The sequence below is a fragment of the Canis lupus genome, chromosome 10, assembly GCF_011100685.1.
Source record: "Canis lupus familiaris isolate Mischka breed German Shepherd chromosome 10, alternate assembly UU_Cfam_GSD_1.0, whole genome shotgun sequence".
NCBI classification, from domain to species: domain Eukaryota; kingdom Metazoa; phylum Chordata; class Mammalia; order Carnivora; family Canidae; genus Canis; species Canis lupus.
The window spans coordinates 1,592,219-2,144,074 of record NC_049231.1 but is presented as its reverse complement, the minus strand read 5'-3'; the positions used below and the strand labels follow the sequence as shown (position 1 = coordinate 2,144,074).

The following is a 551,856-nucleotide window of genomic DNA, read 5'->3' as shown; positions in this document are numbered from 1 at the left end:
GGCCTTCCAGGATCCTAGGCTGGTGACCACCCAGCACAGCAGCCTGACATTGGAAGAGGTGAACTCAGGGATACAAGGCAAATCAAAAGGAAGGGGGAGGGCACCTGGGTGGCTCAGCAGGTTGAGCATCTGACTTTTGATTTCAGCTCAGTTCCTGATCTCAGGGTTCTGAGATCAAGGCCCGAGTTGGGTTCTGCTGGGTGGAACCTACTTAAGATTCTCTCTCCCTCTTCCTCGTCTTTCCACCCCCCCAAAAAGAAAGAAAGAAAGAAAAGAAATGGGAAATAGCAAAAAAGACTCAAGTGGAACACCTGGCCATTCCCGCTTTCAGCTCAGAGACCCTGGACCCGGCCATTCTCCACTTTACATCTTGGTGGTCACACTCTTCCTCAGAAGCTCGAGTGTTGGAGAGTCTGTGGAGGAAGCAGGGACCCTGGAGAGCACGAGATTATTTCATTTCCAGCCAATGAAAGGTAGTCAAGGGGTCAGCAATCTCCGCAGCAAATCCCAACACTAAGTAATCCACTGGATGCTTTTTGTCATGGGCTGCCTCTCTGGCCTTGTGGGAAATGTGAAGGATGTAGTGGATGGGATGACAAAGTTTCAAGCCCTCCAGGTTGTGCAGAATAGGACTCTAGGAGACTCCCTGTGGGGCTGAGGGGAGCTGCTGCCATTTTACATCCAAGTTCATAGGTGTCCTCGCCTGGATTCCCCTCCACCCCCCCCAACCTTGCCACGTCCCACACCTCCTGCTCCCCTCCTTTTGTTTGACTTAGCACAGCTGGGGCAGACCGACTTCCTCCACGGGAGGTTCCACCAAACTCCCACCAAACGCGCCAAAGGAAAGCAAAAAGTAATTTACTATTGAAAGTACAGGATGATTAAATCTAGCAAGGTTTCCAGAACTCAGTTTTCTGATGATCTTAAGAGTCTATCCCCATCAAGGCAAACTTTCCCACCCCAGCCTCTCCCAGCTCTCCCATTCTGAAAGATTCCACTGTAGCTTCAGATCAGCTTTTGAGATTCCATCTAAGACTCTGGCCTCCAAGTACCATCTAGTCTCTTCAGAACTCAGGAGCTGGTTCATTAGAACGTCTCGAACGCTCTCCGAGGCCAGGTGCTGTGCCAAGAGCATGATACATACACACAGCAGGTTTTATTCCATACTCCCAACCACCGTGGGAGGCCAGTGTGATTATCCACAACTTACGGTGAGGAAACAGCACTTGAAGAGTTAACTGTTCACGGCCCCACTGAGTAAATAGAGGAGGGAGGATTTGAACCCAGCATTCCCCACTGCAGCTGGGCTCCAGGCGGTGCCACAGGTCTTGCACCGATGAAGCATTCCTCCCCGCAAGACACTCAAATGGACCTGGGGAAGCAGGATATCACAAGTCTACCCGTTTACATTTCTACATAAAACAATCTAAGCATAACATGAAAAATAAGCACCTGTCTACATTCAGAAAGAAGAGGGTCCGTCTCGGACGACTTCCTTCCAGAACACTTGAATCTCACTTGGCACTTTGGGAGACCCAGTTCAGTGGCCTCTAACCTACCTTGTGAGCAGTGGCTGCAGGAGAAGACTGTACAGCTCAGAGATGGGAAGCAAGAGGAGAAAGGGGGAGGTGAGGGGCCCCGTGTCTGCGCTCCACAAGGAGGAGGACACGGAGAGACCTACCCAGAGCCACCTACTACCCAGCACGGTGGGAGGCTGGCCTCCGAGGGCAGCAGCGCCCTCTCTGAGCGTGGCGAGGAGGAGAGTCTTTTCTGGCAGAAATGAAGCGGTGTGGCCAGGTGGGCACGGGGTGTGGGTGGCAAACGGCAGCTGCAGCACGCTGCAGGAGTTCAGCAGGAGGATCCCTGCGGTGGGGTAACTGCATGGGGTGCATTCGGCTTCCGGGATGTGAAGGGGGAGAAGGGAAGGAATGGAAATAGATGAGGAAAAGAGGGACGGCAGTACTACAAGTGTTTCCGCCCTTGGCAGGCCAGTGGGCTTTGTTTCTCTGTCCTGGTCTCTTCCCATGAGCCCTAGTACCACTGGTGGCACCTGGGTGGGGGTTTGTGGAGCACAGGATGGGATAGGAGAGTGTGCACTCCACCCTGAGAACACTAAGCCTCATGCCTGCTACAGCCCCCAGCCCACCTACCCCAAGAAGAAAACACAGATTGATGGATCGATAGTCCAGTTCTTTACTGAGAAACCTGATTGTTCAAGAACATGGTGGGTGGTTCCGTACCCCACCCTTTTCAGTGGGATCGTGTCAGAGGTGGTGGGCAACTTTCTCCCATTTCCTCAGAAACAGAGGCAAAGGCACCTCAACTTGGAAGCACGTATTGTAGGGAACAATGTGGGCATGGGAAGGAGCAGGGAATCCCCAGCTGATCCAAGGGAAGGGGGTGACCCCGAGGAGCAGCTCAGGCAGGGCGTGGGGGGCCTGCTGAGCCGCCCCACTCTTCTTGCTCCCCCTACCCTCCTTTGCTCAAAAGATCTCACCAACTCTCTAGGGAGGGAGGGGAGAGGAACCAACAAGTTAGGGGACTGGTATGGGGAGCCAGGGACAAAAGGAAGGGGTTGTGGGGAGAAGCCTGGGAGAGCAAATCCCACAGGCCTGCGAGGTCTTGGGTGGCTCTGGGCAGCAGGGGTGACGGCAGCAGCAGCACGCTCACCCCACGGGGCCCCTCTACTCCCCCCACCCCTTCCCAGAGAAGGAGGCGGCAGGAGGCGGGAGGAAGCCAGGTCCACCGCTCAGCCCTACTCTGCTGTTTTGCCCTAGGGGCCCCGGGGTGCAGGGCGGGAGGAGGCAGGGCCAGGCTAGGCAGGCTCTGGACTCCTTGGCCGGCTAACAGCAGAAGTGGTCTCAGAAGTCAAACTCGTCCAGGTCCCCTGTGCCCTCTGCGCCCCGAGAGCCCCACACGCGGCGGTAATTGCTCTCCAGGTCCTTCTGGCGCTGCCGCTCCTTCTGCGCCTCCTCTGCTCCCTGCACCTGCGGGGAGGGCGGGCGGGGGTGCGGTGAGCGGGGTTGCTGGTGGAGAGCCAAGGGCAGCGCTGGGCCCTGGAGGATCCGGGGCCCGCACGTGTGGAGGGCAGGGACCCGGCCCAGCGCTTCTTCGCAGGGGAACACCCGCCCAGCCGCCAGAAATTCCAGCAGCCCAGGAGGTGGTGAGGCTGGGACTGGCCAGCAGGGCCTGAGCCATGCTCTCATCTCCATGGCGGGCTAAACCGGGGTCAAGGCTTGGAGATCCAGGGCTGGGCGTAGGCTGCCCCTCACCAAGATATTGAAGAAAATCTCCTTGAGGTTTCTCGTGTCCTCATCAGTCAGCCAGTGTGAGTCCTCCTCTGCCCCTTCAGCCCCTGGTCGCACGATTTTGATTTCAATTTTCCCTGGAAAGGAGCCACGTGGGCAGTGAGAGGAAGAGAAAAGGTGGGAGCGTCCGTGCAGGGCCCTCTGCCTCCCAGGTCCCCAGCGAGGTTTCCAGTCCACTTGGACCCAGCCCCTCCACCTTGGGCAGCAGGCCCTGCCAACAACTCTTAAGCCAGCCCGCCCCAGGGCCCACCTTCCGCCGTGAGCCCCTCCCTCTCCAGCAGCTCTTTCACCAGCCCCTCGATTTGTTTCAGCTGTGGGTTTTCCCGTTTCATCTCGAGGACAGTCAGATCCTGATTGGGGCCTCCGTGACGGAGCTTGGTGACCCGGACCCGGACTCTGTGTTCAGGATCCTCCTCTTAGAGGGGGAGACATACAGGGAGACACAAAGCAGAGCCGTGATTCCAGGTTAGGGGCTGCGGTGGTAACTTCTCCTTAAGCCATCAACTGGTCCTGGCAGTTTTCCATCACACGCATGGATGAACCGGGGCTCAGAGTAAGTGCCCCCTTCCTCCGTCCCCCTTCAGCCTATAAAGCTCCCTCCACTAACCGTAGCCTCCCTTTCCCCTCCTGGACCAATCATCCTGCCTGTCCCCTACAGGAAAAACCACTGTGTTTTCTGAAGCAAAAATCAGGTCACCTGGGCCAACGGAGGAGTTTTGTTTTAGGAAAGCAGGTTGGAAAACTGTGGTTTTGTTCCACATGCTGGTACTCGAAAGACATTCTAATGTTTATAGAGATGGTGGGATGGAAGATGTGAAAACAGAACATTCCATTTGGAATGTCTAATCTCATATGACCCCGTGGCATGGAGCTCAGGGGTGCAGGAGGAAGCAATAACTTCACGTCTGTCCTGCCAGGCAACTGGCTTCTGACCAGCCAGGCTTGCCCGTTCACACCCTACCAGTGGGGGCCTTTCCCAGCGCACGGGGCTCACTGTTGATACGCTGCGTCCTTCACAGGTGTGTGGTCTTCTGCACACAGGGCTGGCTCCCAGTCGTTCCATTAGTTTCTACCGACCACCCACCATGCGCCGTGGAAGTGCTAGGCGCTGGGTACACGGGAGCCAGCCAGAAAACCGGACAGACATGCTCTAAAAGCCGCTTCCTGAAGGGATGACTGAGTAGGAGGTAACCAGGCAAAGGGATGGAGGCAGTGGGAAGAAGGCAGGAGAGCTGCGTTCCAGGAGGATGGAGGGGAGTGAACACCCTCGGAAGAGCAAAACGGGATGCCCACCAGGGTACACCAGCTGAGGGACCCTGTCCAACAGCTCTTACCTGCTGGTGGGGGGCTGGGGGGAGGCTTTTTGGGGGCAACCCTCCTTTTCCTGTGCTTCTTCACCAGCTCTGGACTCTGTTTCTCCTCCAGCCTTTTGATGAGCTTGTTGAGAGTGGAGGTCAGGGCCAGCATTGCCCGATCACGCTCAGATTCCTTCTTCAACCCGTCTGGGTCCAGCTCCTTCTCTGTCTGGAATGCCCAAGGCAGGAGAGTGGAGTCAGGGGGCGGGGGAGTGCAGCTCAGTGGTCCGTGCTCTAACAGGAGAGCAACGGCTAAGTCTTGGCCCTCCCTCTGGTCTCCCCTTCCCTACCGTCCCCTCCTTCCATTAAGGAAACAAGTGGCAGCTGAGCACACTGTTCCCTGCCCTGTGCCAGCCGCAGGCCGCCCTTCATTCCTTTGCCCCCCCAGCCTGCCCTAGTCCATAGGAGCAGCCGGCTGCCAAAGCGAGCAGGGTAAGGGCTGTGCTCACTTCCTGGATGATGGTCTCCAGCTCCCGCTCCATGCCGGCCTTCACCTCCGAGCGGAGCCGGTCTCGGTCTGACGGAAGCAGTATCCCTTCCAGTTCCTTCTCAAACTCTCCCAGTAACTGCTGCTCATCCTCATCTTCATCTTCATCCTCCTCCTCCTCTTCCTCCTCTTCCACCTCGTTCTGATGATCCATGTCACTCTTGTCCTTTTCCTCTGCTTCCCTTTGAGGGACTTCTGCTGCCTCACCTACAGGCTGCTCTTGGCCTCCGTTGGGCTTGCCCTAGGTGGACGGGGATCGGGAGAAAGAGACGGACAGTTGGGGTTTCAGTAGAGACGTGTGGGCCACAGATAGACAGTGGCTGGAGTGTGGCAGTGGGGGGACTCTGGAGGAGGAAAGAAAGGGAGTCAGCTCTCCTGGGCTCACTCCAGGGGCCGTTCTCTAAGCGCTCCTAGCAGGGAGGCGGGTTCTCCCCCTCTGTTGAGCAGGGGCCTGTACCTTTTTGGTTCCACCTTTCAGCTCCTCTATCAATCGAATCAAGTCTGCAGGACTCCGGATGACTTTGACCTGTACGTTGTTCTGAAAATCTGAGATGAAAGAGCAGGGATGAAGCAGTTCTGTCCTAAATTCTATTTTGATTTCCTAAGGAGAGGAGATGAGGAGACCAGGGAAGGACATGGTCCCTGCGTCCGGGAGCCACCTGTCTGGTCACTGAGATAGGGGCCGACGCAGGCCCCTGGAGGGTGCTGTCCTAAGGTGGACCCACAGATGAGACAGGGGATGCTAACACGCTGCTCGCACCCGCGCTGCTGGGCCCTGCTGGCAATTACTCCAGTTCTGAGGACTACGGAAGAGATTCTGGGGCCACAGCCTTCTCTTCCCTGGATACTGTTCTCTCCTTTCTGCCAAATAGAAACCATTTCTTGTCTACTCTGGTCTACTCTGTTCGGGGCATTCTGCTGTGAACTACAGACTCGTTCTCACTGAACCTCACAACTACCCTGTAAGGTAGGGGGATTACCCACTGCTGGGGGTGAGGAAATTGAGGTTAAGTGCAATCACCCAGGATTACAAAGTCAGCAAGTAGCAGAACCACCGAGTTCCGTTATCTCCCTAGAATAGCATTGCTGTCTGTAAATAGTATTGCCTCCAATTCAATAAAGATGAATTCACTGCTGGCCTGGCCGCCCAACCTCCCCCACCAGTGTTTAGTTCCACCCCACCCCACCCCCACCAGCCCCAAAATACATTCAAGCGGTAAAGGAGAGGTGGAGGGTTCTGCTCACCATGGGGAGGGGCCGGAGCTGGATCTGCGGCCTCAAGGTTTGGTTCCTGCTCCTGATGAGAAAAGGGCGGAGTCAAGTCCACAGGCTCGTTCACACCTACCACATTCTTAAGGCAGTGGTTCTGGGTAGATCCTTGCCTCCCTAGATAGGTGTAGGTCAACTCATGATGACCTCAGCTCGCCCAGGGTCAGCCTCATCAGAGAAATAGCTGGGAAGCCAGCTCTCACCTCAGCCGGCATCTCCGTTGCCCCAGGGGTCTGCTCCTGTGGCTCAGGAAGCATCTTCCAGAAATCGGACTCCTTACTGTCATCCTTGGTTGGATGTGCACCTGGGATACAGAGAACAGGGAGGACTCTGAAAGGTGGGAGAAACAGAAGGGAGCAAGTAGAATGGGGTACATTCCCCTTCACTATTACTAAGGAATTAAGGCCCGTAGGACTTCCTCCCCACCCCCAACGGTCAGTGCAGGTCAGTAGGACTGGGGAAGGGAAGAAGTGGAGAAGTTTCACGGAACAGATGCAGGAAGATCCTACCTCCTCTCTTTGAGGGCACCGCTCTGGGTTGGGCCTCACCCCATGTTTGCGGCTCCAGGTCTTGCAGCTCCTCTAGGGCTTTATCTCCATACTGCTTTGAGTCTACTGAAAAACAGTGTGTGGGCAGGACAAGGCCACATGCCTACCTTATCTTCCGCTTGTCTCTCCTGGTGTCTTTTCTTCCTCTCCTTTCTCTTTTTTAAGATTTTATATCTTTATTCATGAGAAACAGAGAGAGAGAGAGAGGCAGAGACATAGGCAGAGGGAGAAGCAGCCTCCCTGCGGAGAGCCTGATGCAGGACTCAATCCCAGGACCCCAGGGATCATGACCCGAGCCAAAGGCAAACACTCAACCACTGAGCCATCCAGGGGCCCCCTCTCCTTGTTCTTCTAATTACTCACCAGCTTGCCTCTGAATGTAGGCCATGTACTCCTCAGGCTGCAGGGCAGGGTGACAGAGGATGGCCTGAGGAGCAGCGCTGGGTGGGGGCCTTAGGAGAGGGTGGGGGCAGAGCCGAGGAGTCCGGACGGTCAACACATAAGAGCAGGATAAAGGCTCATCCACACGATCAATGTAGTCCCCGGAAATACCAGCACCCTCGTCACAGAGGAACTGCCAGGACAGACGGGTGAACAAATTATTACCACTAGGGATTAGCTTTCGTTCTTCGAGCAGCTGCCTTTTGTTCAGCACTTACTGTGTATCTGGTTCTGTGCAGACACTGTGTATAGGACACTTTATGTACTTTAGCTCAGTTAATGATCACAAAAACCTAGTGAGGGAGGGATTAATATCTCAATTTTGTGGCTCAAAAAACTTAGGTTTGATGCAGATAAGGGACTTGGTCAGGTTGACCACTGGTAAGTGGTAAAAACAGGGAACTGAATTCAGGCAGCTTCCCTGTAGAGCCAATTTTTGTTTCACATTCTTGCTTTATATAAATACAGTGTATACATACTTGTATGTATTTGAGATACACACAGAAACAGTTGACCCTTGAACATTGCAGGGGGTTAGGGACGCTGACCTCCCCCTCCTCCCCACCTGCCCAAGTCAAAAATCTGCACATAACTTCTGACTCCCCAACTTAACTACTAATAGCAAAAGCCACAAGAGATCACTTTTTACTGTGAAAAGCAATTTATGGAGACAAACTGCTCATGCAGAGATGATTGTCGTGGAGTTTTAAGCAGATCCCTGCAACACTTGAGCTCATCCCAATAGCAACAGGAGGTGGCTACAAAAGCACTACAGTAGTACAGTATGTTCTACAGTTTTATGCTGTTGTTATATAATTCTGCACCCTTTTGTTTACATTTCTCTCTACTGTGAATGGCACCATATATGGTCTATAAGTCTGTGCATACATTTTGATAAATTTTAACTTTTTATAATAGACTTGTGTATATTTATGGTAGCAAATGATAAAACAGCCTACTACCTACCTATATTTCATGCATTCATGATAGATCTAACTTAATTTTCTCAGCATTTCTAGGCTATGTGGTTCATCTGTGAGTTTTTTTCAAACTATCATAAATCTCCTAAAAATTTTCCAATATATTTACTGAAAAAAATCAACTTATAAGTGGGCCCACACAGATCAAACCTGTTGATCAAGGGTCAATTGTACTTCTATGTATTTGAAACATATATTCTTTTTGTGTGTGTACACATGTATGTGTATGCATAGGATTAAAATTTTTCCCTGCAAAAAGACAATATTAAAAAAGAAAAAAAGACCTCAAACACTAGAAAAAGAAAAGCAAACTAAACCCAAAGCAAGCAGAGTGAAGGAAGTAACACAGATTAGAACAAAAATAAGTGAACTAGAGAACAAAAAAGCAATAGAGAAAAATCAATGAAACTAAAAGTTGTTTTGAAAAGATCAGTAAGTGAAAAAAAAAAAAAAAGAAAAGATCAGTAAGTGACAAAACTTCAGCTAAACTTACCAAGAAAATAAAAAGAAAAGACTCAAATTAGTATCAGAAATGAAAGAGGGAACATTACTATCAACCTTGCAGAAATAAAGGATTGTAAAGAAAGACTATCAATACCTACACGCCAACAAATCAGATTAACTTAGATGAAATGGACAAATTTCTAGAAAGACACAGCTACCAAAACTGACTCAAAAAGAAGTAAACAATATGAATAGACCCATAACCAGTATGGAGATTGAATTAGTAATCCAGAAACTAACCACATAGGAAAGCCTGGCCAGATGGGTCTACTGGTGAATTCTACCAAATATTTAAAAAACAATAAAGGGCAGCCCTGGTGGCTCAGAGGTTTAGCGCCACCTTTGGCCCAGGGTGTGATCCTGGAGACCAGGGATCAAGTCCCGCATCGGGCTCCCTGCATGGGGCCTGCTTCTCCCTTTGCCTGTGTCTCTGCCTCTCTCTCTCTGTGTGTCTCTCATGAATAAATAAATAAAATCTTAAAACAAACAAACAAACAAACAAAAACAATAAAGATCAATCTCTCTCAAACTCTTCCAGAAAAAAAGAAGAGACAATATTCCCCAACTCATACTACAAAGCCAGTATTATCACCCTGATACCAAATCTAGACAAATATATAATAAGAAAAGGAAACTATAAGCCAGTATCTCTTATGAATAAAGACCCCAAATCCTCAACAAAATGCTAAACAAATTTAGCAACATATAAAAAGTATTACACACCAGACCAAGTGGATTTATCCCAGGAGTGCAAACTTGGGCTAACATAAAAAAATCAATTAATGTAAATGATTAACAGAATAAAGGATAAAAACCACATGATCATCTCAATGGATGCAGAAAAAGCAATTGACAAAATGTGACATATCTTCATGATGAAAGCATGCGACAAATTTGAATGAAAAGAGAATTTCATCAATATGATAAGAAGTGTTTATTAAAAATCCACAGCTAACATTATACTTAATGGTGGAAAAACTGAATAGTTTCCTCCTAAGATCTTGAATAAGACAAGGATGGGGCACCTGGGTGGCTCAGTTGAGTGTGATTTCAGTTTAGGGCATGATCTTGAAGTCATGAGATTAAGCCCCACATCAGCTCCACACTGGGCATGGAGCCTGCTTGAGATTCTTTCTCCCTCTCCCTCTGCCCCTTCCTCCCAGCCCCAACTCTAGTTCTTTCTCATGCTTGCACTCTTTCTCTTTCTCAAAAAAGAGAAAAAGGAATAAGAGAGGTATGTCTGCTTCTGCCACTTCCATTCAACATTGGGTTGGAGGTTTTGACCAGGACAAAAAGGGGGGGGGGGGGGGGGGAAGAAAAAGCATCTATATTGGAAAGAAAAAAAGTAAAACTATTCCATTCACAGATGATTTTATATACAGAAAATCCTAGGAGCACCTGGGTGGCTCAATTGGTTAAATGTTTGACTTTTGGTCTTAGCTCAGGTCTTGGCCTTGGGGTTGGGAGTTGAAGCTGCTCATTGGGCTGCATGTTGGGTATAGCACCTACTAAAAAAAAGAAAGGGAAAGAAAGGAAGGAAGAAAGAAAGAAAGAAAATCCTAAAGAATCTATTAAGCTATAGAACTAATATCCAAGTTCAATAAGGCTGCAGGATATAGGCATCAATTGTATTTCTATACATTCAAAGAACAATTCAAAAATAAAATAATAAAATAGTAAAAAGAAAATAATTCCATTTATAATAGCATCAAAAAATAAAATAATTAGGAGTGCCTGCATGGCTCACTTGGTTGAGAGACTGCCTTCAGCTCAGGTTGTGGTCCTGGGATCCTGGGATAGAGCCCTCAGCAGGGAGCCTGCTTCTCCCTTTGCCTCTGCACCTCCCCCTTGCCCATGCTCTCTCTCTAATAAATAAATAAAATCTTAAAAAAAAGAGAAAATAATTAGGAATAAATGTAGCAAAATGCTTGAAAACTACAAAACATTTCTTAAAGAAGTCAAAGACTTAAATACATGTAAAGATATCCAACCTCAGAGATTAAAAGACTTAATATAGCAATCCTCACCAAATTCCAGCTGGCTTTGTTTTGGAAATTAACTGATCCTAAAATTCATGAAAATTCAAGGGACTCTAAATAGTCAAAATAATCTGGAAAAAAAAAAAAGTTGGAAAACCCACACTGATTTTAAAACTTGCTACAAAAGTACAATAATCATGACAGTGTAGTACTGACTTAGAGACAGATACATAGACCAATGAGATAGAATTTACAGTCTAGAAATTAACCTTTACTTTTATTCTCATTTGATTTTTTGAAAGGTTATCAAGATAATTCAATGGGAATCATCTTTTCAACAAATAATGGTGAGTCAACTGGATATCTATGTGCAAAAAAATGAAATTGGACCCCTACCTCATACTATATACAAAAATTAACTCAAAATGGATCAAAGACCTAAATGTAAAACTATAATATTTTTAAGAGAAAATATAGGTATAAGTGTTCATGGATTTAGATGACCTAATGGTTTATTTGATATGACATAAAAGGCACAAGCAACAAAAAATAGGTAAATTGGAATTCATCAAAATTAAAAGTTTTTGTGCTGCAAAGGACACCATCAAGAATGTGAAATGACAATCCAAAGAACAGGAGAAAATATTTGCAAATCATGTATCTCATAAAACTTCTATCCAGAATATATAAAGAAATCTTACAACTCAATAATAAAAAGACAAATAATGCTGGGCAGCCCAGGTGTCTCAGCAGTTTAGCGCCGCCTTCAGCCCAGGGCCTGATCCTGGAGACCAGGATGGAGTCCCACGTCAGGCTCCCTGCATGGAGCCTGCTTCTCTCTCTGCCTGTGTCTCTGCCTCTCTCTCTGTGTGTCTCTCATGAATAAATAATAAATAAAATCTTAAAAAAAAAAAGACAGATAATGGAATTTTTTAAAAAGGCAAAAGATCTGAAGACACCTCTCCAAAGAAGATACACAAATTGCTAATAAAGCACATGAAAAGATGTGCCATTTCTTTAGCCATCAGGGAAATACAAATCAAAACCACAATGAAATGCCACTGCACACTCACTAAGACGGCTAAAGTTGAAAAGATAAAAGCAAATGTTGATGAGGATATGGAGAAACTCTCACACACTACTAGTTGGATTTTAAGATGGTGCTACTGCTTTGGGAAAAGTCTGGCAGTTTCTCCAAAAGTTTACCATATGGTTCCAGCAATTCTACTCCTTGTTATATACCAAGAGAAATGAAAACCTATGTTCACACAAAATCTTATTCATAAATGTTAAAAGCAGTATTGTTCATAAAACTAAAAAGGGCAAATAACCCAAATGTCCAAGTGATGAATGAATATGAACAGAATGGGGAATAGTACTCGGCAATAAAATATAAGAAATGTGCATACTACACATGGATGATCCTTTTTAAAAAAAAAAATTATCTATTTATTCATGAGAAACAGAGAGAGAGAGAGAGAGAGAGGCAGAGACACAGGCCGAGGGAGAAGCAGGCTCCATGCAGGGAGCCCGACATGGGACTTGATCCCGGGTCCCCATGATCACACCCTGGGGCGAAGACGGCGCTAAACGGCTGAGTCACCCGGGATGCCCCCCACATGGATGATCCTTGAGAAAGTAAGTGAAAGAAGCCAGACACAAAGGTCACACACTGTAGGTTTCCAGTCACAGGAAATTTCTAGAAGAGGCAAATCTGTAGAGACAGAGATGAGCAGCTGTCTAGAGCGAAGGGTGGAGTCAAGGGGACAGTGTGATGGAGGGTAACTGCCAAAGAATAGGGACTTTCTTTTAGGCTGATGAAGATGTTCTAAAAATAACTGTGGTCCTGGGGGCACAACTCTGTGAATATACCACACCACTGAACTGTACACTGAATTGTATGGTATGTAAGTTAAATCTCTCTAAAACTGTTATTGAGGGACACCTGGGTGGCTCAGCAGTTGAGCGTCTGCCTTCCGCCCAGGGTGAGCCCCTGGAGTCCCAGGATCAAGTCCCACACCGGGCTCCCTGCATGGAGCCTGCTTCTCCCTCTGCTTCTCTCCCTCTCTGTCTCTCATGAATAAATAAATAAAATCTTTTAAAAAATAAAAGAGATTTATTTATTTGAGAGAGAGAGAGAGAGAAGGAAAATGCACATGTGAGAGGGGGGAAGGGCAGGGGGAGAGAGAGAGAGAGAGAGAGAGAATCTCAAGCACACTCTGCAGTCAGTGGAGATCATGACCCAACCCCTGAAACTAAGAGTCAGACACTTAACCAACTGAGCCACCAGGGTCCCCTAGAAGAGCTTTCACCTTATATTTATAGGGATAAATACAGAAATATTTACGGATGAAATGATGTCTGTAATTTATTTCCAAGTAGTCTGGGAGTGGAGGTAGTAGTAAGGGGAGGTGAGTAAGAAGATAGATAAAATGAGACCGGCTAACTGGAGGGTATTATGCTGAATGAAGTAAGTCAATTGGAGAAGGACAATCATTATATGGTCTCATTCACTTGGGGAAAATAAAAAATAGTGAAAGGGATTATAGGGGAAAGGAGAAAAAATGAGTGGGAAATATCAGACAGGGATACAGAACATGAGAGACTCCTAACTCTGGGAAACAAACAAAGGGTAGTGGAAGAGGAGGTGGGTGGGTGGGGGTGGGGTGGGGTGGGGTGACTGGGTGATGGGCAGACGGGGGCACTTGACTGGGTGAGCACTGGGTGTTATACTATATGTTGGCAAATCGAACTCCAATAAAAAATATACATATAAATAAAAACATGATTTCAGTTAAAAAAAAAAAAGAGAGACTGGCCGTATTTGTTGAAACTAGACAATCACAGGGGGTCATTAACACAATCATCTCTGATTTTTTGTTTCTAACTTTCCATAATAAAGGTTTTACAACACAATCTTAAATATATATAATCTGTACCCAGCACTTTTTACTTTTACTTACTTAAAAGTAAGTAATTTAAACATGAATATAGGGTAGCCCCGGTGGCGCAGCAGTTTAGCGCCGCCTGCAGCCCAGGGCGTGATCCTGGAGACCCTGGATGGAGTCCCACATCAGGCTCTCTGCATGGAGCCTGCTACTCCTTCTGCCTGTGTCTCTGCCTCTCTCTCTCTGTCTCTATGAGTAAATAAATAGTCTTAAAAAAAAAACATGAATATATGTATAATAATCTTTTGTAATAACAACAAAAAGGAGGGAAAACTATTTACTCAGTACAGCAATGATGACAAAATGATGGAAATGGAATAGTATGCAGACGTAAAAACAAAATATAAAGCTCTAGATATAAGGCCACTGAAAGAATGTCTAAGAATTATTGTCAAAAAAAAGGGGAGGTACGCCTGGGTGGCTCAGCAGTTGAGCATTTGCCTTCCGCTCAGGGTGTGATTCTGGGATCCGGGATCAAGTCCCACATTGGGCTCCCTGTGAGGAGCCTGCTTCTCCCTCTGCCTATGTCTCTGCCTCTCTCTCTCTCCCTGTGTCTCTCACAGATAAATAAATAAATCTTAAAAAAAAAAAGAAATTATTGCCAAGATATATAAAAACAAGGTGCAAAATATGTTTAATATACCATATGTTGTGTATAGAAAAAGAAAAATAAGATTCGCTAGTCATAACTGCATGTGAACCACCAAGAAAGGCTGGAAGTATCCATGAAATACCAAGAGCAAGGTCACCTGTGGGAGGTGGGAGGACACAATGGGCACAGGCACGATGGGAACGGAGCAGATGGGAGGTAAGTTCGGGAGGGGGAGTTCTCCTTGCACAAAAATTTCTGTATTTCCTAGGTTTGGAATCATGGGAAAGTATTATCTGCTCGAAATTTAGATAAAGACACTTAAAAAGCCATGAAAACTTGAGAAATACCTAAAGTAGTGCTTGGAGAGAAACGTTTATAAAAAAGGAAAAGCTGAAAATGAAGGAGTTAAACATTCATTTCAAGAAATGAAAAATAGGGGCAGCCCTGGTGGCCCAGTGGTTTGGGGCTACCTTCGGCCCAGGGCGTGATCCTGGAGACCTGGGATCGAGTCCCATGTCGAGCTCCCTGCATGGAGCCTGCTTCTCCCTCTGCCTATGTCTCTGCCTCTCTCTCTCTCTCTGTGCCTCTCATGAATAAATAAATAAAATCTTAAAAAAAAAGAAATGAAAAATAGAATGGTAAAATAAACTCAAGAAAGCAGAAGGAAGTTAAATAGTGGACATTAATAAAATAAAAACCAAATGCTATGCAGAAACTCAACAGAGCCAAAGTAGCTGGTTCTTTAAAAGGAGTAATGCACCTGACCAACCTCTGGTAAGACTGACCAATAACAAAGGAGGCAAACAAACTCTGAAGAATGAAAAGAGGAACCTAATCACAGATGCTAGAGGGATTAAAAAGATAACAGAAGGGAATCAAGAACAACTTTATGACAATAAATCTGAAAAATGAGATGAAATAGACAAATTCCTGAAAAATACACCTTACTATAACTGACACAAAGAAATAGAAAACTTTGAATATACCTAAAATTACTAAAGAAAATCAAATTGAAAATCTTCCTGCACTGAAAATGTAGACCAACATGATTTTCCAGGTGAATTCCAGCAAACACTCCAGGAATAAAAAATTGAAATATTAGGGCACCTAGGTGGCTCAGTTGGTTAAGTGTCTGACCCTTGATCTCAGCTCAGGTCTTGATCTCAAGCTAGTGAGTTCAAGCCTCATACTGGATATGGAGCCTACTTAACAACAACAATAACAACAAAAAAATTGCAATCTTAGACATTCTTCAGAGTATAGAAACAGAACATTTTTGAACTCATTTTTTTGAGAAGAGCATAACTTTCTTACCAAAACATGATAAGGACAGCACTAAAAGGAAAAACTACAAGTCAACCTCTCTCAAAAGATATATACAGAGTTCTTTAAAAAGTAGCAAACTGGGGGATCCCAGAGTGGCTCAGCGTTTTAGCGCCTGCCTTCAGCCTAGGGCGTGATCCTGGAGACCCAGGATGGAGTCCCACATTGGGCTCCCTGGCATGGAGCCTGCTTCTCCCTCTGCCTGTGTCTCTGCCTCTCTCTCTCTCTCTCTGTGTCTCTCATGAATACATAAATAAAATTTTAAAAAAGTAGCAAACTGGATCCAGCAAGATCAAAAAAGGATAATCAAAGATAATACATATGATCAAACTAGGTTCATCTCAGGAACGCAAAATTGATTTAACATTAGAGGATCAATAAATTGTTTAATTTCTAATGAAAGTTTGGCCTAAAATTAGGATATCAATTAAGTACATTAGTTTATTTATTTTTTAAAGATTTTATTTATTTATTCATGATAGACACAGAGAGAGAGAGAGAGAGAGAGAAAGGCAGAGGGAGAAGCAGGCTCCATGCAGGGAGCCTGACGTGGGATTCAATCCCGGGACTCCAGGATCACGCCCTGGGCTGAAGGCAGGTGCTAAACCGCTGAGCCACCCAGGGATCCCCTAAGTATATTAGTTTAAATCAGTTTCATGTTAATAAATACTTGAAAAAACGATCAGTTTTTAGGAATCAGTGAAATGAGAAATTCATCATGAAATGCCATTATATACCCAACAAATTAATAAAAATTTCAAAGTCCCTGTAATATATATTAGTAATATATATATATGGAATGTTGGGAAGTGGTATTGCAATAAGGATACGAATGGGAACAAAACCTTAGGAAAATATCCTGCAATGCCAAATAAACTAGAACTGGGGCTTACCTTCACATCCTATGACCCAGCAATTGTATACCCGGGCAAAATTCTCCTTTAACATTCTTGCACATTATATTAGGAGATACTTAAAAGAATTTTGTACCTAGTAGCAGCAGAAAACTGGAACCAACCCAAATGTCTGTGAAAGGTAACTGATGAACAGAGGATGAACTATATACAAAAGACTATGCTACAGGCCTGTAGGCGAGTGCACTGCAGCTACCACCCCGCACGGGGCTGGATGTCAAACACAGTACTGAGCAAAAGAAAAAAAAAAAATCCCAGACTTCCTTGTATGCACTCTGCAAGTTGTCACAAAATACATTTGTATAAAGTTCAGAAGAAGGATAAATTAAATGAGATGCATACACAGATGGCAAAACTCTATAGAGAAAAGCAAAGAAATTCTCATAAAGTTAGGATAGCTGTTACCTCTGTGATAAAGACAGAGAGAGGGATGTGGTGTGTGGGGGCACTGAGGAACTTTTACAGTACTGCCTGTATTCTTCCATAACCTAAGGCCATTAGATGGGTACTCCCTTTATGCATCCTTACACAATACATGCACGTTTTATGCCATCTTATGTATTGTGGTATATTCCACAATATTTTAAAAATGTAATTAGGAAAAAAATGACCACAATATTAAGGAACAAGAGAAATATAAGAGGAATAATTTACCATGAATATATTACAATTCTAAATTTAATATGTATCTAACAGCCTCAAAATATATGAAGGAAAAATTAACAAAATTGCCAAATCCACCATCATCAGTGAAAATTTTAATAAACTTCTTTCAATAATTGGCCACCTGAACAAAAAGTAGTAGAAAACTTGACCAATACCATTAGTCTTGAACTGAATAGAGAAAAACACATGCTTTCAGGCACACCCAGACCATTTTTTAAAGTTCACCAGACAAAGTCGATAATCACCAACAAAACACTGACACAATAGCATAAAATTAGAAATCAATAACAATTATATAAAAACCACAAAAATAAAACACATCTGTTTAGAAATATAATAAGCTTAAATCTAAAGTAAGTTCTCAAGTAAAGTACAAAAAACAATGAAAATGGAGAGATGCCTGGGTGGCTTTGAGTTTGCCTTCAGCTCAGGTCATGATCTCAGGGTCCTTGGATCCAGCTCTGAGCTCTGAGCCCTTCAGGCTTCCTGTTCAGCAGGCAGTCTGCTTCTTCTTCTGCCCCTCCCCCCCACTCATGCTCTCTTTCAAATAAATAAATAATCTTATGAAAATGCAAACACTGCATATCAAAACTTGAGGGATGCAACCCACATGGAGTGAAATGGAGCTTTACATTTACAATGCATAATTAGGAAAGGAGAAAGTGAGTGAAACATCCCACAATTCCTATTATGGACAACGGACAATCTATTATTCAAAGTTTAAAAGAAAAAGAGCAACAATCCATTAGGAAAATGAGCAAAGAATTTGGATGGTTGAACGAAGAGTAAAGGCTGAAAAGAGAAATGGCTCTTAAACAGGCCTAAGATTATTTACCTTTACTTAATTACAACCACACTAAGAAATCATTGTTTACCTGATGCCTATCTGATGATTGGCCAAAATCCACAAGTTTAAAAATACACTAGGTGGCATAGCTGTAGGGGAACTGGCATTCTCATACATTGCTGGAGGGAGAGTAATTTACCTAAGCAGGGTAACTTGGCAGTATGTATAAAAATCACCCAAGTCTACTTCCAGGAATTTAACCTACATATACTTTATAGGTACAAGGTTATTCACTATAGCACTTATGTGTTAATAAGAGTTAAATAACCTAAATGTCCATCCACAGGGAACTATTTAGCCAAATGATAGCAAACTGTATGAGAATAACAACAACTATTAAAAAGAATAAGAACGGGGCAGCTGGGTGGCTCAGTCGTTAAGCATCCAACTCTTGATTTCAGCTCAGGTCATGATCCGTGGGTCCTGGGATAGAGCTCTGTGTCTGGCTCCACACCCTGTGGGGAATCTACTTGAGGATTCTCTCTCTCCCTCTGCCCCTCCCTCTTCTTGTGCTTTCTCTTTCTCAAATAAATAAATACATACATCTTTAAATAATACAAATAAATTTAAAAAAAAAAACAATGGTGCAATGGGCAAAATGAGTGAAGGAGGCCAAAAGGTACAAACATCTAGTTATAAATAAGTCAGGGGGATGTACAACATGGTGATTTTAGTTAATGATACCATATAGCCTATTTGGAAGTTGCCAAGAGAGTAGGTCCTACAGGTTCTCATGACAAGAAAAAAAACTGTAACTAGACTTATTGTGATCATTTTGCAATATATATATATAACACTGAAACATTGTGTATTGTATACCTGAAACTAATATAATGTTATATGTCAATTATACAATAGACAAAAAGAAAAAAAGGAAGGAAAATGAAGCTATTTATATATGTATTTGGAAAGAGCTCAAGGAGAAATGTTTTATGAACATTGAAAAAAAAATCTCTGAGTCAGGGCACCTGGCTGGCTCAGTCAGTAGAGCATGAGATCTTGATCCTGGGGTCATGAATTCAAACCCCATATTGGGGGGGTAGTTTTCTTAAGAAAAAAAAAAAAAAGACCCTTAGGGCACCTCAGCAGCTCAGTTGGTTGAGCACCCAACTCCTGATTTTGGCTCAGGTCATGATCTCAGGTCAGGTCACGATCACAGGGTCAGGTCACGAGATCGAGCCTCATGTCAGCTCCGTGCTGGTCTTGGAGTTAAGATTATCCCTCTACCTCTCTCTGCTCCCCTCCACGCACATGCTCTCTCTCTATAAAACGAATATAAGCAAAAAAAAAAAAAAAAAAATATATATATATATATATATATAGGCATTTCTATATTTGAGCTATGAGAATGTACTATCTAATCAAAAAAATTAAATATTGAATTTTTTAAGTGTGATAAAAATTCAAGGGTTTGAAAGAGAAGATAATAAACATAGAGGAGGAGAAGAAAGAAAATAATAAAGATAGCAGAGAATATAAGCAAAGTCAAAAAGCAGCTCATGGACTAACAGACAAATCTTCTGCAAGATAGAACAACAAAAAGAAAAGGCAAAGTTTATGTTAGGAATTAAGAGACGCCTGGGTGGCTCAGCAGTTGAGCGTCTGCCTTCACACCCAGGTCGTGATCCTGGAGACCCAGGATCGAGTCCCACGTCGGGCTCCCTGCACGGAACCTGCTTCTTCCTCTGTCTGTGTCCCTGCCTCTCTCTCTCTGTGTCTCTCATGAATACATAAATAAAATTTCAAAAATAAAAAGGAATTAAAAAGGGCACAAATCTATAAAAGATGATTATTAAAAATAAACATAAAACAATTTTATACTAAAACACTTGAAAATTTAGACAACTAAATAATGGCCTATGAAACTGTAACTTGTTAATGCTTCATGCATTAATATGAAAGACTCTTATTATCATCTAATAAATTAAATCAGTAGTAAAAACCATCCCCACAATACACAATATATAGTATTGTGGTGTATTGGGATGAGGTGGTTTTACAGAGTTCTCCCAAACCTTTAATGAATAATCTCTATCTTAGCAAACTCTTCCAGAGAACAAGGAAAGAGAGAAACTTCTCAAGACATTTATGAAGCTAATACAATTTGATACCAAGACAAGACTAAACAATACAAGAAAATTGTTGACCAATTCACTTATGAAAACAGCTGTAGGGCAGCCCAGGTGGCTCAGCGGTTTAGCGCTGCCTTCAGCCCAGGGCGTGATCCTGGAGATCCCGGGATTGAATCCCATGTCAGGCTCCCTGCATGGAGCCTGCTTCTCCCTCTGCCTGTGTCTGTGCCTCTCTCTCTGTGTGTCTCTCATGAATAAATAAAAATCTTTAAAAAAAGAAAAGAGCTGTAAAAATCAATTAAAATATTAGGAAACAATATGCCAATGCATTTTTTTTTTAAGATTGTATTTATTCATTAGAGACACAGAGAGATTGGCAGAGACACAGGCAGAGGGAGAAGCAGTTCATGCAGGGAGCCCGATGTGGGACTTGATCCCAGGGCCCCGGGGTCACGCCCTGAGCCAAAGGCAGATGCTCAACCACTGAGCCACCCAGGTGTTCCAAATATGTTAATGTATTAAGAATATTTCAAGAGGGGGATCCCTGGGTGGCGCAGCGGTTTGGCGCCTGCCTTTGGCCCAGGGTGTGATCCTGGAGACCCGGGATCGAATCCCACGTTGGGCTCCCAGTGCATGGAGCCTGCTTCTCCCTCTGCCTGTGTCTCTGCCTCTCTCTCTCTCTCTCTCTGTGACTATCATAAATAATAAATAAAATTAAAAAAAAAAAAAAAAGAATATTTCAAGAGGCACCTGGCTGGCCTAGTTGATAGAGCACATAACTCTTGATCTCAGAGTTGTCAGTTCAAGCCCCACGTTGGGTAGAGAGATTACATACTTAAAGAAAATAAAATCTTTAAAAAAATACCTTATGACCATGAATTATTCCAGAAATGCAAGGGTAAAAAAGACCTTAGACAATGAATTAGTTTGAATTCACCATATTAAAAAATAAAGATGAAAAGTTATATGATCATCTTGATAGATATAGACAAAACATGTGTTAAAATTCCACACCTACCCATGATGAAAGTATTCCACAAACTAGGAAACTAGGAATAAAATGGAACTTCACTCACATGATAAGGGGTGTCTACAAAAAGCCTATAGGAAAATATCATGTTTTTTTTTTTTTTTTTTAATTTTTTATTTATTTATGATAGTCACAGAGAGAGAGAGAGGCAGAGACACAGGCAGAGGGAGAAGCAGGCTCCATGCACCGGGAGCCCGACGTGGGATTCGATCCCGAGTCTCCAGGATCGCGCCCTGGACCAAAGGCAGGCGCCAAACCACTGCGCCACCCAGGGATCCCCGGAAAATATCATGTTAATAGTGTAACTTCAGGAGCACTTTTTTTTTTTTTTAAGATTTTTTTTTTTAATTTATTCATAGAGACAGAGAGAGAGAGGGGCAGAGACACAGGCAGAGGGAGAAGCTCCATATAGGAAGCCTGACGTGGGACTCAATCCCGAGTCTCCAGGATCACACCCCAGGCTGCAGGTGGTGCTAAACCGCTGCACCACCGGGTCTACCCTTCAGGCGCATTTCCTTTAAAGTTAGAACAAGCCGGGATCCCTGGGTGGCTCAGCGGTTTAGCGCCTGCCTTTGACCCAGGGTGTGATCCTGGAGTCCCAGGATCAAGTCCTGCAGTGGGCTCCCTGCATGGAGCCTGCTTCTCCCTCTGCCTGTGTCTCTGCCTCTCTCTCTCTGTGTCTCTCATGAATAAATAAATAAAATCTTTAAAGAAAAATAAATAAAGTCAGAACTAGCCAGAGAGGCCCACCATAACCACTTCTACTGCACTACAGGTATAAGAAAAATAAAATATATAAAGGATTAGAAAGGAAGAAGCCAAAGTTTCCCTATTTGCAGACAACATAATTATCCACATAGAAAGTCTATGAGAACCTGCAAACTATTGGAAATGGAAGTTCAGTAAAGTTGTGAATATAAGATTAATATATAAAATTAATAATGTGACTATTACCCCAGCAACAATCAATCAGAAACTAATTTTTAAAAGATGCCATTTACGGGGCACCTGGGTAGCTTAGTCAGTTGAGCATCCAACTCTTGATTTCAGCTCAGGTCATGATCTCAGGGTCCTGGGATCAAGCCCTGCATCAGGCTTCACTCTCTCTCCTTCTCTCGCTTCCCCTGATCCCCTCAAATAAATAAATAAATCTTTAAAAAAATAAAAAAATGAAAGATGCTATTTACAATGGCATCGAAAACTATAAGGTACCTGTACGGTTGAAACATTTGCCTATACACATAAGACAAATAAAAGCTACAAGGTATCTAGAACTAACCTCACATGAGATATACAAAAGCTTTTGTAGAGAAAATTAAAATCTTTTTTTTTTTGAGAAAATTAAAATCTTACTAATATACAAGGCAATAAGTAAATAGAAGTATACATTATGTTCATTGTGAATGAAGAATCAGTATCATAAAATATCAATTCTCTCCAAATTAATATAAAATTCAATGTAATTGCTCAACATCACTCGGCATCAGGGAAATACAAATCAAAACCCCAATGAGATACCACCTCACACCAGCTCAGAATGGCTAAAATTAACAAGTCAGGAAACAATGGATGTTGGCGAGTACGCAGAACCATCTTACAATGTTGGTGGGAATGCAAGCTGGTTCAGCTACTCTGGAAAACAGTATGGAGGTTCCTTGAAAAGTTGAAAATAGAGCTACACTATGACTCAGCAATTGCACTATCAGGTGTTTACCCCAAAGAAACAAAATGTAGAGATCTGAAGGGGCACCTGCACCCCAATGTTTATAGCAGCAATATCCACAATAGGCAAACTATGGAAAGAGCCCAGATGTCCGTTGACAGATGAATGGATAAAGAAGATGTGGTGTGTGTGTGTGTGTGTGTGTATAGAGAGAGAATAGAATATGACTCAAGCCATTACAAAAAAAAAAATGAAATCTTGCCATTTACAATGATGTGGATGGAACCAAAAGATATTATGCTAAGTGAAATAAATCAATAGGAGAAAGACAATTACCATATGATCTCATTCATATGGGAATTTAAGAAACAAAACAGAGGATCATAGAGAAAAGGAGGGAAAAATAAAAGAAGATGAAATCAGAAACGGAGACAAACTATGAGAGACTCTTAGTCATAGGAAACAAACTGAGGGTTGCTGGAGGAGAGGGGGGAGGGGGATGGGGTAACAGGGTGATGGGCTTTAAGGATGGCAAGTGATGTGCTGAGTACTGGGCATTATATGAGACTGATGAATCACTGACCTCTCCCTGTGAAACCAATAATACATCATATGTTAACTAATTGAATTTAAATTAATTAATTTTTAAAAAAGAAAAGAGAGCTAGATAGTTGTCTGATTAAAAAAAAATTTCAAGCGGATTCAAAACAGATACTTGTACATCAATGTTCCGTGCAGCTTTATTCACAATAGCCAAAAGGTGGAAACACCAGAGTATTCATCCATCAACAGATGAATAAATAAGATATGGAATATACGTACAATGGAATATTACTAAGTGTTCCACAAGAGGAATATGCCATAAAAAGAAATAAAGTTCTGATACATACTACAACATGGATGGATCTTGAAAACATTATGCTAAGTGAAATAAGCCAGACACACACTAAAGGACAAATATTGTGTGATGTACTTATGTGCAGTACCCAGAACAAGCAAATTTATACAGATAGAAAGCAGGACAGAGCCTGGAGGAAGGGGGAGAAATGGGTAATTATTACCTCCTGGGTATAGAGTTTGTCTGGGATGATGAAATTGTTCTGGAAATAGATAGTGGTAATAGTTATACAACACTGTTAATGCAATTAATGCCACTGAATTGTACACTTAAAAATTGTTAAAATGGTAACTTTTTATTTTTTTAATTTTTTTGAAGATAGGGTTTTTTTTTTTTAATTTTTATTTATTTATGATAGTTGCACAGAGAGAGAGAGAGAGAGAGAGAGGCAGAGACACAGGCAGAGGGAGAAGCAGGCTCCATGCACCGGGAGCCCGACGTGGGATTCGATCCTGGGTCTCCAGGATCGCGCCCTGGGCCAAAGGCAGGCGCCAAACAGCTGCGCCACCCAGGGATCCCTATTTTTTTTTAATTTTTATTTTATATTATTTATTTATCTATTCAGAAGAGACAGAGAAAGAGGCAGAGATACAGGAAGATGGAGAAGCAAGCTCTACGCAGCGAGGCCAATGTGGGACTCGATCCCTGGACTGGGGGATCATGCCCTGAGCCAAAGGCAGACGTTCAACCGCTGAGCCACCCAGGGTTCCCAAAATGGTAACTTCTTTTAAAAGATTTTTATTTATTTGAGAGAAAGAGTGCACGAAAGAGCACGAGCAGGGGGTAGAGGGAGAAGCAGGCTCCCCACTGAGCCAGGAGCGTGACATGGGGCTCCATCCAGGACCCTGGGATCATGACCTGGGCTGAAGGCAGATGCTTAACCAGCTGAGCCACCCAGGTGCCCCTAAAATAGTAATTTTTGTGTCTATTTTACCATAACCAAAAATTAATATATTAATAAAAATAAACAAAGAATACATACACATTAAAGACTGAAAAATGCATCACATTCACCAATAAGATATGCCTTCCCTGTAACTCTGTTGTTGTCCCTCTTGGCTTTTCCCTCAGGCAAACTCCTGCATACTCACAACAAGCCCTCCACTGCATCACTGTGCAGAGTTCAAACCCAACTGCTCCTCAGTAGAGGATAGTAAGTAAACAATGACACACAACGCAGCCATTAGAATCACTGAACTAGATCTCTGCTTTATGCTTCAGGATGGCAAACCCTGATTAGTGGAAAAGCAAGTTGATACTGTTAATGTATAATTTTAAAATACAAAACAATATATAGTGCCTATGATATGTGTACAACCGCTAAAAATACAAAGCAAGGGACACCTGGGTGGCTCAGCGGTTGAGCATCTGCCTTCTGCTCCGGACGTGATCCCAGAGTTTCGGGATCGAGTCCCACATCAGGCTCCCTGCATGGAGCCTGCTTCTCCTCCCTCTGACTATGTCTCTGCCTCTCTCTGTGTCTCTCGTGAATAAATAAATAAAATCTTAAAAAAAAAAAAAAGTACAAAGCAAGGGCAGACATGGTTGTGGTTGTTTCTGGAGAGGAGGGGGAGGGAAGAAATGAGAGGGTGGGTTTTAACTCTATCATTAGCATCCTATTCCTTTCTGATGCAAATATTGCAAAATGTTAACATCCGTGTCCCCTGGCAGTAGATTTTCAGGCCATTATTTTCTGTAAGTTTGAAAAGTTTCATAATTAGAGATTAGAAAGGGGAAATCTTAGATCTCTGTGAAATCTTACTTAATCTAAGAATTGAGATTAGGGATCCAGATTCGTTCAATTCAAGAAGGCTAGTTTCCCAAACCCCACGGGAGCTGCACTTTTACCAAACACGACACACACCGCTCCCACCCAGGAGGCATTGAGAAGATGGAACTTCACTGTTTGCCCTGGAGGGGGAAGTTTGCTCAATCACGAAGGCAATGAACATGGGTGGTCTACCAGGATATGAGAACTGAGAAATGAAAAACAGCCTGACAGGAATGCCCTCAACTGTCTGCCACTGAAACCTCCAGACCCCCCAGCAAATACCACACCCTTTCACTCCCGTGACAACCCTAGATGCTCTCAGGGTAACGGCGCTCCTGCAATGCCCTACCCCGGCCTGCCCACGTTCCCTTCCCCTTCTTTCTCCTCTAATTCTCCTTCTCCTTTCTGCCAGGTCCACCCAGCAGCATTTACACATGTTCCCATCTTAAAACACTAAACAACAACAACGAAGCCCCAGTCTCCCCAACCTCATAACCCCTCTAGTGCTTGCCTTTTCCCTCCCCTTCATATCCAGACTTCTTCAAAGGCTTCCACTTCTTTACTACCCCTACTAACACCGCTGGAACAAAGATCGCCAGTGACCTCTGCTCACAGGTCTGAGTCCCAGAGACTGGGCGTAGAGGACTTAGAACTTTCCATCTGGTTCCCACGCCTACTGTGTGAATTCTTATTTCCTTGTGCATTTATTTGCTTTGCTTTTGCTTTTATTAAAATAATAATTCCTATGATCATCTACGAGCAGTTTTTAATTTTCCTCTTCCCGAAAGGTTCAGATCCACCTGTGGCCATGGACAGTCCCTCTTTGAGATATGTCACTGTCGTCTCCGTTCTGGCCCCTTCTTCTCGGCAAAGCCCTCTTCTGCCCATGCTTTTAATGATGGCTTCCTCAATGTTCTGTTCCACTTTTTTCACTAGGTACTGTTTCCTTGGGAGGATTTTATCCAGCCCATGATTCCAATTATAGCCAATATGCTGATGACTCCCAGCCCTCCAGGTTTAATTCCGATCCCTTTCCTGAGCTCCAAACCCACAGATCCAACAGCCTCCTCAGACATCTCTACGTGGATGCCTGCAGCCACCCAAATCATCATACTCAAAACCAGAATCATCATTTTCCTCCACCAGACATATTCCTCTCTCTACTCCATACCTTGGCCTACTCAAGCTACAGATACTATAGATGGAACCACCATCTATGCAGTTGCTCAAGCCAGAAACCCATGAATCTTATTCTATTGACTCTGGCCCCTAAAGTTCCCCCAAAATTCACATTTCTTCATCCCTAGGCCACATTCTTCTCTCACCTGGACTGTGCAAACATCTAACTGGCCTCCCAATCATTTGCTACACTCCAGCCAGAGTGAGCCTTCAGAACCAAAATTGGATATGTCATCATTCCACTTAAAATATTTCATTTGGTTTCCTCCCTTATTTCTCAGATCATCCAAACTCCTCAACATGGCTCGAGAGTTTCATGACATGTAAACTATCCCCTAACATTTGCCCAGCCTCACGCCCCACACTCCCTTCCCACAATTCTCTCCAGTCACCGTGAAGAGCTATCAATTGCCCCTTGTCTCCAGGCCTTTGGCACTTACCATACCTTTCACCTGGTATGTCTCTTCCCTCTCTCACTCCTCTACACCTGCTGGACCAACTCCTCAGCCTTCAACTGTTAGTTCAAAGGTCACGTTCTCCAGGCAGCCCCCCCTTTACTTAGACTCGGCCGGTTCCTTTATTGTGTGGCCCCCTATGACACGTACTTCACAGGTTAGATTTTATCCCACTTGTTGTGGTTGTTTATTTAATATCCATCTCCTGAGAGCAGGACTAGGTGTTTCAGTCACCATTTTATCCCCAGTTTCTATACAGTCCTTGGCCTAGGACATATATTCAACAGATAGGAGGAAAATGCAGTCTTTGCCCTCAGTTCTGGCCTACTGAAGCTATGGATAGTAATCAAGAAATAGGGGTGCCTGGGTGGCTCAGCTGTTTAAGCATCTGACTCCTGACCTCAACTTAAGTCTTGATCTCAGGGCTCGAGTTCAAGCCCTGCACTGGGCTTCATGTTGGGTATGGAGTCCACTTTTAAAAAATAATAATTAGAATATAATAAAGACGGATGCCTGGGAGGCTCAGTGGTTGAGCGTCTGCCTTCGGCTCAGGTCATGATCCTGGGGTCCTGGGATCGAGTCCCACATCAGGCTCCCTGCAGGGAGCCTGCTTCTCCCTCTGCTTATGTCTCTGCCTCTCTCTGTGTGTCTCATGAATAAATAAATAAATCTCAAGAAAAAAAGAATATAATAAAGCAAGTGCTATAATAGATTATATATGTTAAAAGATAATAAATGCCTGTGGGTTGCTATGGTCTGAATGTTTGTGTCCCCCTAAACATCTATGCCCAATGTGATAGTATTAGGAAGTGGGGCCTTTGGGAGGTGCTGAGGTGATAAGGGTGGAACCTTCACGAATGGGATTAATGCTCTTATAAAAGAGGCTCCACAGGCTCCCTAGCCCCTTCTACCATGAGAGAATAAATAACAAGTCTATGACCTGGAAGAGGGCCCTCACCCGAACATGCTAGCACCCTGATCTCCGACTTACAGAGCTGGAAGGAAAAAAATTTCTGTTTATAGGATTCTCAGTCTGTGGTATTTTGTTCTAGCAGCCCAAACAGACTAGGCCATGGATATATGTGGACATGGATATGTGTATATGAAATGCTGAAGAAACCTAACTAACCTTCTGGGTAAGCCAAAAGTTCACATGAAATAAATAACATCTGAATTGGGGGATCCCTGGGTGGCTCAGTGGTTTAGCGCCTGCCTTCGGCTTAGGGCGTGACCCCTGAGTCCCGGGATCAAGACCTGCATCGGGCTCCCTGCATGGAGCCTGCTTCTCCCTCTGCCTGTGTCTCTGCCTCTCTCTGTATGTCTCTCATTAATAAATAAATAAAATCTTAAAAAAAAAAAGAAACAAAAACCCATCTGAATTGGTTTATCATTCATTCAACAAATAATTTCTGGGCACCTTCTTGGTGCCAGGCACTATTCCAAGCACCAAAGATACAGCACAAAGTAAGACAGACAAAAAATAAAAGGAAAAAAAAAAAAAAAGTCCCTGCCTTCCTGGAACTTATTTTAGTCGGGGTAGACCAAGAAAAATATTAAACTCAACAAATAAGATAATTTCAGGAAATGATACATGCTTTGAAGAATATAAAACACTGCAGGTGTTTACCAGGATGGGGGCAGAAGGGTGTGTGTGTTGTGTATGCCTGCATTAGGGCTCCCTGTGAAGATGTCACAGGGATATATAACTTGAATGAGGGGTTGGAGCCAAGCACTCAAAAACCTGGGGGAAGACAGCTTTACACAGAAGGAACAAGGAGACTCACTGATTCAAAGAGCAGAAAGAAGGCCAGTGGGGAAGAAACACAATGAGTATTTATATCTCCAGAATTACAGAGCCAACTACCAACTGGACATCACCACTGGGTGTCTATAGTCGTTCTGACCTTCCCATGTCTAACATCAACCTTGTTTCCCCCTATTCCTTTCCATTTTAGCAAATGGCAGTTGCTCAAGCTAAAAAACCCTGGAGTCATACCCGACTCCACTCCATATCCAATCCATCAACAAATCTAATTGGAACCACCTTCAAAATACATCCAGAATCTGAGGGCTTCCCACCACTCCCCTGCCACCCTCACCTTGCTGAAGTATTTGGATCTTAGCCTTTGTGCCAAAGCAGAATCACTGAAGGTTTTCCAGGAGTGGACAGAGAAGTAATACTTGCTATACTGATATGATGGGAGTCAGCTCACACTAGTTCACAACAGCCAACTGGTAAATTTTCAGGAATGTTGCAAGATGGTTGACAACACATTGATAGCATGAATCTGGCCATGGTAGGAATATTTATACCACAGATATCAACAAATGTTACAAATCAAGGCTCCCCCTCCACTGCTCTATACTGGTGATTAGTGTTCAACATCTACCAGCACACAATTGCATGTGCAAGTCTGTATTACAGAAAGAGAATTCTTGTGTGATCAGGTGTGTAATTCTGGTCTCTATAGGTGTTTATGTTTGTGAATACACATTAAAAGCACCTGAAGAACCTTTCCCACCATAAATCTGCCTGCCTGAATTCAGTTAAGGGCCACTAGATCAGGAACACCTGTTAAGAGGCAGATGGCTGGGATCCCTGGGTGGCGCAGCGGTTTGGCACCCGCCTTTGGCCCAGGGCGCGATCCTGGAGACTCGGGATCGAATCCCACGTCGGGTTCCCGGTGCATGGAGCCTGCTTCTCCCTCTGCCTATGTCTCTGCCTCTCTCTCTCTCTCTCTGTGTGACTATCATAATTAAATAAAAAATAAAAAAAAAAAGAGGCTGATGGCAGTAATGCAGGTGAGAGATGAAGGCACCAACCATAGGAAAGAAGAGAGTGGTCAGAGAAATCTAGAGGTAAAATGAATTGGCTTTGTCATTAACTGATTTACTAAATTCCTTTCTTTCACACCATTCCTCAGTTTATAGTCACAGACTCATTTCTGATTTTTTTAAAAATTTTTTTAAATTTTTATTTATTTATGATAGTCACACAGAGAGAGAGAGAGAGGCAGAGACACAGGCAGAGGGAGAAGCAGGCTCCATGCACTGGAAGCCCGACGTGGGATTTGATCCCAGGTCTCCAGGATCGTGCCCTGGGCCAAAGGCAGGCGCCAAACCACTGCACCACCCAGGGTTCCCTCATTTCTGATTTTTTTTGTTAACATGTCTTCCTATCTAGGGAAGGGTCTGCATGTTTGTCCATCACTGTATCCCCAGAGCAGAGGCCCATGCCGACACCAGTACAACCTCACTGACGTTAAACGAAGAAAGGAAGAATCAGGAATGATGCTCAGCTTTCTAGCTTGGGTGATAAAGAGATGAAACATGGAAGAAAGAATAGGCATGGCTAGGAGTTCTGAGGAGAGGATTTGGGAAATGCAGATGTGAAGTGCCTCGGACTATCCGGGCAGTGGCGTCCAACTACCAATTGGAAAAAGGAGTCTTAAAATTAGAGTTTGGAGTCTGCAAGAGACCTCCTAGAGTGTAACCTGCAACCCCGCCCTCTTCCCTTAGAATCTAAATTATCACTGAGGGAGTGTCCATTTCCCTCTCTTGAGACTCACCCGAACCTCGGCCTCCCGTGGCCTCCCATTGAGGTCGCACTTGGATCCATTGCCATAGGTCTGGCTGTGGTAGCGTTTCAGGCGATGTTGCTTGGAGGCCTGGGGAGGACATTAAGGAGGAGGGCAGGGGTGGAAGGAAAGAAAGCAAAGAGGAAGAATGGTACTTTGTCCTAATGGCCACCAAGCCCCAAGCAACATGTCAGCTAATTCTGACCCACCCCTTCTTGTCAGGGCGCTTAGTCTACAGCCAGGACCCTGTTCTCTCCCAATCCCAAACTCTTGCCACCTTGGCTGTCTCATCGTCCCAGTCGAAGGCCGATTGGTAGTAGCCGAGATAGAGGACTTCACCTTTGATCTCTGAATCTGTAAGAGAAACCACAGTGAAGCACCGTTACTCCCTTCTAAGAGGACAAAGAGGGAAGGGGACTGGGGAGGCAGGTCACCTTCCATGACGTGTTGCTGAGGGCTTAGGGAAAATGTAGGCGTGAGTCACCTTCCATGTGGTACTGCTGGATGTGGCGTCCATAACAGAATTCATACGTCCACCAGTCCTTGGTCTGACAATAAAAAAAATGAACAATCAAGGGGATAGAGTGCAGGACGTCTCTGCCTGGAACCTGAATCTCTCCTGGCTCCAAGACACATAGCCTCTCAACTACTTCTCATCCCCTCTGCCTCCACACTCAATTCTCCAGAATCTCAGTGAGGAGGAAGGGCTGCTTTCCTTCTGTGACTGGAAGAAATACCTCCAGGGTATGTTTTCTACCTGTGGTCTTTTCACTCCTTCCTTTGAAAAGACTTTTTAAAAATCCTTCTTTGCCTTCCACAAAGGTAAGACATCATGGCATCCGCGAAGCACTCGGACCAGGAAAATATAGAGTATTCAAACATTAATTGAACTTCTACAACATTCAGTGGGCTGTTCTAGCCAGTGGGGATACAGCTGTGAACAAGATAAATGCTCTGACCTCCTCATGTACCCACATTCCAGGCCAAAAATAAATAAGCTGGCGATTCAGTCGGTAAGATGACTTCGGATCATGAAAACTGCCATGATGAAAGTAAAATAGGACACTGGGCCGAGAGTGACAGAGGCAGGGGTGACTTTACGGGGAGGGCTTCTCTCCTGCCCACAGTGACCCCCTTCAGGCACCTCAATCTTGGCTTAGCCATGACTCGGAGCTCTTCTATCCTAGCCCTCCTCTTCATTCAGCAAAGTGTCATCAGTGGTTGCCGGTCCTTTGCTTCTTTCCTGCCTGTACAATGTCTACTCCTCCAATCGCCTTAACTCCCACAGGTCCTCTCGACCCTCTTCGCTCAGGGGCACTCTGGTTCCCACACGGATAGCTAGCTCCCGGGCCGCATTCCGTTCTCCCCAACCCCTCTCACCTTCAGCAGGCAAGGAGCATCCTTCATTGGGCTCAACAACTCGGGGATGCCAGGCCCTCGGTAGGCAGGTGCCTCCTCCTCCCTTTCGCGCTGGAAGTGAATAGCTCCGGCCGGCAGGCGACACTCGTAGCGCTGCTTGTACTTGGAGGAGACGATCACCACGTCGGAAGCCTGGCTCTGGGAAAGAAGGAGGTCGGGGGGCAGGGAGGCAGAGAGAGGCGGGGTCAGCGACAACCAGGGGACCCCCGTCCGGACCCGGGAAGAGCCCAGCCACGTCAGAACGCGCCCCAGGTCCTGCGGCGGTGCGGGGCCGAGCGCTCCCGCTTCTCCGCGGCGCAGTCTGGGTGCAGATCAGGAGCCGAGGCGGACAGCGGGAGCCCCCACCGCTCCCAGGCCCGGCCCCGGGGCGAGCGGTCTCAGGCAACGACCCTCCGCCGTCATCGTGACCCCCACTACCCCGCCCGGCTGCTCTTGGCGCCCGCGGCGGACTGCACGGCGGCCCTTCTCGCTCTCCCTCTCCCCTTTCCCTTGCTCCACGCCTCCTCACCTGGCCTCCCATGACAGGCAGCGGCAGGATCTCGATCCCATAGCGCATCTCGCTCAGCTCCTCTAGGTTCAGGCTGCCGACGCCGCCCGTCAGACTTGCGGGTAACAGGAGCCCCAGAAGCAGCAGCCGCAACAGACCGGACAGCAGCGACTCCGCCGCCATCTTTCGTTCACCTTCCTACCCGGCGCCGCTCCTTCCGCCCTAAACCTGGCAGCGGCCTCACCCCGCCCATGGCCGCCGGGAGTTTTCATTGGCTGCGCGGCCTGTCCCTCCCGCCAGGCCCGTTCCCATTTGCTAGCGTGGCCTCGGAGCCCACGGGGAGGTGGACCCCGACGGTGAGCAAGGCCACTCGCTGCTCGTGATTGGCCAGGAGCCCAACCAATTATCGACGGCGGCAGACCGCCTCCCACCCTCCCCCGTTGCCAGGGAGGCGCGGTCTAACGCGCTGGCCCCCTGGAGTCCTCTTTCTGTTTTCGCCTAGCTGTCACGCGCAGGTCTTTATCTCTCCCGCTCCTCTCTTTTTTTTAGTCGTTTCTTGCATGGTAGCCTGCCCGCGCCAGGTGGAGGATTGAGGCCGATGGGTGAGTGCATGCAATTCCCATGAAAGTTACTGAATACTTGTTGCAAAAACAATTATTATGTAAAAGCATTCTCCTTTCATGTATACATACAACTTTAGGGCAATCTAGAAATCTGTGTCAAAACCTTTCTACACGATGATCCCATAGTTGTCCTCCAATGAAATGATCCTAAAGAAATAACGGAGGCTTCCAGCTAAAGCCTAGGGGTGGGGCTGGGGGGGGCAAATGCCCGCACTATCCTCCAGGCCCCGAAAGGGAAAGGAGACAACAGCAGCAATATTTTAGAAGCGAGAAAACAAATGAAGGAATGGTAACTCCTAAACAAAGATCAACAAGAGCATGGTTATACTTTTGGAAAAACTCCTCTGGGGAATATGACCAGTCCAAAAGAGAAGTCCCAGAGATTCATTAGGGTTATGTTAATGAAAGAGTCGAAGGAATTCTACAATTAAGCTCCTGGCCTACATGTCCCAGCTCTCACATGGTTTTTCCAATCAGCTTTTTAATGTCCTCTAAAGTATAAGTAGGCAGCCAAGGATCAAAGACATTTAAGGAAATCCCTTAGTGTACAAGAAAGAAACCAAAACAGACCAGAAGGGGGCGGGGGGGAGAAGCAATTTGGAAGAAGCAGAAATTACAAGGGAGAATAAAATAAAAAACAAACCCCCAAAATCTATCATTACTATCCTCAGAGAGATAATATATTATCATAATACAACAACAGGAAGCTATTTAGAAAGTAACTACTATTTTTAAAAAGATTTATTTATTCATGAGAGAGAGAGGCAGAGACACAGGCAGAGGGAGAAGCAGGCTCCCTGTGGGGAGCCCAATGTGGACTCGATCCCAGGACCCCAGGATCACTCCCTGAGCCAAAGGGAGATGCTCAACCACTGAGCGACCCAGGCATCCCTAGAAAGGAAGTGCTATTGAGAAAACAACAACAACAACAACAAAAACTCTTGAAAATCAAAACCACGATTGCAGAAACAAAAATTCAACAGAAAGACTAGAACTTCCAGCCTCCTTCTAGCTGCCATCCTGCATCCCCGAGTGTGTGCACCTAATCTCATCTGGGCCCCCCGACACCACCTGAGCACCAACCCTGTTCCCTCTCACGGTCCCATTTCCCCTCCAGCAAGATGAAAGACACTATCATGAACCCGGAGAAACTCGCCAGACTGCAAGCACTCGTGCACGTTGGTGGCAAAGGAACTGCTCACAGGAAGAAGGTGGTTCAGGGCACCTGGGTGGCTCAATGGTTAAGTGTCTGCCTTCGGCCCAGGGCGTGATCCTGGAGACCCGGATCAAGTCCCATGTCGGGCTCCCTGCGTGGAGCCTGCTTCTCCCTCTGCCTGTGTCTCTGCCTCTCTCTGTGTCTCTCATGAATAAATAAATAAAATCTTTAAAAAATAATTTAAAAAAATTTAAAAACGAAAGAAGGTTCATAGAACAGCTATAGCAGATGATAAAAAACTTCAGTTCTCTTTAAAGAAGTTAGGAATAAACAGTATCTCTGGTATTGAAGAAGTGAATATGTTCACCAGCCAAGAAACAGTGATCCACTTTAACAACTCAGGCATCTCTGGCAGGGAACACGTTCACCACCCCAGGCCATGTGGAGACAAAGCAGCTGGCAGAAATGCTACCCAGGATCTTAAACCAGCTTGGTGCAACAGTCTGACTAGTTTAAGAAGACTGGGTGAAGCTCTGGCCACACAATCTGTGGATGCAAAAGCACCTCTTGCTACTGGAGAGGATGATGATGATGAAGTTCCAGATCTTGTGGAGAATTTTGATGATGTTTCCAAGAATGAAGCAAACTGAATTGAGTCAACTTCTGAAGAAGATAAAACTTGAAGAAGTTACTGGGAGCTGCTATTTTATATTATGGCTGCTTTTAAAAATGTTCATGGATCTGATCAAATCTACATCTCTAATATTTTCAATCCCAAGCCCCTTGAACCCTGCAGCTCTTTTCAGTTTTTGCTTATACACAATTCATTCTTTGCGGCTAATTAAGCAGAAGAAGCCTGGGAATAAAGTTTGAAACAAGGTTAATAAAGTTCTTTGCCTAGGGAAATAAAAAAAAAAAGAAAGACTGGAGAATAAAATTGAAAATCAAATTTGCTCTACTTAAGGAGAAAATCAATAAAAATTAGAGGACCAGTCCAGAAGATTGAATATCTGAATAATGAGAGTTATAGAAAGAGAACAAAGAATCAGAAGGGAAGAAACAATTAAAGCAATTACTCAAAAGTATTCCCCTGAAATGAACAATTGGGACTAAATTATAAAGGCACGCTATCCAGCAAAACAGATCAGACCCGCACCAAGACACGTCATTATAGAATTTCAGGACACTGGACACAAAGAAATAATTCTAAAAGCTTCCAGAGAGAAAGAACAAGTTGCGTATCAGGATCAAAAATCAGAACAGGGGCACCTGGGTGGCTCAGTCGGTTAAGCATCTGACTTCAGCTCAGGTCATGATCTCAGGGTCCTGGGATCTAGCCTCACATTGGGCTCTGCCCTTGGCAGGGAGTTTACTTGTCCCTCTGCCGCCCCCCCAACTTGTGCGCTCTCTCTCTCAAACAAATAAAATATTTTTTAAAAAAATCAGCACAGCCTTAGGCTTACCACACTGGAAGGTAGAAGACAATGAAAAAATGCACTGAAGACTTCATATATTGTAATTGTCTAACACAGATTATAAAATAATTATGCAGGCAGCCTGGGTGGCTCAGCAGTTGAGCATCTGCCTTCAGCCCGGGTTGTGATCCTGGAGACCCAGGATCGAGTCTCACATTGGGCTCCCTGCAGGGAGCCTGCTTCTCCCTCTGCCTGTGTCTCTGCCTCTGTGTGTGTGTGTCTCTCCTGAATAAATAAATAAAATCTTTAAAAAATAAAAATTAGTTTCTAGAAATGAAAAAAATAACATTTTATTTTTAAAAGATTATTTATTTATTCATGAGACACACAGAGAGAGAGAGAGGCACAGACACAGGCAGAGGAAGAAGCAGGCTCCATGAAGGGAAACCGACATGGGCCTTGATCCCAGGTCTCAGGATCACACCCCGGCCTGAGGGCAGTGCTAAACCACTGAGCCACTCGGCTTCCCAAAAATAACATTTTAAACTAAAAACCAAATAGATAAAGTAACTAAATAGTTTAAAAAGCAATTTATTCTTCGTAGAAGAATTCCAGCTAATAAATGCAGAGGGAATAAATTACTGTTATTATTTTACAATTCCAATGAAATAATTAACCCAGACAATAGTCATCAATGACTGTCAGAAACATTATCTAAGAGGCTTATAGGTGAATTAAGTTGGTTCCATGTGTGTACGCTGATAAAACTTAACATCATGAAAAGAGAAACAACCAAACATTATCTGCTTCTTAATGAGATACAATAGGAAGTACAAAGCATTATCTATGAAGGACTCTTGCCAAAAAACAAAACTCTAAATATAACTATCAGCTTACAGGACATATGAGAAATAGGAAAATATATTGAACAACACTAGCAGGAATGTAATCAAATAAAATAGAATCAATGCCCCAGTTTCTTCAACAAATACATGTAGAGAAAAATGGGGAGGGGAGAGAAGCATTGTGGATTATAAGAGGTTTAGAGATAAACCAACCAGGGGGTCCCTGGGTGGCTCAGCGGTTTAGCGCCTGCCTTTGATGCAGGGCGTGATCCTGGAGTCCTGGGATCAAGTCCCAGTCAGGCTCCCTGCGTGGAGCCTGCTTCTCCCTCTACCTGTGTCTCTGCCTCTCTCTCTCTCTCTCTCTCTCTCTCTCTTTCTCTCTCTCTCTGTGTCTCTCATGAATAAATAAACAAAATCTTAAAAAAAAATACCAACCAGAAGGTCTGAGTGGCTTAGTTGGTTAAGCATCCAACTCTTGGTTTTAGCTCAGGTCATGATCTCAGGTGGTGAGATTGAGCCCCATGTTGGGCTCCACACTCAATGGGGAGTCTGCTTAAGATTCTCTCCCTCTGCCCTTCTTCCTAATCATGTTCTCTCTCACTGTCTTCCTCTCTCTCTGTCTAGTAAATAAATAAATCTTAAAAATATATATGTATCAGGGAACCCTCTTACACTGTTGGTGAGAATGTGAACTGGTGCAGCCACTCTGGAAAACTGTCTGGAGGTTCCTCAAAGAGTTAAAAATAGACCTGCCCGACGACCCAGCAATTGCACTGCTGGGGATTTACCCCAAAGATACAGATGCAATGAAACGCCGGGACACCTGCACCCCGATGTTTATAGCAGCAATGTCCACAATAGCCACACTGTGGAAGGAGCCTCGGTGTCCATCAAAAGATGATGGATAAAGAAGATGTAGTTTATGTATACAATGGAATATTCCTCAGCCATTAGAAACGACAAATACCCACCATTTGCTTCAATGTGGATGGAACTGGAGGGTATTATGCTGAGTGAAGTAAGTCAGTCGGAGAAGGACAAACATTATATGTTCTCATTCATTTGGGGAATATAAACAATAGTGAAAGGGAATAGAAGGGAAGGGAGAAGAAATGTGTGGGAAATATCAGAAAGGGAGACAGAACGTAAAGACTCCTAACTCTGGGAAATGAACTAGGGGTGGTGGAAGGGGAGGAGGGCGGGGGGTGGGGGTGAATGGGTGATGGGCACTGAGGGGGGCACTTGACGGGATGAGCACTGGGTGTTATTCTGTATGTTGGCAAACTGAACACCAATAAAAAAATAAATTTATTATTTTAAAAAATATATATATGTATCAATCAAATGCAATGTAGATCTTGTTTGCCTCCTGAATCAAATTATCTATAGAAAGACTTTTGTGAATCAATTAGGGAAATTTAGATACTTGTTGGATATTATATAGTATCAAGGCATTATTGTTAATTTTGCTGGATGCCATAATGGTGTTATGGTTATGTAAAAAAAATTGTCCTTATCTCTTAGAGATATATACTCATGTACTTACCAATGAAATGGTATAATGTTGGGATCCCTGGGTGGCTCAGCGGTTTAGCACCTACCTTTGGCCCAGGGTGTGATCCAGGAGTCCCAGCTCCTGCAGGGAGCCTGCTTCTCCCTCTGCCTGTGTCTCTGCCTCTCTCTCTCTCTCTGTGTCTCTCATGAATAGATAAATAAAATCTTTAAAAAAAAAAGAAATGATACAATGTCTAGCCTTTGCATTAAAATAATTCTGTGGGAGTCTGAGAGAAATGGTAAGGAGAGAAATGAAACAAAATGACCATATTTTATAATAGTTGAAGCAGGATGGTAAGTACATAGAGACTCATTATACTTTACTTTTGATTGTGTTTAAATTTTTTCATTTACTTTTTTTAAATTTTTATTTATTTATGATAGTCACAGAGAGAGAAAGAGAGGCAGAGACACAGGCAGAGAGAGAAGCAGGCTCCATGCACCGGGAGCCCGACGTAGGAATCGATCCTGGGTCTCCAGGATCGCGCCCTAGGCCAAAGGTAGGCTCCAAACCGCTGCGCCACCCAGGGATCCCTCATTTACATTTTTTTAAAGAACTTGAAAAGCAGATTGGATTTACTTGAAAATAGAATTAATGAATTAGGAAATAGATTGGAAGAAATTATTCAGAATGAAATACAAAGCAACAAAGAGAGGAATATGAAAGAAAATAAGGCGATCCCTGGGTGGCTCAGTGGTTTGGCGCATGCCTTTGTCCCAGGGCGTGATCCTGGAGTCCCAGCTCCTGCATGGAGCCTGCTTCTCCCCCTGCCTGTGTCTCTGCCTCTCTCTGTGTGTGTGTCTCTCATGAATAAATAAATATTTTTTAAAAAGAATGAGAAAAATAAGACATAGAGTAAAGTGAGAAATATAATTGGAATTCAAGAAGGAATAAAAGAGCAAAAATAATGATTGAGCATGTTCCAGAACTTAATGAAAGATACAAATCTACAGATTCAAGAGGTCTACTGAATTTCAAGCAGAATAGGTGAAAAGGAGTCTACACACAGACATATCACAGTGAAACTGGGTAACATAAAGAAAAACAGCAAATCTTAAAAGCATCCAGAGTGTGGGCTACTTGGTGTATGTATTTATTGAAACTCATTGACCTACAACATATAAGGCCTATGCATTTAAGTTTTACCACAATAAAAATAAAATTAGATGAAAAGCAGCCAGAGAACAGATTAGCTTCAGAGGAACAACAGTAAGATTAAGAACTGACTTCTCGGGGATCCCTGGGTGGCGCAGCAGTTTGGTGCCTGCCTTTGGCCCAGGGCGCGATTCTGGAGAACCGGGATCGAATCCCACATCGGGCTCCCTGCATGGAGCCTGCTTCTCCCTCTGCCTATGTCTCTGCCAATCTCTCTCTCTCTCTCTCTCTCTGTGACTATCATAAAAAAAAAAAAAAAGAACTGACTTCTCAATGGTAATGAAAGCCAGAAGACAATAGATGGTATTTGCAGTGTGATGAAAGAACATAACTTCCACTGGAAATGTTATGGCCAGTGAAAATTTATTTCAATAATGAGGGCAAAATACAAATATTTTCAAATCAAACAGAAGTAAAAACCCATGAGGGTATACAATTAGCAAGGTCTCATTAAGGAAAGTCCTAAAAGATGTACTTCAGGCAAAAAAGACAAGGATTCTTGATGGAAGGTCTGAGATGTAAGAGGGAATGAAGTGGAGAATAGGTAAAAATCCTGCATGATCATAGGCAGTATAAAACAATACTTATGTCTTCTGGGAGTTTAATAACTATCAAGATAGAAAAAACACACCAAAATAATACCATACATTGGGAGGTTAATGATTAAAATTAAATTGTTCTAGTTTTCTTGTATTGTCTACAAGGAGGATGTGCTGGTTATCAAACTATGTCTTTCAAGCTTCACATCCACCCTTCTATATATCACAGTGATGCTGGAGCTACTATTCTGAAAAGCGTTTTGTTTTTTTAAATAGACTTAATTTTTTAAAAAGATTTTATTTATGTATTTGAGAGGGGGTGGGAGAGAGAGCACAGAAGGAGAGGGAGAAGCAGACTCTCTGCTGAGCAGAGAGCCCAATGCAGGGCTCAATCCCAGGACCCCAAGACCATGACTTGAGCCAGAGGCAGACACCCAACCAACCGAGCCACCCAGGCACCCCATAAATAGACTTTATTTTTTTTAATTTTTATTTATTTATGATAGTCACACAGAGAGAGAAAGAGAGGCAGAGACACAGGCAGAGGGAGAAGCAGGCTCCATGCACCGGGAGCCGCACGTGGGATTTGATCCCGGTCCTCCAGGATCGCGCCCTGGGCCAAAGACAGGCGCTAAACCGCTGCGCCACCCAGGGATCCCTAGACTTTATTTTTTATGGCTGTTTTAGGTTTACCAAAAAATTGAGCATGAAGTACGGAGAGTTCCCATATAAGCCCTGTTCTCACACATGCACAGCCTCCCCTCCTGTCAACATCCCACACCAGAGTGATACGCTTGTTAAAATCAATGAACCTACTTGACACATCATTATCACTCAAAGTTCACAGTTTACACTATGATGTTCACTCTTGGTGTTATAAATTCCATCAGCTTTGACAAATGAATATTGGCATTAATTTACATTAACAGTCTCATGCACAATAGATTCACTTCCCTAAAAATCTTCTGTGATCATTCATCCCTCCTTCCTCCTACCTAACTCCTGCTAAACCTTGATCTCTTCATTGTTTCCACAGTTTTGGCTTTTCCACAGTGTCATATAGTTGGACTCAAACAGTATGTAGCCTTTTCAGATTACTATTATGCACTTAAGCTTTCTCCATATCTTCTCATGACTTGATAGCCCATTTCCTTTTACCCCTCAATCCATGTCTGGATGCACCACATTTTATTTACCCACTCACCTACTGAAGGACACCTTGGTTACTTCCAGGTTCTGGCAATTATGAATAAAGCTGCCATAAACATCCATGTACAGGTTTTTGTGTGCACATAAGTTTTCCATTCATTTGGGTAAATACCAAAGATCGCAATTGCTAGATTGTATGCTAAAAATACGTTTAACTTTTTTTTTTAAGATTTTATTTATTTATTCATGAGAGACTGAGAGAGAGAGGCAGAGACACAGGCAGAAGAAGAAGCAGGCCCCATGCAGGGAGCCCGATGCCGGACTCGATCCCAGGACCCCAGGATCACACCCTGGACCAAAGGCAGGCACTCAACCGCTGAGCCACCCAAGCATCCCAAAATATGTTTAACTTTGTAAGACTCTGCCAAACTGCCTTCCAAAGTGGCTATACCATTTTGCATTCTAATCAGCGATGAATGAAAAATTCTCTTTGCTCCACATTGGCATTTGGTATTGATAGTGCTCTGGATTTTGGCCATTCTAATAGGTTGTAGTGGTATCTGATCGCGGTTTTAATTTGCAATTTCCTAGAAGCGTATGATGCGGAGTATTTTTTCATATGCTTATTTCCGATTAATATATCTTCTTTGGTGAAGTGTCTGTTCATGTCCTTTCCCCAATTTTTAACTAGGTGTTTGTTTCTTATTGTTGTATTCTTTATTTTGAAAAACTTCCTTTTATCAGACATGTCTTTTGCATATTTTTCTCCCAGTCTAAATGACTTGTCTTCTTATTCTCTTTTCTCGACGTTGTCTTTCAAAAAGCAGAAATGTTTAATTTTAATGAATTCCAGCTTATAATTATTTCTTTCATGGATGGTGTCTTTAGTGTTGTATCTCAAAAGTTATTGCCATACCCAAGGTCACCTTGATTTTCTATATTATTTTTTTAGGAATCTATAGTTTTGCATTTTACACCTAGGTTTATGGTCCCTTTGGAGTTAATGTTTGTGAAGGGTGTAAAATCTGTGTCTAGATCCTTTTTTCCTTTTCTTTTGCATGTGAATGTCCAGTTGTTTCAGCACCATTTGTTGAACATTTTCTCCATTGTATTGCCTTTGCAATCAGTTTCACTTATATGTGTAGGGCTATTTCTGGCCTTTCTATTCTGTTCCATTGATTTATTGGTCTCTTCTTTCACCAATACCACTACACTTTGATTATTGTCATTATAGGAATACTTAACTCAAGTAATGTTAATCTTCTGACTTTGTTCTTATACTCTAATATTGTGCTGGCTATAGTCTTTTGCTTCTCCATATAAACTTTATTTTTTTAAAGATTTATTTATTTATTAATGAGAGACAGAGAGAGAGAGAGAGAGAGACAGACAGAGGGAGAAGCAGGGTCCCTACAGGGAGCCCGATGTGGGACTCAATGCAGGACCCCAGGATCGGGACGCCTGGGTGGCTCATCGGTGGAGCATCTGCCTTGGGCTCAGGCCATCACCCCAGGATCTAGGATCTGGGATCGAGTCCCGCATTGGGCTCCTTGCAAGGAGTCTGTTTCTCCCTCTGCCTGTGTCTCTGCCTTCCTCTTTCTGTATCACTTGTGAATAAACAAATATAATCTTTAAAAAAAAAAGGACCCCAGGATCACACCCTGAGCTGAAGACAGATGCTTACCGCTGAGCCACCCAGGCGTCCCTCCATATAGACTTTAGTATCAGTTTGTTAATATCCACAAAGTAACTTGCTGGTATTTGGAGTGGGAATGTATTGAACAATGTATTGATTAAGTTGGGAAGACCTGACATCTTGGCAATATTAAATCTTCTTAGCCATGAATATGTACTATCTCTCCATTTATTTAATTTTCATTCATTTCTTTCATCAGAATTTTATATTTTCCTCATAAAGATATTATATACATTTTGTTAGATTTATACCTAAGTATTTCACTGGGGGGATGGTGATATAATGGCACTGTGTTTTTAATTTCCCATTTCACTTGTTCATTGCTGGTATGTAGGCAAGCAATTGACTTTCTTCTTTGTTTATTGTGTTAAAATACATATAACATGAAATTTACTACCTTGACCATTTTCAAATGTACAGTTTAATGGGATTAAATACATTCGCATTGTTGTGCACCCATCACCTACCACCCATCTCATAAACCCTTTTCATCTTGTAAAACTGAAACTCCCTGCTATCTTAGAGTGTTCTTATAAACCTTTCATATGCCAAACTGTTGTAAAGCGAAGAAGCAATTATCATTAATTTATATGGAAACCTTTTTGAGTGTTCCTAGACCCAAAAAACAACCTACTAAATCATACCAAATAACATGTGAAACCTAAAATAACACTAAAATATAACAAAAGCAAGAATGATATGATAAATACACAACCTATATAAAATAGAAATAACGCATGTACAGTGTAGTTTCACTTAGGAGAATTGGAAAGAGAGCACTCAGAAACGAAACTGAGAGGGGTTAATCATAGTTAAGTCATTCCTTGGAGGGCAGGGTGGTGGAAAGTATAGGATCACAGAGTATAAGATAGAGAGGAAGAGGTTCATCTATGAATATCTCACCATCGTCCAAATCCATCAGGGCAGACAGATTACTAATGTCTACACTTTCTATGTCTTTCTGCCTCAGTGTCAAAGATCGAGTCTGTCATCTGCTGTGATTGAGATGGCTGATGTGGAAGGCTTGAAATATGACTGTATGCTCGACTGCTTAGCCTCACATATTTTTGTATCATACAATTCTTTGTAGGCATTCAAAACATCCTACAAACCTGTCCTAAACTTACATGCCCTTTCAAAATGAAAAGCATGTGTTTCTGCATTTATTGCAGCACAATCGTAGTGAAAATCTCACACATGTGCCTTACTTTCTGTTCCTGAAGGACTTCACTTTCAGGCCTTTTGCTATTGCATTCACTTTGGATTGATATCCTTTCCTCTTGCAATTGCCTCAGCTTTTCGTCTGTCAGCTCTTGGTCATGGGATGCCCAAAGCGCTTCAATATCACCTTCGTTAACTTTCACAAACTCAGCCCCCTTAGGCAAAGTCACTACTGCCGTATTTACGATCACTTTGAAGACTTTAACATCATTCACTACGTTGGTACAGTTTCTTCCATGTGCCATGCCTAATTGAGACTGTTGGCCTATCCAGAGCATCTCCAAGGTTGGTAATTGCCAATTTTACACTGTAGTCTCCAGATCTCTCTGGAGATGGTTCAGAGTTGCCCGCTCTGCCAGTGGCACTCACAATAAATTGCATCACGTTTTGTATATGGTAAGCCTTAATTGTGGCTGTCAGGCCTGGTCACACAGTTGCAGCAATGATGTCCTATTCAGTGGTAAGAACATAACACAAATGTTACTGCCATACTCAGGAATACCAGGTGGTTAAGCAGCACAACTATCAACAATCAGAAGACACTTATTATGGAGGTTGTTTTCTCTATAGTATATTTCAACAAAAGGACTAGTATCCACTCATATACTCCAAAAAATCACCTGAGTGTTACAACCACTTTGATGTGGACAAAACACAACAGAAAGTGTATTCTTATCAATCCCTTTAAATGCCCTATGATTTTGTGAATGGCACACTAGTAGAGGCCCAAGGACAGCATATCAGTGGTGTTAATAGTAGGCATTAGGGTAAACCTGTCCTTTGATGCCTTGTGTCCCTTAGCCTGCTTTTCTTCTATTAAAATGCATGTCTTGCATAGCAGTTTTTTCCTATGCATTACATTTGTCACAGTTAAACACTTGCTTACACAAATAGCCACCTTCTCTAATTAGTATCTTGAGTTCTCCCAGGAACTTTTCAATGGCTTCGGTATCAGCTAAAGCACTATCTTCAGTACCCTTTAAATTGTGAAGCTGCCCTTGCCTCAAAAACCAACCAAACCAAACCAAAAAAAAAAATAAATAAATAAAAAAAAAAAACAACAACCAACCAACCAAACCACCTATAACTACCTTTAAATTCCACTCTCTCTCTCTCTTTTTTTAAGATGTTATTTATATGAGAGAGAGTGAGAGCATGAACAGGGAGAAGAGGCAGAGGGAGAGGGAGAGGGAGAAGAGGCTCCTGAGCAGGGAGCCTGACGTGGGGCTCAATCCCAGGACCCTGAGATCATGACCTGAGCCAAAGTCAGACACTTTACCAACTGAGCCCCCCAGGCGCCCCTAAATTCAAAACACATTCATTGCCATTATTCAGTGCTTTCAGTTTCAACTTATTAAAAAGACTGATTTATTTCTCCATAAGTTTAAGACAACTGAACACCACATTTTGTATACCTGTAAATTCACTCAAGCAGTAGATTCCACTTTGACTAGTGGATGCCTACTAAGAGAGATCTTTGCTACTAACAGAATCACCAGTAAGTTTAGCACCTTTCAAGATTCTTTCTGTATGTATGCAGTATGAACAGTGGATATATGTGAGTTAAACACACACAGTGTCTTTATATTGTTCAACACAATCAAAACTCTTTTTTTAAAAAAAGATTTTATTTTTAAGTAATTTCTACACCCAGTGTGGGGCTTAGACTCACAACCCCAAGATCAAGAGTTGCACAGCCAGCCAGGGGCCTGCCCTACCCTTTTAAAAGGGTTATTTATTTATTTATTTATTTATTTATTTATTTATCTGTTTGTTTTGTTTTTAAAGATTTTATTTATTTATTTTTAATTTTCTATTTATTTATGATAGTCACAGAGAGAGAGAGAGAGAGAGGCAGAGACACAGGCAGAGGGAGAAGCAGGCTCCATGCACCGGGAGCCTGATGTGGGACTCGATCCCGGGTCTCCGGGATCACGCCCTGGGCCAAAGGCAGGCACCAAACCGCTGCGCCACCCAGGGATCCCTAAAGATTTTATTTATTTATTCATGAGAGACACACCAGAAAGGCAGAGCTATAGGCAGAGGGAGAAGCAGGCTTCCTGCGGGAAGCCTGATGCATAACTCCATCCCAGGACCCCAGGGATCATGACTTGAGCCAAAGGCACCCGCGCTACCACTGAGCCACTCAGGTGCTCCTGTTTATTTATTTTTAAAAGTAGGCTCATTCCCAACATGGGGCTTGAACTCATGACCCTGAGATCAAAAGTTGCATGTTCTACTAACTGAGCCAACAAGGCAGAACTGAGCAGCCAGGTACCCCTCAAAACTCTTAATTACATCCAGTTCTATGCTAAGTGTAACACCCTTAGGAGCTTTCTTAAGCTTTTTTGATACCTTAGGACACATCTTGCTAACGGATGCACAAAATAAATCGAGATAAAGCACAGATGCTCACAGAGTCCAAAATATGGTGGCTTGATACTGAGATGCTCAGTGTAGTTCCCAGGGAAGGAGCTTGGGGGGGCCCCTTTTGCTGGCTTGTATGCTGCCTCTAAAACACCTGCTGCAAAATGAACACTGAACGCTATTTTCATGTTTTGCCTTTTAACTTTCAAAAAGTGGGTGATACCCATACCTCTTAAACAATAACTCCCTATTATCTTCTCCCCTGGCCCCTGGCAACCATTATTATACTTTCTGTCTTTATGATTTGACTATTTTAAGTACCTCATATATAAGTGGACCCATGGTGTTTGTGTTTTTGTGACTAGCTTATTTCATTTAGCATAATGTCCTCAAGGTTTATCCATGTTGAAGCATATTGGAGGATTTATAAGGCTAAATAATATTCCATCGTATGTATATGCCATATTTTGCTTATCCATTTATCCTTCCATGAATACTTGGATTGCTTCCACATTTTAGCCATTGTGAATAATGCTGCTATAAACATGAGTTTATAGCAGCATCTTTGAGATGTATCTCTTTGAGACCCTGCTTTCAATTCTGTGGGATGTGTACCCAGAATTAGAATTGCTAGGTCTTATGGTAATTCTATTTTTAATTTTTTCTGGAACTGTTTTCCAGGGCAGCTATAGCATTTTACATTCCCACCAACAGGGCACAGGAGTTCCAATTTCTCCACATCCTCACCAACACTTGTTGTTTTCTGTTGTTGTTGTTGTTGTTGTTGTTGTTTTTTAATGACTTTTCTTTCTTCTTCTTCTTCTTTTTTTTTTTTTTTTTAGTAGGCTCTAGGCTCAATGTGGGGCTTGAGTTCATGACCCTGAGATCAAGAGTCACATTGTCTACTGACTGAACCAGCCAGACGCTCCTGGTTTGTTTGTTTTTCAAGATTTTATTTATTCATAAATAAAGATTAAGAGAGGCAGAGACACAGGCAGAGGGAGAAGCAGACTTCATGCAGGGAGCCCGATGTGGGATTCGATCTTGCGACCCCAGGATCATGCCCTGAGCCGAAGGCAGATGCTTAACCGCTGAGCCACCCAGGCATCCTGTGGGTATTAATCCTCTATCAGATATATGATTTGCAAATATTTTCTCCCATTGTAAGGTTGCCTTTTTATTCTGTGAATAGTGTTTGGATGTATAATTTTTTTTAAGTTTTCATGAAATTCAGCTTCTCTATTTTCTTTCTTGTTCCCTGAACTTTTAGTGTCATATTCAAGAAATAATTGCTAAATCTAATGTTATGATGCTTTCATCATATGTTTCCTTCTAAGAGTTTTGTTGTTTTAGATCTTACATTTAGGTCCTTGATCCATTTTCAGTTAATTTTTGTATTTTGTGTTAAGTAAGAGTCTAACTTCCTCCTTTTGCCTGTGGCTATCCAGTTTTCCCAGCACTATTTGTTTTAAAAGACTATCATCGCCCTATTAAATAGTGTTGGCATTCTTGTCAAAAATCATTTGACCAGGGCAGCCCTGGTGGCGCAGTGATTTAGAGCGGCCTGCAGCCTGGGGTGTGATCCTGGAGACCCGGGATTGAGTCCCCTGTCGGGCTCCCTGCATGGAGCCTGCTTCTCCCTCTGCCTGTGTCTCTGCCTCTGTGTGTGTGTGTCTCTCATGAATAAATAAATAAAATCTTAAAAAAAAATCATTTGACCATATATGCAAGGTCTGGGCTTTCTGTTCTACTCAATTGGTCTATATGCTAATACTACACTATTTTGATTACTATTGCTTTGTAGTAAATTTTCAAATGGGAATTGTGACACATCTAGTTTCATTCTTCCTCTTTTTTTTTTTTTTAAGATTTTTATCTTATTTGATAAAGAGAGAGAGCCAGAGTGAGGGGAAGAGGAAGAAGCAGGCTCCCCACTGAGCAGGGAGCCCAATACAGAACTCCATCCCAGGACTCTGGAATCATGGCCTGAGCCGAAGGCAGCATGCATCTCTGTCTTGTTCCTGATCTTGGGGAAAAGTTTTCCATCTTTCACCATTTGGTATGAAGTTTGCTGTTGGTTTTTCATATATGGCTTTTATTATGTGGAGGTACTTGCCTTCTATCCCTATTTTGTTGAATGTTTTTATCATGAAAGGGAGTTAAATTTTGTAAAATTCTTTTTCTGTGTCAATTGAGATGATCATGTGTTTTTTTCCCTTTATTTTGCTGATGTGTTGTATTACACTCATTAATTTTCATATGTTGAATCATCCCTACGTTCCTGGAATAAGTCCCACTTGGTCCTGGTGTATAATAATCCTTTTAATATGCTGCTGAATGCTGCTTGCTAGTATTTTGTTGAGGATTTTTGTATCATGTTCATAAGGAATATTTGCAATTTTCTTTTCTTGTAGTGTCTTTTTTTTAAAAGATTTTATTTATTTATTCATGACAGACACACAGAGAGAGAGAGAGAGGCAGAGACACAGGCAGAGGGAGAAGCAGGCTCCATGCAGGGAGCCCGATGCAGGACTTGATCCAGGGTCTCCAGGATCACACCCCAGGCCGAAGGCAGTGCTAAACCGCTGGGCCACCAGGGCTGCCCTTCTTGTAGTGTCTTTATCTGACTTTGGTATCAGGGTTAAGAGGCAGGAAGTGGAACACTACTGTTAAAAAGAAGAATTAAACATACGGCACTGACATAGCAATCAGGTGGCAAGCAATGAGAAAATTATACCAGAGGCTCAAAGGATGGCAACCTATTTGTGTTAGTAGAAAAGACTGTAAATATTGTTTTGGTAAGAAAACAGCAACAATTATGGGTATTTCAAATAGAAGGAATTTAATACAAATAATCATTTACGAAAGTGTCACAAAGATGGAGTAGCAAAAAGAGGAAGATAAGATGACTCAATGATTAGCAGATGCAGGACGTCACTAACTCTAGGGCCAGTAAAATAGAAAGGAAAATAGTATCGCTAGGAGTCCATCATTGCTTGGCTGCTATGGCTGCTTCTGTTGAAACTGGGCTGCCTGAACAGGACTCAGGATCCCATGGCCATCTCTGTCACCACTGCATCTCCCTCTACCACTGTCAGAACCCAACAAGAAACCAGATGTTTAGGAAGTCTGAGAAGTGTAGTTAAAGTATTTCTACTAGTCATTAGAGAGGATGTTCTAAAAAGCTAAATGTGTAGTTCAGAGGCCAAAAATTATCCAGAACATCATGTTATGCAATGACAAAATACTTGATAAAATGTGCCGGCAATAATTTGGACACAGGTCTAAATGTTCTTAAGCTCTAAGGGAAGAGGTTGGAGAGAATCAAATGGCCTGCATGCACTGGCAAATTTTGGCTGTATTACAAGAAAGAGAGGAGCTCAGGGCAGAGTTGGCCTTTTATTTTTGCAAGCAAATGTAAAAGGAAATCATGTGTCCAGAAACATCAGGCCTTGAAGTCCTGGAAGACAATTGCTTCATGACTCAAAATAGTGAGAAATAGAATTGAGAAGGCACTGACGAGAAAGCCTCACTAAATATCCAGCCTCATGGCCAAAAGCAGATAAAGTAGAGAGCAGCATAGGGATGGGGAAGCAAAGAAATAAAGGACACTTAAGAACTATTGCTGGGGGGAGGCCTGGGTGGCTCAGGGGTTGAGCGTCAGCCTCCGGCTTGGGGCGTGATCCCCGAGTCCCGGAATCAAGTCCCACATCGGGCTCCCTGCATGGAGCCTGCTTCTCCCTCTCCCTATGCCTCTGGCTCTTTCTCTCTGTGTCTTTCATAAATAAATAAAATCTTAAAAAAAAAAAAAGAACTATTACTAGGAAAAAACTCTGAATACGGTTAGTAGGAGTAAAATGGATCTCACTCAAAGTATATAGGCCAGAAACTAGGCTTTGTTTGTTTTGTTTTGTGTGAATGCATATGTGTGTGTGAGCATGTTTTTACAATCTTTTATAGGTATAATTAACTTACAACAGACTAAACATATTTAATGTTTACTATTTAAGTTTTAACATATGTATAAAACTATCACCATAATGAAGGGAATGAACAGATCCATCACTCCCAAAAATCTCCTTTAAATTTTTGAAGCATTGCATTTCAAAGAAGCCACAAACTGTCTCTGACAGCTTAAATGTAAAATCACCATAAGGCTTCCAAATTTCTACATATTGGAAGTGGGCTCTAAAATTTGTATGGCACCAAGGAGGGAATATTTTCCAAAGCCCACTTGAGATGTGATCATGGAGGATAAGGAAAAGTAAGCCATCACTCACACCAAAGGTGGACCACAGGTCTTGGAGAAAACAGACAACAATGTTCCTTCAAATAATGGAACCAGAGTAACTCTCCACTGAACAGCAGGAAACTTCACGATGCCTGCCCTTCTGGATGTTAGTATCACTGAGAGTTAGTATCACTGCACTTGGTCCTCTCTTCCACACCTGCTCTACCATGTATTAGGTGTGGTGGTGAGGAGACAAAGAGGAGCCACATCTGCAACTAAGGAAGAAGATTTCATTTTTAAAATTTTTTACTTATTTATTTTGAGAGAGAGCACGTGTGTACAAGCAGCAGCAGGAGAGGGCCAGAGGGAGAGGGAGAAAGAGAATCCTAAGCCCACTCCAAGCCCAGCGCAGAGCCCAACCTGGGCTCAATCTCACAAACCTAAGATCATGACCTGAGCCAAAATCAAGAGCCAGATGCCCAACTGACTGAGCCACCCAGGTGCCCCTAAGGAAGAGGAGAGTTCAAATAACGCTGAGATTTTGGGTTGAACTTGATGCGAGGTTTAGGTGAGAATTTGAGTTCTCTCATTTGGCAGTGCATGGATTACATGTGTGAGTAAAAATAGAATGACAGTTTGGGGATCCCTGGGTGGCGCAGTGGTTTGGCGCCTGCCTTTGGCCCAGGGCGCGATCCTGGAGACCCAGGATCGAATCCCACGTCGGGCTCCCGGTGCATGGAGCCTGCTTCTCCCTCTGCCTGTGTCTCTGACTCTCTCTCTCTCTCTCTCTCTGTGTGTGTGTGACTATCATAAATAAATTTAAAAAAAATTAAGAATGACAGTTTGGTGATCAACAAGGTAGATTCCAGGGACGCCTGGGTGGCTCAGTGGTTGAGCGTCTGCCTGCCTTCGGCTCAGGTTGTGATCCCAGGGTCCTGGGATTGGATCCCACATCGAGCTCTACTACTGGAGTCTGTCTCTTTCTCTGTGTCTCCCATGAATAAATAAATAAAACCCTAAAAAAAATGGCAGACTCCAGTAGAGGCCATGTCATGTGTTCACCAAACTCATTTCATTTTCCTTCTGAACATACAGCTAAACTACCCCCCGAGTCTCTGCTGTGTTTAGCTGCAACTGTGTGACTGAGTTTTGTCCAACTGTGGGTGAAGTGATGTGCACCACTTTCAGGCCTGGCTCTATAAATGTTCTGTGTAATTATCCATGTTCTCTCTTGTCATTCCTTTGTAAACTCCATGGTTCAAAGTAGAAATCATAATATAGTTAGAAAACGTAACTGATTGATAATGGAAATACTGGTATATCAAAATATGTGGAAGCAATGAAAATAAAAGAAAAAAATCCAAATTTGATCAAGAGATAACTACTGATTTAAAGAAAACACAAAGAGGCAGGGTGCCTGGGGGACTGAGTCAGCTGGGTGACCGACTCTTGATTTCAGCTCAAGTCATGATGTCAGGGATTGTGAGATTGAGGCCCCTGCCGAGTGCCGGGTTCAGTGCAGAGTCTGCTTGTCCCTCTCTTTCTGCTCCTCTCTCTCTCTCAAATAAATAAATAAATAAATAAATAAATAAATAAATAAATAAATAAGAAAACACAGAGGGCTTGAGAAACACATTAAAGACATCCTGAGGATGCAATCAGCAAAATCAGACTATGGAAAACAAGGGGGCAGTCATCTAGTTTCTTCAACAAATAAACTGTAAAGAAATAAAAAAAGTTGGTGGAACTGTCTGTAGATTAAAGGAGGTGTTTAAAGAGCTATAACAATCTAACAGAGTATATGGACCAAATGGACTTTTTTGGATTGCGATTCAAAAAAGCCAACCATAATTTTCTCATAAAATAATTATGAGATAGGGGCACCTGGGTAGCTCAGTTGGTTGAGGACCTGACTCTTGGAGATAGAGTCCCTCCTCCCCATTGGGAGGAAGCAGATTCCCCACTGAGCAGTGAGCCCAACGTGGGGATCAGTTGCAGGACCCTGAAATCATGACCTGAGCCGAAGGTAGATGCTTAACCTACTGGACTACCCCGTTGCCCCAATAAATAAATCTTTTTAAAAAATTATGAGTTAATCAGGAAAATGGGAAAATACTGAATATTTGATAATATTAAAAATTATCTTTTTAGTGTATCATGGTATGTGGTAATGTTCTTAAAGAGGCTTTATCTTTTAGATAAGTGTGGAGATACATTTCATATGTGGATGAAAAGATACGATGTCTGAGATTTGCCTCACCATAATCAATGAGTGGTAAGTGTAGTGCAGGGAGATAAGCAAGGGATGAATGAAATGGGTCTAGACATAATTGTTGAAGCTAAGTGATACAGAGGGAGTCATTATAATAGTTCTAACTTTATATATGTTTTGAATTTGTTTTGAATAAAATATTTTGTTTTATTTATTTTTTTAAGATTTTATTTATTTATTTGACACAGAGAGAGCACAAGCAGAGGGAGTGGCAGGCAGATGGAAAGGGAGAAACAGTTTCCCCTGCAGAGCTGGGATCCCAGCAGTTGGGGAGCCTGACGTGGGGCTGGATGGGCTCGATCCCAGGACCTTGGGATCATGACCTGAGCTGAAGGCAGATGGTTAACCAACTGAGCCACCCAGGTGCCCCTGTTTTATTTACTTTTAAGTTTACTTATGTATTTAGGTAATCTCTATACCTAGTAAGGAGCTCGAACTCATGACCCCAAGATCAAGAGCCACACACTCTGAGCCAGCCAGGCGCCCCAATAAAATATATTTTTTAAAGATTTTATTTATTCATGAGAGACACAGAGAGAAAGAGAGGCCAAGACACAGGCAGAGGGAGAAGCAGGCTCCATGGAGGGAGCCCGATGTGGGACTGGATCCTGCGTCTCCAGGGTCACGCCCTGGCCGGAAGGCGGCGCTAAACCACTGAGCCACCTGGGCTGCCCAATAAAATATATTTTTTAAAGATGTTATTTATTTATTTATGAGAGACAGAGACAGAGACAGAGAGACAGGCAGAGGGAGAAGCAGGCTCCATGCAGGGAGCCTGATGTGGGACCTGACCCTGGGACTCCAGGATCGCCCTGGGCCAAAGGCAGACGCCAAACTGCTGAGCCACCCAGGGATTCCCTCCTTCCCTCCTTCCCTCCTTCCTTCCCTAAAATATTTTTTGAAACAGCCTTTAAATAAGTACAATTTTTGCCCAGTAATTATACTCATATGGATATATTTACACATGCACACATGTACAATATAATAATCTTTTGTAATAACAAAAGATTAGGGAGAAATAATTTTAATCAAAACAGTGATGGTGGAAAAAATGATGGAATGTTCCTAAGTAAAATAATATGCAACCACAAAAACAAAGGAGAAAGTTCTACATATGCTGCTATTGAAAAGTCTCTAAGGGGAATATAATTCCTATTTACTAAGGGAAATAAAAACAAACTGATTAACAGTGATTTAATATCCTATATTTGCCTGTGAATGAAGGAAACGGTAAATAAGATTCTCTAGTCTTGTGAACCACAAAGAAAGGCTGGCAGGACACACAAAAAACAAAGAGCAAAGTTACCTGTAGGGATGGGAACTGAGCAAGTTGGAGAGAAGTTCAGGAGGGAGAATTTTCATTGTGCACCTTTTTATACTTGTCTTTTGAATCATTATTCAAAATAATGGAAGTATTATCCATTTTGGAAGTATATAAAGCATTCAAGGAGGCTCCTGGGTGGCTCAATTGGCTAAGCATCTGCCTTAGGCTCAGGTCATGATCCCAGGGTCCTGGGATGGAGCCCTGTGCCAGGCTCCCTGCTTCCCCTCCCCTCTGCTTATGAATGCACTCTTTCTCTCTCTCTCTCTCTTTCTCTCTCTCTCTCTCTTTCTTAAATAAATAAGTAAAATCTTAAAAAAATAAAAGTCATTTAAAAAAAGAATTCAAATACCCATAAAAACTTTGTGATACCTAAAGTGTTACTTGATGAGAAATTTATAAAGGATGATTATAAAATCGGAAAAGCCAAAAATGAATGAGCTAAGCCTTATTTCAAGAAGTTGAATTCAGGGATAGCTGAGTGACTCAGCAGTTAAGCATCTGCCTTTAGCTCAGGGCGTGATCCTGGAGTCCCAGGATCAAGTCCCACATCAGGCTCCCTGCATGGATCCTGCCCTCTCTCTGCCTCTTTCTCATGAATAAATAAATAAAATCTTTAACAACAACAACAAAAAGTTGAATCCAGTTATAAAATAAATCAAATAAATAAATAAATAAATAAATAAATAAATAAATAGGCAAACCAGCCTTGGGGGTATAATGTAGAGCAGAGTAAATATAGCTAATAATACTATATTATATATTTAAAAGGTGCTAAGAGAGTAGACCTTAAAATCCCATCACAAGAAAAAATTTGTAACTATGTGTAGTGATAAATATTGTAACTAGACTTGCTGTGGTGATCATTTCACAATGTATGAAAATATTGAATCATTATATTTTATGCCTGAAACTAATATATGTCAATTATATCTCAATTTAAAACGCATAAATAACATCAAATCAAGCTGCCAAAAAAAAAAAAAAAAAGAAGGAAGTAAGATAAAGATTAGGGTGGAAATAATTCTAAAATTTGTATGTATGGAACCACAAAAGACCCTGAGTAGCCAAAGGAATCTTGACAAAAAAGAACAAAGCCGGATATGTCATGCTTCCTGCTCTCAAACTATATTGCAAAGCTGGTTTTTATGCCAATCAAAACAGTATTGGCATAAAAACAGACACAGAGATCAATGAAACAGAATATAGACCCCAGAAATAAAGTCACACATATATGGTCAATTAATTTATGACAAAGGAGCCAAGAATACACAATGGGGGTAGGACAGTCTCTTCAATAAATGGTGCTGGGATGGACAGCGACAAGCCAAAGAATGAAACTAGGGACACCTAGGTGGCTTGGGCAGTTGAGCATCTGACTCTTGGTTTCTGCTCAAGTCTTGGTCTCAGGGTTGTGGGATTGAGCCCCAAGTTGGGCTCCCCGCTCAGCATGGAGTCTGCCTGTCCCTCTCCTTTTGCTCCCTGCCACTCAAATAAATAAATAAATAAATAAATAAAATCTTTAAAAAAAAAAAAAAAGAATGAAACTAGATCATTATCTTACACCATACACCAAAATTAACTCAAAATGGACTAAAGACTTGAATGTAAAACCTGAAATTATGAAACTTCTAGAAGAAAATATAGGCAATAAAAACTTGACATCAGTTATGATGTTGAAGTTTTGGATCTGACTCCAAAAGCAAAGGCAATAAAAGTAAAAATAAAGAAGCAGGACAATACCAAACTAAAAGGCTTCTGCACGGCAAAGGAAACCATCAACAAAATGAAAAGGCATCCTACTGAATGGTGAAAAAAATTGCAAATCATGGATCTAATAACGGGTGCTGAGCTAACAAATAAAAGTTATTTTACCAGCCAAAAAATAGGCTTATTCCAGCAATAGCAGAAAATTACAATTCAGAACAAGAAAGCTGTGGCAAAAACCATCTGCTAGTCCAACAAAGGAGAGAAATGTTATTTTATTGAGGAGGGAGTTGGGAGAGGTTGTTTTGAACAAAACTACATTGGAGAAAGGCAGGAGTTCAGGGTGATACTGGTTTCTCATTGGCTGAGTTGCTGGGGTCAGTTTCTTGTAGGAGAGGCAACTCACATCCTTTCCTGTTGGGTCCTGTAACAGATGATTTTTTCCTTGTTGGCATCTGTTGGGGGTCCTTAATGGAGGTTCTTAAGGTTGAGAGGTATGGCCTGAGAGCTCCCCCTTCTGGTCTCCCAACTCCATTTTAATAAAGTTTCCCTTGATTACTTTTCACATTTTCCCCTTTTGATCATGATCTTTCTCTAAAAGCATCACCGATAAAGAGTCAGGTTTTCTTTCTTTATTTAAAAAAAAAAGATTTTATTTATTTATTCATGAGAGACACAGAGAGAGAGGCAGAGACACAGGCAGAGAGAGAAGCAGGCTCCCTGCAGTGAGCCAGGTGTGGGATTCAGTCCCAGAACCCCAGGATCCCGACCTGAGCTGAAGGCAGACACTCAACCACTGAGCCACCCAGGTGTCCCCAGGTTTTCTTAATTTAGTGGCCTTTTGTCCTTCAGTGCCAGGAAGGGCCTTTCCTGCATGTCATGTCCCATGGTGGAGGGAAATTGTACAGATTGGAAACCTGCTGAGGTCACATTCAAGTAACAAGTAGGGGTAGGAGGGAGAATTCTCAGGCACTTCCCATCTATAGTCCTTTTAGATCACAAAAATTGGAAATCATCTCCTTATTGGGTACCCCATTTTTACAATGGTTTGACGCAACAAGTACAGACTCAAAATTAACACAATTCCATATTGTATGATGGTTCTAAACCAGGACCCTAGGACTGAAAGTAGCCAAATGAAAACATTTATTGGCACTTACTCTGACTTAGGGGATGAAAGGTCTCCCTACACAGGCAAACTTGGAGTCATGCATGCTTCCTGAAAGTCCCTGCTGAAAGTGGCCGTGAACACAGAATTGTGAATGTTGCGAGAGTGACTGAAAGAAATAACCAAGTGCATTTAGGGAGATACAGCATAGATATAAATATGAAGTAATAACTGATTAACTTTTTCCAAAACCACAAACTTTAAAGGTATTTTTAAAAAGATTTTATTTATTTATTCACAAGAGACACAGAGAAAGGCAGAGACACAGGCAGAGGAAGAAGCAGGCCCCATGCAGGGAGCCCGATGTGGGACTCAATCCCGGTTCCCAGGATCACATCCTGGGCTAAAGGCGGCACTAAACCGCTGAGCACCCAGGCTGCCCATTTCAAAGGTGTTTTAAACAGTATTGTTATCTCAAAACAACCAATTGGAGCCAAATGTGTTATCAAATAATACAGTCTATAAAGTTAAGTTCAGAAACCATGAATTTGGTTAAGAATCCAGAATCAACTAAATAGTTCAAGGTGAGGAGAAGAGACTTCTATAAATCCTGAACCTTCTAACTGGCCTGGTGCAGACATCTTAGAAAAGCTGTCTCAAGTCAGTTGTGGTCTGCTTCAATTCCAGAAAATCTTTATTTTCAGGTTGCCAGTGGATGTGCAGGTCTGGTCATGGTTTGATGGTGCTTTCTTTAGATATGTTATGCAAATCAGTCTATTCCCTGGAGCTTGATGGCACAAAGTTTGGTTAGCAGTACTTGAAAGGAGCCTTTCCAGTGAGGTTGAAAAGAGTCTTTTTGAAGGTATCTTTTCCTTTTTTTTTTAAAGATTGTATTTATTTATTCATGAGAGACACAGAGAGAGAGAGAGAGAAAGCAGAGATAGGCAGAGGGGAAAACAGGCTCCACGCAGGGAGCCCAACGCGGGACTCGATCCTGGGACTCCAGGATCACGCCCTGGGCTGAAGGCAGGCACCAAACCGCTGAGCCACCCAGGAATCCTGAAGGTATCTTTTCCAATGACAAAATCTCCAGGTTGCAAGGTGTGATGCTTAAGGTCTTTTGTCTCCTGGGAGTGTGCTGTGAAAAGAGTGCTCTATCAAAACATGGTTATTTTTTTTCAAAGCATAGTTATTTTTAAGAGAAGCAATTAGGCCTTTACAATATTAAAGTATATCTCTCTTTTTAAATTATTTTAAAAATGTATTTATTTGAGAAAGAGCATGAGCAGAAGAGAGAAGGAGAACTAGGCTCCTACTGAGCAGGAAGCCCAAGATGGGGCTTGATCCCCGGACTCTGGGATCATGACCTGAGCTAAAGGCATACACTTAACTGACTGAGCCACCCAGGTGCCCCTGAAGTATATCTCTTTTTATCAACTATGGGTCAAAGGAGGCAGAGGCCAAGTACATTGGAAATGCTGTGACCGTATCAGAGGCTGAGAGTCTAAAAATTCCAAAGAAGTTAGATCTGAGTTTTAGAAGAACCAACAGCAGTGCTTCCAGCCAAGGTATTTGGAGGGTCTCTGCAAATTTTGCCAGTTGGGTCTTAATAGCGTCATTAGTGTGTTCGACTAACCATGAGGATTGAAGATGGTGTATGCACAATGAAAGTGTCATAAACCCAGCCAAGCAGCGCAGACTCAGCAAAGCACCTGACCAGTAAAATGGATTCCCCAATCACTATGAAATTCTGGGGGGCTCCCCAAGTAGATAACACCTTATTGAACAGAATTTTAGTTACAAAAGAAGCTGTGGCCTGTGTAAAAGGGAAAACTTCAGTCCCATGAGAAAACATTCAAACTATGACTAAGCTATATTTATAACCATGAGAAGGGGAGGAACTGTATGAAATCCATTTGCAAAACCTCAAATGGTCCATAGGGTGGCTCAAAGTATCTGGAAGAAGGGTAAAAAAACAGTCTCCCTAGATGGTATTATGGACAGGTGGGACAAGCAAGGCAGACACATTTTATAGGTTTATTAATATTTTTTAAAGATTTATTTATTTAGGGAGCAGGAGCGCGGCGGGAACGCGGAGGGGGCGGCCGCCAAAAAAAAGAAAAAGATTTATTTATTTATTTATGATAGACAGAGAGAGAGAGAGAGAGAGAGAGAGACAGGAGGAGGGAGAAGCAGGCTCCATGCCGGAAGCCAGACGGGGGACTCGATTCCAGGACTCCAGGATCGCGCCCTGGGCCAAAGTCAGGCGCTAAACCGCTGAGCCACCCAGGGATCCCCCTTATTACTATTTTTGCACCGATATTAGCTCACTAATGCTGTCATTTTGTCAGTAAGCCAATGGTTTAATGTATGTACAGTGGTAACTAGTGGGAATTTTAGAATTCTGGTGGGGTCAGGTTGTTATTTGATCCAAATCCAAGTTCTCTCTTTCTATTGAGCCAATAGTTCTTAGATTCCCAATATTATTTTTCCTTTTCTGGGGCCAATCGTTGGGCATCTCTGGTCAGTTTTTCCAAGTTATCATTTAGAGAACATCCCTTTGGACCATGACAGAGGTTTGGCTATTGGCTTCCTTGAGAAGAGCATTTTTGGTAGAAATATCAGCAAGGTGGTTTCCCTTGGCCTCCAGGGATTTGAGTCTGGAATGCCCTGGAAGTTTAGTAATAGAGCAACTGCAAAGGCACCTAATAAATTTTGGACATAGAAAAAAAATTGGACATAGGGTCCATTTTTAATTTTACCCCCCATTGGAGGTAAGGAAACCTTATGCTTCTGTAACATTCCAAAATCATGAGCTACCCCAAAGGCGTACAGACAATGGTGATTGTACCCCTGGCTAAGGTATAAGCCCAAGTTAGGGCGCATACCTCAGCTTATTGAGCCAAAGTAGCCAGAGGGAAAGGTGCTGCCTGAATAACTTCAAAAGGAGCTACAGTAGCATGTGCGGCTTGATACTTACCATTTTCATCCTTTAAATAAGAGCCAGCAGTAAACCATGAAAAATCTGCTGTGGTGAGAGGAGTTTCCTGTAAATTGTCACAGGGAGTCCAAAGGTGATCTGTCAGCATTATCATTGGTGAAGGAGGGGAGAACAGCAGGGTTAAGCTTCTTGCAGCAAGAAAGCGCTCTGTGAGGGACCGTTGGCAGGAGGATGTCCCAGAAGGTGGGATGCTGGGTAGGGGGAAAATTCGGGAGGACCTCCACTGCATGGGGCACAAGGACGGTTAAAAGGGGTCCTGCGATGACTTCCTCAGGGGCCTTAACTGAAAGGACAGTGGCAGGAATGTCTGAAGCAAGGGGGATGTCGCTGAGCCGCAGGGCCCTGTGGCTGACTCTGGTGCCCTATGGAGCAATGATGGTCCCGTGTTTGGAGGTGAGTGCTCCAAGGGCATGCCCTTCCCTCTCACATACAAAGAAGAAAAAAGGGAACTGCTGACTAGGATGTCTGAGGGCGGGGGACTTGGTTAGACTTTTATTAAAGTCCCAAAAGCTATGTCATTCTGGTCTCCCCAAATAATAAAGTCAAGTTTGTCTCTTTTTTCTTTTTTTTTTTTTAGTAAAGTTTATGGAGCTTGAACTATAGGAGAAAAGTTTAGAATTCATTTTCAACAATAACCAGTCTAAGGAAATTTCATAACTGGTGCTTAGTTTGAGGTGTGGGGAAGTTCAGGATGTCATGAAGCCTACCTAGATCCAAATGTACTCCTTGTTTCAAGATTAGATGCCTTAAGTGTGGAACCTGAGTTTCAAGAAACTGTAATTTTTCTTTCCAGGCTTTATGTCCCTTTACGGCTAAAAGTTTTAACAGGTGGATGCTCTCTCCGTGAAGCGGTTGGAGAAGGGCAGCAGAGAAGCAAATAAATTTTATATCATTCAAATAAGCTTTTAAGGTTTGTAAAAGGCAAGCGCTGTCTGTGTGACCCCAGAGCATCACCACCCCGCTGTACTGCTGTTCTTCCCAAGTGGAAGCAAAGACTTACTGGCTATCCTTATCACTAGAATACTAAAACCTGAGCTACATAGATCAATTACAATAAAAAAAATTTGCTTCCAGGAGCACCCGGGTGGCCCAGTCTGTTAGCATCTGCCTTTGGCTCAGGTCATGATCCCAGGGTCCTGAGTGATAATCCTACGTGGGCTCCCAGCTCAGCGGGGAGTCTGCTGCTCACTCTCCCTCTCCTCTCTACCCCTTTATCCCCATTCATTCTCTCTCGCTTGCTCGCTTTCTCCTCCTCTCACTCAAATAAATAAAAACCCTTAAAAAATTTTTGCATCCAGTGAGAATGGATGTCAGCAGTGTGTGGGGGTTAGGAACAACAGGGTACTGTGGGATAGCAATGTTATTTATTGCTCCAAGTTCCTGGACCAACCTCCATCATCAGCCCCTTGGGCTTTCTCTCTGGTAAAATGGAGGTATTACAGGGATGAGGGCAGCAGATAGAAAGGCCCTGAGCCTTAGAATCTTCTATTACAGGCTGATGACTGGAAGAGTTTCTTTATTTATAGACTATTGATTTATTCTGGAGAGAGATTTTGAGGGATCTGTTTGAATCTTGAATGAGATGTGTACTGTGGATCTTGCCAATATCGGTTGAAGATTTGCCCATAAAGACCACAGTAGCTGATCCAATAGGGACAGAGGGTCAGTGTCCCCAGACTCAGCTATACTATAGAGAGAGACACAGCAAATAAAAGATGTGTCACTTAATTCACCTAGTTGGCAATTTTGATTACTACCGTCAAATTCTAGAATTATTTCTCCTTTTGGGAGAAAGATATTTCCAGCATGGTATTTTTCTAAGAAATCTTGGCCCAGGGATGCCTGGGGGGCTCAGCAGTTGAGTGTCTGCCTTTAGTTTGGGGCATGATCCTGGAGTCTCAGGATCGAGTCCCACATCTGGCTCCCTGCATGGAGCCTGCTTCTCCCTCTGCCTATGTCTCTGCCTGTGTGTGTGTGTGTGTCTCTCATGAATAAATAAATAAAATCTTAAAAGAAAAACCTTGGCCCAATAAATAAATAGGGGTGGAGGAATTAAAGAAAAAAAGGTGGGTATCTCCCAAAAGGAGAAGCCTAAAGAAAAGGGAATAGGTTCAGACACAGGAACCTGTGTAGGCTTATTAGAGGCCCCCACTGTTTGAACCACTTTAGTCAAGGCAGGGAAGGCTTGACAATGGCTTGGGTTGAACACCCTAGAGTATAGCTCCCTTGTCAGTAAGGACAGAGAAAGATTCATTCCCACCCAGGAGAATGGTTTATCCAAGTCCATTATGAGGGAGGATTGGGAAAAGCCCCAGTAGTTCCTCAGAGCACCATCATTAAGAACTGGAAGGACAGGGACTCCTGGGTGGCTCAGTGGTTGAGTGTCTGCCTTCAGCTCAGGGCATGACCCCAGGGTCCAGGAATTGAGTCCAACAGCCGGCTCCCTGTCAGGAGCCTGCTTCTCTCTTGTCTCTCATGAATAAATAAAAAAAAAAAAAAAAAAAAAAAAGAAATCTTAAAAAAAAAAAAAAAAGAAGAAGAATTGGGAGGACATTGGAAAAGCTGGCTAAAAGGCTAAAGGTGTCTGGAGTGGTTAAGGTTGTAACAATCTTTATGTCTTCCTCAATTTCTTTCATGAGTTTTCTAAGTACAGATCCTTCGCCTCTTTGGTTAGATTTATTCCTAGGTATCTTATGGTTTTTGGTGCAGTTGTAAATGGGATCAACTCCTTAATTCTCTTTCCTTTGTCTCATTATTAGTATATTGAAATCCAACTGCCACTTTGCTGAATTCCTGTGTGAGTTCTAGCACTTTTGGGGTGGAGTCTTTTGGGTTTTCCCAATAGACTATCATGTCATCCGCAAAGAGTAAGAGTTTGAGATCTTCTTTGACAGTTGGGATACATTTTATATCTTTCTGTTGTCTGATTGCTGAGGCTAGGACTTCTAGTACTATATTGAACAGAGGTGGTGAGAGTGGACATCCCTACCGTGTTCCTGACCTTAGGGGAAAAGCTCTCAGTTTTCCCCCATTGAGGATGATATTCACTGTGGGCTTTTCATATACGGCTTTATGATATTGAGGTATGTTCCCTCTATCTCTACATTGTAAAGAGTTTTAATCAAGAAAAGATGCTATACTTTATCAAATACTTTTTCTGCATCTATTGAGAGGATCATGTGGTGCTTGCCTTTAAAAAAAAAAAACTAATGTAGCATATCATATTGATTGATTTGCAGCTGTTGAACCACCCTTGCAGCCCAGGAATAAATCCCACTTGATCCTGGTGAATAATTTTTTTAATGTACTGTTGGGTCCTATTGGTTAGTGTCTCAGTGAGAATTTTTGCACCCATCTTCATCAGGGATATTGATCTGTAATTCTCCTTGGAAGAATAAATATTGTTAAAATATCTATGCTACCTAGAGTAATCCATACATTCAGTGCAATCCCTATCAAAATATCATCAACTTTTTTCACAGAGTTGGAACAAATAATCCTAAAATCTGTATGGAATCAGAAAAGACTCCAAGTAGCCAAAGGAATGTCAAAAAAGAAAACCAAAGCTGGTGGCACCACAATTTTGGACTTCAAGCTATATTTCAAAGCTGTAATTAAGACAGCATGGTCCTGGCACAAAAACAGACACATAGATCAATGGGACAGAATAGAGAACCCAGAAATGGACCCTCAACTCTATAGTCAACCAATCTTTGACAAAGCAAGAAAGAATATCCATTGGAAAAATAAAAAAAGACAAGTCTCTTTAACAAATGGTGTTGGGAAAATCAGACAGCCACATGCAGAAGGATGAAACAAGCCCATTTTTTCACACCATGCACAAAAATAGACTCAAAATGGATGAGAGATCTAAATGTGAGACAAGAATCCATCAAAATCCTAGAGGAGAACATAGGCAGCAACCTCTGTGACCTTGGCCAAGCAACTTCTCGCTAGACATGTCTCTAAAGGCAAGGGAGGGATCCCTGGGTGGCGCAGCGGTTTGGCGCCTGCCTTTGGCCCAGGGCGCGATCCTGGAGACCCGGGATCGAATCCCACATCAGGCTCCCGGTGCATGGAGCCTGCTTCTCCTTCTGCCTATGTCTCTGCCTCTCTCTCTCTCTCTGTGACTATCATAAATAAATAAATAAATAAATAAATAAATAAATAAATAAATAAAATTAAAACAAAGGCAAGGGAAACAGGCAAAAATGAATTATTGGGACTTCATCGAGATTAAAAGCTTTTGGGGGCATCTGGGTGGCTCAGTGGTTGAGCATCTGCCTTTGGTTCAGGTTATGATCTCGGGGTTCAGCTCCTCAAAGGGGGAGCCTTCTTCTCCCTCTGCCTGTGTCTCTCCCTCTCTCTGTGTGTCTCTCATGAGTAAATAGATAAATTTTTTTTAAAAAAATATTAAAAGCTTTTGCTCTGCAAAGGAAACAGTTGACAAAACCAAAAGACAACCGACAGAATGGGAGAAGATAATTGCAAATGTCTTATCACTTAAAGGGCCAGTATCCAAAATCTGTAAAGAACTTATCAAACTCAACACCCAATGAACAAATAATCCAATCAAGAGATGGGCAGGAGACATGAACAGACATTTCTCCGAAGAAGACACACACGGCCAGCAGACACATGAAAAAATGCTCGACATCACCCAGCATCAGAAAAATATGAATCAAAATCCCAATGAGATACCACCTCACACCAGTCAGGATGGCTAAAATTACCAAGTCAGGAAACGATGGATGTTGGCAAGGATGCGGAGAAAGGGGAACCCTCTTACACTGTTGGTGGAATGCAAGCTGGTGCAGCCACTCTGGAAAACAGTATGGAGGTTCCTCAAAAAGTTGAAAATAGGGACTGCTGGGTGGCTCAGTGGTTAAGCGTCTGCCTTCAGCTCAGGACGTGATCCCGGGGTCCTGGGATGGAGTACCACATCAGGCTCCCCGCGGGGAGTCTGCTTCTTCATCTGCCTCTCTCTGTGTGTCTCTCGTGAATAAATAAATAAAATCTTTTAAGAAGAAATTGAAAATAGAGCTACCCTAAGACCCAGCAATTGCACTCTTAAATGTTTACTCCAAAGATACAAAATGTAGTGCTCTGAAGGAGTACCTGCACCCCAATGTTTATAGCAGCAATGTTCATAATAGGCAAACTATGGAAAGAGTCCAGATGTTCATCGACAGATGAATGTGATATAGAAAGATAGATATAGATATATTGTGGAATACTACTCAGCCATCAAAAAATGAAGTCTTGCCATTTGCAATGATGTGGATGGAACTAGAGGGTACTGTGCTAAGTGGAATGAGTCAATCAGAGAAAGACAATTATCATGTGATCTCACTCATGTGGAAATTAAGAAACAAAACAGAGGATCATAGGGGAAGGGAAGGAAAAATAAAACAAGATGAAATCAGAAAGAGAGACAAATCATGAGAGACTCTTAACCAGAGGAAACAAACTGAGGATCACTGGAGGGGAGGGGGTGGGAGGACGGGGTAACTGGGTGATGGGCATTATGGAGGGCACATGATGTAATGAGTACTGGATGTTATATGAGACTGATGAACTCTACCTCTGAGACTGATAATACACGATATGTTAATTAATTGAATTTATTTTTTTAATTTTTTTAATTAATTGAATTTAAATTTTAGTTTATTTTTTTAATTTAAATTTTAAAAAATTTGTAACAATCTTTTTGCCAGTGTCCTGGCTCTTTGCAATAATTACAGAAACTCTGAGGTTTTTGTTTTGTTTAGGGCCCTCCATTTGCCAGAGTTGAATATTAAAAATCTTTTTTTTAAGATTTTATTTATTTATTCATGAGAGACAGAGAAAGAGAGAGAGAGAGAGAGAGAGAGAGAGAGGCAGAGACACAGGCAGAGGGAGAAGCAGGCTCCATGCAGGGAGCCCGATGTGGGACTCGATCATGGGATTCCAGGACCACGCCCTGGGTCAAAGACAGGTGCTAAACCACTGAGCCACCCAGGGATCCCCAAATATTAAAAATCTTAATCAATCTGTCCTTTAGGTGTCTCATCCAGGATGTGAGTGAGCTAATGTGCCAAATTAAATCTGGAGTGGACATAGTCTCCCATTCCATCCTGATTCTTTTATTTTTTTTATTTTATTTTTTTTCATCCTGATTCTTTTAATGAAGAAAAAGCTCCCAGTTCAGCCCACTAATAAACATAGAGTCAAAGGCTGCCAGAGTGGATTCAATATCTAAAGGAAATCCAGGGACGCCTGGGTGGCTCAGTGGTTGAGTGTCTGCCTTTGGATCAGAGAGTGATGCTGGGGTCCTGGGATCGAGTCCTGCATCAAGCTTCTGCATGGAGCCTGCTTCTCCCTCTGCCTATGTCTCTGCCTCTCTCTCTCTCTCTCTCTCTCTCTCTCTGTGTGTGTGTCTTTAATGAATAAATAAATAAAATATTTAAAAGTATGTCTAAGGAAAATCCAGATTTTTTTCTGAAAACAATCTGAAATTGATTATAATAGTCATAAAGAGACCCATCAGATTTTTGTGAGAAATCCTAAACTTTGTTCCAATCAACAGCCTTTGGAAAAACAACTGCAATTGCTTGGTGAAGGTTTTCAGCGACGGTTCTAGCATTTTGCCCAAAGTTAGGGGCTTGTTTTTCTAAATCCTGTTCATGATGTTCCCATTGGGCAAGTTTCATCCAGTGTTTGGCCTGGCCCTCACCAACAAGCATGTGGACTACCTGATATAAATTTGAGAACCCAGGTTGGTAAGTTTGAATAACTGCCAAATTCTTCAGCAAACCTAAGGGGATCCTCAGTCACTTTAACAAACTCCTTAATAGGGATCCCTGGGTGGTGCAGCGGTTTGGCGCCTGCCTTTGGCCCAGGGCGCGATCCTGGAGACCCGGGATCAAATCCCACGTTGGGCTCCCGGTGCATGGAGCCTGCTTCTCCCTCTTCCTGTGTCTCTGCCTCTCTCTCTCTGTGACTATCATAAATAAATTTAAAAAATCAAAAAAAAAAAAAAGAAACTCCTTAATAAAGAAGCTGTGGTCTATGTATACAATGGAAAATTCCTCAGCCATTAGACCATTAGACACGACAAATATCCACCATTTGCTTCCATGTAGATGGAACTGGAGGGTATTATGCTGAGTGAAAGAAGTCAATCGGAAAAGGACAAACATTATATGGTCTCATTCATTTGGGGAATATAAAATTAGTGAAAGAGAATAAAGGGAAAGGAGAGAAAATGAGTGAAGATATCAGTGAGGGTGACAAAACATGAAAGACTCCTAACTCTAGGAAATGAACAAGGGGTAGTGGAAAGGGAGGCAGGCAGGGGGTTGGGGTGACTGGGTGATGGGCACTGAGAGGGCACTTGGGGGGATGAGCACTGGGTGTTATGCTAAAAGTTGGCAAATTGAACTCCAATAATTTTTTTAATAGTAAGAAATAAATCACTATTATCTTAAAAAAAAAAAAGAAACTCCTTAATTCGGAAACATAAGAAATTGGGGTTTATTTGGAGCCTCAGAAGACTTAACTTTAAAGGGACAGGTTCTAATGAGTTCAGAGGAATAGGAAGGGGAAGAGGTTAGGAAGGTGGGGAAGTTCGATGAAGGAATTAGAATGGGGAAACTGAGCATCTAGAGAAGGAGGAGGTGGTGCAGAAGGGAAGGTGGGTGACAGCCCCCTGAGGGGCCCTGGGCACGTGGTGGCTGCTCAGTGTTTGAAGATAAAGAAAATGAGAGGGGAGAAAAAGACCTCAGAAGCCTTTTTTGTCCTTCTACAAGGTTTGTTTCCCTCTGTTAATCTAGAAATTGTATTTTGCAGAGAGGCAATTTTAGATTCCTAGTAACTCTTGGAAGCTTCAAAGTACCAACCAAAACAGTCATCCTGTTCAGTTTTAACCATTTAGAGCTACTGCTGCCCAATTCTGCTTGGAGAAAAGTAAATGTAGGGAGATAGAAAGTTCCCTATAACGGCCATTGGTGTTCCTTAATTACTTTTAGTTAAATCGGTCCATTTAGTTAGCAATGTACACAAGGAAAAACCAGGGATTTTTTTTGTTGGAATTTTGCTAGGTAGGGGGGAGGTTTGTATTTTTTTTAAGTAATCTCTGTGCCAACATGGAGCTCCAACTCATAACCCTGAGATCAAGAGTCATATGCTCTTCTGACTAAGCCAGCCAGGCACCCCAAAGCAACAGTTTTTAATTGTCAAACTGGCCAGAGGCCCAGAAGGGAGGGTGCCCTCAAAGCATTTCGATGACCAGAATCTCTCATTTCTTTTTCTTTTTTTTTTTAACATTTTATTTATTTAGTTGACAGAGAGAGAGAGCACAAGCAGGAGCAGTGGCAGAGGCAGAGGCCGAGGGAAAGGGAGAGGGAGAAGCAGGCTCCCCACTGAGCAGGGACCCTGATGCAGAGCTGGATCCTGGGCCCCTGAGATCATGACCTGAGCTGAAGGCAGACCTTAACTGACTGAGCCACCCAGGCACCCCTGGGATCATTTCTTAGAGGTTTTTCTGTAGAGCAAAAAGAAAAAAAAAATCCTAAATAGCAGGAACTGTCTGGTTCCAAAAGAGTATAGGACCAATGGCCGAAAGAGTACTCTTAGGAAAGACAAAGCCTTAGGATGGATCCTGAATAAAGCCTGGAGAGATCAAAGGACAAAAAGAGCAGAGCTTGAGATGCAGGAGAGACTCACTCTCAAACTCCAGAGTGGGCAAGAAAGTTCTGTGGGTACTGGCACCTGTATGCTCACCAGCCTCTGATTGTTGGGGGTCTTTTCTGGATCCCACTTCTGATCATCAAGTAATATTGACCTTAAAAATAAAACTGTTACTTTAAATTACTGTTCAAAAAAATTAAACTGTTATTTTACCAGTAAATATGGGTTTATTCAGGAATAGCAGAGAGTTGCAATTTGGGACAAGCAGGCTATGGCAAAAACCATAAGCTGGTTCTGCAAACAAAGGAGAGGAAAGTTATTTCATGGAAAAGAAGGAGGAAATTTATAAGCAGACAGATTTTATAGGGTCACTTCCCATCATAGGACTGAGAGAATTCAAGAGAAAATCCTCCCTTCCCTTCAGATAAAATGAGATAATATATTCCAAATATATATTAAAAAGAGAATCCATGATAAGAACCAAAACCAAAACCAAAAAAAAAAAAAAAAAAAAAAGCATCTCCTTGAACTGGAAATGGAGATATGCGGGCTAGGGGCTGACATCACAGGGGAAAGAAATAGCAGCCCAGGAGCCAGCTCTTTGGAAAGTCAACGGATGTTCTGCGGTGTGACAGGTGGTTGTATGAGGTTGTGACCGGGCTGGGCTCTATGCACGTAGAGCTGCTTGCCTGGAGAGACTGCAGAGAGACTTAGGCTACCCAGCCCTCTAGGCTACCACGCTGGATTAGACTAGGCCTGCAGTTGGCTGCATCACACCTGGATCCAGATCCCTTGTGTGTTCAATATAAACCTGCATTCTGGACTGGGGGGACAGTCATAAAACCACTCGGTTTGGGGACACGCAGCGGAGAGAGAGGGAAGCTTCCAGCTCCAACACGGACTGGCGTACTTCGTACCCATTACAGCCCTTTCCCATGTGTCGGGGTGTGCGGCAGAAGCTGGACTGCTAAAAACTACATTTCTCTGAATTCCTTGCAGTTAATACTCCTTTATCAATCGAACGCGTGTCGAGGAAACATGAATTGAGACAAGCCCTAAATTGGGAGAGGAGGGATGACCCCGAATGGCAAGTGTCCACTTTGTGGGATGTAAATTGTAGTACAGGCCAAGGGTTCTGCAGTTTGTAGCTTCCTGTTTTCGGAAGTTTGTTGCGATTGTGACCGCATTTTTGCTGATACCAAAAGAATTGTATGATTCTGGAGACTGGGAGGTGATTCTAAAAGTTCTGCCTAAAGCAGCGTTTTCAATTGAGTTTTGTTTTTTTTTGTTTTGTTTTGTTTTGTTTTTAAGATTTTATTTATTTTTGACAGAGAGAGAGCCCACAAGCCAGGGGAGCAGCAGGCAGAGGGAGAAGCAGGCCGGAGCAGGGAATCCGATGCGGGGCTGGATCCCAAGACCCTGGAATCATGACCTGAGCAGAAGGCAGCCACTTAATGGGTTGAGCCACCCAGGCATTAACACCATAACAGGTAGTCAACAAGCTCAGGGAACAAGAGAATTCACTCTAGAGTAAATGGAAATAATAGAGCAACTCCCCCCCCCAAAAATTGAAATAAATATATTTAACATCCTCAAAGATAAGGAAACTAAAGAGGCATGAAAAAGAAATGCAATAAGCACTCGTTGACTGGAATTATTTTAAGGTATTTTAATATTTTAATATTTAGGGGTAGAAAGTCACAATGTCTGCAATGAACTCAGCAATAAGAATGGGTGTGTATGTGTGTGCACGTGTGCAAGTGCAGGAGAAAAGAGAGAGAGAGAAAGTCACTATTCAGCCGAGGCTGAATATCACCATCAAAGAAAGAAATGCTGAGATACAAGGACTAGCACAAGTTCTGTTAGAAATTCTAAATTAGGGGATCCCTGGGTGGCTCAGTGGTTTAGCGCCTGCCTTTGGCCCAGGGGGCGATCCTGGAGTCCCGGGATCGAGTCCCACATCGGGCTCCCGGCACGGAGCCTGCTTCTCCCTCCTCCTGTGTCTCTGCCTCTCTCTCTCTCTATCATAAATAAATCTTTTTAAAAAAAGAAATTAATTATTATAATTTCACTGTTAAAATTTTTTACTACTCAATTTTTAAACATGTGACAGTAATGCGCTGGAACAATTTCTCAGACCATAATTGAATTACTAAATAGATGCTCACTTTCCACTTAAATAGTGCAGAAGCAAGACTTTCTTTTTAAATTTTTGCTTTGGGGGAACCCTGGGTGGCGCAGCGGTTTGGCGCCTGCCTTTGGCCCAGGGCGCGATCCTGGAGTCCCAGGATCGAGTCCCACGTCAGGCTCCCGGCATGGAGCCTGCTTCTCCCTCCTCCTGTGTCTCTGCCTCTCCCTCTCTCTCTCTGTGACTATCATAAATAAATTTTAAAAAATAAAATAAGTTTTTGCTTTGAAAAAAAAATAAATAAATTTTTGCTTTGAAATAATATCAAACTTCAAAACTTGGAAAATATATACAGTGTCTCCACGTAGCTTCACCATTTTTTTGACATTTTGTCATATTTATTTTTATCACTCTCTTCCCCTTTCTCTCTTTATATGTATATACATACGCATATACACAAATTATTGTTTAATGTATTACATATGGTATACAGCTCATATAAAGTGTCATGAATAGTTATTAAATGAATACAATATAAATTATATATTATGTATACCACATGTACCTATATATATATATACATATATATATATACACAACACATACACATTACACATTGTATCATTTATTTTTTTCCAAGCAAATTGAAAGTAGATTGCACACATCATGCCACTTTATCCCTTAACACTTCAGGGTGTGTGTTCTAAGAACAAGGGTATTTTCTTAGGTAACCAGTTATCAGTTTCAGGAGATTTAATGTTTACCATTATTCTTTTTAAAAATATTTTTATTTATTTATTGAGAGAGAAAGGGAGTGAGAGAGAGCATGAGCGGGAGGGAGGGGCAGCGGGAGGGGGAGAAGCAGACTCCCCACTGAGCAGGGAGCCCAAGGAGGGGCTAGATCCCAGGACCACAGGATCATAACCTGAACCCAAGGCAGATGCTTAACTGAATGAGCCACCCAGGTGCCCCTCCATTTATCTTTTAATGAAAACCAAACTTTAAGCTATGACCTACAGTCCAATTTGATCAGGTGTCCCCCAAAATATCTGTTATAATATTTTTCCCCTCAAGGACAGGATGCAGTCTGGGACCACATGTTGCATTTGGCTGCTTCTTTAGTCTTTTACCCGAAACAGTTCCTCAGCTCTCCTTTATTTCTCATGACATTGACATAAAAAAAAAAAAAAAAAAAGACTGGCTAGGAGCTCATGGCTGGCTCAGTGGGTTGAGCATCCTGGCTCCCTCCTCAGTGGGGAGCCTGCTTCCTCCTCTCCCTCTGCCCTCACCCTCTCCCTTGTGCTCTCTCTCTCTCTGTTCTGTCTCTCAAATAAATGAATACCCACAAATCTTTAAAAAAAGAAAAGAAAAGAAAGACTGACTAGTGTCCTTCATATATCTAAAATATTCCTCACTTGGGGTTTGTGTGTTTGCTCACATTTAGGATCCAGTTATACATCCCAGCCAGAAAACTACAGAGGTGATGCCCTGTCTTTCTCCAGGTAACACATCTGCAGGCACACAGTATGCGTCTGCCCCTCATCGATAATAGCAAACTTCCCCTGCCGCTTAGAGTTAGCACTCATTGATGATTCTAGCCCAACCCAATTTTTACTATGATAGCTGCAAAATTATTTTCCATTCCATCCCTTTGTTTGTATGCATTGGTTGGCATTTTCATTTATTTATTTATTTATTTATTTATTTATTTATTTATTTATTATCAGTGTGGATCATGGATTTCTGTTTTGTGAATGGTTTATAATTCATTCCTATCCTAAATTATTTTGGTGCTCAAACTTTCCCATATTCATGTAGTAGAAGCCCTTTCAAGCTGACTCCTATTTACGTCCTTTTAACATGCTCCCCCCTCCTTTTTTTATAGTACTTCATTGCTTTCTGACATTGCAGGTTCATCTTTAATTTTTCCTGTACCAACCCTGGGATAAAACTGGGAATGCATCCAAGGAGGCATGTTCCTTTTAGTGGAAAGGAGTATTAGATTTGGGTCTTTTGTTGATTACTACTAGCGTGTGTTTACTTCTAGGCAATGTTTATGTACATAGCTCTGCCATTTCTGAGCATCACTCCTTGTAATGTTGGCACAGTTATTAAGACACCTTTCCTTTCTAAAAGTACCAATTAAGCAACAGCTCCTGGACTTGCAAAATTTGGTTATTAGTGATAGTGGTAGATTTTCTAAAGTCACCAATTATTTACAGCCACATTCATCAATAAGTGGGGTTTAGGCACTCATTGAATCTGAGATAGCCAGGTGATTTGTTTGACAAATGAATAATAAAATATATATATTTATATTTATATCAAGAGAGAGAGAGAGAATGCTGTGTGAACTACAAGCAAGGCGGACTTTATAGCTTCCACTCTTACCCATTTGCTGCCCTGAGATTGCCTTGCCCCATGTTAGCTTATCTGGAGGGTGAAAGGCCACATGAAAAGAGAAGTTTGACCAAGAGCCAATAGCAACCTCCCATCACGGGAGTGATGGCAACTTGTATTATCTAGCCCCAGCTGAGCTGCCAGATGGCTGCAGCTACATGAGTAACCCAAGGCGACTATCAGAAAAACCACCCAATTGCAATTTTGTGTCCTGCTTAAAGGAAATCCTTTCTTGGAAAAACAGAGCTTTTCCCCTAAGGTCAGGAACATGGCAGGGATGTCCACAATCACCACTGCTGTTCAACATTAGTACTAGAAGTCCTACCTAAACAATCAGACAACAAAAAGAAATAAAAGGCATCTGGATTGCCAAGAAGAACTCAAACTCTCACTCTTCACAGATGACATGATATGCTATCTGGAAAACTCAAAAGACAAATATTGGGACAAATAATCCCATAATTACTAGAACTCATACAGGAATTCAGCAAAGTGGCGGGATATAAGATCAATGCACAGAAACCAGTTGGCTTTCTATACACTAATGATGAGACAGAAGGAAGAGTAATTAAGGAGTTGATCCCATTTACAACTGAACCAAAAACTATAAGATACCTCAGAAAAATGTAACCAAAGAGGCAAAGTACCTGTATTCAGAAAACTATAGAAAACTCATGAAAGAAATTGAGGAACACACAAAGAAATGGAAAAACGTTCCATGCTCATGGATTGGAAGAACAAATATTGTTAAAATATCTATGCTACCTAGAGCAATCCATACATTCAGTGCAATCCTTATCAAAATACCACCAACCTTTTTCACAGAATTGGGACAAATAATCCTAAAATTTTTATGGAACCATAAAAGACCTCAATTAGCCAAAGAAATGTTGAAAAAGAAAACCAAAGCTGATAGCATCACAATTCTGGACATCAAGCTGTATTACAAAGCTGTGATCATCAAGATAGCATGGTACTGGCACAAAAACAGACACATAGATCAATGGAACAGAACAGAAAACCCAGAAATGGGCCCTCAACTCTAGTCAACCAATCTTTGACAAAGCAGGAAAGAATATCCAATGGAAAAAGAAAAAGTCTCTTCAACACATGGTGCTGGGAAAATTGGACAGCCACATGCAGAAGAATGAAACAAGCCCATTTTTTCACACCATGCACAAAAATAGACTCAAAATAGATGAGAGACCTAAGAGCGAGAGAGGAATCAAAATCCTAGAGGAGAACATGGGCAGCAACCTCTGTTGTGACCTCAGCCAAGCAACTTCTTGCTAGACATGTCTCCAAAGGCAAGGGAAACAGGCAAAAATGAATTATTGGTACTTTATCAAGATTAAAAGCTTTTGCGCTGCAAAGGAAACAGTGGACAAAACCAAAAGACAACTGACAGAATGGGAGAAGATAACTGCAAATGTCTTATCACTTAAAGGGCCAGTATCCAAAATCTATAAAGAACTTGTCAGGGGGGATCCCTGGGTGGCTCAGCAGTTTAGCGCCTGCCTTTGGCCCAGGGCGCGATCCTGGAGTCCCGGGATCGAGTCCCACATCAGGCTCCCGGCATGGAGCCTGCTTCTCCCTCCTCCTGTGTCTCTGCCTCTCTCTCTGTCTATGATAAATAAATAAATAAATCTTAAAAAAAAAAAAAAAGAACTTATCAGGGACTCCTGGGTGGCTCAGTGCTTAAAGTGTCTCCCCTCGGTTCAGGGCATGATTCTGGAGTCCTGGAATGGAGTCTCATATCAGGCTCCCTGCATGGAGCCTGCTTCTCCCCCTGCCTGTGCCTCTGCCTCTGCCTCTGTGTTTGTATTTGTGTGTGTGTGTGTGTGTGTGTGTGTGATTAATAAATAAATAAAATCTTTTTAAAAAAGAACTTATCAAACTCAACACCCAAAGAACAAATAATCCAATCAAGAGATGGGCAGGAGACATGAACAGACATTTCTCCGAAGAAGACATCCACATGGCCAGCAGACACATGAAAAAATGCTCAACATCACTCGGCATCAGGGAAATACAAACAAAACCCCAATGAGATACCACCTCACACCAGTCAGGATGGCTAAAATTACCAAGTCAGGAAACGATGGATGTTGGCAAGGATGAGGAGAAAGGGGAACCCTCTTGCACTGTTGGTGGGAATGCAAGCTGGTGCAGCCACTCTGGAAAACAGTAAGGAGTTTCCTCAAAAAGTTGAAAATAGAGCTTATAACCTTATAACCCAGCGATTGCACTATTAGATATTTACTCCAAAGATACAAAATGTAGTGATCTGAAAGGACACCTGCACCCCAATGTTCATAATAGGCAAACTGGAAAGAGGCCAGATGTTCATTGACAGATGAATGGATAAAGATGTGGTATGTATGTATATACAATGGAATACAACTCAAGCATCAAAAAAAAAAAAAAGAAGTCTTGCCATTTGCAATGATGTGGATGGAACTAGAGGGTACTATGCTAAGTGAAATGAGTCAATCAGAGAAAGACAATTACCATATGATCTCACTTATCTGTGGAGTTTAAGAAACAAAACAGGATTATAGAGAAAGGGAGGGAAAAATAAAACAGGATGAAATCAGAGAGGGAGACAAACCATAAGAGACTCTTAACCAGAGGAAACAAACTGAGGCTCACTGGAGGGGAGGGAGTGGAGGGATGGGGTAACTGGGTGATGGGCATTAAGGAGGGCACCTGGTATAATGAGCACTGGGTATCATATAAGACTGATGAATCGGGATCCCTGGGTGGCGCAGCGGTTTAGCACCTGTCTTTGGCCCAGGGCGCGATCCTGGAGACCCGGGATCGAATCCCACGTCGGGCTCCCGGTGCATGGAGCCTGCTTCTCCCTCTGCCTGTGTCTCTGCCTCTCTCTCTCTCTGTGACTATCATAAAAAAAAAAAAAAAAGACTGATGAATCACTGACCTCCACCGATGAAACTAGTAATACAGTATATGGTAATTAATTGAATTTTAAATTTTAAAAAAGGAAATCCTTTATTTTTGAGGGGGGAGGGGCAGAGGGAAAGGAAGAGAGAGAATTTCAAGGAGACTCCTTGCCCAGCATGGAGCCCGATGTGGGGGCTCTATCTCACAACCCTGAGATCATGATGTGAGCCAAAATCAAGAGTCAGATACTTAACCAACTGAGCCACCCAGGCGCCCCAAAGAAAATCCTTTCTGAATATTTCCAAAAGCAGACTACAATTGTTGTTCTCACATATTTTTGAACTTTTATTCATGTATGATATACCTACAGTAAAGTATACAGATTGTAAGTGTGCAGCTCAGCATATTTTCACAAAATAAACACATTTGTATCATCAGCACTCAGATGTAGAAACATAATTTTAATAACAGGACCCAGGTTGCCTTTACCCCCTTGTAGATAATATTCCCCTCCTTTGGAGAGAATTATAATCCTTACTACAAATATCATCTTTCTTTTTTTTTTTTAGATTTTATTTATTTATTCATGAGACATACACACACACACACACACACATACAGAGGCAGAGACACAGGCAGAGGGAGAAGCAGGCTCCATGCAGGGAGCCCGACGTGGGATTCGATTCCGGGTCTCCAGGATCAGGCCCTGGGCTGAAGGCTGCAGTAAACCGCTGCGCCACCAGGGCTGCCCTTACTACAAATATCATACATTAGTTTTGCATGTATTTAGTAAGTAGTTATCATACCATTTAATAAATAGTATCACACAGAACTGTAATACGTAATTTGTGTTTTCTTTCAGCATCATGAGTTATTGTGTATCGTTGGAGACCATCCACTCTCAGTGCTATAGAATAGTCTGTATTAGTTATTGGCTGCTGTGTAATACATTACCACAAATTTGGGGCCGTGAAACAGCAAACTGTATTCTATCAGAATGATAAGAGAATTCGCATATCACAATAAAATTCTGCGAACAGTTCTCTTAAAATCTTTATGGGTATTTTATGAATCTTACTGAGATTAACTCACTAATTACAAGAAAACCATAGCTACTTTGGGCTTCTGCATGGACTGTGGACAGACAACGCCTTCTTAAAAGTCTTATTATCAGATGGAACCATCCACTGAGGCACTGCCTCAGATCTTTCTTAACAAAGGATTTGTGGGTTTTTTAAAGATTTTATTTATTTATTCATGAGAGACACACTGAGAGAGGCAGAGACACAGGCAGAGGGAGAAGCAGGCTCCCTGCTGGGGGGTACCCCTGATGCAGGACTGATCCCAGGACCTCTGGATCACGACCTGAGCCTGAAGGCACTCAACCACTGAGCCACCCAGGCATCCCTTCACAAAGAATTTGCATTCACATCCTTGGCATTATTTTCAGATCTGTTTTCTCGAGAGTTCCCTAGATATGATCTTTGCCTGGAAGCCATCTTTGGATTTTAGTATCACTGGTCCTTGGGGAGGCTAAGCAGTGTCCAACCTAGCAATCCCCAGCTCCTTTCTGTTCAACATGCCTTCCTTTAGCTTATCTCTTGCTTTTCATTTTGACTGTCAGCAGCAAAAAGAGACCAGATGGCACCTTCAATATGCTGCTTAGACATCTTCTCAGTGAGATCTTCAGTTCATTTGGTGAGGTTTCTACCTCCCACCCCACCACAGGTACCAGAATTGCCAAACATAGCAAGATCTCCGTTCCTTGGGTTCTCTTACTTTGCCCACTTCCCTGCAACTGCAACATCCTCAAAGGCCATCTGACTTCTCACAAGCTCTTCAATATTTCTTGATCTTCACTGACACTCCTCAAATTCCCTCCTGCTTCTGCCAAGCCCCAGGTCCAAAGCCATTTCCACAATTTCAGGTTTCTGTTATGGCAGCACCTCATATCCAGACTTCGGCCCAGCCCAAAAGCTAAAACCCATGCATAGGAGCCAATTATATACACTGTCCTGAATCTGCTTGCTTTTGCTTAGCAACTTTGGAGATCATTCAGTATCAGTAGATATAGTGTAGCCCAGTGTCCCATTGTCTGAGTGAGCTAGATCTTTAAATTTTAAAATGATTAATATTTACAATGTAAAAGACTAACACTTTAAATGTTAATAGATTTGCCAATTGCTCTCCTAAGTTGTATTAATTTACACTCACAACAATGTATGGCACAGGCTGTTTCTCCACATACCTGTGACCATGCAGTGTGTTAGCAAACTCTTTGGCCTTCACTAACTTGGTAGCCAACATTTCAGGGGGTGGTGTGATAGGTGAAACAGGTGAAAAGGATTAAGAGGTATAAACTTCTGGTTATAAATAATTCACTGGGATGAAAAGCACAACATAGAGAATATAGTCAATGTTGCAAAAATTGTGTTAAAAATTTCAGTCTTTCTATTTTGCATTTCATTTATTATGAATAAGGTCAAGTATAATTTTATACATTTAAAAGCCATTTTTATTTTTTCTGTCACCTGCCTAATCGTGATTTTTGTCCATTTTCAGGTAGTTGATCATCCTATTGATGTTTCAGAGCTCTTGAGGAAAATAGAGCTTTATCTGTCTTACATGTTGGAAAAGTTCCTTTCACAGTTTGTCATTTATATCTTAAGTTTGCTTATAGAAATTCCTTCACCCATGGTTTTTGCATAGGCAAGTTTATTACTATTCCCTTTATATCTTGCTTAGAGAGTTTTTCTTCCTCTGCAAGATTGTAAAAAGAAACAAAACAGAACAGAACACAAAAACTCCATGATTTCCTTTACTGGTTTCGTTTTTAACATTAAAATTTGATAGATCTGGAATTTATTTTGGCATAACGAGAGTGAGAAACCCCCCTTCCCTCCGTCTGATCAGTCAGTTCATTGAACAACCCATCCTCGCCCCCCCCCCCCCCGCGTTCTCATTGTCTTCTACCCTCTTTAAGGTGTCTTTCTTTTTCTACTAGATCTTGACACATCTTTTATTAGAACCATGAAACTAGAGGACTTTGGGTAGTACCGTGAGTCCTGCTGTAGCGCAGGGAGTCTAAATGGGTCCGAGGCTTGCGTGCGGAAGCCGGGAGCCGACCTAGCCACTTCTCTCTCCGGCAGGTCTGCTGTAAGGGGCAGTTGGGGGAAGCAGGCCTTTGGATCACTGCTGGAGGTTTGCTATTTGATTGGGGTGGGGGGAGGACGGGAGGGAGAGTGTGAACCTGTCCTTATTAGCCACGCAAAGTCTTTATTTTCCAGGACCTAGTCTGGTTTCTTTTATGGCACCCTACCCACCCAAATCTTCCTTAACATGGAGTGGCAGGGCGCCCCGCCCCGTCGCCTCCAAAGCCCTCTTGGCGGGTCCCGGTCTATCGTCTGGAGGACACGGAGGCTCCGGGCGCCCAGAAGCGAGCGGCGCCCCGCAGTGTCCTCGGCGCCCACCAGAAGGCGCCCGGGCGCCCGCGGTCCCCGCGCCCCCGGAGCCGCCGCCGCACCGCGCCCGGGAGCCGAGCCGCCGGGAGCCGCCTGAGCCTCCCCTCCTGGCAAGCGGCGCGCGGGCTCGGGCAGCCCCGCGGAGCTCCGGGCTGGGGTGCACGGTTTCTCAGCTCCGTCCACCCCCCCGCCCCCACCCCCCCTCGCCGCTGCAGGAAACGCCCAGAACCGCCACGCGCCGCAGCCCACAAAGCCCGGAGCGTCGGAGCGCGGGAGGGGCTGGGCGAGCCCGGGACGGGAGAGGATCCCCCGGACACAGGCTCGCGCCCGGCTCCCCGCCCAGGCCGCCTCCGGCCCCATGAGGACCCCCCGGCCGGGGCCGAGAGCCTCCAGCAGCCCGGACGGAAGCCCTGCGGCGGCCTTGCAGCCCTAGACAGGTCAGTGCCCGCGCGGGATGGGGTCGCGCTGCGGCGGGAGGCTGCGCGCTCGCCGCCCCGCGCCCAGGTCACACCGCCCGCCGCACCCACAGCGCCCGCGATTCTGCATTTTGCATGACAGGCAAGGTGTGGAGCTCACCGGGGGCCGGGTGATGCTCGGGCGGGGGCGGCGGGGCCGGCCGGGCGAGGACCCGCGGAGGCAGGGCGTTCTGGGGTTCGCTCCCCCCCCTCCCCGGCAGGCACCGCGTCCGGCGGCCCCTGCATCAACGCGCCGGGCCTGGGCGTGGAGGACACCGAGACGGAGATGCGGGAGGAGAATAAAGGAGGCTGCAGCCGCGAGGCCCGGGAGGGAAGCGAGGAGGGCGGGGGAACCATTCGCTGGGCGCAGCCCGGCGCGCCGCTGCGGAGGGCGCGGGGAGCCGGGAGCCGGCCGCAGGCTCGGGGAGCACCGGCCGCGGGGTCCCAGCCCACGCCTCTCCGCCGCGCCCTTCTCACCCTCCCTCCCGCCCGCCAGGATGCGGCTGGGCCGCCGGGCCCTCTACGCGCTGGTGCTGCTGCTCGCCTGCGCCTCGCTCGGGCTCCTGTACGTGAGCACCCGGGACGCGCCGGGCCTCCGGGCACCCCTGGCGCTGTGGGCGCCCCTGCAGGGCCCCCCCAGGCCGGAACTGCCGGACCTCGCGCCTGAGCCCCGCTATGCACACATCCCCGTCAGGATCAAGGAGCAAGTGGTGGGGTGAGTGCCAGGAGTGCTGGCGGCAGAGCGGCCCCCGCGGGGGGTGGCGTGCGCAGCCTTTGTCTCCCCGCACTGCTGAGCTCTGGTGTCTGGCTTCTCCTGACGAGCGGGGGTGGGGTGGGCGGTGGGGGGTTTCTAAGTCTTGAGCTGGGGAAAAAACAATCCCTCCTCCCAGAACCTTGTCGTGGTGATGGGAGGGGAGGATGTGCAGGCGGAGGAGGGCCCTCAAAGACTTTCTGATGCCCTGACGGTTCCACGTGAAAGGGGCCCCATGTGGGGTCCTGAACGGTGAGTAGGCAACTCTGAAATTCTAGCAGTTGGCCCTGTTCTACACTCTGTAAAATCCAGATTTGGGGGATGAGTCATGCCATGGGTGGTCTCTCCTGGAAACTATTTGGAGAGCAGTGTTTAAGGGGACAGACATGGGATGGGCAGGGTTGAAAGCCAGCGTGCAGGGCACTGTGTAAATGCTTTGTGGGGCGACTGCAGCTGTATGGCTGGGCTCTGATGACCCTTCGTCCCTCCTCCAGGCTGCTCTCTGGGAACAACTGCAGTTGTGAGTCCAGCGGAGGGAGCCTTCACCTCCCCTTCCAGAGGCAGGTCCGAGCCATTGACCTCACCAAGGCCTTTGACCCCCAGGAGCTGCTGGCTGCCTCTGCCTCCAGGGAGCAGGAGTTCCAGGCCTTCCTTTCAAGGTACCAGCCTGAAAGGAGGGCGTGTCCCTGCAGCTGTGGAGCCTGGGAGGCCGGGAGGGAGGGCTGATGGGAAGGAGAGCTCCTCCGCATAGGATTCCTTCTCTGTCCTCCGCTGCCAGGAGCCAGTCCGCCGCTGACCAGCTGCTCATAGCCTCCGCCAACTCCCCTCTTCAGTACCCCCTGCAGGGTGTGGAGGTCCAGCCCCTCCGGAGCATCTTGGTGCCAGGTGGGGAGAATGAGCCTAGGGGATGACCCAAGCCACTTGGGGGTGACAGAGCTCAAGATTGGGTGAGGAAGAATGAAGGAAGGTTGGGATGGGAAGCGGGGGAACTCCTGATGAGAGGGACTTGAGGGTGCCTGGGGGGCTTAGTTGGTTAAGCGTGTCTGCCTGGGCTCAGGTCATGATCCCGGGGTCCCAGGCCATAAAGAGCTATTGCTTTAATGGGAAGGAGTAAAAAGTCAGTTACTTTAGGCTGCTGCCCAGCATGTGCCCTGCTGTGGCCTCAACAAAGAGGGATGGTGAGAAGGTGTGTGCTGTGTGTGATGAGGGAGAGAAGAGAAAGTGAAGGCTGGCTGTGATTCTTACTCCCTCTCCTTCCTCCCAGGGCTGAGCCTGCAGGCAGCTTCTGGTCAGGAGCTTTACCAGGTAAGAGGACACGATGCTGGGAAGGCCAGGTGGGCATTGAGGATGCTGGAGGGAGCCCAGGCTGCCCAAAGAAGGGATGGAGGAACCAGGGAGGCAAGAGGGTCCGAGGCCTAACCCTGTGCTCTCCAACCCCCACCCCCAGGTGAACCTGACTGCCTCCTTGGGCACCTGGAATGTGGCAGGGGAAGTGACTGGAGTGACTCTCAATGGAGAAGGCCAGCCAGATCTCACCCTCACCAGCCCAGGGCTGGACCATCTCAACCGGCAGCTACAACTGGTCATTTATAGCAGCCAAAGCTACCAGGCAAACACAGCAGACACAGGTGTGAGGCCTGGGTGGAGGCATGAGCAGGCTGGGTGAACAGAGAGCCCAGAAGTGCTGGAGCGGGCAAGTGACAGAGGATGTGGGAGACACTCGGGCAATGGCCAGAACTGCCCAGTCACACAATGGGCATTTCAACTAGGCCAGCAGGGCCAGGGAGGGAGAGAAGGGGCCTTTGTTCATCTGGGGCCAGAGCAGGCCAAAGGGAAACCCGAGCCTTGGGTGTGTACCCCCCTTCAGGCCAACCATGGGGGCCCAGGAAGTGACCTGCCCCAACTCAAGTTCTGTTCCCAACCCACCACTTACTAGAGGGCAAAGGGCTTTATAGCCCAGAGCTCCCATTTCTCCTCTAGCAAAAGAGGCACAGCTCTCCAAAGCTTGCTACACCAAACCTGCTCCCACTTTGGGGCCTTTGCACTTGCTGTTCCCTCTGCCTAGAATGCTCTTCCCCCAGATTTTTGCATGGCTGGCTCCTTCTTGTCATTTGGATCTCAGCTCAGATGTCTCCTCTTCATGATCACATTACTTGTTTTATTTTCCATTCAATGCTTACCAATGTCTGAATTTTATTTACTTAGCTTGAAACCAGACTGACTAGGTTCCTATCTCAATTTTGTTGCTTAATAGTTGTGTAAATGTAGACAAGTTACCTAAATTATCTATGCCTTTTTCTGTAGTGGGAATCTACTTAATAGATAGCTCATGGGGATTAAGTGAGTTCACATATTTAAGGTAACTTAAAAAGTGCCTGCCACATAGTAAATGCTCAATAAGGTTAGCTTTTAATTAAATCTCTTTTTTAAATTTTTATTTATTTATTCAAGAGAGACAGAGAGAGGGGGGGTGGGGCAGAGACACAGGCAGAGAGAGAAAGAGGCTCCACACAGGGAGCCCGATGTGGGACTCGATCCCGGGACTCCAGGATCACGGCCTGGGCCGAATGCAGGTGCTAAACTGCTGAGCCACCCAGGGATCCCCTAAATCTGTTTTTTAAAATTAAATACTTTATTTTATTTCTCCCGCCCATTAGAATGTTGGTGCCAGGGGCCTAAAAACTTTGCATTCCTGTCCACCAGGGCCCAGAAAGATGGTACACAGACTAGGCACGTAAATATTGATTTACTTACAAGGGAATGTTATCCCAGCCTTAAGGAGCACGGCTTTGTATCCTTTCTTCCCAGTCCGGTTCTCCACGGAGGGACATGAGGCTGTCTTTACCATCCGCATAAGACACCCTCCCAACCCTCGGCTTTACCCACCAGGATCTCTACCCCAGGGAGGTGAGGTTCATGCATGTGGGGACCTAACTCCAGCGCTGGTGGGGAGAAGTTGGGAGAGGGCGACCCTGGGGGAAGACTCTTCTTGCTCCCCGCTTCCCACTCGGGGTCTCTGCACCTAACCCCGCCCCTCACTCCCAGCCCAGTACAACATCAGCGCCTTGGTCACCATTGCCACTAAGACCTTCCTACGTTACAATCGGCTCCGGGCGCTCATCGCCAGCATCCGCCGCTTCTACCCAACGGTCACCGTGGTCATCGCCGACGACAGCGACAAGCCGGAGAGCATCAGAGGCCCCCACATCGAGCATTATCTCATGCCTTTTGGCAAGGTGCGCAGCCAGGGAGGGTGAACCGCTGAGCACCAGAGGGCGCCTTCAGTGTCTGAAAGTCCCTAGAGTAGTGATTCCAGAACTACTGGATGCCTGTTAGGCATGGCAATTCCGGGACCGTGAGCTCCAGCGGAGCAGGAATCGCGCCTGCCTTGCTCGCACTGCGTTCTTAGAACGTGCTTAGCACCTAGTGAGCGCTCGCTGAATAGGTGAGGGATGAATGCATGAATGAATGAGGGGCACTAACACCTTGCCCCAGGACGGTGACTCGGGGCCCTGGCAATAGGAAAACAGCTCTGGACTAAAGTGCAGGGAGGCGTCAGGAGAGAGGGAAAGGTGGCAGCGGGGCGGGGCCCTCCTCTGCGGCGTCACCAACCATCCATGCGCTCGCCCAGGGCTGGTTTGCAGGCCGGAACCTGGCCGTATCACAGGTGACCACCAAGTACGTCCTGTGGGTGGACGACGACTTCGTCTTCACCGCGCGGACGCGGCTCGAGAGGCTTGTGGACGTGCTGGAGCGGACGCCGCTGGACCTGGTAGGGGCGGGCCCGCCGGACGTGGGTGGGAGACGGGGCCCGGGCGGCCCTGGGACGGGCCCACGGGGGACCACGCTGCGAGCCCGCCCGCGGAGCCTGGGGCGATCTGGGGCCCGCAGGGGTGGAGCGAGAGAGGACGGGCCGGGAACCCGGGGGGTGTGCAGGTCCAGCCCCCACCCCACCCCCGTGTCCCTGCGCCCCCGGGCCACCCTCCCACTGCCCGCAGGTGGGCGGCGCGGTGCGCGAGATCTCGGGCTTCGCCACCACCTACCGGCAGCTGCTGAGCGTGGAGCCCGGCGCGCCAGGCCACGGGAACTGCCTCCGGCAAAGGCGTGGCTTCCACCACGAGCTCGTGGGCTTTCCAGGCTGCGTGGTCACCGACGGCGTGGTCAACTTCTTCCTGGCGCGCACCGACAAGGTGCGCGAGGTGGGCTTCGACCCGCGCCTCAGCCGCGTGGCGCATCTGGGTGAGTGGCGCCCCCTCCCGGCCGGGCCGCAGGGACACCGCGCCCCCGGGGCGCTGGAGGCACCACGTATCCCGCACCCACCAAGAGTTACCGAGAGCCCACCCTGCCGGGCCGCACACCACTCAAGCCTCCACGCCCAGCACAGCCACTGCCACCCGCCACCTTTACTCCACGGCCAGCTGCGTCCCCTGTTCAGGCCACCCTTCTAGAGCAGCCCGCTCAGTGCACCTAGTGCACATTTAGGTGTGTGTTGGGGAGGCCTGGGTGGGGCTCGTTATCAAAGCACAAGGTTAAGAATGTGGAGTCCATTTTATGGAAGAGTGAAACTAAGACCCCAAAGAATTAATTACTAGCCCAAGGGCCCTGGAAATGGGGCCCCTTCATGTGCACCCTCCATACCCCAAATCTCAGTTCTCCCTGAAGGGTTGGCTTTCTGTACCCTTCAGACCCTTCACTGAGTACTCTCCCTCCCTCCACCCCCAGAATTCTTCCTGGATGGGCTTGGTTCCCTTCGGGTGGGCTCCTGCTCAGACGTCGTTGTGGATCATGCATCTAAGCTGAAGCTGCCTTGGACATCAAGGGATGTGGGGGCAGAGACTTATGCCCGGTACCGTTACCCAGGATCACTGGATGAGAGTCAGGTGGCCAAACACCGCCTACTCTTCTTCAAACACCGGCTGCAGTGCATGACTTCAGAATGACGGCCACTCAGGGCCTTCAGACTGTCAGGCTGGGCCTGCCGCCTCGTCCCTGCCAGGAATTTCTAGCAAACCCCACCACCCAGTGACCACTCCACTGACTGTCCCCGATCCCCTTCAGAATGTGATCCCAAATAGGGACTTGTCCTGGTGACACTCCTCCTTTCTGCGAGTGCCCAGGGACGTGATGGAGCCATAACTCGTCCCACAGCCAGTGCCAAGTCCTCCCCCTACCCCTTTCTCATGGGGCAGTAAGTGTGGGGGGGGTCGCTTTCTAAGTGCCAAAGAGCCCATGGGGACCCTAAGAAAACTAAAGTGGAACTATTCTTCTCTCATCTTCTTGGGACTGAGGGATTGGGGAAGCCCCCAACATGTATTCCCAGGGCTGTGCTCCTCTTCCTCATCTCTGGATCCAGGACTCCGCACCGGCTCTAGCCCCACCCCCCATGGAGACAACGGTTGACTCTGGAGCTGGAGTGAGGCCTGGTGAACACACATTTCATGAAAGCCATTCGTAGTCGTGTCTGCAATGCTGTGGGCATGGAGAAAGGGGCACCAAGGGTCAGCGTGCGGACACCCACACTCACATCATGGACCCCAGAGGCTCTCAGCTTTGTTTTATTAGTTATATGAAGTAAGGCCACTCCCCACACACATACTGCTGGGGCCCTCCGCACTCCAGATGACAGGGTCAGACCCACACTGTGCAAGTCTTTGGACCAGTAGCTCCTGGAAAAGAGAGGGGGCATGACAGGAATAGCTCAGGTGCTCTCCTCCCTCACTCAGCCTCTGGCAGTCCTCTGAGGGGCACACCACCCAACTGAAACCTTAGCTCCTCACTTCATGCAGAGCAGGGCCCAGGCCCCCTGGCTTAGCCTGAGATGGATGAATCATTTCCTCCCCGCCCCCCTCCAGCTCCCTTCTCAGTCCCCTTCCCCAAGCCCTCTGCCTAGATCTTCAGCCACTGACTCACATGTGACCTGCCATAGCCCAGCGCCTCCTGGATTTCACTTGCTACTGCGTCCTCACCAGTCTCTCCAGGGCATGAGCAGCTGCATCCTGGACACTGACAAACAGCTGTTCTGGGGTCACTCTGTCTAGGAGTCCTGCCTGGGTCAGTGTCCCCAGCACTGAGGCTGTGAAGAAAGGCGGGTCAGGTTCTTAGGCCCCAAAACGACACTGTGTCCTTCTCCCCCACCCCCCACACCACCAAGTGTCCAGTCACTCCCCAGTCTCCAGGGCCCTCCGCCCTCCACACCTCCCTCACCATGACACTGAGCCAGGAGAAGGTGGATCCCGGCATCTCGGCATCGGCTGGCCAGCTGCGGAGATGGGGCAGGGGGTTAAATCCTACCACAGAGGATATGCATGGGACCATATGGGACCTTGTCCTCAACCTACCCTGTCCCTCACCTGTACCACTTCTCTGGCTCCAGCAGCATCCGCAAAGGTGATACCACTGCAGTCTAGGACCACCACTCTGACGGGCTCAGCAGCTAGGATGGGAGAAGGCAGGAGTAGCCAGCCGCCTCCAGGGCTCATACCCAAGTCTCCCTCCTTGTCCTCCCATCTCACCTGCATCAGGGGGGCCATCTGCCTTCGGAGCCTCCTGTGAGCAGAGAAGGGCAGTTACCTCCTCCAAGACGCAAGCGTGAACGAGCACCCCTCACAATGACCCCCTTCAGAAGACCCACGTGCCCCCCACCGCCAGGGAAGCCACACTCTCTTTGACCAGGTCTCTCACCTTGCCTGCTTCTCCAAGTCCCAGCTGCCACTCCAGGCTGCGGCGAAACTGCCCACGGGTCCCAAAGTAGAGTGGCGCTGGATAGCTCAGGACGCAGAGCCCCCGGGCCTTGCGGAGCTAAGATGTCAGAGGGTCAGAAAAACATGTGGGTCTAATCTTGCCCTCCCTCTCTGTCTGGAGCCCACCCACCTTGTGGCTCTCCCTGAGTGGCCTGTAGAGTTCCGTCCCCTCGGCAAGTCCAAGTGCCAGGCACTGCACCCTGGGCAGGAAGCTGGGGTCAGATTCCCAGCCTGGCCTGGCTGGAGAGTCACCCCAAGCACCTGTTCTCTCCCCCAGCCCTCTCCCCGACTCCTCTCATCTGTCCTCCCACCTCTGGGTGCGGCAGACCACGGTCATCATGGAGAAGACCACACCTACGGCCAGGCCCAGGTCCACGCTCAGGATCACTACGGCCACCCATGTGACCATCCACACGGCCTGCAGGACATGGATGGGAGTGAACGCCAGGCCATCGCGTCTAGGGCAGGAGGTCCCGGGGCAGGGACTGCCAAGGCCAGTGATAGGGGTGGCCCAGGAGAAGGTAGGAAGAATAGGAAGGAATAGGATCAACCCAATGGGGATATAGGTCAAATATAATGACCCCACCCGTGCAGCCGCTGGGGAGTCGCAGATATTCAGGCCTGAAGGGTTCAAATCCCATCCTCCACCTTGTGTCTGAGTCTTGGGATTAGGAAATATGCGTGTTGGGGGTGGGGAGGGCACCAGAATTTAGGAGTGGGACAGCTAGCTCCAACCTGGGGGGTAGAGGCTGGGGATGCTGGGGAATGGGAGGGGGCAGTCCAGGGTTACGTGACGCTGCCACTTCTCACAAAGTCCATGCGGCTGATGCGCCACAGTTGTGGAAGTTCCTGCATCTGGAAAAACATCTGGCGCATGCTGGAGATGTTGATGCAGGCCAGGACAGCCTTGGGGCAGAGGAGGCAAGCTGAGGCCCGACGCCCCAGAATGTAACCACTCCTCCTGGTCCCCCCCATCCCTCCTGTGCTCCTTACCTTGGGCAGATAATAGAAGAAGGGCCCCAGCCACAGCAGCACTGACAGGACAACTATGCAGGAGAAGAGACCTGCCAGCTAGAAGGAGGGAGGGATGGAAGCAGAGAAGGAAGGGGACCTCATCCACCCCCCTGGGAAAGCTGGTCCCCCTGCCCCTCTGCCTCATCTTCCCTGGAAGTCTCGCTCCTCCCAAAGCCCCTTCCATGAAGATACTCCTCAGTCTGCAGCTCCCTTCTTGGTATACCGCCTCTCACACCCACCTCCCCTCTCCCAGTCAAACGCCTCTCTTCACCAGTCTCTACCTGGATAGAGTTCAACTTCCCTATTTTGTAACCCGTGTCCATCCTAAAAGCCACTGTTGGATTACTCTAAAAGTAGGCTAACCACATTTTTTAGGGAACTGGCAAAGTAGGAAACCAGAAATTAAGGGGTAGATTTTCATATGTTCTTTTTTTTTTTTTAAGATTTATTTGAGAGAGCAGAGCATGCGAGAGAGGACAGTGGGGGTGAGAGGGAGAGGGACAAGCAGACTCCCCGCTGAGCAGGGTGTGGGTGTGGGGCTCGAGCTCAGGACCCTGAGATCATGACCTGAGCCCAAGGCAGACGCTTAACCGACTGAGCCACACATACCCTCTGTGATTTTTTTCTCTGTGATTTTTTTTAAGATTATTTGTTTATTTATTCATAGAGACACACACACAGTGAGAGAGAGGCAGAGACACAGGCAGAGGGAGAAGCAGGCTCCATGCAGAGAGCCTGATGTGGGACTTGATCCAGGGTCTCCAGGATCATGCCCTAGGCTGCAGGCAGTGCTAAACCGCTGTGCCACCAGGGCTGCCCTGTGATTTTTTTTTAAAAGAAAATGTCCTCATGGGGGAGGGAAATCTCTCAACTTTACAGTTTAGTTTTGTTTTTATTTTGAACTACATACGGGGCGCTGTAAATTTTTTCGGTGCTTATAGTCTACAGAGGTCTTAATGGAGCTTTATCATCTTCTATCCTACCTAGAAAATCCCACCCCTTCACTCACTTTCAGATTCCTATCCTCCTCTATACGGCTGCCCTGTGGGTATCTCCCAACCCTCCACCTGTTGCGCCACCACCCCAACCTGGATACGCACCGCTTTCTTCTCACCCAAGGACGTGCTCTCACCTGTGTATTCCCACCAGCATCCACTAGGAGGCTGGTGGTGGCCAATGTGGCAGAGTTGGGAAAGCAGGAGAAGAGGGAGGAGATGAGGTTGGAGACACCATGGGCCAAGAGCTCCTGGAGGGAAGTGGTGAGATGAACAGGAGAGAGACAAAGGCATTTGGGGGGGGGGGGGGCATCAGATGAGGGAGTTGTCTCCTGAATGAAATGGGGGTCCTCAGGGTCCCACCTGGTTGGAGTCAATAGTATAGCTATACTTGTCTGCATAGATGGAGGCCAGGGAGGCAGACACAGCAAAAGCAACCAGTGCGATGGGCAGCGAGTCAGCCAGAATCCTGGGCAGCTCAGCCAGGTTAGGGAGGTGGGGTTGGGGAAATCTGGAGAGAGAGGGATGTGGGGTGAGGATGGGTTGGGTCTCAGGAGGATATGGGGGAGACAGAGAAAATGGGGTGGGGCAGGTCAAGAGGACACATTGGGTGTGAGCAGTGTGAGCAGAGCAGGCTGGCGTCTTGATTCTCTTACCCCCCAGGCAGCAGCCCCACTATCTGGACGTTGTATCTTGTGTCCAGGGAAGAGGTGAAGCAGAGCACAGAGGCCAGAAGCACCTGGGAAAGAGAACAAATTAGAGCAAGGCCGAGATGGGCTTCCCTGCAGAGGCTAGAAAGAGCTTCACCTGAGAGAGGATCCCGAGGCAGTTAGTGTTTGCAGAGGCCCAGCACCTGGGGCCACTGGGAGGTGCCGGGAGGTGCCTGATGCCGACTTAGAGTGGAGGACGGTGGGGATGGGAGAGAGGAGCGAGGTGCACCCGAGGTTATGGAAAGAGATGGGCGGGAGGAAGGAGAGGGCCTCCCACCAGGCACTGGAGGCCGCGAGGAGGCCGAGACTTTCTCGGCAGGAGAGCCGGGCTATATCCAGGCACATACGACGTAGGGTGGGGCCGCAGGATGCGTATTCAGTTGGAGAGAGAGAGAAAAGCGGGGGGGAGGGGCGTGGGAGGGAGGGGAACGTGACCCGAAGGCCCGATGGGTGCGGGGAGGGCGCGCAGTGGCGGTGCTGTGGCTGGGGGCGCCGCGAGCAGGACGAGCCCTAGGGAGAGGGCGAGGTGGGACCGCGCGGCGGGGTTCCGAGGCTCCCGGCGTCCGGGGAAAGGCCCGGGAAAGGCCGCGGGAGCGCAGGACCCTCCACGAGGGGGCGGCAGCGGCCAGCGCCCACCTGCGGGCGAGGTCTGCGCGGGGCGGGGCGGCGCGGGGCCATCCTCACCATGACGATCTCCCCCGGGATCGGGGTGGGCAGCCTGTCTCGGAATCTCACGTTCAGTTCTTTGACGGGCACGAGCAGCGCCAGGCTGAGCGCCGAGATGGTCAGCTCGGCCGGACTGCTCCGGGGCAGCGCGGTCAGCACGGCGGCCAGCGTCTGCGGGCGGGCGGTGCGCGGGCCGTGAGCGGGCGGTGCGCGGGGCCGGGCCGCCTGCAGCCAGCGCGCACCCCCGGCCCGGGCTAGGCGCCCCGGCTCCCAGCAGGCCCCCGCCTCCGCGACCCCCCGCCCCCGCATCCCTCCACTCGCCGGCCTCCCTTCCCCTCCCGGTCCCCCTCCCGCACCGCTGGAAACCGCTCCTCGCTGCTCTCCGCCCCCACCTTGAAGAGCGCGAAGCAGCCGATCTGGCGCGGGAGGGGCAGCCCCAAAAGGCTGGGCAGCTGGGACACGAGCACGTGCAGCGCGGCCCCGCTGGTCAGCGCCTTGACCACGGGCTCGGACAGAAAGGTGGACAGGACGCCGAGCTGCAGCGCGAACATGCCCAGCTGCGGGGGGAGGGGCGCGTCAGCGCTGCCGAGGAGCGGGCCCTCCCCGCACCCCCCCCGCCCGCCGCCCCCGCGCGGCGCTGGGCCCTCGCTCCCTCCCTGCCCAGCTCCCCGGCCGAGCTCCCCCCCAGGACCCCCCTCACCATCAGAGCCCCGCTCGCGAAGGCCAAGGCCGCGGCCGCGCCAACCCGCTGCGCGTCCAGCTCTTCTCTCCCGATTGCGCTCAGGTTGCCCCCGAGGGGTTCGGGCACCAGCCGCTCCACGGCCGAGCCCGTCATCAGGCTGAGAACCGCGAAAGTCCCTAGGGCCGGGGACAGAGATCAACGGCGCCGCCGCCTGGGGCCGCGCCTTCCTAGACGGGGCTGCTCTGCGGAGGAGCGGGGTCGCTGCTGCCGCAGTCGGGACCTGCCGCGAGGTCGGAGGCGGGGGGCACAGCCGCATCCTGCCCCTCCTGCCGAGCCCGGCTGTGCGCCCCGTTGGGTGACCGCGCGTCTCTTTCCCCCTCTCCCAAGTCCCAGAGACGTTCACTGCAGCTAATTGCACGGGGGAAGTAAAGTCCAAGAACACCGCTTCTGTTTGCACCCACTCAGCCCCCAGCAAGGGGTTCCCCAGGTTCCTTTCCTGACAGGGTGGCGGCAGGCGGAGGGGGGGGAAGGGAGGGGAAGGACGGGATCGCGCTAAGGAGCTCACAGGAACCGCAGCCTCAGCCCGCTGTCCACTGTCACCCCGCAGAGGAGAGGAGTCACCGGGTCACTCACCGGTGGACAGGTGTCTCCCGGTCCCCAACAAGGTGTAAATGAGGACGGGGAAGAAAGAAGTGTAGAGTCCGAACACTGGAGGCACCGAGGTCAGGAGGGCAAAAGCCATGCCTGGGGGAGAAGGAGGAGGAAAGATCTTGGGGTGTGTGCCGGGCGGGCCGGGGGAGGTGAGCAGCCTCCGGGAGACAGCCCTCGGCGCACACTCTTAGGGGCTGGCAGGGAGGTGCTAAATCATCCCGCAGGAGGGAACCGACGGGTTAACAGGCTCGGTGGGAGGTCGTGGGGCGGCCAAGGTCACAGATCCTTGTCGGCCGCTGGGGGGTCGGGGTGCGGGTGTTGTGCCTCTCTCCAGGTCCCTGACCCGAGACGTGTCCAAGACTTCTGGGAGGATTGCGCAAACGAGGGGAGCTTGGGGGTGGGGACCTGCCGCAGCCCCGTAGTCCTTACCCAGAACTTGGTCTCACATCCGGTCTCCGCACCCTCGGCCCCGCGGGTCCCCAGCCCCTGCGCCTCCCCGACGCCCTCCGGGGCCGGACCCCTGGCCGGCGAGCGTTGCGGCCGCTCACCCTGCGGCACGTGCACGATGCCCACGGTCACTCCGGCCACTGCATCCCCGAGCAGCCAGGCCCGCCAGCGGTAGCGGGGCAGCCAGCGCAGCGGGGGCAGCCGGGCCCGCAGCAGGCGCCCCGCCCCCGGCCCCGAGCGCGCGCCGGCCCGCCGCGCCCACCGCGCCCACCGCGCCCACCGCCCGCACGGCCGCGACCCGCGGGGCTCGGCGGGCAGCTCGGGCTCCGGCTCGGCGTCCCCGAAGAGCTGCTGGAACCGAGCCTCCGTGAGAGGCTCCCTGAACTTGGCGCCCAGAGGGGACTTGAGGTCCGAGGTCTCTCCCAGGCCCGGGCAGGTCCCCGCGCCCGGGAGCCCACTCATTGTGCCCTCGGCTGCCTCCACCGCCGCCGGGTCTTAAATAGCCCTCCGCCCGCTGCCCCGAGGCCCGCCTCCGAGAGGCAGGGTCCAATCCCGCCCCGAGGGCGCCCTCTCTTGGGGACCTTCTAGGGCCCGGAGAGAGCAGAGGCTTGGGGAGAGGGCATCCCTGTTAGGCGTGTCCTGAGACATCCTTGGCAGGGTCGCTGGCTCTGGAGCTTGCTGGGGTGGGGCGACGGCGGGGGTGTGGAAAGGTGTAGGGACAAGACACGAAGGCCCGAAGACCAGCGCATTCTCAACACCCAACACCCCCTTTTTACCATTCCTAAGCCTTTTGAGACTCTGGCCACCTTGTTCTGGGCTCCTCTCTGCATTGGCCCTTTGGGAGGAGGCAGCTGCCTCTTTGAGTGTCACCCCTCATTCCCAGGGCCTCTACATTCTCCCCAAGAAAGTTCAGTGTGTCCCCCCAACACACACATGCCTCTCCCCCCAGACCCAATGCTCATGGGATATACAGCTTTCCTCAAGAAAGTGTCCCCCCAGACCCAATGCTCATGGGGGTATACAGCTTTCCTCAAGAAAGTGTCCCCCCAGATGCAATGCTCATGGGGGTATACAGCTTTCCCCAAGAAAGTGTCCCCCCAGACCCAATGCTCATGGGAGTATACAGCTTTCCCCCAGACCCAATGCTCATGGGGGTGTACAGCTTTCCCCAAGAAAGTGTCCCCCCAGACCCAATGCTCATGGGGGCGTACAGCTTTCCCCAAGAAAGTGTCCCCCCAGACCCAATGCTCATGGGGTATACAGCTTTCCCCAAGAAAGTGTAAGGGGGCTCTGTTGGCAGAGCAGTTTCACAGACTGCTAAGATCGGAGGCAGCTACCTTTTCGGATTGGGATGACAAAGAAGCACCACCCACACCTCTACTGGGAGCTGGGCCTAAATTCCCAGTTCAGGACCTCAGGGGAGATACTGAACAGATAGGAAATTTGGATTTTACTTCTTAGGAGCCAAAAAAACATGAAGTGCCATGTATTACAGTCCAGTGCTAATTACAAAGTTGGCACTCAAAACCACATTGTGGTTAAATTAAGTTCAAAAGGGTCATGCACCCACCTCATGTACCTCTGTGGTCCCTCAAAAGAGACAAAGGTTCTGAGCTCCAGAATCCTATTTTCCCCATCCCCTCCTCCATTTACAAGAATACTTGGCACCCCTCCCCATCACCCTCTGGTCCCCAGTCCCTGACCCCAAAGCCCTGGGGGTGGGGTACAGTGAGGGTGGGTCTCCCTTCTTCAATTCCTCCTATTGTTCCCCAGAAGTCTTATCTGGGCTGGACGTCCTGTCCCCCCCCTTAGCAGTCCCTCCCCCCATTGTCGGCCAGAGGGACCTCAGGCCCACAGGGAGGCTCCAGCTCCTCCTCACCCTCCCACCCCAGCAGCCTATTGTCTGCTGAGGAAGCCCAAGTACACGTGACCAAGCCCAGGGGACAAATGGACACAGTGGACACAGCGATGCCCCAGGACCCAGGACAGGGCATCTGGATATGGATCTCCGCATGTTTGGCTTTCTCTGTCCCAGGGGCTATCCCAGAAGTTGGAAGGGGTGAAGACTCCTTTGGGCTGTCCACTCTTGGGTCTGTGCCTCGAAGAAGAACCTCTTCCTGCTCACTATGGATATGCCTTATGACCTCGCAGACCGCAAAAAGGAGACCCAGGGGCCACAAAGGTCCACAGCCCCCAGCATCCTCTCTGCCTTCCCATTCTCCCTCAGCTGAACATGGAGGCCTCAGAAGGAAAGGTACTTGGGCATCTAGTGCTTTAGAATCTGGGTGTTGGGGGGAACGGTGGGAAGTCACACTACATTGGGCTTTTCGGTGGGCTCTAGAACGGAGGCCAGATGGGAGAGAAAGCAAGCAGGGAAAGGGGAGGATCTATCAAGTTCCAGGTCTGGACCATGAGATGCTGCAACTGCAGGTGAGAGGCAAAGAGTGACATCTTTTGTCTTCCCGCTGTGTCCTCCTCTCACCAGACCACCTTCCACCAGACCACCTTCGGGCCAGCTGATTTCTCCCCATTGCTTCACCGCCCCTCCCCTGCCCCTCCCTTGGCAGAGACAACAGCCTTAGAGATATCACAAAACCTTTAATCTCAGAAAACTGAAAAAAAAAAATCAAAATCAAACCAAATAATTTTTATCTGGCCCCTGCCCCAGCCCTCCCACCCACCCACCCACCCACATATCCTCCTTTGGGGGGGACCTGTGATGCATGCATAGGGGTGGGAGCTGAAGGGACCTGTGTTCCTTAAGCAGAAAGAAATCTTTTTGAGTCTAGGTATCCTCCTCCACGTCAACATCACTCCCAGCCTTGCCCCCCATCCAGACACATCAAGAAGGAATCTTGAGGTGGTGTCAGAAGGATTGCCCTGAAGTTCCTTGGGAAATGGGGTGGCCCCGTCCGCACCACCCCAGGCCTGCGCCACTTATAGCTCATCTTCATCCAGCTTGGCAAGTCTGGCTTGGCAGGGAGGGGTGTTTGGAACTGGCGGAGCTGGAGAAGGGTCGGGAGCAGCTTGGGGGGTGTCACTGGGTGCCTGAAGAAAGACTCAAGTCAGAGGATTAAAAAGAATTCCAGGAATCCACCCTCACTCCTTTCTTTTGGGTGTATGTCCCTAACCAAGCCACCTCCTCTTGATAGATGCCTTAGATTATCTAAGACAGTCAGCTTCTCCAGGGGTTAAACTGGAGAAGGGAGGGTCCAAGCAGGGAAGTGGGAAGGGACAGACAAAAGGCAGGTGGTGGAAGAGAGAAATGATGTGGATGTGGTGGAGGGGGATCTAGGGACCCCATAATAAGAGAGGCCCTCCCCATCCTGCCCCTATAACAAGGGAACTCCACTCCTCATACCTGTGTGTCCAGGGGCAGAGGGGCTCTGGCCACCTCCCCTTTGGGTAGCAGCAGCAGGGAAGGGAGAGAGCCATTGATGGGTGCATGTGTGCTGACCTGGGCCCGGTCTCCAGGGCGCATTCTCCCAGGACTCCCCACCCCAAGCCCTCCTGGCCGCCCCAGGCTGTTGGTCTGGCTCTCTCGTCTCTGATACTCAATGGGTGACTGCAACGCTGGGCAAAGAGAACAGAAGGAAGGGTTACAACACAGACATGTCCTTTCCCCCAAGTGCTCCGCCCACACCATCCTCCCACTTGGCCCCCCTCCCATGAACTGTCAGCCAAAGTAAATTGCCAGGGAGATGGGGAGAAGCTGGGGCCAGAGGGCAAGGATAGGAGATTGGGCAGTGAGGGATTCGGGAGGTCAAAGGGCCAAAGGAGCCCCATGAGGGAGGGAGGGTGAGAGCTTCACCATTGAGAAAGTCCCGCTGACTTTCCAGGATCTGAGCCACTTGCTTGATCCAGGCCTGACTCACTGCAGGGTCTGCGGTCTGCAGGACATAGCGCTGGATCCCGCCCTCTGGCCCTCTGGAGGTCAGTGCAAAGCGGCAGGGGTCACCCTGGAGGTTCCCCTCCAGTCCCAGACAGCTCACCTGGGTTGGCAAATAGGAGATGGCGCCCAAATTGTTTAGGCCCTCTGTGGTTCCTGCCCCCTCCAACAAGTCCAAGAGCCAGACATTCCCTCAGAGGCCTCACCCCATCCCAGTCAGGCCCCTCCCTAGTGGCCTCCTCCCCACCTTGATGCTGTTCTTGTACACATATCCGGCCTGTGTTCCACCCCGTACTCCTCCTCCCAGGGCCTCACTGAAGATGACAATTTGCTCGAAGAGGAAGACACGTCTCTCTCGACCTCGGGAGGACAGCAGCCCCCCCGCCTCGGGCTCGGTGACCCAGAATGTGTCCTGGCCCAAGAGCTTCCCCTGAGCAGTCAGTTTGCCCTAGAACCAAAGGGCAGCGATTTTGAGAAAAGAGCAAGAAGAGAAAAGCGCCACACTCTGCTCCTCCCCCCTTCCCCCCGAGGCTCCCAACCAACCATGGGGTCAGGTCCAGGGGAGGACAGTTCCCCATGAGGACTTCTCCTCGAGGGCTCAGACTGGGACAAAAGAGCCTCAGGCCTCCCATTTCCTGTTCTATCCCCTGTACCTCCCATTTCCTGTTCTATCCCCATACCTCAAACCCCCGAAGTCTCCCCAGGGTCATCATGTCATTGCAGCGCTTGGGTACAAAGCACATGACCTCCACAGCTTGCTGGGTCACAGGTGAAGAAACGAGCATTGTCATTGTGGAGAAAAAGGCCTCTTCAGACCATGTTTCAACTCTCGACCAGCCTCCCCCTAAAAACCAGGCGGTGCATCCGCACCCGAGGAGCTGTGGGAACCCAGGAGACTGGAAAACTAAGAGGTACGTGGTGTGTGTCCTGGCAGATATGGGGGTCCTCACCTTCAGCTCTTCCGTGTCCATGCCAGCTCGACTATAATATTTGAGAAAATCCTAAGATGTAGAAAAGAAATGCTCAGGGAGGTGTTGAGGACACCCTCAGAGACTCTGACATCCTCCCCTGAGGACACAGGTGAGGATGCCCAGGAAGTCTGGGGGGGGGGGGGGAGGAGTCTTAGGAACCCTGGGGCGATGAATGAGGAAAGGGGTGTGCCAGCCAGCAGAACCCCCAGGGAACAGGTGGCTCCGACCTTGAGCAACAGCTGGTACTTCATGATCCTCTGCACTGGTTTGATGAGGAGGTCGTTGAGCTGCAGGCGGTGCCCGAGCTGCTGCCGGAGCTCCTGGGGACAGGGACCAATGGTTATGCAGCCAGAAGAGCCCGAGGATTCCAGCCTGGTCCCCCCAGGTACCTCGGCCACTGACCTCAAAGTAGCTATCCCCAAATTCTGAGACCACGTGCTCTGACTTGGGCTTATTCTGACAGTACACCACGTACATGTGCAGCCGGCGCTCCTAACGGGTCAAGTTGAAGGGGAGCAGGATGGGTGAGGAACCAGAGCTCCTCTCCAGGGCCCTGACCCACTCCCAAGCCCCGCCCCCCGCGGCCCCACCCCCTTAGGCCTCACGTGTTTGATGAACAGCTGAGCCAGCCAATCAGGATCCTCCAGGCAGCGCTGTAGCTCCTGCAGGAAATAGCTGGAGGGGTTGGCAAGAAAAGGCTGGTCAAATACCCCCACCCCACTCAACTAAGCTGTCTACCTTAGTTGTGCCATTAAGCCACTCCAAATGTTCCTCAGGCGACAACAGGCCCATGGGTAGGTCACAGAGACAACCAGCCACATGCCCTTCCCCCTCACTCTCGGGGATCCACCACTCACTCTCGATGCCACTCATAGATCTGCTGGATGTTCCCAAACACAATCCTGTCACGGCCTCGAAGACACTCCGGGACCCCCTGAGCAGCCATGGTGGCCATGTAACCCTGCAGGAAGGTTGGGAGGCGGGGGGAGGGCAAGAGTGTGGGAGGCCAGCCTTGGTGGGAAAACCGCCTCCCTCCAGAAGTCCAGGAGGCCGGGGTGCGGGGAGGGTGGCACAGAGGAGCACTAGGGCAGATCCTACAGTTAGCCTTGAGCAGAGAGAAAGGGCTGGGCTAGGGCTGGGAAGAGAACGGGGAGCTACCTCCACAATCTGCCCCAAGTCGTCCACATACATTTTCTCTGTCTCTACCAGTTCACTCAAGACATACCTGGGAAGAGAGCAGGAGTGCACATCCTTGGTTTAGCCACTTCCTCCCTCCTGGACTAGAAGCCCCTTCATTACCACAGCCAACCTCAGAGGAAATTCCAAGTATCAAATCTAAAATGCGAGGGATAGTTCTCTGGAAGTTGCACAATGGGTGGGGGGCAGAGGAGAGGGAGTGTGTGGGGACACTTACATACTCCTTTCCATAGCCTTCTTCTTCTGTTCTTCTTCACTCTCAGGGGCTTGGGACAGAGTTCCCTCCTCAGGTGGCTGGAAGGAAAGAACATCCTAGAGTAAAAAAAAAAAAAAAAAGGATGCTTTTTGGGGAGCCATGCAGACCCACTTCTTCATACCTGCGTCTTATCTCCAGGGCCCTCCAACAAAGTGGTCAGCAGGGTCAATTCGGGCAGCTCCTCTCCTGTGGCTAGAGCTGGTTCCAGCACCCAGTTCTGGGAGCCAGAAGTCAAGTGTCAGAAGTCACGGACAGTAGCTACACCTCCCCAGTGACCAGTGGCCCCCAGCCTGCCCTCTCTCCCAAGGTCCTTCATGGATGTCCTTCATGCTTCTGTGGTACTCTCTGCTCACCTCATATGGTCCAGCCTGGCCACCGTCTGCCTCAGTTTCCACACTGAGACAATGTTTGGAATGATCCAACCATCTTCTCAGGCCACTGACTGGCCCTGGGGGGCCCGGGGAACAGGGGCCAGAGCTGAGGCCAGAGCTGGGGCCAGAGGGGGCAGCCAGACCCGAAGTAGCTGAAGCTGAGATACTCCCCTCACTGCCAGCAATGGAATAGGATTCTAATGGGGAGTGAGGGTGGGGGGAGGGGAGAAAAGGGGCCATAGATATTACTCCAGCTCGAGATTCAGGGTCCCCAGGGAGCTCCCAGAGACTCCTCTTCATGATGCTGAGCCCTCTCTCCCAGGGCCCACTCTCTTGTCATTCTCATTTGAGTTCGCCAGGATAGAAAATTTCACCCGGGCACCCTTGGGAGGAAGGACAGTAAACACCTGGGCTCTCAAGGCCCGGAACCTCCAGTTATATGTGGAGGCTCCCCCATATCCTGAGCATGCCATAGATATGGAGGGGCAGCCATCTGGGCAGCCACTGGAAGCTGGGGGTAGCCATCTGCTCTCCTACCAGCCGCCCCCTTCCAATGGGCACAGACCATTCCCTGAGAAGGTGGGGGGGGTAGAGCTAAAAGCCCATCTGCCACCCCCAGACCCCTCCTGCACCAATTGCAGTAGTCACTATAAAAAGACTTCTGCAGCCCATCTCCCCAACACATGCACAAACCCAATGGGGTGGGGGGCGGGGGGGGGGGGGAAGTGAGGAGAGCTCATCAGGGTTATCTTTGCCCTGGGCTCAGGAACAGAGGATCTGAGATTTGTCATAAAGCCCCTGGGAGACCCTCATCCTCCATCCCTCTGTCTGTCTTCAGATCTGAAGTAGATTCTCAGCAAAAGGATTTAAGGAAGATCCGGTCCTAGGCCCAGGGGATTGTGGATGGATTGTTCTCATACCCTGTTGACTACAAGACAGAGAGAAGAGTTTCCTGCCCCTTCCCCAAATTTTTTAACTTGAACAGATAAAAAATTTGCAGGCAGAAGGGATCTTGGAGGTCTACTAAGTCACTTTCCTGGAAAACGCAGGTACAAGTCTCCAGCCTCTCAATCCCTGGCGCCAGGTCGACCTGCGGCCCTGAACCCTCGGCCCGCCCCCGCTCAACGCTGGGCCCTCCGACCTCTCACTCACCACGACCCCCCCGGGCGAAGCAGCAGCCGCATTTTGCCAGCACTTTTCGGATCACGTGGGGACAGGCACAGCGACCCCCCTTGTGCCCCCCCCGCATGGCGCCCGGGCCCCCCCGCACCCCCCGCCCGGGCCGGCCATGCAGGGGGAATCACGGGGGGCGGGGGGACGGCGCAGGGCGCACACCCCCCTCCCTCCTAGCCCGCTCCAGGCTGGGGGAGGGGGCAGGGAGGGAACCGGGAGGGGGTGTCCAGGGGTAGGCGGAAGCCGGGGCTGGGGGGCGCCGGGGCCCCGGGGAGCGGGCGGCGCGGGGCCGGGCGGCGAGCGCGGCGGGGAGGGTTTCCGGAACCCAGGCGGTGCGGGGCCCGGGGTCCAGCGGTCCGGCGGGGCGGGGCGGGGCGGGGCGGGGCCGGGCTGCGGCGGCCGCTCCAGCCCCGGCTCCGGCCCCTCGGGCTTGGCGGGGCTCTAGGCCCGGGCTGGGAGGGGCGGGGGCCGGCTCCCCGGGTCCCGGGCGCTGCGCGGGTCCCGGCCGAGCGGCGAGCCGAATAACAGGCCGGGCCGCGGTGCCGCCGCGGGGAGGGGCCTCTGCGGCCCGGCTCCGCCCTCTGCCTCCGGTTCCCCCTCCAGCCTGCGCCGGGCTCCGGCCCCAATCCCCCTCCCGCAGGCACCGCCGCGTTCCCACTCCACGTCCCCACCGCCTCCGCCTCCCCTCTCCAGCCTCGGCTCCCCGCCCCGTCCCCCTCCCTCCCCTCTCGGGCTCCCGACTGCGGAGAGCCGGGTGGGGGCGAGCCGGGCGGCGGGGTCTGCCCAGGTCGCCCCTCCGCCTCGGCGGTGGAGAGGGCTGCGGATGGATGGGCCCGGGCCCGCGGGGAGACGTGCTGGGGGCTGGGACTGTCCCCAGCCCGGCAGGGGTGGACAAGCCCCCCCCCCCCCGCCATTCGGGGAGCGGGAATGGGGAGCTCTGCGGGGAACACGGCCCAGGTGCCGCCCTCCCGCCAGACCCTGCTCCCCTCCAGGCCCCGGGACTCTGGCTGAGGCTAATCACCAATTAAGGCGAAGTCCCGGCGGCCGGGCTGGCGGGGGGCCAGGGGTGGGGCGCGGGGACACAGCCGCGGGATCGGGTGATGTGGGGGCCACACAGGACTAGGGGGCGAGAAGCGTGGAGCGCTCGGCACTTAGATGGGTCCCGCGCAGTTTGGATGCAAACCTTCACGCGAGCAAGGGCGGCATTACTTGAATTGGGCGCAGGGCGGTAGCTGGGCCCCACCCCGCCCCCAGCTTCTTACCGGGCAGCGGCGCCCAGGCGGGGACCCCACGCTGGCGCTCCCCCTTCTGATCACCCTCGGGACAGTCCGACTCTGTCTCGGTCCCTCCCGGCCCTAGGGGGCCTCTGCTCGGGGGCTGTGGGCAAGACTGGTGGTAGGGAACCTCCCTCCGCACCCGGCCTCGACCTCCCGCGTCGCCCTCCTCCTGTCAAATCCACATTGTTGTAAAAGGGTCGCCTAGGCCGGGCTGCAGGGAGCCGTTCGCCCAGACCCAGGCCCCGAACTCCCGGGGTGCGGCGACCGGGTAAACTGAGCTGTGGGGTGCAGACCTCCTGAGGCCCCCTAAAGGTTCCCGACTCCACCGTGGTCCCCTTTCTTACCCCCTCCGGCCCTGGGAGGGCGCATGCGCGCAGCATGCCCCCCATGACCCCCAGGATCCGGTCCGTGCGGCCAGGGGCGGGGCGGTCCGGGGGCTTCATGCTGGACCCCTACCCTGCTCCAAGTTTCAGGGCCGAGGGGGCACGGAAGCTGGGGGGCTCTCGGCCTGCGTGCGTCCGGGGAGTTGCAGCTGTGGAATCCGCCCCCTGCCCGGCTCCGCCCCCACTCCCACCCCAGCCAAACTTCTCAAAGGGGTAGGGTTGTTCCTTTCTCTACCACAACCCAAGTTCCACGACGAGCCAACCCCCCCGTAGTCCCGATTCCGACGTGGATGCGTCGGGAGCCCACTGAGCACTTGCCGTGTCCCAGGCTCTCTGGAGGCCGGGACTGGGGAGACGCGCGGGGATTTACCCGATCACCACCCCTTCCCCTTCTCAGCGGGTTCCGCTCCCCACCCCACCCCCACCCGGGGCCACAGAACAGAACGGGTGTGGCAGAGAGAGTTGCATATTTTACTTTATTTTTATTAAATTAAAAGCTACAGTCTGGCGGCGATTCCAGAACAGGGTAAGGAGGCTCCTTATAGGGGGCAGAGAAGAGCAGGAGACGGACTGACGGACTGACGGAGACAGAGACACAGGAGAGAAAGGACCCGTTAAGGTGGAAGGGGGACTGGTTCTGAGAAACACACAGGGCCGGCTCCGGGGGATGGGGGGGCTCACCTCAGCCCCACTGCCCCTCCCCCATGCCGAAGCTCAGCAGTAGAGCAGGGGGCTCGAGAGACCTTCCCTCCCCACCCAGGTCCTTTCTCAGCTTAGTCACTGGAGCACAGCACATACCAGAAAAAGCCAAGGGCAAAGGAGGGGGTAGGGAGACTGGGAGTATGTACATGGGGAGGTGGGGAGCAGAGCCTGGGAGATCCCCCTCCCAGAAGGGAGCGGCTCTCACTGCACAGAAGCACTTGGCCTGGGGGAGGGGACAGGGGAAGGGATTGCCCCCTCCCTCTCTGAACTCCTTCCCCAGTCAGACTGGTCCCCTGTTTGTGTGGTGTGGGGGGGGCAGAGGGAGAGAGAACAGAGGCTTCCGCTGGGTCCTATGGAGAAAGGCAAGGGCTTGGCAGAGGGGAAGTCCTTCAGTCGTCTGTGATACCCTTGGCTCTCAGCTCCTCTTGCACCCGGGTCAGGTAGGTGGGGTCCGGGTACCCAAACCTGGGAGCAAAGAGAGACGAAGGTCAGGATTAGCCATTCCAGCTGACTCATCTTAGCCTCATGCTCTCCCTCATTCTGGGGGCCCAGTTCCAGCCGCTCCCCACTTCCCCTGAGCATAGCCAATCCTGAGATAACTTAGCCCACTTCTGCTTATTTCTGTAGGTTAAGCTGGGCATATTGGGCCAGGTGGAATGTAGAGACGCTGGGATGGAAGAGATGGCTGGGATAGTTTGGGGGTGGTCCTCTCTAGTTAGGAGGCTCTAGGAGAGAGGGGGTTGCTGTCATTCCCTGGAGTGAAAATAGAGAGAAGGGGAGGAGCCAAGGGAGGGAAAGGAAATGAAGGAGGGTCGCACAGCTGGGGTCCTCCTGTGCAGCTGGTCTTGTGGTGAATGTCGTTCCAGGTGATGACATTCGGTCTCCCTGTGGTCATGGACGTGCCGATAGTGAAGGTGAGACGCTGGTCAAATGCCTTGCGGAACAGGGTCAGCACCTTGTTGCCCTCGGGGCAGTCCGGGAGGTAGGCCACCCGTGTGGTGCCAGGGTACCGAACTCCTGGGTTTGGGTGTTCAGCCTGGGACGAAGGGGAAGCAGAGAGGACAGTGAGCAGCTGGGCACGTGAAGGCCCGTGATGCCAACCGAGGGTCATCCTGGTCCACTGGCCGCCTAATGCTGATGGGGCAGCAACGGGCCGACAGCCTTTCAAGGAGGGAGAGACTTCCTTGAAAGGTTTGGACAGCAGGAGCCCATTTTTGGACAAAATCCTTACTACTAAGGAAGTTCCTTCTGCTGCCTCAATCTCTCAAGTCTCAGTTCAGCAACAAATGGATTCTCAAAAGTGATGGCAAGCCGCTCGCTCGTCCTCACCCACCAGATAAGTCAGCAGAAATGTGAAGACTGAGAATAATCTCTCTCTGTCTTCCCCTCTCCACCTGAAAACACTCCCAGCGCTTCTAAGCCTGCCTAGCCCGGGCCACTTTCCCATTACTCTCCTTCAGAGCTTCCTCAGCCCTCTGCAAACCAGGCCTGGAAATTACCCTTGCATGGTCAAGCAGGAGACACCTAGAGGCTCTCGACCACTCCTGGTTTAACCTCCCACTGTCAACAAGATTTTCCTCTCAGCAGTCTGGAACAAAGCAGCACTCACTGCTCTGTGAAGAGGGTCAGATCCCTTCCCGCTAGGCCTGCCTGCACCTGAGCCACCTTCTCCACAGAATTCACCTCTGCCAAGAATAGCTGTCGTCATCCATCCAAGTTCACCGAGGCAAGAGCCTTTCTCTCCTACCTGAGTTTCATATGTGCCGTGGAGTCGTGGGCTAGAAAAGCTGGGCCTGAAGGTGGGGGGACCAGCTAGCTCCAGGGCACCGGGTGCGAAGGCATGCTGGGAGGCGGCAAGACTACATCACATCTAACAAACACACTCCCCTTCACCCAGGTTTCCTAGGTCAGAGAACACGCTTGGGGAAAACCGAAGGGCACGGCAGGTCTTCTTACCCCCTGGACACCGGGCGGGAAGACGTACTGGATGACAATGGTGCCATACTTCTCATAGCTGGGCAGTAGGAGCGTGGCGTCCTTAGAGACCAGCATGCGCCCATTCTGGGGCTGGTTGCCCACCAGCTGCCCATAGAAGCGGCCACACATGGGACAAGCCTTTTTCACCTGCAGGGCCCGGGTGATGCAGCCCTCACAGAACGAGTGCCGGCACTTCTCCAAGGTCTTGGCGTTCTGGATCTCCCCCAGACAGATGGGGCAGGTGCTCTCCTGCTCCTCAGCCTCCTCCCGAAGGCGGGGAGGAAGTGGAGGGGGGAGGGGAGGAGGAGGAGGGGGAAGCCCCCGAGCCCCTGGGGGCAGGAGCGGGGCTGCTCGCAGAGGGGGAGGGGGTGGCCCTGGGCGGTGCAGCTCAGGGTGCTCCCCGCCACCCCCCAAAGCCAGGCAGCCCATAAGCTCGCCCTGCCTCTGAGCTTTTTTCAGCTCTTTCTCGGCCTCTTTTAGCAGCCCCTTGAGCGCCTTCCGGGCCAGGTAGAGCCCGTTGGGGGGTGCCGGGGGAGGACCCTGCGGGGATAGCTGCAGGACGTAGATGTCAGAAGTTTCGCCATCGATGAGGATGGACACGCGGTGCTCCTCCCGAAGCCGGGCCAGCCGGGCTGGGGTCTCCTTGCTCAGGAAGTCCCACACAGGCTTGGAGACAGTCACTTTATTCTTGCAGGTGCCTCCACAGGCTGCCATTCTGGACAGGACGAACGACACTGCCCCCAGGGTGAAAGGGACTCAGGGTGGGGGGTCCCCATTTGACAAAATCCGTGCCTACTACCTCAGGTTGCTTTCAGGCCCTTTATCACCTCTACTGTCCCACAGTCCAACCCCTGACTCCTAGCCACCCCAGCTGATTTTCTGTCTCAGAGCTCTTATCTTTCAAATCCTAGCACCCACTAAAGAGCAAGAAAGTTTCTATGACTTTATTATTATCATCGTCTGGGCCAAGCAGCAGTCTTGGTTCTGTTTCCACTCCTCCCAAGATCACAGAAACAATCTGGCCCTCCTCCCTCTGGGGGGGGGGGGACCAGCTTCTTTAAAGGGGAGGGAGACTTTTTTGCTCACTTTGATCCTGAACAGCTTAGAATTGGCATGCAGGCTCGCTCCACTGTCCCTGCTTCCTACTTGTCAGCTGTGGGACCTGGTGGGTGGAAGGGAAAAGAAGGGAAGGTGAGATACCCCCCTACCCACTTTCCTCATGCTCCAACCCAGCAGCCCAGGTAACAGAAGACTGGGAACCCGGGTGTAAGTTACTGGGAATGGGATTACTTGGCACATGGAATGGAGGAAACCAATTTAAAGGCGAAAGCTGAGTTCCCCTTGGGAGGCAGATACCTGGAAAGCCCATGGACGGGAGCAGTAGAAATCCCTCTATTGCCACACTCAGCTGACTAGGACTGGGGGGAGCGGGGAGAGTAGAAAGGAAAGGGTTATGATGACAAAGGTGACCGGCCCCCCTCACCCCCACTCCGCCAGCAGCCCAGAAACAAAACAAAAACTCCTCTTCCATTTCCTCTCCTTCTCTCCTGCAGAGCTGCATCCCCAGCCTCTCCCAAGTTGCTAAAGATGGAACTTCAGCAAGCTAACTTTCCTCTTCTCCTCCCCAGCTCTGAGGCTCTCAAGAAGGCCTAGGGCGCAGATGAGAGAAGTCAGGAAGGGAAAAGCCCCCCCCCCCCCCACGGAGGTCTTTCTTGCCACCTGCCTCGGATCACACGGGTGAGAAGCTTTCCTACGCTCCCCAAGTCCTCACCCTGCCCCACGTCCCCCCACAATTCAGCCCCCGTCGCTAGGGAGCCTTCCTTGCGGGCCAGCCCAGGGTCCCTTCTGCGGAAGTCTGTTTGGAGGCGGGCAAAGTGGCAACAGCCCCTAAGTAACGAGGTTCTTGCTGTCGCCTTTGTAACCCCGCGCCTGGAGCAGTAAGGCCGGCAGCGACCGGGTCTGCAGGCGGGAGGGTGCGGCTCCGCGGGGCTCGGCTGGAGGAGCCGGGGCTCCCCCGAGTCTTACCGGGTGCGGCTACAGAGCTGTCCCTACAACGCCTCCAAAGGTGGCTCAAATAGAAGAGGGGCCGCCAGTGTGGCCTCAACTCCTGGACTGACCCCAAGGGGAGCGGCTGTGCGGCTCCATCCCAGTCCCCTCCGGGCCAGAGGCACCTCGAGGCCCAGAGGGTGAGGCTGCGGCCCCGGAACCTCCGCTCGTCCTGCGCATCCAAGGCCGCGGGGCCCGGGACCTCGGGGTCCTGGCTCGGTCCCGCCGGCTCGGGAGCGGGGGCGGGCGGGGCGGGCGGGGCGGGCGCTGGGCCGCGACCCCGCGGGGCGGGGGGCGGGGGGCGCGGGCGCGGGCGCGGGCGGGGGCGCGGGCTGCTCGGCGGCGGCCCGGACCCGCGAGGCGCGGAAGCAGGCCCGCGTCGGCCTGTCGCCCGGTCGGGGCCCGCGGGCGGGGAGCCTGCCGCGGGGGCGCCGCCCGCCAGCCCGGGTGCGGGCCGCGGCGCGGGGGGCGCGGGGCCGGCGGGGGGCGGGCGGGGGGCGCGGGCGCGGGCGCGGGGGTGTGGGGCGCCGGGCTCACCTACCTCCCGTCAGCGCCGCCATTGCCGGTCACATGACTGAGGCTGTTGCCGGGATGACGGTCGGGGCCTTAGCAACAAGGGGGGGCGGCCCGGGGGGCGGGGGGCTCCGCCGAGGGTGCGGGCCGGCGCGAGGGCGGCCCCGGGGCGGCGGGGGGCGGGCGCTGCGCCCCGGGACGGGGACGGGACGGGGCGGGGGCGGAGCGCGGGCCGCGGCGGGGAGGGGCGCGGGGGCGGGGGCGGGGGCGCGGGGGCGGGCGCGGCCTGGGTCCGCTCCCCTCCCGGGCCCCCCTCGGCCCTCGCGGCGGGGCGCCTTCCGCGGGGGGGGCGGGGGCGCGGAGCCCGGTGCGGCCTGGGTCGCTGCCCGCCCTCGGCCCTTGCAGCGGGCTGCGGGTGCCTTCCGCGGGGGGGGGGGGGGGGGGGGGCGGTTCTCTGTGATCCGCCTGCTGCTGCTAGAAGCGCCGAGGAACAATCTAGGACCGGCAGAGCCACAGTAAGGAAAGCCCTGGTCCTGGAGGAGGAGAACCACCCCCACGCCCACACTATTTCCATCCCTTCCCGGGGCGCTCGCCTTCTCCTAGGTTGTGACCTTCTGTGACCCCCGCAACCTGCCCGCAGGCGGGGCTGGGTGAGCGCCTCCGACTTTCCTTTCCACCCACAGGGATCCTGAGGCTAGTGCAGAATGGGAAGGGAATACAGGCCTCAAAAAAATGCCTTGGGGGGGATGGGGATGGGGGTGAGGGTGGGGGTGGGGGTGCGAAGTCTCTGGTACAAGTAGAGTTAAAAACGCTCCAAGAACAAACAGCTCTGCTCTGCTCTGCTCTGCTTCCCACATCAGAGCGCTCTCCGCCCCCGGGCCAGCTCACTTCCCTGGGGCCACATCAAGCCAGGTTTTTCCACCAGCCAAAGGCCTCCTCAGCCAAACAGCACTGGATCTCCCAGGCTGGCAGCAGCCTCTATTTATCCACCCCTCTCTTCACTCCCTCCCTGGGCTGGAGGGCTGGTCGCTTTCTCCACTTTCCCAGGACCCTGCTGTACTCTTCCTACTCTCCAAACAACAGGACATCTTTCCCAGGAAGCCTAGGGGGAACACCCCGTTCTTCTTTTAGCTCCTGTGAGCAAGTACAAGTGAGGGAGCGTGCTCTGAGGCTCACTCACCTTTACAGGAGTGACTGTGTCATCAGGCCCAGAACTCCGGGGGGGAAGAGGGAGCACCCCATCAGCCCTTCTCCCTGGCCCCCCCATACGTGGACTCTGACAGAGCTGGAGAGTAAGTTTTCCATTGCCATGCACACCCCTCACCACCTTTTAACTAGAAACCCACATCCTTAATTAGGGGCCCCACATTTTAAAGATGGGTAATTCTTCATCTGGTCTCTGCACCCCTAAGCACAGGGTTCCTCAGAAAAGAGGGGGGGAGGAGGCATGTCTGTGAAGGAATATGGATTCAATAATTTATTTCCTATACAGTGACAGCGATGGGAGTAAATACACAAGATCTTTATTAATTAATAAAACAAAAAAGATGAAAAACAGAAGCAACAAAACGAAGACCATTCTGCTCATGATACATCAGCCACATGGTCAGAAAACCAATTTCTAAAGAGCAACAGCTGCTGGTGTCATGGAGTTTTATTGCATTCAAAAGGGGAAGGTAGATGGTTGGAATGAAAAAGATCAGCAGGCCCCTGATGGGAAGATATTATAGGGGCTCTAATTCTTAACTGTGGACTCGTCTTGTTACTTCCTTTGGAGAAGATGAAGGGGAGAGAGAAATTCTCCTTTATGACTGTATGACTTCCTGTGAGACAGATCAGTCCAGCTAGATACAGAGCAAAGAATCTTTGCATCCCCACAGGCCAGTTGCAGGTGCCCATCTTTATGTTTTAAAAAAGTGCAGAAGCCATAAAGGGGATGGAGGGTAGCAAGAATGGCTGCCTTAGCCCCAAAGGTATCAGGGGGTGGGGAGGACACTATCTGGGCCCTCAGGGTCCTCTACACTCTGAGACTACCACTTGTCATTTCAACTCTTGGGAGGGGGCCAGTGATTGAGTTATGGCTCTGACTCCTCTCTGGGGGTGGAGAGTGAAGATGACAAAGAAGTCCATCTGTCCCCTGGGAGACATAGTAGCAGTATAAGACAGAAAAGAACAGAATAACACATCCAACTGGAAAAAGGGCTTGAGAAGGGGTTGGGAAGGAAGTATGCTAGGTGCACATCTCCAAGGAGTAGAGGAGGTTCCCGCACTTGAGACGTTCCATCCTCTTGAAATGACCAGGATGGACCCAGGTAGAGATATTTCCTCCTGCTGGGGATAAAACCTCAGAGATGGCTACACGTGAAGAAAGGAAATTTAGCATTGGGAGTGAACCTTACACCCTGGCCCATCATCCCAGCCTCCAAAACTGCCCCCACCCTCGTCCCCCGCTGAAGGGTTCCAGCCTTGGGAGGTGTGGAAGGTCCTGGTGAAGAGCAGCAGCAGTCAAACATCTTCACCCAGGCTTGAACGGTTTGGCCATCTCTGGGTTCTTGTGCCCAGAAGTACAGGGGCAGGGGTTGGAAGTAGGGTGAGGGAAGAGTTTGGAGAGTAGTAGTCAATTCTTGACAGACACCTTTTCCAATTCCCTGAATAATTTCAAGAGTCCTCCTGGGTCCCACCTCTGTAAGGCACCAGCTGGCTCGCCGCTCCCCACCCCATTAGTGTGTAAAATGGGCCATAACCCATCATATGTGTGCATGCCAGCACCCACACCTGTAGTATCTTAAAAGTCCTCCATCCCAGGGTCTACCGGGAAGGAGGCATGCCACAGTGAGTTCTATAAAGTTATCAGCAAAATTCAGACATTCTTAGTTCATCCCACACAGCAAAATGCATCCAGAGTAGTTGCTTGAGCCAGGTCCATCCGTCCAGTCAGTTCCTGAAGATGGCAAGTAATCCCCTTCCCCCATCTCCTCCTATGTTCTAGAAACAACAGGACATTTACAAAGATCAAGGCACTTGGGAGTGAGTCAACAGTAACACTCTAATGAAGCAAGCAGAATTGCTGGAAGGGAGGGAGAAATGGAAGAAAAGTGGGCGGGTGGGGAGGGGGGGACAGGACAGTGTATTTCTGAGGGTCAGGAAAAGCCTAGTCAACAAGATGGAGTTGTGTGGGTAGAAGGAGCCTGTAGCTGGAATTTAACAAAAGAGGAAGAGAAGTAGTAGTGGTCAACATATCCACAGCTCCCCAAGCCTCTCGGAACCCTGCCACCTTGAACATAAAGCAGCACGGAGTCTGGTAGTCTCTTAGGCAAAAATGTTGGTAATAAAATCCAGGAACCGCTTAGCATACTGCTCAGGATGGACAGTGGAGATCTCTGCCCCAGCCTGCGAGAGGAGGTAGGAACACAGCGTCAGGCACCCCACCACCCCATCCCACTCCGCAGCCTCCAGTCCTCCCCACACCACTTCCGCACCCAGCCCTTCCCAGCCCTTCGTCCTTTTGCCACCCCATTGCTCCCGTACAAAAGGCTCCCTCTGTTCCCAGTCAAAAGATAGGAAAGGATTTGGGGAGCCCTCACCCCGTGCTTGACAGTTTTGGCTGCGTGAGCTGCTTTCTTCTTGGCATCATACTGTGTCAGGATGTCAATGAGGCCCATGAAATACACCTCCTTCTGGGGGGCCCCTGGGGAAAGAAAGCGAGGAAGAGCAAGTATAGTCCCAATTCCCTCTTCCCAAGAACCAGTCAGATCTGTTTTGAAAAGCTAACTGGCCTCTCTCCCACCACCCTGGCTGGTCTCAGTCCCCTCACTCCCCCAAGGCCAACCCTCCCCACCACCAACACCCTTAATATTTCCAGGATTTCTCTCACCCTCAGCACTCCGGATGGCATAGACGTCAATGAGGGACTCAAATTCTCCAGGGCCCAGGGGCCGGTGAGAATGGATGTAGCCGCCAATACCCTCAGGGGAGGTGCCATAGGAGCCCACCAGAGCAGGTGGCCCTGTCAGGTCACAGTCTCCATCCCCCTCTGACTCCTCCTCCCGCACAGGTCCCTCCTCCTCTGGGTCAGAGCCCCGAACGATGTCGTGGATGCCCAGCAGAAGGCTGTAGTCCATGATCTTCAGCTGCACTAGGAACTGAGACCCCACTGACAAATCAGATACCTCAGATCTCCTTCCCTGCTCCCAGCACCACACCACCCTTATACCTCCCCTCTGAGCTTCAGGGGCCCTCCTGGGGAAAGGAAGGATGAAAATCAAGGGTTGGGAGTATACCACTGCCCTTTAGTACATCAATGTCCTGGTACCTGAGGTCATCCTTTTAGTCAATTCTAGCCATCCCCTCCATGGGTCACCTCTAAGGGTTTTTTATGTCCCATACCCAACTCCCCTACATGCAGAAAACCCAAAGAATAAAGGGAACGGGAGAGACAGCTGCCCCGGGGGGGAGCAACAGGAAACAGCCATTTCCCAAAGCACCCCGATCATCACCTCCACATCTCTCTTTAGCTTCTCTAGAAATACTTTCTTCTCCTCTTCACCAATATAAACCTTCTGGTTCTTGTTGAGAAAATCCATATCCTTAAGGGTGGGCAATTCTTTAACCTGAAAATAGGTAAGGGGAATCTTGGGAATACAGCCCTTCCCTCAAGGTCTCAGAGAACCATGCTCTCTTCCTAGGGCTCTCTGTAACTCAGTGGCCTTGAGGGGAGAGAGATCTCACAGCTCCTCTAACTGCACACTGCCATGCTGCCCAGAGGCCGTTCTCCGCTCTTGTGGCTTCTCCAAACTCAGTCACTGCAGCGGTACCCCAAATCACATCCCACTACCGTCTGCTTATGGTTTCCAGTCAAGACCTCACATACCGCCTTTCATTCTTCTTAAGCAGAAAATAGCCACCTGAATACAAGAACCCAGAGCGGGGGGTAGAGAGTAAGCATTTCGCTCTCAAAGTTTGTCTTTATCCATAGCCACACCTTCCACATGGCCTAACCCATGCCAGTGAGAAAGCAGCTGCTCCTGCTGCCCATTCCAAACACTTAATCCCAGCATCAGCACAAGTTTACACCTCTCTTCTTTTTGGTGGTTTAAGATAAGACGAAATAGCTGGTGATCCCTACCTCTATCCTAAGGAGATCCCTTTATCTGCCCTCCCTCATCCCTCACCCTGTCACCTAAAATTAGTATCACCTTTTCCTTATCGCTGGCTTCTCGGGACACTAGGGAGCCCTGTGGAGAGACCCAAAGACCAAGTCAGCAGAAGTGGCTAAAAGAAGTTAGGATCCAGCTCCTAAGAGGAATATTCACACCCACAGTCTTCTTTCCTTTGAAATGAACCATCTCAGTGCCCTCCCAGGCCCTTCCCCACTCTCAGGCTATCAGGAGCCTCTCCCTCAGCTAGCCTCTCCTTACCTTGAGGTCATACTTCCTGTGCACAGGAAGACGGTGGCTAAACATGTTGCGCATCACAAGCACGTAGCTGTCTTCATTGTCCACGCTAACTCGATACATCCCCAGGAACTGGGGCAGCAGTGTGTTGCCATGGCACTTCACAATGTACTGGGGTAGAAGGGAGGAAGGAATGGGGAGAAGCTGAGGAGTAAATGCACAACCAGCCCAGGGATGGGAATTCAAACACCACCATTCCAGAGTAGGGCAGACAACTTCAAGTAGAGAGATTACAAGGTCAAAAGTGTGAGTGGGGAGCGCCTGGGTGGCTCAGTCAGTTGAGCATCTGATTCTTGGTTTCCACTTAGGTCATGATCTCAAGGTTGTGGGATTGAGCCCTGCAGAGCATGGAGCCCAGCTGGGATTCTTTCTCTCTTCCTCTTCCTCTGCCTTGCCCCACCCCCACCCCCAGGCGTACCCCTGCATGAATGCTCTCTCTCAAATAAATAAATAAAATCTTAAAAAAAAAAAGTGGTGGAGACTTGTTAAAGGCATCTGTGGTATCCATGAAGTTTCTGAATCCCCATCTCCTGATTTATTCCATTTGTATAATGTCTCTTTATATTAAAGCTTTTATTTATTTTTTTTAATTTTTATTTATTTATGATAGTCACACACACAGAGAGAGAGAGGCAGAAACACAGGCAGAGGGAGAAGCAGGCTCCATGCTCCGGGAGCCCAACGTGGGATTCGATCCCGGGTCTCCAGGATCACGCCCTGGGCCAAAGGCAGGCGCCAAACCGCTGCACTACCCAGGGATCCCCTAAAGATTTATGAGAGAGAGAGAGAGAGAGTGAGAGAGCATGCACGCGTGCACAGGTAGGGGGCAGAGGGAGAGGGGCAAGTAGACTCCCTGCTGAGCATGGAGCCCAGCTCAATCTCAAGACAGAGACCATGACCTGAGCCAAAATCAAGAGTCGGATGCTCAATCAACTGAGTCACCCAAGAGCCACTAGACTCCCTATTTTTTTTTTTTTTTAAGATTTTATTTATTTATGAAAGACACACAGAGAGGCAGAGACACAGGCAAGGAGAAGCAGGCTCCATGCAGGAAGCCCGATGCGGGACTCAATCCCAGGACTCTAGGATCAGGCCCTGAGTCAAATACAGACATTCAACCACTGAGCCACCCAGGTGTCCCTCTCTCTATTTTTTTAAAAAAGATTTTATTCATTTATTCATGAGGGAGAGAGAGGGGCAGAGACATAGGTAGAGGGGGAAGCAGGCTTGTCGTGGGGAGCCCACTGCAGGACTCGATCCCAGGACCCCAGGATTACAACCCGAGCCAAAGGCAGGTGCTCAACCGTTGAGCCACCCAGGCATCCCTAAACTCTTCAAGTACAAGTGGTCACAGAACCAGGATTAGAGATTACATCTGTTTACCACGAAATGATTTTACCTAGACTAACATTTCCTGGTGGGCTAAGTTCCCATAGTAAAAATGTTTGCATGATGGCTTATAATTTGGGATTCTTAAAAAATGACTCATCTTTTATGCTATTGTCTCTGTCAGCATTGCTGCCTTCTTCCCCTAGAGCCAGCCTTCTCAGAAAAGTAGTCCACAATGAATCCACTTCCTTTCACACCTTAAGCCAGTGAAATCAAACTCATACTCTCATCTTTCCTCTGAAATCTACTACTCCCTTCCTCAAATCCCTGTTGCCAAATCATTTGGTATTCATTTTAGTTATTGTTGTATTTCAACTTGGGGGCACTTGATACTCCCAACCAGACTCTCCCTAGAACTCTCTTCACCCTGGGCTCCCCCTATGCCACTCTTCCAATTCTCTTCCCCTCTCTCCTCAAATCCCATACAGAACAAAGGAGGGTACCTGGCAACTCAAACTCTCCTTTATGGGCTCTTCTAATTGCTTCATTTCTTCTCCATAACACTTCCTGTCAATAGTCTGTATCTATAGTTTTAAATACCATCTATTACCTGTAACTCTCAAATCTACACTTCTACTTTCCTGAACTCCATTCCCCAACCACTTATGGAACATCTACATCTGAATGAACTGTAGAAACCCTACATTCCACATGTCTAAATCAGAACTGTCTTCTCCCCAAAACCGCTTTCTTTTTGTGCTTCCCAACTGTTAGTGAATAGACACCCGGTTATCCCCAGCCAGGAATCTGGAGGCACCTTTGCCTTAATTCCCCCAAGTCTCCCACGAGTCCCTCTGCCTCTCCACTGCCATCGTTCCTCCACCCTCTGTCATTCCTCACCCAGACTATTAGCATTACCTCCTACCTGGTAATGCTAATCTTCACTCCTAGCATTCCCCTATCCAACCCATTCTCGAAAATGCAGTCATGGGACTATTTCTAAATAATATACCGCTCTCTCAGCTCTGTGCCTTTGCAAGTTGTCCTTTGCCTAGAATGCTTTCTTCCACCTTGTCTAAGGAGTCCATACTAGTCTTTCAAGAACCGACTCCTATAATCCTTGCTCTAACAAACTCTCCTTGAACCTCCCAGTGCACTTCTTTCCCCAGGTAAGCTAGGATGCTCTTCCTAAGCACCCCCACAGCACTCTGTATATCCCTCTACTACTGCACACATCCCACTGTGTTTATGTTGGTTTCCTAGCCTCTGCCGTGAGGCTGAGAGATCCTCCAGGGCCTCTTCCTCAGTCACCTCTTTCTCCACTGCCTAATGTAGGGCCTAGTGATAACGGAGATTCAATGTTTGTTGACTAAACCAATTATTTTTCTAGTCTTTCATTTATTCCTTGCTAACTGACTTTAGGGGGATTTTTTTTTTTCCCATTAGAAAGATATTCAGGCAGTGTTTTTATCACTGAAATATTCCGGAAACTGCACGTTTCAGGTTAATCTCATCAGACAGAAAAGCCTCCCTAATCCCACTCAGGACTGGATATGATCATGCTTCTCCCCTTCAGTTTATTCCCAATTGTGTACTTATCCTGCTTTTCTCCTCGAAACCACATTTATTCCTGACAGTATATTGGTGTTAACAGTTCACCTAATTCTGGCTTAGTCTACAGTTGATAACCGCTATATGTGTGCCCCTGATGTATCAATCCACAGCAGTTTGGGATCGTAAATACCAAATGAGAAAGGAACATGTCTAACTTCTCCTTTTTGGTCAAACACAAAGAGGTATGCAGAGGCTTTTTCCGAAATTCCTAGTTTTCAAAAACATGATGTCAAGTGCTCCTTGGGCAGCAAAATGGGTTGTAGGGAAAAGAGAAAAGTTTCCTAATGTTCTCCAGCAGCAAAGCTATGACTAGAGAGGAGAGGGAAAGAACGAAGCTGGAAAGCCGCCTAACCTGGTGGTAGTTCGAGAGGTTGCTATGCATGTCAGCAATGTCCTCACTGGATACTTCTTTGATGACCAGAGTTCGATCGTAGGAGATAAGGAAGCGACCATCACTGCCTTCACTTTCACTCGGGGGACTTCGGGTGAGGGATACCTGGGAACATAAATAGGTCAGAGGCTCTTTTCCTCTTTGAATGGAGATACAATCATAGGATAATGGTCAAGTGAATGTATCCGAAAGCAGATAAAACTCTTGTATGAAAGGTGGAGCAGGGGTTCTTCACCTGGACTGAATGAATGTGAAAGCAAAAATTTTAATGTAGCTACATTTTTCCCCAAGGACTGGGTTAACGCCTTTCATCAGATTTTTGAAGAGGCCTTGTGACCACAAATAGGTAAAGAATCAGACTTACCAAAGCTCTCATTTCTCTAAACATGACTGGCCCCAGGATTCCCTGCTTGTCATGGAGAAAGGACACCCCTCACCCGAAAAGGACTCTCACCAGGTAATCTTGGTCATCAATGCCAAAGCGATCACGGAGGTTCCTGAAGACCTGGGGGCAGTACTCCTTGAACTTGAAATGACTAGGCAGGTTTTCTCTGAAATAGGGGTTTTCAGGGTAAGAAAACAAAGGAACAGTATTACATTTATATGTGGCTTGACAATCTACAGAGCACCTTCAACACATTTACCCTATATGATTCTCATGAAACTATTGTGAAGGCCTTTAAAGGTATATTATTCCCATTTTACAGGAGAGATTGGGGCTCAGGGTGGTTGAGTGACCTGCTTCAAACAGAGAACTGATAAGTAGCTTAAGTAGAACCAGGATCTAATGCCCATCTAAACAGCATCATTTCCCAAATCTCATGCAAGTTCGAGATATCCTAAAATCCGCAATAGGTGCGACTGTTCCGAATGGCATCTTCTGATACCAGAAGCACCTAGGAGACTAAGATACTTCTTTCAGGGAGTCTCTATCAGAAGCTAATGGTAAGGGCATCTAAATGTATTTACTCTGTGGCTAGATGAGAAACAAAGTAGTACAAATATACCAGAGTATAGAGAACACTGGAAGTTACTTTAATGGTTTTGTTGCACGATACTGAATTTCTGCTCTGGGAAGGGGGTTAGAATGCAGAACTTGCAAACTGCCTTCCAAATCTAAAACCTTCGATTCACTGAATCTTAACTCTTAAAATTATGTATTACTCTCTTCTAGGAAGGTTGACAAAAGAAGAGCAGGGATCTCCACATACCTGTGGAAAAGGTGATTGTTGACCTTGATCTTGGAGCTCGCCTTAAAGTCATCTGGCAGCAGCATCACTGGGGGAGGCACCTGGCTGAGCTCATTGATCTGATAAACCAAAACAAGAACAGGGAGCCAGTGAGGAGGGGTGTGGAGAGCTACTTCTACACTGCTTCTGGGCGAAAGTCAGAAAAGGGCAACTCAACCCTTGTTCATTTAGGAACCCGAGTTATGCATCTACTTGCCAGAGGTGAGACAATGCATCTGACCCCTTCTGCTGCCCAGCAGGGACTGCAGTCAGCAGCCCCCACACACAGCCCCTCACACTCCACCCCCATGGAGCTTCATGCTCGCAGCAGTCATTTTATATTAGGCAAACCCTGTAAGCAGCTCAGCACTATTTTTAAAGCTGTGAGAAGTTCTAAAGGGAAAAAAATACCCTCAGCAGACTCAAAACACTCAAGACAAACAGTTCCATGCTCCATTAAAAACAAAACAAAAGGCGCTTTTTTTTTTTTAAATGTACACAAGAGAGTTAATGGGACTCTGAGGAGCCTGCAGCAACCAGAATGAGATGTCCACATCCTGCAGGAGGCATCTCCTTACAAACAGACCACCCTGACCCAGGTCTCTCCAGTAGGTCCTCACCTGCCTGAGTGTCAAGTAAAAGAAGAGCAGCTGACTTCAGAGGGGGTGCATGCAGGCAGGCAGAGGATATGAGCTCATTAGCTGTCTGTTCCTAAAAGTCAAGTCAGGCCATGGCCCAAAGGATGCAAGCAACACACGCTCTCCTTGGCCCCCAGAATCAGCCATCTGCTAATTCTGGGTGGGAAGGGAGTTCCTGCACGAAGAAATCCCAAGAAGATGTGTTTCCTCCCCAGCGTTGCCGCAATACTGTTCACCCACCTTTAACAGTGCGCTTATCACATGACTCTAATGGCTAGTTTATGTAAGTTCACCATTTACATTGTGAGCTCTTCAAGGGCAAGGATCAGCTGTAGTTGTCTGCATGTCTCAGGTGCTGAGCTAGCATAAAGTTTGGCACAGGGGGTCCTGAAGTGTGTATTAGATGAATAAGCGGAGGCCTTGCCTCTCTTGATCATTCAACAGAGGTGATGAAATGCAGCCTAACCCAAATCCACAGATTGCAGTGAAACTGTGCTCCTCTCACTCTCAGTAGAAAAGGAGGACAGGGGATCCCTGCGTGGTGCAGCGGTTTGGTGCCTGCCTTTGGCCCAGGGCGCGATCCTGGAGACCCGGGATCGAATCCCACATCGGGCTCCCGGTGCATGGAGCCTGCTTCTCCCTTTTTTTTTTTTTTTGCTTCTCCCTCTGCCTGTGTCTCTGCCTCTCTCTCTCTCTCTCTCTCTCTGTGACTATCATAAAAAAAAAAAAAAAGAAAGAAAGAAAAGGAGGACAGAACGTCTTCCTCCAGGAACCAAAAAAAAAAAAAGAAAGAGAAAGAAAGAAGAAAGAAAGAAAGAAAGAAAGAAAGAAAGAAGAAAAAAGAAAAAGAAAAAGAAAAGCCACTTGAGATTCCCAGCCTAAAATTCAGCTATAGTTCTTCATGCCCCCTCCTCGCCACCTGCTGTTAAGCAGGCTGAATCATCATTAAGACATATGTTCAAGGAATTCTCCACTCTAGACACTTGAAGTAAATGTGGGTTGGCTACAGGGTGGGGTGTTGAAGCTAAAGTATATATACCTAGGGAAGCTGAGGCAGCCAGCTCTCATGTGTAACTCCTCAATCCTTACCAAAGAAAAATCCTCCTTGGTAAGCTTCCCAAAGGGATGGATGGGTCACCTGTAAAGTCCATATGAGAGGCGGCCCTACCTCTAAGACATTACCACCCAGGAGCTGGGGGCGGTCCATAGAACCACAAATACAAAAGAGCCCCCCCCACCCCCCGACATTCTAAACCACAAATCAAGAAGGGGACAAAAATGGTCTTCTTCCTTACTCCCTTCCACCTGTCCAACTCCGCCTTGACTACAACACTTCAAGGAGACTGATTTATAAAATACTGCCTGTTACATTCAAGGTCACCGCATCCCTCCCACTCTAAATCTGAGGGTGGAGGAACAATGGCTGTGCTTCCTTCACCTGAGTGAAGGAAAAGCGACGCACTGGGCTGCTTGGCCTCCTCCCAGGCCACACCGGCCACCTGTTCCTCAGGTTCACCAGCAGCGTCCCCAGCAGCAGCACTCCTCAGCCATCCTGTTGGTCACAGACGACCCCCCGCTGACCCCGAACAGCGTCTCCGCGGCCAGCCACGGGGATGCAGTGAAAACCAAAGGCATATCCCATACACAGTGTCAACGAGGCCCGGGTGGGTGGCTTCTCCCGGACGCTGTACCTTCGGAAGGCAAAGGCAGGGGCGCGCAGGAAGCCTGGAGCGTCCCCCAGGGCCGAGGCTCCAGCACCAGGGCGGCAGCTGGAGAGGAAGGCGACCCGCGCCGCTCCGAGCTGCCTCCCGAGCCGCAGCACCGCCGCCCTGGGCGCCCGCCCGGCCTCCCGCCGAGCCCGCCGCGACGCCGGAGCAGCAGGAGGGCAGGTGGGGCGGGCGGAGCTCGAGCGGCGGACGCGGCGCGGCCGGGGCGCGGAGGGGGCCAGGGCCCGACTCACGGAAGGAACGACGGCGCCGCCTCCAGCGAGGCGCCGCGGCGGGGACACCTGAGGTTGGGGCGCGGGGGCGGGCGCGGGGCGGGCGCGGGGGCCGGGGCCGGGGCGCGGGGGCGCGGGGGCGCGGGGGCGGCGGCGAGGGCTCCAGGCGGGAGCTGGGGGCGCGGCGGGCTCACCGAGTGGGCGACGCCCCACAGGAACACGCCCAGCAGCGGGTCCGCCGCCCGGAACACCTTCACCTTCTGCTGCACGAAGTGTTTCTTCTTGGTCTTGGAGGCGAAGCCGAAGCCCGGGGCCGCTGCCGCTGCCGCTGCCGCCGCCGCCGCCGGTACGGTGGCCGGCGGGACAGAGGAGGACGCCATAGCCTCCCTCGCCCGCGCAACCGACCGAGGGGACGCCGAGCCGCCGGCGCAGCGGGCTCCCGACCCCGGAAGCGGCGCTCACCTGGGCCGCCGTCACGTGACCGGAGGCCCGCCCGCGGGCGCGCAGGGGGCGGGGCTGGGCTGGCTCCGCCCCCGCCGCCCCGCCCCGCCCCGCCCCGCCCCCCGCGCGGTGGGGGCTCACCTGGCGCTCCCTGCGGGCGGCGGGCGGCGGGCGGCGGGCGGGCCCGGCCCCGGCCCCGGCCCCGGCCCCGGCTTGCCTCGGTCCCCGGCCTGGGCCGCCCGGCTTCCCTCCAGGTCGGCGGCTCCTTGGCGGCAACGCCGCTGCCTCCCGGTTTTACCGAGTTTTAGGAGTAACCTCCCGCCCGAGGCTCTAACCCAGAAGTGTCACTTTACGAAGTGGCCCACCCCCAAGTGGTTTCCAGGCATTGTGTGTGTCTCTCACGGGCACCGCCAGGCATCATTCCGCAGGGGGACTGGACTATTCCGAAAGTAGACACGAAGCGGTGAACTAGAACAGTGGCTGCTGGGATGGAAAGAAGAGTGGCAGCTAAAGGGAGAGTTTGATGTCAGTTTGGAAAATTCTTAGTGGATGTGGGACTTGAGGGAAGGGGAGACCTTGAGACTGAATCCCAGGCTCCTGGCCAAGAGACCGGTGCTGGTGGCATGAAAAGGGGCAGGTTGGTGAAAAGTTCGGTTTGGAATGTGTTTGAGGGACCTGAGGGCCACTGGACATACGAGCCCAGAACTCAGCAGAATAATCTGGGCTGCCCACACAGACTAATTGTGGCATCTGTGGCCATGGATGACACCCTTCCAGAGAAAGCAAGAACCCTGGTCTAGACCAGCAATTAAGAGGGTAGTGGGAGAAGACTGAGAAGCAAAAGGAACCAGGAGAGCAGGGTCACAGAAACCAGGGAGTAGAGTTTCCAGAAGGAAGGAGTGGCGAGCAGAGTCACATGTCATGGAGGTGAAGCAAGACAAGGATGGAGAAGTGCCCATTGTATTTGGCAACGAGTGACCTTCAAAAAGCAGTTTCATCAGAACAAGAGCCAGTTCTAGGTGGGCTGAGGAATGAATGGGAGATGAAGAAGTGGGGAGGGGAGGCTTGGAATTTTGGTCAGGAAATCTGGCTGTAAAAACAAGATGAGGAGTCACTTATAGAGAAACAGTTGAAACACACACTTTCAGGGCACACTTGGCTGGCTCAATCAGTAGAGCATGTGATTCTTGACCTCAGGATTGTGAGTTTGGGCCCCACGTTGGGGGGAGAGATGACTTAAAAACATATAAAAGAAACGCACTCTTCAGGGAGGCTTTACAAGAAGGGGGGAAATCACAAAGATGCAAACTGCCCACCTGCATCACTTTTAGATACCGTATATAATGGGTCTATGTAAGTATCTCAAGAATGAAGAATCTAGAAGGAACTTGCTTTAGTCCAGAAAAGACAGATTTATCACTTGTTAGGAGAAAGAAAGTAAAGGATTGGTGCAAATATAGGTAAGGGAGTAGGTATGGAGGGCAGATGAAGGAATTTCATGCTCAGTTGCCTTAGTTGTTTGCCTAAGAGAGGAGGGGAGAAGGGATCTTTAGAAGTTTCGACCACCTGCTCTGGGAAGCAAGGGAGGAAACTGAGTAGAGGTACAGAGAAGCAGTGAGTAGCAAACAGGGCCAATTAGCTTCCTAGGCTTTCAGTGGCCCTGGAGTTTTAGTTGTACACTTTTCTCCATTGTCTCAGAAGCTCCAAGGTATGAAGAGAGAGGGCACAGAGCCCTGTGCTCTAAAATGGGGCTTAGGGGATGCTCAGCTGGCTCAGTGGGTAAAGCAATGTGCCTCTTGACCTTCAAGTCATGAGTTCAAGCCCCACATTGGGCATACAGCTTGCTCACTTAATAAATAAAATAAAATAAAATAAAAATAAATAAAATGTTAGAAGGGTGATTGTGGTAGATGATCTTGGGATAAGAGAACTGAGTGGTTGGCAAAGGAGGGATTGAGTCCCACTGGAGAGGGACAGAATTGACACTGGGACTGAGGTGATGGTCTGGGGGAAAAATGAAGAGGATAGGATACCATTTTTTAACAAAGATTTTATTTATTTGTTCATGAGAGAGAGAGGTAGAGACATAGGCAGAGGGAGAAGCAGGCTCCATGCAGGGAGCCCAACGTGGGACTTGATCCCAGGTCTCCAGGACCAGGCCCTGGGCCAAAGGTGGCACTAAACCGCTGAGCCACTCAGGCTGCCCCTGAAAAATTACATCTTTTCTAATGAGGTAAATTTTTTTGATTCATTTATTTTGAGAGAAAGTTAGAGAATGGGTGAGCAGGGGGAGGGGAAGAGGGAGAGAATCTCTTACGCAGACTCCCCACTGAGTGCAGCCCCAATGATCCAGAGATCATGACCTGAGCCAAAACCAAGGGTCTGTTGCTTAATCAACTAAGCCACTCAGGCGCCCCTATTTTAATGAGATAAATCTATGTATAATGACATGAAAAGATCTCCAGAATATACTGTCAGGTGGGGAAGAAAACAAATGTGTGTTGTAAATATATAGAAAAACATCTAGAAGGATATATACCACACTGTCAAATGCCATTACATACAAATCAGGGAGTGAGGCTGAGGAGAGATTAAGATTGACAACACCACAGAATCATCATTGAATTTATTTTATTTTCAAGGTATCTATGTACATCAAGTAAATACACACTGGGGTTTGTGCGGTTTGGTTTGTCTTCCACGCTGGCATGCAACATTTTGGCAGATGTGAGTGGGCAGGCCAGGTGTCCCTTGTGGTGACCCTGGCTCTCTGGAAAGGGCTGCTGTAGTGGCAGGAAGGGTTGGGGGGGGGATGTAGAGTGAAGCTTCTGGTGAAGGCCTTGTGTGTGTGTTTCTTATTTATGTAAGTGAATTATATTTCCCTTACATCTCTCTCCTCATCTGCCTGACACCTTCACGTTTTCTTATGTGTTCTAAAAGAATCATTTGGTGGCAAGATTACATAAAATCCACTGGCTTCTCAGGTGCCCTGTTGGCAAATATTAGCTCAAGTCTACAGGTGCACAGACATCTTCCTTCTTCTCTCATTGGGCCTTTCCCTCTTTGCTCTGAGTTATGTGCTTGGGGCAGAGGAGCCAGGCTGAACCCCTTTCCCTCAGAGCAGTGGTTTGCAAACTACTCTGCCTTCAGGTTCTGAACTCTTAAGACCACTCAAGAGCTCCTTCACTAATGAAGCATTTTCCACCAAATAAAGAAAATGTAAACTGCTCAGGTCTGCATCACTTTGGGTTATTTTTTATATCAGGGTTCTATATAAGATTTGTCTTAAAAAATGTTTGAATATCACTGCCTTGGATTTACTCTTAGATTTTTCCCTGCATTTTTCTATAATTGCTACGAGGGGCCCAACAGGTAAAGGAAGAAGAACTTTTTCCTTGAAGGAGTTCCAGGCCAATATAGCCTGTGTTTACAAGCTGGCATTCACACCAAGTTTTCTTTCCTCCCTTAGAAGCTAGGTGATGGTTGCCTTGCTGCTGGGGGATCCTGTTCTTCCATCCTACGTAAGTAAGACTGGGTATCTGGACACCAGACTTCCTTGATTTGACTGGCTTGTGACCTCCGCATTCCATCCCTGCAGTTACCTAGAAAACCACCTTAGCACCATGTGGAAGGAAAGGACATCTGAAACTAAAATAACAGTTCTATCAATTATATGGGGCAGTGTTGGGAGGAGGGTACTCCCCTCTAACTACCCTCCCCCAGTCTAGAAAATCTGCTCTGCCTCTTTCTTTAAAGTGCACTTAATGCCAGATGGGGACATTATCAAAGAAATTCTGTCCAAAAAATTTTTTTAATGCATTATGGGGAAAAGTCAGGCTCTAGCCTGAAAGGAAGGCATCTTGAGATAGATATTTTGCCAATGAACTGGAAGGTCCCAAACCAAAAGATGGAGATGGGAAGAACATGCAGCCCAATATGGGACAGAGAAAGGAATCCAGCTCATCACTGTGGCAAAAAATACTTGGAATTTCCCAGCCTGTTCACCCTCAAACCCAAAGAAGCAATCACCTGACAGATGAGCATCCATTTGGCAGACTGTTGGACAGGGTCCGCCTCCTCAAATATTCATATTCAAAATATTTTAAAGCAACTCTAGGTTCTATTCATGAGTTCTGGGGCAGAGAATATCAAAAGGAGTTTTGAGGAGAAAGGGAAATGGTCCCTTGAACAATCCATGTCCTGGGTCATTGGGGCAGGGGATAGAGGGACAGGAAGAGAAAGGCAAAAGGTATACTTTGGAGGGTGGAGTTGCACACCCAAACCCCCTCGGTTCAGTCGAGGGGTTATATGAAGAAACTTCTACCTGTAATTTAGCAGTTCTTCCATTTTACCCTCCCCTGTGTATATGTGAAAGAGGAGGAAGAATCTATTTCTGTATCTTCTTATGATGCTAAGACATTCTTCTGTTTAAGGCTTTGTGTGTGTATGTGTGTGTGTGCATGTGTGTGTATGTGTGTGTGCGTGAAGGATCACAGCCCTCTAGCTCCCATTTTTTCCTTTTATCATCTCCATGACTAATACCACTCAGTGTGAGAGACGCATGTTTGAAAGAAGAAACATTCACCCTCCTCCCTATTGCCCCAAATGAGGAGAGTATACTATGCTTAGAAATTGCTAAATACATCATTAGATACTTAGAGAGTGAGACAGAGAGGAGAGAGAGAGACATAGCAGCAGCTTTTGATATATAGATACAGAGTACAAAGAGATACAGAGTAAGAGAAGACATCAAACAGTACAGTTGAACAACAAGGGTTGGGAGGGAGTTGTTAGTATCAGAGACCACAGGTTTGCAGCATGCTGAGAGGAGAGGCCTCAGTCCCTCTTAGAAACTGGGGAAGAAAGAGAAAGAGGTTGTGAGGAACCACCTTGCAGTCCAGCCACTCAACAGGAACAGGATGGCATTTTGCACAAACTTTGACTTGTCTTGTTCCTTTAATATGGACACGACTCTCCCAGCCCCTGCTCCTCTACCTAGCCCTTCCTCTTTCTTCCCCATCCCTACTTCTTGCTCCTCATGCCTTTCTGTCCATGTGTGCCTGACCTATTGTCCTGGAAAGCCCCTGGAGAGGGCTTGGCTTGGATGCAGCCCAGGAAGAGACTGGCCATATTCTCTCATTTATAGTTCTCCAAAGATCCAGAGTGGACCATAAAACAGGCTCCTAGTGTCCAGTCCTAAAGCACGTGAGAAGCCTGGTGACACCCAAGAACCAGGAAGATGCCTGAGCTGCTGGAAGAGGGGACCTGGGCACAGAGGTGGAATAATGGGGGCAGAGAGGGGGAACACAGCTATTTTCTACCACCACTGAGCAAGGGGGCAGGGGAGTGCTGACACTGCTCTGTAGAGACAAAAAGTCAGACCTCCTGGGGCATTTCCTAAAGCTTATTGGTGACTTCGTACATAGATAGGAGGTATGTGGGATGCTGGTACAGGAATAAAGCAAACACCTCCTTTACTGGAGATATCTTGGTTCAGAAAATACCTGCCCATCCAAAATTATTTTAGAGTGGAGGCAGAGAGGGGGTGGAGATGATCTCCTACTAATTAATATCTACCACCTTCCCTGACCTGGGTGTGGCACTAGGTGGGCATCACCCTCGCTCACTGTTTTTGACATGTGACAGTGTCCCCTAGTGGCAGAAAGGCAGTACTGTGGTTACTGCTTTGGCCAAAAGGAAAGCATGAGATTGAGGGGTGGAGCCTGTGGGTCAGTAGCGCCCTAGCCCCTGGGAAGGGAAAGCAGGAGCTGAGGGACAACTATTAAAAGTTCTGAGATGACGAAAAAGAGCAGGAGAGACAAAGAGGCTGAGGTCAAGACAGGAGGCAACCAAGGCTGGTCAGTGGAAGCAGCCCGAAGCTACCTGAAAGTGCAGGTATGTGGCAGTCCTGAGGGAGATTAGCTGGCTGCCGTCTCTTGGTGCAGAGGGAAAAGCTTGGTCTGGTCCTCAGCTTCGTAGCCGCAGGGCAGGTCACTCCTAAAAGAAGAGACCCAGCAGTGTCAGCTCCGTATACAGGAAAACATTACAGTCACTCTGCTCTCATAGCATCCCTGGGGGACAAGAGGCAGGGACTATTCGGGAATACAAGGAAAACCACGACTAGAGAGGTGGAGCTGACCCGCCCAAGGTCACAGACTTGCCCAAAGTCACAGACTTGCCCAAAGTCACAGACTTCCTGAAGGAAGGAGAGAAACCAGGTCATCAGATGGGCACGGCACTTCCCAGCCCCCGGAATGGAGTGGCAAGAAGCCACAGAGGGGATCGGAGGAGGGGACGTGCTCTCTGCACCGAGAGGCAGGGGATGTGTAGGACAGGGGGACGGTGAGAATGCTTCTCATGTCCTCCTCCTTTCCTGAAGGCTCCAGAGAACCCCTAAGTGGGGCACGAGGGGAATCTAACCATTTCTTCTGGTCCCACCCAGAGAACACAAGAGCCATGGGGACTGGTGTACCTGTTGTCATTAATATCTGTAGCATTTCCTGAAGGCATCATCAGTGAGAACACAGGATTAGGAGAAGAAAAAAGAGACTGGGTGTTAGAGGCCGTCTCCCCACACCCTCTCTCATCCTACCCCTTAGAGATAAAGGTACGACTTTGGAGTACAGCTGCCACCTGGGTCTGTGGCACTCTATTCTCCACCACCCCGGGTGCACGACCATTTTGTTTGAGAAAGGTCTCCCTGATTCCTGCTGAAGGAAAGGAGAAGGGGCGGCAGGGGAGGTGAGGACAGGCACGGCAACAGGGGGAACTCACTTCTAAGAGTCCAAGACCCCAAAGGGATGGGCAGTGTTCAAGCTGTAGGTACAGGGTCACTTACTTCTCTTACACTTTTCAACTCTCCCTGGGGATCCCAAAGGCTGGTCACCCATCTTTTTCACTCACCATTGTCCATGTTGGCCTTCTGGTAGGACGCCAGGGGACCGCCAGAAGACGTGGCCCCACTGCTGGTACAGGAGTTTGCAAAGCTGGATGGAGCAAGGAGAGAGATGCAGAAACCTCTGGCACCCTCCCTCCACTGTGCCCCATAATCCCCTCAGGGATGGAGCCATACACACCTCCCAGGCCCAGAGAACAGAGGACAACCAAGATGGCCACAGGCTGGGAAGGCAATGCCCACTGTCTAAACAGAGGTGTGAAGAGGCTATGAAGCCACTAAGGGAAAGAATTAAGTGTCAGCCAATAACTGACCCAACCTAGGCCTTCTGGAGTGTAGAGAGCCTTGGGTCAGGACTCCCGCCCACGCCTTGGGCCACTCACTACATGTCTGAGGTGGAGCTTGGTGCACCCTGCAGGTACAAATTCTGGTAGTTCTGGAAGAGGCTGTTGGTATAACTGATGCACTCAGGGCTCCGGGTGCCGTAGGGGTTAGTGGGTGAAGATGCTGGGTAGTGGCCAGGCCGCACAGGTTTGGCTGTGGTAAAGAAAGGAAAATGACGGTGAGGAGGCTGTTTCCCTGCAGTTGCCCTGGTTCCTGAAGTCATTTAGCTGGAGCTGAACTGAGTTCAGCTAACATCACTCACTTTTATACATGTGGGGGACGGTAGTGGGGTGATCCTGGGGCAGAGGCAGGGTGAAAAGCGATCATCTAGGTGCTGGACACTTAGGAATTTGCCGATCTCCCCCAGGGGTAATCCCACCTCATCTGCTGCCACCTACTCCCACTCACCAATCTGAGCAGAATGGCCCCGCTTGCCGGAGCTCTTGTACCGAACGGCCTCCTTGATGCGGTCCACCTCCTGCTGGTACCGGCGCTTGTCCTTCATGGCACCTTCCTTGGCCTCCTTTAGTGCACCCTCCAGGGCCTTAACTCTCTCAGCCGTAGCCCTAAGTCGTTTTTCCAATTTAGGAAGCTCACAACGCAGATCTGCATTGTCACGTACCAGCTGTGGGGTAAGCCCAAGGGAAGAGGCCAAAGCAAAGCCAGCAACCCAAGAGAGAGCCAGCAGTGGAGCGTGGGGGTGCGGGGCAGGGAGAGAGAATAAAGAAAAATCAAGTCAGACAAGACAGAGACCGCATTCTTTCTTCGAAAGGCCTCATTCCCTTCACCTAATTGGTCCTCTGGTTCTCTCCTTCTCCCTGAGCAAACAGGGGTCAGGCATTAAAAAGTCACATCATTTTCTGAGGAGTAAAACGTGCCAACTCCACTGTAGCTCAGAACTCTTGTGGCAGTGTCCTGTTCCCGTCTTTTCCTGGCCTAGCTACCCATGCCCAATATCTCATAGCTTGTGCCAGACCAGTAGCCCCAGGGCAACCATGAGGCACCCCTCACCCAGAGATGGCTTTGGAGGCATGCATGGGGCAGGGCGGCAAGAGCATAGGAGCAGTCTGGAAGGTGGATACGGTATTGAGTGCAGGTTAGCTGCAGTGCAGAGCAGGAGCAGAAGCTGGAATGTGGGAGCACCCGCCTCATCCCCTCGTCCGCCCCCCACACACACACATACAGCACCCCATAGGAAGGAAAGAAAATGTTTGAGGTCTTACAAACATTTGTGCTCATTACCTTCACATTCAGGGATTTCCTGGGGTGTCCCTCTCCCATTTGATTTAAGCTAGAGAGCAACCATCTTGCAGCCAGAAAAAGACTCCCTGATCTTTTTATAGGGTTTCACACAATGACTGGGGGCTCTCCAGCCTGCAGGAGCCGGCCTTGGAAGATACCAGGTAAGCTGGTGTAGCAGGGAGCCCAGGGAGAAAGGGCAGAGCTGAAAACACATCTGTGCCTCTTTCACTTTGGGCAATTTAAGGATCATAAACAATGCTTTGCTGTCACAGTGGTTCAGCTTAATTAGGAACAGGGCTGAAGGCCTGGCTATTTAAGTTTCTGTTAATTGAGAAGTTTCTACACTTCTCTCATTTTCCTTTCTAGTCTTGTGTCTGCTGAGGTAGGACATTATGAGGAGTCCTCCATCGTCTAGGGGAGTTGCTTTTGGTCGTTGGGACTTAGAGCAGAGAGAGGCAGCCACTTCAATGAGGAAAACGGAAACAGCCCAGCCCTTGGTTTCCTGACACATGCTACACTGTGGATAAGCCTGGAGGACATTATGCTGAGTGCAGTTAGCCAGTTACAAAAAGACAGATCCTGGATGATTCCACTTATGTGAGGTACTCAGAGGAGTAAAAATCACAGAGACAGAAAGAAGAATGGTGTTTGCCAGGGGCTGGGAGGGAGGCACAATGGGGAGTTACTGTTTAAGGGATTCCCTTAAACAGTTTTACAAGACGACAGTGATGGGGCAGGATGGTAGGGGTGTTGCACCACAGCATGAATGCATTTAATGTCACTGAACTTAAAGATAAGTAAATTTTATGTGGTGGTAAATTTTATGTGGGTTTTGTTTGGTTTTGTTTTATCATAACACAAATATTGGGGGGAAATAAGCAATATGACGTGCATTTGAACAGAGAAGGAAAGTGGACACACAGAAAGGGAAACAGAGTGGTAGAACTGATTACAAATGTTTCTTCCCTTGACTTTCAACTTTTCTGGAATGTTGTTATGTTGTTACACTGCTTTATAATAAACAAAGGGCGAAAGAGGATAGTATAGCCTTCTGCAGGCCCAAATAAAATAAATGAACTCTGCAGATCCTGACCATTCTGGGATTTTTTTTTTTTTTTTCATTATAGATGTAAGAAAGAAAAGAAAGAAGATGTACCAAGTATTTGCTAAATATGCTGGGCATTGCACTGAGGAATCTAATCTCCAGTTTAGTGAGAATATGAGTTTAAATCAAGTGTTCAGTTGGGTTTGAAAGAAAGCGAATGAAGTATAGATTAGGGTTTATTTTATGAGTCAGTTAGAAGAGCCAGTTGACATGTGGTGGCACCTGTCTTCAAGGCACAGCCATTTGGCGCTAGCGAGGGGGCTCCTGCTCTGTACGCACCAAACATTTCCTGTCCTGACTCCTTTGGACTGCCCCGTCTACCTCCCCACCCCATACCTTTGAAACCCAGTCATCCACCTAAGGAGCCGCAGCAGCAAGGAGGGGGACAGAGAGGCAGCAACTTAATACACAGGAGTTTCAACCAGCCCCTACTAGGGCCTGGTTGGGCCATCTGGAGGACATCCTTTCATTACCCTGCATGCCTGCCCCAGGCCTAGGCAGATGGAGTTCTCTCCATGAGGGAAAGCCCAACTTCCCTGGCTTCTCCTTGTCCCACTGCTTCCTATCTCTGCCCAGTATCCCTCGTTTGTAGTTACAGGCCCCTGCCTCTGAGACCTCTACCAGTTCCAATCTCTCCCTCCAAATCCATAGGCCTGGGGGATCTCACTTTGAGCAGAGGCAGGTCGGGAGCTTTGAGAAGGGAGAACAGGCACGGAACAAAGAACAAGGTAAAGTGGAACCAAACATGAATAAAGAAGGGATTAGTAAGGAAAGTAAAAGGGAAAAGTGAGGAAAACTTGCAAGTAGATTTTCCTAAATCCAAGGGAGCTCAGAGGATTTGGGTCTCCAAGGCACCTGGCCTCAAGAGTTCTCTTCACCCCTTCCCCTACTCTTACCTGTTTGTGAACCTTTGTAAGCTGTTCCAGGTTGTTCTCAAGAAAGGAAATCTTCTGCTTTTGGGAGTGAATCCCCCCACTGTCCTCGGGCTCCATTTCTGCACTCTGATTAAAGACGGAGAAAAGATGTGATTGTCCCACGGCCAAAGAGGCCTCACCCAGACCAGGCCAAGCCAGCTACACTGGAGGCCACAGGGCTTGGAGAAACCTGAGGCCAGCAGACAGTATGAGGGCTGGGAAGATGTCAAGGATGGCACTCACTTTCTTGACTCGAGTCGTGACGTCTTGAACGAACAGCTTGCGAAGGTTGTGGAGGGTCTGGAGTTCCCGGGCCTAGAAAGAATGATGACAAATTGGGACTGGCCAAATACCAGCTCAACCTTTTGCCTCCAAAACTATTGGAATTGTCAGTCTATCTGGTCAGGTGAGTCACTCATCCTTTAGGAAAAGATGTGTCCTGATTATGCCGCGGACTGACTCTGTATAAGGAATGGGGTTATGAAGGAATCAGGGAAAGAAATGAAGCCCCCACCTCACTCTGTTAACTTGGCCCAGAGGGAAACTACTCACAACTGTCTCCTCCAGACCCTTGAGGTCCTGCTTGGACTGTTCATGTCGCTCGTACAGAAATCTGGAGGGGAAGAAGGAAATGCAAGAGTCCCTCAGGATTACCTTTCTTCCCTCTCTCCTCCCTCTCCATTCCTTTGGTCTATACTTTATTGTTATTTATTTTGTAAGTTACCCACATTCTCTGTGCAGAAATTAGAAAAGAAAAAAAAAGTAAGACGAGTTTCATAAAAAGCACATAATTCTGTTACTTACAGATCAAACTGCCATTGACATTCTGGTGTCCGTCTTTTTGGACTCTTACTTCTATGCAGGTACATCCCACAAAAATTTCATGGGATCATACCATTCAACCTGTTTTGTAGCCTGCTTTTCACACTTAACAGAATATCACAAAGATCTTTCTAGGCTGGGGCAGCTAATATTCAATAGAGGTCATTTCTGAAAGTCTCCTTTCTGTTTTTTGTTTTTTGGTGTGTCCTTTCCCACCCTGTCATATGACTCTTCCGAGGCATCTACTTCCTGGGAACACCAGACCCCCACCTCCATCGCACCCTCCCTCTGCTGGTATGAGTGAGTAGCAGTCTGGACCATCACTCACGTCAGTTCCTGGAGTTTGCTGCTCTTCTCATGTTCTTCATTCTTCAGCTTCTCGTAGTCAGCCTGAAGCTTCTCTAGCTCTAACTGGAGCTTCTGATTCAGGCTGCAGAGGGCAAGGAGGTGTTGGAGAGAACAAGAAGCTATTAATGAGGGGTTAAGGAAAGACTGGCTCTGCAAATTGTTTCCTTCTGGTACAAGTGGGTCCAGTCAGGACTGGTGCATCTACGTTTGGATTATCAGAGGCAGGTGCACGCCACCGTTTGCACAACACAGTGAGGAACCATGGGCTATCTAATCATAAGAGCTCAAGGAGAAGAACTAGTCCTCACTCCTGTGCCTCCTGGAGTTGGGCTACAAAGCTGCGGCAGCTTTGGGGGAGTGGCACGTGGAAGTGAACCAACCAGACCCTGGGCCAAGAGGGAGCACATGTGTGGCTACAAGGCAAGAAGAACAACAGAGGCCACCGAGCCTCCCGGGGTGGGGGAGGAGGGGGGGACTCTTACTCTTTGAGCTCATCAATGGTCTTCTGCTTCTCGTTGATCTCATCCCGGAGCCGGGCCAGCTGCCGGTGATGGGCCTCCCGGTGACTCTCCATCTGCACCTCCAGGGCCTTCTGCAAACAACCCCATCCCATGCTCAAAGCCAGACTCCTGGGCAGCAGCTCAGAAGGGGCTAGGGCAGCCCGGTTGGGTCCCAGTTGTCTCCTACACCTTCCCCACCCACCTTCACTTCATCTGCATCCTGTGTGTCCGGCTCCTTGTCCTTCAGGGCCACTTCATGCACAGTTTCTGAGGGAAAGATGGGGAGGGCAGCTTACATCACATCTACCTCCTCTGGAAAGAACTTCCCTCTGAGGCCAGAGCTCCAGGCAGGGCAGGGGACATCTACCCGGTATGGGCCTCAGGGATATTCTACTGGGTTAGGACAGTCTGATTTGACACAGCAGAAAAGGGACGAATTGAGGGTTTGTGGCTTATGTACAATAAGCTACATGCAAAAGCTTCTGGATTTCAGTCTAATGCATTGGATGAGTGTGCATGTTGGGTGGTTTATTTGGATGTTTGTTTCTTTTCCTCCCTGCCCCCTCTGGGGTCTCAGATCCCAGGATGAGTAGCTTAGAACTTTAAGAAGGTCTCACCCTGGGCCTGGAGCTTGGCCAGCTCATCGCTCAGGGAGTCATAGGATTCTTCCAGGTGTCGCTTCTTTAGCTCCACACTCTGCATATATTCTGTAAGCGAGCGGATCTTGGCCTCGTGCTAATGGGGGAAGGGTTGGAGAGAGGAAAAAGAGGAATGGAGTCAAGGACAAAGCTCCAGGCAGTGCAGACCTCAGCAGCTCTCCTCCCAGTCCCTCCCCTTCAGTTGCGCCTGCCTGAAGATATGGGGCCAGGGGTCATTACCTCGGAGACCTAACCTTTAGATCCCATCAGCACAAAGAGTGGTATCCTCTCTGAACCTTCACTGCCCTGGCCTGGACCTTCCCTGCTGCCCCAGACTCTTCTGTCTTTGACTGTGGTCGACCCTAGGCCCTAGGTGGATGCTAGAAGTCTTATCCCATAGCCACAAAATCATCGTCTTTCCCATGGCATGCAAAGGCTCTCAGTGCTCAGCGCTCACCTGAGAGATGAGGAGCTGGCAGGATGAGAGCTCCCGCCCAGTCACCTCCATCTTGCGATGACACTCGACCTGCAGGTTCTCTAGCTGCCGGCAGCGCTTGACCACAGACTTGACTTCCGACTTGATTTTGCTGATGTAGAGTCGGGCCACCGTGAACTCCTCCTCAATGGCTCCACTGATCTCCACCGGCTGCAGGGTGAGGGAGGGCAGGAAGAGGTGCCTCTCTGCTGCAGGGAAGCTTTTACCCATTCCTCTGCATCCTGCCTATCCCTGTACACCCACACACGTGGAGATTTGCGTGGCACACATAGTTTCTAACAACTTTTGGCTGCCATCACTCGGCATTTCTTTTTTTTTTTTTTTTTTTTTTTTAATTTTTATTTATTTATTTATGATAGTCACAGAGAGAGAGAGAGAGGCAGAGACACAGGCAGAGGGAGAAGCAGGCTCCACGCACCGAGAGCCCGATGTGGGATTTGATCCCGGGTCTCCAGGATCGCGCCCTGGGCCAAATGCAGGCGCCAAACCGCTGCGCCACCCAGGGATCCCCACTCGGCATTTCATACTAACTCTACCTACACCTAAAGATACAATTCCGACAGTCGCCCTCTCCCATCTTATAAAGCAACATGATTTGTAGTCAAACTGATCTGCGTGGTCACCCAGATGGGTCACTGTCACTGCCACAGATTTGCATGTGTCATTCCCAACTCTGTGCCTCATTGTTAAAGCCTGCTGCAAGCACATCTCTGTGGCCTCTTTATTCAGCACCCTTTGGAAGGTGAATTTACAGTTGAGTCTATGCAAAATTCTGCTTGTTTTCCTGGTCCAGTCTAAAGGATTGCTTCCTGGCTCTTTGGTCTGCCTTCCTCAGTATCCCTGAGGGCATGGGTGATGCTCCCCTGTACCCCCACCATCTCCCACCAGTGCCCAGAGCAAGAATGACCTGAACAAGGCTGCCACTGCCTCCAGCTCCACTCACCAGCTTAATCTCCCCGTTGCCCACGATGACACTGAACTCACTCAGGTCCTTCATCAGCCCATTCAGCACCTCAGCAATCCGTTTGCGCTGGTGTCCGCTGACCTCTTGTAGCCGCTGCAACTCAGACTCCAGAGCCAGCATGGTGGCCTGGGGACAGCCCCTCACGTCATCCCGTTGCCATCTTCCCACTGCCCTCCCTAACCCAGGCAGAGCCTCCGCCTCACCCGTGACCCCAAGGGCTGCTACAAAGAGAACAGAGGCCCTGCAAAAAGGTTTGGAAGAGATAGGGGTCAGAAGGGCAAAGTGTGGTGACAGGGCTGGGGAGGGTCCCACAGCCCATGGCACAGAGGGGCAAAGGTACAAATGTGCTGCGGCCCCAGGATGTGGAGGTCCCCTGGGATATGGAACATGTTCTGGAGGCAACGGTGCTCTGGGACCCCGGTCAGCCACTCACCACCTTCTGAGACAGCTCATCCACCAGAAGCTGGTTCTGCTGGCTCTTCTCCTCCACTTCCTGGGATTTCTGGTCGTAGTTCACGGCCAGCTCCTCCAGGGCCTGCAGCACCTCCTTCACCTCATCCTTCGCAGCGTCGTTCTCAGACTGCAAGTGGCTCAGCTCCCGCTGGACCTTCTCATTGTCTCCTCGGGTGGACACCAGCAGCTTTGAGGAAGAGGCAAGGCATGTGAGGGGGTCTGCTGCCAGCGGGCCCCTCTATGGTTCCCTGGCCCCAGACAGGTCTCTCTGGTACCTTCAGAGCTCTAGGAGAGGGGCATGGGCCAAAACAAGGGTCAAGAGGAAGTGGGTTCTAGGCGTCACAGAAGCAGGACAACAGAAGGAAGCAGCACCCAGACTCTGAGATCCTTTACAGAAAGCCCCAGTTAAGTCCTCCCCAGACTTCCATAGTTCTGGAGGGTGATCAAGCCCTATGCAAAAGAGTAAGCTCTTCTTCCATCTGGTTGTAAAAGGTCTTTTACGCCTTTTAAGGGGACACACTGCTCTCCTCTCATGTCTCATCTTCCTTCCCATTACCTCTTCCTGGTCCAGCATCTGCTGCTTAAGCTTCTCTATGAGCTGGCTCTGCTGGTTGATCTCATCGTCCTGTTGGGAGACAAAAGGAATGGAGGGAAGCTGTTCCTTCCAGAGTCTAGACTTACAGGGTTGGAGGCAGAGGTAGGATCCTGACAAAAATCCAGACAGTTCTGGCTTTGAGTTAAAAACCCCACATCCTAAAAAGAAATTTTTCCTTCAGGCTCTTGCCTCACTCCTGCCCTCAGTTTCAAATTCCTTTCTTCCCGGAAGGTGGTATAACCTTGACCATACACAGCAAAAGCCGTTTGGTTAAAGTGCATATCCCCTAACCTAGAAGTCCCACTTTAGTGCTACATTCTAATCAAATCATTCAAAAGCAAAGTTTTATGCATCAGAAGCAAAGATAGTGCTTTCAGACTTACTTACAAGAGCAAGAACAAACTACTAAAAACAAGGAAAACTAGAAGCCCTGGAATAAACAAATGGTTAAATATATTTTGATAAATGTGCTGTTAGGCAGCATTTAAAAAATACTTTTATGAAGAATTGTTAACAAAGTAGAAAATCGCTCCTTATAGAATGTGGAGTGAAGAAATTAGATGCAAAGTTACAGATACAGTGTATCTCGATTGCATGCTCTACATATGGAGAAAAGTAGATCGTCATAGTATTATTTCTAAATGGCAGAATGATAGAGGACTTAAATTTTCTTCTGTATATTTTTATTTAGCTTCTAAGTTTCTTAGTAATATAATTTTTTATTAAATTTAATTCTGGGGGGGGGGTTTATTTCCAGTATAGTTAACATGCAGGGTTACGTTATTAGTTTCTGGTATATAATATAGTGATTCGTAATCCTGAATGTTACTCCGTGCTCTCTTCTCCATTTTCAATGAGCATAATTTATCTCTTTCAAAATAAAAAAAAAGGCAATACAAACTAATTCCTTAATCCCTCACTTCTCATCCCACAGGCCTCCCCTCTGTGCCCTGGGCGTCCTCACCTTGTCATCGAGTTGCTTATAGAGGCGGCGGATCTCTTCCTCATATTTCTGCCGCTCCTCAGGCGCAATGCGCACCACGATGGACGAGTTGTCATTCACAGGGGTCTCCTCACAGAGCTCAGATCCCAGGGCTGCATCATCCCCAGCCAGGCGCTCTGTCTCAGGCACATTCTCTCCTGGCCGAGGGGCAGAACAAGGTGAGGAACAGGAAGAGAGAAAGATGCATCTAGGAGTCCTTCCTCTATCTCTGTGGCCAAACGTACCTTCAACCTTTTCTAGGGGGTGGGATAAGGGCGGTCAGCCCCCTCTCCCCTTCCCTCATCACTGCTCTACTGCACCCCTCCAGAAACACATCCCTCCTGGGAGGCTGGCCCACCCTGAAGGCCCACCCCAGACAGGGCGCCTCTGGTCCCTCGGCCTCTTCCTCCCACTGCCTCTCACGACCAGTAGAACCCTCTCTAACCATTGCGCCACCGGCTGAGCTCAGCCTCTAGCTTGGCGATTGTCTCCTTCTGAGCCTTTGTCTTCTCCTTCTCCTTTTCATATTTCTTCTTCCACTGCTCGGCAGTCAACTCCAGATTCACAGAGGCAGTGTTCTTAATGGTCTTTGCCCTGGGTGAGGAGAACAAGGAGATGAGAGCTCCGTTAAGCCTTGTATGACACTGAGGGGAGCTGGCACAGTGAAAAGGGACCCTGCCACTAACCGCTGCCCGAACATCAGGGTGGACTTGGTCTCTGCATCGTTGTAGCTGGATGGTGAGCAGCAGATGAACATAGTTGTCCGGCAGTTTCCTCCCAGAGAGTCCTGGAGAATCCGTGTCATTTTGCTGTCACGATATGGAACGTAGCTTTTCTGGAGGAGGAGGGAGACCATGAATCAGAAAAATATTCAACAAGGGAACAGTGTACTTGCTGACTAGGGGTCACACACCCCATGCATTGGGCATGATGAGAGGGCAGCAATAGAAGATGAGATGGGACACTCACCGTGCCCTCAGCCAGTGCAGAGATCACATTCCCAAGGGCTGACAGTGACTTGTTGATATTCTTTGCCTCGTCCAGCACAGCTCCCTCTGCTCCGGTCTTGCTGACCTACCAGAGCATTAAGGGATGAGTGTGTCATGAGCAGCTGCAGGGGGAGAGAGGGATCTCATGGCCTCTTCCCCATCTAAGGGGATTCAGTCCAAGGAGGGGAAGGGACAGGGAAAGAGAACAGAGAAGGCCCTTCCTGTTACCCTAAACCCTCTTGCCAAAACCCACCCCCTCCTGCCTACATAGTATATGATCCCATTTATATGAAATGTCCAGAAAAGGCAAATTCACAGAGACAAAACATAAGATTAGTGGTTGCCAGGAGCTAGTGGAGGGAGGTATAGGGCGTGAGTGTCTAACAGGTGATGAAAATATTCTAGAATCAGTGGTTATGGGTGCACCACCTTCCAAAAATATCCTAAAACCCACTGAACTATATTTCAAAATGGTGAACTCTAATGGTATGTGAATTATACTCCCCCCAAAAAAGTTATTTTGATTTTTTTTTAATTTTTATTTATTTATGATTGTCACAGAGAGAGAGAGAGAGAGAGAGAGAGAGGCAGAGACACAGGCAGAGGGAGAAGCAGGCTCCATGCACCGGGAGCCCGATGTGGGATTCGATCCCGGGTCTCCAGGATCGCGCCCCGGGCCAAAGGCAGGCGCTAAACCGCTGCGCCACCCAGGGATCCCCGTTATTTTGATTTTTAAAAGCTCCCCCTGCCCAGACCTCTTTCCCTACCCGCCCCACTCCCAGGTCCCCAACCTTCTCGCTCCCTGCCAGGTCCACTAGGTACAGCTTCCCACTGAGCTTCTGCTCGGTCTCCATGTTCTCCTGCTTGATGTTGATAAGGAAGATGCTGTGGCTCCGAGAGCTGTGTTCATTCATGTCTGCAGGACCAAGGGAGAAGCGGTCCCTGTACTAACACCTATGGAGCCGAAGCCCTCACCCCCCAGCTTCCACTGACACTGGCCAACCCAGAGAGAGGGGGCACCTGCCAGGACTAGCCCCGCCACTGTGTCTCCCAGGCAGCTGGGTGGCACACACAGTAATAGCCTCTTCTTCTGGAGGACACAGTCTTCCCTTGCTCACTTCTATTCCCTCAGCTCCCAGAGGACACAGACAAGCACCAGACTCCCAGGTGCAAGAGCCCCTTATATCCCCACTCACTGGTGACGGCCACATGACGATTTGATTTCCCCTCGTCAATCACATCTAAAATCTCCTCTGGGCTGGACACAAAGCGTTCAGTACAACCCTGCAGGGTTCAAAGGGAGAGTGACCCATAAACGGCAATCTGCAAATTATATTACCTGAAAACTGATCAGATGACCTTTTAAGAATGTCTTTTCCAAGCCCTCAGACTCTCCCCAGCCCCTCGGCACATCTCACTCCTCCAAAACATCTGCCCTCCAGCTTCTGGGCCTCTGGCCTACCCTCCTGTACTCTTAGTACAGTGACCCACACCCAGGTACCCCTGTCCCCACACTCACCTTGACAAATGGCACCCGATTCTTGTCCTCATGCACAGACAGATTTGTCTTGGTCACTGAATCAAAACAATGCAGAGTAAGCAAGGCTAGCACTTCCACCCCCAACCCCGTACCCTATAGTCTGCTGAGACAGTGGTTTCTTCTACATGCAAAAAAGAAGCCCTCTCCTGGGTGGTGCAGTTGGTTAAGCATCCAACTCTTGATTTCGGTTCAGGTTATGATCTCAGGGTTATGAGATCGAGCCCCATTTCAGGCTCTGCACTCAGTGCGGAGTCTGTTTGTCTGTCTCCCTTTGCTGCCCCCCCTACCCCCAACTTGTGTCCTCTCTCCCTCTCCCTCTTTCAAACAAACAAACAAATAAATTAAATTTTTAAAAAGGAGAAAGACTTTCCCATCAAGCTTAAATCCCCACACCCTGAAAGCTTAAATTTCTCCTCCTCCAGGATTCTAGCCTTAAGGTTCCAGCTGGTCTCAGGGTGTTTCTATATAGGCCTAGGTATTTCAGCTCATCTTCTGACCCTTTTTGCTTTTAGAAATTTTGGTGAATGGAGGCAAGGGACAGGGGTATGAGTGTGTGATTCCTCTGCATCTCTTGCCAAGAACAATGTGATCTTTCTTTTCCTTGCTCTCCTCCCACCCCTGCCCATCCAATGGGGCTAAACACCACTCACCATCCAGAAGGTCGCGAATTTTGTCCAGGTAAATCTCAAAGTAAGAAACCTGGTCAGGGAGAAAGTGAAGAGGGCCTATCATAAGTCTGATATAGGGATCTCAAGTGAATGTGACCCACTCAACCAGTAGGAGGAAGAGAAATAGAGCAGAAGAACTGTGGTAAGCAGGGCAGGAAAATAAGTTGGGGTGCCCAGGTTCTCAATGAGTTCATACTAGCTCTTCTCCTCCTAGTCCCTCTCTGACGACACCCAGCTGTTAAACCGTGATCACCTTGATATGGAACTCCAGGTTCTCATCCATGGAGTAGATGTGATTGAAGATGTCTCGGGCAATTCGAGGAATGATTCCCATCAGCTGGGGGTCATGCAGCTTTCCCTGGAGAGGAAGAGTATCTGAGACTGAGACTGGAACTCAAAACAATGAGGCCACCCAAGAGGTCAACAGGTGAACATGAAGGTGATAGTTGATGAGAGGATCATCTGAAGGTACAAGGCAGTCACTGCCATGTCTACCGAGAACAAGGAGAGAACTGAGGGTCCCTTTGGACCTTTATTGCAGCTGCTTTTCTGGATCAAAAGAAGCAAACTGGAGTAGTGGAAAGGATGGGAAACTGCAGCAGGCTAGAGGGATTTCACCAAGCTTCCATTATAATCCTGCCCCTCAGTTCATCCTCCAGACCAAGCAAGCTTGATTCCTAGATCTTGCCTGAGATTCCTTGGCCTCTCATTAACACTCACAGTTCCTCACCCCTCATGAAAGTCAGAGCCCTCACCTCCATGGTATGTGTTTTCCCTGAGGATGTCTGTCCATAAGCAAAAATGGTGCCATTGTAGCCAGCAAGGACATCTGGAAGACATAGCCAAGAAAGAGCATTGGTGGAAAGAAGTGGAGTAGGGAATGGGGAACCAGAAAATATACATTCTAAAAATACATCTTACAAAGATAATACATGCTACCTTTGACAATCTGCATGGCACACGCATGATAAACTTGCTCCTGAGTCGTGTTTGGGGGGAACACACGGTCAAAGACATATGGCTTCCCCTAGAATGGAAATAAAACATGGCAGACATCAGGAGTCAGGAAATGAGGAAGAAGAAATGCTGCAGCCCCCTTCCATTAGCCTGAGAAGGTACCTGTTTTTCAGCCATCTATATCCACGGACAGTTTGGGGCGGGGGGGGGGGGGGGGGGGGGGGGCGGGATGAAGGAAACCAGACAAAGAGGAGCAAAAGTTGGTGCTGACACCAGGAGCTGTTCCTGTGCGCTAGAGAGCACCATTGAGAAGTGTCACAGCCTCAGACTGTGTGAGGGGATCTCAGTCTTGGTGTGATGACTTAGTACTGCACCACTCCAGGCCTTTCCCTGGGAAACCAATGGGAAAAGACAGTAGGGCCGCAGGCCGTGAAGAGTGAAAGACAATTCATTAACATTAAAAATCTACCTCTAGGTTTAAAAATATCTTCCTCAATAGATGCATATGTCCTGATGCGGACGAATCTTCAAGATGCATTAAATGAAAGATGCAAAGTTAGGGGCACATGTCGGTTATGTTCCCTATTGTGTAAATGAAATACAGGTACACCAAGATGCTGAGCTGTTGTTCAAACATTAACACAAGCTCTCTCTCCGTGAAAGAAATATATGAAATCAGAATCATGGGCCTCCTTTTAGCAAAGAGATACTGAAACAAATTACTGACCTACAAGTACTTTGTTTCATTTAGGTTATGTTACAAATCATGTGCTAACAAGCATGCTAAAGATACAAAATATTTAAAACCTGGGGAACCAAACAAAGAATATATTCACTATGTAATCATACTAAAGTGCAGATCTCTGGTAAGATTTTTTTTCTGGTAAGATTAAATAAGACTATGCTTGTTCTCCATCACAAATGACAAATTTCTCAGTCATGTTTTCCTGCCATTCAGTATAAAGAGATTATGACTTAGTTGTCAAGTTGTTTTACTATAGACCCCATCTTTATCCAACTGAAATGTAAAGCTCCTAGGTCTATGGTCACCAGAGTTGGGGAGACATGTTTCAACTAATTAAGGAAGTCATAAAATTTTAATTGGTCAGAGCTGGAGATAACGGCTCTAGGAATATTCATAATATTCCATCTATACATAGAACTTTTTTCTAGAAGGAATTATACAAAAAATGTTAACAATGATTACTTTGAAGAGAGACAAGTCTTTTATTTTACATTTTTTAAAATTTTTATTTATTTATGATAGTCACACAGAGAGAGAGAGAGAGAGAGAGAGAGAGAGGCAGAGACACAGGCAGAGGGAGAAGCAGGCTCCATGCACCGGGAGCCTGATGTGGGACTCGATCTCGGGTCTCCAGGATCGCGCCCTGGGCCAAAGGCAGGCGCTAAACCGCTGCGCCACCCAGGGATCCCTTATTTTACATTTTGTATCTTGGCTTGCATATATATGTGTGTGTGTATACACACACACACACATTTTAAAAGATTTTATTTATTTATTCATGAGAGACACAGAGAGAGACAAGCAGAGACACAGGCAGAGGGAGAAGCAGGCTCCATGCAGAAGCCAAATATGGGATTTGATCCCGGGATGCCAGGATCACACCCTGATTCAAAGGCAGATGCTCAACACCGAGCCACCCAGGTGTCCCACTTACATATATTTTTAAATTTTTAAGTTTTATTTTACTTAATAATCTCTACATCCAAGGGGGGGCTCAAACTCACAGCCTCGAAATGAAGAATTGCATGCTCTTCTGACCAAGCCAGCCAGTGCCCTTGGATTGTTTCTATTTTTAAACCATGTACAAGTATTTTTTCTTAATTTCTTAATGTGTGTTTCATTTTGTTTCCTTTGTTTTACTTCGTTGCATAAAGGAAAACTAGTAGATATATTTTTTTAATATTTAAGAGATTTGAAAAGTCTGGCTTATGGGGAAAAAAAAATCTACCTGAAATATTTGTCTGATCTCTCTTTGGTAAAAGCCTTTGAAACCCCAAAACCGGAATCCACAAAGAGAAATAAGTTGTGAAGATGCTCTCCAATGGAGGGAGTACTGTAAACTGATAGAGTCTTTCTGGAGGACAATTCTATTAAATATTTAAATGTCCATTCTGTTTGTACTCTGTATCAGTGAGTCCAGTGCTAGGAATTCATTTTACAGCCCTTACTCAAGCACTTAAAGATCTATGTAGAAGGATGTTCAATCTGTATTAAAGTAAAACTAGAAATAATTCAAACACTCATTAACAAGATGTTGGTTATGATAGTTCCATATTCTACTCCCATTAAAAAGAGTTAGGGTGGTTTACATGTTCTGACATGTTCAAGCTCAATTTAGTGAAAAAGTAAAAACAGTGTGTGTAAAGTGATTATATCTTTTTAAAAGCATATGGACAGAATAGCCTTAGAAAAAGGAAATGGAAGGCTGTATAGAGACCTGCTAATGGTGGTTATCACTTGAGAGCAGAATAACAGTAGCTTACGCCTGCAATACTTTTCTGTGATATTTAAATGTCTTACAGTGACAACATATCATTTTTAAATTTAAAAATGTAAAATGTTATAGATGATGTCATAAGATAATATGTAATGACAAGACAAGGTATACACAAAATACTGTCAGGCAAAAAAGTAGTTTTTAAAATACTATGCAGGGACGCTTGGATAGCTCAGTGGTTAAGCATCTGCCTTCTGGCTCAGGGCGTGATGCTGGAGTCCTGGGGATCGAGTCCCACATCAGGCTCCCTGCAGGGAGCCTGCTTCTCCCTCTGCCTATGTCTCTGCTTCTCTCTGTGTCTCTCATGAATAAATAAATAGAATCTTCAAAAAATACTATGCAAAGGGATCTCTGGGTGGCGCAGCGGTTTGGCGCCTGCCTTTGGCCCAGGGCACGATCCTGGAGACCCAGGATCGAGTCCCACGTCGGGCTCCCGGTGCATGGAGCCTGCTTCTCCCTCTGCCTATGTCTCTGCCTCTCTCTCTCTCTCTGTGACTATCATAAATAAATAAAATTTTTTTAAAAAATTAAAAAATACTATGCAAAAAATAAATACATAAGATAGTATGCAGTGTAAAAAACAAATGCAAAAAGGATGATTCCATTTCTGTTTTAAAAAAAAATGTATAGGTACACCTTGCTTAGAAAAACATGTTAAGGGGTGCCTGGGTGACTCAATCTGAGTTTAGCTCAGGTCATGATCTCAGGGTCCTGGGATGCAGCCCCACAGTCCAGCCCCATCCCCATGTCGGGCTCTGCTCTCAACAGGGAATCTGCTTGTTCCTCTCCCTTGGCTCCTCCCTCTGCTCATGCTCTATCTCTCAAATGAATAAATATCTTTAAAAAAAATGTTAATAGTGGTATCTTGGACAGTAGAATTTTAGGAGTTTCTCTATTTAGATTGAAAACTTTTCTAAATTAAGGTCACCTGGCTGGTTCAGTTAGATGAGCATGCAACTCTTGATCTCTTGGGGTCATGAGTTCAAGCCCCACGCTGGATGTAGAGATTACTTAAATAAATAAACTTTTAAGAAACTGTTCTAAAATGAAAATGCATAATTTTTTAAATAAAAAAAAATTTAAGATTTTCAAAGATATTAATATTCTTACTATAAAGAGCCCTCATAAATTAATAGCAAAAAAGATAAACCTCAACAGAAAAATAATAAACAAGGGCTAGGTACTAGCAACAGAAAAATAAATACAAATGTTCAATATTTTCAAATTTAAACAGTAATATTGGGATCCCTGGGTGGCGCAGCGGTTTGGCGCCTGTCTTTGGCCCAGGGCGCAATCCTGAAGACCCGGGATCGAATCCCACGTCAGGCTCCCGGTGCATGGAGCCTGCTTCTCCCTCTGCCTGTGTCTCTGCCCCTCTCTCTCTCTCTTTGTGACTATCATAATAAATAAAAATTAAAAAAAATAAAAAATAAAAATAAAACAGTAATATTGTTACTCACCTATCAAACTGAAAAACACAAGCTTAATTGTAATACCCAGTGTAGATAAGGCCTTAAGGAGGTATAATTTCCTTGAAATAAGCACCTTTGTCCTTTTCTGGTAGGAACAGTATGTCCATACAACTTTTATGGAGGCAATTCAGAAACACATAATCAAAAGCCGTGATTGCACATATCCATTGACTCAGATGTTCTAAGAATTTATGCCATGAAAATATTTGTAGCAAATATTTAGTTACAAGAATGTTTATTATCAGACTGCTTATAACAACAAGAAATTGAAAACAACTGAAAGGAGTAATATTTAGGAAACTGGTTAACATAAGGAATCGATTAAATAATGGCATGTGTATATTTTTATTCTTTGTTGCTATTTAAAATGATGTCATAATAGAGGCACCTGGGTGGCTCAGTTGGTTAAATGTCTGACTCTTGATTTTGGTACAGGTTTCTCAATCTCAGGGTTGTGAGTTCAATCCCTGCATTAGGCTCCAAGTAGGCATGGAGCCTACTTTAAAAAAAATTAAATGAGATAGAATAAAATGATGCCATAAAAGAACATAAATAGATTTCAAAAATGTGTTAGTAAAAGAACTCATACACAAGAGAGCACATACTGTTTTATTCCTTTTGTATAACACTGAAGAAACAACAATACTTAGCTAGTGATAGAAGTCAAAATAGTGGATGCCTGGAGTGATATGACAGGTGTGGGCAAAAGGGAGCTTTCAGGGGCAACAGAAATACTCTAGATTTCAATCTGGGTGGTGCTTATGTGGGTGTCAAAATACGTTATAATATTCATCAAACTATTTGCATAAGATTTGTGCACTCATTGTATGTTTGTAATAGCAATTTATTAGGATAACCCTAAAAGTCCATCAATAGGGATCTGGTTAAATTATGACATATCCCTACAACAAACTATACAGTTGTTAAAAAGAATGAGGTAAATCTTTATGTGCTGATAAGGAAAAATCTCCTAGACTCATCATTAAGTTGAAAAAAAAAAAAAAAAAAGCAAGGTACATAATAGAACAATATGTATACTATGCTACCATTCTTGTTAAAAAAAAAAAGTACATGTAGGGAAACCTGGCTGACTCAGTAGGAAGAGCATACAACTCTTGATCTTGAGGTTGTGAATTCATACATATTGTTCTGTACTTTGCTTTTTTTAAACTATACATTATAAGCCCCACATTGCATAGATTAATTAAAACAAAACATGTTAAAAAAATAAATATTTTAAAAAGTACATGCACGTATATATGTAACTGCTTAAAAATGTATAATATGCTTTTATAAGAACCCACAAGAAACTGGTAATAAGGTTGTTAAAGGGGAACTGGGTGGCTAGAAAAGAAAGGTAGGAAGGAGACTTACTTTTCATTGTATACTTTTTTATATCATTGAATTATGTCACATGTGTATGTTAAAGCTTATGCAAAAATTAAACATTTAAAAAATATAAAATTATGTAAAATATTTAACAAATGCGAAAAACTCATGTGTTAGTGAAAAAATTAAGTTATAAAACAATATATAGTTTATGATACAGTTTTATTAAAATTAATATATGTATATATGCAGCAAAAACTCACTGGAAAGAAATAAATTGTTAACAGTGTTTTTCTTGGGGTGGTGGGATTTCAAGTGATTTTTAGTTTCTTGTATGTGTTTCTCTTTGTTTTTAATTTTGTCAACAATTAAAGTATATTAGTGTTGTAATCAGACTATGTTTAATATTATTAAAGAAAAATCTACCTTAATTTTTTTAAAGATTTATTTATTAAAAAAAAAGATTTATTTATTTATGATAGACATAGAGAGAGAGAGAGAGAGAGGCAGAGACACAGGAGGAGGGAGAAGCAGGCCCATGCTGGGAGCCCGACGTGGGACTCGATTCCGGGACTCCAGGATTGCGCCCTGGGCCAAAGGCAGACGCTAAACCGCTGAGCCACCCAGGGATCCCCTACCTTAATTTTTTTTAAAGGCTTGAGTGAATTTATGGGTTATTCATAGGGTTTTTGGGAATTTTTCATTCTTTTTATATGAACGGTTCATCATTACACTTCATTACAAAGAATAAATCCTTATTACAGTGTTAGAAGAAAACAGCTTTAAAGTGGCATTAATGCCTGTCCTCCTCAGTGGCAATATCTTTCTTTTTAAACTTAATCTAATGAATCTATTTTTTGTTGAAACTTGATTCTTGAATTGTAATCTAATTCAGTGCTGCTCCCATCCAGTGGCCAAGAAACAGAAACAAACAAAACACGTCTATCTCAAGCCAGTGACTCTCGCCTCTTCTCCACCAATGATATCTATCTATGCTTCTTGAAGCCAGGAATGCAGCCAAAGGGGATTAAATATAACTCTCAAGCCAACTTTGCCCCTCCCTTCTTCCCTTCTGGGAACATGGGCACCAACTCATTCTCTGCCTTTCCCCCTGTTTCTCTCCTCCTCTCTCACAAACATTCCCAGAGAAAGCCGTGGATGCATTAAAATGGAGGGCGCTCTCCAAATGCTGAAGGCAATTACTGCCTGAGGAATCCCTTTTCTGCAGCCTAGGCTGGGAAGAAGAGATCAGAGAGGGTCAAATGGTGGTGTTCTCGGTACTGTAAGGGTAAAAGACATCCAAGAACTAAAAATGGGTTCACTTAGTAAACTCATCAGCAGGGAAAGCCAGACACAGATTGTTATTTCAGGGGTCTGGAAAGGCCTATTAGCACTTCTCTACTCTTTGCTAGGCCCTTAAATTCCAAAGTTCATTACTTTATCTTAAGATTTTTATTTCTGTCACATTGTAAATTTCTTTTTAAAAATATTTTATTTAGGGCAGCCCAGGTGGCTCAGCGGTTTAGTACCGCCTTCAGCCCAGGGCGTGATCCTGGAGACCTGGGATCGAGTCCCACTTCGGGCTCCCTACGTGGAGCCTGCTTCTCCCTCTGCCTGTGTCTCTGTGTCTCTCTCTCTGTCTCTCACGAATAAATAAATAAAATATTTTTAAAATATATATTTTATTTAAATTCAATTCACCAACTTGAAAGAGTATAACACCCAGTGCTCATCTCATCATGTGCCCTCCTCAGTGCTCCTCACCATTTACTATATTGTAAATTTCTTTTTAATTTGCTATTGATTATACCCAAGATGAATTTGTCAGATCTTTTGAGAAGAATAACTAGACCAGTGGTTTTCTAACTTTTCTGCCTCTAGACTACTCACATGGGAAGCATCACCACTATTTATGTTTCTCGTGACACACAATTACTTTGAGTCGGACTGTAGTGTGTTGTGGCATATTTCTTACCAAAGTCTGGGGGGTTGTGTGTATAACTTGCAAAAACCACTTATTTTTTTAAAGCCATTTCTGAGGCCCCCTCTCAGGCCTCTGCCCTGACCACTCCACAGCTTGGATCACCATATAGACCAAGAGTTTTTTAAAGGCAGGGATTCCCTGTAAATTCCGATATCAAGCACAGTCTTTGGCCCATAGAATGTTCTTCATAAATATCTGCCAAAAACACAGATATTGATGGAGGAAGAGAGCAAGAAAATACTAGAGACTTAGATGTTTGGATGAAATAACCAGTAAGAAGGGGAAATGTTGGGGCACCTGGGTGGCTCAGTTAAGCATCTACCTTTGGCTCAGGTCATGATTCCAGGGTCCTGGGATGGAGCCCCACATCCAGCTCCACAGCAGGGAGCCTGCTTCTCCTTCTCCCTCTACTGCTCCCCCTGCTTGTGCACTCTCTCTCTCTCTCAAATAAAATCTTTTTAAAAGTGGGGGGGATGTTAAGTACTTCCCAGTGTGTCAAAGGCTAGCTCATGAGGAAACAGCATATATAAAAAAATAATAACACCGAATTCTTATCAGAAGTTTATTACATGCCTGTCATTGCACTAAGCACTTTATATGTATTATCTTGTTTTTTTTTTTTGTTTTTTTTTTTTTAAAGATTTTATTTATTTATTCATAGAGACAGAGAGAGAGAGGCAGAGACACAGGCAGAGGGAGAAGCAGGCTCCATGCAGAGAGCCTGACGTGGGACTCGATCCAGGGTCTCCAGGATCATGCCCTGGGCTGTAGGCAGTGCTAAACCGCTGCGCCACCGGGGCTGCCCTGTATTATCTTGTTTAATGCTCACAGCAATCCTATAAGGCAGGTACAATTATTATTCCATTTTATAGGTGTGGAAACTGAGGTTCAAAGAGGTAAGGTAGCTTACCCACAGACACACAGCTGAGAAATGGTAGCACACGGGTCTTAAACCCAAGCAATCTGAATCTACCCACAGCGCTATAGTGATCCAAGAGCTCAAGTGCCTGAACAATGCATCAGATCCTTATCATGGCTTTTCCTTCCCCTTCCCCACACAACCCCCCTCCCCCGCATTTGGACATTTCTTCAAATGTTTCTGGACAGAACTGAAGCCCTTCATCACTCCCTTTTTCCGACTTCAACCCCATCTTAAGAAGTATGTGATTCTCTCACCCATCCTCCCCCAGGAAGTCCCCTCACCATGTCAACGTTGGAGACTGAAAGACTAGAAGACTGGTTTCATTAGAGACCCTCCACCTTTGAGGAGACCCCTGAGATCCACTCCCCCACCCACAGCAATCTAAGCACTCCTCACAATCTTCTCCAGAGAGCCCCCCTTCAGAGTCCTGCAGCCCAGGGCTCTGCTCTCCCTAAACCACCACCCCCTCCAAGCCTCCTGTTCATTTGTATCTCCCAGCACCTTTCAGCAGTTTTCCATTATATGAGCTGACTGTAGCTAATGGGAGGGCCTAAGATGAGGGGTCCCAGGATGTCCAACCTTTTTAACCCTCAGTAAAGCACTTGGTAGAGGCTGAACTTCTGAACACCAGGCCTGATTTCCATGGTGACACCCCTGGGGATGGTTGCCATGGTAATGCTGGAGAGACACTGGCCACGATGAACATTACCTCCCCTCTCCATTTCCCTTTATGAGACTCCCTCAAAGGGAGACCTGCTCCCCCTCTTCAGGTATCAAAGGAATCCTGGGCCACCCCAAACAATACTGACTCTAATTCAATGATCCTGCCAGGTCCCAATCTAGCTTTTCCAAATGAGGTATTTGATAGTCCTGAATTTTTGTCTGCTTAAGAACCCACTAACCCATTAGGAGACCTGAGGGAGAAAGAATATGGTGAACACTTGAATGAATGAGGGAGAGAGAATGTACGTGTCTTCCGTTACTGTCATCCCTCCCATGCCTGGTAGGGAGGCAGCAGCCCAGACAGCAGACACCAGGACACTCTGCCCACCAAGACCAAGGCAAAAAGACACTTAAACGGGTCCAGTAAAAAAGTCACACTGGATTCTGAGTGACATAAAGAGCAAAACAAGGTACACAGCACACAGACAGTGACCCAGACACCCTTTTAGTATGACTCAGGCCATTAACTTTGGCTAAGCCCCATCCCCCAGATTCCTGGGAGAAGTCAGGAGAGTGGGGGTGGAATAAGGCTGAAAGAGCTGTCTTTCCAGCTTATTCTCCTACCCTTTATGAAGCAGAAAAAGCCCACGAACATTTGAGACTCTGAAGCCCTGAGCTAGCCGCAGTGCTGCAGAGGCAGAGAGGAGAGCCACTGGAGAAAAGAGCAGGGGCTGGGTTTGGAGAGACTATTGTCTCCCTTTTCACTCTTCCCTCACCTTCCTGGAACAGCTTCCTCCATTAATTCCTCAGACGCTGAGCCCCAAAGGGAGCTAGAGGAGGAAAGAGGAGAGGGGGGTACGAGATTTCCTTTCCTCATTGGGACCCTCAAGGGTTGCCTTAAAATTCCTTCTCCTATAGCCTTCCTCCTCCCAAATGAACAATGAATAGGCTCTGAACGCGCGAGCTCCAAGGACACTGTGTGAGACAAAATGGCCCCCCATAAGCATCTACCTCAGCTGGAGAGATTGACAGGAAGGGCTGGGGCAAATGAAGATACACAGTGAGACAAAGGTGCGGCCCTGCAAATATCAGGCAAAACAGGCAAGGAAGGAGCAGCTGTGGAACTAACATAGAATATGAATTGGCAGGGGGCCCTGGGCCTTTCTTCAATCTCTCCCCCTCTCCACCTTCTACGGTTGTCTTTCCCGTTTGGCGAATTGGACAGATCAATACCACCACTCCTTCTCCCAACATCACCCCCATGCCACGGGCCCACCACACCAGGATGGCCCGAGAACCTAAAGGAGTTGGGTCAGACTTACCTGAAAGAACTAAACCAAGGAAGCTAGACTGCAACGTAGAAGCCTTTTGTGGATGTGCTCTCCTGTGACCACCGTGTTTCTCAGCCTCCCTGTCTCAGGGGAACCTCAAGCTCCAACTCTCACAGCTAATGTCTGCTATCCAGACTACTTGGAAAGAAGCCCCCAGAACTGATTGTTTTAGCCTGGCCAGACTGACCAGACTGGAAGGCCTAAGGTCCTTGAGGCAAAGACAGTGGCCCTCTTTATGTGGTGAACACACACATATGTAAGCACACATGCAAGGCAGAAGCACCCATTTGAGTTCAGTGGGTGACAGCTCAGCATGGTGACAGACTGGAGCCCCTGGGGATGGGACACGTAAGCAGGCTCTTCCTAAGGCATGTTTACTCAAAGTCCCATTCTCACTGATTCAGAGGGCCCACGCTCCCTCCCCATCTTTCCTTCATTCCCTTCGTAAGCATGCCTTGTGCCAAGCACCGTGGACCAAAGATATATAAACAGTGCTCCTGACCTTGAGGACAGCCGTCCTATGTGCCTCTCCTTTCTCAAATTGGCTACAGTCTCCTGGCACAGCACCCTGCAAGCCCTACAGGACTCGACCTCAGATCCTTTCACCCCATAGCGTAACAATCCCTACCAACCTGGGAAAGGAGGGGTAAGGAACTTTCTAGGAATTCCTTTTGGGCCATCGCAGATAAAGGTCGAGAAGAGAAATCTGCGGAGGCAGTGCGATATAGAGGAAAAGCCAGGAGCTTTGGAGTTATAGGTTTAGGTTCAGATCCATGAATTAATAGGGTGACCTTGAGAAAGTCATTCAACTTCTTTGGGCCTCAATTTCCTCATCTGTAAAATGGAAATATTAATACCTCCTTCAGAGCGCTGTTTTGGGGGACAAATAATACATGCGGAGTAAGAAAACCACAGTAACTATTAGTTCTCCTGCTTAATAAGATCTCCTCCAAGGGCAGAGCTGGCATGATGAGGTAGACAGCCTGCTACTTTTTACTGGATCATCAAGAGAAAGGATGAATAAGCAAGTACTATTAAGACCTCGGGATTCGGTTATTTTTATTTGTTAGGGGGAACTGGGGTGTCTGAAATCCTCCTCCTACTGTACCTGGAGGAGGAAAAGGCAGACATTTCCTTAGGACCCCAAAGCCCCCTTCCCTGACTGGGTGTGGCATCGAGGTATTCCTTTCTCGGCAAACCCATCAGCCCTGCGCCCTCCGCCCTCCGCCCCAGTCTAGGCTGCACCTCCTTCAGGGGCTCACGCAGGCCTGGTCCTGGAGCCCGATCTCGTTTGGACCCCCTCCCGCCCAGACCCCGACTGCCCACCTCCCCTGCAGCCCGTCCCCTGGCCTCCCCCTCCCTTCCCGGGAGGTGGGGGTAGAGATCTGAGCCAATAACAAAGGGCAGATGCGCTTCCCTCGGGGAGACGGAGAACAGGAGAAAAACACGGGCCTGGCCCCGCGGCAAGGGGGTGCGCGGCCCGGGGCGTCGGGCCCCCGCGGCGAGGAAGGGGCCCCCGCCCGCTCTGCGGAGACGCGGCCGCGCCGGGCCGGCCACACCCAGCGCCCGCGGCAGGGGCGAGGGGGGCCGGGCGCGGCGGGGCCGTCGCCCTCCCGGGCCGACACTCACCCCGATAACGACGCTGTCGTCCCCCTGGAAGATGGGGATGAACTTGTCTCCCCGCAGGATCTCGGCCTGGTTCAGGGGCCGGAACCGGCAGAGCACCTTGATGCTGCACTCGTTGTTGGTCTCCGCCATGGTGGGGCCGGCGGCGGGCTGGGCGCTTCGGGCGGCAGGGGCGGCGCCGGGGGGCTCAGCGGAGGCCGAGGCGGAGGGCGGGTGCTCGCCGTCCGGGGCCGGGAGGCAGGCGGGGCGCCCGGGCGAGGGCTGGAGAGCGGGGCCGGCGCGCGGGCTGGTCCTGCGGCGCGGGGCGCGGGCGACCTGGGCGTCTGCTGCCGGGCGCTCTGCCTCCCGCCTCCCGCCTCTCCGCCCCCCGCCCCCCGCCCGCCTCTCCGCCCCTCGCGCTGCGGCGCCGCGCTGCGGGCCTGGGCGGGGCTTCCTGCGCGGGGCCCCGGCTCGCCGCGCGCCCCGGGCCCCGCCCTCAGCCCCCCGCGCGCCCCGGGCGCCGCCTTCAGCCCCGCGGCCGGCCCGGCCCTCCCTCGGGGCGCCCCTGGGAGCGGAGGGGGCAGCGGTGGGCCCGGCGCCGGCGTCGGGAAGGGAGTCCACGGCGCTCCCACCCCTTTTATTCCGGGACGCGCCCCGCCCCGTCACCAGCCTCTCCGGATCGGGAGCACGCTTGGCCTTCCCGGTCCCCAGCCCCCTCACGCCGATTCCCAGCCCACTCAGCTGCCTGCACCCCCGTGGGGGCGGGCGGCCAGCTCCTAGTTTTCAGACAGGAGTGTCGGGGCAGAGGCTCTCCCCCTCCCCTGCTCCGTCCGCAGGTGCGCTCTGTTCCCAGAACACGCAGCAGGTCCCCCCTGTGAAGGAAGACACCCCCCCCCCCCCCGACTGTGGGCTACCAGAGTTCAGAAACACCTGAAATTCTCGTTCCTGCCTCAGAGGTTGGGGCTGGGCTGCAGGTGGGCAGGAGAAGCTTTTGCAGGAGAAAGGAGGTAGCGAACAGTGAAGGAGGGGGAATGGTGCGGATGCGGAAGGCTGCGGGCTCCCTGAGACAGAACCGACAGGGCAGACATCTGCATTCAGGTTTCAGACAGGTTTCCACGCCTATGTGAGTGTGTTTCCTGTGCAGGTTACCACTGGACAGGGTCCCAACACCCCGGCCCCTTTCTCAGGGCTTGCTTTGTTTCTCCCCCTTACCTAGTTAAAAAAAAAAAAAAAAAAAAGCCAAGCCTTAGAGAGTCTTTGTCCTTCTTCCCCTCCCCTCGGGTCAGACTCCTGCTGCAGCCCCTGGGCAGAACCACCTAGAAGCTGGCCAAATTGATTTTTGCTCCACGTCACAGGCCTCTGCTGGCCAACAGAGAGTTGGACTGCAAGAGTTGAGGCTCCAGGCCAAGGGAAGGAGTGTGGTGATGGGAGAAGGGAGGAGGGGATGGAGGTTCTCCCTAGCAACTGTCTAAGGTCACTTGGACACTGTGAGGCAAGAGTGAGAGGATGGTGACCTGGTCAGACAAGAGCTAACCGCTCAGAACTCAGCTGAGGGCTTCCCCACATCAGGCCTATACCTCTCACCCACCTTGAGTCTTATGGAAATTGAAGGAAATGGGTCCAGCGCAAGAAACTGGATGACAAGCCAGGAGGACTACGTAGAAACAGAGGTAGAGGTCTGGGGAGCAGCCAGGAGAGTATGCATAGAATGACAATGAGTTCCAAACTCAGGAACACAAGCATCTCTCCAGTCACTTGGTCTGGCACTATTTCTAAGTGTTGCAGCATCCTGCAAGCTCAGGAAACATTCTGGAAAACATCCCAAACTCAGGCCCCCAGGGACTCTAGGGTGGTAGCCTTAATGGACTTTCAAAAAACAAAACAAAACAAAACAAAAAATGCTTATCTAGAAAAAAAGGGGGGAAAAAAAACTTGTCTAGGGAGGGTCGGGGACAAAAACTTTACTGGGTACGCCCCCCCCCAAGAAAACCCACCCACACACAATGCAGTAGGTTTTTCACAAACTAGACTTACAAAGTGTCAAAGGACTTTCTTGAGAGTATGTTCTTCCTACTTTTCTAGTAAGAAATGATGGTTAAACAATAGCCTTTCTTTTTCTAATGCAGTTAGTTGGCAAAATTAAAAGGTAGCAATGCTATGTCCATCCTCAAAAAGGTTTGCTGTTGTTTTAATTTTATCGAACTGTGAAATTCAGAAGTTTGAAAACTATTAGTGAAGTGCATAAGAGCACAGGGGGTGTTCAGACAGACATACAGCCACCACTTGACTATTTTCTGAGCTTGAAATAAGACTGCCAGGTTTGAAAAACTAAAACAGAATGCCCCGTTAAATTTGAATTTCAGATGAAAAAAAACTAATAGTGTATGTGTGTTAGTTTGTCCCAAATATGGTATGAGGCATACTTACACTAAAGAAAACTAGTAGTTGTTTATTTGAAATTCAAATTTAATTAGGTGCCCTGTATTTTATCTGATAGCTCCAACTCGAGAAGATTACTTATCCTTTAAATTCCTAACATGACTAAGCTTTTACTAAATTTTACTTGCTATTACTGTTTTTGAAGCCCTGTCTGTGCCACGGCATAACAGGATGCGTTATTTTTATCGAGTCATTTAATCTTTGGAAACCCAAATGTATTCAACTGAAAAACAGGAATTATAAAATGTGTTTCAGAGACTTGATGTAAAAAGAAAAGAAAAGAAGTTGTGTGAAATAACTCCCCAAGGTGCGTTATTGCCGTTCTCCGTCCAAGCGGGGAATGGGCCAAGACTACAAATCCCACAATCCTAGGCGGCGTCCCCCGCCATTACCTCACTCCCTGGCCGCGTTCTCGCCAATCCCGGCCTCTCTAGGGGTGTGGTAGCGGGCTGTTCTCGCGACTTTTGCCTTCCCCGTCTCTCTCCTGTGCGACTCCTGTCGCGAGACTTCCTGCTCCTCCGCCTCCTCCGCCGCTCCCTTTGCCGCCGCCTTAGCCCGGGACTCGGACCCAGCCTCTCCCCTACCCGAACACCGGCCCCGGCTCCACCGAGGCCCCGGTCCCCCAACCCCGCCTCGCCGCCGCCATGGCGGACCCCAAATACGCCGACCTTCCCGGCATTGTGAGTACAGGGCCAGCCCCGGCTCCCCAGGGCCGCACCCCGACCTCCGAGGACCCCCGTCAGGCGCTGCCCCGTGACCCCCCGGCCTGCAGCCCGGCCTGGCCCCGGGCCGCCGCCGGCTCCCCGACGGCCCCCAGCACCGTCCGGACTCTTCCCTCCCGACCTGGCCGGTCGCGGAGTGGCTTACCAGGCCCCTTTCCCGGCCCTCGCCGATTTCTCCGCCCAGAAACCGTCTCGGGGCGCTTACCACTTGCGCCCGAGTGTTACTGCCGTGCGTGTCAGCACCGCCCGTGTCTCCCCAGATCTCCCCCACCCCCACCCGAACACACGTACCAGGCCACTTGGTGTGGCCTCCACGCTGCCGAAGAGGAGGTGACCGCGGCAGCAGCCTTCTTGTGCCCGATAGAGAACTCTGCCCCCATCACCCCCCGCCCCGCCCGCACCTGCCGGCCTGTTACCCTCCTTTTGGGCTGCCCTGCCTGCATTCTCAAGGGTGGGGGTTGGGCCACAGGACCTTGAGGGCTAAGGTCCTGAGTCACTCTCCACCTGTGTGCCAGGGTAGTGGGATACGGGCCTAAGGCAAAGACAGCCCTCTTCTACCTCGGACGTAATAGTTGCCAAGGGTCCGCCCCCAGTCAGATTCAGGGTAACATCTTTGTCATCACTGACACTCACCACTTATCATGAGGTCCCAGTTGTGCCTCCTGTCATCCCCAGCCTTTAAGACATGGGAACTGGCATAGGGTTCACTGGGCAGGGGGAAGACAAGGGACCGAATCCTGGCCGCACAGCCTGCCTTCTCTGTTAGCCTGCTCAGATGGAGTGGGTCAGGGGTATTGGTGGATGCGGGGTAGTGAGGTAGGGTGGTCACTGCTTCTGTCTGCAGGCCAGGAACGAGCCAGATGTTTATGAAACCAGCGACCTACCTGAAGATGATCAAGCAGAGTTTGATGCGGTAAGGCTATGTGCTGCTTCAGGACTCTTACGGACCCTGACCTCTGTCCCCCAGGCAGACCCTTTTCCCTTTCCTGGCGAGCCACAGCAATAAGCGGGTATGCCAACCCAGCCTGGGATGTATGTAGATTGCAGGCTTACAGCCACCAGTGAACAATGCCAGGAAGGAGGGAATTACAATTAACAAGACCTGATTCTTGGGTCTTTTTAAATAAAGTCGAAATATCTCAAAACAGTTTAGTTGGGGCTAGTGATTTAGGCAGGCCCCCGGGTCCTAGGCTACGGTAATGAATCGTGAAGCCTGAACACTTGGAAACTACTTGAGGTTAGGAACTAGACCTTTGATTTCATAAACTGTTTCACTCGAGACATGTTCATTAGTATCCTACCAGGAGCTAGATTTTGAAGTAAAGAGGAATGCTTTTTTACATGAATAGCCAATATCTGTCAAGCCAAGAGTGAGAAAGTGATGTGGAGATTTTAGAAAGATGAGGGATCTAGTCAGAGTAAAACAAATGTGAGGGAAAACATAAATATTTCCTAGGAGCAAAGGAGATTCCTTAGCACTTTCAGATACAAGAAGAACTCTAAGGAAGAAATTCACTGGGAACTCATTTTAAACCATGAGGGGAGCCGCTTTAGCACTGTTTATTGAATATGTTCGTTCTGTGTTGGTTTTTGTGCAATGCAGAGGAGGAAATGTCCCTGCCTTCCAGGATGCCCCAGGCTCATGGGGGAGTTAGGATACATGCAGGATATGTGGAATAAACAAAATGGAGTGAATGGAAATCAGTATAGTAAACATTTGTTTATAAGTGCCAAGGGGAACAAAGTTCCATTAGCATTTTTTTTTACAAGATGTGTTTTAGGCTTCTATTCCAAAGAGAGCTGGGCTAAGGTCACATTGATGAAGCAGGCTCCGTCTGTGTGTCTGTAAGTCCTGTGGCTATGTCTGTGGGGCTGGTTAGTCCTGAAGAATGCTGGCTGCTGGCTCATAATGTATGGCTTGGCGTACTCACTTATTCCTTATTTGATTTTCCCCATGTGGAAGTGCTTCCTACTTTGTGGGAACACCTTCCCTGTCTCCTCAGTGATGTGTTCCTTGTGGCTTCTGTACTTGCTGGCATGTCAATCTGTCCCCCAAGCTTGAGTATCTGGAGATAATGCAGATGTTGTCATTGCTCAAGGACCTGGGTGTACACCTATCACTCCAAGATGTATGTTACTAGGAAGCTGCCTTAACTTCACAGAACAAGAGTATATAAGCTCAGTCCTCTGACCCATTTCAGAGACTGTTCAACTCTGGCCTAGGCTTCTGCCTATAAAGTATCAAGCCTTCATGGTGAGATAATAAATGTAAGTTTTTCCATTTGTCACTGGCTGTGATACAAACGGGCAGCATGACAACAATCCCCATTCCAAAACAAAAAATACATTGTAGTTTTCCTTTTGAAAATATAGGGATATTTTTTAATAAGAAGATGACAGGCATGGAAGCACCTGAATGTGCAACCCTGATTGGCTGTTTCTCCCCACTGAGCCTGAGCAGCCTATTTCAGTAGTATCTAGTGGGGTAACTGATAGGCAGGGGTACCGGAAGTGTTCATTTCATATGCAGCATATTACCCAGGATGACGGCATAGGAGTGCATAGGAGCTGGGCGGTAAATACAAGAAGGGTCGAGTTGCCTCCATCACCTAAGGCTCAGCTAAATGACTCTTTTTCTCTAGGCAGGAGTGAGTAAGGTGAGGGGACCTTCAGCGTCTTCAGGAAGGGGTGGGGTGCTGAGATGTTTACTGATGTCAGCTAATGTCTCTGGCCTCTGGATGTCCCTGTGGGCCTTAAAAGGGCAGCCTTCGGGAAGTCAGCTGAGTAATGGTTCTGTTACTGCTCTTAATATTGATGTAAATGTTCAGCTTGAAGGGAAGTGGGTTGTACTTAGTCCAGAAACCTCATGCCTGTAAGGCCTGGATTCTCACTAGCAGCCAGTCTCTCGCCTGACTTCCCCAGACCTAGCACAGATGACAATGTACATCATCAGTATTGTGGCTGAACCGTGAGGTTTTCAGTCACCTTCTGACTGGCAACAGAATGTTCTGCCTTAGTTTCCAGCTTATTTTTAACTTTATTAGTTTTTAAAATAGATAATATATGCACATAGAGCAAAAGTCTCTTCCTACCCCTGCCTGCCACCACTCAGCTCCCTTCCTTGGAGAGAACCAATAGGACTAGCTTCTTCTGGTCTCCAGAGTTTTATTTAAAAGAATAATCAAAGAGTGTTGACCCTCACTGTCTTTTAACCTTCCTCTGATTGCTCCACTGTGGAAAAAATTGAGCTGCTGAAGGAAATAATGTCCTCTAATATCCCTTAAAGATTATAATTGGTAGTTTAAACATAAAAGTATTGCAATTCCCATAGTGGAGAGGATGGGGGAGGAAAATAATATAAAAGGTTTTAGTTTTGTTAAAGATGATCCTGATTTTCCTACTATTCCTTGAAAATAATTTTAGCAGGAAGTAAAGTGTTCTAAAATGAACGGGCCAGACAACTGCATAGGCTGACCCTTTCTTCTTCAATGTAGGAGAATCTCCCCTCTGCATTTCAGACACTCCTAGGTTGATTTGGGTGATGGGCTTGTTTGGGGACTTCTCTCAAAATGTCTCCAGGAAAGCTAATACCCAACGGGGATTTCCTCCCTCCTGGGCCCACAGTCTACTTTGGGTCTATGAGGCATTCTGCTCCTGGCTTTGAACTGCTGGAGCAAGGAGAGTAAATTTAGAAAAACAACAACAACAATAACAAAACTCACTAGAAACAAAATATAGTTAGTTTCTCCCTTTATGCCTTATCCATCTCAAATGCCATGTGAAAGGGGGAAAATGACCTAGCCACAGTGACCTATTTTGATGGGGCCCTGGCAGAGGCTGTTCTCCAAAGGGTAGGTACTGCTGGACACTCCACCAGCCTGAGAACATATCGTTTCTCCTCTTTATAGTTTGAGGTATCATAGAGTTTGCTTGATTGTGTTCATTGACTGTTGGCGCTCTTGAACTTACCTGAGTTTTTCCTAATGCTTCCCCCATCCTCCCTCCTCACCACCTTGCCTGGACACTAGTTTGCACAAGTAAGACCATTCGATGCTTCTTCTCTGCATGTTTTTTTTTTCATCTGCCATCTCGCATGCAATGCTCTGCCACTGTACTATTGTTGTAGCTAATCATTTTTAAATTCTATCGAGTCCCTAGCTGGGTCCCTAAGGGGCCTGCTGGCCTTGTGTTTAAAAATCATTGATCAAGGTTTAGAAGTACAGCTATGATCCACGAATCATTGTCTTTCCCTTATGAGGTCTGCAGAATAAAACTGTCCAATGGAGGATGGAACAGAAACACGGAGGCTAGGAATGCTAGGCCTAAATGAGGCATTTAGGGGCTGGGGTTCGAAGGGGTTGGCTTTCTCCTCCTCAGACTGAAATAGAGTTAAGAAATAACTCTTAGCCATTCTAGACAAGGATGGAGAATAAGGGGGACAGTCACAGTCCTAACTTCTTAGCTGTATGTAGATTATCCCTGGGGAAAACTCATTTTAACGTTCCCTGTGCTAAGCTTTTAGATGAAGGTAAATGGGATGGGGAAGGAGAGTCATATGTAATTTTAAGGTAATAACTTGTGTTATTTGTGCTTTCATGAGTCTCTCTGTTTCTGTACTCCTCCTTTAGAAATGAATGGATGGTCAGCATTATGTTGGTCCATCCTGGACAGTTTTATTCTACAGCACTCTCCCAACTTCCTTGTCATCATGGTTCTGAAGTCCCTTTGGCTGCAGTGTTGGCATAGAGCCTGAAAGGCTCAGAGAGCAGCGGTGGCCTCTTTCCCTGTCTGATCTAGAACCTCAGGTCTTGCCCTCTGAGGCACAGCCGTTTAGCCAAACAGCCCAGGGGCATCAGGGGGTCCATTAGTGAGAGGTACTGGGAGTTGTGTACCAGGTAAGCTTGGTACCTGAGATCAGGGCATTTAGAATTTTCTAATCAAGGTGATTGGATATACGGATTCCGTGGTGACTGTTAATACTCTAGGTTATAGGAATTATGCCTAAAAGCTCATCATCCCACAGTGCACCCATAGGACAGACCTGGAGGTGGTATATACACCTATTTACAAATTAATATACCATTTTTCCTTTTCTTTGATTTTCTGTCCTCCCCCATCCTGCTTGTTCCTTATGATTTGAACTGGAGCTTACAGCTCATTGTTCTTTCTCCTTGAGTTTCTCCCAAGCTGGTTTTAGCTTGGGTGGGGGGCAAGTATAAGAAAGGTAGTGTGTGAGTGCCTCCCCTTGTGTGTTTGCATGTGTGCACCTGTGAGCGCTTATACTCACTCTGCAGAGACATCCCAGTGTAGACCATAGGGCCTGGATCTGCCTTGACCCTGCATTGAAACAGGAGTCTTGGCTTAGCTGGACCCTGGCATCAGACGGGGGACGGAGAGGTTGAGGTTCAGGTGTATCTAGCTGAAATCTCTGGGGCAGGAAGCACTTGTCTTTGTCCCACCGTGCATTTTCATATATACATAACCATTTTCAACCCTCCACGATTTTTATGTGCCCCTCAGTAGAGCTCCTGGAGAGGCGGGCATACAGCTAGATTCCCCCTTCTGGCAGTTTTTTACTGATCTTGCCTAGAAGCGAGAGCCTTACTCTGTGGCTGTACTAAAAGAAGGCCTCTTTGAAATACTCTCACCTTTTCCCCTTGTCCACCCTCTAACCTCTGTGAATCTTGTGAACAGAGGGTGGAAGAAACATTTTCTGCACCTGGGCTGGTAGCTCTGAATCTTGGTACCCTATGTGCTAGCACATTGTGGCAGAGTTGCTCTGGTTTCCTCGGTGCCGCAGAGGGAGTTACCAAGTAGTCGAGATGGGTACAAACACACTGGACTATCCAAGGGCCTGAGACTTGCCCTGCCTCTCCTCTGGCTGTAGAGAGTGAGAATGGGTACCTGGAATTTCCTGAAACTCACCGTCTCCTGACGTATTCTGTTCTGCTTAACCTGAAGTCCTGTCGGACCACCCATGCAGTCACCTCATCGTGACCCATTCAACCATCCAAATGTCTGATTCTTCGAGACTAGAGGAGAGACAGCGAGATGTGAACCATGAAGCCCCCTGGAGAATTACGGGCCCTCAGTCAGCTCCATGTCCTTAGAGTCCCCACAGCCTCTGCTTCACTTTCTGCCTTGCCTCTTCCCAACTTTCCTGTTCCATGCCACTAGCTGCAGCATCTCGCCAGTTCTCAGATGGTCTTACGTTGCTTCTCACGGCAGAGCTTCATGACATTCTCACCACCAGAGAGGAAAGGGTCCCAAGCTCTTCTTTCTCTCGGGGTGTGTAGTGACTCTAGCTGAAATTTCTTGGCCCCCAAATTTTGCTAGGCTCCCATGGCCCCTATGGTGCAGTGTGTTTGAAGCTATCATATAGTGCATGTGACAATTTGCTAATAACAATTTTGTCTTTTTTTTCCCCTCCCTCGCCCCCATTTCCCCTCTCCCTTTCCTTTTAACTCTTTTGATTTTCTCACCTCTGGGGAAAACCACAAGGAGCTGGTAAGAAGCCTGACCTTTCATCTGCTTTTTAATGGGGTGTGCTGTGATGGGCAGTTGTTTCTCTGTCCTTTTGTCTCCACTAAATCTTTAATCCCTCTATCCAGCCCCACCCCCAGCTGACAGCCTTCTCCCATCCTACGAATCACTGTAATGACACTGCCCCCAGGCCATGCTCCCAGATCTCTGAGGCACTGGCAGAGTGGGTGCCATTGGAGGACTGAGTCCCTGGGGCCACATCCATGGAGAGGCTCTAAGGGGGGGATGCTGGCGTCGGGCAGCTCTCCTGACCCAGGATGTTGTCCTCGGTGGGAATAATGCGATGAAAGCACTGTTCATCCCCGTCACTGTCCAGGACCACTGCAGCCCACGTTCTGTGCATTGTCCCTTTTCTACTCAACCGACCCCTTCCCTATTTAGAAAAGTATGTAGGAAAGTAGGTTCTCATCAGCATAGTGCCCGGCTCATAATGAGGGCTTAACAGATGGCAGCCATGATTAATTTCCTTCCTTGGTCTGTAGACTACACTTCCCATTTGTTTTTTTAAGGGGATTTTTTAAAAATGGATTTCTGCTTCATTGGCCTTGACTGGGGCAATCACGGGGAGAGGAGTGGCATACTCTTGATTGTGAACTTAAGAGAAGGTGGTGGTCATCTCTCTTGATCGGGAGTCCTTCTCAGACAAACACTTTGTAGAGGCCAGAGACCACCTAGTTATCTGGCCTATGGGTGCTCTAGCCATCCATTTCGGGGAAGGTTAAAGAGATGATAATTTGGAGCTCAGTTGTCTCTTTGCCCTTGCATATGGGATATTGAGCCCTTTTGTCTTCCCTTAATCTTTAGCTCTTGCCTCTCTGCTCAGCACTTCCCTGAAGGAGAGGTAAAGACCAAAATTGATGTTTTCTCCTTATTTCCTCCCTTCCCTTATTTTTTTTAAGATTTTATTTATTTATTCATGAGAGACACGGAGAGAGGCAAAGACATAGGCAGAGGGAGAAGCAGGCTCCCTGCAGGGAACCCGATGCGGGACTCGATCCCAGGACCCTGGGATCACGACCTGAGCTGAAGGTAGACACTCAACCGCTGAGCCACCCAGCTGCCGCTCACACTGATTCTTTGTCTAATAGCAGACCAGAAATGAAGGATGGAGCTTCTGTCTGCTGCTCTTCATGGTGTCTCCACTGTCGTCCTTCACCTCCACCCCGGATACCCACACACAAGCCGAGACCGTCGGGTCCTGGCTGCACATTAGAATCAGCTGGGTAGCTTTTCAGCTGGCCTACCTACTATCTTGGCCCTACCACAGAACAATAATGAAATCAGAATCTACAGATGAGAGCCCAGTCCTTTTTCCCCCCCTTCCATCCCCTTTTCCCCCTCTTTTTTTTTACTTTAAATTTTATTTTTACACATTTCATAAGTGACATTGTGCAAGCAGGGTTGAGAACTGTTGTTCTAGTTGAAGGAAAGAAGACTCACTTTGCCTGCCTCCTGTAGAAGGTGGAGCGGTCATCCCCAAAAGAAAAGGACTCCTGGGTCTCCTTCCGCCTCCTTCAGTAATGTAGTGAGAGCTGTTGGACTGCTGATGAGGAAAGGAGACATGTAGTCCAAAGTGCCCAGTCTTGGTGTAGTTACTGGAATCTGAATAGCCAGTCAGTATCTAGTAAGGAGGGAACCTCTTTGCTTCCATTTCTCGAGTAAACTATCTTTATCACTTTCTTTCCCATGCTCCCTGCTAATGGAATAGCATCAATGCTTGAGACACCGCAGAGGGCTCGGGGAGAAGAGGCAGGTGCTACAGCATCTCTTCGAGAAGCTGCCAGGCTACTTCCATGTCAGGACTTGGGCGTGGCCCTCACCCATGGGTCTCCTTGGGAAGCATGTAGTGCTTATGCCTATTGCTTCTGAGATGTCCCTTAAAAAAATAATATAGTAATCTCTTGCCTCTTTTCTCTATACCCTGAACTCCCCAGCCTCATGGCATCCTGGACATAGGACTGCTGGTCAGGCCCTGTCTCAGACTTCCTTTTGTATCTCAGAGCCGGTGTCTTCCCTACAGCAGCATACTCACCCTCAGAGTTAGCAGTTGGACTGTCAGCCACCCTTCCTCTTTCCCCTCAGCAAGGATGGGAGGCCAGCTTCAAGTGTCCTTCCTCAGCAGCAAGGAACTTTACTTTTGGGAGGGGGAGGTTAAAAGAGGTCAGGTTGGTTTCTTGCCCTGAGTGCATGGTGTGTGCCAGATAACTGGGAGGGCCTCACTGGGTGGAGTGTGGGGAGGGGGAGGCTTATGTACAGAGTGGGCGGGGAGGTTATACTACCACTGTTCCTTGAATCAGGGTGTTAATATTTATACAACTGAGACTCCAAATTTACCAGGAAGCTTCCGTTTCCTAGGTTGAGCCTGGGTCAGCAGCTTGGAATGGAGCTGCCCTTCTCTTCCCTTGGGAACGTAGGACCCAGTGTCCTCTAGTGGTTTGGGGATTTTGTGGGGTCAGGGAAGTATAGGGTGAGAATGAATCTGCCCCTGGGCTGAACTACTTATTCCTGCAGGAGGAGCTGACGAGCACAAGTGTGGAGCACATCATTGTCAATCCCAATGCTGCCTATGACAAGTTCAAAGACAAGAGAGTGGGGACAAAGGGACTTGGTGAGACTGGGCTGGAAACTGGCTGGGGGGAGGCCTATCCCCAGGGCATAGTGACTTTTTCTTTGGGGAAAGGGTCCTTCATGGAGATCTTTCGTGGTAGCCCTAATAGTCACCTGAGACCATGACTGCCCTGGGCCTAGATCAGGCCCTCAATTCCATCTTCTTTTCTTCGCAGATTTCTCAGATCGTATTGGAAAAACCAAGAGAACAGGATATGAATCTGGAGAATATGAGATGGTTTGTTGTGTGTGTGTGTGTGTGTGTGTTGGGAATGGTGCAGTGATCCTAGTTAGGAGGGGCATCAGGGGAACAGTCAGGCTTATGAGTTTCTCTCTTGATGGGGGTCCTAAGAAGCCCCGCAGGATACAATTGAGGATGCTTAGTCCCCCTCCTGTTTGCCCTGGAGAGTCTCCCGGCCTCCACCTACCTCCGGTTTTTCTATACCAGGGTGTTACGGGTTCTGAGTTGCATAGGATACCCTTACAGCTTAGGCTCAGGGTTTGGATAAATTCTTGAGGAGGCTCCCTGTACGAAGAGGTGGAACTTCACTGTGTGTGCTTGCTCTCTAGCTTGGAGAGGGTCTAGGAGTGAAGGAGACACCCCAGCAAAAGTACCAGCGACTACTGCATGAGGTCCAAGAGCTGACAACTGAAGTTGAGAAAATCAAGGTAACTATAAAATCCCTTCTCCCCATTCTGCTCTGACTTACATAGTGGAGGAGGACCTCACAGCAGGAGGACAAAGATTCCCAAAGCTTCTGGGTAAGGGAGCAGAGGTTCCTAGGTTTGGGATACATAAATCTACACTCGGTGCCATAGGTGGGTAAGAACCATCCAGTAACTTCCAGCCAGAGCCCTTCTTAAAGGTCTTGATCCTTTTTTTTTTTTTTTTTTTTTTGGTCTTGATTCATCCTTGCCACCCTTCATTGTCTACCTCTTTTCACACCAGACATCGGTGAAGGAGTCAGCCACTGAAGAGAAGCTGACCCCAGTGGTTTTGGCTAAGCAGCTGGCAGCCTTGAAGCAGCAGCTGGTTGCTTCCCACCTGGAGAAGCTGCTGGGACCAGATGCAGCTATCAACCTTACTGACCCTGATGGAGCTCTGGCTAAGTGGGTGCCCTACTTTGTTGGGAAATCATTGGTGACTGGGGCATAGGGAGACTCAGCCAGGTACTGGTTAAGGGGAGAGGTAGCCTAGCTGTTCCTCAATCTGAATGTGTGGCAGAAAGGAGAGTGGCTGGGCTGGCCCACATCCTTCAAGTGGGCCTTATTACTTGGTCTCCTGGCCCAGGCGCCTGCTGCTGCAGCTGGAAGCAACAAAAAACAGCAAAGGAACTGGTTCAGGGGGAAAGACCACCGGTGGGACTCCCGTAGATAGTAACCTTGTCACTTACGAACTACATTCTCGGCCTGAACAGGACAAGTTCTCTCAAGCTGCCAAAGTAAGTACGTGTCTAGGTTGGTTGGGGGGCTAGGGTGACGTGGCCCTGAAGACTTTCCTACCTCCCTCCAAGGGATCTGATCTGGGGAGAGGGTGCTGGAAATGCTTCTCATTCCTCTTGATGTCCATCTTCCAGGCTTCCCTCAGCCATCTACTTCCAGTTAAGACTTTAAGATTGTGACTAGGGATGAGTTCCAGAGAAAGCAGCCCCTTGGTAGAGTCGGAGAGGAGGGAAGGGAAGGGCAAGCAGACCAGCAGAGAAGAGCAGACTCTCAGTACCCACTGCAGCGACAGGGAAGCAGATGGCGAATCTCACTTCCTTCCTCGCCCTAGGTTGCAGAACTTGAGAAGCGCCTGACAGAGCTGGAAGCCACTGTACGCTGTGATCAGGACGCTCAGGTCAGGCACTCTCCTCTACTTAGTCTGACCCTGCTCCCTTATCCCTAACATCCGTAGATTCCACAGAACCCTGGGAAGAGTGGGAAGGGCTTCAGGTATCAGCAGCCCGTGGGTCGCCAGCTAGAACCAGAAAGGATGGGAGGAAAGCGTAATTGCGTGGAGGTAGAAGAACCACTGATTTCTTTCCTCCTCTCCCCCACCAGAATCCCCTTTCAGCAGGTCTACAGGGAGCCTGTCTTATGGTGAGTATAAGAGGAACCCGAGCGTTGGGTTGCAGGAGGGATACAGGGCTTGGGTTTGCGTGGAGAACTGGTTTTGGGTCCGTAGCTGCATGTTAGTTACCTCCTGGACTACTAGCGGGGCCTCTTCCTAGTGAAAAGCGAGCCTTTCCCCTTGGTGAAGCTTGTCCCCACCCCTTCCCCCAGGAGACTGTAGAACTGTTGCAAGCAAAGGTGAACGCCCTGGACCTCGCAGTTCTGGACCAAGTGGAGGCTCGGCTACAGGTATCGAATGGAGGGCAGACTGGATTACAGGTAGCTTTAAAGCCCTGGGTGCCCCGTCAGCCTTAAAATCTGTGTTTTCAGAGTGTCCTGGGCAAGGTGAACGAGATTGCCAAGCATAAAGCTTCTGTAGAGGATGCAGATACACAAAGCAAGGTCAGGAGGAGCCCTTTCCCCAATTTTCACACCCTCTCCCCCATCTTCACGCCCTCTCCCACTCCCTGAGTCATTCTGGACATCCTGCTGGAGCGGGAGAGCTTTGGCCCCAGTGCCGTCTTCATGAGCTCTCAGCAGCTGACACAGGACAGTGCTTCACATGTGCCCCCCCCCCCCGCCCCCGCGGTCAGTGTGCACATTGCTCGGCCGTCCCATCGGGCCCCGTCTGTGTCCCCCCAGGTGCACCAGCTCTATGAAACCATACAGCGCTGGAGCCCCATCGCCTCCACCCTGCCTGAGCTGGTGCAGAGACTTGTCACCATCAAGCAGCTGCATGAGCAAGGTGGGAGGCCAGCTGTCAGGGGAACCAAGAGGAACTGGAAAGTGGGCAGCTTTTGCTTCCTTCTGTCTTGGCTTGTATTCTAACCTCACCCATGCGGTTCTTGCCTCCTTTTGTAGCCATGCAGTTCGGTCAGCTCCTGACACACTTGGATACCACACAGCAGATGATTGCTAGCTCCCTCAAGGACAACACCGCCCTCCTGACCCAGGTGCGTGGCCCTCTATTGGTCTGCTGCCTCCCTTCTCAGTTCCCAGGTTTGTTTCGGTGGCAGGGGCCTGTTCCGAGTCTCCACTGTTCCAGCGGTCGTGCGATTTCTGACAACTTACTTCATCAGTGAACCTCTATCTTAGTACTGGGGAGCTACACCTGCCCCCGGGCTCGTATGGATTAGGTGAAATTCTGTGGGTGAATTTTTAGTTGAGTGAACTTGTTTTTCCTGACCGCCTCCCCGTCCCTGTGGAGTTTCAGCTTAGCTTTCCCCTCCTGGGTCCTTATCCAGACGTGCTTATGTCCAGAGCACAGCACGCTGGGAGGAATACAGACTGAATAGCGGGCCCCGGCCTTGTCGTGCCACTGCTCCTGACACATGCTTAACAGTGCCAGCCCCTGGCCCTCAGTTTCTCTTGGAGGCACGGTTTTCAGTGCTGGGGGCAGAGTTACAGTTCAAAGCCCGATACCACAGGACCATCAAGAATGAAAAAATATAGAGAGTATGTTGTACCGCCACAGCAGTCTTCTAAACTTCTGAGCCAGTAAAGCTCATATTTCAAGAAAATCTTACCTGCTTCTCGTTACGTGTCCCGGATCAGAGAATGGTTCTGGGTGAGCACGGCCTGCTGGCCAGACCCTAAGTTCCACCCGCCGCACCCGAGGGTAGCCTGAGAGCTGCTGCCATCGCCCACCCGCTCTGGGGCCCGCAAACAATGCCTCCGTTCCTTGTCTTCTCTAGGAGCATTTCTTCAGGTCCTCGCCCAAGTCAGTACCTGGGCCTGACCAGGAGTAACCCATCTCTGTCACCTTCTAGGTGCAGACAACCATGCGTGAGAACCTGTCCACAATTGAGGGGAATTTTGCCAACATTGATGAGCGGATGAAGCAGCTGGGAAAGTGAGCACCTTTAGGAGATGGAGAACAGGGGTAATCCCTGCCCCTTTGAACTCTGTTAACAGCTTACATAGGGCTCCCCCTTCATTATAACTCTCGCACCCCCATCCCATTTGACACTGGGGTCAAGGGGTTCTTCTTGCATGTGGGGTTTACACCCCTCCTCCGACGAATACAGAGTGGTAGCTGGGGGACTTTAGATGGTGGTCTCCCCTCAGGCCCTGGGGACGTGGGCCCAGCCACAGGGCAGCTCCTGTCCAGTACTGCTTTGCCTGGGGTGGGGAAGGACTGGGTCCTGTCCTCCAGCACAGCTCCTGTGGCTGGATGTACTACTGTACAACTGTTTCTGACCATTAAATGCTGTTGTACTCTGTGTGGCCCCTGCTGTGTTTCCTGGGGAAGAGGCAGCACCGAGATGGACCTTCACAGCCCAACGGGCAGCCCGAGCCACTCTCTGCCCCAACAAGATTTAAACCATAACCTGTTCTTACCAAGGAATTAAGGAAAAAATGAGTACAGAGCCAGAGCCAGAGTTTCAAAATATTCTCATCTGTTAAATTAAGAGTGTCTCCCATAGAAAAGCAGTGGAGGCCCCACAGGGCAAGTACAAAACAGAATTAAAACTCCCAACGGTCTTGTCTTTACAAAAGAAAAGGCAGGAGGCAGCCCCTGGACAGCGGGTCGTGCTGGCCGCTCCGGTTGGACCACGTTGCATAATCCTCAGTCGCATCATCACAACGTCTCTGAGCGTTTCGATGGGGGAGAAGGGGCAGTGTAGTGTGTGTGGGAGGAGAGGCCCAGCAGGCTCTCTGTGCCCCCTTACCCCCTGTTAGATCCCAGAGGAAAGTAGAGGGAAGCTGGCTACACCTTGAAATGAGGCTATGTGTTTCAAACCTGGGGACGGGGGTAAGAGGGGATCTGTGCTTTGAGCAACCTGAGCCAGAGGCAGAGGGGTGTTGGAGGGGTGAGGGGGGAATGCATGATGCTTATTGCTTTGTACCTTTCACTGGGAAGGAGGGCAGCAGCCAACAGTAGCTCACAGGTTTGTAAACTGAGCCTGCTGGCTTCAAGAAGGGAGGCAATGAAGTCGAATTAAATATAAAAGAGTCATTTGTGCAAAAATAACTTAAACAAATAAAAGACCTGGGGAAGGGGGTGTTCCCCTTAGCCTGGTGGGGAGAGGGCCATATACCACCCCCCCCCAGGCCTTTTCAGTGACATGGCTTTGGGGGGGAGGGGGTGAGCTTCCCTACCCCCTGCAATGGCTCAGGATGGGATTGTAGGGGAAGGGCTTGCATTTGTGCTCTGAGTGGGGAGTAGTGCCCCCACCCACTGTCCACAGGTGCAGGTGGCTGGCAGGGGCTCCCAAGGCTCAGCACTCAGCTCTCCCCAATCAGGATCAGATCCAGCTCCAGGTATGGCTGCTAAGGGGCCAGTTTCCTTCTCTTGTTTTTGGCAGGACGGCCAGGGCGGGCCCGGGGAGGCAGAGGGACAGCCGCCTGTGTGAGAGGGGGAAGTTGAAAGAAGTGATCAAACAGCTAGGTACCGGGAAGTCTTTTATTTTCTCCCCACTCCCTCCCTCTAGTCCTCCTCTTCTGCCTCATCCCCTACACACCCCTCAACCCTGATACACACTTACACGGGTTGTAGGGCTGGGGTCCAAGGTCACGTCCTGGCGGGAGCTGTTGCTGTTCCGGGTAGGGCTGCAATAAGGGCCAGTAAGGGCGCAGGTGATCAGCACTACCTCCCCAAGCCCGGGGGAGGCTCAGAGCTGGGGCGGGAAACTTTCTACTTCGGGATAAAAAAGGCAGATTATCTGTATTCGTATTAAATAGATTTGTGCCTTTTTGAAAGTCAGCCACTCTGTAGAGGTTTCTATAAAGCATCAAGAAGTGGGGAAAGGCCAACACTCACTTGTATTTTCTCCTCCGGCCACGACGAGACTTTCTGACTACCCCTGGGGGCACCTGGGAAAACACGGACTGTATGTGTAGGAAAAATGAGGAAGAGGAAGAACGTTGCAGCCTGCCTCAGAGCCCTTCAGCCCAGACCCTCATCACCCTGCGCTCACCTTAAGGTCCTCAGAATGGGGTCCGGGAGGGGATGGATCCTTGGGCTCAACACCCCCTTCGGCCAGCTCCCCGTTATGCTGCCAGTGGTGGGTCCTTCTTGGGGACCGTTCCATTTGTCCATTGAAGCCACCACGTGCCCCCCACTTGAGGGCCAGTCGGCCAGGCTCCCGCCGACTGCCAGGCTTTCGGCCCCGGCCTGGCCTGGCCTCACCGTTAATGCCCCTAAGTCCCCCTCCTCCCCTCCGTCCCCGTTTCCCTGACCCCCTCCCAGTGAGCAGCTCAGGGACTGGGGGGTCAGGAGAACCACGGGGTGGGGCTAAGGCACTGAGGGGAGGCCGGGCAGGCTCCGGCTCCAGGGCTGAGGTGGGGCTCTGGGGGGGCAGACAGGGGGCTTCCGGCTGCTCCGGGGGAATCTGCAGACAAACAGTAGCACCTTAGTCCCAGCCAGTGCCTCTGTGTCGGGAACAAAAAACCTCTACTTCCATTTGAGGAAAAAACCTGCCCCTGAAGCCCCCGCCTCCCCGCCGGGAAGCGCCCTCACCTGGAGACTCTGTAGCAGGCAGGCTAGGGGACTAGAAGCCTCCGGGAGGGGTGGCGGAGCTCCCCCCCCAGGGAGGAGCTGCAGCCCCAACTGGCCAGAGAGAAGAGGGCCAGGAGGCTGCAACAGGCTGGGGAGGGCTCCAGGGCTGCCAGTCAGCGAAGACAGATCACCTGTTGAGGAGTTGGAGGATCAGGAGGCCCCTCGGCAAACCAGGAGCCCTTGCACTGACCCTGTTTACCTCCTGGGCGTAACCCTGGGGTCAGACTCTTCCCAGGTCATCCGGCCTCTACTCCCAAGTGTCACTGCTTCCTCTTTGTCTCTTTTGCACCAGTTTTTTTCCCCTCAGACTCACCCAGCAGGCTGGCACTCAGCAGAGGGCTAAGGAGTTGGGGGGGTCTCCCTGAGTTGGAGGGGGCCTTGCCCAGAGAGGAGGCCCCCGGGTCAGTAGTTGCCGTGGTGACACTGGAGGTAGGTGGTCCAGGTTGGGGGGCACTCAGGACACAGGGCTAAGGAGAAAGAACGGCTGTGACGCTCTTCGTGAAGCAGTTCGTGAACGCACAGTACCTGCACACGTACCACCTCACCGGAGCCTCACGTGAAGTAGGCCACGCTTATTAAATACAGACCCAGTTCCTGCAGCCATCCTACCCCCAGCCAAGAACTAAGCCCTCCCCGCAGGCCCCAGGGAAGAGCTCAGGCATGAAACTGAAAGCCTTTGATTCCCTGCTCCCATCCCTGATTCTACCTCCTCCTGTCCCACCCACTCAGCCCCTATCCTCACCTGGGGGGGCGTCCCCGAGGGGGGATCCAGGCTGGCAGCCAGCAGCGCAGAATTTAAAGCTATGAGGGTAGGGGGTGCTGAAAGTGGGGGGAACAGTAGGGGGGGCAGGTCTCCCAAACCTGAAAACGTCTCCCCACTTGGACCCCCAGCTCCCTCTGCAGATCCCTCCCCATCCCCAGCTGTGGGGCCCAGGGCCAACAGGGGCAGGAAAGAGGCCAGGAGGTTGCTAGGAGGTGCAGAAGGGGGTGGAAGGAGGTCTGAGGGGGCTGGTGGAAGCAGGGAAGCCACCAAAAGCGAAGGCCCTTCAGGCTCGCCTGGGGCTAGGGGAGGGCCGGGTCCCCCAGGGGGGGGGAGCAGGGGCTCAGGGGGAGGCTGTCCCCCTCCCCCAGCCAGCACGCCAAATAAACTGTGGCTGAGCAACGGAGATGGTGGAGGCTGCCCCAGACCCAGAGGCAGAGGCAAGGCCCCTAGCATCCCCGGGAAGCTGGCTCCACTCAGCGCCAGGCCCTGCTCAGGACTAGGGAAAGGGAAAGCCTCCCCACCAGCCAGGGGAGGCAGAGGGCAGGCTGAGCCCGCCCCCATCCCGAGCCCTTCCGACGGGCTCTGAAGCACAGGGCTGGGGACTAGGGGGGCTTTGGAGGCAGCTGGTGGGGCAGGGGCACCTGCAAAGGAAAAGAGAAATTCAGCTCAAGGGAGGACCTTTATCCCCGGCATCCAAAGAACCCAACCTTCGCGCCTCCAACCCAGAAAACCACCAAAGAGCTCACTAAACTCCCCTAAGTGCCTCAGAGGAAGAGCCCTACCACACTCCCGTACCTGGCACACTGCTGAGGCTGCCACTGGTGGTCCCAGGCAGGGAGGGCGGGATAGGGTGCCTGGGCTGGGGAGGGCTCCCTGAGGAGAGGGTTGGGGGAGGAGGAAGGTGTGCATCTGACCCCAAAAGGTTAAAGCTTCCATCAGAGTGGGAAGGGCCAGGGGTGGGGAGTCCCAGCAGGGACAGCACAGAAGGGAGAATCGGTTGGGATGGCTCAGGGAGAGGAAAGGGTTGGGGGACAGGGGCAGGGGCCCGAGGACGGCTCCGTCTAGGGGCTTGAGGGCCTCCCCCTTCTAGCAATCGCAGTACAGTTGGGGGTCTGCGGGGACGACGCTGAGAGGGACGGGGTGATGCGGAGTGGGAAGCTGAGGGTGTCTGGGCACGGGGCCTTCGGCCCTGTAAAGTGCTGGGAGAGGGGAGCGGGGAATGCTGTGCCTTGGCCGCTGCAGAGAGTAGGCTGCTAGCAAGGAAGGGGGGTGCCCCGGGCCCCTCCACCGTGGGGGCCCCTCCTAGGGGTCCCAAGACCAGGGGCAGGTGCATAGTGGCTGAAGACACTGGTGGCTGAGTGGCAGGACCAGGGGGGCCAGGAGGACCAGAGAGATTATTGCTCGGGGGCAGAGGAGGGGGCGTTAAGGCATCACTACAGTGGAAGAGAGAGGGGTCTGAAGGTGGTGAGGAGGAGGTGTGGGGGGCTGGGGAAGAGCCCAGGTCAGGGGGCACCAGGCTGGAGCGGAGGGCGGCTCCCCAGTTGTAGGAGGGAGCATTGAGGCTGATAGCCGGCGGAGGAGGTGGGGCTGGAGAGGGGGCGTTGCCCCTTGGGAGGAAACAGGGGCTGCTGCTGCCTCCGGAGGGGACAGGGTCAGGAAGCCTAGGTGGTGGGAAGAGCCCCCCAGGGCCTGCTAGAGGGGGGAAGGCCTGTGGAACTGAGGGTGGTTCTGGGGGAAGGGAGCCAGGGCCCCCATTAAGTGGAGTTGTAGGGGGGACTCGACAAGGAGGGCGGGCAGAGGGGGGCCCTGGGGACACAGTGTGGAACATTTGGGGGCTCGCTCCCTCTCCTGCAATAAATGAGAAAAGAAGGGTCAGCCGGTGGCTCCCCTTCCAACCCCTTTCTTTTGTCTTCCCCATCCCATCTCCCATAACCTCGCAACCTCCCTGCGCCTTCGTCTCATCGGGTGGCTCCCCCCTCCACCCCTCCTTGCTCCCTCTCCTGGAGCTCCTCCCACCGTCCCTCCTCCAGGCCCTTAAGTTTTCCTCAGTTGTCAGGAGCGTGTGGAGAAGACTCACCAGGAGAAGAGTGTGAGCAGGTGGTCTCCATGCTGCGGTACAGAGTTGCCATGGCAACGGCTTTCCGCCGGTGGTTGCACAGCTTGGTCATGTCCTCCTCTGATGCGGGCCCCACCCCAGCCCCACCCGGGGTCACCGGGGCCAAAGGGTCAAAGTTGAAAACCTGTAAGGCGGGAGTCACGGACAGGGACCCTGAGAGAGCGGAATCTGTGAGAAGAGCTACCACGGTCAGTGACTCTGGTCGCAGGTCTCCTGGCTTATCCCTGTATTCTCCGGCTCCCCTCACCACTCTGACCTTGGGGACATTGAGTGGACACTCCAGACCGCACTTGCAGGTCCCATCGCTGAGGAGGTAGCTCCGGGTTTGCTCCAGGGAAGACAGCTCTGTGCCACTTGGGCTGGGAGAGCACAGGGTCAGAGAGCATGGAGTTAGTTGACATGCCCAAAGGACAGTTCCTTAGTCAGAGACCTTCCTAGGGAGCACGGAGGATGAAGGGTGTGGGACGAGGAGGGAGGACAGATGTAAGGGCCCGCGACACAGAGAGAAGAAAGGCTGAGGAAGGAAGGACAGGGAGGAGTATCGGGCTACCAGAGACCGGGCGTCGGGAGGACAGGCGGCGAGAGCGCTGGGGATCCGCACCTGATATAGAGCACAGCACCCTCTCGAACGCAGCGCTGCCAGCCGACGGGGACAGATGTGGCCACAGGGCCCCCAGCTCTGTCTGCTCCACTGCTCTCATTGCCCCCATTCATTGTGTGTAATCAGCTCCCACGTGCCTGGTAACACACATGTCCGGGCGGGCATCAGGGTGCGCGGGGTACCTGCGGGACTTCTCCAGCAGGGCCAGGATGCCGGGGAGACCCGAAAGAACCCAGGGGCCTGGGAAACCCTCAGGGAGCTGGGAAAGAAAACTGAGAGCTGTCTGCCGTCCCGCGGTGGCTACCTGAACATCTCTGCAAACATTGTGGGGTCCAGTCTAGAGCCGGGGCCTCCGGCTTAGCCCACACCTGCAACACAGGAGAAAGGGGGGGCTGTCGGGAATCTGCCCAACTCCGAGAGCACCAAAGCCCAGGACACTGTCCAGGGAAAGATCTCAGGGATCTGCTGGTGAGTCCACAACCGTCCTTTCCAGGTACCGCCCAAGGAACCGGAGGATCCAAGCCTCAACAACTCCCCGGGGCCAAGGAATCAGAGCCCAACCCCTGGACATAAAGGGCAAAGCCCCTTTGTCCCATCAGAGACAGAATCCATCCTGGAACATGGGCAAATTCCCATAATGCCAGGCCACTAGGAGCTTCCCAGAGCGTCTGGCCCCCTGCTGTTCCCTACCCCCCAGGAAGATCATATAAAAGTACGGGTTGCCCCACAGGTCACCAGGCGGTCGCCCAACGGCCCTCAGGGTGGTACGAACAGAAGCCCCCATGCCCGCCCCATGAGACGATCACTGATCTGCTTCACTTGATCTTCCTAGGAAGGGTTGCAACCTAGCTCTGTCTTCTCCCAGAATCCCGAGAAGCTCCTGATTTCCCCCCAAGCCCGAGGCAAGGGGCTTCAGCACCTCCTACCCCACCGGCTTCAAATTGGCTCCAAGTGGGGACGCAGCCCCCCCCCCCGCCTGCAAGCAGCCCCCCAGCCTCACCATCGCTCCCACCCCACACCGGCGGCTCCTAAACTTTCCCTCTCGTAACAAGGCGCCCTGTCACCCAGCCTGCTTCCCTCTGCCTGGGGAGGAGGGGAAGGCGCACGAAGTAGGAAGGAACTTGGGGAGAGGGCGGGCGGAGGGTGGGCGAAGCACTGAGGGAGGGAGGTGAAGAAGGCAAAAGTCAAGCAGTGCGAGGGAGAGACGGCGGGGGCAGGTGAGGGCGGGGGGGCGGGGATGGGGCCGGGAAAGGGGCCGAGGACGCGGGGGGCAGAGGGTAGGGACAGCAGGGGAGGGGAGGGGGAGGGGCGGGGGGGCCGGGCCCTGCACTCACCGCGGCCCATGGCTCGGCCGGCCCCGCCCTGCGCAGTCGCGGCCCAGAGGGTGAGTGGGAGGGAGTGGGAGGAGGGTCGGCGGAGCCCGAGCCTCCGGTACGGCCCCGGCCGGTCCTAGCAGGAAGCGCCGCCGCCGCCGCCGCGGATCACCGAGCGGCCTCCCGCGCATGCGCCATGGGGGCCAGGGGCAGCCCTGGGGATTCCGTTCCCAGAAGGCACCGCGCAGGCTGCCGCCGCCGCCGCCGCCGTCGCTGCCGCCGCCGCCGCCGCAGCCGCCGCCGCCGCCGCCGCCGCCGCTGCCCGGACGGGAGAGGGGCGGGGCCGGGCCCCCGCCCAGCGGACAACGACGAGCCAACAGGAGGGGCCGCAGTGCGCATGCGGGAGCGCGCCTACCCCTCCCCCACAACCCCCCATTAATCCCCAAGAGAACAAACACCCCACGCGGCCCCCCCGCCCTCCGCGGAAGGATCTGAGCCTCTTCCCAGGCCACCGGCGGCCAATCCCAGCCCTCCCCGGGGAGGGGCCCCTTCCAAAGCCACAGTCTGTCGGGGGAGCCAGGAATGCCGGGTCCGGGAGGGGCCGGCCCCAAAAGATGAAAGTCGCGACTTGCCCTGCCCCGCCCCAAAGGCTTCCCGGGTAGTGTGCTGGGACTTGACCCGCCTCCCCAGGTCAACATGTCACAACAGGACCTCCGCCTGTCAAGTCACATGACCTCTGCCTGTCACTGACAACCTGGTCATGTCTTTGGGCCAGGAGAGACCATCTGGTCCAACCCACCCCCACCCCCATCTACTGAAGGGGAAATGGAGGTCTGGAGCAACGGAGCAGGCCCGGCCGAGGACCTGTCACCGTCACACCACCACCTAAACCTCCTTGCAGCCACAACCGGCCTTGTGACAGATTCTACTTAACTCTGGCTGCCCCCGTGAGGGTATGACAGTGAATACAACCGGCCGCCACATGGCATCTTTTTTCTCTCTAATGGCACAAGAAAAACGTTTGCATTTTAAGCGATGCTTTTCACTTTTGTTTAAGCTGCCTCCAAGTTCATAGTGCTCTCGTTTTACCTTCACAACTCGTCATCCTTTATTTACAAACAAGAACGGTTGTGGCACAGATATTAGGGGGCAAGTAAAGGGGCAGGTGAGGCCAGACTCTGGGCTCCTGACAACCCGGTGCAAGGCGGCTGCGCGCTCAAGTGCACCCAACGTCCCAGGCAACGAGGCTCTAAGGTCGCCCGAGCACCGAGGCGGCAGGCGGCGGGTGCACGGCTCCTCACGCAGGAGTCACAGGACCTGCGCGGCTGGTACAGCGAAAAGGGCGGGTCTTGATCCTTGGTGGAGGCACCAGAGTACGGGGGGGGGGGGGGGGGAGGCTGAGAATCGCGTCCACCGGGCCAAGTCCTGAATCCTGGCATGCTGAGCGCTCATCAGAAACTTCACAAAGATAAAAGTTAGGGGTGCTTTTCGGCGAGGAGCTGAAAATGACCATCAAAAGTACTCAAGTTCCTCGGCCCCTTCTGGGGGAATTAGGGAGCTAAACGGGATCTTTCTATGCGCCTACTCGAGGAGACGTTAGGCGGTCCTGTGGCTGCATGCAAACTTTCAAAAGAGATTGGCTTAGAAGACCTCGCGCCCACTAACTAGGAGGGGACCGAGCAAAATGGGAGCCCCCCATGCAGACGGCGAGGCGGGGGCTAACGCCAGGTGGGCGGAATAAGGGCGCCGAGGAGGACGAGCCGCAGCGCGGCTTCGCAGGCAGCCTGAGGGCGGCCACGGTTGGGAGCCGTTGGGGCCGTTGGGAGCCCGGCGCTGGCGCCCCGCCCTCTCCTCTCCCCCACCCCCCCGCACCGCCCACCACCCTCGTCGGCCCCTGCGCGTGCGCGCCGAGACACCGGTTGCCAAACATTGCATCATCCCCGCCCCCCTCTCCTCCCCTCCTCCCCTCCCCCCCAGCTCTCCCCTCCGCGCGCGCGCATGACTCACTCGCCTCCTCCGCGGAGCCTCGTGACCCAAAGCCACTTCCGGGTCCGACACCACCTCTACCCCCGGGCCGGCGGGAGCGAAGGGGGCGGCGCCGCGGGGGCTGCTGAGTGGCGGGCGCGGGGGGCGGGGCGGGGCCAGCGCCGGCGTGCCGCGCCCTGATTGGCAGGCTTGCGGGCCCGCCCCCGAGGGGAGGGCAGGGCCTCCTTAAAACATCCGCGCTCGGGCCTCCGAGGTCAGAGGCTTGAGTGTAAGGCACAGAGCGGATCATGTTGAAGATGAGCGGGTGGCAGCCACAGAGCCACAGTCAGAGCCGGAACCTGAGGAGAGAGGCGAGTACCGATCCCACCTGCTCTTTACCCTCTAGTCCTCGGGGATGCTGGTTGTCCCTTCGAAGTTGGGGCATCAGCTGCTCAGGATGCGGCCCCACCCGTTCCCCGACGAAGTTAGTGACAGTTCGAGGGAGGGACGGGGAGCATCCTTTATCCGGGAGTGGTGCTTACAGACCTCTCTTCCCTCGGACGGGAGCGGCGCCCCACCCTGCCCGGAGCGCGGGCCCGGCTCTGGGCCGTCGGGCTAAGGGGTCCGGATGCCCTCGGGAGACTCCCTGTCTTCCGCTGCTGCCCTAGGCCGCCTCCTTGGTCCTGTCCGGTGGGAGGCGGGGCGGCAGGACACTCCCCCACGCCGAGACGCCTGGATGGCTCTGGCTCACGCCCTTGCCGCCACTTTCCCACCAGCGGCCCTGCCCCTACCCCACCCCCAATCCTGTCTCAGCCCAGCGTCTCAGGGCCAGAGTGGCCACGTCGGTGGATGGAGCTCCTGGGTCCTGCACAGGACAGCCATTCCACACCCTAACGGAGAAGAGAACCTTAAGGAGACAGACTCCAGACTTTGGGAGGAGGAGGGATGCCAATGGCTAGGGAGCAGAGATGGGTTTTCCCATTCCCCCAGAGGTCCCGGGGGCCTCCTGCACAAGAGAGCATTCTGGATCCCTTAAGTGTGGGAAGCCATTTGGGGTCTCCCCAGTGTAGGGTCCTTCCGCAGGGATTTGTCCCTGCTGCTTTCCCCGCGTCCTGCCTCCCAGCTAATTTCTGTGTAACCGTTGCATCAGGCCAGCCCCCTGTTTGGCTCTGCAGCCCTCTGGCCTGGGGCCCCACTGCTGATGAAAGCGGCATCCCACACGCTGGAAGGCAAGGAGGGTCCCCCAGGGAGGACAGCCCTGAAGAGAAACACTCTGGGAGATATTGCATCTCCAGTCCCCAGGGCTGGGCAGCTGCTGCTCTGCCTCTGGGCTTCCTCCTCCCTTCCCTATGAGACACTGGGGAGAATTCTTTCATTCTTCACAAATTACTTATTACACACCTGCTATGTGCCACACATTTTAGGCCCAGGATGCATCTACGAACAAGGAAAAGACCTGTTCTCACAGAGCTTACATTTCGTGGGAAAAGGTGCACAGCGAACAAATATAGAAGTGCCAAGGAGAAAACCAAAGCATGGAAGGGTAGTGAATGCCCAGGATGTTTACCTTGAGTCATTAGAGATTCTCTCACAGAGGTGACATTTAAATGAAACTTCTGAAAAGAGGCAAAGTAGTAAGCTGTGCAGATTTGTGAAAGGAAGAGCTTTCCAGGAGAAAGAACAGTGAGAACAGAGGTCCTAAGGTGGGAGTGTGCAGAGTTTAGGGAGCAGGCCAGCTGGACGGACTAGAGGGAGAGTGGTCAATGAGAAATCCAGGGCAGGGAAGGAGATTGTGTGGGGCCTTCTAAGCCATATTAAGGACCTTTAGCCTTTAATATTCATGAACTTTAGTCCTTGAAGAGTTTTGAACAGACTGACAGGACCTGACTAGAGTTTTAAAAGGCTCACTCCAGGGATCCCTGGGTGGCGCAGTGGTTTGGCGCCTGCCTTTGGCCCAGGGCGCGATCCTGGAGACCTGGGATCGAATCCCACATAGGGCTCCCGGTTCATGGAGCCTGCTTCTCCCTCTGCCTGTGTCTCTGCCTCTCTCTCTCTCTCTCTGTGACTATCATAAAAAAAAATAATAATAATTAAAATAAAATAAAATAAAATAAAATAAAATAAAATAAAATAAAAGGCTCACTCCAGCTGCGTGTTGTGAACAGACTTGGGGCAGGGTGGCAAGAGCAGAAGCCGGGAACCTGAGTAATCCAGCAGAGGAGAGTAACTTGACCTAGATTGCAAACAATGGAATTCTTGAGAAGTATTCAGGTTCTGGTTTTTGAAGAATGAGTTTAAAAATTGGGCTGGTGGTTTGAATTGGGTGTAAGAGAGGAATGAAGGGCAGTACTAATGCTTTTGGCTTAAGCACGTAGAGTTGCCATTTACTGAGATGGGGAAGATGGAGGGAAGAGGTGAGCAGAATTTGTCTTTGGATATATGAAGTCTGAGATGCCTCTTAGATATCCAAAAGCAATAAGCAGCTAACACAGTTGTAGGTCCCAGGAGAGGTCGAGGCTGGAAATGTGTATTTCCAGGATGTCAGTGTGGGAATGGAATTAGGAAAATAACTTGATTTGTTCCCTTCCCTGTCGTCCAGTCTTTTCCCTGGCAGTTTGAGGCCTACCTTAAATTTAGAGAAAGTCAAGTTGGCCATGATTTTTCTATTATGTAATCAGGACTGCAAATGTCAGCAACTAAAAATAAAGGTCAGGCTCTCCTCTGTCCTTGGAAACGGCTGCAGGGACCACTGACTGTCCATACCCTGTAAGACAGAAGTGAGGAAAGACCGATAGGAGGCTGGAGATAAAAGGAACTGTCCCTCTCCCTTCCCAAAATGGCTAACCTCTGTCTTTGATCCCCACAGTGTTCCAGAAGGAAGTGTATCTTCATACATCACCACACCTGAGAGCAGGTAAACTTTTTTTTTTTTTTTTTTGAGAGCAGGAAAACTTAACCATCCCTTTCCTAGAACCAATTTCTAAGAGATGCCGCTTCGGGTCCCTGTCTTGGGGCCCTAATAAGTTATGAAAACACCTAGAGAAGATAAGATAGAGTTTGAATCTGAGCAGACTTTTGCTGACAGCCACATCCCTCCTCCTGGCCTGCCCCTAACTAGGTGACCAAATCACTATTCTTAGAGCATGTCCTAATTGAAAGCTGGCTGAGTGAGCAGTCAGCCCCAACAAAGAATTGGTTTGTCTTACAAACCTCAGTCCCCATCAAGGTTAGACTCACCCAAAGGACTCCCCACACAGGAGAAAGGAACACAAGATGGTCTGATAATTGCCCCCTGGAAACTACCAACAGAGTCCCCCAAGGAAGGCTGAGGACTTTTACCAGGATCCCATAAGAATGTGTATTCTACACCCATGCTGCTTCAAATGCCGGGCAAAAGCAGCAGAGAGGGAATACTAGTATACAACCAACTGATAGGGGCAGCCCCGGTGGCGCAGTGGTTTAGCGCTGCCTGCAGCCCGGGGTGTGATCCTGGAGACCTGGATCGAGTCCCACGTCCGGCTCCCTGCATAGAGCCTGCTTCTCCCTCTGCCTGTGTCTCTGCCTCTTTCTCTCTCTGTGCCTCTATGAATAAATAAAATCTAAAGAAAGAAAAGAAAGAAAGGAAGGAAAGAAAGAAAGAACTGCTAGGGACGCCGGGGTGGCTCAGCGGTTGGGCATCTGCCTTCAGCTCAGGTCGTGATCCCAGGATTTGGGATCGAGTCCCGCATCAGGCTCCCTGCGAGGAGCCTGCTTCTCCCTCTGCTTGTGTCTCTGCCTCTCTGTGTCTCATGAATAAATAAATAAATCTTTAAAAAAAAAATTAAATAAAAAGAACCAATGATAAATTTTAAAGGGCCAAACAGTAAATGTTTTGGATGCTAAGGTCTCTGCTCTTACAGCATGAAAGCAGCCATAAACAGTATGTAAATAAATATAGTTATGTTCCAATAAAACTTGACCTGCAAACAGGTACCAGGCCGGTCTGCCAACCTGTATAGACTAACTGCTTTGCGGAGTTGTTCCACTCCCACCCGGCCACCCCCACCCCCCACGCCATCCTGAGTATGTCCTTTTCCAGAGCCTGATCCAACTGCAGAGATGGCAGCTGAGTCACTGCCTTTTTCCTTCGGGGCACTGTCCAGCTGGGAGCTGGAAGCCTGGTATGAGGACCTGCAGGAGGTACTGTCCTCAGATGAAAATGGGGGTACCTGTGTTTCACCCCCTGGAAACAAGGAGGTGAGAATGCTGTGCCTAAAGCTGGCAGGGTGGGAGGGTATTGCTGTTCCCTTCTCAACTAATGTCTACCCTGCCTTTCTTCCTTCCCTTGAAGGAAGAATCAAAAACCTTCACCACTCTCGACCCTGCCTCTCTGGCTTGGCTGACTGAGGAGCCAGGACCAGCAGAGGTCACGAACACCTTCCAGAGCCCTCACTCTCCAGATTCCAGTCACAGCTCCCTGGCTCAAGAGGAGGAAGAGGAAGACCAAAAAAGACCTAGGAAACGGAAACAGAGTGGCCAGTCCCCAGCTGGGGCTGGAAAGCAACGCATGAAGGAGAAAGAACAAGAGAACGAGAGGAAAGTGGCACAGCTAGCCGAAGAGAATGAACGGCTCAAGCAGGAAATCGAGCGCCTGACCAGGGAAGTAGAGGCGACTCGCCGGGCTCTGATTGACCGAATGGTTAATCTGCACCAAGCATGAACAGCTGGGACCATCACTTCCCCCCTTGGGCCACTACCTACCTTTCACAGACGTGGCTGCTGATCATCTTCTCCAGTGCCAACGATGTGACCCTCAACCCCATCTATTCAGTAGGGGGAAAGCTTGGGGTAGGCAAGAGCATGTATATAGAGATTGTACATTTATTTATTATTATCCATATCCATTAAAGTAACTTTCTATGAGCCAGGTTCTCACTTTCACTTTTTCTTCTTGCCTTTAGGGGTTTCCAGGGGTTTCCCTTCAGCTAAAGCCAGCTGTTTCTTCAGATCCAAGAGCTTAGCCACCTCCGCGGCAACCTGGTTCTTGTCCGCCTTTTGTGCTTTCAGTTCTCGGACAATGTTGCCCTAAGAGCGGGTGGGGAGTAGCAGTAGTCAGACCAGGAAGGACCTACTTAGGAGTCCGCTCTTCTGGGTTCCCACAGGGCTCCCACTGCATACCTGTTTTGTCACTTCATCCATCAGCACTTGTATCTGCTGTGGGGCAGCTGCGGCCATAGCCTCTGCTGGCGTGGGGGGTGTCTTTGCCTGGAGAATAAAAAACACAGTCACCACCTGCTTGGTAAGTAACATCTCAGGGGACTATGATGACCTCTCACTTCCAAGGGCTCTTGCTGCTAAGACAGGAAAGAAAAACCCTAAGGAAGGAAGCAGTGGAACCTGAGTGAGAACTACCTGAAGACACCAAGGACACGACACTGTGGCCATTGCTGGGTGACAGCACAGTTGAGCTTTCTCACCTGGCCCCCACCAAAACGCTGCCTTAAACTTTCGATCTGGTCATTTTCCAATTTTTGGAATAAGGGGCTGACCTGTGAAGGAGAAATTCCATAATCACCCACTGATTAGGTAAAAACCCTCCCAGACTGTTCAGAGAGCCTCTCTACCCCAGTCACTGACGTTCAGGAACTCCACGTTTTAGAAGAAACAAATGAGCAAATACCTGCTGGCTTCTGTAAAGCATCCAGATAAAGCACTGGCAGCTCCCTCTGAAAGCCCAGAGTATTCATAAGGCCCGAGACCATTTAAACTATTTAAGGAGGCTCAGTTGACGTGAGAGTTAGAGATGAATTTACTTTATCATCTCTCGTGTCAAGGAGGACACACTATCCCGTACTCTCCCTGTCTGCCTGTTGGCATTATGGAGACCAGGGGACCGTGGGGTTTCTCAAACATCTACCGTAGGCCAATTAGTTTTATGTGCCACGTCCTGGGTTCTGGCATGAAGAGCGATGGTGGCAGACGGGCTAGATGACCTACTGGGCTTGTGAGCTAGTACCAAGGACTTGCTATCAGAAACAACCTAAGTGCAGAGTTGGGGGGGGAGTGGGGAAGGGGTTCAGAGAACAGCTGTAAGAGTCCTATATCCAGGTTCTCTGACCCCACCTCAAAGGCTGCATGGCAAAGGCAAGAATTTTCAGAGGCCAGACCGTCCAGCGCCCAGACCTACTGTGCCAATCTGGTGTCCTGCTGGCAAGGTACACAGGAAGTTTGTGAGTAGGATGCTGCAAGCTGGAGGTGGGACCTGCAGCTGGGCCTGGATGGTGGCGCTAACCGTGGGCATGTACGGCTGGAGCATGACGGACAGCAAGGCAGCTATATTCACTGCCAGGCCTGTCACCGTCCCTGCCCGCTGCCTGGGGAAGAAGAGAGAGAAGTCAGAATTTCCAGGATGACAGGGCCCACCGCCACTTTATTCCTGCCACCAAACTTACCTGTCAGCCTCGCTGCCTTTAATCCGCTTCCAAGGCTCATTCACCTGAATGTACTGGTTGCCATGGCGAGAGATGGTGAGGATACTGCGTAAGGCCTCCCGGATCCTGGGAAGGGAGGAGGTAGGCCAACGTGTGAAGTCCCAGAGGGACCAGTATCAGGCTCTCAACATGCCAGCACAGACCACAGAGATGAGACCAAGGTGCGGGTTACTTACCGAACCTTCTCCAGCAGCTGGTGATAGTGCTGGAGTTCCAAGGTGACATGCGCCAGCAGGCGCCGATCATCAGAAGTAAGCACCATCTCAGGCACGTAACCCCCAAAAAACTTGGACACAAACATCCCAGCTCTTGATAGGAGTAAGGAAGGAGAGGGAAAAGAGGAATTACTGCCCAGTCTCTTTATAGAAATTTGACCTGATTTTCATAATTCTCCATTCTCTTAGAACTGACATCTGACTCCCTCAAGCTAAAAGGCAAAGCTTAACTAATTCATTCCTTGTTCTCTCTCTCCCCTAAGAATGAGAAACCTGATAAAGTTAAGCAACTTCATTTTATTTTTAAGAAATCAATACAAGGTATGATCAAGTTAAAATGTTATTTGCTATCCAACACTCCAAGAGACAATCTGTGTAACGCAGTTAACAACCAAATCTGAAAGGGTGTGTGGCCATGGAGTATCCTTTAGACTGCAGAATAACTGAGACGGAGACCAATAAAGAGTGTAAGCCTAAAGTAACAAAAACCTCCAAAAGTATAGTAAACATCTCCTACCCCTATGCTAAAACAATCCCTTTCTTCTGCCAAACTATTCCAATGGTCTGCAAGTAAACTTTTTTGCTAGGAAAGACACATTTCCAATTCTATAAAGAACATTAATAAGAAAACAATTTGCAAAAATTCACTTTGTGACCAACTCTGCTAAATCACACCTCTACAACTGACTTCACCCCAGCAAACATATCCTACTATGTTCTAGAATCAGGTACCAATTGATAGAAATCCACTTTCCGTATGGATTTCCATGTTGTCCTCCCCATCCCTCACAGCTCCTGCTCATTCAAGCCTTCTGGGCAACCCCATCTCTTCCATCTCTCCCACCTAGTGCAGCAGAGCTAGCCACCACCCCACATGCCCCACCCCCAGCCCATCTGCTAACTCTGACCACCACCCCTCCCCAGGTCCCACCTGTTGATAAAGTTGCCCAGGTTGTTAAGCAGTTCAGAATTATTCTTGAGCAACATGTCTGTCCAGGAGAAGGCACTGTCCTGGCCCTCAGGCCGAATGTATAGCAGATAGAAGCGCCAGATGTCAGCAGGGATCCCCGTGTCCTGAGCCATGTCACCAAACACTCCCACACCCCGGCTCTTTGAGAATTTCCCATCCTCATAATTCAGATACTCTGGACAGAGAAGTAGAATAACCATGTGGTCAAAGCACACCCTTCCCTCTGTGACCCACTAACTCTTCCTTCCTCTCCCTCAACCTCAACTATGGGTGTCCAGAAACACTTCTCCTTGAGTAGTGGGCCTGCAAAGAACTTGGGGATCTCTTCTATTCTTGTAGTCTTTTTTTGCTTTGCTTGTATGCATTACAAACTTTTAACTTCAGACTTTTGTTTTCCTCAGTTCTTGTTCCCTTCTTCTAGGTTAAGTTTTCGTGTTCTAATTATTTCCTATTTCCTATTTCTCCTTCCAAATACTGCCTCAGCCCTCATTCCCTAGGAACTTCCCCATCTTCAGTCTTCCAGGGTACCTGTAGCAATGAGATGGCTGACCAAGGTATAGTTGTCCTCAGCTCCTAAAGCTGAACAAGGGAAAACTAAGCCGTGGAAGGGAACATTGTCTTTGGCCATGAACTGATACAGGTTCACCTACAGAATACAGTTGGGAGACAAAACTCCTGAGATGATCTTCAAAGGACCAAGAAAAATCAGACACCCAACCCTAACCACCCCAATACCCTCCCCATGGACAGGGTAACCAAGAACTGCTTACTTGTTCTGGGTTTTTCCACCATCTCTCCCACTGGTCTGTGTAGTTGGCTGTGATGGACAGGTAGCCAATAGTAGCATCAAACCAGACATAGAATACCTGGAGGGCCAAGAGGAGGGAGAGAGAATAGGATGAAGGAACACTGGGAAAACCTCACCAAGCCAGTCTTCGACTGAAGCAAGACATAATTAACAGTCTATTTTGCTAGCCCAGGATCTCAACCCAAAGGCAAAATAGTATGACATAGGAATAAAGCATAGAGTTTTTACCTTGTCCTCAAAGCCTTCTAAGGGTACAGGGGTTCCCCATTTGAGATCTCGAGTTATGCAGCGTGGCTTGAGGCCATCTCGAAGCCAAGAACGAATGATGAACCGGGCATTGGGTGTCCAGTCACTGCCAGGCAATGTCTTCCCCAACCATTCCTCTAGTCGTTTTTCCAGCTGAGATGGCAGAGAAAGTCATAGGGCCAATTTAGGACAGTCTCATACATGGTTCACATAAGGATAAATATGTACAACAACCTCTCTGGAGTAGTTTGGTAATAATACAATTAAAAGATTTGTGACTTTGACAGCAATTCCACTGCTAGGAATTTTTGCAACAGAAATACACGTACAGGGCAGCCCGGGTGGCTCAGCAGTTTAAGGCCACCTTCGGCCCAGCACGTGATCCTGGAGACCCAGGATCGAGCCCCTGCAGGGAGCCTGCTTCTCCCTCTGCCTGTGTCTCTGCCTCTCTCTCTCTCTCTGTGTCTCTCATGAATAAATAAAATCTTAAAAAAAAAAAAAGAAATACACAAAAGTGAATGAATATGTGTATGAGGAAGTACAGTATTCATCATAGCAAAAAATTGCAACCAACTTCCATGGTTCAATAGAGTTTAAAGAAATATATCGATACAACGAAATACTTATAAGACCATTAAAGAGTTAGATTTGTATGTACTGACATGTACAGATCTCCAAGATACACTGATTAAGCAAATCACAAGACAATAATATATAATGCAATCCTATCATTATAAAATTAAATAGCGGGCAGCCCCAGTGGCCCAGAGGTTTAGCGCCGCCTTTAGCCCAGGGCGTGATCCTGGAGACCAGGGATCAAGTCCCACGTCGGGCTCCCTGCGTGGAGCCTGCTTTTCCCTCTGCCTGTGTCTCTGCCTCTCTCTCTCTCTCTCTCATGAATAAATAAATAAAATAAAATCTTAAAAAAAAAAAAAACCTGACCAAATGGGACACGTGGGTGGCTCAGCGGTTGGGCGCCTGCCTTCAGCTCAGGTCGTGACCTCAGGGTCCCAGGATCAAATCCTGCATCAGGCTCCCTGCAGGGAGCCTGCTTCTCCCTCTGTGTCTCTGCCTCTCTCTCTCCCTCTCTGTGTCTCATGAATAAATAAAATCTTTTAAAACACAACAACAACAAAAAACTGACCGAATGAGGGTACCTATGAACTGATACAGTAGGATTTCCAGAACATATTGTCAGGTGAAAAAAACAAACGCAACACAGTATACACCCAGAATGCTGTATTTTGAATAAGAAGAGGAAATAAAACACACACACACACACACATACACACACACAGTTGCTTTATGGATATGTTTACAAAAATAAACACACTAAGAATAAAACCAAAGACAAAACTGATCATCTACAGGAGACAGGAGAACAAGGCGGCATGAACAAGAAAGGGAATGACACTTCTCTGAAGATACCTTTTTGTATGGTTTTAATTTTTTTTTTTTTGGAAGATTTTAGGTATTTATTCATGAGAGACACGGGGGGGAGCGGGGCAGAGACACAGGCAGAAGGAGAAGCAGCCTCCATGCAGGGAGCCCACCATGGGACTTGATCCCAGGACTGCGGGATCATGCCCTGAGCCAAAGGCAGATGCTCAACCACTGAGCCACCCAGGCATCCCCAGTTTTGACTTTTATTTATTTTTTATAATAAATTTATTTTTTGGGATCCCTGGGTGGCGCAGCGGTTTAGCGCCTGCCTTTGGCCCAGGGTGTGATCCTGGAGACCCGGGATCGAATCCCACGTCGGGCTCCCGGTGCATGGAGCCTGCTTCTCCCTCTGCCTATGTCTCTGCCTCTCTCTCTCTCTCTCTGTGCAACTATAATAAATAAATACAAATTAAAAAAATAGATAAATAAAAATAAATTTATTTTTTATTGGTGTTCAATTTACCAACATACAGAATAACACCCAGTGCTCAGTTTTGACTTTTAAAAGCAGACCGATGTTCTCCTGATTATTTAAAAAATGAAATTCATAAGGACAAGGAGAGGAAAAAACAACTAAAAGCAAATGAACCAAACTTACTAACTTATTTTAGTAACATAACCATACTGAAGGGGGAAAAAACTGAAACAATTTTGAACACATGATCTGATTATATACCTTCAGTAGTAGGGAAGGGGCAAGACTGCCAACAAACCCTAAACTTTTTTTAAGCAGGTTTTTTTGTAGTGTTATAGGTGAAGTAATTCTGAAATTATTTTTCAGTGTACTGTAGGACTGAGCAAATGAGTACAGGTTGGGAGCCAGGGTACTCCCTGTGGAAAAAGGGAGACACAACAATGAAATAAGGAAAGGTGAGGAAGAACCAGGTAGGGATAGTCTGGAATTGCAGGATCAGTGTGAACTGCAAATCAATGCCTAACTCTTTTTGCGAGAAGAGCCTAGAAGCAAAGATACCCCAGTAGCAATGAGCAGACCTCAGACTTGACCTAGTACCATTCTCTACTAAAATGAACCAGGGATTTTTGGAGAAATGGTTGACTTTGAGGCTGGAATAGATGAACCTAGATACCTTGGTATGCCAGAAAATAAGGAAGCACTTAGAAAAAGGTGGGAGATGTCAAAAACACAGAGAAATGATCTTAGAGGGGCTCCTGCTGGCCAAATAAGGGACAGTTTGAACATGAAAATAATTTGTGACAGGAATGAATTATAAACCACTGAAAACAACAGGAATCCATGAGCCCACACTGACAACGGATAACTAATAAATGAGCAAAGGAGAAGGGTACATGCATAGGGGTGGTAGGGCTAGAAAAGCTTCATGGAAAGTGGTTCAGGATAAGGATTAAGCAAACAGATGCCAAACCTAGGGCACCTTTTAATGATGAACAAGGTTATTTCTATGTTTTAAAAATATACTGCCCCCCCACAAAAAAATAAGTAAAAAATAAAACTATACTTTCATAAACTGCTTATAAGTTGCAGGGGGAAAAATGTTAATTATACAGTGGAGAAACTGAGTTACACCTTGCCTAGACAAAATTAACATCACCAATGAGGGGGAAATGGCCATTGTGTACCCCTTGGAAAGGACGCAATATCACTCTTGTAGTATTCCAACTAAGGATGCATAACTTGAATTTAATCAGGCAACAGCCAACAAATCCAATATGAGGAATCTTCTACTGGGGGCAAAAGGGGGGCGGGTTAGGGACTGCAGTCTTAAAAACCATTAGTGTCATAAAAAACAAAGGCTGGGATCCCTGGGTGGCTCAGCAGTTTAACACCTGCCTTTGGCCCAGGGCATGATCCTGAAGTCCCAGGATCGAGTCCCACGTTGGGTTCCCTGCATGGAGCCTGCTTCTACCTCTGCCTGTGTCTCTGTCTCTCTCTTTGTGTCTCTCATGAATAAATAAAATCTTAAAAAAGAAAGAAAGAGAAAAAAAGAAAAGAAAAGAAAAGAAAAGAAAAGAAAAGAAAAGAAAAGAAAAGAAAAGAAAAGAAAGGCTGAGGGCAGCCCCAGTGGCCCAGCGGTTTAGCGCTGCCTTCAGCCCAAGGTGTGATCCTGGGGACCCGGGATCAGGTCCCGCGTTGGGTTCCCTGCATGGAGCCTGCTTCTCCCTCTGCCTGTGTCTTGGCCTCTCTCTCTCTCTGTCTCTCGCATGAATAAATAAATAAAAAATCTTAAAAAAAAAAAAATAGGAAAGGCTGAGGAACTGTTTCAGATTAAAAGGAAACTAGAGAAGTGCCTGGGTGGCTCAGTCGGTTAAGCACCTGCCTTCAGCTCAAGTCATGATCTCAGGGCCCTGAGATGGAGACCTATGTTGGGGCTCCCTGCTCAACAAGAGTCTGCTTCTCCCTCTGCCCTTCCTCCCTCTTTCGTGCTCACTCTCTCACATGCTGTCTCTCTCAACTAAATAAATAAAGTCTTTAAAACAAAGAAAGAAAAAAAGAAAGAAAGAAAAACAAAGGATACTAAAGACAGAAAAACTAAATGCAATACATGACCCTGAACTAGATTCTGTACTAAAGGAAAAATAACCCTATAAAGTATATTATTGGGATAACTGACAAAATTGAAATATGGATGGTAGATCACATAACTACATCAAAATTAAATTTCTTGAAGTTGTTTACTATGGTTATACAAGAATGTCTCCCCCCCGCCCCAGGAAACATGATTAAGTATTTAAGAGTAAAGAGAATAGGGAAGCCTGGGTGGCTCAGCAGTTGAGCATCTGCCTTCAGCCCAGGGTGTGATCCTGGGGTCCTGTATCAAGTCCCACATCGGGCTCCCTGCAGGGAGCTGCTTCTGCTTCTGCCTGTGGCTCTGCCTCTCTCTGTCTCTCATGAATAAATAAATAAAATCTTAAAAAAGGAAAAAAAAATAGTAAAGAGCATATAGGTTTGCCTGGGTGGTGCAGTTGGTTAAGCATCTGGCTGAGGTGGTGATCTCAGGATCATGGGATCAAGCCCTGCATCAGGCTCCATGCTCAGCACAAAGTCTGCTTAAGACTCTCTCTTCTCTCTCTGCCCCTCCCCACTGCGGGTGCACACTCACACTCTCTAAATAAGTGTTTAAAAAAAGAAGAGAAAGCAAAGAGGCTATTTACATATGTGCATATGTGGAAAAACAAAAAATTACGTTAAAATAAATAGAGCAAAAAAAAAAAAAAAAAAAAAAGAGCAAAATCTCTTGAACCTAGGGGCACCTGGGCGGCTCAGTCAGTTAAGCATCTGCCTTTGGCTTGAGTCTTAAGGCCAGGGTCCTGGGATCAAGCCCTGCACTGGGCTCCCTGCTCACTGGGGAGTCTGCTTCTCTCTCTCCCTCTGCCCCTCCCCACTGCTCATGTGCTCTCTCTCTCTCTCTCTCTCTCTCTCAAGTAAGTAGAATCTTTAAAACAAACAAACAAAAACTAGTGAACCTAGATAATGCATACTTGAGGTTCTCTGATCCGGCAACTGTTTATTCTTGCAGTGCCCCCCAACCCTTTTTTGTAAGATTTTATTTATTTATTCACGAGAGAGACACAGAGAGAGAGGCAGAGGGAGAAGCAGGCTCCATGCAGGGAGCCCGATGTGGGACCCGATCCCAGGATCCAGGGATCACGCCCTAGGCCGAAGGCAGACACTCAACTCCTGAGCCACCCAGGAGTTCCTCTTGCAGCTCTTTTTATGAGCTTAAAATTATTTCCAAAAGTTAAAGAGGCAAATCTACTAATACAAAAAATCAGTCAAAACATGTTATGAAGTAAAAGAAAGTAGACTGTAGAACATTATGAATACTATGATCTAATTTGTTTTTTGTTTTTTTGTTTTTTTTATTTATGATAGTCACACAGAGAGAGAGAGAGAGGCAGAGACACAGGCAGAGAGAGAAGCAGGCTCCATGCACCGGGAGCCTGATGTGGGATTCGATCCCGGGTCTTCAGGATCACGCCCTGGGCCAAAGGCAGGTGCCAAACCGCTGCGCCACCCAGGGATCCCTCTAATTTGTATTAGAAAAAAAGACATAAAAATACTTTCATATGCATATGTTATTTCTGAACAGACACAAAGGAAAATGAGCCAATAGTCAATACCTCTGGGGAACAGGCCAGGCCTTTCACTGTGTCCCCTTTAATATGTTGTATCTCTTTTACAATAAAGCCTGTATATTTTTAAAGGGAAATTAAAAACATTTGAATGTGGCTTGATATAGGTTTGTGGCTGAGGCAGAGGAGGCCCAAGAGGCCATGCAGACCAGCTTGATGGAAAGGCCCACTTACCTTAGGCAGGTCCAGGAACAGGTGCTGAGAGGATTTCACCACAGGGCACGACCGGCACACTTTACACTGAGGCTTCTGCGAAGGGAAATTCAAGAGGAGGGGTGACCCAGGGTGAAATAGTCAGGATCAGGACTGCAGGCCTGGGGGAGCTGTGCAGGCTACAGGAGATACACGGAGCGATGAGCTCACAGGTCTCCCATCTCACTGGACTTCATGCTTACGTTCTTGGACTCAAGTCCACAGAGCATGACATTTGTTACTTAGAGTTTCATGACTCTGTCCTATCACCGCAAAGAGTAGGAAAAAGCAATCTCTGAGCATAGGCTAAGGATGCACAGCTGCATGAGGGGACGAAGGAGTGGAGACACACAGTTCCTCTTCCTGAGGAAGTTATAGTCCAGTTAGGGGGAGTGAGTCCCATGAGAAACATGTACAGAAAAAAAAAAAAAGAAACATGTACAGACTTTTTTAAAAAAGATTTTATTTATTTATTCATGAGAGACAGAGAGAGAGGCAGAGACACAGGCAGAGGGAGAAGCAGGCTCCATGTAGGGAGCCCGATGTGGGACTCGATCCCGGGACCCCATGATCATGCTCTAGGCCAAAGGCAGGCGCTCAACCACTGAGCCACCCAGGCGTCCCTATGCAGACCTTTCCAAAACAAAACATCAAACAATACTTATTTTCGGTGCACCCAGGTGGCTCAGTCACCTGGGCATCTGCCTTCCGCTCAGATCATGGTCTCAGAGTCCCAGGAACAAGTCCCACATTGGGCTCCCTGCTCAGTGGGAAGTCTGTTCTCCATTCTGCCCCTCACCCCACTCCTGCTCTAATAAATAAATGAAATCTTTTTAAAAATATATTTTTAAAAAATACTTATTTTCACAGCACAAACTGACTATGCAAACACTGGCAGGTGATAGCAAGAGGACTAAACAGTCAGAGGGAGGGCTAATCAATGAAAGTTTCCCAGTGAGTTTTGATGTGGGCTTTTGAATCTTCTTTTTTGAGTAGGCTCCACGGCCCACATGGCGCTTTAACTCACGACGCTGAGATCAAGAGGCACAAGTTCTACCAACTGAGCCAGCCAGGCATCTGAGCTTCTGAAGGTGAGCAGGGATTAGAACTCTCTCAGGACCTCTGTCCCGAACTCCACATGCCTGTCTCCAACTGCCTACCAACATCTCTGCTTGGGTGTCTAAGAGGCACCACAAATTGAAAAACCCAACAGTATCACTGCACTGCACCAGGTCCTTCATCCAAGCCTGCCCGTGTCCGTAGATGGAACTACCGTCTACCCCAGCTGCTCAAGCCAAAAACTTCAAGTCATCATTTTCTTGACTTTCCCTCACCCAGAACTGACCTATCCAGTTCTGCAGCGTCTGCCTCCAAAATCTAGCTCAAATCCTTTCTTCCTCCACACTTCTGCTGTCCTAACCTAGTCCAACCTACCATCACATTTCTGAGCTACCACTCTGGCCTCCAAACGGGTCTCCCCACTTTCTCTCTTGCTTCCCTCCCATTCATTTTCCATGGAGCAGCCTCCCTTTCAGCTGCCACAATGACTTACGAGGCCCTGGTCATCTGCTCACCACAGACCTCTCTGATCTCATCTCAATCCACACCCCTCTCACTGCCGCCCTTCTCCACCTTGCCTTTACAGCTATTGCTGCCTTGCGCCTTTGCACTTCTTGCTAATTCTGCCTGGAACACTCTCAGCCTCTCATCGCCTGGTGTGAACCTTCTTGTTCTTCAGTTAAACTCTCAGTTCACAAGTTACCACCTCTGAGCAACCTTCCCAAGTCACCTGGCTAAAATCTTGCCCCAGAAGCCACTGTCACATCCTCCCAGTGGTTTATCCTATATGTAACTCGTGTCTTTAAGAGTCTCCTCCCTGCACTAGATAAATATCTGTCTTATTTGGGACGCCTGGATGGCTCAGCAGTTGAGTGCCTGCCTTCGGCTCAGGCTCAGGGCGTGATCCTGGAGTCCTGGGATTGAGTTCCACATCGAGCTCGCCGCAGGGAGCCTGCTTCTCCCTCTGCCTGTATCTCTGCCTCTCTGTGTGTGTGTGTCTCTCATGAATAAATACATAAAATCTTAAAAAAAAAAAATCTGTCTTATTCGCTGCTACATCCCCAGTGGTCTTCAGTGACTACCCTATCAGAAGGACTCAAAGAAATAAGCGCTGTATAAATGAATGAATAAATGAGTCAATGAGTAAACACAGAAGAGACATGTTTACAGAAGAGAAAAAGAATAAATGCAGGTGAGGTGATCTGAAGCAGGAGCAAAGGCAGGGAGGCATAGTCTCATCTTGTCTATTTCCCAGCACAATGCTAGACACATAGTAAATGCTCAGTAAGCGTCGGATGAACTGAATGATGAGCTGGGGTAGAAAGAGGCCCTGGTGAAAGGTCCTGAATGCTAAAATAACAATCCTGAATGGGATAAGCCTGGGGGTCCCTGAACAACAGAGACTGTTTCCTTCCTCCTTCCCTTCTGCTTCCGTGAGACCCTCCTCTCACCTTGAGCTCAATGGCATTGATGAGCTTGCCACACTTGTCACACTGGTCACCTCGGGCTTCCTCATAGCCACAGAAGGGGCACACACCCTCCACAAAGCGGTCAGCCAGGAAACGGGCGCACCGTTCACACCGCAGCTGCTCCACGGTATCTTGCAGCACAAAACCGCGGGTCAGCAACCGCTGGAAGATGTCCTGCGTGATTCTGGCAAGGCGAGTCAAGGACAGGGGTGCCAGGTCAGGGGAGGTCAGAGGAAGCCAGAGGAATTCAGAGAAATGATGCTCCCCTCCCTCCTGTCATTCCACCCAGGCCCCAAATCAGTCCCAGGGCCGAGGAAATCAGACAGAAGGCCCCTGAAGGCCAAGGCCATGCAATCACCTGCGGGGAGTCTTCCTGGATGACCCAGACCCCTCATACATACTCCCCGACTCCCCCCCACGAATTTGTCAAATACAAACTTAACAGTTTTGTACTCTTTGCTAACAAAAATCTCTTAAAGGACAGAACCATACTCCTTTTTAATACGTCCTAAAATCAAAATGAACCAGTCCAACTGCTAACCTGCTTAACACTATTAAGCTGGCAGCCTGTCCACTACCTAGTTTTTGTCAGGATGAGTATCACGCGGAGGAAGAATGAGTGTATTTGCTATAAACCTGCATAGGGGGGCAGCCAGGTTGGCTCAGCGGTTTAGCGCCACCTTCGGCCCAGGGTATGATCCGGGAGGCCGAGGATAGAGTCCCACATTGGGCTTCCTGCATGGGGTGGAGCCTGCTTCTCCCTCTGCCTGTGTCTCTGCCTCTCTCTCTCTCTCTGTGTCTCTCAGGAATGAATAAATAAAATCTTAATAAATAAATAAATAAACCTGCATAGGAGCGAGAATGTTCTAAAATTCCAGAGCAGCCAGGGAAACGCAGGATGGTGGCAGAGGGAAGCCAGATACTTCCCAGGAGCCTAAGTCCTATTTCTTTCCTGCCTCGCTGCTCCTTCAGCCCCTAGGCAGCCTTCTGCATCCACGGACTCCCCATGCTTGGGATACATTTCAGGGCAATATTCAGATCCTAGGTTTAGGGGGGATGCCTTAACAACACTTTTGGTTCCTTCCATCTCTAGGATATTCTCATTGCCCCCAGCCCCAGTGTTTACCCTGTTTTTGCCTAATTCGAGGAAACCTACTTGGTCTGCTGTGGAGTAGTGGTACGACCAAAAATATCAAACGAGATATTAAACCAGCGGTAGATGTCCGCATGGATGGCATGGTACTTGTCACAGATCTCCTGGGGTGTCAGACCCTCCTCCATAGCCTTGGTCTCTGTCGCTGTACCATATTCATCTGTCCCACACAGATAGAAGGTGTTCCACTGGCGGAGGCGGGAGTACCTGGAAGGGGATATGGTGATCACAGGGGCCCCATCTCAGGCCCCTCCCATGTCCCTAGGATCCCCCCAGCCTCCACCCTTGAGGTGTTCTATTCCCTTGGGCCCACTGTTCCCTCACAAGGTCCCTTCCCTAGCAGCTGGCTCCACCTGGCAAAGACATCAGCACTGAGCACGCAACCAATGATATTTCCAAGGTGGGGGACATTGTTGACATAAGGCAGGGCGCTAGTGATGAGCACATTCCTTTCCCCAGCCACAGGCAGCCTGGTAGGGAAAGAGGAAGAGAAGAGTCCATGGAGGAGAAGCAAGGGTCAAGAGGGACCAACAATGCACAGGACACCCAGACACAGATCTGTTCTACTGCCACAGACCAAGGCACATCTTAAGTCTCTCCTCACGTGAAGCCATAGGATCATGAATCCCTCCTAAGGGCCATAAGACCCCCAAAGCTGAAACTGCAGGGCCCTGCCACAGTGAGCAAGTCCAGGTACTGCTCTTACGGAGCTGCATTCCACACTGACCTCTGTCTCACTTTACTATCATGGCCACTTCTTTCTTTTCAGTTCATTCTCAGGCTTAACTTCCTGGGTATTGACACAACTCTTCCTGGTTCTGTCCAAACACCACTGCCCCCAGACGCCAGTGCCACCCAGGCACCCTTTCCCAGCACTGCCCTCTTCCCTTCTTCCCAAGTGTTATGGAAGCATTACCTCGAGTCACTACTTGAAGTACTCACAGCCTGGCACCCTAGCTTCACGTCTTCCCCAGTTCTTCTGGACCCCTGACTCCCCTTTCCTAACCCGTCGGTCATTTCTTTGTGGCTCTACTCAAACCAGCAGGCATCAGCGACTGCCTTCCATTCAATCTGCTGTCTGAAGTCACTCAATCCACTCCTGTCTTTTTGTGTCTCACACCTGATGACTCAGCTGTACACATCCTGTATCTAGCCCCTCCTTGGCACTGACCTCTCACCAGGGCTCCTTTGATCTTTCCAACCATTCTCAACCTATAATCACTGGCTCCCACCATTTACTGTGTCCTTCAACCCTGGGCATCCTGAGAGTTCAGAGTCCCATGGTTTCTACTGTTAACAAAGATTCAAATGATTCTTCTTGTTAACCACACCCCTTTTCCCTGCTAATATGTATTCTGCTTAGAGGTTCCAACTACTTCCTAAACCATCTTACAGCTCATTTCCTTAAAGGAGACCTCACTGATTTCTCCTGCATTCATTGACTTTGCTCCCTGTACCTGAATACCATAATTTTCTCTGACATCTAGGTTAGAAATCAGCTCCATCAGGGAAGCCTTCCTTCACCAACAACCAGCCTTTCACCTAGTCATCCTTGCATCCCGAGTCCCCAAGCACTTTGTAGCACACTACGTGGTACTCCTCATGGGTCACTCTGTGACTTCTCTCTCCATTATGAGTGTGCTTCCTACTCTGGCAGACATAAAGGTGAGTATGCCCGGGATTCCCTCAGGGGGTTGCATTCTGTTATATAACTGGTGACTGGGATCAACGAGGTGAGAGGCACAAAGTGCCAAAGGAAAAGATGGACATTAAGGAGATCAGCAAGGGGCACCAGTCAGACAGATATTGGCTCTATCAATAATCTACACTTAGAAGCCAAGCCTAGGGGGCCTGGGCAGTTCATTAGGTTAAGCATCTGACTCTTGATATCAGCTCAGGTCTCAATCTCAGGGTCATGAGTTCAAGCCCTGTGTTGGGCTCCACACCAATATGGGGCCTACCTAAAAAACAAAACAAAACAAAACAAAACAAAACAAAACAAAAAAACACACAAAAACAAGCCCCACTCATCAGTGCCTACTCACACAGGATTCTGCTGTGGCCGAAGTGGGGGCAGGCTTCCCAGGCCCTTCTCCCAAGCAGTTACAGCCATGGCAATCTCCTCCTCAGATAGAGTCGCCAACTCCTCCTCCTATGAAGAGCGTATACAGTCCCTTACCAGGTGAGGGGGCCCATAGGCTAAAGAAACTCCCCTTGCTCTCCAACAACTGAAAGACTTAATGGCCATGCTCAAAGTCCCTCTCCAAGCCACCCCCCACCCCCAGTACTGAGGCTCTGTAGGGACCCCACTGCTCTGTTCCAAACCTCAGGCTCATTGCTGACAGCCCTCCCCTCAAAGGATCCAGGCTGGGGCTGCTTTTGGAGGTAGGGCCGGAGGGCCAGGACACCCTGCTGCTTCAGCACAGTCTCTGCAGCTCTCTGACATGGCTCCTGAGAACTCAGGGTCTGGAACCAGCTGTGCAGGGCACCTAACTCCTCTGTGGGCATGGGGGAAAAGAGAGAATCAGCAAGACCTGGAATGGGCAGGCAAGAATGGACCTCCTCTCTTTCTTCATGAAGTTTCTCCAATTATCTTCCCCAGTTCTCTCAACCACCTTTATGCTATAACTGCCCCATCAAGCTATGTCTCAGAGAGGACCCTCAATTTTGTAGAGCCCATTCTGTAATCCACCAAGCTCCTAGGCTGGGGTTGAGGATGAAGTGATATGCGCAGTTCTTACCAGGGAGGTAGGCGGGGTCTTGAAGTAACGGGTAGAGTGCTCCCCACAAAACAATGTCGGCCAGGGATTCTGTGTCCTTTGTTGAAGAAAGAAAAGAGAAAGGTCCACAGGTCAAATACTCAGTTTCTTCCCAGTACACACAATAATCTCTAATGTTTCCTGAACACTTACTATACGCCGAGCACTTTGTTAAGCAATGTACTTAATCCTCACAATTATCCACTGAGTTGGCTACTAATATTATCCCATTTCAAAGAGAACAAAAATCAAGGATTAGAGTTTGGTGATTTTTCAAGATTACACTGCTAGCAAGTGGCAGGATTGGGTTTTGCACTCTGAATATAGCCTTCCATCTTAATTCTTCTATCATACAATTTTCCCCAATCCCCATCTCAAAGCCCAACTCACCCCAGCCAGGAAAGGACAGCTCCGACGACTCAAACTGTAGTCAATGTGAGTGAGGGCTCTCCGGACTGGGCCAAGAACATCTTCCCCCTTCCTGCCTTGGACCACTAAATAGTACAGGGCAGCAGACAAAGCTGGCTAAAATGTGGGGGACACAGGTCAGGATGGCCATGCAGAGCAAGGGCCTGCCTGCCATCCCCCATGTCTCATTCCCACCTGCAGCTCCGTAGCTTCCCATTCCAGCCACTGGTTGGTGAGATCATCTTGTTCCCAGCCAGATAACAGAAAGAAGTACCTGCCCAGGGAGAGAGCAACAGAAGGTGGAATTAGCAGGGCCCACCCACCTATCTAGCCTATTTCTCACACGATAGTGAAATAGTGGTTGCAAATGAAGCCACAGTAAATCAGCGGACGGTAAGCCCTGATTTTATTTGGCCACCTCCCGGCCTTAAGATCCAGTACTGACCGACAGATTGCACTAGTGGAGAAGAGGTAGTTGCCACTATCCAGCTGCAAGACGGGGATCTTGGGCCGGGTTAGGAAGGGGACCACACACTCTGTTGCAGAAGAAGAAAAGGAGTCAGAAAACAAGGAAATGAAAAAAAAAAAACGTTGTTAACTTAGAAGGACGACTTTGCATTGTTCAGGGAAAAAAAGAAGAGAGACGCTGGAAAGATTTCTGGATAGGACGCTGAAAGGGGGCGGGCCCAGCATGAGCTGGACAGACTAGCAGGTGTTCAGCTGAGACTGCCAGTTGGAAGCAACAGATGGGCATTGCAGAGGGGTGGCAGTGGTGGTACCGGGATAGCGCTGTCGCCAAACACTGAGTGAGACACCCGAGAGCAACAGAGTAAACCGGAAGAAAACGGCCCAGAGAACTACTTTTTAAGTCACCCAAACAGACGGTTGGGAAGAAGAGGTAAAGTAAAAGGAATGCATGCGTGTCTGTTTCAGGAGAGGAGACCAGGGTTTCCTAAGAGCAAATGGGAGCCCGAGGGCTGTGATGAATAACCAGAGAGAACGGGGGTTGGAGGTGCCTGACGCGTGCGGGAGAAAGTGGGGAAGGAGGCAGAGGTTCCCCGGGGGGAGGCGGGGCACGAGGAGATGCGGGCGGTACCGGAGAGAAGGCTAGGGCTATACGGAGCGTAATCAAGGGAACGACGACTGAAAGGGCTGCAGGGACAGAGGGATGGGCTGACCAGGAATAACGGGGGAGGCGGCGGACGGTCTGGGGAGGACCGCGGCGGCAGGGACGTCGGCCCCCTCCTCCACCGCCCACCAGCGCCAGCCCGACTACCTTCGGGGCCGACGGTGCTGACAAGCAGCTCCGCTCTGCCCTGGGCCCTGCCCGCCGCGGCCAGCACCGGGAGGCTCCCCGGGGCGCCCTCGCTCACGAACAGTCTCATTTCGCCGTGTGCGCCACGTTGATGCAACCGGAACCGGCCTCCGGCTGGTGGGTTGAGCGTCCCCGGCGACGCTCGCCGGGAAATGGAGTTCCGACCTCGGCCAAGCCCGGGGCACCGTTCTTGGAAATTAGACTACATCTCCCATCATGCAACACAAGGAAACAGGCCCAGAGTATCACAGAGATGGAGAGGCCGCAGAGGCTGCTGTGCTAGAGTGGCGCTTCTTGGGTGGGCGGGCCAGAGGAACCGTTTCCGCCTAGAGCCCCGCGCGGTGGGTCTCTACCGCGGCTGAGAGGCGATGAGGGAAGCCTGGGCGGCTGCTAGTGTTGCTGGAGTGGCGTGGACCTGACGGGGGCTGCCGGCGAGGCTGACTCTCGATTCAGGGTCATAAGAATAAGAATACAGAAAAAAAAGAAAAAGAAAAAGAATAAGAATACAGTTGAGGGGGACTCCCGGGTGGCTCCGCGGTTGAGCACCTGCCTTTGGTCCGGGGCGTGGTCCTGGAGACCCGGGATGGAGCCCCGCATCGGGCTCCTTCTCTGCTTATGACTCTGCCTCTCTTTCTGTGTCGCCCCTGAATTAAAAAAAAATACAGTTGGGGGCCCCTGGGTGGTTCAGTGGGTTGGGTGTCGGTCCTTGACTCGGGTGACCCCAGGATCCTGAAACGCAGCCCCACATCTGGCTCCCTGCTCAGTGGGAAGCCTTCTCCTCGCTCTGCTGTTTCCCCCTGCTTGTACTCTCTTGCTCTTTCTGTCAGGTAAATAAATAAAATCTTTAAAAAGGGGAGGGGGATTATACAGTCGAGACTCACCATGAACTTAACTTTAGTGACACAGTGGAAATTAAAGTAGGTATCCTGTTAACAAGAAAGCATGGGACTATTAAATACTGATTTGATACCATTCTGCAGCTAGACAGTTTCATTGAAGGTGAGGGGCAGCTCACGTAGCAAGAAGGTCAGACCAAGGGAAGGAAGTAAGAAGGCTAAGAGTTTGGCAGTAAGTATATATTTTATGAGGAGGCACATATCAGTAATTGAGAAAGGGCTCCTTCTTACTCATTTTTGCATCCCTTTAAGAATGATTAATATCTGGGGCACCTGGCTGGCTCAATCAGACGAGCACATGGCTTGATCTTGAGATCATGAGTTCCAGCCCCGTGTTGGGTGTAGAGATTACTTAAATAAATACACTTAAAATAAATAAACTTAGAGATGCCTGGGTGGCTCAGTGGTTGATCGTCGGCCTTTGGCTCCGGACATAATCCCAGAATCCTGGGCCCGGGTTCAGGTCAGGCTTCCTGAAGGGAGCCTGCTTCTCCCTCTGCCTGTGTCTCTGCCTCTCTCTCTCTCTCTCTCTCTCTCATGAATAGATAAATGAAATCTTTAAAAAAATAAATAAACTTAAAGAAAAAAAGAATAATACCTAATAGTGCTCATGAATTAGGCACTGTTCTAAGTACTTTAATGTATATATTAATTCTCAAAAAACCCCGTGGAGGTTCTGGACCTGTTGAAGTGAGGCCTTGCAGCTTCTGCCCAGGCTTCTTGGAACACTCCAGTAGGTCTGAGCAGCCAAGTAAGAAGCCTCACTACCTTGAGACTGCCATGCTGGAGAGGTCTCATGTTGACACTCTGGCTGACAGCTCCAGCTGATCCTGGCATTCCAACCATTCCGATCAAGGAGTCAGATATGTGAGTGAGGGTCTCCAGACCAACCCATCTGCCTACTGAATATCACTAAGCGACCCTAGCCAATGCCACATGGGATAGAAGAATCACCCAGCTGAGCCCTATCCAAACTTCTGTTCCATGAAATTGTGAGATATAAGAAAAAGGTTATTTAAGAAAATACAAACAATGAGCTTGTTTCTCTCATTCTTGTTTTATAGATGAGGAAACTGAGGCACAGGGAGTTTACTTTGTGCCAGGCACTGTATGAAGCATTGAAGATACAATTATCAACAAAACAGATACAGGTTTATGCCTTGGCAGCGCTCATAGACTTCCTCATAAGTAAAATTATATATATATATATATATATATATTTTAAGTTTCATGAAAGTCATAATGGGTAATGTAAAACTTGCCATGGGAGCTCCTATTTAGGGCCCCTACCCAATTCTAAGTAGTTAAGAGAGGCCTTCTTGTGCAAATAACCTTTCAGCTGAGATCAGAATGATAAGAGTTAGCCAGTGAAGATTGGTGGGATTGGAGAGGAAGTGTTTCAGGCAGAAGGAAAAAAAACATGGAAAGGACAGGAGACCTCAGTGCACTTTAGGAATGTGAGGAATTAGTGTGTGGCAAGAGTATGGAGTTTGTGGTAGGAAGCATGAAAAAGGCTAGGCTCGAGGGAGAAAGTCTCTGTAAACCATACTGTAAAATTTGGACTTGACTCTGAGGACAATGAGAAGCCTTTAAAAGGTTAAGTCAGGGACATACATGGCAAGGCATTTTTGTGCTTTCGGAAGGTCACTCTGGCTGCTATGCCGACAATGGACTAGAGGTGAGCAGAACCATATGCAGAGAGACTAGTTCGGAGGCTATATCATCCAGACTAAAGATGATAGTTGTAGAGATTAAAGGAAGTAGGTAGATTGAAAAGATATAGTAATCAGTTAAATAGGAGTGGTAAGAAAACAGGAGAAATTAAGGTTGGCTGCCAGGCTTCTGGCATGGACAATTGGGTATACCCTGCATGTGCACCATTTGCCCTATCATAGTGATTATCATGATGCATTTTCTTATGACATGGCAGGGGCCATATTTATCCTCTTAATTGACAATGCCTAGCACGTTGGTTCCTACCTACCACATATGCTAGCAAGTGTTCAACAAATATTTATTGAACTTAAATTTTTTAATTTTTGTTTTTTTTTTTTATTTATGATAGTCACAGAGAGAGAGAGAGAGAGAGAGAGAGAGAGAGGCAGAGACACAGGCAGAGGGAGAAGCAGGCTCCATGCAGGGAGCCTGATGTGGGACTTGATCCCAGGTCTCCAGGATCAGGCCCTGGGCTGAAGGCAGGCACTAAACCACTGAGCCACCCAGGCTGCCCCTGAACTTAAATTTAACCAAAAAGTGGTACTGGAGGAGAAACAGTTTTGTGGGGGAAGCGGACAAGTTCCGTTTAGAACATACTGTGTTTGTACTACTTTGGGTATTGTGATATATCTACGTGGAGTTTTTTTTTTTCCACGTGGAGTTTTTCAGTGGAGAGTGGATTAAACTAGAGCTCCAGAGAAAGATCTGGACCAGAGATAGGGTACTCAGCAGCATATGGAGGTCATTTAAGCTGGGAAGAAAATAAGACCACACAGAGTGTATGGAGTGCAAAGGGCACAAGATCTATGACAGACCTCTGGGGCCTAAGAAACAAGTGAAGTTCTTCCTTAGGCATTGGAGAAGGGACTGCTAAGAAGGTAAGGACACCAGCAGTGTTTGTAGAAGGTGAGAATAGACCATTGTGTTGGCTGCCGCTGAGATGTCAACCAACCTAAGGACTGCGAAGTATCCCTGTAAAGTGAAAGTGATCCTAGTGAGGAGGGACCTTGCAGAGGTGAGAGGAAATGGAGACCCCCCATATGTAGGCAACTCTTTCAAGAAGTTTGACTGTAGGGAGATCCCTGGGTGGCTCGGCAGTTTAGCGCCTGCCTTTGGCCCAGGGCGGAATCCTGGAGTCCCCGGATCAGGATCAAGTCCCACGTCAGGCTCCTGGCGTGGAGCCTGCTTCTCCCTCCTCCTGTGTCTCTGCCTCTCTCTCTCTCTCTCTCTCTCTCTCTCTCTCTATCATAAATAAATAAATAAAACTTTTTTAAAAAAAAAAAGAAGTTTGACTGTAAAGAGAAGAGAGGGATAGGGTGGTAACCAAGGAGGATAGTAAAGGGAAGTTTGGCTAAAGATGGCTGAGACTTGAATATGTTCAAACGCCAAGGGGAAGGAGGCAATAAAAAGGGAGAGGATAAAGTACAAGAGAGTCCACCGATAAGACAGAGAGGAAGAGCTCTGAGCACTTACAAACCCCAGATGAATGAATGATGAGCGAATGGGATAAAGTCGCTGACTCTTGTGGAGGCAGGAAGGAATAGCTGAGGGGTGGGGTTCTCCATATGTTGAAAGTGGAGCCCACTGAGGACAGAAGGTCACTGAGGCCGAATCCCAGTACGAATCCCAGTACTGGGAACCAGCCCTCAGATCACAGGTCAGGGGAGGAGAGCTGGCTCTTTGATGTCACCAAGGGGGGTGGGGCAGTCCCTACCCTACCTCTCCAAAGCCAGACAGAGCCTCACCTTGTGCAGTGGGGAAACTGACAAAAGGGGAAAACAAGAGTCGTTAGGTAAGGTGGAAGCATTAATGTGTGTTTTAAAGCTCCGACAATCAACAGGGGAAGTCAGTTCCCACCTTCCAGCAAGGAAAAGCCAACATCAGTCCCCGATCCCCCCATATGCTGTGAGAGCACCCTGTAATGTGTGTCCAGAGTCCTTGATTCAGTCATAATTTTTTTTAGTTTTATTTTTTTTAATTTTTAAATTTATTAATGAGAGATACACACACAGAGAGAGAAAGAGAGGCAGAGACACAGGCAGAGGGAGAAGCAAGCTCCATGCAGGGAGCCTGACGTGGGACTCGATCCTGGGTCTCCAGGATCAGGCCATGGGCTGAAGGCAGGTGCTAAACCGCTGAGCCACGGGGACTGCCCTGATTCAGTCATAATTAATAAATGCATTGTGTCATTAGTTAAGAGCTGTCCCTAAGCTCCAAGAGGGCAAGACCTGTGTCTATCTCCGCCCCCCCCCCCCCCATATCTCAGTGGGTAACACTGTTCATTTCACCCAGGGGGCGCTCAGCCAATCCTTGTTCAGAGCATGAAAGAAGGGGCCCACACGCTGAAGTAGGGCTCTGCCCAGGACGCTTAAGTACAAAGGATTGTTTCAAGGCCTCTCTGCTCCCCAAACACATCTTGCTTGGATTGAGAGGATGGTGGTATTTCCACCTCTTCCTCTGACATGGAGCCCCTTTGTGTTTCTCCCAGCCACTTTCTCTTTCTCTCTACTTTAGTCTTATTATTTCTCTGGCTCTGGTTTCTCTGTCGCTCTTTCTTTCCGAGTCTGCACAGGAAGCACGCAACTTTAGGTCTGAGGCTATTGGTAACGGAAACACTGGTGCCTGTGTAAATTTAATAAAGGTCACAAACTTTGTTTCCATTTTTGTCTTTAATTCCTGCCTCTTTGCCTCTGTGTTCCGTCTTGGACCTGATTCTTTCTCCTCATCTTCCTGCGTCCAGCTCAAAAGTCCTACCGCCACCCGGGACCACCTGCTCCTGCCCATGGATCTCCTGATGGGCCCCAGAAGGTACTTGGAGGAAAATCACCAGCTAGCCTGTCTCCTCTGATTTCCTGCCCTGCTGGCCCCAGAGCTCTGCTGACCACATCCTCTCCCACCTTACTTATATACTTCCTCCCCAGTCACATCACCCAGGAGTTCTCAGTCCCCTAAACCTGCCACTGACCCCTACCCAGGCTCTCTGCTTTACCCTCTGCTCTCATTCCGAGGTTTCTGTCCCTACATTCCCCCCCCCCCCCCAACGCTGCTCTTTGAACCATGTCTCTCTGCTTGGAAGCAGCCAGTCGTGTCCTTTTCTGGATCTCCAGCACCCCTTCTTCCCACAGGTGACAGTATTGCCTGCAATGCTGTCAGGCCGGTGGTGGTCAAGTACCCGGGGGAACCTTGGACTGGGGCCCCAAAACCCTTCTCAGGGATCCCAGCTGTGTGCCCTCTATGCCTTCACTTACACTGGGGCAGATGGCCGACAAGTGTCCCTGGCTGAAGGGGATAGGTTTCTACTGCTTCGAAAGACCAACTCAGACTGGTGGTTGGCAAGGCGCCTGGGAGCACCCGCCACTTCTCGACCCATCTTTGTCCCAGCTGCCTACGTGACAGAGGAATCTAGCCCTTCCCAGAGCCCAACCACCACCAATCCCAGCCAATCCCTCTGGACTCCTGGTGAGTACTCTCTTCCCCTTCCTACCTCCATGGCTTCCAGGAATTTCTGGAAGGATCTCCCTTCCTCCAAGCATCTGGTGACCCTCTTCTCTTATTTCCCTCTGATCAGCTTACACTTCACCCCCATCACCATGTCCCCATTGCCTCTCTTCCTAAACTTTCTAGGTCTCCTGTACTTCCCCATAGCCACCCCTGCTCTTGTCTTCCTTGTGACTTCCCAGGATGAGGGATCCAGCCAAGATCACCCCTCTGATCACCTACCCTCACCCTTTCCATTTCTCTGTTTCCAGGGCCAAAGTTGCATCTTGACTCCAGGGAGGAGCTGCACCTGCCTCAGGAAGCCCCAGGCAGAACGCAAACAAGCTCTAAGCAGCCTCCTCCTCTTCCCCCCAAAATGTGTAGAAGTGTCAGTGTTACCAATTTGAGGCCTAGCCTCCTGAAGCCCTTCCAGGAAGGAGCAAGTGGCAGATCCCTCTCACAGGAAGACTTACTGACAGAGGCCGGTGCCAACAAGGTGAGTCACAGGCCCCTCTGAACACAATGAGCGGTTATTGACTGCCGGGCCTGTTCTAGACGCCACCACAGACAAGGCAGACAGACTCTCTGCCCTCACGGGATTCCCACGGGGGTGACAAACAGAGATCCGTACTGGATGGTGCTGCTAAGTACTACCAAGAAGCATAAATGGGCTAAGAGAGTGATGGAGGTGATCTGGGAAGGCGTCTCCCAGGAAATGGCATTTAGCTGAATCTGAATAAGGAGAAGGAGGAAATAGCGGGGAAACAAACTCTGGAATGAGAAGGAATTCTAGCCAAGGGATAGCACGTGGCAAAGGTCCCGAGGATACGGGAACCTGGCAGGTGACGGGGGCCTGAAAGAAGGCCAACCAGCTATGTTTTTCTCTCTACCTCCTGACTCCTGGCCCAGGGCAGGGTTTTTCCTGTGTCCCCTCTTGCCAGCTCAGGTCACCAGCAAGTCCCATTTAGAGATGTAACTTCCTCGCTCTTCTGGAAGACTTAGCTCCTCCCCTCTCTTACTTACTGGTGGATTAAAGCGGCCCCTCCTCTCTCATGCTCCCCTAGTAAGGGTCCCTGAGCCCTCTCCCTCTCTTCCCTTTCACAGAGGAGAGGGTGAGGGTGGGGCGCTCCCCTCAACCATCCTCCCCAACACACAGAAAGCCTGTTCCCCTTTCCTGAGGCCCTGGGGTAGGGGCGGGGTGGGGGAGAAGGGAAGTTGGCAACAGGAAGTGAGGAGGAGAAAAGCAGAGCCGAGGGAGGGAGTTTAAAAAAAAAAAAAAAAAACTAGCTGGGGATTAGGGTTTCTTCCCCAGTACCTGGGTCACCCCAGCCAGGAGCTGGGGGTGAGGAAAGAGTAGGGGAGAGAGGAGGAGGTGGTTAGGTGGAGAGAAGACTGGGGAGGCACACAGGCAGAATAACTATCTTCTTCTCCCCCCTTTCCTGGCAGGCAAGACCCCAGCCCCTCATGTCAGAGCACCCTGTCTACTGCAACCTAGTGGACCTTCGCCGCTGCCCCCGGTCTCCCCCCACAAGCCCTGCGTGCGCCCCGCTGCAGAGGCTGGACTCCTGGGAGCAGCACTTGGACCTCAACTCCGGACGCTGCTTCTACATACATTCGCTGACTGGCTGCAAGTCCTGGAAGCCCCCACGCCGCACTCGCCTGCGGGAGATGGTGAGACTCCCCCCTGCCCGCTCCTTTGTCCCCTCAATCCCCTCCTTTCCCCTCCTGATCCCCAAAGGAGCATGTTTTCTCCCTGGGACTGCTATCGGAAAATTGTTGAGAAGGGTGTTGACAGCGAGTTGAGGTGGCATCTGGCTGTCGCTTTGCACCTCACCCCACCCCCCAGAACCCCGGCTCCATGGAGGGGATGCAGACCCTGAGTCGGGACAATGGCCTCCTGCCACCTCAGGCAAAGGGCTCCGAAGCTGACCCAGCGCCCCCAGAACTGTGCGGCCCCCAGGTGAGATTCCCCCCTCCTCCTGGTCGCCGGGAGGAAAAGGCTTCTTTTTACTACTCTTTTATGCAAGACATCCTTCTTCATTACCCATCACACCCCCTGCCTCTCACCCACATCCGCACCCTTCTTCCCCCTATAGCAGCGACTCTGAAGTTGACGTTTCCTCCACCTGTCCCCCCAATTCCCTCCCCCAGGGCTCACCCTGCCTCCGCCAGCGCACCTCCCAGCTCCAGCCGGCAGACCTGCCCTCAGCCTTGCAGCCCTCCCGACCTCTGCCGCAGGTCCTGGACGACCCCCACGTAGGTCACCCACTTCCTTGGGCCCACCAAGGTCCTCGCTGCCCCGCCCCACCCCCAATTCCTGCTCCAGTAGAAACGTCTTCCTCTTTCTGAGGTTCTCTGGGTATCCTCTCTTGCACAGCCGCCTCCAGCCACCAACCGTAGAGGACCTCGCTCCTGGGCCACCCCCTTGGGAAAGCCCTGGCGGCTGGGGGGGGGGGGGAGGGCTGGGGGGCTCATTAGTACCCCTCGCTCCACTCCGCAGGAGGTGGAAAAGTCTGGCCTGCTCAACGTGACCAAGATCGCCCAGGGGGGGCGAAAGCTCAGGTGAGCGGGGCGAACGCAGCGGGGCCTGGGCGGCGGGGTCGTGGGGCCGAGTGTGCGGACCGCGCCGCCGCCCGCGGCTCTGAGTGGCCTTCGCACCGCTCCCCCTGCCCCCTGCCCCCTCCGCCCCTGCAGGAAGAACTGGAGCCCGTCTTGGGTGGTGTTGGCAGGTAACAGCTTGATGTTCTACCGGGAGCCGCCGGCCGCCGCGCCCTCCTCCCTCTGGGTGAGTGGGGGTGTCGCAGCAGGGGTTCGGGAAGCCGGTGGGGCGGGGGCGGGGGCGGGGGTGGGGGAGGGAGGTAGAGGAGCCAGCCCGGCCGTGTCCTCGCAGTCCCCCGGGTGGGAGCGAGGCTACGGTGGAGCCGTGCCCGGGCCTCAGTTTCTCCTGATTGCCAGGGACCAGCGGGTAGCCGACCCGAAAGCAGCGTGGACCTGCGTGGGGCAGCCCTGGCCCACGGTCGCCACCTGTCCAGCCGCCGCAACGTCCTGCACGTGAGTGCCCTCCCGCGTGTACCCCAAAGTCCACCCGACCCGAGGTGCGCGCGGGTGGCCGTTGGCCCCCCGGCTTTTCGGCTCCTCTCCGCTGACTCCAGCCCTTTGTGCGCTGGTGCCTCAGATCCGCACGGTCCCTGGGCACGAGTTCCTGCTGCAGTCAGACCACGAGGCCGAGCTGCGAGCCTGGCACCGCGCGCTGCGGGCGGTCATCGAGCGCCTGGTGAGGGGGGAGAGGTGGCAGGTGGCGGGCGCCGGCGGGAGGCTGGGGGGCGCCGTGGGATTCCGCGGTGGTAGGGACCGGCGCTCCGGGGCAGGGCCGGGGCCGGGCCGGGTCCCCTGGCGTCGCCCGGAGCGGCAGGTTTGTCTCCTCTCCAATCTCCGACTCGGGCCGCCCCCTCCGGGCCTAGGACCGGGAGAACCCGCTGGAGCTGCGCCTGTCGGGGTCGGGGCCCGCGGAGCTGGAGGAGCTGAGCGGCGGGGAGGACGACGAAGAGGAGTCGGAGCCGGTGTCCAAGCCGCTACTGCGGCTCAGCGGCCGCCGGAGCTCGGGTGAGGGCAGGGCCGGGGCGACCCGGGGGACCCGGGGCGACCCGGGCTCCGGGGCGGCTCTCACGCCCGTCCACCTGCCTCCCGCAGGGCGCTGTCCCGAAGGCACCGAGCAGAACCGCGTGCGGAACAAGCTGAAGCGGCTCATCGCCAAGAGACCGCCCTTGCAGAGCCTGCAGGAGCGCGGCCTACTCCGCGGTGAGTGGACCCCGCGCCCTCCTGCCTGCCCCTGCAATGTTTCAGCAAAGCGTCTTTTCGGTCCTGATCTGGGCATCAGCTCCCTTCGTGGGTGAGCAAGCCTCAGTGAGACTCAGGGGAGAGCGCCCTAAAGCTGGATCACTGGTCTTCTGCTCCTCTACTGCTTATTTTTTTTTGGCGGGGGTGGGGGGTGGGGGGTGGGGTGGGGTGAGGGTGTAGCTCCTTGCCCAAGCCTAGGAAAGGCAGCAGGGAGGGCCAGCCCAACTTTGGGGTGAAAACCTGTGCTGAGAAGAGCTTCCATGGGTGATGCTGCCACAGGCTGCCCACCTCACTCTGTGCGTCTCCAGATCAGGTGTTCGGCTGCCAGTTGGAATCACTGTGCCAGCGGGAAGGGGACACGGTGCCCAGCTTTGTGCGGCTCTGCATTGCTGCTGTGGATAAGAGAGGTCACTTTTCCAGAGACCCCACAACCTCCCCTTCCAACAGGCCAAAGCCTGGAGTCCCCCGTCCCCGTCCCTAGTCTTCCTGCAGCCTTCTTCCTCTCCACCCTTGCAACTCTCGCCCGTTCCCCCCTTACAGAACTTAGAGCAAGAGTCCTTATCTGCTCCCTGCCTCATGTCCTAGGTCTAGACGTGGATGGCATTTACCGGGTGAGCGGGAACCTGGCTGTGGTCCAGAAACTTCGCTTCCTGGTGGACAGAGGTGAGGAGGCTAGTGGGCACGTGAGCACTAAGAATTCATGTCTCAGAACCACAGGCAGTTTCTCAGGGTCCCGGGAGAACAGGGAGGTCTGGCTAAAACTGCGTCTTACCTCTTGACCTCTTCTCATCCGTGTTGCAGAGCGGGCGATCACCTCCGATGGGCGGTACGTGTTCCCAGAACAGCCAGGACAAGGTACTTACATGGAAGGCCCCTCAGACCCTAAAACATCCGACATCCTCCCTGCTCCTTCTGGATCCCTCTACGTCCTGCTCCTGGGTGGCTTGTCCCCATCCCCCACCTCTGCTGCCTTGCTTCTGTGTGGATCTCCTAGGTATTCCAGTGGTCCACCTTAACTGGATCTCCTCCCAAACTCATGACCTCCCAGTCTCTGGGTCTCTCTGGTCCTCCATAAGCCCCGAGCCCCTCTGTACCTCCTTCTCCTCCCAGAAGGCCGACTAGATTTGGACAGTGCTGAGTGGGATGATATTCACGTGGTCACAGGAGCCCTGAAGCTTTTTCTCAGGGAGCTACCCCAGCCTCTGGTGCCTCCACCGCTCCTGCCGGATTTTCGTGCTGCCCTTGGTAAGGGACGAGAGCTTTGGGCAATACTCTTAGGTATAGGGGTGAGGCATATAGGGTCAAGACTAGAGTTTCCCTTACACCTTGTGATCCCATCCTGAGCACAGAGGTGGAAAACAGGTTTCAACTCCTGTACCAACTCCAGTTATTTGTGTGTGTGTGAGAATGGAATATTTAGAGGGCTGAGTTAAAAAGAAGTTTAGGGACACCTGGGTGGCTCAGCGGTCTGCCTTTGACTCAGGGCGTCATCCCTGAGTCCCAGACGAGTCCCACATCAGGATCCCTGCAGGGAGCCTGCTTCTCCCTCTGCTTGTGTCTCTGCCTCTCTCTCTCTCTCTCTCCCTCTCTCTCTCTGTCTCTTATGAATAAATAGGTAAACTCTTAAAATAAAAATAAAAAGTCTAAAGCTGCATTTAGGGGCACCTGGCTGGCTCAGTCAGTAGAGTGTAGAGTAGAGTGTGCAACTCTTGATCTCAGGGTCAGGACTTTGAGGCTCATGCTGGGTGTAGAGATTACTTAATATTTAAAAAAATGATAATAAAGCTGCAGTTGGGCTCAGTGGAAAAGAAAGCTGTGGTAGATTAATGGTGCCTTCCGTGGGGGTGGGAAAGAGTAGCGAGTCTACCCTAGCCTCACCCCTGTGCCCTTCCCTCACTCTTTCCCTCTAGCACTCTCCGAATCAGAACAGCGCATCTCTCAAATCCGAGAATTAATAGGCTCAATGCCCAGGCCCAACCATGACACTCTGCGGTACCTCCTGGAACATTTATGCAGGTCAGGAAGACTGAACATCTTTGTGCACGTGGAGGGAGGGTAGAGCGGGGCATGCAGCAGGGACTGTGTTCAGATGCAGTGAAGATAGGGGACACTTATGTTTCTCACCTGCTCCGCAGGCAGATGGAGGAAACAGGCAACCTCTGTGCAGGGCATCAGGTGGGGAAGCGGGGATCAAGAGAGGCCCAGGGATGCTGTGAGGGAAATGAGGGCGATCTCACCTCTCCCTTCTCCCTGCCTCTTTGTCTCCTGTTGGGACAGTGGTCGTGGCTTATTTGGCTGAGCTGGGCCTGGGCAGTGACTTCTGAGAGAGGATAGCCGTTTGAATTAGAGTTGCCCAGTCTATGAGACTCTAGGAATGGTCTCTGAAGCTGGGAAGAGGCTGGCAAATCTTGGGTTGTATCTTCCAAGTTGTATCCTGATGGGACCCTTCTCCCCAAGGGTCTCATCTCCATTCCCCTTGTGGGGCTCTCGGCTTCATTTCCTTCAGCCACCACACGGAGGGGTCCCAAAGCGAACTCTTTCCTGCTCTGACCTTTGAAGGGTTAGATTTATTTGAAGTGGTGAAGCTGCTGCCTTACAGCCCCTTCTCCTGATCTTTGCTCACAGGGTGATAGCACACTCAGATAAGAACCGCATGACCCCCCACAACCTGGGAATCGTATTTGGGCCTACCCTGTTTCGGCCAGAGCAAGAGACATCTGACCCAGCTGCCCATGCTCTCTACCCTGGGCAGCTAGTCCAACTCATGCTCACTGACTTCAGCAGCCTTTTCCCCTGATTGGGGCAAGGAGGAAGACAAAATGTGTTTCCACTGATCTCTGTTGGGTACCCTTTAGTGGGGGGTGAGGATAGTAGATGTTCTGTTTTGAGGACATCCCATTAAATCCTGTGTCTCCCAGAGGACTGTCTTTGTGAGTCTGACTTGAGGGGTTGGGATAGGGTGGGGGAGCCTCCCTAAAAGGGAAGTGAGTAGATTAACCCCTACTTCTCTTCTGTTGCTTGTCATCATTCCTCCCCCAAGATAGTAACAGGTAAAGGAGGGCACTTTCTGATGCAGTTCCTTTATTATCCAGAAACAGTGTCATTGTCAAATTCCTCCCCCAAACATATACAGACCAGAGTATACAGCCCCAACCCATACCTCCCATCCCTGGGGCATCCCAGGGAGCTATGGCTCCTCCTCCTTTCCTTCTCTGTGGGGATGGAAACCCCTTAGGCAATGGATCTGTGATTGCTGGGATTCCTCTCTTTAGGCGCTGGAGTTGAGGAATTGTGTCTCCCCAGGCAGGGATCCCAGTAAGATACTCATGTTGCCCACAGCCATGTTGGGGGGCCCAGAGGGAGGTGGGGTGTGTTCAGAGCTGTCCCCCTGATCATGGGAAGGAGGAGGACTCAGCCCCTGGGCCTCATCCAGAATAGCCACAAAGTCCAGCTGAGTGTTGTCAAGGTCAAGAGAGTCCAGAGGGTTGCACACCTGCCCTTCGGGAGGAGCGTACAAGGCAGGACCCCCTCCCAGCCTGCCCACCTCAGGATGACCACAACTGGGGTTGGTGCCTCCTGCCTTGAGGGTCCCATAGCAAGTGGGCAGTGGGGGCAGAAGTCGGGGTGGTGCTGCTGCTCTATGGGAAGTCTTGTTGGCCCCCACTGTAAAATTTTCATGGCACGGTGGAGGGGCAGGATAGGAGCCTGACTTGTGATTGGGCAGGTTAGGTGCAAAGCCAGGCCCATATGTGGCCACTGGGCCCTTGGCAGGGCTTGAGCTAACCTGGGAACCCCCTAAAAACTTGGGACTCTGGTAGAGAGTTTCCTGCACTGGGGGATCTCCCCTGCCCCCACCATCCCAGAGCAGTTCCTGTTGAGACTGAACATAATTACACACCAGCTGAGCCTTGAGTTGTCCGGTGGAGTGACTGGTGGAATCAAAATCCAGGGCAGGCCTGGGTTCTGAGGGAAGATAATCAGGGGGTGGCTGGGTATAGGCACCTGACTGGGGATACTGGGGAGGAGGAGGCTGGGGGTAGTGGGAGAACAGAGGCTGTGGGTGAGGAGGCCCATCACTGGGGTGAGCATTGAGGCAGGGTGCCAGTCCTGTGGAATCAGAACCCACTGGACACCCTTGTTCCGGCTTGACCTGCACTTGTCCATAATGTTCAAGACGAGGACACTGGCTGTAGACTCCAGCTGGAGCCTTGGGGCCTGGGTATAGCCCGGAGTGGGAAGGGAACTCACCCCATGGTTCAGAGGGTGGTTCAGGATAGGAGACCTGCTGGGGACAGGGGTTTGGCCCATAGTTGGTGGGTGGGCCAGGCCCAAGAGGTAGGGAGCCTGGACCCCTAGCTCCATAAGGTTCAGCTGCTGCCCCCTCAGGTCCCCCATATCCCAAAGTATCAGCAGGTGGGAAGTCCATATAGGGATTCAGACCACTGCCTATCATGGAGGTCCCACCTTCTGGCTCCTCCCGTAGCCCTCTGGTATCCATGGCGACATTCTCAGTGATGCTGGGGGGCTGTGGTGAGTACACACCGGTTGCGAGTTGGGGATCGAAGTTCCGTCCTCCTCCTGCCACGGTGGGAGGTGTGTGGACACAACCCAAGCTCTTGAACCGCTGGACTCTGGCTGGGGCAGGGCGGTCAACAGCCCGGGCCGGGTCACTGGCCCTCCGGGTGACCCCTGCATTGGGGTTGTATCCTGGATACTCAGCCCGGCTTCTCCAGGGAGGTGCTGGGAGACTCCCCATCCGATCCAGGCTGGGTGCTGCCGTGGGTGGGGTCCCACCTCCCCTGGCGGAAGCATATCTTGCCCGGAGCAGGTAGTGCTGGGCAGGCGCGAGGCCGGGCAGAGAGGATGCCCCGTTCTCTGGTGGGGATCCAGGGGGGTAAGGGGAAGCCAGGGAGGAGCGGCGGCTGACGGTATAGGCTGAGCTGACGCTACTGGAGCTGCTGCTGCGGCGGTCAAGAGAAACGGGGGGGCCCAGTCGGCGGGACACAGGGGTGCCTACAAGGGAGGAGAAAAGGCAGGGTGGTCAGGGAGCCCTCTGAACCTCACCCTGCCTCCCCCACGGGATGGCCTCGGCCTCGGATCCCAGGGACAGGCTCCTTAACTCTGACCACCCAGTTCCGTCTCCTTCCATGCCCTTTCTATGTTGCAGAACCACCGCGAACGGTTGCTTAGGTTGTACACTACACAGCCCTAGGGAACGGCGTTCCCATTATACTTTGTATATCGTGATCACCTGATAGATGGAAGGAAAGTGTCTTTCTGAGGAAGGGGGACCTTTTTCTAATTGTACAAAGGTGCTACAAGGCAGCCCTGAGGAGTGAAGTCCTCCTTCCAACCTCAGAGAAGGTCCAGATCTCAGCCCAGCAACTACCCCTACACCGAGGTCTTACCAGTGTGAGTCAGGCTGGGGAGTTTGGGGCCCCGGGGCCCTATCGGCCGAAGTTGATGCAGCTGGTCCAGTCTGAGGTTCTCAAGGCGGCGAAGAGTGGACAGACTGGTGCCAGCCACGCAAGGCCCCTCATCCAGGCTGGACAGGTCCTCGGTGCTGCCCCCTGCATTTCCAGTCATTTCCACACCACTATCTGTATTGGCTGCACTGCCTGCTGGGGAGTGGTCACTGCTGCAGGACGACTGGGCCCCAGGGCTGGGCTGTGGCTTCTGTGGGGGAAATGAGGGCTGAGGGCGGCCCCTACAATCCCCCCACCCGGCCACAGTTCCCTGAACGTGGTGAGTGGCCAAAGCCTGTGCCCCAGTGACTGCTGGGACTGAGGGCAAGCTGGCAGGCACAGGGAGGGCCGAGCAGATGAGGGCTTCGGGCAAACTGGAGAGGAGTCCATAAGAGCCTAGGCTGGAGCACAGACTGCCTCGGCTCAAGGCTCAAATCCGCACTTCGTTCTGTGACCTTGGATAATTTGTCTCTATGCCTGAGTTTCGTCATCTGAAAATGTGGAGAGTAAGTTTCCTTTTCGTGAAGTTGCTGTGAGGACTTTGTGAAATTACAGTCATATTACGTGTGGATTGTACGTGTAAATGATACATAAATTAGAATAATTTACTAAATCCCATGTAAGAGTTTGTTGAGCCAATTAAATAATTAATTATACTAAAATCTTTTGATTTGGGGTAACCCAAGGACCACCACTGGGATAAGAGACTGGAGCACCGTCCACAAGAGAGTGCTTTATGAGGGGGACACAGAAGAGTTGGGAGGGGACTGGAAGGACGTGGGCACAGAGGCCAGCTCACCATGGCCCCCTCCGGCACCGTCAGTCTGCTCTCTTCCCTGGTGGGGCCTCCATCCCGCTCCCTCTTGGGCTCCACAGTGGAAAGGGATGGTGCCCTGGGCAGGGGGCCATCTCCTCGGTGCCGCTTGGTCACATGGGCATCGGGACCATGTACTGTCTTGACATGTTTCCGGAGGGAGCTGGGATCCGTGTAGCGTTTGGTGCAGCCAGGGAGCTTACACACATATGGCTTCTGTTGAGTGGACAGGGAAGAGAGCAGGCAAAGGAATCAGAGCAGGAGTGTGCCAGAGGAATGGGAAGAAGGGATGCCGTCAGCTGGGGGAGAGGGGGTCAGGGAGGAATGCACAGCACCCAAGGAATTAAGGAGAGAGTGGGATCCTCAGAGCAAAAAATGAGAGGATCAAGGGAAAGATTAGGAAAACCGACAGGCCAGGTCTGGGGGGCCTCATGAAGTCAGGAGCTGAAGAGACCAGGGTCTTCTCCAGGTGGAATGGGTCTATTTAGGTTGGCCCTTTGGCTGGTTAGAGGTAGGGGTGGAGTGGGGTGGTAAGTAGAAATTTTTGGTTTCAGAAAAGACCATATCTGGGTGAATTAGGCTGTGGGGGGAACTCACCTCTGGAGTGGGTGCTGAGCTAAGGGATTTCTTATGAGGGAACCTCCCCAGGAGCTGGCTTCTCAAGTGGGGAGGGTCTCTTAGGTGGGGCATTCACCTCATTGGAGTGGGTCCGATTCTGGTGCTTGGCTCGGTCACTGGCATTGCTGAAGGCTTTACTGCAGCCCTCGTGCTCACACATGTATGGCTTCTCACCCGTGTGTGACCGTAGGTGTGTCTTCAGATTTTCGAGGCGTGAGTATGACTTCCGGCACCCCTCAAACTAGAGAATGTCGGGGTCAAAAGAGAGCTCTCAGACAGAAGGATGTGGAGATTAGAAGAACCATAAATTTCAGAAGGGACATCCATCAGGGGCTATGACTCAAGGAGAGAGAGCGATTCCCCAGAATCCAGGGAGGAGGGCAGGGGGAGCTAGGGAAACAAGAAGCCCCGTGGCATCCATCCTGGCATCCATCCGGGGCTGCGGGGACGTGGGGATGGCAGTGAGCAGCTGGGGTCAAGGCAGAGCACATCTCCCTGCTGGAGAACCTTACGCTTTCTTTGGATGGGGTCATTCTGGGACACTGAGCCTCTCTCCATTAGGCAGAGGAGCAGACACAGTGCCTAGGGCCCAGAGCACTTCAGGGGGCCCACAAAAGTGTTTTAATTTCTTTTAAAAGCAAGGGAAGAAGAGCGTTTAGGTCTAAGAGAGTGTTCTCATACCCAGTATCCACATGTTCATCTTTCTACAAACACAGTCAAAAAATACAAATCTGAATATTGGTTCCCTGAGGCAAGAGTTCCTAAGATCCAGGAGTCCTAGGAGCTCTGCCTGGGTGGGGAGCACCAGTGTAGGGAGGGAGCCCGAGCTTGGGAAGGGGGTGCCTCACCGTACACTTGTGCGGCTTCTCGCCCGTATGCCTGCGCATGTGCACCACCAGCATGTACTGAGCCTTGAAAGGCCTCAGCTCCCTGGAGCAGCCCCCCCAGTGACACACGAACTCCTTCCGCTCCCCATGGATGTGCTCACTGTTGATGTGCTGAGGAGGAGATACAGAGGCTCTCTGAGGCTCCCTTCTGCCCCCAAGGCCCAAAAGACACCTTGACCCCTTGACCTCCCCAGCCCGCCTTATGCCTGCAAGGCTCCCCCTCATGGGGGAAGAAGCGGCAGAAAGAACATTCCGGTCCTTCCAGGTTTCTAAAACAAAGCTGCAGCTCCTGAGTTTCTGCCTACCTGACTGACCACTCAACCTCTGGCCTCAGTACCCTTGGAACTCCGGCCCTCAGCCTAACCCCACAGTGTCCCACCAGAATGTCCTACAAGATCCAGCCAGCATTCCTGTTACCCCCTGGGGCTCACGTGCACCAGCTGCTCCTGGGAGTCAAATTCCTGGCTACAGCCGGCCCAGCGGCAGACCGTCTCATAGGCAGATTCGGGCTCAGGCTTCCCCTCTCTCTCCAGGTCCTCCCGCCCATCCAGCATCCCCAGCAGGGGATCCTAGGGCAGAAGAGGCAATCCTAGGTCACTTGGGTGACAGCTTCGGTTTAGCTCAGGTTTCAGAGTTAAAGTCACCCTCCCCTCACTTACCTGTGTGCCTGTGGAGTTGGGGCTGGACATATCACCCTCCAAGGGCTCCTCTGGGCACTTGCTAACCAGCAGGTCCAGCTCAGACTTTAGCTTCCCCAGGGGAAGAGGTGAGGGTGATGAAGGTAGAAGTGAGCAGAAGGAAGAGGGAGCCCAGCCAGGTCTTCCTGCCCTGAGTGCCCCCACCCAAGCAGCTGGAACCCTTGGGTTTGGAAGAGACTTCCTCCTCAGACAGCACCGGGATGGGCAAAAGGTGGGATCTCATCTGGAGAGTCTGATTCAGCCCCAAGGAGTGAACCCCAGCAACCATACCCCTTTATTTTTGTGCTACTGAAAACTTTTATCTGCCCTGTCCTTCCTTCACCCCTTCCCATAAGGCCCGCCGCCCACCCACCCTGAGCTGAGGGAAATTGGGGAGCAGTATGAGGACTCTCACCTGGCAAGTCGGGAGGGGTCCCCGGGACTGAGGATGCGGCATCATCCCACCCTGAGAAGGGTCATGGGGACCACAGGGCTGGACCCCGAAGGAAGGCGAGGTCCCTTTTTGGTGATTCATCTGGGGTGGGAATCCCAGAGATGGGCTGAGGAGGAGGAGGAGGAGGAGGAGGAGAGGCAGTTACTTAGGACCATCATCTCAGAAAGTTTCAGGAGTTCTTGGGCTATTTTGGAGTGTGTCTGAAAGACGTATGGGAAGTGGCTGAGGCAGTCTCGGGGAAGCACTGAGGAGGGCTTCAACACCTTTGAAACGATAAGGATTCAAATAGGGCCAGGTGCTTTGGAGGGCTTGAGGCTTTTAACGGGGTTTGGTAGGGTCTTTAGGGGCCTCTTAGCCCAAGGCTCTCTGCACCTCATGGTGCCGATGGAGAGGTGACCGTAGGAGCCCCCGGGAGATGCACAGCGTGAGTTGATGAAGGCCACAAGGGAGCTGGGTGAGGTGCGGATAACTGTCTGCAGGTCCAGGCTGGCGTCTGACAGAGGTGAGATGGAGAGTGCCCGCTTCTTGGTCAACTTGACTGCACTTCGGGGAGGAGGAAAGAGTGGGGCTGGAGCAGGAAACAGGGGAGACAGCTGTGGTAAATGGGGCATGTCTTCACGCACTCAACCCATGGGTCTTGACTCTCAACAAAAAACATGACACGTGACTCTGTTTTGCCCTACTGACCCCATCTGTGACCTCCGCATCATGCCCAGACCCCTTGCTCCAATCTCCAAGCATTTCCTCCTCCAAGTTAGATCCCCCACCCCTTGTCCCACCCACTTTCTCTTTAAAAGCAAGTGCCAAGGGATGCCTGGGTGGCTCAGCGGTTGAGCCCCTGCCTTAGGCCTGGTCCTGGGGACTGGATCCCGGTCCCTGCAAGGAGCCTGCTTCTCCCTCTGCCTGTGTCTCTGCCTCTCTCTTTCTCTCTCTCTGTCTCTCATGAATAAGTAAATAAAATCTTTAAAAATAATAAAAAATTAAAAAATAAAAGCAAGCACCAGAGGGGCAGAAAGGGAGGAGATGTTGAAGCCTCACCCTCAGTGCAGCTGGTGGTCTCTCTGGCTGGCCCATAACTGTGGGGGCCGGACATGAGGTTGGCCTGGTGGCAGAAGGGCAGACCAGGCAGTCCTAGAAAAGAGAGACAGCCAGCATGGGGAATGGGAATGGGGGACACACAAGGCCTCACCTTCACACCCCAGAAGAGACTCCATCCTCTATCCCAAGCCTGTATGACATGGAGGCTTGAGTCTTCTTGTGGATTAGAAGCCTGTGTGGGGTGGGAGATGGAAGAGGGATGCCTGGGGCTGGTTGAGAGAGCCGCTGCCAGTCCTCAGGACCTGGAGGTTGGTATTTGCACTGACCTTCTGTCCCCATGCTGGGGGCCTGACTGGGGAGGGGCCGGAGACAGCAGGGCTCTCCATAGCTACTGACTGGCGGTGGGGTCATCGAGTTGAACATGGTGTCTCAGAGGAGAGTGTGGGGACACTGTAGGAAGGGAAGGGAGATCTGCAAGTTACAGAGGCAGGAGGGAGATAAGGAAGGTCAGATAACTAAGATCTAGAACCCTGGGCAGGGTCCCTCTAAGACACCTGCCATGGAGAATCAATGTGAAATGAGCATCCCTCAGCCAGGGGCAGGGGGAGGAAAAGAGCCCCAAAGAAGCAGAGGCAGTCCTGGGGATCCTTGTGGGAACGGAGTGCCATCTTTGCCTGAGTGGTCTAAGTGCACGTGTGCGCGCGCGCGCGTGCGCGCGTGCGCGCGCGCGCGCGTGTGTGTGTGTGTGTGTGTGTGTGTGCGCGCGCGCGCGCGCGCGCAAGGGGGAGGGTTATGAACCTAATGAGCCTGTATGAGCCTCAGGTGATTTTATGCCTGGGCCCTCCCTCCACATCTTCTGGCTCTGACCCGGGGCCGGCCTTGAGGGGTGGGATGGGGAACCCCTGGGGAACCCCTTTGCCGTCCTCCGTTCCTGCCCCGGAGCGCCCGTCTCCAATCTCGGCGGCACCCAGCAGAGGGAGCTCTCGCCTCGGGCCGCGCCGGGAGGCCGGTGGGCCGGGAGGGAGCACGGAGGAGCGGCCCTTCTCTCTTTAAGGCAGAAAACTGTAGAGAAGGGGCTAAGGTTTCTGAGGGGAGCCTCCGGGGTCTGTTGGGTACAAAGAATGGAAACTGGTGTTGTCCTGGGGCAGAATGAATTCGGGCGCCCCCCTAACTTGCTCTGTTTGGGGGGGAGCAGGAAAGGGCCAGAAAGAGAAAGGCCCTGGGAGAAGGGAAGGCACAGGCACCATCCAGGGGAGAAGAGCTGCGGGAGGAGAGGGTTGGGCCGGCGCTTCCCTCCTCAAACTCCGGCTTCGGCTCCAGCCCGGGTTTTCCCGCCTCCCGGGGCCGAGGGTGGGGTGGGGCGGGGTAGGGTGGAGAGCGCTCGGGAGCGGGCCCGGCCGGCGCGGTGGGTGATCCCGGGATGCTGGGATTTAGGGTAAGGGAGGGGTGAGATGGGGAGCGGAACCCGGACCCCACGACGCAGCCCGAGCCCCGCAGCCGGGACCGTACCCTTCCTAACTCCTCCTTTCCCAGCGCAGGGCCGGGCCCCGCATCCAAGACCTCCCAACTCGACCTTGGCACTTTGTGTGTGTGGGAGGGGGGGGGGGGGCACAGCTGGCTGGCAGCTGGATAGGGGGACACTTCTCCCGCCTCCTTCCTCTATGACTCACCGGGGGAAGGAGGCGGGGCCCGCAGACGACCCCCCAATACTAAGGAGACTCCCCCAAACGTGCCTACTCGGGCATCTTCCCGCGCCACTGCCCGCCGCCGAGGGGCCGCGACTAAACGGGGCGACATCCCCGCTCGCCCACGCGTGCCACAGCCCACCCACGTCTCCCCTTCGCCCTGGCGACAGGAAAATTTCGCCAACGTTTCCAGCTTCAGTTACGTCTTTTGCTGGGGTGTGGATGAGAGCGCAGGCCGGGGCAGGGGGCTGAGGGTCGCCCTGATGGAGCCCTGAATCACCCTCGGCGTCTCCCTACTTTCCGGAGGCCCCCTCGCACCCCCGCTCCCCAACTCCCAGGAGTAGGCCCCGCCCCCTCCTCCGGGTCCCGCCTTCCCCGCCCCCGTGCCTCCTCGGCCCACCCAAGTCGCCGCCGCAGGCTCTGGCTGCAGACGGCTCCGCTTCCCCCGCCCGCCCGGGAGCCCAGTGGAGCGAGCCGCGGCGGAGGGGGCGGGGGGGCGGGGGGCGGGACGCATTCTTCCCTCCTCCCCTCTGTGCGGCCAGAAAGCTGGCAGCGGCGCCCGGGGGGGCGGCGGGCACTGTTGGAGGGGGGGGGGGGTCCCCGTGGCTGGGTGGAAAGGAAAGAAGAATCCAGAAACTATAGGGAAAGAAGGTGCCTGGGTAAATAAAACAAGGTGTGTATGGGAGGAGGGAGGGGTCAGGACACCTTGGGTTTTGATTTTCGCAGCCGGCTTCCCAAGGGTTAACCCCTCCAGACCCCCGGGAACCCCTTAGTGACGTCAAGGGCGGGGTCTGTACTGCCTGGCTAGGGATGCCGGGGAGATAACTGGGGGGGTGTCTCTGGACCCCGCCCCCATAGGGAAAACCACCCTAATTCCGGCCCTTACAACTCCCCGGGGAAATCGCCCCGCCTTCCCCTCCCACTGGACAGTGAAGATCTATCCTATGAAGACCCCCAGTTCTCCAGCCCCCAAAACCTTAAGTCCCTAGTCACTATGGGATCCCCTTTCCTAATCCTGTCCCCAAAGCCAGCGGCCCAGGGCGGATTGTTTCGGGGTCACCGGGCCTGAAAGAGGCTTCAGAGCGGGGAGCAAGGGCAGGCAGGGTGGTCTGAGGCAGAGGAGGGGCCTCGGCCCCCAGCTCCCGTTGGGGAGGGGGGTCCAACCGGGATACTTAGGCAGGCAGTGGCCAGTGGTCCCGCCCAGTCCCAGTAGGGGTCTCCCTGCGGCTGGCCCAGCTGTCCCGGTGGTCCTGAGGTCAGAGGGTCAAGCCAGGGTCTCCTCAGCTCCGCCTCGGCACCCTGACCACGGCTCTGGGGACTCAGGAGTCCTAATTCCTTGAGGAGCCTTCTAGGGCCTAAACAAGACGCCGGCCCCTCCAGCCCCCTTCCTAATCCAGAAGACGCTCCGTTCCCGAGAACACATGCACCAGCAAACGCATCTGTCATAAGACAGGTCAGGGGTTCAAGCCGAGCCATCCCCCACTGGTTTGTCCCCTTGCACACACCCGTCTCCACCCCACCCAGGGCTCTCTCCGTGGCTGTTCCCTCCTTTCAGAAACCCTGACGTCTCCTGCGGCCCCGACACACCTGGACTTCCGTCCCTACCACGCAGACCTCCAGCTAGCCGTCCCTCCTGCCTCTTCATGCCAACCTCCTGGAAGTAACCTGTCCCTAATACATAGGAGAGGCGGAGACAGACAAAGAGATCCCCGGGTGCCTGGGACAGAGACACAGAGGCTGTCAGAGGAAGGAGAAGGAGAAGGAGAAGGAGGAGAAGGAGGAGGAGAAGAAAAAAGATACAGAGAAAGGGAGATACAAATGAAAAAAGTCCTTCAAACTTTCTAGATCTCGGCCCGGGCTCTCCCACCCCCTTTGTGCCTGGGTGCCCCGGGTCTCCCTCTGGGCTGGCCAGAGCCCGTCGCGAGCAGGGCATCCCCTCGCCCCCTCCCCTACGGTTCCCAGGTGGTCCCCCGCCCGCCCCCCTTCTCACCTCCTTCTGGGCGCCGGGCTCGGGATGCGCGGTCCAGGGCTGGAGTGTGGGCTGGGGGGTGTGCGGTGGGGAGGGGGGGCGCACAGGGCCACGGCAGCGCAGCCTCATGCCACCCCCACCCCCTCCTAACCTGGCCGCCAGCCCTCCCGCCGGCCCAGCCCGCCGGGCCGCGAGCCGGGACCACCCGCGAGAAGCGCAAACTTTTTTTTCCCTTTTGCAGAAACTTTTTCTCGCTCAGGCAGCTGGCGCGCCGCCGCTCTTCCCGCTCGCCTCTCACCTCCCTTCCACTTCCCTCCCTCTTGCCGCTCTGGAGAATGAGGCGGGGTAGCAAAAGCTAGAGAGGGGGTGCCGGGCTTATTGCACCCCCAGGACCCCCAGGATCCTCCCCCTCCCTGGAGGGACCCTATACTGCCTCCCCCCCCCCCCCCCCCCCCCGCTGAACACGCTGCTGCTGGTGGGCAATAAATCCCGGCATGGATCCTGGGATCGGCTGCCCACGGAGCGGCACCCCCACCCCAACCACAGTCAGAAAAAAACTAACAAATACATTGGGAGGTGGGGGGCGATGAAAAAGTTCATCCAAGAAAGATAATATTGGAGGGTAGCGCCGCCGACTTTGGTTGGTGCTGCGAGTATTGCGTCATCCTGCAGGTTATCTGTTGACCTCCCTCTTTCAGGGGAACATGAAGGGGTTAGGACAGATTTGGGGTTTGGTGCAAACAGGACTGGAACAGAGTTGGCTTAGAAGTGAAGGGTCTATAGGGCATCGAAGAGAGGGCAGCGGCTGAGGCTCCGGGTGCAGAGTGTGCGGTTCACACTAAGGAACCCTGGGGAGGCACTCAAGCGCTGTAACGCGGAGACACCCCCCACCCCCCACCCCCCCGCCCGGTGTCCTGCGTCTCTAAGTTCTGGAGACTGCGGGCACCTCCGCACCTCGAGGCCGCCGGCTCTCTGCTCTTCCAGGCTGTCTGCTCCCTCTGCTGGCCTCTCTGGCACATGGCACACTCCCGCAGGCTGCAGGCGGAGAAGACTGGGGGAGCTGCAGGAGTAGGAGGCTTCCTAGGTCCCCCCACCAAACCCCAGTTAGGAGCCCAGGGAGGGGTGTACCAGCCCAAAGAAACAGAAGGGCACCCTAGAAGAGGCTGCCAGTGCGGAACGGCAGCGTCTGAGAGGGGAGTGCCCTGTCCCTTCGGATCTGTGTTGCCATAGTGACTGGATGCAGGGGAAGGGGCAGCTATTTTAGTCTCTGTGACCTTTCTTTATGAGAAAGGGGAAAAAACGTGGTGAGGAAAAGGAGTCCTTTCCTTTCCTGTCACCCCTCAGATAGACCTCCCACATCTTAGCTCTGCTTCCAAGAAGCACCTTCTTGGGCCTGGAGAGTTAGTAGGTCAGCTATTAAGACTGAGGGTCAAGGGGAAAAGGTGAAAGTGGGAAGAGGTCTGAGGCCCTGCAAATATAGGTTGTAATTGTGGGGGAACAGATACAGAGTCCTGTTTCACTGTCCCTCCCCCATATGACTTTGGCCTAGACACCAGTTATACCCAGAGGTCAGGCAAGACCAGCGGTCAACGGGAGAAGGAGCCCTACACATTCTCCTGCCTCAGCCGTCTGCCCTTTCTTTCAGAGAAGCTCTTTTTTTTAAATTTTTAAAAAAGATCTTATTTATTTTTTTAAAAAAGATTTTATTTATTTATTCACGAGAGACACACACACACACACATAGGTGGAGGGAGAAGCAGGCTCCATGTGGGGAGCCCAATGCAGGACTCGATCCGGGACCCCTTGGATCACGACCTGACCTGAAGGCAGATGCTCAAGCGCTGAGCCATCCAGGCGCCCACAGAGAAGCTCTTTTAGAACACGCTACTTTTTCCTCCTCACCTAGGTCTCCAGATTAGTGATTCTCCAAAATTTTGACTTTAAGACCCCTTTACACTCCTTTTTTTTTTTTTTTTTTTAAGTAGCCTCCCTGCCCAACATGGGGCTTGGACTCGCAACCCTAAGGTTAAGAGTCATCTGCTCTACCCACTGAGCCACCCAGGCACCCTGCCTTTACACTCTTAAAATTTATTGATTTTTTGTTTATGTGTTTCATATCAATTTACTATATTAGAAATTAAAACCGAAAAAAGTTTGTGACACAAGAATACACAAGCACACATCCCATTAACAATGATGTCAGAAAGATGATGTAATCACATGCCACGTAGCCTCTGGAAAACTCCACTGTGTACTTTTGAGATAATGAAAATAAAAAAGGCATCTTAATATTATTATGAAAATAGTTTTGACTTGCGAACACTCCTGAAAAGGGTCTCAGGGACCTCCCAGGGGTCCCCAGACCTTACCTTGAAAACCACCCCCCTGGGTCATCACCGCAGCCCCTCTTTATGACTCAAATTTGTTGATTGATTTTTCCCCTCATTTTTATTGGGTAAGTATAAACATTTGTCTCCTCGGTGGGTCCTGTCCCCCACTGGGGAAAACCAGGAAACTTCTTAGGCCCAGCACTCCTCTCTCCTGGCTCCCATTTCTGGGGCCCTCCCAGACACCTCCTCTTAGCCCCCTGCCCATCTCCTTCTTGGCCCTCCCTTAAAGCTCTTCCGCTGCTTCTGCCCTTGGCCAGCCTGGTTCCCCTGTCCGAGGCCTGCTTCCCTTACTCGAGGACTTTCTCTTCTTGGGAGAGACTAGGTAAATTTTCTCTGCCTTCTGCCCTCCCTCCATCCCTCCCTCACCTCTGCTACCTTCCCTTAGGGCTTAGGGAAGGAAATCATGCTTCCTGGGCAGACTCTTTCAGAGAACACACTTTTCCCATCTCCCCACACACCAGCCAGCCTGGAACAGGCAAGATTCTGGATGAACAAGTGCCCATTTGGGTCACCCAGGTCACACTGCCACCCTGCCGTTGGGTAGGGGTGTGGGTCAGGAATGCAATGTGGCCCGCCACAGATGCCCTTTGCCTGGGAACCCCCAACTGATCTTTTCACTCCAAATGCCCAGGTCCTCGTGCTAGCTGCAGCCACAGGCCTCCACCACCATGTCTGGCACATCTGTCTTGACCACATTGCCATCACGGTCCAGGTAGAGGAGAGAGAGAGGCCTCCGGGCCGTAGGAACACAGCAGGACGTGCCCAAGGGCCAAGGGTTGTTGGCCTTGAGGAGGCTGAAGACGGCCGAATGGAAGGAGGCGGCGATGCCGGGGCTGCCAGCCAGGTGCGGGGGGCACTGTCCACTGCAGTAGTTTAGCTGGTACCCCTCGGGCTGCAGGATCCAGTCCCGCCATCCCAGCTCCTGGAAGTCGACATAGTGGTCTCGCCTGCAGCACAAGGGGGTCTCGGGCTCGCAGGTGGGGGTCCTCCTCCTGGCCCGGCCCGCTCCGGGCTCCCTGGGCCAGATCTGGAGCTGCAGGAAGGGCCGCCGGTCCCCGGCCGTGTCCAGGAGCCGCCGCCCCAGCTGCTGGGCAGAGGTGCGGTTGCCTGGCAGGAGCCTGCACTTCAGCTGGAGTTGCAGGACGGCGGACTCCTCAGCCCTCAGGCCACCAGAGGGCAGAGCGAGGGCGTGCCAGCCCGCAGCCGGCAGGTGCTGCTCGGCCAGGAGGGTGCGCGCCCCCCGCTGCCCACCGCCCGGGCGCCGCCCGAAGACCCTCAGGTACAGCGAGCCGGGCGGCGCGGGCCGCGCGTGCAGCCAGAGGCGAGCCCGGGACAGCTGGTGGGGCTGAGCCGTGGACAGGTCGAAGGTGAGCACAGAGCTGCAGGCCGAGGTGGAGTCTGCCCGGGAGACGGCAAGGGGCAAGCACGTGAGCGGCGTGGCGCTGCTCCAGGCCCTGCAGGCCCAGCCCGCCACTCGCTCGTCTGCAAGAATCGGGGACCGCCTGGTGTCCCCCGCCCTGCTCAGCCGGTCCCTGCCCCAACTTCTCCTCCTCCCACACCCTGCTCGCCTGCCTTTCCTGTCGGGGAGGCCTCCCTCACCCGCCTCTCCCTTACCCACCTGCCACCGTTGCAAAGCTGATGACCTCGTCTCCATCTGCTATAGGCATGCTTCGGGGCTGTAGTCTGCGGAGGGCTCTGGCCAGCGCTGCCTGGGGGGGAGGGTGAGTTATCCTGGGACGACTGGTCAGGTGCAGCCCCTCCAGGATCTGCTGCTTGGCTAGCTCCAGGACCAGAGCTCGTTCTGCTTGGGGTGCCAGCGTGGGGCCTCCGCAGCTGGGACATCCAGACCCTGCCCCCTGTGCCCACACCAGTGCCCAGAGCAGCACCAGCTGGGGCTGGACATCAGGGAGCCCCATGCTCCTGGAGAGTGGCCCTGGGTTGGGTCAGGAGCCTCGGATGGCAGTTGCTCCTTCTGTTGATATGATTGCGTGGAAGCCAATGAGGGCACAGCAGCAGCAGACAGCAGTGCCACACCTACCCTTGGCCAAGGGTAGAGCCACCTGTCTTCTAGTGCCTGGGACTCAGGAAGGCTGCATGTGGATGGTCTTATGGGTGGCTGCATATAGCGCATCTGCCAGTTTGGCCCTCACAGCTCACGGCTGGCTCCTGAGTGGGGCCTCTTTAGAGCCGTAAGCTGGGGCACCCTCACTTAGTGGTCAGCTAGCAGACCTACCCTCTGAGCCCCTGGATTGGCCACCTGTGCTGCCCATCAGGTCCCTGCAGGGGGTGGAGGCCCCCCCCACCTCGGGTTTCACCATCTGGCCCTGGTCACTGAGTTTGAGGTAGGGGTATGGGGGTGGGGGGACAGTGTGGACACACATGATGCAAGAAAGAGAATGATTTCACATGCTCAGTCCCCAAGGTCTGGGGCTCGGGGGAGGGACGCATAGGAGCAAGGTGGGGAGGGCGATCTCCCCCCATACCTCTAGTCCTTCTAGCTTACGCAGCCACTTCTGCTGCAGCAGCTTCTGAGGCAGCTGTGAGTTCCACTGGTTATCTCCCCAGGGTCTCTGGGCCAGAAGCAGAACTCTGGTCTCTCTATTCCTAGCAATAGGGCTAGGACAGGGGGGAGAGGAATGGAGTCCTCCTGCCCAGGCCAAGGTGGCAGTGCCAGGGGGCACGGAAGTCACCTCCTGACCCTGCCTGTGCTGGCTGCCCAGAGTCCAGTTGGACTGGAGCACAACGTGGAGGAGGGCTGGAGCATGGTGGGGGGGTGGGGTGCATGTTACATGCATGTCTGGGGAAACCCAAAGAGGTAGGGGTGGTGGTGATGCAATCTGACAGCAGGGCAGAGTCCATCAAGGCTGGCAGTAGGGCATGGGATTTGGGCTGGGTCTCTTTAAGGTAAGAGGACTGTGAGAGTTACCTAAATCGGGGCATCCTAGAAGTGGTTCGAGGCCTCTGTGAGAGGGGGCAGGAAATGGGAGGTTTAAGAACTTTGAAGAGCAAGCGCGAGTGCGGGCGACCTTAGTTCCGATCTGGCCCTCTTCACACTCCTCACTGGCTAACGGGAGGGCCATGGTCCCTCCTCCTTGCACTTCCGACGGTAGACTTCATGCTAGCCTCTCTCCGGATGCCCCGGGTTTCTTCAAGAAGCTAGAAGGAAGGGCGTGTGATTTGGAACTGTGCCCCACCTGCATTTTATTCCCCCCCACCACCCCGCTTAGCCCAGTGGGGGCTGTCGAGAGCCCAGCAGATGGGGCACCTGGGAGCGGGACGGGAAGGGCGCGCCCCGGGGCGGGGCCTCAGTACCGCTGGTGTCCGCCACGTGGCGGTGTCGGGCCGCTGGGCGCCGCCGCCGAGCTGCCGGGAGCCGAGACGCAGCCCGCCAGCCCCTCGGTCCCCAGGCCCAGCCTCTCCCAGCGGAGCAGACGCCAGTCCCCGTGCGCCCCCTCCGCCAGCACCGGGGCGCAGAGCCGTCGTCAGGCCCCACGCCGCTGCTACCTTTGGTTTCAGACCTCGTCACTTTGACACGTGGCAGTGGAGCTTGGTGATGGGTGTCAGGCCCTTCCCAGAAACGGTGTGGTGGCGGTGGGGGCGGGGGGGGGGGGACAAGGAGGTTTTAGACCCTCCTGTTCTCCCTACATTTCTCCCCCGGTGGGGGGGAAACATTCAAGCCCCTCTGCCCAGTTCTCTCCCCCAGCTCTCCGCCACCTCTCTGTTGGTGGAGGCTGGTGAATGACCGCCCTCTACCCCTGGAGTCTGGGACATCGAACTGCAAAGAAGTTTCTGCCCATGGTGGAGTCTCAGAGGGCTTACCTGTTGGCGCCAGACACAAGAGTCCAGGGAAGCAGCACAAAGTGGCTGCAAGAGTCGCTGACCCCACTTCTCCCCTACCCTCTATCAGGTGCCCCCAGTTTTCAGCTCTTCCTACCCTCTTGCTGCTGTGCCTGGCCTGGCCCTACCTCCCCACTGACACTTACGTCAGAACCCAGCTATAAATATGCTCTTAGCATCTTAGTCACTTTCCCCAAGAAGTGCTCCCAGGTTATAAATACCCCAGCCATCTGCCTCACAGGCCCGCCCTACCACCAACCTGGTTGGGTGCTGGGGGGGAGGGACAGGCTTGGGGGCGGGTAAGAAAGGAGAAGAAGCCCTAGTGATTATCTTGCCCAAATGAGAAAAGCCTGACAGTCTAGGGTTAGGGGCCAAGAGGCTCTGGGAGCAAAGGTTTGGAAGAAGACAGATCCACTCTTTCCCCTTTTAACAGAAGGTGGAGCCAAAAAGAGAGGGAGTAATACCGATTCAGTATTTATTTTAAAATTTGTAATTTTGTTCATCATGGATTTTTCGGCATTCATCTTGCTGTCTTAAAAATATTGCATTGATTATTGATCTCAATCGATGAATTTCTTGGCAGTCCCTTACAATTTTGCCCCCAAAGTGACTGCTGTACTTTACCTCGCCTTACTCTTGGCCCTGGGAACTAAGGCTGTAGCCGAAGGGAGAGAGCTTAGATCTAGGGGAGGGGTGGCTTGTGGGGCGGCCGTGGAAGGGGGAGGAAGAAGCACAGAAGACTTCCTTAGATGTTCCCCTTAGATGAGGATCTCCTCAAGGCAAAAATGGCATGGCTTCTGTGGGTTGCTTAGGAAGCCCCACAGCTCAGATCTGCAGGTCTCCTGAGGAGATCCCTTTCAAACTTTCTCCTCTAGGGTTCCTCTTCAGGGACCTCAGGCTCTGGAGGGGGGGGTCATAAGCTGAGCAAACACAGACATCACGTTACCCAAAGGACACCTGGGTTTTGCGCAAACTCGGCCTTGGGCTGCAGACAATATCGATCCCATGGTTCAAGGCTGTCCAACCAAAGGGAGAGGATGATGGGGAAAGAAGTGCAAAGGTCTAGAGAGGACCCAGTCTCAGAGCAAATACCTCCCCTCCTCATTCCATGCCTTCCTTTTCTTCTCCTGGTCCCATGCAAGTGGCCCTAGGCCAGTTCCAGCTTCCAGGAAGGTCTCCTGGATGAAGTCCTGGGGGTCAGTGAGAGGAGGGAGCCAGCTCTGAGCCATGCCTCTGGCCCCCCCTCCCCCACATGTGTGCTCACGGATCGTCAGCTTACTTGCTGATGGAGCAGTGATCTGTCTCATCTCTTGGAGTGAGCATGGAGGGAAGAGAAGAGCAAATACAACCTAAGCCTCTATCAGCTCTGAGACCAGCAAAGATGGCTCTGGGAGGGCGGAGGAGACCTAAGGAAGAAGAGGAGGCATGCTAGGAAAGGAAGGGGCATGAAGTGTGGCATGGACACAATAGCTCGGCCCTGAGGAGCCTGTGGGAGAGAGAGCAGAAATGGGCAAGGCAGGTAGACTCTGGGTCACCCTTGGTGTAGGCCAGGGTCCTGGCAAGAGACAAAAGACACATTCAGTTGTCTGTGTTTGCATCACTAACAAGCCTTAATGAAGAACTTATTTATACAGGTGTAGGCAGGGTTAAGGGAACCAAGGAGGGGCGTTGAAGCCCCAAAGACTAGCAAGAGTGGAAAGCCCTTACAGGTCCCTAGTGCGGAAGATATTGGAATGTAGGTAGAAATGGGGTCAGGGCGGCCAGATAGGAGCTGGAGGGACAGACCACAGCTTCTGTCACACAGATACATGGCACGGAGGCAGAGGGAACAGGAATAAGAAATATCTTGACCTCCGTCTCCTCTTATCCTTTGACCCCCTGCCTGTGTCTACCTGTAAGGGGACAAATTCAGCAGGAAGCCAGAGGCCAAAGGAGTTCAGGTGAGTCAGTCCTTAAGGGTATTGAGTAGGGCAGAGAAGGACAAAGAATGGATGAGGGTATGCCAAGAGAGCCTTTGCAGCCCACCAGGGCAAATAAGAAAGGGGCTTGAGATACAGAGAAGTGTAGCTGTGGACAGCGGTGATCTAATCTTCAGTGAATCCGGGGAAAGAGCTCTCTGGTAATCCAGAAAATCAGGGCAAGGGGCTGGTCAGCTCATCCTAGAGTTATGGCTATCAAGTCAGAAGAGCAAAGAAGGGTAGTGGATTATGGGATGGACTAAGAGTGGGCTATGGGTGTCTGTGCCTGGGAACTAGACAGCACTGCTCACCTTCGCAGGTGGATTAGAGTCCCCAGGGTGGCAGTGGAGCCCGAGAGGCTTGCCAGATAGACTACACCCTAGGAGACTGGTGGTCATGAAGATGGGACGGTGACTGTCCTTAGACGAAGATCTCCTCAAGTCATAGCTGGGATCATTTCCATAGGTTGCTCAGGAAGAGGGAGCTCTCCTTCGGGACAGAGGCAGTAATGGGGTGTCATTCCCACCTCTCAAGAAAGAGTGCCTCTATGAGGGCATGTTCACTTGCCCCACTTGGGCTGCCTGTCGGCACAGGGACTAACTACACCCACAGGCCTCTACCACCATGTCAGGTATGTCAGTCTTGACAACGTTGCTGTCCCTGTCGTAGTACAGCAGAGATAGGGGGCGCCGGGCTGTGGGCACACAGCATGAGCCCCCTCCGGCGGTACCAGCAGCTGTGTTGGCCTTGAGAAGGTTGAGCACCGCAGTGTGAAAGGAGGCAGCAATGCCAGGCATGCCTGCCACATGCAGTGGGCACTGCCCTGTGCAGAAGTTCATTGCATAGCCCTCAGGCTGGATGATCCAGTCGTGCCAGCCAATGTCACGAAAGTCCACGAAGAACTCTTGGCGACAACACATCCGGGATCCACCCTGGCAGTTGATGCCTCGCCGGTGAACCCGGTGCTTACCACCAGCTTTCACCTTGGCTGACACAAAAGGCCTATGGGCAGCCCCACCCAGTATGACTGAGCTCCAGGCTCCTTGGCCTTCAGGTACCAGCTCCAGGGTCAGGTGCCCTTGGTTGCAGGCAGCCTGAGCTTCACGCCCCAGGAAGAGCTGGTGCCAGCCACTGGCATCCACGTCCAGCAGGTGCTGAGTGGCCGAGGTGAGGTTGGTGTCACGTGAGCTTAGCACGAGGATCTTCAGCTTTAAAGTCTGGGTGGTATTGGGAGGGATCTGTACAAAGAACATGAGGCTGGCCTGCTGGATCTCCATGCCACTAGCAGTTCTATCAGAGAAGTGGAAATCAAGATGAGTCTGGTTGATGTCGGAGAGCCCTGTGGACACAAGAAGCCCCAGTCACTGTGGCCTTCCGAGTGTCAATTTTACCAGCTACCTCTTAATTCTCAAGTATACTTGAACTCTCTGCAGCATACGGCATAGTTTACCACCCTTTCTTTCTTGAAAATCTTTTCTTTCTTGGCTTCTATGACACAACTTTATGATTCTTTGATTTTGTTTGCTGGCTTTTCTTTCTCTGACCATTGTTCAATGCAAGAGTCCTCCAAAATTTGTCTTTGACCTTCATTTCCTTTTACTCTCTACTCAAGGGAGTTCTTATCCACACTCATGCTCAGCCAACACAGTTTTTATGTGGTGATTCCCAAATTTGGATGTCTAGTTCAGACTAATTCTGCACCTCTGGACTGGACGTATAGATTTGGGAATCAACAAACTTTAGGTCTAAATTTCTAACTGCTTGGGGCACTTGGGTGGCTCAGTGGCTGAGCGTCTGCCTTTGGCTCAGGGTGTGATCCTGGAGTCCTGGGATCGAGTCCCACATCAGGCTCCCTGCATGGAGCCTGCTTCTCCCTCTGCCTGTGTCTCTGCCTCTCTCTCTGTGTGTCTCATGAATAAATATTTTTTTAAAAAGGTTTAAAAAATAAAATAAATTTCTAACTGCTTAATTTTGCCACATGACTGTCCTGCCAGTACATTAAAATCAAATTTTGGGGACCCCTGGATGGCTCAGTGGTTGAGCATCTGTCTTTGGTTCAGGGCGTGATCCTGGTCCGGGATCAAGTCCCGTATTGGGCTTCTTGCGTGGAGCCTGCTTCGCCCTCTGTCTATGTCTCTGCCTCTCTCTGTGTCTCTCATGAATATATAAATAAAATCTTTAAAAAAATCATTTTTTTCCCAAACGGAAGTCACTCTTTTCCTTCTTATATACCCCTCTTTCTGTTCTTCGAGTTGGAGGCACCACTACCCTCTTTATCATCTCCAGAAACCCCCCTCTGTGAGCACCCCCTCTATCCCCATATCCAGTCCCTCAGCACAGTGATTCTATGTATTTCTCCTTATCACCATTGTTCTTGTCCAGTCTTCTCTCTTCATCCCTCACCTGCCCTACTGAAAAACCAATTAAAACTGGTTTTCTATTCCCTCCACTCCACTGAAACTGCTCTTGTCAGGATCACCGACACTTTCTATATTGCCCAATCCAATGGTTTCACCTCTTTATATTCATCTTACTTGACCTTTAAGCAGTGTTTGACACACTTAATCATTCCCTCCTTCTTGAAATATTTCCTTCTCTTGGCTTTTGTGACTCTGGCCACTCTATCTTGGTCTGTTGCTGACAGCTCTTCTTCCTCTGCCTGACCTCTAGTTGTTGATGGTCCTGAACTCCCTTCTTTTCTCTATCTATATTCTTTTTGAGAAGCATCTCATCAATTCCCATAGCTTTCTATTCCATCTGTATGCTGATGACTCCCAAATATATATCCTTGGCCCTGACCTTTCCCTGATTTTCAGGCTTGTATATCCTGCTGCTGATCTGATATTCTATTTGGATATCCAGTGATATTTTAAACTTTTCACCTTCAAAGATAAACTCAAGATTTATCCCCCCAGCCCAAACCTATTCCTTTTCCTACCTAATTCCCTATACATGCATTGCTTAAGGCAAAATCTTATTGCTCTCATTCCCTACTTTAAAATTATCTGCAAGATCTGGGGTGCCTGGGTGGCTCAGTCAGTTAAGCATCAACTCTTGATTTCAGCTCAGGTTATGACTTCAGGGTTGTGAGATCAAGCCCTGCACCCGGCTCTGCACTCGGCATGGGGTCTGCTTGAGATTCTTCCTTTCTTTCTGCCTCTGCCCCTCCATCCCACTTGTGCATGCTCTTTCTGTCTCTCAAAGAAAATGAATAAAATCTTTAAAAAAATAATAAATAGGGACTCCTGGGTGGCTCAGCGGTTGGGCGTCAGCCTTCGGCTCAGGTCATGATCCCGGTGTCCTGGGATCGAGTCCTACGTCGTGCCCCCTGCATGGAGCCTGCTTCTCGCTCTGCCTGTGTCTCTGCCTCTCTCTCTCTCTGTGTCTCTCATGAACAAATAAAATCTTTGCCAAAAAAATTTTAAAAACAAAATAAAAAATAAGCTATCTGCAAGATCTGCCCACTCTACCTCTAATTCATGAAATAATTTCACTAATCCCTACCTCCTCTACTACATATTAACCCAGTCACCTTTTTCTTGAATTATAGCAATGGCTTCCAAAGTGGTCCACTGCTGTCCCCCAAACCATTCTCTATATATCAGCCAGAATGCATTTTATTATATAAATTTGATCAGCTTAATCTCTTTAGCCTAAGACCCCTTGGAGGCTTCCCATTGCTATTTGAATAAAATCTAACCTCCCCCCATTTTTTAAAAAAAGATTTTATTTATTTATTCATGAAAATACATAGAGAGGAGAGAGAGAGACAGAGACACAGGCAGAGGGAGATGCAGGCTCCATGCAGGGAGCCCAACGAAGGACTCGATCCCGGGTCTTCAGGATCACGCCCTGGGCCGAAGGTGGCACTAAACCGCTGAGCCACCCAGGGATCCCAAATCTAAACCCCTTAACACAGAAAACTCATATGATCAGGCATTCTGCTATTTAATGGCTATGTTCTACCTATACTGGCTCTTTTCCACTCCTTGAACTCAATAAACATGGACTCACCTCATGGCCTTTGCACTTGCTCTTCCCCCTGTGTGAAACGTCTTAATTTAAAAAAAAAAAAAAAAAGATCTTGGAGGGGATCCCTGGGTGGTGCAGTGGTTTAGCGCCTGCCTTTGGCCCAGGGCGCGATCCTGGAGACCCGGGATCGAATCCCACGTTGGGCTCCCAGTGCTGGAGCCTGCTTCTCCTTCTGCCTGTGTCTCTGCATCTCTCTCTCTCTTTGTGTGACTATCATAAATAAAAAAAATAAAAATAAAAATAAAAAAAAAGATCTTGGGATCCCCAGGGGGCTCAGCGGTTTAGTGCGGCCTTCAGCCCAGGGTGTGATCCTGGAGACTCAGGATCGAGTCCCACGTTGGGTTCCCTGCGTGGAGCCTGTTTCTCCGGCTGCCTGTGTCTCTGCCTCTCTCTCTGTGTGTTTCTCATGAATAAATAAATAAAGTCTTAAAAAAAAAGATCTTACTTATTTGCTTGAGAGAGAGAGGGAGCACAAGCAGGAGGAGCAGCAGAGGGAGAGGGAGAAGCAGGCTCCCCACTGAGCCGAGAGCCCAACGTGGGACCCAATTCTAGGACCCCAGGATTAGGACCCCGGGATCATGACCCAAGATGAAGGCAGATGGTTAACCCTGAGCCACCCAGGCAACACCCCCCCACCCCCAATCTGAAATGTCTTTCCAAGATTTTTGATTGACTGGCTTCTTTTTGGCATTCAGTTCAAATGTCCCTTGCTCGTAGAGGCTTCTCTGACTAACCTATCTAAAGCAGCCTTCAACTCTATCTCTGTCTCTCTAATACACCATCCTGCTTAACTGTCATTGTAGCTACTATTACTCTCTGTAGACTTCTTGTTTTGTTTGTTTGTTTGTTTTTGTTTTTGTTTTTAACCTGGGCATGGCTGTGTGACTTGATTTGGCCGATGAGACAGGCAAGCACAGTGCAAGCAGAAACCTGATAAAGGTTTAAAGATATTTGGGCTAGACTCTTGAATGATGAGAAGCCATGTGGAGAGACACTTTGAGGATCAGAGACCATCTCAGATGTTCTAGCACCATCTAAACTCCTGACTGAATGTAGTTGTTTCAGTGACTTCAGCTACTCCTCAGATGGAGATGAAGAACTGTCCAGATAAGCCCAAAGCACAAAAACCATCAGAAATACCTAATTTCTTGTTTTAAGCCTCTGTCTTTGCACTGGTTACTTATATTAACTGGTAACTGAAACAGAAATTAGTAATAGAGGTAGTGTATTCCATAACAAAGACCTAAAATATGTAGCTTTGACTTTGGGACTGGGTGGCAGGCAGAGGTTGAAAGGATGGTGAGGAGACTGTTAGTGAAGGTAGGGAGAACAGTGAGGAAATTGCTATCAGAAGCTGGAGAAAGGGGAACCTGTGTTATGTATTGGCTATCATCTGCAGCAACTTGGAAGCTAGAAATGGTATCTAACAAAGTTGTGAATTTAGCTAAAGATATTTCCAGGCAGAATGTTGAAAGTGCCAATTGGCTTATTTTAGCTGCCTATGATAAGGCATTTCAGGCGTGAGATGAACTAAAAAAGAAACTGTTCAATTTTCAAGCAGAATTTAGAGAAAATATTTCCAACAGGACTTGCTAGATTGAACAATAATATATTTTTTTCATTCCTCACCTATGTGTCTGGTGCAAGATTCTTAAGGTGAGAAATAGTCTCAGGGCAAAATCACATCCAGGGCATTGTCAGTAAAATATGGTCTCAGAGCGAAGATCAAAACATTTAATAAAGGGTTAATTGTAAGACCCTTTGTTAAGATTTAACACCTCTGTTGGGACACCTGGGAGGCTCAGTGGTTGAGTATCAGCCTTTGGCTCAGGTTGTGATCCTGGGGTCCTGGGATGGAGTTCCTCATCCTGCAGGGAGCCTGCTTCTCCCTCTGCCTGTGTCTCTGCCTGTCTCTGTGTCTCTCATGAATAAATAAATAAATAAACAAATAAATAAATAAATAATAAAATCTTTACAAAAAGATCTAACGCCTCTGTTAAATCTTAAAAATTTAAGATGATGTTCTGTAGATCCTCTTAACTAGACAATAGGGCTTCTAAGAATCTTAAAGTGTATCGACTCACAACACCCTGACTTGTAACCAACCTAAAGAGGGGTCTGTCTTGAATAAGTTGACTGCCTTTTTGTCTAATTGAGCAGACTATAATTTATTATTTAGAAGGCCCACAGGGCTTCACAGAAGATTTTAGTAGGGAAAGCAGCACCAGTTTGGACTAAAAGCTACAGAGATGATTCAAAATGAAAAGAGGTCTCTGGGCCCCTAACTTCTTTGGTCAGGAAGCAGGCTGAGAAAACTGCTCAGCCACAGACACAGGTCACTTCCTATTTAAAACGAAAGACATCTCAGAGGGTGGAGCCAAGCGCTGAGACAGTAGATCTAGAAGAAGAGCACTGAGAGAAAAATCCTACCAGGGACCAGGACTAAACCCTGAAGGAATTCTGGATTTGGGGTAGACTGAGATATATGCCTGGCTGGATATCAGAACTTTCATGGATCAATGACTGTTCTGTGTCCCCCATCCCCCCGTCTTCCTCATCGAACAGGAGTATCTATTATGGTTATCCTGTCCCTGTGTCAGCAATGTATGTTAGGTGTGTGGGAGGCAGATACCTTGCATTTTTAGGTCACAGGCAGTAGTATGTATGTTGGTAAATGTTTAACAACTGGATTCCAGAGGGAAATAAATCCTGATTTGTAGTGTTTGCCAGTTTCTGTGGTATAAATTCTCCCACCACAGCCGATTTCAAACTATTAATGTGACATCACTGGATGCAGACTTGGGAGGTGTTGGCATGAGCAGTTCCAGGACATCGCTGAGGGCCCCTACCCCAGTTTCCGCAGAGCCTCACACTCCCTCTTCCTACGTACACAGGTCTTGCTTTCACACTATTGTGTGGATGATAGCTTAAATTGGAATAAAAGCTCCAAGCTAACATATCAAAATGCAAAAGGTAGAATCTGGGTATCAGTCATTCTCACTTCCAAATGTCATCCCAGATCAGGCCCCCTCCGGCTGAATGTTGTACTCATTCACTGATTAGCAAATATGTGGAAAGTATATAGACTTTGAAGTCAGAGAGAACGGTGTTTGAATTCTGCCCCTTGCAAGCTGGATGACCTTGACCATGTAAATGATCTTCTTTGAGTATCAGTTTCTGCTTTCATAAGATGGGAATAATAAACTCTGCTTTACAGCCGGGGTAGTTGTGAGGATTCATTGAGATGAGACAGGCACACTAAATACCTGGTAGCCATCTTTATTGTCACAATGTGGCCAGGAACTGGTGTCAGGGATACAAAGGTGGAAAAAAACTAAAAACAAAAAACAAAAAAACACCAAAAAACCAAAACCCCAACCAGGATCTTGGTGTTCAAGGGAGCCATGGTTCATGGTCATCTGTCCACCTTGTGCTCATCCATTCTAAGCTACTTTTCTTTCTTTCCTTCTTTTTTTTTTTTTTTTTTTGTCTTTTAAGATTTTATTTATTTATTTGAGAGAGAGAAAGCACGAGAGAACATAGCAGAGGGAGGGAGAGGGGAGAAACAGGCTCCCCACTGAGCAAGGAACCTGATGTGGGGCTCCATCCCAGGGCCTGGGATCACAACCTGAGCTGAAGGTGGCCACTTAACCAACTGAACCATCCAGGTGGTCTCCAAGCTACTTTTCAACTCCAAATTCAGTTTGCTCGTTCAGACTCTAACGCACATTTCTCTTTCTTTTAGAATGTTGTTTACGGGGAGGGGGGGGTGTCCCTGGGTGGCTCAGTGGTTTAGCGCCTGCCTTTGTGCCCGGATGTGATCCTCAAGTCGCAGGATCCTTGAGGATCCTCGAGTCCCCGGATCGAGTCCCACGTTGGGCTCCCTGAAGCTGCCTGATTCTGCCTCTGGCTGTGTCTCTGCCTCTGTGTGTGTGTGTCTCATGAATAAATAAATAAAATCTTAAAAAAAAATGTTGTTTACCATTTTCTACCATTAAAGTCAAACATGTTCTACAATACTAGTCCATTTGCAATCTTCTGAAAGACTTCCCTGACTCACTAGGACCCAACGAATAACTCCTGACCCAGCAAGATCTGTGCCCTCCTCTAGCATTATTTCATTCTTCCTTACCTTCTAATTCATTTATTCCCAACAGCAGCAACTACACCCCTCATGGGAAGGAGGGAATCTTCGATTTCTTGCTCTCCCCCATCTTAACCTTCTAAGAACATTACCTGTTTTACTTCATTTAATTCTCTCAACTATCCTCTCATTAACCCCATTTTACAAATGAGAAAACTGTTAACAACCCAGGTCACACATTAATAAGCAGCTGAGCAAGGATTTGAACCCAGGCTTATCTGGTTCCAAAGTTTGTGTTTTTCATCATAGGCAGGGGTGCCTTGAATTGGAGCCAAAATCAAGAGTGGGCCGCTTTACTGACTTAGCCACCCAGGCACCCCACAGTTTTCAGTAGTTTTAAAATGAGGATAACAATAGTACTTGCCTCACTGGGTTGTTGTGAGGATGATCTCAAGGAGTTTGCGTATGTAAAAAGCTTAGGATAACGGAGATGTTATGTAGGTGTCAGTTATTTCTACTTTACGCTAGCTTCTGGTGATAACATGGGGAATAAATGACAGTTCCTGACCTCAAGGGGTCTACATTTAATAGGAAATGGACTTCCCAGGAAACCTGGAGGGAGGCAATTTCTCATGGAGTTTAGTTTCAGGGCGAGGGCAGGGGAGCCACTGGAGAGGGAGCTCCTCACCCTCAGGTCAGGGTGGGTTTTTTCAAGACAGGAGTGCTGGGTCTTTTTTTTTTTTTTTTTTTTTTATAAGATTTTATTTATTTATTCATGAGAGACAGAGAGAGAGAGAGGCCAAGACATAGGCAGAGGGAGAAGCAGGCTCCTTGCAGGGAACCTGATGTGGGACCGGATCCCAGGACTCCAGGATCATGCCCTGGGGCTGAAGGCAGATGCTCAACTGCTGAGCCACCCAGGCGTTCCAGGAGTGCTGGGTCTTGAAGAGAAAGGAGAGTGGGTGCTGACCAGGAGAAAGGGGTCAGGAATGGGAAGGACCTTCTAGACCCATGGAGGAGCTCGCAAGAAGCTCAGAGGCCAAAGAGATCACTTGGTGTTCTGTTCCTAGGGTCCTGTCTCCAAATTCTTGACCTTCTCTCCAGCTACCCACTGTAAATTCTCCAACTCCTCTTTTCTCTCTGGACTTAACTCTCCCTTCTTCTCTATCTTCTATCCTTTATTCCCCACTTTGACCCCGTTCTGATGTGAGGGCCGAAGGTATTAAGATGAGGGAGCAGGGGTAGGCTGGAGGTATTGTAGTCCTGGTGTTTTACTTTTTCCCTTTTCACTAAGATGAGGCATCTGGGGGATGGGGAGACAGGGGCCAGAGAAAGGACAGACTGCCTAGCTCCCAGCTGAAGTTGGGTGCAGGCCCAAGAAGTGGATGAGCTCACACCACAGCCTGTGGAAGTTTGTGGGAGCCAGAGGAGATGCAGGCAGGCAGTCTCAAAAGAAGTGAAATCTACCCACTTCCCAGCTGCCCATTGGTCAAGTCTAACTAAGAGAAAGCAGGGGGTGGGGTGGGAGCATAGGGTTAGGAGATTATAGACCATGGGAAGCAAGAGTTGGGAGAGTTTGGGGGAGGGAGGCAGGGGTTAGGCTGGGGAGGAGACTTTTCCTTCCTTGGGGGAAGATCTACAGAACAGGAACCCACCTGTGTCAGCAAAGCTGATGATCTCATATTCCTGTTCTCCGTCAGCCTCCGGAAGCATCCCCTGCGGGGGCCCATGGAGGCGCTGCAGGGCGGCCCTCAGAGCAGCTCCGGACACAGGCCTGCTCAGTGTTGGGCGCTGGCTGAGGTGCAGCTTCTCCAAGATGCTTCTCTTGGCCAGGTCAAGCAGCAGCTCTCGCTGGCGCTCCACGTCCACGGCGGGTCCTCCACATGCCAGACACTGACTGTCAGCCCTGGGAATGGCCACCGTAGCTGGCGCCAGGAACAGGAAGGCCAGGAGTAATGGGGAGATCATTGCTGAGGGAGGCCGTCTTTTAGGGACAGGGTGGAGATAGGGCCCTAAAACCGGGGCTCAGGATCTCAACAGCTGTGGTCTCCGCTCCAGCCTGGCCGCCGGGGGCCCTGGAAGGAGAATGCGTCCAGCTGGCATGACTCCTTGTTGCAGGGGTCAGAGCAGCCAAACATCTGACTTGAGAGGTGAAGCCAGTTGCAGGTAGAACTTGGCAGAAGCCTCCAGCACATAGTCAGTGAACGGACAGAGTGGGGGATGTGAGGGGAGGTTGTTTTGTTTGGGGAAAGAAATGTCCCGGGGCCAATGTCGGGAGACTGTGGGTTACCCACGTAAGCTGCCAGGCCCGGGGACAAAGGTTAGAGATGAAATTCCCCTTCAGCTCAAAGGCCTTGCTGGGAAGCCTGGAGGAAGAGGGAGAGGCGAGAGGTTTTAAGACAGAGTGTTAAAGAGTGCCTCTCAAGCCAGAGGGTCCCCGGCAGGGCACTCTATGTCATTGCCATATGGATAATTGGGAGTTTCACTTTCCTTTGCCTGGTACTTCTCAAAGCCCCTCTGCCCCCTTTCTCTCTCCCTGAGGCTCATAATGCAGACTCCTTTGTTCACCATCCCCTCCTCTACCCCTGTCCACTGGACTCGAAACTAGCCATGAAGATTAAGAGAAAGGAGGGAACATGTTCCAGCCAGGTCTTCTGTAGCTTTAGGGGGGGATGTCTGAAGGCGGGAAAGCTAGATTTGCTTACCCTTTGAGGATTCTTCTATTTAGGAAAAGAAATTTTGACATTTCTCGGAATCCCTGGTCCTCCAAAGGTCCTGACCAGTGTTTCTGCCACCGCAGGGTTTTACTGGGCAGGAATGGTGGGTGGAATTAGGAGGATAGGTGTTTAAACCAGATGATGCTGGTCAAAATTCTGTCTCTTCCTTTTATTAGCTGTGTGACTCTGGGCAAGTTACTTGACCTCTCTTGCTTTCATTTCTTCATTGGAGAAATGGGAAAAATGATCACCCTTGATTCCAAAATCCAAAAAAACCTCATAATCCACTATTTTTTTTTTGTAACTCATATGGTGACGCGAACAGAGGGAGGGTTATCTATGATCATTTTAAAAATTGTACTGAAGGCTGTCCCTGGGTGGCTCAGTGGTTTAGAGCCTGCCTTTGGCCCAGGCTGTGATCCTGGAGACCTGGGATCGAGTCCCACATCGGGCTCCCTGCATGGAGCCTGCTTCTTCCTCTGCCTGTGTCTCTGCACACCTCTCTCTCTCTGTGTCTCTTGTGAATAAATAGATAAAATCTTAAAAAAAATTGTACTGAAACTATTTGTACATTTTTACTCCAGAAATATCAGTTATTTGATTATGGGATACCCCTGGGGGTATTCTATAATACACAGTATATGTATCATTTTACCTTCCTAAAACCTGAAATTTTCTGATTTCTGAAACATGTCTGACTCTATGGACTCTGAATAGGGAATTGTAGATCTGTAATATCTCAGAATTTTGAGATTTAAATAATTTTGTAAAGCAAAAATACAGTGGCTGACACACAGCAAGTGCTTAACAAAAGTTTTATTATTTCTGCTATGCAGGTTTTTTTGTGGGCCCGAGTACCTGCACCTCTAGATGTGCTGAAGAAATTCTGCCAATATCTGCTGTTCTGAGCTCTTCTTTCTTAGATGCCATGCCCCCAATCTTGGTCTGCAGTGCACTTGGCCAGTCTGTTGCTTTCCTTGTATTCCCAGCATCACACACAGGGCCTGATCTATCAGTGTTTATATTTTTATTTTTTTAAAGATTTTATTTACTTATTCATGAGAGACACAGAGAGAGAGAGAGACACACACACACACACACACACACACACACAGGCAGGGGGAGAAGCAGGCTCCATGCAGGGACCCTTGCGTGGGACTCGATCCCAGGTCATGCCCTGGGCTGAAGGCGGCGCTAAACCTCTGAGCCACCCAGGTGTCCCCATGATCTATCAGTGTCTAAAGGTGTGGGAATACCCTCCTCCGTGTCATGGAGAGTTAGTTGACATCCATCACTGTGTATGTTTAAGGCACGCAGCACTAACCTCTCCGGGGCTCACTCAATCTCCCTTACCTCTGGGAACGAATTGCTCCTCCTGGTTCCCGCAGCACATTGAACATGTCTCTATTTATAGCACTTACATTGTACTGTAATTATTTTTTGCCTACTGCAGTTCTTGTGACATAGTAAATATGTAATAGTCAAATTCTATCAATGTAAGACTACAGTGCTTCTTTGAGGGAGTTGGTCAGTCAATGACCCACATACATCTAATCGATAACTAAATTGATTCTGCCTCCAACGGGCCCAATGGGGGAGGCTGCAGACTCAAATGACTGGCAAGGGAAAGAACCACATCTTGGAATGGGGTGTAAGTGAGTTTAATAGGATAGACTTAAACCTGCTTTATTTATGTATGCATTTATGTATTTATTTTAAAAGATTTTATTTATTCTTGAGACACGGGGGGGGGGGGGGAGGCAGGGACACAGGCAGAGGGAGAAGCAGGCTCCCCGCAGGGTAGCCCCAGCGGGGCTCCATCCGGGACCCGGGGTCATGGGGTCACGACCTGGGCCAAAGGCGGCCGCTCACCCACCGAGCCCCGGGGCGCCCCTACACCTGCTTTAGAGAGAACTCAATTTTTTACATCTGGAAAACACGGGTGTCCGCCTCGCCCCGACCCTTGCCCGTTTATCCCACAAGCGTTTATCGCGGGGTTGCTGCCCTGCGCGGGAGGCTGTTCTGAACGCGCTCGCGCTCGCTGAATCCCGGCCTCGTCCCGGAGTCAGGAGCACGTTCGGAGCTGCGGCGACGCCGACGGTCCTGAGGGACTCACCGCGGGCTGAGGGCGCCGCGGCCCGCCTGACACACAGCGCGGGCGAGCGACGGAGCAAGCGCGCGGGGCGCAGAGAGGCGGCGGCGACGGGGCGGCGGCGGCGGCCTGGCGGGGCGCGGGGGCCTGGCGGGGCGGCGGCGGCGTCCGCCGCGGGGGAGAGGCCCCCAGGCGACGGGGCGCGCGGGGCGCAGGGCGCGCTGACGACGACGCCGGACGTGCTGACGTAGCGCGCAGGCCGCAGCGGGGGGCGGACTCCGGGCCTTTCTTCCCCTTCTGGTCCCCCCTCCCCCTTTTCTCCCTTTCCGGGTCTGGTTCCCCCTCTTCTCCCCTCTCCCCCTTCCTTCCCAAGCCCCTTCCCCCCCCCGCCCCGGTCCCCCCTGCTCCCCCGCCCTGGGCCCCGGGGAAACCCCCGCCGAGAAGAGCCCGCCCCCAGGAGCGCGCCGCCGCCGGCCGTCGGGGCCGAGCCGCAGCCGAGCGGCCGTGGGCCCGGGCGGCGGGCGGAGACGCGGGCGCCCTCCCCGCGGCGGCCCGCGCGAGGTGAGGCCACCTCCGGGCCGGGAGGGCGGGCGGCGCGGGCGGCCCGTGGGGGGGGGGGCGTGGCGGCGGCGGCCTGGGTGCCGCCGGGGGCGGGGGGTCGGGGCCGGAACCCCGTGCGGGGCTGCCCGAGGCGCCGCCAGTGTGCGCGGGGAGCGCAGGCGAGGAGCGGGGCCGGGGGCGCGGGCGCGGGCGCGGGCGGGCGCCACCTGTGGCCTGTGCCCGGCCGGGAACTGTTGCGCCCTGCGGCGTGGGGCAGGCCCGCTCCATGTGTTTCTTGGGTCTCCGTGTTCCTTTGAGCCTTGGAAAGGTGTGTGTGTGTGTGTGTGTGTGTGTGTGTGTGTGTCGGGGGAGGGGGGGCTGGAGCCTCCCGATGCTCAGCCGGTGCCTGAGTTACTGGAGGACGCGGATCCGAGCCGGAGCGTCCAGGACGAGGTTTCCGGAGCCTAAAAGTCGGGCCTGCATCAGGCTCCTCACTCACTCTTTAGCCTCTTAAAACTCTTGGTAACTCCGCAGAATAACTATCCACTCAATGGATTGTTCTGGGATAACGAGGAGACGTGTTTTCCAGGTTTATTGAGAAATCATGGACATGTATTACCGTGTGTATTTAAGGCACGCAGCTTGATGGCTGGATTTACACATATTGTGAAATGATTATCAAAATAGGCTCAGCTAGCCTCCGTCCTCTTGTATGGTTACAATCAAAAGAAAGAAAGAAAAAGAAAATAATTTTTCCCCTTGTGATGAGAATTCTTAGGATTTACTAACAACTTTCCTAAAAATCTCATAGCAGTGGCCACCATAGTCACGTTATAGGTCACGTTCCCTACTCCTTATTTTATAACAGAAAATTCGTGCCTCTTGACCCCCTTGCAATGCCCCCTTACCTTACGCTCTGCCTCTCTAACCACAAGTCGGATCTCCTTCTGCAGCTTGGTTGGTTTTTTTAGATTCCACACAGAAGTGAGATCTACACTGTCTTTCTCTGATTCACATGCCTTTGAGGTCTATCCATGTTGTCTCAAATGGTACAATTTCCTCCTTTTTTATGGCGGACTAATATTTCATTACACACACACACACATATACACCCCACACAACTTCATCCATCCATCCATCCATCCATCCATGGACATTTAGGTTGTTTCCCTGTTTTTGCCAGTGTTAATAATGCTGCCATGAACACGGGGGTGCAGATACCTCTCAGAGTCAGTGTTTTTGTTGGTGTGGGAAAGTTTAAATTCAGATTCCAGTTGGATGAATATTCTTGTGTACATTTTTTTTCAGATAGATTTAACGGAAAGAGAGGAGCCTGAGTTCTGTCTGATTTTGGTGGGCAACATGGAGACTCGGGAAGAAGGAGGTGACAGGTTTTTACTTCAGGAATATCACACATTCCTAGCATTTTATTGTATTTTTAGATAGTCAAATTGGCACTTGAATTAGTTTTAGTGGCTCCTCTTTCTCATGCATTTTTTCCCCCTTTCTCCGTGTTTCCTTTTTTTCCCTTTGTGAAGCCTTTAGACAAAAATGATTTATTTTATTTTTAAAAATTTTATTCGGGAGAGAGAGAGTGAGAGAATGAGCAGGGAGAGCAGGAGAGGGAGAAGTAGGCTCCGCTTTGAGCAGGGAGCCCAATGCAGGGCTTGATCCTAGGACACTGGGATCATGACCTGAGCTGAAGGCAGAGGCTTGACAGACTGAGCCATCCAGGCGCCCCAAGACAAAAATGATTTAAATAGGGGTGCAGAGTGGTAGGTTAGATTAATTCAGTTAACTTTTTAGTTATATGTTTCTTCCCCCATTGCTGTTCTCCATAAGGTTGAGGGGACAGTCTGGAATATCTGATGAACTGTCAGCGAAAGTTAAATTTAATTTGAGAGTTGCAGTTCTAGCTGTCTTTGTGTCCACAGTAAGATCTATTGTAGACCTCCTCTATCTATTTATCTATCTATAAAATATTTTATTTATTTATTCATGAGAGACAGGCAGAGGGAGAAGCAGGCTCCACGCAGGGAGCCCAATGTGGGAATTGATCTGGGGACTCCAAGGGTCACACCCTGGGCCCAGGGCAGGTGCCAAATCACTGAGCCACCCAGGCGTCCCAAGACCTCCACAATTTAAAACAATTTTTAAAATTTGCGTATGTAGGGATCCCTGGGTGGCACAGCAGTTTAGCACCTGCCTTTGGCCTGGGCCGCGATTCTGGAGACCCGGGATCGAGTCCCACGTTGGGCTCCCTGCATGGAGCCTGCTTCTCCCTCTGCCTGTGTCTCTGCCTCTCTCTCTCTCTCTGTGGCTATCGTGAATAAATAAATAAAAATCTTTAAAAAAAAATAAAAATTTGCGTATGTAAAAATAAGGTGCCTGATATTTTTTAAAGGAAAAGAGTCTAAAGGATAATAGTTTACTTGCTTTTTCAGAATAAAAACCAAAGATTTTACAATTGCCTTTAGAGCCCTAGATCTGTAACACTCTTTCCTTCCCAACATACTCCTCTGGTCTCCTGGCCCTTCCTTGAGTAACCTGGGCTCACTTCTGCCTCAGGGGCTATGTGCTTACTCCCCAGATCTTCCTGGATCACTTTTTCACTATAAAGCTGCATAGCTTTGTCCCCTCATCTCTTTCAGTTCTTTATTTAAATGGCACTCAAACAGTGACATTTCCTTGGCCATCTCAATTGCAAAACCTCCCCCCCCCCATTTTACATAATTCCCTATCCTACTTCTCTGCTTTATTTTTCTCTCTCTACCCCTTAGCAAGGGATAGCACACTTGGGTGTGGTGTCCCCCACTAGAAAGTGAGTTTAATGGGAGTGAATAGTCTTGTTTTGTTAATTGATGTTCTCAGCCCTTAGCATAGAACTTGACGATGTGCACTGGGTGCTCAATAGTTTTCTCTTTTCCTTGTCATGATTTTTTTGATCATGGTTGGTTGTTCTTGGAGGAGTGGAATGTGCGTTGGGTGCTCAATGGTTTTCTCCTTTCCTTGTGATTTTTTGATCATGGTTGGTGTTCTTGGAGAGGTGGAATGAATTTTCACTAGGATTTTGTGAGGTACTCATTGGAAAAATTTGAGATTATTTTTGTCATTTCTTGCCACATTTCTTTTTAGATTGTATTTATTCATTCATGAGAGAGAGAGAGAGAGGCAGAGACACAGGCAGAGGGAGAAGCGGGCTCCATGCAGGGAACCTGACCAGGACTCGATCCGGGGTCTCCAGGATCACGCCCTGGGCTGAAAGCGGGGCTAAACCGCTGAGCCACCTGGGCTGCCCACCACATTTCTCTTTTTGACAGAAGTCTTGTGCTTTTAGGTCTTTGAATGAAAGCACTTCGAAGGCAGAGAGGATGGAGTATAGGGGATCTTTGGTGTTGGTGGTCCTAGAGGAAGATTGTTTTAAGATCTTATGTGACTAGAATTTTTACCTCTCGCTTTAGTCTCTTCCCTTGATGTTTGTTCACTCTTTTTTTTTTAATAAATTAATTTTTTATTGGTGTTCAATTTACCAACATACAGAATAACACCCAGTGCTCATCCCGTCAAGTGGTGTTTGTTCACTCTGATGAGACAACTCTCACCATCCTTACCTCTTTGGCCCCAGAGCACTGAATCAGGCCGGTTCCCCTTTGAATTTTTCAGTAGACCAAAGATGGTGGTTGATATTTACAGTTGGGCTGTATGGGTTATATTTTCCCCCCCATTCATGTGGAGCAAGTTGAGCTAAAAAACTTAATAGCTTTTTTCTTTTCTTTTTTTAAAGATTTTATTTATTTATTCACAAGAGACACACACACACACACAGAGGCAGAGACACAGGCAGAGGGAGAAGCAGGCTCCATGCAGGGAGCCTGATGTGGGGTCTGGGGACTCTAGGATTATGCCCTGGGCTGAAGGCGGTGCTAAACTGCTGAGCCACCTGGGCTGCCCAAGAATAGTTTTTTCTTTTTTTTTCTTTTTTTTTTTTTTAAATTTTTTTTTATTTTATTTATTTATGATAGTCACACAGAGAGAGAGAGAGGCAGAGACACAGGCAGAGGGAGAAGCAGGCTCCATGCACCGGGAGCCTGATGTGGGATTCGATCCCGGGTCTCCAGGATCGTACCCTGGGCCAAAGGCAGGCGCCAAACCACTGCGCCACCCAGGGATCCCCAAGAATAGTTTTTTCTAACAGTGATGGAGTGGTTCGTTCTGGGGAACATCTGATCTTTTTTTTCACAAATCCATTTGGTGGGGGGCATTTTTAGCAACTAAATTCTATATGAAGTCTGAGGAGAAAAGGAGCAGGCCTGAATTCTGTGGCTTATCCCTTATTTATTTTTTCCTTTCTCATATCTTGATTGGCACATTTGTTACCTTCGTTGACCTTCTGGCTAGAATGGCCTAGATGAGATTTCTCTTTGTGGTAGTCCTGGCCACTGTTCTCCAGCTTAGGAAGGCAAAGGGGGGTGAGAAGGGGGTTTTAACACTTTGTGAGAATGCTGGTAGCAAAGCCTAAAGTTTTTGCTTAAACCTTTGCCAGGACAGTGGAAGCTGCCAGGCCTATTTTGAGAATGGTTTGTAGGAGGGTGGAAAAGTTGAGGGTCTTATATCTGTTGGACTGGATGTGGTTCTGATATTAGTGTAAAGAAGTAGCAGCAGCAGAAATGTATTATAGTTCTTATGTGAATAATTTCTGACATAATATGGGCAGATTAATAAATACTTCTATTATGCTTCTGTTGTCCCCTTTTTTAAATCCTTTCACAACGTTTCTAGGAAGTCTTTCTCTTGCTACAGAGATTCTTAAACATCTCTATGTCACAGTCTCACCTCTGGGAGATAACACTGAGTTCTGACAATATTTTAGTTTAGGTAATGGTTTTGAATGATGCAGTGCTTATTTCTGTGCCAGATCTCTTTGGGAACTCAAGGAAAGCTTTCAGGAAAAAGCGTATTTTGAGGAAGGGATAAAAAGCGTTGCATTTTGGTTGCATGGTCCCAGGAGGTGCAGAGGAGAGAATTTTGTGAAACTGTGTGTATGGTTTTTTGTTTTGTTTTGTTTTTTTAAGGTTTTTCTTTGCCTCCTTGTAAGACTGGATAAGGGACTCTGAGTGTCCTTGTGTGGAATGTGCTGCCAGTTTACAAGTAGGAAAAATAACCGGACTCATGGCTTGAATGTGTATGCACGAATACAGTTGGTGGGTCTAATTTTAGAGACCTTCTTCATACACAGTGGCCTCAGTATTTTCCTCCAGCTGTATCCTTCTTACTCTCTGTGTAGAAAACATTTCTACTTCATACCTTTAACAGTTCACTTAATTCCTTTCAGTGGTTGGTTAACTTTTGCCTTACCATGGTTGCTAGTTTAGCAGTGTAGCACACGTTCCATCTTTCCAATGAAGTTACTCTCTCCATTCCTTCCTAACTTTGGGTTTATTTCTGAAAATAGAGATGGAAAGATTTTTTAACATTGATCTGTTTTAACTCCTTTTTGAATTCCCTTAGATTTCCTTAGCACGTATCTGTTTTCTCACACTTAAGAGAAAATTGATGTTGAAAGCTCTTAATTAAGATAGTCCCTGGTGGTTTCATCATTTCCACTTGGGAGGTATGATAGGCAAGATCTGGGATGCTTCCTAAATTCAAGTGTTCTTTCTGCTTTTCTGCAGGGTCTCTTGTGAGTTGTTCAGTTGTTTGAGCCCATACTGGGAAAGCTCTTACAGCTTTCTCATTTTGACACTAAGTTTCCTAGAGTGTTTTCCTGTGCTTTAAAAAAAAAAAAAAAAAAAAAAAAGAACTTGGATGGTTCAGTGGTTGAGAGGCTGCCTTTGGTTCAGGTCATGATCCTGGACTGGGGTCCTGGGATCAAGTCCCACATCGGGTTTCCTGCAGGGAGCCCACTTCTCTCTCTGCCTATGTGTCTTTCTGTGTCTCTTTCATGAATAAATAAAATCTTTAAAAAAAATAAGAAAAAGAACTTATCAAATTGGGAACTCCAGCTAGAGATGAGGGAAAAGGTGCAAAAGCCACAGTTAGTCATGTCTCCCAATAGTCAAAACACTTCTGGTGTTTTTAAAGAGCTCATTTTATTCTATTCCTCAGTTTCTTAACCACAAAAGCATCAAAAGTCTTTCATTCCTTTTAATTGCTTGCTTATTTGTCACACTCTGACTTTTCTAAATTGTCAAAGACTTCGATTTTTCCTGGGAAACTATTTGCAGTAATTTTTGGGGTATTTTCTTGGGGAGAAAAATGAAACTTGTTAAGTGTTCCTGTAAGGTCTCTTCCTGAGACCAGTGTTGTGATTCTTCCATTTTCCTATAGGTGTTAATAGTATGTTTTACAGCCCCCCCCCATTGAATATCTCAAAATCTTTGCAAGTAAGTGAAAGCTATATAATTTGGTACCCATACAATTACCCAGAGGTTCAGAAAGAAATCAGCTTAAGTCCTTATCCTGCAGAGCTAGAAGTGTAAAAGTAAGTGAAGCATTAGCAGGTTTTAAAAGAACTCAGTTTATTTCTAGTTGGTATTTGTTAATTGTGAGTCTGTAGTAGGAGAAAAAAATGCTGGTCAAGTTTTGGTCAACTTCTGTCTAGATCTTTTGGAGATAATTTACTCAGTCTTTTTTTTTTTAAAGATTTTATTTATTTATTCATGAGAGACACAGGCAGAAGCAGGCTCCATGTAGGGAGCCTGACACAGGACTTGATCCCAGGTCTCCGAGATTAGGCCCTGGGCTGAAGGCGGCACTAAGCCACTGAGCCACCTGGGCTGCCCTAGCTCTCAGTCTTTTTAAAATTATTATTATTATTTTTAAAGATTTTATTTATTCATGAGAGACACAGAGAGAGAGAGAGAGGCAGAGACACAGACAGAGGGAGAAGCAGGCTCCATGCAGGGAGCCCAATGCGGCACTTGATCCCGGGTCTCCAGGATCATGCCCTGGGCCGAAGGCAGGTGCCAAACCATTGAGCCACCCAGGGATCCCCTTAAAATTACTTTTTACCTTTTTTTTTTTTTTTAATTTATTTATGATAGTCACACAGAGAGAGAGAGAGAGAGAGAGAGAGAGGGGCAGAGACATAGGCAGAGGGAGAAGCAGGCTCCATGCATTGGGAGCCAGACGTGGGATTCGATCCTGGGTCTCCAGGATCGCGCCTGGGCCAAAGGCAGGCACCAAACCGCTGCGCCACCCAGGGATCCCTAAAATTACTTTTTTTTTTTTTTTTTTTTTTTTTTTTTTTTTTTTAAAGATTTTATTTATTTATTCATGATAGTCACAGAGAGAGAGAGAGGCAGAGACACAGGCAGAGGGAGAAGCAGGCTCCATGCACCGGGAGCCCGACGTGGGATTCGATCCCGGGTCTCCAGGATCGCGCCCCGGGCCAAAGGCAGGCGCCAAACCGCTGCGCCACCCAGGGATCCCCCTAAAATTACTTTTTAAAAGATTTTATTTATTTATTTGAGAGAGAGAGTATGCTCGTGAGAGGATGCACAAGAGCTGGGGTGGGCGGCACCTGGGTGGCGCAGTAGTTGAGCGTCTGCCTTTGGCTCATGTGATCCCAGGATCCTGGGATCAAGTCCTGCATTGGGCTTCCCAGAGGGAGCTTGCCTCTCTCTCTGCCTATGTCTGCCTCTCTCTGTGTCTCTCATGAATAAAAAATCTTAAAAAAAAACTGGGGTGAGGAGGGGCAGAGGGAAAGGGAGAAGCCGGTTCTCCACTGTGCCGGGAGAGCCATCAGAATCAATGGGAAGAACATGATAGACCTTGGTAAGTCTCACGGACCTCTATTCATCCTTCTTTTCAGTTTTTCTGCAGCATTTGTCACTGTCGACCTCTCGGGATGTTTCATTGACACTAATTTCTTTTCCACTTGGATTCCTGGCTCTCTCCCTCTCATCTCCTAGTGTGTGTTTTCCTTAAGTTTTCTGTTGAATTCTGCTTCTCTACTTCTGGTTCTTAGACCTTAATGGCGTAAGCGTCTCTTGGAGAATTTAAGAATGTGACTTACAAAAGCTGTCTTGAGGGCTGCCCGGTGGCTCAGCCGTTTAGCGCTGCCTTCAGCCCAGGGTGTGATCCTGGGATCGAGTCCCACATCAGGCTCCCTGCAGGGAGCCTGCTTCTCCCTCTGCCTGTGTCTCTGCCTCTCTCTCTCTCTCTCTGTGTCTCTTATGAATAAATAAATAAAATCTTAAAAAAGAAAAAAAAAAGCTGTCTTGATCTGGGCCCTGCCAGCCTCTCTGACCTAACTTGTATTACATTTTCCTGTTCTTAGCATGCTGTAGCCATCGTGGCTTTTTCTGCCCCAGGCCTTCGTGCTTAAGCTTCCTTCTGCCTGAAATGTCATTCTCCCAGATTTTCCCTTGTTACATCTTATTTTTCAGGTCAGCTCAAAGGCTTCCTTTGTGTGCCTTCCCTGACCACCTATCCAAAATAATTAACCTCCTCTTTGTGCTTTATCTCAGTCTTCTGTTTCATTATCTCCACAGCACTTAACCACTATCTTATCTTGTTTTCTTGTATGTGGTCTGGTTCACACCTAGAACTTAAACCCTATGAGAACAAGGACCTTATTTATTTTACAACTACTATGTTCCTAAGGGCTACCGTAGTCACTCAGTACACATTTGTTGAATGAATGAATGAATGAATGAATGAAATGTGGATTCTTGGATCTTATCTCCAGAGATTTTGGTTTAGTAGGTTTGGGATGGAGCCTAGGAGTTTGTACTTTAACAAACCTTCCAAGTATTTCTGATGTTTCTGGTCAGTTGTCTTGGATGACATTGGTCAGGCTCATATACCCCAGTGACTTCACTTAGCATCTATTACTATAAACTTGACAACTTGCGAGTCTGTGTCTCCAGTTCAGATCTCTCGCCTGAGCTCTAGGCTCATTTCTTCAGTGGTTTCTTCAACATCTCCATTTCATTGCCATCTAGCTTCCCAGATTCAGCATGATTAAAGCAAACAATCTTCCCATGGAAATTTTTTTCCTCTAAGTTCTTTTTTCCTGTTAATGATACCACCTAGGTGCACAAGCCAAGAAACCTCAATGTTATATTTGACTCCTTACTCTTTAACGCTCAATAATTGTAAGTTATGTAGACTCTTAAGCCCTCAGTCTGTCTTGAATCTTTCTATTTCTTTCCATCAGCATTGCTACTTTCTTAGTTCCGGAGGCCATCCTCTCTCATCTGGATAACTGTGATGGGCTTTAACTGGCTTTCCTGTTCTAGTCTTGCTCCTTCTACTAATCTTTTATTTAATTCTGTACCCTTCAGCCATAAGAAGACTAAAATCTATTATTTTCTGCTGCTTATAACCTTTTAATATCTTTTTTTTTGCTCCCAGTACAAAGGTTGTGTTTTGTTTTGTTTTAACGTGGGTGTTTTAACCTCGTCTGCCTTATATTTTGCTGTCTTTGCTTTCAGGCTTACGCATCAGCTACAGATCAATTACTTGTTCTTTCACCCTTCCTGTTCTCTCACCTTGCTGCCTTGGATAAACCATTGTTTTCCCTGAATGCTTCTCTTCCCCCAAACAACAAAAACAGAAACCTTCACTGGTTTGGGTATCATGTCCTGGAACCCTTTCAAGGCATCCTAAACCTCATTTTGTCTGCCTCTTTTGAACCAGTTTCCACAAAGCTAGGTTCCCCTTTGTCTTTACCATATTTCTCTATATTCCATTCTGAGTTTCTGCTCACACTGAAGTTATATTTGCTAGGATCGTGATCTCTTCTGTGCCAAAAGAGCTCTCTAGAACATGTGATTTTTGTTTTATTCCTCTACTAACTGTAAGGAAGAGAAGGAAAGAAAGAAACTAGATGATTTGAGGTTCTATGTTCTAGATTGAGATTTTGCCAGTTGTTTTGCCTCTCCTAGCTAATGCCATCCTGAAGAGAGATCATTGAATCTTGATTTGGTCCAGAGCTATACTAAGGCCAGTAACTAAAACCCTGAACTAAGCTTTTGCCGTGCTTGCTTGTACCATCAAAGTTTTTACCTTTCCCATTATTATAGTATCTTCAACTTTATGCCCCTTTCCAGTCTTCTTATTTTCCCTTCAGAGTTACTTGGTTTAAAATTTATTCTTTGTGTTTTACTCTCCATCCTGTCAGTATTTTTGATTATGAAGTCAAAGTAGGGTTTTATACTTGCTGTATTTTCCCTTTATGGTAATGCAGAAATACTTTTTCTTTCTTTTTGAATGAATGTGATGGCTGAAAAATTACCTATTTGACTAGCAAGATAGGACTATCAAAAGAATACAAATCTGTTTGGTTTCTGTCTAGGCTTTATGAGAAGTAAAATCAGAGCCACTGCTTAAAACTCTGAATTTTTAACTCTGAAGTTCTCTGATGCTTTTCTGAGTTTAATCTCATTAATTCCACTGAACCAGTATCTTCATATATAGAATGGAGTTGATGGTCTGCTTTCTCTTAGGGTAGAGGAAGACTTACTTTTGGAGGTATCTCTTAGGGATAGGTACAGTAATACTTTTTGATACATTTATGGATTTAAAATGTGGATACTTGAGACTGAAGTTGCATTTAATAGATTCTTTTTTTTTTTTTTTAAAGATTTTATTTTTTATTTATTTATAATAGTCACACAGAGAGAGAGAGAGGCAGAGACACAGGCACAGGGAGAAGCAGGCTCCATGCACCTGGAACCCGACGTGGGATTCGATCCCAGGTCTCCAGGATCGCGCCCTGGGCCAAAGGCATGCGCCAAACTGCTGCGCCACCCGGGGATCCCGCATTTAATAGATTCTTAAGCTAGCTTAATATTTTACTTCACCTGTACTTAGGTAATAATACAGAAGAGGGACACAGAGATATCTCCAGATATTAATGATGAGCACACTTTCCATGTAGCTGAGTTGTATTTATACCAGCTTGGTGGCCACAGTCAGAGAATGTTAGCCTACCTCATAGGACCGTCTGTATTAAATGTGATCAAATTACTAGTCTCTAAATAATGTTCTCCAGTGCTGTTAAATAACACAACAGCACTGAAATTAATGTTGGCTGTGAGAAAATGGTGCTTTATTTCTGTGTGCTCTATTTTCTTCCTTTTTTTCTCTTTGGAATTAACATTGCTTTTACAACTGCTTTTCTGTCTCTTGGTTGGGAAATGGTAGTTGTCTTTTCAATTTAGTGGACTGGCTGGACTCAGACATAGAATGTATTCAGATCCATAATGTGTTCTAGGCCACAAGATTCTGTTTTCTCTGTTTCATCCTGTCCTTTATTGTTGACCTGTGTTTTGCTCAATGTCCACAATAAGGGCATTCTGCCAAATGAGGCCCCTGAAAAAGATGATAGATTTTTAACGAAGAATAATTACAAGGAGGTAGGGCGGGGATGGGGAGAGGAGGGAAAAAAAAAATAGAATTCTAGGAACTCACTTGCTACTGTTTCGTTTTACCAGCCCAGCTTTTTTCACTTAACACAGATTTTTTTTTTTAATTTTTATTTATTTATGATAGTCACACACAGATAGAGAGAGAGAGGCAGAGACACAGGCAGAGGGAGAAGCAGGCTCCATGCACCGGGAGCCCGACATGGGATTCGATCCCAGGTCTCCAGGATCGCGCCCTGGGCCAAAGGCAGGCGCCAAACCGCTGCGCCACCCGGGGATCCCGACTTAACACAGATTTAATCCTGTTATTTAGCTGACTCGTGTACAACAAGCCTATTATATAGTATTAACTCAGAAATCAGAGAAACTGTGTTTATTATTAGTCTGTGTTTAAAATAAGTGTCACCTATATGTTTTCTTCTTACAGTGATTCTCTATTAGAAGATCTTTTAGCTTCTGGTCTTTCAGTGTTTTTATAATAGAAAGGGGGATCTTCAAGTGAGGTTTATAGAACTGCTTCCAAAGTAATACCTAACATCAAGAAAATTTATGAAGAGACTAACTCATTCAGATGTTATTAAGTGCCTATTTGTTAGGTATTGTGTTATATACCAAAAAAAAAAAAAAAAAAAAAAAAAAACCTAAAAAAAAAAAGTGACATTGTTCCTATCCTGTTTTATTATAGATTACAGAAAAATTTAGTTAACCCTTGAACAACATAGGGGTTAGGGGCCCAACCCCCTACACAGTAAAAAAAGCCAGGTTATTTATTTATTTTTAAATTATTATTTTTAATAATTTTTTATTTTATTTTTTAAAAATGTTTATTTATTTTTTTAAGATTTATTTATTTATCCATTCAGAGAGAGAGAGACAGAGACAGAGACACAGGCAGAGGGAGAAGCAGGCTCCATGCAGGGAGCCCGACATGGGACTCGATCCCAGGTTGCCAGGATCACACCCCGGACTGCAGGTGGCACTAAACCGCTGCGCCACCGGGGCTGCCCAATATTTTTTTAAAAGACTTTATTCATGAGAGATAGAGAGAGACAGAGGCAGAGGGAGATGCAGGCTCCCTGCAAAGAGCTCGATGTGAGACTCAACCCCGGGACTCTGGGATCCTGACCTGAGCCAAAGGCAGACTCCCAACTGCTGAGCCACCCAGTGTCCCTATTTTTAAATTATTTTAAGAAAGATTTTAGAGAAAAAAAAAATGAGTGGGGGGGGCGGCAGAGGGAGAAGCAGGCACCCCACTGAGCAGGGAGCCCGATGTGGTCTTGGTCCCAGGGCTTTGGGATCATGAACTGAGCTGAAGGCAGATGCTTAACTAACTGAGCTACCCAGGCACCCCTTGAAGGACTTTTTTTTTTTAAATTTTTTAATTTATTTATGATAATCACAGAGAGAGAGAGAGGCAGAGACACAGGCAGAGGGAGAAGCAGGCTCCATGCACTGGGAGCCCGATGTGGGACTCGATCCCAGGTCTCCAGGATCGCACCCTGGGCCAAAGGCAGGCGCTAAACCACTGCGCCACCCAGGGATCCCTTGAAGGACTTTTTTTTTTTTTTTAATTAATTAATTTATTTATGATAGAGAGAGAGAGGCAGAGACACAGGCAGAGGGAGAAGCAGGCTCCATGCACTGGGAGCCCGATGTGGGATTCGATCCCGGGTCTCCAGGATTGTGCCTTGGGCCAAAGGCAGGCGCCAAACCGCTGCGCCACCCAGGGATCCTGAAGGACTTATTTTTTTAAAGATTTTTTTTTTTTTAATTTTTATTTATTTATGATAGTCACAGAGAGAGAGAGAGAGAGAGGCAGAGACACAGGCAGAGGGAGAAGCAGGCTCCATGCACTGGGAGCCCGATGTGGGATTTGATCCCGGGTCTCCAGGATCGCGCCCTAGGCCTAAGGCAGGCGCCAAACCGCTGCGCCACCTAGGGATCCCCTATTTTTTTAAAAGGTCACTTGTGACAATTTGGGAACTAGATTGGAAAGTAGACTGGATGAGGAAGTCCAGTTTAAGGCCAGTCAAAATAATCCAGATAAGACATAGACTCTGAAGTGGTACTGCAAGTGCACAGGGATGAACAGATTCAAGAGATGTTTAGGGAGCAGAATCAGTTAGACTTGGAGGTGTGTGTGCATGCATGTATGTGCATGCACGTGCACATGCACGAAAGAGAATGAATAGTGATGAGAGGGATGAACTCTTGGATGGCTCCTAGTTTTCTGTGTTCCATACCAGGGTGGATGGTGACATTTATGAGTTAGGGAATACAGAAATTGTGTGTTTGGAAATAAAGGTGAGGTGTTTGGTTTTGGACTGATTAAATTTGAGGTTGGAGTTGGAGAGAGAATTTGGAGTTGGGAGAGACATTTGCGAGTCAACAGTATATATGCTGTAGTTGAAGTGATGAGTTCGGTCATTTAAAGATCATTTTGAAACTGAAAAGTTGAAGGCTGAGGAGAGAGCCTTGGAGAACACTGACAGTTAAAGGTGTGACGAGGGATCCCTGGGTGGCGCAGCGGTTTGGCGCCTGCCTTTGGCCCAGGGCGCGATCCTGGAGACCCGGGATCGAATCCTGCGTCGGGCTCCCGGTGCATGGAGCCTGCCTCTCCCTCTGCCTGTGTCTCTGCCTCTCTCTCTCTCACTGCATGCCTATCATAAATAAATAAAAAAAAAATTAAAAAAAAAATAAAGGTGTGACGAGTGGCAGTGGAGTCTTGGAAGAAAATTGAGGAGGTCAGGAAGGTAAATGGAAAACCAATAAAATATGTGTGATAGGACCTAGAAAACAGAGTTTGGAGGTGGAGGGAGGCAATCATGTCAAGTAGGATAGAAAAATGGTAAGGACAGAAAAGAACCTAGTGGATTTGGCACTCAGGTCATTGGTGGCATCAGTGAAAGTCAGGTCACTGGAGTAATGAGAGCAGAGGCCAAATTGTATTGGATTGGGGAAGGAGATGGGAAAATAAAGGCAAATAAGCCCTGTTTTTCAAGATGATTATAAAGAGTTGGAGACAGGATAGTAGTGAGGGATTGTGGGGTTCAAGGAAGAGTTTTGTTTGTTTGTTTTTTTAAAAAAGTTATTTATTCAGGGACTTCTGAGTGGCTCAGCAGTAGAGCCAAAGGCAGATGCTCAGTGGCTGAGCCACCCAGGCATCCCTCAAGGATGAGTTTTTTAAAATAAGAGACTTGAGCATATTTATATGTTTGGGGAATGAGCAAGATGATAGAGAGTGGTGATAATGGAGCCTGTAGAGAAGATGAAATGTGGAACAAAGGTAGAATTGTTACCTCCTTTGTTAAGATAGAAAAAGGTCAAGAAAAGGATGGGGACAAATTTTTGGTATCTGAATGAAGGAATTTGAAGGCCGTAGGGCCTTAGTATTCCTTGTGATACAGGAGATTTATCCTTTTGTGTTAGGGACCTGAGGTGTTAAAGAGGGTTGTTAAAATAGAGATCTTAGGTAAAAAATAGGAGCCTTGAGGAGAGAGCCAAATTTGAAGAGCTGTTGAGAGAATGGGAAGGATAGCTGACTAGGGGTCTTGTATGATTAGGCAGGCAAAGGGGAGGTGATGTGAGGATGGGAAGGCATTTCAAGTAGTTAGAATAGCCTGAGGATAGAGCTTGGAATATTAAAGAATATGGTATGTATGGAGATACAGCACTATTTTAAATAGCTGGAGGAGGGTGTATAGAGAGCCTGATTTTGGTAGACTTTAAGAGCTATATTAAGAAATTTGGAATATTTTGAGGCAAAGAGAAACCTCTAAAGATTTTTTTTAAGGATTTATTTATTCACTTGAGAGAGATATAGATAGGGAGAACATGTGGGCTGGGGGAGGGGCAGAGGGAGAGAATCTTCAAACAGACTCCCCACTGAGCACAGAGCCTGACATGGGGCCATCCCATAACCCATTAGATCATGACTTGAGCTGAAGCCAAGAGTCAGATGCTCAACTGACTAAGCCACCCAGGTGTCCTAGAAGATTTTAATCATAGAAATGTAATGTTTGTTTTACAAAAGTGACTCTGGTAGCAATTTAGGGAAATGTTTACAGGGGATGTAGAGTAGAGGGGGGAGACCCAGGTTAGGAAGCTGGTGTAGGGATCCCTGGGTGGCGCAGCGGTTTGGCGCCTGCCTTTGGCCCAGGGCGCGATCCTGGAGACCCGGGATCGAATCCCACATCGGACTCCCGGTGCATGGAGCCTGCTTCTCGCTCTGCTTCTCTCTCTGTCTCTCTCTCTCTCTCTGTGACTATCATGAATAAATAAATAAAATCTTAAAAAAAAAAAAAAAAAAAAAGGAAGCTGGTGTAGTAGTCTGTGCAGAAGATGTTGAAATCCAGATAGACCAGGGTATGCTGGGTAAGAAAACTGCTCCCTCCCCCCCCAATAGCTTGAAACAACAGTGTATTTCTCATTTGCATTACATGTCCATCAAGGGTAGGTCAGAGGCTTTTAGTTATTCAGGGATAGAGGCTGATAGAGAAGTTACCATTAGGAACATAGTCTTTTGCTCTGTGGGAGGCAAAAAAGAGCCCTAGAGGTCTTGTCTCATTAACTAAATATAAATTCTTTGCCCAGAAAGGAAACAGAGAAGAGGGGGTAGGAGCTGAAAAGCTCAGATGGATCAAGGAGATGGTGCTAGAATTTGGAAGTTGGTTAAATGTGGGAGGAGAGGGAAGGAATTGTGAGTAAATGACTTTCAGTTTCTGTCTTGGGTGACTGAGTTAACTGAAATAAGAGAGGGTCAGGTTTTGGGAGCACCTAAATATATAAGGCAAGTATTAATAAATTTAAAGGGAGAAATCGGGGACCTTACTTACTCCACTTTCATCAAGGGATAGAACATCCAAACAGAAAATCAATAAGGAAACATTCCCTTAAGGACATGTTAGACCAGATGGACTTAACAGATATACACAGAACATTCCATCCAAAATCAACAGAAGAAACATTCTTCTCAAGTGTTCACAGAATATTCTTCAGGATAGATAATATGTTAAGCCACAGTTTTCATAAATTTAAGGAGATTGATATTAAGAACCTTTCCCATGGGCACTTGGGTGGCTCAGTGGTTGAGCCTTTAGGTTGTGATCCTGGGGTCCTGGGATGGAGTCCTGCATCAGGCTCTCTGCCAGGAGTCTACTTCTCCCTCTGCCTATGTCTCTGTCTCTCTCTCTGTCTCTCATGAATAAATAAATAAAAATCTTAAAAAAAAAAAAAAAGAATCTTTCCCAACCACAGTGGGAAACTAGAAATCAATTACAAGAAGAAAACTGGGAAACTTATAAATATGTAAATAAATAGATGCTATTGAACAACCATTGGGACAGAGAAGAAATCCAAAGAGAAATTAAAAAAAAAAAATACCCAGAGACAAATGAAAATGGAAATACAATATACTAAATACTATACCTATGGGATGCAGCAAAAGCAATTTTAAGAGGGAAGTTGATAGTGATAAATGTCTACATTAAGAAACAAGAGAGATGTCAAACAGTCCAACTTTATACCTCAAGAAACTAGAAAAAGAAGAATTAATTAAGCCCAAGGTTAGAGGAAGGAAGGAAATGAGAATCAGAACAGAAATAGAGACTAAAAAAAATAATATAAAAGATCAATGAAACAGAGAACTGGTTGTTTGAAAAGGTAAACAAAATAGATAAACCTTTAGTTAGGCCTGCCAAGAAGAAAAGAGAGAAGACTTAAAATCAGAAATGAAAGAGAAGATGTTACAACTGATACCACACACAAAAAAAGAAGGATCCTAAGAGATACTACAAACAATTATATTCCAACAAATTGGACAACCTAGAAGACATGGATAAATTCCTAGAAACATATAACCTACCAAGACTGAATCATGAATAAATAGAAAATCTGAACAGACCCATTACTAGTAAAGAGACTGAACCAGTAATCAAAAACCTCCCAAGAAACAAAAATCCAGGATCAGATGGCTTCACTGGTGAATTCTGTGAAATATTTATTTATTTATTTTTATTTTATTTTTATTATTATTTTTTATTTATAATAGTCACACAGAGAGAGAGAGAGAGGCAGAGACACAGGCAGAGGGAGAAGCAGGCTCCATGCACCGGGAGCCCGACGTGGGATTCGATCCCGGGTCTCCAGGATCGCGCCCTGGGCCAAAGGCAGGCGCCAAACCCCTGCGCCACCCAGGGATCCCTCTGTGAAATATTTAAAGACGAGTTTATACCAATCTTTCTCAAACTGTTCCAAAAAATCAGAGGCAGAACTCTGATACCAAAGCCAGACAAGGGAACTATAAGAAAAGATTACAGGCCAGTATTCCCAATGAACACATATGCAAAAGTCTCAATAAAATAGTAAACTGAATTCAACAATACATTAAAAGGATCATATACTGTCATCAAGTGGGATTTATTCCAGGGATGCAAAGATGGTTCAGCATCTGCAACTCAGTGTGGTATGCCACTTTAACAGAATGATAGCTAAAAAATAATCATCTTAATAAATGCAGAAAAAGCATTTGACAAAGTTCAGCATCCATTTATGATAAAAACTCAGTAAAGTGGATATGGAAAGAATGCACCTCAACATAATGAAGGCCATATATTACAACCCCACAGCTTATACTCAACAGTGAATAACTGAAAGCTTTCTTTGCCACTTTTTAATTTAATTTAATTTTTAAAAAGATTTTATTTTAGTGAGAGTGTGAGCGAGCAGGGGGAAGAGCAGAGAAGGAACTGAATCTGAAGCAAAGTCTATACTGAGCACAGAATGTAGCATGGGGCTTGATTCCATGACTGCAAGATCATGACCTGAGCTGAAATCAGGAGTCAGATGCTTAACCAACTGTATCCCTTCTTTGCTACTTTTAGTCAACATAGTATTAGAAGTCCTAATTCCAGCAGTTGAACAAGAAAAAGAAAGAAACAGCATCCCTGCATGAAGCCTGCTTCTCTCTCTGCCTCTGTCTCTGCCTCTCCCTCTCTTGCTGTCTCTCATGAATAAATAAATAAAATTAAAAAAAAAAGAATAAAATACCTAGGAATAAATTTAACCAAGGAGGTGAAGGACCTGTATACTGAAAACTTCTAAGACATTGATGAAAGAAACTGATTATATAAGTAAGTGGAAAGATAGATACTCTATGCTCATGGATTAGAAGACTTAATATTGTTAAAATATCCAGGCTACTCAAAGCAATCCATAGATTCAGTATAATCCCTATCCAGATTCCAATGGCATTTTTCACAGAGCTAGAACAAACAATCCTAAAATTTGTATGGAACTACAAAAGACTGAATAGACAAGTCTTGAGACAGGAAGAAAACTGGAGGCCTCATACTTACTGACTTCAAACTATATTACAAAGCTTGTGGTAATCAAAATGGTATGGTAATGCATAAAAACAGATATATAGATTGATGGAACAGAATACACAGAAACAAACCTAGGCATATATGATCAATTAATTCATGATAAAGAGGCCAAGAGGGATCCCTGGGTGGCGCAGCGGTTCGGCGCCTGCCTTTGGCCCAGGGCGCGATCCTGGAGATCCGGGATCGAATCCCACGTCGGGCTCCCGGTGCAGGTAGCCTGCTTCTCCCTCTGCCTGTGTCTCTGCCTCTCTCTCTCTCTCTGTGGTGTGACTATCATAAATAAATAAAAATTAAAAAAAAAAAAAAAAAGCCAAGAATAGACAATGGGGAAAGGAAAGTCTCTTCAATAAATGGAGATTGGGTAGACTGGACAACTATCTTATGTCATACATAAAAATTGAAAAATGGAATAAAGACTTGAAAACTAGACCTGAAACCATAAAGCTCTTGGAGGAAGACCTTGGCAGTAAGCTCCTTGACTTCTGTATTTGTGATGATTTTTTTGGATTTGACACCAAAAACAAAGGTAACAAAAGCAAGAATAAACAAGTAGAACTACATCAAACTAAAAAAAGTTTTTGCATGGGGGATGCCTGGCTGGCTCAGTTAGTAGAGCACATGACTCGATCTTCAGGTCATGAGTTTGAGCCCCATGTTGGACATAGAGATTAATAATAAATGAAAAAAATAAAAAGCTCTTGCACAACAAAGGAGATTGTCAATGAAATGAACAAATGACCTGAATGGGAGAAAAAAAACTGGAAATCATATTTCCAATAAAGGGTTAATATCCTCAAATAATGAAGAATTCATACAACTCAATAGAAACAATACACTCTTATTAAAAAATGGGCAGGGGATCCCTGGGTGGCGCAGCGGTTTGGCGCCTGCCTTTGGCCCAGGGCACGATCCTGGAGACCCGGGATCGAATCCCACGTGGGTCTCCCTGCATGGAGCCTGCTTCTCCCTCTGCCTGTGTCTCTGCCTCTCTCTCTCTCTGTGACTATCATAAATAAATAAATAAATATTTAAAAAAAAATGGGCAAAGGAACTGAATAGGCATTTTTTTAAAGCAGACATACAGATGCCCAGCAGGTACATGGAAAGGTGCCCAACATTGGTAATCATCAGGGGAATGCAAATCAAAATCACAGATATCACCTCAATGGCTATCATCAAAAAGATGAGCTAATAACTGTTGTTGAGAATGTGGAGAAAAGGGAGCTCTGAGGGGCAAAGGGAGAGAGAATCCCAAGCAGACTCTGCCCAATGCAGAGTCCGGTGTGGGGCTCAGTCGCATGACCTTGAGATCATGACCTGAGCTAAAATAAAGAGCTGGATGCTGGGATGCCTAGATGGCTCAGAGGTTGAGTGTCTGCCTTTGGCTCAGGGCGTGATCCTGTTCCGGGGATCGAGTGATCCCTGCAAGGAGCCTGCTTCTCCCTCTGTCTCTGCCTCTCTTTGTGTGTCTCATGAATAAATAAATAAAAATTAAAAAGGTTGGATACCTTAACTAACTCAGCCAACCAGGTGCCCTGATTAGAGCCACTATTTTTTTTTCGGCGCTAAACTGCTGAGCCACCCCGGCTGCCCTAGAGCCACTATCTTTAAGAGAGATCTAGGGATCCCTGGGTGGCGCAGTGGTTTAGCGCCTGCCTTTGGCCCAGGGCGCAATCCTGGAGACCCGGGATTGAATCCCATGTCGGGCTCCCAGTGCATGGAGCCTGCTTCTCCCTCTGCCTGTGTCTCTGCCTCTCTCTCTCTCTCTCTGTGACTATCATAAATAAATAAAAATTAAAAAAAAAAAGAGAGATCTGCATCCCCATGTTCATTGTAGCATTTTTAACAATAGCCATGACATGGGACATGGAAACAACCTAAGTGCCTGGCTACAGATGAACAGATAAAGAAAATGTGAAATGTATATACAATGGAGTACCATGCAGCTGTAAGTAAGGAAATCCTGCTATTTGTGACAATGTGGATGGACCTTGAGGGTATTATGCTAAGTGAAATAAGTCACAGAAAGACAAAATACTCTATGATCTCACTAATTATATGAAATCTAAAAAAAGCAAAAAACCCTCATAGACACAGAGAATAGTTTGGTGGTTGTAGGAGTGGAAGTGGGCAAAATGGGTGAAGGTGGAGAAAAGGTATAAACTTCCAGTTATATAAAAAAAAAAGTCTTGGGGATTTCATGTACAGCTTGGTGGCTATAGTTAATGATACTGTATTATATATTTGAAAGTTATTAACAGTAGATCTTAACAGTTATCAGAAGAAAAACATTGTAAATATGTCTGGTGATGGATTTAACCAGACTTACTCTGATCATTTTGCACCATATATATATATAGGGAGAGTCATGTTTTACATCAGTGAACTAATAACTTATAAAAATAATAACTAATGTTATATGTCAATTATATCACTAAAAGGGGGGAGCAGGTTTGGAGTTAGAGTTGGAAGAAAGTTCACTTTTAGAAATGTGTATCAGCTAATTTTGTAAATGAATCTGGGGCTCTAAAGAGAGGCAGGGGTGTTTAGGATTTGCATCTGAAGGGAGTTCAATCAAGGATACAGTATGAGATCACCAGGGCAAACTTGTGGAGTGATGAGAGCCCCAGGAAATAGAATTTTAAGAGGCACTTCTGGCCTGATGGCTTTGGATTTGAATGTAAAGATTGACATTTTTTGGACTAAGTCAAGCCTGTGACTAGTTATTTTTTTTTTTTTAAGATTTTATTTATTCATGAGAGACACATAGAGAGAGGCAGAAACATACACAGAGGGAGAAGCAGGCCCCATGCAGGGAGCCTAATGTGGGACTCGATCCCGGGACTCCAGGATCACACCCTGAGCCGAAGGCAGACGTTTAACTGCTGAGCCACCTGGGAGTCCCCTGTGACTAGTATTTTGAATAAGGAGCAAATGTACGCTGTAAGAAGCTGTTGCTTGAACCATTTGACAGGTGCTTCAGAGTATGTTCGTGCTGTTATTTGTGCTAATGGTGGATTTACTTTTATTGGTCTTAGATGGAGTGCATTTTAACTCTTTTATATGGATATATTTGGCAATGCCCGGAATTTTAGTAAAGTTACCGTAGGCTGTAAACTAGTTGCCAAGACACAGAAGGGCTAAAAATTGGTCCCGTTTATCCATACTTACATATGGTTAAGTGAACAAAGAATGTGATATTATGTAAATATGATAGTAACACATGATCCTTTAATACTGAGAAGAATAATCCCCATGGAGTAGTACTGTACTATCCCTGTTTTACAGTTGAAGTTTAGAGTGTCTTTTGTCTGTTCAGACTGCTGTAACAAAATGCCATGCACTAAATGGCTTACCAACAACAGAAATTTATTTTTCATAGTTCTACAGACTAGGAAGTCCAAGATCAAGGCACCATGATAGTCCATCCCATTTTGGTGAGGGCCTTCTTCCTGGTTCATAGCCTGCTGCTTCTCACTATGGCCTCACATGGTAGAATGGGATAGGGAATCTCTCTGGAGCCTTTTTTATAAGGCATTAATCTCAAAGCCCTACTTCCTAATACTGTCATTTTCTGGGATTAGGATTCAACATGAATTTTGGGAGGACTCATTCAGACTATAGCAGAGAGGTGAGGTCTGGGCTTGTAACTACACCTGGAATTGCTTTTCAAGACAGCAAAATTTATATTGGACAGCTAAGAGCTTGGGTTAATATTGTTTCTTTTGCACCCCAACTTTTTTATTTGGAAGAATTCTGAACTTAGAGAAAGTTGAAAGAGTGATACACTGAATACCAATATGACATTTTACCATTTTATCATTTTATGATATTTTACCACATTTGTGCTCTCATGCTCTATTTACCCCCTTCCTCTCTCTCCTTTTGTCTATCCACGTTTCTCTCTCCCTTCCTTCCCTACATTTATATACATTATGTTTCATTGTATATTAGGGATTTTTTAAAAAGATTTTATTTATTCATGAGAGACACACAGAGAGAGAGAGAGAGAGGCAGAAACACAGGCAGAGGGAGAAACAGGCTCCATGCAGGAAGCCCTAGGTGGTACTCGATCTTGGGACTCCAGGATCATACCTTGGGCTGAGGGCGGTGCTAAACCACTGAGCCACCCAGGCATCCCAGGGAACTTTTATTAGTGTATTGCAGGCATCAGAAAACTATACCTGGGGTCCCTGAGTGGCTACTCAATTAAATCTGACTCTTGATTTCAGCTCAGGTCTCTCTTTTTTTTTTATGATTTTATTTATTTATTCATGAGAGACACAGAGAGAGAAGCAGAGACTAGACATAGGGAGAAGCAAGCTCCTTGCAGGAAGCTGGATGTGGGACTTGATCCCTGAACCAGGATCATGCCCTGAGCCAAAGGCACACACTCAACTGCTGAGCCACCTAGGCATCTCTCAATTCAGGTCTTGATCTCAGGGTCATGAGTTTAAGCCCCACGTCCATACCTATCATGGAGCCTACTTAAAAAACAAAAAGAAAGAAAAAGAAAACTTCACCTCAAAATTTCTTAAACATGTATTGCCTCAGAACAGTTGTTTTCCTGTATCACTACAATAGTATTATCAAACTCATCACATTTGAAATATTTTAATGATATAATACTTATGTATAGTCTATACTCAAATTTCCTTAGTTGTGTGAATAACTGAGATACTGCTTTATAGTTTTCCTTCCAATCCGGGGTTTATTCAAGGATTATATGTTGCATTTAACGGTCTTTTTTTTTTTTTTTTTTTTTTTTAAGTCTTTTAATTCAGAGCGGTTCTCCCCCTCTTTTGTTTTTCATGTCATTGATATTTTTGTAGTTAGGGTAGTTATATTGAAGAATGTGCAATTTGGATTTGTCATTATTAGATTCCGATTAAGCATTTTTGGCAAGATGTGTGTGTCTGTGCACATAATGTCCCTTTGACCCATTGGTGGTGATACAAAGATCACTTAGTTAAGTTGATGTCAGCTATATTTCTTCTTTGTAAAGGTACCTTTTTCCTTTTGTAATTAAGAAAGTCTGTGGAATGATACTTTTAAAAATGTGTGACTTTTCTATTCCTCAATATTTTTAAGATTTTATTTATTCATGAGAGAGAGAGAGAGGCAGAGACACAGCCAGAAGGAGAAGCAGGCTCACCGTGGGGAGCCTGATGTGGTACTTGATCCCAGAACCCTGGGATCATGACCAAGTCAAAGACAACCACTGAACCACCCAGGTGCCCATGTTCGTTAATGTTTTACCCAGTGGTATTAACATGCACTCATGATTCTTGCCTAAATTGGTTATTACGTTGATGGTTGCAAAATGTTGATTCTCTTGTTACTTCTACATTTTCTACTTGATGATGTTCTAAAAGGAAGACCTTTTACTTTTCCTCTTTTTTTTTTCCTTTTTTGTTTTTGAGGATCATTGTAGATTTGGTATTTTAAAAAAATTAATATATTACAATTCATTACTGTAAAAAATACTGACTATTCAGTATTAAGTATAAAGTGGGGTACCTGACTGGCTTGGTCAGAAGAATGAGTGACTCTTGATCTTGAGGTTGTGAGTTTGAGCCCCACATCATTGGGTGTAGAGATTACTAAAATAAATAAATAAATAAATAGGTAAATAAATAAGTAAATTTGCAGCTGTAAATTTGATCAGTAGGAGCCCCATTAAACTGACTCTTACGTCCTTTGACATGACCCAGTCAGGCTTTGAGCACTTCCTTACACTCTGGCACTATAAGGTATTTTGGACTCACTTTGTACTTTACTTGCTCCAGACCTGGAATCAATCATTTCTGCAAGGAATCCTGATTCCTTTAGTGGCAAATGATTCCTTTAAAGGGGAGCCATTTCCCTTTTGTGACCTGGGCGTCCCAAAGGGGAACCGTTTCCTTTTCTTAATTATCCTGAATTATCCTTTGCTATTTTTTTGGTATCAGTTATTTCCAGTTAAAAAAAAAAAAAACAGAGTGGATTCCAGATCTGAGATTCTTCTGTGTCTTCACTGATGTACCTGATAATAAAGTATCCATTACCTGAATTATTTCTCAGACTGAAGTCTGTTAGAGGTAGGTCTGATGACTTACCATGGGAGGCAAGGTATTGTGCAGAAAATTGGCATTGTATTGTTTTTTTTCCCTAACTTTCTGTGAAGGTGAAAATAAACTTTCGTATCCTCCTCACTCTCATGTAACCCAGATCTTTTCTTCCTGTAGTGCAGTCACTTAAGAGTTATTTCCCTCTTTGTATCTTCTGCTGTCTGAATAAAATGTCCTTGGATAAGGAAACTCCAAACCAGGACTTTCATACTTAGTGCTTTGAACTTGAACTTGCATTCACCTATATATATATACTCACAATTGAACTTTAAGTACAATCTAAGACACTAACTTGCTTAGGGTATTTATTGTATTGAACATTTCTTGGAGTATGATTTTATGACTGACTCCTTATGAGGTCTGATGTTTTAGAGAATCCAAAATAGCTGGCCTTAGAATTGGGATCTGGTATGCTTCAATCACTATGGTCCAACAGCTTCGAGAACTTCCTGCTCTAGGACTCTACAAGAAATGAGATACATCAGTTCCTTCCACAAAAACATTTTATGTTGAAGATGAAATCCATTAAACTTATCTATACATTCCATTGATATGGAAACATAAGTAAGCTGTAAGGAAAGTAATGATGTGTTAACATGTTCTGTTGAAATATTTAAAATCCTGTTTTCCCTGTGGAGGAAATAGAGCCGGTTTTTGGAGGGAGAGGGGTGTTGGTCATTTCCAGAAGTTAGAGATAGTATTTTAATTAACACCGTTACTAACCTGTCAGTGATATTATGGCTTATATATTCTTTTATATGGATGACTGCTGTAAGATTACTTAAGAAATTAGCTGCCTGGCAACATAAAAGTTCAGATATTAAAATGAATTGCATGCCTTCCAACTATTTCTATTACTTGTCTAAATTTAGAACTATGTAGAGCTTCTGCAGAATTGAAATCTCTGCGGATTTTAATAGTCAAGACAGACAATATTCAGCTTTTTGGAGTAAAGAAGAGGTAAGGTAGTTTCAAATTAATTTTTTACTGTCACTCAGACTACTTAAGACACAAAGTCCAGTGAAAAGTCAGGACTATTCTGAGAATTTTATTTGACTCTTGCTAAAAACTTGAGCCTAGGATATGGGTATGAAAGGGATAATTCTCCCCCCGCCTTCCACCCCCAGCTGAATTGCTGGAAGCTATTCTTTGCTTAGTGTCTCCCCAATTTATGCTTGATAAGTATATTTCCTATACTTTACCTGGATGGATGGGGCAGTACATCTGAGCTAGAGATCAGGTGAGCCTTATAGGTACTTTTAGAGCACTGGAATTGTTTTGCCTGTGTGTGAATTCAGAATTTTGTGGGAATTTTTTTTTTAAGATTTTATTTATTTATTCATCAGAGAGACAGAGATTGAGAGAGAGAGAGAGAGAGGCAGAGACACAGGCAGAGGGAGAAGCAGGCTCCACGCAGGGAGCCTGATGTGGGACTCGATCCCAGGTCTCCAGGATCATGCCCTAGGCTGAAGGCAGCACTAAACCGCTGAGCCACCCGGGCTGCCCTTGTGGGATGTTTTGAGGAAAAATTAATTCCATTCCATGTATGTTTAACTGTACATGAAATATGAAAATCTGTTGATGGAGTTGGACTTCAACAAAAGAAATAGAAAATAAAAGGAATGGTTATTTATTTTAACTAATTTCAGTAAGTAATAGAGTAAGATTTTACATATAGAGTGAATATGATGTATTTGGTACGGATTTGGCAATTAGAAAGGTAGGACTTTGTTGCTACTATAGTAACAAATTTTAAGGATGCTGGGAAAATGCCAAAAAATTATTATAAACCAAGAAAAATCCATACAAATGGAATGTATGTTTTTTTCTGACCCTAGATTTATACAAATGGTAAAATGTAAAAAAATTGACAACACATCTATATATTACTCTCAATGAATTAAGCCTGTCTGTGTGCTTTTTCCCCCCTCCTTTTCCTTTCTTCTGGGGCTTTCATAGATGAATTCTAGACATGAGGGACCTGGTTCCTTGGAGAAATGAGCTGCCCTCAAAGAATTTACTGTTTAGGGATCCCTGGGTGGCGCAGCGGTTTGGCGCCTGCCTTTGGCCTGGGGCGTGATCCTGGAGACCCGGGATCGAATCCCACGTCGGGCCCCCGGTGCATGGAGCCTGCTTCTCCCTCTGCCTATGTCTCTGCTTCTCTCTCTTTCTCTGTGTGACTATCATAAATAAATAGAAATTTAAAAAAAATTTAAGAATTTACTGTTTATTGAGACAAAATGTTATGAAGGAGGTAGCAGGACGATTTTTATTTTCTTTTTGCTTATCTCTATTTATTTTAAAGACTTCATTTATTTTAGAGCGAGAGTGAGCAAGAGCAGGGGTGTAGGGCAGAGGGAGAAGCAGACTCCCTGCTAAGCAGGGAGCCTGATGTGGAGTTCGATGCAGGGTTTGGGCCCAGGACCCCTGGATCATGACCTAAGCTGAAGGCAGATGCTGAATCAACTGAGCCACCCAGATGCCCTTTCTTACCTGTTTTAAAAGAACATGAATTTCTTTTATAATTAGAGGAAAAATCAGTTGGGGCTATAACTCAATTCTTAAAACTTAAGTATAGTCCAGTAATCTTATTTTCAAGCACTGTTGATCAGTCTCCAGTCAGGTAGTGAGTTCCTTTTTTTAAGGGCTTTGAGACTCCTTTTTTTTAGACTATTTTTTTGGGGGTAAGTTGTCTTTTTCTATTACAGCTGAAGTTTTTATTAAATAACTTCAGCATACTTAACTAATCACTAAACTAACAATTTGTATTTAAACTTAGGAATATAGGGGTGCCTGGGTGATTCAGTCAGTTAAGCATGAGCCTTCAGCTCAGACCATGATCCCAGGGGTGCCTGGAGTCTTGCTGCCCCTAGTGCAGAGTCTGCTTCTCCCACTTCCTCTGCCCCTCCCCCTGCTTGTGCACTCTCACTCTCTTTCTCTCCCTTTTGCTCTCTCTCCCTCAAATGCGTAAGTAAAATCTTTAGGAAAAAACCTCTAGTAATATATGATTCTGTTTCTTTGAAAGAATATAAATATATGAATTTTGGGAGGAAAAGTTGTGTTTATTAGATTGCCTAAACTTGCTAGAAATAGCATTTTGATGTCACAAAAGGGATCCCTATAAAACTTGAAGAAAATATTATTGCTCTTACTAGAATAAAAACTTAATTTAGCTCGAAGTAGCCTGTAGGTTGCCAAAGAAGAGTATTACATTTTTCTGTAGGTCCCAGAGTTTTTCTAGAGGCAACTTGAGTGTCACATAAGGTATTTAGGACTATTAGAATGTTCAGCATCATTCTAGGGCTATGGGATCTAAAATTTTTGTGCGTGTTAAAGTACCTTACTGGCTGGCTGTGAAGATAAACCATGAACATTTAATGATCGAAACAACAGATTTGGGATCCCTGGGTGGCGCAGCGGTTTGGCGCCTACCTTTGGCCCAGGATGCGATCCTGGAGACCCGGGATTGAATCCCACATCGGGCTTCCGGTGCATGGAGCCTGCTTCTCCCTCTGCCTGTGTCTCTGCCTCTCTCTCTTTCTCTCTCTTTGACTATCATAAATAAATAAAAATTAAAAAAAAAAAGAAACAACAGATATAATGGGTTAGATTCTGTAATATAAACAGAATGCAGTGTAATTTATTTGAGTCTAATTGTTTAGTATAAAGAAATGCAGAAGGAAAGAGAAACCAATATAGAAAGATAGGGAAAGAGGTAGGAATTGAACTGGGCTTCAATGGAAGATTGAAGTATCCAAATTCATTTCAGTGGTTGTATTTCAGATTTTATATACATATATATATGTATATATATGTATATAAATGTGTATATATATAAATATATTTCATTTTTGGGATTTGCTTTTTTTTAAATTTTATTTTTAAATTTTATTCTTTTTTAAAAATATTTTATTTATTTATTCATGAGAGACACACACAGAGAGAGAGAGGCAGAGATACAGGCAGAAGGAGAAGCAGGCTCCATGCAGGGAGCCCGATGTGGGACTCCATCCCGGGTCTCCAGGATCACACCCTGGGCTGCAGGCGGCGCTAAACTGCTGCACCACCAGGGCTGCCCAAATTTTATTCTTCTTAAAAAAGATTTTATATTTGAGAGACAGAGCAGGAACGAGGTAGGAAGGGGTGTAGCAGATGGAGAGGGAGAAGCAGGCTCCTGACTGAGCAGGGAGCCCGATATAGGGCTCCATCCCAGGACCCCTGGGATCAGGACCTGAGCCAGAGGCAGACATTTAGCTGACTGAGCCACCCAGACACCCCTCTTCTTTATTTAAAAAAAAAAAACTTTTTAAAAAAGATTATTTGGGAGGGCGGGGGGAGGGCAGACGGAGAGCATTCTTAAGCAAACCCCCTGATGGAGCATGGAGCCGATAGATGTGGGGCTCAATCCCACCACTCATGACCTGAACTGAAACTAAGAGTTAGATGCTTAACCTACTGACTTACCCACGTGCCTTGAGATTTGCTTTCTAAAAAACTTTATTATGGAAAATTTCAAACATTCAAAAGCAGTGGGAATAGTAAAATGAACCCCTGTATACAATTACCAGCTTATGGCTAACATGGCTCCTATCAACCCCGTTTTACAAATTGTTTTGAAGCAAATCTATGACATATTATTTCATTCATAAATATTTCAGTTAAATGGTTCTAAAAAATAAGGGCTTTAAAAAACATAATACCAAAAAAAACCCCCAAAACATAATACACTATTTGTACATCTAAAATAACGAACAATAATTTCTTTATATCTGATGGTTATATTTCCATGATTGTTTTATAAATTTTATTTATTTATATTTTTAAAAGATTTTATTTATTTATTCATGAGAGACACACACACAGAGAGGCAGAGAGACACAGGCAGAGGGAGAAGCAGGCTCCATGCAGGGAGCCTGATGTGGGACTTGATCCCGGGTCTCCAGGATCACGCCCTGGGCTGAAGGCAGGCGCTAAACCGCTGAGCCACCCAGGGATCCCCTACTTTTGTAATTTTTAAACATGGTGTATAATTGCCTTCTAAAAATACAGGCATTTAGAAAAAGAAATATAGATAGTTTACATTTCTACCAGCAATTGATTCCAGATTTGAGACAGAAACTTTGGTTATGGGAGCACCTGGGTGGCTCAATGGTTGAGCATCTGCCTTTGGTTCAGGTTGGGATCCTGGGATCGAATCCCGCATTGGACTCCCTCCAGGGAGCCTGCCTCGCTCTGCCTGTGTCTCTGCCTCTCTCTCTCTCTCTCTCTCTCTCTCTCTCTCTCTGTAGAGACAGAGAGAGGCAGAGACACAGGCAGAGTGAGAGGCAGGCTCCATGCAGGCAGCCCAATGCGGGACTCGATCCCAGGACTCCAGGATCACGCCCTGGGCCAAAGGCAGGCGCCAAACCGCTGTGCCACCCAGGGATCCCCTTGGTTGAACTATTTGAAGAGAAAAGTGCAAACTCAGAGATAATGTAGTTGGAAAATAGAGAAGTATTTTAATATCTTTGGGTAATCGGATATTCTTTGATACTATACCCAAACTCAACATACGTTCTTTAAAGGTTAGTTGCAGTGTAGAATCTGAAACGGTATTAATGAACTTTTGTATGTGGTGACATTAAAATTCTTTTTTTTTCGTACTTTGGATGCATCTTTTACCCATGTATGATTTTGAATCATCATGAATTGGTCAGTTGGAAAATACTGGTTCACTGAGTTATGCAGATCTTCCAGATGTTTGACACAGTTCATTATACAAGTAAAAAAAAAAAAAAATCACACTCATTAATATCACTGTCATTTGATCCAGAAAAATCTTAAGTATTAAGAAGTTGTCAGGCCCACAGAAGATAGACTTTTTTATAATTTTGATTTTATCTTAAAGCTTTATCACTGACAACAAATGCTATCATTTATTTTCTTTGAAAAGACAGGCTCACTTTGTTCATTTTTTGTGAAGAACACTGACACATAACCATAGTTTGTCAGTTGCTTACTCAAGAAGTGATAATAGCCTATGAAAAAAGTGGCTAGTTTAGCTTGCAGCTCAGTTGCTTTTCCTTGAGACAATTATAATTTTAATATTTAAAGATTTATTTATTTATTCATGAGAGACAGAGAGAGGCAGACACACAGGCAGTGGGAGAAGCAGGTCCCTGCAGGGAGGAGCCCAACGTGGGACTTGATCCCGGATCCCAGGATCACACCCTGAGCTGAAGGCAAACGCTCAAGTGCTGAGGCACCCAGGCATCCCAACTTGAGACGATTACTGTACTTTGGTTGATATGCTGCAGAACTGGTTTGTACTTCCCATTTTGCCATTTTGATTATTAAAAAGACATGTATGCAAGAGTGGAAATTTAATAAAATTATTTTTACTGCTTTATCAAAGACATTAATTTTTTTTTAATTTTTTTAAATTTTTATTTATTTATGATAGAGAGAGAGAGAGAGAGGCAGACACAGGCAGAGGGAGAAGCAGGCTCCATGCACCGGGAGCCCGATGTGGGATTCGATCCGGAGTCTCCAGGATCGTGCCCTGGGCCAAAGGCAGGCGCCAAACTGCTGCGCCACCCAGGGACCCCTATCAAGGACATTTATAAGTAAAATTTTTCCTTTTATTTTTCTATTTTTCTATTTTTATTTATTTTTTATTTTATTTTATTTTATTTTTTTCATTTATTTATGATAGTCACACAGAGAGAGAGAGAGAGGCAGAGACATAGGCAGAGGGAGAAGCAGGCTCCATGCACCGGGAGCCTGACGTGGGATTCGATCCCGGGTCTCCAGGATCGCGCCCTGGGCCAAAGGCAGGCGCTAAACCGCTGCGCCACCCAGGGATCCCTATTTTGATTTTTTTTTAAATTTTTAAAATTTATTTATGATAGTCACACACAGAGAGAGAGGCAGAGACACAGGCAGAGGGAGAAGCAGGCTCCATGCATTGGGAGCCCGACGTGGGATTCAATCCCGGGTCTCCAGGATCGCGCCCTGGGCCAAAGGCAGGCGCCAAACCGCTGCGCCACCCAGGGATCCCTATTTTGATTTTTTTTTTAAAGATTTTATTCACCTATTCATGAGAGACACAGAGAGAGAAAGGCAGAGACACAGGCAGAGGGAGAAGCAGGCTCCCCACAAGGAGCTCCATGTGGGACTCAATCCCAGATCCCAGGATCACGCCCTGAGCCGAAGGGAGACACTCAGGGGACATTGCAGAGCCACGCAGGTGTCCTAATTTTTCCTTTTTAAACTGCAGGCATGGGGTGGTGGAGACTATGATAGTACCAGTACAGTTTGATACCATTGCCTTGATTTATGCTAAAGCAGTGGGAATTATACCTACCATTTCACTATGGTGAAAAAGGTAGATAACATCATAGTGTGATGAGAAATAACATCTTGTTGTTGTGAAAATAGTGGACCTCTTAGACCTCCTGAGACCGTATTTGGAGAACTGCTGTTCTAGGTAGAGCATGTATTATGTAGCCAGAGATACTGAGGTGAGAAAAAAGCATAGGTTTCTCCGTCAACTGCAAGTACTTTGTTAGGGAACTCAGGATCTGTGGAGAGAAAGAATGGTGGTCAGGACCGGATCATAAAGGAACTTAAGTATCCTGCCAAGGAATGCTGAGTTTATCCTATAAGAAATGGAGAGTCTTTGAAGGCTTTTAAGGAGGGGAGTGTGTGTATAGTAGGGATGTGGGTCTTTGATGCCATCATATTTGTATTTTTTAAGGATCACCTTTATCATAGTGTATCTTGTGGTAAGGAGGCCAGTGGAAAATGATGAGATTTTAAACTAAGGCACTAGCTTGGTCATGGAGCCACAAAAGGCCAGGCTGTACAAACCAGTACAGGAATTCGAATGTGTCTTTCCTAAAGCAGAACTAAGCCTAGCATCATCTGTTGGTTGGGTGGGTGGATGGTCAGGTGCACAACTGCATCCATCATCATGTCATTTATAAGCTATCCACTCAAATACACTTGTATCAGCAGAATTACTAATTTGACTTTTATTACTATAGATTAGTTTTAATCTGTTTTTGAATTTCATGTTAGTAGAATCATATACTCTTGTGGTTTTTTTGTTCAACGTTATCTTTGAGATTCATGAATTTAGTTACATATAGCAATGGTTTGTTCTTTATCATTGCTAAGTAGTACTTTTTCTGACTATACCATAAGTTTTCCATTAAGTTGTTTACAGTTTGGGACTGTCAGGAATAATACTGCTGTAAACATTTTGTACATGCCTTTTCATAGACGTAAAGCACTTGGGAATTCCAAGAATGGAATTGCTAGTTCATGGGATATAAGTACTACGGTTTTCCAAAGTGTTATATTAATTTATTCTCTTGCCAACAATGTGTGAGAGTTCTGGTTGTGCCATGTCTTTGACTATACTTAGTATTGTCAGTGCTTTTAATTGTAGCTGTTGGGGATGTAGTGATGTCTTTTTGTGGCTTTAATTCGCATTTCCCTGATGACCACAAATATGGAATATCTTTATATGCATATTGGCCTTTTAAGGATTCTCTTTTGTGAAGTGCTTCTAACTCTTGTCCATTTAAAAAATTGGGCTGTTTGTTTTTTTCTTATTGATTTGTAGAAATTCTTTGTGTATTTTGTATACACATACACAAAATGTACTTTGTGGCATATGTACAGTTTTATATCACTGCCGTGATTTATGCTACAGCAGTGGCAGTTATACCTACCATTTCACTATGGTGAAAAAGGTAAATAACATCTTAGTGTTATTATCAAAATTAAGATCTTCTACAGGTATTTGCACATGGGATAAATGCAGGAATAAATAATAATATGAGTGTTTTGTTGGGATTCTGTGATATATGTCTTATCTATGAAGAGTGTTTTTTTTTTAAATTTTATTTATTTATTCATAGAGACAGAGAGAGAGAGGGGGGGGCGGGCAGAGACACAGGCAGAGGGAGAAGCAGGCTCCATGCAGGGAGCCTGACATGGGACTCGATCCAGGGTCTCCAGGATCACGCCCTGGGCTACAGGCGGTGCTAAACTGCTGCGCCACTGGGGCTGCCCGAAGAGTGGTTTTATATATTATTATTTAGAGATTCTAATTTCCTTACATGATGAGAATGCACATGCTGCTTTTGAGTGTATCAGTGTTGATGTTTTGAATTAGTGTTAGCTGATTGCAGGTATTTCTGTTACCTATTGCTGTCAACCAAAACACTCCAAATCTTAGTAGTTTAAAAGAACTATTTATTTGCTCATGATTAAGTGGCCGGGCAATTTGTGCAGGGCTCATCTGGCTTGCCTCTATTGCACATGGAATTTGCTGGGCTTACTCACGTGCTGGTGGTCAGTTGTCAGGTTGGCCAGGGACTGGTTATACCTAGATAGCCTCACTCTAGGACTGTCCATCATTAGGCTGGAGCTGTCATCCAGGGTACCGTGTTGTCTCCTGCAGTCTGTCTTGGCTACCTTGAATGGTGACTAGGTCCCAAGAGAGCAAGAGTGGAAGTTGCAAGGTTTCTTAAGGCCTGGGCTCAGGAATTGTGCAGTGTCATTCATGCTACAATCTTTTGAACAAAACAAGTCACAGGGCCAGTTCAAATTCAAGGGGTGAGGAAGTGAACTCCACTTTTTGATGAGAATTGCTGCAAATAATTTGTGGCCATGTTTAATCTACTACATTGGGCATTGCCTTTCCTTGTTCCTTTCTCCTTTTCTCTCTCTTCTTCCCTTCCTTCCATTGTGCCTTTTAAAGAAATGGATAGTTTATGGGGTTTGTTTTTGTTTTTGTTTTTTAATTGCCTTGACTTGTCTTTCTTCTTAAAGTTTATGTTAGAACAAACTTTACTTAAAGGATGTTTTCTGTGATTGCTTGGTGTAGTTAAGGACCAGACATTTTTAGGTCCAGACTTTAAGACTATTACTATAATACCAAACATCTGTTAATGATGAAGATAGCAGTTTCTTCCCCAGGTAATCTTGATCTTTTTTTTTAATCCTTTTAAAAAAAATTGGTAAGACCTGAATCTTAACACTGGTCCTTTTATGAGCTCTATTCCCAGCTCTTCCATGACTTGTTAGCTGTCTAGAGTTACTAACATGGCCCTAAAATGACAAACTTTTTCCCCAAGGTGCTCAGTGAAGTCAGGAAGGAGAAGGCTCCACAGTAGGAGGAGTGTGGACTGCAGTTGTCTTGAGGAGACAGTGTTTTTATATGTGAAATAAACAAGAATTTTGGGCAAGGTGCAGATGTCAGTGACCTGTCAGCCCATCAGGATGAATCAGCTGAAGTCCTAGATAAGGTGACAATGTCAGCACAATGAGCCCCTTACCCTGAATTTATTGGGCCTCTCATTAAGGTAGCTGTCATAGCCCTTATTTTAGAGAAAAGTCAGAGTCATTGTTCCAGATTCCCTGACTTTAAACATTATTTATTTTGGAGGGGGAAGGTCACCTTTCGTGTATGAATACTATTGGAAGTGACATGTGGCTGGTTTGCAGATTACAGCCATTTTGGTGTGCCTGAGTGTTAACAGTTGTTAGGATCTTTAAAACTTGTCTTGAGGTGACTAGAGGCTGTTTATTCTGCTTCTCCAAGTAAGTTTAATTGTCTTGGGCCCTAGACAAGTAGATTTATTAACTGTAGTTTCTAATTTATCTGTTGCCCAAACCAGTGGTAATTTGATGGAAATAGGAACTCTCGAGGTGGCATTTTATTGCAAAAGATGGATATTGGCTGCTAAATGCAGCTGATTAGAAGGTTAGGGCACAGTTTCTGTTTTCCTGGTGACAGGGTCATTACTGAGGCTTTATAGAACACGCCACTAGTCAGATGGCTGAACTGAATCTTCTACTCTTGGGAGGTTATCTCCAAGGTGTTTGGAGTGCTTCATAGAACACTTTGTCAGCTGTGTTCTCTTGCAGCCATTTGCACCTTGTGTCAGTTTAGCCTGGTTGTTCTGGATTGTGAGGCACTCCTTAGTGCAGTACTGGTAACCAGATCTTTGTCAGTTGCTGCTGCCTGAGAACCTTGGATTTGGGTCTTACAGATCCAGAGAACAGTGTTACCAGATAAGATTGCCATCTTATTTTCTGAGCCCATATTTTATCTTCAGAGAAAGCAAGAGACCTGAGAACACAGGCAGATTGTTAGAATGAAGACAAGAATACAGAGTTTTGACGGCTTGCCATCTTATTGGCTGTACAAATAAGTTTAAATTTTCCTTTAAAAACTGAAGTTTAGGGATACCTGGGTGGCTCAGTGGTTTGGCGCCTGCCTTCAGCCCAGAGTGTGATCCTAAAGACACAGGATCGAGTCCCACATAGGACTCCCTGCATGGAGCCTGCTTCTCCCTTTGCCTTTGTCTCTGCCTCTCTGTGTCTCTCATGAATAAATAAATAAAATCTTAAAAAAAAAAAACAAAACCTGAAGTTTACCTCGAGGTAGTACTTAGCTTTGTAAATGAATCAATTGAAAACTGTTAACAGTGCATATGTGTCAGGCACTATTTCACATTGGAGGTATAGATATGAACAAGACACTCAAGATTTCTGCCCTCAAAGAGCTTTACATTTTCATTTGAGAAGATAGACGATTTCCAAATAAGTAAATAATTACGGATTATGGTGAGTACTATGAAGAAAATAGATGTGGTAATGTGACTGTGAGAGTAAGGGAGAAGGGGATGTTAAGATGAGGTGGTCAGGGAAGACCTTTTTGTAGTGGTGTGTGAACTATTACCTGGAAGGAGGCAGAACCAGCATTTTCTAATGGGAGAGGAGTGTTCTGGGCAGGAGGAACAATAAATAAAAGGCCTCATGAGGACTATGTGGCTTGGTATGTTCAAGAATAGGTGAGGGCCAGGGACACTTGGATGGCTCAGTGGTTGAGCGTCTGCCTTTGGCTCGGGGGATGATCCTGGGGTCCTGGTATCAAGTCCCGTGTTGTGTTCCCCACAGGGAGCCTGCTTCTCCCTCTGCCTATGTCTCTGCCTCTCTTTCTCTGTGTCTCTCATGAATAAAGTCTTTTCTTTTTTTTAATTTTTTAATTTATTTATGATAGTCACACAGAGAGAGAGAGAGAGAGGGGCAGAGACACAGGCAGAGGGAGAAGCAGGCTCCATGCACCGGGAGCCCGACGTGGGATTCGATCCCGGGTCTCCAGGATCGCGCCCTAGGCCAAAGGCAGGTGTCAAACCGCTACGCCACCCAGGGATCCCTCATGAATAAAGTCTTAAAAAAAAAAAGAATAGGCAGGGGCCAGATTTTATAGGACTCCATAGACCTTGCTTAGGATGATGGAAAACCATTGGTAGAAAGAAGGTTGTTGACCAAGAAAGCTAAATGATCTGATTTACATTTTTAAAAGATCACTCATGCTTCTGTGGGGAGGACAGGTACAGAGTGCCCAGAGAGGAAGTAGAAAGATTAGTTAAGAGACTGTTGCATTTTATTAAAAACCTGCAAACTATATGGAGATTATGGAGGATGGATGGTAGAAGGGAATTGAACCTCTTTTAGAAAATATTCCATTTTCAATTTTGTTAAGATTACAAATAGGGCAAGAAAACCGTAACATCAATAAGGACTAGTGTGGGTTTTGACTCAGAGTTGGAGAGAGACCGCTTGGTATGGCAAGGCTCTCCGCATGAACTCACTATGCCTGCTTAAAGATCAGGCACATCTGGGCATGGCTTGAGGGCCTGTGGGGAGAGGCAACTAGTAATTTCTTTGCATAGGGGAGAATAAGGCTTTTCCAGGGGACGGGGGTGGTGGTGGTGGAGATCACCATTCAGATAGTGTTTCAGGACCCCAACGTTGGTAGTAAAAGGGGGAGGACAGTATCCTGATCGTGCCTCCCAACCCTAACCAAACTACCACACATCTACCAAAACCCTGAGGTGTGGGGGCTATAGAGAAACTGGAAGAGCTTTTTTATAGAAATCTTAGTACAATATTGGGAAGGCAAACTTTAGCAATATGATACTCATGGGATAGAGTTGTAAAACAAAATGAAGAGTTAGGGATACTCTTCACTTCAGCATAGAACACAGTGGGGCTTAGGTGTTTTGTGGATTCCAAGAACACAGACTGGCTTGGCATATTAAGAGTTCTAGTGGTGACATTCAGCACTCAAGAGTTTCTGCTGTGACTTAAGCAGCAGCCAACTCTCAGAGTCCTTTAATAGCAATAACAATAACATTATAGTCGGAGAGAGGAGATTTTAAATTATATGTTTGTAATATTTATTTCTACTCACAGAAGAAAATTCTGTCTCTGACTTCCCTATATTATCTCTTACCTACTGAGATTCCCTATCTGCTAGCTCAGTTTCTAGACTTGTATAAAAGGATAAGAGGAGGACTGGATGATTATTTATATTAGAAAGTGGACCAAGAACTACTTACAAGAAGAGGGGATTGTTAGAGGAGAAAGAGCCAAGTGAGCAGTGTTGTGCTGTGAATTGAAAATAGCAATCGGGATCCCTGGGTGGCACAGCGGTTTGGCGCCTGCCTTTGGCACAGGGCGCGATCCTGGAGACCCGGGATCGAATCCCACGTCGGGCTCCCGGTGCATGGAGCCTGCTTGTCCCTCTGCCTGTGTCTCTGCCTCTCTCTCTCTCTCTCTCTGTGTGTGTGTTACTATCATAAATGAATTTAAAAAAAAGAAAGAAAAGAAAATAGCAATGGGGGCAGCCCGGGTGGTTCAGTGGTTTAGCGCCGGTTTAGCGCCACCTTCAGCCTAGGGTGTGGTCCTGGAGACCCAGGATTGGGTCCCGCGTCAGGATCCCTGCAGGGAATGGAGCCTGCTTCTCCCTCTGCCTGTGTCTGTGTTTTTCATGAATAAATAAATAAATAAAATCTTAAAAGAAAAAGAAAATAGCAATGGGCTGGAACACCTGGGTGGCTCAGCAGTTGAGCGTCTGCCTTAGGCCCAGTGCATGATCCTGGATTCGGGGATCAAGTCCCACATCAGGCTCCTTGCGGGAAGCCTGCTTCTCTCTCTGCTATGTCTCTGCCTCTCTCTCTCTCTCTCTCTCTCTGTCTCTCATGAATAAATAAAATCTAAAAAAAAAAAAAAAAAAAAACAATCGGTAGGGGCAGTTGGGTGGCTCAGTTGGTAAAGTATGAAACTTTTTTTTTTTTTTTTTAAGATTTATTTATTTTAGAAAGAGAGTGAGTGTTAGTGAGGGGAGGGAGAGAGGCAGAGACCTCAAGCAAACTCCTCACTGAGCCTGGAGCCTGATGCAGGGCTTAATCCCAGGACTCCAAAACCATGACCTGAGTGGAAACCAAGAGTCGGTCATTCAGCCGGCTGAGCCACTTGGGTGTTCCAGAGCATGTGACTCTTGATCTTGTGGTTGTAAGTTTAAGGCCCCACACTGGGTGTAGAGATTACTTAAAAAATAATAAAAATTAAAACAAAACACTTCTGTGTGTTGAAGCAGTGGATTAAAAAAAAAAAAGTAGGAATGGATATAGAGGGTTCAGGACATGTGTAGGGTTATAAGAAACATTGTGAGCAAAAGGAATTGGGAAAGAAGATGTTAAGCTGCTGTGGAGGGTTGCCTGTGTGACTCGGTCAGTTAAGCGTCAGTCTTCGGATCAGGTCTTAATCTCGAGGTCCTGGGATCGAGCCTGGAGTTGGGAATCCCTGGTTATTGGGGAGTCTGCTTCTCTACCCCCGCCAAGCCCCACCACTTCACCACCCCCGCTCATGTGCTTGGGTACATGCCCTCTCTGTCTCTCAGATAAACAAAAATTTTAAAAAACAAAAAAAGAAGCTGCTGTGGATTTTGAAATAGATGTCTTTATTTTCTTTGGGAGTCAATATATTAAGATTTAAATTGCTTTTAACTTTTTGTTTTTTCATTTCTGTTTTTGTTTTTGTTTTGTTTTGTTTTTTGAGGTTAGACTTGTTTCTTATGTGATGCCATTCCAGCACTGGACTCATGGAGGCTGAACATTTATTCAGGTAATAATAGGTAACATTTATGGAGCACTTTCTGTGTGCTACGCAACGACTAAGTGCTATACCTGTATTTTTATTTAATTGTCACACAACCTCATGAAGTTGGAAGTGTAACTGTACCCATTTAATAGATGAAGAAACAGACTAGAGTTTATCAAGATTGAGTTCACTTGAATTAAATAAAAAATACTACTGCTGTGGTTGAAGTGAGAGATGATGGTAGCTTAGATTAGATAATGCCATTTCTCACCTGTCATAAATACATGAATGTAAAGTGGTTTTGACTGAGCTTCACTCTGATTTCCAAAATTTTTTCCCACTAGTGAATACATCATAGTTTGTCTTTAAAACAGTGGGCATACTTTTTGGTAAAGAAAAATCCAATTTAGAGTTTTAATTTAGAGTTTTATTTTTTTTAAAAGCATTCTTAATCTTTTTTTTTTAATTTTTTATTTATTTATGATAGAGAGAGAGAGGCAGAGACACAGGCAGAGGGAGAAGCAGGCTCCATGCACCGGGAGCCCGATGTGGGACTCGATCCCGGGTCTCCGGGATCGCGCCCTGGGCCAAAGGCAGGCGCCAAACCGCGGCGCCACCCAGGGATCCCTAATTTAGAGTTTTAACTTTAAAGCTTTTCTGACTTTTTAGAAAATAGATAATAAGTTTGAAATAGTTTAAATTTATTTGAGTAAATGTCTACAAAAGGTAAATAGATATTTACCTTACAAAATAGATATTTATTTATCTTACAAAAGGTAAATAGATATGAACAAAGGTATTCTTAAAAAATTATTAGTATGGGTAATAGGAATCTTTTTTATTGTTTTTGTCATACTTGAAGTATTGCTGACAGGTATTTTAACTTTAAGGAACCTTATTAGGGCTTCTTGTAGGAGCTTTCTTGGTATGTCTAAATGTTTATTTACAAATCATATTAATAGTAGTACTTGCCAGAACTGAGAGTGTTTTTAGCACTGTTGACTGAAAATCAGTCAAAAATGAAGATTCAGCATCTCTGAAATTGTAATGTTGGTTAAAAAGGTACACCTGGGTGGCTCAGCTGTTGAGCTTCTGCCTGGAGTTCTGGGATCAAGTCCTGCGTTGGGCTCCTGCATGGAGCCTGCTTCTCTTCCCTCTGCCTATGTCTCTGCCTCTTTCTGCCTCTCATGAATAAATAAATAAAATCTTAAAAAAGAAAATAATACAATGTTGGTTAATAGAAGTATTTGTAAATTTACAAATACTCAAATTTATATGCTACTGTGAGTGATTCTCCATGTTCAGTTATGCCAGGTGTTGTTTGTACACTCATCAAGGTAAAGTAAAACTTTTTATCACTCCCTTATCAGTTATTGAGTAGTCAGCATGAAGATATTGTCCTATTTCCCCTTTCTGTATCTTTTTCAAAATAGATCTTGAGCTGTAATTGACATATAGTAAACTGTACATATTAAAAGTGTACAGTTTGTTAGGTTTTGACATATGTATTGTTCACCCATGAAACTACTACCACTATCAAGATAGTGAAAATACCACCTCAACGAGTTTCCTTTAATATTTCCCTCAACTTCTGTGGTCTCCAGGTAACCACCGATCAACTTTCTGTCATTATAGAATAATATATATTGTCTAGAATTTTATATAAATGGAATTGTATTGCATATAAGCTCACATTTATTTATTTTTTGCTTGGCCTTTTTTTTTTTTTTTTAAGATTGTATTTGAAAGAGAGCATGAGGGGGATGGTGGGCAAAGGGAGAGGGAGAAGCAGGATCTTTGCCCAGCAAGGAGCTCGACTCGAGGCTTGGTCCCAGGACCCAGAGATCATGACCTGGGTAACTTACCCAGGTGTCCTTCATTTGGCCTTTTTTTACTAAGCATAATTATTTTGAGATTCATCTATGTTGATGTATATATCAGTAGTTCATTTTTATTGCTGAGTAGCGATCCATTGTGGAACTATAACAATTTGTTTATCCATTTATGTTTTGATAATACACATTTGGGTTGTTTCTAGTTTTTGACAATTAAAAATAGTTATGATTATTTGTGTTAAATTTTTGTATGGACATACACTCCTCCCCCCCCCCCAAGTTAATTTCTTTTCTAAAAAAAACAACAACAACAAAACTTCCCCCATTACCTGGTAACTACAAATTTGCTGTCTTTGGATTTGCGTCTTCTGGATATATCTTATAAAAAGATTCTGACAGGGATCCCTGGGTGGCGCAGCGGTTTGGCGCCTGCCTTTGGCCCAGGGCGCGATCCTGGAGACCTGGGATCGAATCCCACGTCGGGCTCCCGTGCGTGGAGCCTGCTTCTCCCTCTGCCTGTGTCTCTGCCTCTCTCTCTCTGTGACTATCATAAAAAAAAAAATTCTGACAATACATGAACCTTTTGTGTCTGGCTTTTTTCATTTAGGGTAATGTTTTCAAGATTCATTAAGTTGTAGCATGTATGAGTACTTTTGTTCCTTTTGTGGCTGAATAATATTCCATCATACAGATATATCACATTTAGCTTATCCATTCATAAATTGGAAAGCATTTGAGTTGTTTCTACTTTTTGGGTACTATGAGTAGTGCTGCTATGAACATTAATAAGTTTTTGTGTGGATATATGTTTTCATTTCTTTTGGTTGTATATCTAGGAATGTAATTCCTGGATCATATGGTAACTGTTTAACTTTTTGAAAAACTGTCAAATTGTTTCCATAGTGGCTACATAATTTTACATGTTCACTAGCAATGTACAAGGGTCCCAATTTGCCTATCCTTACTAAACTTATTATCTGTCTTTTGGTTCTAGCCATCCTAGAGGGTGTCAAATAATATCATGGCTTTGATTTGCACTTCCCTGATAACTAATGATGTTGCATTGAGCTTCTTTGCTTCTTTTCATGTACTTATTGGCCATTTGTATATTTTTTTGAGAAATGTATATTTAAATCCTTTGCTTTTTTTTGAGTAACTTGTCTTTTTTTTTTTTTTTTAACTGAGTTGTAAGAATTCTTAATTATGGATACAGGTTCCTTATTTGATACATGATTTACAGATATTTTTCCTCTTTTGTGAGTTATCTTTTCACCTTCTTGATGGTATTGTTAAAGACAAAAGTTTTAAATTTGATGAAGTCTGCTGATCTATTTTTTCTTTTGTTGTTTATCCTTTTAGTGCTGTGTCTAAGAAAGTTTGCCTAACCCAACTTCATGAAGGTTTATTTCAGTGTTTTATACTGAGTTTTATAGTTTTAGGTCTTATATTTAGGTCTGATCTATTTTGAGTTAATTTTTGTGTATAACATGAGGTATGGTTCCACCTTTATTCTTTTATATTTAGCTGTCTACTAAACCAGCACCATTTGTTGAAAAGACTGTCCTTGGCTTATTTGATTGTCTTGGCCTCCTTGTTTAAAATTAGTTCACCATAAATGTAAAGTTTTATTTCTGGGCTTTCAGTTCTATTCCACTATAGCACTGTTCTGATTACTTACTGTCAGTTTCTGTAGTCAGTTGAAATTGGGAAATGTGAGTCCTCCAATTTTGTCTTTCTTTTTCAAGATTATGTTGTTTGGTGTGCCTGGGTAGCTCATTTGGTAGAGCATGTGCCTCTTGATTTCAGAGTTGTGAGTTTTTAGCCCCATGTTGGGTGTAGAGATTACTTAAAAAAAAAAAAAAAGATTATATTGGTTATTCTAGTTCCGTGCATTTCCATATGAATTTTAGGGTCAGATTGTCAATTTCTTAAAAAAAAGCCAGCTAGGATTTTGATAGGGATTGTACTGAATCTGTAGATCAGTTTTGTGAGTGTTACCACCTTATCAGTATTAAATCTTTCAGATGAACATGGGACATCTTTCCCCTTATTTGTTACTTCTTTAATTTCTATCAGTGAGTGTTTGTAATTTTTAATATATAAGCCTTACACTTTTTAAATCCTAGTCTATTAGGGTTACATTTCCTTAAATGTAAAAGGTTAAAATTATACCTGAGTATTTTATTATTTTTGTTACTACTGTAAGTGGATTTTCCCCTTACTTTCATATTTGGAATATCCATTACCTGTGTATAGAAATATAATCAATTTTTGTATGTTGACCTTGTATCTTACAACCTCCTGAACTTATTTATTAGTTTTTAGTAGCTTCCTTAGGATTTTCTATATATAAGATCATGTTATCTGCAAATAGAAAAATTTTTTTTCTGTTTTTGAAGATTTATTTATTTTAGAGAGAGGGAATGTGTACGAGTAGGGGGAGCAGAAGGTGAGAAAAGGAGAATCCTCAAGTAGATTCCCCACTGAGCAAGGAGCCTTATGTAGGGATGGATCCCAGGACCCTAGGATCATGACCTGACCTTGAATCAAGTGTCAGCCACCCATCTGATAGCACCACCTGAGTGCTCTTATTTTTTTTTTTTTTTTTTTTTTTTTTTTTCTGAGTGCTCTTTAAATAGAAAAAGTTTTACTTCTTTTCCAGACTAAATGCCTTTTCTTTTTTTTTTATTGCCTCATTGCCCTAGCTATGTTTTTTCCTTCTGTTCCTCAGCCTGGATTTTTTTTGTTTGTTGTTTTTAAAATTTTTTTAAATTGAAGTAATCTCTACATCCATCGCAGGGCAGGAACTCACAACCCAGAGATCGAGAGTTGCATGCTCTTCTGACTGAGCCACCCATGTGCCCCCAGACTGGATATTCTTAACTGAGTCAGCTTCAGATTTGTTGATTCTTTCCTGCCTGTTCAGATCTTGTGTCAAACCCCTCTATTTATGCTTTTTGTTTTTGTTATTGTACTTTTCCAACTCCCAAAATTTTTATTTGATTCCTTTTTATAATTTCTATTTATTACTCTAATGTTTCTGAAAGATTATTATATTTTTTGTTTAATTCTTTAGTCATGGTTTCCTTTTTTGGTCTTATTTAAATTGGCTAATTTAAAGTATCTAAGAAGTCCGGGGATGCCCGGGTGGCTTATCGGTTAAGTGTCTGCCTTCGGCTCAGGTCGTGATCCCAGGATCCTGGCATTGAGCCCTGCCTGGGGCTCCCTGCCCAGCGGGAGGTCTGCCTCTCCTTCTCCGTCTGCCTCTCCCCTTACTCATGTTCTCTCTCTAAATAAATAAATAAAATCTTAAAAAAAAAAAGTCTATCTAAGAAATCTAATGTCTGGGATTCCTAAGTGAGTTTCTATTGATTACAGTTTTTCCAGTTATGGGCCATACATTCTACTTCATGGTAATGTTATACTGCTTCATGTATAGTATAAGAACTTTACAATAGTATACTTCTTTTTCTTCCCTCCTGGCCATTGCCCTATTCTGGTTATACACTTTGTGTGTGTGTGTGTACATATATATATATATATATATGTACACACACACAAATGCATATATATATACTTGTATGTATATATAAATTACAATGTATCTTAAATTATTGCTTTGAATAGTTTATAGTTTTTAAAAATATTTGAATAATGAGTAAAGAAAGCATGAGAGAGAGCACACATGACCAGGGGGGAGGGGGAGAGTGAAAGGGAGAAGCAGATTCAATGCTGAGCAGGGAGCCTGATGTGGAATTCCATACCAGGACCCTGGGATCATGACTGGAGCTGAAGGCAGATGCTTAACTGACTGAGCCATCCAGGCACTGTTGCCTTTAATTTTGAAAGATACTTTCTGTGAGTATAGAATTCATGGTTGACAGTTTTTTTTCTTTCAGTCTTTTAAGATATGAATCCATTTTCTTCTAACTAGAATAGTTTCCAGTGAGAATCCTGTTATTGTCCTCATCTTTGTTTCTGTATATGTAATATATCCATTTTCTTCTAACTAGAATAGTTTCCAGTGAGAATCCTGTTATTGTCCTCATCTTTGTTTCTGTATATGTAATATATCCTTCCTCCTGGCTGCTTTTAACTTTATTCTGTATTACTGTATTCTTGATTTTAGGTAGTTTGGTAATGGTGTGTCTTGGTTTGGTTCTTTCAGCTTTTGGATCTGTGTATGTATAGTTTTATTACAGTTTGGAAACTTGGAAGCTATTAGTAAATATTTTTCCCCTGTCTCTTTGGAAATGCCACTAATACATATATTGGGCAATTGGAATTTGTCCCACAGGAAGTTACAAAGCAAAATGTACAGCAGTATTCCATTCCATGTGCCTTTCACCCAATTGTGACAGTTTACATAACTGTGGTACCATATCAAAACCGGGAAATCAATATTGTTTCAATCTGTAGAGTCTATTCAGATTTGACAGTTGTACATGCACTCCTCCTCTGCATGGGTGTGTATGTTCAGGGGGGAGTTCTATGGAATTTCACCATGTATGAATTTGTATATTCACAACCACTGTCAAGATGCAGAACAGTTCCATTCCCATAAGAATTTTTCCTTGTTGCCTTTTCATAACCACATCCATTCATGAATCTGTAACCTTGGGATTATTAATCTGTTCTCCAGCTCTCTAATATTATCCTGTCAAAATGTCAATTAAATGGAATCATACCATACGTAACCTTTTGAGATTGACTTTTTCTCCCACTCAGCATAATTCCCTTGAGATCCATCCAAATTATTGCACATGTCAATAGTTTGTATCTTTTCATTGCTGAGTAGTTATGAACATTCATGTTCAGGTTTTTCTGTAAGCATAAGTTTTATTTGTCTGGAATAAATGCCCAAGAGTACAATTGCTGAGTGGTAAGGTAATTCCATATTTTATTTTATTATTATTATTATTTTTAAAAAGATTTATTTATTTATTTATTTATTTATTCATTCATTCATTCATGAGAGACAGAGAGAGAGAGAGAGGCAGAGACACAGACAGAGGGAGAAACAGGCTCCATGCAGGGAGCCCGACGTGGGACTCCATCCTAGGTCTTCAGGATCACACACCCTGGGCTGAAGGTGGCGCTAAACCGCTGAGCCACCTGGGCTGCCCTATTTTATTATTATTTTTAAAGATTTTATTTCATTATTCATGAGAGACATAGAGAGAGAGGCAGAGACATAGGCAGAGGGAGAAGCAGGCTCCCTGCAGGGAGCCCAACAGAGGACTCAATCCCAGGACTCTGGAATCATAACCTAAGCCAAAGGCAGACACTCAACCAGTGAGCCACCCAGGTGTCCCTACATATTTCATTTTAAAAGAAACTGCCAAACTGTCATCCAGAGTAGCTGTACCATTTTACATATCCATCAGCTATGTATGAGTGATCCAGTTTTTCTGCATTCTTGTCAACATTTGATATTATCAATATTTTTAAAATTTTTTTTTCAGATTTGTTTATTTATTTTAGAGAGGGAGTGGGAAAGAGTGTGCAAGTTCATGAGAGAGTGTGGGGGAAGGACAGAGGGAGAGTCTTCAAGCAGACTCCCTGCTGAGCATGGAGCCTGATACAGGGCTCCATCCCACAAGCCATGCAACTGATGAGATCATTACCTGACCAAAACCAAGAGTCCAGTGCTTAACCAACTGAGCCACCCAGGCACCCCAGTATTTTTATTTTAGCCATTACGGTAGGTATGTAGAGATATCTCATGTGGTTTTAATTTGCATTTCTCTAATGGCTAATGATTTTTAACCTGTCTGCTTATGTCTTTTTCCCATTTTTTTATTGTTTCTTTGAGTTTTGAGACTTGCTTATATATTCTAGATAAAATTCCTTTGTTAAATAAGTGGTTTGCAAATATTCTCTCTGGTGGTATTCTTTGTTCTGTGAACTCTAGACTCCTTTGCTTTCTCAGACTTTCACTTCGATGTTCATTCAAGGAGCATGTTGGACTCCCCCGCCCCCCGCCCCCCCTTGTTTTTGACATTACTTGGAAGCAGTCTCCAGGCATTAAGCTTGGGTAATCATAGGGCTTACCTTATTTGTTTCCTGTTTCAGGAATCACTGTTGTTTATTGCCTGATGTCTGGTATCTTAAAAACCCCCGTCTTTCCCATTTTTTCTGTTTGTTTTTTGTTTGTTTGTTTCTGTGAGGACGGTAAATATAATCTGTTATTCCATGTTAGTCAGAAATGAAATCTTCCTCCTCTACCCCCCCACCCCCCACCCACCAAAGCTTTCAATAACAGCAACACCTATTGTTAGCAACTACTGTCCATTAATTCTTTCTTTCTCAAGTTCTTAAACAGAAAAGGTTGGGGGGGAGGAATAGAGCCTAAATATAACTCAGACAAAAAGATACTTCTGATGTTGTTCAGTGTCTGTTGAGGCCCAGCTACTTCCAAGAGTTTGCAAATCAATCAGATACAGGCTTAGAGCTAGAAATAGGTTAGCTACCATAGCACAAGATGATGGTGTGAAAAGATTTTAGTGACAGCTTGTGTGTGATAATATATCCTTTCTTGTTCAGGGTTCTCTGGATGTAATGCTAGATTCTGGCTTTCATATGCTTTTTCTCTATTCTTATCCATGCAGTCCTTTTCTCAAAAGAATAGCTATATTTATAAAATCACATTTTCCTATATTTAAAGGATAGAGTTGACCAGTTAAAGCAGCTTTTCCAGCCTAAGTGCTTCTCACTAGGTAATTCTCCTTTAACTTCTGTTATTAGTTTTGCAGCTTAAAGCAGCATTTAAGATGATTTGAAAAATATATGCTAGGATTTCTTAAAGATTTATCTCTAGGGCAGCCTGGGTGGCTCAGTGGTTTAGTGCCGCTGTCAGCCCGGGGTGTGATCCTGGAGTCCTGGGATTGAGTCCTGCGTTGGGCTCCCTGCATGGAGCCTGCTTCTCCCTCTGCCTGTGTCTCTGCCACTCTGTCTCTGTCTCTTATGAATAAATAAACAAAATCTTAAAAAAAAAAAGATTTATCTCTATATTTCAGAACTGTAGTTATCTGTGTAAAATCTCTGAGAGATGGAATATTGCTATAGAACCACATAGATATCAAACACTTGAAGAAAATATTTCCTTGGAGTTACTTTGTGGAATTAGGACACATTTCAGTAATTGGGTGACTTGGAGCTCTGAGAATCTGCTAGAGGCACCTTTGGGATAGAGTGGCCACTGCTTGTGCCAGTCTTATCAGGAAAGATTTATTTCTATTTCCAGTCTATCATTTCTGCTGATGAACCAAGGGCATAGTTTGTTACATTAGTCAGCTATTTTTTTTTAGCAGTTCTTGTCCTGATGCCTTGCATAGAGTGGTTTACTCAGCGAGTATTTGTTGGATGAACGAATGTCTCATTGAGTCACTGCTTCGGTCAACCCCCTTTATATAAATTTCATCCAAGATCGTTCCATCTTCATCCTTTTGGTCATTTTCTTATGTGTTTGTATTTCCTCTGGAGGAATGAACAAAGAAGGCAAAGAAGAAGAACTTAGAATCTTTCTGTTGCTTATGAGTAACTCTGATGAGAAAAAAGTATTATATGAGAAGTGATTGAAACACTTGCCTAAATTGAAATTTTGGAGTTAATGCTGGATTTCATTTTCTGTTCTATTTTTCCCTGCCATTACTAACGGTGAAAGTTTTTTGCTTTCCTTCAAAGCCCTAACCAGCTTTTTCTCTTTTTTTTTTTTTTTTAATTTTTATTTATTTATGATAGTCACAGAGAGAGAGAGGCAGAGACACAGGCAGAGGGAGAAGCAGGCTCCATGCACCGGGAGCCCGACGTGGGATTCGATCCCGGGTCTCCAGGATCGCGCCCTGGGCCAAAGGCAGGCGCTAAACCGCTGCGCCACCCAGGGATCCCGCTTTTTCTCTTTTTAACTTCTAGCTCGTGATATGGTCTTTAACTTTTCAATTTTATTTCTAATTTTTATAACTTTTCTTTTCCTTTTTATAGAGGGACTTTGCTTTCTCTTCTTTATTCTTTAAATACTGGTGTGTCCTGAGGTCTCTCTGCTCACCTTTCTAGCTTTCTCTGTTGCTAATCTGCCACTGTTCTCACCATACACTTTCCCTTTAAAATCCAGGGTTTCAATTTATATCACAGTTTGGTTGTATAGATATCTAGTCTGAACAGCGTAACTGCCTATTGGGCACTTTGGTTAGTCAACCCACAGGCACGTCACATTTACCATGTTTTGTTTATTTTATTATTTTGTTATTTTTAAAAGATTTTATTTTTGAGTAATCTGTACGCCCAACATGGGGCTCAAACTCAACCGAAGATCAAGAGTCACAGGCTCTACCAACTGAGCCAGCTAGGTGCCCCAAATGCTGTTGGTATTTTGATAGGAATTAGATTAAACATATGGATTGCTTTGGGTAGTACATAAATTTTAACAATATTTGTTTTTCCAGTTCATGAGCATGGAATGTCTTTCCATTTCATTGTGTTGTATTGAATTTTTTTCATCAGTGTCTTAAAGATTTCAGAGTACAGGTCTTTCACCTTTTTGGTTAGGTTTATTCCTAAGTATCTTATTATTTTTGGTGCAATTGTAAATGGGATTATTTTCTTAATTTATCTTTTTGCTGCTCATTATTGGCATGTAGAAATGCAACAGATTTTGCACATTTTGTATCCTGTGACTTAACTGAATTCATTTATCAGTTCTAGCAGTTTTTTGGTGGGGGCTTTTGGGTTTTCTCTATGTAGTATCATGTCACCTGCAAATAGTGATAGTTTTACTTCTTCCTTACCAATTTGGATGCCTTTATATTTGTGTGATTGCTGTGGCTAGGACTTCTAGTACTGTGTTGAATAAAAGTGGGGAGAGTAGATATCCTTGTCTTGTTACTGATCTTTGGCAAAGGCTCTCAGTTTTTCCCTATTGAGGATGATGTTAGCTGTAGGTTTTTTCATATATGGTCTATATTATGTTAAGGTATGTTCCTTCTAAACCTACTTTGTTGACAGTTTTTATCATGAATGGCTGTTGTATTTTGTCAAATGCTTTTCCATGTTAGTTGAAATAATCATATGGTTCTTATCCTTTTTCTTATTGATATAATGTATCATGTTGATTGATTTGTGAAAACTGAACCAACCTTGCAACCCAGGAATAAATCCCACTTGATCATGGTGAATGATTTTTTAAATGTATTGTTGGATTTGATTTGCTAGTATTTTCTTGAGGATTTTTGCATCCATGTTCATCAGACATAATGGCCTGTAGTTCTCCTTTTTGTGGTGTCTTTATCTGGTTTTGGTATCAGGGTAATGCTGGCCTCATAGAATGAATTTGTGGAAGTTTTCCTTCCTCTTCTAATTTTTTGGAATAGTTTGAGAAGAAAAGATACTAACTCTTTAAGTGTTTGGTAGAAGTTACCTGTGAAGCCATCTGGTCCTGGACTTTTGTTTGTTGGGAGTTTTTTTATTAGTGATTCAGTTCCTTTGCTGATAATGGGTCTGTTCAGATTTTCTGTTTCTTCCTGCTTTCGTTTTGTTAGGTTATATGTTTCTAGGAATTTATCCATCCATTCTAGGTTTTCCAATTTGTTGGCATATAGTTTTTTATAATTTTCTCTTACAATTGTTTACATATCTGTGGTGTTAATTTTTCTTCTCTATTTGTGATGTTACTTATTTGGGTCCCTTCTCTGTCTCTCTCTCTTTTTTGATAAGTCTGGCTAGTAGTTTATCAATTTTGCTGATTTTTTTCAAAGAACCAGGTTCTGGTTACACTGATCTGTTCTATTGTTTTTTTTAGTTTCTATATTATTTATTTCTGCACTAACCTTTCTTAATTCCTTCCTTCTGCTGGTTTTAGATTTTGTTTGTTGTTCTTTTTCTGGGTTCTTTAGGTATAAGTTTAGATTGTTTATTTGAGATTTTATGTCTTGAGATAGGCCTGTATTGATATAAACTTCCCTTTTATAACTGCTTTTGCTGCATCTCAAGGTTTTTGAACCATTGTGTTTTTGTTCTCATTTGTTTCCATGTACTTTTTAATTTCTTTATTTCTTGGTCGACTCATTCACTGTTTAGTAGCATGTTATTTAATCTTTATGTATTTGTGGTACTTCCATATTTTTTCTTGTGGCTGACTTCTGATTTCATAGTGTGGTCAGAAGAGATGCATGACATGACCTTCTGCTGTTCTAGGATGGAATGTTCTTTTTTTTTTTTAACTTTTGAAAAATTTACTTAACTAATCTTTATACCCTATTTGGGGCTCAAACTCACAACCCCAAGATCAACAGGTGTGTGTTCTGTGGACTGAGACAGCCAAGTACCCCTAGGATAGAATGTTCTGAGTATATCTGTTAAATCTGTGAGGTCCAGTATGTCATTCAAAGCCATTGCTTCCTTGTTGATTTTCTGTTTAGATTCTCTGTCCACTGATGTAGGTGGGGTATTAAAGTCCCCTACTATTATTGTATTATTAATAATTAGTTCCTTTATGTTTGTTATTAATTATTTTATGTGTTTGGGTGCTTCCATGTTGGATACACAAGTATTTACAATTGTTATATATATTCTTGTTGGATTGTCCCCTTTTATTATTATTTTTAATTTTTAAAAAGGTTTTATTAAAAAATAATAAAAAATAAAAAGGTTTTATTTATTTGACACAGAGAGACAGAGTGAGTGAGCACAAGCAGGGAGAGTGGCAGAGGCAGGGAGAGTGGCAGAGGTAGGGAGAGTGGCACAAGCAGGCTAGGCAGGGAGCCTGATGTAGGGCTTAATTGTAGGACCTCAGGATCATGACCTGAACCCATGGTAGATGCTTAACCAACTGAGCCACCCAGGTGCCTTTATTACTATATAGTGTCTTTTTTTTTTTTCCTTTAAGGTTTCCTTCCTTCCTTCCTTCCTTCCTTCCTTCCTTCCTTCCTTCCTTCCTTCCTTCCTTCCTTCCTTCCTTCTTTCCTTCCTTTCTTCCTTCCTTTCGAGAGTTCGTGAGCAGGAGTAGGATAGAGGGAGAGGGAGAGAGAGAATCAAAAGCAGACTCCATGCTGAGCATGGGGCCTGAAGCTGAGCTCCATCTCAGGACTCTGAGATCATGACCTGAGCTGAAATCAAGTCAGATGCTCAATCAACTGAGCTATCCAGGCACCCCTGTAGTGTCATTCTTTGTCTCTTGTTACATTCTTTGTGTTAAAGTCTGTTTGTCCCATGTAAGTATTGCTACTCTGGCTTTCTTTTGACATCCATTTGCATGATAAATGTTTCTCCATCTCCTCAGTTTCAATCTGCAGGTGTCTTTAGGTCTAAAATGAGTAGGCATATAGATGGCTCTTTCTTTAAAATCCGTTTTGTCACCCTATGTCTTTTGACTGAATCATTTAGTCCTTTTACATTCAAAGTAATTATTTATAGATATGTAGTTTTTATAATCTTATTACTTGCTTTGTGGTTGTTTCTGATGATTTTTTCTGATTCTTGTCTTTCATGGTTTGCTGGTTTTCTTTAGTGATGTATTTGGATTTCTTTCTCTATTTGCATATGAGTGGTTTTTGATTTGTGGTTATTATTATTATTATTTTTTACTATTATATTTTTATATATCTTCTGCAGATAGTCTATATTAAATTGATGATTTTTTTTTTTTTTTTCTGCCTCACTTTATAATGAGGTTATTTTCTATCTCGTTTGCTGGTTCTCCACTTAACTCAACTTCGGAATTTTTCCAGTGTTCAGTTTTGAACTTAATGATTGTTCCCTTCCTAAGTAGACTCATCAGGTCTCACGGTTATACCACCATCACAAGATAACTCTCAACCTTTTTTTTTTTTTTTTTTTTTTTTTTTTAATGATAGTCACACAGAGAGACAGAGGCAGAGACACAGGCAGAGGGAGAAGCAGGCTCCATGTCGGGAGCCCGATGTGGGACTCGATCCCGGGACTCCAGGATCACGCCCTGGGCCAAAGACAGGCGCCAAACCACTGCGCCACCCAGGGATCCCTAAATTGATGATTGTTTAAGTTTGAATATATTCTTTACTCTTCTCCTCCTCATGTTGTATGTATGTATCATATTTTATATCCTTTTATTTTGTCAGTTCCTTGACTGATTCTTTAGACAGATACTCATTTTTACTGCCCTTGGGTTTCCTCACTTCATACGGTCACTTCACTTTTGACTCTTTCCACTTGAAGAGTCCCTTTAATATTCTTGCAGGGCTGGTTTAGTGGTAATGATCTTCTTTTGTTTTTGTTTGTCTGCTTATGGGGTTTCCCTTATGTGTAACTGTCTTCTTTTGTCTTGCTGCTTTTAATGTTTTTTCTTTATCACTATATTTTGCCTTTTTATTGCATTTTTTTAAAGTAAGCTGTATACCCAGTGTGGAGCTTGAACTCATGGCCCTGAGATCAAGAGTTGCATTCTCCACCAACCACACTAGCAATGTGCCCTGCTATTTTGCCATTTTAATTACAATATATCCTTGTTTTGATGTGCTTTTGTTGATTTTGTTGGGTATTTCCTCTGCCTCCTGGATCTGGATATCTGTTTCCTTTGACAAATTAGGGAAGTTTTCAGCTATTATTCCTTCAAATACATTTTCTGCCCCCTTTTTCTCTTTTTTGTTCTTGTGGGACTCCTATAATACAAACATTATTATGTTTAATGGAGTCATTGAGTTCCCTAAGTCTGTTCTCATTTTGCATAATTCTTTTTTCTCTCTTTTGTTCAGCTTGATTACCTTCCATTACTCTGTCTCCTAGGTCATTTTTTTTTTTTAATTTTTATTTATTTATGATAGTCACAAAGAGAGAGAGAGAGGGGCAGAGACACAGGCAGAGGGAGAAGCAGGCTCCATGCACCGGGAGCCCGACGTGGGATTCGATCCCGGGTCTCCAGGATCGCGCCCTGGGCCAAAGGCAGGCGCCAAACCGCTGCGCCACCCAGGGATCCCTGTCTCCTAGGTCATTAATTTGTTCCTCTGCCTTTCCTAGTCTGCTGTTCATTCCATCAAGCATGTTTCTCATTTCCTTTATTGAGCCCTTTATCTCTGCTGTTATTCCTTACCTCTGTATTAATGTCTCGCTGCTGTTATCTCTTCTCAAATCCAGTGAGAATCTTTATGATCATTGCTTTAAATTCTCCATTAGGCATGTTATTTATAACTATTTTGCTTAGATTGCCTATCATGGCTTCATCCTGTTCTTTCATTTTGAGCAAATTCCTCTGTCTTCTCATTTTGTCTAAGTCTCTGTGCCTGTTTCTCTGTATTAGGAAAGTCAGCTACATCTCCTGTTCTTGAGGGCAGTGGTTTTATGAAGAAGTCTTACAGTACCTAGTGATATAGTGTCCCCTACTCCCCAGGGCCTGGTACTTCTGAGAGTGTTTCAAGTGTGTGCTTTGTGCACTTTGCTGTCGTGTCCTGGCTGCTTTCTCCTGCAGGCCAGTTGTCTGCAGATGCTCTCTTTGCCTGTTGTGGGCAGTGTTTGGTCCCTGGCTTCAGTATGGTGTGTTTTAACTAGGTGTGTTTTGGTCTGCTTGTAAAATGAGTCCTGTTGCCACCACCACCAGAACTGAAGCTTCACAAAACTCCCTAGTTAGGAGATGAGGTGTTGGCAGGGGTTTGGGCTAGTCTTATCAGGGAGAGGACCTGTCAAGCAGGGACTGAGCCAAATGTGACTGAGAAGAGTGGTTCTACCAGAGCATAGGGTGTGGGGCTTGGGATAAGCAAGTTAGAGAGCAAATGTCCATGCTGGACTGGTTCCTGCAGATCACCCTGTGCTTATGCTGAGGGGTGGGGAAGGGAAATAGGACTGGCCCGTTCTTTTGTTCCTGGAGGAGTTTCTCCATAAATACTGCTTCTCTGGGACTTGCTCTAAGATGAGCAAGTAACCTCCTCACTGTGTGCCCTGGGTCCACTTCAAATTACTGTTTCCATGCTGTATGTCAATGGGCTGTTTGCCCTGCCTTTTCTTCAAGAGTGGCCCTAATGTCCTCTGAGCTCTATCAGAGTAAAAGCATTCTGACCTTTAAAACTCCAGGCTTTAAAAAAAAAAAAAACAAAAAAAACCCTCCAGGCTTTAAGCTTCACTGGTTGCCAAAAGGCATGAAAAATGGCCCTTCTCACTTTCCAAGCCATTTGCTGTGGGGATTCGTTTTCCCAGTCCATTCCCCTATGTGTTAGTTTTTCTCTTGCCCTTTTCCACAGTGGTGCCTGCCTCCCCACTTAGCAGCCAAGATCTGTTTTTCTCTGAAGCTGCATATCCTCACTTCTACCCTCTTTGATGTAGCTTCTTCTTTACCTTTAGTTATGGTTTGTTCTGCCAGTTGTCATAAATTTCTGGCTTATTTAGGATGATCTGATAGTTCTCTAGTTGTATTCACGCATCAAGGTAGCCTAGGGTCCTCCTACTCTGCCACTGTCTTCCCCTCAATCCCATTTACCATGTTTTGTTTTATTTATTTTATTTTATTTTATTTTATTTTATTTTATTTTATTTTATTTTATTTATTTATTTTACCATGTTTTAAACTGGACCTTATTACCTTACCTTTCTGTTCAGACTGGTTTCAATCAGCATTCTGATTTTTTTTTTAATTAAAAAAAATTTTTTTTTAATTTATGATAGTCACAGAGAGAGAGAGAGAGGCAGAGACACACAGGCAGAGGGCGAAGCAGGCTCCATGCACCGGGAGCCCAACGTGGGATTTGATCCCAGGTCTCCAGGATCGTGCCCTGGGCCAAAGGCAGGCGCTAAACCGCTGCGCCACCCAGGGTTCCCAGTATTCTGATTTCTGTGATAGAAATATCTACCCCAGTTGTTCTCAGACTTCCTGGTATCAGAGTTTCTTCACACTCTCATGAGGCCACAAAAAAGAGCTTTTGTTTATGTGGATTATATCTATCAATATTAGCGTATTGGAAATTAAAACTGAAAAGTTTTAAAAACATGTATTAATTCATTTAAAAATGATAATCTATTACATGTTAACATAAAAGCAAATTTTTTATGAAAACAATTCTTCAAAACAGTAATAATAAAATTTAGTGGTAAATGTGTTACTGTTTTTCACTTATACAAATCTAATTTAATGTTGGGGTTAATGGAACATAGATTCTCATATCTGCCTGTGATCACTCAGTTGTTTGCAATATTACAAGTTATATAGTTTCTGGGAAATACTATCATACTGTGAGAGCATGAGCGTGAAAAGGGCAAACAAGGGCTTATTGTATTATATATTATTATTTCATTTATTTTATATATTCACATAATATATAATCTATAATAAATATAATCTATAATATAATAAATAATACAAATAATTATATATTTATATTATATATGAAATAAATTATATATATATATATAAAGTATTGTTATAAAAGTGGTTTTGACCTTGTAGAAAAAAGTCTTGGAGATTCCCAGGCCACACTTTGAGAAGCTGCTTTTCTATCCAATCACTTGGATAGAAATATATCTTCTTATAGTTCTCTTTCCCAGTCATCATACATATCTCATATTTTACTAAGTCTTAATGATTCTACCTCCTAATACCTTTAGGGTCACAATCCCCTTATTTTACAGTCAGAATTCGTATCTTTTTCCAAGCTGGTGTGTCTGCCTCTATTTTATCTACTTTCTAAGCCATCCACTTTGTAGCAAAAGTGTTTCTAAAATAGAAATGTGGGATCCCTGGGTGGCGCAGCGGTTTGGCGGCTGCCTTTGGCCCAGGGCGCGATCCTGGAGACCCGGGATCGAATCCCACATCGGGCTCCCGGTGCATGGAGCCTGCTTGTGTCTCTGCCTCTCTCTCTCTCTCTCTGTGTGACTATCATAAATAAATAAAAAAAATTAAAAAAAAATAAAATAGAAATATGATGATGTAACTCATTTTAAAAAGTCCTTTACAAGTTTCTCATAGCTTTAGTTAGTATGCAAGATGTTTTAGTATCCTGTTTCCAGTAATCTCTAGCTTTTTCTCAAGCCACTTTTTTGTGAATGCCTTATACTCTAGCTTTCTGTATGCAATACTTACTGTTCTGGGACGCCTGGGTGGCTCAGCGGTTAAGTGTCTGCCTTAAGCTTAGGGTGTGATCCCAGATTCCCAGGATCAAGTCCCACATAGGGTTCCCTGCATGGAGCCTGCTTCTCCCTCTGCCTGTGTCTCTGCCTCTTTCTCTCTCTGTGTCTCTCATGAATAACTAAATAAAATCTTAAAAAAAAAAAAAACTTTTCTGAGAATGCATCAAGGTGATCCATATGTCTGTGTTAATGATACTATTTGTTTGGTTTGCACAGTGTTCTAAGAACTTTATATGTATCATTTAATCTTCACAGCCTTCTAAAGAAATACTGTAATCATTCCATTTTATAGAAAAGGAAACTCAGGTTTAGAGAGATTAAGTAACCTTCCTCAAATCTCCAGCAGATGAATATAGAATTTAGGTCTGTTTTTCCATTTCTCTATTTGACTAAATAAATACTCTTTATCCTAGAGGATTAGGCTTAAACATCCCTCTTCCTTCTAGAAGCCTTTCTTCAGTATGATCTATATTCCTATTCCCTCTATTCCCACTTAACCTTGTGAGCAGCTCTAGCTAGCACTTAACATAATACATTATAATTTACTTGTTTGTTTCTTGTACCATTGATTTTCCTGGTAGGTACAGAAAGGGAACTTCATTCTCCTGGCATAGGAATCTTAGATTGTATCCTACTATATTTGTCTCTAAAGGAAAAATGTATATTGAGGACCTTAAAACCTAATGTCACTTTGGGCCTACTTAGTCTGTTGCCTCTATGCAAGCAGATCCCTCAGTTTCAGAGGAACCACAAAGCAGATAATATTATTTCTTCCAAGTTTTTTTTTTTTTTTTTTTTTTTTTTTTTTAAGAGAGGTAGGGGAGCAGAGGGAGGAGAGTGAGAATCCCTAGCAGGTTCCATGCATAGTGTGGACCCTGATACAGGGTTCAGTCTCACAACCCTGAGATCATGACCTGAAGCAAAATCGAGTCAGATGCTTAACCAAATGAGCTACCCAGGTACCCCACATCTTCCAAATTTTAAATATGCTGACTTTGGTCTTCTTGTATTAGTTTGGAGAAGACTAGATAAGAACAATAAAAAATAATAGCTAACATTTATTTAAATGCTTTCCCTGTGTCTAAGCATTTTACTAGTATATTAACTCATTTAATCTTTATAGCCTCATGAGATGGTTACTATTACCTAAGGGAAACTGAGGCACCAAGAGATTAAGTAACTTGCCCAAGATCACACAGCTTGTAAGTGGCAGAGCTTGGAATTCAATCTCTAAAAACTATACTGTATAAAATATTGAATTTTCTTTGCCCCAAATCCCATAGTTGTATTCCTTGTTAGGATAAAGATAAGTGAGGATTAGAGGTAAAGTTATATGGCACAACTCTGGTGTGGTGATAGTGTAGGATAAGATGATTTAGTATAGATTTTTTTTTAAAGATTTTATTTATTTATTCATGAGAGAGAGAGAGAGAGAGAGAGAGAGATAGAAAGGCAGAGACATAGGCAGGGGGAGAAGCAGGCTCCATGCAGGGAGCCCGACGCAGGACTCAATCCCGGGTCTCCAGGATCACACCCTGCATTGAAGGTGGCCCTAAACCGCTGAGCCACCGGGGCTGCCCTAGTATAGATTTTTTTAAAGTGAATTTTCTTTTTAAAACACAATGTTTTTGGTTCAGATGAAAGGATGGGATGCCTGGGTGACACAGCAGTTGAATGTCTGCCTTTCGCTCAGGGCGTGATCCCTGAGTCCAGGGATCGAGTCACGCATCGGGCTTACTGCAGGGAGCCTGCTTATTACTCTGCCTGTGTCTCTGCCTCTCTCTGTGTCTCTCATGAAAAAATAAGAATCTTAAAAAAAAATCTTTCATGGGATCTTTATTACAAAATTATCATGGTTCTGAGCTTCTAGCCCAATTAATCTCTGCTTTCCCAGTGAATGCCGCAATAAAAAGTTTTATGTTTTATTTGACACTTACAGGGTTGGTAGTTTTTCTTCTCTCAGCAAATTACATTAGTTAATTCCAGAGTCCTGTTTTCTTTATTTGTTAGACACATTTGAACTTTATCTTTTTGGTGGGATTTGTGTGTCCTTATCTCTTTTCTGTGCCCCTAATTCCTTTGAGCATTGCAGTGGATGTTTAATTTTGGGATTGTTAATTAGCTTCAGTAGTTACATACCTTGAGGCATTTCTAGACATTTATAGCTTTGTAATTTTGGTATAGAATAGAATATATTGGAGCTGTAGGCTTGTGCGCGAGTGCGCGTGTGTGTGTGTGTTTTAAAAGAAATCTTTGAATTTTGTTTAGGGAGGAGTTCATTCATCTAAATTCAGTCATGGAATTTAGGACTATTGAGAGTTTATTTTATCAGTGCTCAGGAATATCATGCTTGTATTTTGTTAATAGTATCTTGAGGTCACTAAGAGTAGTTTTAGTTTAGGTTTTTTTTTTTTTTTTTTTTTTAAGCTGATTCCTTATGTTGTAGTTGAGTTTCAGAATCAGACCAATATGGAGGATGCAGTTTTCTTCAAAAAAGCTTTTGAATAAGTAGCCAGGTAATTTGGGAATATGTGTGATACAGAAAGCACATCTGCAACATGTCCCCTCTTTTGACATACTTCTAATTCTTATTTATACAGAATGTGCTGTTGAGCTGTCTTTTTACCAGTCATCATTCTCTATACCCAGAGTTTCATGTATAGTGTTGCCAGGGTCATTTTAATCTGTTTCAGAATAGATTTGATTCCAAACTACCTATTTTTGCTATAGTATTATGACCTTTAGTTTATAAATGGAGTATTCATCAGAGAGATAAATGGATTAAGGAAATTTGAAAACCATAATATGTTTTTGAGACTGTGATGTGGTGTAAGATATAGTTTGTAGACTTGCTTTGAGTTCTTAGGAATTGATAGGATTGACCCATGCAAGACTCAAGGGAGTTGAGGATAAAAAATGAGACATACAGGGTGCCTGAGTGGCTCAGTCAGTTAAGCGACTGACTTTGGCTCAGGTCATGGTCTAGGGTCCTGGGATTGAGCCCTTCATTGAGCCTGGAGCCACACATGCACATCGGGCTGCACGCTTAGCTGAGAGTCTGTTTATCTCTTCTTCCTCTGCCCTCCCCCCCACCATATTCTCTCTCTGAAGTAAATGAATAAAGTCTTACAAAAACAAAAAAATAACATGAGACATGCAGAAAGGGACCTTTTGCCTAAAGTATTCTTTTAGATTTTTTCTTCTACTAGATCCCATCCTATTGGAAGCTTAAAAACAAGAGCTTCAGCATAATTTAGCTAATTGAGTTTCCTCTCTGGTAAGATTATGTATGAAATTACTGAGTATTATTAGTATCCTTCTGGAAGCAGGTGAGGAAGCAAAGTTGAAGAGAGCAGAAATGTCCTCTTATTAAAGACATGCTTCTGTTTTCCAGTAATTTCATTTTTAAGGAAACTTCTGAAATTCTAAGAAACAGCTAAATAAAGTGGTCATATAGAAATAAATCATTTTCTGATTAAACTGGGCTTGCTATCATATTATATTAATATTGAGGTGTCGGCTAACCGCTCTATACTTTTTTTTTGTAGTTAATTTTTAAAAAAGATTTTATTTATTTATTCATGAGAGACACAGAGAGAAGGCAGAGACACAGGCAGAGGGAAAAGCAGGCTCCCTGCAGAGAGCCCGATGTGTGACTCGATCCCGGTACTCCGGGATCATGCCCTAAGCCAAAGGCAGATGCTCAACTGCTGAGCCACCCAGGCGTCCCTGTAGTTAATTTTTTTTTTTTAAGATTTTATTTATTTGAGAAAGAGAGCATGAGCAGGGGGAGGGGCAGCAGGAGAGGGAGAAGCAGACTCCCTGCTGAGTGCAGAGCCCCATACAGGGCTTGATCCTAGGACCCTGAGATCATGACCTGAGCTGAAGTCAGATGCTTACCTGACTGAGCCACCCAGGCGTCCATGTAGTTAATAGTTTATTAACAAATACTTATTTGTTGTGCAGAAAACTGTCTGAAAGTAAGGGAAGTAGCAGTGAAGAAAAAGGAAAAATCTCTGCCCTTGAAGAACTTACATTTTCCCCCCAGTTTTATTGAGATATAATTGATGTACAGCTTGTTATAAGTTTAAGGTGTATCACATAGTGACTTTACATACATATATTGAGAAGTGATTACCACAATAGATAAGTTTAGTTGGCATTCATCTTTCTATATAAAATAGAAAAATAATTTTAATATAAATATATCTTATATATTTATATTAAAATATATTAAATAATATAAAAATAATCTTAATATAAAAATAATTTTAATATAAATATATTATATATAAATATATTATATATAAAATATATATTAAAATGTATTAAATAATATAAAGATTTATAATTTATTGTACTTTTTCTGAAATTGGCCCTACCTTTTTGCCCTTTTGGTCCCCATTTTCCCCATCCTAGGGAGGAGAGTGCTGGCAGAGCATATAGTAATAGCTTTAGTTTCTCTCCAGATTTGCTGTGCATCAGGCACCCTGAAAATTATTTCAAGAATTATTTCATTATGTTAAAATCCTATGAGGGAGATTGTTTTATGGGTCAGTAAAGTGAAACTTACAGAGGTGGTTATAAATCAGATCACATTAAAAAAAAAAGCAAACAAACCAGATCACGTAGCTGGTATATGATAGGACTAGATAGTCCTGCTCCTAACAATTTCAGGACAAGATCATGAATGGGAGCAGTTTCTTTCTTTCTTTCTTTCTTTCTTTCTTTCTTTCTTTCTTTCTTTCTTTCTTTTTTTTTTTTCTTTTAAGATTTTATTTATTCATGAGAAAGAGGGGAAGGCAGGCAGAGACAAAGGGAGAAACAGGCTCCCCACAGAGCAGGGAACCTGATGCCAATGCTGGATCCCAGGACCCTGAGATCCTGACCTGAGCTGAAGGCAGACATCCAACTGACTGAGCCATCCAGGTGGCCCAAAATTTCTGTATATCTATATATTTAAGTTATAAGTCAAGATTAAAAAAACTGTTAGAAAAAAATGTCCCCTACTACCTAGACATATGTCTTCCTAGTGACCAAGAAGGCCAGAATTCTTGGACTCCTCAAAGTTCTGAGACAGGATGGGATAGTGCAGGGGTACCCTCTAAATCTAGTCTCCATCCTCACCCTTTCATCATCTGTCCCTTGGCCACAATTCAGACCATGGAATGTGTACGATAGTGGATATTGTCTATGGCAGGATAGAGATTGAGAGGAGATCTACTGAAGGTCTTAGAAGTGGGCTCAAAACTGCTTGGACAGGGAGTTCTGGGATCTAGACCATAGTTGGGAGTAATAGAGTCAGTGTCTTCAGGTAGATATGTCCACTCGGTCCCATGAACATCTTGCCCTGAAGGGGTAGGCAGGTCAGAATAGGGTTAGAGTGGATCTGTCTAAAGTGTAAGACCCAGAATAGTGTCCCTTTACTATAACCAAGAGTGGTACTAGTGGCAGGACTCAAATCCAAATCTGTCTGACCATATTGTCTGTTGTTAATAGTAAGAAAGCCTGGATTTGCAGAGAGAGGAAGTGTTGGCTTATTGTCTGGTGAGTGGAGCAGGGATGGAAAACAGCTGATCTGACCATGTTATGTCAGGCGTGGAGAAGTGCTTTAGGATGGATCATCTTTTAAATGAACCAGTCTTTTTGTCTTGAAAATGTTATTTAGGGCGTACCTGGGTGGCTCAATTGGTTAAGCATCTGCCTTCGGCTCAGGTCATGACCCCAGGGCCCTGGGATCAAGCCCTGTGTTGGTTGGGATGCCTAAGTGGCTCAGGGGTTTAGCACCTGCCTTTGGCTCAGGGCATGATCCTGAGTCCTGGGATCAAGTCCCACATCGGACTCCATGCATGGAGCCTGCTTCTCCCTCTGCCTATGTCTCTGCTTCTGTCTCTCTCTCATAAAAAAAAATAAAAAAATAAAAATAAAAATAAAAAAAGCCCTGTGTTAGGCTCCCTGTTCTGTAGGGAGTCTGCTTCTTTCTCTCCCTCTTCCTTTGCTTGGTGCTTCCCCCTCTTGTGCTCTCTGTTAAATAAATAAATAAAATATTTTTTTAAATGTTATTTAGTGTTTACACTTAGAAACTAGAGAATTAAGAAGCGAAAAAAATTTTTTCATCTTATTACAAAGTGCATTCTGGTCTTTGTGTAGTTTAAGTTGAATGACACAGTTATAAGGAAACAGCCTATTTTTCTTTTAAAAAAAGGTGGTGCATAAGCATTTTAGTCTATTTATGTAATGGTCTATAGTTTATACTGAACAAGAACTTCTTCAGTCCTATTTTACTTAGTTAGGTTAAAGTGGTATATAAAAGAACCAGATTGTGGTTTATTTGGTACTTTATATCACATATTTGGTACTTTATATCATATATTATGACTTAGCCATCATTGTGTGGTCTTAAAATTTTTGGTTTTCTGAAATTGATCTCAGACCTATGAAAAGACTGGCTATGGGGAAATGCAGTTTGGATATAGAATTTTATTTCTTCGTATATACATTGTTGAATATTTTGAGTACATCTGGGTCCTGTTCATTCTTATGGTCCTCAAGACACCAGTCTTAAGATTGACAGTCAGCCATCTATTTGTCAGATCCCCTACTTGAAGCACACTTGAGTACATTGAAACCTTCACCATCTACATGAACCTGGGATCCTGGGCTATCCTGTCTAATTATAAACTCATCAGTTCTCTCAGACTCAGGTTTAATTTAAATCTGGTGAAAACAAGGGCGCCTAGGTGGCTTTTTTGGTTGGGCATCTGCCTTTGGCTCCGGTCATGATCCTAGGGTCCTGAGATCAAGCCCCACGTCGGGCTCCCTCCTTGGCAAAGAGTCTGCTTGATTGGATCCTTTTGAGGTGTAAAAATGAATAGAGAAATATTGGGTGTACCCTTGATACTAGAGGCATAATTAATAAGTAAAAGTCTAAATTGATTTTAGACTTTTAACATGGTGGTACAGAAAGTAGGATTTTAATCTTCTAATTTTTTATAAGATTTTATTTATTTTTTATTTTAGAAAGAGAGAGAGCATAGAATCCAGGCTGAGCATAGAGCCTGACTTGTGCTCGCTTTCACAACCCTGATATCACCAACTGAACCACTCAGGCACTCCTAACCTCTTTCTAATTTTTTCTTAAGAACGTGTCTTCCCTATGTCATTTTGATTTGCTTTTTTGATTTGCTATGGCCAAATAGTGCTATTGCTTATTAGTTCTTGTTACCAAATTTGCCAAATTCCTGAAAAATACTTGTTTTTTTTTTTTTTTTTTTTTTTTTTGAAAAAGCACACTAGAATTCTGGCATCAGTTTTGAGTGACAGTTTCAGCAGCATCCTGTACTGTAAAGGCTTGGGAATTTGTTGACAGAAATCCATTTTTTCTGACTTCTGATTCCCTTACCTAGGTCCTATAGCCTATGGTCTATTTTTAAATCCTGCTGCTATGCTCCATATGCAGCAGTTCTTTTCCTGAATTATTTATCATTGTTTGGAGCTGAATGGAGCAGTATGTTTTTTCACCACTGCTCATTAGAACTCACGTGTCTGTCTTCAACTTGGTTGACAGATTTGGTTCATCTTAAATCCCACTGGTCCATTCTGGGAAGGCTGCAAGGCAGGGAACAGGCCACAATCTGATATCCTGTAAGAGCATTCAGATTTTTGGTTATTGTTATTTTGTTTTGTCAGCAGTGGGAAAGATAGAAGCTATGCCCTGTTCTTCCCGTAGACTCTGCTAAGACAGAGATTGTGTTATACTGGTTTTTGTGATAGCATTTATGTTTTTATGGTAATTGTTGCACTTTTAGGAAAGATGAGTGAAGAATTCCTATGAAAAGCATAGCATTAAATCAAGATTCATTTTCATTATTTCGGTCACTAAAAATCTCTAGCCTTGGGATATGGGTTGTGGGGCATTTGTTTGTTTTGTTTGGGAGTATTTTTAACTCATTGCCTGTTCTCTCACCTTCTTACATACTGTAGGCTTGGAGGAGGATGGCAAAATCTAAAAGTGAGGCAATTATTTTGAATGATATTTCTTCCTTTTTCTGTTTTTTGGTATATCAGAACTGATGTTTCTCTTTTGTCTTCATCCTATGCTTTTTTCCCCTGCATTGTATCTTTCATGAAAATATTTTTCTTGGGCAGCCGGGGTGGCTTAGCGGTTTAGCACCGCCTTCAGCCCAGGGCATGATCCTGGAGACCCGGGATCGAGTCCCACGTCGGGTTTCCTGCATGGAGCCTGCTTCTCCCTTTGCTTGTGTCTCTCATGAATAAATAAATAAAATCTTTAAAAAATATATTTTTCTTGACATTGCTGTTTTTTTTTTCTCTTTGATAGAGAGAAAAACATTACTACTTGGATATTCCTTACTTAAAAAAATATTTTCCCTGGGGTTCCTGGGTGGCTTAGTTGGTCAAGCACCCAACTGAATTTTGGCTCAGGTTGTGATCTTGGGGTCATGGGATGGAGCCCTAGGTCAGGCTCCCAGCTGAGCATGGAGTTGCTTGGGATGCTATCTCTCTCCCTCCTTCTGCCTTTCCCCCTGCTCATGTGCATACTATCTCTTCCCCCCTGCCTCAGATAGATAAATCTTAAAAAAAAAAAAAAAAAGAATTTTCACAGTTCAAAAATGTATTTTTTTTTCAAGGTTAAAATGAAGTTTATTATTTTTTGATTTTTTTTTTTTTTTAAATAAAACTGTTTGTGAAACAGCTATTTTATCCCCACGGCAGAGTGACCCCTGAAAGATGCACTAACTCCTTCTTAAGGCCTTAACAAGAATTTTTTTTTGTACTTTTTTCTTCTTTTTTTAAAACTCAGATATTTAAAAATTATACAATTCACAAAACAAAATAAAACAATACAACATAAAGAATCATGTAGCGTGGGGCTGCTCACCAGACAGGCCCCCTTTCCTTTATAAAAATGAAAGCAAAAAAAAGGGTTAACTGGGTATTCCTGGTCAGTGTAACCCACACTGGAGGCAACTGGGTGGCTCAGTGGTTGAGCATATGCCTTTGGTTCAGGTCATGATCCCAGAGTCCTGGGATCAAGGCCCACATCAGACCCCCCACACGGAGCCTGCTTCTCCCTCTGCCTATATCTCTGTCTCTGTGTCTCATGAATAAATAAATAAAATCTTAAATATATACATATATATGTAAACATATATATATTTTTTTCACATCATTGTAAGTGGAAAGGGTGACTGTCAATCATTTGGACACTGGGGAAGGAAAAACCATTTTTGTTCCCCAAAATCCTGTTGGCCATCTGAATTTGCTTGTACCTTAAAAAAATATATATATAGTATAGATTTGAGTCCTGTTCTTGGACCAGGGATGAAATACCTTTTGTTTAAAAAAAGGAATGAATGAATCAATGAATGAATGAATTATAGAGAGAGCATGAGCAAGGGGAGGAGCAGAAGGAACGAGGGAGGGAGAGAATCTCAAAACAGACTGTGCACTGAGCAGGGTGCCTGACTTGGGACTTGATCCCATGACCCTGAGATCATGACCTAAGCCAGAATCTGATGCTCAACTGAATGAGCCACCCAGATGCCCCTGAAATACTTATAAATTCTGAACTAGAACAAGCTTTTTGGCCTCTGTTGCTACTTTTGGTCAGTGCTACTGGCTGAGAACCGGCCTGTCACTGCTCAGTGATTCCATTTATTATCATCATTATCATTTCACTCCCCTGTGGTAGTGGCTCCTAGTTGTATAAATCCCACATTTTTCAGTGGACCTTAGGACAGCCCCATTCACTGACTATTCTGATATTTCATTAAACTAATTTCTTTGGACTGACTCAGCCAAGTTGAACGAGACTATACTATCTTTCCCTTGTGCTTTTGCTTTCCTTCAAGTTATCTTCAACTCTCTTTGCCAATAAATTTCCATGATCCTTCAAAAAAAAAAAAAAATCCAGTGTAAAATTAACATTTTTTTAGGACACTGTCTATGATTCAGGCTACCCAACTTATTAATTTATAGTCTTAATTTTTATATTTTGGGCCTTCTATTTTCTTTTTATTTTCTTTATTATTTATTTGAGAGAGAGAAAGCATGCATGTGTGCAAGAGGCGGTAGGGACAGAAGGAGAGGAGAAAGAATCTCAGGCAGACTCCCTACTGAGTGAGGAGCCTGATGTGCGATGTGTGGCTTGATCTTATGACCGAGCTGAAATCAAGAGTTGGGCACTTTACTGGCCTTGGCCACCTCGGCACCCTGAGCCTTCTATTTTCAAGTTGCTGATGATTTAAAGCACAATCCCTATGTTCAAGGGGGTCTAATCTTAGAGGAAAATCAGAGGTAAATGGACTTGCTTTTCTCATTATTTTGAATTTCTGTTGGTTTTTTGATATCACATATATCTTTAAATCCCAGATTTCAGCTGTAAGAGCAGGAGCAATTATCTTCCTTTCTGTGGAATCTTATGAACTGTTTCTACTGCTCTTGGCACATGATAGGTAGCTACTTGCCTTACCTCAGGGTAGACTCATTAGATAATAGAGTATCAGTATAGGGAAAGAGGGATCCTAAGTATTGGGGGTTCTCTATTTTGTATATTTTAGGATGGTAAGAATATGAAGACTTTATAGTCTTACTTGGAATTATATTTTGGAGACTAAAATGACGCAGACTAAAAATTGAAAGTCCAAAAAGGCATAACGTGGTTTCTGAAATAACCATCCACATTTTGTCTGCCTAACAAAGTTAGAGCAAATTTATTATTGGCATGCTGGGAGGATGATTTACTTGAGCAAAAGTCTATCCCTGACTGTCTGATGGTGGTGTTGTACCTCCTTAATAAATTTGAGTTCACATTAGTCTACTGTAAAAGTCTTTTAGATAACGTTCAGAACCAAAATTGCATATTATCTTCAGGGCTTTTGACCTTGCAACTCCCTGTGACACTTTGCATGAGATCTTAATTTTATTTTAGAGATTTTAATTCAGAAGTGGGGTCCTTGACCTTTAAGAGGAGAGCTATGTTTCATTTTTCTGACACTTTAGATTACTTGGTGGTGTTAAGGTAGGGGCAGACAGCATGAAAGTTCTTGAGGGAAGGCTAAGAGGAAAGCTACTTAAGACTACTTATTTGCCCAGTCTTCTGACCGTTTGTGTTGCCTTCTTTGCCCCTCCCCAGCTATACCCCTGAGTCTTCAGTCCTAGTGCTACTGACTGCAAATTTAGGAAACAGGCCCTAAGTCCAGCCTTACTTCTGGCACTTTGTAGAGTTTGAGGGTCCCCAAGACCACCTTTGTGTTCAGTACTTTGTTAGAAAGACTTATAGAATGACTAAAAGCTATTATACTCAAAGTTATGGTTTATTTTAGCAAAAGGATACAGATTAAAAACAGCCAACAGAAGAGATGCATGAAGCAGAGTCCAGGAGGATTCCAAAAGGCTGAGCTTCTGTTTGTTCTCTCCCAGCACAGTGACAGTGTTACCTCTTCCTGGCAGTGATGTGTGACAATACACATAGAATATTGCCAACCAGAGAAGCTCACCCAGGCCTTGGTGTCAAGTTTTTTTGGGACTCTATCATGTAAATATAGTTGATTGCCAACATAGCTGACTTTAGTCTCCAGCTCTTCCTGAAGTTGTGCTTATCCTGTGTGACTCAGAGCCCCCACTATAAATCACAATGTTAAACCCTTTGGCACAGCTCAAATCCCTTGGTAAACAAAGACTTTTAACAATAGACATTTCCACAGTTTAGGTTTATTTCCAGGGAGCTGAAGATAAAGACCAGTTCTGTCTTTGGCCATTAATATACACTGTGCTAGTTCAGTCTTTGGGCCCAACCAAGAGGAAGGGAAAGGGAACTAATTTAAATTTTTTTGAGCCATGCAAATTTGTTTTTTGATCAGTAAGTTTAATACATATAAATTTATTTTCTTTTTTTTTTAAGATTTTATTTATTTATTCATGAGAGACACAGAAAGAGATAGAGGCAGAGACACAGGCAGAGGGAGAAACAGGCTCCATGCAGGGAGCCCGATGTGAGACTTGACCCCGGATCTCCAGGATCATGCCCTGGACTGAAGGCAATGCTAAACAGCTGCCCAGGGGCACCCAGGCTGCCCAATTTTCCTTTTTTTTTTTTTTTTTTTAAGTGGATCTCCTTCCAAGTTGGTAGAGCTCCCAGGCCCCTGAGAAAAGCAAACTCAAATCATCCCTGGTGGAACATACCTCAACCCTAGCTTCAGAGAATTCCTAAAGATAGATTGCCAACAAATAAGCACTAATAAGAGTTATATAACAATATCTCAAGTCACTACAAATGAGAATCTGCAGAAACAATTGATCCAGACTCATAGAAATAAAAATAATAATTCAAAGTTAAAAACTCGGGATCCCTGGGTGGCACAGCGGTTTAGCGCCTGCCTTTGGCCCAGGGCGCGATCCTGGAGACCCGGGATCGAATCCCACGTCGGGCTCCCGGTGCATGGAGCCTGCTTCTCCCTCCGCCTGTGTCTCTGCCTCTCTCTCTCTCTCTCACTGTGTGCCTATCATAAATAAATAAAAATTAAAAAAAAAAAGTTAAAAACTCAGTGGAAGAAGAGAACTTCTAGTTCTGATCATGATGGAGTAATAAGAAATTGATTAATGCGTCTGCCTTAAACAAATAGAAACAAATGAATAACTGGATGAAACATTTTTTTAAAACTGTTTTAGACATTGGACAGAAGGTAACACAGACCAGTGAAATCTCAGAGAAGGGAAACAAACAAGTTGAACCCTCTGATGGCCCCATCTGATGAAAGTTTCTAGATATCTAGGATGAGAAGAGTTACCCAGACAGAACTGATAGTCTCCCAGGTTTGAGGAGATAGACATAAAAGTTCAAGGATGCCAAGACAGCTAGAATTTGTGGGCAGAGTATTTGACAGATAAAAGCTTCACACAAGAGAGAACTCTAGAGATGTGTAGAGGTTTTACCTAAACCTGAACTTTCCAGTTACAGTAGCTACTAACCTCATGTGGATATTTAAAAATACAGTTCTTCAGTTGCACTGATAGATTTTGAATGCTCAGCTGCCACAATTTCATCATCGCAGAAAGTTCTGTTGGATTTTACTATCTTAGACTCATTAGCTGAGTGCTGATCAATTTATAAGTACTGAAGAAATTAACCCAAGGCTCACAAAAGACAACTAGAAAGCATTAGGCAAAGCAGTCCCTGGAATGCAAGGCTACAAATATGTTATATTTCCACTAGCCAAAGTAGAAACACCTTCTAACACCTGGAACATTGAATGGAGGCCTTAGAAGTGTATTGCCTCAGTAAAGGGGTCAAATTAGCTCTAATCTAAAGGATTTACCTTAGACTTGGCTAGTAGAGCATAAAAGCAAGTCTCAGGGGACACCTGGGTGACTCAGCAGTTGAGGATCCACCTTCAGCTCAGGATGTGATCCGGGGACCAGGGATCCAGTCCTGCATTGGGCTCCCTATAAGAAGCCTGCTTCTCCCTCTGCTTGTGTCTCTGCCTCTCGCTCTGTCTCTCATAAATAAATAAATAAATAAATAAATAAATAAATAAATAAATAAATAAATAAATAAAATCTTTAAAATAGACAAAAGCAAGTGTCAGAAGGATGAAGTTGCTTCTGAATCAATAACTTCTAAAACAAAGCTCAAAATTAAAGGATTTAAAAAAATAACACCAGCCAAGAATGCAAAATTGACATTTGGCATCCATTTGCTATTTATCAAGTATAAAAAGCACAGAATACAGTTCATGATGAGGAGAAAAAACAGGCAATAGAAGTAGGCCTAGAAATTACACAGATGATATAATTAGTACACAAGGACATTGTGACAGTTATAACTGTTCCCTATGTTCAAAAAGCTAGAAGAAAGATTGGGCATGTTAAGTAGAGACATGGAAGATAAAAATGACCCAAATCAAACCTCCAAAGATGAAAATTACAATGTCTGAAATGAAAAATATAGTATATAGTATATTAATAGCAGGCATTGAAGAAGAAAAACATAATGAACTTGAAGACAGTAATAGAGACATCCAAAATGAGGGCACCTGGGTGGCTCAGTTGGTTAAGCATCTGCCTTTGGCTCAGGTCATGATCTCAGGGTCCTGGGATTGAGTCCTGCATTAGGCTCCCTTCCCAGTGGGAAGTCTGCTTCTCCTTCTACCCCTCCCCACTACTCATGTGCTCGCGTGCACTCTCTCCCTTCCTCCCTATCTCTCCCTCCCAAATAAATAAACAAAATCTTAAAAAAAAAAAACCTCCAAAATGAAATATAAGTGGGGAACCTGGCCAGCTCATTTGGTAGAGCATGTGTCTCTTGATCTCTGGGTTGTGAGTTCAAGCCGCACATTGGCTATTGAGCTTACTTAAAAAATAATAAACAAAATGAAATAAAAGAAAAATATTGAAAATATACAGTGATAAGTGAATGATAAATTAATAGTGGGATAGCATCAAGCAGCCTTAAGAATACATGTAATTGGAGTGTCAGGAATATGAGAGTGGGTACAGAAAAAAATATTTGAAGAAATAATGTCTTAAATATTTTCTAAATTTTTTTAAAAGATTTATTTATTTGAGGGAGAGAGGGAGGGAGAGAGAAAGAGCAGAAACAGCAAGGGGAGGGGTAGAGGGAGAAACAGACTCACTACTGAGCAGAGAGCCCAATGTGGGACTCAATCCTAGGACCCTGGGATCATGACCCGCGCTGAAGGCAGATGCTTAACTGACTGAGCCACTCAAGCACCCGTATTTTCTAAATTTAATGAAAACTATAAACTATAAACTCACAGATCCAAAAAGCTCATTTAAGATTTTTTCTTCATCACTGGTTTTAAACAATTTGATTATGATATGCTTTGGTGTAGTTCTCTTCATGATTTTTCTGTTTTAGTTTCCTTGAGATGTTTAGATCCTTGAGAATCCAAAAAGAACAGTCATGAAGAAAGCTATACCAAGATTCATCTTAATGAAATTGCTTCAAACTAGTGAAAAAAGAGAAAGTCCTCAAAGCAGACAGAGAAAAGAACACACATTATATACAGAGGGTTTATGGTTGGAATTAATTAATTTGTACCCCCAAATTAGTAGCTTGAAATCCTAATCCCCGGTCATCTCAGAATGTGACTGTACATGGAGAAAAGTCTTTAAAGAGACAATTAAATTAAAATGAGTCAGGATACCTGGATGGCTCAGTGGTTAAGTGTCTGCCTTTGGCTCAGGGCATGATCCCAGGATCCTGGACTGGGATAGAGTCCCGCATGGGGCTCCCTGCTTATTCCTCTGCCTATTGTCTCTCTCTCTCTCTCTCTCTCTCTCTCTCTCTCATGAAGAAATAAATAAATCTTTAATAAATAAATAATAAAATTAAAATGAGTCTGTTACATAGGAGCCTGTCTGTCTCAGTCAGTAGAGCATGCTAGTCTTGATCTCGAGGTTGTAGTTTCAAGCCCCATCTTGGGTTTAGAAATTACTTAAAAAAAGAAAATCTTTAAAAAAAAATGAAGCTGTTAGGGTGGCCTCTAATCCAATCTGACTCGTGTCCTTATAAAAAGAAGAAATGTAAAAAAAAAGAAGAAATGTGAACACATGGAGGGCATGAGTGCATAGAGACAAAGCCATATGAAGACACAGTGAGAAGGTGGCCATCTGTAGGCCAAGGAGAGAGAGGCCTCAGGAGAAACCAAACCTGTCAACTCTTTCATCTTGGACTTCTAGCCTCCAGACTGTGAGAAAGTAGATTTCTCTTGTTTAAGCCATCTCATTTGTGCTATTTTGTTATGGCAGCCCTGTCTAATACACAAGGTAAGAATTATATGGCAAAACTTTTCATCAGAATCATTGCAAGCCAGAGGAGTCATTAGAGTGGTAATATTAAAGTGCTAAATGAAAAAGCCCATAAACCTAGAATTGTATATGCAGTGAAAATGCCTTTAAAAATTGAAGAGGGAAATGTGCAGAATGGGTAAATCTCTAGGGTCAGAAAGTACATTCATGGTTGCTTAGGACTGAGGATTGGGAGAAAATGGAGAGTTACTAATAGGTATAGGGTTATCTTTTAGGGGTGATGAAAATGTTCTAAAATTGATTTTGGTAGTGGAAACGCAGCTCTAAATACACTAAAAGCCAGTGAATTGTAGACTTCAAATGGGTGTATTTTATGGTATATGAATTTTATCACAGTGAAAATAATGAAGATGAAATAAGCCTTTCAAAATATTCAAGAGACTACAAGAAATGTTAATGGCAGGAGTAAATTACACCAGATGGAAATTTAGATCTATGTTTAAAAAATGAAGAGAATCCAATCTATATAGAGGGATGTCTGGGTGGTGCAGTTGGTTAAGTGTTAATTTCTAGTTTTCGCTCATGTCGTGATCTCAGGGTTGTGAAATCAAGCTCCACATCAGGATCTGCACTCAGCAGAGTCTACTTAAGACTCTCTCTCCCCCTCTGTCCCACTCTCTCTAAAATAAATAAATAAATCTAAAAATAACAGTCTATATAGAAACTATTAAGAGTTCTTTTATTCAAAAAAAGCCACTTGAAAGATAGCTGGTTCAAAACAAAAATAAAAGTATATTGTGGGATTTATAAGCTGTGTAGAAATAAGATGTATGGGGCAGCTTGGGTGCCTCAGCGGTTTAGCACTGCCTTTGGCCCAGGGCCTGATCCTGGAGACCCCAGATCGAGTTCCATGTCGGGCTCCCTACATGGAGCCTTCTTCTCCCGCTGCCTGTGTCTCTGCCTCTCTCTCTGTGTCTCTCATGAATAAATAAATGAAATCTTAAAAAAAAAAAAAAAGAAAAGAAAGAAGATGTATGACAGTAATTGTCCAAAATGTTGGATGAGAGGTGAAATGGAAGTATACTATTCTAAAGTTCTTTATTTTATTATTTTTTTGGGGGGGGGCGGGGGGGTCCCAGCCTGCAGGCTCCTGCCCCGCCCCCTAAAGTTCTTTTTTAAATTTTATTTTATTTTTTTTATAAACAATCTTTTTTTTTTTTTAAGATTTTATTTATTCACGATAGAGAGAGAGAGAGGCAGAGACATAGGCAGAGGGAGAAGCAGGCTCCATGCAGGGAACCCGATGTGGGACTCGATCCCGGGGGCTCTAGGATCACACCCTGGGCCAAAGGCAGGCGCTAAACTGCTGAGCCACCCAGGGATCCCCAAGTTCTTTTTTTTTAATTTAATTTTTTAAAATTTTTTATTTATTTGGGAGAGAGGGCACAAGTGGGAGGAGGGGCAGACAGAGAAATAAGCAGACTCCCCACTGAGCCGAAAGCCTGATGTGGACCTTGATCCCAGGACCCTGAGATCATGACCTGAACTGAAGGCAGGTAGATGGTTAACTGACTGAGACACCCAGGCACACCATTCTGAAGTTTACAATGTATGCAAAATAATATATTATTTGAAGATGGAGTGTGCTATGTTAAAGGTTTATACCTTAAATCTTATTTTTTCAGATTTTATTTATTTGTCAGAGAGAGAGCGTGAGAGAAAGAGCATGAGTGGGGGAGAGGGAGAAGCAGGCTCCCCACTGAGCAGGGAGCCTGATGTGGGGCTCAATCCCAGGACCCCAGGATCATGACCTGAGCCGAAGGCAGATGCTTAACCAACTGAGCCACCCAGACACCTCTGTACCTTAAATCCTAAAGAAGCCACTTAAAAATATATATAAAAAAGCAAAGAGGTATAATTAATAAGCCCATGAAAGGAGATAATTAAATCATAAAATGCTTAATTAATCTAGAAGACATCTAAAAAAGGGAAGATGAACAGATTGGACAAGTAGAAATCAAATAACAAGATGGTTGACTTAAATCCAACCATATAAATAATCACATTAAATGCAAATGATCTAAACATTACAGTTAATAGGTAGAAATTATCAGATTGCACTTAAAAGCAAGACCTAGTTACAGTGCCATCCACAAGAAAATCCACATCAAATACATTTAAAGACACACACTAAGTACAAGGATGGAAAAAGATATACTGTTTGAACACCAATCAGAAGAAAGGAATTACCTTATTAATATTAGATACTAGATTTCACAGCAAGGAATATTACCACAGATATGGAAGGTGATTTCATGATGAAAGCGGGGTCAGTTCTTCAAGAAGACTAACAATTATAAATGTTTATGCATTTAATAACAGAATTTCAAGATTTATGAAGCAAAAAGTAATAAAACTGAAAGAAGTAGAGAACTTATCAGTATAGTTGGAGATACTCAACAGTACTTTCTCAATAATTGATTGAACAGTTAAATTTAAAAAAAAATCAGTAAATAACTTGACCTCATTGACATTTGCTGACTGCTCTACCCAACAATGGTATGATAGTATTCTTTGCTAGTGTTCATAGAATATTAACCAAGATAGAACATATTCTTGGCCATAAAAGAAATTTCAATAAATTTAGAGTTTAAATTTTACTTAAGTATGTTTTTTTATCATAAAGGATTAAATTAGAAATCAGCAACAGAAAAATATCTGAAAACTTCCAAATATTTGGAAATTACACATAATCTGGATTAGGCATCAGTCAAAGAATGATAAGAAAGTTTTAGAAAATAAAAATTTTAAAGAATGGAAATTGGGACACGACTTAGAATTTGTGAGATGCAGTTAATGTAGTACTTAAAAGGAAATTTAAAACATTAAATGCATATGTTAGAAATAGATTTCTAATTATTATTAGGTCAATAATTAAGCTTCCACTTAAATAAGAAAAAGAAAGCAAACTTCACATAAGCAGAGGAAAGGAAACTGTGATGATCAGAACAAAAATCGATTTAAAAGTAGAAAAATAATAGATGTTATCAAAACGAAAAGCTGATTTCTCTTTCTCTTTCTTCCTCTTTGTCTCCCTATTTTCTTCCCTAAGCTTTATATCTGACATGGGGCTTGAACACACGATACCCCCCCACCAAGAGTCTCATGCTTTACTGACTGAGCCAACCAGGAACCCCCCAAAGTTGGTTTCTAAAAATGATTAACAAAATTGATGAACTTTTAGCCAGGCTTAGGGAAAAGAGAACACATTACCAGTATCGGAATGAGAAACAGGACATGAATGATGATTTTATAGCCATTATAAAGATATAAGTACCACAAACGATCATTCTATGCTAGTAAATTTGACAATTTACATTGAATACACAAGTTCTTTGAAAAACACACACTGGTAACGCTCAATCAGAAAGAAACAGATAACCTGATTAGGTCTATATCTATTAAAGAAATTGAATTGTAGTTTAAAACTTTCTCACAAAGGAAACTCCAGGCTCAGATGACTTCACTGCTGAAGTCTACCAACAATTTTTTTTAAATTTTTATTTATTTATGATAGTCACACAGAGAGAGAGAGAGAGAGAGAGAGAGGCAGAGACACAGGCAGAGGGAGAAGCAGGTTCCATGCACCGGGAGCCCAACATGGGATTCGATCCCGGGTCTCCAGCATCGCGCCCTGGGCCAAAGGCAGGCGCCAAACCGCTGCGCCACTCAGGGATCCCTCTACCAACAATTTAAGGAAGAATTAATATACCATTTTAACATGAACTTTTGAGGAACTCAGAAGAGGAGGGAACACTTCCGAACTCATTTTATGAGACCAGCCTTACCCTGATACCAAAACCAAAGACATAAGAAAACAATACACTATTACTCAGTATGAACATAGATGCAGAAATCTTTAACAAAATTTTAGTAAATTGAAATCAGTAATTTCTATAGAAGATAATACATTGTGACCAAGTAGGTTTTATCTCAGCAATTCAAGGTTGATTTAGCATTCAGAATTCAAGCAATATCCTTCACATGTATTAACAGACTAAAAAAGAAAGTAACAGGATTATCTCAAGAGAGGCAGAAAAAGCATTTGGGAAAATTCAGCTTCCATTCATGTTCTAAACTTTTTTGACAAATTAGAAAGGAATTTCCTTTTTTTTCTCTTTTTTTAACAATCCTCTGCCCCCAACCTGCATTTTTTTGTTGTTGTTGTTAAGATTTTGTTTATTCATGAGAGAGACAGAGAGAGAGGGGCAGAGACACAGGCAGAGGGAGAAGCAGGCTCCATGCAGGGAGCCCAACATGGGGCTCGATCCCAGGTCTCCAGGATCACACCCTGGGCTAAAGGCGGCACTAAACCGCAGAGCCACCCAGGCTGCCTGTCCAACCTGTGTTTTTAAGTTATCTCTACATCCAACATAGGGCTTGAACTTGTAGCTCTGAGATCAAGAGTTGCATGCTCTGCTGACTGAGCCAGCCAGGTATCTCTAGAAGGGAACTTCCTCAGTCTGATAGAGGGCATCTTTGGAAAACCAACAGCAAATACTGTATGTGATGAAGAAAAAATTCTTTGCCTCTAAGGACAAGGCACAGATGCTTGCTTTCATTACTTCTTTTCTTTTTTATTTATTTATGATAGTCACATAGAGAGAGAGAGAGAGAGAGAGAGGCAGAGACACGGGCAGAGGGAGAAGCAGGCTCCATGCACCGGGAGCCCGACGTGGGACTTGATCCCGGGTCTCCAGGATTGCGCCCTGGGCCAAAGGCAGGCGCCAAACCGCTATGCCACCCAGGGATCCCTCATTACTTCTTTTCAACATTGTATTGAGGATTCTCACCAGTGCAGTCAGCTAAGAGGGGAAGAGAAGAATAAAAGGCATAAATTTGAAAAAGGGAAGAAGTAAAACTTACCACTAGAGAGGACAGATTCATTTGTATAGGAAAACATAAGGAATCTACAAAATTAGGTTGAGTTTAGGAAGGTTGCAGGATAACAAAGTCATTATATAAAAATCACTTGTAGATTTATATACTCGGAAGAGCAATCTGAAATTGAGGTTGAAGAAGTATGTCATTTACTAATAACATAAAAATATATTCTTAGGATTAAATTTGACAAGACATGCAATAGCTGTATACTGAAAACCATAAGACATTTATGAATTGGAAGATTCAATATTAGTAAAATTGTCCTTCTTCCCAGATCTACATATTTAGCACGATCCCAGTCAGTCAACACACTGACTAAAATTTATCCTAGAAACACAAGAGTCTAGAATAGACAAAACAAATTTGAAAACAAAGATCAAATTTGAAGGACTTCTATTACCTGATTTCCTTTTTTTTTTTTTTTTTAAGATCTTATTTTATTTATTCATGAGAGACACAGAGAGAGAGAGAGAGGCAAAGACACAGGCAGAGGGAGAAGCAGGCTCCATGCAGGGAGCCCGATGCGGGACTCGATCCCGGGTCTCCAGGATCACACCCTGGGATGAAGGTGGCACTAAACTGCTGAGCCACTGGGGCTGCCCTCCTTTTTTATTTTATTTTTTTAAAGATTTATTTATTTGAGAGAGAGCAAGAGTGTGAGCAAGCATGAGCAGAAGGGGCAGAGTGAGAGGGAGAGAGAATCTCTAGCAGACTCTGTGCAGAGACTGAGGCAGGGCTCTCATCTCGTGACCCTGAGAGATCACAACTCTGAGATTATGACCTGAGCTGAAACCAAGAGTCAGACACTTAACCGACTGTGCTACCCAGGTGCCCCTGTACTATCTGATTTCAAGACTTGCTATAACGGTTTGGTAGTTAAGATGGTGTTGTGTGAAAATAAACATATAGATCAGTGGAAGGGAATAAAAGTTCAGAAATAGATCCACAGGTGTATGATCAATTGATTTTTGATAGTTGCCACGGCATTTCAGTGGAAAGGAGAACTTTTTAATAAGTTGTCCTTAAACAAATAAACATTTTATAAGGGAAGAAAAATCTTTTCATTCTTTTCTTCTAGGTTCCCAACTGAATCTCTGTAACAAAAGAGATTAATAGGAGAAAAACAAGTTTATTGAAATATGTATTTTGTATATACATGAAAAAAATGCCTGGATGAGTAACTCAAAGGTTTGGTTAGAAGTTAGGTTATATAGCTAGTGGCTTAACAAATTTTCACGGAAGTGCTAAGACAAAGGAAAGGGACCTTTTAGTGTCTAGGGGTGGCAACTTGTGAGAAGGCAAATATATGTGAAACTAATGGCAGATAAAGACTAGTTAGGGGGCACCTGGGTGGCTCAGTCAGTTGGGTGTCTGCCTCCGGCTCAGGTTGTGATCCTGGGGTTCCAGCTCAGGGTCCCGCACAGGGCTCCCTGCTCAGTGAGAGTCTGCTGCTCCCTCTACCCCTCACCCTGCTTTTGCTCTCTCTCTTCCTCTGTGTCTCTCTCAAATAAATAAAATCTTTTTTGAAAAAAAGACTAGTAAGGTTTGTTATGTAGAACCCTTTGGTGCCATCTTCATGGTGATAAGGTTTGTCTCCTGTGATTTACTTTTGTCCTTACTGGTAAAAAGGGGAGGACACCTTTGTAAATTTATGTCTGCTTTTAGGCAAATGGAGGGAGGGCAGTGAGCTTTTCTTTTATCTGCTTCTTAATTTCCTTCTGCTCAAAATAATCCTCTGCCAGGTGGCACATTTAGGGTGGCAAATTCTGCTATCCCTCACCATAAAACAACAACAACAAGGACACCTGGGTGGCTTAGTGATTGAGGGTCTGCCTTTGGCTCAGGGTGTGATCCTGGGGTCTTGGGATTGAGTTCAGCATTGGCCCCCCAGTGGGGAACCTGCTTCTCCCTCTGCCTCTGTGTGTGTCTCATGAATAAATGGATAGAATCTTTAAACAAAAACAAAAAACCCTGCAACCTTCACATCATCAAAAATTAACTCAGATGGATCATTGACTTATATATAGGAGCTGAAAGGATTAAATTCTAGAAGAAAACATCTGAAAATCATTGTGATCATAGGTTAGGGAAAGATTTCAGAAGTTAAACACAAAAAGCTCAATGTATAAAAGAAAACAACTGAAAAATAAAATTTCTTTTTTAAAGACAAGAGTAGGGGTGCGTGGCTAGCACAGTCAGTAAAGTGTGTGACTGATGATCTCAGGATTGTGAGTTCAAACTCCACGTTGGATGTAGAGATCACTTAAAAATAAAATCTAAAAAAAATATATAAAGACATGGTAAAGAAGACAAAAAGACAAGCTGAAGGGCACTTGGCTTGCTCAGTTGGTGGAGCATGTGACTTGATTACAAGGTTGTGAGTTTGAGGCCCATATTGGGCATAGAGCTTATTTAAAAAAAAAAAAGACTGGCAGAAAATGTAAGTTTAAGAAAATATTTGAATGTGGGATGTATGAAGAATGCTCATAATTCGACAATAATAAGGCAACTCAGTTTAAAAATGGGCAAGAGGGATCCCTGGGTGGCGCAGCGGTTTGGCGCCTGCCTTTGGCCCAGGGCGCGATCCTGGAGACCCGGGATCGAATCCCACGTCAGGCTCCTGGTGCATGGAGCCTGCTTCTCCCTCTGCCTGTGTCTCTGCCTCTCTCTCTCTCTCTCTCTCTCTGTGACTATCATAAATAAATAAAATTTAAAAAAAAATGGGCAAGAGATGTGAACAGACTCTTTGCCAAAGAAGATAAGGGATTGGCAAAGATGTTTCAACATAAGTTATTAGAGAAATGCAAATGAAAACCACAAGGTACCATACACAACTATTTAGCATGGATGATTTTGAAAAAGTGTGGTGGAATCAAATGCTAGTGAGGATGTGGAGCAACTAGAGTTTATATATTACTGATAGAAATGTAAAATGGTAAAATCACTTTGAAAGTTTGATTTTTTTTAATTAAACATACAGTTATCATAATGACACAGCCATTTCACTTTTGAAATGAATCCATATGTCCACATCAGGACTTGAACATGAATGTTTATACCATCTCTGTGATAGTCAAAAGTTAGAAACCCAGATATTACCAACAGTAGATAAATTGTGTGGGTTTTTTTTTTTTTTAAGATTCTATCTATCTATCTATCTATCTATCTATCTATCTATCTATCTATCTATCTAATCTAATCTATCTATGAGAGACACAGAGAGGCAGAGACACAGGCAGAGGGAGAAACAGGCTCCATGCAGGGAGCCTGACGCGGGACTCGATTCCAGGTCTCCAGGATCACGCCCTGGGCTGAAGGTGGCGCTAAACCGCTGAGCCACCCAGGCTGCCCAAGCTGAGCTCTTTGATGCTAAATGGTTAGTCCTTAGATTTTCTTGGATTCTACACAGTCGTTTCTAAATTTAGGACAGTTTGTCTTGCTTTCTAGTTCTTACACCTCTTATTTCTTTTTTGCATCCTACTTCTTTTGTCTAAGCCCTCCAATTTAATATTGAATAGAGGCAGTAATGGTGAGCCTCTTTATATGATTCCTGACTCTAATGGATATTCTTTTTTCCTGTTAAACTCTAATAATAATACTAGCTGCAGTTTATTAAGTTGCATGTTTTGCACCAGGTATTGTGCCAGCGATTTATTTCCAATTTTTGTAATATCTTGCAAAGCAGCTCTAGTTACCCCATTTTATAGAAGAGGTTTAAAGAGGTAGTTGTTTGCCAGTTACATAATGAGTAGTGAGTAGAAAGCCAGCTAGAAATCAGTAGAAATCTTTTATGTCCTGTTGTTATGAATGAACACTATTGTTGTTTTAGTCTTGTGACTTAATTCAGAAGGTCTTATTCACTACATAGGCACTTGTCAGAATCACCAGCAGCTTCCTGTTCTATATTTCATTTTTGTTTCTTTAGACATTTGATTTGGTTTTACTTGCCATCCAGAGGTAGGAAATGTCTTAGAAATTTAAAGTCTCAACATCCCCACTCATGTAAAATGTTGAGAAATTTTCTGATTGAAGATTTAAACAAATACAGTAGAGAATAGTCTAATGAACCACCATGAACCCAATACTCAGTTTCAACAAAATCTCCCCCCACACTTTTTTTGTTATTGTTATTATTGAAGTTGGAATATTTTAAAGCAAATCCACATGTCATTTTACCTGTAAATAATTCAGGATGCATCCATAACTAATAAGGACTTTATTTTTTATTTATTTTTTTTTTAAATTTTATTTATTTATGATAGTCACAGAGAGAGAGAGAGAGAGAGGCAGAGACCTAGGCAGAGGGAGAAGCAGGCTCCATGCACCGGGAGCCCGACGTGGGATTCGATCCCAGGTCTCCAGGATCGTGCCCCGGGCCAAAGGCAGGCGCCAAACCGCTGCGCCACCCAGGGATCCCCCTAATAAGGACTTTAAAAAAAAACAACGGGCAGCCCGGGTGGCTCAGTGATGTAGTGCCGTCTTCAGCCCAGGGCGTGATCATGGAGACCTGGGATCGAGTCCCATGTCGGGCTCCCTGCATGGAGTCTGCTTCTCCCTCTGCCTGTGTCTCTGCCTCTCTCTCTCTCTCTCTCTCCTCTTTGTGTATTCTCATGAATAAATAAATAAAATCTTTTAAAAAATAAAAATTAAAGAAATAAAAATTTAAAAAATTTAAAAAACAAGCTTGAGACCTTTTCACATTTCACAAAATTAACAGTAATACTTAATGTGAGTCAAAACTGAGTTCATGTTTGGTTTTCCAAATTGTCTTCAAAGTAACCTTTCTTATAATTGTGTGAATATGGACTCAAAGCATGCATTTAAACTTATTTTTAGTTGAATAAATTGTAAAAACCAGAGATTTCCTTAGTGTTTATTTAGGAATGCTGTAGTTGAATTATTTTGTGATGCAGTCTAGAAGAACTAGGGGACTTTTATTGGAATTATACTGTTTTAAAACTTACTGACTTGTGTTATTTGCAGTTACCAAGACCTGAAAACATCCAGTTCTGTCACAGTTCTGTGACCTAGTGAATAGCTGATATTCTTAGTTAATCTTAAGTTCAATTTTAAAGATTTTGTTTTGTTTGTAAAACTCACATTTAAGCCTCCATATGCTAAGCATGGAGGGACCTGAAAATTCTTAGTTACCTATATTTTCCTCATTGTTGTCATCTCTTAGCTCATGTAGTTCAGTACAGGAATGACTATTTAAAAAATAACTGATTACTGAATCCATACATGGTTATTTTTTATTATTATAAATTTATTTTTTTAAATATATTTTTAAAATTTTTATTTATTTATGATAGTCACAGAGAGAGAGAGAGAGGCAGAGACACAGGCAGAGGGAGAAGCAGGCTCCATGCACCGGGAGCCCGACGTGGGATTCGATCCCGGGTCTCCAGGATCGCGCCCTGGGCCAAAGGCAGGCGCCAAACCGCTGCGCCACCCAGGGATCCCTAAATTTATTTTTTATTGGTGTTCAATTTGCCAACATATAGATTAACACCCAGGGCTCATCCCGTCAATTGCCCACCTCAGTGCCTGTCACCCAGTCACCCCCACCCCCCGACCTCCTCCCCTTCCACCACCCCTAGTTCGTTTCCCAGAGTTAGGAGTCTTCATGTTCTGTCTCCCTTTCTGATATTTCCCACACATTTTTTCTCCTTTCCCCTTTATTCCCTTTCACTATTTTTTATATTCCCCAAATGAATGAGACCATATAATGTTTGTCCTTCTCCGATTGACTTATTTCACTCAGCATAATACCCTCCAGTTCCATCCACGTCAAAGCAAATGGTGGGTATTTGTCGTTTCTAATGGCTGAGGAATATTCCATTGTATACATAGACCACATCGTCTTTATCCATTCATCTTTCGATGGACACCGAGGCTCCTTCCACAGTTTGGTTATTGTGGACATTGCTGCTATAAACATCGGGGTGCAGGTGTCCCGGCGTTTCACTGCATCTGTATCTTTGGGGTAAATCCCCAGCAGTGCAATTGCTGGGTCGTAGGGAAGGTCCATCTTCAACTCCCTGAGGAACCTCCACACAGTCCTCCAGAGTGGCTGCACCAGTTCACATTCCAACCAACAGTGCAGGAGGGTTCCCCTTTCTCCACATCCTCTCCAACATTTGTGGTTTCCTGCCTTGTTAATTTTCCCCATTCTCACTGGTGTGAGGTGGGATCTCATTGTGGTTTTGATTTGTGATGGCCAGTGATACGGAGCATTTCCTCATGTGCTTGTTGGCCATGTCTGTGTCTTCCTCTGTGAGATTTCTGTCCATACATGTTATTAAAGACATTTTAGAAAATGCAGATGAGGGGCGCTTGAGTGGCTCAGTTGATTAAGCATCTGCCTGCGGCTCAAGTCATGATCCCAGAGTCCTGGGATCGAACCCCATATCAGGCTCCCTGCTCAGTGGGGAGCCTGCTTCTCCCTTTCCTCTCTGCTTCTGCTCTGTCTTGCTGTCTCTGTCACTAACTCTGTTTCTCTCTCTCAAGTAAAATCTTAAAAAAAAAAAAAGAAACAAAATACAAATGAGTAAAACTATATAAAGAAAATAAATATCACCTGTAATCTCATTCCTAAGAGACACTTGTCAAAATTTTGTTATTTTAATCATTATCTTTTCATACTTAAGTTAATACCATAATGTATATATAGATTTGCATAAGATTTTTTTTTTTTAATTTTTTTTTTAATTTTTATTTATTTATGATAGTCACAGAGAGAGAGAGAGAGAGAGAGAGGCAGAGACACAGGCAGAGGGAGAAGCAGGCTCCATGCACCGGGAGCCCGACGTGGGACTCAATCCCGGGTCTCCAGGATCGCGCCCTGGGCCAAAGGCAGGCGCCAAACCGCTGCGCCACCCAGGGATCCCTGCATAAGATTTTTGTCTAGGCTATCACAAATAGTTTCCTTGTCATTAAAAAAATTATAAATACATCAGAATGACTTTACATTGATTTCCTTGAATTTGTTATCAGTTATTATGCCTATTGGCTATTTATTCCCAGATTTTCCTGTTATGTATAATGTTTGGGAACATTTTTATATACAAATATTTACTACTTGTGATTATTGAAGAATGAGATATGAATTAAAAGTATTTATTTATTTTTTTGAATTAAAAGTATTTAAAATGCATAGAGAGGTCCCTAAACCATAGAAAATACTCAAAAAGAGGGGTGCCTGGGTTCTTCAGTCAGTTGGACATCTGCCTTCAGCTCAAGTTATGATCCCAGGATCATGGGATTGAGTCCCACGTCAGTCAGGTTCCCTGCTCAGCAGAGAGCCTGCTTCTTCCCCTGTCTCTCACCCTGCTCATGCTCTTTCTTCCTCGCTTGCGCTCTCAAATAAAATAAACTGTTGGGATCCCTGGGTGGCGCAGCGGTTTGGCGCCTGCCTTTGGCCCAGGGCGCGATCCTGGAGACCCGGGATCGAATCCCACATCGGGCTCCCGGTGCATGGAGCCTGCTTCTCCCTCTGCCTCTCTCTCTCTCTCTCTGTGTGTGACTATCATAAATAAATAAAGAAAAATAAAATAAAATAAAATAAACTGTTAAAAAGAGTACTCAAGGGCAGCCCCTGTGGCTCAGCAATTTAGCACTGCCTTCAGCCCTGGAGATGCGGGATCGAGTCCCGCATCAGGCTCCCTGCATGGAGCCTGCTTCTCCCTCTGCCTGTGTCTCTGCTTCTCTCTCTATGTGTCTCTCATGAATAAATAAATAATATCTTAAAAAAAATACTCAAGATTGTGGCAAATGCAACTTGCTTTTATCACTTAATGTAACTAGAGTGTCTTAACATACTTTATATGGATTTAGCTAGTGATTCTTTAAGAGAATAATTTTGTGAAGGAACATTAGGACTCAAATATATTACAGTCTGTCCCATCTTATCCCCTTCTTGATCCTTTCTCTGCTCCAGCTACCACCTCATTTCTCTTCATAACAAAATTATTTGGAAGAGTTATCTGTTCTTGCTATCACCAATTTCTCTTTTTTCTCTCTTCAACACACTTCATTTAGGCTTTTACTGCCACTGCTCTCTATTTCTAAATCCACTAATTATTTGTAAATTCTCATCTTACTGACCTATCAGTATTTGACATTGTTCATGCCTTTTCCTCTAAATATTTGGCTTCCCAGACATCACACTTTCCTTTGTCTTTTTTTTTTTAAGATTTTATTTATTTATTGAAAGACACACAGAGAGAAAGAGAGAGGCAGAGACACAGGCAGAGGGAGAAGCAGGCTGCATGCAGGGAGCCTGACATGGGACTCGATCCTGGGGATCCAGGATCACGCCCGGGGCTGAAGGCGGCGCTAAACTGCTGAGCCACCCGGGCCACCCAACACTTTCCTTTTTCACTGGCCATTACTTCTTAGTTTACTTTGCTAGTTTTCCTGGCCGTTTTTCTTTTTTTTTTTTCTTTTCTTTTTATTTATTTATTTATTTATTTATGATAGACACCGGGGCGGGGGGGGCAGAGACACAGGCAGAGGGAGAAGCAGGCTCCACGCACTGGGAGCCCGACGTGGGACTCGATCCCGGGCCTCCAGGATCGCACGCTGGGCCAAAGGCAGGCGCCAAACCGCTGCGCCACCCAGGGATCCCCGTTTTTCTTTTTTTAAATGAAAACAATTTTAAAAATGTAAAGTAAGTACGATATTATAATGAATCTACCCCATGTACCCTTCAGTAATCATCAACATTGTAGTATTTTTGTTTAATCTATACTTACTTCCAGCCATTTCTTACCTCTATTTTTTTTTTATTTTTATTTATTTATGATAGTCACAGAGAGAGAGAGGCAGAGACACAGGCAGAGGGAGAAGCAGGCTCCATGCACCGAGAGCCCGATGTGGGATTCGATCCCGGGTCTCCAGGATCGCGCCCTGGGCCAAAGGCAGGCGCCAAACCGCTGCGCCACCCAGGGATCCTGTCTTACCTCTATTTATTTAAAACGATTTTTTTAGATTTAATTATTTGAGAAAGAGAGCACAGGCATACACACAGAAGGTGGGAGTAGGGGGAGGGGGAGAGAGGGGGAGCATCTTAGGCAGACTCCCTGCTGAGTGCAGACCTGTCCTCAGGGTTTGATTTCACAATCCTGAGATATGACCTGAGCCAAAATCAAGAATCGGATGCTTAACTGACTGAGCCACCCAGGTTCTCCAGCTTACCCCTATTTATGATTTATGATTTTTCTTATTTCTAAAAGTCTTATTTAAATAGTACAATTTACATACAGTAACATTTACCTTTTCAGGTTAACAAATCTGTAAAATTTTGACAAGCAGATACAATCTTGTAACCACCACAATGTAGACACAACATAAATAGAATGTCATGTAAATGGTATTACACAGTATGTAACATTCTGATACTGGCTTCTTTCACTCAGCCTGTCTTTTAGATTCATCCAAGTTGCTCCATGCATGTATCAGTTCATTCCTTTTTACTGCTCTGTAGAAGTCCACTGATGAATGTACCACAGTTTACCCATTGACTGAAAAATGTTTAGGTTTTCTCTTTTTTTTTTTCCCCAATTAAGAATAGAGCAGCTATAAATATACTGGTACTGGTTTTGAAATAGTAGGAGTGGGACTGCTGGGTCATATGGTAAATGTATTTTAACTTTCTAAGAAACTATGAAGCTGTTATCCAGAGTGGCTGTACTAATGTATGAATTTCAAGTATAAGAGTTCCAGTTGCTCCGTATTTTCACTAGTACTATCAGTATTTTATTTTATTTTATTTATTTTTTTTTTTTTAATTTTTATTTATTTATGATAGTCACAGAGAGAGAGAGAGAGGCAGAGACACAGGCAGAGGGAGAAGCAGGCTCCATGCACCGGGAGCCTGATGTGGGATTCGATCCTGGGTCTCCAGGATCGCGCCCTGGGCCAAAGGCAGGCGCCAAACCGCTGCGCCACCCAGGGATCCCTATCAGTATTTTATATTGAACTCTTTTGCCCCTTTTAAAATTGGGTTATTTTCTTATTGTTTTAAGAAATCTTTTTTCTATTCTGGATACAGTCATTTGCTGGATGTATAATTTGCATTTATTTTCTTCCATCTGGTATCTTGTCTTTTTATCTTAGCTGTGACTTTTGCTGAACAGAAGTTTTTAATTTTGATAAAGTCTTGTCAAATTTTTTCTTTTATGGATTGTACTTTTGGTATTTTATTTAAGAACTCTTTGCCTATGGGGTGCCTGAATGGCTCATTCCATTAAGTATCTGCCTTGGGCTCAGGTCATGATCCCAAGATCCTGGAATTGAGCCCAGTGTCAGGATCCCTGCTCAGTGGGGAATCTGCTTTTACCTCTGTCCCTCTGTCCCTCCCCTTCCTCTCAAATTAATAAATAAGATCTTAAAACAACAACAACAAAACAAAACAAAACAAAAAAAACAACTCTTTGCCTAATCCCAGGTCACAAAGATTTACTTCTATGTTTTCTTCCTTACGTTTTATAGTTCTACATTTTACATTTAGATCAACCATCTATTTTAAGTTAGTTTTTGTGTTAGGTTTAGGTTGATAATCATTTATTTTTGTATATGGATGTCCAGTGGTTTCTGTGCCATTTGTTAAAAAGATTGTCCTTTCTCCAAGTTGTTTTTGTACCTACATAAAATCATTTATTTATATGGATTTCTGGATTTCTTACTCTATTCCATTGATCTGTGGTTCTTCCCATCATTGATTCTATGCTGTCTTGATTATTGTAACTTTATAATAAGTCTTAAAATTGGGTACTATGACTCCTACAAATTATTCTTCAAAATTATTTTGGCTATTTTGCTTTTTTGCCTCTCGATATAAATATTAATTTGCCATATCTACAAAAAATCCTACTCGGATTTTGAAAGAATTGTACTAAATCTATAGATAAGTTTGGGGAAAATTGACATCTTTACTATGTTGAGTTTTCTAGCCCATAAAAATAGCCTGTCTTCCCATTTGTTTAGGTCTTTGGCTTCATTCTTCAGTGTTTTTGTAGTTCTCAGGGTGCAGATCCTGTACATATTTTGTTAAGTTTGTGCCTAGTTATTTAATTTTGAGGCAGGAGTCATAAATGGTATTTAATTTTTTTTTTTTTTTTTTTTTTGGTTTTTAATTGTTCATTACTAGTATATAGAAATTTAAGGGCAGCCCAGGTGGCTGAGCGGTTTAGCCCCTGCCTTTGGCCCAGGGCACGATCCTGAAGACCCGGGATTGAGTCCCGCGTTGGGCTCCCTGCATGGAGCCTGCTTCTCCCTCCGCCTGTGTCTCTGCCTCTCTCTCTCTCTCTCTCTCTCTCTCTCTCTCTGGTCTCTCATGAATGAACAAATAAAATCTTTTAAAAAAATAAAGAAATTTAATTTAACAGTGTTGGATTTATGTCCTGTATTCTTGCTAATCACATTTACTAGTTCTAGGGTTTTCTGGGGGTAGGGGGTCATTCCTTAGTATTTTATATGTATGCAATTGTATTGTCTGTGAAGAGAAACAGTTTTTATTTCTCCTTGCCAATCTGTATGCCTTTTATTTCTTTCTCTTTGCTTGTTTTAGTGGCTAGCACTTTCACTATGGTGTTGAATAGTAATTTTTTCCTGTGGACAGCCTTGTCTTGTTTCTGATTTTAAGGGGAAGGTATCAGTCTTTTTTTTAAGATTTTATTTATTATTTTAATTTTAAAAAATATCTATTTATTTGAAAGAGAGAGAATGTGAGTGGGGGAAGGGGGAAAAGGGAGAGGGAGAGAAATCCTCAAGTGGACTCCTTGCTAAGTGTGGAGCCTTGTGGTGGTGCTCAATCCCAAAACCCTGAAATCATGACCTGAGCCAAAATTAAAAGTAGGCCACCCAACTGACTGAGACACTCAGGTACCTCCATTTATTTGTTTTCATTGTAAGTAGGTTTCATGCCCAACATGGGGTTTGAACTCATGACCTGAGATCAAGAATCAGTGCTCTACCAATCAGTGCTCTGCCAAGTGGGTACCCCAGAAGTCATCAGTCTTTAAGTTTGTTATAGTTGCCCTTTATCAGACTCAGGAAATTTCCTTATATTCCTAGTTTCTTGAGAGTTTTAATTGTGAGTGGGTGTTGAATTTTGTCAAATGCTTTATCTGCAGTGGTTGAAATGATTATGTGTTTTGGGTTTTTTTTTCTTTAGATTCAATAGGGTGGATATATATATATATATATAAAGATTATATATATCTTTATATATATATAAATATATAAATATATATATATATATATATAAAGATTTTTATTTATCCATTCATGAGAGGTACACAGAGAGAGGCAGAGACACAAGCAGAGGGAGAAGCAGGCTCCCTGCAAGGAGCCTGATGTGGGACTCGATCCCGGGACTCTGGGATCACGCCCTGAGCTGAAGGCAAATGCTCAACTGCTGAGCCACCCAGACGTTCCAGGATGGATTAGATTGATTGCCTTCCAAAAATGAATCAGCTTTGCATTCTTGTGACAAACCCACTAGGTTGTAATGTATTTTCTTTCATGTATTACTGGATATCATTTACTAACATTTTGTTGAAACATTTAGCATCTTTGTTTATGAAGATATTGGTCTGTACTTTCTTGTAATGTCTTTGTGGTTTGGGTATCAGGGTAGTGTTGGCCTCATAAAATGAGTTGGGAGATGTTTCCTTTTCTTCTATTTTCTGAAGAGATTATATAGAATTGGTACTATTTCTTCTGTAAATGTGTGCTAAAATTTACCAGAGAAAATATCTGGGCCTGTAGATTTCCTTGTTATAGGATTATTCAGGTATCTAATTTATCTCTGCCTTTTGATAATTTGTAGTTTTCAAGGAAGCAGCCTATTTCAACTAAGTAGTTGAATCTGTGTGTTTAGAATTGTGTGTAATACTCCCTTATTACTTTTTAAATGACAATGGGATCTTACTTTTATCTTTTTTATTCATTCCTCTTATGTGTGTTTTCTCTTTTTTGTGTCCGTCTTCGTAGAGATTTGTTGATTTTATTCTTTTGAGAGAACCAGCTTTTGAATTCATTGATTTGCTTTTTATTATTATCATCTTCATTCTGATTTCTTTGAATTTATTTTATCCTTTTTGTTTGTTTGTCTCCCTCTTTTTTTTAAGATTTTATTTATTTGACAGAGAGTGAGTGCACAAGGAGGCAGAGCTGCAGGCAGAGAGAAAGGGAGAAGCAAGCTTCCTATAGAGCAGAGAGCCTGATGCAGGGCTCGATCTCAGGACCCTGGGATCATGACCTGAGCCAAAGGCAGACACTTAATCAACTGAGCCACCTAGGTGCCCCTGTTTTGATTTCTTAAGATAGAAAGTTAGATTAGTGACAGAGACCTTTCTACTTATATTAGACAGCTCAGGCTGCCATAACAAAATACCAAAGAATGGGCGGCTTAAACAACAGAAAATGATTTCTCACAAAAGAAGAGGCTTCAGAATTAAACCCAGTTTGTTGGCACCCTAATCTTGGACTTCCCAGTCTAAACTGGGTTTAATTCTAAAGCCTCTTCTTTTGGCTTGTAGGCAGCTGCCCTTTGGCTGTATACTCACATGACTTCTTCTTATACACACTGGGGAAGATGGAGAAAGAACAAGCTCTCTGATGTCTTTTCTTATAAGGGCACTAATCCTATCAGATCAGGACTCCCATTTGTATGATCTCATTTAACCTTAATTACTTCTGGGCAGCCAGAGTGGCTCAGCGGTTTAGCACTGCCTTCCGCCCAGGGTGTGATCCTGGGGTTCCGGGATCGAGTCCCACATTGGGCTCCCTGCATAGAGTCTGCTTCTCCCTCTGCCTGTGCCTCTGCCTCTCTCTCTGTGTCTCTCATGAATCAATAAATAAAATCTTAAAAAAAAAAAAAAACTTCTGTACTACAACCATACTGGGTTAGAGCTTCAACATATGAATTGTGGAGAAATACAAATAGTGAGTACATGACTCTACTTTTCTAATATAAGCATTTAGTGATATATATATATATATATATATATATATATATATATTTCCTTGTAAGTATTTCTTTAGTTTGCTTCCCACAAATTTTGATATTTTACATTTTGTTTAGAGTATTTTCCAATTTTTCTTGAGATTACCTTTTAACCCATGGCTTATTTCAAAGTGTGTTGTTTAATGTCCAAGTGTCTGGAGGTTTCCCTGTAATATATTTGTTATTGATTTCTAATTTCAATCCATTATGATGAGAGAATGTACTTTGTATGATTTCAATTATTTTATATTTGTTAAGGTTGTTTTATGACTCAGGATAGATGGTCTCTCTTTTTGAATGTCCCATGAGCACTTGAAAAAAATGCATATTCTATTTTTATTTGCACTGTTCTATAATACTTTTTTTAGATTTTATTTATTTATTCATAGAGACACAGAGAGAGAGAGAGAGAGGCAGAGAGAGAGAGACAGAGACACAGGCAGAGGGAGAAGCAGGCTCCATGCAGGGAGCCTGATGTGGGACTTAATACCAGGTCTCCAGGATCACACCCCAGGCTGCAGGTGGCACTAAACCACTGTGCCACCGGGGCTGCCTGCAGTATTCTATAAATATCAATTAGATCCTGTTATTTGATGATATATTTCAATTCTTCTATATCCCTACTAAGTTTTAGTCTAGTGGGTCTGTCTCTTCCTGGAAGAAGGGTCTTGAAATAACCACCTGTAATTGTATTGTACATTTGTCTATTTTTTCTTTCAGTTCTTAGATTTTGCTTTGTGAATTTTGAAGCTCAGTTGTAGGTGCATAGGTGTCTAAAACTGTCAGCTTAGTGAGTTGTCCCTGTTATCATCATCTAATATTCTTCTTTATCCCTGATAATTTCTTTGCTCTAAAGTCTATTTTGTCTAATATTAATATAGCCATTCCAACTTTCTTTGGTAACTAGTTGTACAGTGCCTCTTTTTTTATCTTTTAAAATTTAAATTAGTAGAGGTGCCTGGGTGGCTCAGTTGGTTAAGCATCTGACTCTTGGTTTCAGCTCAGGTCATGAACTCACAATTGTGAGATTGAGACCCTGCATTGGGTTCCATACTCATTGTGGAGTCTGCTTCAGATTCTCTCTCCCTCTCCTTCTCTCTTTCCCTCTGCTTCTTCCCATGCTCATGCTCTCTCTTTCTCATAAAAATAAATAAATAAATAAATAAATAAATAAATAAATAAATAAATAAAGTCTTTAAAAATTTAAACTAACAAACTTTATTTTTTAAAGCATTTTTAGGTTTACAGAAAAATTGAGCAGAAAGCATAGAGTTCCCATATACCATCCTCCCCTAAAATACACTGTTTCTCCTAATATTTTGCATTAGGGTGATACATGTATTAAAATTGATGAACCAATATTCATACATTATTATTAAGTTAAGTCCATTATTTATATTAGGTTTAACTCTTTGTATTGTACAGCTCTGTGGGTTTTGACTAGTGGCTTTTGACTAACATGTAATGTCATGTATCCACTATTAAAGTACCATACCAAGTAGTTTATTCTATTTGCCTTCAACCTGCCTAAGTTAAAATGATTTTAACTTATATTTGACATTTCTAATATATTTGAACAACCAGTTTTCTTTTTTAAAAGATTTCATTTGGGGCACCTGGGTAGCTCATTGGTTGAGCACCTGCCTTTGGCTCAGGTCATGATCCTGGAGTCCTCGGATTGAGCCCCACATCAGGGTCCCCACAGGGAGCCTGCTTCTCCCTCTGCCTATGTCTCTGTCCCTCTGTGTGTCTCTCATGAACAAATAAATAAATCTTTTTTAAAAAATCAAAGATTTTAATTATTTATTTGAAAAAGAGTGCACACAAACAGGGTAAGGGGTGGGAAAGGGGAGGCAGTCTCCCTGCTGAGCAGGGAACCCAAGGCAGGGCTCCATCCTAGGATCCTGAGATCATGACCTGAGCCGAAGGCAGATGCCTAACCAACTGAGCTACCCAGGCATCTCTGAACAACCTGTCTTTTAATTGGCATTTTTAGACCATTTACATTTAATGTAATTTTTGATATGTTTAGATTTAAGTCTGCTATCTTACTGTTTTTTTGTTCTTCCTATTTTTAATCCTCTTATGATATCCTTTTCCTACCTTTTCAGTCATTTGAACCTTTTGTGATACTCTATTTTAATCATTTAAATTCATCTATTAGATTTTGACTGTACCTTTTTATGTAGATTTTATTGGTTGCTCTAGGCATCTCTTTTTCTCAATACACACACCTCACTTTTTTTTAAGATTATTTATTTATTTATTTATTTATTTATTTATTTATGAGAGACACAAAGAGAGAGGCAGAGACATAGGCAGAGGGAGAAGCAGGCACCCCGTGGGGAACCCAATGTGGGACTCAATCCCAGGACCCCAAGATCACGACCTAAGCCAAAAGCAGGTCCTCAACCACTGAATCACCCAGGCGTCCCCACACCTAACTTTTAATGGTGTACTTAGAATTAATACTTTGCCATTTTAGGTAGAATGTTGAAACCTTACCACCATATGGGTTCCTGTACTATCTCCCCTTAATGTTATAGTTGTCCTATCTATAACATTTATTGACATGCAGTGAAAATTCCGTTAAATCATCGTACATTTTTTTGTTTGCAAGCATCAAACATTTCACTTCAAAGAATTCAAGAGGAGAAAAATGTATTATATGTAATGAAATATTTAGCATTTATATTTTTCTTTGTTAATGGTGTTCCAAGATTAGTTGTATTATTCCTCATCTTTCTTTTTTTTTTTTTTTTTTATTCCTCATCTTTCTGAAGAACTTTCTTTTGGCCATTCTTTTAGAATAGATCTGTTAGCAATGAATTTTCTTAGTTTTCCCTTGTCTAAGAAAGTTTTTTTTTTTTTTAAAGATTTTATTCATTTATTCATGAGAGACAGAGAAAGAGAGAGAGAGAGAGAGAGGCAGAGACATAGGCAAAGGGGATCACTCCCTGAACCAAAGGCAGATTGCTCAACCGATGAGCCACCAGGTATCCCATGAGAAAATCTTTATGTCCTCTTCAGTCCTGAAGAATATTTTTTTCTGGATATAGAAAGCTGTATTTCCTTTCAGCACTTTAAAAATGTTGTTTTATTTCCTTCTAGTCCCCTTTCTGATGAGAAATATAAAGGCATTCAGATCATTGTTTCCTTAATAGGGTAACACATCATTTTTCTCTCCTTGCTTTGCTTTCAAGATTTATTTTTTTCTTTGTCTTTAGTTTTTAGCTGTGAGATTATTATGACTCCAGGAGTGGATTTTGTTTTACTTATTGTATTTATGAATTGCTGAGCTTCTTGACTCTATATATGTTTATGTCTTCTGTCAAATTTGTAAAGTTTTTAATCATTATTTCTTCACATATTTCACTGGACTCTGTTTCTTCTCTCCTTTTAGGATATTGATGGCCCAAAATTAGATATTTTGGTATTGCCCTACAGATCTTTGATGATTTGTTCTTTGTATTTCCTCCCGTGTTTTTTCTCTTTATTGTTCACATTTGATGTTAATTTCTTTTTTTTTTTTTAATTTTTATTTATTTATGATAGTCACAGAGAGAGAGAGGCAGAGACACAGGCAGAGGGAGAAGCAGGCTCCATGCACCAGGAGCCTGATGTGGGATTCGATCCCGGGTCTCCAGGATCGCGCCCTGGGCCAAAGGCAGGCGCCAAACCGCTGCGCCACCCAGGGATCCCTTGATGTTGATTTCTATTTGATCTTGCTGTTGAGATTTGACCTGTCTTCAATTTTATCTGTATTCAGTTTGAATTTGATCTTTCTGAAAATTAACTGGATTCTTCTGTCATTTCTGTTCTGCTACTGAAACCATGAAGTATTTATATTTTGGTTGTTATATTTTTCAGTTCTAGAATTTCCATTTGGTTCTTCTTTATATCCTCTATTTTTTCTTAAAATATTCTATCTTGCTATTAGTTTCAAGAATATTTCCCTAATTATTTAGAGAAAGACTTACTTTTCTTTTTTAATAGAAGAAAGTTACTGTTTCAATCATGGATAGGGATATTAGGTATTATTAGGTCAATATAGGCATTTATTATGCTTAAACATAATTGTCAGGTGACAGATTATCTTTCTAGCTCTACAAAGTCTTTTTGAAAAAAAATTTTTTAAGAGAATTTAGTTATCCATTCATGAGAAACACACAGAGAGGCAGAGACATAGGCATAGAGAGAAGCAGGCTCCCATAGGGAGCCTGATGTGGGACTCAGTCCCAGGACCCCAGGATCATGACCTGAGCTAAAGGCAGTTGCTCAACCACTGAGCCACCCAGCTGCCCTGAATACTTTTTTTTTTTTAATTTAAGTGTAGTTGACACACAGTGTTACATTAGTGTGAAGTGTACAACATAGTGATTTGTCTACACATTTTATGCAGCTGTTGGAGCATTTTTATAATAGCTATTTTAATAGAGGTCAGATTTCCTATATTTGTGTCATCTCAGTGTTATATCTGGTCCTCTCTTTTCCTATGCAAATTGAAATTCTTTCTTTCTTTCTTTCTTTCTTTCTTTCTTTCTTTCTTTCTTTCTTTCTCTCTCTCTCTCTCTCTCTCTCCTTTCTTTCTTCTTTCTTTTCTTTGCTTTGCTTTGCTTTGCTTTGCTTTGCTTTTTGTATGCCAAGTAATTTTTGAATTGTATCCTGGAAAATACGAATATTATGTTACAAGGTTCTGGGTCTGGTTTAAATGCCATGGTGAACATTGACTTTTATTTTAGCACATATCTGAACTGGTTAGTTTCAGCTTGCAGGTTCTGTCCAGCCTTCAGTGTATGGTGATTTCAAAGTCATTTGAGTTTTCTTTTTTTTTTTTCTTTTTTTTTTTTTTTTTTTCATTTGAGTTTTCTAAGCTTTTGCAGTGCTATTTAGATTTTTTGGCAGGTGCACTAACCATTAACCCATCTGGGACTTGACCATTGGTTATTTCATAGTTCAGAGTGGCTTTCTTAGGAGATACATGCTGAATTATTTAATGTGTAAAAGGTCATTATGAAAACATATCAAATATCTCTGAAAAAAATTGCATACATGGATGTATACACACATATATACTAAACCTGTATATGAATCTAGGTAGCTATTGTACTAGTTTTGCAAATTCTCTGTATGTTAGAAATTTCTCAAAAATTTGGAAGCAAAAAAGAAATGTAGGTCAAAAACATGCCATTCCTCTGGTTAAGAACCCCCAGTGGCCTCTCAAGTGAGATTGCCTCTTTAAATGTAAAAGCCAGATTTCTGTCAATGGTCTCTGGCCATTCAGGATCAGCTTTCTAACCCCCTAATCATCTCTCATCTCTTTCAGAGTAAAAGCTAGATCTTTTTTTTTTTTTTTTTTTTTTCCTGTTTGACCCTTAATGAATCTATCTCATATTCCTAGAGCTTATCATAGAGTCTGGCCCATAGTAAGAACACAGGCACACAACAAATATATTTTTGAATGAATGACTAGTTGTCTTTGTGACAGATTTTATTGTTTTCCTTGGGATGCCTAGACTCAACCCATATATTATTTTGTGCTACTGAAGACCTTGTACCACTTGTACTGTCCATTAGTTCCTGTAGCAATAGAGATTATTACAACCTTTCCTTGGGCTCTTAAAAATCAGGACCTGAGGTCACTTACATGTCTTCTGTCTTGGAGCCATGCATACTTTTTCTTTTTAAAGATTTTTATTTATTTATTTTTAGAAAAAGAGCACTAGTGGGGGGGAGGAACAGAGGGAGGGGGACAAGCAGACTCCCTCCTGAGTGCAGAGCCAGGAGCTGGAGAAGGGCTCCATCCCAAGATCCTGAATTCATGACCTGAGCTGAAACCAAGAGTCTTGTTTTTAAAGATTTTTTTTTTAATTTTTTAAATTTATTTATGATAGTCACAGAGAGAGAGAGAGAGAGAGAGGCAGAGACACAGGCAGAGGGAGAAGCAGGCTCCATGCATCGGGAGCCCGACGTGGGATTCGATCCCGGGTCTCCAGGATCGCGCCCTGAGCCAAAGGCAGGCGCCAAACTGCTGCGCCACCCAGGGATCCCAAGAAACCAAGAGTCATGTTTAACCGACTGAGCCACCAAGGTGCCCCAGAGCCATTACTCTTTTTTTCAGGTGTCTTTTGTACCACTTCCTTTTTGTTATCTCCTTTTTGTTATTTATCCTCATCCACATTCTTACACTCTATTCTTATCCTTTTTCATCAGTTTTATCAGTAAAATGCCTTCACAGTTTCCTCATTCTCCCATTTTATAGCCAAAATCTCTTCTTCCATCCTTTTGGAGACACATATGGAAGGAGGAACAGATAGCTACTAGTATTCTGTGTTGCCTACCTTCTTCCCCCAAGTGGAAAATGATTTGACAAATATAGCTCACTGGAAAGAAAATCCTCTGTTTCTAGGTTTTGTCTTTATTTCTGAAGTCTAGCCTAGTAGCTTTTAAGCAAAGACCATTGCTCTGTCCTTAGTCATTTTACAGGTGAGAAAAAGGTAAAGTAGATTTAAAAGTGAACTTCCAACTCCATACATATCTGCAACTCATTATTCTTATTTAATAAGACTTTATTTTGGCATCTCTACATATGCAGCAGGAAGGAACTGCTGCTGTGTCTTTAAAAGCTATCCTCAGAGCAGTGTGGAGGCAGGCATGTCACCGAAGTGCTTGAATGAGAGCGAAAAGAGGAGTTGGGAGGGGATGCTCTTGCAGCCTGCCTCTGTGTGTGTGTGTGTGTGTGTGTGTGTGTGTGTGTGCGCGCGTGCGCGCGCGCGTGTGAGGTGTGACTGTTGGCAGAGCTCTAGGTGACATCTCTTTGAACAGCTGGGCCGTGGTCTGCTTCAGAGCTGCTTGTCGGAGCAATTAGCCTGCTGGAGACGCAGCAGCAAGGATCAGTAGCATTTCATTCAAGGGTGAAGGGGGCGGGAGGGTACCGTGGGCGAGGGAAGAGGCACAGGTTTCCCAGAAGAAATTTCTTCCTGCAAAATTCCGGCAGAACAGATCTTACAATGAGGTCTCCATTAATAATGTGAGCTTGCTGTTGGTTTAAGTGCAGATCCATCTGGGGTGAGTTTTGGATAATTTTTTTTCTTTATATAAAAGTCCTTGAACTCCATAGACTGGGTAGGGAAGAAGCTAGAGAAATAGATACCTTTTTTTATCTTGGTCAATTTAACTGTATAATACACTAGGAAATTAGAGAATTACCAAATGTTGAGTTTTGTGGGCATTTTCATTTGCTGATTTTTACCTTTAAAATGTTTTAAAAATTAGGTTTGCCAGAACTTTCATTGTATTCAGATTCTACCTCTTTCATGGCTATTTCAAGTGATGCTTCATTCAGATTTAGCTTATGAGAATAGTGGTGATTTCTGTTCCTTTGGTGATGCTGTTGACGCACATTGCAGGAAGCAGGGAATCCCCTATAAATATCCTTCACTGTGTCATTCCACAGCTATCCACACCCGGCTGGTGAATATGTCTCTGTGTCCTATGTCTTTATGTAACTGCCCCCTAGTCTTTAACTGTGAAGATAAGAAGTATGTCGCCTTTGCTGTGTCTAGGAACCTTTTTTTTGATTATGAACATCTAGGAAGAATTTGTTCAGCCTTTTTACTGAAACGTGCCTTTTGACATATTGAGCTTTATCATAAGAATTTCCTGTGGGTTTATTGCTTCTTATTTTGGATTACTTGTTTCTTGTAATTGGCTTATTTTTGTTTGCTGGCCTTGGTTTCTAAAGAGTGCGGAGATGGGATTCCCTCTGCCTCCAGTGACGTAGTGATTTTGTTTGCAGTCTTTTTTCTTCTGAGAGGGAGGGGATAGAGAGAAAGAAGAAGAAAATCCATCGGAAGCGGTGCGTTCTCCCATCTATGCCTTGATGATAACTGGGTTCTACTGAACAGAGCGGAAGCCAAAATGGGATGTTGTTAAGGATAGCAATGCTATTTGTTTGTTTCCTTTTAGAATAGATTGGGGCCAAAGTAGGGACTGCTGAAGCATAGTGCCTGAATTAACCCTATATGTCCTGCTGCTATTGAATTTTACCTAATTGCTTTTTTAAAATATGGAATGCGAAAGGGCTCATAAGCAGGTTTCTGGAACCTAGCATCCATGAGTAATTCTAGGTTGAGCATTAGAATTTGGAATTTTTCTACCTTATTGGCACTGGTCCTCGGCAGGCAGTTTGTATGCTGTTTCTCAGACTTCAAAAATGGGTAGTTGGATGAAATTTCTTGCCTCTGTAGTTAGACTGAAAGTCTCATTTTGAATGTATGGAGCTAAAGCAAAGTTTTAGGAAGAAATTGTCAGATACCTTCTTGGGTATGAATCTAACTTACCCTTTTCAGGATTAAGTATCTGAGCTTCTAGTTCTTTTTTATGCAACTCCATTTTAATACCACTGATCTCTGGAGGGCTGCCTGCAGAGGTCAGTGTAAAAAATCCAGTAGACTAGAGCCCAGGAAAATTTCAGGTTTGCCTGTCTGGATGTGTTTGGGTAACATGTGGAAAAGAACCTTTAAGAACTTGCTGGCTTGTTTTCTGTCCTGAAATTCTTTTCTGTTCTGTGCTTTTCGTTTATTCTAAGTTCTGTGTATAAAGTGAAAAGAGTAATGTCTGCTAGACTTATATTCAGTCCTATTTTTTATGGTAGTTCAAATATATCCATATTATCAAATTACTATAGAGACATAAATATTTCAAACTAACAAAATTAAAATTTTATTTGGAGAGAAGTGGGGGAGAAGAAGAAAGATAATCCTAGGGTAAACTTAGAGCATTCTAGAAAAATAACTTATTTTGAAGTTTGCCAGACATTGGAGCTAAAAGAGAAATTCCACCACATCCTTGCATCTCCGTATTGCAACAAATATGTGGATAATTTCTTGCTAGCTTTTCAGGAAACCCCTGTGGTGGACAGCCCTTATTAATCGTTGCTGGGAGACTGCTCTGACGTCATTGGGAGCAGTTCCCCGTCTGCAGGGAGGACAGGAATAGCCATAGAGGGGGAAGAAAACTGCTGTGAAATTAAAAGATGACGGTTTCGTTAACTTGGTTTCTCTTCCATTTGGGAGTGGGTGGGATCTACCTAAGTCTTTCTTAAATGTTTCAGTCATTAGCAGTGGAAAAATTACTAAGAGATCTTTTTGTTTCTAGTGAAAGTGCCTTCTTTTTCATCTTTGTTTTCTAACTATCAAGGTTTTGGAAAAGGTCAAGGCAAGAAAAGCTGTTGAAAGGTATTGGAGAAGTAAGATTTCAGTTTCTTTTTATCCTTCCTTTCTTTTCTCACTTTTTCTTTTTTTAAAGGGGGAGGAATAGGTCAAGAACTGCTTTTGCAAAAGGTGTCTACTGTCACCCTATTTGGGGTAATGTAAAATGTGATATATGTTGAAAGAACTTGCTGGCAAAATTGATAGAGACTATTTCTGTGCCTAAAACTTTATACCTATTTTTCTCGGATGTTCTCTCCTATCCTACTGACTCCCAAGCCTGTCAGGAGCTTTTTTTTTTTTTTTTTTTCTTTTTTCTTTTTTAAAGGTATGTGTTTAAATGCTTGGACTCTGGATTTAGGCTGCCTGAGCTCAAATCCCAGCTATGCCAATTGCTGGTTCTCTGACCTTGGACATATTGCTTAACCTCTCCTTTTCTACATATGTAAAATATATGAAATGAAGAGAATAACAGTATCCACTTCTTAGGGTTGTTTTAAGGCTTAAAAGAGTTAATGCATGTAAAGCCTTTAAGATAGTTCCTGGTCATCTTTAAAGCTTACTTAGCATTAGCCATTAATAATGTTTAGAAATTAAACAGGGATGTACCATTTATATCTTAAGATCACCAGTATTTTTTGAGGAAGCTAGAAGTGATTTTTTTTAAATTTTTTTTATTTATTTATGATAGTCACACAGAGAGAGAGAGAGAGAGAGAGGCAGAGACATAGGCAGAGGGAGAAGCAGGCTCCATGCACCGGGAGCCTGACGTGGGATTCGATCCCGGGTCTCCAGGATCGCGCCCTGGGCCAAAGGCAGGCACCAAACCGCTGCGCCACCCAGGGATCCCTAGAAGTGATTTTAAAGCCATGTAGGATAGTATTTTTTTGAGGAAGCTAGAAGTGATTTTAAAGCCATTTAGGATACTGAGGTTTTTTTTTTTTTTTTTTTTTTTTTTTTTTTTGGATACTGAGTTTTTTTAAAAGACCATAATATAATTTAAATATAATCTAAATATTTAAGGTTAAAATTAACACAGTTGATCCTTTTAGGAAGTATCTTCTCTAATTTGATACTTATTACTTGAGGCCAAATTGAACGTTTTAAGTCAGATTAATAGCTCTCTTTTTCTTTCCTTGGCCATCATTCATCTTTTGACTTCTGTAGATGATGGTTGGTTGCTTTTTTTATTTTTTGTTTTGTGTTTACTTTGTACTGTTGGTTCTGATGTACTTAAAAAAAAAAATCTTAGGACACTTGCCTTTATTGTCCACCTCTGAAACTTTGTATCCTCTGCTTTCTCTGAGTTGATGAAGTAGTATTCCGCCTCCATATATTTATGAGAGTGTAAGATTTATATAAAGCACTAAATAGAAAGAATCCTTAAATTCACAAGCTTAAAAACTCTAGGATCTGAGGTGCCTAGCTGGCTCAGTCAGTCGAGCATGTAACTCTTGATCTCATGTCATGAATTCAAGACCCATGTTGGGCATAGAACTCACTTTAAAAAAAAAATCTAAGATCTTAAATTGACCAAATGTCAAATTACAAACAAATACTGAGATATTCAATGTCTCTATTCCCTTTTACTTTCTTATAGTTTCATATTAAAGACTTAGAGAGTTTTTCTTTTGTGGTTTTTGAAGCTTCATCTTTTGGACCTCTCTCTAATATCTAGATGTACTCACAGGAGCTAATAGGTGGTATAAAACATTAACATGAAAGAGAATATTTCCCTGTGTGACTTCTTATCCTTTCCTCCCTTTTTTGGGGTGAGGGGACAGAGGGAGAGGGAGAGAGAGAGAGAGAGAGAGAGAGAATGAATCTTAAGCAGGCTCCCCTCCTATCACAGAGCCTGACACAGGGCTCTATTTCACAACTCTGAGATCGTGACCTCAGCTGATATCAACCTTAACCAATTCAGCTAGTCAGACACCCCTTTTCTTCCCTATTAATTTTCTTAGGCCAGTGAGTCTAAAAGAATACAGGGTAGGGATCCCTGGGTGGCGCAGCGGTTTGGCGCCTGCCTTTGGCCCAGGGCGCGATCCTGGAGACCCGGGATCGAATCCCACGTCGGGCTCCCGGTGCATGGAGCCTGCTTCTCCCTCTGCCTGTGTCTCTGCCTCTCTCTCTCTCTGTGACTATCATAAATAAATAAAAATTAAAAAATTAAAAAAAAAAGAATACAGGGTATATATCTTTTCTAGTGGAATATATAGGAGAGGAGATTTAATATTACTAAAATGGGGCATGAGTTGAAGAAAAGTAAAAAGCACGACTGGGTAAATATCTAACTTAAAGTCCAGGCACTGTCATAGGATGTGCTAAATGGGCATTATATGTTCCTGGAGGAACAGTTGAAAAGCGCTATAATTACATAGTGTGGCTATCCTTGCTTCTACTAACTGGAGTGAACTAAGGAAGAAATTTTTTACCTCCAAAACTCATGAATGTATTTATTCTAGGGAATTGATAAGAAATATGAATAAAGTTTTAAGTATAAAGATATTCATCACAGCATTATTTTATTATAAAAATTAACAGCATCCTAACTATCCAATAGTAGGGAAATGGTTAAAAATTATGGTACATGTGGTGTACTGGCTGGCTCAGTCAGTTAGAGCATGCCACTCTTAATCTTGGGGTTGTGAGTTTGAGCTCCACTTTGGGTGTAGAGATTAGTTAAAAATGAAATTTTAAAAATTATGATAACTATATATAGTGGAATATTAGATAGCTATTAAAATAACTTAAAAGTAATAATAGAGAAAATGGTTACAGTTGGTTTTGGGGGTGGTCACAGTTTTAGTAGTAAGAGAAATCATAGTATAAAGATGTTCTGTATAAAGTATACTATATAAAAATATTTAGATATGGAAATATATACAATGTGGATATGAATTCCATACAAATATGGAAACAAAATTTAGAAAAATTTATCTGAAAAGTTATTAATAGAACTTATCTCTTAATTATAGATTATGGTTGATTTTTCTTTTCTTTTTGTGTGTTTTCTGTAAGTATAAAGTTTATAATACTTTCTGATCTTAAAATGAGGATGAAAAATATTTAATCCTTACTGTTAGTACCTGAAAGTAAATTTTCAGACTGTGTTAAAGTGAAGATAAATGTGGTAACTTATATAAATTCCTGAGTATAGTGTTTGGAACACAGTAGGTACACAATAAATGAGAGCTGCTATGGCTGTTGTTGGAAATTGAGGAAGATGGCTTCCTTTGACCAGAGCCCAGGGCGGTCATACTAAGAAAATAGCCTATTCATGCAACTTCTTGTGCTTCTGAGGTCAGTAAATATGCTGTGTTTCTATATGTACTGGCCCAGGATCTTAAAAAAAAGGCGGGGAGAGTTGTAGGACTGGAGTAAAATGTTTGGGTTTTCTGTTATGAAGGTATAAAGGAAACTGATGTAAAGAGAAACCTAGGAGTGATTTTTTTTTTCTTTTGGCAGTGATTTCTTTTTTTATTTTTGATATTATTTATGATTCCCATGACAAGTTACATTTTACCTCTTTTCTGGGTTGTCTCCTTAACAACCTTAATATCTCTTTAATTCTTGGGAAATTTGAAACAGTGTAACAGGAAACATTTTTTCTGTTCTAGGAATTTCTGGAACTCTGTCTATTGCTTCTCATGTTAGTCTGCTCTTATGGGTCCGTTGGAACTCAGTGCTGACAAAAGAGATGTAGACTTCCATCTACTTTGGACTTATTTGGGAACTGAGATGTGCATGTAAGAAACTGTATTCAGCATGTAAAAAACATACTGGAAATATACATGTAGGTGGCTATTTTTAGTGGGCATTAGTGTCAGATTTTTTTTATCATTTGAGTGTTCTTCATAAGCTATCCTTATTAATAATAAGTGACTTGTACAAGAAATACATGTTTATTAGTCACAGAAAGAATGATTGTGGTGTCTTGCTGTGGCTTTTGTGTCTGAAACCAGTCTCCTATAATGCACGATAATACAAATGTACTTCATGCTACTGAACTATATACTTAAAAATGAATAAAATGATAATTTTTATGTCGTGTGTATTTAGCACAACTAAAACAAAACAAAAATGAGCCAGATGAAAATGCAGAATTTCCAAGCTAATTTTGACCCTTGACTGTTCAGATTCTACTTCTCAGCGTTCACTTACCACCATATACCACAAGGTGGGGACCAAAGTTGCTTGTTGCATCCGGAGATATTGTATCAGTTATTGGTGAAAAGCATGCCAGGAAAGCAGAATACCTTGTAATATGTTAGGTGGATTTTAGAATGTTAATGAGCACCACTGAGGAGAATGATGGGTTGTTTCAGTCTAGTCTCCTTATCTAGTTTGTAATTATCTTGTTTCCTCTTTGCTTCAAGGAAGTCTATAGCTGAGGGAGAAGGAATGGGGGCATATGGTACGTGAAGAGAAAATGTATTATTTCCTCATTTGGACATGGCAGTTTTTTCCTTTAAGCATAGTGGAGGGTGGTAGGGGCTGGGAATATAGAGAAGAAGACAGACATATAGAATTTGAAGGACTGTATGAGCTGTGATTTGCAAAATATGGAAAATAAGGACTTGAGATCTATAAGTTTTGAGGCTTATTTTAACAGTTCAAAAAAAATTATGTGAAAAGGTTAGCTGTCTTAAGTTAAAGCTTTTAGCTCTCCCTGTGTGTTGTGGCATCAGAATCTTCAATACCATAATTTCAGCTGGGCAGCACTCCTTAATACTAATCCTCAATTTATCTTGGTGTAGGTTTTTCACAGTTCAAGGATCCCTGAATTTCTCTACTGAAATTAAACAAGGGAAAATTTCTGGAGTTTTTGGGATCCCTTATTATTTGCATAGATTCATTGTCATTGCTATTCATTCTTTCTCCCCACTATTCATTTTTAGCGTATCAGAATGGCAGAGTTCTTATTTGTCTGTAGAGACTATTTTTTGACAGTATTTGCAGCAGTTTCTGTGGAAAATGCTTTATTTAAAAAAAAAAAAAGGCAGAAGGAAATCTTGTCTTGTAGCTCTTAGTGATAGAGCCTGTTGCCATGGAGTCCTGGATCAGATTGGCTGACCTGGGGACCAATGAGCAGATAGAACATAAACACATCATCATTTAACCTTGCAGAATTCATGTATTCAATGATATATGACATTAACACCATAACTGTATATAGAGCTGGGAAATAAAATGTTTCAAGAATGGTATAAGGTGTTTTTTTCTTCTCTTTGAAAATTTGCAGCTTAATATAAACACTGTAATGATACATTATATTCTTCATATGATTTGATTGGAAGAAAATATGGTGGGCAACACCTATCACCTATTTGTGAATCAAGCTGCTGCTGAATAATTGAACTTAGGCCAGCTCTAAGTGAAACTCTGGCCTTCTATACCAGAGGAAATTTGTCTTTATATCTTGAGGTGCCTTTATTATTTTTAGCTTTAAAAGCTGAGTCCGAAATTGACAACTTTTTTCTTACTTGCTTTTTCCTTGTTCTCTTCTGCTCTGATACGGTAACATGGTAGATCCCTATCAGTGTTATATTGGCACTCTATTTGTGCAGAATTAGAGAATTAGCTGGGAGTTGCTTCTGTGTTTTCCATCTTCACTTTCCTAGCTTGATTGACGTAGGTCTGGGAGATTTCACTCAGCTCAATGTTATATAGTTCCTTGTTATAGTAGATCATGGCATGTATTTTCTCCTGTACCTATTGCTTTGGAGAATGAGAGTGAGTCATTCATACCAAGAAAATTCCCCCTCTAGATCTTATAAATGAAAGAAGAATACTGTGTTCCTCTTCTTACATTTTACATCAAAGATAATTGAGAAAGTATGGTAGGTCTTGTTCTCCTCTCCTGTAGTGCTTCCATACTTGACTATTTACAGATTTAAAGGACTGAAAGAGACCTAAAGAGGTCCATGAATTTGTTCTCCTCTTTTGAGGTATTTGCATCTCTTTGAATGATATGTGAACTTTTCATTATACTGTTGCTTTCTGTGTCAGAGGAAGAAAACAAACTTCAGATTTATCTGTTACGCAAAGAAAAGCAAAAAGTTTGTTTGGTGTCTAATTAAATAACTTTTTGTTGAGGAGACCTTAGGGGAGTCGGATAAGAAGTATTTGGGGTTTTGTAATTTTAGGTTTTTAAAAATATTTTATTTATTTATTCATGAAAGACACAGAGAGAGAGGCAGAGGGAGAAGCAGGCTCCATGCAGGGAGCCTGACGTGGGACTCGATCCCGGGTCTCCAGGACCACGCCGTGGGCTGAAGGTGGCACCAAACCGCTGAGCCACTTGGGCTGCCCTGTAATTTTAGTTATTGTGACCAGAGAAAGGCTCACTGAGATGGCATTTCAGTAAAGACCTGAAGAGACTAAGCAAGCAATGCTGTTATCTGGAAAACGATCACTCCAGGCTGAAGGAACGAACAGCAAAAATAATCAGTAAAGTGGGATTAGGGCATAGGGAGGAGCTAGTATGGCTGGACCTGCAAAAGTGGGGTTCAGGGTCAGGCAGTAGTAAGGATGGGGTCAGAGGGCCAACTGGTAGTAGATTATTTAAGTTTTGTAGGTCATTTTAAGAACTTTGGCTTTTGCTCTGAGTGAGATGGGGAGCCGTTGGATGGTTTTAAGCAAAGGTGTAACATGATCTGAAATGTTTTTTCACAATCACTCTGGCTGCTGCGTTTAGAAAATACTGTAGGGGAGCAAGATTGGAAGTAAGAGACCAGTTAGAAAATTATTATAATCATTCCACTGAGAAAGATGGCAGCTTGGACCAGCGTGGTAGCAGCAGACGTGTGAGAAGTGATCAGATTTTGGATGTACTTTGAAATTAGAGTCCGTGAGATTTGCTCTCTGATCACTTTGATCTTCAGTTCATTCTTCCATAAAAAAGGAACAATAATACCTGCTTGTAAAGTGTCTAGCTCTGTGCACACAACAGAGTGCTGAGTGATAAGCATTCCAGAAGAGAGGGCTCCTAAGGGTCTGTGTCATCCAACATTGGGTACATCTGACCAGCCATCATGGGTCACAGTCTGCAGAGCTGGCCACCCTTCAGTGATTGATGTGTTGCTTTGGGCCTACACCTGCAGCTATATCAAAACATTGGAATTCTTTCTTTTGGAAGAGCATTTACCTAAATTGACTTTAAAAAAAAAAAAAAACACACACACAGTTCTTAACATATCAAAGTACCAAGGAAAATACGAAGCCAACAGAAACGGGTAAATAAAATTTTCCTTCTTTTTTTTTTGCAGTCTTTTACTGTCTACTTAACATTAAAATAGATAAGAATCTCCTCTATACAGGATAACATGGCTTCTGTACTGATTGGGAAAAGAATGTATCCAAGATGCCAATTCTGAGTGGAAATATGTTCATTTGTATGAGAAAAAAGTACCAGTGAACAGCAAGGGAAAGAGGTCTCTCAGTTATCGTTCCCTCCCTTCTTTAATGTGGAATAACATTTGCTGAGCATCTGTGTGTGCAGGAACATCGCATTTGTTATCTCACATGTTTTTTCAATGGCTTTGTGAGGTACGTATCATGCTAATCTTACGAATGAGGAGGCTGAGGCTCAGTAGCGTGATTACTAAGTTGTGGAAACAGGACTCTCGTAGCCAAATTCATGTCAAACTATAAAGTTCATAGATTTATCCACTACAGCATGCTTGCTCCATTCTACACTCTGGAGATTGAATGATCTTTATTTTGATGGGCGCTGCCCCTAACTCACCCTATTATTTTCAGCCTTTTCCTTGCAGCAGGAAGGAATTAGTATTAAAGCACAAGGGTGATGCTCTTATATTCTTCATAAAATGCCAACTTTTGGAGTCTCTGGCTGGCTCAGTTAGTAGAGCATGCGACCCTTCACATTGGGGTTATGAGTTCAAGCCCTATGTTGGCTGTAGAGATTACTTAAAAATAGAATTTTTTTTTTAAATGGCCAACTTTTTCTAATTTTACTTCTTCCCTTCCAAGTACATGTAAGCTTCAGAGTGTTGCTGCAGGATTCTTGCTTTTAGAAATTGAGGAATTACTGTTTTTATCAGAATTACTTTGTGTGTTGTGTGCACATGCACATACCTAAATATATCTTTAATAAGAGTAAAGTGTATTTTTCTCACAATCAGGAAATCTAGAGATAGTCCAGTTTGGGAATATTCTAGTCAAAGATCCGGATTTCTTTTGTCTGTTGCCTCATGATCTATAGTTTTCAATCCTAGTATCATCTCACAGTCCCAGATGGGGACTTAAATGCCTCTACATTTAAGCCAGCAGGAATTAAGAATAAATAAAGAAGGGCTACCCTCTTCCTCTAAGGCTACTTCATAGAAGTTGTATTTACTACTTGGATTAATTTCGTACAGTTACCATAACAAATTACCACAGACTGGATGGCTTAAACAACTGAAATCTATTTTCTCAGTTCTAGAGGCTAGATATCCACAATCAAGGTATTGGTAGATTTGATTTCTCCAGAAGTCTCTCTCCTAGGCTTGCAAGTGGCCACCTTCTTATATCATCACGGTTTTTCCTCTGCCCATGTATCTCTGATGTCTCTTCGTGTGTCTAAATGTCCTCTTCTTCTTTTTTTAAAATATTTTATTTATTTATTTGACAGAGAGCATAAGCATTGGGAGCCGCAGGCAGAGAGAGAGGGAGAAGCAGACTCCCCACAGAGCAGGGGAGCCCAATGTGGGGCTCAATCCCAGGACACTGGGATCATAACCTGAGCCGAAGACAGATGTTTAACAACTGAGCTACCCAGGTGCCCCTAAATTTCCTCTTCTTATAAAGCTATCGGTCAAATTAGATTACCCCCCACACCCTCATTTTAATTTAATCACCTCCTTAAAGACCCCCATCTCCAAATACATTCACATTCTGAGATATGACGGGTTAGGACTTCAGCTTACAAATTTGAAGGGGGACACAGTTGAATTCATAACACTACTTATGTCTCATGGACTAGAACTTAGTCACTTGATCATATTTAGCTACACTGGAGGTTGGAATATGTGTAGCTTTTTTCCAGGCAGCCATGTACCCAACTAAAAACCAGTAAATTTTTAAAAAGATTTTATTTATTTAATTGAGAGAGAGAGAGAATGCGCGTGTGTGAGCCGTGGGTAGAGGGAGAGGGAGGAGCAGGCTCCCTATTGAGCAGGGAGTCCACAAGGGCTCAATCCCAGGACCCTGGGATTATGACCTGAGCCAAAGGCAGATGCTTAAATAACTGAGCCACCCGGGCGCCCCCTAAAAACCAGTAGTCCTATTAAGGAAGAAGTAATTGGGGATGCCTGGATGGCTCAGTGGTTGAGCATCTATCTGCCTTCCGCTCAGGGCATGATCCCAGTCCAGGGATCGAGTCTCGCATTGGGCTCCCTGCAAGGAGCCTGCTTTTCCCTCTGTTTATGTCTCTGCCTGTCTTCTCTGTGTCTCTCATGAATAAATAAAATAAAAAAGGAAGAGGTAATTGGATATCGTGGAGTAAATAACAGACTCTCCTTTGCAGCAGAAGCTTAAACAATAATGATTCTTAACGGTTTCCAGTTCCTTCATATGAAATTAGATTGTTCTTTTTTCATTTCCCTGGCCAATCTCACATTTCATTTTATATTTTGAAATATTCTTTTAATACTGTATTGTTGGCTTAGGTGTCCTCCCTACCTAACAAGCGGTGGCATTGATGTTTAAGGGCATCACAGTAGGGCAAGATAGACTTACCTGCATGCCATTTAAGTTAGTAATAGAAGGCATCCTGAGATGCTATGAACAGTAGGTAAGTTGTGATTTTTTTATTTTCTTTGCCAGAATGTCTTTTCTGGATTCAGTTAGGAGCACTTTTGCCAGGGCGTGGGAGAAGACAGTGTGAACTTTCAAGGTCCTTTCCATCCCTAAGATTCTGTGATATTTTCTACATAGTGGCATTACTGTGATAACACTAAAGAAAATGGAAGCAGCAGAAGGAAAGGCACCCACCCACTGCTGCTCTTTGCTTGAAAGAGGAGGAAATTTGGTTTGTTCTGTTTTGCTCACAAAAGTAAAATGGGCATTTTTGGCCAAGAATGTAGAGAAGCTGAGAGAAACTATAATGAAGCCCAACGTTTCAGTCCATTGATCAAAAGCACCTGTAGTTCTCATTTCAGGGCAAGTACAAGCATAACAGATATTAAACAAAGAAAGAGGGTACATGTCCAGCACATTTAGTCTTGTTTCTCTCTTTACCTTGCCTAAGGAATTGCTCTGGACATCAGTCAACTCCTGTGGCCTTCCTTATACACCAATGAATCCTTTTGACTTTGTAGAGCAGAATGGTTTTCTTAATACTTCCCTGATTTTGAAAATTGATACAATTGTTGTTATTGTTATTTTTATTGGCCTAGTATTAGTGAAACCTATGACAATTGATTCTTGAAGTCCTTAAAGGACTTAGTGACTCACATAACTTACACATTCTATAAGTACTTTACTCTCTATTCCCCCATATTCTGCTTTCTCTCTTTGAAGAAAATGGAGTATTGGACCCATATCTCTTATTTATAACTCAATAGGGTCTCCTGTCCCATCTGCCCAGGGCTGTTGAGCCTTTTACCTCTTCAGGCATGCAGTTATTGGTTTTTGTCCTTTTAGAATGGTAGTGGGAAGAACGTGGGATTTTGCAATCAAGAAGACCTGAGTTTGAATTCTGCCTCCTTATACATATTGTATGGCCCTGAGCAATTCACTTAATATTTCTTACTGTTGGTTATTTTATTCAAAAATGGAAATAATATTTTATATCTTGAGAAGATCAAATAAGATACTCTCTGTAAACTATGAAAAATTTAAAGTTGTGAGGGGTGACCCAGATTAAGGAGAAAGATGGGAGAATTTAGAAACCTAATTTTTGAACCCCAAAATTTGTGCCCCACCAACACTCTCTAAAGAAAGGCCTCAGGTTTAGGCCCCTCTCATCCCACACTTCATGCCCCAGAACACTCTTGAAAGTCCACCTTGGGACATGTACAACTTTGGCTTTGGGATCAGACACAGCAGGTTGGAATCTTGCCCTTGCCCCTCATGTATTAACTTGGGAAAGTTATTTAATTCCTCCGAGCTTTAGTTTCTTCATTTGAAAAATGAATTTTGTTTGGATTAAATAAAGTAATGTGTAGGAACAATAAATCGGAGTCAAAGAAAGAATGTAGACTGGAATCAGACAACACCGGAGTTCTGGTCTGGTTCTGTTATTCAGTGGTGATAAAGGTGATTAACTACTCTTGGTGGATGTGAGTTGAAGTGCAGAAAGTACCAGGTTCATAATTGTCCTTAGTAAACATTAGTGCTTTTTCCTTTTCTCCTAACTCCGGTTAAAGAATGTAAAAATAGCCTTACCATGCATGAGCACAGACTTGTTTTATTTTGTTTTTACCCTGCCATTTTAACTGTAAGGATGTTTTTGTCTCCATTGTCTTGGCTCCTAAAAGCATTATGTGTGTGTTTGTCTGTATGTCTTTAAATAACAGACAATAAAATACACATCTGAAGCATTCAGTTAATAAGTTTTGACAGTCGCATATACCCATGTAAACACAACCCCAAACAAGATAGAATATTTCCATCACTCTTGAAGGATCCCTTATACCAATATTTTACCACCAAATCCTAAGCAAGTGCTTCCTGATTTTGAATCATTGTAGTTAAGTTTTGCCTGTCCTTTAACTTCATATAAGTAGAATTATGTATTTTTAAGGTAGTTCTGCTTTCTTTTACTTACCATAATAGTTTTGAGATCCATCCATGTTTTTGTGTATTTCAATACATATCCAACAAAGTCTCCTAGTCTCACTACTAATGATTAAATCACTTGTCCCTTCCCAAACCAGTCACAAAAAGGAAACAGTTGCCATAATTGGTATACCTAATTAAGGTCCACCTCCTAGGGCTCAGGAAGAGGATCACGTTCCCTGATCATGTGTCTTCAGAAGAAGGCAAACACCAAAAGTTCATTCTTCCCCCCACCCAACCCCCCCGTAGCACCTTATTCTATGACCGTACAGCAATTTGTTGAGCTATTTTTCTGAGCCCCTAGATTTTTAACAGTTTTAAAAATATGAGTATCAAAGGGGAATAATTTACTCGATATACAAATTGGCAGAGGACTGATGAGTTTACAAGAATTTTGCCAAAGGGTAGGTCAGAATTTTTATTTTTTATTTTTATTTTTTAAAAGATTTTATTTATTTATTCATGAAAGACAGAGAGGGAGAGAGAGAGAGAGGCAGAGACACAGGCAGAGGGAGAAGCAGGCTCCATGCCAGGAGCCCAATGTGGGACTTCATCCTGGGACCCAGGGTCACGCCCTGAGCCAAAGGCAGATGCCTAACCGCTGAGCCACCCAGGTGTCTCTAGGTCAGAATTTTTAGCCTGTAGCTCTTGTCTTCTTGCTTACATTTTTTCTGCTTGGCCATGGATTAAAAGGGAGAAAATACCCTTCTGCCTCTGAGTGTCCCCTATATAATATATTCTTTTTGGCCTAATGCCTAGAATGTTGTTTGTGAGTTGATGGAAGGATATATAATTTCACTGTACTCTGGAAGGTACTTACCTTGGCAGTCAAAAAATTTATGGGGAATATGCAGTATTCTCCCAGAAAAAAAATTGCCAAATCTTGGCTCCTAATCATCTTCCCCTGTATCATCCTATTTCCTCATTCCCTCTTCTTGCCCCCCACTGTGACAGTCTCCTCTGTGCAGCTTTGAGCCACTGAGTGTCCTCAGGAGACATTCTGCCTTAAAGTTGTGCTGTTTGCTTCGATGAAATGTACAATGTACACAAATAGGTTGTAGGGAAGCACATATCTTGGCTCTCCTGGGACATTAATGTCTTTATTCTAGTCGAGTTACATATGAAATAGTTCCTTTCTTCTTCTGATTGCCCCAAGCCCGTCATTTCCTCTCTATACCAAATAAACCAGGAAGAGTGGAAATTACTTCTCTGCTTTTAGCCCTTTTCTACTAGCTTTATTCTTGCTCCTTGAGACTTTGTTGTTGTTGTTGTTGTTAAATTGTCTTTGTCTTGTCCCTCATCTGGAACATTTGCTTTTTGCATTGAAAAATTTGTTTCCAGGAATCTTTTGCCCCAAGAGAAAGGAAAGACTTCTACATAGAAATGCAGGACTGGAAATGCATGACTTCTACATAGAAATGCAGGACTGGAAATGGCCATAGTTAAAGGCCATAGTTAAAGGCAAAAGAGAGCTTCAGCTCAAGAAATATGATTTTGAGCTCAGTATATGTTCCAGTGGATCTTGACTCTGAATAGTAACACTCTACTTTTCATAACTAACCATTGTTAACATGAGGATAGCTTCTTTTATCCTAGAAGCAAAATGGCAAGGGAGCAAAACCATGTGATTTGAAGACCTGACTTAAGCTGGGAGTGTTTAGAGAAAGAAGTAAGATACAGTTGTCTCCTGTAAGGGGCTGACATGGAAGTGAGATTAAGCTTATTCTTTATGAGTTATACAGAGAACTAAACTGGGGCCAGTGGCAGGAAATAACAGGAAGGTAAATTTTGCCTCTTTATAATTTCCCACCAAAGAAAGTTTGTATCTGGAGAAGACTTCCCCTTCTCTAGAAGTATGCAAACAGGGTCAGAACAACCATTCTTCAGAGTTATTGATGATTTCAAGAACCTGAATGAGGAGGACTGTGGATATAGAAGGATGAAGCTAAATGAGAAAGCTTCTGAGCCCCTTTCCAATTATGAGAGTCCATGATTCTTTTGTATCTTTGGTAGACTTTCCATTTTCTGCCTAGTCTTTGAACATCTGTCTCCTTAGTTAGTGGAAGTATTGCATAAATGTTAACAAAGCAAGTGCTAGAGCCATATTTCCTGGTTTTGAGTCCTGCTCTACCATGTAGCAGTGGTATGACCTTTACTTTACTTCTCTGTACCCCTGTTTACTTATCTATAAAATAGTGATGATAATAAAATTTGTATCAAATACGATTGATGTAAGATTAAATGAGATACATAAAACACTTTAGGATAGTGCCTAACATAGTGTGAGTACTCCAAAAATTTTACCTGATGATTATCGCATCTCTCTCTGTGTCAGTTATTTCTACTTATAAAGCTATGCCTGTCTGTCTGGTCCAGATAGTGCCACTTTTCACATACCCTTTCTGATTATCTCGATGCTTTTGGCTAAAAGAAATAGTAAACTCAACTCAGAATAGCTTAAATGATGATAAGATTTATGACCTCACATATCAAGCACAGCTTGATCCTAACAGCTAGGATCCTCCTAGCTCTTCCACCATCCTCCATGAGTTGATAGAATATTGCAGTCCAGGCATCATCTGCACGGAAGACTCCCTTCAGCAAAAGATGATAACCATTTTTTTCTCTAGTGGCTTTTTTTGTTTTTTGTTTTTTTTTTTTAATAGAATGGATACCCTTTCTTTGAAGCCACTCCCTGGTAAAGTCCTCTCATTGTGAAGTCCTCATATTTCACTGGTGATGATTGAGTCACTTGTCCCCAAACCAGACACAAGAAGGAAACGAACTACCACCATTTATTTAGCTAATTAAGATCCACCTTCTGGGATTCAGGGATAGGATCACTTTCCCTAATCATATGTCGTTACAGGAAGGCAAACACCAAAAGAAAATCTGGGCTAGACTGGTATGTGTGTAAGAAAAGGTATGCTAGGGTACCTTTTCCTCTGCTCCCACATTTTCCTGGGAGTAAGAATTAGTTTATTTTATACAGCTCTTTAAGAAGCCGGTAGTCTCTTAAAGAGGAACTTTAAGAAATGGAAATGGCTTTCAAAATTCTTAAAAGGGAATGCATCATTAATCACTGTTTCATGAGTGTTTCTAAGAATCTAAAGCTCAAGTTTTTCTGTTTCCCAGTGAATGAAGGAAACCTCATGTAGCTCCTTAAAACTGCAGTTGGAATATGTGACAATATTCCACAGGTGGCTATTATGAAAAACCTTTTTTTGTTTGATTTTTCCCTTAGTGCTTTGGCTAGAAACAGTGTTCAGACACTATATAGTTAGTCTAGGTATCCAGATAGTTGACCCTTTTCTGAGTTAGATGTATAGAGGAACTGCAAAGTTATCATTCTGATTTGAAGGAATATACCTATTTGGTAATTGAGACCTGGAAGAAGAAACACCCAGCTGCTTTATATTTTTCCATATCACCCTCCCCCCCTTTTAAAAAAAGATTTTATTTATTTATTCATGAGAGACAGAGGCAGAGACACAGGCAGAGGGAGAAGCAGGCTCCATGCAGGGAACCCGATGTGGAACTTGATCCTGGGACTCCAGGATCACATCCTGAGCAGAAGGCAGACACTTAACCTCTGAGCCACCCAGGGATCCCACTCTCCCCCCCCTTTTTTTTTAATGAGATATAGTTAACTATAGCTCTGTGTAAGTTTAAGGTGTATTACCTAATCACATACATGCATACTGAAAATGATTACCACAGTAAGTTTAGTTAACATTTATATAGCTAAAAAGAAAAAGGTTTTCCTTGTGATTAGAACTTTTAGGATCTACTCTCTTAGCAACTTTCAGATATACCATACAGCAGTATTATTAACTGTAGTCATTGTGTTATACATTGTATCCCCAGTACTCACTTGTCTTCTAACTAGAAGCTGGTATCTTTTGACCACCTTTACCCAGTTTCCCCATTCTCCAACCCTCACAATTCTCTTTCTGACAGAGAAATATGTTTGAGGCTATTTAAGCCTGAAAAAGAAAAATACTGAAGGTCTATTATGTGGTAAAAGAAGTAAGCTTAATTTCTTATGACTTGAAAACAGATTTAGCATCAAGATTGAAACAGTGCATAGCTTATTATAGGGAGCAACTCTGTAACAGTTAAGACTATTTAAGAAATAGTGAGATGATCCCTTGCCAGGAGTTTTCTAGGAGAGGCATTCAGGCCCCTCTCAGGAATTTACAGAAAGGAGTCCTAATGTGGGGAGACCGTTGGAGCAGGGGGAGGTGGTGGATTGCATGAAGGCACATTTTAAGAACCCTTCCAATTCTGATCTCTTGGTATTTCCCAGCTAAGAGATACGGACAAGGCATGTGCTGAGTTTTATTATACTCCAAGCTGAAGAGAATGGGTGCTTGATTTACCCATGGGAGAAAAAATAAATAATATGTATATATGCAGTCTCCCATGTACAGCTTTATGATTCATAAAGCTCCATAGGTTATAACTCTTTTTATTGAATCCTCTAGGTACTACTAGATCCAGTTAATCAAGAAATAGAATATCAGCCATTTTCTCGTGTAGTCATTTTCTTCCAGTATTTGTCATCTTAAATTTAATTGTATGACTATGGTTGTATGAATGACTCTGGCCTTTTAAAGGGCCGTTATCTAGCCCTATGCAAACTAAGTCTCTAAGCAGCTGTGCAAGAGTCACCACAAGGTGAACAAAGCAATAATCTTATAGACTAATTTATGCCAGGATGAGATTACCTGTGCTTCTTAAGGAGGCTTCAGGCTCTTATCATTTAAACTCATTTGAAGGAGGAAAGAATAGATGATGTGACAGGTTTTTTTGAATCATTGCTATTTGTTTTTTTGGCTCAGTTTCTAGGGCCACATGAAATAGATATAATGTCTGGGAGGGTTTCTAGTCTTATCTTTTTAAAGTAGGAAAAGAGAAAAGAGAAGTATTCAGGATTGAAGGACAATCTGTAACCTATGTAAGGAGAAACGTCTATAAACTTCTGTTTCTGAGTGTGTGCATGGATTTCCTGTGTTCACTTCATTACAGGATTTCCCAGGTAGCCATAGTAAGTGATCAAGAGCTGGCTACTCCTACAGTACAGAAGCTCTGCAACATTGGCAGGCAGTAGAGTGACTGAACCCAAATAGTGAATAACAAAACAAAGATTCTCTCTTCCTTCAGAGAGAGACCCAATCTTTCTGAAGCATAGCTTACTCTACCAAGTTCTCTTACTTTTTCAGTTTGCTTAAGATAAAGGAAACAAGAGTCTATAACCATCATCTGATTTTGCTGCCTTTTGGTGGCGGAGACACTTGAAGTTGGTAACGTTGTGGTTTGTGGTAGCTGTGGCAGTTCTCCTTTGGGAAAGGAGAGTGGTTGTCTCTGGTAGTGAATAGAGCTTTATAATACGTTTTTCTTCTTTCTGGGAAGAGTCTAGTGCTCAAGCTGAAAATGTTAGCAAATTTCTGTAGGGAACAGGAGGGCAAATAAAGTACTAGGTGGACTCATACTAACTGCTTTAGAACTGGAGCTGGTGAATCTCCAGAATTATGCCCAGGAAAAGAATCCAGATAATGTATGGTATAAAATTCTAGTGAATGCAACCTAATCTGTAATGACAGAAAGCAGATCAGTAGTAGGCTGGGGATGGAGAGGGAAGGAAGAGCTTACAAAAGAGCAGGAGGAAACTTTTGAGGTGATGAATGTACTCACTATCTTGATTGTGATGATGGTTTCACAACTATATGTGTATTTCATAATTCATCTAATTGTATATTTTAAATATATGCAATTTATTGTATATAAGTTTTACCCCAGTAAACCTTTTAGTATTTTTTTATTTTTTTTAAATATTTTATTTGCGGGGGGAGGTACCTGGGTGATTCAGTTGGTTGGGCCTCTGCCTTTGGCTCTCAGGTCATGATCCTGGAGTCCTGGGATCAAGTCCCACTTTGGCCTCCCCGCTCAGTGGGGAATCTGCTTCTACTTCTAACCCTCTCCCCTCTCATGCTCTCTCACTCTCTCTCAAATAAGTAAATAAAATCTTTTCTTTTTAATTTTTATTTATTTATGATAGTCACAGAGAGAGAGAGAGTGAGAGAGAGAGGCAGAGACACAGGCAGAGAGAGAAGCAGGCTCCATGCACCGGGAGCACGACATGGGATTTGATCCCGGGTCTCCAGGATCGCACCCTGGGCCAAAGGCAGGCGCCAAACCGCTGCGCCATCCAGGGATCCCAAGTAAATAAAATCTTAAAAAAAAAAAAAAGAAATTTAAAAATATTTTATTTTTAAGTAATCTCTACACCCAACATGGGGCTTGAACTCCCAATCCCAGGATCAAGAGACGTGCACTCCACCGACTGAACCAGCCAGGCGCCCCTACCTCAATAAAGCTTAAAAAAATAAATAAATAAAAAGGAAAGAAAGAAATTAATCCTGGGTCAGCATTTATCCAAGGACCCTTCTCTGGTTACAGGGTAGCTGCTGCAGACTAGATGTGAAATGCAAGTCTTGTGTGTATGTGAAGTATGGATAAATACCTCCTGTTTAATGCATTTGATGTTTCCTTAGGAGTCCATAGAGGCTACTGTACTGTATTATATTGAAGAAGATGTCTAACAGTAACACTACTCAAGAGACCCTGGAAATAATGAAAGAATCAGAAAAAAAACTGGTGGAAGAATCTGTAAACAAAAACAAGTTTATTTCTAAGACCCCAAGTAAGGAAGAAACTGAGAAAGAGAGCGAAGATACTGTTTTGCGTCAAGAGACACAGGTAAGGATTAGAAGTGCATCATATGTACACTCATTAGACCTGAATAGAAACATCATCTTAATTGGCATTGGGAGTCTGTAAGAAGCCAGTCGCTTGATTCACCCCAAAAACCCAATTTTCAGCTTTCGAGAACTGTCTCCTTTTTGTCAGAGTCCACAGTGAAGCCTAGAAGACTGTAATTTCCTAATCCACTCGGACCTGAATTACACTGGTTCTTGCTACATTTTGGTAATTTTTAACTATCAAAAATTGAACTGTATACAAACACATATTTAACAAGTCATAATATAGCTCATACAATAAACTCATAAAACTATAGCTGCCTGGCTTTACACATAGTGTTAAATTCATATCCTGGTTGTGTTAAAGCAGTCAGCATTTTCTGGGTCAGAAATAATCTCTGAACTTGCCACTTGGATAAGTGAGAGGAATTTCACTCTTTGGTTTCCATGTTGTTTTCCATCCAAATTCATAGTACAGTGCAGATATGATGGCAGTAGGTGGCCAGCCGAGCTTCCTTTATGGCTCCTCTTTGGTACCCAGACAGCTCATACTCTGAGCCTTCTCTAGTTTACCTGTTTCAGTCCTTCTCTTCTCTGTAGTCACTGCTAGTTTCTTCTGTTACCCAGACCCAAATTACATAAATTCTTTCCTTCATGTCCAGGATTAGACTGGTCATTCTTAGGTGCTAAGGAGTTAGACTAAGGGTAGTAACTTAGTTTAAAAAGCAGTAGTGGCAACATTTTGAAGGATTTAGAAACTTGACACATAATTTCTCTTGATAACCCAATTCATCTAGGCTTTTTCTTCTTTTTTTTTTTTTTTTTTTTTTTTTAGGCTTTTTCTTCTTAAAAGATTAAAACAGCAACAACATAAAGGGACAAATTAAAATCAGACAGCTCTCTGAAATATTTTGTTCTCTGGCTGCCTGCTTTTCTACTGTCTTTCCTCTCACAGTTTGCTATTTCTCTCTCCTGGTTGCTTTTCTTTTCATTTTCTTTTGCATGTGAGTTGTCATTCCCTGCCCATCCTTCCAGGGTTTGTAGAGACAATCTGCCACTGTTCCAGCTATACTTCTAGCCTCCAATGATACCAATAATGAATTTTAAATCCTCAGGACAGATAAGTGATGAATGTTTAATTATGTGCTGTCATGTCATAAGGAAGATGATAATTAAATGAACTTTTGGGTCCACGTTAGTCTCAGGAGACTATTTGAAGTGGTGTTCTGAACTCCGTTGTATGTACTCCTTGAAGATAAGCAGAAAAGAAAGGATGTGTATAGGTGTTACACACCTTATGGACACTCAGTTCAAGAGTGTCTTCCCCTGGGTATCGTATATACAAATAGGTCTTTGGGAAGGTTGGAAGGGAACTTGCCTCCTCTGGCTTTTTTGCTGCTGCTAGAGCAGGGGGAGCTGCTGCTGCCATCTACTGGAGCTCCTGCTCCTTCTACATACATAGTCTTTAGTCTTGTCCCACCCTTCAGAAGCCCTCTCCTCTCCACTATTTCCCAACAGATCATGTGCCCCTTCAACAACACTAAAAATTCTGCTCTTTCTCCTACCTCCCCTATCCCACTCCACTCATACCCTAGAAGTCTCCCCAGGGATCTTACTGATGCTGTCAAGGGAGTGCCTGTTATGAATCGGAGCTGGAAAGTTTGCAGAAAGGGGACTTTCATTACTTGTACTATGTGAGACATATTCTTAGAATCAACAGTTGGAACTCAGAACATCTTTCACATGAAAACAGTGCTATAAAAGGCAGATTCTGAGATTCAGTTTAGAATGGCAAATTAATCCTGACCTACTGAACTTAGGTGGGTCCTTCAACCAACCAACTGGGTATGACTTCCTAGCTAGGCTTTCTGCCTTGAAACTTGTGATCCTTTTGAATTCATCTACCATACTGCTTTAGAAAGATGGACATGAAATAAAAATATGATTATGTTCATTCTCTTCAAACTTTGTGTGTTTCTTTGTCCTAGGCTAAGACTCAGATTTGTTAGCATGGAATATTGTGACCTAGTCCCTTGCCTGCCAGCCATCCACCCTTGGCATCCTCTGCTTCGGCATTATCTGATTCCTTGGTCCTTGTTATAAATAAGAGCTGAAAAGTTGGGGGAAGCATGCTTTTGTAAATGCTTTCTCTCCCTCGAGTGCCTTCCTTGGTACTTTTTCCTTGGCTTCCCTCAACCACTGAACCTCTCTTGCCAACATCTGCCTAATACCTATTTATCCTTCAAAACTCAGTTCAGATATATCTTTCTCCAGGAAGCTTTCTTTGACAACCTATTACAGGTCTACCCTGTATAATTTTTCAATTAATGTCTATTTCTGTCTCCACAGAACTATAAGCTCAATGAGGCCCAGGATTAGGTCAGTTTGGGCTCAGCATTGTTTCTCTAAGGCCTGACACCATTCTTTGCAGACACTCAAAGAACAGGCACTATCTGTGAATGTATGAATTTGTGAGTTGGCTTTGTGCTTCTATAGCACTGTGTGACTACCTCTGTAATGATTTAACATACTGTATTATAATTGTCTATTTGTCTGTCTTCTCCAACAGGATTATGAGTCCCTTTTGGACAAGGTTTGTGTTTTTTATCTCTGTATCCTCCAGTAGTTAGCATGGTGCCTGGTACATATTAGATTTTCAATATGTGTTTGACTATTAAATGAAAACTATCCATTCTGGGAAGTAAGCAGATTCATACATTGCTTGTAGAACTATAAATTGGTGTAACCTCTTTGAAGGGCAATTTGACAATACTTTATAAAATTTTTAAATGGACTATACGTAGATGTACTTTATTTGTAGATATATTCAATGATATGGTCATTGAAGTATTGTTTATACTAACAAAAGATCAGAAACAGCCTAAATAGTGCAATTTCAGGGACTGGTAAAATACATTATAGTACAACTACAGAGTGGAATACCATATTAGACATTAATAAAAATTATAGATCTTCTGTAGAATAATATTCATGGAAAAAAGTATAAAGGCAAGCACATAGAATATATGTCCATTTGGTTTTTAAAAAACCCTGTGTGTACATATGTACGATAAGCTTATATACGTAAAAAAAAAAAATCTGTGAGGGATCCCTGGGTGGCGCAGCGGTATGGCGCCTGCCTTTGGCCCAGGGTGCGATCCTGGAGACCCGGGATCGAATCCCACGTCGGGCTCCCGGTGCATGGAGCCTGCTTCTCCCTCTGCCTGTGTCTCTGCCTCTCTCTCCCCCTCTCTGTGTGACTATCATAAATAAATAAAAATTTATAAAAAAAAAAAAATCTGTGAAAAGGGATGCCTGGGTGGCTCAGCAGTTGAGCATCTGCCTTTGGCTCAGGACATGATCCCGGGTTCTGGGATCAAGTCCCACATCGGGCTCCCTGCAGGGAGACTGCTTCTCCCTCTGTGTCTGTGTCTCTCATAAATAAATAAGTAAAATCTTAAAAAAATATATCTGTGAAAAGATTATAAGAAAGTCAGTACTACTTGATCCTCTAGGAGAGGACCTGGTAGCTAGGAGACAAATATGAAAGGGGACTTACTGTTTTATACCCCCATTCTACCTCCTGAATGTTTGTGCTCTGTGTATGTTACTACCTTTTTGAGAAAAAAAACAAAACTAAACTAAAAAACAGTGACCAATATTGTTTCATATTCCCAGACTATGGCTCTTCCTTACTGTAACATCTCTTACATTGACCAGATCCATCATCATTTCTTATTCTTTCCATCCACCTTCCCCCATTCTGCATTTTGCGTTGTGGCAGTGTTGTTTGGTAACTAGTGAAGAGGACAAAGAAAAGAGAAATCCTCACCTACCCAGGACCATGCTTGGTGTTCTGCCCCTGTCTTGTTTCCACTTCCCCACCCATCAACTTCAGTTCTCTCCACACCCCAGTGGGCAGTGAATCCATTCCAGACATCTGATAAGCCCCAGATGCTTCCTCCCATACAAAACCCCATCCCACCTCTTCCCTAAAGCCCCTTTTTGACTTCTCAGCTGTTCAGAAGCCCTGTCAATGAATTAGTCATTTCTTCCCTCATCCTACCATTGGCCCTCATCGTTCATCTTCTTCCGCTTCTATTCTGCACCTCACCCACTCTTTTTGCCCTCCCTTTGCTTGGAAGTCTTGTCCATATGTTCCCTGCTCCCTTATTTTTATTGTGTCCCATATAAGCTATAAGAGCCACCACCAGGAGCTTAGAACTGGGAAAATCCTCATCTTCAAGGAGGAAGGCAGTTGGCGAGAAGGGTCTTCATGCCGTCAGCAGCCATAGAGACTGGTGCTTTGGGTCTCTCAAGTTAGAACTCTGAATGTGTTATCCCATACAGATGTTACCATAAGTGATACTTAAAGGCCATATTGCATGTCCATTATGGGTTAAATAGGATCCTGTGATCGTGTTTGGGTAAAAACACACTGTCATGCTCTGGTAGTGCCTTTCCAGAAGCCACCTAATCAGGAGAGGATTCTTTGGCTTATCCAAAAGTAATTTTTATTGTTCTGTGAAGTAGGCCAACCAGTCAGTGTCTTCCTATTTATTTTCTTCATGGTAAGTGGTGGTTTGTATGTAAGTAGCCTGTGTACCTTTCGTGTCACAGTCCTGGAGTTGTAGCAAAGGGAAGACAACCACACCAAGTGAGTCTCATCATAGTTTAGCTATTGTAATGGTTTTATAATTAGTGCTTTTTCTTTGTAAACTTGTATCATTTTTAACCTAAATGTTGCTTTCCTACATGTTTAATATTTTCTAATCCCATTCTAACAGAGGCGGACATCCAACCATGGTCATGCCAGGAAAAGAGCCAAGGTGAGAGCCCTTTCTGTATACAGTAGTCCCCCCCCCGCCCCCATCTGAGGTTTTGCTTTCCACAGTTTCACTCACTCCTAGTCAACCACAGTCTAGGAGCAGAAGATCCTCCTTTTGACATATCATCAGGTCAGTAGTAGCCTAACGCTCCATCACAATGCCTGTATCATTCACCTCATTTCACCTCATCACAAAGGCAATTTATCATCTCACATCATCCCAAGAAGAAGAGTGAATACAATGCAATAAGATATTTTGAGAGAGAGAGACCACATTTATACATATTTTATTACAGTATATTATAATTGTTCTATTTCATTGTTGTTGTTACTGTTGTTAGTCTCTTACTGTGCCTAATTTAGAAATTAAGCTTTATCTTGGTTATATATGTGTAGGAAAAAACATAGTATGTATAGGGTTTGGTACTATCCATAGTTTCAGGCGTGGTATCCACTGGGGGTCCTGAAAGGAACCTCATCTAATTTATTTGAATTGTATACAAGCAAAAATTTTCTGCCTGTACTTTATACTCTAATTAGGAATGTACATACACGCACACATTTCCTATTGAAAGGTTTGGCTGTATTTTTCTCCATTATCTCTAGTTCAGTCAGAGTCTATTTATGATACCCAGCCAGACCTTCTCACAAAGCCTGAGCAAATTGGTACTGGTTCTGCTGTAAACCAGTGTCTCTGTTCATTTCTGCTTTCTCTAAGAGTACTATATGAATGTAGTCTTTTCCTCCAAACTTTTTTCCCATTTATCCTTTAGCAATTTATCCTTCATAAATCCTGCCTCATTAATAGAAATGACTCAACACTTTTGGACATCCTAAAAATAAAGCCTATTTTGGTGGTAGTGGGGTTACTTTTTAGGTAGGGGCAGGGAGGAGGATTTTGTTTTTAATCATTTTATGATAAAATTAGCACATCAGGGATCCCTGGGTGGCGCAGCGGTTTGGCGCCTGCCTTTGGCCCAGGGCGCGATCCTGGAGACCCGGGATCGAATCCCACACCGGGCTCCCAGTGCATGGAGCCTGCTTCTCCCTCTGCCTATGTCTCTGCCTCTCTCTCTTTCTCTCTCTGTGACTATCATAAATAAATAAAAATTTAAAAAATTAAAAAAAATAAAATTAGCACATCACAGATTATTTTAAGCAGCATTATCAGGGAGGACTATATGTGGTAATGTGTGATGGCTTTTTTTTTTAAGATTTTATTTATTTATTCATGAGACACACACACACACACACACACACAGAGTGGGGGTGGTGGCAGAGACACAGGCAGAGGGAGAAGCAGGCTCCATGCAGGGAGCCCGACGTGGGACTCCATCCCAGGTCTCCAGGATCACACCCCAGACCAAAGGTAGGCGCTAAACCACTGATCCACCCAGCCGTCCCCAGCTTTTTAATTTTAGTCAGTAAAAAAAAATTTTTTTAAAGATTTTATTTGTTCATGAGAGACACAGAGAGAGAGGCAGAGACACGGGCAGACGGAGAAACAGGCTCCATGCAGGGAACCTGATCCCACAACCCAGAGATTACTACCTGAGCTGAAGGCAGACACACAACCACTGAGCTACCCAGGCGCTTGAATAGTAAAATTGTAAACCTTTCTTGCAGTGAGAATCATCACCAGAGTAATAATTAAGGGTGTCTACCCCATTCCCCCCTAAAAGACAATGGCAGAATTTGGGAGTGGCTCAGCCAGTATGTGGTTTGGATCTGAAGAAGACCACAACATCAGAATACATGGACTTGCTGACATGGCCTGATCCCCAGTGACGGGCTTGATGTTAAAGTTCACAACAGAGAGTGTTCACTTCTACCTCACTTCTACCCAAACTTTTTGAGATAAGTAAGACAGTTTTTGTGTCTGTTTTACAGATGAAGGAATTTGGAATTATAGAGATAGAGTGAATTTGACAGGATATTCACTAGTAAGTGGCAGAGCTTGGCAGGAAGTCAGTTCTTCAGACTTGCAAGTTCTTTTTCATTATACTGCACAACCACGAACACACATGCCATGTTTTGTGCTGTTGTATTCACAACAATCCTTGATTTTATTATAAGAACTCTTAGGAAATGTTTATAGGTAGAATTCTAATGAGTCACTCTATAAGTTTTGGCTTTGAGGATCCCTAGGAAAGCAATGATTTGCAAAGTGGATTTCAGATTCTTTTGGTATTCTCCAGCCTGCAAAAGTAAACCAACTGTATTAGCTTCTTACCACATTAAATCCCAAATGTTAGGAAGTTTTCTGTCTTTCTCTTTACTCTTTTCTTAGATACTTTTTTCCATACCCTTGCCACACTTAGAGTCATTTAGCATTTATTGTCTACTGCATCTAGGTACTATTTGTGATAAATATGTTTATATACTTTATGTCACATAATTCATAAGTCATCCTTTAAGTGTTTTTATCCCCATTTTATTGGGAAAAAAACAGAGACCCAGAGAAGTCAGGTTATTTACCCAAGGTCTCTTCTAGCTCATAAGCATAAAAGCAGTAGTTTAAGATAGGACTTCTGGCTCCTAAATCCAATGTCTACTAAGCTCTACTACTGAGAGAACTTCTAAGTAAACTTCTAAGTCTGAAATTGGAGCCTGGGCTAGAAAAAAGGGGGGAGGGCTAAGTTTTCCTATCATCTGCTCAAAGTAGTCTTTTTTTTTTTTAATATGTTTACTAATGTAAGTAGGGAAATTATCTTTGAAGTAAATCAGGAACTGGTGAGTAAGTCCTCTTTGGGGGGGAAAAAACCCTACTTAATGGAAGCAGCAACTAACAGAGCCAAAAGCAATACCCTTCATTCAGTGAAAAGCTTCTGAATGTTCACCAGGGGAACATATATATTTGTTTTTTTTAGTCTAATTCCAAGCTGAAGTTGGTGCGCAGCCTGGCAGTGTGTGAGGAGTCCTCTGCCCCATTTGCTGATGGACCACTAGAAACCCAGGTAGGTCCTTTATAAGAATAGTAACTTTTGAGTTTGGCAGTTAGTTGTTTGGTAAAAACTGTAGTACCACAACCATAGCGTCAACATTAGGCTTGGAAATCAGGGTAGAAGAAACTTCAAAACAAGTGGTTGCAGTAAAGTAGGACGTGAGTGAGAGCGTGAAGTATAGGTCTTCACACCTGGACCACCTGGGATGATGCAGACAAGGAGATCCCAGGGTTCAATCTTATTTTCCCACCCACACTTTCCCTCTGGCAGTTAGAAGCATTTCCATCCAGTTCCTATTGCCAAGAACAGCCAGTGTAACTTGAGCTGTCCATATAGTGGTTGTGATTGTTGGCAGAAAAGGCTTGGCCTTCTGCCCCTTTCATAGAACAAAAGCTTAAACAATTTAATTAACAAAATACTCTTTTCTGTAAGAGAATACTGCCACCCAAGATTTTCCTTCTTTGAGATTTTAAGGGAGAGTAAAATCTTATGGGAGAATTAAAATCCTTTTTTCCTGTTTGATTGTATTCCTCTTTTTCCTTATCCAAGGATATAATTCAGTTGCACATCAGCTGCCCTTCTGACAAGGAGGAAGAAAAATCCACAAAGGATGTCTCTGAAAAGGAAGATAAGGACAAAAACAAAGAAAAGGTCCCAAGGAAGATGCTTTCTAGAGGTAAGAACTTCCCCTGCCTCTCATATATCCTAGTGTCTGGCTCTGCAGTACCCTTTCCTTCCACCTTGGAGCCTGGCACCTACTAAGCTTACTGGCTCAACAGTTCCTAGTGTTCTGCTGACTTCATGGTTGCATGGGGAGGTGCCTAACTAGGTTACTTTCTTTGCCGCTTTAGCTAACCCTGCCTTAGGGGCTCATATACTGCAGAGAGCTACTCCGTTAACATTTGGCACTACCTATAAGAGGACATTGTAGTTAATTCTGATTTTATTTCTGCTGTGAAATAAGTAGTGACATGAATCATCACTAGTAGCAGATCATCCATATACTATATTTTGGTTTTGGAATGCTTGGAGTGATTTTTTTTTAAATCACACTTGCATCTAATTATTAAGCTCTCTTTGGTTTTACACCCTTGGGCTAGTAGCAAAAAGACCTGGTCCATAAAAATGATAGTTGGGAGGAAAAAGACAACTTTGGGATTAAGATTTTATGAATAAATAATAAATAATCAACATTTGAATCTGTTTGCTGAGATTCTGGAAAATTGAGTCCTGACTGCTCTTACCTGGAATTTATTTTCCTTAACTTGAATAAAATCTGCTTTGTTTTGGTCAGGACATTCAGCAAATATTTAATTATGGTAAGGTAGTTCTCTCAGTGTGATACTGCTGTAGCACTATGACCCAGATTCTACCTTCTATCACTGTCATGGGGAATCTAGCAGGGGGAAGAGGCCTGGCAAATCAAGCGTCATTCTGGTTTTTAAGCTAAAAGCCCTGAAATTTGATTTTATTTTCCTGTTATCTCTCCTGATTGGGTTGTGGGCTTCTGCTTGGGATTAGATTTCATGCAAGGCAGTTTCATTTATTTTAAATTTCTTTTGTTGTGGTGGTTCTAGACTCCAGCCAAGAATATACAGACTCCACTGGAATAGACCTACATGAATTTCTTGTAAATACACTGAAAAAGAACCCAAGGTAAAAACATTATTTGATGGAAGGGGGATAGTAGGGCCTAGCAGGATACCTAAGAGGAAAAGTAGCTTCTCAGGATTTTTCCATTATTCAAATCTATGATGCCCACCCCCCACCACCGTTCCCCCTAGTATAGTTTTCTATTCTGTGAGGGATTCAGAGAATCCTTGTGTTGAGGTGTCTGCTTTCAGAAGAGGTGAGAAAAATTCTGTGGAAGGAGAATGCAGAGACAACGAAAAATGAAGGCTTGGGAGTACCATTTAAAAGCACAGAAGGAAAAATAATTGATATGTATATAAGCTAAATCATAATTGTTTTAAAATTGTATAAATAACCAGATGGAATATAGACTACTGATTAGACTTATAAATATAAAGTATGTGTTTAAATTAATATGGCTGCCAGTGGAATTAAGTTTCTGATAAGGAAAACAAAGTACATGATTAGGAGGATCTGCAAAATGTATACTTGATTGTTTTTCTTTTTTAAAGTAATATAATACAGGCCACTGAGTCTTGGCAGCCTCTGCATTTTTGTCTGCTATTGGGGTTTGGATCTGTCCCTCCCTTCAGCTTCTGTTAGTGTGCAGGTTTCAATGCTTTCAATGTCTATGGGAGGGCTGCTTTTTGTTTTGTTTTGTTTTAATCTTTTTTAAACAGGGACAGAATGATGCTGCTAAAATTAGAACAGGAGATTCTGGAATTTATTAATGACAACAAGTAAGTTACTTGAATGAAATACACGTTTAGAGGTGGGAGGGGGCACTGAAAAGAAATTCAGATAGTATTTTAGGATATTCCTCTTTCATCTCTCCCTTAAAGTCTGAATTTTGAAGTAATTACTCACTATGAACTAAAAGGAATTGGGGAGAAGTAACCAAGATGTATTTAAAGAGTGTATATGTGAAAATCAAGTGAGGTTTTTAAGTTACTGCATAGATTGAGTTGAAAAGATTATCTTTTCAGCAGCTAGCCCTTGTCCTATATTTATTCTTAAATGTCTCCCCTTTTTCTCTGTAGAATATCATCCAGGTGGGGGAAACCTAGAGCTTAAGGAATAGTCTTAAATGAGGGTAGTGGATCAGAGTGATCTATAAAATGCTATAGATGAAGAAGCTGAGAGAACCTTTTTGGGTTCCCATTTGAGTAAGGATCTATCTTCCTTATAATATGTCTGTTTCTCCTAAGAGATTCTCCACTTAAGACCTTTGTAAGAAAAATCACAATTGGCTATTATTGCTGTTGTTTGTCCTTATTTCACTTTTTTCTCCCTGGTTTCTCTTCAGTAACCAGTTCAAGAAGTTCCCTCAGATGACCTCATATCACCGGATGCTATTACACCGGGTAGCTGCCTATTTTGGGATGGACCACAATGTTGATCAAACTGGAAAAGCTGTCATCATCAACAAAACCAGTAACACAAGGATGTAAGGGAGGAACCACAGATTGGAAGACTTTCCTGGGATAGTCTATGGGGTAGAAGAGAAAGGTGTAGGATCAAGATGTCTCTTTCTGGGGAGGAGACCGTGGGGAGGGTTATATTATTGATTCCTACTCTTCACGAGGAGTTGAAGATAGATTCTAGAGGCACTGGTGTTTTGTGAAGACTGGCCCTTAGCCTCTCTTCACCTTTAGTGATGGGAAATGTATAACTTTAGAGGAAGATGAATAGACCTTGAGGATTGCATTGTGACTTTTTGGATGCCTGACTTCAGAAATCCCCTGAGAGGGAGTTGTGGAATTTAAGAGTGCTATACTAGCAGTTTTGCTTTCTAACAAAAGTGTCTTTTTCCTTCCTTCCTTCTACATTTCTCTCCCAATCCCAGCCCTGAACAGAGATTCTCAGAACACATAAAGGATGAGAAGAATACAGAATTTCAACAGAGATTCATTCTCAAGAGAGATGATGCCAGTATGGACCGAGATGATAACCAGGTGAAGAATGGAAAGGGGTGGGCGTATAGAGAGAGATTGCAGTAAGAGAAACTGGGAGGGGAGAAGAATTTTTGTGGGATAAAGAAAACTCAAAATATCTTAGTATGGAAAAATGTATTGAGTTATACTGAGTTGGCTTTGGCTTCATGTTGAGGACTGACTACACTTACTGAACTGAATGCCACCTTCTTAGCCCCAGAGAGACATGGTGCTGAGTTTTGCTGGGTTTTCTCATTTGGCCTAGAACTCCCTGGTTCTGCCACTGACTTCTAACTCTATGTCATTTTGGGACAGACAGCAGTCCCTCCCTGCTTCAGCCTTGATTCAGCTGATGGCTTCATTCTTTTTTTCTTTAATAGTTAGGAATTTCTTTGGGAACCACCAAAAGCTACTTTGTCCCACTTCTATCTTATCCTAGCTCAGGGCTAGCCTTGGACTGGCAAAGTTGTGATGTAATTTACCCACTTATAAAGATGTTTCTGATCCCTTTCTGCAAATTCCTTATTCTTTTCCCAACTCCTTCCACTAAGGTGAGTGAGTTAATTTAACATTTGATGCTGGGAATCTCAGGCAGTATCCCCTTTTTAATCTTTTCCTGTGGGAATAAGAGGTGAACAGTTCTCTACTCCCTCACACTGGGCCTGGCTGCTGCCCTGACTTCTGGCCTGCAGGTAGTAAGTTTTTGTTTGGGGATTAGTTTTCCCAGCCACATACAGGGTTTAGATCCAGCCAGCTTCTGCTTGACCTCCAAAAGAGGTTAGGTGGAGAACCAGGATTAAAGTTTGAAAAGCATGGTCGGGTAGAGCCAATATGAATCTTGCTAATTAATGATAACTATAATATCTTACCTCCAGAGTAAAAATTAACTTTCTTGGGATATTGTATGGTTTTGAGACCAGGACTTTTCCTGCTTGCTACTTGAGTATTTGAGGGAGTCCTTTTGAGAAAAATGCTATTATCTTTTGTGGACAAATACACTGGGTCTGATTGAAAACAATGAAACATACAAAAAGACAAAAATTAAAAAACAAGAAAGAGCCTTTCCATCCTGATGCCCTTCTCTCCATTTTCCCAAAACCCTTTTTCTGTTGATCAGGAATAATTCAGGCCTAGAGACACATTGGGGCAGAGTGGAATCTGTCCTTATAAACTTTTCATCTCTCAGCTTCAGGCTCGATCCATATAGGATAGGCTTCATGCATTTTCTGTCTATGATACTAGTAATGAATACAGTAATTGTTATTTCTGTTGAGTGTTTTCCCTGAACTAGACTCTGTTCTAAACACATTGTGTGCATTATCTCTTTTAATCGTCTCCACAACCCAGTGTCAATAGGGTTATTAGCTCCACTTTAAATATAAGAAAACTGAGGCTAAGGGATGTTAAGTTATTTGCCTGAAATAACATTACTCAGAAGTAGAGAGCGGAGATCTACCTTGACCTCAAAGCCCATTATGCTCTTTCTATATTCTATGACTGGTTCACCAGTGCTTGGGGCACTTGAGGTCCTACATCTTCTTGGAATGGGATTTATCAAAGGACATTGAGTATGATTTAGGTTCTTAAGGTTAGTGAGGTAAATCAAGAGCTAATGCTCCTCAAGTTATGCCTACCTCTGGTGAAGATCAGGAAGATCGGCCTAGAGTAGCAGCCTACTTGGTTGCTTCATCTGAAGCTTTCAGAGCCTCTGGATTGAAGGTCAGAAAATTTTATACCTAATGACATTCATTTGATGGGCTGTCTCCCTCAGAGCATCTTGCCTTCAAGAGCAGTATGGAAAAGGACACTGTGTGCACCCTACCTGGGACAGTGCTCACAACTCCCGGGCCAAGAGAGAAAAACAATGATGGAGAGTTGGGCAGTAGGCTAGACAGAGGTGGTGATCTGCCCAGCCATCCCTCATCACCTCTCCGCACTTGTCAGAGAATATAAGGTTCTCTATCCAGCATTTCCTTCTTTTCCCTTTCTATCACTCTTTCTCTCCTCCTTCTATCATACCTTATTTGTCTCTTCCTTTCCCTGTCCATCCTTTTTCCTGTTCTATTCTCCTTTTCTTTCTCTTCTCCTCTTTATGTTGCTCTGTTCTCTTCTCTATTTCTGTAATTTCTATCTTTTTCCCTCCCTCCAGTGGCTATAGTTAAGATAAGAAAAAGTGTTTAAGCTTTGAAGTTAGCTTCACTTGGATTTCATTCCCAAGGCCCTCTTCGCTGAGCTGTGTGTGACTTGGGTCTTCAGGCCATGACATTAGTGAGTAAAAAAGGGATAATATCAGGTGCTAGTTCTGAAAAACTCTTCTCTACATTCAGCTCTGCTAAGTACTTGTTTCTTCTCCCTCTCTAGCTTCCTCCTATCCCTTTCTTTCCCTCCAAAGCAATGTTGTTTATTCCCTGGGCTATTCTCTTGATCCTTAGTATTTGATTACTATAAGGAAGAAACCCAATCCTTATAAATAGTTGTTGCTCTTGACACTCTGGGTGGGGGTGGGGAGATGAAGAGGTTCCAATCATCCAGAAAACCTGATCTCCCAAACTGCATGGTCAGATGTACCCAGTGAAACCTGTCCAACACTGGAAATTTTTATTTCTTTTTTTTTTCCATTTTTTTGATGGCAACTATAAACTCTCCCGGTTTCTCTTCCTTGCTGGTGTGCAGTGAGCTTGCAGTACGAGGAGAACTTAACTAGCTTAATTCTGCTCATCGATCTAGATCAGAGTTCCATTGCAGGATGGAAGGAGGAGCAAGTCAATAGAAGAGAGAGAGGAGGAATATCAAAGGGTCCGAGAGAGAATATTTGCCCGAGAGGTAAGTGTAGCTTCTGAGAGTTGTCAGCCCATAGCTTTTAGCTCTTAATCTTTGGAACTGTGATTGGAATGAACCCTCCATAAATGTTTTGTTGTTGTCTTTTTTTTTTTAACCAATATCAGCCAGCCCCAGTTTGGTCTCTCAAATTAAATGTGGCTTACTAGGAAGCTACAGATTTTTATTTGTATTATTTTCAATACAATTTATTGTATGGCATACAAAGAGAACAAATGGAATGGCTGAATTTGGTAGAGATATGATTAGACTGAAAATAGAAATGGTTTTGGCAGGGTTTATGGAAGGGCCCTGACTCTTGTCTGTCAATCCCTTCTCCCGCTTACCCTCTTTCACTTCCACTATCCATTTTAGGCATCTTTGCTTCTAAGTGGAAGACTTAGTGTGTCCACACAGCCTATATACATCCATCTTGTTTGGCCAGCCTCGTTTTTAGGATATGTTGATGATGATTAGAGCACAGATCTAGCATCCATTCTCTGAGCTCCACATTCCACATGCACAGAGGGTACCACTTACTATTCCCTCCAATCTGTATCTGAATAGGAAGTCTCTTTCTTCCTATATTTCCTACCTTGCTTCATAGAATAAGATGGACTCTGTGGGCCAAAAGGCAACATGATCATTTTAGGCAACTTTATTCTTAAGAATTGTGGGCCATATTAAATATACTTGGTACCCCTGTATTTGGTGGCCTTTGCCTACAAGACTGAAGAGAAGAATAGCAGAAATTCAGGAAAGGCTGTAGATAAGAGAGGAACAGATCTCTGGAAAATGTAGGATTCAGATAGCACTATCTTACAGTAGAGTTAGCAAACAAAGGAGGAAAAGCCAGCCTCCCTGTAGTCAAAAGATGGCCAGTTCTAATCAGTATACTTTGATGAACACTACACTCCTCTCATTTCCCTGCTCTTCCCTCTGTCAGCAAGACCCCTCCCCCCAAATTATCTTTCCATCATCACCTAGCTCAGAAAAATGTTATCTCTGAGTTTAAGAAAACTGAACTCCTCTGTGAACTTGTTTCATTGTCTCAGGAGACCCAGGTGTCCCAAGGATCCTCACTGGGGACAGATACACAACAAACCTCCTGGCCCAAAGTCCAAAGAGAAGGAATCATCTTACCTTCTGTTATATAGACTTCCATTCTGAGTCAAAAAAAAAAGTCTGTCCTCCAAATTATCCAACCATAGCCCAAAGAGGTTCTCTACCTTTTCCTGCAAACCACTTGGGTGGAATGAGAGGAGAGAGGTCACTTGTACATGGCTATGGCCGGTGATGACCTTAAGTTGTGGACAGAGCAGGTTGGTAGATGATAATAACAAACATTTATATAGTGCTTACTATCTTTCATACACTGCTCTTAGCATTTTACATAATTTAATCCTCACACTAGGTCTATGAGGTAGGTTGCATTATTTCCCTCATTTTATAAATGAGGGACTGAGACATAGAAAGGTTAAGTAATCTCAGATCACACCTCTAGTTAGTGAAAGGGTTGATATTTGAACTCAAGCAGTCTGGCTCCAGAGACCATGCTCTTGACCCCTAGAGTAAACCGCCTCTCAATAGCTTGCTCTGCTCTGGGCTCTTTAGATTAGGAAGTACCAGTGACATCACAGCATAGTTATCTGTGATATGCTGCTCTGTTTCACTGACACATGATAAATGACTGTCCCACCATGCCAGCCATTAGCGAAGCCATGGATACTCTGAAAGCACAAGTAACTTTTAATAAGGTATTGGGGCTAATTAGGGACAACACTGGAACATGTCTGGGTACAGCTATAACAAAATCACAGTTAGCTCTTCTCTCCTTTTTTCTCCTGATTTCTAGTCTCTCAGGCCTCTACTAATATATGTATTCTTTGTTAAATCCTTGCGGATTTACCACTTTTCATTTCAGCACTTCCTAATTCTTGCTGTGTTAGAGGCATCAGGAATCTCAAGAAGGTCTAGACCAGGAAAAATGGCCAAAGCCCACCCCACACTCCAGAGATTCCATTGTGGAGAGGAACCCAGTCAGTCAGAGGGAGCTGACCAAGGGTGGAGCTGTAAATTGGGGTGGATGGATGAGGGGAAGAGGCAGGCCAACAAGAAAGGGAAGTGGCAAGAAGGGTGTTTGGATGGAAATGCTGCCACCGCAGCCTTCTCTGGAGCCTGAGCTGCATACTGGGAGAGCTGCCCCACATAGGCTCTGCTCCGTGTGGAGCCCCCACTGCTCAGCAGCTGGACACTCTTGGTGCCTTTTTCTAAGGCTTGGGAGTGCATCGTAATGCTCACTTCACTCAGCTCAGTGGCTTTGTCAGGAAATGATCCCCAAAAGGAATGTTTCAGGCTTTTAATTCTTTCATTTTTTCTAGGCTCCGAAAAGTACCTGCTTCCCCAATTTCTTACTCTCCTTGGGTCTCAGGTCAGGTCAGAATGTCTTTCATTTTGGCCACTGTGGAGGACAGAAATGGAATAGTCATTGAGATGACTTCCAGAAAAACTAAATTTCTTTCTCTTGTCTCCCTTTGCCCTTCCCTTGATCACACTCTATAGGACCAAGCACACCAATATTACGCTCAACTTACCTCTAGACAGAATAAATTTAGAATTAAAAAGGAAATAATAGGTTAATACTTTCCTCTTCCTTCTTTCCATTCTCCCACCTTTATCAGCGTCTCTTTTTAAACACACTGTGGGAAAGCTAAAAACACTGAATGCTCTTTCCTGCTAAAGGTGAGAGGTCAGATTGGGTGTGTGGGTGTGGGTCATCCTGTCCCTGCTCCCTCTCTCCTGTTGGGGGGTGAGCTTGGTTTGAGGACCTTGGGTATTCATAGCATCACGGACACCCTTTTCGGTTATGCCATGCTGTTTTCTTATAAGTTATTTTCCGTTTTCTCCCCTTCACCTAGACTGGCCAGAACGGATATCTAAATGACATCAGGTTAGTACCACTTAGCATGTTCCCTGCTTCTCATTGAGCTTTGTCAGTGAGGTTAATATAATCCTGTAATGATGCTTTTCTTTGATGTTAACCAACAGACTCTCCAAAGAAGCCTTTTCTTCTAGCTCTCACAAGAGAAGGCAGATTTTTAGGTACCTCTGTGTGATCTATATCTCTCCTTGTTTTTGTTTTTGTTTTTTTATTTTGTATTGCTGTAATCTTTTCAGCGGAGTGAGTTTGCTCAATGCATGGCTGCTTGTGGAATACTTCAATTTGTGGTTTTTGCAACATTGGATATTTTCTCCATTAAAAAAGAAATGGCTCCTGCTCAATGACTTTATTTTTGTTGTTGCTGATTTCATTTTAAGTCATGGATAGGTGGTGAAGGGGACCAGATAGGTGTGTCTGAGATAGTACTGCTCCTTTCCAAAAGTTTTCTGGAATTGGGCATGTGGGGAAGATTTCAACATATATTTATATTAAGGTAAAAGAATGAGTATCTTCTTGGCTACCTTTTCTGAATCTATGAAAGATGCAAAGAGCTTATCCCTGACCCAGCAAGGGAATGTTTTATATCTTTAAGAAAAAATAGTATGCACACACACACACACATAAAAAACACAAACATCTCTGTCTATATAGTTTTCTCTTTGGGACAACATAATCTGTAAGATGGCCTCAGAAAAAGACTTATCTGCCTTGGCATGAAGTTTGAGCACATCTTTTTTTGATGACTGTCCATGACTTGCTGTTAACATTGGTAAAAGCTACAATTTAACTTCTTCAGGCCTAATAGTCTCCATTTTCCAACAAAGCAGTCATGAGAATCTCCCTTTCATTTGATTTTCTCAGTCCCACTCCAGAGGATTACACAAGGCATTAGTGAGAGAAGCACTTCATTAGGACCCTGTCTAGCACCAACTCATTAAGTACATTCTTCTCATTTTACCAATAGAAAAACTATAGAGTAGAGAAAACCTCAGTATTCAATACTAGGATTTGGGTCCAACACTTTCCAAAGGGTTTATCTCTTTTTGAATCCTAAGCTTGATGGGAACTCAGGTTAGTCAGAGCTCTCATTCCCACTACCTCAGTTGTCCCTTCCCCTGTATCCTTTCTAAAGCTAGTCAAACCACATAGAAATTTGGGTTACAAGATTTCTCTTTCTTGGAAGGGGGCATTATCTCCTTTTCCATATCTCTGAACTCTTTTTCCTAGATCATCCCACTGTGAAGTCCATCTGAAAGCAGTGAGGGCTCTGCATTGTTCATGATGGTTGATATAGAGCTTCCCTTAAAAAAAAAAAAAAAAAAACCTATCCCATATTTTGTGCTTTAAGATCATAAATCATCCCAGAAACCTATAATAAAGTTAGTTTATTTAGTTAGTTTTAAACTAGTTAGTTTTAAACTAGTTAGTTAGTTAGTTAGTTAGTTAGTTAGAAACTAACTTCTATACATATGCTAATACATAGTTACCAAAGTATACCATACTGATTCAGGTCTCTCAGTGTCTGATTTGGTAAGCTGGTTTACATGTAAGAAAACAAAAGCAGAGAAATTAAGTAGCCAATTCAAGTTGACATGGTTATTAGTGGCAAAACTGGGACCAACTCTTTGTCTGGTGTTCTTTCACCACACCCCAGACCAGCTCTCTAGAAACATTACCCCATTCTCTCTGAGTTCCATTTGGAGCCCTAATTCGCCTTCACTGCTAAGAATGATGCCCTTATTAGTGCTGTGGAGCATCAAACTACATCAAACAGTGCAGATAACAGCTCTAAGGATCTAGTGAGTCTCTCCTATCCAGACTTCCTTTTAAGTCACTGCTTTCCATACTGAGTGTTGGTTAAAGATCTAGGTCATCTAAAATGTATCACTATGGACTCTTAAGGGGGCAACTTCTTCTATTTGGGTACTGGCCCAGAATTCTAGTGATGAGAAGCTGGTCTTCTCTAACGGCTTTTTACCTTTCTTCCCAAGTGTGTGAAATAGATACTGATACACCACATTCCATCATCCACATTGGCAATAACTAGGGCAGCTTCCCGGTTCTTTGGAAGATTCTACTCCATTGACAAATAAGCCATTATTGCATTTACTATTGCTTTTTTTTTTAAGATTTTATTTATTCATGAGAGACACACTCAGGGAGAGGCAGAGACATAGGCAGAAAGAGAAGCAGACTCCCTACAGGGAACCTGATGCGGTACTCGATCCCAGGACCCCGGGATCACAACTTGAGCCGAAGGCAGATGCTCAACCACTGAACCACCCAGGCACCCCTACTATCACTTCTTACACAGACCTCCCTACCGACTCCCTAGACCCAATAAACTGAACTTTTCATCAGCATAAATCTACTTGTGAAAGCTGAGTCAGCTTTGATTTTTATAGGAGTATAAAGTGTGAATGTTCTCTGTCCTGCACCCCCATCTCTCTAACACACAAACATACCCCAGTCCAGTGCTTAGAACTGAGTGTGGGAGTTTTCCCTAGTTGACATGTTTAGTGAAGTGGAACGACATGGCTAGAGATTAGGTTTAGTTGTAGAGAAAGAAAACTGATCTCTTTCCTGGCCAAGACTCAACTTAAGTTCTCTAATAGCTCTTGGGGATGTAGTGTACTAATTCAGGTTAAATCATTAGACTAGCCACATTTTGAACACTTGGCCATCACTGTCTTGGGGGAGCTGGATGAGTACAGAAGCGCTGCCACTTTGGCTTAAGCTTCCCAGGATGTTTGGTTTAAAGTTCACTCATTCACTGTTTACCTCTGGTAGAAAGACAAAGAAAATGGCACAACTGTCCTAATAGTGCTGTGTTTGATTAGGGTGTAAAAGTCCATTAGGACTTGTCTCATAAAATTCAGGCTCTAATATCTAATGAACAGCTTCATCCATTGCCTTTGCTCTATCCCCTACCCCTGAAACAGACACATCTTTGTTGAGTCCTCTCCGTAGACTTGCCTTTGGCCATTAAGTCACGGCTTTTGTCTCTCACTTCAGGTTGAATTCTGTTCCTGGAGAGTACCTGATTTATATTTCTTTCTTTGTATCCCATTCTGCTTTTGACATTCCCAAGAAAAAGGGATAAAGTTTTAAGGAGACAGGAATATTTCCAGTTATCTTAACTATAGAGAGGGAAGCACTGAGGTTATAGACACATCTACTTGGGATTCAGAGAAGATGTAGCGTGTCCCTAACCAGCTTTGCTGGTTGGTTTGTTCTTAGCTCACCATGATTGGCCTGACTTAAAAACTAAAATAGTGACCCTAGCTTTTATTTTGTCCATTTTCCTATAGTACCCTTGGAGCAGATATTCTCTAATAAAGAAGGGTATTACCCTTGTAAGAAAACTACCTTTCTTTATTGGAATAATTCTGAGCCTAGTGTCTTTGAAGCTAAGGGGATTGGGATGGGGTTTTCTATTTGCTTTAGGCAGGATGATAGTGAAAAGGAGGGAGCCTTGAGTTACATGATTTTTGCTCACCGGCACCCCAGTACATATACCAAAATCTTTGTAATTGTCATTTGGTTTCTTTAGGTCAGTAGTTGTTGGGGGTGGGAGATAGGAAAGGAAAATTCCTGGTTCTTGGTTGCTTATTGATTAAGAAGCAGTGGAGGCTCAATAAGACTTAGGGGTTTTAGGTCAGTCCCATCCAGGCTACAAGTGTTTATAATCATAGGCAGTAATTACAGCATCAGGATAACCCTGATGTTTCCAGAGCAAAATAAGAGAGGAGTCCTTTTTCTCAATAGCCTTGTGCTTTGCCTAGGGCAATAGGATTGTTAATATGGCAGCAACTAGGCGCAACCAGCCCCTGCTCCTTGCAGTCCTAGGTCCCAAGGGCATATTTGCTTGATAATGTTGAAGACTAGCCCTTAGAGACCCTGGAACCAGTTGTTCCCAGATACCAACACAGAATTTCCACAGACAGGTTGGGTCAATTTCAGACTGTCAGACTAAGTTTTCCAGAATGCCCCATTAATCTATACTCCTCTTCCCACCCTTGGAAAAGTCGTACCTCTGCTGGCTTTGACACGTGTTATATGGAAGATCTGTTATACTTATCCATGTCTTGGCTACCCCTGCCTTCTAGCAGTAGGAACTTCCAAGAGCCCTTTTGTTTTAAGAACTCCTAGAAGGAGGTGGTACCTCTCTGCTCCCCACTACTCCTGCATGTGTGGGATCCCTGCGGGGGCAGGGGAAAAGACCACAGCCAATCTCAGCATCATGTATATGGTTTCCCATCCACCTCTGGTCTGATGTATTGAATTAGTCGCCAGTGCACTGTCTTCCAGATTTGCCTCTGTGTTCTTTGTTACTGTACTGGATCTTGCTCTGTCTGCTCCCAGCAAGTCGTGGTTGGCCAACCAACTAACCAGAAATGGGTGTCCATCCTCCTCCCAACCCTCACCCCTCCTTTGTCGTTGAAAGAATAGAAATGAACTCTCTCCTAGCTCTTCTGCTGAAGTGGTAGGTGGGGGGTGCTCTGACCACTGTGGTCTCTGCAGGGGGAACCGTGAGGGGCCCAGCCGAACCTCAAGTAGCCGCCAAAGCAGCACAGACAGCGAACTCAAATCCCTGGAGCCACGGCCTTGGAGCAGCACAGACTCTGATGGCTCTGTCCGGAGCATGCGGCCCCCTGTCACCAAAGCCAGCAGCTTCAGTGGAATCTCTATCCTCACCCGAGGGGACAGCATCGGGAGCAGTAAAGGTGGCAGTGCAGGAAGGATCTCCAGGCCAGGTACTCAGCTTCTGTCCTTCGTGTCATGCTCATCATTTCTTGCTTGTCTTCTGCAAAACATCACTGATGTTTACTTCTAACAAAACACTTGTCCAGTATAGTATCCTGAAAAACTAACACAGCCCCATGAGGAAAAATTTGATTTATTGGACCCACTGTTTTTTTAATTCCCCCCTCTGATTTTCTTTCATATCTTTTCCCCTAATTACAAACAAACAAAGTGTGGGATTAGATTATTTTATCTTCATTCTGACCAAGGTTAGACATCCCTGTCAGCCCAAGTTCAGGTTATATACTAGGATGAGAATGATAATGCTCTCATTCTGTGATCTCTCAGATTATAGAGGGTTGGTAGAGCAGAAAAAACCCTTGGAGTTCAGCTATTTATAATAAGTTGGTAGCAGCCAATAGGCCAGAACTGCAAGAAGTGCTGTGACTGCTTCTCTAGAGCCCAGTCACTGAGAAGGAGCATATGTTCCACATGCCAGCCCTGTAACCACCTTTCAGCTCTCCTGACATTCTGTGTAACCTTCTCCATCTATTCCTCTTGTGCTCTTAGCAGGGGGTATTCAGGTCTTTATACCCAGTGGCCCTCATTTCACCCTCCTGCCTCTAAAAAATTCTTGCCTCTCATCCCAGAAGTTCTGTAGGTCTTGTCCTCAGAAGACCTCAGTAGTCGTGAAGATCTCTGTTGGGTCTCTACTGCCCTTTTCTGTTATCTCCTCTCTAACCGCACTGCCTCTGCCTTTATCTGGGCCTTTGTCTTCTTTTATTTAATTATGGCACTAGCCCCCAAGCTGGTTTCCCTGCTCTATCCTTTTTAGAGTCAGTTTTCCAATCTAAAACATAGATCTTATCATGTCAGTCCTCTCTTTAAAAATGTTCATGTTTCTGTATTCCATGTATAATAAAATCCAAATGACCTAATGCAGCATTTCTTCCTGACCCCAGCTTGCCACTTTAGTCTTGCTTCCAGATATCCTTCTTCCTCTTGCCCTCCAGCCACTTCTTGAATATGGTAATAGCTTCATCCCCTCTTGGTCTGACAAGCCTTCTTTTCATCCTTCAAATCCATTTCTCCACTCCCTTCTTCTTTTTTTTTTTTAATTTTTATTTATTTATGATAGTCACAGAGAGAGAGAGAGAGAGAGAGGCGCAGAGACATAGGCAGAGGGAGAAGCAGGCTCCATGCACCGGGAGCCTGATGTGGGATTCGATCCCGGGTCTCCAGGATCGCGCCCTGGGCCAAAGGCAGGCGCCAAACCACTGCGCCACCCAGGGATCCCTCTCCACTCACTTCTTTAAGTGAGTTACTACGTCCTCATCTTTGCTGCCATAGAACTTTGTTCATATCACCAATGTGACCCTTATCCTTCCTTATCAGATTGTAATCGTGTGGGTGTCCATCTCCAGTCAGAAGATCCTGTGCTGCATAAGGCCAAGGACTGTGTTATCCTCACCTTTGTGTTCTCAGTTCATTATACAATGCCCAGCACACAGCAAATAGTAAAAGTATTTTATGTGAAAGGCATGCATGGCTTAGAGAGGCTGGAAATGAGAATAGTTGGGTGACAATTGTGCTTCTGTGTGTGCACAGGCAAGTGCTTGGAGAGGCAAGATTGCCCCCTCAGCAACTTTTATGAAATGCCGCAAGTGGAGAAGAAATCAGAAAGAAATAAGGTCTCTTAAGGGACTAGGAATCTACACCTTCCCAGGAAGCACACATTTATGTTTTCAGTTGTCTAGTCATGATGGACAGATTCTAGGTACTTCAGGGGAGGTGCCTTGGCAGCCTCAAATTTTATTCAATTCCAGCATCCAGCATCGATGGGAAAGGTGTTTACTGTCCCTGGGAAGCAGAAACCTGCTAAGATGAGGATTCCCATCAGAAGGGCAGCTGAAATGCATTAGTGCTCAGGCATGGATTTTCCCAAGACTGGGGGGAATGGACAGGAGGGAAGTGAGGCAAAGAAGCAGGGAAGGAGTAGAGCCCTGCATCTCCAAGGGCGGCATGTTCATGGCTGGCGCTTACAACTCTTGATGGGTCTCCTCTTTGCCTTAGGAGTGGCGCTAGGTGCCCCAGAAGTTTGCAACCAGGTCACCTCATCCCAGTCTGTCCGGGGCCTTCTCCCTTGTACTGCCCAGCAGCAGCCACAGCAGCCACAGCAGCCGCAACTTCCTGCTCTTCCACCCACGCCTCAGCAACAGCCACCCTTGAATAATCACATGATCTCACAGGTGAGTCACCACTCAGTGTGAGCCCCCTCCGCTCCCATTCAAGAAAGCTCTGGAAGTACAGTCATGTCTGTTATGCTGTGGGTGGCAGGAAAGATCTGTTGGAGACCTGCCACTCCCTCCTCCTCATTTCTTGTTTGTTAGTTGCGGGGAGAGAAGAGTAAGGGCAAGGGTTTGGCCAAAATGCTGTTAGAGTCAGCCTGGGACTTTTTGCTTTCTGTTTCTTCCTCTTCTTCCTGAGAATTGCCAGTGGGATCTTTTACCCTGTTCCACATTTCTGCTGTACCCCATCTCCCTCTACGTCCTGTGTAATTAGCAAGACAATTTTATTCACTGTATCCATATATAGAGCTTGAAAAGATCACAGCTCCCACCATAACTGACTGTGAATGTGTTCATGTGACTGTTGAACCAATAACGCATATGTAGGAGTTGGGGTTTGAGGAAAGGAAATATACTCAAGACCCCTGCCATATATAACCCATAAGGGACAAAACCTCCCAAAGTTGTTCTTTGTTTTCTGTGCGGTGAAAGAGCTCTGTATCCTTCTGTTGTTAGACTGATAAGAGGTTGACACCAAGTAAGGTTTTGGTGTAGTTTTATTTTTGTGGAGGTCATACAAGTCATCAGCATCAGCATTAGTCCCTATTCTAAACTAAAACATTAATGTTCTAGGTTTTTTTTTTTTTTTAAGATTTTACTTATTTATTCATGAGAGACAGAGATATATATATAGAGAGAGAGAGGCAGAGACACAGGCAGAGGGAGAAGCAGGCTCCATGCAGGAAGCCTGACGCGGGACCTGATCCCGGGTCCCCAGGATCACACCCTGGGCCGAAGGCGACTCTAAACCGCTGAGCCATCCAGGCTGCCCTAATGTTCTAGGTTTAAGTATCCTTAATACTCTGAGGAGAGCTATTCTGAGTGCCTCACTTATATTTTTTTCCATGAATAGAGCTGCCCATGGGTGGAGCCCATCCTCTGTCCCAGGTTATCCTTGGTGGTGCTCTCTGCTAGTTGGGAAGCCCCTGTCTGCACTCTGCCACTGCAGTTTTTCTCATTTCACCTCCCAGGTTTCCTCACCTCTGTGCTCCGTTAGTCCAGCTTGGCCTCAGATCTGTCTCTTCTGTAGGTAACACAAGTAAATTGCAGGCATACATTCCCCAGGAACTGGAAACTAGACTGAAGGAGCCCAGGATGGCCCGGTACTACCCCATTCTGATATTGTGTTGATCTAGGAAACCCTGCTTTGTGTCTTAATATAATCCACATGCAAATCATTCCAGGCCTTTATCTTGGTCCCTAAATCAGTTTCTCTGTAGTCGTTACTTTCATTCTTGTTCTACCATTGTCTGCCTCATTAAGTCCCATTCATATCAGCTTATCTCGCTCCATACTGAAGTGTGGCATGTGTGTGTACTTTCCCTGTTTGTGTCTTCATTCAGACCTGTAAGTCGATATGCCTCTCTCTCTCTCTATCTCCTGCTGTGCTTCTGTGCCTGCTTCACTTTTCTAAGGTCGCAGTATTTGAGTTTTCTAATATGTGTGTGTTTTAATACAGTCTTTTTTTTTTTTTTTTTTTTTGTAATACAGTCTTGTTCCCTTTTCTCCCTCTTAGTCTTCATCTGGCTCCTCCTTCCATCCATATCTAGAAACAGACAACAAGAGTGGGAGGAGAATAAAGAGATAACAGGAATAACCATTTGGGACTGAAAAAAATTTTAGGGTGCTTAGCTGACTGGCCCTGAATTCTAAACTTTTACTCAGATTTTGGCCCTGCTTCTGGATCACAAGGGTCAGCGGGTCAGTCATTGGTATTGACTGATCTCCTGCAGGATATACAGTACTAGGTTAGGCCCTGTAGTTTAGAAACAGGGAAACATTATTCCTTACAGATTCTGTTCCCTCAGAAATTTGTAGCAAGAGCCATTTGCAGTAGGCCGGGGAATGGTGCTGGCTAAACTATGCTAAACTTTCCTTTCTTGGCAGGCTTCCACTGTCAGAGCAGACCTCCCTATCATGTGTCAGTAGAACACAGGAAACCAACGGGTGAGGCTGAGGATTAAAGGACCAATGGGTACCTTTTGCCCTATTTACCTGAGGTGACGTGGACCTCTCGAGAGGGAGGCTTCTGGGAGTCTAGTCAGCCGAGAGCCAGTTATCTTACCCGGAATTCACCAGCAGGTGGCAGTCATATCCCTTAGGGCCAGTCTTTGGCTTCCCCATGGTTTTTTGAAGTTCCCTGGCCCAGGAGTTTGAGATTCTCTGAGAACTATAGCTGAGGATAGTGGTGGGGAAATAGCACCGAGACCCCTACTTTTACCATTACCCTTCCTCAGACAGAAGAGGCCTAAGAGAGGAGCATCGTTTCTTTCCTCTTTTTTTTACTAAGAACTCAGAAATGTGAAGAAATAGGCAGCTATACCTGTGCGACCCCTTCTCCCCTGGATATAAGACCTGAAGCACAATAGATCGTCTCCCAAGAGAAAGAAGAGGATTAGGATGATAGAAAATGGGTTTAAAAAGCTACCAGCACAAGTAAATCATCATGAGCAGCCTGGCCCAAAATCATATTTGAAATGAGACTGGCTTCCAAAAATCGGTTATGCCAGGATAGCTGGGAGTTTACTACAGGTGCCAGAATGATGATATTGAGCGCTTGGTCCTCCATACCTCTAAATTTGAAAGGAGGGAGGAGAATCATACAAACGAAAAAATGTTTGTTCAACTTCTTCATTTACCAGCTCTCTACTGTTAGAGTGGAGGAGAAAGAGTATATTCTTTCCTATGGGAACATAGGCCAAACTATGTTCCCATCCCAGCTCTGCCGTGTTAGCTGTGTGATCTGGATGTGTGATTGAATTCCTCTGAGCCTTACTATCTTCACTGCAAATACAAGTTATCATCACATCTCCCTATGGATTATTTTGAGTCTGTAATGAGAACCATATGTAAATGAGACAATATATATAAACGTTATTTCCCCCTCTTCCCTAGCCTCTCTCCTTTCTCCCACCCCATCTACCACCAGGGGCTACGGCCGGCTGGAGAACCAGTTCTCCAGGAGAAGTGATTGAAATGGCTGGAGGGGAAGAAGAGAGACAGAAAAAAGAACTCTCCATTAGTTGGTTTAGAACACATCATGTTCCTTATAAACAAATCTTCCTGCTTGAGGCTAGTGAAGGGACTGAAGGAACAAAAGCTACAGCAAAGCTATTTATATTTTATTCCAAATCTCTCCCTGTTTGCTCATGGGGGCATTTTTCATACTGCCCTCACAGCCTGGAGGAGCACAGAACAATCATGGAGCAGGAAGAAGTAGCTGGAACCAGGCGTGAACTGGCTGTTTGTTCCTTCTCCACCCTCCGGAGGGAGACGATCCTTGTGAATGAGCACTTCCTCCGGGAGAGCTGTGGTGTGAAATCAGGAGCGTGGCTGGGAAAGCTGAGCCAGACCTTAGATGACCCCCCCCCCCCATAGGAGTAGGAATTCCTTCTCAAGTGGGCATTCAGGAGGGTTACGATCATGCTCCCCGGGAATCGTGGGTTCAGAAAAAATGCTTTGGAAAAAGCTGTGTTTGGAACCAGGCAGCAGACATTGGGCCTGAGAGTCCTAAGATTGCTCACAACAGCTGCAGAGTTCTCAGTAGCTAACGGGGTGGAGTGCACTGCCAAGGGTCTCTCCTGATAAGGAGAGATTGCTTATTTGTTAGAGATAACGAAAGCCACAAGCTATCCTGGGCTTGCTCTCCAGTCTGCTCAGCAGCCTTGCTCTTCATGTGACATTTTTTTTTATGATTAATCTTCTTGTTCCTCCCCTTTCCCTCCCCGCCTCTGCTCCCCTGCCCCTGCCTCTCCCCATACCTCCCTTTTCTCTTCCCTGTTCCACATGTCTCTCTGCTGGTCCACAGCCAGTCCCGGCTCTGCAGCCCTCTCCGCAGCCTGTTCAGTTCTCTCCAGGCTCCTGTCCCCAAGTCCTTCTGCCAGTCTCTCCGCCCCAGCAGTACAACATGGTATAAACTCTGTTCCCCTTTTTGTCATGTCCATGTGTGGCCTGTATCTGTGGTATGTCTGTGGGGTCCATCTGGGACAAAGCAATTGCACTTTTTGGATAGCCATGTTAAAAGGTATTTCTTCTAGAGCAAATGGCTAGCACAGGCTGCGCTATACTCTATTCTAGTGGCCTTATCACAGCACTTCAGGCATGGAAAGATGTCTAAATGTAAGAGAGTAGCACTGAGTTCCCCCTGAGTTTCAGGAGGGGGACAGAATTGGGTGTTGCTCTAACCTGGGCTCCTCGTCTCTCTCCTATGTGCATCTTTCATCTCCTCTTCTCCCCGGACATGTTTGAAGAACCCAGTTTATCCTGTATAGGATGGTTTTCTATAATTTCTTTTGAAGATAAAAACACAATTGCAGATTTCTCTGGCATCACTGGTAAAAATTTAAAATGTTCCTCTATCTTACTGTGTTATTTTATATAAAAAATAGCCACTTCTACTGCATAACACATGCTCTTTAAATTGTTTGTACCCAGACTACAAATCCTGTGAAGACCTGATTTACCTCATAGTTGATAACTTCTATCATGGTTATGAGAGCCCTGGGTGTGTGTGTGTGTGTGTGTGTGTGTGTGTGTGTGTGTGTGTGAGAATCACACCATCTGAGTTTTCACTAGAATCCACTCTTTGCTTCCACCTCTCATCTCCATTCTGAAAAGTTTTGGAACATGGACCTCAAAATAATCTGCAGTCCAGTCCTCTTGTCATCTCTTCCTGCTCACTAAGGTAGCAAAACAGCTAACTTGATCAGATTCCTGAAAATAAGTGAAACCACAGGAAAGCACTGTCTTTTCTTTCTACTAGTTTCTTTTTCAAAAGAATTCCTACTTAAGGGGTTGCCGTGTGTGTGTGTGTGTGTGTGTGTGTGTGTGTGTGTGTGTTTATTATCCGGGAAACAGAAGGAATGAGGAAGCTAACAAATTCTGACCTATCATCATACAAGTGAGCGGCGGACCACTGTCTCTCTTGCTGCCTAGAGAAGAGGGCTGAGAGAGGAGGCAATTACAGACTAGCATGTCAGTCTCCTTGCCCTCCAGCTCAGCCACTCATCCTGGCCTCTTTCAGAGGTGAGAATTGGAAGTGGTTCCTGAAGGGCAGGAGAACTCTAGGTAAGTGTCAGAGAACAGAGGTGGAAATGACCTCGAGAGGAGGGGGTAAGGAAATAAGCAGCAGGAAGCGGAGCCCACCAGTCCCTTCACTACATAGGCAAAGCTGGGAAGCCACATGAACCTAGCCATCCCTAGTCCACTCAAGGTGTTAGCTAGGTCTTTTATTATAAAAACACAGCAACATAGAGCCTTTTGTATAGTTGGAGATATGAGGAAGACAGGAAATAGAGAAGGACTTAGAATCTTTTTTTTTTTTAATCCATTAGTTTGTTCTGTCTTTTCTATATATAGAAAGTTGTGTTGTTGCTCCCATCTCTCCAGGACTAATTCTAATAAAAGTCAATGAAAGTGGCCATTGTTACTCATATGTGGTAAGGAGTCTGGTTCTGGAGTTGGTCTTTAAACACCTGTTCAGTTAATAACAATTTTTTTTAAGATTTTATTTTTAAATAACTCCACACCCAATGTGGAGCTTGAACTCACAACCCCAAGATCAAGAGCCACATGCTCTATAGACTGAGCCAGTCAGGTGCCCCGAGTTGACAGCAGTTTCAAACACCACATGACAGAGGTTTAGGGCTAAAAAGTACCTCCCAGGGAATGGAGGCAGGAGTATCCCAAATTGGTGTCAGTAAAAAAGACTATAGAGAGGGTTGTTATTTCTGTCTGTCTATCTGTCTTTGTATTTAAGCCAAATACAAGGCCTTGATAGGACCTGAGTCCTCAAGTCTCCCTTGCTGTCTCAACAGGCAGATGACCTCAGCAACCCCTTTGGACAAATGAGCCTTAGCCGCCAAGGTTCTACTGAAGCAGCTGACCCATCTTCAGCTCTGTTCCAGCCCCCACTTATCTCCCAGCACCCTCAGCCGACTAGCTTCATCATGGCTTCGACGGGACAGCCCCTCCCCACGTCCAACTATTCCCCTTCTAGCCATGCGCCACCTACTCAGCAAGTCCTGCAGCCCCAGGGCTATATGCAGCCCCCTCAACAGGTGAGCAGCATGAGTTCCCAGCTTAAAGCACTAATTCAGTTTGTCTGCTATTATAATCCTTCTTTCTTCCCGTAGTTTAGGTAGATCAAAGGTGATACCTATCCCCACTTCCATTTCCCCACTTTGTACTTGAGAATTGTCTTTTTAGTCAGAAGGTCATCCTTCTATATAACATAAATCATTCCTGTTTTGTTTTAAACTGTATATTAGGGGAAGCCCTGGTGGATCAGTGGTTTAGCACCTGCCTTCGGTCTGGGGTGTGATCCTGGAGACCCGGGATCAAGTCCCACGTCAGGCTCCCTGCATGGAGCCTGCTTCTCTCTGCCTATGTCTCTGCCTCTCTCTCTCTCTCATGAATAAATAAATAAAATCTGAAAAAAAAAAACCATATATTAATGTTCCAATTGCAGGTTCAAAATATGTCTATTTACAGATCTCTGGCCATTGACTCTGTTGCCTGCATGCATGTATTGATTGATTGGTTGGGGGTGGGGGCAGTGGGCAGAGGGAGAAGGAGAATCTCAGGCAGACTCCATGCTGAGTGCAGAGCCCAACATAAGCTTGATCTCATGACCCTGAATCATGACCTGAGCAGAAACAAGAGTTGGATGGTTAACCAACTGAGTCACCCAGGTGCCCCGACCCTTGTGCATTTTATAGTTGGAGATGTTGGGGTTGAATTTAAGGGACCTTCTCACATATCTGTTTCCTCTCACCATAGATCCAGGTTTCTTACTATCCCCCTGGACAGTATCCTAACTCCAACCAGCAATATCGACCTCTTTCTCACCCGGTGGCCTATAGTCCCCAACGTGGTCAACAGCTGCCTCAGCCATCCCAGCAGCCTGGTAAGAGGAACTGCTGGGGTAGGGAAGCAGTGACTAGGGGAAGGGCAGAGACTGGGAAAGAGAGAAGTACCTTCCTTTAAAAAAAAAAAAAAAAAAAAAGACACAGGAATGATTAGTCCTAAGAGAGACCCAGGATCTCCAGAAAAATAAAAGGTAAAATAGATGGAAGGAAAATTACAGAGAGTGTGACCTCCTAAACATTGTTGAGACCATGCTAATGTCTTCTCTGCCTTGACTATCCCTAGGTTTACAGCCCATGATGCCTAACCAGCAGCAGGCGGCTTACCAAGGCATGATTGGGGTCCAGCAGCCACAGAACCAGGGCCTGCTCAGCAACCAGAGGAGCAGCATGGGGGGCCAGATGCAAGGCCTGGTGGTTCAGTACACTCCACTGCCTTCTTACCAAGTGGGTGCATTCTGCACTGGGAAAGATCACCCAGTCCTTGGGATGAGGAAAAGGAAGACAGTCTCCCACATCATCCAGTGTGACAACTCCAACACTAAAATACTGTTCACTTTCCCCCTAGAATTTGTATGTGTTATTCTCCTGAGATAAAGCCCAGAGAGTTGGAGAAGATTATCTTTAATTAAATTGTTTGGTCTTTATACAGCCATGCAAATGAGTATATGGCCCAGAAAAGTAGGATCTAAAGGAAATCAGGATCATTTCCCTATATCAGAATGTTCAAAGGAGGTGTTTGGAGAAGAGAGAAGTACAGATAGCTCTGTACACATTTTCTTTAGGCAGAGGAGGAGAGTAGGAGGAGTGTGTAAAGGAAGGGAATGAAGTCAGTGTCCTGGTCTAGTGATGACTTACTTGGCCATTCTTTGGATGAGCTCATTGGGAGTATAAGTGGTCATTATCTTCTCATCTCTACCCAGGTCCCAGTGGGTAATGACTCGCAAAATGTGGTCCAGCCGCCTTTCCAGCAACCTATGCTGGTCCCTGCGAGCCAGTCTGTGCAAGGGGGCCTCCCCACAGGGGGCGTACCAGTGTACTACAGTGTGATCCCACCGGCTCAGCAGAATGGTACGAGGTGAGGACTCCCAGAGAGTTGGGGCACATTTCCCATAGACCTTCAGGAACTTTCCACTGACCTAAGAAAAGAAAGGCAGGGGTAAAGATTCCAGTGGTGCCCTAAAGCAGGTAGAATATGAAGGAGGTCATTCTTCTTTTCTCCTTGGTGTGTTGACATTTAAATAAGAGCTCAACAAAAAAAAATTCCTGCTTCAGAGACAGAGGCTGTATGATGTCCCCCATTTTTTTTTAATCAGTGGGATTTAGAACTATGAGATAGAGACTGTTCATCATTAAAAGAAGAAGTTTGGAGAATATATATGTAATTTTTTCTGTGTACTTTATATTCATGGATGAATCTCAGATGGTCTATTTCTATATGTCTATTTCTATATATATATATTTCTTAGTATAGGTAGTAGCTGATAGAATTTTAGAGGTAGAAGCCACCTTAGAAATATTTAGTCTACTCCCCTTGTTTCATTTTTCTCCCTTCTTTTACAAATGAGAAAATTCCAGCTAGGGAGATTAAGAAATTTACTCAAAGTCAACCAGCTAGTTAGAGCTGGAACTGGAAGTCAGGTCTGGGCCTATTTGTATGTATTTCTGTGTGTTTCTCCCAGTGTCTGTGTTTACTTCTTTTTGTGTGTATTTCTCCCCGTTATCTTGAGTATTGGGGGGTGTTCACCCTTTGTCTTTAGATAACACTGTTTGCCATTGCATAAATATCCTGAATCAGACACCTCCTTAGTTCTTTTTTTTTAAGATTTTATTTATTTATTCATGAGACACACACACACACACACACACACACAGAGGTGCAGAGACACAGGCAGAGGGAGAAGCAGGCTCCATGCAGGGAGCCTGACGGGGGACTCATCCTGGGTCTCCAGGATCATGCCCTGGGCTGAAGGCGGGCTAAACCACTGAGCCACCCGGGCTGCCTTCCTTAGTTCTTTTTATCCATCTCTCTCTAGCACTGTGTGTCTGTTTCTGGCACTTTGTGTTTCTTGGAGAGTGTGTGTGTGTGTGTATGCATGTGTGCACGTGTATGTGTCTGGTGTTTCCACACTGTTGGAAAGAGCATGTGTCACTAACATTCCATCTGTAGCACTGATTAGCAGCTTTCTAATTGAAAGATGATCAAGTACAAATATATATAATTAACTTTGAACTGATGAGTGATTTTAGAAATTGCATGGCAAATTGGTCTGGGAATGACTGGCTGCTGCCTCTGCTTCCCACAGGGGAGGCCTGGGAAGCAGCAGCTGTTTGCCAGGAGCTGTGCTCCTCCCTCTGCTACTTTAACACTACTCTCTTCATCCTCCAGCCCTTCCGTGGGGTTTCTGCAACCTCCCGGCTCTGAGCAGTACCAGATGCCTCAGTCTCCCTCTCCCTGCAGCCCACCACAGATGCCACAGCAGTACTCAGGTAAGAGGACTTGGGAGGTCTTGGGTACCGGCATGCACAAACACTGCTGGAAGACTTGTGCTCTAGAGCTGGGAACAACAAGAGAGTTAGTTCAGGGATTGGCTCTGTCCCCACCTATAAGGCTGCCACAAGGAAAGACCAGTCCTGATGGTGTTTTCCAGAGGTGCTGAGGTTGACCTGTTGAGAGGTGAGGCTGGTTGTCCTATCTCCATTCCTGGGAAGCATCCTTCACTGGGTTCTTTGTTTTCTTTCTTTGTTTCTTTGTTTTTTTGCTTTTTTTTTTTCCTCCCTGAATCCAGCATTACAGTCACTACTCCCATGCCTTTGAGACACAAAGTGCTTACTTCTGTCTCCTGCCCTCATTTTTCCTACAGACAGCTTTACTTTTCTGTTGGGAGTGTAAGGGAGGCTGATAAAATGCTTTTTAAGTCATATTTTAGATTTGTTTGGCAGTTTTTCTTATGTGCTCACATACATTGTGTCATTCTAATTCTCAACCACAACTCTATGAAGACAAGATTTAAGACTCAAAGAGGATAAATGACTTGCCTGAGGTCATGATCCTAGACCTTGAACTTGGGTCTTTTGCCTTTTCATAACCCATGCTACATGCTCAATATCACACTTTCAACAAGTCTCTGTACTCTATTCCTTTCCCTCCAGTGGAAAATAAATGGATATCATGTTCAATAGCTAAAGGCCTTCTTGGAAGGGGCAACTGTTAGGTGAATAGGCTGGTGCCATGCAGCCTCTCATTTTCTGCCTTTGCCAGTAATTCTCCCAACATCCCAAGTACAGGTACCCTTGTTTGTTGCCCTTTTCCCCCACCTTGACACAGCATTACACTGCAGCTAAAGCAACTTCAGGGGTTCTCGGGTGGGGGAAGGGGAGACATGGCTTAATGCAGCCTCCAACCATCCCCACTCCATTGTGGGAATATCAGAATGCCCTCTTCTGGTGAGAGGGAAGTATTTTGACAGTTTTCCATTTTAGAAATAAGATTTTCACCTAAGAGTTTTTGCACCATCCATGTTAGATGCTGTAGAGTGGATTCCAGAATTAGTCTCGCTCATAAGACATGATCAGTTACCTTCAAGGAATAATGACTTCTGCCTTCTTTCAGATCGAACATGGTTCTCTCATAGGCTGAGGTTTTAAATTCAATAGCCTTTTACCCTTTATTACATTACTGGTTTCTCTAGTTGTTTCTCCTAGTGTCCGCCAGGGGCACTTGACCTGAAATTCCCAGCGGGATATGGAAATTGTAGAAGCCAGCTCCAAGAACCGCTGTAGCCTCTGGTGGTGCTTGCTACTGCAGGGCATTTTCTCTTGTTTGTTAAAACAACTGTGTGCATGTGCATATGGGTATACCTGTATGTGCATTTTTATATGAATCCTTAGTGGTATCTTAGTATATATACTGGGTCTCTGGGGTGGTATCTCTTCATCTTCAAATACAAATTCTTTGAATCAGAAACAAAGCAAGTAAAAAGAATTTTTTTACTATCTACTCTGGACTTAGTGCTAGGTTAAGCAAACTGGAACAGCTATTATTCTGAAAGTTGGCAGCACTAGAAGTCTGGGCTGGTATTGGAAGGAGGTCATCTGTGCTCTTCCCAAATCAACAGAAATGGAAGAAGCCCTCTTCATTATCTGGTTCCCTTACTTCTTTGGAATTTCCTGTTACATGTCCTTTCTTCCAGGCTGCCCTGATTGATTCTAGGCCTCTCTGACTGATCCCTTGTACTCTTCCTAGGTGATGGAACCCTCTGTTCCACCCATGTCATCTAAGAGACCATATTTACCTTATCATTGATTTCAAAACTCTTCAATCTCAGCTTATGGAAATATAAGAGGAGCTGGAAGAAAAGAAGTGCTGCTTCTTCCTTCCTTTCCAGTTTACCCTTTACTGGGAAGATAGAAAGCCAGCATAGCCCACAAGGACTGCTATGTCACCTTCAGAGGACAGTCACCCGCCCTTCTCCCATGTAGCAACATGGTCACTTTTCCAAAAATAAAGGCAGGGATTAAGATTGGCTGTTCCTGGAACAACTGTTCTGGCTTATTAATACATTTTTGTAGTTGTCCAGTTTACCCCCAGGCCTGGACCTTAAGTCCTCCGCTGTGATATTAGCACTATCTCGTCAGGAAACACTTTTCTTCCCACTAAGATGATGGCCCATAGGTCCCTTGAGGTTTCTCCAGAGGTGCTTTTTGGGGAGGATGCACACAGACCTGAAATGGTTGGGATACATATACACAGACTCCCAACTCACAGTGACACAGCACCATGGCCAGAGTGAGGTATATACAGAAATAGCCTCTCACATACTTACTGGCTCATTTTGTAGCTGAGGGGATTCCAAAGCTGAAAGTAACTCTTTTCTCTCCTACTCCCTGAAGATATTCCTCTCCTTCACCAAAAAAGGGGAAAAACACTAAGATACTGTTGGATTGTATCCTGTTCTAATATGAGAAAGATGCCTGTGGATATTCTTTCTCTGGACGTTCCTTTCCATAGATTTGATTCCTGGTGGTAAGGAAGAAGCCTTATCAGTCTTCTACCTCAGTGATTTAAAAAAAAAAAAAAAAACTAAACAAAAACCAATTCTGCTAGACATAAATGTCATCTGTTTGTATTTATGCGGTTTGCTCTGCCCAATCGACCTTTCTGCCCAGGTTTAATGATGCCACTTAAAAAGCCATTCACACATCCCCTCTCCTTTCAGAGCTTTCAGGCTGAAATTGATTTCCTTATTCAGCCCCCCTCTCCCCCTTCCCACTTCAACCCAGGCTCCTTCCCCCAACCTGATTATGTGAAAGTGCTGTCACTGGGGTGGTTTTTCTCTTCTCTTCTCTTCTCTTCTCTTCTCTTCTCTTCTCTTCTCTTCTCTTCTCTTCTCTTCTCTTCTCTTCTCTTCTCTTCTCTTCTCTTCTCTTCTCTTCTCTTCTCTTCTCTTCTCTTCTCTTCTCTCCCTTCCCTTCCCTTCCCTTCCCTTCCCTTCCCTTCTTTCTTTCCCTTTTTTTTTTTTTTTTTTTTATTGCCACGTCCATTAAGAAGTAGCGACAGTTCAGCTGTTAACGGATGCCACCTGCTTTTGGCTTGAGGAAGAGAAGCATAAAAATCAGCTCATCAGCGTAGTGCTCTGTGTCCCGGCTGAGTGAAGGAACAATGCTCCAGGCCAGTGGGGGAGGGCTCAGTGTGGGGAGGACTAAGGCTGGGACTGAAAACCCTGGCTTTGTTTTTGTCAAGATTAGAGAAAATAATATGAGGACTTTGTTGTCATTCCCCCTCCCCTTGAGCCCTCTAATAGCTCCTTATGGCTCATGTTAGTATTAGAAAGAGCTTCCACTGCCTTGCTTATGCCCACACCCTACACACTCACATGTCCCTCCCTACTCTTTCCTGGCCTGAGGCACTAGGCTCAGATTATGAGCTGCCTTCTAGAAAGCTGTAGATTTGATTATTTTTGCGTTGGCCCCCTCAGGTAGCAATGAGGTGTTTGAATAAGGTCAATTGCAATTTTGTTGGTGGAGGATGTTGGAGCAGGTGGGGCTCTTAGGATGGGGAAAGAAAATGCCCAGAGCAACTATAGTAAGGGGGGAGTTGTTAAATGCATGACACTCCACAACTATTCGATTTTCTGGTGGCCCTTCTACAAGCCACGCTGATGAATACCCCGTCCCCTGTGGCAGAGGATGGGGAGAGGCGAGCCTGTCGCTCTGAGTATTTGTGCTCTCTGATTAGATGAACCCAGAGGGTGGAGGCCACAAATTGACTGGAGAACAGGGTACGACAGATGCTGTGTCTCCTGAGCTGCTCTCTCTGGCCTCCCGCCGCTTCTTTTCCTTGCCTTTGACCGATGCTACCTGAGAAAAGCAATCATAGTCACTTCCCAGCATGACTGGTGCCCAGGGCAGAGGCTGCAACATTTCCCGTCACAGGAAGCAATGTGACGGCGGCAGCAGTGGCAACCTCGGAGCACTGAGCCATGAAAACGGCAGCATTGCAGCAGGTTTCCAAGCTAGCTACCCCCAGTCCCGTCCTCTCCCACCACACACACATGAACTCAGCCTGTCCCCAACAGAAATACAGCCTGAGAGGTCAAGAGCAAACTCTCAGGCTGGACAGTCCCCTGTGGGGAAGCAGAGCTCCTGCCCATCCCTCCCAGCAGGGACTGTCATTCAGTCCGCTTCTCCATGATCCCTTACCTTGCTTTTCACCATGAGGAAGATTCAGGGTTTAATGTTCTTCCACACTGAACTCTTTGCTTCCCCCAGATTGTGGGAGGGTAAGGCTACCCATGGTTGTCTGTGCTAAAACCTCAGGATCACTTCCAGTCAGTCACCTGAACCTGTCAGCGAAAACTCGAGAGTCTGACCCTCCACTCCATTCCCCTAGTCACTGCTCTAATTCAGAACCTCCTCGTTCTTTTTCAGTGGCTTTCTAATTTATCTTCCTGCCTCTGGTCCCTCCCTTCCTTCAGCCATTTTACATCAGCCACTTGAGTTAGCTCTCTGAACACCTGTGGGATTAAGACGCTTACTAGAATGTGGTTCAAACTCTGACATCAGCTGTTTGCTTAATATGTGACTTCCTGATAGACTGTCCATCCCATAGGGGCAAGGACTACTTTTGTTTGTTGTACACACAGTGCCCAGCATAGGAGGAACTGGCACATAGTAAATGTTCAATAAATGTTGAATAAATGAATAAACATATCTCATCTCCCACTTCCGCTATATAAACCCTGTGCCTTAGCACCTCCAATTATTTGTCATATCCTGAAAGTGACATACAGCTCTGTGCCATTCCCAATCCAAGTGCTTCCTGGCCTGGCTTAGGGAATCTGTGTGCATGAGTGTTCTCCAGAGCAACCAGAGATCAGTGATCTCTGACCAGTCATTACCAGAAAAGCCTGCACGTGCCTGCAGCCCTGGCCCAAGCCCCAGACTGGGACGTGTACCATGCCCAGACGTTTAAGCAATCTGACCTGGGCATTTGGTAATACCCGATTTTGACAAAATGGAGTAGTTTTCTGCCAAGCGTACCAAAGTACTCCTCGCCAGGTGAAGGCCAGGGGAGCATTGGCATCTGGGACCCATGTCTCAAACTTTCACTGGTTTGAGGAGAGGGGAGTAAGAAACTAAATCAACTATCTCAGATTCTTGGCAGGACACAGTTTAAGTGACCCTGAGGCTAGCGGGTAGGTTTGCTTACTGGTTTTCACACTCAGGGTTAGTTGGAAGGTCAAAATATAGTTTGAATTCACAACTAACCCCTTTCTTCCTGCCACTCAGGAGTGTCACCTTCTGGACCAGGCGTGGTGGTCATGCAGCTGAATGTCCCTAATGGACCCCAGCCCCCCCAGAACCCATCCATGGTCCAGTGGAGTCACTGTAAATATTACAGCATGGACCAGCGTGGGCAGAAACCTGGAGACCTATACAATCCTGACAGTAGCCCCCAGGTGAGTCCTGCAACCCAGCGTTGTCTTAGCAAGGAGAAGACCAGATTCTTCTCAGGGAATCATCTTTGCCATTGACCAAACAGCCTCTTCTATGTGTCTTTCCCTGGGCACTCTTCAGGGAGAATCATAAGAAATAGAGGAGAGCATCTTTTTTCAAGGAACCCAAAATCTAAGGAACACACACTTGAAAATGCCAAGAGAATACTTAAAACACTATGTCAAAAAGTGGCTGTTAAATTAATACAAATTGGGGCACCTAGGTGGCTCATCTGACCCTTGATTTCCACTCAGGTCATGATCTCAGGTTCATGAGGTCGAACCCCACATGGGGCTCTGAACTCAGTGAGGAGTCTGCTTGAGATTCTTTCCTCCTCTCCCCCTCCCTCTGCTCCTCCTTCTGCTCCTCCCTGACCCAACTCCTCCCCATGCATACTCTCTCTCTTTAAAATAAATTTTGGGCAGCCCTGGTGGCTCAGTGGTTTAGCGCCGCCTTCAGCCCAGGGTGTGATCCTGGAGACCTAGGATCAAGTCCCATGTCAGGCTCCCTGCATGGAGCCTGCTTCTCCCTCTGCCTGTGTCTCTGCGCCTCTCTCTCTCTCTCTCTCTCTCTCTCTCTCTCTCATGAATGAATAAATAAAATATTAAAAAAAATAAATAAATCTTTTAATTTAATTAATTAATACAGATTAAGTAGGGACTAAGGGGGCTGTTGGAAGGAACAATCTGACTTTGACAGAGTTCTGCAAGGGAAGTGTTCTGAGCAAGGTGAATTCTAAGCCAAGCCATAGGAACATCCAGAGAATCGTTTTTAGTGTGTATGATGCGTGCTCCTCTCTCCCACAGGCCAACACTCAAATGAGCAGCAGCCCCGTCACATCTCCTACCCAGTCTCCAGCACCCTCTCCTGTCACCAGCCTCAGCAGTGTCTGCACAGGACTCAGTCCCCTTCCTGTCCTCACACAGTTCCCCCGGCCTGGGGGTCCAGCACAGGGTAAGGGGTTAGATTAGGGCTGGCTGCTACCAAATTCACCCTTTGCAGTCCATTCCCAAGTGGGAAGATCTAGATGGTAGAAACAGGCAGGAAAACTGGTGTGGCTGGTCATCCAACTCTGGGAGCCATCTCTTCCTTTATATCCCTGTTTAGGCCAAGCACACTTGCCCCTCTTTAGTGCCACCCATAGTCAGCTGACTGCAGACCTCCTTTACATATTTAGTACTTACTACCAAGTAAGGTAGGTGACTGTGAGCCCAGAGAAGAAACTCAGTGAACTTTCTAACAAACCCAAGAGTTGAACTCCTCAGTACTGAGTCTGAGGGCTGAGAATATGGGGCTGTGTCAGAAACTGTGGTTTTAGAAGAGAGAACACTGGAGTTGGGTTCAAGTTCATGTTCTGCCACTAACTAGCTTTGTGGTGTTGAACATGTTACTTCGACTTGGAACCAAAACTCAATTTCCTAATCTATAAAATCTGTAAAGACCTAATATATCTGTTTCTGTCTTGGCTGTCACATGCAGTATTAAAAATCAGATGAGAGTATGGTTTAAAAACTTTAAAGAGCTTTGAAATCTAACATTTATCAATAATAAAGTAACCCTTCCAGTGCTTAACTATACGTGCTTTGTGTGTCTTGTATTTATTCAACCTTCTCAGCAACACTGATGAAGGGAAAACATACCCAATCTCTCACCTCCAGTAACAGAGCCAGGATTTGAACCTATGCAGTTTGGCTCCAAGCCTGTACTCTTATCCACTCACTGGATTGCCACGCAACAGGAGTCAGAAACTTCAGCCCTGCATTTGGGGCAGAGAGTCTATATAAGAAATTAATGGTATGGGGCTTGCCCTCAGTCAGTATAGCATGTCTGTGACTCTTGATCTCAGGCTTGGAGCTCAAGCTCCATGTTGGGCATAGAGACTACTTGAAGGAAGGAAGCAAGCAAGCAAAGGAAGAAATGAAAAACATTCATAAGGATCTGTAGGTTTCCCACAGGGCCTTTCATCTGCAGTAGACAGAGGCCTTCCTTCTTCAAGGGTAAGGGAAGTAAAAGCCCCATTTGTCTGAGATAGAGCTGAGAGCCAAGGGGTTTAGGAAAAGAGAAAACTCTTTAGTCAGTCACATGGGCACTCCTAACATAGAAAAAGTATGCATTGTTGTCATCTATCTCCAAAGTCCCCTGAAGTCTCATAAAAGTCATATCATGAAATTCTAACTCCCAGAAAACCATCTGCTCTTCCTTCCTAGGTGATGGGCGCTACTCCCTCTTGGGCCAGCCATTACAGTACAATCTGTCTATTTGCCCTCCCTTGCTCCATGGCCAGTCAACTTACACGGTACACCAGGTAAGGGTGTCTTCCATCAGCCTGAGGGCCATCAGATCCGTCTTCTCATCAGGCCCCTATCTCGGAGCCATCCACTTCAACCAGTGGGGTGGACAGGGGAGATGGGACAGTGAAAGTAAACAAAGTGGGAGGGGCCTTACCCCTCTCTCAGACTCAGACTCACTCTTCCCATCTGACCCCAGTGCCAAGAGGTGAAGGACTCGGTTTCTCAGGGGCCACTCTGGCCACCCTGCCTGCCTGATGGGGCAAGGTCTTCAAGGGCGGATGCTGCTCCTTAATCTCTCAGACAGACATTAGGGATGCGCGCATTCAGTGTTGTTTACCTAGGATGAGAGTTATCTTTCAAATGTTGAAGGGACAGAGTGGATTGAAGCATGGAAACCGGAGCAAGAGACAAGCACTCAAATCTGCCTCCACTGACCTGGGGACAACAGATGTTGGTGAGTGAAGGTGCTCACTTCTCCAGCCTGCATTACCAGCCCAGAACAAGTGAGAAGAGCCAGCTTAAGGGTGGAGAGTAGAAGTAGGACTCTTGGGGTCCCTGGGCGGCTCAGTCAGTTAAGCATCTACCTTCAGCGCAGGTCATATCCAGGTCCCTGCTCAGTGAGGAGTCTGCTTCTCCCTCTCCCTCTGCCTGCTGCTTCCCCTTGCTTGTGCGCGCTCTCTCTCTCTCTCCCTCACTCTCAAATAAATAAATAAAATCTCTAAAAAGAAAAAGAAAGAAAGAAAGAAAGAAAGAAAGAAAGAAAGAAAGAAGACCCTTTTGTACTCAAGAGCAAGAAGAAACCGAAGAATTGAAGTGTCTCAGTCCTCCTTATTAAGCCATTTCAGGTCCTGGGAAAGGTGGTGATAAAAATTGAGTATAACAATGGTGGGAGATGCTGAGCCTGTTAACAAAAGAGTCTTGTAGGAGTGGTCCTGACCCTAATCTAGAATGTCTGCCTTGGTAGTTCCAAGTCCTCCTAGTCCTTTAGGAGAAGCTCGAGAAGAGAATATGAGGGAGTAATCCCCCTGCAGGCCTTCCCCACTAGGCATACAAGATCTCTCAGATTACCCCCTACTTGGAGTGGTTTGCTAAACAAGGAAAGACAGGGAAATGGACTTCCCTAGATGATAAGGAAGTAGGATCTCTTTGGGCCAGCCTCTGGCAAGGAGACGACTGTGGGATATATTTCAGATTGGGCTACTGACTTGGCGCAAGAACTGAGGTGTAGGTCTCCAGATCTGAAGAAAGCTGGGATTCTGATCCCCAGTTTCTTCTTGGTATAAGAAAAGAAAAAGATTTCTTGGCTTCTCTTAGCTGCCTCGATGGTGGGGTATTGGGATGATTTAGGGAAGGAGGGATGGGCTAAGTGGGTGAGGCCAAGTTTTTGAGGACGCCATCTATAGACTTGGGTCAGCTCTGCAGACCTCTCTGCTGGCCGCTTGCTGGGCCTTCATACAGTTACCTCTCATAACCGTGGCCTCTCTCCTCCCCTTCCAGTACTGGGCCGGGTGCTGGAGGTAACAGATCTCCCTGAGGGCATCACTCGGACTGAGGCGGACAAACTCTTCACTCAGCTCGCCATGTCTGGCGCCAAGATTCAATGGCTCAAGGATGCTCAGGGGCTGCCTGGCGGGGGCGGGGGGGACAACGGTGGGACTGCTGAGAACGGCCGCCACGCGGACCTCGCTGCCTTGTACACCATCGTGGCTGTGTTTCCCAGCCCCCTGGCTGCCCAGAATGCCTCCCTTCGCCTCAACAACTCTGTGAGTCGCTTCAAACTTCGAGTGGCCAAAAAGAACTATGACCTGAGGATCCTGGAGCGAGCCAGCTCCCAATAAACGGAGGAGGGGAAGGGTCCGGCACAGTAGGGGTGGAAGCAGGGTGGAGGGGATCGAGGGATCCTGACAGACCATGGACAGAGGCAGAAAGGAAGGTGACAGACACTGAACTGGAGCCTGAGACAGTGGGGATGAAGACGGAACAGACACACTGGCACTGGACTCCTTCTCGCCCCCCCCCCTGCCATGGGTCCCCTCATTTTCCCTGGTTGGCCCCCCCTTGCTTCCCTCTCCTTCCCATCCTCTTCTGTCATTTTTTATCTCTTCTCCCACCATGAAATTAATTTTTTTCATATTTTTGGTCAGATAGAATTGGGAGGGTCCCACACTCCCCTATTCAATCCCCTTACCATCCCAAGCTCCCTTTTCATTTCTGGTCTTTATGAATATATTTATATGGACAGAATTAAGAAAAGCAAAATTGATTTCCCCTTTCTCTCACTTCCCCCATCTTGTCTCCCCAAACCCCAAAGAGTTAATACTTGGGCCTCCCCCCCCACCTCCCAGAACACTTGTATATTGTTTGTTTGAGGTTCGTGCCGCAGTAACAGACAGTATTTAATTGCACATACAGATGTTTGCTGGGTATATTCACTGTAAATTTTATTTAATCTGATTTTTTGTTTGTTTGGGGGGTTATTTGGGGGGAGGTTGACTTTGTTTTTAAATATAAAAAAAAAATCTGTCACTGGACGTCAGTCCCTGTTTCTCTGTTGCTGCCCTGGTGTGGGTGGGGGTTGGAGGTCCTGGGTAGGTACAATCCCACAGCTATTGGAGGGGTTTCACGTAGGATGGCTTTCCCTAGCCTATGCACACATATCTTCCTAACACTGTTCCATGCATCCCACCCCGGTCCTTGTACATAATGTTCTGACAGATGGCTGGGTCTCTAATGGGACCTTTGTTCTGGGCTCTCCTAACTCTCCAAGTGTGGTTTCATCAGACACATCACTTCTCAACTCCAGACCTCTGAGTCCTTATTAGTAAAATAAGAGACTTGGACTCACTGGCCTACCTCTGAGGTTCCTTCCATTTTGTTAATTCTGTGAATACTCCTTTAGGGTCCCTTGTGGCTGAGCTGGGAGGGGTGAGCGAGGTCCAGAACTGGGTTGAGATGGTGGCCTTATATGTGTCCAGAATCTGATCTTCTGAAAACTCTTCAGGGATGGAGGACTTGGGTCCTTCTTTAATACAAAAGCCATTGGGTTCTGCATGGTAGGACAGAAGTGGATGTTTCTTACAATAAAAGCTATGTCAGTTGAACTTGCAGTGCCGAGATCCCATATTATCCAGGTATACTCAGCAGTCCCTGTCCTATGCAACTGAAGAAAGGTGAAAAGCAGACGTTACCCACCCCATATGGATGGAGCTTTTCCTCTCGCTGAGGCTTCTCAAAGCTAGCCCTGTTGTTGTGCAGCCTGTCAGACCAAAGCCATTAAGAGCCATCCCGCAGGCCCTGCTCGATCTCACCCACCCCTTAAAGAAAGAAAAAAGAGCAGTGACAGAAATGACAAAGCACATTACCCTGGAAATCTCTTGGGTGTGGGTAGCAGTATCTCTAGCCAGGCTCCTCTGAGGCTTGTCTGACCCAGCCTCCAACATAATCCTTTACTTCTTACAGATACAAGGGATAAAGCAGCACTACATGACCACATCCAAATGGCTGTCCTCCGAGATGGGAGTATCTTCTCTTTCAGCCATGTCACAGCCCAGAGTAGGAGAAGGCTGCATCCCTGCGAGATAAGATGCCAGATATCTCATTGACCCATAAGTTCATATACTGGGGCATCAGATGAGGGAGATGGAATCAGGGAATCAAAATGATTTCGAAGTGTGGGGCTCAGCTATCCTATCTCCAAAAGTTTGCAATCCTCATGGGGAAGCAGACGTTACTTACTGAAGATAAAACCCGCCCTGTGTGGTAGCTATGGCCTTCTGTCCAGTCTGAACAAGACCATCTCTACCTACCTGACCATCAGACCCGCAATCCCCCAGAGCCCCTCAGATGGAAGTCCCAGCCTGGATTTTTTCAGTAGTTCTTAGATTTCCCTTCACCCTGAGGACAAGATTTTAGAATGGAGGGAAGATGTTCCTGGGGTACTGGAGGGAATAAAGCAGTACTATGCATGTTCCTCACTACCTTTCAGGACGGAGCAGGGTACCCCTCCCACCACTATTGGATAAGGATGCAGTCTAGTCTGGCTGATAGGAAACCTCTGAGAATTCAAATTCTTTCCTTCCTAAAGGTTTGAAGCTAGATGAGTGCTTGAGGGTGTAAAAACACATGGCCACAAGAAGCCAATGGCTGAAAAATCAAAAGCTAGTTTCTAAAGTAGGTCCAGGGAAGGTAGAATTGGAGATGTATTTGGACCTTGGGGAAAACTGTTTACAATTTCATCTTTATCTTCAGTCATCCAAAATCACCTAAATGAAGTATGCAACATGAACAGACACTGTCCCTTCTTAAATTTAGCCAAAACTGACCTGTACACCATAGATAAAAAAAACCAGGGCATAGCAGCTCTGGGGGATGGGAGGAGTTAGGGTCCAGCCCAGCCCAGGCCTCCCCGTGTCCAATTTCTCTGTGTCAGCTGTGTCGCTCAGCTGTCCACTTTCCTCCAGCCCTGTCATTTCAGCTGTGACACCAAGGCGAGAGACTAGGAGGTCTACAAATAACGTCTGGGTAGCCGGTGTGAGTACAGAGGGTACTGGGGGGGCTTAGCCCCCAAGGAAGAGGACCAGTCCTCCCCCAGCACCACCATCAAGACCCCAGGGGCTCCCTCTTCCCTCCACAGACTGTGGGCTGACTTAGGGAATCCCAAACGTAAGTTGCCTCTTCGTCCTCTGTCCATTGCCAGAACTGCTCCCTGCAGCTTCCCCAATCTGTAGCCTATTCAATGTCTTCGTTTCTCTCTTGCTTGTGAGTAGTTGGGGTTTTAGGAGTGAAATTATTATTCCAGGACAAGAGCTAGGATTGGAGGGTGGGGTGGAGGTGGGGTCAAGGGAATGGAGTAGTAAGGGAAAGAAAGGCTCATATTACTCTGAAAACTTAAAATAGCTGAGGACAGGCAGGCTGGGAACTAGGCCCTGGGCCCCCGGGACTCAAGAAAGGGGTATGGGTGAACAGATGTTCCCAGCCCATCCCTCCAAGCATGCTTCTGGACACATTAAACCTCTTGAAGAAAAGGGATCTGGGAAGGTGTGTGTCACATCCCTCTTGCCCACAAATTCCCAGGAGAAACCAGGAAAATCTCTAAGCCATGCAGCTTTGAACAGTGTTGGGGCTGTCAACTTGGGTTGCCCCTCAGTGGGGAAGGATGGATATCAGGAGCTGGTTGGGAAGTTCTTTAGTCGGCTGTGCTTTTCCCTGGACCTCCATGGAATCTGTCGATAAGCCTATGTAAAAGGATTTCTGTTTAAGCAAATTTCTCCTAAAATCTCCCTTTCAAGAACCACCCTACAGTGAAGGACAGGAAGAACAGCAGTCAGGGATTAGATTTCATAGTGGGGTCCAACCTCTTGCAGGATGACAGAAAAGGAGGTGCTGGAGTCCTCTAAGCCCTCCTTCCCAGCAGAGACTCGGCAAAGTGGGGTGAGTCTGGGCCTGTGACCACTGGGTATGGGGAGCTGGGAAGCCACTGCGGCCCTTCAAGAATGCTTGAATTAATCTCACTTGTATGTGACTGATCCGTTGTCAGAATGCTAGCCAGCACCTGCATCCCCCAATACCTCCTAATCCTGGGGTGTGCCCCTTGCCCACACTGGAAAAATGTGTAGTTAGTAGTCAGCCTTACCTGCTCTGGAGAGCATGACAGATCTTTTAACTTTGGGTTTCCTCCCTTCCCCCATCCCCTTCCACCCTCAGCTACAGCGGCTGAAGCAGTTATTCAGGAAGGAGTCTCCCGGGACAAAGGAGATGGAGCTTCCCCCAGAGCCCCAGGCCAATGGGGAGGCAGTGGGAGCTGGGGGTGGGCCCATCTACTACATCTATGAGGAAGAGGAGGAGGAAGAAGAGGAGGAAGAGCCACCCCCAGAACCTCCTAAGCTTGTCAATGATAAGCCTCACAAATTCAAAGATCATTTCTTCAAGAAGCCCAAGTTCTGTGATGTCTGTGCCCGGATGATTGTGCGTGAGTCACGAAGGGAAGTAGAGAGAGTGTAATGTTGAAGGCAGGAGGTGGGGGAATGGGCTCAGGAGAGGCGCATTTGTATAGCAGGCAGACTGGAGCAAGAGGCAGCTTTAAGAAAACGCTAGCAGAGGGGCACCCGGGTGGCTCAGGGGTGGCTTAGCCATGGCTCAGCCGGCTAAGCTAAGCGTCCAACTCTTGATTTCAGCTCCGATCATGATCTCAGGTCTTGAGGGGGAGAGTCCCTCTCCCTCTGCTCCTCCCTCTCTTGCGTGCGCGCTCTCTCTCTGTCAAATAAAAAAGTAATCTTTAAAAAATCAACACCAGGGATCCCTGGGTGGCGCAGCGGTTTAGCGCCTGCCTTTGGCCCAGGGCGCGATCCTGGAGACCCGGGATCGAATCCCACGTCGGGCTCCCGGTGCATGGAGCCTGCTTCTCCCTCTGCCTATGTCTCTGCCTCTCTCTCTCTCTCTCTGTGACTATCATAAATAAATAAAAAAAAATTAAAAAAAAAAATAAAAAATCAACACCAAAAAAATAAAATAAAAATAAAAATAAAAAATCAACACCATTAGAAAGAGAGTGTGGGACCCCCTGGGTGGCTTAGCAGTTGAGCATCTGTCTGCCTTTGGCTCAGGCATGATCCTGGAGTCTCCAGATTGAGTCCCACAGGGGGCTTACTACATGGAGCCTGCTTTTCCCTCTCCCTCCCCCTCTCCCTCTGTCTCTGTCTCTGCCTCTCTCTCTCTCTCTCTCTCTCTCTGTCTCTCATGAATAAATAAATATTTAAAAAGAAACAAAAAAACCCGAGAATGTGGTCCTAGACCAAAAAGGGACCTGAGAGCTAGAGTAGCAGCACTGGTACAAAAAGGAAGGGGCAATGGAGAACTTGACCCAAATGTTCTTGCTTTTCCCAAGTCAACAACAAATTTGGGCTTCGCTGTAAGAACTGCAAAACTAACATCCACGAGCACTGTCAGTCCTATGTGGAGATGCAGAGATGCTTCGGCAAGATCGTGAGTAGGCTCTGGGGAGCGAGAAGGAAGGGAGGGGACGTGTTGCCAGCTCCCCCCTTGCAGTCCCTCCGTCCCTCCCAAGTCGTCATATCCATTTCCCTGCTTTTTCTTTCTCAGCCCATCTCTTACCCCAAGAAGGGGTTTACTCATGGGAGAGATGGGGTTCTGGGCCATAGCTTGCTGTCTCTAATGCTTTCTCCCATCCCACCCTACAGCCCCCTGGTTTCCACCGGGCCTATAGCTCCCCACTCTACAGCAACCAGCAGTACGCTTGTGTCAAAGATCTCTGTAAGTGCTCCATGTGGGACCCGAGGGAAAGGGCAAGCCTAGAGATGGTTCCAGCACCACCTCTAGATCTGGAAGCCAAATTCTGAAACAGAAAGATTCTATTTCCCATGGTTCTTGCTCAACCTACCATCTTGAATACAGAGTCAGTATTCCTGTTTTATAGCTGAGGGAAGATAAGATTTAGCGAGGGCTCCACACCACTAGCAGGAGACAAAGCCAAGACTGAAACCTTCATCTGCCTAGCTTCAAACTCTGGGCTCTTCATATGTAAAACTATGTCTAAGTAAGAACAAGGATTCTTGACTGTCCTCATCCTTGTGACAGAGTAATACCAGTCTCAGGGCTAGACCAAGAGCTGTGGGCATCCTGGGCAGATTCATAATTTGGCAACCCTTACAAACATATTCGTTGACAATTTTACTCAACATTTATTTGGAGGAGAGGCTGATCTTTATGAGGAGCATGGGTGGAAAAAAGAAGAACCCACTGGTGGCAGCACTCCAGCTTGCACATGCCACTCAGCAGAAAAGCCAGCAGTTAAAGGACCACTCTCCTTAAAAGGAGAATAGTGATTGTGAGCATTCCCCAACTCCCAAGCAACTTATTAGCAAAGTTGTCTTTCCAACATCATATAATGCTCTGCCTGGAAGGAGTGCTGGTAAGTATTTTTCTCCATCACATTACATTCCCAGTGATGTTTTTATAGCTCTTTATAGATTGATGACCTAGATATGCCCAGCTGACCCCACCCTAATCCTACACACACACACACACACACACACACACACACACGTATCCGTCTACTTAATCCCACCTCTCCCTTACTTAGAAGGTCTCTCTTTCCTTCAAGTCTTTCTCTGCTTCCCCAGTAATGGCTTCTTTCTTCTCCCATTCCCACTAGCTGCGGCCAGTCACAATGATCCTGTGTTTGAAACCTTGCGCACTGGGGTGATCATGGCAAACAAGGAACGGAAGAAAGGACAGGCAGATAAGAAAAATGTGAGCACCATACCTTCCTCTTGAGGTCCCTCCAAGAGATTCCGCAGAGCAGGTCCTGTCTCCTCTCTGGAAAGCTGACAGAAGCTAGGGATTCTCTTCCCCTAAAATTGCACATAACCCAACAAATTTTTGCATGCAATTTTAGAGAGCCTTGGGTTGAGAATTCCTGCCATAGCATGTGTTTTCTCTAGAAACTCCCTTCTGGAATTGTCAGATTAAGCACCATAACCTACTGAAGGTTAGGTCCCCAGGCTCCTGGCATTGCTAGACAACAGAGGCAAGAGCCATGCTTTTGGATTTGGGGAAGCAAACCTATCATGCCAAGCAATCAATTCTAGAGCCATGAAGGGTCCATGAATATCATCTGAACTTACTCACTTATCCTATAGATGAGGAAACTGAAGCATTAGGCTAGCACCCAAAAGCAACTTCATTTCCTTTCGTAATAGGGTTACTAGTTTGGTGATGCCATAGACTTGCATTCAGTTTGGCAAAGAATTTGTTAGCATATCCTTATATCTTTCTGGAAAACCAGGATGGACTGATGTGGATAACAGTTAGTTGGAGTCCTAAAATTGGATGAATGACTATGCCCAAAGAATCCAGGTCCTTTAGAGAGTGCCTAGCTAAAGGGAGATTTCTGATACCTTATAACATGAGTTGGTCCTCAGTACTGATCTATAGAGATTTTTCTCATTGATACAAATGAATATATAAATAGTATTATCCCTTAAGTCTGTGAGAAACCTAGGAGGGGAAACTTATACACTGAATAGTATATTCAAATATTTTGAGACTAGAAGAAAAGCTCAAAAACAATAATTTGAAGTTTTGTAAGGAAAATGAACATGTCTGCTCTTGGATCAAAGAAATCAACTGTACAAAAACTGTAGGAATTGGCTTCTGAGTAGTTGATATGGAAGTTGGGTACAAATTAGCGATTTCTGTAGAATGAACTAAGACTTACAAGGCCCTAGCAATGTGATTTGACTGCTTTCAGAAAGGCAAGCACACTCAGGTTCTCTTCTCTTAAGGGAATTATAAAAACCATGCTGCCCATTTTTCTCTTACACACTGGAGTATTTTTAAGAGCAGACATAGTAAAAATCCTAGAATCGGCATCATGGAGGAGGGGATGATTTAAAGGGACTATGTTCTCTGTTGCTCCAGAGGCCAAATCAGGACTGATGACTAAACGTTACAGGGAGACTGAATAGGTTAAATTTAGGGAATTGCCCTCAAATTGCATGAGCTTACTTTGTAAGGTAGTGAGCTCCTGTCATTAGCTGCATTCAAGCACAATGTGGATGGTCCACCTGCCAGGATGTTTTACAGGAAGCTCAGGCATTAAGCTGGTGGTTGAACTGGGTATTTCCTCCAAGGCTCCTTCCAATCCTGAGATCCTATTATTCTATAGTTGGCTGGCCTGGCTGGAGAGCCAGGGCAAGCATGGGTTCCCAGGAGAGCATCTTCCTAACTCTTGTACCCCCTCCAGCCTCTAGCAGCCGTGATGGAAGAGGAGCCAGAGCCTGCCAGACCAGAGGAAGGCAAACCCCAGGATGGTGAGTGTCACCCACCTCCATCCCTAGAAATGGAGTAGGATCAGGGGCTCTGCTCTGGTACAGGGAATGGAGGGCCAAAGGGTATGCCAGTGTTTGAAGATAAAAGTGGCTCTGCAACAGAAGAGTAAAAGAATGAGGACTACCTTCCAGAAGCTAGAGACAGTTTGTCGGTGTTTCCCACCCCAGGAAACCCTGAAGGGGATAAGAAGGCTGAAAAGAAGACACCTGATGACAAAGTGAGACTCCTCTCTCCCTGCATGGACCCCAATCCTCTCCCCAACCCAGGTCGATACCACCTGGGCCTCAGCAAAAGCTCACACTTACTCCATGGGTTCCCATCACCCTTAACCTGCCTTTTCCACCACACACACACACACACACACACACACACCACACTCATGCACACAACAGATTCCTCTTAGTTCAGGGACCTGGAAGAGAGTTGTAATGTAGTGTGCCTGGAGAATGTCCTTGCCTTGGACTCCTGACCCTCAATGTGGGACAGAGGAGCCCAGAGACTCATCACCTCCTTTCACCCCCAGCACAAGCAGCCTGGCTTCCAGCAGTCTCACTACTTTGTGGCTCTCTATCGATTCAAAGCCCTGGAGAAGGACGATCTGGATTTCCCGTGAGAGGCCTTAGGACTGGGACGGGGGTATACTGGGAGTGGAGAGGGAGAGCCTGGCTCCCTATGGGAAAGGAAAAGGGGGCACTCAGGGCTTGGAGCCTGTTAGGGCTGGACCTGGGCCAGATAGGTAAGTAAGCCCCCTAAATCTCAGAGGCCTCTCCCTTCCTCTCCCAGGCCTGGAGAGAAGATCACAGTCATTGATGATTCCAATGAGGAGTGGTGGCGGGTAAGAGAACTGGCTGAGGCTAGGGTGGGACATTGGTTGACTTTAGAATCTGAGACCGAGAGACTGAGTCTCCCTGCCATCTCCTCTAGGGGAAAATAGGGGAGAAGGTTGGATTTTTTCCTCCAAACTTCATCATTCGGGTCCGGGCTGGAGAGCGTGTGCACCGAGTGACCAGATCCTTCGTGGGAAACCGTGAAATAGGGCAGATCACTCTCAAGAAGGACCAGGTAGGGGCACCTGGGGGGCGCAGTGGGTTCAGCAACCAACTCCCGGTTTCCCCTCAGGGTGGGAAGATTGAGCCCTGCATGGACTGGGCACTTAGGGTGGAGTCACCTGAGATTCTCCCTCTCCCCCTGCTCCTCCTGCTGTGCTCTCTCTTTAAAATAAAGATAGAGGCACCTGGGTGGCTCTGTCAGTTAAGCATCTGACTTTGGCTGGCGTCATGATCTCAGGGTCTGGGGACAGAGCCCCAATGGGCTCTCCTCTCAGTGGGGAGTCAGCTTGTCCCTCTGTCCCTCCCCCTGCTTGTGCTCCTGCTCTCTCTCAAATAAATAAAAAGAAAGAAAGGAAGGGAGGGAGGGAGGGAGGGAGGGAGGGAGGGAGGGAGGGAGGGAGGGAGGGAGGGAGGGAGGGACGCACCAGGTAGCCCTGGTGCCCCAGTCCAATCCCAGGCCCCAGGGTTCCTCGGCAAACCACACTCCTTACAGATCTTAACCTCTTCATGGGGCTAGGATAGGCCTCCATAAATCCAGGCACCACTGCTCTCCCGCTTCTACCTTTTCCCTTGATTCCTCTCCCTAAACCTTTAATCTTTCATTCAGATCGTGGTCCAGAAAGGAGATGAAGCCGGCGGCTACGTCAAGGTCTACACCGGCCGCAAGGTGGGGCTGTTCCCCACCGACTTCCTGGAGGAGATTTAGGCGCGCGGGCGCTGCGGCCGGGAGATACCCAGGCCCCACTCTGGGCGGGCCCAGGGGAGGTTGGGGAGGAAGGGGCGACAGCAGCCGTGCTGGGGGCGGGAGGGGCGGGAAGGCCCGCAGAGCGTGACGGGGCTCCCGGGAAGGGACTGGTGTCCCCCCCCACCCCGGCCTCGGGCGGGGATGCCGGGGACGCGGAGCAGCCTCGCCTGCGACCTCCCGGCCCAGCCCGTGAGAGCTGGAAAAGGAAGACCGCGTCGCTACCGGAGGCGCCCGGGGCTGTGGGAGGCGAACTGTCGAATATTGCGAATGTATTAAAGTTTTGAAAAAAGTTAGCAAAATTTATTCTTTAACTGGGGGCCGAGGCGGCGGCGGGTCCCCCCCAGCTGTGTCCCCTCACCACCGTCGGGTACACTGCCTTCCCCCGGGGCTGAGGCCGGTGGCAGGTGGGGGTACAGGTGCCGTCCGCGAAGGGGGCCCCGCCCGGAGCCCCAGCCCGCGCCCCGGCGGCCGCGGCACCTGGCGGCGGGGAGCGCCCTTCCGTCTCGGAGGCGGCTCAGTGCCGAGCTGCGCCGCCAGGGGGCGATGCACGATCTCGGTTGGAGAGCGGAGGCCCGGGCGGGGGAGGGGGCGCGGGAGGAGCGAACCTGAGACTCCGCGCCGGAGACCCTGGGCCGGGGAGGGGGCGGGGTGCGTGCCGTCTCCATGGCAACACTTCCTCGAGTCCTCCGGGAGCCGAGCGAGCGAGGCCGGGGGGCCTCACCCCTCCCGCGCGGCCCCCGCCCCAGCCCTTCGCGACAGGTACCGGGTGCGAGGGCGCCGGGCGGCCGGCAGAGCGGCTCACGCGGAGACCCCCCCGCGGCGCGCCGTATGCAAATGTTATTGTTTGCATATGCAAATATGCAAATGCGCCGGCCCCGGTCAGGGTGGCAGGTGGCGAGGAGCGGGAAGGTGTAGGGAAGGGAGCTGAAGGCTACGAGGAGTTTGGGGACCTGGGAGCCGAGCAGCGGGAGGCGGCCTGGGGTGGTCCCTGGGGTCGGGCCGGCAGGGTCTGGAGCCCGATGGCGGATGGGGGAGGGCCGGCCCGCCAGTCAGGAGATGCTCCTCTGCCCGCTGTCTGCCAGGCCTGGGGTTGGCACCGCCTGGCAAGGTTGGCAGCGGGAGCCCGGGCACCATCTGCTGCCGGCGGGGGGAGGGCAGAGGCTCAGCTGGGCTGGGGAAGAGGAGGGCCCGGACGGCCGCGCCCCCCTTCCTGGCCGAAGGCTGAGGCGCGGTGGGGGTGGGGAAGCGCGGGGAACTCCCGCTCCCGCGCCCTTGACTGGCCCGGGCGCCTGGGGGCGGCGGCCCCGTAATCGCGCTTGGGCCGGCAGAGGAGCAGGTCACGGCAGCCCCCGACCGCCACACACGCCGGTCGCCCCCTTCCCGCCCGGGCCACGCCTGCCCAGGGAGGCCCGGCGCGGGGTGGTCGCAGGTCCCGGGCCGCGACGCCAGGACTCGGGCCGCGTGTCTCCATCAAGAGATCTGGGGGACTCAAAACCAGAGCCGCCGGATCCTCGGAGGGCCCCCCCACGACGCAGAAGCAAAACCAATTTACTGGCTCATTGGGCGGCGATGCTGGTGTGGGGGTGCCGAGAAGCAGAGGGAGCTGCTGTGCTCCCCCTACACTCGGGGGGCACCCCCCCGCCTCGCGGAGCCGGCAGCTGTCCCTAATTAGAGCGGCGGTTTAATTGGATTTATCAGCAGTTAATAGGAAATTAAGCAAAGGGCCCGAGAGAGGGAGGGCGGGAGGAGCGGGCAGGCCGGCTGTGCGGCCCGAAGGCCGGCGCTTGGGTGCCAGGGCTGGGGACGGCCAGTATCGCTCTTGGCCGCGCTCCCCCCAGCACTGGCCCCCCGCGAGCCCAGGCCGCCGCCCAGGGCAGGGCTCCTGCTGGGAGGCGGCGGCAACAGCGCCCTGGGTGAACCCCACCGCCCCTCACTCCCGCAAGCCACGCCGCCGAGGTGATGGATGATGTTGCCACACACAGCAAAGGTCATAAGTCTGGGCCAAGGAACGGACTGAATTGAAAACAGACCGGAGGAGGGGCCAGGTTCCCCGGGGCCAGGACACAACCTGCCCCTGCCCCTCTGCGGCTGCTCCTCTCTGACCTACCGGGGGAGGACTGGGCCGCCTCGCCGGCGACGGTGACCCGAATGAGTGACGGAGGCTCGGCTCTTCCACACCCCTCACGGCTGCATGGGAAACCCTGGCAGTCCCCGCGCAGCCACCAGTGATCCCCTGTGGCTCCCCCGCCCCAGGTGCTGGGCTCGAGTGGCCCAAGGTCTGCACCATCCACCCTGGGGGCCAAGGCAGGAAGCTAGCACCCTGCCAGCAGGCCTGCTCCAGGCCGGGGGCACTGGCAGCAGCTCCGGTGTGCGTGCAGATTGGTGGGGTCCCTCCGTGTCCCTAGAGACTGAGGGTGCCTGTGCCCTGAGGTGGGAGGTGCGTATATCAGAGCAGGAGTGTTAGTGTAAGCTGCTCTGAGCGTCCGGGCCCTTAAGGACGGATTAGTTGGTCTTGTCCCCATTCTACCCCCGCCCCGCCAATCTCCCTCATTTTTGTCTAGCTTAGGCCCCGGGCGTCTAGGGGATATGTGCTTTGACGTGTCTGTGTGTCTGTGCCATCTTCACGGCTGGGTGTGACCCGAGTGTGGGCATCTCCGCGTGTCTCTGCAAGACTGTGTATGAGTGAGAATCACGAAGAGCCGCCGGTGAGTGTGTTGCTCTGGCATCGCTGCCTGCAGGTGTGTGTGTCTCCGTGACAGTGCGGGGGCGTGTGCCTGGGTGTGAGCCGCGCGACAGCGTGTATTCGGATGACAGTGTGACGCACGCGCGGTGGTGTGTGTGTGTGTGTGTGTGTGCGCGCGGGCGCGCGCCTGGGTGAGTCTCCCGCACCCACCCCCCCATTTCTATTCCTCTCTCCTCCCCGGGCGGGCTTGGCTCCGCCGTCCGCATCATCTCCATCCATTATTGAAGAAACAGCCGCGTCCGCTCCAATCACATCAACACCCCCCGCCCCCCTCCGTTCCGCTCGCCTCGCAGCCCCTCTGGGTCCCGGGGAGGGGGGCGCGGCGCGGCGGGGGCTCCGGGCAGAGAGGGCCCCTGACCCCGCGCCCCGAGCCGGCCGGGCACCGGGACGCCGGGGTCCCCGGCGGAGAGCGCTTTGCATAAACAGATGGCGCGGGCGTCTTTGTCTCGCTCGCCGGCGCGGCTCCGGGCTCCGCGGCTGTCTGGCTGATGCAATCGCGATCATCTCCCCGAGCCTCGGGACCCCGCGCCCTTAATAGCTGCAGAGGGGGTCTGGGGCTCCGGGGCTCCCGAGCGGATGCCGGGCGCCCCCTCCACGCCCCGCAGCTGCGGAGGGAGGACGGGGTCCGCGCCGAGGCGACGGGCACGCGGAGGTGACCGCGAAGTGGACCCCGGGCAGTGCCCGGAGCTGTCCCCAGGCCGGCTGCCCGCACTGCTGCAGCCCCCCAGGGGCAGGGAGCCGGAGACCAGGGCTGGAACCGAGGGGTGGGGGTGGATAGAGATGAAGACAGAGACCGGCGTCCGTAAGGAGAGACGCGGAGGGCAGAGAGATGTAGAGGGAAAGACAGCCGCGGAGAGACGCAGAAACAGATGCGCAGGGACAAAGCCTGCCCGAGCTGCAGAGGGAGAGACAGACAGACACAGCCAGGTGGTAAGAAACAGACACGGAGGCAGACAGACAGAGCCTGGAGAAGAAAGAAGGGCAGCCAGAGACGGGGCAGGCAGGGGCCCAGGGCCGAGGGCAGCGCTCCGTCTTAGGCGGGACCCGGCCCGGGGCATCTGGGGCCCACCAGCCCCTCGAGAGGGACCAGCCGGAGCCTGGCGAGGTGGGAGACCCCGCGGGCCCACCTCAGGCCCAAAGATGGGACCCAGTGCCCTGGCAGGAGTGGCAGGAACGGCCAGGTGGGACCTGGCCAGGTGGGGCCTGGCCGGCGCTCCGGGCACGGGCTTCCCGCCCCAAGCAGCGGGGCGCAGCGCCCGCACGGCCCGACAGGGGGCGCCCGGGGCATCGCCCCTCAGAGCTTGGGAGCAGCTCGACCTCCAGGGGGCGCTCGCGGGCCCGGCCCCAGCCCGCTCGCCCCGCCCCGCCCCGTCCCGCCCCGCTGCTGCCCCTCGCCCCGCGGCCGGCGCGCGGTCGGTGTCCTGGTGAAGTCCGCGTGCAGCCGCTGGTCCCCGCGGGAGCCCCGCACGGCCTGGGCCACGCCCGATCCGCAGCTAACGGCTCCTGCATCCCTCGCGCGCCTTGGTCCGCGCGGCCTGAGTCTTTCTGATGGGAAAGTGCGGCGGGGGGGATGGGACATGAGATCCGGATTTCCGAGTTCCGCGCCCCAGCTCAGGCCCAGAGATCGCGACCCAGAGATGCGGGGGGGGGGGGGGGGGGGCTTAGACGACGGGTCAGAAACGGGTGCGGGGTCAAAGAGCCTTGGAGAGGCCAGAGGAAATAAGGCGCTTGCGAAGTGGGGCGCCGAGGCCAAGCAGAACAGCCGGCGGCTCCAGGGAAGGAGCGGGGCGGAGGGTCCGGAACGCGCCTGGCCACCGAAGTCACAAGAAATGGTCCAAGAGCCCGGGCGAGGGCCCCGGAAGCACGGGGCCAGACGCCCCTGTCTGCGGCCTGGCGGCCCAGCTGGGGCATACCGAGCCAGATGTGCAGCCCAGATGTGCAGCCCCGGGAGCCCGAGCTCCGGGACTGATTCTTAGTCTCGGAGACTGGAGGTCTGGGGGGCTCGAGTGACAGGACAGGCCACTGGGCCGTCCCCGAGGAGGTGCCGGGCTCTGCGCCGCTCCAGGCCTGACATCCCGTCAGTCCCCCTGAGCCCCCCCTCACGCCGCAGCGAGTCTCTGTCTCTTTGTTCTCCCGTGTCTCTGACACTTTATCTCATTATCCGCCGGAGGGAGGCGGAGAGCCTGGGACCCCGCAGCCTAATTACAGCCGCTCTTGTCAGCGCAGGGGGCGGAGGAGGGACCAGCGCAGGGATGGGGGGGGTCCCAGGAAGGGCAGCCGCCGGCCCCCACCCCGCAGCCACTCACCCCGTCCGCCCGAGGCGCCTCAGGGCTCTGGACCGAGGGGGACTGGGGGGGGCGGGTAGCCTGGCAGTGGGGAGAGGTGGTTAGGGCCAGGCTGCCGGGTCCCTAGCACCCCAGTTCCCCAGAGACATGGCAAGGAGCTTTCCCACCCCAACAATAGCAGACACCTAGGCTGCTGCAGAAAGGGAGGCAACCGCTCTGCGCTTCTCTCCCCGGGCGTCTTGTTCTCTTTCCTCCTCCATCTTTCCCGTTTCCTCCACTCCTGCCCTTACCCCATTCTCCTCCTCTCTGGCGCGGCCAGAAACAGCGAGCCGTCTTGGGGGGCTCTGACTTCACCCTACAGGAGGTAGGCAGAGCAAGCAAGTCTATCAAAACCCCAAACTTGGACAGCGGACTTACTCCAAGCTCAGCCAGGTGTTAAATACCCCGGATCCCGGCCTCCGCTGGCTGTTGGAGCCAACCGCACCCCGACTCCAAGACCCTCCCACGACTGGTGGGGCTGGGGATGCTGGAGGGCTGTGGGTCTGTCCTTCCTCTCCTCCTCCCTCTACACTGTGTACGGAGGCTCAGCGGGGCCTTTGGGACCTGTCCGCTCCCTCGGGATCTGCTAGCCCTAGGGGTGTCCGGGAAGTGCTTGGGGCCCCTCCTGGCCCCCCCAACACTCCGCCCCCCGCACTGGGCTTGCAAGCTGACTGCCGGGCCCACAGCGGGTCCTTCCCCTACCTTGGATCCTCCCTCAGCCTCTCAGGCCAGGACCCAGCCCCAGGCAGGAGGGTGTCCGTGGGCCAGGGCGCAGCCACCTGGAGGAGTGGAGGGGCAGAAAGCCCTCTGCCTCCCGACATTTGTCCCGCTTCGGGCGGGGACGGGGGAGGAGAGATGAGGGGGGTGGGGTGAGCCTGCCCGAGCGGGTCCGCTGGGCCGGGCCGGGCTGACCCCTCCCCAGCCGGGGGCGGGACCCCAGGAGGAGCAAGGGAGCAGAGCCGTGGGGAGCCTCAGACCCTGGAGAGGCGACATGGCGGGAACAGGTCCCGGGGCCCGCTTCTACCGGCAGATCAAGAGACACCCCGCGGTGAGTTCGGTCCCCAGAGCCGCTGTCGCTAACTCCCAACTCTCGCTTCCCTGGTGGCCCGCAGACCTCCCAGGACCTGCCTCTTGCCCAGTTCCCCCAAGGGCCCTCAGCTCTCCAGGCGCCCCCAACCTATCCCTGCAATGGGCCCCGACCCTCGAACCCCCCGGACCGGCTCGCGGCGGGCGAGGGACACGGAGGCTGCAGAGTAGCGGGAGGTCCCAGGTCCCCTCCCCGGGTGAGGGTGAGAGGGAGCCCAGGCCCGGGTGGGGGCCGAGCGGGCCGTCGGGGCCCTCGGGGAGGGCGGTGACCCCGGGCCCCGTCTTCTCCGCAGCTCATCCCGATGATCGGCTTCATCGGCCTGGGGATGGGCAGCGCCGCGCTGTACCTGCTGAGACTCGCCCTGCTCAGCCCCGACGTCTGGTAAAGGCGGGTCGGCTGCAGGCAGGGGGAGGGTGGGAAGGCCAGGGAGGGGTCTCAGCGGGGACCCCCAGGCAGCCCCCCGCGTCTGCACCGCCGGGCACCTCCACCTGGGGCCCGCTCTCCCCCACCGTCCCACCTCTCGCTCCTGGGCCCAGACTCCACCCGCTTTGGGCCGCGGAACCCGCACCGCTCCCGGCCCGGTTGCCATGACGACGCGCCGCCGGCGAGCGGCTTCGGGTACCCCCCTCCCGCCCCGGCCGGGGGAGCTGCTAGGGGCGCCGCGGTGGGGGCTGCAGCGGCGGAGACTCCGCAGGGGCGAGGTAGGGAGAGGGGGCTGGGGGGCGGCGGGAGGCCTGGGCGACGTCGGGGTCGGCGCATCACTGAAACCCCAGCCCCTGGGGTCTCCGCCTGACTTCCGCTGCCCTGCTCTGGGGGTGACCCTCGGGGGGCAGGAGTGGGGGAGGCCCTGGGCTGGGTTGTCAGTCCTACCGGCCCCACGCTGACAGCCTTCCTGTTCTACTGGTCACCACCCACTACCTTTGCCCCCACCCCAGTGGGTCTCTGAGAAATGGGCCTCCCAGGATAGGGCAGGGGTGCTGCTGCGGGGCAGGAGACCCTATGTGTCGCTTCGGGTTCCAGGGTCCTAGCTTCCAGGGAGCAACCCCTCACCGTCCCCCTCCCTCTCTGTAGCTGGGACAGAAAGAACAACCCAGAGCCATGGAACCGCCTGAGCCCCAATGACCAATACAAGGTACCTCCTCCATCTGTTCATCTGGGTCCCAGGACCCCACCCCCACCCCAGGCCATGAGGGGAGGCCTGAGGCACTAGGTGCCCCTTTCCCTCCCGTAGTTTCTTGCAGTTTCCACGGACTATAAGAAGCTGAAGAAGGACCGGCCCGACTTCTGAGCTGGCCGGGTTGCAAGTGAGAAGTGAAGCACCGACTCATTTCTTCCACTCGCTGCCCCCTGCCCCCAGGGCGCCACTCTCGCCACCCCGGCCAGCTGCTGCTTACACAGGCTTGGTTCCCACAGGAGGGGAGACAGCTCCCCACCCCCTTCCCTTGCTCCCAGCAGCGGAAGCGCCTCTGACCCTCAGCTCCAGTCCCACGCGGGGGGGAGGAGTTAGAGGGCAGGCAGTGTGTAGACGGAAAGGCTCAAACCCGCCCCTCTGCCCCCCTACCCAGGCCGGCCGGGTGTGGCCCAGGCTACGTGTTGAGCGTGGCCAACGTGAGCCAGGAGCAAGCGGAGGCCTCCCAGTGCCAAGTGACGTGGCGGGCCCCACGTTAGCCGGGCTCCGGCGCCAGTGCAGGGGCGGCGCTGCTCTGGCTCGACTGGGCTCGCTGCCTGCGCCCGGCCTGCCCTGGATGCGACACCTTCGCTCGCTCGCGGAGCCGAGCTCCTCCCTGTGCCCAAGCCCACTGCTTCCAGAGCCAACAGGCATCCCCTCCCACAGCCCTGCACCTGGGCCTCCCCGCCCCCTCCCTTGCTCCCCTCAGTCCCCTGGGATCAAACAGAAGCAGCCGTGGGCAAAATACAATTTCATTTAACAAATTGAATTTGCTGCGCCTGCTAATCACGTCTGGTGTCGGCTCTGATCAGAGACAGAGAAAGGAGGCTGTGCCCCCCCGCCCGGGGGGGTCCTTGTGGTGGTGGTGGGAGGGAACACGTAGAGGGAGACACGCCACCACCTGGCCCAGGGGACCCCTCCCGCAGTTAAGGAGAGATCCAGGCAGGGTAGCAGTTTATTAGATAAAAACAGAAAGGTGGGTGCTTACTCGCCCCTTCCTCGGGCTCACAGGGGCAACTGCCCTCTCCCCAGGTAAGAGCAAGGAGTCTATAACACTGAAATAATGGGAGAGTTCAGGGCAGAAAGCCCCAGGCCTCCTCCTTCTAAGTCTAGTTACGGAAAGAAATCTCAGCTACAGAGTCCAGGATAGAGCTGGGTTTCCCTAAGTAAGAGCCCTCCCCTCCTCCGGCAAAAAATTGAAACCGTCACTCCCCTCCATTGGTCCCAGGAGACAGAGGAGAATAAACTCCAGTCCGTGGGCCCCACCTCCCAAGCGCCCTCAGCGCTCATCAAAACCAGGCATGGGGAAGGCCCTGGCAAACTGCTCCACCCGCTGCCTGAGGTCGGCCAGCCGATGACTTGTTTCAGAGTCCTTGAGCAGGAAAGATTTGAAATCCTGGAGTTTGGCTGGAGGGGGTGAGGCAACACAAGGTCAGAACTCCAGGGAAGGCAGTCAGGCCAGCCAGGGGGAGGGGCACAGAGTGAGCTCAGGGAGGGCCTTGCCCCAACTCACCCGTCTTGTTCTTCACCTCCAAGCCAATGTGGACACCTTCATCTATAAAGTCCACGACCCTCCGGAAGTCATCCTCACGGAACTGTCGAGAGGTCAAGGCTGGGGCCCCTGGGAGGGAGGCAGACGAGGATCAGCCCAGTCCAAGCCCACCTGGCAGCCATCCTTCCTTCTGCAAACCCCAGGTCTCACCAAGCCGCAGGCCCCCAGGTGTGATGGCGCTTCGGTCCCCAGGACAGGTGTTCTTGTTGGCTGTGATGGATACCAGTTCCAGCACCCGCTCAGCCCGAGCTCCATCCAGGCCCTTGGGCCGCAGGTCCACTAGCACTAGGTGGTTGTCGGTGCCACCTAGGGAGAGGGGCAGTGAGCCGGGAAGGGGGGCTCTGGGCCTCGGCCTGAGGCTTCAGAGGCTCTCACCCACCCCCCTGGCTCACCAGACACGAGCGAGTAGCCTCGCTCTAGCAGGGCATCGGCCATGGCCCGAGCATTCTTCAGAACCTGCAGGGCGTACTCCCGGAATGTGGGGGTGCAGGCCTGGAGATGAGACAGTAGCAACATGACCCCAAGCGCCACCTCCTGCTGCCCTTCCACTTCCAGTGTAGTTGGAACTCCAGCCTTGACCCCACCCGGGAGCTTCCCTTTTATCAGCTCCAATTCATTCAGCAAGGAGCCGGGCTAAACCTCCAGGCCAACTGCCCCTCCCCCCACCTGGAGGAGAGTAGGCTCCCCAACCTGCTTTAGGGCCACAGCCACGGCAGCAATGGCATGGTTGTGGGGCCCGCCCTGCAGGGATGGGAACACAGCAAAGTTGATTCGGTCCTCAAACGTGTAAGGGATCTCCCGGCCAGTCTTGGGGTCCACAGCCCGCATCCCCTTGCGGTAGAAGATGAGTCCTGACCTATGGGGGAAGCAGGTGATCAGAATCTAAGCAGAGAAGAAAGGACGAGGGATGGTGAAAGCAGAGAAGGCTGACCTGGGTCCCCGTGCTCTCTGAATCTACTTCAGTTGGGCTGGTGTGCGGTACTCCAGTGGTCAAGGAGAGCAGCCCTTCAGCCCCACCCCCAAATCCCCTAGCAGGGAACTGCACCATGGGCAAGACAAGGAAAGTCATCACAGACTGGGCCAAAGTCTTCAGGGTTTCAGGTGGGAATAAACTCCTCTCAGATGCAGCCCAACCACGCCCCTGGAATAGGGCGTGAAGGCAGAGAAAGATAAGGCCTGACCTCAGGGAACCCTGACCTGGCCCCTCGAAGAGTCTTGTGAGTGGTGGTGGTGACAACATCCGCATGCTTGAAAGGTGAGGGGATCACCTTGGCAGCCACCAGGCCACTGATGTGGGCCATGTCTGCCAGCAGGTGTGCCTTGACCTCATCACACACCTGGGCAGGTACAGAGACAGGCCTTAGCCTCGGGAGGCCTCCCCAAGGCTGCCTCCCTCCCAGAATCTCCCCACTACCCCCTGGGAAGTGGCTGGTACGCCAGCCCTCCACCAACCTCTCTCATGCGGGCATAGTCAATGAGGCGAGCATAGGCGCTGGTACCGGCTATAATGAGCCGCGGCCGGAAAAGTCGAGCGGTCAGTGCCAGCTGGTCGTAGTCAATGAGGCCGGTTTTAGGCTGCATGGACAAACCAAAAAGCTGAAGCCCTGAGAAGGAAGCAGGACAGCTTCCTCTCCTCCCCGACTCCGGCCCAGGACTCCAGCCCCTCACCTTCCCCAGCACAGCGCCAGCAGAGCCCCAGCACTCACATTCAGCTTGTAGGGCATGGACTCAAAGAAGATGGACGTGGCTGAGACCCGCTTGACATCAGACATGTAGCCATGGGTAAGACTGAGAGGGGTAAGAGAGCTTCAGAAACGAGTAACGCCCGGAGTGAACCACACCCCTCCCGCCCAGCTCCGACGCCTCTGTCCCTAGAACACTGGCCCTGGTATGCACCACCCACATGCCAGGTCTATTGCACGGTGAGCACTGGTTACTGGTGGCTTCTCTTCCTCATCCACTGATATGCAGGGCACGGAGACACCTGCATGCGCCATCTGTGTGGCACACGGTGGTGTTCGGAAACAACTCTTGTCCCATGCCCATCCTGTCCACCAAGCCCATTCACCCACCCCGGTACTCACTGGCCCCCATCGGGCAAGTCTAGCCCCATGATTCGGTCATGAGGCTGCAGGAGGGCTGTGTAGGCAGCCAGATTAGCGGGAGAGCCTGAGTAGGGCTGGACATTGACTCCCCACTGTGCAGGATCCAGGTCAAAGGCCTCCAGGGCTCTGCGCTGACACAGCAGCTCAATCTCATCCACTACCTCGGCTCCTCCATAGTATCTGCCATGAGATGGGGGTTTATCAGGGCACCTGGAGAGGGTCCCAGTATCCTCAGCAACCAGCGGCAAAGGGCTGGGAAGGCCACTCCTCTATCCATACTGAGGGCACGCCCGTCAGGGATGGCCTCCCAGCCCTCTGGTACCTAGCCCTCACCTCTTGCCAGGATAACCCTCCGAGTACTTGTTGTTCAGACAGGACCCCAGGGCCTCCAGCGCAGCTCGGCTGCAGAAGTTCTGGGGTGAGGGGGGTGGGGGGTAATGTCAGAAGGTATTGAGCCCTCTTCCCTGGAGCCTCCCATAGCCCCTTCCTGCCAGAACCCCAGGCTGCAGGGAGGAAGGAGCTGGGCTCCACTGAGAGCTGTTTGCTCATTCGGCATTCCTTGTCGGGCCTGAAGAAAGGCCAGAGGAAGCATCCTGAGACACCTAGCTGCCGTGATAGTTGTCCCCAGCAAGGCCACCCGTCCACTCGAACCGGTGCTTCCAGGCCCCTCTTTCCTCTCGGGAAGGGGAAGGGGCCAGACTAGACTAGAAGGGCTCCGGACAGCTTTGGAAGCTCTCTAATGTCCCCACCCCATAATCCAGACTGGCCCTGCCTGTTCTTCAGTAAAGAAAAGAAGGAGATAAGGCCCAGCAGAAAGGCCCTGAGTCCGAGAGGGAAATCTGGAGAAACATCAGTATGATGACCTGTTATCTCCTGCACCCACTGCGGCCTATGCCTGGGCCCTCTCCCCAAGCCCCACCTCTGAGGCAATGAGCTCCAGGCCACGACACTGCCTGTCCTTCTCCCTCTGCAGCAGCTCCCACATCTCAGGATCACTGTCTGACAGACTCTCCTGGCCTGTCCAGCCCCTGCTCGCCACTTCTCTGGTCTGGGTCTGGGCCACCTCGTTGTGCTGGCACCGGGCGGCCATCCTGACCAGCCGCCCACATCTCTGCAGAGGCTAGGAGAGGAAACACCACGGTCAGATAAAAAGCATCCAAACAGTCGCCCAACAACCCTCAGCCATGCTTATCAGGCTTTCTGGCTCCAAACCTCACAGCCAGTGGTCCAGCCAGCCTTTCCAATTCTTACCACCCCCGCCTCCACCTTCAAAAAGCCAGTTCTAGAGCCAAGGCTGAGATCAATGTCCAGGGGGTGGTTCTGATTTGGTCCATTTATTTCACCTCAGAATTTCCCTCCACCTCGACCCATGAACCACTCTGCAAAGCCACGGGGTAAACTTTGTCCTCTAGAAGGCCTATGTCTCTGGAGCTCAGGGGCAATCCACCAAGGTTCCAGAACCTCCCCAACCCACAGGTACCAAAGGGTCCCCTGCAGGGCCTCCGTGGCAGTCAGGGGGTTGGAGCTGAGCTAGCAAGGACTCAGGCTGCAGACAGCAGACGTGGTTTCCAGAGCAAGAGGTGGCGGAGCGGACCTTTAGCGACCTCTGGGGGAAGGGGTTTGGTGGTGGCGGGAGCCTTCAGGCAGGGAAGCCAAAACCAACTTCCCGCCCTCTGTGCCCCGACCCGTCCCGTCCGTCAGTCCGCAGCGCCAAGGAACCCCTGATGTAAGCAGCGGGGCCGGGTTGCATCATCTGCACGGCTCGGGGCTGGCTGGACGGGCTCAGCCCCCCGGTCCAGGGGCCCCGCTCGCTCCCCAGGGTCCGCGGGGCATCTGAGCGCTCATCTCCCCCAACGCCACGTGAAGGAGGCGGTCGCAGGCCCCGGGGCGCCCGGTCGCCGGGACGCGGAGGGGCCCCAGCGCTCCCCGGGCACCGGGCGCGGCTTCCCGAACACTGCCGAGCTGCACGCCCGTCCCGGGGGACCAAAACCACGTGCGCGAAGCCGGGGGCACCCCGGGGCTGGTGAATGGGAACCGGGGTCGGAGGGGAGCTCGCGTTCTATTGGCCCCCGGTCTCCGGAGCCCCATTCTTACCCGAGTGGCCCAGAGCAAAGAGAAGGGCAGCATCGCAGCCCGGGTCGCGGGAGGTCTGGCCGCCAACTCCGGCCGGGGGAGCGGGGTAGGAAGCCGCCTGACCCGACAGCGCGTGCGCGAGAACGGCCCGGGCAGCCACCGGATCAAGGGGAGGGGCCTACGCATGCGTGCGGTGGCCCCTTGAGGGTCTCTTGGGAGTTGTAGTTCCCCGCCCCCGCCCGCCCCCAACCCGCGGGTTCCCCATCTGTAGCCCGCGGTCAGAGGCTCTCCCCTGAAAGAAAAGAGATCCGGTGCCGTACCACCGCCTCATTGTCCTCAAGCTCAGTGGGGTTTTTTTTCCATAGTCCAGACAACAGCCCTTTATTGGGTGCCTAATGAAAACCTAGCATTATTAGGCTTTTTGAAAATATGAAGACTCCTCTTGGAGCTTGCAAGCCGTAGTGCACTGGAGAGCACCTGGCTCAGAAGGTGAGACTTGAGTTCAAGTTCCACCTCTGGGACAAACTAGCAAATTAGCCTATCTGGCCCTCATCCGTGATTCAAAAATAACATGTAGTGAGGATTAAGTGAGTCTGTATGTAAACATGGTCTGGGATGGATCACCTTCCCCTCATCCTCTGACCTGCCTCCTCCATGGTTGTCTCCTCCTCCTGGGACACCCCGGAGCTGAGTGACATGTCCCTGCCTGTTGCTGCACTTGTTGAATTTTGCTACCTGTTCACCTCCTGCTGCTCCAGCAGTAAGCAAGCTCTCTTTATATCCCTGGGGCTCTAGATCCTTGGGCCTGGAAAGGATCTTCATTTTAGTCTGACTTTGTCGGGACTCATTAGCCCCTCTAGAAGTAGATCCCCAAAGCTGGGTATTGGAATTGTCTGGGAAATGTAATCTAAACATATGAATGTGAGGAGGCTTCTCTTCTAATTCAATGGATGAGTAGACATTTGCCCACTCGTGGTGACAGTGAAACTTCTCCTCAGTGATTCTATATATTTTTTAAGATTTTATTTATTCATGAGAGACACACAGAGAGAGACAGAGAGACAAAGAGACAGAGACACAGGCAGAGGGAGAAGCAGGCTCCATGCAGGGAGCCTGACGTGGGACTCGATCCCGAGTCTCCAGGATCAGGCCCTGGGCTGAAGGCGGTGCTACACCACCGAGCCACCTGGGCTGCCCTGATTCTATGTTGTTGTTGTTGTTTTTAAGATTTTATTTTATTTATTCATGAGAGACAGAGAGAGAGAGAAGCAGGCTCCATGCTGGGAGCCCGACATGGGACTCGATCCCAGGTCTCCAGGATCACACCCCACGTGAAAGCAGTGCTAAACCGCTGAGCCACCGGGGCTGCCCTGATTCTATGTTTTTAATAAGATTTTATTTATTTGTTTTTTTAATATTTATTTATTTATTTATTTGAGAAAGAGAGAGAGCCAGAGAACAAGCATGGAGGAGGGACAGAGGGAGAAAGGGAGAAGCAGACTCCCTGCTGAGGAGGGAGCCTGACTTGGGGCTGGACTCCAGAACCCAGGGATCATGACTTGAGCCAAAGCCAGATGCTTAACCTACTGAGCCACCCAGGCATCCCTCCTCAGTGATTCTAGAGAACCATTTCTCACTGTGATTTCTCAAGCAGTAATTTTTAAGAACCATTGCCTTACTTAGCAAAATTACATATTCATTCATTCACTCATTCAACAGACATGTTGAGCTTCTACTCTGTGCCAGACATGCCCTAGCCTTGGAGATGTAAGAATAAATCGCTGACTGCTGGGACATCAAGCAGTGATCAGGTAACAAAATGCAACAAGTGCAGTTATGGGCAGGGGCAACTCAGCTCCCAGATGTCCAATGCCTCAGGGGGGCGGGGTGGGGGAGGAGAAGAGGATGGCTGCAGAGGCAGTTTGTGAGTCAGAGGAAGAGGAGAAAGGCCGTCCATCACAAAACATGTTCACATGCAAAGTCTCATTTTTTTTTTTTTAGATTTTATTTATTTATTTGAGAGTGAGAGAGAGCACGAGCAGGGGGGAAGGGGAGAGAGAGAAGCAGACTCCCTTCTGAGCAGGGAGCTTGATACAGGACTGGATCATAGGACCAAAGGCAGATGCTTGAGGGACTGAGCCACCCGGATACCCGCAATGTCTCATTTAACCTCCAGAATATGCTATTTTATTATTGCCTTACAGGCGAGGAAACTGAGGCCCAGATAGGCTAACTTGCTTATTCCAAATTTCCCCACTTGGGTCTCATACCAGGCCTCAGAAGTCCCTGCTTGGCTCTAACCTCCTTCCCTCCCACTCTAGCCTCAGGTGTTCTGAGGTCCTTCCAGCAATGGGCCCTCGGTTGGGGTTCTTCTTCCTCCAATCTCTGACCTAGAACCACCTCTGCCTCCTTCTTCCTTTCAGCTTGATCTTGTTATTCAGCCATCCACCTACCCACCCATCCATCCATCCACCCACCCATCCATCCATCCACCCACCCATCCATCCACCCATCCATCCACCCATCCATCCATCCATCCATCCATCCATCCATCCATCCATCCATCCATCCAATACTTATTTTCCCCTCACTGACTTTTCAGTCCCACGCATGTCTGGGGCAGACTCACCTGTGACTCAGTTTCCCGATGGAACCAGTGAGCAGTCCCCCGGAGAGTACTGCACTCTGAGTCGGCATCTTGGCCCAGGACTCAAGAAGAAAGGCAGACGCGAGGTGTCGAGGCGTCGTTCGGTGCCTCAGCTTGTCCCTACCCCCTCCGTCGCCCCAGTCGGGGTCCCCAGGGGAGGGGGGCGGCTGAGCCTGAGAACTGCTAATGAAGCCGCAGCCAATTAACGCCCGGGCCGGGCTTGGGGGCGGATAAAATTAGCCGCGGCGGCGGCAGGAGGGAGCCGGCGGCGGGGGCGGGCGGGCAGCTGGCTGCAGGGGCTGCAGGGGCCGCGGCGGCGGCGAGCGGCGGCCGCTCCAAACTCGCGCCCGTCCCTCCCCCACCCGCTCGGGCCTGGCCCCCTCCCTCCCTCGCGCAGCCGTCTGCAAACTCAGCGCCCACGAAATTAGGAAGGAAAAGGAAGATCGATGACTCCAGATGCCGCAAACACCGTTCCCCTCCCCCACCGCCGCCTCCCGCCAGCCCCTCGGAGCTTAGCAGGTTGTCAGCGCTCGGCCCACGCCGTCCCTGCAGCTCGATCCCGTTTCGAGGCCCTGTGCCTCTTCCCCTGGCCGCCCGGCGGCCGCGCGGCCCCCTTCGGCCTCGTCCCCATGGGGTCAGCCGCAGCCGCGCCCGCCTGCCCGCCCGCGCGCCGGGGACGAGGGCCCCACGCGGCCAGCGCCCCCACCCCCGGGGCGCCCGCACCTCCGTCCGGGTGGGTCTCGAGGACCTCGGGTGCCAGCGCCGCCAGGGCTTGCCTCAGTGTCCGCCGGCCGCCCGGGAGGAGGCCGGCCAGGTCTCTGCCACCTAACCCCGCCCCCCCCACACCCCCGTCCCTACAAAGGTCTCTCACGTAGACACGTATTGGATTTCACTTTATTTTGTTCCCTTTCCCGTCTGTTTTGGCGTAGAAAAAATATCACCAAGAGGAAGCAGCCGGAAAGGGGCGTGGGGGGGGGCAGGACTGCAGGAAGGGGGGATAGGGGGCGGGCAGAGGACCCTAGAGCTCTGCTCCCGCCACCCTAATTAGGGTTTGGGGCGAGGCAGACAGGCATACCGCAGGCGGAAGGGGCTGGGGACAGGCCGCAATTATAGGCCTAAGAGTCTTCAGGTGGGGTCAGGGTGGCACGGGAGGACGAGCGCCTGGGGGTCAGAAAGGGTTCGAGGAGGGTGTCAGGCCAGGCAGCATCAAGGGAGCGGACAAAGGGAACTTCCAGCCCAGCGCCTGGGGCAGGAGGGGACCCAAAGCATACGCCGGGGACGCTGGGACCGCCCCAAGCCCCGCCCACTCTAGGCCTGCGCGCCCGCCTCTCACTTGGGGGGGCCTCGCGGGGGTACCTCTCCCCCGCCGCGCCCCCGCCTCGCGGGCGCTCCCCATTAGGGAAAGGGGGGACCGACGCCGGCTGACGGTCCCTGGAGGGCTGTTCCCGTCGCCCTCGGAAGGGAGGGGGTGGGCGCGGCCACGGGAGCTGCGGGCACAGGGAGGGGCCCCACGTGGGGACGAGGCGGGAAGCTTAGGGCCCAGGCGAGGGCGCGGCGCGCTACCCGAAGTAGGGGTGCTCGCTCTGGAAGTTATAGTCTGGGCACACCTTCTGCACCAGTTTGTAGTCAAAGCTGAGGAAGGAGACGAAGATGCAGATGACTTTGAAGGGCTTGGCGCAGAGCCAGGCGGCCTGGCTCTGCGTGTGCTCGGTGAAGCACACCTGCGAGGGGTCGTACAGGCACGGGCGGTGCTTGCGCGCGCGGTTGGTCTTCTCATACTCCACGTGGCAGTTGAAGGCGCGGGACTCCTTGGCCGCCGGCACTCCCAGCGCGCCCCCGAAGGGGCCGGCCAGCGCGCCCCCCAGCGCCCCCCCCAGCCCGGGCCCCGCGGCCGCGATCCCCAGCGGGGGCCCCAGCCCGGGGAGCACCCCGCCCAGGGCCAGCGTAGACTGCAGCGGGTGGGGCGCGGGCCCCGGGAGCCAGACGCCACCGAACTCGACGCGCTTGGAGGGCGGCACGATGCTGACGCTGAGGTTGCCCAGGCTGGACGAGTTGTGGCGGAAGTACACGCTGAAGGTGCCGTTCACGTGGTCCACGATCTTGCCGGTCACCAGCAGCGAGAACTTGAGGGTGTGCACCCGGAAGTAGAAGTCCCCCCAGCCGAAGATCTTCTTGGCGCGGGCGGCCTTGACCGACGGCTTCCTCTTGGTGCGCGCCGCGGGCAGCGCCCCCGCCCGGGCCGGCGCCCCGGTGTGATTAGCCGGCCAGGCCCAGCTCCAGGCGCGCGCGGCGCCCAGGCCGTGCGCCGCCCTGGGGCCCGGGAGCGGTTGGCCAGGGGCGCCCCCTCCGGCCGCGGGGCGCAGCTCCACGTACTGCGGCCTCCCGGACTCGGGGATCTGGGCACTGACGACCTGGGGACCAAGAAAGAGAGACGCTGGGGTGTCCTTGCCCCCGCCCCGGGCTGTCCGGGCCCCCCGCCCCCCGCCCCTGGCGCCGGGAGCCCGAAGGGAATGGGCAGTGGGTCGGAGCGCGGACTGGCGCGGGCCTGCAGCCTTCTCGGCTCTGTGCTCTTGGCCAAGTCACTGGCCCGTACTCAGCTTCTCCACCTGTCAAGTGACACCGAGAAGCCCTGTGTTCTCAGACCACTCCGATGAGAGCTGAGAAAGCCACGCAAAGCCTGCGCGCATGTGAGGAGGGAGAGGCGCCCGGGACCGTCTCCCCCCTGGCCTGGAGCCCGGTTGGTTCCGAGGGATGGTGGACCAGGGGGAGCTGGGCGCGGGGAGCCAGCCGTCAGCACCGGCGACACCCAGCGTGGAGGAGTGAAGCCCTCCCGACACCCCTGCGGAGGCTAAAGCCCCAGCCAGGCCTGGGCCTCCGCTGCCCTGTGGGGAGGGACCCGGGAAGGGGCCAGGCGGGCACCCCTCTCGGCCCCCAGCACCCTGCCTGTGGGGGGCCGGAGGGCCGCCCCTGGCCGCCCTCCGCGTGCTGCTGGTCTCAGGTGGCCACCGATCTGGGAGACAGCGCGGGCGCGAGTACAAGATGGATCGAGAGGCGGGAGCGGCAGGGCCAGGCCCGGGCCATCAATTATCTGGGGCGGGTGGGGCGGGGTGGGGGGTGGCCGGGAGTGGAGGAGACGGGTGAGTGCCAGGGAAGAAATATGGAGATGGCGCTCCCGCGAGGGAGCGGGAGTCAGAGGAGCCGTGAGTGTCAGAGTGTGTCAGTCAGGCTGTTGGCTGCGGCTGTTAAGTGTGGCCCTTACCGCGTAGGTTCAGTTGCGGGGAGGGAGCACTGTGCACGGAGGCCTGGGTGGTTGTGTGTGTGTCTGTGTACCTGGAGTAATGGTGTATGTGGGAGCCTGTGTGCGTGTGCACGCTTACCATGCGTCTCAGTCTATGGTTATGGCTGTGCGTGTCGGCCTGGAGTGGCTGTGCAGGGTGTGTGTGTGTGTGTGTGTGTGTATTAGTCTGAGGAGCCTCTGTGTGTGTGTGGGTCTGCTTGTGGGGCTGAGTGTCTGTTGTGTCCGCCTGCGATGGCTGTGTGTATATGCCTGGGTTGTAGACGGGCCTGGGTTGGCTGTGTGTGTCTGTGTGTTGATCCGAGTGAGGCTGTGTATCAGTTTGTGGTGGTTGTGACTGTGTGACTGGTGTCGTCGTATGCCTAGGTGGCTGTGTCTGGTTCTCTGGAGGTGTTACTTTTCCTGTGTGAGCTCTTGTCATCCGCTGTCCATGTGTCAGGCTCTCCCACAAGGGTGTGTGTGTCAGTATAGCCACAAGGATAGAATGAGTACAGCCTGTCCCCCGGGGTGCATATGCGGGAGTTGTATATGAATGGTCCCTGGGGGGTTCCGCAGCGGCCTGCAGGCCGAGCTTGGGAGGGGGGTGCGTAGAGAGGCCTGGCAGCATGGGTGCCCCCTCTGTTTGCACACGACCTGTGTACACACCGAGCGCGAGGCCACAAGGGACAGGAATGCCAGAGTCAAGCTGCTAGGCTAGAACCTCCACCGCCTGGTCCCCATCCCCGCAGCACTGCGATCCCGGGTTATTAATGCCGCCGCCACCCGCTCGTCATACATATTTATCGCCCCCCTCATCCCCCTCCCGTCCATCCCTCCCTCCTCCCAGCTCAGGTGAGGGGGGCGGGGGCGGCGAGAGTGATTGACTCAGACAGACAGGCTGCAGCTGGCAGCTAACTCCGGAGGGTGGGCTTGAGAGGGACGGTGGGGAGGGTCCCAGGCCACCTGGGGGGGGGACGCAGAGGGGGAGGGGGGCCTGGCAGGCCTCGGAGGAGGTGGGCTTGGAGAGGGCACTGGAGGAGGGCGTGCAAGAAGCTTCCAGGGAAAGTCAAGAAAGGGGAGTCATTTGAACTCTGACTCCTAATCTCACCCTTCTGGGGCCAGCACTGCCTTCCAGGGGCGTCCATCAGCCCCCAAGCACCTGCTCTTATGACCACGATGCCTCTGAGACCCCCTCCCAGTACACCCCGGCAGGGCCGGTTGCCCTGCACCCAGCCCAGGGCTTGGTCCAGTGACTCCTCTCAGGCAGGGGCTGGGAGAGGGAAGGAGGTTTGGCTCGTGGTGAGGGGTGCTGGGTGCCCCACTGCCGCCCCCCCCATCCCAGACAAATTGCTGTCTTCGCTTCTCCGATCCTGGCAAATCCCTGGGCTTTGGGCGCCCGCACCCCCCACCAGCTGCAGGAGACTGCCAAGATAAAAGGGAAGAGTTGGGGGGGGGCGGCCAAAGCGACCTTGGGGGGAGCTTGGACAGGGAGGGGTGAGAGTCTGTGAGGAAACGAGCCGAGAAATGGGAACATGGAATAAAATAAAATCAAAATCCTCCCTCTGGCTTCCTCGCTTGCACGCGCACTCTCCCTCTCTCGCGCTCCCTTTCACTGTTTTCCCATCTCTCTGCGACTCCTCTCAGTCCCTCACTGTGTCTCGAATTTTCTCCTTCTGTGATTGTTTTGCTCCCTGTTTCTGTCTGTCTCTCTTGGTTCTTTCCCTCTATCCTTCAGGCCGACGTCTCCATCTGTGGGTGGGGTGGGAATGAGGGAAAAGAGGGTGATGGAGGAACCCCCCTACCCCAGATCCACGGTGCTGTCCCTCACCCTCCGGACCGAGAGTGGGAGCAGGGTGTTGTCCGAGGAGGGGTCCCTCTCACTCCAGAGCTGGTTTAATTAAGCTAATTGGGCGCGGTGACATTTGCCGAGGGGAGAGGCTAGTCTGGCAGTCGGCTCAGGGGGCGGAGGTGCTTGGAGGCAGGCGGGGGTGGGGGCGGGGGTGGGGGGTGCTCCTCCCCAGGCGCCTCGGGCCCAGGCGGGAGGGAGCCCAGCCAGGAGCGCTGTGCCCCCGAGGCAGTGAGCCCACGCAATGGAGGGGAGTTGAGGCTGCCTCTTGCTGCTGAACAAACTCCACTGTGTGTGCGGGGAGGGGGGTGGGTTCGGATGGGACCGCGGGGAAAGGGGGAGGTTCGGGCTGTCGGCCCCCCAGCCGCATTGCAGGGTGCACCTCCCCGGGCCTCCAGACCGGTCCCTGGCTTCTCTCCGGCTGCCTGGGTCAGGCGGGGCCGCTGGGGGAAGGGAACGGCACCCCGCCCGGGAGGGAACGGAGCTCCAGGCCTGGGCCCGGGGAGGGCAGGGGCCGGCGTATTAGGCCCTGGCACCTAGGGCCTGGGGGGGGGCACCCAGACAGGGCGGGGAACCGGGCACAGGCATGGGGTAAGGGCAGATCGGGGGTGGGTGGAGAGGACGGGCCGGGGTGCGGGCTGGGACGGAGGCGGAGGGGCCTGAGGCCTGGACTGCAGACGCAGGTCAATGGTGCAGAGAGAAGCCGGCATCGGGGAAGGCCCGGGAACAGGGCCCAGGAGGGGCTCCTCCCGAGGCCGGCGCTGGGCGGACGGGATGTCGGCGGGGCCGGCGCTGGGGGCCGAGAGGGCAGGGCTGGTGGGTGAGGGACGGGCCCTGGGGGGCCGGGCGGGGCGGAGATCGGGGTCGGAAGTGGGAGACGAGGAGGGGGAGCGGCCGGGGGCGGGAACAGACGTGGGGGAGGGGGCGTGGATCCCGGGCAGGAACCCGGCCGCCAGGGCTGCGGCCCGGGAGACGGGGTGGCAGCTGCGAGCCCGCGGGCGGCGGGGGAGCGGGCGGGGAAATGGGAGACGGGCCGAGGCCGGAGCCGAGGCCAGGTACGGGGACGAGTCGGAGCACGAGGCCGGGCCGGACGCGCGGCGGGAGGGGGCCGGCAGGTGGCGGCGAGGACGCCTCCCTCCAGACCCCCGCATAGCGCGAGGGGGCGGGGCCGCCGGCGGGGCGGGCTCTGCCCTTGGGCCGGGCACCCCTCCCCCGGCCCGCCTCCCGCCTGCTCGAGGCCTGCAGCGCAGGGCTCACCGTTATCTGAATTTTGATTTGATTTTATTTTATTTTATTTCCCTGCTTCCCAGAGCCGGCGCGGTCCCCCCGGGAACGGCCGCCCCCCGCCCCTCCGCCCCGCGCCTCACTTTATTATTGCAATAAATGTGCCTATAAAGGCGCGGGCTCCGGGGCGCGGTGGGGGGGCGGGAGCCGCGGAGCGGGGATGTAATTTCCCGAAGCCGGAGCCGGAGGGGGAGTGGGCGGGGTGGGGGTGGAGGAGGGGCGGGGAGGGAGAGGGGAGACTCGCCAATTTCTAGCGCTGGCTGCTCCCCGTTCCCACCCCGCACCCCGCGACTCCCCACCGCGCCCAGTGTGCTGGAGGCCCGGGACCCCTACCCATGACCCTGCCCTCTCTCGGTTACCCGGTCCCCTTCCTGGACCCCGCCCATGTGGAGTTGCAGGGCTCTGTTCAAAGTTCCCCATCTCCTTGACAATGACTTCATCCCTGAGCCCTGGGATGCCCCCTCCACTTACCTGGGTGATCTCGCCCCTTCCCAATGACCCCGCCTCTGACCCCAGTGACCCTCCCTTACGTTGTTGCTGTCTCCCAATGACCTCACCTCTTCCCAGTCCTGGGTCTCCAATTCCTCCCCCCACCGAACCCCATGACCCTCTAAATCCTTTCCGCTGGGTACCTCTCTCATACATACAGGCTCTGGCCCAAGGGAGCCGGCCCAGCGCCCCCCCTTCTCCTGAGCCCCCGGCCCAGCTGCAGCCCCTGACTGCCCCCAAATCCCCGCCAAGGCTCTGGACCCTAGCCCAGGCTGCACGTGCCTAAGTGGCCCAAGCAGAGATTAGCTGGGGGGCTGGAGAGGGGTATGAGGCAGGAGAGGGTGGCTAGTTGCAGGTCTGAGGCCCGCCAGCTCCAGGAGGCTGCTTAGGCCTAATCCTTCCCTGAGGCAGGATGGAGCTGGAAGGTCCCACAGGGCCCCGCCCCTGCCCTCCCCCAGCTAATTAGTAATTAGTGATTAGTGATTAGTGACTATTGATCGCCTGCTGCTTCTCCCAGTAGGCAGCTCCTTCGGCAAGGGGTGGGGAAGACGGAGACAGAGACAGGGAGAGGAAGTCAGAGACCTTATCAGAAAGATCCTGAAGAAGGTCTGCCCATGAGGCCACAGCCCCAGGGGCAGCCAGTCCAGGCCCAGGAGGAGGGGCAAGTGGGGGAGGGCAGGGTGTGTGTGGGGAGGCAGGGCTGTTAGCCTCAGACAATTAGGGTTTTCCAAAGAGCTCCCTTGTCCACTGTCCCCGACCAGCCTCCTACCGAGTCAGCACACTCCCAGCCCTGGCACTGAGACGGCCCTGAGTGCACACACACAGAAGCCACTTCAGATACATGAACACATCCTGAGACTCACAAGCCCATACTGACAGTCAGAGGCACTCAAAACCACAGTGCACAGACACTCACAAATGCCAGAGACATACCTACAGGCAACACAGGCACCCCAGCACCCAGACGCCCCTGGAGACCTCCTGTGGGATATGCACAGGCACACTGTACTCACAAGTGCGCATAGGCACACAGAGATAGGCATTTGGACGCAGAGACACTTCCCTGCACATGCTCTGCCATGCAATTACACATATTTACACACCTTACCACAGTCCTTACACTGATGCTCCCCTCACACAAGCTGGACTAAATGGTAGATACACTCTTCCCCCACTGACTCCATCCAACACGGAGGCGCACAGCTGCAGCTCACACACACTCAGATAGGTCCCCATTGCTCACATCCTCCCGCTTACTCTCCTTCAAGTCTCCACCAGATGTTTCATTCCCCTTCAGGGGGCAAAGGAAATTAAACCAGATCTGTCCACAGGGGAGTTTATTTGATGGGGAGAGTGAAGAAGAGAGTGGGGAGGAAATGTAAAGGAGGGGCAAGGCAGTAGCATCCTTACCTCCGCCCCCCAGGCCTTCACAAACACAGATGGGTCATAGGGCCCAGCACCCCCCCCCCCCCCCCGCAGTACCCTAAGAGCAGAGCTGAGCAGCAAGTCCAAATGGAGCTCCTGCCCTGGGAACAGTTTTCATGGAGGGGGCCCCTCTGCCCCCATTCCAGCCCCTCAAGGTCACCCCAGGCGTGTTTGGGAGAATCAGGGAGCTCAATCACCAGCTTCACGAGGGCAGTCCCTACCCCGCTGGAGTTGCTGAGTTCTATTTGGCTGAGCAGGTGGGGTCCCAGTGTTGGCAGGGGAAGGTGGGGGGCCTACACCCCTTCCAGCTTCTGCAGGGGCTAGGGGCTGGGGGGCAGGGAGTAGGGGTTTGGGAAGCTACCCGCCTGCCTCCAAGCTAGGTAGGTCACAGTTAGGGTGCAGGAAATGGAAAAGTCACTGGCAAGGAGGCAATGAAAGGAGACAGGGTCCAGGGCCTAGGCCCCCATTGTGGGACACACAGCAGGGCACAGATAGCTGCACTGTGAAGCAGGCGCTTGCACTCGCCCCTTCAAAGGCACCACCACACACCTTGTAGCTTACACATGCACCCCGGACCTCAGCACTGGATGCACAAGCCTGGGGGCCCCGGACACACGCATGCACGCTGGTGCACACGCTGACCCCCGCTCCACCCCAGCACATCTGAGCACACCGTGTTCCGGAGTTGAAGCCTCCAAGTTGGGAGGGAGGCAGATGAAATCTGGGCCTCCTGTGCCTCGGTCCTCGCCCCAGCGCCTCGGGGAAGAGGCAGCCCTGGGAGGGGGGAGCAAGGAGAGCACAGGGAGAGAGACTCCCCTTCCAGACAGCCCCCCCCCCATCTGCTGGGCGCGAGAGGGGTGTGTCTGGGAGGTCTGTGCAGGGTAGGTGTCTCCGCGGGAAATGTGATGGGAGATGTAGCCAAGTTCGGCCGTGTCTGTGCGCGCGTGTGCGGGTCGTGTGTGCTCGGCACAGGGCGCCCCCGTGGCATTGTGACAAGTGCAGAGAAGAGAACCGGGCGGGCGGTGGAGAGGTGGAAGGACAGACCGCCAGGAAGGGAGCGAGGTTGGCGCCGGAGACGGCGAGGCTGACACCCCGCTGGCTTGTCTGTCTGTCTCGCACTCCCGCTCAGTCTGGCGCACTCGCGGGTCGGCTCCGTCCCCTCCCCCGCCGAGCCCGGAGCCAGATCCGAGTCGGGGCTCCACGCCGCCCCCCCCCCCCGGGCCTCCACCAACTTGGGCTGGGAGAGCGCGCGTCCCGGGCCGGGGCGTCTGTCCGTCCACGTCCCCCCGCCGCGCAAAGTTGGGACGCCCGGCGCCCCCGCACTCTGGGACCTCGGCGTCCCGGACCCCGCTCCCGCTCCGGCCCGCGTGCGCTTACCTTCCTCAGGAGCCACGGACCCAGGAGCAGGAGAAGCCATTCCGGGAGCGGCCGCATCTTCCCGGCGGCGCGGGGCGGGGGACGGGTCCGGGGGCCGGAGCCGGGCCTGGGGCGAGGCCCGGGGCGCGCCGAGGGGCGGCTGCCGGCGCGGCGGGAGCGGGCGGCGCGGCCCGCGGACTGAGCGGGAGGCGCGGAGCCGGCGCTGGGGGCGGGGCGCGGGCGGGGGAGAAAGTTGGGTCGGACTCGGGCGGGCGGGGGCGGGGCTCCGCGTCGCTCCAATCCTGGCCGCGCCCCGCGCGCCCCCTCCCGCCCGGCCGGGGGCACCGAAGGTGACTTTCACCCCGACACGCCCCGGCCACGCCCCCGGCCCAGGTGCGGAGCGCGGGGTCGCGGGGCCTCGGGGTCGGGCCGGCGGGGCTCGGCGGTGCCCCGCCCAGAGCGGCCCGCGGCGCGGGGCTCCAGGCTCCGGGACCCCGTCCCCGCAGGGGTGCGCGGCGGCCCCTCAAGCCGGGGTCCCTGTGCCCGGCCCCTTGCAAGCCCCGGGCTGAGGCCGGGCGGGGCCTCGGGCGGCCACGGCCGCGCGGCGCTGACGGGGATGGATGGGCGCCCCGCGGCTCATTCGGCCCGGAGATGAGAATCATTGATCACGGACGGAAACCCCATCACGTCTGTCAATAGGGCTGACAAACGGCGCCCGCCGCCCCCGCCCCCAGGGCACCCCGCGGGCTCCGGACCCCTCCGCGCCACCGGCCGCTCGCGCTTGCCCCCGCCCCCGCCGCTGACCCCCGCGGGGGGCGGGAAGTCCCCCAGCGCCGCCCGCCCGGTCTCCGTCCCTGCCTTTTCACTGTCCCGTCTTTCACCCTCAGCTCCCCTCGCCCTCGTCCCCTTCCTCCTCTGTCTCTGTCCTTGTCTCTGTCCCCAGCCTTGTCTCTGTCCCTATCCTCTTGGCTGTTTCCTCCTCGGCTCCCTCCTCCCCCTGGTCTCGCTCTCTTCCCTGCCCGGGAGGCTTCAGCTGTCAGCTGTTGCTATGCACTAGGCTGTGGCTGAGGTGGTGCTATGACCGGCACCTAGGCGGGGCGACGGGTCGGGGACAGAGCCAGGCACACCTCCTGACCCCAGTCCACCCCCCACCCCCCGCATGCACGAAGACGCGTTCACAGGGGCAGGCCCCGCCACAGAGGTGAGCACCCGGGCGGCATGCAGAGCGCGGCACACACATGCAGACAGGTGCACACCTACAGGCACACTGACACACGCAGATGGACACTCAGTCTGCACACAGAGAGACAAATGCACGCTCGCTCAAGGGACAAACACAGCCGGCCAGGTACTCAGACCCCAGGCGACCCCTTCCTCGCCTTGGCAGAGAGGCAAACATCCAAAGGCCGAGATGGACACGCACAGGTGTACGCGGGCACCGGGGTGCAAAGACCAGCCCAGCCACATACAAAGAGCTATTCGGATGCAAAGATGTGCTGGACACCAGAAAAGGATCAGTGATGCTGAAGAGATGAGGCGGACGCTGAGACACCCAGACAGACAGACAGAAGCAGGAGGTGGGACCCCGGGCGCAGAGGGGCAGAGAGGAGAGGCCAGGAGGGGCAGGAAGGGCCCACCCTGAGCCCAGGTGCCCGCCTGGGGCTGCTGTGACCTGGTGGCGTGGGCGGCGGCGGACACGCTGGGCCTGGGACCCGGGCAGCAGCTCATCACTAGGCCTGCATCTCCTGGGGCCCTGGGCCACCTCACCCCTTCTCCTTCTGCTAGTCGTAGGTCACTCCCTCGTGTGCCCAGCTACACGCGCACACCCCCTTCTGTCTCTGGGTCTCTGCCTCTGCCCTTGCATCTCTCCATCTCTGTCTCTCCCTCCGTCTGTACCAGCCTCTGCCCCGGGGCTTCTCTGCCTCTGTCCTAGGCCCCCCGCCCTTGCCAGGTGAGGAGTGGGGGCGGGACTGCCTCCCGGTGGGCCCTCCCCGGCCGTCCTGGCGGCGCGAGGGGACGCTGGCCGGAGGGCCGTGCGTTCCAGGCCGCAGCTGGGGGCCCCTCGCGCTCTGCCCGGGATCTTGAGGCGACAGGCAGAGAATCAGTGGCTCCCCGGGGGCGCCAGATGCACGGCTGGCAGGGGGAGGGAGCGAGGGGGTGGGGCTGGGGGGGAGCGGGCGGGCGCCGGGGAGGGAGGGGAGCGGGGCGCAGGGTGGGGGCGGGGGCGGGGGTGTGGCTGAGGAGCCCGGGGGGAGGCGGTGGCGGCCGGGCAGGGGGCGCCTGCAGGTGCATAATTAGCGTCGGGGAGGGGCCGTGCTGGGCTCGGGGTGAGCGGCGCGCAGGCCTTCGCCCGCCACCTGGCGGACAGATGCGGCCACAAACCTCGCTAGGCAACCGGAGGCCTCTTTTTGGGGGGCGGGGACTCCACCGGGGCTCGGGGTGCCCCAGAGCCGGTGGAGGATCTCAGAACTGCCTTGGGGCTGAGGCTGGAGTTGGGCTCTCAGGGCTAAGAGGAAGGGGAGAGTTCCTGTTTCTAGAGGTGCTAGACCCGGAGCTTCCTCGGGGCAGGAATAAGCTGGGAGAGCGGCCACCCTCTGGCCATCCCTTGGGTGTGGGGCGGTTCTTCCAGGTGTGCAGGTGTCCCCACTGAGCTTACGCGTGCCAGTGAGGGCAGAGCGGCGCCCTAGCTCCCCCTGAGCCTTGGGCAGTGTAAGGCTGTGTGACGTTCTGCAAGAGGCTCCCCTCTCTGGGTGACCGTCGAGGTAGGCCTGGCACCCTTGGGTTGTGGCAGTCCCTTCCCGCCAGCCCCTGGGACGGCTCCGAGGGTTGGTGGCCGGTGGGGCCTGGCAAGCTGTCTTCCCCGCTCTCCCTCGGTGCAGGGCACCCGCGCCCCCCTGCCCTGAAGGTGGGGCTCTACTCTTGGCGTCCGATCAGCCTCCCCGAGGACGGCAGCCCCCCAAGAGCAGACTCGGGCAGAGGGCTGGTGGGAACGCGCTGCAGGTTAGAAACCCTTCACACCCCCAGTGTGCTCCGTGCTCTCGCTGGATTTCCTCACTGTGGGAGACGGGTTCTGGGCACGGCGGGTGGGTGTCGCCCAGCAAGTGACAGGCCAGAAACAGATTTCGGCCGGAGCGCCCTCCAGCCAGAGAATATGAGGTCCGGAAAGGTGAAGCTACCGGCTCAAGGTCACACTGGCAGGAGGCGCAGGTCTTCCCCATCATCACCACCCCCCCACCCCCACCCCCCACCCCCACTCCCGGCGCGGCCAGATGCACGGGGAGGGAGCTGCGGGGACGCCCCGACCACCAGGCTGGCCAGCCGCCTCGGCACAGGGCAGGCCTCCCTCTGGTGGCCGCCGCCGGCAGGCACAGCCCAGCGCCCAGACTCACACGCAGAGGTAGACACAGTGGCTTTTTTCTTTCTTTCTTTCTTTCTTTTTTTTTCTTTTTTTACAATTTTATTTATAACAATATCTGTGTTATTTAGTTGTAAAGGAATTCAGCAAAAATTATTAAAACGTTCATGTCCCCAAAGCGGGGCTGCCCGCTTGCCCTTTCTGGGTGTGCCCCACCTTCTCCTCATCCCCGGGGGAGGGGGGGTGGCGGGGGAAGGGGGGACCGTTTACCAAAGAAAGTCTCCAGCCCTGGGGGCCCCGGTGGGGGCACTGGAGGGGGGGGGCGGGCCGGGAGGGGTACTGAGCATGGCCATCTCAGAGGTGCCCCAGACTGGGGGCTGGCACGAGAAATGGCCTCCCTCGAGAAGAACCAAAAAATTCCATCCTCTCCTTGCTACCTGAGCCAGAGCCAAGTCTTCCAGGCAGGGGCAGCAAGGGACTCTCCCTCCCCAGACTGAGCCCTCAGGGAGGCGGGAGGGGGGAGAGTGGGGCTGGGGCGGGACAGGGGAGAGCCTCGACCAAGGGTCTGGGGGGGAGGCAGCACCGCCAGCTCTCCCAGTGGGGGTGCATGTGGGTGGAAGGTGGGAGGCAGGTACCTGTGAGCCCCAGGAAAGCCCTGGGCCCTCCCTGCCCCCCTCCCTGAAGGCAGCATGAGGGGGTGCTGAGGAGCAGGCAGGAAGGAGGAGAACGGAAAGAGATAATACTGTGCTCGCTTGCTCACTTGCTCACTCACATATAAAAAGTAATTCCTTCATTTTTACATTTATACACCCCGGCGGGGCCGGGGAAGGGCTGGCTGGGCAGGAGGGGGGCTCATCGAAGGACTTCTCTGGCAGGGGGCAGGAGGCTCTCTGGGGTGAGTCCAGTGGTCAGGGCCCTATGCCAAGGGGTCCCCTATCTCGTCCTCGGGGCCCCGGCCCAGGAGTTCTCGCTTCTCGTCCGTGCTGGCCAGGGAGTGGCGGCTGCCGTGACCACCCATGTAGAGTGTGGCGTACACGGGGTTGGTGAAGTTGGTGGGCTGCAAGGTGACAGAGGGTTCAAGTGGGGCTCGGGGGATGGGGTCTGTGGCCCCGGTACCCTGCCCCCACCTCCATTCCGTCATCCAACTCAGTGCCCTTAGTCACCCTGCCCACAGCCTCTTGTCCCCACCCTGGCAGCCTCCTCCCCTGTCCTCCCGGCCCACCTTGTCAGGGTCCAGTGCAAAGTCAGCGTCCAGTAGGCCCCCCACATCATCAGGCTCCCCGCCTTCATACATCTTATAGGTGGGGTTCCCAATCTCCACATTCATGGCCCCATTGGTCATCCGCTGGTGCTGGAAGCCCTTAGCCCTGGGGGAAGCAGGATTATGAGGGCTCGGGGATCCTGGGGTGGGGCAGGGCTCAGGGGGGTAATATAATAGCCAGAATTCTCCAGACTCTGCACAACTCACCCTCGGACCCGCCGCTTGTACCAGAATACCACTCCAGCGACCAGCAGCAGCAGCAGCAGCAGCAGCAGAGGGATTAGGATGGAGGCCATATCTGGAGGGGGGAAACTGAGTCAGGGAGCTTCAGGGAAGCAGGAGGCCCGAATCCCCCTTCTCCAGGCCCCCAAGCCTCCGTCTCTCCAGCCCCTGCCACCTACGTCCAGGCTGCTGCTGGCTGACCACCTGCTCCTCGCACCGGGGCCCTGCCATGTGGGGTGGACACCTGTGGACAGGAGGGGCAGACCTAAGTAGGCATGACCTCCACAGCCACAGCTGCCAGGGCACGGGGAGGGGCCACAGGGTCCCGAGTGTCCCGCTCAGGTGTGGGGAGGGGCGGGGCTGAGCTAGCTCTCAGGAAGGCTCAGGTTCAACTCACTGGCACTCGGGCATCATTTTGCTGTTCATGGTGCAGGAGCCACCATTGCTGCAGTGGCCGACGCAGGTCAGGCAGCTGGGGGCCACCCGGCCGTCAGAGCAGCTGCAGGAAGGAGTGACAGGTTGGGTGGGCTGGGAAGGGGTGTCTGAGGTGCCCAGGAAGGGGCAGGCCAGGGGGCGGGCCCCACTCACTTGCAGGTGACGTCCCCACTCTGCTTGTTGACCACACAGGCTCCGTCGAGACAGCGGCTGCACTTGTTTACCTCACACCTTGGTCCCTCGAAGTAGGCGGTGCAGCGGCACTGCCGGGAGCCGTCGGCGGCCATGTGGCAGGTGCCAAAGTTCTCACAGTAGCCGGAGCACTGCCCTGTGGTCGGGTCGGAGAGGAGGTGCCTCAAGCGCCACCCTCACGAGGGCCCTGCACAGGTTGGGTGGGGGCTGGACACCTGAGGGGACCCCCCAGGTCTTTTAGGTGACTCCCACCTCTTCCTGAGCCTCCTATGGCCCCACCTGTCGCAGACTCAGAGCATGAGGACACCCCAAGCATCCTGACAGGGCACAGCTTTCCCTGGAATAATCCCGATGCCAGAAGGCTCACCACCTCGGGGGATGCGTGCAGATACCCCTATGGGGGTGCAACTTGAGGCTGCTTGAGTCGCGATTGGCCTCCCTCCCTAAAGTATGCCCCTGTGACCACCGGCTGAGGCGCTAGGTCCCCCGGTGCACCCGTCCCCTCCTCTGGGCCCAGGGATGGCTCACTCACGGTACTGGCAGCGGTCCCCCAGGAAGCCAGGTAGACATCGGCACTGGGGCTGGTTGCCCTGGTTGACGGTGCAGGTGCTGTTGTTGGCACAGTAGCCCGCACACACCTGCTGGGTGCATTTTGGGCCCGTGAAGCCCGTGGGGCACCGGCACGTGGGCATGCCTGGCGGGAGAGGATGTGTGAGCAGGGCGGTGGCCCCCGAGGCGCCGGGCCCGTGCGGGAGAGCAGGCCTAGGAGCGCCCAGGTGGACGGCGGCGGGCAGAGGGCCGGGCCCTGGGGCTACGGGCTGGAGTGGTGCAGGGAGGTGAATGAGGGGGGACGGGGGCTGAGGGTTCGCCTGATGTGGATGCTGGGCCCAGGGGTGGGGGGCTGACAGGTTGGGGCCCTGGGCTCAAGGAGCCGGAAGCAGTCTCGGCAGGAGAACGGATGGCCCTACCGGAGGGGGAGGCAGCGCAGGTGCCTCCATTGCGACAGTATTCCCAGCACTGGTCCAGCTCACACTTGTCGCCTGTGTACCGGGGCTGGCAGCGGCACTTGGGCTGCCTCCGCGCATTGAGGAAGCAGCTGCCACCATTGAAGCACTGCAGGTTACAGGTTCCGGGTCGAGGCGCTGCAGGAAGGACCATCAGGGCACAGAGCCAGGGAAGGGGGGGATTCAGGGGTCGCAGGGCAGGGGGTCCTGGGGCCAGGGAGTGGGGACATGGGAGGGGCACGAGCGTACCATCTGGTGGGGGCGTTGGCGAGGGCACAGCCACACAGGTGCCATTGTCCAGCCGCTTCCCGTTGGGACAGGTGCATACAGGCCCACTGGGGCTCAGCAGGCAGAGCCACTCACACTTCTTGCGGTCACAGGGGTTGGTCACTGCAGGTGTGGGCAGGGGTGGCAGGATGCTGAGCCTGTGGGCCCAGAGCCTCCCCCCACTCACCAGGACCTGCAGCTGGAGCCCGGACACTGCCCCCAGGATGCTACGCCTACCTTCGGGCTGCTTGTGTTGGTGGTACAGGACCACGTCAGAGGCGTGGCTCAGGCCCCCCGTCAGGTTGATCAGGGGGCTGTGTCCAAACTTATGGATCTTGAAAACACGATTATTAATGTAGGTGACGCCATAGATGTAATCCTCAAAGACATCGATGCTGAAGGGGTGACTTAGGCCTGGGGACAGAGGTAGACTCAGAGGGGACTCGGGCCCTGGTCACTCCCCAGGTCACTGGCTCCCGTGGCTCCCATGGCTCCCAGGCACCCCAAACTCAACACATCCCAAACAGAACTCCCCCCAACCCATTCCTCCTCCTGTGGCCACTATTGGCTAAAGGCCTCATCAGTCCTAGACTTCCGGGATCAGGACCGACTTCTGCTCCCTCTCCCCACATTTACTAAGCTCCTCCTCCGCCTCTGTTGCCTCCATGCAGCTTAATACTCATTGTAGAATGAGTGCATGGGCAAGCGAGCTGGAGGGTGCAGGGCTGGTACACAGGGAGTCCAGCAGGTGGGTGGCAGCGGGGGGCGGCCGCGGCTGGAAGGCACTGCAGGACGGACGGCTGGACACCAGAATGAGGAGGATGACCCAGGTGCTGGGTGAGGCCTTGGACTCAGTGGGGAGGACAAGAGGCCCAAGGGCAGGGCTGGTGGAGGCTGTTCGCCGATGCTGACCTCGTTTGCTGTCAGCGGCCACAATGGGGTCCGTGCCATTGAGCCGGATGCTGCCGATAACTGAGAGCTTGGCATCTGCCCAGTAGAGCCGTTCATTGTGATAATCCACAGCCAGGCCTGGGGGGAGGCAGAGAGCACTGTGAAGGCCCAGCCTTCCCCACCGTGGGCTTGAGGAAAAGCAGAACTGTCTCCATGCTTGGGCAGCTCTGTCCCGTTCCCACAACTGCTCCTCGTCACTTCTGGGAAAAGGCCCCACAACTCATTGTCCATCCCAGTCCAAGCGCCTTCTCCTCCTAGCTTTTATGGGACCTCAGGCCCAACAAGCACACTCCTCCTCCACCCCCTGCCCCCTACTGCCACAGACCTGTGGGCCACTGGATGTTGTCCTGCACCAGTGTCTCTCGAAGGGTCCCGTCCATTGCTGCTGTTTCAATTTTGGGGTGATTCCCCCAGTCTGACCAGTACATAGTGCTGGGGAAGGAGAAGTCAGTGTGGGTAGGACCCGAGGCTGCCAAAGGAGGCTGAGCAATGTGGGCCACCAGGTTATGGCCTGGGAACAGGACTGCTGGGTATTGGGAGGGGGGTGTTCTACTTCCTCCAGAGAAAACCAGGGGGGTCAGCTCTCTACCCAGGTTAAGGATCTTTTACCCTGAAACCACTATCTGCTAATCTGGGGTCATCAAAGTGGTCAGAGCTGCCCCCTGGAGCAAAGAAGCTGGAACCTGGCCCCACATGAGAGCCAGCCAAGTGGAAGTCAGGCCCCTCCCCGAGCAGGCCAACTGGGAGTTCCGGGCAAAGGCAGCACTGGGGAGGGGCGGCACTGGGGGCGGCTGAAGACCCAAGGCCAGAGGAGGACTCTAATCTCAAGATGGTCTGGAAGGGGAAGGATGTGCTTGGGGATGCTGGGTACCTGGCTTCCCGCCCCACCCCCACCATCCCAGGGGCTTCCTAGCACCACCCGGTGCCCCCCCCAGGGGTCCCTTGCACACCCCCTCAGCGGGTCCACCACAATGGCGTGGGGCTCGTCGATCATGCCCGAGATGAGTGTCTTGCGGTTCTCGCCCTTCATCTGTGCAACCTCAATCACATCTCGGCCCGAGTCAGTCCAGTACACGTTCCCAGCCACCCAGTCGACGGCGATACCCCTTGGCATCTTGAGTCCTGAAATCTGAATGGGGTAGTGGTGTTGACAATTTCAGGGCCTGCCACCTTCTGGCTTCCTGCTCCTTATCCCCACCACCACCTGTCAGCTTGTCCCTGCTAAAATGTCATCCCAGACGGAGAGCCAGTTCTCTGAGTTTGAAGAGATTCACTGACCCTCATCTTACGGGCCATACTCAGAGCTTTCCCGTTTTGCTGGATTAGATATTATTATCTTGCTCTACTGAGGAACAAAGTGAGGCCCAAAAAGGTCAGATAAGGGCACCTGGGTGGCTAAGTTGGTTAAGTGTCTGCCTTCAGCTCAGGTCATGATCCTGGGGTCCTGGGATGGAGCCCTGCATCGGGGCTCCCTGCTCAGTGGGGAGTCTGCTTCTCCCTCTGCCCCTCCCCCCACTTTCTCTCTCTCTTTCTCTCTCTCTCTCTTTTTTTCTCTCAAATAAAATCTTCAAACAAAAACCAAAGAGGTCAAATAGGTGGCCAAGACTGACACGGTGGGCAGCAGTGCCAATCAATCAGGAGTTGAATGTGGCTGCCATGCTCAAGGAACTGTACCCTGCCTCCTGGGGCTGCAGCGTGACAGGGCCAACCACTCACAACTGGCCTTGCTCTGTGTGCCTGTCCTTGTGCCCACAATGTAATCCTGATGGCCCTGCCCTCCAGTCTCACCCTTTGCCCCCTGCCACTATCCTTTCCAAACTCTGCTCTGAGCCATCCAATCTGTGTAGGTCCCATCCCAGGCAGGGTGCTCACATTGAGGTGGGTGACACCCCGGTCAATCTGTCGCCGGTGGCGGTTGGAAGTGGTGGGAGGCGCGGCAGGGGGTAGGCTGCGGTAGGAGATGGTGCCTGTGTGCCAGTTGGTCCAATAGACACGGCCAGCCTTGACATGGACATCCATGGCATCGATGCGGACGCTCTCATCACCCTGGAAGGCCTGCTCATAAGCCGAATGGGGGTGGCTGGGGAACAGGCTGCGGATCTCATTGTCGTCGGCGATGTAGAGGACTTGATACTCAGAGCCTGCAGGGGCAAGAGGCCAGCTGTCGGGTCGGGGGAACCGGGGAGCGGGGAGGCAGAGGCAGGAGGCCGGGGTGGGGGATGACGAGCCTGGTGCCAGGATGTGCTCCCTCCCCTCTCCTTCCCTGAGCTAATCTGGGATGACCTGCTGCTCCAGAAAACCTTCTCTGCCGCTCCAGCCCCAGGGACTTCGTCTCTGCATGGCCACTGGCTGGCCTCACCACTCTGCTACATGCTGTCTGATATGTGCTATTGGGGGCAGAGTGGGGCTGCACATATGTACATGTGTACGTGGATGTGTGTGCATGGGGGCTCGGGGGTGTAGGTGTGCATCAAAGCACATGGAGGAGTAGATCTGGCATGTTCTCGTTGCCCATCAAAAAGGTAAATATAGGGGGCAGCTCGGGTGGCTCAGCGTTTTAGCACCACCTTCAGCCCAGGATGTGATCCTGGAGACCCGGGATCGAGTCCTGTGTCGGGCTCCCTGCATGGAGCCTGCTTCTCCCTCTGCCTGTGTCTCTCCCTCTCTCTCTCTCTCTCTGTGTGTCTCTCATGAATAAATAAATAAAATCTTTAAAAAAAGGTAAATATATGAGATTATGGTTGTGTTAACTCAATGAAAAGAAACTTTTCACAAAGTGTACATATATCAAATCATCACCTTACGAATATCTGACAATTGTCAATTATACCCCAATAAAGCTTTTTCAAATATTTTAAAATATTATTTTCAAATAAAAAGCAAAAGGGGTCCATGTGAATTGTGTGGTGATGCGTCTGTGTGCTCTCCTCCTGGGGACAGTGGGTGAGGAGGCACCTGTGGGATAGAGGTGTGCTGCCCCGCCCCAAACTTCCTCAGATGAGCCAACCCCCCGAACCAGCACCCTCTGCACCGTGGCCAGCCTGGGAGCCGGCAGCTGTGCGGATACCTTTGCGGATGCGTCTGGGGTTTGGTGCTTGGACAGGTGTCCGCACAGTGTCAGCAGGGAAGCATCCGCATCCCCTCCCACATCAGCACCCTTATACACCCTGGTGCCTCGCAGCCCCACCCACTCCTTCGGTTCTCTCCGCAGACAGGTAGGTGTAGGTGGTACCTTCGGCCTTGCAGGTGTTGTGTGTCTTCATGAAGTTGCGAGCGCAGCTGCAGAGGTGGCCACCCTTGGTATTGTTGCAGAGCTGTGAGCAGGTGCCGAAGCGCAGGCACTCGTTGATGTCTGGGGGTTACATGGGAGGGTCACAGAGGGTCTGGGTTTCCGCCCGCCCCCTCCGAGTCCCGCCTTCCTACCCTGGCATCCGGGCTGGCCAGGCACGGTGTGGAAGCCAGAGCGGCAGGCACAGTAGGCGGCTTTCTCGGTGCGCACGCAGCGGGCCTCGTCCCCACAGATGCTGGCGTTGGTGGCACAGCTGGTCAGCTTGGGGTCTGTGGGGGATAGAGCGGGTCCCCTGACCTGAGCCACCCTCGGCCTGGGCCTCCGCCCCTCGGCAGGCGCCTGCCCCGCAGCCCAGCCTGGCGGCTTACCGATGCTGCAGTCCTCCTCGTCAGAGCCGTCCCCGCAGTCGTCGAACATGTTGCAGCGCAGCGAGGAGGAAAGGCAGCGCTGGTTCCGGCACAGAAACTCCTTCTTGTCTTTGCAGTGGGGGGTCTGGGCCGTGGGGGGCTCTGGGGAAGGTGGGGGCTTCAGATCTGGCTATTCACCACCACGGCCTACCCCAGCCCCACCCCGCCCCAGGGCCCAGGGACCCCGGGGCTGTTTGTCATTCAGAGTCCTAGTCTCCACCTAGAGACCTAGGTGCCAGGAAGCCTCCAGGGGCTTCTCTCTCCTAAGGAAGGGCCCCCAGGCTCCCCCTCCCCAGGCGCAGTTCCCACTTGGCCCACCCCCATCCCTGTGCAGCACCCAAACTACCGAGCACTGCCTCCCCCATGCCCTCCGGCGCCAGGCTCCCTCCCCGGGCTCCCTGCTCACCACAGTCCTCCTCGTCTGTCCCTGTCCCCACAGTTGTCGGTGCCATCACATTGGCGCCCGATCCACAGGCAGACGCGGTCGTTCTTGCAACGGAAGGGCCGGTTAGGAGGACACACAAACCGGGCTGCAGCGGTGGGAGGCGACAGGGCCAGAATCAGCTGGGGAGGCAGGCCTGGAGCCCCGGGGGAGTGGGGAGCGTGAGAGCCCGGCCCCTGCCCCAGGGCCCCGCCCCCGTCTCACCGCACTCCTCGGGGTTTTCATCGGAGTTGTCCCCGCAGTCGTCCTCGCCGTCGCACTTCCAGGCCAGTGGCTTACACAGAGTGTTGTTGCACTGGAACTCGTCCAGGGGGCAGGTCCGCACTGGGCACCGGAGGCGGCGGGCAAAGAGCCAAGAATGAGCCCTGTGCCCTAGGCTGGCTGCTGGAGGCAGGGCCTTGCCGCCTCCCTTCCCTCCACAGGTGGAGGCCCAGAGGGATCACCGGGGCGTGTACAGCCCGAAAGAGCCCAGGGCTCCTAATTTTCCACCAGCCAGGCAGCTGAGCAGAACTGCCTCCTCTGGTATTTAGGGGAGAAGAAGAGGACTTTTGGGGGAAGCATGTCCAGAGAGGTCCAGAGGACCCTCTTTCTCCGGTGGTCATGGCAGGGCATCCGGGCCTACTGTAGTTCAGTGGCAGGCTGTGCCAGGAGTCAGGAGGCATAGGTCCCAGCCCGCCAGGGCAGAGCCAGTGTCTGCCCTCGCTGTCGCAGAGACCTCTGCTCCAAGCCCCAGACTTCTCCTACCCAAGCTTTCCAGTGTCCCTGGGCCACTGAGCCCCGGCAGGTCAGCCAAGGGCCGGCGCTGCTTCGTTACCCCGGGACAGGGAACTAAGCAGGGCCTGCCCTGTGGGAACTTGTGGGAACTTGTGGGGTGGAGCCCGGATGGCTTTCACCGCCGATGGCTTTCTGCTGGAGTTTGGCCCAGCTGGCCCCCTGACTAAGTGCTGTTGTGGAGGGCACAGCTTGCATAGCAGTGTCCGGGGTGCCCTGGGCCTGGCTCCCTGCTCTATCCCCAAAGCCCAGGACAGTATCTGGCACACGGTAGGTGCTTAAGAAAGATTTTGCGTGAACGGTGACTGTAGGAGAGAGAGAATGAGTGACTGGGCCACAGCTGGGGCGGGGGGAGGGGCTCACCGCCAGTGCCACAGGCTTCCTCGTCGCTGCCATCCATGCAATCGGCATCTGCATCACAGCGCCAGCGCAGGGGGATGCAGTGACCGCTCTTGCACTGGAACTGGTCCATGTCACAACGGGGAGTGCAGTCTTTCTGTGGGCACAGGAGCAGGTATCCGGTCAGATCCGCACCCCCCAGTCCCGCCCTGATCCTTCTGGCCGTCCTGTCCCTCCCCCTCCCTCCTCCTGGTCTCCGGACCCACCGGACCCACCTCATCGGAGCCATCCGCACAGTCGTGATCCCCATCACATTTCCAGCGCCCAGCAATGCAGCGGCCATTGGCGCAGGAGAACTCACTCTCGGAGCAGGGCCGAGGGGCTGGAGGAGGACAGGGGAGAGACAGGGCCCAGGAGGGTGGGCGTGGGGACTCTCCAGCCCTCGAGGGAGCAATATCACCCATCCCTGTGTCTCTGAAAGCCACCGGTGACTGGCATAATGACCAAGATGCTCAGCCAGAACTGGCCGCCCTCATGGGACCAGCTGGGTCGGAGGGGGCTCACACTTACCCCTCTGGGCTAGACCCACGAGAAAGGGCATGGGTCCCTGGCTCTGCCCTCAGACAGACTTGTGGGGGGGCCGAGGGGACAGGAGAGGGACAAGACCACGAAGACAAGCACCAGGGTTCCAGGAGAGGCCAGTAAAGGATGATGGGCTGAGGCACAGCACAGGGATGGGGGGCTCTGGGGCAGTGGCACGGGGTGTGGTGGGAGCACGGGCACATCAGAGACACCTACCTCTGTAACCCCGAGAGGACAGTGTGAAAATGGAGAGAAACATGAGATGAGGTGAAATGGCACAAACTCAAATACACGACATGGAGCGGGGTGGGGTGGGGTGAGCAGGGAGGGGGCACCTGACCCCCAGTCCTGGGAGGTGGCCACCTGCCCTGTGTGGCCTGTTGGGAGCAGGGGTGCAGAGGAGGGAGGTGCCCCGGTCCGGGGGTGGGGTGGGGTGCCTGCGGGGCAGGGTGGGGACATACTGCAGCTCTCCTCGTCTGAATTGTCCCCACAGTCGTTGTCGTAATCGCACTGCCAGCGGCCTGGCACGCAACGGTTGTTCTTGCAGCGGAACTGGTAGGGCTCACAGGTACGCTCGTCTACGGGAGGCAAGATTGGGGGGCAAATATTGGGGCAGTCAGGGACTGAGTGGGGGCAGGCATGAAGGTTTCAGGCAGCCCTGGGCAGGATGGCCGGGAGTGGGAGCAAGGACAGCAAGGGGGAGGCCCAGCAACGTTCTGAGACGTGGGGTCCGGGGAGGTTATGAGGCAGGAGGGGGCAGGAGCCGGGAGGAGCTACCCCGGGGAGGGGACCCACACAGCTCCCAGTGGGTGGGCAGAGAAGATTCCACACAGGTGTATGCTGTTGAGGGGGCAGGGATGGGGACTCAGATGGGAGGTGGTGGGCACAGGAGGCCGGGCCGGATGGCCTTCCCCTGAGAGCTGGGTCTCGGGGAGCCTCACCACACTCTTCCTTTGGCTCGTCGGAGCCGTCCCCACAGTCATCCTCTCCGTCACACTTCCAGCGTGCGGGGATACAGCGGCCCGAGTCCTTGCAGCGGAACTCATCCACTCCGCAGGTCATCTGGGCTGCAAGGGGTGGCGGGTGGTGAGGGGGCGGTTCCTTGCAGGAGCCGGGCCGCGAGGGCGGTGGGGTGGGGGGGACAGCAGACACTGCGGAGGGAAGGTGGGGTCCGGGGGCACCAGGCAACTCACTGCAGTTGGCGGGCTCATCGCTGCCGTCCACACAGTCGTTGTCCCGGTCACAGACCCAGACTCGGGGGATGCAGCGCTTGGTGATGGAGCACTGGAACTGGTTGGGGGCACAGGTGACCTCGGCTGCAGAGCGGAGAGAGAATGAGACTCCGCCCATTCCGTTCCACCCCCACCGCCGTTCAGGATCACCACCTCCTCCCTCTTCCAAGCTCTGGCCCTGGTCCCGCCAGCAGTTTCTTAGGAGAAGGAGATGGTTTATCCCCAACTTTGTTTGGTGCTTCTTTGTCTGCACACCCTATGCCCAGTGCCATGATTTCAGGAGCAAGCCGTGTCACACCCAGTATCATTCATGTGGCCCATCTGATAACTTTAGTTGAGGGCGGCACGGCCCTGGAAGGAGGGGCAGGTAGATGTCACCGGTGTGTTCCTGTGCCTGTGTCACCAGCCCGCCCCCTGCCCACGGCCCACGGCACCAGCCCGCCCCCTGCCCCCCTCAGGCACTCACGGCAGTCCCTCTCGTCCTCCCCGTCCCCGCAGTTGTCTTGCCCATTGCAACGGAAGATGCCAGGAATGCAGCGGTTGGTGTTGGTGCACTTGAACTGACTGGGCAAGCAGACGTGGATATCTGTGGGAGGTAGGAGGGAGGGGAGGGTAACCATGGGAGGGCAGAGGATTGGGGGGGCAGGAAGGGGGCACCCCACCCCCTCAGCCAGAGCCCAGCCTGGAGAGGAGGCTACTGTGGGCTGAGCTTCCTTGAGTGTAGTATGAAACCTCCAAACCCCAGGGAGGGAGAAGGTGGGGGGAAGAAGGAGGGCAGCCAGTGGCCGGGCAGCCCTTTACCGCAGTTGGCCTCATCACTGTTGTCCTGGCAGTCGTTGTCCCCGTCACAGATGAAGGCAGGGTTTGTGCAGATGCCTGTGGAACACTGGAACTGCCCTGGGCGGCACTTGAACTCAGCTGCCAGGAGGGGAGCCTCAGAGTCAGAAGGGCTGGGGCCGGGCGTGGCCCCTCAGAGCTTGGGGTAGGGTGGTTAGGCTGCCCCAACGCAGGACCCTCTTGCCACCCCTGCTCTGGGCACTTACGGCAGTCCGGGGGCTCGTCCGAGTGGTCCCCGCAATCGTCCTCCGTGTCACACTTCCACCAGAAGGGAATGCACTTGTCGTTCTTGCACACAAACTGGAGGGCAGGTGGGGGCAAGAGGGGTTGGTGGGGGTCTGGGGAACTCAGGAGGTTTTCTTTTGAGGGGCTGGGAGGATCAGGGTATTTTGTGGGGGCGCTGAGCTGGATGGAAGTTTGGGGTATGACGAATGCAGGAAGGCCAGGTGAGGGGGTATCTGGGCGGGGCTCAGGGTGGGAGGCACTGGTGAGGGAGGGTCAGGATTAGGATGTGGGGATGTTTGTGTGAGGTGACAGGTATAAAAATATTGCTGTGGGGAGACAAGAGGTAGGCAAGAAATGTGGGGGCGTTAGCGTGGAAAAACCAGATGCATGAGGACATTAGAGCGGGTGTTGGGGTCCGAGGAGGAGTAGGGGTACTGGTGTGGGGGTTCGGGGAACGAGGCGTCGGTGAATGGGCGTCAAGGGGACGAGCCTCACCTGGCTTGCTGTGCAGTTGGACACACAGGTGCGCCCATCGCTGCCCAGGTAGAAGTTGGTGGGACAGGCACATTTGTGGCCTCCCCCAGGGGACAGCAGGCACAGGTTGCTGCAGCCACCATTGTTGACCTTGCAGGGGTGATTGGGTACTGCCGGAGACAAAGTGGCTAAAGCGCCAGCCGACTGGGCCCAGTTTATGGGCCCCGGCTCCCCGAGCCACTGGCCCCTGCAGAGGGAGGGCGGCACTCACTGGTGCCACATTTTCCGGTCCTGAAGGCTGCTCAGCCCCACCCTATCCTGGCAGAGGTAGGACGGGTCCAAATCCTGCTCATCTAAGAGGAGGCTGAAGCCAGAGAAAGGCGAGGACTCTTCTTGAGGTCCCAGGATCAGGCCAGCCCTGCAGCCTCATACGCTGCCTCGCCGGGGCCCTCCCTCAGTTATGGCCTGCCTGCCTTTGGGGTCCTGCACCCGGACCCTCCCTGGTTCACCGGCCTTGGGAGCTCGCTGCTACAGGACTGGTGGGCTGCACCCGGGCTGGGCGGCAGCTCCTGAGAGCCAGGCCGTGGCCCATCCACAGCCTCCCTCATCTCCCCGGGTCTGCCAAGCACTTCTCAGGCAATGCTGGAGGAGGGGTGGGCGGCAACCAGTCCTGTTGGGCCCCTCCTGCAGGGGCTCCTCGTGCCAGGCTCACCCTCCATCTGCTCCCACCCCTTGGCCGCTCACCGTCTGGCTGGCGCAAGGCGTGGAAGACATGCAGATCCATGGGCCGGTGCAGGGTGCTGATGAGGAGCGTCTTGTTGGTGCCCATGGTCTTGTGGGCTCGGTTGATGGACTTTGTCTCCCAGTCGGTCCAGTAGACATAGTCCTCAAACAGGGTCAGCGCGAAGATGTGCGGGATGTCCTGGCTCAGCACTGCAGACAGGGGAGGGAACAGACCCAGCAGCTGGTCAGTACCTTCCCTGCTAGACGCCCTTAACCCCACAACAGCCCTCTGGCCGCTGGCCCTGGGTCCAGGGGGTTAAGTGGCTTCCCAAAGTTGCGTAGCTAGTAAGTGGCAGAGCTGGAACTCAAACTCAGGCCTTCTGACAGCACGTTCCTACTCTGTAATATAGGATTCCCTGTGCTGATGTTCCCTGATACCCCACTTCCCACTCTTGCCTTTCTCGTGGCCCTGAACTGTGCATAGGAAGGGATCTCTCTTTCTCCTTCCCGAGGTAGCAGATAGAGGCCTCGGGGCTGGGCTTGTCCAGGGGGCATCAGCTGGGGTGCTCTCGACCCCCATAACCCCTGGTGTGGTGTCCTCAGACTATGCCCTCTGACTTTTAATCCTATACTCTTGCCCCCAAGGCCCGATCCTCTGTAGCTGCAGACCCCCCCCATCCCGCAGGTCTGTGGTGCCCGCACAGCCTCACTGGCATACTGACCGACATGGCGATTAGAGCCATCCAGGCTGGCAAACTCAATGTAGTCCTCACGGGCATCAGCCCAGTAGATGCGCTCGGTGACGTAGTCCAGTGTCAGGCCGTTGGGCCACGTGATCTTGGTGTCCACGATGACACTACGGCCAGACCCATCCATGCCTATCCGGCCGATCAGTGAGTGGTCACCCCAGTCTGTCCAGTACAGGTACCTGGCAGGTGGGTGGGCAGTGAGCCCCAAGAGATCCAGCGACTGGTCCCACTGGGAGCCTGTGGGGAGGCTGGGCCTGGATGCCTGAGCACACTGCTTGCTTTCAGGGGCTCCCCCAACCCTCCTTGCCCGCATACCCGTTCTGTACATCCACCACCAGAGCCCTGGGCTCACGGAGGCCTGAGCTGACCAGCACCGTCCGGTAGGCCCCGTTGAGCTTGGACACTTCGATGGTGTCCCGGCCTTTGTCACACCAGTAAAGGTTGCCGCCCACCCAGTCCACAGCCAGTCCATCGGGGTTGCTGAGGCCTGTCCGATGCAGCACCTGTGGGCAGGAGCAGTGAAGGAAGAGCTCTGGGTGACCTGGGGTAGGACCTCTGGGGCCTAGTCTCTCTGGGGCCCAGCCTCCCTCAGGTGTGAAGTAGAGCTGCCTCCCCCTGCTTGGCAGGGGGGGCAACGGGCCTGGTGTCAGCGGAGGCTCTAGGACAGGGGTCTCCAGATGAGAGAGACTGCACCCCAAACCCCACAGTGCCTGGGGACATCAACTTAAGAGAGGTCAGCCATAGGAGGGATGCTACTGATAACTAGGAGAAGAGCAGAAGGAATCTGACTTCACTCTCTGAGCTTGGACGGGAGGGAGAAGCCAGGACGAGCAGAGTGTGCAGGGACTCCGTGGGGAAGGGGCAGAAGAAAGAATTCAGTGGGATGCGTGGGGTGAAGGTGAGATGGCCTCGAGACAGCCCTCTTGGGAGGGAGCGCTCTGGGGAGGGCGAACGGGCGGGCAGATCTCTGGCCTCCCCGGCTGACCTGCACGTTGCTCCCATTCAGGTGCATTCTTCGAATCATGCTGCCCTGGGTTGTCACGTCCGTCCAGTAAATCATCTGCTCTCGGTAGTCAAAGTCCAAAGCCACGGCGTTGTTCAGGCCCTGGATGTGGGGGGAGGGGGGCAGGAGGTTGACAGAATCAGGACGCGGGTGGCAGGTGAAGTGGAAGGGGTGACAAGCACGGGCCCAAGTGGGGAGAACGCGGGGGCTATATGGGGCGGGAGAGTGGCTCTGGGCCCGGGAGCCAGGTGGGGTGAGGAGGGCCGGGCCTGGCACCTGTTTGAGCAGCGTGTAGTTGGAGCCATCCAGGTTGAGCTTGCGCAGGTAGTACCGGTTGGCAAAGATCAGGAAGGGCTCCTCGTCTGGAGACAGAGCATCGTGGCTCAGTGGCTCCGCTGCCAGCTGGGCCCGTCCTGCACCCCCGGTCCCCAGCTGCCCGGGCCATCAGATGCCCTCCACGAGCCCGGCTCACCAGTCACAGCCTTGCAGCTGTGGGGGTCGCCACCGCGGGGGGCGTAGCCCTCCACACACAGACACTTGTAGCTGCCGTGCGTGTTGATGCAGCGCTGACTGCAGGGGAACGTGGAGCTGCACTCGTCCACGTCGGCACACGTGCGGCCGTCGTCCTTCAGCCGGAAGCCCGGGCGGCAGCGGCACTGCGGGGCACAGGGAGCCTTGGGCTGGGGCCGGGACCTCCCGCGCTGGAGCCTGGGGCTCTGGTTCCCTCCACCCCCGAGGCCAGTGGAGTGCGGGGGGGCAGGCAGCAAACCGGCCGTCATGCCCAGTGCCCGGTGCCCACCCCGTTCCTACCCCCAGAGGACGAGGCTGAGGACTCTCCTGTGACCCGGGAGCACTACCTGACAGAGCTGGTCGTGCTCCTCCTCCGAGGCTTTCTTCACGCCCGCAGCTGCCCATCCCCCGGCCCCTCACCTCCGGGCCCTCGGCCCTCCATGTGGCTGAGCTCGGGGCTCAGGCCTTGGGCTGCACCTCTTTTCTAGCTACACTCGCTCCCTTGGGGGTCTTCTCCAGACCCGTGGACTTCAGTGTGTCCGTGGAGTTAACTCCCAGGTTCTGTGCTCCTGTCTGGCCTCTCCTTGAGCAGCATACCCGTACTCCTGGCGCCTCCCTGCCACCTGCACATCCCTCCTTGTCCCGTGGCCCTTGCTGGCTCGAACCCTCTAAAGAGAGGCAGGACCCAAACAAGCAGAGCTTTCGGTTCTGTTCCCCATGGGTCCCCGGGGCCCAGAACAGCACCTGCCAGACTAGGTGTGAATGAGCCCTTGGTGAATGGACAGACGAACGAATGAATGAGCGAGTGACTGAATGGACAGGGGGTGGGGAAAGGGGCTCCTGCCGGCCTGGGGGGGCGTGGGAGCTCCCACTCCGGCGTGGGGCACACCTTGAAGCCAATCTTGAGGTCCTCGCAGTCCTGGCTGCAGCCACTGAGCTTGCGGCTGAGACACTCGTTGACGTGGCAGGCACGCTCGTCGGAGCCGTCCCCGCAGTCGTCCTGGCCGTTGCAGAGCAGCGCCTCGGCCACGCAGCGTCCGCTGCTGCACAGGAACTGTGAGGAGGCGTTGCACTTGTGCTCTGTGGGGGTGCAGGGCAGGTCAGCGGGGGACCACGGGGGTGGGGTGGGGCGAGGTGGGCGGGGCGGGGCAGGCATCAGGCCCACCTGGGCTGGTGCAGTGCGGGTTCTTGGGGGCCTCGTCGCTCTGGTCGTGGCAGTCATTTTCGCCGTCGCACTCCCACTGGCGGGAGCTCAGGCAGCGCCCGTTGGCACAGCGGAACTCGTTGGGGCCGCAGGTCGGGTACTCTGTGGGGAGAGAGGTGGTTGGCTCCGCAGGACAGGCCGGGCGCAGGGGGGCAGCGTACGCCCCCCCCATGGCCCACCCGCCAGCTCAGCTCACCACACTCGGGGGACTCGTCGGAGCCATCAGTGCAGTCGCGGTCGTGGTCGCACACGAAGTGCTTGGGGATGCACTGGCGGTTCTGGCACATGAACTCGCGGTCGTCGCAGGTGCTGTTGTACACTGTGGACAGAGACGGACGTGGCCTCAGCCCCACCTGACCAGCCGCAGGCTGTCACCCGGGACCTCCCTGTGGCCGGAGCGGTAGAAAGAGCAGAGCGCCGGCGCAGAGTCCACACTCCCATCTGGGTTGCGGATAAGGGCTCCACCACTAACCACCTGAGCGACCCCTGCCCAGCACGTCCCCTCCTTGACCTCAGTTTCCCCTTCTGCAGAGTGGGACTGTGGCCACCTGCCTCCCAGCTCCTCAAGGCCCCTGCCACTCACAGCAGCCAGCTGTGACGCTCTCGTCAGCACCATCAGCACAGTCCTTGTCACCGTCACAGAGCCAGCGCTCGGGGACGCACACGTGGGTGCCGGGGCAGGAGAAGGAGGAGGGGCCGCATGTCTTGCCTTCTGTTGGGGGGACAGGGAGCCACCAAGAGATTCAGGAGCGGGCACGGCGGGGCAGGCAGCTGGGGTGACATCCCTACCATCGTGCCGCCCCTCCTGTAAGATGGTGGGTGGGCCTGTCCCTGCCGGGAGCCCCTCCCAGAGCTGACCACAGCCCCCCTCACCACAGTGAGCCGCCTCGTCTGAGCCGTCCCCACAGTCGTCACTGCCATCACACAGCCACTGCTTGGAGATGCAGCGATGGTTCTGGCACTCAAACTGGGCCTCCGAGCAGAATTTGTCTGGGGCGGTTGGAAAACAAGGTGAGATGTGGGGGCGGCAGAGGGGAGGATGGCAGGTCACTCCTCTGGGCGGGCAGGTGTAGGACAGACGGGAGGGACCCAAGGTGTCCCTTTGTGAGGGGTCAGCATGAGCTAGGGAGAGCACCCAGTGGGGGGGCCTGGGTGCTCTTCTTCCAAGAGGACGCTTCCGGGGACGGGACTGAAGGGTGGGGTGTGGACAACGGTGGGTGGGCGCTGCGGTCCGTCACTCACTGCAGTGGGTCTCATCCTCGCCGTGCTCACAGTCGTCCTCCTTGTCACACGTCCAGCTCATGGGGATGCAGCGCCCACTGGGGCAGGCGAAGTAATTCAGGGGGCATCTGGGCCGCTTCACTCCTGGGGGCAGAGGGAGGCATGAGGGTACAGCACCGCCGGGGCCGGGGGGGGGGGGGCGCCGCTCACTGCCCACCCGGCCCAAGGCGAGACCTGGGCAGTCGCGCTCATCGCTGTAGTCCCCACAGTCGTTGGCACCGTCACACACCCAGCTGGGGGCGTAGCAGAGGGAGGTCCGCTCACAGGGCTGGAAGCGCACACCTTTCACTCCCAGGCGGAAGTAGCTGCTGCAGTCCGTGGCACCTGGAGGGGGCAGGGATGCAGGTGACACCGGGTTACCTCCGTACTCCCTCCGGGCCGCTGGCCCATACAGCGCACTTGGTGTTTTAGAAAGTCACATGGTGACCTTGGGGAGGAGAGACACTGCCTATGCCTTCGCCTTCCACCTTCCTGTCGTTGGGAGCCCAGGTCTGGAGGCGGGGGCGGGGGCAGACAGGCTGTGTGTGAGGGGACCCAGGCCACCAAGCAGGCCACGGGGACTAGCAGAGAGGATGCCAGGCAGGAGGCGAGGGGGCAGGACGCGGGGCGACTAGGAGGCACCGGGGAGCCACTCACTGCAGTTCATTTCGTCAGAGGCGTCCTCACAGTCCACGAACTGGTTGCAGCGGCTGGAGTTGCCAATGCAGGTGCCGTCCCGGCAGCGGAACTCGCCCACGCCACAGGCCGTCTCTAGAACAGCACCCACCCCAAGACCGTCAGGCTGGAGTTCTCCCTGCAGGGGTGGGGTGGGGGACCCCGGCAGAGGTCCCGGGCCAAAGCGCTGGCCCAGGTTCACTGTAGAGTGCGCTGGAGCAGACCCCCTGGGGCCCGGGGACCAGAGCCCAACAGGGGTGGGGTGGGCGGAGGTGGGGGTCCGAGGGTCAGGCCCAGCATCCCACTCACTGTTGCAGGGAACCTCGTCTGAGCCGTCCCCGCAGTCGTCCGCCCCGTTGCACCACAGCATGTTGGACACACAGCGTCCGTTGTTGCACTGGCGGAAAGTCTTCTTGCAGCGGCGTGAGTCTGTGGACCGGAGGGGGCCACAGTCAGCAGCAGCTACGGGCAGGGCTGCATCTGACGAGACGCCACGTGTCTGTTCCCTGACAAGCAGCCCAGCCCCACTCTGGGCCTGGCCCGGAGCTGGCGGTGGTTCTGGCCTTCGCGACCTCCCCAAACCCCCCAGCCACGGAGTGGGTCCTGGGGCCTTTGCTCCTCTCACTCGCACGGCCCGCCCTCCTGGGCGCTGAGGCTGGGGACCCTGGAGGCCAGGGGTAAGGGAGGAGGCCGGGGGAGGCGCCTTACTACAGTAGGACGGCTTCTCGTCAGACTTGTCCTTGCAGTGGGAGACACCGTCACAAGTCAGGCTGAAGTTGATGCATTCGCCGTTAGCACACTCGAACTCATCCTGTGCTCGGCAAGACGAGTTCATGGCTGGAGGGGATGTGGAGGGGGCTTCATGAGCCAGGGGCCTCAAGCGCCTCTACGCCTCTGCCCCCCGGAACTCAGGTCATCCTCAGTTTCTCCTTGGTAACAGGCTTCGAGGGGCCGGGCTGCTGGAGTCTGGGAGGAGATGGTCCCCCACCTGTGTCCCCCCCCCCCATCCCCTCCCTCACCGCGGCAGGTGAAGTCCTCTTGAAGGATGCGACCCCCTCGGCAGGAGCAGTTGACATGGCCCTGGTGAGTGAGCAGACACAGGTCCTGGCAGCCCCCGTTGTTGACGCGGCAAGGGGAGAGCTCGCCTGAAACGGGGACGGAGGACAAGGGGCTAGGAGTGTTCCTGGCTGTGCACAACACAAGATGCCCACACCCACTCGCACAGCTTCCCCGAGCTTCCCAGCCCCCACCCTGGCACAGTGGCACACGGCTGGGGGAGCAGAAAAGGTGCAACGCGAGGGCCAGGGGGAGTGCCTGGGGTGGGCCCTGAGGCTGCGGGTCTGGGTGTTCTCAGGGGAAGACGTGGGCTTCGCTGTGTGCTTGGGGAGTCAAGGAGCATCGTGCTAGGGCCCCGGAGCATGTGTGAGAGGCCTGCGGAAGCTACGGGTCCGTGTGGGGGCCCCTGGGCAAGGCAGGTCCAGTGTGGGAGGGGACATGCATGCAGAGCATGGGGTAGGGAGAGCCCGGGATGTGTGTGATCAGGCTCTGGGGGCCTGTGTGGTCCTGGGTGGGAGGAGGACCGGGGCGCGTGCTGGGTGTCTGAGGATTCAGGTGAGACCAGTTGTGGGGTGGTATGAAGCTGGAGTAGAGGAGTGTCAGGTGCTCTGGAGTTTCTTCGGGGTGAAGGTGTGTACAAGTGTGTGTCTGCACACGGAGACTCTGGGAGAACAGGACCAGAAGGTAGAGTGTGTGTGCACATGCGTGCGCACGCATGCTGCACCATGGGCAGGAGGCGAGGCTGGTGGCAGCGGCCCCACTCACAGCTGTTGGTGTCATTGGCCACGGCGATGATGCCCATGGGCTGCTGGGGGATGTCCACACGCAGCAGCTTCATGTCGCTGCCCACGTACTTGTTGGCCCGCTGCACAGCTCGCCGCACCCAGTCGGTCCAGAAGATGTGCTCCCCGTACACAGCCAACCCGAAGGGGTGGACTGGCTCCGACTTCAGGATCACCTGTGGCAACAGCACTGGGCCCATCAGGGGTAGACTCGGGCCTCTTGCCCCAACTGCACCCCCTGCAACTGGCCCCAGGGCCAAGGGCGCCTGGCCTGGCCTAGATCCCCGGACACCGGCTCAGAATGGGAAGACTCACAGAGGCATCTTGCTATTTCCTCACTGAACTGATGGGAAGCCAGGCCTGGACAGGATGAGGGCCGCGTGAGGCCACACAGCTAGGTGGCGATGTCAGCGCCTCCTTCTCCTCCAAAACCTTCCCACCACGTGGCCTCCCTTTCTGCTCCATGCCTGGGCAATCTCCCTCTTGGCTGACCAGCCGTCCCCTGACCCCAGCCCACCTCGAGCCACCTGTTCCATCTGACACCCCCCTCCCAGACTCACATAGCGGTGAGAGCCGTCATACTCGCACCGCTCGATCTTGTCCAGTGTGGCATCGGAGAAGTAGAGCTTCTCGGCACGGTGGTCGATGGCCAGGCCGTTGGGGGTGCGGATGTCCTTCTCGATGAGAGTCAGGACATTGGCTCCTGACAGGGCTGCCCGCATGATGCTGGGGTGCTGCTCGTTCCAGTTGGTCCAGAACATCAGGCTAGGGGAAGGGACAGCCATGGGATCAGGAGTCAAGGCCAGGGAGCCTGCCACAGAGGGCCTGGGCCAGGACAAGGAGCTGACCAGAACCCCAGGGTCAGCCAGGGTGTGAACCAGACGCCAGCACCACAGGCAACCTCACAGCCACCAAGGCCAACACAGCCCCCTGCCCAGGACAGGCCCGGCTGCCACATAGTCTGCGTGTGTGTACCTGTGCACACGTATCTCTCAGTGTCTACGAAATGACCATCTGCATTTACTGAGAGTGTAGCCAAGTAAGGCAGGCTCTGGGGTCCGATCCTAGCTCTGCCGCTTACCACTTAGGAACCTCAGCAAGTGACGTGACTTCTCGAGCCTCAGTTTCCTTCTCTATGGGAGGGGGATACTACTACTACCTGCCTCAGAGAGTGGTTGAAGGATTGAGAGTTAATATTCACCTAATGACAGCTGGTAAATACCACATGAATATTTATACCCATTATTTTATTCTTACCTGCTTTTCACCCGGCATCCTGGAAACCCTTGTGGGTGTCTACTGGATCCCAGTCCTAGGGACACATGGATCCTACCCTCAAGAAGCTCTTGAAAATCACCTTCTCTATAATGTAAGGCTTTTGTGAACCCCAGCTCTGCCCCTTACTAGCTCTGACCTTGAACCAGCCTCTTGTCTCTGCACCTTGACTCCTCTCAGTAAAGGAGGTGGTGAGGCTTCAGAGACCGGCGTGCATCACTTAAGGGCTGGTCAGGCACCTGCACCAGGTATGACAGATCCTCAGACCACCTGCATTGGATCTTGATTCCTGGGTCCTGTGTCCCGGAGATTCACACTGGGTTAGGCCTGGGGCGGGGTCAGGGAACCAGCACTCTCCAGCACAGACAAGCTGCGCGCACTCCGGAGTTGGAGAATCACCAAGCCGTGGAAGCCTCCGTTCTGTTTTCCCACTACCTCACAGGACCTGCCCCTGCCCCGCGCCCCGATGTTTCCAGTCCTCTGCCCTCTGCTGCTCTGGACACAGAGCTGTCTTCTGGGCTGGTGGACCTCCCCAGGTCTTTCTCTTGTTAACACCCCTTGTCCCCCACTCTCCGGTGCCTTTGAGCCATGGCCCCCTGCCACTACGCTCAGGTAGGAAAAGGACACTCGCTTCCCTGTAGGGAGGGGCTGCTGGCTACTCCCCAGCCACTGGAGCCCATGACAGTAAGGCTCTGATTTTACTGGCCCTCATCCTGGGGGAAGTGGTGGGGGTCCTGGATGGTTCTCTGGGAATCAGGATGGGAGTTTGCACGGCGGCATCTCTCTGGCCTCCACGGGAGAAAATGGTTGCCCCAGGTGCAGCTGCTGGAGTCATCCTCCTGGCCTTACCGGTCCCCAACCAGGGACTTCCATACCCTCATCCAGGCCCCAGTGTACCATGTGGTGGGGAGTGGCTTTCCTCTGACTGTGACAAACTGTCATATGTGGAAGAATGACATGTCCCACAACTGAGGATTCCAGGTTTGGTAAAACCACTCCTTAGGAAGAGGCTGGTGCGGGGAGGGCTGGGAGGAGAGGAGGAGGGCTGGCTGCTGTAAGGGAGGCTCAGCTCAGCAGGAGGTCCCTGTCCCCTTCATCTGGGTGCACATGCCCCCACTGCCCCAAAGCACTCGCTCCTTCTGGCCAAGAGAGGACCTCGCCCAGACCGTTCGGCTCTTGCACCCTGCCCTGGCTTCAGTTCACCACCCACCCGGCATCCTCCACACCCCAGCTCAGGCGTTGTCTCCTCAGGGACGCGGTCCTGCATATGAAGCTGGGTTGGGTCCTCGTTACACAGCCATGAAGCTCCCTGCAGCCTCATGGCTAACATCAAATATGCCCGAGGCAGAACCAAGGTCCAGCTCATCCTCCCCGGCTCTTGGGCACATCATTTGTTCTCAAAAGCCATTTGCTGAGTGAATGATGGGATCCCCTGGGCTCAGAGCAAAGGAATGTGGTGGGCAGCCATGAGGGAGCTTCTGAAGCCACAGTGCTCCATCACCTCTGGGTTGGGGGACAGGCAGGGGTGCCCGGTGGTACCACTCCTCCACAGAGGTTCCAGGGCCATGAGAGACAGGCCCTGGGCCAGCCCGAGACAGGTGAAGTCACCAAGGGTCCAGAAGGGAGACAGGATCTTGTCATGAGCCACGTATGTGCGGGCCAGGGTGAGGCAGACTGGGGACAGAGAGCCCTTGTGCTGGTCTGCAGGGCCAGGCAAGCCAGGCTGGGGCTGGACGTAAGTGACATCAGGCTGGGGCTGGACGTAAGGAATCTAGGTTCTGTACACTCTCCGTTTCTAAGTAGCTGCTTTGGGGTTTTGTTTGTGCCTTAGTTTCCTAGCAAAGGTTTGGGAAAACATTCCGAGTGCTGCTGATTCCCAGGGAAAACAGTTTTCCTTTCATGTGAGCCAGGATTTCTAACGCGAGGGGGTGGCTCGCTAGAGACCCATAGATTGGAAACAGGGGTGTGGGGCAGGGGGCTGGCCCCAAAGAAGAGAAGAGAAGAGCAGGTGCAGGCGGGGGTGTGCATTTCCTCCCGAGTTCTCCTGACTTGTGCTCTGGACTCCTTTGCCACCTGAGCCCAGCCTCCCGGGCCATCCTCGGGCCTGCTCCTGCATGGGAGCCCTTTGACTGGGCATGGGGGGCCCCCTCACTGCCCCCTCTAGGCAGTCCTTCCCTGCCTAGAGCACTCCCTCCTCTGGCTGTTGCTCCAAGTGCTGCCCTATGTCTGGGCTGCCGTTCCCTGGCCTTTCTACTTCTAGGCCCAGTGCCCTTGGTCCTCACATACGGTCCTGTACCGGCCTCGGCGCTTCCACCACTTTGATTCCTCTCCCCAGCCAGGTGGTCTGAATGGGCCCAGATCAAGGCTTCCATATGGCAAGTGTTCAGCAAGCAATCCTGCCTGAAGCTTGGAGTGCCAGAAACACAGAGGACCTACTACGTGCCTTGAACACGGCTCTCTAACACATGAAGTGATTAATCACTGAGCCAGAATTGCCTCCATAGTCTCCCTGGTCCTCCCCGAGGCTCAGGCACCTGAAATATCATTGTCCCATTACAGATGAGGAAACGGTAGCTCCGACGGTTCAGACGGCTGACCCAAGGTCACACAGCAAGGAAGTAGCCCGTCCCAGCCTCTCCTGCTGCTGCACCCCCACCCGGGGGCTGCCTGGAGCAGTTCCGGCCACCCTGGGGCCTATCCCTCCCTGCTCCCTGCACCCAGCAGCTCACTTCTGGCACTCATCCAGCACAAAGGCCCGCGGGTGGTCGTCTCCGGACATGGTAATGACTGTCTCGCGCTCGAAGGCCCCTGGCCGGGTCTGGTCTACCGTGTGGCGGGTGATGGTGGATGTGGTGTAGCTTGTCCAGTAGAGAGTGTCCCAGCCACGGTGATAGGCTAGGCCTTCCACAGAGCCCACGTCTGCAAGGAGAGAGGAGCAGTCGTGCATCGGGATGGGGCCAGAGAGCAGAGCTGAGGGGGCAGCCTGGGCAGGCCCTCGAGGGGAGGGCCTGGGACACCCGCTCCTCTGGCACATGTGGGGCTGGAAGGGGATGTGTGGGAGCCAAGGAGCATGTGGGAGCACAGCCCTTGGCACCCCCCACCTTCCTGTCCTCCCCTGTTTTCTACACAAATGATCCATGGTCCAACACCCTGACCCTTTCTTCCTGCATCTCCCCACCGCTGGGTAGAACTGGCCTTATGGATTTTGGTAAATCATGTCCAACTTGGGTGCGACTGGGAGCTTCCAACTGAACAAGACTTGAACAGATTGTTCATAAGCATCTTAAACTCACGTTAAAGAATTAAGTGCCCGAGTAATGGAACCACAGCTTAAGAGAAAAAGACTCAGGGGTTTGGGTGGCTCCTCGCTGTGTGACGCTGTGGTTGCCAGAAGGCTGCGTTAATAGAAGTGCTGTAGCTTAAGCGATGGCCCAAAAGGAGGGGACAATGCTTGCCGGTCTCTCCTGATGGAGCTAGATTACAGACGTCTAGTTTAGCTTGGTACACATCTTTAGACAGGCATGCGGACTGGACTGCGTGGAGCAGAACATGTCCAGGGAGGCTCAAAGGACGGATCTATGTTTATCACCCTGTATACCAGCATCTAGCTCAGGGTCTGGCAGGTCTTTGCAGACAGGATGGATGAGGAAATGAGCAAATGAGCGAGTCAAAGGACTAGGGGTTATCCAGCCTGGAGAAGAGAAAACTGTAGGGGAAGAATACAGCAATTTCCAAAGAGCTGAAAGGCCATCCCCAGGATGACAGCTCTAGCACCCACTACTCTGCGTGGAGCGCGCCCAACGGGTGCTGTGCTGTGCTGAGCTCAGCTTCCACACCTGCCCTTCGAGAAAGCCGAGGCTTGGACAGCATAGGAAACTTGCCCCAGTGCCTGGAAGCCTGTGTCTGGGGTTGAACCCAGCCTGTGGCTGCAGACTGTGCTGTGTGTACCCGCCACAAAGAGGAGAGCCTGGGCTTACTCTGTGCAGCCTGGCAGCAAACTAGGGCCAGAGGGCAGAGTAAGAAGGGAGCAGAGTCTGACTCCAAATGAGGAGAAACTTCCAAGTAACCGTAATGGGTGTGGTGTGATTTGCTGGCTGTTTGCCAGGGATGCAGTCCCAGCTGGGATTCAGGGCTGGGGCCCGGTGGGCTGGCTGATGGCTGAGGGCTTTTCTACCTGGAGTCGGTGCCGGTCCTCCCTACCCCCCTTCCTGGGGAAGATCGGGGTCTAGGCTCACTCTCTACAATGGTGGTCCTCCCCGAGCCATCGTCATTGATCTGCTGGATGTTTCCGAAGTGGATGTCGCTGAAGAAGATGCGATTGGGGGTGCCCGGGGAGGTGCCTGCTCGGTAGTCGAAGGCCAGAGCGATGACATTCTTCATGTGTTCAGGATCCTCGAAGGGTTGCACGGGTGCATTGAGGTTGCGCTCGTCAGACAGGTGGATGCTCTTGAGGATGGTACGCTCCGAGTAGAGCAGATAGCCGGCGTACTCGCGGCACGATGCCCCGTCTTCAGCCAGCATCCCATGGGCGCAGGCGCAGGCCCGCTGCCCGCCGCCCCGGTACAGGCACAGCTGCTGGCACCCACCATTAGCCACTGCACACACATTGGTGCCTGGGGGGGGGGCACAGGGAAGGAGATGGTTACAGAGGGCAGGGCCCACCTGGGGAGAGGCTCCCCGGTGCTTCTGACACCTCAGCTGAAGGGGGAGATTCTGGTTGGTGCACTACTCTGCCTCCACAGACGACCCTCCAGGCCTCCGCCCTCAGCACCCGGGTGTGTCCTAGGGCTCCTCAGCCTCTCCTTACCGCTCTCGGGTCTCTGGAGCCTTTGGAAAGTCCCCCTGTGGGCCAGGCACCTCTCCTAGGCCCTCTCACTCTGGGGGATCACTCCCAGGATGGGGGCCCCTATGGGGCTCGCCCAGAGTCCCAGCCTCACCTCTCTGCCGGTCCCGATTGAAGACTTTGATGTCTTTGAGCTGGACACCAATGCCTGTTCTCAGGGGCACAGAGTCTGTAGCATTGTCTTTACTCCCACGTTTGATGGAGCCATTGGCATGAGTCCTGGGGGAAGGGAAGGGCCAGGCCATGAGCAGGGTGTTGGCAGAGGCCAGGAGGGAGGGAACACGTGGCGGAGGCGAAGACCAGGGCAGAAGCCCTCACCTGTCACTCCAGTAGATGAAATCCTCAAACACAGACACCGAGAACATGTCCATGTTGTTGCTGGACAGAACCACCTCACGGTTCTCTCCCGTCTCCAGGTCAATCCGCTCAATCTTGTCTGTCCGGGCGTCGCACCAGTACAGCTTCCCATCCTATAGGCCAGAGGCACCCACCTCACCTCCAGTGGCCAGTGCTCCCCACCAGCCCGGGTGTCCTGGGCAACAGGGATGTCCCACTCACTCCCGCCTCCCGTGTCGTTCTCTTTCTTCTCCGTGTCATCCCTGCCCTCTGACCTGCTGATCCGATCACCTCTAGGCATGCCTTCCGTCCTCACTTCCCAGTGACAGTCCCCCTACTGTCTCTGGGGTGGCAGGAGTCCTACTCTGGGTCAGGAGCTGGGCCAGAGGACCCACGACTACCCTGGGTCCCTATCACCCCACCGAACCAGGGCTCATCACGGGGAGAGTCAATGGGGAGCAGAGCAGAGGATAAGGGGAGGCTCCCCCCAGAGCATAGGGCCCAGATATCCCAAGGGCTCCAGGGCCAAGCCACCCAAACCTGATAATCCACCGAGATGCCATTGGGCCAGCTGATGCTGACATTAACCAGCACGACTCGCTCAGTCCCGTCTAGCCGAGACCGCTCAATCCGTGGGTACTGGCCCCACTCAGTCCAGAACAGATACCTGTGGGGTGGAAGAGGTAGAAGTAGGGGGTCAGTCCCCAGAGCACAGAGGAGAGAGGGTCTTATCGGCGTGGGCTGTGTAGAGTGACAGGCCAGACCCGAGCCAGGGCTGGGAAATGGACAGCCTGTCTAGCTTCTTACCCCTTCTCTGGGTGGACAGTGATGGCCCGGGGCTTATCCAGACCCTGGGAGATGACCACATAGCGGAAAGAGCCATTGAGCCGGGCCACCTCGATGACGTCAAAGCCCTGGTCCGTCCAGTAGATGTTGCCTGAGGAGGGAGTGGGTGGAGATTAGGGGGACTGGGTGGGATCCCTGTACCCGGTCCCTTGCCAGCCCCCAGATCCCTGCCGCTCCCTGGTCTGTCGCTGCCTACTCCTCCTCAGACTCCTCCTAAGATCCCACATACCCCCAACCGGGCCTCTGCCTCACCTGGAGGCAGCCAGCCCGCCCAGGACCCTCTCATGGCTCACCTGCGATCCAGTCCACTGCAATGCCCTCCACGCGGCCAATGCCGTTGGTCACCACATCCTCACGCCATGTCTGGTCTCGCTTAGCCCGGCTGATGGTGCTTAGGCCCATGTCCACCCAGTAAATGGTGTCATTTTCTGGAGGCAGAGGAGACAACGTGGGGATGTCCAACAGGGGACAGGCAGGCGGTCAGAACCAAAAGGCATTCAAGATAGAGGTGAGTGCTGGGGGTCCAGGTGGTTTGGAAGGGAAGACCCCCCTGGCGGGGGTCGCTGTGGTGTCTCCCCCTCCAGCTGTGGTCGGCGGCCTCTCCCTGGGCTCCCAGAGCAGAGCACCCCCAAGGGCATGTCCTATTCCCTCCTGCCACCAAATCACTCACCAGCATGGAAGTCAATGCCGACAGCCAGGGAGGTCCCCGACACTGGAACCAGGGCATCTGACTTGTCATTGGGATCCAGGGGGATTCCCCGGATTCCTTCGTGCACAGAGTACAGGAGAAAGGAACCCACACCTGAAACACAAGGACTCTCAGGCATGGGCCTCAGCGATACCCCTTTAAACTTGGGGTCTGTCACTCTCAAACCTATTGTTGTCTCCTTCGTCCCGGCATCTTCTCCCAGCCTTCACTCCTCCCCCTTCAACACACAGACACCTTAGCCTGAGGCCTGTAGTGGGCCTGGGAGGTCACCTGGCTGCAGGGGTGCGGCAGTGGGACAGACGCCGGCTCTGGGCAAGTGCCTGCGAGGCTGCTGGCCCCCACTAGAGGGCAGGAGAGACCTGACTTTCTCGCCCTCAGAGGGGGCCCTGTCACCGGCTGGCTCACTACCACCCAGCACCCTGAAAAGCTGTTAGGAAGAACCTGGGGAGGCTGAGGACACAGTGGAACTAGAGGACTCCTCCATGGAGACTTCCACCTTGGGGTCCTCTCGTCCTCTCCGCTGTGGCCTGTGCCACCACACCCTCTCTCAAACACCTGAAACTCCATATCCCTGACTCCTCACTCCTGAGCCAGTCTCATTCTGTTTTCCCACTTCTTTTTCTTTTTAGATTAAAAAAAAAAGATTTTATTTATTTATTCATGAGAGACACAGAGAGAGAGAGAGGCAGAGACACAGGCAGAGGGAGAAGCAGGCTCCCTGCAGGGAGGCCGACCTGGGCCTCGATCCTGGGACTCCAGGATCACGGCCTGGGCTGAAGGTGGCGCTAAACTGCTGAGCCACCCGGGGTGCCCTTCTTTTTAGATTCTAAAATTTTTTTTATTTATTCATTTGAGAAAGAGAGTGAGTGAGCAAAGAGAGAGCATGAGACGGGGTGGGGGGAGGAGCAGGGGGAGAGGGAGAAGCAGGCTCTGCGCTGAGCAAGGGGCCTGACGTGGGGCTCGATCCCAAGACCCCGAGATCATGACCTGAGCTGAAGACAGATGCTTGACTGACTGAACCACCCAGGGGCCCTGTTGTTTTCCCATTTGTCTTGAGGCCCCACTATCAACGTGAGCCAGAGCCTCCACTGCCTTTAGCCCTTGATGCAGCATGTCCCTGAATGAATTCCTCAGTAGGCTCTGGTTTCTCAGGCTCCATGAAAAAAAGGATTCGTGGTCAAGGGAGTTTGGGGAAACCCCAAACATTAGAGTCTTCTCTCGAGAATCATTCTTAGTGCACATGAGCATATTCAAGACTCTGAGAAGTTCTGCAGCAAAAAACACTTAAACTTTGTTCAACCCAGTGCTGCTTTCTGTAACATCTACCCACATCAAAGAGGGAGGTTCCCAGGAGCGCACTTTGGGAAGTGCTGTCCTGGGGCAAATTCATAAATCAGTCAGCAAGTTCTTGTGAAATGTCTGAGTCTCATCCTTCTATTCAACCCAGCTGCTAAGCCCCATCTCTTAACACTGGGCTCACGCTAATAGCCTCCCAACTGGTCTAACTGCCTCGGTTTCTCCCTCCCCCACCCAGCCGGCTCTCTGCCGCCAGGTTAATCTGCCCCAAACACCACTTTCCAGGCACTCCTTGCTGAGCACCCGCAGGAGGCCCGCCCTACCCAACAGCTGAACACCTAGGAGTCCCCCCTACCTCCTGCCCACCCCTTGGGCTTGGCACCTCAGGGCCCCTGCACAGATCCTCCTCTGGCTCTGGACCTTTTCCTTACTTGTCCTTTCCCCTTGGATCCATGCACTCAAATCCTACTTGTCCTACAGAACCCAGCTCACGGCACACCTCCTCCATGAAGCCAGCCGTGGCGCTGCTGACATGTATTTCTCCAAAATTCTCCTGTAGGCACCGAGAGCCACTTCACAGTCTGGTTTCCCCTACGTGTTGGCCCCGTCTCTGCTTAAGACTGCGCGGTACAGGGACAGGCCCTTCTACCCCGTGGCTTCCCCTGCGGCACCGAGCACAGGGGGGACTTCCCAAGCATCTAGCCCAGAAGGCACCTAATCATCTGTGATAAAAACAGTCCTGTTCCCCAGGTGAGGGGAGGCAGGTGGGGCCGTAGGGTAGGAGGGGTCGAGGCTGGGGAGCCGGACCACGCAGGGGGTGGGCACTGACCCTCGCAGGCCTGCTGGCCACTCCGGAGGCTGTAGCCGGCTGTGCACATGCAGGAGCGGGTCGTCTCAGACGTAGGCAGGCAGAGCTGGGAGCAGTCACCGTTGTTGACACTGCAGGGGTTGGTGCCTTCGTGCTCTGGGGTGAGGGTAGGGGGACAGGGAAAGGACTGAGGTGGCCCTCCTTGGGACCTCACTGTCAGGCATGCACCACTTGGGGATAGGATGGTCACCGCCTTCACCCTGGACCTTGTGCGGGGTCACCACCCAACCCACACCCAGGTCTTTCGTCCTCGAAGGCCCCTTGGCTCTTGTGACCGGGTGGCTGTAAGCACGCACGGTACCTTTGTGACAATGAGAGGGAGGAGCCCCCACCCCCCGGGGGCTGCGTGGAATCTCTGACCCATGTTCCTTCCCATTCACCACCTTGCCCAGGGATTGTGCTAGCCGCCACCGCCCCCCCCGCCACCCCCCCCACCCCCGGCCGTGGCCATGGCCCCCTGCCTCACCCAGCTGGATGCTCTCGTCATAGACCTTCATGTGCATCACCAGGGTGGTGCTGTTCCGCAGGACCACGGACTCCGAGCCGTCAGCCTTGTTGCAGGTGCCCATCTTCTCTGACACCTGATCCGCCCACCACAGCTTGTCCCCTGGGGAGGCAGGAGGGGATGAGACCCTGGGGAGGGCCCCACCCCCAGGCCAGCCCAACCTGGTTTCCCCCAGGGCTCCCCACCCCATCCCTGCCCTCACCCAGCAGCCCTCACCCATGATAGCCAGGGCAGTGGCCTTGCCCAGCTGGCTCCGCATGGCATCGATGACCTCCAGCTCACTCCCGTCCAGGTTGCAGCGGTTGATGGTGTGGTTTCCGGAGCTGATCCAGTAGAGTTTGCTCTCAGGGAAGTCGATAGCCAGGCCTGGGAGAGGGTGGTGTCACTGCCAGAGAGCCTGGCACCTGGGCTGGGGGCTGAGGGATGTGAGGTCTTGGGGAAGGGTGGTGAGGACAAGCACTAAGCTAGGAGTTCAGGAGGCAGAGCGGCGACTGAGGGACTCCGGGGCTGTACTGAGTGAGGAATTAGGGAAGAGCCGTAGCGCAGGCAAGGCAAGCTCGTACCCACAGGGCCCTTCTGGCCACTGAAGAGCAGGGTACGGTTGCTGCCGTCCATGTTGGCCATGCTGATGTTGTCCCCATCCGTCCAGTAGAGCTTCCTGGGAAGGTGTGGAAAAGTGAGTCAGGCCCCTCTTCTCCTCCCCCGCCCTCCACGCTCCCCAGCCCCGGGCCCTGGACGGACCCACGCAGCGGGTGGACAACAAGGCCGTGGGGCTGCTCCAGGCCCTGTACCACTGCATTCTTGAAGGAGCCGTCCAGCCGGGCCACGTTGATCTGCTTCTTGTTAGTGTCATAGCTGGTCCAGAACAGGTTTCGGGACACCCAGTCCACAGCCAGCCCGTGGGCATTTGGCAAGTCTGGGGGGGACACAGCGGGGAGTTGGAGATTGGGTGTTTGCCGGGCATAGGTCAGCAAGTGGGAGGAAGTCGGGGACTGGCCTGGTTTGGGGGGTGGTGGGGCTGGAGAATGAGGATTGGGAGACCAGGGTTGGAGCAGTGAGAAGAAGATTTGGAAAAGGACTATCAGGCCCAGGGGGGAGTGGAGATGGAGTAAGGGCCAGGTGGGGGGCGCCCACACCCACCGCGGGGGCCCAGGGCAAGGGCAGGACCTGCAGAGACGACGGTCTCCACGCCCGTGCCATTGATGAAGGCCCTTTTGATGGCCTGTGTCCTCACATCGGACCAGTAGACGCGCTGCTCGTGGGCATCATAGTCCAGCACCGTGACGTTGTCGATGTCAGGCACCGTGAAGGAGATGATGTAGTTGTAGTAGGGGGCATCCAGGTCCACCCCCCGGATCTCCATCTGACGTGCGTACAGCAGGAACTTCTTAAACTCTGTGGGGCACGTGGCAGGTCACTGAGGGCAGCCCTCTACCTTCGTGCTTCCTACCCACCCAAGTTAGGGTCCCTCCTTCTCCTGGTTCCTTCCATCTGCTGCTGGCCATTGGTCATCAGGAAGTGTTCCCGTTGGGCGTCATCTCCCGGCCTGAGTTCCTGCGTCTTCTTGCAGTGGCTGTCTCTGGAGCCTCTGCCACTGGGCCCCTCCTAGCTGGGACTGTCTTCCCTCACTTACAGCCATGAGCCTGGGTATCTGACACCTTCCCCCGCAGCTTCAGTTTACCAGTGGATCTTGAAGGAGGGGCCTCCTACCATAGCAGGTGGTGTTGTCCTTGTGGAGCTTCATGAGGTGGGGGCAGGCGCAGGAGACGGTCCGGTTGTAGTTGATGAGACACAGGTGGGAGCAGGGGCCCCGGCCCCCATTGGCCTCACAAGGATTGGGAGCTGTGGGGGCCGGGGAGAGGAGTGAGGAGATCCTGTGACTTGCTGGCCCCTACCTGGCCTTTCTCACCTGGACCACCACCTCTTCCCCGACTCGTGCCCTCCCCATTCCAGCATCACCTGTGGCCAGACCCTCTTCTGTCGGCAGACTCCCCCACCCCCCGCCTTCCTAGCAAGCCCCTCATGCTCTCACGGCCCCCTCTTCTCCTAAGGGCTTCTAAAGAGGCTGCAGGCCCCTTTCTGGCCCCTTACCCATGGGCTGCCGGGAGGGGTGGTACACCTGCAGGTCAAAGGGCTGGGTATTGGTCCTCTGTACCACGGTGACATTGTGGCCGGTCCACTTGTTGGCCTTGGCTAGCGTGTTTGTCCGCCAGTCCGTCCAATACACCTCCCCCCCATACAGCGTCACTGCAAACGGGTGCGACAGGAACTCGTGTCCCCGAAGCACCTCCATGTGGCCGGAGCCGTCGTAACGGGCTGAGTAAATGGCATCTGACCTGAGAGCGTAGTCGGGGCAGAGTGAGGATGCTGGCTGGGGCCATGCCCGGGCCCGCCGCCCTCCCCCCAAGCCCTCCCCCCAACCCTAGCACACTAGAGCAGTCCATCCTTCTTCCTGGGCCTTGCTGGCCGGGGAAGGCAAACAGAACAACGTGGAGTGAGAACCAGAGTGGTTCAAGGTCTAGGATCCCAATTCACACGCCCTGAATCTCTTGGCTCGCTTCTCCATAGGGCCACGGTAAGCACACAGAGGGCTTTGATGGGGTTGGAAAGAGGCACCCCCTCTGAGCAGACCAATTATCTTCCCCTGGGCAGATAAAGTGCCCTAGCAGAGTGCACAGATTCGTGAGTGAGGACAAGACGTGGCATTCCAGCCTTGCCCATGCCTGGCCAGGCACCCCTGTGCAGGGTGACAGCCCTACTTCCACCCTCTTCCTGCTACATCTGTTCCCCCTGCCCAGCCTCTCCCCTCACCTTGGACCTCCTCCCGGGCCCAGCCCTTGGTGGCCCCAGTTCTGGCTCCAGCTGCCCAGGCCTTTTGGCTACCAGGCCCTGGGACTCCTGGCCCCACCCTATCCTTGGAGGAGAGGGAGAAGCTTGAGGTCTCTGGACATGTGGTGGGGGTGCTGACCTGGCATCGATCCAGAGGATGCGCTTCTCCAGGTAGTCCACAGTGAGCCCATTGGGCCAGCCCCCAGAGCCTGTCTCCCGGTGGATGGTGCGGCGCCCAGCTCCACTCATGGAGGCGGCCTCGATGCGGGGCAAGCTGGCATCCCAGTCTGTCCAAAACAGGATCCTGGGGAATGGGGAGGGAGTCGGGGAGGGCCAAGGTTGAGGACCTGGAGGGGGGCTATTATAGGATCTTTGGTAAAGGGCAGAAGAGGTGAATAGCATTTGAAGAGGCAGATGTCCCTGACCCGGCTGAATGAGGCTTCAGAGGGGACCATTGGGCCAGAATTGGGCTGTGCAGGGTCCTCACCCATCCCGTGGATCCAGTGCAATTGCCCTCGGGTGCTCAATGTCACCGGCCAGAAGGGTGGTCCGAAGGGTCCCATCTAGCTTGGCCACCTCAATCTGGTCCAGATTACTCTCCACCCAGTAGATGTTGCCTGCAATCCAGTCGACAGCCAGACCCTCGGGGGTGGCCAGGCCATACTGAATCACCACCTCGAAGCTAGTCAGGGCTGGTGAAGAGAAAATCATGGGCGTGAAATTACAATATACTAGGGAGCCTGGATGACTCGCCCTCAACCCTGATGCCTCTGCCAATATCTCTGATGCACCCTGGCTTCGTCTAGGGTTCAAAGATACCCCTCCTCCTCACCCAGGGCCCCCTGCCCCACCCCCAGGAGGTCAAATAGGAGAGAAGAGGCCTAGTTTCCACAGCCCTGAAGAAGGGGAGGTGACAGCTTTCTTCTGCTTGCAGCTCTCTGAAGGGCTAACTCATGGCAGGAGGGCAGAGCAGAGCAGAGGGTGGAGGCTTTGGGGGACAGGCATAGAGTCAATATGAAGAGCGCAGAACTTCCAGAAGTTATTTCATAAACTGTCTTGAAGATTTTTCCATGGGAATACATATATAAAGTATTTTAAAAACTATTGCATCATGGGAACATTATCACCATCTACTTAGCCATCCCCTTGTCAATGAACGTTTGGGATGGTTCCAAGTTTTCTCTATTACAAACAAGACAAGCTCCTCTAGTAAGATGTGCTTCTTTTTTTTTTTTTTTTGATGTGCTTCTTTCAAGTCTTTGCTCAGATGCCTTCTCGGGGGCCTTCCTTGACCACTCAATTTAAAATGCCAGGCCCCATTCCCCCTGGCCCCCTTGCCTCCCTTTATATCCACAGCTATCCCCTTCTGCTGTATTCCGCATCGTACTCATTTGTTTTGTTCACATCTGATGGTTCGTTCCCCTGTCACCTAAGCGCCATGAGGGCGGACGTCGCGGCCTGTTTTGATCGCTGCGACTCCCCGGGGCCCTGTGTGCGTGGCAGACGCTCCGTGTGTGTGTGTGTGTGTGTGTGTGTGTGTGTGTGTTATTAATGAAAGGTCAGTGATGGGTCAGGCTGCCGTTGGACAGAAGGCAGGATTCAGGTAGCCCGTCCCTAAATGGCTTTTTCCTTTTAAGCTTGCCGTTCTAGGATTTGGGGAGCTCCAGGCCATTCCAAAGAAAGGCTGATCATTTTGTTAATTATCAGGCTAGCAGCTCTGCTGACGATAATTACGGGGCGTCAGGAACTGAGACCCACACAAAATCTGACCCAATTACCGGGGAGGTGGGGGGGCTAGGGGCCTGGGCTCGCGGCCTGGGTGTGGGGTGCCGCTCTGCGCTGGCGCCCCTTCCCGCCCGCGTCACCTCCGTTGTCCAGCAGCTTCCCGCGGTAGATCTTGTCCTCCACCACGTCGGTCCAGTAGAGCGCGCTCTGGCTGAGGTGGAAGTCCAGGGCGATGGTGTTGCGCAGGCCGGGCACCAGCACGCTGTAGTCCCCCTTGTGGAGGTCGATGCGCCGGATCTCGTGGCGGTTGGAGAAGATGATGAACGGCTTGAAGGGGTCTGGGGGGGTGGGCAGGGGGTCAGCGCGGGAGCAGGGGTCCCCGCTGGCCGGGGCCTGGGGCCGACGGAAACCGCAGCCCCAGCCCCGCCCGCCCGCCCGCCCGGTCACCTAGGCTGCGGCAGCTCTCGCCGTCCGGCTCCAGCACCCAGCCCTCGTAGCAGGAGCACTTCACGCTGAACTTGTTCTGGTCGCACTTCTGGCTGCACTTGAGATGCTTGGCACAGTAGCTCTGGATCTGGCAGGTGTGGTTGTCGGGCCCCAGCTCCATGCCCAGCGGGCACGAACACACAATGCCTTCGCCAGGTGCCACCGAGCAGTTGTGGCTGCAGCCCCCATTGTTCAGGGAGCACTGGTCTGCGGGCGCACAGCAGGAGACGGGGTCAGGCGGAGCCGGGCGGGGGGCAGCCCAGACACAGCCCTGGCCCCCTGCCCCTGGCACCCTTCTTTTCCGTTTCTGGCAGAGCCTCTGTCCCACCACTTCCCAGGCTCCCTCAGGACCAGGGTTGGGAGCCCAGCACCCCCCACGGGAACCACCCTCCTCCTCCCCTGGAGGAGCACCCCATCAGGGCAGTACCTGGTCTCTACTTCCCTGTCCCTTCTTGAGCCCATGGTAGGGGAGGGCAGCTTTTTGCCCGTCTTGGAGGGTTGCCCTTTCCTCGATCTCCCCCGATTTGGGTGTGACTGGGGTAGGGTGTGGCCGGGAACGTCCTGCTGGGTTCTCTGACACACCCTGAGATCTGCCCGCCCTGACTGATGACCCATCAGCAGTCCTCCGGGCCAGTCCCAGCCTGCCCTCCCCCCTGCCCACCCCCCCAGGAACAGATGCTCTGCCTGGGGAGGAGGAGACAGGTCCGCTCTGCTCCTCATCCCCCTGTCACACCACGCGGCCCTCCCTGACCCCTCTTTCTTTTGATCCTTGAGCGCAGGGCCTCCTCGCCCCACCTTCTCCATCTGCGAGGTCTAACCCTCCGTCCTTGGGAACCCGGTCACATCCCTCCTCCTCTGGGAAGCCTGCCCTGACCACATCAGCACACAGCCCTGCTGTCTTCATTTCTAAAGCCAGCTCTGTGCTTTGGTGCCGCCTGGCTGTGGGGGAGGCCTCGTGCCTACAAGAAGGGGTTGCCCTGCGCCATCTTGACAACACTTTAGGAGCCCTGTGACCCTGACCACTTATTTAATCCCTCTGCCTCAGTTTTCTCATCTGTAAGATGGAGACGATAATTCCACCCGCCTCGAAGGCTGTCTGGTGCAGTAGCACGCTCTGACAGTGTGGTGTGCCCGCACAGCCTCTTGCCCGGGGGAGTCTGAACTCGACAGGGCTGTTGGCAACTGCTCCGGCGTGTCCTGCCCGGCAGCGGGAGCTGCCCTTGCTCTCCCTGAGACCTCTCCCCGCACAGAGCTTGTCCTGCTCTGGCTGCGCCGGCCCCGGCCCCAGCCCCGGCCCCTTCCCCAGGCCCCCCCCTCCTTCATGGGGCCTCTTGGAGGCCTGGGCCTCACCGCAGAGCTCTCCCTCATCCGAGCCATCTCCACAGTCGTCGTTGCCATCACACAGCTTGTCGAGGGGCAGGCAGACTGAGGTGTTGTTGGCGCAGGGGTGCGAGGGTGGCCTGCAGGCCAGGGACTCGCAATTCTCCTCATCCGAGTTATCTTCACAGTCACTGTCGCCATCACACACCCATGCTTTGCTGATGCATCGAGCTGAGGGATGGGCATAGCGTGAGGGGCCAGGCCTGGGCAGGAGGGCTCCCCATGCCTTTCTCCCCAGACCCAGTGGGGCTTCTCGCATAGGGTCATGATTATAATGCTGTGGGGTCCACTAGGAACCTTGAGGCTTTCTTTGCCAGACTCACGCAGGCAGCAAAGAAAGCAAGAATCTGAGGAGGGTGCTGAAGCTCAGCTCTGGTGTCAGTTTCGGTTCCCAGGGCCCTTAGTGCGGGCTCTGGCTCCTTCATCACCCCTCCCTCCGCCCCCCACCCCACCCCCAGCCCGTGCATCATACGCAAGCTTTTCCTGTGCAGGCCTTTGCCTTGCAGTGTCCCCACCCCCATCCCTCACTGCCGCTCCTCTGCACTCAGGACGATCTCCTTCTGTCCATATTGCCCCAGACCACGCTCCCGCCCGTCCTTCTTTTTACCAGAGTCTTTGCAGCCAAACTTGACATTGGGGTCACAGACATGGGTCACTCCCTCACAGCTTTTCTCATCACTGGAGTCCATGCAGTCAGTGTCGCCGTCACAGCGCCACCGTAGGGGGATGCAGAGACTATCCAGCCGGCACTGGAACTCATCATTGTGGCAGCCCCCAGGAGGCCTTGTGGCTGCAGGGGGAGGAGGGACGGCATGGGAGGGGGTGGTAGGGGCTCCAGGTCAGCCATTCCCATGTCTGCCTTCCCAACCCGCCCTGTTTCGCTCTGTCCTAGAGCTATGAGCTGAGGCAGGGACGGAGAGTTCTCTGAGCCCCGCTGACACTTCTTGGAAGCTAACTAGGAGTCAGCAAGGTCACACCTCCCGGGACCCCAGCCATCGGCTAGTCTATCGTCTATTTTACACACCAGTGGTCTATTGGATAAGTAATTTGCTAGGCCAGAGCTTGAAGGCCCCCACCTTCGCCTAGCCTCCGTTTTAGCCAGTCACTCCACACACACTCAGCGGGTGCCTCTGGTGTGCCAGGTACTGTTCAGGTGTCACTGGGAGCAAGATAAAGTCTTTATCCTTGTGGAGCCGAAGTTCTAGCGGGGAAGATACCTAACTGCAAGGAGTGATCAAAACCATGGAGCTGCAGCTGGGTCAAGGCAAGAGAGAGAGATGAGGATGCCACCGACGGTCAAAGAAGGCCTCTGAGCAGGTAGGTGTTTGAACAGAGGCCTGAGTGGCACGAGCCATGAGAACCTGGGAGGTGCAGCCCAGGCAGACAGAACAGCCAGTGCAAAGTCCCTGAGACAGGACGATGCAGAGCATATTTGCAAAATGCCCAAGGCATATTTGAGGCTGTTCGGCTGAAGCAGAGTGAAGGAGAAACGGGTGGCAGGAACACAGGTCAGAGAGGTGGCGGGAGCCCTGCAGGCCACGGAGTGGGGCCTGGCATTGGTTCAAGCGTGTGGGGAGCCAGGGCAGGCTTGAGGGCAGGGCCGGGGTGTGATGTGACTCATGTTCCGCAGGATCACTGTGGCTGCTGCACGGAGATCTGACTCAGGAGGCTGGGAAGGAGCGGCACCCAGAGGCACGGGTGAGGGTGCAGGAGCCACACCTCACTCTCAGAGGCTGCCCGCCTGCTCCTCCCACCTGCCCGCCAGGAATACGCCAGGAATACGGTCAATGCTCTCATTTCAATGCCAGCATCTCTGCATCTCAGCCGGGCTCCCAGCTGAGCTGAGCTGAGCTTCCTTCCTCAGGGCCCCTGAGCCTCTTTCTAATTGGATTCCCTTCTAGGATTGTCCTCTGCAAGCACCTCCTACATCTTACCATCTTCCAGCTTCAAAGTCCTTCAAAGGCCTCAGTGCTTGACTTTCAACTGCTAATGTCATCAGCCCCTTTGGGCACAGCCTCATTCTTGCTGGCCCCTCCAGCCTCAGGGGTCCCAACAGGGCAGGCGCCAAAGTGCTCAGTGTCACCCTCTTGCTACTGGGTTTTCCACCCCTACCTGCCTTCCATTTGAGGACCCTCCCTTGTGTCCATTTGGCCACCGTCCAATCCCTCATCAGGGTCCAGTTCAGACCCCTCCTCTTCCTAAATGGCCCCAGACCACTTTAGCTCACCACCATGCTTCACAATCGCTGCCAGTCATGACAGGTCCGCTCCCACGTGCCAGGCCCCCACACATCTCTCATTTCATGGACGAAGAAGCCAAGGCTCAGAGGAAATGACTGGTCCAAGGTCACCCAGCTTGTACGTGAGGGCAGAGTGCTTTTCCCACCACCGCGCAGGCCTCCCGTGGTTCTTCTCAGAATCCCAAGGGACTATTACTTGTCCCACCCATCCAGCACTTCTGAGATGGCCCTTGAGAACCAGCGACTGTTTCCTGGGCCTCAGGTGACCCTCCCTGCCCTCCCTGCCCTCCCTCTCAGTCCTGGGCCCAGCGTGGGAGCTCCTGTTCTCAGTACTGCTCTCACTGTGTACACCTTTGCTCTACAAGCACAGGTTGTTAGCTGGAGATCCAGGGGCCAGATAAGGTCTGCGGTAAAAGGAAAGACTTTGGCCTGCAGTATTTTTAAGGCTTTTAAAGTCCATTGCCAGTTGTTATGGGTTGATTTGTGTTCCCTAAAGAGATGCTGATGTCCTAACTCAAAGTACCTGTGAAAGTGATCTTTGGAAATAGGTCTTTGCAAATGATTAAATTAAGAGGAGGTCATTAGGGTAGGCCTTAATCCAATATGTCTGTGTCCTCATATAAAGAGGAAATCCGAATGCAGAAATAGGTGCACAGGCGGGGAGAAAGCCACATAAAGAAGAAGGCAGGGATTGGGGTGGAGCACATGCAAGCCAAGGAATCCCAAAGATTGCCTGCAAACACCGAAAGCTAGGAGACAGGCCTGAATAGATTTTCCTTCACAGCCCTCAGAAGGAGCCAACCCTGCCAACATTGTGGACTTGGGTTTCTGGCCTCTAGAACTGAGACAAGAAATTTCTGTTGTTTAAGCCACTCAGCTTGTGGTACTTTGTTATGGCAGCAAGAGGAAACTAATACAACAGTGTTTAGAAATGGGTAGGCTTCACATAAAAATCTGTGTTTCTGGGATGCCTGGGTGGCTCAGTGGTTGAGCGTCTGCCTTCGGCTGAGGTCACGATCCCGGGGTCCTGGGATTGAGTTCTGCACCAGGCTCCCCACAGGGAGCCTGCTTCTCCCCCTGCCTGGGTCTCTGCCTCTCTGTGTGTCTCTCATGAATAAATAAATAAGATCTTTAAAAAAATAATCTGCATTTCTGACTTCTCTCAAAGCCAGGGCAACCCTGGGTCTGCAGTCTTCCATGGAAACAACAGGCCAGAGCCGAGAAACCAACCTTCCTTGAGAGGGTCTATGCCTTCCGGAAACTCGGCCCCTGTTGCCCCCTAGCTGGGCCCTGGAGGCTTGGGCCCAGAGTACTCTGAGGAGCCATCAGAGGGGACTCTCCTTTGGTCCCCACTGTGCTCATGCATCCTTACCCCCTGAGCATCCCCTTCTCAAGCTACCAGCTTGCGAGCACAGGCTGTATGCCGAATGCTTTTTGTGCATGATCTCACTGAACCCCCACATCAGCGCTGTGATGTGGATGCTATTATTATCCCACTTTGCAGATGAAACTCACAGAGGCCCATGGAGATAAAGTAACTTGCTCAAGGCCACCCAGATAGTAAGCTGCAGAGCTGGAGCTCAAACCCAAGGCCACCCAACTGCAAAGCCCGTAATCACACCAGCGTGTGACGATGGTTTGTTGACAATCTCTCTCTCCCTCATGATGGGCAATTCCTGAGGATAAGAGCTGTGTCTGGGTTATCTCTGGTTCCCAGATGTCAATGGCACACAGTGGGGGGGGGGGGCACGACCGAGGGACGAAGGGATGGAGGGACAGAGGGACTGGCACATGATGGTCCTGCTGCACCTGCTGGCCCCCAGGCACCCACCCTGGTTGGTGCAGTTGGCATGGGTCTCATCACTGTAGTCTCCGCAGTCATTGTCCCCATCACAGGTCCAGTGCTCAGGGATGCAGCGCCCACTGTTGCACTTGAATTGAGTGCTGGAGCAGGAGTGGCTGCAGCCGGCCTCATCACTGTTGTCCCCACAGTCATTGTCTGGGGGGAAGCAAGAACGGGAGAGGGGAGAAGCAGGTCAGCAAGCAGCCTTCTCTGTGACCCCAGCTTGGGGCCCCCACGCCCACCTCCCCTTTCCCACCCCAGCGTCCCTCCCCGCTCCCCCACTGAGAAAATAACAAACAGAAAAGACACAGAAACTGCATAGACTGCAGCATGCACCATGGCCCACGGGACGGGGCGGGGGGGACGGGTTGAGGAGAGGTGTAGACGTGGGGCAGGCCCCACGAGGGCCTTTCCCTGAGTCTTGTTAGGTGGTGGGTGGGAATTGGACATGGTCCTTTCCCTTTCTCCTTCAGGCAGGGTGTGGGAACAGGGGTCAGCTTGCTTTGGGAGAAAGGCAGAGATTTCTCCGGTTTGGCGGGGAGTGAGGTGGGTGGAGTGTAAGTGAGGCTGCCCTGCTGGGGAGGGAAGGGCCGAAGCAGGGCCGCCCTGAGCTCAGGCACTGCTGGGCCCCGCTGGGGATGCCCAGCTCACAAGGGGTACTGCCTGCAGCTGGGAAGGGTCAGGGGTCACCTCTGGAAGGCATCTGAGGGTCACTGAATGAACGGTCCTGCTTTCCAGGCCTCGTGGGTGGGGGCTACGGGCCTTCCCTCCACATTTTCAGGACGCTTGAGAAGACTGGGGTATGGCTTTCCCCCTTGGGGTGTGTTCCTGCCTCTTTTCCACCTGGATTTGCTTCTCTCTCCTCCCCTCTGAGTCTTGGTCTTCTTGTTTCCACCTGTCACCTCCTCTCCCTGCCCTCCTTGCTTCTTTCCCTTCCACTGTCTGTCTGTCTCTCTCTGTCGCCTCCTGTCTCCCTTCTCTCTCTTCATGTCTTAGGAGCTCTCTGGAGAGGGGAGCTGCCTGGGGTTCCTGAGAAGTGGCCCGAGGCCAGCTGGGGCTCTGGGGTGATGGTGCATGTGCTTCTATGCACTGACCGGCAGGCTCAGGACAGGTCTTTTCGTCAGAGCCGTCCCCACAATCCTTCTCTGAAACACAGAAACCGCCAGGGCAACCATTGGCACACGAGACACGGCAAAGATGAGGGGCAACGTGGCGTTGACCCAGTACATCCTCTCACACATTAGCTAGGGCTGGAACCACTGGTGCAACACGACACAACACACAGACACAACCAGAGCCCTGAGACGGCACACACAGGACGATCCACTGCCCCCACGGCTCAGGGCTGACATCACATGGTCCATGGCTGACCGCCAGGTGGGCTCCCGAGCCTGAAGCCAGAGCCTGGAGGGTGTACCAAGAACCCCAGGAGCTGGAGTTTGCAGGGAGAAGGGAGTTGGGCACTGGGATCCTCTCACTCTGCCCTTTTAGCCTTTCTCACTCATTTCTCCCCGGCCCCCACGCTTCTGCCAGAGAATGGGCAGCACAGGCCCTGTCTGGGGAGGAGTGGTTCAGATGGGTGACGGGGAGGGTTCCCCCATGGCATTTCTGGCTTGTCCTCATTTCTCTCAGCCAACTTGGCAGGGCTTTAGTGAATTGTAAGGAGGCCCAGCTTGGTTCTAGAACCCCTTTATTTCCCACCAGGACCTGGCTGTGGCTTCTAGCTTTCCTAGGAAGCAGGGCAGGTTAAGAGGGGTAAGCTCTTACCATTGTCACATCGCCAGTTGATGTTGATGCATCTGCCATTGTTGCAGGTAAACTGAGTCAGGGGGAAGCAGGTGGGATAGGCTGTCAGGGAGAAAAAACAACTGAGTGGGGCCCTCCAGCTTATACAGCATCACACCCCTGGGAAGGGGGTGCAGGGTCCCTCCTGGAAGCAGCAGCCATAGCCCAGCCAGCCAGGGGCGGGAAAGCTAGTGGTGGGAGCTGAGCCTGAAGCTCTGCTCCTTCATCCCCATCCCTCTGAGCCTCCCTTTCCTGAGCTTCTATAGAGTTCCCAGCCGCCTGCCCCATGCTGAGGGTCCTATGCCTGACCTCACTGAATCCCCATGTTGGTGCAGACAAAACAGAGGCCACAGAGATGACATAACTTGCTCACGGCCACCCAGGGACTAAGGTTCGGGGGCCCTCCAGCACCCTGGCCCCAGGGCACGTTCTCACGGGCCCCCCCACCCCTGTCCCTCTTACCACATGAGGCCGACTCATCGGAGCGGTCCCCACAGTCATCGTCCAGATCACACGTCCAGGAGATGGGGATGCAGCGGCCGCTGGCACAGGAGAACTGGTTGGGTGGGCAGGTGCGAGCTGGAGACAGGGATGGTGCGAGCATTCATAGTTCTGCACCCCCCCCCCCCAATCTCCCGTTCTTTCCTCCTATCCTGTCTCTCAGGAAGTCTTCCCGAGGGTACAAAGCCATTTCTCTTAGAGAAGTTCAAAGCCATCTACGTGGGGGGTCCGGCTGGCTCAGTCGCTTAAGCGTCAGACTGGCAGTTCTGGCTCAGGTCCTGGTGTCAGGGCCGTGGGATGGAGCCCGTGCTGGACTCCGCCCTGAGCAAGGAGTCCGCTTGGGGTTCTCTCTTTCCCTCTCCCTCACCCTCTGCCCCTACCTCTGCTCACACTTGCTCTCTCTCTGTCTCTCTCTCAAATGAATGCATAAATAAAATCTTACAAAAAAAAAAAAAAAAAAGCCAGCTGTGTGGTCTGACACCCATCTGCTTCACCCTATCTCTCAAGGGGTCCCTGGTATCCTCCGAGGAGATCCACCCTCCTTGCTCCTGTCTCCAACCTGAAGCCACACTGTTCCCCGCAAGCTCAGATCTCCGAGCCACCCCCGTTCTTCTGGGGAAAGGGAGAGAGCACCCCTCTCCTGCCCGCAGTCCCGTCCTCTCGGCCCTGATGCCCCGGGCTCCTTTCTTTCCCGAGGCCACGGTCTTCCCCGGCTGGGGCCCCCCGCCCCCACCTCCCTGCCAGTCCACCCCGGACCCCACACCTGAACAAGTGGCATTGGACTCGTCTTCACTGTTCCCGCAGTCGTTGTCGCCGTCACAGAGCCAGCGGTTGGGGATGCACCGGTTGTTCTCACACTTGAACCGGTCGGAGGGGCAGGTGTGCTGATCTGGGGGGGCAGGCGGGTCAGTGGAAGGCAGGGCCCAGCTCGCCCCGCCGCCCCTGCCCCGGGCCTGCCATCCCCGGGAGGCGGTGAGCGACTCACGGCAGAGGGCCGGGGCCTCGTCGCTGTTGTCCAGGCAATCGTTGTCCCCGTCGCACTTCCAGCGCTCCTGGATGCAGCGGCTGTTGGCGCAGGCGAACTCGCCCGGCTGGCACTGGGGTGGGGGCACGTAGGACGGGTTCGCTGTGGGCGCCACAAGGGGTTGGGGGGAGAGTCAGACCAGGCCGTGGGACAGGCGCTCAGCGCTCTGTGCTAGGCTTGCCTGCCGTATTATTTTAAATCATATACCGAGAGTCATTTTTTCTAGGGTGTAATTCTTCACCAACAAATAATAATCTGGCTGGAAACCGCAGCTCTTTCTCAAGCCACAAGGGTGATGTTTACTTGAATACTTTCAGTATTTCAGTGTGGCCTGAGAATCAGCCGCTTGCAAGAGAGCCTAGAGCCCCCTCACCCCCCACCGCCCCTGCTTACTTTCGTCCCTCCTGAGAAGACCACGCCTCACCCGCTTCCTCCACAGGCTGCCTCTTGGAAATCGCCTCTGGGACCCCAGGGCCATGTCCTGGTCTTTGGGCTTTTTCCTTCCCAGATGTATCGACTCCACCAGAAGGAGTGAACACAGGCCCCAGAGCTTGCAGGCTCCAGCCTCCTGTCCCCCCACACTCCCACCTCCCCATCCGTCTGCCCTGAGCTCTCAGCAGTAAAACCACTAGGTCTTTGGTCTGCGTTTGCATGGGTGACATCAGGAAGCCCAGCAACCCCTGTCGGCCCCTGACCCTGCACCCTGCACCTCTGCCAGATGCCTTTCTGACCCACCCATCTCTCATCCTTGCTCTAATCCTGGAAACTTCTGTGCACCCCCTTGGGTGCCTACTCTCTCTCCTGCGGCCCTGGACCACTGGGCTTTGGTATGTGTTACCTCGCTCCTCGGTACTGCTTCCCAACTGTTCTTCTCTCCTCTTGGAAAAATCAGTGCTGACTTTCGTGCTATTAGACTACACCAACCCCGGCTTCTACGGGCCCCCAGGCATCTTAAGGGGTTTTAGCGGCTGACTCAGTGTCACTTTTCCCCAATTCTCTCCTGCTCTAATTCTTGGTGATTTCAGTGTCCGTGTGGATCCTTCCATCACCCTGGCCACTCGGTTCCCCTCTCTGCCGATGCTCTTGCCCCCCACCTGGCCTCAGTCACTTATTCTCAGCTGTCTGCTAAGGCCCCACCGACCCATTTTCATTTCTGGGATTCTATCTTAAGGAAGCCATCCAGAATATGGGAAGGCAGGAAGGTGTGGGAAACAGCAGAGTAAGTGGTGGAAAAAACAGGCTCTGGGGCTGACTTCCTGGGCTCGAATCCCTATTTGAACTTTGGGCCTCAATTTCTTCATCTGTATACAGGGGATAATAATATATACGTTCCCTATAGGAATATTTTAAGGAATAAACAAGCTACTGCATGGGAAGTGCTTATAATCATAATAATCATAATACTTGTCTGTGCTTAAGAAATAAATGTTAGCTGTCATTATAACAAGGGAGAAACAACCTAAACACCCTACAATAGAGAAATGGTTGAGAAAATGATGGAACGTTCACTAATGAAATATCTTTCAGTCATTAAAAATCTGCTTCCATCTCTATGACCTACTGTCGAGTGATGAAAAGCAGAAAACAGAATAGCATGTGTAGCACGATTCTGTTTAAGTAAAGGCAAAAGCATAGAGAAATCTTTGGGAGGGTGTGCCCCCAAGTGATGACGGTGACACCCGTGGGTGGTGGTATTTGGGGTGACTTGTACTTTCTCCTTATGTTTTTCTATATTGTTCATTTATTTATTTTTTTACAATGAGCATGACCTACTTTTATTTTAAAATATGCTATTTAATTAAAAAAAAAAGCAACAATGACACAGTAAATGCCGTGACACCCTAAGAGGGCAGAAGACATTTTATATACAGTCTGATCCCAGCTGCATACACCCAACCATGTAACCCACCTGGCCATAGAAAGATGGTGTTCATTTACCACAGTGCTAACAATATACTGGTGTCTGTTGGTGGGCTTTGGGGTTTTTTTCTCTTCTCTAATTTCCAATATTTAGAACTGTTGTTATATTACTTAAATCAAGGGGGAAGCAAATGTAAAAGAATATTTTCCTCTTTCCTAGCTGTCCTGATCATTGCTCGGTTTCCCCTAATTTTTGTGCTCTCTCAAATTCCTCCCACCCCTGGTCCTCCCCAAACCCCCTCTTGCTCCCCAGGGCCTTCCCTGAATCCTGTCCCTTGTCTCCTGCTGCCCCCACAGGACCCTCTCTGCCTCCTTAATCACTGATTGGACACGTCGGCCCCCTCCTGATGAGGGCTGCTCCCAGGCCTCCCACCCCGCTGGGCACCTCCTCATACGTACCCAAGCAGGTGACACCATCTGTGTCCAACACCTGGTCCTCAGCACAGGCACACTGGCGGCTCCCAGGGGTGGCCAGGCACAGGCTGCTGCAGCCACCGTTGTTCACTCGGCACTTGTTGGTACCCACTGAAAAAGCAGAGGGATGGTTGTAGCAGGGCCACAAAGGCCAGGGATAGGAGGAGAGAGGACAGGGAAAAGTCACATTCAAGTGAGGAGTTAGAAAGGGAGTAGTGGTGACAAGGACGATAAGCATGTTGAAGAAGAGGACATGGTGGCATGGGACAGGGAAGGCGATGGGGAAGACACCATCAAATGGGTTGGGGGCCTCTCTTCTCGAGGGCCTCAACAATCAGAGCCTAGGATCCCTGGGGAGTGGCTTCACCACCATCCCCGACCCAGAGTAGCCTCACCCCCCATCTAGGCCCCACCCCATCACTGGCCCCAGCACCAGGGGATACCTTGCTGCTGCTGGGCATCATACATGCGGATCTCAAAGATGGGAGGCCGCTCGCTGCGCAGAAGGGTCACGGTGGGGGGCGCCCCGCCTGCGCCCCGTTCTAGGCGGTAAACACTGCCGCTCCGGTACTCAGTCCAGAAGAGGTAGTTGCCATGATGACACAGGCCAAAGGCGTGGTTCAGCTCAGGACCCTCATATACAATCTAAGAATGGAGGGGAGGTTGCCAAGGAGCTGAGGACAAATGGGGTGCCCGAGGAAGGCCTAGCGGGATTACCGTTTCGTTCATTCATTCATCCATGTCCTGGGTGTGGGTCTTGTTTCCCCCACTAGCCTGGGAGACCCTGAGGGTGACAGCTTTGCACACAGTGAGGTGCCAGACCCTGGACCCAGCAGGATGCTGAGGGGGAGCTTGTCCACACTGTCCTCCCTTGGATTCATTCATATTCATTCATATCCTTCCAACGCGCATGTGTGTGCATGTACACACACACACACACACACACACACAGAGTTCTGAGCAGACAACCAGAATTCATCCATTCATTTCTTCATTCAACAAACATTTGCCAGGATCTGTTAAGGGCCAAGCTGTGGCTTGAAAAAAACACGGTCCCTGCCCTGAAGCTGCCGAGTGTCTCGTGGAGGGGACACATGGTAATCCAGGGTGGACGAGGGTCTGGAGGCAACATCCTGGAGAAGGGGGCTCCTGAGCAGTGTGACAGGTGAAGAGGAGCGGGGGTGGAGGCAGAACGCCATCCGCAACAGCACAGGGGGCAGACCCTGTTCACTATGTGCCAGCAATTCCAAGCTGTCTAGTGTTGCTTGCTCAAATGCTGGGATACAGGGATTGGTGGAGAAATAAGACCACATAGTCAGGGGCCATATCATAAAGGGCCTTAAATACCAGGAAAGAGCTCAGTCCACGCGCCTAGAGATGCACATGACTCACAAAGCATATGGCCACCCAAATGAAACCACGCATGTATCCGCCATGTCTAGGCATTGTGTACTTGCACAGAGGCACACACCGAAGTGTACTGTGTGTATGTGCACAACCATGCAGAGATGCACAGGAGGTGTACACTCAGGTATGCACACGAGTGGTCGAGCCCACCGACAATCCCTCATAGAGAGGCGATCCTCAAGTAATAGGATACCTAAGACGCACAGCACAGAGATGCACACACCCATAGGTACGTAGGGAGACATGCATGAAGCACACAGGCCTAGATACAGAGATGCCCACACAGTCCACACACAAATGTGTCCTAGCAACGCACACATGAACACCCCTACACAGGTGCGTGCCTGCCCACCTTCCGGTCTGTGCCATTGAGCAGTATGGTCTCAATGCGGTCATAGAAGGCATCCACCCAGTAGAGGCGCCCAGCTGGGATGTCCAGGCTCAGCCCATTGGGCCAAAGCACTGTCTTGGAGGTGACAAAGATGTCTCGGTGTGAGCCGTCCATCCAGGCCCTCTCCAGCCTCCCTCGCCGACTGTCCTTGGGGTCCTCCTCCCAGTCTGTCCAGTACATCCACCTGTGGGCAGGGACTGGTCAGCATCCCGTGGACCACCCCTGCCATCATTGGCAGCCTCCTATGTGGTCCCAATCCATGTGTGCTACGCCATAGCTCCTCCCACAGGGCTTCCTGCCCACTCAACCCTTGTCCCAACATTTCATTCATTCATTCCTCCATTCAACAAGTATTTGTCGAGTGCCTACTGTGAGTTGGGCCCAGTCCTGGCACTTGAGGACCCAGTGGAGATCAAGGCAGACAAGGCTCATGATCTCCTGGAGATCACAACCCACCCAAGAAACAAGTCAACTGGAAGGTTACATACATGGGGGATTGAGAAAACCCAGGAAGAACATGAAATAGGGTGAACACCTCGACAGTGGACTGGGCAGCAGGCAGGGAAGCCCTCTCTGAGGATGTTTGAGCCTAGGTGTGAATGCAGACAAGGGGCTAGATCTGTGAATGTCTGGGAGCTCCAAGCAAAGCAACTCCTAGAGCAGAAGCCTTGAGGCACGAAGAGCTGGGGTGTCTGAGAAACAGGTAATGAGCAGTAGGGACAGAACTTCCAGGGGTAGAAGAAAGATGCTGATGAGGTCAAAGAGATGCAGGCAGATCCTGTGGGAACCCTGGCCAGATGAGGACTGTGGGTCTCACTCCAAGGACAAGGGGAGCCAGTGGAGGGCCTTGAGTTGGGAGTGACAGGACCAGATCTCATGTGTGTGTGTGAGGAATCCCTTCCCTTGTCCTGAAGACAGGGCACCTTTCCCCCATTCAGCCTCTGATTCCTGCTTCAGCATCCCACTTAGGCCGCTCTCCCCTGCTGACTCCTTGTCTCATTTTTCAGTTCTGAGATCCACGGTTCCTGGTTCCTCCTTCCCCCGGGCCCTGGAAAGACTCACCCATTGAGGGGATCCACCACAATGGCCCTGGGGTGTGTCATTTTGCCCTCGATTAAGGTCTTGCGGGTCTGAGCAGCCTTCTCCAGCCTGGCCACACTGATGGTCTTCTTGGGTCCATCATCCGTCCAATACAAGTTGTCCCCCATCCAGTCCACAGCCACCCCCTCCACATTGTGGATCCCTGCAGGGAGTGAAGGGAGTGATGATGGAGAGCCTCAAAGGAACTTCAAAACTGCCTGCCTCTGAGCAACCTGATGAGCAGGAGGTGCATGGAGCTACCCTGTGCCCTGGATGGTGGGTGGGATGGGGTGAGAGGCTGGAAAAGGAGCTGGGGAGACTGTGTGAAGGCCCACGGTCTCTCAAAACTCAACACTACAACCCATGAACCTCTGTGGCAGACGTGAGGTCCCCTGCGAGGGCATGTCTGAGCCTGAGCTGGAGTGAGCTGAAGCAATGTTCATGTCACACAAGTGTGACACAACATCCCAGGCCTAAAAGTCCTGAGCTAACAAAATGAATAAATTAGGAAGTGATTTTTCACTTAGCCAAAGGCTTCATCTCAAGCTTAAATAACAGCTCCCCTGATATAGGGAACCCCAATATTTTCCTGATGAGTTACTTTTGATTTCCCCAAAGTCTTATGATTGCTGACTGCTGAGGTTCTGTAGCAGTACCAGCGGGGGGTGGGGGGTGGGGGGTAGGGTGGGGAGCAGTAACTGGCTGTCAGCCAGATTCACTGGTTAAGGGCTCCCTAACGCTAAACCCTCCCTAACCCCAGGACAGGGCCCAAGTTGCAGTTTTGGGAATTCCTGACACTCAGCAGGAACAGAGAAAACTCAGGAGCTCAGAGCCTCCACAGAGTTGGATATTCAGGAGGCAACAGACGAGGCTGAGGCCCTGCTCCAGCAGCTCCGAGGGAAAACCTGGATTTGACTCACAAAACATACTCTTCTCGGGACAAGTGAGCAAGCAGCTCTTGCTGGCTGTGAGGTCTGGCTGCACAAACCCTCTGTGTGCACCCATGTGCTCATAGGGCTGCTCCTTATTCAAGGCCTCAGGCCTCCCCTGGGCTGTGTCCTGCGTGCAGCTCCAGGGCTCCGAGCCAATGGCAGAGAGACCCCGGGTTTTCCCAAGGGTTGGCAAGGACAGCCCACGCTGCCTAACCCATCCATCCTCCTGCCTCTTTTCGGCTCAGCCAAGAAGGGAGTCACACAGGGGTCAACCTGTCTATCCCCTCATCTCCATGCCAACCAGCTCAGCCAGCCGGTCAGCAGGGGGCTCTCCATGCCAAGAGGGCCCAGGCCTCACAGAGCTTCCCATCCCAGGCGGGTGTCCCTCGGGAGTGCCATCTGCACACCTCTCACTTTGGGGGGCCTCACCGTCCTTCAGGATGGTCTCCCGCTCTGTGCCATCAATCTTCTGGCGGCCAATGAGGTAGCTGGTGGTGTCGGCAAAGTAGATGAAGCCGGTCTCAGCATGGAAGTCCAAGGCCCGGGGGTTCATGAGGTTCTCGATGGGGATCATGTGTTCGTCTGGGACCTTGGCCCCCATATCCATGCCCCGGATAATGCCTGGCCGGCCCTTGCCATACACAAGGAACAGCTCGTGTTCTGGCTCTAGGGCAGGCATAAGGAAAGGCACAAATTCAGGTGCACGTGTGTACACACACGCGCTCACACAGACTCCCACCCAGCCTCCGGGGTCATGGCCTAAGGGGCTGCAGTGAGTGTCCCAGTTCTCCCGGCTCAGGGGACATGGGGTGGCAGGGGCTCTGGGTCACGTGAACAGACAGATGAACACGTAAAGCCCTGGGACAGCACCCTGGGGTAGGAGATGGGGCAAGAGTAGCAAGTGGCACGTTTTCAGTTAGGTGCTCCCTGCTCAGTGGTAAAATTAGTGGCTCAAATATGTTGGAATCTGATCACTTTGGACCCCTTCTGCTCCTGCCGTCCTTATCTAAGCCACATGGCTCCTTGCTCCCACTGCAAGAGGAGCCTCCTGTCACGTCCCTGCTGTCCGCCCTCTACCCAGCGGCCAGCCAGCATGATCTTTTTACAAATGTGAAGCACATCACGTCACTTCTCTGCTGGAAAGTCATCAAGAGCTCCTCATCCCATTTAGAATCCCGTCCAGCCTCTCCTTCCCGTCTCCCCTCACTCACGCTGTGCTCTTCTCAGCCCTCAAGCCTGGCACTGTAGCTTCCCTCTGCCAGAGTGCTCCTCCCTCAGGTGGTCCCATGATTCAGCTCCTCTCTTCACAGCGAGCTTGGCTCAAATCCCACCTCCACAGAGAAGCCTTCCCTGATCCCTCCATCCAAACTGGAGCCCTCACTGTCATCGGCAAGTCTACGCTCCACTCTATTTTTTTTCTAACATCAGGTACCACCTGCAGTTATTTTTATTTGTCTGTCTCCCCTGCCAGACTATAAGCTCTATAAGGCAGAGACAGCATCTATCTTGTCACTGCTGAGTGCTCATCGCCAGGACAGTGCCAGACACCTAGTCCACGCTCACAAGATATTTGTTGAGGGAATGAATGAATGAATGAATGAATTGAACGGGCCAGTTGACAGTCTTCTATGGAGCCTGAGTAGGGTAATGGGAAAAGCCTTATTCTTGGATGTGGGTCCAAATTCCATCTCTGCCCCTCACTAGGGGTGAATTATTGGGTAAATTCCTTCATTTCTCGGCCTCTCAGACAGAAACAGCCAGGCTGTGGGAGGCAGAGAAGGACAGTGTCCCACCCCATCCCAGCGGGCACACCCGTCCTCCCCTGTCACTCACTCTTGCATGACTTCCCATCACTGCCCAGGCTGAAGCCGGAGCGGCAGCGGCAGGTCCGTGCCTTGTGGCTGTTGGCCAGCAGGCAGATGTCAGAGCAGCCTCCTGGTTTCCCAAACTGGTCATTCTCACAGGCGTGGCTCCTCACTGCGGGCAGGGGAGAGAGCTAGTCAAGACCCTTCAGGGCCCCCGGGCCCAGGCCTTGAGAAGGCTTCCTGAAGTCTGACCGCACTTCCTCCCGCTGTGGTCAGGAGGAGAGTCACACCACTGCCCACGGTCAGGTGCTTCTACTCTAAAGCAGCCAGGGGGCTGGGAGGAGCAACCTACGTCCGTCCTGAGCAGAACTGGGTGCGGGGGCTCCATCGAGGTGAGGGGCAGGAAGGGGCTGGCAAGGGAAGCTGAGAGGCCAGCGGGGTTCGCCCGGGATGGATCGCTGCCAGAAGTAGTCACGATATGAGAGAACCAGGCATTCCCACAGGAGGGCCCGTGGAGGGACGTCGGGGCCCACTCACCCCGGGGCTGACGCCGCTGGTGGTAGATATGAAGCGCACCACCCTTGTCCACACGGGTGACGACCTGGTAGTCGGTGCTGTTGAATCGATTCACCCGGATCACGCTCGTCTTCTGCTGGGCGTTGGCATTGTCTGAGTTGGTGGCATAGAGGTAGTTCTCGAACACGGTTAGGCCGTACAGATGCTCAATCTGAGATGGGCAGGCAGGAATGGTCAGCGTGAGAGGAGAAGGGAATCCTTCTTCTGCCCCTGGAGAGCCCCTCAGCTTCCCATCTGACTTCCATTACTCGCTCTGCACTCCCCAAATTCATTCCACAGCTGTCTAACTCCATGCTCCGCTCTGTCTCCTCCGGCTGGACTTCCCTGTTCTTAAGATCTTTGTTTGTCAAAATCCAGCTCATCCTTCAGAGAGCATCTCTCTGAAGAGCTCCTGGGATCTTCTAAGTGGACACAGGCTCTCCTTTCACACCCCATCTCTCTGGCTATTATCCACTGGCTGGTGATTTGCAGGCTTACCCTACCCACTCTGCTCAAACCCCTTGAGAGCAGGAACCACGTCCCCCACAGACTCAGGCACCCAGTGGATAAGGAACAATTTTGGACTGAGTTGGAGTGGGGCCCTAAACTGTGTCCACAGGAGGACATTCTTAGCTCAACTCTGGTGCCCAGCTTAGGGAAGGCTGAGAGGACGGGCTTGCCCCAAGCAAGCCTGGTAACAGCCCTCACCACCCACATAACTTATCCAAGGTAACCGACTGTCCCAGCTTGTCCCAGACCAAGGGATTTGTTGGCTTGTGGGACGTCCAGGGCTCACACTGGAACAGTCCCAGACAAACAAGGATGCTGGGTCACCTTAATGATCCCAGAATGGAGATGCCATCTCTGAGCTGGAAGGACTTCTAGACTAGATCCCAGTGCTGCTTCCCACCTGTGTAACCTCAGGCAAATCACTTAACCTCTTTGAACTGTGCTTCTTCTCATGCCAGAACGGAACTGAGCCACCTGCCCGCTTATCTCCCAGGGGTTGTTGTAAAGATCAAGTGAGAAAAGGGAAGTAAGGGCAGCCCGGGTGGCTCGGCGGTTTAGCACCACCTTCAGCCCAGGGTGTGATCCTGGCTACCCGGGATCGAGTCCCACATCAGGCTCCCTGTGTGGAGCCTGCTTCTACCCCTGCGTGTGTCTGCCTCTCTCTCTCTCTCTGTGTCTCTCATGAATAAATAAATAAAATCTAAAAAAAAAAAAGAAAAGAAAAAAGAAGTAAAAGGTGTCTCTTAAATGACTGTTTCCAGCGGCATCTGAGTGGCTCAGGTCACGATCCCAGGGTGCTGGGATCGAGTCCTGCATCGGGCTCCCTGCTCACCAGTGAGTCTGTTTCTCCCTCTCCCTCTGTCCCTCCACCTGCTTATGCTCTCTCTCTCAAACAAATAAATAAAATCTTTAAGAAACAAATAAAATGATTATTTCCATCAGAGTGGAAGCCACACCACTCCCTTGCTTGAAGGGCTCAGGCCCGCCCCGATTCCCACGGGAGGGCAAGCGTGCCCCCACACCCTCCTCCCTCTCCCTGGGAGGCTCTCCCTTGCCCCGCCAGAGCATCCCCCTCACCAGAATGCCCTGGATGATGGTCTGGCGGCCCTTGCCCTCGTAGTCCACCACCTCGATGTAGTCCAGGTAGGCGTCAGCCCAGTAGACGAGGCGGCTGACCAGGTCCAGCGTGATGCCGTGAGGAAACACGATCTTGCTATCAACCAGCTTGGTGCGGTTCTGTCCATCCATGTCACAGCGCTCCACCTTTGGGATCTGCCCATAGTCAGTGAAGAACACCTTCCTGTGGGCAGAGGGCACGTTTTACTGGGTTCTGGACACTGGGTACCCTCCCTTCCACCACGGCATCCGCCTGCCCCTCTCACCCCATGGCGGGGTCCAGTGCAATGCCCTTGGGGTTGTAGAGCTCCAGGTCCAGCAAAGTGACACACGTGTCTCCATTGCGGTTGCAGACGAAGATCCTATCATCGATGTCATCCACAAAGTAGAAGTTGCCTGTCAGCCAGTCGATGGCCATCTGCTCCACATCTGGAAAGTGAATGAAAGAGCTATAGGAGGAGATCCTCCAATAGACACGCCCACCCTGGCTGATGCAGGACCCATCCCTGGAAGCCCACCTCCTCTGGGGCGACCCCCTTCCCCACCTAGGCTATAGCTGTCTCTCCTCTCCGAGCTCCTATGGGAGTTCCTGGCAGGGGCACATTTTGCCTTGTGTTATTTGCCATCTTTCCCAACCGGTTTCTGTCTGGTGTTTCCAAAGAGAAGTGTCTGAGTGTCCCCCCGCAGATCCCTGCTCCACACACCAAGCTCAGGGCCAGGACACAAGAGGCATTGCGTAAGTGTTGGCTGGCTAGTTGATGGACCAGCTTCCCCAACTCTAGTCCTTCCTCAAGTGGGACCATCTTCTTGGGGTACCAAAAGGCAGTGAGGACAGGTCTACTAGCTCATTCCAATATTTTTATCTATTTTTAATTTACTTTTATTTTTTTTAAGATTTTATTTATTCATGAAAGATAGAGAGAGGCAGAGACATAGGCAGATGGAGAAGCAGGATCCTCTCAGGAAGCCTGATGTAGGACTTGATCCCCGGACCAGGATCAGGCCCTGAGCCAAAGGCAGAGACGCTCAACTGCTGAGCCACCCAGGGGTCCCTCATTCCAATATTTTTAGATATGCTTTTACTTGAGATACCAGCACTCAGGCTAACTAAAACATCACACATCTTTGATGTTGGTAGATTTTCATCAACATTCTATGGTAAGTCAAGTTATCTCATGCTAGCCAGGACACTGACCAGATACATACATGTTGTATGAATCTTAAAAATAGAAAAGCAGAGCACACCATCAATAAATTCAATGTGAGGGATCCCTGGGTGGCGCAGTGGTTTAGCGCCTGCCTTTGGCCCAGGGCGCGATCCTGGAGACCCGGGATCGAATCCCACGTCGGGCTCCCGGTGCATGGAGCCTGCTTCTCCCTCTGCCTATGTCTCTGCCTCTCTCCGTCTCTCTCTGACTATCATAAATAAATAAAAATTTAAAAAAATAAAAAAATAAAAAAATAAATTCAATGTGAGAGAAAAATATGTCAAAATATAGTGCCCATAGAGATGGCAAAGGGAAAGCTCATGGTGTCAAAAGATTGGAATCAAATCTTTTGATTTGACATAGGCCAAACTTCCTCTACTCAGCTCTGTTCCTATTTCTTCAATGTCCCTATGCCCAATTTCCTCATATCCTAGGGAGGGTGGGAAGGAGCAGGGAATAAGATGTAGGACTAGAGGACAGAGACACAGGAGAAGGGCCATAAAAGGACTCTGAAGGTAAATTGAGGCATGGTTCAGAAAGAAGGGAAGCTCCAGAAAGGTGAGTAGGAGAGGAGGATGGAGACCAGGTGTAGGATGGCCTACACTCAGTCTATGCCATCTCTGGGGCGAGATGGAAAAGGCTAAAAAGGACTGAAGAGGGTAGGGGTAGGGCACGGGCAATGGGGAATGGCCTCCTCTCCAAGACCCACTGGCTTCCATCCACTCACTGCCGCCTCCAACTACCACCACCAGAGGTAATGCCTCCTGCAAATTGGGAATCTCCGAAGACAGTGCCTCCTCAGGACCCCTGCCTTGCACCCCCTCCACTTTCACCGATTGCCCCAATAGGTAATGAGATCTTTGGACCACCTGCCTTTGGCCACAACTTACCCCCACACACCACCCACGAGGGATTATTCTGCCCCCACCGAGCTGTAGGTATAATAACTACGAGCTCCGAGCTGAGCTCGCTCAATGCCTCTCTAATCCTCCCCCCTCCCCACAGGGATCCAGGGGCTGTTTCCTAACAGTGGGTGGGGGTGGGGGCAAAGGGAACAGGAACGTGGCTCCCAGGGAACTTGGCGAGGCCCTGACACTGACTCACAGTCACGGGACTTAGGCTGCGGGAGGAAGGGCAAAAGCCAATTCGAGACTGTCATCAAGCTAGTTTCCTCTTCATGTGTCCCCCCCCCCCCCCCCCCCCCCCCCCCCCGTTAAACCTCATTTCAAGGTGACTGGAAGAAGAGGCCACAGGGAAGAGGCACCCCCCTGTGATCGCTGACGCACCCCCAGGCCCAACCACTGTCTCCTCTGGGCTCCTAGAAGTCATTCATCCTGGTGACAAGAGAAGAGAGGGGCAGAGCAGCCTGGGAATTGTGGGGCCCAGGCCACGTAGGAAGAGGGCCCGGTGCCGGGATAAGGCGATCACACCGCCGCACACACTGTTACACAGAGAAAACAGAATAAAATGAATGCCACTAGGCCGCCTCTGGATGGGGGGGACCTGCCGTGGCGCGGAGCAGCCAGCAGGCAAGTAGGCTGGAAGGCAAAGCGGGCTGCCTGCCCTTTCCTCGGTGGGCATGGGGGGCGCTCGCTGGCACGCGGGGGGACTTCACGGGGAAGCTATCTCCCCGGCACCAGCTGGTGCAGCTGCGTCCTTCTCTCTAACTTCCCGAGGCTTCCCTGAGTCACTGCCCAGCTCGGGGCTGGCAACACCCTGCCCCTGCTCCCCATCCACCCTTCTCTCAGCAGGAAGGAAGGAAGAAGAAATCTGAAGAGATTGGAAGCTCCCTCCCCCGGCCCCCAGGAAGTGGCCAACCTTCGAGTCTCCCTCCTGGCCTGGATTCCCTGCCAATTCCGGGAAAGAAGGCAGAAGGATCGTCCTTGCTCTAGATTATTTACCCTTGGCCGGTCTCCCCTTCCACCTCCCAAAGGCCAGGCAGGGCCCCACTCAGCAGGCCAGTGAGGAGTTGGCAAGAATGGGAGTCCCCAGCCCGGCCTGGCCTCCACTTTGGTATTTTTGCAGCTGGAGACTATTAGTCCGCAAGCAAAAATCCTTTGTTATCCAACCCCCTCCACCACATTATTTTCCTCTCTCCTGAAGTCCAGATTCCTCTGCCCGCCCCACCACACACACTCACACACATGCACACATATTCACACACGCACATACATACTTGACCGCTCATACCTATCCGAGGCCGGTATAGACAGATGGGCTCAGATTAGGAGAAGGGGCACCTTCCCTCCTGGGCTCCCCTATGGGAGTGGCTGGGCCACTGCCCTTGTCTCATGGCATGGGGGGCAAGTTGAATCCTGGGTTTGACCCCAAAAGACCTATACATTCTGGGTCTATGCACTCTAGGGCAGCTGTCCCCTGAGGCCCAGCCTTCTTAGGGCTGACCCCGGCATCCTCCAGAGGGGCTCCGGCCAAGGGCCCCAGATCCTGAAGACAGGAGAATCTCAAGTAAACCTAAGGGGAAGAATGCTATATTGTGGGAAGGGTCTGGGGTCAAGTTGTTAGGGATTCCAGCCTAGAGAAGGAGGCTAGGAAGCTAGGAGGTGGGTGAGACAGAGAACAGACCACAGCTTGCCAGTGATGTCATGAAAGACTTTCACTTCCAGGCTCCAGAATAGGCATGGGGTGTGTGGCATGGGGTGTGTGTCTCTAACTGATGAGTTTTCCTTGCACCCCCCACACTGGCCAAAGCTCAGCATTCTGCACCCCCAGAACTCCAATTTTTCTCAACTTCTCTACTATCCACATTGTTCAAGCAGTATTTCCTTAAGCAGTGGCTTCTTTTCCAGAAAGAACGCCCCCCCCCCCCCCCCCCGCTGCCATTCCCAAGGAGAACTCTGGCTTCTGCTGCAGGACTCCAGTCACTCTCCCTAAAATAAATCTGGGGGAGGAAGGGGACCTCTGTGCCCAGAGGAAATATCCCCAATGCATCCATATACCCAGAGATTGTAAGACAAGGCATGAGGTCCCTGGATGAGGAAGGATGAGCAAGGATGAATCTCATTTCCACTTTAACCACATCCCCAATGAACAGACTGCATTCTGGTCCTTATTCAGGAACCTCCTCACCTTTCCCATCACTCTGCTCTGCCCCGGGCCCAGCCAGCTTTCCAGACACTGACAGCAGGTTTGAATTCTTGTTCTATTGCCTTCCAACTGTAGGACTATGGGGAAATTACTTAATGTCTGAGTCTCAGTTTGCTCATATGTAAATGGGAATGGGCAAGTTATTTATTGTCTGAGTCTCAGTTTGCTCATCTGTAAAATGGCATGGTACATTAATAGTACTTAGCACACGGCCTGGCACATATTAATACTCCACAAATGGCAGCTGTTGTTCGTACCATCATCCTCCCTCACCTCAACCCCATTCTTCCCTACCTTCTCCAGCAAGTTACCATCTATGCCTTCAGTGAGAGTCCTGTGGCCTCCTAACTAAAGATGGGCCCACCAGGTGGGCAGTTTGAGGCTAACACCTACTATTCAAGATTCAGCTCAGGCCCTCAGAAGAAAGATTTCTGACTCCCAGAAGCCCCAGTAATTCCTTTTATCACAGCCTGTTTACCTGACTACAAATATTGTGAGGGCAGGGTGCTGTCTTTCATCTCTGTCCCCGGTGTCTGACACACATATACTGATTCATTCAACAAATATTTGTTGAGCACTGAGTCCTCACTCAGTTGTCCTAGCGCTGGGACATCACTTTTTCCCTTCCTTTTGATGCCAGGAGCTTCCTTCTCTGGCCTTGGGACACCCCAAGACGGTGGGAAGACACATCTCTCTGGTAATCCTCCTGCTTATTAGAGCCCTCAGGGATCCTGTCCTGAGGCCTGGCAGGGAGAAGGAGCCCTGGGGGAGATGATCAGGAGTCTGGGGTCTTTGCAAGTAGGTAAGAGACGGCCTGCCCGGTCTGCCAGGCAGAGAAGCTCTGCCAAATGGCATGTCCTCACGCTCCTATTTCCTGCCGCGTCCTGACTTGAGCTCCTCTTGTTCCCAGTGAGGCCAGGGCTCAGCCACAGCACATCACCTCTGTCTCCTGGACTTCCCTTCCTGCCCTGCTGGTACTTCTGACCTGGGGCTTGTGCCCCAGCTCCTTCCCTTGTCTGGCCCAGGTCCACAAAGGTGGTCAGTCCTGGAGCCGGGGATGAGATGCCTGGATTCTGCAGCTCTGATTCAGAATCAGAACCAGGGTCTTCCCACTATTGAGAAATCTTTGCTGGGTTCTCTCTTGCTTAAGTTACTTCCTGTGGCTTGAAAACAGGGAGGAGGGGGGTGTTGGGAGCAGGCTGGGTGGAGAGGCAGCTTCAAGGAGACAGCGGGGGAGGAGAGGCCAGGCTGGAGCTGAGCCGGGAGACGTGGGGCTGGCCCGGCCAGGGAGAGGAGAGAAGGGCTGTGAAATGATTCGGAAATTTGGGACAGGAGCGGGAGTGGGAGCGGAGAGCAAAAGCACCGGGACACGGATGGCCCAAGGCCAAAGGGTGTGCTGGCAAGAGCCCCCCAGGATTCTGACACCCTGAGGGTGAGGAAGGCCAAGGGAGAGGGTGGTAGCGGAGGGGGAGCAGCGGCTGGCTTTCGTACATAAAGTCTGGAAGGGTTCCACTGGCATCGGGTGGGAGGCCGAGAGGGCCTGGGCCGCCCAGTTCAGTGGGAAGACAGCTCCCCTTCCAGCCAGGGAAGTCAGTCCATCGGAGACTCAGGGGGGCTACTCTCTGCCCCCTCTCTGCCTTCCCTCTAGACACACCACTACCCATTTCCTGTTGTGATTTTAAGCACACACATACACACATGCACACATGCACACAAAGAAAGAGGGAGGGATAAGTGAAGCTGGCCAGCTGGACTTGGGGACTCATTTCGCAACCTTGCTGCCTGCGGCCTAGGGGGCCTTTCCTGCCTGCCCCCGCCTTCCCTCACACAGTACGGCACAGTGAAGGAACCCTGGGACCCCGGAGGGCCCCTCCACAGCATCCCCTCATACACCGTCCATAACTAAGTGCCTTGGGCAAAACTTATTTCCTTTAAGGGCCTCTGCGTGCAGCATCAGGACCTTCCCTCCCGCACACACCCCTTCCTGGGGCCCCATTCCTGCAGGCTGCCCTCATTCTTTCTCCGGTGGAAACATCCTCAAAGCCAAGGAAGACAGGTCAGAGGAGCACAGCTAAGGCCGAGCAGGGCTGGGGCGGGGGTGGGGGGAGAGGAGGGGACTGCGGGCCTGACCTCCAGCCCCGCCCAGGGGCAGCCCTGCAGGGGGCTGGGCGGAGCCTACGGTTCCCTGAGGGTGGTCAGAGGTGAGAGGCAGAGGGGCGGGCCAGGCCGCTCGGGTACTACCAGGCTACTGGCCCCTCTGGGTCTCAGTTTCCAGAACTTCAGGCGTTTGTGGGTCACTTTCAAAATGCTTGCCAGGGTTACACACAGCTCGCACTGCCATTACCTACTGTTTCCGTAAGTCACCTCGCGTTTCTCATCTTGCCGCACCCTAAAGCAATCTGTGAGATCCTAGATTTGATTTGCTAGTTATGGGAGTTTCCTAATAGGCGTTACATAAAAAAACCAAAGCTATAACAATAAAACAATGCACATCCACGTACGACCTAAAATCAAGGCATCCCTGCTTTGGGAAAGGCAGTATTAAGCACTAAGGAGTCAGCCTCCGTCCTCCCTTAAGGGTGTTCCGGCTCTCACTACCATGTTCTCCAGCCAAGAACCAGAATCCACAGAGAACCCCCCTCCCCCATGCTGCTGGGACAGCGGCAGAGGGGAGGATGGGCCCTTGGGCCCTGGGATTATATCCCAGGAGGGAGAAGAAGGGGTGAGGACTCAGCCCCCGAGCCCCCCCCCGCCCCGGTCCAGGCCAGTGAAGGTCACAGTGAGGGAAAAAAGTGTTGGCAGCCGGGGCTCTGTTCAGTGAGGGAAGCAGGAGCGAGCGGGTGCACACACACGCACACCCCTCCAGAACAGTGAGGAAGTTGGTCAGAAACTATCCCCCCAACTCTAGAAGGAGTAGAATCAGGGAAGGAGCTGGGGTCCCGACAGGAAAAAGCAGGAGCTTCCATCCCCAGCTGGCTCCGCGGAGCCTCTCCTGGAAGCTGCTCCGACCACTGAGCATGGCAGGGTCGAGGAAGGGCCCTCTGAGGGCCCTCAGGACCCAGGGCAGGTCTGGTGCACACATGCCCTAGGACCCATGTGAAACAGGCTCACTTCCTGGCCTCCTTCCTTTTTTCTATTCTATTTCTGTGACCAGAGTTTTCTCTGAGGCAGGCTCCCCCTTCTTCCCATATCAGCACGCAGGCTTCTCTCGGCATCTCTGCCTCTTGGCCTCTGGGCCCCAGCACCTCTCCATTGTCAGACTCCTCCCTCCTGCATGAGGCTCCCTCCCAGGGGTGCAAAGGAGGTCATGGTCACAGCCAGGAATGGGATGATTGTAGGGAGGGCTCCCCTACGGGGCAGAGAGAAAGCAGGAGAAAGCAGCAGCCTTTCTTCTTCATCCCCCTCTGGGAGCTAATTACAGGCCAGCAGCCCACTGCACAGGTGAGTGCCTGGGACCAGCCACCCGCACACCAGGACAGGCCACTCAGCGTCTCCTGGGAGGGGGCTGAGCTAGGGCTAGGGGAGGGTGCTAGGGGAGAGACACTTCCGACCTCCTCATCTCAGGGCCCATAATTAGTCTGTGGGATGAGAGCAAAACAACTATCCTCAGGGTGACAGCCAGACATTCAGGCGGCAGGGCAGGGTGGAGGGGCAGAGGCTGGGGCAATGGGAACCCACTCATCTACCCCGCTAGCATTTCTCCCAGGAAACTGGGTCTGTTCCTGCCTCCTGGACTCTGCCCCAGAGGGGCCCAGTGAAATCTAGCAGACTGGGAGGCAAGGCTCTATTTGCCAAGGGAGGGGTACCCGCCTGAGCTTATTTCCTGCTTCTCCTTGGGAGGAAGGCAGGAGAGGGGGCCAGGCCAGAGCAAAAGCCGAGAAGTTTCCCATCAGGGCACCCTTGACAGCCGCCTACCCACGAGCCCATCGTCTGGCCCTGAGGCAGGGCCAGGGAGGGAGCTGCCAGAGCTGTTTGCCCAGACAGGCCTGTTGGGTGGGGCCATCTACAAGGAGCAGCGAGAGGGCAGCTGGCTGGGGGGGCCTTGCCCTGTGCCACCCCAACTGCCATTGGGTTCCCGATCTGCCCACCCCTCGAGAGGTTGGCCAACCAAGTGTGGCAGCCCCCAGCCCATTATTCCAAGGAAGGCATGTCCCATCACATGTGAGCCTTGGTGACCAAGGGACACCGCTGGGACACCACTGGGAGGCTCTGGAGGAGCTAGGGCCGAGGTGTGGACCATATACTGAGGCTGCAGAGGGCAAGGACACCTGCCAGCCCAGAACTAAGCCTGTATGTCCTCCTGGGACCTGTTCTCTGCAGTAATCATCAGATGCAGATGCAATGAAGAATCTGAAGATCTTCTAGCAGGCCCAAAGGTTCAAAATCCTAAACCTTGTGGGTTCTGGCTTTCACTTCAATTTATCTGATCTGGACAGGCAAGCTCAAACCCATGATGTAGATTAGGAAACCAAAGCAGGCGCAGGGGATTCTGATTTACTCAAGGTCACAGATCAAGTTACCCTCCCTCCTGAAGGTCAGATCAACCGAGGCCAGATCTTCCCCCTCACCCCTGTGGTGTGCTTCCTGGAAATGTGACAGTGCCAGATGTTTTGTTTGTGTAACAGCATCCGAGATGAGCAGGGCTGCTCCAGGCAGTGGATCTATGCCCAGGCCCCATCCCTAGGTATACCCCTTCTTCCACCCCTAAGACAGCAAAGTACAGCCCACGGAGGGAGTTTAAGTGGGAACATCTGGGAGGTTTTAAAATGTTCCTGTGCCTCAGTGCTCCTCCTCTAGTCTCATTCTCTGCTACAAAGCCCCCAAATAGCCTCAGGACCCCCACACCCACCCTGCAGCATTGAGTCCATTCTGAGGATGTCCCCAAGGAGAATGATGGAACATGAAGATGGAACCAGGCAGGCCCTGGCATCTTTGCCCTCAGCCACAACCTAGCAAGGCTCTGACTGAGCTCCAGGCCCTTTCTTTCCCTTGCCCTGACTCCCGCTACATGGGAAAGCCCCTCTGCGGTCTAATCATCACTCTTCTCTCTGAAAAGGGACAGTCCCTGCTCTCTGGAGATTGACTGCTCATTGCCCCCTTGGCCCTCTTCCTCAGCCCTGGGCCAAAAATCAGGAGCCATCTAGAGACCCAGCTGAGAGAGAAGCAAGCCTAGCCATCGATCTGTCCCTGCCCCCCCGCCCCCAGAAAATGTCATCTTGTGCAGCCTTGGGGCCCCCAGCCTTGGCCTCAGTGAAGGGCTTCTTATTTAGACTCTTAACCTAGACATGGGTCATCCTGTCTAATCCTCTGCCCCTCTCCTGGACAGGCTCCAGCTTGCCCAATCTTCCCCTCCCTCCCTCACGCTCCAAGCTAGGAGCAGGCGACTCACGGTGCAAACTGAGGGAGATGTTGATGGTGTGCTCATCCACGAAGCCCTTCAGGCCAGGCATGCGGGCGCACTTGAGCTGTGTCTGGGCGGCGCTGTCCCCAACATGCACCCAACACACAGTCTCGTTGGTGTAGCTGAAGTCCATGGCTGTGGTCTGCCGTGTACTCGTGGGTGTGATGGTAGACACCTGGGCCCCACTCAGGTACGTAGCCAGGATGTTCTGTGAGTTGGCAATCAGCAGCACAGGGGGCCGATCTACTGGCTCTACAGATGGAGGAGAGAAGAGTCGGTGCGGCAAGGGGCTCCAGGACCATTGAGATCACCCCCCAATGTGGGGGCCGCCTATCACTGTGGCCACAGGTGACCCCACCTACCATTCTTGGCCTTGCAGGAGCGGTTGTCTGGCTGCAGGAGGTACCCTTCCACACAGCCGCATGTAAAGGAGCCGTCCGTGTTGGTGCATAGCTGGCTACAGGTGCCGTACACTGAACATTCGTCAAAGTCTGCCAGGGAAAGGGCAAGAGCGTGGTCATCTCCAATGTAATGAGGGCAGGAAAGTGGGTGCCCTCAGACACCACTGGTGGGGCCATCCATCCTGGCAGCTACTTTGGAGGACAATTTGGCAAACTCTATCACAATGAGAGATGTACAAACTCCATCACCTAGCAAGTCCAGACTGGGAGTCTGCCCCTAGTGAAATATCCATACATGGGTGCATCATTCGTTCATTCAGAAAAGATCTTAAGAGTACCTGCTATATGCCAGGTACCATCCTAGGCTCTGAGGATACATCCGTGAATCAGATGTATTCAAATTGCTGCCCTCATGAAATTTAAATGCTGATAATAAATGACATATTGGTGTTTCAGTAATAAATAAAACAAAAAAGTAAATTATATGTTAGAGGTACTTAGTGCAGTGGAAAGTGACTGGTGGAAAAATATTAAGCAGAGATAGGGGGTAGAGAATGCAGGCAGTGGGCTGTGATTTGAGGGATGGCCTCATTGAGAAAGTGGTGCTTGTGCAAAGAGCCGAGGGAGGTAAATCTAAAACAGAAAGGGATGCCTTGTTTGTGATGGTGAGAAATTGAAACGTTTCACTCAGCAATAGGCAGAGGGCCGAGTAAGCTGTGGTAATGGTTATACTTCATAGTGGTTTCTAAGAGAACAAGGTAGATCTCTATATATTTTTTTAAAATATATTTTATTTATTGATTCATGAGAGATACAGAGAGAGGCAGAGACACAGGCAGAGGGAGAAGTCGGCCCCATGTGGGGAGCCCAATGCGGGACTCGATCCCAGGACCCCGGGATCACTTCCTGGGCCAAAGGCAGATGCTCAACCCCTGAGCCACCCTGGCATCCCTATCTCTACATATTAATACAGAAAAATCTCCAGAATATATTGGGTGAAGAGACTGAAGAAAGGTATGTAGTGTGATATTTGTGTGAACATAACAATATGCACATAAACTTTATGTGCACATAAACAATACTTCCAGTTAGATTATCTGGATATTATGCATGTATTCATGCATACGTGAAAAAGGCCTGGAGAGAGAGGTAGCAAACTGATAACACAGCTGACCTTCAGAGATGGGAAAGGGAGCAGAACTGAAGAGGATTTGTCAAAGGGGACTTTGGTTTTACCTATAATGTTTTAAAGTTTTTACAAGAAAATTCGCATATTCAACCTATGCATTTTTTTTTTTTAGATTTCATTTATATTTATTTTTGTGAGAGAGTGAGAGAGAGAGAGAGAGAATGAGCCAGGGGGAAGGGCAGAGGGAGAAGCAGACTCCCCACTCAACTGGGAGTCCAATGCGGGACTTGATCCCAGGACTGGGATCATGCATGGGCCGAAGGTAAATGCTTAACCAACTGAGCCACCCAGGTGCCCTCAACCTATGAAATTTTGAGAGGAATTTAGAAATCTGGTGGAAGCCAGTGGTCAAGGCTCACAGTCACACTTTGAGGCTGTAGGGCATGGAGCCATGCCTCCTCTCTAGTACCTTCCGTCTCATTTTTCTTCTACCCACTGGCCCTGCCCCATGCCCGCCCCCACCTGCACCCCCTGCAGCTCGTACACGCAGACACACAAGCACAAGCGCTCACATACCTTTGCAGGTCTTGCCATCTGCCTGCAGTTGAAAGCTGTTGTTGCAGTAGCAGGTGGGCCCGTTGAGTGTGGGGACACAGTGGTGCTGGCAGCCCAGCTGAGAACACTGTCCTTGGAGCTCTGTGGGGGGGGGGGAGCAGGCAACATGCTCTCACGCCCCCAGACCTGGCAGCCGCTGCACCCAGACTGTCACCTTCCCCCGACTCCCGTCAACCCTTGGGAACCACTTCCAAGGCCCCGTGGCGTCAGAGATGAAAGAGGCTTCAGGAGTTATCTAATATGTTTTGCAAGTGAGGAAACTGAGACCCAGGAAGGTTGTAAGATGGGCCCAAGATCCCATAGCCAATTATGGCTTAGGGGCCATATCCCCCTGCTCCGGTTGCTCTGGACTCCCTCTGTCCCCCGGGGGGAAAGGTTCTGGCAGTTGTGGGGGTCACTGGCAGAGCGAGGACAGTAGTCTCAGCCCCTTCATTTGCCTCCTATCTGCACTGCCCAGGAACTACAAAGCTGGCTTTGGGGCTGAGGGTGAGGAGTGGGCATGGGATGGGTCTTTCCCCTCAGGTCCCAGCTCCGGTCTGGAAGTACCCCTCCAGCCCATCGCTTAAGCCCTGGAGGCCCCAGGGAGAAGGTCCAAGGTCCAGGTGGAAGATGGGAGGAGGAGCAAAACTGGTTCCCTCAGGACCTTTCTCTAATCTTCCTCCTGCCACTGACCCACTTCCACAGGGGAGACAGAAGGGAATGAGACAGGAGGGGGAAGAGGTGGGAGAGCAGCTACCCCCCCAGACCAGCGACCCAATTAATGGCCTTGCGTGGGGCCAGGCGGCCTGGCCACAAAGCCCCCTTTGTCCAGCTGCCTCACACCCCCGCTCCCCCCCGCACCTAGGACTGAGAGCTGCCCAAGATGCTAAGATGTTTAGAGGCACTAAGCCTGCCAGGAGGAGCTGGGATGGGGGGCCAGGCCCCAGTTATTTCTTCTCCTCTCCACCTCCACCCAGGAGCCCAAAGGTGCTGCTTGGCCAGCCTTTCCCCACAAAATGGGGTGGGGGGGGAGTGGGTGCGGGGACAATATTATTTGTTCTGGAAAAATCTAGAACAGAATTTATCTTCTGGACACGTGGCAGGAAGATAAGGAGGCCCAGCTTCTCTAATATCAGAGAAGGGAGTTCAAACCATAGGTTCTCGAGGTTCTCTGTTGTTTTGGATGCTGACAAAGTATTCAAGAAGAAGCAAACTTGAACATGTACCACGCAATAAGATGCAATGGGCATGGTAATTAAAGTCAGCCCCTGGGCCCAAGTTCTGCATCCCATCCCAGGAGCTCTAGACAAAAACATGCAAAATTGACCCAAGGAAAGGATAAAAATCTTCCACAAACTCCTTACTCCACACTCCCTGCCCTCAGTGAACAGGATCCAGATGTGTCTCCTCCCACAGGCAGATGTTTCTGACATGCATACAGGCGCGGGATGCCACCCTCACCCAGGGGCTTGCTCGGGCTGGGGAGGCCTTGAGCTCAGTAGAATGGAGAAGCCACCATTCCCTAGTCCCCACCTTGCAGGCCTGAGGCTCTGCCTTACAGACAAATCCTCCCCCACTGCTTACCAATGACCGGGCTCTCCCTGGCCCAGGGGCCTTCAGGGGAAGAACAATAGAGCTGGTGACCTGAGCCACACAGGGGAAGGGACCTATCCTCCTAACATTCCCTCTTCAGCCTCGGAGCCCTTCCCATTCCAGCTGCTTTAGAGTGTCTCGAAGATCTGCACTTCCTGGGGGGATGCCTTCGGGGGTGCTGGCGGGGAGACAGGTGACCCAAACTCCACATCCCCACCCCCTGGCTTCAGTCACAACATCTGCTCTTCCCTGTTCATACTCAGGTTTCATATAAGAAATCGTTTGGAGAAGGGATCCCATTATTTACAACAACGACAAAGTATGAAAATACCCATCTAAGCGCAGAGCTCTCACTTTAGAGGTGGGATACTGGGGTCTGTGGAGAGGTAGTGACTTGCTTAATTAAGCACACACGGCCAAAGACAAGTGCCTGGGCCCAGGCCCTTGCTGATCCCCACAGGGTTGTGGCCCAAGTTCCAACCCAAAGGCGCACTGATTTGGCAGCTATCTGGTGGCAAATCTGCACTGGAGCAGGACAAGGCCTCATCCCCACTGAAGGTCTGAGGACAGTCCTCGGACGGTGTGCCCCGTCCAAACCCACCACATGCATGGCTAAGAACTCACTGCATCCATCTCCTGGGGCAAGGGAAGTAGAAGAGCCCTTACCTCGGCAGTGGGGCCCCTCGTCTGAACCATCCACGCAGTCCTGGACCCCATTGCAGAGGCGGGACATGAGAACACACAGCTCGGTACCCAGGCAATTGTGCTCATTCGGCTGACATCGCTGGGCCTTGCTCTGTGGACCTGGGGGCCAAAGGAAAGCCTAGCATGAGCAAGCTGGCTATACTGGCTGTCTGGCCAGCTGTTCACCAGAGGGGATGAGGAAACCAGGAGTGGGGTTTCAGACACCTGCGTTTCTTAGATCTCAGGAGACCTCAGGGACTGGTTAGATTATTCTACCTGGGCTCTTTTACACCATTCCCAACAGTAGCTACACACCTGGAAGCAGCCAGGTGGAGGGGGGGAACTAGGCATTCAGCAGAGTCCACTCCCCACATGCCCGACACCTGTGAGCCCCAATACTGCCATGTTGTGCACTCAGGAGACAGGCTGAGGTTTAGAGGTGAGAGGCTTTGATGAGCAGAGGAAAGCAGAGTCCACAGCAGAGAGGCTCAAACGTGAAAGAACACCTCCTTCCCCTAGCTCCCCAGGGCACAGAGCCTGGGGCTGAGAGCCAGACCAAGTGTTCTGGAACTGCACTGTCCAATGCATAGCAACAGCCGTGTGTGGCTGTCGAGTACCTGAGTGTGGCTAGTTCGAATTGGAAGTATAAAGTATACCCTGGCTTTGGAGGACCTAATACCACACACACACACACACGGAAGAATTCAAGAGATCTCATTACTAATGTTATATGATTAATATACTGAAATAATATTTCAGATACATTGGGTAAAATAAAGTTAAAATTACTTAACTACTTTATTTTTATTTTTATTTTTATTAAATAGGCTCCACGCCCAGTGCAGAACCCAATGAGGGGCCTGAACCCACAACCCAGAGACCAAGACCTGAGCCGACACCAAGAGTCGGACATCCAACCAACTGAGCCACCCAGGCACCCCTACTTTTACCTTTTTTAATGTAGCTACTAGAAAATTTCAAAATTGCATATGTGGCTTGCATCCTGTTTCTACGGGACAGCACCACTCTAGGTGCCTTACCTCAGAGCAGCCTGCCTGGTGGAAGAATTTGCAAAGTGTCAAAGGTTGTGGCCCACTGATGATGGGCCAGGATGAGCAAGGTAGAGCCGCTCAGGGAATCCTAGGGAGGCCACGCAGATTGGGATGCTGGCTGAGCCTGCGAGCTGGAAGGTGGACCACCACCTACTGGCTCCCACAATGGACAGGGTGTGTGAGCGAGAGCGTGTCTACATGTGAGAGCATCTATCCACAGACACAGAGAAGTACACATGCACAGGTGAGGGAGGGGAGGACCGAGGAGTGTGGAGGGAGGGCGTGTCTGCATGTCTCTGCGTGCCAGGGCTCCTGGCCTCGGTCTGTGCGTTTCCATGTCCTTCTGGAGTAAGTCTGAGTTTGTATGTGAGTGTCTGGGGGCATTTGTCTGAGGCTGGGCTTCCGCGTCCTCGTTTGAGAGTGTTGACTCTGTTGCTGTGAGGATGTGTCTGTGCTGACATCTGCCTTAATCTGGGGGCGGGGTGGGGGGATGGTCACATCGGGGCCCCGGAGAGGCTGCGTGTGAGTATGATGGGTCTGGGAGTGTATATGAGTGGGGACAGTATGGGGATGTGTATAAAGTGGGGTTTGCATCAAACTAAAGGAAGATCTGGCCCCTCTGCGTGGCTTTCATCACCCCAACATGAAGTATGAGGGTAAAAATGGCATTAAGGTGGCATTAGTCAAGAAGACATTCCAGGCTGAACCACCCTCACCATAGAAATGCTTGCAGAGTATCCCTGGCCGTACCCCTCGAGGGCAGAGTATGGGGGTGAGGCAGAGAGAACTGGCCTAAAAATTACCGCTGATATTGAGGGTGAGGGTATGGGGAGAAGACAGGAGATGGAGCTGGAGCAGGATAAACCTATGAGAGAGAACAGGTCCCTTCCTAGGGACAGACCTAGGAAGGCTGGGTCTCCTAGATCACGGCCCAGATTAGCCAAGCAGGGAGAGACCGAAGGTGGAGACCCCAGGACTCTGCCAGCTGCCCAGGACTCTGGGGTCCTGCCAGCAAGTCCTCCACCCCCTACTGGCAGGGTAAAGGCTGGGTGGAGACCTTTCTCCCAGTTTAAACAGCTGCCTCTGATTACACCACTTACTGGGGCAGGGAAGGCGGGGGTGGCGGGAAAGGCGCAGGGGTGGGGCTTCTGGTACAGAGACTGAGCACGAGCCAGTGGCCTTTGGCCTGGGAGCCTGAGGATAGGAAGAAGACCCAATGAGACCTGGGGGCACTTATCAAGAGTCAGAGGTCTCAGAGATGGGAAGAAGAGGACCGAGCCAGAAGGGCAGGGAAGCAGGCTCTCTCCTTCCAGCAAAGCTGTCAGTTCAGATAACAAAGTCTCCAGCACGCTTGGGGGTGCAGCAGTTAACGGAACAATCAGAGGTGCCATTTCTGAGCACATCAGGCACCATGTCGGCACTTTGAAGAGGAGAGAGAATGGTTTTAGCTGTGTCATGGGCAAACAATCACAGAGCAAGGTCCACCCCAGGCTAGGGATCAACTGTCCTTGTCCCAAACTGCCTGGGCCAGAAGGAAAAGGTGTTCAGGGTGAAGGATCAGAAAAGGTACTTACAAATCTCAGGGGCCTCATCGGATCCATCTGGGCAGTCCCTCTCACCGTCACACCGCCAGCCCTTTGAGATACAGGTGATCTGGTCTCTGCAGGCAAACTGCTTGGGGCTACAAGTCTTCGGGGCTAGGAGTAAGGAAAGAAAACAACGGGGTAAAATGAGGGATGGAGGTCTTAAAGTCCTCTAGAGCTCCTCTTCCTTCCCCAGCACCAGTCCTCATCTGGCCCAGACTCTGAGCTAAATCCAGGAGCCAAGGAGGGCAGGTAGCTGTGGGTCGCTCCTGGAACACCGTGCACCTGTGGTGGGGGGAGGGGAAGGACGCAGGGCCCATATTTTACAGCCCCTGACCCAGCCCCATATGCTGTCCAGCGTGCCTCTCTTCCAGTCCTCAGGGCCAAAGCCCTCGCTGGTCTGCATTACTCTGGTCGGACACCAGCAGCCCTGGCTTTGCAGACACAGAGAGGAACAGTGAAGGATGGGGCATTTAGGCCTTTGACATATTTTCTCTTTATCTTCCTTTCCCTCCCACTAGAAGCCCAAAACTGCTTTTTTTTCTTTTCTTTTCTTTTCTTTTCTTTTCTTTTCTTTTCTTTTCTTTTCTTTCTTTTCTCTTTTCTTTCTTTTCTTTTCTTTTCTTTCTTTTTTTTTTTGAGTAAGCTCTACACCCGATGTGGGGCTCAAACTCACTACCTCGAGATCAAGAGTCACGCGCCCTTCCGGCCGAGCCAGCCAGGTGCCCCAAGAGCTGCCCTTCTCTGACCTCTCTGCTCAGTGAGTCTTCTGGAACGCTCCCGGTCCCTGCAACCCATCACTCTGCCCATCTCCAAGTCCTAACCACTAGGCCCCCAGACAGGAAGTGCTGAGGGGTGCCCTTGGCACAGCACTGGCTTGGAGATTGTATCAGCACAGGTACAGGAGGGCATGGCCCGGCGGGGTGGGGTGCCCTGCCTCCACCCTCGTTCTCTAAAGACACAGCCTCCCTTGCTGGTTAGACCTCAGGGAGGACTTTCAGTAGATGTTGTGCGAGATAAAACGCATCAAAGATTGCTCAGGACTCCGCAATGGGAGAGCTGAGGCAGGAGGAGGACTGCTGTGACCTACAGGAGCTGGTTTCAGCACAGGGCCTCTTTGCCCCATCCTTCACCCCCACCAGCCTTCCTCTGCTCCTACTCAGATTTCTTACCTCATTCTTCAAGGAGGAATTAAGAATGGTAACACTAACTCTTATTGTGGGCTCCGTGTGTATCAGAACTGTGGTAAACCAGTTCTTTCCATGTATCATCTCAGTTAATCCTCTCCACAATATGACAAAATAGGTACCACTCATACCACCATTTCATAGATGAGGAAACCGAGCCCCACAGAGAGGTGGGGTCACATAGCAGGCAAGTGACAAACCCAGGACTGAAACCAGTTGAGCCAACTCTATGCTTCTAACCAGTGGGGTCTTCCTGCTTCCTCTGAGAGATACTCAGAGCTGTTCCTCCGACCCCATCGCCGTGTCCTCCATGGGAAGAAAAGCCTCCTACTGTCCTCCTTCCCCACCCAGGGCTGGGTCCTCAGTCTCCCGGCCCTCCGTCGCCTTTTCCTCGGCCAGAGGTCAATTCCATCTCTATTCAGCTGGCATGCATGAAGACCAGCTCTGTGCCAGGTCCTGCACTGAGTGCTGGGGTGCCAAGGAGGAGTGAGGTGCCCCCTTGGGAGGCCCAGTCCCCCTGGGAAGACAGCTGGACACAACTAACTCAGATGCAGGGCAGAATGAGCTCAGGGCTGGGACAGAGCATAAAGTATGTCAGGGCTCTGAGCAGGGAGGGATAGAGTCTGAGGAGGGCCACACGGAGACGATGTCCTCCCTCCCTCACCCCCATCTCTGGCAGAGGGGATTGCACTCAGGCCCCTGGCCAGGATGAGAGCCGAGTTCAGGAAACACATCAGGGATGGCCTGGCCAGGCTCCCCCACCCCCGGCGGCCCCCTCCCCTACCTCCCACCCTGAGCAGGGAATAAAGGCCCCTTGAGGAGGTGGATAATGCTGAGTTCATTGCCCCACTGGGCCAGCTGTGAGGTCTTCCCGGGAAACAGCCCGCCAGCCTAGTTAGCATGCCGGAGACCGGTCCTCTTCCCCTGGCCAGCCCGAGACTGGCTGAGGGGGGGGCCAGAACGGACTGGAATGGGACTAAAGGCAGATGGGTTTGGAGCCCAGAAATGGCCCCCCATGCCACCCCCACCCCTTGACACGGACTCAGTCCTTGCCCCTACTCCTCCCCAGGAGGAGCTCGCAGCCCCGTGAGGTCACTGCTTGGCCACTCCAACCTCCCCTCCGTTCCATGTCCGGGCCACGATCTCCCCTCCATTGGCCTTCACTTTGCTCCCCCCCACAGCTGTCCCCCACCCCCCTTTTTGGCCTGAACTCGGCAGAGGAAACAGCAGCTGGCAAACTCCGAAAGCTGGAATGAGAGAGATTCACAAACCAGATGTGCTCTTGCAGAGGGAGGGGAGTGGGAGGGGTGGGGGGAGGGAAAGGAAGAGGAGCACTCAGGCCCGGTGCCGGGCCGGGGCACAGCAGCACCTTTCGGGGCCCAGGACAGAAGGACCTTGCGGGGTGCTGCCCAGCTCCCAAGGGACAGGGCAGCGAAAGGATCTTGGAGAGATATGTGAAAGCACTTCCTTCCTGTCAGGGATGGTGGATAAAGCTCCAGGAATCTGGAGTTTGAAGGCTGAGGCCTGTCTTTGATTTCCTTCAGGGGGAGTGGGGAGGAAAGAAACAAATAACCTACTTTGGGGCAGTCTACACAGCCAAGAGAAGCCTCCCTCTGAGGTGGGAGGGAGCTGCAGTGGGGGTGGGGTAGGGCACTTGTAATCTGCTTAGAACTGCCAGCCAGCCCCACTCTCCTCGGCTGAGCCAGTGCATCTGACGCCAGCACCCAGAAAACCCATCCTTGAGGCCTGCCGCTTATGGAGGGAACAACCCGGTCCCAAGTTCAGGAGCAACCAACCATTGGCCTCCCACCCCTCTTGAGAACTGGGGCGTCCGGTGACATAAGCGAGCACTTTTCAACCTGGTCACTATGTGTCAGCCACAGATCTGAAACACTTTGTACATGTTAACTCATTTAAACCCTCACAACCCTGGGTGGTGGGCACTGTTGCAATCTCCGTCACGCAGATGAGGAAACTGAGGCACAGAGTGGTTAGTAACTGAACAAACAGGTGGCTTCCTCAGTGGCCATGAGGATGGAGCCAGATGAAAAAGGATGAAGAAAAGGAACCGACAGGGAGAATATTTTGGTCCTCTGGCACGAGGAGTGGGGAAAGAGATGGTAGGGGGCGGCAGTGACCTTCAGGGCTCCTTGGAGAGGAGGGGGTGGTGGAGGAGGCAGAGAGGGACAAGAACGGAACAGAGAGGGAAGACAGAGGAAGGAGAAGAAGGAGGAGAGGACTGGAAAGGGAGGAGAGTGAGCGAGGTTGCAGCGAGAACGCCAGGACACAGGGGCCGTCTGTTCTCAGCTTTGCCTGGAGATGAATGTGACCGCCATGCTAACTCTGGCCAACACCCCTGCCCCCCCTCAAACCCAGGCACCCAGCCCAGCCATGGCCCCCAGGGCCACCAAGCTGGAGCCAGGACAGGAGGTGTAGGCTTCGGTGTGCATCCAGACACAACATGGACCCCACTGCCCTGCTTGGGCCTTGGCTGCTGTCCTCTGTCCCATTCTGGGACCTGGGGGGTGGTCTGGAGAAGGGGGGTAAGAGTGCCTGGCCAGAGAAGGGAGGATGACAGGAAAGAACAGACCCCGGAGGAGTCTTCTCCAGAGGAGGTGACCCATCCGTTGATCCCGGCAGGAGCAGTGAGGGTGAGGAAGGAAGCTGAGACCTCAGATGGTGCTTCTTCCTAAAAGACCAGGAGTCTTGAGGCCAGGACAGCATGAAAGAGACCCTTGAGGCCTTTTTCAAGAGCAGACACAGCAGAGGGGAGACAGGCTGTGTTGGCCAGGGGGATATTTTCTAAAGGGAACCACATGAGATATCTAAGGGAACAGAGGAGACAGGGGGTGGCCAGGGGCTGGGGGCGCAGAGCCTGCAGGAATCTAGGCTTTCAAACATATGGGGGTGGGGCAGCAGGGCCTCCCAGACCCAAACCGAGAGCTTTTCACTGAATTTTATGTATTTTGGGTGTTACCCGGTGGCTCCTTCCCGCAGCTCAGTGAGGCTCAGACACATTTTTGTCATTCCTGAGTCTGGGCCTCTGCTTTGCGGCCTGGACAGACATACAGACTGGGATGGCTTGGACTGCCAGGGGAGGGGAAGGGTCTCCCCCTCCATCCTGAGTCAATATTGACTCAGCAGGACATTAGCCTGACCAGTGACCTCCTCACCATCTTTTCCTTTCCCCACAAGCAAAATTCAGACCCCTCGAATGCCTCCAGAGGTCATCGTATCTCTTACCAGGCCTTTATAAGCCCTTTCCACCGACTCCCAACCCCAAAACACACACACACACACACACACACACACACACACACACACACACACACACACGGCTTATGCCCAGCAGAAGGAGAAGCTCTAAGCTCCTGACCCATTCCCCATACCTTTCTCCAGTTCAGAAGGAAGTTCTGCCAGAAGTCTAACCTCCCCCTTTCCTTCTGAAATATCTCTTTTCCCCTGTTACTCAGCCCACAAAGGGTATCGAGTTCCCTTCCTCCAGAAACATTCTCTCCAAAACCCATTCCTAAACTTAGTGGAGGGGGAAGAAGAGAGAAAAATTTGGAGGAAAGCAGAAGAGAAAATTCTGATTCCAACCTGGGAGGAGAAGAATGAGAACAACTCCAAAATGATGAGGTGGGAATCGGAGAGCATGTTGGGAAAGCCCAGGAGAGATGCCTGTTCCCACGTAGTTTTGTGGACACCAACAGGCCCGGATGGAGGTGGATGGAGACAGGAAGAGACCAATCAAGTACTAGAGACTAAGAGGGACAGGGAATGCCACAAAGGGTGGGCAACCAAAGAGAGATGGACCAAGATGAAAGACAGAGGTCCCGAGAGGCCAAGGCAGCATACACCAAGAAGAGCAGATGGAGGAAAAATAGACAGGAAGGGGTCTTAGCCCAGAAGATGCCAAAATAATGGCACAGTTGTCTTGGGATGAACCCGGAAAATAACAAGCCCCCTGAGACTCAGAGTAGGGTGGGGGCAGCATACATCCTGACTCAGGGAGACAGAGCCCCTGCACTAGCAGTATGTGACCCAAAGGATACCCAGAACAGGGAGGGGGTCAGTGCATCCCATGGGATAGGGAGGTGGGGGAAGAAGACTGGAGCTCTTCAACCAGGGAAGCCAAGGCCTGGGAGCGACTCTCACCTCCCCCGAGGGAGCAAGAGGTACAAATGCCTCTTCTCCCCCACCCTTATCCCTCACCTCTTTCCTGGGGAGGTTTCACACTGGTGCCTGGGGCCACCCCACCGGAAGCACTCCAGAGCCAACTGCTTCCTTCTCCAAACAATGCAAGATCCTGCTAACTGGGCTGAAATTCTGGGACTGAACACAGTGGGGTGGGACTAAGTTCTCCGAATGCTCACACTCTGCACCCAGCCCCGCCAGGTCAAGGACCCTAGTGTGGCCCCAATCAACTGTACCCAGATTCCCCAAGGGCGATGAACCCCACTCCCCATCCAGAGTCTGAGGGCTTGAACGCTGGCGGGTTCAGGGTGGGGGAACCCTGACAAGAGATTACTAAAAGGCAATAAGCTTGGGGTTCTACGTGCAAAGGCTAAGCCGGCGGCAGGAGGAAAGAAAGCTGGACTCCATAAAGAAGGGCTCTCTAGAGAAGTTTGGAAGAGGTGGGGGGATTTGGACAGGGTCTGGCTCTGGGCAGGACCCCAGCTGACATCCTTAAGAAGCTCAGTGACAGTGGAGAGGTTGGGGGCCAAAAAAGAAAAAGGAGAAAATGGAGGAAAGGGGAGCAAGACTGGAGAATAGGAAGTCCTGTGAAGCAACCTCAAACATCAAAATACCCCTCCAGTCCCCAAATTAATGCACTACACATCCCTGCTTTGGAAGACCAAGGGAGAGGGGAGGTGTTCAAGGATCTGGGTCTGACTGGGGAAAAAAAGGAGTTTGGAACCTTCTCTCAGAGAGCCAGCAAACACCTCAGCCTCATAACTCACTTCAACTGTGCCGCTTGTCTGATAACTGGCAATACGCTGGCTCAGAGGGGTGTGTGGAGAGGGGTGTGGAGAGGGAAGCAGTCGGTTGGCCTTCCCTGACTTCCCTGAGCCCTGTCTGCTGGGGCTGCCCTCCCCACACCAAAATGTTCCTAATCTCAGCAGGATCCTCAATAACCCTTTGCCCATCCCCCACCTCAGCTGCTTCCTCCTCCTCCCTGGGAGCAAAACACTCAATTCTGTTTCCTAGGGGGGTGACACTGCTCCCCAAAGAGAAGGGAACCCCATGTGAGTTCAGGCATAGCAGACAAGACAGAAGAAGTAGGGAAAGCAGCAAGGCCTGTGGCAGCAGCAGAGAGGAAGGTTAGACATTAAGGTATCTGGGGTCAGGAGGTTTCCTTCTTTGGAAAGCAAAGAACGTTCCATGTCTGTGGGCCCAAGGCATGAGGGCAGGGGTAGAGATAAGAGAATCCTCTAGGCTGCCCTGGATAGCACTGGCCCTACAGGTCTGAGCAATTCCCCTTTCCCACCCTTTAGAGTGGGGTGGGACCAATGGTTCATATTCCCATCCCCAAGGTAAGCGCAGCAGTGTGTCTGAGGAGGGTCCTCTGCCTGGGACTCTGGGTACACTTTAGTTTGAGCTGGGTCACAGGTATGGGCTCAGTGGAAATTTTAAGAAAGGGTAGGGAAACGGTTAAGGAGAACATGACCGGCATCTGCCCCTTTCACTCACCACCAGCCAACCTGTAGTGTGGCAAATAGAGCCCCCTTAGAACCTTGGGGGTGAAGCAACCTGGCCCCCTTCCTGAATGGGCCGGGGACCTTTCTGGCTTTCCATGGAGACCCCTCTTGCTTCTGCCTAACTCCATCTACCCTCCATCACGGGGTTCCTGATGGCTCTCTCTCTCTCTCTAATTTTTTTTCTATTCCTCCTAGAAGTCATGCACCTAAACCCCTCTGCCTGAGTCTCCTTTCCCACCTTACAGATTTGAAAAAAGAGGAAAAAACAACAAGGAAGTCATGGGCTCGGGCTGCCTGCAGGGCTGGTCTAGAGAATATTCAGGAGAGAGCCTCTTTCCCCTTCTCGGGCAGATTATTGAGGTAGTGGCAGGGAAGGGGACAGACAGTCCCCAAGACGGCATCATTGGGGGTCACCGAAAATCCTGTCTTTCAGGGCACAGTTACTTCCTGAACCCTTAACCTCTCTCCTCTAATTGAAGCAAGTTGGGGGGAGGGGAGGGAGGGAGAGACAATCTGGTTTCAGAGAAAAACTTTCCCAATCCCAACCTGGCAAAATTTAGAAGATGGAGGAGGGGTGCGTGGATGGTATTGGGCCCAGTCTTTTCCCTGGGTGGATGGACTAAAATGACGGGAAGGGATGAGATCTCAGCCTCCTCAAATCAGGGGCCCAGCCCAGCCCAACCCCATGATCCTAGCTCAAAGCTTGAGCAAGACTTGAACCGGTGACTCACAAGCAAAAGAAAAATAGCTGACATAGGGGGGAAAGGGGGCACCCCATTTCCCCAAAAGGACTCTGTTGTAACCAAAGCCTAACTGCAGTATACAAAGTGTTTGTGTGTATGGTGAGGGGGGAGACAGGGAAATGATGGAAACACATATCCTAAAGGAGCTGGGAATTGGGGGGGCAGGGGCACAGACATAACCTGCATCCAACCTCCAACTCTCCTTCCAGTCCAAACTGTGATCAAGCCAGAAGTCAGGGAGAAAGCAGCCTTCCTCCTCCCTCCCACCTCAGCATTCCAGGCCATTCTCTAGTCCCCTTCCCCAATGATGACATCTGACGTTTTTTCATCTCAAAGCTCCCAGGAATTAAGAAGGAAAATTCAAAGTCGCATAGCATCGCTGCCCCCCCACCCCCACCCCCAGCTCTATCCAGGCTACTGACAGAGGCCCTGAGAGGGGGAAGTGCCCACTTAGGAACCCAGGCGGGCAGCCCCGCTGGATCCTGGACCCAGGCCTCCAGCCTGGTCTCCCGGGCCCAGATTCCACACCCAAGCAGGGGGCCCTCCCCAGGCCCTCCCTCTCCCCACCCACAGGCTTCCCGGGCCTGCCTGCCCTCTGCTCAGCAGGGCAACCCTGACCCAGCTCCCCTTCCAGATTCAGAGGCCACTGCAAAAGCCCCCCCCACCCCGCGCCCCCCTTTGCGGCCGGGCGGCACATCGCAAATCCGGATTCCTTCACATTTCAGATGGGGGGTGGGGGGTGGAGGATGTAGGGGAGGCGGAGGCCCTCCCCCAGCAGATATGGGAAGAGAAGGCCTCTGGATCCCAGAATCCGAAAAAAGGGGAGCCCTCCTCTCCCTTCCCAGGCCTCTGGTCTTTGTTTGGGCTGGGGGGTCCCGGAAGCATCACTGGCCCAAGGCCCCCACCCTCCAAACCGGACCCCCATCCCCGCCCCCAGTCGGGCCGCTGCTGTGTCAGCTGGACTGGGATAACAAAAGGCACCCCCTCCCGCGTCTCCCTTCCCCATCTGAGCGCAGGAGTGGGGGCAGGGGAGTGGGTGTCCCCAGGGGTCCGAGGGGGCCGCGGAATCTCACTCACCGTCGATAGCGGCCGCGGCGAGAGCTGAGAGCAGGGGCAGCAGCAGCAGCGGCGGCGGGGTCAGCATGGTGCGGGCCGATGCAAGCGGCAGCCCCCTCCCCTCTGGTCCTGCTTGCCGTCGCCCCCCCAATTGGGGGGTCCCCCTTTTTCCTCCTTCTCCCCTCCTCCTCCTCTATTCTTATCCTATCCTTAAGCAAAGAGCATCAGGGGCGTGGGTGAAGAGGTAGAGTTCAGAGCCCCTTGGGGAGGGCCTGCCGACGGGGGCGCGCCCGCCCCCTGCTCCCAAACCCAAACCCCTCACCCCCAGCTTTTCTCTTCTCCCCTCTTTCCCCCTCCCCGAGCGAAGCTCACAGCCCCATCTCCGAGCCGCCTCCGGCTGCAAAAATGCACAATTGGGAGGAGGCGGGGTAGGGGGTGGGGGGCGTGGACCGGGTGGGGGAGCCTTCGGAGGGGGCCTGATGGAGCTCGGGGGGCTCCCCCGGTTTCCGCCTCCTCAGTGCACGGGCCTGGAGCTCGCTCCACTGTTCCCCGGACTGAGGTGCCGCGACGGGGTGGGGGGGTGAGGGGGGAGAGGGAGGGGACGCGGGAGGAGGGAGGGAGAGAAGGGGCGGGGAAAGGGGGGGGAGAGCCAGCTACGCGGCAGGCCCGGGAGTGCGCATGCGCCGCTCTGGCGCGCTGCCCCGGGGAGGGGGAGCTCAGGGCCGCGAGTGGAGGTGCGGGGCCCCGGCCGCCGTGGGGCCGCCGTGGGGCCGCCGTGGGGCCGCCGCGCGCTCGCCCCGCCCGGGCCTCGTCCCCGGCCTCGCAGAGCGGCAGGCCCGTGGCTGCCGGCGGGCGGGCGGGCGGGCGGGCGCTGGGGGCTTCTCTTGGAAACTCGGCGTCATGCCCGGGGAGCTCGGGCTCCGTCTGGGGGGCCGGGGGCCGGGGGCCGGGAGCCGGGCCGCGGCCCGATCGCCTCGGGGGCCCTGGCTGCGCCTCTGCCGCCCGGAGTGGGGGCGGGGGTCGCCAGTCCGCGAGCGACACGCGGGGAAAGGCTGAGGTTTGGTCCGGAGCCTGGAAAAGCGAGACCTGGATCGGGGCCCTCGGGGGAGGGCTGGGGGAGGGGCTGCGGGGCCCGCCCCCCCCCCCCCCCCCGCCCGGGCTCCGGGTAAACAGGGACACCCGCGGGGACACGCCGGAGCTTGTCCGGCCGCCCGGGGCTCGGGGATGGAGCCCACCTTGCTGCCCGCCCCACCCTGCTCGCCTGGCACCGGGCGCGGGAGGGGCAGGCCCTGGTTTGGAGGGAGGTGAGTCACCAGCGGGTGGGGTTGGGGGAGGGCCACCCCTTCACCCCGAGGTCTGGGCTCTTCTATGTTTTGTTTTTTATACCTTCGGACAGACTTCCCCTGCCCCCAGTCGGGGTTTTGGATTCCGAGCAACAGGGATTTGGAGTAAAACGAGGGGCCCTGGACCCCCGCCTCCAGGCCCGGGGGTCCGCGGGGTCCGCTGAGTGCCGCCGGACCTTTGTCCCGGCCCCGAGCCCGCCCGGGAACCGCGCGGAGTCCTGCAGGCGCCGGGCGGTTCCCGGAGCCCGGAGTGTGCTTCTGGCCACTGCCCCCTTCTGGGCGCTGCGTTAACGTCGTACCTTCGGTCTCCGACTTTCTGGTCTCTGGAAGTCAGAGTTCAGGGGGGCAGCAGGCAACGGGGGGCTTCCAGACCGAGGTTGACGCTAGACAGGAGGGACGGTTGCACCACCCTTCTCACTTTGCAAACTCGACTCGAGGAGAGGGAAGGGCCCCAAATCCTCACACCAGGCTTGAAAGCAGAGCAGCATGGAGGACTTGTCCCATTGATGGCAATGAGAGTGAGAAGAATCCAGAAGGAACTGTTTTTTCCCCAAACCAGAGCTTCCCCCTAGCTCGCTTCACTCCCGGCCAGGGCCACCTGCTTTTAGTCTCCTGGGCTAGAAGCTTCGGACATTTCGCTGATTGCTCATCAGGCTTTCTCTTCTCTATCTGATCTTGAAAGCCTCTGCTCAAGGCCTGTCATTTTGTCCTTTGAAATATAGCTCAGATTTCCTCCATTTCCACTGCCAGAAAGTTTCCCTGGGCAGGGTTGGGGGCGTATTCATCTTTTAATCTAGCCTTCATGGGCTAACACTGTGATAGGCACATTGCAGGGCTCACCGTTTTTATTTATTTTTATTTTTTATTTTATTTTATTTTTGGGGGGCTCACCGTTTTTAATGAGCGTCTATTAGGTTTCTTGCTTTCCCGGGACCCTCTCCCCTCCCAATGTTGTGGTCCAAGCAAAACACACTTAGGGCAGCTCTGAAAGGAAAAAAGCTGGGGCACCTGGGTGGCTCAGTGGTTTAGCATCTGCTTTCAGTTCAGGTCGTGATCCTGGGGTCCTAGAATCGAGTCCTGCATCCGGCTTCCCATAGGGTGCCTGCCTGTGTCCCTGCCTCTGTCTCTGTGTCTCTCATGAATAAATAAATAAAATCTTTTTAAAAAATGAAAGGAAAAAGATATCTGGGGTGACCAAGAGAGCTGTGAGAGGTTATTTCATTCCTTTTTCTCTGGTGTCTTTCATAAGGGAATCTTCCTGAAACTGCTTTCCCTGTGTCTCTTCCTGGGTGGTGAAACTCTGCTGGGTATCTATAGACAGCGGATCAGATGTGAAACTCTTTACCTGCTGAAACATGGTAACACTTAGTTTAAAAGCTCAGAGTATAGAAAGGTACAGGAAGAGTATAGGAAGTATACGAAGGTGAAAGTAAACTTGCTAAGCTCCAAGATCTTATTCTTCAGTCCCACTGTCACAGTAACCACTCTTAAGAAGAACCACTTGTAAGAATTCTTAAGAGTTCCTTGGACTTCCTTCAGAAGGTATTTTTAAAATTTTTTATTTATAATTTTCAAATTAAGTTTCTTTAGGGAAGGAGGGGCAGAGGGAGAGAGAGAATCTTAAGTAGGTTCCACACCCAGCACAGAGCTCAAGATGGGGCTTGATCTCACAGCCCGAGCCCAAATCAAGAGTCGGACACTCAACTGACTGAGCCACCCAGTTGCCCCTAAAATTGTTTTAATGACAAATATGAATAGACATCCTTTAAAACCACAAATAAGTTCATACAATATATACTGTTCTGGAACTTACTTTTTTCAGTTAACTCACCTTGCTCCCTTTCCACATTAAACACAGACATCTAGCGCACTCTTTATATTGGTTACTTAGAATCTCCTTGCTTGGGACTTTTGGGCTCTTGGGTTATTTCCAGTATGTGAACTGCTGAGGGTGTCTCTGTAAGATAAGAGAATGAATATTTCCCTTAATTATACTGTCTTTCCAGCTCCTCCCTACCATCTTCAGAAAAGCTCTCCTATCTTCTTCCAAACTTGGACTCAAGATAGCCTCAATACCTAGAATTTAGCATTCAATATGGGATTTCTGTGCCTGCCAGGAGACCATAAACTCCTTAGGGGCAAAGATCATATCTTTTACTTCTTTGTATCCACCCAGTATGAGAAGCTCTTGATTAGAGGAGGCTAATAGAAGTGTTAGGACTAGGGTGCTTGCCCTGGGAGAGGAGACAATCAAATTGATCACTGTCCAATGAGATATGACTATAGACAACTTTCTTGTCTTTCTCCTATAGTACTCATTATTCAGGCCTTCTCTGCCTTGGCTTCTTGTCACCCCACTTTTATTCTTTTTTAAAAGACATTTTATTTTTATTTTTAAGTAATCTCTACTCCCAATGTAGGGTTTGAACTTACAACTTTGAGATCTAGAGTTGCATGCTCTATGGACTGAACCAACCAGGTGCCCCACTCCCCTTTTATCCTTAAGTAGTGAAGGAGGAGGAGGTGGAGGGGGAGGGGGTTTCTTTCATCTTTAAATCCTTGGGTTAGAATCATAACCCAAATAGCAAGAAATCAAGAAGGAGTGCTCTGCAATCCATGATTGGGATACCTAGAATGGTGACATTAGTAGTAGAAAGCTATCCTAGTAGAAAGAGGATATCTCCCTTTTGGATCTCCCAGTAAATTATTAAATATCTCCCTTTCTTGTCTGAGTATAACAGGCACTGGGATGGGGCATTAAAGCTGGGACTGAATGTCAGGCCAGAGACTGCCACCACCTAGTGGTCAGTTGAAGAAGTGTGAATAGGAAGGGTGTTGGGTAGGGTCTTACAGACCTTGGGAAAAGAACCAAGATTTATTTTCATTTTTAAAAAAGATTTATTTGTTTATTTTAGAGAGAGAAAGTGAGAGTGCCCTCACTTAGGGGGAGGGACAGAAGGAGACAGGAGAGGGAGAGAAGCAGGGATCCTGATGCAGGGCTCCATCCCTGAGATGACCCTGAGATCATGACTTGAGCCAAAATCAAGAGCGGGATGCTTAACTGATTGAGCCCAAGAAACAAGATTTATTGAGCGCTTACCATGTACAAAGCCCATGCGATGGATTTTACATGGATTAGCTCACTTACATCTCATAACCACCTTATGGCATAGGTGTTATTTCCAGTTTACCGATAGAGCAATAGAGGCTCAGGGAGATTAAACAATCTCCCCCAAATCACAGTGCAGATTGGAGCCCACTTTGATTCACTTAACCAATATTTATTAGGTACTTCATATGTGCTGGACACATTGCTTGAGACAAGAGATGGGAACACATGGTCTCAGCCTTCAAGAACCCTACAATTTAGTAGGATTGCTCAACCTGATGATTGACAATCACAACACATTGACGAATGCCTATGATAAAGGCAATCACAGAGGGAACCAGAGCATGATAACTATTCCAGATAAAGGGATCAAAGCAGAGCTGGGTGTATGATGGCAAACTACATGTTACTGAAAGAGAGGAAGATGGCAAGCAATGACAGGAGGAAAGTGTGTTTTAGGCTGGAGGATAGGCAAAGACATAGAGGCATGAGGAAATTTAAAGCACAAATGGCAAATATGGTATGGCTGAAGTTCAAGAAACTTATTGGGGAGGGTAATGGATGAAATATGAGGGAACCTGATCACGAAGGGTGATCTTGGCCACACTAAGTAGTTAGAATGTTTGTTTCTAGAAGTAATGGGGACCCAGGTAAGACATTGATGAAGCCCTAATGTACCAGCCATAGAGGGGAAGAGGAAGACTATTCCAGACTAAGGATATAAAATCAAATATATTCGGGATCCCTGGGTGGCTCAGCGGTTTAGTGCCTGCCTTCGGCCCAGGGCATGGTCCTGGAGTTCCGGGATCAAGTCCCACATCAGGTTCTCTGCATGGAGCCTGCTTCTCCTTCTGCCTGTGTCTCTGCCTCTCACTCTCTCTCTCTGTGTCTCTCATGAATAAATAAAATCTTTAAAAAAAAATCAAGTATACTAATCGTTTTATCATGTCAGCCTAGATGGTAGTGACGCAGAAAGCTAGTACTAGAGACTTCTGCTCACATTAGAATGTTCTCAAATTTTGGCCGCCCGATAGAATCACCTGAAAATCCCAACGTTACAAAACTTGTAGTGGGACGCCTGGGTGGCTCAGCGGTTGAGCGCCTGCCTTCAGCCCAGGGTGTGATTCTGGAGTCCCAGGATCGAGTCCCGCATCAGGCTCCCTGCATGAGGCCTGTGTCTCCCTCTGCCTGTGTCTCTGCCTCTCTCTCTCTGTCTCTCACGAGTAGATAAATAAAATCTTAAAAAAAAAAATAGAAGACGTGTATTACTTGACTTCAAGACTTATAAGCTGCAGTAATCAAGAAAGTGTAGTACTGGGCAGCCTGGGTGGCTCAGCAGTTTAGCACCGCCTTCCTCCCAGGGCATGATCCTGGAGACCTGGGATCAAGTCCCACGTCCGGCTCCCTACGTGGAGCCTCCTTTTCCCTCTGCCTGTGTCTCTGCCTTGCTCTCTCTCTCTCTCTCTGTCTCTCATGAATGAATAAATAAAATCTTTTTTTTTTTAAAAAGAATGTTCATAGCAGTTTTCTTCATAATAGCCAAAAACTGTTGCTAGACAGCCCAGGTGTCTATCATTAAAAAAAATAAAAGGATAAACAAACTGTGGTATATCCCTACAATGGGATACTACTTAGGAATAAAAATGGACAAACCATGGATACACACAACATGGATGATCTCAGAGCATTCTGAGTAAAAGAAGTGAGTAAAAGAAGCCAAACCTAAAAAGCACGTCCTGTTTTACTCCATTTGTATGAATTCCAGAACAAACTAATTCACTACCCATAGTGAAAAAAGAGAAGGAAAAAAAAAAAAAAAAAAAAATCAGAACAGTGGCTCCCCCTGGGGGCCGGGGTGAGAATAACCATATGTATCTTGATAGGGGTTTGGATGTCACGCAGCAATGGAGCGGTAGGGCAAGGGTTTGAACTTAGGTGCCCTGGCCTCAGAGGCCATGGTTTTAACCACCATATTATATTGCTTTGCTGCTGGGATGCTTCAGCCTTGGGTGTGGATGAGATTATACAGGAAGAGTAGCCTGGGATGACAGGAGACTGAGAAGGAGCCCCCCAAGGGGTAGGAGGAAGACTAGGAGAGAGGGGGCAGGAAAATCAATGAGGGGAGAGCTTACTCAAGAGTGGCTGACAGTGTTAAATACTGCTGAGAGGCCCAGCCAGAGAAAGACAGGGGAAGTTGTCCCCAGCGTGTTGGTGGCCATGTGTGACCCAGAATAATTTCAGTAGACTGCTGGGGTCAGCCACTCACTGGCAGTGTCCTGAGGAGGTGAGGAAGGGAAGACAGTGAATGTCAATAGCTTTCCCAAGAATTTGGCTATACAGGGGAAGAGAGAGAGAGAGAGGCAAGACAGTAATTAGAGGGCCAGTTGAGGGCTGGAATTTCCTTGCCTCTGATTCCTGCTCAATCCTGACCACAGCTGACTCCTTCCAGAGATGTTCGCCCACCCACCAAGGTTGCCACTTGTTCCTCTGTTGGCCACAGCAAGCCTCTGACAGCCTCAGGGCTCCATTTGGAACCTTGAGATCAGTTGAGCCCATGCCATTGCTCACATCCTGTCATCCTTGGCAGGCCTCATTGGGCGTCCACCCTTCTCCATTCAGCTCAGCGCTTCCTCTTCCTGACCACCCTTGCACTGCTCCCTGGCCCCCTCCTTGCAGAAAACCCTTAATCACCTTTCGCTGGGATTGTCCCTTCCCCTCTTTGCTCATCTGAAAACTGCCTGTTCCCTGAGGACACTCGTCCTTTAATGAGCTATCACTTATCCTCCCAGGTGCAGAAGATGGGCAGTGTGGGAGCATAGGGCAGTTAGGTACTTGGGGCTGTCCGTTTCCAAGAGTCAGTATGGCTCCACCCGGGTCTCAGTTAGGGACGCGTCTAGCAGCAAGTAACACAAATTCCAATTAGGATAAATTGAACACAGAGGAGTTCTAGAGCAGACCCGGGGCTGGTGGATTCATCAATTTTCTACCTCTTCACACTGCCACTCCATCCTAAGTGCCATCCATGGTCACCCGTTCCAGTCCTCATATGTGGACTTAGGATTGAAGAAGAACAGAATCTTCCCCCAAGAGCCCCCTAAGGTCCTCCTGGCCAGGGGAAAGGAAGTACTGAGATTGGCTAGACCAATAAGACTCATCCCCTGAATGCGTGGGAGGGGACCACCTGCACGGAATCCAGACTTTGCCAACAAGGGAGAAAGGCTTGCTGCCCAGTGGGCACCATCAGCGCTTGCCTTGATAGTCCTATAAATTCCTCTACCTTTTAAGGACCAGCGATTTCACCTTCTATTGAGAAGATGAGGAGCATCTTGCTTGAGGGCAGCAGTGATGACACCAGATTAACTGGATTCAAATCCCAGCTCTCTCATTTTGACTTTGGGCAGGTTACTTAACCTTTCCACATGGCAATTTCCTCCTCTGTAAAATGAGGGCTATCCGCGCCATCCAGCAGAACTTCCTGTAATGATGGTGATGATCCATGTCTGTGCTAATAGAGCGGCCGTTAGCCATATGTGGCTACTGAACATTTGAAATACGGCTAGTGGATCTGAGGAATTGAATTTTTAAATTAAAATTAAACAGCCATGCAGAGCCTGGGTGACTCACTCTATTAAGTGATTGACTCTTGGCTCAGGTTGTGATCTCAGGGTTGTGAGATAGAGCCCTATGTCGGGCTCCTCCCTCAGCACTCAGGGCAGAGTCTGCTTGAGTTTCTCTTTCCCTTTCCCTCTGCCCCTCCCCTCTCTCTAAAATAAATAAATCTTTAAAAGAAATTTTAAAAAATTATTCATGAGAGACACAGGCAGAGGGAGAAGCAGGCTCCTCCATGCAGGGAGCCCTACTCGGGACTCCATCCCGGGTCTCCAGGATCACGCCCTGGGGCAAAGTCAGGCATTAAACCACTAAGTTGCCCAGGCATCCCTAAAATAAATAAATCTTAAAAAAAAAAATTAAACAGCCACATGTGGTTAGTGGTGGTCCTCTCGGGCACATAGTTCTGTCTCACAGTACCGTTGTAGGATAAAATGCACAGCATTTAGATTTTTAGGTAGGAACTGAAGTGGCGCATAAGCCCTCACTCAATGTTAGCTTGTATTGTTATCCGCTGATGTCCTGGTCACTTGCCCACACTCCCTGAAGACTTTGGCATCTAATCCACTGTATTTCTGTCCACCGTAGGTCTTTTGCAAACCCAGATGGCTTCAACTACTCATGCAGGTCCAGCCAGCACCCTGGCCTCTTGGTTCCTTGCCACGCTCAACTCCAGTGACTCACTGTCATGTTGCCACAGCCACCCGCTCCCAGAGCCATGACCTACACGCTACCCTCCCAGGAAAGCAGGACTGAAATCTCACCCCCTTGTCTCCAACTACAACTTCACAGCCCTCCAGCTCTTTTTGCCTTTGCTCTCAGGAAGGCTGGTCTTCCGGTCTGTTGAGACTTACAGTTCCCTGACTCTATTCTTTCCTTACCCACCAGTTCCTCATGTCTTTACTTCTCTGCCTAACCCACCTGATTCCACAATGCTTCACTTCTGCTCCTCCATGAAATGATCTCTTCCTCCTTTATTATTAACCTTCTGAACTGTTCTCCTGGTTCAGACTTGCACTTTATTTATTATTTATTTATTTATTTATTTATTTATTTATTTATTATGATAGTCATAGAGAGAGAGAGAGGCAGAGACACAGGCAGAGGGAGAAGCAGGCTCCATGCACCGGGAGCCCGACGTGGGATTCAATCCCGGGTCTCCAGGATCGCGCCCTGGGCCAAAGGCAGGTGCCAAACCGCTGCACCACCCAGGGATCCCCAGACTTGCACTTTAAATCCATCCTCTACACTGCAGCTAGAGAGGTCTCTGATAAACCGCATCATATTATTCACCTGCCTAAATTTTCTAATGCTTTCCCGTTGCCAACTACCACCCACTTCCAGAAGGTACCATGATCCAGCAGTAGCTATCCTTTTGCAAATGCTAGACCTTCTTTCCGGTTTAACTCCCCTTTTCTTCTTTGCATGAATAACTCCTATTTTTCCTTCAAGATTTAGTTCAGGCATCACCCCTTATAGGAAGCCATCCCTGATCTCCCCTACCCCCTACCTAGTTTATTTTATCTTTTTAAAAGATGTTTTATTTATTTATTCATGAGAGACACACAGAGAGGCAGAGACATGGGCAGAGGGAGAAGCAGGCAGGAGCCCAATGTAGGACTTGATCCCAAGACCCTAGGATCATGCCCTGAGCCAAAGGCAGACACTCAACCACTGAGCCACCAGGTGCCCCCCCCGCCCCCCAGTTTAGATCCCTCTCCCGTGTGCCACACTGCGCCCTGTGATTCACTGGACTCACAGCCCTGATTATTCCATAATATCACTATTTGCTAACTAATCTGACTCCCCCGTCAGCTGTAAGAAACTGAGAACAGACACCCAACAAATTTTTGCTGACTTAACACATGTTCTGGGAGCATTGGTTTTTTTATGTTTGTTATCAGTTTGATTTTACTTTTTTTAAAGATGGGGGGATTTGAACAAGTGTATATGCTGAGACTAAAGAGCTGTAATAATTAGAGAATGAGAAGTTGGATATTTGGAGGATTGAGGGGACAATGAATGGAACGGTGCCTGAGGAGGCGGAGGGAATGGTACGGCAGGTGGAGAGACATACCTGAGGCAGGTACAGGACGGAGGCCCCGTTTCCTCCATGCCTCCAGGAAAGGGGCAGGTGCTGATGAATATATGTGTTGGCTAGGAGACACTGGGGGAGTTTGCAATTCATGGCCTCTGTTTCATCTAAGTGTTGAGTTGGTGTCAAGGTGGATGAAAATTTCAGGGAGAATGGCAAAGGCCTGAGCTGGCTAGGAGCCCGCAGCAGCTTCTCATGTGCTTCTTCTGTGACCTTTCCTTCTATCCCTCAATCCCCCACAAATCCCAGGACACCCCAGCGCTCCGGAACATGGCACCCCCATTCATCTTGTCTGTGAAATGCACTGAGCTCCTGCCATCAGTCCATAAGGAAGTTTAGTCCTTATATAAGAGAGCTTGTAAAACATTTAGCCCAGCACCAGGTACCTGGTAAAGACTCAGTAAGTGGTAGTCCCCTATTCACAGCAGGAAAGCACGAGGCCGGTCCAGCTGCAGAGCAATGTGGCCCCGCGGTGTGAATCCCCGCCCGCCCGCTGGGAGCTTCTGTTTTTGTCAAAGAAGGAAATACCCATAAAATAATTAAAAAGCAATGCAAAGTGATACATGATAGTTACCAACAGCCAAATGGTGCTTTGTTTATGATCATAGCCTGCAATAAAAAATATCTTTTATTTGAAGACCTAGAACTCAGATAGCAATATAAAACTGAAACAAAAGTTTTATTTGGATGCCTGGGTGGCTCAGCATTTGCCTTGCTCAGGGCGTGATCCTGGGGTGCCAAGATCGAGTCTCGCATCGGGCTCCCTCTGTGGAGCCTGCTTCTTCCTCTGCCTCTCTCTCTTTCTGTGTCTCTCATGAATAAATAAATAAAATCTTAAAAAAAAAAACCCAATACTTATCTTTTTGTGTGTGTGATGCATTCTGATATTTTCTATTTTATTCTACTTTGTTTTTAAAAAGTAATGGTCAAGAATCAGTGTGACGGGTTGAACTGTGGCTCTCAAAAATTCATATTTTCAAAAAAATTCATGTTTTCAGGGTGCCTGGCTGGCTCAGTCAGTAGAGCATGAGATTCTTTTTCTTTTTTTTAAGATTGTATTATTTATTCATGAGAGACACAGAGAGAGAGGCAGAGACACAGGCAGAGGGAGAAGCAGGCTCTTGTGGGGAGCCTGATGCGGGACTTGACCCCAGGACCCTGGGATCACGACCTGAGCCAAAGGCAAACTCAATCACTGGGCCACTCAGGTGCCCCACAGCATGCGATTCTTGATCTCAGGGTCTTGAGTTCAAGTGCCACATTGGGTGTAGAGCTTACTTTAAATTAATTAATTACTTTAAAACATTTTTAGGGACCCTTGAGTGGCTCAGCGGTTGAGTACCTGCCTTTCGCTTAGGGCGTGATACCAAGATCTGGGATCAAGTCCCACATCAGTCTCCTTGCATGGATCCTGCTTCTCCTTCCCTTTCCTATGTCTTTGCCTCTCTCTATGTGTCTTTCATGAATAAATAAATAAAATCTTTCTTTAAAAAAACAACATTTTTAAAAGATAGCCTATTTATTTATTTATTTATTTATTTATTTATTTATTCAAGAGAGAGTGAGTAAAGGAAGGAGCAGAGGGAGAGGGACAAGCAGACTCCACACAGAGCACAGAGTCCAACTTGGGAGCTCGATCTCAGGACCCTGAGATCATGACCTGAGCCAAAATCAAGAGTCAGATGCTTACCTGCATGAGCTACCCAGGCACCCCTCAAAAATTGTTTTAATTTGTATTTTCATGTGTTGAGTTCCTATGTCCCTCAAAAATGCATCTTCACTTGAGGTTCACCCAGTATATCAAAATGTAACCTTATTTGGGGATAGGGACTGTACAGAGGGAATCAAGTTAAAATGAGGTCATTAAGGATGGGCCCTAAGCCAATATGACTGGTGTCCTTATGATAAGGGGAAATTTGGAGACAGGCTCAAATATAGGGAGAACACAATGTGAACCTGGAGACGGCCATAGATAAGTCAAAGGATGATACCGAGAACAGATTTTTTTGCTCACAGCTCTCTGAAGGGACCAACCCTGCCAACACCTTGATCTGGGACCTTCAGCTTTCAGAACTGTGAGATAAAACATTTCTATTGTTTAAGCCAACCCAACTTGTGGTGCTTTGTATGGCAGTCCTAGCAAACGAAAACACTCTACGAATTGATTTTGTGACTCGCTATTGGCTTACCAACTGCCCCTTAAAGACCTCAAGTTTTTTATTTTATTTTATTCTAAAGATTTTACTTATTTATTCATGAGAGACACAGAGACAAGGGCAGAGGGAGAAGCAGGCTCCCTTCGGGGAGCCCGATGTGGGACTCAATCCCGGGACTCTGGGATCATTCCCTGAGCCAAAGGCAGATACTCAACCGCTGAGCCACCTAGGAGTCCCTCTGGGGTAATCTATATATGACCACCTGGTGGAATGGCAGGGCCCAGAGGATGGTGAGGCAAGCAAGGCACTCACTCCCAGGGTCACCCAAGTGGGAGTGTTATTACTAAAAGTCTAGGTAACCCTACAATTGCACAACCTGAAGAGGAGTGCCCCCTTGAGTTTTGCTAAACTGTTGTCTGCATTTAAGGGGTTGACACACAGTCACAAAAGTCTTACGTGGACTCAGATTTGCCTCTAAAGTCTACATCCATAAGAAATTAATTAGTTAATTAGTTCATTAATTCTAGGTTCTTCCATGACACCACAGTGTCCCCATTGGTGCAATCAGTTAAAGAGGATGGCAATAAATATTGTTTTCCAACCAGCACTTGCTCATCTTTTTACCCTGCAAAAGGAGCCAAAGTTAGAGACCTCATTCAATCCTCCCCTTCTCCTGCCAGAATTCGGGGGAACTTGGACCTTCTGAGACTCTTAGGAATTCAACCACTGTCTGTGTATGTCCGCAGGCAGAGTGGGCACCCGGGAACGTGTGTCTCGAGCACCCTTGTGCCCACACCGCAATCCCAGCATTGCTGGTCATACAAACCCATGGGCAGATTCCCTGCCTGCCATCTCCACCCCTGCTCTACAGTGTCTTCGGTTCACTGCCTTCCAGACACAGTGAACACGGAAACACACACACCTCAGATATCTCTGTCTTTGTGGCAGTATTATTAGTCCAGGACCCGGGACACCTGTGTAGGAGGGAAGCCCGTCTGCCTTCCTCACATCTGCCTTATTCTGGCCCATACAGTAGTGCCTAACACTGCATGCCAGGCATTGCTCTAAGCCTGCACGTATATCATTGTTATCTCAATCCCACAACCTTATGAGTTAAGACTATCATTTGCTCCATTTTACAGATGACAAAACTGAAACCCAAAGAGTAACGTGCTCAGAGTTGTGCAATTAGCAGCGTTGGCAGGATCTGAACCCAATCTGCCTATCTCCAGACTCCCAGTTGTTAACTGCTACTCTCTGCTGCCTGGCCGGGGCCCCTATGCACACGTGCACTCTTGCACACACATGCTCATCCACATGGGGAAGGAGAGGAGGGGGAGGGGGAGCTGGGGTCTAGGAGTCAGTTCAAGCACCAGGGGGCAGCATAGGCCTAGCTTTGGCCCCTCAGCCCAGCCCTGTTTAGGGAGGGAAGAGGGGAGTAGAAACCTCCTCCCATCTCCGGGGGGGTCCCCAGAGACACCCTTTCTATACATCTTGTCTCTCACGTTTGGGGGCCCGGAGGCCTCTCTAGGCCCCTTGGCCTCCTTCGGCTCTTCCACGAGCAAAAGCTGCAAAAACCATCCACTAGTTCTGACGATGACTCAGAAGCTGAGCGCGACTTGTGTTTGTGAGTTTGTGTTCATTGTGACTGCTTGTGGCTCGGAGGGCTGACATGTCTGTGAGCGTGCCCCCACGTGTGTGTGCGTGGGGGGGGGGGCAGGGAAGTTGTACATGTATGTGTTTGTTTCTGGGTGTGTCTCAGTGTTTACCACAGAAACAGGAACTTTGCCAAGGCTGCACAGCAGATTCCGACTCAAACTTGGCCCTTGGGAACCTGCAGGCAGCAGCTCCGGGTGGTGCTGGCTCCCACCAGGGTCTGAGGAGTAGGACCCTGTAGGGAGGGGGCTGTAGACGGTTTTCAGGGCAAGAAACTCCTCCTGGAGTCTTCCAGAATTCTGAGTCGTGAGGTTCCCTCCCCCACTGCCTTGCACCAGTGGTCACGCGACCTCAAGGCGCCCCGCCGCCAGGGGAGGAGGACCTAGGCGTTCCGGGCAGCTCGGAGCTCCCTGGCTGCTTTTCAGGGTCCTCCACTGGAGGGAGCGCAGAGCCCAGAGGGATTTGCTTCTCCAGAGGCCCTGGGGTGCCCAGTTCCTCCTGAGCCCAGACCGCGGGCCCCTGCAAAAGTTCGAGTATGGGAGACACAGTTTGGGGCCACGGGGCTCTGTTTGGCACTAGGTGACTTTCTGGAGAAAAGTTAATCGCTTTTGAGGGGACGCAGTAAGTGGGGATCAGCCGCCCCGCCAGTCTGGTCCCAGGCCGGGAGCCCCAGCCCTGGCTGCCTCGACCCCGTGCTCCCCCACTCGGCACAGGAGGGCACACACGCTCACCCCACTTTCTTCCTCTTCCTCCTCCAGCCCACTTTCTCTTCTCTGTGTCGTCAGAGCTCCAGGGAGGGACCTGGTTAGACGGAGAAGCCGGAAACAGCGGGCTGGGGCGGCCAGTGCTTACACCGAGGAGGAAGGACGGGAGAGGTTGTGTGCGTGTGCGTGTGTGTGCGTGTGTGTGTGTGTGTGCGTGTGCGTGTGTGTGCGCTGTTTGGCGGTGGCGGTGGAGGGGGGTGCGAGCAGGGCCAGCCCGGAACCGCCGGACGGAGCTGCAGCCCCATGGGGCCTGGCGGTGGCCGCTGAGCCCGGGAGACGACGGCAGGGGGGGTTGCCAAGGTGAGGGGATGCCTCGAGGGCGGCGGGGGAGCTCCGGCGTCGGGGCGGGGGCCGGGGGGCCGGGCGGGCGGGCGGGCGGGCGGGCGGGGGTCCTCTCGGGCCTGCCTGGGCGGGGCGCACGGGGCGCGGGGGCTGCTCCCCGGGGGCCGGGCGGGCAGGCTTCAACAGTCGGGGGGCCGCGGTGGGTAGGGCGCGCGCTCCCACCTCCCCGCGTGGGCCACTCTTCCACACCCCCGCCCCCGCCCCTCCAGGGCCCGCAGAGACGCGGAAAGGAGGGCAAGGAGGCGGCCCTGCGCCGGGGGAGGAGAGGCGGCTGCGGCCCGGGGCAGGGGGTCCTTGGCAAGCCCCTGCCGATCCCCCAAAGCTCGGCGCCCAGGGCGTGGCTGGGGGTGAGCGAGCCCCAGACCTAGACCTCATGGTGCCCCGGGGAAGGGGGAATTTCCCCCTGAAAAGCGCTCCACGCTTGGCTGCTGTAGACGCCGAGGCTGCCCGGCGGCGGCGCGGCTCAGCCCTCCCCGCGCGGGAGGCTCCGCGCCCCCGCCCCGCCCCGCCCCCGGCCGCGGCCCCGGCCCCGGCCCCGGCCCCGACCCCCCGACCCCGGCCCCCAGCCCCCGCCCCCGCCGGTCGCGCGGCTCTGAGGAGCGCTCTGGACTTTTGATCCTCGGGTCCCGCGGGCCGAGGGCTCGAGAACGGAGGGACCGAGGTGATGGGGTCGGGGCCACCAAGCGCGCTGGGGAGGACGGTGGCCGCGCGCGGCGCCTCCCCGGGTGGGCAGTGCTGGGGCGCGCTGGCCCCGCCCCTCCGCCGCGGCTCCTCCTCCCTGCGGTCCTGGGGGGCTCCGGCCGAGGGGGGCCCGCCGCCCGGCCTTGCTGCAGGGTGGCCTCCGAGGTCTGGCGATGCAGTACGGAGGCCAGGGCCTTGCCCGGAGGAGGCCTCGCCCGGAGGAGCAAAGGGGGGTGTCACTCAACCAGGGTGCAGACAGGAAGGGGGCACTGCCTTCTGCTCTGCTCGTGGGTTACCTCAGTCCCCACTGGGGTAGGGAGAGAGGGTCAAAGGGCTGAGCGCCTTGAGGGACAGGAGGGGAAGAGAGAAGAGAGGAGTGCAGTCCTCCCTCGAATCTGAAACACAGGTGTCCCAATCCAGGGCGGGAGGTGGTAGGGAAAGGCCTGTTGGAAGACCCTGAGCCGCAGGGAGGATTGTGCTTTTGGTGGAAAAGAGCCAGAGGGGCCAGAAGGTGGGGGGAGCAAGAGCCTCCGGACAAGAGGCCCCTCTATCCCTTGGAGGTACAGGGTAGGGGGTGACTCGGGGACTTTCCATCCCCATCCTCTCTCTCCTCTCTAAGAAAGGGGTATTATGGGAAACATGCCCTGAGAGACCCCTGGGAAAACTCTAGTACACCCTCCTCACCCTGCAGCCCACCCAGAAATGAGACTGCAACCCCCTGCCCTGGCTTTCTCATCTCCTCCTTTCAACTATCTCCCTCTTTTCTCTTCTGCCCCTGGCCTGTAGCCCAGCCTCTAGCTTCCTCTTCCCAGCTTCTAGGCTCTTCAGTCCAGGCGTTTGCTAACCCTACTTTTTCTCCAGTCTCTCCCACCTTCTTCCCAAGTTCTCTCTGCTTCTCCCTCTCCTCCATCTCCACCTTGCTTCTTCAACTCTCCTCCCACAGCCCCTCCTCTTAGGGTGATGGCATCTGGATGTGGAAGGCGCCCCCAGCACGGGGTTGGTTACTCCTTGGAATCAAGTCCTGATTTCCAAACTCACTTGCTCAGTGGACTTGGCAAGTTAGAGAACCTCCTCTAGACTCAATTTCTTCACCTATGAAAAGGCATAGTCATATATTTTAAAAATCACTGCAAAGCTATAGATAATAAGCTTTATGTAATGCCTCAGACATAGTAAGTGCTTAATTAACGGTAGCTATTAATGCTCTCCCATTCTCTGTCTCATCATCCAGCCTGGTAGTTTTCAAATTTTCTCGTGGAGCCCTGGGATTTTGAAGGGTTTCTCTAGGGATACCTTTGGGGTCAGGAGGTAGGGAGAGGGAAGTAGAAGCAGTAGAGTTCCAGGCCAACCACACTTGCTTTCAACAGAGGAACTCCCAGTTTTATACCTTTTATATAACTGGGATTCCACAGATTAAAAACCAAAATTGTCTACTACTTTAAAAATTTTTGGAAAGTTCTACACTCCTCCAAGCCTCATATTTTATGAGATGAGAAGATCAAGGCTCACAGTGGGGAGGTTCCTTGCCCACGGAACCAGAGCCAGCTCAGAACTGCAATTCATGTCCTCAGCCTTCTCTCAGAGAGCTTTCCGTATTCTCCCCACCTCCTCTGTCTTCCCAGCCCTCTGGCTGCAGCTCAGCTCTTCCCACCCCTTCACCCCTTTGTCCACCACTGAAAGGATTACTTTGTTTCAGGCCTTGATTGAAGATGTCCCCAGTTTGAGATTGTCTGGCTGTGAGGGGTGGTGGGGATGGCCTCTGGGGTCTGCAGGACATTGCTGGCTGTCCCCAGAACATAGGCCAACTTTCTTGGGTGCCTCTCAGAGTGGCCTTGTTCCTTTCCAGAAGGCACCCTGCAAACCCCAGATCATGTCTCTGTGGAGTCTGGTCTCCAAGATGCCCCCAGAAAAACTGCAGCGGCTCTATGTCGACTTTCCCCAACACCTGCGGCATCTCCTGAGTGACTGGCTAGAGAACCAGCCCTGGTGAGTCCTATCTGCCCCATGCTCATCCTCCAGGTCCTCCCACTCACCTTCCCTCTCAGTAGGTTTTCTCTGTCCCATTTTGGGACTTGGGACGTGTTATTCCCTACGTGGTGGCCTAGATTTAGTGGGGAGTCTGTGGCATACCAAGCAGAAGTGCACGTTGACACATGGAGTGGCCCCTCTGAGGAGCCTCAGCCAAAGGGGTTGGAGGTCGGGACTGGGGCAAGGGCACTTCCCATAGTAGCTGGAAAACTGGGGGAAAAGGCCCAGTTGGAGGCTGTACGGGGCCTGGATGAGGCTGTACGGGGCCTAGATGGAGGCTGTACGGGGCCTGGATGAGGCTGTACGGGGCCTGGATGGAGACTGGGACTGGGAAGGAGCCGCTGAGCCTTTGCTGAGGCACGGAAGGTCAGTAGAGCTGAAGAAACCCTGACCTGAGGCCACCTCATCTTGATCTTCCCACAGGGAGTTCCTGGTCGGCTCAGACACCTTCTGCTGCAACATGGCTAGCGCCCTACTTTCCGCCACTGTCCAGCGTCTTCAGGCTTCAGCGGGGAAGCAGGGGGAGGGGAGCACCATCTTGCAACATATCAGCACCCTGGAGGTGGGGGTCGGGGATCAGGAGGGAAGGGGATGAGGCTGGGTGGGGCTGGAGTGGAGCTGGGGTCAGCCTTGGACACTGGAAGAAGTTGTTTGGATGCTGGAAGCAAATTGGTGTTCCCCTGGTTAGCTGTTAGCTAGCATGCAAATTGGGTTTTAAAAGCATGCAAATGCATGAAAACTTCTGGCCTCTACAGTGGTGCTGCCCTTCGGAGTTGTGTGCGGTGTGCTTATGATTGGAGGGGAGGGGCGTGGATTGGAGGGGGAGGACATGGGTGAGAGCCAGCCTAACCCAGCCTGCCACTTTTCATTTCTCTAGAGCATATATCAAAGGGACCCCCTGAAGCTGGTGGCCACTTTTAGACAAATACTTCAAGGGGAGAAAAAAGCTGTTATGGAACAGGTAATGCTAATACCCCACCTCCCACCCCAGCTCATCTCCCTGGGACTTTAGCCTGAGCCATGAGAAACTAGAAGGAATTTGAACTACAAGATGGCTCGATGTTTTAGGCCCAGGATGACCAAAGGAGGTTCTGGGGGTCAGAACACCCCCCCAAGCCACACTCAGGGAAGTGTCAGAAGGAGGGACTGAAGGAAGAGAGGCCTGGGGAGGAGAGGGTAAGGGCTAAGAAGCTGATTCTGCCCGGAGAGAGTTCTATCCGTGAGAGATTCCAGGTCAGGGAGATCCTTCCAAGGCGGAAGGGAGCCAGACAAGAGAGGTAGTTTGTTTCCTTCTGGCGGAGCATGGCAGCAGGTACCCTTTTCTGGAGTGGAGGCCTAGTGTAGACAGATGGACAGAGTATCTCACCTCTGGGCGTCTGTCCCTCCCATGCAGTTCCGCCACCTGCCAATGCCCTTCCACTGGAAGCAGGAGGAACTGAAGTTTAACACAGCACTGCAAAGGCTGCAGCACCGGGTGGGGGAAACTCGCCTTCTCCGAGAAGCCTTGCAGCCAGGGGCTGAGGCTGGCCAAGGTGGGAGCTCGGGGCTGGCCCCCTAAGAGGGTTCTGGGGAGTGGGTGGGTAGGATGCCCTCTTGGCCCTTACCCTTGACTGAACCTCAAATTTATGTGTACCCCGGATTTCTGCCCTCACCCTCAGTGTCTCTGCGCAGCCTGATAGATGCTCCTGCCAATGGAACTGGGCCAAGGGAGGTACGTGATGAATGGGGAGGTGGAGTTTGAGCTCAGAGCACAGTGCTTGAGGGATCTCAACTCTGTGGAGGGATGGAGATTAGGTGTCAGAGAGACACCAGTTCGGTTGGGTAGGGGACAGTCTGAGGGCCTGAGCAGTGGGAAAGAGGCCTGCCCTCAGGGGCCGGGTGAGGAGCCCTGGCTCAGGCCTCCCCTGCCCGCAGGCCCTGGCCACATTGCTGCAGGAGACTGTTGGGGAGCTGGAGGCAGCCCAGGCCCTGGTGCTGAAGAGAATCCAGATTTGGAAGCGGCAGCAGCAGCTGGCAGGGAATGGTGCACCCTTTGAGGAAAGCCTGGCACCACTACAAGAGAGGTTGGGGCAAGACTGACGGGATTGGAGGGCGGACTGGGGGCGAGTGCCTGCTGTCCCTGCTGGAGGACCCACAGGTGTGAGAGATAAACCAGGCAAACGGGCCTTGGCATGGCCAAGACTCAGAGAAGCCAATCCCAGCAGGGCCGTGCCCACTGTCGTCAGGTCACGGCCTGCACAAGTGTGCCCAGGGCCGGGGGTGTGAGCGGGAGCTCATCCGGCCCATGCTTTTCTCTTCAAGCCCCTTGCTCAGAGGAATGGGAAGCCTTTTCCTATTTGGTCTGTTGGGTGGAGGCACCTTTCAATTTGCTCAAAAGTACCATACGCGCTGGCAGCTGACCTGGGTACCAGAGTCCTGGGGAAGAGGCAGCTGGGTTTCTGCAGGGGTCCAGGCACAGAGAAGGAACCTCACACCCAGAGTCAAGGCAGGTTCCTTAGCTCCTTCAGCCCAGGTGACTTGCAGCCACGCCTACTGCACATTCCACCCCTCTGCGTACACTATCCTGCTTTCTTTCTGGGTTTAGGGGCAGGGGGTTTGTGCTGGAGCGGGCAGCCTGAGCTCTGTGCCCCCTGACCACTGTCCTGGCCCCAGGTGTGAGAGCCTGGTGGACATCTATTCCCAGCTGCAGCAGGAGGTGGGGGCGGCTGGTGGGGAGCTTGAGCCCAAGGCCCGGGCGGTGCTGAGCAGCCGGCTGGATGAAGTCCTGCGAAGCCTCGTCACCAGGTATGCCCGCAGGCCCCCAGCCTGGCTTAGAGCACAGCCCACGAAAGGAAGAGGGTTAGAGCTGTGGGAAGGAAGGGTACCAGGAGGGGCCCAGCCACTAACTCCCCCGGGTCTTCACTCCGTCCAGCTCTTTCCTGGTGGAGAAGCAGCCCCCCCAGGTTCTGAAGACTCAGACCAAGTTCCAGGCTGGGGTTCGATTCTTACTGGGCCTGCGGTTCCTGGGGGCCCCCGCCAAGCCTCCGCTGGTCAGGGCCGACATGGTGACTGAGAAGCAAGCAAGGGAGCTGAGCATGCCCCAGGGGCCGGGGGCTGGAGCGTAAGTCGGGCTGGCAGACGCCTGTGGGGTTGGTGGAGGCCGGAGGAGCCTGGGGTGGGGGGTACCATGAAGGGCAGGGTGATGAGGAGGGAGGGCCAGGGTGTGTGTGGACCCTGGATGTCTAGGCAGAGGAAAGGAAGAACCCAAAAGGGCTGGAATGGGATGGGGAATCATGATTCGGCCACAATGAGGACTCTCCTTAAGAATCCACACAGGGAGATGGAGACTTGGGGCCGTAGTTCCTGCCTCTCACCCCTGGACACAGGCTCCTCCCCCAACTGGCCCACTCCCCCCCCCCCCCCAGGGAAAGCACCGGGGAAATCATCAACAACACGGTGGCCCTGGAGAACAGCATTCCTGGGAACTGCTGCTCGGCCCTGTTCAAGAACCTGGTGAGGGCTTCCGGGAGCAGTGGTGGTGAAGAGGGGGGCAGGGCTCCCCAGATGAGGGAGGTGTCGAGAGGCTATTGGGAACCCAGGAGAAACCCTCTGTCCTCACTCCTGCTCTCCTTCGCCGCCCGCTGCAGCTTCTGAAGAAGATCAAGCGCTGTGAGCGGAAGGGCACCGAGTCGGTCACGGAGGAGAAGTGCGCCGTGCTCTTCTCCACCAGCCTCGCGCTCGGCCCCAACAAACTCCCCGTCCAGCTCCAGGTGAGCTGGGCCCTGGACCTCACTCCTCAGGAAAGCCCTGGGGCCTGAGGCGTCGCGGTGTGGCAGTGCCTGGCACTTAGTGGACATTTGTTATCGACCAGGGCAGTGTTTTAAGTGTCTCTCCCTCTCTCTCACATGCACATTCACACAGAATTTGCGCACTAACATTATGAGGTAAGTACTGTTATTAGCTCCATTTTACACATGAGTCCACTGAAACACAGAGAGGTTGTGTAGTTTGCCCAGGTCACGTAGCCGCCAGGTGTTGGAGCTGGCATTTGAAACCTGGGGGTCTGGCTCTGAAGCACTGACTCACAACCACTTCCCTACAGTAAGGCCCTAATCTGCTTCAGAGACCCCTTGATGATACACCGGCAGCTTTTAACTATGTCGTGGGAATCCAGTAGCTTCCCTGCATTCTCAGAGCCAGCCCCCCCGCCCCCCCGAAGCCCCTTGATCCAGTAAGAAGATCCCCCTGTTCTCACCCTGCCAGGCCCTGTCTCTGCCCCTGGTGGTCATTGTCCACGGCAACCAGGACAACAATGCCAAAGCCACCATCTTGTGGGACAATGCCTTCTCTGAGATGGTGAGGAAAGACCTGGAGTGGCAGTGGGGGGACGGAGGGATGGAGGGAGGGAGGGGAGGAACAGGGGCAAGGTGGGCTCTACTGTGGGGGGAGGCGGAGGGCCTATGATCAAATGGGAGCGACCACAACTCCTTCCTTCCTCATACTCTCTAACCTCATGCTTTTATACTTCGGATGTCTTCTCATGCCAGTCTTAGCAGCTAGCATGTTGTAGCCCCCTAAACTGTTTTTGGAGAAGCACCATGTTTGTGAGCGAGCTGGGGGGAGGGGGGGAAGGTAATGCCTGGGAAGGGCAGCTCTGGAGGGGCAGGAGGGATAAAGGCCCCTCCAGAGGAGGAGGGACGATGATAGCCTGAAGTGCCCCGTCCTTCCCGCTTCACCCCAGGACCGTGTGCCCTTTGTGGTAGCTGAGCGGGTGCCCTGGGAGAAGATGTGTGAAACTCTGAACCTCAAGTTCATGGCCGAAGTGGGGACCAATCGGGGGCTACTCCCAGAGC

General features: G+C 49.1%; 22 protein-coding genes and 7 long non-coding RNA genes across 83 annotated transcripts in view; 14 read left to right on the top strand and 15 right to left on the bottom strand.

The window, feature by feature from the left end:
• Positions 1 to 2,169: 2,169 nt before the first annotated feature.
• On the bottom strand, positions 2,170 to 32,932 carry OS9 (OS9 endoplasmic reticulum lectin). 6 transcript variants are annotated; one of them, XM_038549810.1, is made up of 15 exons: positions 32,735 to 32,932; positions 32,188 to 32,364; positions 31,292 to 31,355; positions 31,085 to 31,161; positions 30,799 to 30,897; positions 7,331 to 7,541; positions 6,968 to 7,033; positions 6,623 to 6,723; positions 6,396 to 6,447; positions 5,608 to 5,696; positions 5,113 to 5,391; positions 4,643 to 4,832; positions 3,559 to 3,723; positions 3,273 to 3,385; positions 2,170 to 2,987 (listed from the first exon to the last, which is right to left on the bottom strand). In XM_038549810.1, the coding sequence occupies exons 1-15, from the start codon at positions 32,894 to 32,896 to the stop codon at positions 2,862 to 2,864; spliced, it is 1,971 nt and encodes a 656-aa protein (XP_038405738.1). In that variant the 5' UTR covers positions 32,897 to 32,932; the 3' UTR covers positions 2,170 to 2,861. The 6 variants fall into 6 exon arrangements, with proteins under 6 accessions (XP_038405738.1, XP_038405739.1, XP_038405736.1 ...); XM_038549811.1 differs by having other exon boundaries at positions 6,968 to 7,030; XM_038549808.1 differs by having other exon boundaries at positions 6,929 to 7,033; positions 32,735 to 32,931.
• Positions 3,043 to 6,039, top strand: LOC119873574. Its single transcript, XR_005365301.1, has 2 exons — positions 3,043 to 4,327; positions 5,757 to 6,039. It is a non-coding gene; the product is annotated as an uncharacterized LOC119873574 (long non-coding RNA).
• Positions 32,933 to 33,158: 226 nt separating the features above from the next.
• On the top strand, positions 33,159 to 86,287 carry B4GALNT1 (beta-1,4-N-acetyl-galactosaminyltransferase 1). 3 transcript variants are annotated; one of them, XM_038549806.1, is made up of 15 exons: positions 33,159 to 33,315; positions 48,303 to 48,493; positions 52,864 to 52,940; positions 72,317 to 72,374; positions 79,853 to 80,074; positions 80,589 to 80,807; positions 81,338 to 81,502; positions 81,622 to 81,728; positions 82,108 to 82,148; positions 82,291 to 82,471; positions 83,652 to 83,750; positions 83,889 to 84,079; positions 84,475 to 84,615; positions 84,842 to 85,082; positions 85,566 to 86,287. In XM_038549806.1, the coding sequence occupies exons 3-15, from the start codon at positions 52,934 to 52,936 to the stop codon at positions 85,781 to 85,783; spliced, it is 1,890 nt and encodes a 629-aa protein (XP_038405734.1). In that variant the 5' UTR covers positions 33,159 to 33,315; positions 48,303 to 48,493; positions 52,864 to 52,933; the 3' UTR covers positions 85,784 to 86,287. The 3 variants fall into 3 exon arrangements, with proteins under 3 accessions (XP_038405734.1, XP_038405735.1, XP_038405733.1); XM_038549807.1 differs by lacking the exons at positions 33,159 to 33,315; positions 52,864 to 52,940; positions 72,317 to 72,374 and having other exon boundaries at positions 48,344 to 48,493; XM_038549805.1 differs by lacking the exons at positions 33,159 to 33,315; positions 48,303 to 48,493; positions 52,864 to 52,940; positions 72,317 to 72,374 and having other exon boundaries at positions 84,893 to 85,082.
• An 86-nt stretch (positions 86,288 to 86,373) lies between these two features.
• On the bottom strand, positions 86,374 to 93,238 carry SLC26A10 (solute carrier family 26 member 10). 3 transcript variants are annotated; one of them, XM_038549802.1, is made up of 18 exons: positions 92,850 to 93,238; positions 92,284 to 92,394; positions 91,669 to 91,826; positions 91,361 to 91,525; positions 90,987 to 91,139; positions 90,249 to 90,331; positions 89,956 to 90,103; positions 89,730 to 89,843; positions 88,577 to 88,654; positions 88,394 to 88,489; positions 87,895 to 88,001; positions 87,714 to 87,783; positions 87,525 to 87,641; positions 87,356 to 87,389; positions 87,194 to 87,276; positions 87,048 to 87,102; positions 86,810 to 86,916; positions 86,374 to 86,509 (listed from the first exon to the last, which is right to left on the bottom strand). In XM_038549802.1, the coding sequence occupies exons 1-18, from the start codon at positions 93,208 to 93,210 to the stop codon at positions 86,402 to 86,404; spliced, it is 2,148 nt and encodes a 715-aa protein (XP_038405730.1). In that variant the 5' UTR covers positions 93,211 to 93,238; the 3' UTR covers positions 86,374 to 86,401. The 3 variants fall into 3 exon arrangements, with proteins under 3 accessions (XP_038405730.1, XP_038405732.1, XP_038405731.1); XM_038549804.1 differs by lacking the exon at positions 92,850 to 93,238 and adding an exon at positions 92,731 to 92,849; XM_038549803.1 differs by having other exon boundaries at positions 86,381 to 86,509; positions 86,754 to 86,916.
• Positions 93,239 to 94,666: 1,428 nt separating this feature from the next.
• On the top strand, positions 94,667 to 100,440 carry LOC102152030. 3 transcript variants are annotated; one of them, XR_005365297.1, is made up of 4 exons: positions 94,667 to 95,002; positions 95,090 to 95,178; positions 95,538 to 99,368; positions 100,271 to 100,440. It is a non-coding gene; the product is annotated as an uncharacterized LOC102152030 (long non-coding RNA). The 3 variants fall into 3 exon arrangements; XR_005365298.1 differs by having other exon boundaries at positions 94,668 to 95,002; positions 95,538 to 97,548; XR_005365296.1 differs by lacking the exon at positions 100,271 to 100,440 and having other exon boundaries at positions 94,674 to 95,002; positions 95,538 to 100,149.
• Positions 95,438 to 102,439, bottom strand: ARHGEF25 (Rho guanine nucleotide exchange factor 25). Its single transcript, XM_038549793.1, has 16 exons — positions 102,227 to 102,439; positions 101,868 to 101,982; positions 99,415 to 99,629; positions 99,183 to 99,278; positions 99,023 to 99,099; positions 98,767 to 98,833; positions 98,466 to 98,569; positions 98,214 to 98,283; positions 98,011 to 98,100; positions 97,836 to 97,928; positions 97,588 to 97,638; positions 97,318 to 97,395; positions 96,885 to 97,085; positions 96,560 to 96,740; positions 96,206 to 96,321; positions 95,438 to 95,796 (listed from the first exon to the last, which is right to left on the bottom strand). Exons 1-16 carry the CDS (start codon positions 102,323 to 102,325, stop codon positions 95,686 to 95,688), a joined length of 1,764 nt encoding a protein of 587 aa, XP_038405721.1. The 5' UTR covers positions 102,326 to 102,439; the 3' UTR covers positions 95,438 to 95,685.
• A 283-nt stretch (positions 102,440 to 102,722) lies between these two features.
• DTX3 (deltex E3 ubiquitin ligase 3) lies at positions 102,723 to 107,660 on the bottom strand. 4 transcript variants are annotated; one of them, XM_038549798.1, is made up of 6 exons: positions 107,532 to 107,660; positions 106,301 to 106,362; positions 106,031 to 106,106; positions 104,924 to 105,659; positions 103,786 to 104,003; positions 102,723 to 103,432 (listed from the first exon to the last, which is right to left on the bottom strand). In XM_038549798.1, exons 3-6 carry the CDS (start codon positions 106,057 to 106,059, stop codon positions 103,357 to 103,359), a joined length of 1,059 nt encoding a protein of 352 aa, XP_038405726.1. In that variant the 5' UTR covers positions 106,060 to 106,106; positions 106,301 to 106,362; positions 107,532 to 107,660; the 3' UTR covers positions 102,723 to 103,356. The 4 variants fall into 4 exon arrangements, with proteins under 4 accessions (XP_038405726.1, XP_038405728.1, XP_038405727.1 ...); XM_038549800.1 differs by lacking the exon at positions 107,532 to 107,660 and adding an exon at positions 106,970 to 107,193; XM_038549799.1 differs by lacking the exon at positions 107,532 to 107,660 and having other exon boundaries at positions 106,301 to 106,942.
• On the top strand, positions 103,266 to 109,311 carry LOC119873573. 2 transcript variants are annotated; one of them, XR_005365300.1, is made up of 4 exons: positions 103,266 to 106,135; positions 106,573 to 106,681; positions 108,692 to 108,795; positions 108,996 to 109,311. It is a non-coding gene; the product is annotated as an uncharacterized LOC119873573 (long non-coding RNA). The 2 variants fall into 2 exon arrangements; XR_005365299.1 differs by lacking the exon at positions 103,266 to 106,135 and having other exon boundaries at positions 106,142 to 106,681.
• On the bottom strand, positions 109,005 to 120,552 carry PIP4K2C (phosphatidylinositol-5-phosphate 4-kinase type 2 gamma). 4 transcript variants are annotated; one of them, XM_038549794.1, is made up of 10 exons: positions 120,291 to 120,551; positions 117,502 to 117,599; positions 116,745 to 116,841; positions 116,252 to 116,395; positions 112,921 to 113,067; positions 112,699 to 112,737; positions 112,000 to 112,113; positions 111,378 to 111,645; positions 111,088 to 111,191; positions 109,005 to 110,893 (listed from the first exon to the last, which is right to left on the bottom strand). In XM_038549794.1, exons 1-10 carry the CDS (start codon positions 120,474 to 120,476, stop codon positions 110,813 to 110,815), a joined length of 1,278 nt encoding a protein of 425 aa, XP_038405722.1. In that variant the 5' UTR covers positions 120,477 to 120,551; the 3' UTR covers positions 109,005 to 110,812. The 4 variants fall into 4 exon arrangements, with proteins under 4 accessions (XP_038405722.1, XP_038405725.1, XP_038405724.1 ...); XM_038549797.1 differs by lacking the exon at positions 120,291 to 120,551 and adding an exon at positions 119,849 to 119,878; XM_038549796.1 differs by lacking the exon at positions 120,291 to 120,551 and adding an exon at positions 118,140 to 118,164.
• A 2,594-nt stretch (positions 120,553 to 123,146) lies between these two features.
• Positions 123,147 to 153,091, bottom strand: KIF5A (kinesin family member 5A). 3 transcript variants are annotated; one of them, XM_038549790.1, is made up of 30 exons: positions 152,882 to 153,091; positions 141,012 to 141,099; positions 140,828 to 140,901; positions 140,326 to 140,430; positions 140,055 to 140,103; positions 139,384 to 139,439; positions 139,061 to 139,148; positions 138,656 to 138,780; positions 137,845 to 137,949; positions 137,562 to 137,710; positions 137,321 to 137,469; positions 136,858 to 137,033; positions 135,855 to 135,923; positions 135,279 to 135,485; positions 134,825 to 134,971; positions 133,843 to 134,031; positions 133,365 to 133,482; positions 132,950 to 133,014; positions 132,730 to 132,839; positions 132,228 to 132,329; positions 131,630 to 131,690; positions 131,321 to 131,392; positions 131,060 to 131,164; positions 130,500 to 130,520; positions 128,225 to 128,441; positions 127,816 to 127,969; positions 127,441 to 127,523; positions 127,010 to 127,037; positions 126,421 to 126,534; positions 123,147 to 125,390 (listed from the first exon to the last, which is right to left on the bottom strand). In XM_038549790.1, exons 1-29 carry the CDS (start codon positions 153,008 to 153,010, stop codon positions 126,456 to 126,458), a joined length of 3,120 nt encoding a protein of 1,039 aa, XP_038405718.1. In that variant the 5' UTR covers positions 153,011 to 153,091; the 3' UTR covers positions 123,147 to 125,390; positions 126,421 to 126,455. The 3 variants fall into 3 exon arrangements, with proteins under 3 accessions (XP_038405718.1, XP_038405719.1, XP_038405720.1); XM_038549791.1 differs by having other exon boundaries at positions 132,730 to 132,836; positions 152,882 to 153,010; XM_038549792.1 differs by lacking the exon at positions 130,500 to 130,520 and having other exon boundaries at positions 152,882 to 153,010.
• On the top strand, positions 125,387 to 130,229 carry LOC119873572. The gene is made up of 3 exons (XR_005365295.1): positions 125,387 to 125,814; positions 126,980 to 129,219; positions 129,425 to 130,229. It is a non-coding gene; the product is annotated as an uncharacterized LOC119873572 (long non-coding RNA).
• A 2,679-nt stretch (positions 153,092 to 155,770) lies between the features above and the next one.
• On the top strand, positions 155,771 to 169,484 carry DCTN2 (dynactin subunit 2). Of its 3 annotated transcripts, none has more exons than XM_038549786.1 (15): positions 155,771 to 155,976; positions 156,863 to 156,931; positions 162,520 to 162,525; positions 165,073 to 165,169; positions 165,345 to 165,406; positions 165,739 to 165,837; positions 166,118 to 166,278; positions 166,460 to 166,610; positions 166,943 to 167,008; positions 167,212 to 167,250; positions 167,437 to 167,511; positions 167,593 to 167,664; positions 167,905 to 168,007; positions 168,124 to 168,215; positions 169,032 to 169,484. In XM_038549786.1, the coding sequence occupies exons 1-15, from the start codon at positions 155,941 to 155,943 to the stop codon at positions 169,116 to 169,118; spliced, it is 1,215 nt and encodes a 404-aa protein (XP_038405714.1). In that variant the 5' UTR covers positions 155,771 to 155,940; the 3' UTR covers positions 169,119 to 169,484. The 3 variants fall into 3 exon arrangements, with proteins under 3 accessions (XP_038405714.1, XP_038405713.1, XP_038405715.1); XM_038549785.1 differs by having other exon boundaries at positions 155,772 to 155,976; positions 167,434 to 167,511; XM_038549787.1 differs by lacking the exon at positions 162,520 to 162,525 and having other exon boundaries at positions 155,773 to 155,976; positions 167,434 to 167,511.
• Positions 169,485 to 169,639: 155 nt separating this feature from the next.
• Positions 169,640 to 178,646, bottom strand: MBD6 (methyl-CpG binding domain protein 6). 6 transcript variants are annotated; one of them, XR_005365293.1, is made up of 15 exons: positions 176,578 to 176,777; positions 175,548 to 175,611; positions 175,244 to 175,380; positions 174,899 to 175,001; positions 174,604 to 174,766; positions 173,322 to 174,374; positions 172,506 to 173,167; positions 172,077 to 172,230; positions 171,725 to 171,894; positions 171,183 to 171,596; positions 171,026 to 171,093; positions 170,751 to 170,814; positions 170,441 to 170,610; positions 170,112 to 170,175; positions 169,640 to 169,854 (listed from the first exon to the last, which is right to left on the bottom strand). XR_005365293.1 is itself a non-coding variant. In XM_038549774.1 (13 exons), the coding sequence occupies exons 3-13, from the start codon at positions 175,354 to 175,356 to the stop codon at positions 170,536 to 170,538; spliced, it is 3,039 nt and encodes a 1,012-aa protein (XP_038405702.1). In that variant the 5' UTR covers positions 175,357 to 175,380; positions 175,548 to 175,611; positions 178,564 to 178,646; the 3' UTR covers positions 169,640 to 170,535. The 6 variants fall into 6 exon arrangements, 4 of the variants coding, with proteins under 4 accessions (XP_038405702.1, XP_038405704.1, XP_038405701.1 ...); XR_005365294.1 differs by lacking the exon at positions 170,112 to 170,175; XM_038549774.1 differs by lacking the exon at positions 176,578 to 176,777 and adding an exon at positions 178,564 to 178,646 and having other exon boundaries at positions 169,640 to 170,610.
• DDIT3 (DNA damage inducible transcript 3) lies at positions 177,783 to 183,423 on the top strand. Of its 2 annotated transcripts, none has more exons than XM_038549789.1 (4): positions 177,783 to 177,884; positions 181,388 to 181,435; positions 182,600 to 182,757; positions 182,852 to 183,423. In XM_038549789.1, exons 3-4 carry the CDS (start codon positions 182,620 to 182,622, stop codon positions 183,218 to 183,220), a joined length of 507 nt encoding a protein of 168 aa, XP_038405717.1. In that variant the 5' UTR covers positions 177,783 to 177,884; positions 181,388 to 181,435; positions 182,600 to 182,619; the 3' UTR covers positions 183,221 to 183,423. The 2 variants fall into 2 exon arrangements, with proteins under 2 accessions (XP_038405717.1, XP_038405716.1); XM_038549788.1 differs by lacking the exon at positions 177,783 to 177,884 and adding an exon at positions 178,743 to 178,892.
• MARS1 (methionyl-tRNA synthetase 1) lies at positions 183,366 to 201,597 on the bottom strand. Of its 2 annotated transcripts, XM_038549777.1 has the most exons (21): positions 201,103 to 201,590; positions 200,272 to 200,362; positions 200,022 to 200,100; positions 199,809 to 199,943; positions 199,401 to 199,476; positions 198,985 to 199,157; positions 198,705 to 198,811; positions 197,013 to 197,129; positions 196,663 to 196,866; positions 195,489 to 195,690; positions 192,961 to 193,035; positions 187,213 to 187,383; positions 186,947 to 187,042; positions 186,705 to 186,822; positions 186,138 to 186,351; positions 185,168 to 185,299; positions 184,953 to 185,057; positions 184,688 to 184,874; positions 183,978 to 184,049; positions 183,679 to 183,765; positions 183,366 to 183,585 (listed from the first exon to the last, which is right to left on the bottom strand). In XM_038549777.1, the coding sequence occupies exons 1-21, from the start codon at positions 201,209 to 201,211 to the stop codon at positions 183,439 to 183,441; spliced, it is 2,697 nt and encodes an 898-aa protein (XP_038405705.1). In that variant the 5' UTR covers positions 201,212 to 201,590; the 3' UTR covers positions 183,366 to 183,438. The 2 variants fall into 2 exon arrangements, with proteins under 2 accessions (XP_038405705.1, XP_038405706.1); XM_038549778.1 differs by lacking the exon at positions 197,013 to 197,129 and having other exon boundaries at positions 201,103 to 201,597.
• Positions 200,587 to 213,986, top strand: ARHGAP9 (Rho GTPase activating protein 9). Of its 6 annotated transcripts, XM_038549782.1 has the most exons (19): positions 200,587 to 200,724; positions 206,494 to 206,561; positions 206,879 to 207,212; positions 207,503 to 207,726; positions 208,677 to 208,901; positions 209,077 to 209,190; positions 209,382 to 209,486; positions 209,731 to 209,792; positions 209,925 to 210,015; positions 210,186 to 210,281; positions 210,406 to 210,504; positions 210,692 to 210,833; positions 210,921 to 211,028; positions 211,376 to 211,474; positions 211,653 to 211,730; positions 211,869 to 211,922; positions 212,178 to 212,312; positions 212,978 to 213,083; positions 213,693 to 213,986. In XM_038549782.1, exons 3-19 carry the CDS (start codon positions 206,897 to 206,899, stop codon positions 213,862 to 213,864), a joined length of 2,226 nt encoding a protein of 741 aa, XP_038405710.1. In that variant the 5' UTR covers positions 200,587 to 200,724; positions 206,494 to 206,561; positions 206,879 to 206,896; the 3' UTR covers positions 213,865 to 213,986. The 6 variants fall into 6 exon arrangements, with proteins under 6 accessions (XP_038405710.1, XP_038405711.1, XP_038405707.1 ...); XM_038549783.1 differs by lacking the exon at positions 200,587 to 200,724 and having other exon boundaries at positions 206,478 to 206,561; XM_038549779.1 differs by lacking the exon at positions 200,587 to 200,724 and having other exon boundaries at positions 206,501 to 206,561; positions 212,181 to 212,312.
• Positions 213,987 to 214,128: 142 nt separating this feature from the next.
• Positions 214,129 to 225,041, bottom strand: GLI1 (GLI family zinc finger 1). The gene is made up of 12 exons (XM_038549772.1): positions 224,696 to 225,041; positions 221,347 to 221,470; positions 221,021 to 221,113; positions 220,355 to 220,550; positions 219,944 to 220,088; positions 219,511 to 219,600; positions 219,283 to 219,420; positions 218,813 to 218,962; positions 218,041 to 218,205; positions 217,332 to 217,562; positions 216,476 to 216,743; positions 214,129 to 216,080 (listed from the first exon to the last, which is right to left on the bottom strand). Exons 2-12 carry the CDS (start codon positions 221,441 to 221,443, stop codon positions 214,336 to 214,338), a joined length of 3,318 nt encoding a protein of 1,105 aa, XP_038405700.1. The 5' UTR covers positions 221,444 to 221,470; positions 224,696 to 225,041; the 3' UTR covers positions 214,129 to 214,335.
• Positions 225,042 to 227,103: 2,062 nt separating this feature from the next.
• On the bottom strand, positions 227,104 to 231,098 carry INHBE (inhibin subunit beta E). 3 transcript variants are annotated; one of them, XM_038549510.1, is made up of 5 exons: positions 230,884 to 231,098; positions 229,991 to 230,220; positions 229,548 to 229,680; positions 228,683 to 228,773; positions 227,104 to 228,462 (listed from the first exon to the last, which is right to left on the bottom strand). In XM_038549510.1, the coding sequence occupies exons 2-5, from the start codon at positions 230,002 to 230,004 to the stop codon at positions 227,705 to 227,707; spliced, it is 996 nt and encodes a 331-aa protein (XP_038405438.1). In that variant the 5' UTR covers positions 230,005 to 230,220; positions 230,884 to 231,098; the 3' UTR covers positions 227,104 to 227,704. The 3 variants fall into 3 exon arrangements, with proteins under 3 accessions (XP_038405438.1, XP_038405436.1, XP_038405437.1); XM_038549508.1 differs by lacking the exon at positions 229,548 to 229,680 and having other exon boundaries at positions 228,683 to 229,036; XM_038549509.1 differs by lacking the exons at positions 229,991 to 230,220; positions 230,884 to 231,098 and having other exon boundaries at positions 228,683 to 229,036; positions 229,548 to 229,672.
• Positions 231,099 to 231,354: 256 nt separating this feature from the next.
• On the bottom strand, positions 231,355 to 243,244 carry INHBC (inhibin subunit beta C). Its single transcript, XM_038549506.1, has 2 exons — positions 242,631 to 243,244; positions 231,355 to 234,198 (listed from the first exon to the last, which is right to left on the bottom strand). The coding sequence occupies exons 1-2, from the start codon at positions 242,941 to 242,943 to the stop codon at positions 233,456 to 233,458; spliced, it is 1,056 nt and encodes a 351-aa protein (XP_038405434.1). The 5' UTR covers positions 242,944 to 243,244; the 3' UTR covers positions 231,355 to 233,455.
• A 3,048-nt stretch (positions 243,245 to 246,292) lies between these two features.
• R3HDM2 (R3H domain containing 2) lies at positions 246,293 to 412,205 on the top strand. Of its 13 annotated transcripts, XM_038549748.1 has the most exons (28): positions 246,293 to 246,345; positions 286,107 to 286,167; positions 366,368 to 366,572; positions 369,144 to 369,167; positions 371,362 to 371,403; positions 374,273 to 374,359; positions 374,897 to 375,023; positions 375,925 to 376,003; positions 376,660 to 376,719; positions 377,286 to 377,426; positions 377,826 to 377,934; positions 380,641 to 380,736; positions 383,649 to 383,680; positions 383,779 to 383,832; positions 388,196 to 388,428; positions 390,491 to 390,666; positions 394,574 to 394,675; positions 396,582 to 396,824; positions 397,546 to 397,672; positions 397,918 to 398,078; positions 398,555 to 398,709; positions 400,021 to 400,121; positions 405,423 to 405,592; positions 406,436 to 406,583; positions 407,837 to 407,934; positions 408,290 to 408,374; positions 409,418 to 409,683; positions 411,380 to 412,205. In XM_038549748.1, exons 3-28 carry the CDS (start codon positions 366,408 to 366,410, stop codon positions 411,500 to 411,502), a joined length of 3,204 nt encoding a protein of 1,067 aa, XP_038405676.1. In that variant the 5' UTR covers positions 246,293 to 246,345; positions 286,107 to 286,167; positions 366,368 to 366,407; the 3' UTR covers positions 411,503 to 412,205. The 13 variants fall into 13 exon arrangements, with proteins under 13 accessions (XP_038405676.1, XP_038405677.1, XP_038405678.1 ...); XM_038549749.1 differs by lacking the exon at positions 411,380 to 412,205 and having other exon boundaries at positions 246,295 to 246,345; positions 409,418 to 410,451; XM_038549750.1 differs by lacking the exons at positions 369,144 to 369,167; positions 411,380 to 412,205 and having other exon boundaries at positions 246,296 to 246,345; positions 409,418 to 410,451.
• On the bottom strand, positions 402,730 to 404,948 carry LOC119873571. The gene is made up of 2 exons (XR_005365291.1): positions 404,334 to 404,948; positions 402,730 to 403,991 (listed from the first exon to the last, which is right to left on the bottom strand). It is a non-coding gene; the product is annotated as an uncharacterized LOC119873571 (long non-coding RNA).
• Positions 412,206 to 412,401: 196 nt separating the features above from the next.
• On the top strand, positions 412,402 to 419,856 carry STAC3 (SH3 and cysteine rich domain 3). 3 transcript variants are annotated; one of them, XM_038549765.1, is made up of 12 exons: positions 412,402 to 412,582; positions 413,284 to 413,350; positions 413,624 to 413,888; positions 414,804 to 414,901; positions 415,117 to 415,189; positions 416,091 to 416,188; positions 417,684 to 417,750; positions 417,937 to 417,986; positions 418,293 to 418,378; positions 418,553 to 418,604; positions 418,694 to 418,831; positions 419,426 to 419,856. In XM_038549765.1, the coding sequence occupies exons 2-12, from the start codon at positions 413,285 to 413,287 to the stop codon at positions 419,522 to 419,524; spliced, it is 1,092 nt and encodes a 363-aa protein (XP_038405693.1). In that variant the 5' UTR covers positions 412,402 to 412,582; position 413,284; the 3' UTR covers positions 419,525 to 419,856. The 3 variants fall into 3 exon arrangements, with proteins under 3 accessions (XP_038405693.1, XP_038405694.1, XP_038405695.1); XM_038549766.1 differs by having other exon boundaries at positions 412,434 to 412,582; positions 413,209 to 413,350; XM_038549767.1 differs by lacking the exons at positions 412,402 to 412,582; positions 413,284 to 413,350; positions 413,624 to 413,888; positions 414,804 to 414,901; positions 415,117 to 415,189 and adding an exon at positions 415,633 to 415,847.
• Positions 419,857 to 424,523: 4,667 nt separating this feature from the next.
• Positions 424,524 to 427,654, top strand: NDUFA4L2 (NDUFA4 mitochondrial complex associated like 2). 4 transcript variants are annotated; one of them, XM_038549771.1, is made up of 5 exons: positions 424,524 to 425,678; positions 426,010 to 426,098; positions 426,789 to 426,849; positions 426,949 to 427,021; positions 427,283 to 427,654. In XM_038549771.1, the coding sequence occupies exons 1-4, from the start codon at positions 425,622 to 425,624 to the stop codon at positions 427,003 to 427,005; spliced, it is 264 nt and encodes an 87-aa protein (XP_038405699.1). In that variant the 5' UTR covers positions 424,524 to 425,621; the 3' UTR covers positions 427,006 to 427,021; positions 427,283 to 427,654. The 4 variants fall into 4 exon arrangements, with proteins under 4 accessions (XP_038405699.1, XP_038405697.1, XP_038405698.1 ...); XM_038549769.1 differs by having other exon boundaries at positions 426,738 to 426,849; XM_038549770.1 differs by having other exon boundaries at positions 426,949 to 427,654.
• Positions 427,622 to 432,772, bottom strand: SHMT2 (serine hydroxymethyltransferase 2). 2 transcript variants are annotated; one of them, XM_038549762.1, is made up of 12 exons: positions 432,637 to 432,772; positions 431,462 to 431,662; positions 430,876 to 430,955; positions 430,522 to 430,722; positions 430,144 to 430,225; positions 429,890 to 430,012; positions 429,635 to 429,774; positions 429,128 to 429,293; positions 428,830 to 428,929; positions 428,588 to 428,743; positions 428,399 to 428,506; positions 427,622 to 428,292 (listed from the first exon to the last, which is right to left on the bottom strand). In XM_038549762.1, exons 1-12 carry the CDS (start codon positions 432,667 to 432,669, stop codon positions 428,165 to 428,167), a joined length of 1,518 nt encoding a protein of 505 aa, XP_038405690.1. In that variant the 5' UTR covers positions 432,670 to 432,772; the 3' UTR covers positions 427,622 to 428,164. The 2 variants fall into 2 exon arrangements, with proteins under 2 accessions (XP_038405690.1, XP_038405691.1); XM_038549763.1 differs by lacking the exon at positions 432,637 to 432,772 and adding an exon at positions 431,755 to 431,846.
• Positions 431,903 to 435,516, top strand: LOC102156850. Its single transcript, XR_005365292.1, has 3 exons — positions 431,903 to 432,018; positions 434,335 to 434,426; positions 435,218 to 435,516. It is a non-coding gene; the product is annotated as an uncharacterized LOC102156850 (long non-coding RNA).
• A 692-nt stretch (positions 435,517 to 436,208) lies between these two features.
• Positions 436,209 to 439,681, bottom strand: NXPH4 (neurexophilin 4). Its single transcript, XM_038549560.1, has 3 exons — positions 439,645 to 439,681; positions 439,432 to 439,499; positions 436,209 to 437,673 (listed from the first exon to the last, which is right to left on the bottom strand). The coding sequence occupies exons 1-3, from the start codon at positions 439,679 to 439,681 to the stop codon at positions 436,822 to 436,824; spliced, it is 957 nt and encodes a 318-aa protein (XP_038405488.1). The 3' UTR covers positions 436,209 to 436,821.
• An 8,699-nt stretch (positions 439,682 to 448,380) lies between these two features.
• LRP1 (LDL receptor related protein 1) lies at positions 448,381 to 529,329 on the bottom strand. The gene is given in 90 exon segments (XM_038549747.1): positions 448,381 to 449,348; positions 449,514 to 449,658; positions 449,760 to 449,850; positions 449,954 to 450,018; positions 450,172 to 450,273; positions 450,363 to 450,537; positions 450,934 to 451,095; positions 451,370 to 451,543; positions 451,655 to 451,795; positions 451,910 to 452,086; positions 452,585 to 452,701; positions 452,949 to 453,055; positions 453,574 to 453,752; positions 454,496 to 454,764; positions 455,856 to 455,975; positions 456,047 to 456,181; positions 456,281 to 456,421; positions 456,726 to 456,747; positions 456,749 to 456,849; positions 456,966 to 457,085; positions 457,896 to 458,028; positions 458,147 to 458,253; positions 458,915 to 459,031; positions 459,395 to 459,520; positions 459,647 to 459,769; positions 460,152 to 460,271; positions 460,487 to 460,603; positions 460,729 to 460,822; positions 461,243 to 461,391; positions 461,966 to 462,154; positions 462,667 to 462,872; positions 463,009 to 463,196; positions 463,679 to 463,798; positions 463,973 to 464,058; positions 464,169 to 464,352; positions 465,096 to 465,286; positions 465,372 to 465,512; positions 465,607 to 465,729; positions 465,994 to 466,122; positions 466,284 to 466,400; positions 466,653 to 466,775; positions 466,866 to 467,015; positions 467,328 to 467,441; positions 467,655 to 467,774; positions 468,054 to 468,182; positions 468,365 to 468,490; positions 469,167 to 469,359; positions 469,744 to 469,948; positions 473,188 to 473,377; positions 474,694 to 475,071; positions 475,396 to 475,520; positions 475,620 to 475,771; positions 476,178 to 476,304; positions 476,445 to 476,574; positions 476,777 to 476,911; positions 477,154 to 477,285; positions 479,318 to 479,452; positions 479,823 to 479,963; positions 480,078 to 480,227; positions 480,425 to 480,519; positions 480,603 to 480,777; positions 481,029 to 481,256; positions 481,572 to 481,703; positions 481,953 to 482,197; positions 482,830 to 482,994; positions 483,178 to 483,382; positions 484,556 to 484,753; positions 484,863 to 485,108; positions 486,252 to 486,452; positions 486,889 to 487,071; positions 490,352 to 490,519; positions 492,131 to 492,211; positions 492,611 to 492,727; positions 493,413 to 493,538; positions 493,635 to 493,775; positions 495,993 to 496,118; positions 496,451 to 496,652; positions 497,767 to 497,989; positions 498,868 to 499,048; positions 500,247 to 500,483; positions 501,651 to 501,794; positions 502,160 to 502,349; positions 503,765 to 503,987; positions 504,070 to 504,232; positions 513,506 to 513,769; positions 513,880 to 514,008; positions 515,624 to 515,743; positions 517,901 to 518,038; positions 520,545 to 520,667; positions 529,263 to 529,329. Coding segments are annotated over 90 exon segments (13,635 nt in total). The 3' UTR covers positions 448,381 to 449,207.
• On the top strand, positions 511,301 to 514,401 carry LOC119873570. The gene is made up of 2 exons (XR_005365290.1): positions 511,301 to 511,557; positions 513,897 to 514,401. It is a non-coding gene; the product is annotated as an uncharacterized LOC119873570 (long non-coding RNA).
• Positions 529,330 to 546,866: 17,537 nt separating the features above from the next.
• STAT6 (signal transducer and activator of transcription 6) overlaps positions 546,867 to 551,856 on the top strand; it is a 9,473-nt gene continuing 4,483 nt past the window's right edge. The window contains 11 exon segments of the mRNA NM_001314102.1: positions 546,867 to 546,982; positions 547,448 to 547,586; positions 548,418 to 548,556; positions 548,683 to 548,735; positions 548,939 to 549,087; positions 549,677 to 549,808; positions 549,936 to 550,124; positions 550,429 to 550,516; positions 550,651 to 550,773; positions 551,267 to 551,359; positions 551,745 to 551,856. The exon segment at positions 551,745 to 551,856 is cut by the window's right edge and continues 95 nt beyond it. Coding sequence (NP_001301031.1) covers positions 546,867 to 546,982; positions 547,448 to 547,586; positions 548,418 to 548,556; positions 548,683 to 548,735; positions 548,939 to 549,087; positions 549,677 to 549,808; positions 549,936 to 550,124; positions 550,429 to 550,516; positions 550,651 to 550,773; positions 551,267 to 551,359; positions 551,745 to 551,856 — 1,333 coding nt within the window.

Bases quoted from the DNA above. Each gene is read 5' to 3' on its own strand.
- DTX3 (XM_038549798.1), bottom strand. From the start codon at position 106,059: ATGCCAATTCTAAGCTGTTCAGGATCAAA. The intron at 104,004-104,923 runs GTAAGAAGACCT...CCTTCGTCCCAG, and splicing joins TCCCGCCCGGTGTCCAGGGG to GCTGAACACCCAAACCCAGG. The intron at 103,433-103,785 runs GTGCGACCCTCC...CTTTGCTCCCAG, and splicing joins TGCACAGGAGGACCCCAGCT to GTTTGGGTACCCGGACCCCA.
- ARHGEF25 (XM_038549793.1), bottom strand. From the start codon at position 102,325: ATGAAGCCCCCGGACCGCCCCGCCCCTGGCCGCACGGACCGGATCCTG. The intron at 99,279-99,414 runs GTGAGCAGAGAG...TCTGGCTCCCAG, and splicing joins GCCAGGCTGGACCATATGAG to AACTGGGTGCTGGAACCAGC. The intron at 97,086-97,317 runs GTATGGGGATAG...CTTTGGTTCTAG, and splicing joins GGAGACTTCGGGGGTTTGAG to GGCAAACTGACTGCTCAGGG.
- B4GALNT1 (XM_038549806.1), top strand. The intron at 83,751-83,888 runs GTGAGGTTCATG...CCTCACTCCCAG, and splicing joins AGGATCTCTACCCCAGGGAG to CCCAGTACAACATCAGCGCC. The intron at 84,080-84,474 runs GTGCGCAGCCAG...GCGCTCGCCCAG, and splicing joins ATCTCATGCCTTTTGGCAAG to GGCTGGTTTGCAGGCCGGAA.
- GLI1 (XM_038549772.1), bottom strand. From the start codon at position 221,443: ATGTTCAACTCGATGACCCCACCGCCAGTCAGTAGCTATGGAGAGCCC. The intron at 221,114-221,346 runs GTCAGTGCAAAT...TCTCTTTTCTAG, and splicing joins CCCCAGCATGGGGACAGAAG to GACTGCCTGGTCTGCCCTTC. The intron at 218,206-218,812 runs GTGAGGCACCCC...GACATTCTCTAG, and splicing joins AGAAGCCGCACAAGTGTACG to TTTGAGGGGTGCCGGAAGTC.
- ARHGAP9 (XM_038549782.1), top strand. From the start codon at position 206,897: ATGCTGTCAGGCCGGTGGTGGTCAAGTACCCGGGGGAACCTTGGACTG. The intron at 207,213-207,502 runs GTGAGTACTCTC...CTCTGTTTCCAG, and splicing joins CCAATCCCTCTGGACTCCTG to GGCCAAAGTTGCATCTTGAC. The intron at 211,475-211,652 runs GTCACTTTTCCA...CTCATGTCCTAG, and splicing joins TGCTGCTGTGGATAAGAGAG to GTCTAGACGTGGATGGCATT.
- MBD6 (XM_038549774.1), bottom strand. From the start codon at position 175,356: ATGAATGGGGGCAATGAGAGCAGTGGAGCAGACAGAGCTGGGGGCCCT. The intron at 174,375-174,603 runs GTGAGTCTTCTC...CATTTATTGCAG, and splicing joins CTGCTCACACTCTTCTCCTG to GAGAGGGAGCGAGCCCCCAA. The intron at 170,611-170,750 runs GTAAGTGTGTAT...CCTCTCACACAG, and splicing joins ACCCCAGCCCTACAACCCGT to GCGGCTGTCCCTCTGCCTCC.
- MARS1 (XM_038549777.1), bottom strand. From the start codon at position 201,211: ATGAGACTGTTCGTGAGCGAGGGCGCCCCGGGGAGCCTCCCGGTGCTG. The intron at 200,101-200,271 runs GTCAGTACTGGA...CTCCCTGGGCAG, and splicing joins TCCACTAGTGCAATCTGTCG to GTACTTCTTTCTGTTATCTG. The intron at 198,812-198,984 runs GTTTGGAACAGA...CGCTCTTCATAG, and splicing joins CTGTCAGCAATGAGCCTGAG to GAGGAGGAGTTGGCGACTCT.
- R3HDM2 (XM_038549748.1), top strand. From the start codon at position 366,408: ATGTCTAACAGTAACACTACTCAAGAGACCCTGGAAATAATGAAAGAA. The intron at 390,667-394,573 runs GTGAGTCACCAC...GCTGGTCCACAG, and splicing joins ATAATCACATGATCTCACAG to CCAGTCCCGGCTCTGCAGCC. The intron at 406,584-407,836 runs GTAAGGGGTTAG...CTTCCTTCCTAG, and splicing joins GCCTGGGGGTCCAGCACAGG to GTGATGGGCGCTACTCCCTC.
- NXPH4 (XM_038549560.1), bottom strand. From the start codon at position 439,681: ATGGACGCCCCTGGAAGGCAGTGCTGGCCCCAGAAGG. The intron at 439,500-439,644 runs GTGAGATTAGGA...TCCCCCCCCCAG, and splicing joins GCAGTGCTGGCCCCAGAAGG to GTGGCCTGGGACCCTCCCCA. The intron at 437,674-439,431 runs GTCTGTCTGAGT...CTTGGTCCCCAG, and splicing joins TTAGCTGCCAGCTGCAGCCT to GTCGTCAGTGCCCAGATCCC.
- STAC3 (XM_038549765.1), top strand. From the start codon at position 413,285: ATGACAGAAAAGGAGGTGCTGGAGTCCTCTAAGCCCTCCTTCCCAGCA. The intron at 418,379-418,552 runs GTGAGAGGCCTT...TTCCTCTCCCAG, and splicing joins AAGGACGATCTGGATTTCCC to GCCTGGAGAGAAGATCACAG. The intron at 418,605-418,693 runs GTAAGAGAACTG...CATCTCCTCTAG, and splicing joins CCAATGAGGAGTGGTGGCGG to GGGAAAATAGGGGAGAAGGT.
- PIP4K2C (XM_038549794.1), bottom strand. From the start codon at position 120,476: ATGGCGTCCTCCTCTGTCCCGCCGGCCACCGTACCGGCGGCGGCGGCG. The intron at 117,600-120,290 runs GTGAGCCCGCCG...TTGGTTTATCAG, and splicing joins TGTGGGGCGTCGCCCACTCG to ATCAATGAGCTCAGCCAGGT. The intron at 112,114-112,698 runs GTGATACTAATT...ACCTATTTTCAG, and splicing joins AAGCCAGCGATAAGGAAAAG to GTTAAAGAATTGCCCACCCT.
- INHBC (XM_038549506.1), bottom strand. From the start codon at position 242,943: ATGATCTCCCCATTACTCCTGGCCTTCCTGTTCCTGGCGCCAGCTACG. The intron at 234,199-242,630 runs GTGGGTTCCTGT...TTGTGTCCACAG, and splicing joins CATCAGCTTTGCTGACACAG to GGCTCTCCGACATCAACCAG.
- DDIT3 (XM_038549789.1), top strand. From the start codon at position 182,620: ATGGCAGCTGAGTCACTGCCTTTTTCCTTCGGGGCACTGTCCAGCTGG. The intron at 182,758-182,851 runs GTGAGAATGCTG...CTTCCCTTGAAG, and splicing joins CACCCCCTGGAAACAAGGAG to GAAGAATCAAAAACCTTCAC.
- SHMT2 (XM_038549762.1), bottom strand. From the start codon at position 432,669: ATGCTGCCCTTCTCTTTGCTCTGGGCCACTCGG. The intron at 430,226-430,521 runs GTGAGTACCGGG...TACCCCTCTCAG, and splicing joins GACTTGCCCGATGGGGGCCA to TCTTACCCATGGCTACATGT. The intron at 428,507-428,587 runs GTGAGACCTGGG...CCTCCCTCCCAG, and splicing joins ACCTGGGGGCCTGCGGCTTG to GGGCCCCAGCCTTGACCTCT.
- KIF5A (XM_038549790.1), bottom strand. From the start codon at position 153,010: ATGGCGGAGACCAACAACGAGTGCAGCATCAAGGTGCTCTGCCGGTTC. The intron at 133,015-133,364 runs GTGAGACCTTCT...TCTTTCCCTCAG, and splicing joins GGCCAAGCTCCAGGCCCAGG to AAACTGTGCATGAAGTGGCC. The intron at 131,691-132,227 runs GTGAGTGATGGT...CTTCCCCTCCAG, and splicing joins AGCAAACTCCAGGAACTGAC to ATTTCTGTACGAGCGACATG.
- INHBE (XM_038549508.1), bottom strand. From the start codon at position 228,980: ATGGGGCTCCCTGATGTCCAGCCCCAGCTGGTGCTGCTCTGGGCACTG. The intron at 228,463-228,682 runs GTGGGTAAGGGA...TCTCCCGGGCAG, and splicing joins CAGCTTTGCAACGGTGGCAG to ACTCCACCTCGGCCTGCAGC.
- SLC26A10 (XM_038549802.1), bottom strand. From the start codon at position 93,210: ATGAGTGGGCTCCCGGGCGCGGGGACCTGCCCGGGCCTGGGAGAGACC. The intron at 90,332-90,986 runs GTGAGGATGGCC...TCTCTTTCCCAG, and splicing joins TCCCGGGGGAGATCGTCATG to GTGCTTCTGGCCTCTGTGCT. The intron at 90,104-90,248 runs GTAAGAGAATCA...CTCTCTCTCCAG, and splicing joins GTGGGGCTGCTGCCTGGGGG to ATTTCCCCAACCCCACCTCC.
- OS9 (XM_038549808.1), bottom strand. From the start codon at position 32,896: ATGGCGGCGGAGTCGCTGCTGTCCGGTCTGTTGCGGCTGCTGCTTCTG. The intron at 6,448-6,622 runs GTGAGAGCTGGC...TTTTCTCATCAG, and splicing joins CAACGGAGATGCCGGCTGAG to GAGCAGGAACCAAACCTTGA. The intron at 4,833-5,112 runs GTGAGCACAGCC...TGGGCATTCCAG, and splicing joins TGGAGACCATCATCCAGGAA to ACAGAGAAGGAGCTGGACCC.
- NDUFA4L2 (XM_038549769.1), top strand. From the start codon at position 425,622: ATGGCGGGAACAGGTCCCGGGGCCCGCTTCTACCGGCAGATCAAGAGA. The intron at 425,679-426,009 runs GTGAGTTCGGTC...TCTTCTCCGCAG, and splicing joins AGATCAAGAGACACCCCGCG to CTCATCCCGATGATCGGCTT. The intron at 426,099-426,737 runs GTAAAGGCGGGT...TTCGGGTTCCAG, and splicing joins CTGCTCAGCCCCGACGTCTG to GGTCCTAGCTTCCAGGGAGC.
- DCTN2 (XM_038549785.1), top strand. From the start codon at position 155,941: ATGGCGGACCCCAAATACGCCGACCTTCCCGGCATT. The intron at 165,407-165,738 runs GTTTGTTGTGTG...CTTGCTCTCTAG, and splicing joins AATCTGGAGAATATGAGATG to CTTGGAGAGGGTCTAGGAGT. The intron at 166,279-166,459 runs GTGGGTGCCCTA...CTCCTGGCCCAG, and splicing joins CCTGATGGAGCTCTGGCTAA to GCGCCTGCTGCTGCAGCTGG.